Below are 576,716 nucleotides of genomic sequence, written 5' to 3' on the forward strand. Positions count from 1 at the left end.
AAACTGAAAATCTAATAGCCGAAAAGACTTTTATTTTTATATACATGCTTTAACCAATAGCGATTAACTTCAAATATTAAAACAAGACAATTTTCTTAACTTTACCCATTTAAACAGCTATCTAGCTCAAAACATATCATAAATGGATATCGTAAATAAATATTGTATAAATCTAGAGAGGCAACAGCAAAACAAAAATAAAAATTTTCAATACAAATGGCATGCCTTTAATGGTTATTATCATGCTAAACATGTGTGTGCACGAGAGCGTTGTTTATTTCGTTCCTAACCACAGTAGCGAGTAACCTGTCGCTGAAATCATTAAGTCATATATTGAAATATCGGCGATTACATTGTTTTCAAGTAACAACACAGTAAAATGACATCAAAATGATTTAATATACATCCAAGATGGTCCATAAGTCGGTTATTGTGCCCACTTCTAGTTTGTGGCCTCGGTTACAGGATTCTCTCCTATGAAAATTTGTTGCTAACTATAGTAATGTCTATAAAAACGTATTTTTCTGCAGCTTTTTAAATAGAGGTTGTTAAGCCACAACAAAAGATTATACATATTTGACTAAAGGTGTTTAAGATAACACAATTGTCTAATATTGTATACCTCTACAGTCGCACATAAAACATGTTTATCTATATCTATATCCTATTTCATTAGTACACCATTTTAACTAAAACGTTTATTGTTGTAAATAGCGCAAACATTTTGACTTCAAATGTACACTCTTGATTAGCAGCGTCATGTGCCTGTGGGAATTCATTTAAACATATTCGAACTGTCTTTCTTTCTGTAGTTAAGTTGTCTAAATTTGAAATTGTTGAAGTGGTATATACTCTGATGAAGGTGTACAGGGTAATATTTCTGACTTTGAAGAATATGCTATATTATCCATCGTTGTATTCCTCCGGAAGTAGGTCGACTTGCTTGCAAAAGAATAGTTTTGTAATGGGTATCATTTCCGAAGTTTTCCCCAGATAAATTTTGGAAGTAGGCGTAAAAGTTCGTCTCTGAAAGTTTTAATAGAGACGTTGTAAATATTAAGCCTTTCGGGAATGAATACGAGATTGTCGTTAACATGTATACCAGTTTCTTCCATTAAATTGCGTCTGCTAATATGTACATATGCTGTGTACTCATTAAAATACGCTCGCAATGCAATACTTTTATCTAGTTCGGTAATGAACCGCAATTCTTTTAATGCCATATCAACTGTTTTTTCCATATATTTTGGATTGACTGAAATTAACGGATATGTGGCTTGCACAACAAAATATTCAATGTTGACATTATCTGGAGAGAGATGATAGAAAGTATATATATTCCAACGTTCCATCGCCTTTCGTTTCAGCCATTTCGCTGTTTCGTCATTTTTGTCATTTTCCGGCATTTTGTCGAAGAAAGACCTTGAAATGTTTGCATTTTCAAGTACAGGTACTAGTCTCAAATAAATAACAAAGGGACCACCGATGAACTAATTACTGTAAAAGTTGCATTTGTTGTTTAAAAGAACTTTCAGAACTGGACATTTGACTGGTCGGCAACTTATCTGAAAATAGAAACACCATATAAAGCTGAGTTATATCTTAATATAGCCCGTCAGTCAGTCAGTCAGTCAGTCAGTTAGTGTTTAAATTTAATAACGGTCCATCCGTCCTTTCAGACACAATGAAGTATAAAAATGCCCCGTAGAGTATTGGCCGCGAACATGTCCCCTTTCATGTTCTTAAATGGGGTTTTTGTTGCCAAACAGGGATAAAGATTACCTCTCTGCAATTCCCAGAGAATACTATCCAGAATAGAATGAATTTTGTTACCAATTTATCACTATAAGTACAGCGGCCAATGAGACCTGGACGTACTTAAGTCCGAATTTTGAGTCTTTGTGGAAAGGCAAGCAATCGGCCCGGACCAGACCAGACACGCGTTCCTAGCGTTGATAGCAGAGCAGGAGTTGAGCAGGTAGTCACCAGCAGAGCCATGTGCAGATCAGGAACCAGTGTCTTTGAAAGTACGGTCACATCCACATATGTCATAGTAGTTATCGAATCCTCTTTGCCATGGTCTTCGGGCTGTTGTGTTTCAACTAAGCGGTGTTCGAGATGCTTGTATTAAATGACGACATTTTTCAAGCCAATACTAGAAGGTGTGAGGTGGGGAAATATACTTCATCACTTTTTATGTACAGACTCAACCAAACCGAGCCTGCCATTTGTATACGTGTACCATAATATTCTGTAGACTATGTGGACTAACTAGCCTTCACTGAATAATGTGTGGCACATTGTGACACTTACCGGTAGTGCTGATCTGGCTTTTAAGTTAAATGTTATATAACAGAGTAAATCAACGTTTATATTTAGTGATGGTATTGTCTATTTTTGATTATAAGACATAGTCTGTCATATGCAACGAAGGATGTCTGGGAACGGATTTGCCTTTCTGCTTCATCTAGATTTTGTTTGAATGTGCAAGACCTCTCACGCCCCCTGGCACCGGCTTAAGCGGAACTCTATTTCACATATGTTGAATGGACCCCCAAAAGGACCAGAAAATATAAAAGCACTGAAGGGGGAGGGCCTATTGCTAATGTAAGAACTTGGGCCCTACCCTTTTGATTTTCAATATATCGTAAAGGTTTTGTTTCTGTATATATATGTATATATAAGCAATAAAATATTATCAAACTAAAACACAGGTTTTAATTAATGTCTGCATGTCGAATGAAAGAGGGCTACTTTTCCTAATAAAACATTCTATAAAAAAGAAAAACCGATCTCTCTTTACTAAGTATATGATTTTTCGGACAAAATATCTGAAAATTCCTGATATCGTCTAATAATGACCTAAAAGATGCATTTTTCCCAATGAATTTTTACCTTACGAAAAGGCTGTTGTAAAAAAAGTCAGTACGTTCCGCCGCTAGTCTAATTTCTTGGTCACAAAACCGTTCGATGTCAGTACGGTTTTAAAAAATCGTACCAGTCCATCAATCTTAGAATCCTTATGGTCTCTGTACAATCGTAGCGTCTTGTCACAGTACCTACGTGTCCCGTACGATCTTTAGAGGATTCAATTGTAGGATATCTGTACGGACATCGCAGACATGCTAAAACTCGCAGGGAGCCCGACCATACCTTGTACGGTGCTCGCGAGGTCTTACGGCGCTCGCACGGTACTCGTACGGCGACAATAAATCAATTCGGCGACGTCTGAAAAATTTGTATTTACAATCGTAGGATATCCATATGGACATCGCACACAAGTCGTTCGGAACTGGCAAGGAGCCCGGTCATACATCGTGCGGTGTCCGTTGGCTCGTACGGCGCTCGTAAGGTGTCTATAAACTAGTTTTGTAACGTCTGAATTTTTTTCTTTTGTAGCCGTGCGGTGTTCTTGATATTGTACGGACATTGTACATTGACCATGCGAGTCCCCTACGACACTCGTGCGCACATCAGCAAGCCTTGCAGTTTCCCAAATCCGTGCGATGCCCGAACGAGCTCTTCCGGAGTCCGTGCGTTTCCCGTGCAGGACTCTTGCGAGCTGCTCTAAACTTCGAAAATCTCTACGAGCTAGTAAAGAACGCGGGAGGCCGGTGATGCCTTAGTCACAAAATTGGACGATGTCCGTACGGTTTTTTAGAAATTGAACGAATCCACAAATTTTAGAATTATTACGGTCTCTGTACAATCGTAGCATCTGATAACAATACCTACGGGTCCCGTACGATCTTTAGAGGATGCAATCGTAGAACATCTGTACGGACATTGCAGACTAGCGCAGGACTCAAAATGACTACTGACTCCTGAAATATAAACCATTGATTACTTATCCTGTTGAATCCTGATAGTCCTTTGCATGGTTACTGATATCAAACACGTATATATGAAAGTTTAGGCACAATTAAAACAAGGTTAACAAAAAATATATCGAGAGGACGGGACAACAACGCGGAAGTAAGCACGACACGGAACTGAATAACGCTGACCCAGAGATGATATAACGTAAGCCGTCACGTTGCTGAACAACGTAAAATCCGTCCTGTGCTATGCTTTTTTACCGCTCATCAATATAATGAATGAAGGCCGATAGTCATTTTCATTCAGAAGGTATTGTTTTTATACCTATAACCGTTAAATACACATGTTTGGTTGACTCAAAAAAGAAAATGAGAGGCGATATATATTAAAACACTTACCTTTTTCGGTCAAAATTCAAAGATACGAGCACGGCCTCCGTATGTTTAAGTATTAAAGAAAAGAAATGATATTTGCAATAAATCTAGATCAGCTGACTTACCGAAAAGGAATTGACAATTATCTCGTTAACAGGGCAGCTGTTTGACGTTCTCGTGTAACTGTTTGCGTTTTCATCATGTGACAGAAGTCCGTTTTCTTAAATAAGTGTCAGAGTCTTCTGACCGTGTATCTTATTGCTACCAAAGGTTTCTCTTGTTTTACACACATCTTGACGTTTTTTTTCGTACAGCCATTTGTTACACATATGGCAATAAATATTACCATATCCATAATTTATTGATCCATTTTGACGTATATACGTGGCATTGAACGTTTCACAAAAATCCCAAAATGGGGTTCTCTCCTCCATTTCACCAGTAACGTTACATTTACGTACAACATTCGGTTCACATTGTTCATTTTTCAAATTGACGCCATCTGGTGGGATATATTGCAAAAAGCACTCAGAATAAGGTTCTAGACCTTCCACAAAACGATCGGCATCCGTTAGCAAATCTTCTTGGTTGGGACATTTGAATGCTTTTCGGAAAGGAACTGTATTAATGGCGTTATTACATACAGCGACAGCAGCGTTTATATAAATAAAACCTGTTTTTTTCGAGTACACCGGGTGGAAGGTAGAACTGTCAGTTTCTTGTTGTGCTTTATCTTTAGATGACTCACGTGAATAAATGCATTTGTGGATCATTCTATAGTGTCTGTCTGTTCGTACTCCAATTAAATTTTTGGTTGCTATCACTGACTTACAAACCATTTGATACGTTTCCTCTATATTATATAAATCTAAATGTTTAAAGCAGCAGTTATATTGCAAACCACAAGTAGATTCACATGAACATGGCTGTCAGCATGGCTCTTCATTTTTTGGTGATTTCAAGTATCTGAGTAGCATTGTCTTTGCAGAAAGACGTATATGGACACAAACTTGCCAGACTTGCCGGTAATGTGTGTACATCATTTCCATTCTCTGAACAGAATGTTGGTACCAAATACAAGAATACAACAAATAGACTTCGTCTTCTCGTGTTGTTATTCCTGAAAGAAAAAGACAGTTCTCATAAGCAAAAAGCGATTTGAGAAGATATCACTGATGTAATTATAGCGCTATTATTCTAAAACATTTCACAGATGTAGTTGCATTGTATGACGCTATACCTTAGGAAAAATATCACAGATATAGATATAACACTTCAACTAAGGCAAATTACACAAATGTTGCTCTTACATGTCAGTTTAGAGAAATTTCAAATGCGTGTTATGACACTTCAACTTAGGAATTATATCACAGATATAGAAAAAGTAGTTTGGGAAATTAAATTTGCTGATTAAGTTAATAGTTTAACACTACAATTTCAGGTATAAATCACAAATGTAGATATAGCATCTCCAAATGTCACAGGTGTAGTTATGACAATTTTTGTGGAAATGACAAAGATGTGGGCATATACCTTATTTTATGGAAAATGTCACTAACGTTTTTGAATTCAGGGAAAATGTCACAGATAATTTAATTTAAGGAAATATTAAAGGTGTTGTTACTGCACTGCAAAAGGTCACACATGTAATTATGCCATTTCAATTAATAAGTGAGAATATAACAGATGCAATACTTCAGTTTTGAGGAAATCACACAGTAGTAAACATATACATCAATTCAGGTTTACATACTTCAATTTAGAGAAAATATCATAAATATTATGACATTTCAGTTTAAGGAAAAAGTCACTTCAAATAAGAGGGAATGTTACAGGTATAGTTGTGACACTACAGCTTAGGGAAAATATTACGGATGAGGTAATGAAACTTTTTTTCAGTGTAGGGACAATACTACAGACATATTTGTGGCATATACACTTCAACTGAGGGAAATATCAGAGGTGAAATAAGACACTATCAATGATATTTCAGATTTAATAACAATAGCAGTGGCTGGTAAAAATAGACATATTTTCACTATGTATGTGTACAATACAATGTACAAATCCACAAGATAAACCTGGCATACTTCTTTGGAAAACTAGATACCTTTGCGATCAGTAATGGTTAGTAGTTGAATAAAGTCGGTTGTAATGATCGATTTAGATTGCCTTACAAAATTGCACAGTTGTAGACTATACATGTTAGTTGCATGAGTCGGTGTTGCTTTTGCGTTATAAAGTGATGCCATCCCTGATGGCGGATCGTCCTACTGGTGAAAGACAACCCTTTAATAGCAGTTACCATAATGGAAAGAAATGTATGTCGCCATCGCGCACTGCCGAGTACCTCGTTTTCAGCATTAGATATATGATCATCCATGTCAATATTATGTTAATTGAGGAAAGTTTTGCAATCAAATAGTCACTTAAATTTGCTTAATAGATTACTTCTCTCGACAGATACCAGAGTAGAATTTGGTGTATTAAAATGACAGATTCTTATTCTGCATTTCTTGCATTCTATATTCTTACATGTTTCAAGGGATTCTTTGTAGCTGTAAAGCTTTATACTTCTAATAAATTAATTTGATCCTTTGGGACAAGTACGCCAGCAGTAAAGATGGCCGCGTGATTATCACACGCATTGTAATATTACCACGCGTGTGATAATTACGCACGGCCTGAGAACCACAAGGTTTAGGTATAGACGTGATTATGGGGGCAAGGGACAGTAAATTTGAAAACTCCACAACTCTGCGCTGATACCAGTGCAAAAAAAAAATCATAAAAAATCCAATTTCGACAAATTCAAGGCAATTGTTGAGCGAATGTCTCGCATAGACATAGCACTTCATTATGTGACATTTTCAGTCTGCCGATTATGTTGCTTCTGTGATAAAAACGAGTAAAACGTAGGTTTCAGGACACTAAATTTTTAGACAAAAATGGCCCAAAATGCACTCCTTGCGCGACCTGTACCGTATTATCTGCAAATGACTGACCTAAATTACGTGCATATTTTTAAAGCATGTGGCCAGACGAAAATAATGGTGGGAAGAAAAGTATCACATAACCGTTTACTTTTTCCGCAAATTTGAGCTGAAGCTGGATGGATGGAGGACTGTTTCCAATTCGTCTGACTTCCGTTACCTCAGGTAAAGTTTTAGACCCGGCCGTCTACATGGAGCTAGGAAAATCGATACATGCACATATTTATTTTACACAATAATCACTCTTACGCAGGAATCCTTAGTTCTATAAACATCATAAATAACCAGTTGAATATATATGCCTGTAAAGTACATATGTCTATTTTATTTAAGAAACGTACCCGGGCCAAATGCGAAACTGGCCCCTGCCACTTTAAGATTTTTCTTTTTATGACCAAAAGCGGATTTCACTGTTTCTGAACTTTAATACCTCTTTTGCGAATAAAACCACACAAAAATAATTTTAGTAGCATGAAAAGATGTCTGTATGTGAGCGTCTAAACTAGCCCACCCCTCTCGCGCAAAATGAGCCAAAATTTACAATTTGTCGCCAAAGACAAATAATGTAAAATACGTCTGTTTTTATCATTTTCTGGCGTAATTCAACGTATTCCATCAGTAAAAATGAAATAAAGTCATATTCGCATCATTTTGCGAAAATAGAATGCCCCCACCCCCTATTTGCCTATTTCATGGGGTCCCCACTCTCCAAGCATCCCCCTGATTGGTGGAAATCAGAGCTGTTTGGCTAAATATGCGCTACGTGGGTTAAGAATAATGAAAACGGTGTTTTTTACAGTGCTTAAACACTGTTAATGGTGGTAGAATTAAAAAAAATTCGTCTGTGCAGATACTGACTTTCAAACCTTGATGTGTCCTCACCGTAACAGTTTTGAGCTGCTGTGCCGTCATTTGGCGTTTTAAGTCCCCAGAAAGTTTAAAATATCAATCTAGAGGTTCTAAACTACTTAAAACTGCGCAAAATCAAGAGATTTTTCGAAATTTAATTTTGGCCAAATTCACTTATGGGGGTAAGGGACAGTAAATTTGAAAACTCCACAACTCTGCGCTGATACCAGTGCGAAAAAAATCATAAAAAATCCAATTTCGACAAATTCAACGCAATTTTGAGCGAATGTCTCACATAGACATAGCACTTCATTATGTGACATTTTCAGTCTGCCGATTATGTTGCTTCTGTGATAAAAACGAGTAAAACGTAGGTTTCAGGACACTAAATTTTTAGGCAAAAATGGTCCAAAATGCACTCCTTGCGCGACCTGTACCGTATTATCTGCAAATGACTGACCTAAAACACATGCATATTTTTAAAGCATGTGGCAAGACGAAAATAATGATGGGAAGAAAAGTATCACATAACCGTTTACTTTTTCCGCAAATTTGAGCTGAAGCTGGATGGATGGAGGACTGTTTCCAATTCGTCTGACTTCCGTTACCTCAGGTAAAGTTTTAGACCCGGCCGTCTACATGGAGCTAGGAAAATCGATACATGCACATATTTATTTTACACAATAATCACTCGTACGCAGGAATCCTTAGTTCTATAAACATCATAAATAACCAGTTGAATATATATGCCTGTAAAGTACATATGTCTATTTTATTTAAAAAACGTACCCGGACCAAATACGAAACTGGCACCTGCCACTTAAGCATACGGGCGGTCTTGGATTCAGACATATATACCAATATGATATATAAAAATTTCAGCAATGATTTCTGCATCAACGAGTATAAAATTATTGAGTATTCGGGTACGTAGCAACTTGGGGCGTGCATCAAAGCCTCATATTTTGAAAAAAGGAGTCTTTTCATGAAAACTCGTTCAATATTTCATTTTAGAATTCTGTATATTTCATTTAAATAGAATATCATTATGATGGACTGATATGAATAGGAATGGGTAGTGATGGGTAAACTTACACTAGAATTACACGATTTATGGTTTATTATAACACAACGGGCGGCGTGATTTTAGATATATATAATATACCTATATAATGCATCAAATGAATCAGAATGATTCCTGCATCTATTTTAAAAAATCACTATTCAGCTGCGTAGCATGGTGACATCACAGGCGTGCATACTAAAATATGATAATATTTTGGTGATTATATTTTGTATAAAAAATGTTTTCTTGCAATTATAACACGCTCTTTCCAGGCTATTCTTCTGTTTACCAATACCACGGGGTCTTCGTGTAGAATAAGACCGACCTTTCTACAAAAGCACAAATTACACATGCTGTATATATTGTTCGATGCGTTTGTGTCTGTGTGTATACCTCCAGATACAAATGATATGGAAAAGTAGCACTTGATTTTAGTTGATATGAAAGACTGTTACTGTATTGTTTAAGACATAAACACGCGCCATGGTGAATTATAATTCAGCAGATACAGTGCGTAAGTTCAAAATTACTAGTCATATTTTACTTAAATCTTCATTCATACTCTTCGAAACATCTATAATATGAATATTATTATCGCTATTACACAAACACACTAAAAGTGTACTGATCTAAGGACTACATACGAGCAAAACTTTGACAGATTATTACAGTTTATAACAGAAAGTATTAATAAGTACACTTATGGAAACCTGCTGCCTTTAGAATAATTTCTTTGCAGCGCATTTACCAGTTAAACCCATATAAACTTTTTGAAGCACGTGGTTTATTGTTTAAATTAAATAATGATTTAATTAAAATGATCACACTGAAACATTTATCTATTGTTTACAAAATATGCAATTCAGACGTTACTTATTCAGTTTCTTCTAAATATATATTGCATATTATTTAGTTGTTTTAATCTGTTACCATACATATGCTTAGGGCCATAAAGCGTATGTAGACGACCATATTGTTTTGATATGCATAGATTAATATACTTGTATAATCCATTTCCTTTTCTTTTTATTCGGTTAGGATTTTTATTCCATTTTATGGAAACGAAACTGCTTATTCTTTCTACTTTAAATGAAATCTTCAAAGACACTATATATTCAGAATGTTTTTGTTTATCAATTTACACACTGAAAAATGGTAACAAAAGTAAATTGCTCAAACATCTAACAAAATTAACATTTAATTGAAATAAAACTTGTAATATGGAAGTAAAAACATACAGCGAACACACTAAATTAAAATGCCAGTTACATTACATATGCATAATTTACTTTGAAGCTTAGTTGTCGGGAAACCAAGATGATATTTATTTAACATAATTTTAAACCACATGTAAGTGTTACCTTCGAAGCATAGTGTACAGTGTTGTTTTATATATATCTATTCCAGCTTTATATTGCATTTTTCCAACATCCTGGAGAATTCTAGTTGTACATGTTATCGAGACTGCTTTTTATAGTACACGTATATGATATGTAAGACCTGCAAAAGATTTCTATCGGGTAAAAGGCTTTTCATTACGTATATACATCACAGAGTCTTTACATTGAAATTAGTAAAGCGACCAGATCACGCGACATTAGTTCGACTACCATTATGATCATAAGTACAATACAGTTGCCCATTGAAGATGAAAGACCCGTAACTTTTGCATACTATAACCTTTTCTGCCTTTTCCAAATTTCAACAACTTTAATTTGGAATCAAACCTCGTGGAGGCTCAATGTCACCGTGACTGAATTGAATTTTTAGCCTGTTTTCTTTTCATATTCAATACGTGAAATGTTGAATATTTATTCTAACAATTTATCAAATACATGTAATGTTCTTATATTTGAATTTGTAAATGCAAGTGGTGATTTATTAATGAAAAGCAATATATTTCTGTGAAATTATGTTGAAATTAGGCTAACAGTTTTTTTTTACTGAAGACTCTCGAAGCTCATTTGCAGCCATACATGGCAAACATGTCCCCTATTGCCAATGAACTTTAGGGTTTTGTAGTGGGTACCCATGGATCATTTCTTATTTTTCATCGGACAAATAGTTTTTCACCAGAAGTCTCGAAGTTATAAAAATTGAAAACGCATTTGTTATTATTATTATTATTATTATTATTATCATCATCATTATATACTACATTTATATAGCACTTTTTTCATATAAATTATATATGTTCAAAAGTGTTTTACATAAAAGCTTTTATATAATGTTCAATAAAAAATTGTAATTTAACTATTATAGAATGAATTTAAAATTACATCACGGTAATAAGATATATAGCGTTTTAAATTAAAGGTAAGCAGTTCAAAACATGAAACAAAATACAATAGCGTAATAAATAACTGACATATCAAAGACACAGGTTAGAGCGGAATAGAACACAAGATATCTTATATTTTGAACAGACAGAATTAACCAGTATGATGCCCGTGAATTGCATCATAGCATGCAATCCGTCCCGGATGATTGGGTCAATCCCCACCTAAAAGGTTCGGAGAACATCCATCATACATCCAACAGAAAAAAACCGTTGTTTTTGTTTTGTTTTGTTTTTGTCACACTAGTGTTGTTTTTTTTTATTAGAGTTATTGATTGGCCGGCAAAGTAACTAAATTATTCTACCAGGTAATTAGTGGGATTAGTTCCCAAAGAATTGTATGAAATAATGTGTCTTTAGCGCTTTTTTGAAACTTTTTAATTTCTTAACTCTCTTATGTCAGATGGTAGGGCATTCCATAACCTCGCAGCAGCTGTCTGTAAACTCCTGTCACCAAATTGCACTGTCCGACATTTGGGCACCACTAGTTTTAATGCATTATTCTGCGATTTCCGATTTCCGGATGGCGTATATATTTCTGACATGTTCACTACATAGGCTGGTGATTGATCTTCGAGTGCCTAATATGTATGTGTTAGAATTTTTGTATTCTACCCTACACTGCACAGGAAGCTAATGGAGTTCACGCAGCACATGTGTTATATGGTCGTATCTAGATGTTCTGGTTAGTTTGGACATGTTGTAGTTTGATCATTGTCTGTTTTGGATTCCAATATAGAAGAGAGTTACAATAATCCAAACGTGATGTAACAAGACAATTAATTAGAGATTTGGTTGCGTTTGCGGTTATATATTGTCTGATGTGACTAATTTGCCGTAACTGTGCATATGAATTCCTACACACACACTATTCACATGTTGCTGCATTATCAGGTTCGAGTCCAGGAAAGCACCGAGGTTCCGGACACCACTTGATTGTTTGATTTCAAAGCCGTTCACTTTCACAGATATGTTTGAAACAGATTGTGCTTTGTGTTCCTATGAAAATATGATTAATTATGTTTCATCAGCATTGAGTTTCAACATGTTCGTATTCATCCAACTTAATAAATCCTTTAAACAACTTTAAACGCGATGGATGGTTTCTTCAGCAGACATTCTGTTTATTGGTTTGAAGGATTGATATAAATGCGAATCGTCCGCATAGAAATGTTTGTTCGGTCCATGCTTTCTGCAAATAGTTCCGATTGGTTTTGTGTATACTGTGTAGTTCTTTTGCCCCAGGACAGACCCTTGGGGGTACACTGTACTTCATGAGCACTGGTTATGATAGCTCACCGTCTATGCATACGGTCTGGTAGCGTTCACTAAGGTATGGCATCATCCATGAGAATGGCTTGCCTGTAATACCGAAGTGACGCTCCAGGTGACGAATCAACGTACCGAGGTCGATAGTGTCAAATGTTGCAGAGAGATCCAGCATCACAAGAATAGTCACATTGTTCTTATCATACGATTGAAGAATGTCATTTTGGACTTTTACGAGGGCGGTTCGGTCAAGTGGAATATCTTATAAGCAGATTGACTTAATTGAGTTCATTGTTCCTCAGATGATTTTCTATTCCTACATTTTACACTTTTTCTAAGATTTTAGACAGAAAGACAAATTTGACACATGTCTATAGTTTTTTTAGGATCTAGACTGTTTTAGAAGATGTCTTATTCGTGAATGTTTGAACGTTTTGGGCACAAACGCAGCGTCTAGAGGTGAATATATATTTTTGTTATCACTTCTGTTAGTTCGTCAAGACATTCGTTTAGTAACCATGTTTGGATAGGATCTAGTACACAAGATTTGTTTGCTTACTTTTTAATTATTGATTTCACTTCGTCTTCTAAGTTTTTACTAAACTCAATATAATTGACACCTGTGTATTCAGTTTCTATGTCATCTACATCAGATACAGATTGTGTTTGCGATGTTATATTTTTTTCTGATTACTCCGATTTTACCAATAAAGAAGTCACTAAAATCTTGTGCGAGATGCTGTGGAGATGAATGTGATGGTAAGATCACCTCATTTTTATCGATAAGATGATTTTTGGTAATCTTGGATAAACCCTTATGGTCACTCCCACATGAGTCAATTTTGCTTGTATAATCTTCAACGCGAGGTTGTTTTAGCATCTTATTCACTTCAGCACACTGTGTTCGGTATATTTGGTGATCGATTGTGAATTTACTTTCACACCTTTTCCGCTCTAATTTTCGTTTCTGATGTTTCACTGCGTGGAGTTGCTCGGTATACCAAGGACATGAAGGTCTTAACACAATAGTCTTGATAGTCCAAGGGGCGTGTTTGTCTACTATAGATATTAAGCCCGCCCGCTTAGCTCAGTATGTAAGAGCGTTGGTCTACGGATCTCGGGGTCGCGAGTTCGATCCTCGGGCGGGGCGTATGTTCTCCGTGACTATTTGATAAACGACATTGTGACTGAAATCATTAGTCCTCCACCTCTGATTCATGTGGGGAGGTTGGCAGTTACTTGCGGAGAACAGGTTTGTACTGGTACAGAATCCAGGAAAACTGGTTAGGTTAACTGCCCGCCGTTACATGACTGAAATACTGTTGAAAAACGGCGTTAAATCCAAAACAAACAAACAAAACTATAGAAATTAACTTATTTGAATATTTTTCTACAATTTCGTCAATATCAGATGGAGTGCATTGAGTGTTAAAGAAATCTTTTTTTCGTATATCTTCTCGGAATGTGTCAATGTCGATGGAACGTAATTTCCTGTACGACACAGTATTTCGTATTGGTGGTGGTTTGGTAGCTTTAACGTCGAATATCGAAGCAAAATGATCACGTGACACCTTTCCATTGGAATCAGAGATTCCAGGATCTATGACCTCCATATTCGTGACATCATTATCTCTGGTTATCACTACATCCAACGTATGTTCCGCAACATGTGTTGGTTCTAGAACATGTAGACACATGCCACATGCATCTAGACTGCTTTTAAACGTTATTGTGTCACTTTTTTCCGGTAAATTAAAATGGGAGTTAAGATCCCCTACAATAATGGGGGTCTTGTCAATTATAACATACTGTAAAATCATTTAATTTCGTGGGCATGAAATTTCGTGGTTTTAGTCAAAACGGCAATTTCATGGGGATATGAATTCGTGGATTTCAACTTAAAATGAATGGGAAATTTCCTTGTTCGTTGGGATTAAATTTCGTGGATTGACTCAACCTCGAAATCCACGAAAATTTGTCCCCCACGAATATTAATGATTTCACAGTATTTAGTTTAAAAATGGGGCCATTCTTGCTCTAGGAAAATGTTTGTGTTCAAACCGTATTCTTTAAAAGGGGGTGCCCTGCATAAGCCGTAGGCTCATGGAGTGTTACTACATTGCAATCTATTTACTCAAGCTGGGAAAATTCGTTGTCTTTGCTTGATGTGACAAATATTCACTTGTATGGCTTCCTTGTGAATGATCGCTACGGCCCCGCCGTGCCTACCACTACGAGTGACATGTTTCATTTTGTAACCGTCGGGCACGAGTTTGCCGATGCGCGCTTTATCAACAGAGCTACCGAGTCGTGTTTCAGTTATAGCAAAAATGTCGCATTCTTTTGTAAGAATGAAGTCACATGTGGAGAGTGTTTTATTTTTCACTGATCGTGTATTGAATGAACAAATTTTGATGTTTTCCTGTCCCTTAACTAATATACAATTTTCAGGTTTTATCCGTATCAAGTTGTTATCATTTTACCTCATTGTTAATGTCCCATGCTCATCTAATCTGATTTTTCCTAACTCGAGTCCCTCTATAATGCATTAATCGAAACATTTCAATGTTTTTATAATCATGGAATTAGGTCTCTTTTGTGCACTTGGTAATTGTCCAATATTGTGCAACTCTGATCTTTTATAAATAATCCTCGGTGACATTCGCTCACCGAAACATATTATTGCTGCAGGCTATGCTGAATTGCAACAGTGTTATTTTAATCAAATAATCTTCAAAATCACAATTATGATTCACATTAAATTTATAACACTCCAATCACGACAAAATAATGTCAATTTTCAGAATTCTGAACTAAGCATAAATGTCAGAAAACACTCAATATTTGAGAGCACTGAAAAAATGCAGTCTACACCTGGCGCATATCAATTTAATCAACATTTGTCAATTGAAAAACATATTTATTACGCGGCGGAATGATACGAATTAGGGGTTGCAAATTATGTGGCAGAGACTTATTTCAGCGTTTTCTATTATATGAGGTTTACAAAGGCTTACATTGCCACAACTACAGCTCTTTATATTTTAACTAATTTAATCATTTTTGTCTTAAATGCGGTAGAAACATGCGAATTCTAAGGAATGCGTAAAGAAAACCACTATACTACTTAGAAAAGATAAAAGATTAGAATTTGTTATTTCCAACCTTCTTATGTATTAAATAACAACTACTTGTGTCTAGATCTGCGTAAGCTTACATGTGATTTAGATGTAATCCGCATGATGCTATAACAACCATTTTTCTGGATGAAGAAGCTATATCAAATCTGATAGAGAACTACACAAAGAACATTCCTCTACTGTTTGATTGACAATTGGACTGGAGATTTTTGAACAAATGTTCTGTAAACAATTTGTTGATACCAAGGATGATTGACATCCGATCCTAAAGATATTTCTGTTGAGAAATATTGAATATCTTAAACAAAAACAAAATGAACAATTTGAACCCTTTCTGTCGCCGTTTTATATGAAAAGAAATTCCCCATTAAACGAATATAAAAGTAATATCATTTTGAAAACGAGATAAAATACTTGATAAAGGAACCGGGTATTACATATGTTGAAATCGAGAAAAGCATTCAAAATACTAAAAATTACTGATGTTGATACATGTCTTGACAACTGGGCTGGAGAATTTCGAACAAATATACTGTAAACAAATTGTAATCACCAAAGAAGGTGATTATCCAATCTTAAAAAATGCTTATGTGGAGAAATATTAGACCTTTCACAAAATATTGAACAATTTGAGCCCTTTCTGTCGACTTGATAAAGGAACCGGGTATAACACAAGTTCGAGAGAAGGATAGAAACAAAAGCATCGAAACTACTTAGATAAAACGTCAGAATAACTGATGTTGACAAATGTATTTTAAGAATAGGTACATTAAAGCATAATCACAAATGTAATTAGTGGTTTCGCATTTTGATTATTAACATGTTCATAAAGACGTGTATTTTACAAAAGATACGGAATTCCCGATGTATCGCGATTTTTTCGAAGCGTTACAGATACCGCTCCCATTCACGCCAGTGTTAGACACAGTGCAAATTATAAATACGATCCACCTATATCATTTCAATCAACTAGATCTATTGAAAATTTTAAAAGTCCCCACTTAGTCATTTTGAAAACCAAAATAATTTAGGCCGAGGCTATCCACACGGCGGTCCTGCCGATAATATTCCTTATCCACATGACCGCCGTGTCGATAGTTTTCTTTATTCGCACAACGGTCATGCCGATTATCATAGTTTATTTGATCTGTATCGAGAAATATGCACGAGTTCTGCAGCGGAAATATTGCGCGACTTTAGGAGTGCAATATCAATACGCAAAAGAACGAGTGCATATTTTTCGATGCAAATCTAATCATCTTTTTATTACATACGCATACTACACTTATGATTATTATATAAATGATATAATTTGTTCTTCAGTCTGAGTAAAACTGAAAATATCGTCGTTGAAGGACTTTTAAACGCGGCGGAAAACATGAAACTGACGTCACAGATGACGTCACGCACCCGATAAGAAATTTGAACGTTATGGAAAAATATTGACGTTTCGGGTTCTACTGTAACTTAAAAGATTTTGCAAATGAGTATGTAATAATTTTCGCATGACGATCGTGTCTGAAAAGTTATGTTGATTATTTTCGTTATTGATACGACTAAACATACTATATACATATGTAACATTTCAATTTTTTTCTGAATTTTTCCCTGATTATCAGATCTCTATAAAGTACAGATTGACATTTTAGCATGCACCTACCCGTAACTGTAACTCGTGTTAACACTTTAGTGTAGTGAATAAAACAAAAATAAATCCAAGCACTGTATCCCAGGACAAAGTTTAGGTATCACAGTACACTTATACATCAAAGGATAACTGGTTAAAAGTAGGGAGACGCACAACTAAGTGTGAGCAGAATAACTTCTTGTCAAGTGCGGTCACTCTCAGTACAGATAATAGTGGCTTCTTCTTAGAGTAACAAAAAATTCCAAACGAAATATAATGGGAACGAACTCACCCCAGATTCCAAACGTCAGCTGTCAGCCGGTGACCTCAAAAGCTGGTTAGCTGATGACACACGAGACTGTCTCATTTGAGGTAGGTCGTCACTCTGAGAAAAAGGTTGGAACTACAAAAGGAAGAGGATTGTTTACAAACTATTGCTTCAGTTTAATGAGTGTTGAAAAAGTTCAATAAACTGCTGTGGCTGCGGCTATTAGACCATCACACTTCTGACACCAACATGACAGGATGATCGAGCCGGGGACAGAACTTATTAGAACAATTTAACACTCAGTACAATATTCTCAAGTTCATTTTCATGAACGAATATTTACTATGAAAAGAAACTTAAATGATTAATAAATAGAAAGGGAAGAGAAATGTTCAATAAGTTCCATGTCTGTAAGAGTTTGCAGTTACATTTGCTTCAGTCCGAGATATCTAATAAAGTGTTACAGTGACGTTACAGATGTTTAAGTTTTCCATTACTGGCACGTAAAAGAATAACAGAACTTATAAACTGTTCCATGTTGACCCCATTCTGGCTCCCCATATCCAAAAGTAATGAGACTAACAATATAAAGTTTACAGTAAGAATAACGAAAAAAAGAATAACTGAATACTGAATTGCAATAACACACATACAATTAGGATTAGTATGAAATATTGAAACAATTAATATTAAGCATAAATCAACGATAACGAAATATAGAAAAGTAACGACATTTACAATAAGCGCTTGTGTTTTCTTCCGTTCAGTTTTGATACATTTTTTTAGACAAATACTATACGTTTTGAAACAAATAGCCTCTCTTACTCCTTTAAGCTTGATGGTCCCTGAACACATTAAGTATGTATTTTGTGTAATTATCAAAATATCTCACCGCACTTTCTTATATTCAAAATATTGTTTGATCATTTAAGTAAAATGTTACATGAAATAGTGTTACTGAAATAAAGTTGATTATGCCAGTGATGCAAATAAGCTTTTATTCCAATGCACCAATTTTGCCGTTTTCCTAATACCGGTAGTAGCATATTAAGGGAAATACATTAAAGACATATTAAAATTCATGATGGCTGCTTTTTCCGGGTACGTAAAATAACTTGTCATTTAGCTAAAACTTCAACAAATCTGTTTATACAAAATTGTGTAGTTATTTACGTATAAAGATGAGTATCTCTCTAAAACCTTGGTACAAAACTTGATATATTGGTCGCGGAGAAATCATAAATACTGAGCTTCGATGCCTAGGTGTGTGTATTTTTATTTTTTTATTAAACCAGTTGGTGACTTAATGGACACATCTGCAGGACATGTCTGACTGAATATAGTTTTAGACTCTTTTAATCTATGTATTTCTGAAAATGAAATTCAAAGATGCACAAAGTATTTAAAGCATTCTTTATATGTTGAAAGTGAAACAGTAGCTGTCCACCGTCTGAATAAGATATTCTAAGGACACCAGATTTGAAAAAAAAATATGATTGCGTGTGTATGGACGATATAATAATCTACAATAATTTCTTCTCAAGTAATTAGATATATTCCTCGCTTCAACGGATTATGTAGAACGCGTGCTTCCGAGGTTGAGAAAAGGTATTAGAAGGGAGGGGATAAGAGCGGAAAATTCAGTCACAAGGGACGGCCCAATGAATATACATGGTACATTGTGGTGGTGATTAAGTTCGTATAAATACTATTTACGTATATAATAATTTATAATGCGAACTTGTATCCTAGCGGATCTCACGTATAGGAAAGTCAACTGTTTTAAATTTAATTTTACCCCTTAATGCAAATTATCTCTATATATTCAGTCTAAAATTGAGATCCAGTTACATTTCAGAGAGAGAAAATATAGCTTCTCTTGTCCTAATCAGAAAAACAGACTAAAATGTCACTGCTGATTTGTGAGACATGAAAACAAAGATCTGAGTATATATGCAAATGTTGAACCAGTACAAATGTGTAATACAATTCGGGCGTGTATATAAAGCAGCATATAAAGCAGCATCGAAACTAAACTTACCGGGTTAGTGGACATACTGTCTGGTATAATAAGTCTTCTATATTGTGGTGGTGATTTAGTTCGTATAAATGTTCTCTACTTATTTATATGCATAATTTATTTTCAGTTGTAGCCTTCTTTCTCAACATATACAATGTTTTCCCTCTCGAAACCCATTCCTGAAAAAGTGCACAATAAATCGTCTTTTTTTAGATTCAGTGCAAAGTTTAAATTGAGCTTTTATTGCATCTGAAATTCAATAAATGAATTTGCACTGACTACTTTATAATCTTAATATAAATACATGCACCATTTCGCTATTATTAATACGTAGGATGTGCGTTTACTAAAGTTCTGTTTTGACCTTTGACCGTTCTGTGACTTTGAAATGACCTTAATTGGCCCCTAGATACGACAGTGCCAAAATCAAAATTTCATAATACATGGTTAAATGCAATTATAGACACGCTTCTTGTTTCATTGCTATGGCAACAAATGTAGTTGCTATGGCAACATATCTTAAAAATATCACAAAATATAGGATTCTGCAATAAGTTTAAAAGAACAAACGATTTTGTAATGAAATATGGTATAAAGATAAAATCAGTCCTGAAAAAAGCACATTATTTTGTTTTATCCTTTTGTCAATCCGGAAAAAAAATGCACATTATTTTGCTGTCTGTCTTGCTGTCTTCAAGAAACTAACAACATAGATAGAAAGCAATGTGCAGAATACACAGATCATTTTTATTTTGTCCATTTAACCCTATAAGTTCGTCCGTAGGTCTGACCATCCGTCAGCAAGAAAAGATAGATACTTTCCTAACTTTCAAAATGCAAGGAATTGTTTCATGAAACCTGAATAAAAGATGGTCCTTTTTTGGAGAATATGCAAGTTCTTCGAAAAAGAAACTCTTAAAAATGTGTTTGCTTTGGCCGGCAAAATGACACATGTCCCTTTCCGACACAGAACTTTTATTGCCTGGCAATAGTCTTGTTTATTAATGTTTTGTACAATCAAGTGATGTATTTTAAAGAGTTCCCAGTGAAATGAAAATAAGTCTGTCCGAATAAATTCCGTATTGTACAGGTCACTGCTAAATAATCTATTTACACTTTGCCTGTTTTCTCATTTAAAAAAAGAGCAATGCAAGATGGACGGACACGGTTTAATTAATAAAACATGGACATAATGGCTGCTTCAAGCGTTTACTGGTGTCAATATTGCAAGCGTTTTGGTCAATGGATTTTACCGTTTACGTAACATGGTGATACTAACCAAATATAGTCAAACGATACCACTAAAAATAATACACTTGACATGAACAGCAAGAAATTTATTACAGTGAAGATTCTGGTATCATTTTCGTTTTCTTCATATTCACTATGCGACTCCACAGAAATGGTTTACATTCATAAGTCTTGGGCCTCAAATTCTTTGATTCTGTTTGTCTCATAGGATTGTTTCACATCTTCCTACATAGATAATGATGTAAAATTAAGTTTCGGTCGAGAATAGCTATAACACTACTCCTTACCGAACGATATCCTTTGTCATAGAACATGAGACAGGCATTGTTGAACGATTCAACTTATTATTATTTTTTTATTATTATTATTATTATTATTATTATTATTATTATACCAGATTTTATGAGTATCAACTAAGTGTACATAAGCCTTTTGTGTATTGTAGATTTTGCATTGGTCAGTATGGTTGCAGCTATTGTGTTCTTTATAGTCACTTTTGATGGCTGTTAATTGGCATCAGTTTTACATCTGGAACATTCCTAACAATTCTGATGATTCTCTGTTGAAACCGGGGTCAACAACATTTTCGGAGCCCTGGCAATTGTTCATGGCATAGAAAACATGGGTCTTCGCAGAGGCTGCTTCGTCACTTAGTTGATTGTGCCAGTTTTTTTCCATGCAATTTCTTTGGGTATTGTCTGTTTGGTTTAATCAGTTTAGAAACACCCTTTGCTGCATGCCAAGTGTCATTTACATTGTCAACAATTTTTATTTTTCTGCCGTAGAAACTTGTTAACAGAGGAATTTCTGGTCATACCCAAGGACATCAACAACTAGGCCAAATCCATCTAAGAGCTTTTTGTACACTCACCATCTCATGTATTTGACTGACAGGATCATAACATTAACTGCCCTGATAACTCTGTGTACTAGCACCTATGGCTATGATGTCTGGTTTTCTAGCATTTGTTTTAGTAAAATGACGTGAATCAGTCAAATTTTAATGCCTTTATATTCTTCTCTATTGTCTTCTGCTGCATATATTGCAGAGGTCCCTTCCTCGTGTTTGGCGTCGTCCATTACTTCAGCTGCGAATGCATTTATCACATTATGGTATGAATGTTTCTAAATGAGAATTCAGCACAACATCAAAACAGTGAACGTTCAGAGAATCATACCGACTGTACCTCATTCCTGAAGTGTAGAATACATGAATAACATGCATGTTAGCTAAGCACCGTTCTCTCTTAATGATAGGCGAGGACATAGGAATTCAATCTTTCCAACATGTCTAAATCTGGTTATTTGGATGGCATCTAGCACTTACATATACTAGCAGTCAGTATGGTGTTTGAGTATACCTGCACACATGTTCCTTAATGCTGATTTGCTGAGAAGAAAGAGTTCTTCATCAAGTGCATTAGATCTGCCTTGAGTCTTCAACATACCATTAACCTGGACACCGTGTGATAAAAGAAAAAAATCACATAGTAGTATGCAACTATTCTCACTTCACTTATTGTCGCCTATCATCGACTTATATTAGTTTAGTTTATTAAAAACGTGAGTTTTTCCTGTTCAGACGACACAAAGAATTTAACAAATCCACTCTGTTTTTTCTTTCAGCTTACGCCTAGCATTACGTTTCTAAATTGGAGATCAAGAATCAGACATTTTTACTTGTAGGTCCATGTATTACAGCCTCTTTCAAACTGACTACATCTTCAGCTTCCATTCCCGTAATGTATATAATACACACAGTCTTAAATATCACAGAACTAGATATTGTATCAAGTTAGTAGACACTTTTTCCTTACAGTCACTTACTATAACGTATCAGTTTACTGCACAACTAATGCCACTAATCTTTGAGTTTTCATTTATGACCCAAACTTGTTCCTGTCGCTAATTGGTTATGTAAGCTATCCGATGAAGGAATAAAAAGTCTGCCAATAATTATGTGCCATTCATTTTTATGGACTTTGATTCTTTGATTACTGTACAAGATACCAACTACTGAATACAAACAGATTCTGACCTATCTCGTTTCTTGTACATTACAAAAAGAAACTACCAACAACCATTTAAACAGTGCTGATATTACACATATATGATATTCAGACCAGAATAGATTACTGAATAGCTATTTAATAACATATCATACTTTAAATGAAATTGTATTAGAATATCGTTTTGAAGTTATGTTTCTTTTTGCTTCATCACACATAATAGAGAATACAGACTGGAGTATAACTGATAATTTTTAAAACAACTTGTACATGTTTGTGGTGTTCAATATGGTATTTTATAAATACTGACTGTAACTATCATTTAAAATAGGTCACTATTACCCTTCTGGATCTGCTTTGATAAGACTAGTCAAGGTTAATTATTCTGCAATATACCACTCGCGTGCAATGACGTCATCCGATCCAGATGTGAAGCGCGGTCGTAAAAAGTAGTTACTACTTTTTTCTAACACTGTTGATACTAGTATGTCGTGTTAGAATCGAAATAATAAGTTCCCAAGTGTGATTTACCATGGAATAATCTGAGGTTTTTATTCTTAAGCGAAACAATATATCACGAAGGCCTATATTCTTACGCATAAGAACTCAAAACTCGGGTTATTCTACGATAAACCACGTTTGGGAACTTATTATTTCTTAAAGAAACTCAACATACCAAAATCATACACATGTTCATAATTCAGAGTTATTTACTGTTTGCAATATGCAAGAATCAGATTGTTTACTGCTGAAATTAGATAAGGTAAGATACGTTTTCAAGTACATTGCATACGTTAATTGCCTTAGATCTAGAGTACATGTTTTCCTCTTTTAACACATTTTATTAATAAACTTAATAACAATAAACACTTTATTATCTTGCAACTAATGGATTTAGGTTCCTGATCATAATATTTCATGACAAAATAAAAGTAGGAAAATATCGGGATCGAGAGGTCGAAGGTTCGAGCCCAATGGGATCGTTCGTCCGGGGAATGTTTATCATGGGACTCGTTCCGAAATGGCCAGTTCGTGAGCCGCGAGCTAGTTAAATAAATGGTTACCGACTTCTATCCGCCTGGCGCCTGGCATAGTGGTAGGAGATGGGAGGTAATTGGTACGCACAATAAAGGTGTCTCATAAGCCAAATTGGCTTGCCCTTTCAGTTGGGGTGACACTATAATAAACAAGACCTTTACCTTTTATAATGTTAAAATCATGATCAAATATTTAGATTCAGAAAGAAACAGAATATCAGGAAAACAAATGAGATTACCATACTGTTAGAACATTTATAATAGAAGAACAATGTATTTTTATTTTTCTACAAAAACATTCAAAGCTATCTCTGTTTAGTCCGTAATTACATGTACTACAGTACTGACTTTTTACTGTATACCTGTTATTTATACGTTCCCGCCAAATATATGGACATGTTGAAATGGCTGAAAAACGAGATGTTACAATAAATATTACAACAACAACAACAACAAGACTTTATTAGCAAACATCAACAAGGATTTGCCTTTGGCTAATGAACAGAAAAAGCACAGATAATAATAAAAGTAATGATATGATCATACATGTCATATTATGTATAGGTTATAAGTATGGTATATCTTTATGGTACGTATTTATGGTGGCAGTATGAACAGAACAAATAAATATCACTTAAACAGTTATCATTATTATTAATTAGACATTTACACTTCTGAAATTCTCACACTGTATGCTTCTTAAATGTTTTTACAAATATTCAAAATAGTGTTATTTTGATTTGAATTCATCAAACAGTTACATAGATTGAGATTTGGCCACAGGATACGTGGCAAAACTTTTGTGCGGGTATTAGAATATTTTTGATAAGTCATTAAGAAGTGATACTCAGACTACTACATTATAACTGCAATTTCGACACATTCTTTTTATTCTGTCAGTTCCTACATATCTTCCAGTATCGATAGCTAGTGAATGTGCTGGTAATCTGAAACAAGCGAATAGTTTCCCAATATAATCGTTTTCAATAAAATCAAGATATTTTTCATATCTAAATTATATTTTAAATTTTACGTAATAATCTAGTTTGGTCATACAAGAACATAATCAATCCACTCCTGCTTAAACTGATCTCCTAATCTGTATTTCGGTATATCAAAAGTGATGTTTTCATGAACGTTATGCCATATATAGCCGTATCCAAGACTGTCAATTTAACTTTTTTTGCCCAAAAAGTACATCTTTCATAATTCTTCGTATCGAAGTGGAAAAGTCTTATACACAAGCTATCCTATATCTTTACTTATTTTCATCCAATAATTCAATACTCTCTCTCTCTCTTTACATAAAATAGATATGGGGTCTCTTCCAAGTTCTCCTAAAACGGCCATATTTGTAGTAGATGGTTTAACCCCAAAAGTCTTTTTTACAAAACTTCATTTGAAGCCTATCTAAAACATAGTGTTATAAATGCCAGAAGCTTCTGCGCACTATAATAAAATTGCTCAACCATTCTGTCAAATAGTAGACGGTTAGTTTTAACGTCAAATTTTATTCTCTAGAAAATGGAAAATAAGCTATTTACCGCTTTTAATGCATGTTATGCTAAGGATTTCATCGCGTGTAGCATTGACCCATAGTATTTAAAATTAACTCCAGGGTAACAAAATGTTTCAACAATTTCTAATTTCTCGTTATCAATGTACCAGTTATGATCAATGGTTGTTTTTCTTTTTTTAAATACACACCTTTTTGTTTTATTAACATTTATCTTTAAACCCCATTTAATAGAATACACATATAAGCTATCTAACTGTGCCTGGAGGCTTTGCGCACTTGTGGTAAACACGACCATGTCGTCCGCAAATAATAACATACAGATATTTATATAATCTAAGTCTGTTTCTGTCAGTGAATTAAAATCGAGATTAACTGTAACATCGTTTACGAACAGTATAAAAAGTATGGGCGAGAGTGGTTCCCCTTGTTTTAATCCAAGTGAGACAGCGAAAATATCAGACAATTTTGCATGTACAATGTATCTTAATACAAGCTGAAACTCTTTTCATATATGACTTTTAACATATTCACCATTTTGCTACTAACACCAGTTTTAAATAACTTATACCACAATGCATCTCGAACTATTTATCGAAAGCCTTTTCGTAGTCGATAAAGGCACAATGAAGAGATTTACTCCGACAACATATATTACTGAAGAACAATTCAGGGCCGTGTTTTACTTTTTGATCACAGTGACTGGGATTTAAATGAATGTATTGTTTTATCTGAATGGTCATTAGAAAATGTTTAAACACCTAAAAGACAGGATGACAAAGATATTACGAGTCCGTAACCAGTTCCATTAACATGGAGCAGTATTGAGGGTGTGCACTTTATCAAGAGAAATCTCTTGCTTTGGGTAAATATTTAACTGATACATTTTTTCGATAACGAATTTGAGGGATATTTTGTTATTGGGCTATATGTCTTTATCTTAGATTTTGAAAAAAAATGAAGGACTATTTTTATATTTAAACAGAGTTTTACTGAGTTACACAAACGGACACATTTTGAAATTCAATCACAGTATTCACCTGAAAATGCGACAAAGAAAATGAAATGAAGTACTATCTTGATGTCAGAAATTTACTAGCTTACACAAGTGAGAAAAACATTGCAAACAGTTACAGAATTGACCCGATTTTGTTTTCCATAGAAAAAATCCTAGAAGGACTACACTGATATTTGAAGAAAGATCTACTGGATGACCCAAAGTTTGAACTTAGAATTATTTGCTGCATTTTGAAGTCTGTGCCTTTTTGCTAGGTCCAGATTAAGCTTAGCCTAATAGAAATATGGATTTATTTAAATTAATGCAATATGCTTCTAAATTTGTATTATAAGTGCAAGGTATGAATGCATATACTGTGAAATCCGATATTTCCGCGAGACTAGAATTTCGTTAATTATATTATAAAGATATCCGATGACCATCTTTCACGAAATCATTTGATCTTAAGATGATTATTCTAATTTGTTGTAGTACACATTTAGACTGTGTTCAGCTAGACATGTAAACAGGGTGTAATGAATTAAACGTTATACATAGTAGTGTTAATACACATTAAAATGTTAATTTTGTCTATACATTATCTATATGCAGTAACTGTTCATGTTTTCAAATATGAAATTTAGGTCTAGTATAACTTTGAGATCTGTAAAACGACTTGATGACTTACATGTGCCATTAATTGCACATATTTGACGTAAGAGAATTGGAAAACTAGATCCTTGCAACACTGAACTTGCAGCAACATAGCAACTATTCGAGTTCAACTGTAGCTGTTTTAACTGTAATCATATAAGAAAAAAGGAAAAGATAATTTGAAAGTTTGTGTAGTTTGTACGATTTCATCAAAAGAATGACCTATAATTGTTTCGGTGCGACTTTAAACCCAACAAAAAATAAATGTAAATGGTCGAGACTCAACAATATACCATTTTTTCATAATGAAAATGTACTGACTGCATAACGAACAGTGCAGACCATGATCACGTCGCAAAGCTAAAGGTTAAAACATAGACACTATTTGTGTACAAATGAAAAAATCAAATAAGAAAGGTAACTAAATCTGATCTAGATAAAATGGAATTGCCAACGCAATTATCTCCCATGAATTGCTTATATAACATTAAGTTTTGCAGGGGAGAAGCTACCTTGTATCTGGTAACAAATAAAAAAAATCAATGCTATACAGAAATACTGATTGAAGCGGCGATGCTTTTTCTTTGTACTATATTTGTAATGGTGTACAGATTATAAGAAAAAGATGTTTCCCAATTGTGAAGGAAGCATGAATCCTTGTATATGTCTATTTTGAAGTACCCTGAATCATAATCAAAAGGTCGTTCACAGAAATTGAGGCAACAAAAGGGGACTTTATATACACATATAGTGTGTTTTCAAATAATATTCTACATTCCTGTTCCGTACTATATTCATTATTGATACCGGTAGTTAGAAGTTAAATATGAATATATTAGGCCAATAGATTTAAACCGAAAAGAGGCGCTCCACAATAGATTTAAACTGAAAAGAGGGACTCCACAAGGGGTAATTTTATATGTTATTCTTGTATTGCAACAATCATTTCACATCCCTGTAATTATAGTGCATAAAACGTTATTAAATATAGTTCTATGAATACCTCAGCAGCTCAAATTGTTCATATGTAGGAAGGACAGGCAGGTCTTTTAAACTTTTTTTTCCATAGAACATCAGAAAATTAATTATATATGCCAATTACTTAAATTTTTAGTGTTACACATTTTGTACTTCCTACATATAGAAAACATAAGAAATTGTAATGGCAATTTTATTGTCCATTTTCATTAATTCCCCCTTTAAAAATCTGAAGTAGGGTATTAGGCTAGGTTGGATCAGTTTATCTTAAATAAATAATATCTAATTTTTTAATTTAGACCCACAATCCTTCGATATTTAACTAAAACCTGTAATAGCTATTTTACCATTTGGTACAAAAGTATTCACAATCTTACAACTATATATAAAGTAAATTTGCTTTGATACAGGCTAATCTGTCAATGCATTTAGCATTTATTGTTGTGGCTTCACTGCAGCTGTAAGCAGCTATAGGAGTCTATAATGCTATGGAACCACACGCCAGCTCTCTTAGTGCATCGTCATTCGCTATGATAAGCGAATAAATGGTTCATTTAGCTCTATAGTAGAACAATCTATCGTTCCAATGGTGAAGTCTATAATGTTATGGAACCATATGTCAGCTCTCTTGGTTCATCGTCATTCGCTAGGATTAGCGAAGGATTCATATAGTTCTATAATAGAACAATCTATCGTCCCAATGGCACATTTAACAAACATTTAATCGAGGCATAGCAAAAAGTTAGGATACCCTATGCCTGCGAATGAAGAGACAGTATCAGAAAGACGTAGAAATTGTATAAAAGAACATAAGGAAAAGAAGACGACAACTCACATAATCAGTATGTATGTTTCAAAACTGTGTTGAATTGTCGAATGCAGCTACAGCTAACAACTAGCAATTTGATTTACTGCAGAAATTTATAATGCCAAAACATAAGCATCTGCGGCAAGCAAACATATACGATGAACGGCTTTCTCGTTGGTGTATATGAAGTGTTGGACATATACATCATATACTTTAATGTGATACAGTCTCTGTGTTTGCAGCATGAAGACAGCCCCTGCTACATCTAACATCAGTTAGTGATTCTCCTGTTGTAACATACTTTACACTTTTCGAACAATATATTTTTATGTTATAAAACAAAAGTTTCAGGATGTAAGTCAAACAAGTTTTGTTAAAACATCAAAACCATCATATGTTCACCTTTCTAATATGTCCATAGAACTATGCATTAATGATATCATGATTTGGGGACTTGAATTTCTTAATTAGGGTAATAAGAGATGGGTCAAGAGTAATGATACTTGGGTTGAATTATGGTGTACACTTCTTTGAATCCGTTAAATTCCACTGAAAGAACGCAGCCATGTTAAGGGAATGTTTTATTAAACAAATACAGTAAAATCTGCTTCTGACAGCGGACACTTCTATTAAGCAGACAAACTTCATAAGCAGCCAGTGTCTCTTTCCCAAAATGGTCATTCATTGTATAAATTACCTGTATTAAGCAGCCAGTGTCTCTTTCCCAAAATGGTCATTCATTCTATAAATTACCTGTATTAAGCAGTCAGTGTCTCTTTCCCAAAATGGTCATTCATTCTGTAAATTACCTGTATTAAGCAGCCAGTGTCTCTTTCCCGAAATGGTCATTCATTCTATAAATTACCTTATTAAGCAGCCACCTGCTGTAAGCAGCCAATTTTTCCGACTCCCTTGGCTGGCTGCTTAAGACAGGTTTTACTGTACTATGTATATAGTAATGACATGGTGAAGGTCTTTGTGCTTAAGATTGGAATACTGGTTCTCAGATATCTTCTGAAATAGAACAGTTTTCATTTCTGTTTAATTTTAAGGGTATTTGGATAAGTCATTGATATGAAAACGTTGTGTTAGGTTAAAGGTCAAAGATAATGCTTATCAACACATGCTTTTTTCAAAGAGTGAAATTAGGTGTTTCGTATAAAACACTACATAAACGATATACAAAAATAACCCTTATAACAGTCTCACTTTCAAATTCTGCGATTCTGTTGGCCTAATAATTACAGGAATATCAGCTAACATGCTCTTGATTTTCTTCAAGTTAATCAAACACGGTAATATCGTCGTTAAAAGGGTGTTGGAAATAAAACTAGTACTAAACGGGAATAATGACTGAATAGTCAAGTCTGATGAGGCAAATTATTCATGTGCATGTACATATGAGCCGTGCCATGGGAAAACCAACATAGTGGGTTTGCGACCAGCATGGATCCAGACCAGCCTGCGCATCCGCGCAGTCTGGTCAGGCTCCATGCTGTTCGCTTTTAAAGCCTATTGGAATTGGAGAAACTGTTAGCGAACAGCATGGATCCTGACCAGACTGCGCGGATGCGCAGGCTGGTCTGGATCCATGCTGGTCGCACACCCACTATGTTGGTTTTCCCATGGCACGGCTCATATACTAGCAAGTGTCATGAACCTCAAAATATAGAACTTTTTTCCTTTTGGTATCTTGTATATGTTTTCAGTTTACAAATAACCATGTTTGGTTCTGTGATATAAAATTTTATTATTCAAAAAAATAAAGTAGCCATTTTGATTTAAACTTTTCCCTCTTTTATGTTCTCATGTTGTCGTTTTTCTGAATTGTGTTTGTTACATATGTTTAAAATAAAATGGAATAGATGTTTTGCCGAGGATTACAACACATTGATTTAGAATCAGGGTTGTTTTGATTTGAGAGACGGCGCTATTATGAAACTTTGAATTACAATACTGCTACACAAGAATTTCAAATCATACCATTTGCGTATTTTCCTTTGATGGCATTTTACATCTAAAATAATTATTCACGAGGAAGTTGTTTGTTCAGACTCTTTGATACATATCACGTGGAACTCGATCCTAAACTGTGCAGGAACATTACGATATGTACGTCAATACATTAACAGGTTTATAAGCCACACGTAAAATGAATAAATGAGCCGCAACATGAGAAAACCAACATAGCAGCATGGATCCAGACCAACCTGCGCATCCGCGCAGTCTGGTCAGGATCCATGTTGTTCGCTTTCAAAGCCTATTGCAATTAGAGAAACCGTTAGTGAATAGCATGGAACCTGGCCAGACTGTGCGAATGCGTAGGCTGTTCTGGATCCATGCTGGTCGCAAACGCACTATGTTGGTTTTCTCATGGTGCGACTCAAATAAATGTACTAATAACAAATACAACTGACTGAGTCACTTCATTCTTCCTTATTTCAGTGTTATTCAAATACAATAAACAAACATGCATTGAAATATAAGATTATCTGTTAGACAGTATCTCAGTGTTACCACGTTACACATGTAAATGTTTTCTGTATGTCAGTGTCATCCAGTTTCACATATAACGGTTTTCTGTATCTTAGTGTCATCCAGTAACACACATAATGGGTTTTTTTTGTATCTCGGTATCATCTAGTTACACATATAATGGTTTTCAGTATCTCAATGTAATTCAGTTACACATATAATTGTATTCAGTGTTTCAGCGTTATCTAGTTACACATATAATGGTTTTATGCATCTCAGTGTCATCCAGTTACACATCTAATGGTATTTAGTATCTCGGTGTCATCCAGTTACACATGCGATGGCATTCAGTATATCGGTGTCATTCAGTTACACATATAACTGTTTTCTGTATCTCAGTGCCATCCAGTTGCACATAGCTATAATGGTTTTCTATATCTTATCCCAGTGTCTTCCAGTTACACATGTAATGGTATTAAGTATCTCAGTGTTATCCAGTTACATTGTTAATGGTTTTTTATCTCAGTGTTATCCAGTTACACTTATAATGGTATTCAGTAAATTAGTGACACCCATTTACACATATAATTATTTTCTGTATTTGGTGTTATCCAGTCACATATATAATGGTTTTCTGTATTTTAGTGTCATCAAGTTACACAACTAATGTTTTTCTGTATTTTAGTGTCATCAAGTTACACAACTAATGGTTTTTTGTATGTCAGTGTGATCCAGTTACACATACAATGGTTTTCTGTATCTTAGTGTCATCCAGTTACACACATAATGGTTTTCTGTATCTTATTGTCATCCAGTTACACACATAATGGTTTTCTGTATCTTAGTGTCATCAAGTTACACACATAATGGTTTTCTGTATCTTAGTGTCATAAGTTACACACATGATGGTTTTCTGTATTTTAGTGTATCAAGTTACACAACTAATGGTTTTCTGTATGTCAGTGTCATCCAGTTACACATATAATGGTTTTCTGTATCTTAGTGTCATCCAGTTACACACATAATGGTTTTCAGTATCTTAGTGTCATCCAGTTACACACATACTGGTTTTCTGTATCTTAGTGTCATTCAGTTACACACATAATGGTTTTCTGTATCTCTGTGTCATTTAGTTACAAAAATAGTTGTACTCGGTATATCAGTGTTATCCCGTTACACATGTAATGGCTTTCTGTATCTCAGTGCCATCCAGTTACTACACATAAATGGTTTCCTGTATCTAAATGTCATCCAGTTACACATTTAATGGTTTTCTGTATCTCGGTGTTGTCCAGTTACATATATAATGGGTTTTTGTTGTATCTCAGTGTTACCAAGTTACACATTTAATGGGATTTTTTTGTGTATCAGAGTGTTCAGAACGGCTTTAATTTTACCAGTTGGGTTGGTTAGTAGCCCTCCACGGAATTATGTGGTGTTTGTGTGATTAATTCGGCGAGGTGTTAGTCGAAATATGTGGGGTCAGTATGATTGATGCGTTAGTCGAAATCTGTGGGGTCAGTATGATTGGTGGGGGCGAGGAATTAGTCGAAATATATGGGGTCAGTATGATTGGTGGGGGCGAGGCATTAGTCGAAATATGTGGGGTCAGTATGATTGATGAGGGCGAGGCGTTAGTCGAAATATGTGGGGTCAGTATGATTGGTGGGGGCGAGGCATTAGTCGAAATATGTGGGGTCAGTATGATTGATGAGGGCGAGGCGTTAGTCGAAATATGTGGGGTCAGTATGATTGGTGGGGTCGAGGCATTAGTCGAAATATGTGGAGTCAGTATGATTGATGGGGGCGAGGCGAGGCGTTAGTCGAAATATGTGGGGTCAGTATGATTGATAGGGACGAGGCGTTAGTCGAAATATGTGGGGTCAGTATGATTGATGGGGGCGAGGCGTTAGCTGAGTCACCCAATTTATCATACTGACCCCATATATTTCCGAGGAGGTCATATTTTTTGCCAAGTACGACATGAAAACCTACTGACCGTCCACAGAATTATAGGGGGTAACCACGTGGCCACCTATCCTAGAATATTATGGAAGGTAAAGGTTTATGTTTCACTCTCTATTTTGATGAACTATAAGATCTATTTGGGAGATAGAGATCAGGTAAAATGCTAGGTTGAAAGCAAAAGGTATTTTATTGTAAATTTTACTTATTTTTTATATTAACAATAGATTCAGGAAATATATCCGCTAATAGGCACTGTCTTAAATATCTACTGCATGCCCAATCAGTCTAGATTATTTGAATGCATCGTTTGACTAATGTCCGTGTATGAATTCAAAAGGTTTTGTCAGTAGACCAGACGTGTTTGTAGACAATTCTAATGGATTTTGCAGCGGAAACAGTAGATACAAGGATATCAGATTTCAGCTTTTGAAAATAAACAGTCGTCACGACAGATACGTGTGTAATATAAGAAGTGGACAATCACTGAATCAGTTTTTGTTGTTTGTGCAAATATACGCATTAAGTTGTTTTTCATTCGTCGTTGTAACAACCGCCTCTTTAACGTCACATACTTAAAAACAAACAAGGGTCAAAAAGGTCTTACAGCGTGTATTTGAGTTGTGCCATTTTTCGGATTGCCCGGTGGTCTAATGTTAACATGCTGACTGTAAATCCTGAGGTTAGGGGTTCGAATCCCGGTCCGGCCACTGGAAATTTCTGGGACTTCCAGTCTTTACTTATCAGCCAGTATTGGTTCTGCCTAATCAGATGCGTGTATCGTGGCTACATACTAGAGTATCTAATTGCAAGAGCAAGGCTTAGTTAGTAGCCAGACATGTCTGTCTTTAATGGATCTCGCTCTACCTTTCTCTTTTTAAAGGGCGTGGATGGGGTGGGAGCGCTTTCTCCAACTATGTCAATCTAGTCAGATATGTCTTTTTCTCCGCAAGTAGAGAATGGATTGCACCCCATGTATGTGCCCGTGTACAGCGCCTTTGAACGTGCTTATCTCGAAAAGGGGCACTATAAATCCGGTATGATAGAATAAATGAATTATCAGTTTGAATGTGTTGATTTATCTTACAAAGTACCCTGAATGTACCCATTTAATAAGGTGTGCATAAATCAAGCGTGTATGCATGTAGGCATTGTGTACGACATTCTGTAAACACACATAAAGTGAGACAGGTAAGACATCTTCTTTATCTAGCTCTAAGAAAATAAGCGCATGTCGTTACACATGAAGATTTACATTAGTTGGCAACTGGATTTCAAACTTAAGAAGCTTTCTTCAACAACATGCCTGATTTTCCAGCAACATGCCTGATTTTCTTAAAGGGTTTCACTTGCAAGGAGATGTTAATTATTCAAATGAAGCTTTGAAATCTAATGGTTTAACAAAGGTATATGAAATAATTTACAAACAGGCTCTCTGTTCTTATACCCACTTTGTAATATATATTACTTAGTAGTCTAACAGCTCGATATCTGTCTGGTGTGTATAATTGCAGTCTGTACATTCTCCACATGTACCAGTTATACTCTAACCCTTACCCAGCTAAATATCTACAATGAACTTGTCCATCTTTCAATTTGGACAGTACCATTAACTGTTAAAAGGGATGTTTGCCAAAAAGATACTGACTGAATGGCAAAGAGTGCAGATCATGATCAGACTGCACGTAGGCAGAACCAGTCTTGTCTAGCATGATAAGGGGTTAAACTGACTGACACCGCGGAGACAAATACTTGCTTACTGATCATAACTTTGGTTTATTTGAATAGCAGCCTTAATTGACCAAGAGATAAAAAGCTGCACTTATAAACTGTACATCTCTAGCATTCTATTACAATGACTGCTACAGCTCATTTATATGAAAGGACGCTGACATTTTAGCGTATATATTTCAGACTTAAGAAGCTTCCTTCAACAACGGCCTGATTTTCTTTCTAAGATGTGGGTTCAAGCCTCACTTTGGGCGTTGAAATCTTCATGTGAGGAAGCCATCCAGCTGGCTTATGGACGGTCGGTGGTTCTATCCAGGTGCCCGTTTGTGATGAAATAATGCACGGAGGGGCACCTGGGGTGTTCCTCTACCACAAAAACTTGAGAGTCGCCATCTGATCTATAATTGTGTCGGCGCGACGTTATACCCAACGCAATAAACATTTGCCTGTTTAAGAGTATTTCCAAATTTGGTAAGAATGATCCGCCCGTCTTGCGAACTAATGTCAAGGCATGTTTGCAGTGAAAAAGCAATACTTTTTCAGAGCATTTGATTCGCTGATTCAAGTTACACATCATGCATATGCAAAAGCAGGTCACATTTTAAATTGCAAACTGCTTTCAAGTTTAATTTATTCAACAAACGTCATACAAGAACCGCCTTCTTATAATGGTATCGCTTAGCAAATGTGTATCAAATGTCTCAGGTTGTATGACTAAGGTATTAGGATCAATACAGACTAAGTAAACAACTGATTGGATATGACCTCTATATTCTTCAATATATTCAAGACGATCGTCTGAAATCACAGACCGTTAACAAGCAAAACAATAGCAGACTTGGTTCAATTGAGTTTTTTCATTAAATGTAAAACAATCATTCTCATCCATCAGATGTCCGTCAAAATCCCGAGAGGAGGTTCATCCGGGGAACCACGGTAGACCTCTGGTATGCGAGAATGAAAACAATAAACATTATTTAAAAAGTTATGAGTTGCCAATGAGTATCAGCATTTTCCTTCACTTTATAAAGCTGCATGTGACTACAGTCGAACTTCGTTTACTCCAACACGACATGACCTGTAAAATTAGTTCGAGTTGTCTGTAGTTCCAGACACCGAACAATATACATTATAAAGGGATTGTGTAGGGACCTAACGAGGAGTTCGAGTGATTGGTGGTGTTTGAATTAAATTCGGGTAGACAAAGTTCGACTGTATATGTTTTTAAGAAAAACATAATGACTGCTTTTCCTTTTAGTTAATTTAATTGAGTTATTTAAACAGTGAAAACTATTTAATCGGTTTTATTGTTTTGTTTACCATTTCTGTTAAAAGAATCAGATATAGATACTGTATTACTCTAAGGTCTTTTAAATGGTTAAGATATGAGCCGCGCCATGAGAAAACCAACATAGTGGGTTTGCGACCAGCATGGATCCAGACCAACCTGCGCATCCGTGCAGTCTGGTCAGGATCCATGCTGTTCGCTTTCAAAGTCTATTGCCGTTAGAGAAACTGTTAGCGGGTGCGCAGGCTGGTCTGGATCCATGCTGGTCGCAAAGCCACTATGTTGGTTTCCCATGGCTGGCATGGCTAAAAGTGCATTTTCCTCAGTACAATTCTGTCCCATATTTTTAACTTTTAGTCTGCTGTCGGCAAGTTGTTTTGCCTTTGCAACCAGTGCAGACCAAAATCTGACATTAAATTCTTAAACGTTTTGTTGTACAAATTCAGTGTAAAATATTCCATGTAAAGGGATGTTTGTTGATAACTTCAAAGCTAATCAGTATTTTTAAATAAACGTAAGTGTTTCTACTGTTAAGATGTGTAATATAAATATATTTTTACAAGATATTGAAAGAAAATTGGGTAAACACCTTGTTGAGAGCTTATTGTATTAAAAACATTATACGCCTGAAAAAAATATACTCAAAAGTACATGTCTTGATGGTAAATAAACACAATCTTCCAACTGTATTTAAAATGATGATCTTTATGTTCAACTCAAATTTTATTTTTTATAAATGTTTACTTTCTACTAGAGGTTTGACTGATTTTATCATTTTAAAACTTTTTTTTATTATTTTTTTTTTTTATTATTATTATTTTTTTTTTTTTTTTTTTTTTTTGCTCTTGTGTACAAATTAATGTTTTTATGACAGAATAGACTTATTTTCAACAAATTTAACGACAGATAAATACAGATTTTTTTCTTCAGATTTTCCTTGAAATCGGAAATACGATTCTGCATACATCACCTAGAAGCGATGGAATCTAGTAAATGGCCTCCCATATATATTAAGGTAAGCTTAGATTTCACCAGTGGTTGAACAGGTCGTTTCACAAATTGTTTACCATGTATGCGGTACAATGACTGACACAGGAAGATGCAGTTACAGTCACAAAAACAAGAAGACAACCACTGTTTTTTCCAACCTGCAAACGTTCATCGAAGCTTGGAAGGTTTCAGGGGTTGAAGCAGCTTCTTCTTAGCACACCTAGCATGACAAGGTATACGTTTGAAAATCATGTTGCTTATTAATTCTGCATAATAACTGCAGGCATTCCGCAGGATAAAAACAAGTCAAAATTAAATAGAAGATATTTCAGACTCGACGCTACACGGGACGTTTTTTTTTTATTATTTTTTTATTTTCTTGTTGATATGTTGAATATGTTACACCACCCCATTTCTACTTGGCACAAAAGCTCGTCCTTTGTGATGTTATTTAGGAAATACAACGATGTTACAAGGATGTAATATGAATTGTTATTTACGTTACACGTATCTGAGAAAAAAGGTGATTATTTGTGATAAAAATGTTAACACCCCGAGGCCAATTTCTATAAAAGGAAAGACCTTGTCATAAAGAGATGACATTTTAAATATTTGACTTTTAATATTGTTGTTACTAATAGGCTAGTTTATTAATAATATGTTACACGGTGTTACATTAAGTTACTTGATGTTATGCTTGTAAAAACTAAAGTGTATGTACAATGTACGTTACTGAATTAGACCAATTTATGTCCTGTCTGGATATACTTTATGGACAGAATTTTATATCAGAACATGCAGTCTATATGCAATAACATTTGTTAGACAGAATGATAGGTTAGTATATTTAATAAAGATCAATATCAAATCACACTGATGACAATAACGTATAACAGTAATGCAATCCATATTCAATTAAGAAATAGTTTATAGCAAAAGTGTGCTTTAACAGTATTTATGCACGATGGGCGGTTACTTCAGGCGCAGCCCGAGTGAAATTATTTGTACGACGTATTACCGCCCGAGTGTATAAATAGTGTTAAAACACGATTTTGCTATAAACTATTTCGATTCTATATGCCCTTAATCTAAAACAGTAGATAAAATTCAGAAGCGCTCTTTCTTGGTCGCAACAAAAATATTGACGTCACCGCACGTTAACGTGACGTCATTGTAGCGTAAGTGTGTTTTAACAGAGAGAAAGCATATTAGAATAACATTTGTTAGAAGACTGATAGGTTAGTGTTTTTGATCAAGTTCGATATCAAAATTACACTGATGACAATAAGTTCTAACAGTAATGCAATCCATATTCAATAACATTTGTTAGACATAATGATAGGTTAGTATATTTAACTAAGATCGATATCAAAATCACACTGATGACAATAAGTTATAAGGTCGCTGACTTCAAAGCACTTGCCCCTCATCGATGTGGGTTCGATCCTCACTCGGGGCGTTGAATTATTCGTGTGAGGAAGCAATCCAGCTGGCTTACAGAAGGTCGGTGGTTCTACCAAGGAGCCCGTGATTAAATAATGCACAGAGGGGCACCTAGGGTCTTCCTCCACCATTAAAGCTGGAAAGTCGCCATATGGCCTTTCATGTGTCAGTGCGACGTTAAATAAAAAAAATAATAATAGTAATGCAATCCATATTCAATAACATTTGTTAGACAGAATGATAGGTTAGAAGACACTGATGACAATAACTAATAATGGTAATGCAATCTATATTCAACAGCATTTGTCAGACAGAATGACAGGTCAGTATATTTAATCAAGACACTGATAACAATAACTTTTAATAGTAATGCAATCCATATTCAATAACATTTGTTAGACAGAACGATAGGTTAGTATATAGACAGTGATGACAATAACTTATAATGGTAATGCAAGCTATATTCAATAGCATTTATTAGACAGAATGGTAGGTCAGTATATTTAATCAATACCAATACCAATATCAAATCACACTGATGATAATAAGTTATAATAGTAATGCAATCTATATTCAATTATACTTGTTAGACAGAACGATAGGTTAGTATTTTTAACTTAGATCGATATCAAAATCACACTGATGACAATAAGTTATAATAGTAATTCAATCTATATTCAATAATATTTGCTATTAGACAGAATGATAGGTCAGTATTTTAATCAATACCAAATCAAATTACACTGATGATAATAACTTAAAGTCTTATCTTATAATAGTAATGCAAGTTATATTAAACAATAGTTTTGAACAATTTGTGATGTAAGCAGTTGTTAATGTATTAGACAGTATTTTTTGTCAGATGACAATTTTGAACAGTATTTGAGCCGTGCCATGAGAAAACCAACATAGTGGGTTTGCGACCAGCATGGATCCAGACCAGCCTGCGCATCCGCGCAGTCTGATCAGGATCCATGCTGTTCGCTAACAGTTTCTCCAATTCCAATAGGCTTTAAAAGCGATCAGCATGGATCCTGACCAGATTGGGCGGATGCGCAGGCTGGTCTGGATCCATGCTGGTCGCAAACCCACTATGTTGGTTTTTGCATGGCACGGCTTATTTGATGTCAGTCCATGCAATGGTATCCAATGACACTTACTGGACGGCGTGTATTATCGTAATGATTGTTTTACTTAGGAAAAACGGCTCACCCTTTTTGAAAAAGGTTTTTTATAGTAAAATGGATAAAATTTTATTATTGCGAAATTTTGATATATTTATATTGATAGACCGATCCAACTGTCACCTGAATTTAAGAAATGTGCTTTCATTGATTTTTAAACTATTTGCAAAATAGCATTTGACGGGTTCAGTATATAATTGTAGACGAGCTCAGTTTCACCAGAGTTCCGACTATTTCATTAGTGCTGTTGAACTTCAAAAGCCGTTGCATGGTAGCGACCCGTGAAAGACATTACTTATTCAACAGCTTGAAGTCAGATGACATAAAAGCATTAAACATTGTTCTAGATGGAATGCGTCGTTCAGACAAGTAGAAGGAAAGCGTATTCTTTCGGAAATATATTAACTTATATTCACAATTAATTCTATGGACTATGAAAATTGTTATGGATTACAAAAGGAGGACTATATTGTTTGGGTGTCTCTTGACTTTCGTTAAAATCTGGAACGTCATATCTTGTACCGGTATAACCTTCACCAAGTACCACTATGATCCCAGTTTGGCCGGATACAGATGTATACCAAGTGAAACTGCCTTTGAAGTTGATGACGTGTTTGATCCCCTACAATGCGGAAAACTATGTCACCTCGGTAATATTTGTCGCAGCGTATTCTACAAGCCGGAGTCTAACAAGTGCATTGGATGTCGCGTTAATCCTGGAGTGCCGAACTGCGACATTGAAACAAGCAGCGGTTCAAACTATTTCCGAACAAAACCATTTTACAGTAAGTATCATCTTACGGTCGCTATTACATAATATTAATTCATTCTAAAAAGAAACTTGAAGTAAATCAAAGAATTTATTTATTTGTAAGTTTCGAAACATAATTTTAAATATAGTTAAGAAGTGTAATGATGTGTTATTATATTTGCACTTTTTGATTTTGATATGTCCGCTTTATTCAATTACAGGAGACAAAGTGCCAGCTTCAGTAACCGACTGCAAAGACATTTTTGAGAATGACTGCTCGTCGCCAAGTGGCCTTTATAACGTAACCTTGTGGAAATCAAAGAAAATATTAACAGTCTTCTGTGACATGGAGACAGCAGGTGGAGGCTGGACAGTAAGTGTTATATATATAATATATATGTCTACAAAACACAGGGTTAGACAATAAGTCAACTCAACTGTTTTGTTTTTATTTCGTAATCAATCCCTCTACGGTAACATGCGATATACTGGCCGAGAGATATGACTATCGAAATAAAAAATGTGCCCGTCCGGCACATGCACAGAGCGTCTGACTTCGGATTTTTTTTGGAAGAATACGCTTTCTCCTTGTGCCTAATAGCATCCACATAACTTGTCCGAACTAGAACGTGTTGCACATCAGTACAAATATGGGCAGTGCAGTTTTTATTCCAAACTGTAACTTTAAAATTATACGGAATCGATGCTATCATTAGACAGTTCTTTTCAAATCTTACTGGATGAGTTCAGTCGGATCGATTCCCGATAAATGCAGTGCCTTTTTTCATATTAGTAATTCAGTTGCTTTAATTGGTAACTGATTTAAAAATGAGTTTTATAATTCCAAGCTTGGATCATATCTATGTTTATTATGTTTTGACAAGATAAAAATTTAACCTACTGCCAACATGAAATAGGCTACACGTGTCGATTCAGTTACAAAAACCCGTATATTCTGTGACAGACTCTTTTCGAAAAAAATATCTTTTATACATTTATCCGTTTATTTCCATTTTGTACAGAATGGCAACTCGGTAATTTTAAATAATTTTGTATGTCAAAGTAAGACTTTTAAAAAAAGCATGAAGTATATTTTAACATTTGCATAAATCATCTTTGGTATTGACACATATATATACACATTTTATTTTTCATTTGATTTTGATTAATTTTCAGGTGTTTCAGAATCGGTTTGACGGCTCAGTCGACTTTTTTCGAAACTCGTCCGAATATGAAAACGGCTTCGGGGATAAAAGTGGTGAATTTTGGCTGGGTATGTGTTATAAATACGTTCATCCTAGTATTCTTTTCCATTGAACATTATGACGTTTATTTTGTATGAACAGCAAAAGGAAATACGTGAAAGTTACGTCAACGCTGCATAGGTATAACGGGTCGCTATTTAGACGACGTCCGCGTATAGTCAGGGAGAACGTTCCTCAGATGACGTCGTAGTTGTTCCGTCTTGTGAACAGAATGGTCGGGATGCTGATTTTAATGTTAAATGCAACAAATTGTGAAATTTATTTATAATATAATTTTGTTTTCAAATGGAAAGCAAATAGAGTGTAAAGTATAAGAAATTAAACTTTTTTCGGTATTCATGCGAAATGAACGATAGAATAGGATCGGCAAATTAAGTTAAATTGCCGATCCTATTCTGTCGTTCATTTCGCATGAATACCGAAAGAATATTTCATTTCTTAAATCAATTATCGAATTTATTTAGATTTAAATGCGATGTAGTTCTTGAAGATGACAAACGAAAAGCCGTGTGTAACAAGTGATGGCCTTTAGTTAGAGATAATACACCGAGTAAATTGTTAATACAATGGGCATACTTTTATCATCCCGGTCGCTGTGTACCTTGATGAACTGTTAATCACTATGGCAACATAAAAGCCTTGTTTGGCATGAATGGTTTTATTATAATGAAATATAGAAATATACTTATTATTTCTTAAAGAGTGAAAGTTAAAATCAAATCAGTGGAATGCAAAACACCTCGGTTTCATTATTGTGTCATTATGTAGGTCAGTAATATAGACACATCATGACAGGTTAAAATTGATAAATTTAAGCATTCTTTATCAATGTTTTGTCCATGATTTTAACAAAACGCAACGGTTTCAATTTTCAGGTCTTAAGTTTGTGCAGGAAATGGCATCTCATGGAAAAACAGAGCTAAGGCTGGATCTTACGGCGGGAGATGGCAGAACTGGTTATGAAACCTTCCCAAACTTTAAGCTGGACAATAGCCCAAACTACACCCTTCACCTTGATCCTGGAACGACAAATATAAGTAATAATGTTAATCATTACCTTCTAGATTTCTATAATGAACTAGTACATCTTTAAATTTGGACTGTACCATTAACTGTTAAAAGGGGTGCTTACCAAAAAGGTATTAACTGAATGGCGAATAGTGTAGATCTTGATCAGACTGCACTGACGTGCAGGCTGGTTATGATCTACACTGGTCGGAAAGGTAGAATCAATCCTCTCCAGCATGATAAGGGTTAAATCATATTGATTTTGTTTATATAGTCTGTGAAAAATAATGGACAAATATGATTATGGCAATGGCAAAGAAAATTTTCGACTTCATGTTCGTCAAGTTACTGAACCTTCTTTCATTTTTTAGCTGCGCCATGAGAAAACCAACATAGTGGCTTTGCGACCATCATGGATCCAGAGCAGCCTGCGCATCCGCGCAGTCTGGTCAGGATCCATGCTGTTCGCTTTCAAAGCCTATTACAATTAGAGAAACCGTTAGCGAACAGCATGGATACTGACCAGACTGCGCGGATGCACAGGCTGGTCTGGATCCATGCTGATTGCAAAGCCACTATGTTGGTTTACACATGGCGCGGCTCACTTCGTGTTTTTTTCCTCTGAAAATTTGATGACAGTTGTTCGTTAAATTGAAGAGGACATGTAAACGTTGTGGTTTTTTATTGTATTCTTTTGTTAAAGATATAACTGTTGTTCACCTGCTATGAAATCATCCTTCATTTTATCCACTTACGATGATAAAATTCAAGAAATAATCATGAAAAGATATTTTCAAGTTCATTCAAAAACTTTATGTGACACTGTTTCTTAGGTAGTTTCTATCTATTAGTTTTCATTGACCTTTCATACAATGGCTGCGAGAGCTCTAAATTATCTAAAATTACATGTGCGGGGCGTAAATCAGTAAAATAAAGAATAGATAGATATTGTCTTCATCGTCACAACTGACCATCTGAATATAATTACGATATCTCATTCCGAGGATGACAGTTGTCGTTACTTCAGGAAATTCGTTAAGGCTTTGTGTAACCTTTAGCCTGTTGGCGGCAAGAGATTCTACTTTTTTGGCCAGTGAAGACCAAGATCATCCTGTACATCCGTATGTGTAACGTTCATGAGAGCACTATTAATTGCTACCGTGTGTCTGTGGTCAGACATATTTTTTTAATAGATTATATTTACTATCACAACAGCAATCTTAGAGTGCCGTGTGGCGGCTGTAAAATGTCTCCCGTACTTATATTCAGTTTTGTTATATTTTCTGGTCCTGTTAGGATCATGAGAGTCCATTCAGTATCTTATGTGATAGAATTCCGCTTACGTCGGTGCTAGGGGGCTTGAGAGGTGTTGCACATTTCATTACCTCTCATTAACAGACTCAATCAAACCGAGTTTGCTATCATTTAGTTTGGTTGAATTTTATGCTTCCAAAGGATCTTTATTATAGATTATTTCTTATGATGAAATTTACCCGATCGGTTAGTATTTATTATTATTATTTTTTTTTTTTTTTTGAGAATATTCATATTGGAGTTGAAACTGATCGGCTAAACGTTTTGGTTTGTGTATAGCTCTAAATTCATTTGTAACTGTTTGACATAATTTCTTTTGGCTGATTAATACTCATAAGCTTCGTAATTCAGTCGAATGTTTCTCATTGCAGAGTTGGTGCAGCCGTTCTGCGCTTGCGCGGAATTATTATCAAATGGAACGCACGGCAAAAATACTCATTTTTTTGCATGTCCGCACGCATTTAGGGTATAATGTGCACAAGATATTGACTAAAGGTTAGGGTTAGAATCACCATGGTTACAAAATATATACATTTAAGGTATTTTTGTTCAAATTTAGTTAATCCGGTATATACCGGAGTCTGTAATATATCACGGGCGCACCAACTCTGTATTTAGTCACAGCCCCTTCAGTCTGCTCCCTAAATCTAATTCAAGCAGTGTTGACTGTAAACAGTTTTTTTAAGAATGATGCATTATTCATTATTTCTTAAGAAAATCCATAAAATGGTATTCGAAAGAAGTTTGCAAATGATAAGTTAACATCAGACCTTTCAAAAGTTGTCTTGTGATAGCCGCAATATTATACACCATACAATACCATCACTAAGGTTCTGAAATTTAATGTTATGACGCTGTCTATATATATGAGCCGCGCCATGAGAAAACCAACATTGTGTCTTTGCGACCAGCATGGATCCAGACGACCCTGCGCATCCGCGCAGTCTGGTCAGGACCCCCGCTGTTCGCTTTCTAAGCCTATTGCAATTAGAGAAACTGTTAGCGAACAGCACGAATCCAGACCAGTCTGCGCCGATGTGCAGGCTGGTCTGGATCCATGCTTGTCACAAACGCACTATGTTGGTTTTCTCATGGCGGGGCTCATATATCTTTTTTCACAGTGTCTAATATTCAAGTTATTAATATTTGTCTTTGATTTTATTGCAGAAAGAGGTGTAAACGTGAGTTTTTCAGGACATGACGGTTATCATTTTTCAACGTACGACGCTGACCGTGATGTAATGTCTGACTACCATTGCGCAGAGGTACATACTACCGGTTGGTGGTTTGACGACACGTGTCAGCGTGTCAATCTAAATGGAGTGTACTCAACACCTGGAGAAGCACGAATAGAAGGAGCTGCTGGCGCAATTATCCACGTGGCTTTTGACGGTCTCAAATCACTTAAAAGTGCTAGAATGATGTTCCGGAGAATGTGACGTCATTGACTTTTGATTGAGAAAACAACACTTATTTTTACAATTTCACTGGTCTGAAAGCTGTATCACTTGAATGATAAGATTTTCACTACAAAGTTTGTATGTTGTATCACATAATTGATTGTTTAACCCTTACCTTGCTGAATTTCTATAATGGATTTGTTAATTTTCCAATTTCGACAGTACCATTAACTGTTAAAAAGGGGTGCTTACCAAAAAGATACTGGCTGAATGGCGAACAGTGCAGATCATGATCTACACTGGTCGCAAAGGCAGAATCAATCGTGTCCAGCATGGTAAGGGTTAAATTATTTCTTAGGGGGTGATACTTGCTCTATCTACTTGGTGATTTATGAAAAGAAATACACTTTAGATTACATATTTTTGATATATGTGTTAAATGTATGTCATTGCATCTTAATACATGTATATGATTTTGCTATGTAAATATCGAAACAGTACTATAATAATAAACTCTGTTCACATAGGTTTGATAATTATGTATTCCTTGTTTATACTAAATGTGTTTCATATTTTCTCATGCACATGTAAATAGTTGTTATATATGTTATAATCACTGAAAAGTGGAAATAAAGAGTATATATATACTGCTGTAAGGGATAACGTTCCGACGTAACAATTACATGTCATATGGCGATTTCCCAGCTTTTGATGGTGGCGATAGACACCAGGTGTCCCCCTCCTAGCATTTTTCATCACGGACGGGCACCTGGGTAGGACCACCGACCTCCCGTAAGCCAGCTGAATGGCTTTTATACCTCAATGAGGCTAGAACTCACATTGGTGAGTGGCAAGTGATTTGAAGTCAGCAACCTTGTCCACTGGGCCACCTTCGCCCATTTGCATGTATTCAAGACAAATATGATTAATGCTACGAAATACGGACATGAACTCGGTTTTATTTAAGTATATATTGTATTTTTACGTTGTATTTTGCACTTTATTTTTGTCATTGATAATGAACGTTCACGGTAAGGTTACTTTAAATTGATATGGAGTGATTGTAATATGGTCAAAATAATTTTAAATAAATTGAAATGTTAGCAAATAATTTTAACATTTCTCGAAGAAAATTGCTTGCATCAGGCTTTCCGGAAATGTCAAGTACTGTTCCTCTCAACGCTATCTGTAGTTTGATGAAAAACAGTTTAATTAAGTTCAACTAAAGGCTCATATTTGTATATGAAATATAAAGAAAAACAGATTATATGATGCGCCAATAAATATATTTTCTATGAATAGAGGAGATATTTCTATATACAAGTAGATCAGAAAACAAATGATAAGTCACGAAAACGTAATAATTATTTGTTCAAACGGGCATAACTCCAAGGGCGTACAGGTCGGGATGCCTCTCAAATATTTCTGCGAGAAAATACACGATTTTTTTTCTAAATTATCTAAATTAGTTTCTACATTTTGTTTGGCATTTGTTTTGTACAATTTTTTTTTATATATAAGATATAAGTCTACTTCCAGCATGTTTCACTTTTTTGGGTGATACAATACAATGTCCCCAAAAAGTAACCGACTTGTAAGCCATTTGCCTAAATTTTATTTTCTCCTTCATTTTAGCCTGAACACCATTTCATTTTATTTTAAAGAAATCTAACAGAATGGTTATATGCGTACTTTTGTTTATTTGTATAAATGCAAAAAGATGTATGTTTGTATGTATATATGTGGACTTAGTGTACTATATGTGTGATTATGTTCGCATTTTGTTTGCAATTTGAACGTGTTAAATTATGGTTACATAAATACATAGGAATGTTTCATTTGTGTAAGAATATGCAATATGTTTCAACTGAAGATATGGATGCATGATCAGTGTCGCACCTGTGTTGGGTTTTCGAACTGAACAAATAGCTTATAATGTATTTTTACAACTGAATGCATATATTTTGTACTATATAATGTAAATGGCGTTATTTACAATTTTGGCATGTCCGAAACATTGCGGAATGATACTTATTTCACTTGGGTAATGATTACATTTTACTCGGGCTTTATCATAGACTCACTTGGTAAGACCCAGACTTAAAACTAAAATCAAAGTACTAAATCCATGCAATATTTCAGTGAAACTCCAAATTTTGTAGTTTGTAGCATCGTCTATGGCATGTGCAGTCAAAACTGTAATTTGATTTTTTTAAAATAGTGTAATATTTGTTTTTAAAGTCACTATATGTTCACTGTAAAAATACTGCTTTTACCCAAGTGGAAACTGGCAGGAACTTGAAAATGTAGGTCTCTGATTGGTCAGTTAGAACTCTGTTGTCATGATAAATTTCTGAATGCCAATATTCACAATAAGAAGACGAGACAAAGTCAATATGTAGTTTCAATATGTTAACGACTCATAGTTTTTCCAGCCATTTTCTTTGCTGCCTCACCCAATGTCACATATACAATGTGTTTAAAATGGTAGAATTTTTGTCAACTGGTTCTATTTTGCAGGAAGATACGGTACTACGAAGAGGTGTTAAAACATTTCAAGGATATTTTAGAATTTAAAAGTAAAACAAAACAGTCGTATAATTTCAGAATTTACTAAAAACAAAAACAGTGACATGTACTGAATTCTAATCTATTGGCTGTCAATAAATAAAATTTTATATACTATACTACAAGATGGAAATTCCACATTAATCCTGTTATGTAACTACTTGAAGTGCTGCTTTAACACATTGGAATCAGAGAATTGAACAACAGTGTTATATCACCTTTGTAGTACATAATTAAATGAGCCATGCCATGAGAAAATCAACATAGTGGCTTTGCGACCAGCATGGATCCATCCGCGCAGTCTGGTCAGGATTCATGCTGTTCGCTAACAGTTTCTCTAATTGCAATAGGCTTTGAAGGCGAACAGCATGGATCCTGACCAGACTGCTGGTCTGGATCCATGCTGGTCGCAAAGCCACTATGTTGGTTTTCCTATGACACGGCTCAAATGTTGTATGCTTACACGGAAAACATTATCTAAAACTTTTTTAAATGTTGTTTTTTACTGTATATGTTTTTCTAGGCTTTTGTGATAAAAACCGCGATCTATTCCCTAACACCCGTACAAAATCCATACGGAAGTGCTATAAAAATACAAATACAATAATGTGTTTTTGAAAGTAAAAAATGGGAGCTGATGTTACCGTATATATGATTTATTTTATGTTGCCACTAAATATGAGACATTTTGTGCATTTACTGCAGTTATGAACAAACAATATACTATGAATTTTGCCGAAAATTTAAAATTACTGAAGGATATTCAGATGTTTAGGTTAATGAAAAGTAAGTTAAAATATAAAGTCACTTAGTTTGATAAATATGCAAAAACTGTAAATGTATAATTGTGTTATGTATTTGCTGATGTGCGTTTATTACTTAGCTGGCACTCTTTGAATATCTAAGTTATTTTTTGGTGTTACAAATGTTATAAGTAATTTTAAACAATTCCAAACAGGATCTCATATAGCTGTGCGGACAAGGCGTTTATCTGTCAATATTGGGATTAAAGGGTCGAGTCTAATGTCTGGCACTGTCACATTCTTTTACAAATTCATGTTTTATTTGCATAACTCAAATTTAATATCTAATAGTGCGAGGGCGGTGCCACTTCATCACGTTTGTTAAAGCTGCATTTCTTAAAAAATATTCTAATGACAGGAGTTCAACATTATCATGCCATTTAAAAAAAAAAGATTCTACCAACATTCCAGATGTAATTTCTTTCTTTATCGCCAGCATATACATAACTTCAGAAAAAAAGTATGAAAATAAAATCCTAAGGTAATGAAACTCTAGTATAAAGAACAAGAAAGGTAGCAAAAAAAAAAAAAACAGTGGGACGAAACTTAAGTTGCGTAAGAGCCAGAGATTTGACCATTACGCCATCGCAGCTGTGGTTGTAGGTAGGCGTAAAGATTGTTTTTGTTTTCGGTATCCCAACCTAATCTAAGTGTTTGACCTTTTAATGGCCTTTAAAAATTTATTTTACAACTTTTTTTACAACAAAGTTGCAGAAGTGCACTCTGCTCTAAACATGACCAGTGATGTTAGAAATCAACTTATTGATGCTCTAAAGTTATAACCCCCTTATTTCTATTCATTTTTGACACAAAAATAATATCCGGAAAGTCTCACTTAATAAAAAAATTTAAAAGAAATCCGACCTACCTACCCTAATTTTTTTTTAGCTCGTTACCTGAAACAAAGACTTTTAAGGCCTTATTGTGATTATATTTTGTAAAATTTATGATTGTTAGATACGCGAGATAAATAAAATGCCCGAATAGATTAAAGGAGATAAATTAGTGCCAGGTACATACTAATGCACAATACTTATGTTAAATGTTTTATGTTGTCTGCAAATAAAAAATAAAGTCTTGAAAAGACTAAAACTCGTTTTGATCAATATTTCATTCCTTTCTTCTTAAGGCGCTACATCGGTCGGGTATCGATCTGCATTATCTCATCCAGAAGATGACAAGAGTTGTCTAATGACTTTTGAAACTGTTCCACATGAAAAAGCTTAACCAAATTTTCCCCAAGCTGTAAAAGGGAATAACTTTGTAAATTCTAATTGTGGTTATTGAAACTGGCTAAGAGAGGTAATGTCATCAACCCGAAGAATTATGAAGAGTTTGAAAGCATACACGTCAATACACCAGAGAATCCTCCTGACACATAAAACTTTCGCCAAAATACTGGTGGAAAAAGGATAAGATTTAGCCCACCTGTCACGCAGTGACAATGTGAGCTTGTGTGATCACCCTTCGTCCGTCGTCCGTCGTGCGTCGTCCGACGTGTCAGCAATTTCTAAAAAAGTCTTCTTCTTCAAAACCACTTGGCAGATTTACAACAAATTTCACAGGAATGTTCCTTGGATGGCCCCCTTTTAAAATTGTCCAAAGAATTTAAATCCATGCAGAACACTGGTTGCCATGGCAACCGAAAGGAAATATTTTAAAATCTTCTTGTGCAAAACCACAGGTCCTAGCGCTTTTGTATTTGGTATGTAGCATCACCTAGTAGGCTTCTACCAAGATTGTTCAAATTATCTCCCTAGGGTCATATAGGGCCCATCCTGGGGGGTAACATGGTTTACAAAGACTTATATAGGGAAAACTTTGAAAATCTTCTTGTCCAAAACCACAGGACCTAGGGCTTTTAATTTGGTAGGTAGCATCATTTAGAGGCCCTCTACCAAGATTGTTCAAATTATCCCCAAATATGGCCCCACCCTAGGGGTCACATAGTTTTTATATACTTAAATGGAAAATCTTCTTATCAAACCACAGGGCCTAGGGCTTTGACATTTTGTATGTAGCATCATATGGTGGTCCTCTACCAAGAGTATTCAAATCATTCCCCTAGGGTCAAAATGTGGCCCCCTAGGAGGTCACATCGTTTATATAGACGTGTATAGGAATACACTTTAAAATCTCCTTGTCTGAAGCCACAAGTTCTAGGCCTTTGATATTTGGTACGTAGAGTTGTCTTGTTCAAATTATTACCATGGGATAAAAAAAAGGCCATACCCCGGGGGTCCTTAGGTTTACATAGACTTCTTGTCTGAAACTGCAAGTCCTATGCCTTTGAAATTTGGTACGTAGCGTTGTCTTGTGGTCCTCTACCAAGATTGTTCAAATTATTACCCTGCGGTAAAAAAGAGGCTCTGCCCCGGGGCTCCTTAGTTTTACATAGACTTATAAAGTTAACAACTTTAAAAATCTTCTTGTCTGAAATTACAAGCCATAGGCCTTTGATATTAGGTACGTATATAACGTTGTCTCGTGGTCCACTACCAAGATTGTTCAAATTATTACCCTGGGGGTAAAAAGAGGCTCTGCCCCGGGGGTCCTTAGTTTTACATAGTCTTATAAAGTTAAAAACTTTAAAAAATCTTTTTGTCTGAAACTGCAAGGCCAGGGCTTTTGATATTTGGTATGTTGAATTGCCTAGTGGTCTACTACCATAATTGTTCAAATTGTTCCCCTAGAGTGAAAAGAGGCCCTGCCCTGGAGTCCCAGTTTTACATAGACTTATATAGACTCTGCAATGTAAGGTCATGAATGGATGCCAAAAGATGTGTGAAGTGTTTGAAAACATTTGGCCATGTAGTTTCTGAAAAACATGCTTATATGCAAAACATTTACCCAATGTTGAAAACGGGCAATTTTTTTTTACAAAATATGAGCCTTGGTTACGAATCCTATTATATGAGATTAGCTTATGGTGTAAAAAATTATGATGAATTTGAGAGCATTCAGTCAGGTATTTGGAAGGGGTGATGCATGTTTCATTACCTTTTGTTCAATCAAACCGAGTCTGCTATAATATTGCTTGACTGCGTTATGTGCTTTCAAAGGATCTATTAAAGATCATGCTTCACATTTGGTCGTAAAGTTGTATATTACGACCATGTAGAAGTTAATTATAACGCATCAGTGTTTTTAATCTCTGGTGTAACATGTAAATTTTTTGGACCTCCCGTTATTGAGGTTCATATATGGTATAAGGGAGAACATTGAATATACTTTCTCATTATTTCTGTATTAGTAGTTTTTGAGTTGTATCCCTTCCATCTTTGGTTATTTTAGTGTGGTTAGTCCAATTTCTTCTTAGTCATGCATGTTCATTGTAATCTGACATGTTTAGTAAGAACCGCATTTTGCACAACATTTTGCATAATATTTTGTACAATATTGATTTATGACTATCTCATTACTTCACTTGTTTTATCCACATGCATATTATATGCCATGGATTATGAATAAATCTGAAATCTGAAGATTTTATTAAAGAGCAACCAAATTTATATGTACTACTTCCGTTAGATTTATTTCTGTTATTTGAAAGGAGCATTATTTTGAAAAAATAAAAACTAGACTAATGCAACTTTTTCGGTTTGTCACATACTTAGAGTAGAGTCTGAAAGAATTTGGCATGGTATGTTCAGCTATATTCACCAAACTTAGTGTTGTTATATTTTCTGGTCCTTCGGGATTATTGATTTCAACTCATTTAGATTTGAAGACTGAATACTGCTTAAGCCGGTGCTAGGGGGCGTGGGCAGTGTTGCAATTTCCATTACTGCTCATGAACAAACTCAATCAAACCGAGTCTGCAATTTTCATTGTTTGCCTTGTTCTCGGTGCTTCCGAGGGATCTACTTTCCAGATTTTATTTGGTTTTTAATGAAGTTATAATGTACATAATTTAGGCAACATGTGAGGTTGGTATGCTTCCGTATTTAATCCTTCAATGATGCTAAAGACTTCTGTGGAGACTGAAAACATTCAGTCTATTCATTTCTGAGGAAGCTGTTTGACAAAACTTTCTAGGTAAAATCGACATAATGTTGGCAAAATAAAAGTTAGTGTTGTGTTACGTGTCGTGTGTTCATCTTATTTGTCCAAGTATTTTTTGAAGACTGAAGTTAAACCTCTTATAGTAATAAAAAGGGCACCTAATCAAGAATTTACATTTTCCCGAGTTCAGAAATGGTCATTTTGCTGACTTAATACGTTTGAGAGTCATGATACTCATCTTACCATGATAAACAAGCTTACAAAGTTAGAAGCTATAGCTCTTTTAGTTTTCAAGAGATATTGGTCGTAAGGTTCATGTAAAGCGTTTGAGACCACCCATTTGGGTAAATTTTCATTTTGGAAATTATACCCGACAGACCCATAATATTCATAACATGTGTATATGGTGTTGTTCAGAAGAAGTAGAAAATACTTTCTATAGAGGTCACCTTGTATGGTAATATGTATTTTGTCTTACAAATTATGTACTTCAACTGTTCACAATATATTTTGTACAATATATCAAACTTCTTTTTCAAACATATTTTTTCTCTAAGTTTGTTTTTGTTGTATTTCTTACATACTTATCTAGGTACTCCGGGAAATGAAAAATAGTTTACTTTTATATTTGTTGAAATACTGCAGTTGTTTGTCAATTTGACAGCTGTACTTTCACTTTCATTTTGCAACGTTTGCATATTTTTTAATGTACATGGTTTGTAACACTTTCAACTCCCGTAGTACCTGGACAAATATGTTAGGTACACAATGAAAATAAGAGTTATGACAAAATACTTTTGAAAAAGAAGTTTGATATCTTCTACACAATACAACATGAACAGTCATACACACGTGATATAAGACAAAATACGTTGTCCAAAAGGAAGTAACTTGTCCTAAAAGTTTTTTATACTTACTATGAACAATTTGGTGTATCCTTTATGAAAAACCAAGTCCTATGTGGCGTAAGAAACTAAAACAAAAATTCACCCTAGAGACTTTACATGAACCTTAACCGCGAAAATATTTTTAAAGATCAGTTTTCGATTTTTATTGGGTTAAGACTCACACCAATACAATTGATATCAAATGTCGATTCTTCGATTGTGCTGGTACAGGACGACACCACAGAAAACATTACATTTCAAGATTTTAAGGATATTTTCATGATTCAAGGCAACACATTTTTAACCAATGAGCTGATGTCTCATTGAATGCTACGAGTTTCCCTATACATTTTTCAACCAATCTGAAGCCTGCAAACAATAACAACATTTGACCTAAAGAGAATATAAAATTTCAATATACATGCATTTCAGCTATTATGATTTTAAAGTAAACACTTACCAAAGTAACAGATGTGTTATTTTTCAATCAGCTGTACTGAAATATGGGGTAAAACTGCATTTTTTTATTTAAATGATCACCATGGAATCAATGTTGAGGCAATATGTACGAAACTCTTCCTGTATTGAATGAATAAAGTCCCCTTCAAACAAGTACTACTTACATACACTTTCAAGCATAATTCTACAGCAAAGAGCTGCTTTCATACTCCACTCATCAGAAAAACAGTGTTTTTCTGCATTATCACCGCATTTTCTCATCCTAGGAGTGAATTAAGCATTTAATAGACAATAGATAAACATTAGCTGATATTAACATAGAGATTACACACTACTGACACTGTCATAAGAGTGTTTTGGACCTTATATGTCTTGCAAACAGACCTCTGCTGCAATTTCTTTTCATAAGTTTTTGGCCACTGTGCCATAGATATAAGCATTTTTCCCATTGAAAGAACAAAATTTATGTGTCCTTTCATGTACTGTTTTGATAAAATATTGTGAGCAGCAAGCTTACAGGTATTTTAATATTCTACTTTCAAAGTTATTCCTGCTTCCAATTGAGCTTCTGAGCATCTGAATCAGTAAAAAGATCTGAAATAAGTGATACATTATCTTTGGTCACACAAAAGAGAATTAAAAATGACAAAAATGGCACCCTGGAGACTTTCATTCCTTCAAGGAAAACAGGAAAAAAATCATAATATATCTGATATTGAAGGTGGTAAGGGTAAAACTTAAGTTAAACCTGCCTGTAACTATTATTTTAGTGTCATACCTCTACATTTATCTATCAATAAGCACTCTGGCACTGTCAGTCATGGTTTTCCTACAATCTTGTTCAAAGATCTTCATGGAACCATAGCCGGCCAAGTAAGTTCTGAGACCTAAATAAAAGATTAACAAGAAAATAACAAGAAACTCATCCAACACTCTACATCTCCTTAATATCCTGCTCACACATGAAAACACATATTTGAAATATTAATGATACAAAGTTTGAGCATCTCTGGTCTTGATAATGGCTAAAAGTATCCACCTACTTATTTAAATTCCTGCAATTATAGTACTGAACAACCTTGGAAGCTTTGATTCTGCTAAAAACACAAACAAAAGCATGTTAAATATAAAAATCTATTTTCTGTATTTGTTATTTCAGTTAAGTCACAATTGAAATGAAACCTTCTTTAAGTCAGACTCAGCTATTATTTTTTCTATAGATTTACATTGTAAGAAATGACTCTGTAGGACCCCCTCAAAACTTTTGTCAAATAGCCTTCCAGACACCAAAAAAACATAATTTTTATATGGGCATGCCCGACCCATTTTTCTCTTTTTCCATTCAAAGACAACCACTCTCAACTGTGCATGGAATTTAGTGGTAAATTCCCAACTAGTACTTACTTCACTAAATTACTAATTTCAGAGTTAAATATATAGCCAGGCAGCTGTAAAATACTTCAAAATGCACAGAAAATATTACATTCCAAGATTTCAAGGATATTTTTATGATTCAAGGCAACACATTTTTAACCAATCAGTTGGTGTCTCATTGAATGCTACAGGTTTCCCTACACATTTACAACTAATCCGAAGCCGGCAAACAATAACAATATTTGACCATAACCATTTTGAGGCTGACGTATTACCTCACCCATTACAAAAATTTATATAGATATTGGATATTAGCCGCCTGTCAGACATCTTTCGAATTCAGCAGCTGAATGAATAACAAACGTGTAATAACCAAGAAAATTAATTTATGTAAACCTGCATGTACTTTCTGTAAAACAATGTGTCGGCCGTCGAGAAATGTTGTGTTGATGATTCTGTCAAATTTAAGGTGCAGAAAATGTGTAAAAGTGTAATTTCATCATTATATGTTTACTTTTTACTTTACACATAAAACGTCATGTAGTCCAAAACATAAAGCTCACATTTCAAATTTATACTATTTCTTCTTTCTTTTCAGTTTCTACAAATCGTATGAATGGACATGTACCATACATTTTTGATAATATATAAACACAATGACAAATTTCCTCCCTAAATCAAAATTATTAAAAATATATTTCCAGCATTTCATTACCGGAAGTAATCCCTGTTTAACAATAAAATGTACACTTTCTTGAAAACAAAACACATTCGTCCTCTGTTTACAGCTACCCAAATGGTACGGCAATAAACAATTTATGCTACCATTTAGGTCAAAAGAACTAACTGAAATCCCATAGGCCAACAATGTTTTGTGTATAACAATAAACTAATAGGCCTTTCCTGACATTTCAAGTGTTACTGCCACCTACTAAGGATGAAAGAAGCATCCAAGAGCTATCATAAAACTGCAAGAAATATACCTATTGACCGTTATTTTAGAGCATTTTTTTCTCTCTCTTTGAATACCGTTACCCAGTCTGGCACTAATTTTGTTCATTGTTTTTGTGGAAAAAACTCTATAATTAAAACATGTATGTTCCGAACAGTAATCATAGATTAGAATTTATTAAGGTATGAAATAAAATATTTTAGAAACACATCTAACACATATTACAGCAAGGGGAGACCACTTTACATGGTAATATACACTTCAGATTTAATGCTCTGGGAGTTGTTGCTTCCATCTAGCCAATTATTCGGGGAGGACACAATTTTGTGAAGGCCACACGCAATGCTCGACAGACAGACAGACAAACAAACGGACGGACGACAGGACCCAGATAAGTTGAGAGAGTAAAACTACCGCGCAATATTCATTAATACCACACTAATAATATAAGTAATATAAATATTTCAGGTAATCAAAACCTATGTATGTGTAATACTGTAATACAAACTACGACCACTTCAGTTCTGATTTATATGTCTTAAGAAAATTTGTGAAAGTTATATCTATAAACTGACGGAAAGAAGTTCAGCTCTATAAGGAACGCATATTTATTTTTGTCCTCACATTAAACCTCTACGTTCGGTTTCGACCTTATCGTTAAGGTTCATGTAAAGTGTTTGAGACTGCCCCTCGGGTGAATTTTTGTTTCATGTTTTGAGACCTCATAGGCCTTTGGTTTTCATACATTGTATACCAAACTGTTCAAAAAGAGTAGAAGTGTCATTCAAGAAAGGTTGTTTTGTTCTGTAGAATAATATTTCTCTTACATCACATGTACTTTGCTTGTCCACATTCTGTTTTGTAAAACATATCAAACTTCTTTTTCAAAACTATTTTGACATTAGGTTTATACTTATTGTGTGCCTAACATATTTCTCCAGGTACTCTCAGTGTTAAAATTGCTACAATACATCTACATTTCAAAAAGTTGCAAAAATTGCAAAACGAAAGTGAAAGTAGAGCTGTCAAAATGACAAAATACTCCTATATTTCAGAAAATATTTAAGTTAACCATATTTCAATACTGGGAGTACCTAGATAAATATGTTAGAAACACAAACAAAACATATTTAAACAAAAAATTCTTTTGAAAAAGAAGTTTGATATTTTCTACAAAATAGAACTGTGACGATCGAAGTGCATGTAATTTTTGACAAAATACTTATTCTAAAAGAAGTTTACCTTTGTATAATGTATTCCCTACTTCCTCTGAACAATTCAGTGTATTTATCATAAATAGTAACGGTCACCTGAGGGGTGGTCTTCAAACACTTTACATGAACCTACACGGTGAAAATATGTAGTAATGCATCCGCACTACACGAGAATGTGCACTGGAAAACATACAGGATGTTGGTCTAAACAACGGATGCATACATTAACCGACTCACTGATCCAAAAACCGAAAATCACGAGAAACAATATTTCTGGACATATGACAGTAGTTCCATCCGGACAAATGCAGGTAAAAGCTTTATATTTCAACTTTAGCAAAAATGCATTAGACCTGTTACCATTTTGATAAAGTAATAAATTATGTTGGTAAAGAATCTATACATGTACACGGCAGCCTTGAGACAAGGTAAACTGATCTTACTCATCACATTATCTACGGTGTGCCATTTGTGCCACATGTGACCTTCCGCAAATAACATGTAGTCAAAATAATTCGACGGTCAGATTGTTTTATATTTGTGACGGGCAATCTAACCGTCAAAACTTCGAAGGACCAAAATAATGGAGGATAAATCACAGTACACAGACATGTAGTTATTGGTTTTATCTCTTGCGCATATAGACGTGTCTACAGCGCGGTAAACGTTAATATTAGTGTACAATACATACATGTATAGGTTTAAATCACCAGAAAATTTGTAATTTTGGAAGTTATTGTGCCCCCCATGAGTGGTGGGAGGCATATAGATTTGGTCTTTGTCCGTGCGTCCGTCAATCCGTCCGAAGTTCGTGACGCGCCTAGCTCAAAAAGTATTTAATATAAATTAATAAAACCTTGCATGAGTCTTTATCATGATATGAACTTGCGCACCTCCTATTTTTCGTCTGGCTCCGCCCCCTATTTTCTGAGTTATGGCCGCTGAAATAGTCAAAAATGCATATTTTCACCTTGTGACGCGCCTAGCTCAAAAAGTATTTGATATTAGTTAATGAAACCCTGCGTGAATCTTTATCATGATATGAACTTAAGCACCTCCTATTTTTCGTCTGGCTCCGCCCCCTATTTTCAGATTTATGGCCCCTGAAATAGTCAAAAATGCACATTTTCACCTTGTGACACGCCTAGCTCAAAAAGTGTTTGATATGGACTCATGAAACCTTGCATGAGACTTAATCATGATGTGAACTTGCGCACCTCCTATTTTTCATTTTGGTCTGCCCCCTATTTTCAGAGTTATGGCCCCTGAAATAGTCAATAATGCACATTTTCACCTTGTGATGCACCTAGTTCAAAAAGAATTTAATATAAATGATTGAAAGCTTGCATAAGTCTTTATCATGATATAAACTTCCACACCTCTATTTTTGGCTGGCTCCACCCCCTATTTTTTAAGTTATGGCCCCTGAAATAGTAAAAAAATGCACATTTCCACCTAATTATGTGCCTAGCTCAAAAAGTATTTGATGTAAATTTATGAAACCTTGCTTGGGTCTTTATCATGATATGTCCTTGCACACTCGGCATTCTTCCTTAGAATCTTGGCATTTTTTACAAAGTTATGGCCCTTGAAATAGCCAAAATAGTGGATATTTTGTTTGTGATGCTCATAGCTCAAAAAGTATATGGCCTAGAATAATGAATCCTTTTCATAAAATATTTGTTGAGGCTATAGCCCATTAAGACTGCAAACATTTGAATTATTTCCCCTTATTTGTGACAAATGTACCAGTGGGGGGCACACCCTGTGTCCTACAGACACATTCTAGTTTTATATTTTTTACATAAATCATTGAGGAATTTAATCTCCTTTTGACACGTGTAAGTTGTATTTGAATTTATCTCATAATAGACCTTTCTAACGTAAACGTAATTACGAAACGGAATACTGAATCCTTAAAATTTTAGGCTAATTTGTGGTCTATGGGAGACAATTTCATCCAAAAGTAATGCAAAAGTATCTCCCTTAGACCATTATTTGCAAATAACATTTACGGATTCAGTAATCCGTTTCCGATTTACGTTTACGTTAGAAAGGTCTATTTGCAACAAAATCAGCGTTGAAACCCAAATCGCCGCAAATAACTAAGTTTTTAGCTCACCTGAGCATAGCTTCTGTATGCGATAAAGCCTTTTCTTTCAACTGATCTTCATGAAATTTTGTCAGAATAATTATCTTGATGATATCTAGGCCGAGTTTGAAAATGGAGCATCTGAGATCAAAAACTAGGTCACTAGGTCAAATCAAGGAAAAACCTTGTGTATGCGATAGAGGCTGTATTTTTCAATTAGTCTTCATGAATTTTAGTCAGAATGATTATCTTGATGAAATCTAGCCCGAATTTAAAAATTGGACATCTGGGGTTAAAAACTAGGTCACTAGGTCAAATCAAGGAAAAACCTTGTGTATGCGATAGAGGCTGTATTTTTCAATAAGTCTTCATGAATTTTAGTCAGAATGATTACCTTGATGAAACCTAGGCCGATTTTGAAAATGGGGAATCTGGGGTCAAAAACTAGGTCATTAGATTAAATCAAAGAAAAAACTTGCGTATGCGATAGAGGCTGTATTTTTCAATTAATGTTTACGAATTTTGGTCAGAATGATTGCATAGATGAAATATAGGTCAAATTTGAATATGGGTTATCTGAGATCAAAAATTAGGTCACTATGTCGAATCAAAGAATAACTTTGTGTATGCTATAGATGCTGTATTTTTCAATTGATCTTCATTAAATTTGGTCAGAATGATTGCATTGATGAAATCTAGGTCAAGTTTGAATATTGATCATCTTGGGTCAAAAAGTAGGTCACTAGGTCAAATCAAAAGAAAACCTTGTGTATGTGATAGAGGCTGTATTTTTCAACTGATCTTCATGAAATTTGGTCTGAATGATTGCCTAGATGAAACCTAGGTTGAGTTTGATTATAGATCATCTGGGGTCAAAACGTAGGTCACTAGGTCAAATCAAAGAAAAACATCGTGTATATGATACATGCTGTATTTTTCAACTGATAGCCAGAATGATAGCCTTGATGAAATTTATGTCAAGTTCGAATATGGGTCATCTGGGTTCAAAAACTAGGTCACTAGGTAAAATCAAGGCAAAACCTTGTGTATGCAATCTTTTAAGAGCCAGACCCATTTTAAATCAAAGCCCTGAAAGGACTGATAGCCAGTGCTTGTTGAGTGATAAGGGTTAGGGTTAACTTCGTCTTTCCTAGAATATGGTGCTACTTTATGATAAAATCTAGGTCAAGTTCGAATATGGGTTGTCTATGGGTTTCATGGTAAGGGTTAGGGTTAACTTCGTCTTTCCTAGAATATGGTGCTACTTTATGATAAAATCTAGGTCAAGTTCGAATATGGGTTGTCTTGGGTCAAAACTAGGTCACTAGCTCAAATCAAAGAAAAACCTTATGTATGCGATAGAGGCTGTATTTTTCAATTGATCTCATGAAATTTGGTCAGAATGATAGCCTTGATGAAATCTAGGTCAAGTTTGAATATGGGTCATCTGGGGTCAAAAGCTAGGTCACTAGGTCAAATCAAAGAAAATATTTGTTTATACTCAAGGTTTTTGCTCCAATTTTAATGATAATTGGTCAGAATATTTTTTTCCATGAAATCACTAGTCAAACTGTTTACACTGTTATGGTGTGTTATGGTGTGTTTCTGAGGTGAGCGACCTAGGGCCATCTTGGCCCTTTTGTATCTAGGATCGCGTCAAATTAGTTGGACTAAATAATATGATGTGAAGTTGTTGCAGTAATAAGCAATTTTGATAGCAGTTTAAAATCATTCATCATTGTTCAGCTTTATTGATCTAGTGCGTCTGTAACTATTCTTTTATTTGGGAACAAGCACTTAAGGTTCATACATAGTACGGTCATATTTATTGGTCATCAACTGCTCATCGGCCAAATAACAGAATGCGTTGACAGCTTATTTTTGCTTTTGTTTTCTTAAAATAAGCTTTTGCCATTATTGTAGTAAATTTCTATAGTCATTCAAAGCAATTTATATTTTGATTTATTACTAATAACATTCGACGACTACGGAATTGTCTATTTTTTTGCATGGCAGTTATATATTTTTTTTATCTATTTCTTTTTCCTTTACTTTTTCTTATCTTTTAGTTTATTCCTTTTTATTCAAATCATTCTAGGTCCGTCGTCCGTCCGTCCGTTCTCGTTATTGCATCTCCTGGGAAGATTTTGACCAAACTTTGTCAGAATGCTGTATTAGTACCCTAGTTGTGTCTCCCTGAAAATCCGACTGGTTCAACAATTTTTGAGTGAGTTATGGCTCTTTGTTTATTTTTATAATTTACATATATTCATATAGGGAAAAACTTTGAAAATCTTCTTGTCCAAAACCCGCCCGCTTAGCTCAGTAGGTAGAGCGTCGGTCTACGAATCGCGGGGTCGCGAGTTCGATCCTCGGGCGGGGCGTATGTTCTCCGTGACTATTTGATAAACGACATTGTGTCTGCAATCATTAGTCCTCCACCTCTGATTCATGTGGAGAAGTTGGTAGTTACTTGCGGAGAACAGGTTTGTACTGGTACAGAATCCAGGAACACTGGTTAGGTTAACTGCCCGCCGTTACATGACTGAAATACTGTTGAAAAACGGCGTTAAACCCAAAACAAACAAACAAACAAACTTCTTGTCCAAAATCACAGGGCCTGGGGCTTTGATATTTGGTATGTAGCCTCATCTAGTGGTCCTCTACCAACAATGTTCAAATTATTTCCCTGGGGTCAAATATGGCCCCGCCCTGAGGGTCACATGGTTTACATAGACTTATATAGGGAAAAACTTTGAAAATCTTCTTGTCCAAACCACAAAGACTAGGGCTTTGATATTTGTAATGTAGCATCATCTGGTGGTTCTCTACCAAGTTTGTTCAAATTATCCCCCTAGGTTCAAATATGGCCCCGCCCCGGGGGTCACATGGTTCAGATAGACTTATATAGGGAAAATCTTTTAGAATCTTCATGTCCATAACCTAAACATTCAAATTTGGACTACATGTATAGTTTTGAGTAGCAAGATGAACCTTGGCATGAGTTGGCCTTGATCTTGACCTAGTGAAATTTTCACATTTCTGTAGCTACAGCCTTCAAATTTGGACCACATGCATAGGTTTGTGTACCGAAACAAACTTTGACATTGACACTGACCTAGTGACCTACTTTTACATTTTTGAAGGTACAGGCTTCAAATTTAGACCATATTTATAGTTTTGTTTTCCGAAGTGAAATTTTATTTTGATTTTGATCTACTGACCTACTTCACATTTCTCAAGCTACAGCCTTCAAATTTGAACCCCATGCATAGTTTTGTGTACCGAAATGCACTTTGATCTTAATATTGACCTAGTTACATACTTTCACATTTCTGAAGCTACAGAATTCAAATTTGGACCGCTTGCAATTTGTGTGTTCTGAATTGAAATTTGACATTGATTTATACCTAGTACCTACTAGTGATGGGACATCGGTTGGAAAACTCCAACCGATTATCGGTTGGAATCGGTTAGCAAACCGATGCGATGTATCGGAAAAATAATCGGTTGAATGTAAACAGAAACTTGTTTAGTAATGACTAATTAGTTGCAGACAGGGAAACAACAATAAATTGCAATCTGGTTTACATACATGTATCATAGACTCATAGCTGTCATTTGTGACAGTTGACTGGTATACCTGTACCTGTAACATATCTAGCATACAGCAAGGAAGTACAGTCTTTCTCTGGCTGACAAAAATAGTGATTGTAGAAAATCATTAAATGAATTTAGTTATTTTTCGGTATATTAATATTTTCATACAATGGTTACCATAGCCTGACACTACTGAGTAGCACCATGTTCCAACTACTTGTTGCTATGGCATATAACAATGTCATGAAGCTTGGTAAAAAATGATCAGATAAAAATCAGAGTTTAATCTATGTACACTGGTCAGCGATACTGGGTAAACGGAATTTTGGCAGAAAAAAATCATGACGACTCGATGACAACTGCAACTGCATAAAAACACCAAAGTTCTTTCCATTGAAATTACGTCATGGACACGGAAATTTGACGGCATTAGTGTCCAGTTTCAACAGATAAATTCCCTCGGGCATACCGTTGTAAAATACGAAAATTTATCAAAGTTTCGCTAATTTTTTTGGCCCCACTTTTATTGACGCTATGGACGCCGCCATGTTAACAGCTGATCCTAACTGTAAGATGTTAAATCCATTTTCATTGGATAACTGAAACGAAATACTAACGTTTGAGTGTCGGCATACTTCTGTTTTATCCGTTATGCATGCAGGTAGTCCATATTTCGGATATTTCTAAGGTAAACATAAATTCTCACGCACCGTATTTCCCTTCGGAAACCTTCGTTCATACCCGTGTAGATTCGTACCCGCTATCGACTCTGAGAAAACATAATCGATTATCGGAATCGGTTGGACTTTTCTAGCCGTCAATCGATTATATCCGCTAATCGGCCCATCACTAGTACCTACTTTCACATTTCTCAGGCTACGATCTCCAAATTCGAAGCACATGCATAGTTCTGTGTACCAAAATGAACCCTGACCTTGAAATTGATCTAGTGACCTACTTTCACATTTCTCAAGCTACAACTTTCAAATTTGGACCACATGCACAGTGTTGTGTACGGAAATGGAATTTGACCTTTATTTTGACCTTGAGCTAGTCTTGAAATTTGGAACATTCAAAAATGGCTCAATGGTGGGCGCCAAGATCAGTCATTATTATCTTTATTCTTGGTCATGTTGGTATTACCTTTTCTTTGTCATTAGCAGTATATACACTTGTCATGGTTTTCCGCGAATTCAAGCTGTACATCATGTACATATAATCATGTACAATGTCGATACCACTGAAGTGAATGTCGAGAAGGATACTTTATCAGTGAATTTATGTCACTTTGAAATAGATTAGCGCGGGGATTATCGCGGAGATTCATGTAATGTTGGACTGTGTAGTTAAGCATTCGAGTTGTACATTGATCTTGTGACTGTTGCTAAGTATGCTCTTGTATGAAACTAATTAATTTATTGTATGTGATATATACTTTCTTTTTTATCATTTAGGTTGAAAATCTGGCTTGTAATCCTTCATGACTGTGTGTCATTTTACTCAACAACAGGAACGGTGCCTCGAACTACACTGCAACACTGATACACGGTGATTAATTGATAGTAATAATGGCGATGTCAAAGATTAAAGATGATTTGGAGACAAAAGAGTCCGATGAAATTCGTGAAATGTTTTGTGAACACTGCGACAATGAAGGAAAATATGCTGCAGCAGATGGATTTTGTGCTAACTGTAATGAGTTCATGTGTAGCGTATGTTTGAAGTACCATAATAAGTATAAATCTGAACACATCACCCAAGATAAGGATCATATGCCACAGGATTATTGTTTTGAGAAATGTTCAAGTCATCCCGATAAATGTATAAAATTCTACTGTCTGGAATGTTACAAATTTGCATGTTTGAAATGTGTCTCAATCAACGGCAGTACTTCGCACGAACATCATTGTATATCACAAACATGGTCGCCAATTCACACAGTTGTTCAGAATACTGTGGATGGATCGTATACTCTTATACAAGAAGAAGTCGCTAATACCACATGTGATATAAATAAAATTGAAAACAGAATCATTTCCATGAGACAGAAACGGCACAAAAGCAATGAACAAGTCCGAGAATCAGTTAAATTACACAGAAAGGACATAGAAAGACGGATAATTGAACTTGAAAGGCAGTTCTTAAGGAAAGTCGATGAAAAAGAGTACGCTTCTAATGCCAACTTAGATTCTGTTTTGTCAGATGTTACAGCTATGAAAGTTCAAATCGAATCTCTTGCATCTTATCAAAACAAACTTCAGCAGTCAAACAATCGCTGTTCGAAATTTATTGCGATGAATGAATGTAAGTCCAGCGTTCTTTCTGTTCGGGATGGACTTGTTAACTTAGAAAATAAACTTGTTTACAAAGATTTTGCTTTTGATACAACAGAAAGTCCAAAATTTGACGAACGAAACTTTGGATCTTTTGTACCTGTAAAATCCAAACAAAAACTTACCGCTTTTCACAAGTATAATCTGGATGTCGCCGAATACTTAATCTGGATTCTGGCAGGAAGTATAAATGATCTAAGTGAGTACAACGGATTACTTGTAGCTGTTGTAAGGGCAAGCAAAACGATTGTTCTTCTTGATCCTACCAAGCAAAAGATATTGTCAAAATATACTGCAACGTCAGATCCATCACGGTCAGCTTCTTTAAATAGAAACCGAGTTGCAGTGACATTACCCGATATAGGCATAATTCAGATATTGTGCATTTCAGAGTTAGAACTGAAAAAGACATCAGATATAAAAGTTGAAAAAGGTTGCTGGGGCATTGTATATAATACACATCAAGATTGTTTATACGTGTCTTATTTAGAACCAGAGAGCAAGGTTGTAGTATTAAAAGAAACTGGAGAAATACTTAGAGTTTTGGACACAGACATCTTAGGAAATAAACTGTTTATTAGCCCAAGAAACATCGCTCTCAATTTTAATGAAAGGTCCTTATATGTGTCTGATACTGGCAGAGATATGGTTATTAAGACAAGCCTCAATGGCAAGGTAGAAAACGTTTACAAGGATAAAGATCTGAAATATCCGCGTGGAATAGCAGTAGACGAAAACGGATCAGTTTTTGTTTGTGGTGAAAATTCAAATAATATTCATCAGTTATCATCAGACCTGTCAAAAATTGGCATAGCTATTGAATCAAAAGATATTCAGTCGCCTCTCAGCGTTGCAGTTTTTAATTGTAGGGCATCGAAGTGTTTGTTTTTAGGGATGACTTCTAATACAAAGATCGGAGTATTCTCACTCAGTTAAAACGTAGTCAACGGAATTGGATTCCATCAACTACAAGACTCATATTATACATACAATTTATCGAATATCAATGATCAGTTAAAACAGTACTTTTTATTGACAGTTGTAATACAACCCGATTTATATCCCTATTAAACGAAGACGGCTGTGCCTGGTATAATTAGTATGCAACACATGCACCGATTGTACGTCATTGTCATTACGTCATAGCGTCCGACGTCATAGTAGCGCGTCGGAAAAGAAAACTGCGCAAAGCAGGCAATTATTTGGCGAATATCTTATGAGATTACAATCCTTGAAAATGTGTTAGAATTGAAATAATATAACAAACATTGACTTGTTCTAAAATAAAGTTATTGTTTGTCGTGCAGAGTTTAACCCAGGGTTCATTTAACCAAGCTTTATACAATTGGGTGCAGATGTATATTTTGTTACATCACTCTGGCTGTGCCCACTTGATATAATTCCTTCACATCTGCACTCCAGGCAGTATTTTTTTCTACAACAAAACACAGTTTGGTATATATTATTTCTTTAACAATATTTTTATTAAGTCTATACAACTTTTATACAATCCTGTTTTTTTTTAATATGATTATTGTTGTACATTCATCATACAAATGTAACATAAATAAACAACTATTAAAGTATTCACATCCTCCTTGCCCATTCTCACTTCGAGCTATTTTGATTTTTGTAAGTAGATCAATACATCCGACAAATGTGTTTATTCAAATACTTAAAAAAGTGTAATATTGTCTATGAAATCATAACATGGATCAAAGTGAACTTCCTTAAATGTTTTGTAAAAGTTTAAGTATTTTTCTTCCTTTGTTTTATCATGTTAATAGAAGTCAGGCAGGTTTGAGCATCATTTACGATAGTAACAGAAGGAAGTCTGAAAATGTGCAAATAATACATACCCTATTTACACCGGATTTGCCATTCGTGGCATAAAATGTCTTCAATTGTTTCCTTTACTGAACTTAGCAGAATTTGATGAGCTTAGTAGTATTTGATGTGGCAGACGTACTTATATATATAACTGAAAAAGTACCCACAACTCCTATTTACTGGCTAGATATACGTTTAATGATCGCACTGTCAAACAAATGATAAAGGGAAGGGATACTAGTTGTCATTTAATGTTTATCGACTTTGGTTATTATTGTAACAATTATTATCATTATATTGTAAACTATCGCAAAGTAGTACTGAAGCGCTGTGTGGCAGGTTTAGAATATCTCCCGGTACTTGGAATCGGTGTTGTTACATTTTCTGGTCTTTTTTTGGACGATAGAGTCGGAGTATGTATAACAGAATTGGGGCTTGAGAGGATGGATTTTGAATATTTTAACGTTTTAACAACAGACTCAACCAAACCGGATCTGCTCTTTAATTGCTTTGTTGCATTCTATTCTTCTTTCAATGGATTGTCTATACATTTTACAAGGAATTACAAAATGCCCATTATATATAAAGGTATACTTAACCAAAATTTTATATTTAAAGCTAGGAACAACTAATACGTTATAGTTTTAATCAAAGGCAAAATAATCAAACGTTTGGCCATTTCTAACCCGAAAAATATATATTGTCATGCAGCTTTTATTCCCTACTCGTGGAGCCGCCTGGGGGTTGTTTGTCGACTCACGGGTCTAGCACGCGTTCCAATGGTCGCCCTCGCAGTGCAGGTCGCTGAAAGATAATATGTTACGATCCGCGCATTCTGTCCTTCGAGGCTGCATGGGCACATGAACAACACGGCCTGTGCTGGCCAGTCGTAGGCTGGCCATGGTGGACACATGTCTGCCAAAGATCGGGCAATATGTAAAGGAAATAACTCAATATTAAAATTTCACTGATAAATGTATCATAAAGTTATTGACTTATGTTTCGGTCAATATGTGTTTTTGCGGACCTGTAAAAATGATATTGACCGAGGTCCGTAAAAACACATATTGACCGAAACATAAGTCTATAATTGTTATATTATATTGCCTTTCTCAAATGCACTCATTTCACTGGCCCATATTCATACATATAAGAAAACATGATTTCACAAGAGTCAGTATCACTTGTGCAGGTCAATATCACGTTTTGCGGACCCGCACGTGCACCCTTTTCGACTAATCAAATGAGCGCGTTTGAGAAGGGTATATAATATTATGATTTATTGTCAGTGAATATATTCATTTTTGCAATCAAAATATCATTATATAAACAGAATTCCATTTACTTAAGTACTGTACGTGTCTGAGCGAATATCCGGCTTGCAACATACCGATTGCGCGACCGCGCTATTGGATGTTCAACCTCATCATTACGATCCCAATAGTTTAATTCTGTTTTTCTGTGTGAAAATAATTCTGGAATAACTAAATAAAAATGAAATTCGGCATTTTGCTTGCCAACATTTCCTTGTGAAAAGTTTTGAAATCTTCCACGTATCAAGATAGTCACGGTTTAAAATATTTATAATGTCTGTACAGCTAATGTGGCCAAACGACTTTTTGTATAGTTTCACACTTACACATTAAATCATATTCGACAAAAACGGAACTTAACAAGTGTCGAGTTAGAAATGGTCCTAAGTGAAGTTTAGGAGTATGAACAGTATCATACATATTAGCTTTGAAATACAAATGTAGTGCACACTTAAAAGGGTATATAAGATTATGAATGGACATTTAATGCAAGTACTTTTCACCTTTGATCAAATCGTACGACGACACTTGTCTCATTATATCAAATTATTGTCATTTTTTAATCATTTTAAGAAATTATGTATTGGACAAGAAATAAACTTTTTTCTAGATATCTCACAAAAGGACCTTCACCTTGAATAATGGTACATATACTGTAACAATGAACAAATCCAAGAATCAGTTAAAACACACACAGAGGGCATATAAAGACGAAGAAAAGTCGATGAAAGAGTACGCTTTTAATGTCAGCTTACATTCTGTTTTGGCAGATGCTACAGCTATGATCATTTGCATCTTATCAAAAGTCCAGCAGTCAAACAATCGGTGATCGAAGTTTATTGCGATGGACGAATGTACGCTGAACGTTCTTTCTGTTTGGGACGGACTTGTCAATTTAGAAGATATACTTGTTTACAAAGACTACGCCTTTGATAAAACAGAAAGTCCAAAATTTGACCAAAAAATGTTGATCTTTTGTAACTAGAAAAACTAAACAGAAAATTACAGCTTTTTACGTATAATCCAGATATTAAATTGCAGGTACATTGCCTGATGGAGGAATAATTCAAATATTGTGCGTTTAAGACTTAGGAGTTCTATAAAAAAGTCATCAGATATAAAAGTTGAACAAGGTTGCTTGGATATAGCATATAGCAAAAGGAATGTCTATATGTTTCTTATCTACAACCAAAGAGCAAGATTACATTAATTAAAATGTAACTGTTGGAATTTTGAGGCAACCAGTCTATAATACTTTCCGTTACGGCTTTTTTGTGGACCTTCTTTGCAAATGTATACTCAGTTCTGTGGCTATGTTTGTGGTGCTCTGTGCTTCTGAGAAATCTACCCTTACCTATTATCCTTTGGAAAAAGACATCTTCGGAAAAAGTATGTTTTGTTTAGGTTGGCGTGGCCCTTATAGACAGGGCCCTCACCCTGTATTCATGAATCTTGTAACATCAAGCCGTAATAATGAAATGAATAAACTGGCACGCAGAAAAGTGCCATTCAAATATTCCAAATTTAAATGTAAACACAAAGTCACCGCATCCGAATGTGCAAATGAAATAAGTGTAATAGTTGAGCACTACCACACTAATGCATCAAGCACCACCACAATCCGATAATATTATAATACAAAATTAATTCAGAATTAACAGTTCTATCAATTCAGTATTCACTATAATATTCAAGAATTTTAAAGGTGGCAGTTTACAGACAGCGATCTGCATACATTTTAAGGTATTTATATTAATTTTTAAAGTAGCAGTCCTAAGGATCTGCCCTAAGACCACAGTTATTTTTACTATATGTTCTATATAGGCACTGGACACTATATCAATTTTGCATGCATTCCAACCCCTATAAAAATACCTGAACTCAATAGAACTATTCAAGAGAAAAAATTCCAGCCACAGTAAACATTGGGTTGACCGGCTCTTCTTTCCACCATTTTGAACCAAATCACATGCGTATGAAGAACACTCTCTAGATGGCCGCAAACAGGCAAAACAGGCCCTATCAAAAAGTCATGTTATGCATATTCTGACATTCTCATTCTGTCAAATTGTACATGTACCTACTATTTCATATCTCCTCTATTAAATCATGCCATTTATTGCAGGTCTTTCACTCAAAAATTCACCAATATTCACCATCAACCAGAGGAACTATTTTCCGCGTAACCACTTCCGTATTGTGGTCAACCAAGGGCAAATAACTGTGGTCTTGTGCCTATTTTAGTGAGTTTTATAAATTTTAATGTATTAATTTAATAGGAAACGAGTATAAAGTAAAATAAGGTGTCATGCATCATACAGACACTATCATTCGGTTCAGCCTGTGCTGGAAATAACCCAAGAATATATGACATTATACATTCCTTGTGAAAATGTAGTGGTGCCTTAAACATGTTTTCCTCAGCTGAAACACTCGGCACTCTAATGTCATACATTCAAAATGCAATTGATTACTCCAAGAAACAAGGTCCTGACATGTGTCCGACACTGGGACAGATATGGGTATAAAATTAAGCGTCAACAGTTTGAAAATCTGTAGACGGACAGTGATCAGTTTTTGTTTGTGGTAAAAAGTAAAATAATAATTATAATCTATCACCACTCATCAGACTATTAAAATTATACACCTATTAAATCAAAAGGTATACCTCTCTGAGTTGCCCTTTGTAAATATAGAACGTGGTATTGCTTGTTTGTAGGAATGAGTTCTAATACAAAAACAAAAAAGTATTCTGTCTGTTTTCATATGCAGCCATGGGAACCGAAATGAACTTTAAAAACTTCTACAATGTTTTACTTGAAATGTCATGTTATAGCTTAAACGACGAACAAATAAAGTAGTGCCTATCCAGGCAGCCAGAATGCTTTTCAATAAGCGAATATATTCAATAATCTATGTTTTAGTAACGATTATTGTGTTATTGCTGTACACGAGTATGACTTTATGTAATAGCTTTTCAAATAATCAATTTAATACTGATTACATATAAGAGGTCTACGCATTTAGTGTAACTATCAATAAAACGTCATAGGGTTATAAGAATAATGATGAAACAAATCACAATAGGCAGACTTGTATATAGTATAAAATACAGCAATGAACCGTGCAAAGCTTTGGCAGTTAACATGCATCATAAAGGAAGTTAAGGCGAAATTGACTTTTTTTGCATAAATTTCAGGGAATACGGACCCGGGCAGTAAATTCTTGATTTAATCTTTCTTCTTTTTTTCAATTATAATTCTCTAGTTTCGGCAGAAAATTATTACGTTGTTATGCTGTCATATTACTACCAGCAACATAGTACATGATAAATGATATTTTTTCAAAATGCCACATACCTATCTAGTTGTTATCTGGCAAGCTGCAATACTTTATTAACACACACAAGTTGATATTGTGCAAGGTTTTCTAATAGCCAGACTATTTTGAACACGGTATTGCGAGATACTCGTAAACTGTTTTAGTGTTACCTTAAATAATTGGTGCTAAGATGCACTTCTGCCATGTGTATTTGTTCTTTACATAATAATATATACATTAGTAAATCCTTCTGTATTATTTTGAATACTAATTTTAAGATATCTTTAAATCAGGAGAGAAAAAAACAAGTCTTGAAAAGAATAATAAAGTGCGTATATTATTGAACATATCAACCTTGCGATACCCGCACGGTAAACATTAACGACAGGGAGCATGCGCAGTGCTCATTTTTGATACAAGAATAGTATTATAACATTCGCAGAGCAGAAATCATAAAAACGTATAGTTATCAATGTTGTGAAATGAATATTATAGATTATTTGGACAAAACCAGGTAATATTTTTATCTTTAAGCTATTTCATCTTAAACGATTCTTCAATTGTTTTGGTGGATTCGAAAGTAGACTGTACTTTTTTTCTTTTATGAAATGATAAACATATTAATTCTTTTTAAGTTATCTTGTAATGATATATTCTAAATAAGAAAAAAATGCAGGAAAACTTTAAAACTCCTATTGCATAGGTTAATTTCTTTGATGAACACAAACATGTACATAGCAATCTTGAGAAAAAGACGCGCTGATTATGCATACCGTCAGACGACAAATCAACAATGCTTTGTTAATACGTAAATCAGATCTTTAAGGATAAGATCAAATAATACAATAAGTTTTTGTTAGCTCCTTTATTTGTTCATAAATTTAATATAATTATTATTATAAATATATCTGCTGGTTGAAATTATCTTTTGTCTTTAATAAATTTGTAAAGACGAAGTTGGATTGAATATCTCTTGACTAATCGCTTACATCAAAAGTTGGTGGACATTTTATTGGCCATATCTTACAGTTAATCTCAATAATACCCTCATATTTCGTGTCTGGAGCATAACTTAATAACTATTCAGAGTTTTGATTTTTGATTAGACAATGTGCAGAACACATTAATCAGGCCAAATGTCAATGTCATAAATGGGACCCAAAGGTAAATTCGTCCTTCATAGTTTGTGTCCGAAGCATAACTTAATAACCATTCAATTTATTGATTCTAATCTTACCATATAGGTAGGCATGAACTTGGTCTGTAGGTCAAATGTCTAGGTCACAAATGGAGCTCAAATGTCAATATTGACCCTCACCTTTCTTGTCCGGAGTATAACTTAAAAGCTATTCAAGGTATTGACTCTAAACGTATAAAAACAGGTAGCTGGTAACAAGACGATGTGCAAAACGCATTAACCAGGTAAAACGTCAATGTCATAAATAGAGCCTAAAGGTCAAAATTGTCCTTTATATTTTATGTCCGGAGCATAACTTAATAACCATTCAATTGATTTCAATTTTGTGATATAGGTAGGTGGCAATGAGACGATGTGCAGCATATGAACCAGATTTGTAGTCAAAGGTCAAGGTCACAGCATGGTCAGATCTGTCTGCCATATTTTGTGTCCAAAGCATAACCTGATGACCAATTATTGACTTCAAACCTGGCATACAGGTAAGTGACGATGAGACAATGTGCATTGCGCATGAACTTGGTCTGTATGTCAAAGATCAAGATCACAAATTAATTTATTAATTACAAAATAAGCATGCGTTAACGCTATTCTAGCATAAAACGCGTAAAAAAACTAATAAACGAATAAATTATCATTCGACGTCATTAAATTTCCATGAAACGTGCGTTGTTTTTTCACGTTGCGTACACTTGTCACGCCACAAAACACGCGCATATATATATATATATATATCGTAAAATTATAAAATGACTTCACACGCTCGCTTAGTTTTTCTTAAATTTTAATATAAAAGTCACAAACTAGTTTCGCCGTGAATGGCTCATCAGTGTGTCTAAATATATAACAATAAGAGAAAGAGAATTAATTCAATAGATTTGACGTTGACGTCAAGGAAACAAGGGACGTAAGAAAAACTAAGCGAGCGTGTGAAGTCATTTTATAATTTTACGATATTTTGTTCCCATTCCAGGTTCTTTTTTATTCGTTATATATATATATATATATATATATATATATATATATATATATATATATATATATATATATATATATATATATATATATATAAAGGTGTTTTAACAGCACATGAGCGCGATATTCATACTTTTAACACATATTTTCTTTTCGGTGACAAGACGCCAGTTTTAGTCTAGAATGTAGGGATCACGTATGTTTATTCGCAGAATCCCGAGAGATTCTCCTTTTTGTGGGGCTGTTACATGTTTATACTTTACCACAGAACGCGCATATATGAAAAGGTTATCAATACACGTTTTCTCTCCTGTAAAAGCACCTCCGAAAAGTGACAAATACCGCAGTTTTATGCTAGAATACAGTTTCAATTCATTGCAGTTTAAGGAAAACAATTTTCTACCGAATTACTTGATACGTGTTGACTTGCTGAGAAACGTCCTTGCATGAATCTGTTTTAAATGATCTTGTTCTACAACTTCTAGCCAAAGCTAAAACAGAAAACTTTTCAATGCCTTGATCTTATTCAGTTTACCAAGTGGTAACGGATAGATGACAAAGTTAGTGTCATCACTCCTCTTTTATTCGATTGACATTAAATTTGCATTTATATATTCAATTTGCAAAGATAAAATGGATTTCAAGCAAAGTAAATAGGACACTTTTCATTCATGTTTCTCTCTAAATATAAAAGCACTGAGGTTATTCCCGACGAGCCCTGATATGGGGACAATTTAACGTAAATATGTTTTTGTTACTTTATATGTGAGTGCATAAAGCTTATGACACTCATAAACATTATATGTTTGATTTACATATGAAAAAAGCAAACAAACAAATCTATTCATATATACTACTTTTAATCAATTTAGATTGAACGTCTTACTTGAAACCCTTCGTGACTGTGTGTCATTACACTGAACTCGATTGCACCACAACTGTTAAACCTGGTGGTTGAATGATATATTCTAAAAGTGGATGATAATGGCGATGTCAAAGATTAAAGAAGACTTAGAAACAAAAGAATCTGATGAAATTCCTGAAATGTTTTGTGAACACTGCGACAATGAAGGAAAATATGCTGTAGCACATGGATTTTGTGTTAACTGTAACGACTTCATGTGCATTGTATGTTTAAAGTACCATAATAAATATAAATCTGAACACATGACCCAAGATAAGGATCATATGCCACAGGATTATTGTTTCGAGAAATGTTCAAGTCATCCCGACAAATGTATAAAATTCTACTGTCTTGAATGTAACAAATTTGCATGCTCAAAATGTACCTCTGTCAACGGCATTACTTCACATGAACATGTTTGTATATTACAAATATGGTCGCCAATTCACACAGTTGTCCAAAATACTGTGGACAGAGCGTATACTCTTATAGAAAGAGATGTCGTTAATGTAACATCTGATATTGAGAGAATGGAAGACAGAATCATTTCCACGAGACAGATTTGGCACAAAAGCAATGAACAAGTCCGGGAATCTGTTAAATCACACAGAAAGGAAATAGAAAGGCGGATAATTGAACTTGAAAGGCAGTTCTTAAGGAAAGTAGATGAAAGAGAGTACGCTTTTATTGCCAACTTAGATTCTGTTTTGTCAGATGTTACAGCTATGAAAGTTCAAATGGATTCTCTTGCATCTTATCAAAACAAAGTTCAGCAGTCAAACAATCGCTGTTCGAAGTTTATTGCGATGAACAAATGTAAGTCGAGCGTTCTCTCTGTTCGGGATGAACTTATTAACTTGGAAAATAAACTTGTTTACAAAGACTATGTTTTTGATACCCGAGAAAGTCCAAAATTTGACGAACGAAACTTTGGATCTTTTGTACCAAGAAAATCTAAACAGAAACTTACAGCGTTTCTCGACTGTTTTCGCTTAGGAAAAATCCCATTGATGGATCTATGCGAATACAATGGATTTCTTGTGGCCGTTGAAAGTGATTACAAAAGGATTTTGCTTCTTGATCCTGCCAAGAAAAGAATATTATCGAAATTTACTACGTCATCGCCACCAGTACAATCGGCTGCTTTAAACAGAAATCGAATTGCAGTTACTTTACCCGCTGAAGGAAAAATTCGGATATTGTGCATTTCAGATTTGGAAGTACTGGAAAAGTCATCAGATATAAAAGTTGAACAAGATTGCTGGGGTATAGCATATAGCAAAAATCAAGACTGTCTATATGTGTCTTATACAGAACCAGACAGCAGGATTACAATAATAAAAGAAACTGGAGAAATAATAAGGGTCCTGGACAAAGACATTTCAGGTAATAACCTGTTTATTTTGCCGTTATACATCGCTTTCAATTTTGATGAAACGTCCTTCTATGTGTCCGATACTGGAAGAGATATCGTTATTAAGACAAGTCTCGAAGGCAAAGTAGAAACCGTTTACAAGGATAAAGATCTAAAATGCCCACGTGGAATAGCAGTAGACGAAAACGGAGCAGTTTTTGTTTGCGGTTTAGATTCAAATAATGTTCATCAATTGTCACCAGACCTGTCAAAAATTGGCATAGTTATTGAATCAAAAGCTATAACCTGGCCTCTCAGCGTTGCAATTTGTAACAGTAGAGCATCGAAGTGCTTGTTTGTAGGGTCGATTCATAGTCTAGACATAAAAGTATATTCACTTGACGTAGTCACGGAACTTTGACGTGTATTGCAACAACTACAAGACTGTAATTATGTTGTATTCTGTCGTTGTTACTTGTAAATAAATGTTGTTGTACATTCATATACAAATATGTATAAATAAATAGCTTTTAAAGTATTCAGATACTCCCATTCTACGTATACAACTACTCAATGAACGACTCGGTTGTTGTAAAATAACAGCACGAGAGTCATATGGCAGGGGGTGCCAAAAGGATTTGCCAGCATGGGTAATATTACCGGAAAATCCAGTTTGGTATTGAATAAACTCCTTTCCTATCCATTCTACGAGTCATTTAATTTGTTTGAAGTTGATTAGTACATCTGATGAATGTGTGACCAAATTTTTAAATTAAGTATAATATTATCAATGAAATCATTACATGTAACCAAATTTCAACTAATTTTCTGCCTTTTTGCCATGTTGATAGAAGCGATTGTTGAGCATCATTAACGCTAGTTACAGAAGAAATCTGAAAATTTTGTATTTGTTTGTACAAATAAAGCATATACAGAATTTGCCTTTTGAAGGTTACAGCTATTTCTCGTGTTTAGGATTATGTTCTTCTTCTTCTTGTCGTTCGCAGTTTAGGATTATTTGACAAAGTAGCCAGATCTCTCTTTAACTGACTGTTTCAATTCGGATCGCAATATCAAACAAGAGGGCCAAGATGGCCCTAGGTCGCTCACCTGAGTAGCATACCATAACAGTGTGAACAGGTTGGACACATTATGATCAAGTTTCAAAACATTCTGACCAAGTTTCATGAAGATTGAAATAAAAATGTGACCTCTAGAGTGTAAACAAGATTTTTCTTCAATTTGGCCTTGTGACCTAGTTTTTGAATTAATTTGATCCAATTTTTTACCCGTCCGAGATTTCATAGAGGCAAATATTCTGACCAAGTTTCATTAAGATTAAATCAAAATTGTGACCTCTTCAGTGTAAACAAGCATTTTCTTTGATTAAACCTAGTGACAAAGTTTTTGATCCCCAATGACCTAGATTAAAATTCATGCAAGACGTCCTGAGAAAAAAAAAACCCGCCGGGCGACCTATAGTTTCTAACCCCAGATAACCCGTATTCAAAATTGACCCAGATTTCAACAAGACAAATATTCTAATCAATTCTCACGAGTTTCAAATTTAAAATGTGGTCTCTAGAGTGTTAACAAGATTTTACTTTGATTTGACTGGGTGACCTAGTTGTTGACTCCACATGACCCAGATTCAAATTTGAGCTAGAAGTCATCAATACAAACATTCTGATCAATTCTTATTAGTTTCAAACTTAAACTGTAGACGCTAGACTGTTAGTAAGATTTTTATACGCCCGAAGGGACGTATTATGTTATGACGCTGGTGTCCGTCTGTCCGTCTGTCCGTCCGTCTGTCCGTCTGTCCGTTAGCAATTTCGTGTCCGCTCTGTAACTCTTGAACCCCTTGAAGGATTTCAAGGAAACTTGACACAAATGTTCACCACACCCAGACGACGTGCAGAGCGCATGTTCCGGATGACTCGCTTCAAGGTCAAGGTCACACTTAGGAGTCAAAGGTCATATCAGTTTGTTTCGTGTCCGCTCTGTAACTCTTGAACCCCTTGAAGGATTTCAAAGAAACGTGACACAAATGTTCACCACACCAAGACGACGTGCAGAGCGCATGTTCTGGATGACTTGCTTCAAGGTCTAGGTCACACTTAGGGGTCAAAAGTCATATCAATTTGTTTCGTGTCCGCTCTGTAACTCTTGAACTGCTGGATGGATTTCAAAGAAACTTGGCAGAAATGTTCACCACATTGCAACGATGTGCAGAGCGCATGTTCCGGATGACTCGCTTCAAGGTCAAGGTCACACTTAAGGGTCAAAGGTCATATATGACTTTGCTTTGTGTATATTGCTCTGCATTGCAGTGCTCTTGTTTTTATTTGGCAGATCTCTTTTTTTGTACTTACAATAATTTTTTTTTGAATTACTTCCCTTTTATGTTACTATAAATAGCTTATTTCGAAACTTTTTTATTATTGACCGTAGGGAAAAACCGAGACCACTTTTCTGTGGTATAACATGGATGGTACCTCCAATTTTAAGGTGTATTTTTACATACCTGTACCTGATAAGGATTTTTTTGTAGACTTTGAATTTTTTTTTTGTGGATTTGTTTTTTGAAGTTTTCCTTTTGTTGTTCCAGTCCTTTGGGGCTTCAACAGTGAAGTTCTTAAAATTTTGCTCCCATCCTATGATGTAAGCCTTCGGGCGTATATTGCCCCGCTTGGCGGCGCTCTTGTTATTTGATCTGGCCTACTGACCTAGTTTTTGACCCCACATAATCCAGTCTCAAACTTGACCTACGGATCATCAAGAAAACATTCTGACCAAGTTTCATAACGATTGGGCCACAATTGTTGCCTCCAGAGTGATAACAAGGCAAATGTTGACGCACGTCGGATGATGACGGACAGTCACAATTGCTCACCTTAAGCACTACGTGCTCAGGTAAGTTGAAAAAAATAATGAAGAGAAGTGATATTATGTTATCATTGATATTTACAAAGTACGTTGACGATGCGTATGAGAGTAAGGACTTACTGTTTACTACTATGTTTTTTATTTTAATGAAGTTGACAATATAGTTTTTAAAAATGCTAAAATAGCTAGAAAGTGCCTCGCTTACCTTGTTATAAGAAGGCATGTGATGAAAGGAGGTGAATATGTGTAAAATACACTTCTTTTTTAAACTGTTTTGATTGTTTTAGGAATAAACAATTTTTAGAGAGGAGTGTATTGATTTTTTAAAAATCAAATAGGAATATAGTCTGTTCTAAACAAGCAGAAAAGGTCAGATTGTTTTACACTCCTTCACAAATTGCTTATTTGATATAGAAAAAATATATTCTCTTTAAGTTTTTGTTAATACACTCCTCTATGAAAATGTTTTATTTGCTATTGAAAAAAATATCTTCCTCTTTACTTTTATTTTTTAAAAACACTCCTCTCTGAAAATTGTGGTATTAGTAGAAAAATATATTTCTCTCTGAGAATATTCAATCTGCTGTTGAAAAAAAATATCTTCACCTTTAAATATTTCTAAAAACTACACTCCTCCTTGATAATTTTTGTTGTTGTTGTTTTTTTTGTTGTTGTTTTGTTGTTGTTGTTTTTTTGTTGTTGTTTTTTTGCTGTTGTTGGTTTTTGTTTTTGTTTTGTTTTTTTTTTGTGGAGAGGGGGGGTGCTGTAGAAAAAAATATATTCCTCTTTTAAAAATTAAAAAATACACTTCTCTTTTAAAATTGTTTGGGTGTTTTAGAAATAGATTGTGCTTAACCATATTTTTTTCTCTCAATACTTTCAGAGAGTGTGAATAAAGTATGTTGAATTATGATGTTAAGTAAATCGTTTTTTCATAAGATGTATATGTATTTAAACAAAACTGCCGGACAATAAGTATTGAATTTTAAATAGTGTCTTTTCAAATTCTCAGTGTCAAAGATAGTTAGATATACTAAATCACAAATATAAGACTAAAGACTATAAGACAAAAATGACAATGTATTGTGTGTAAGAACAGAAGTGTGTTTGCTATTTAACAATTTACCATAATCCTCTAAGATTAACACTGATACATTGAATCTGAAGCATCCATATGGCTCTTATCAGCTGTTTGCACAGATAAGGTGATAAGGTCAATATACATATATTTGAGTGTAAAATCGTGTATTTTAATAATACACATATTTAAGGCGTCAACGGTGTATTTAATAGTTACGTTATAATACATATTTATGAGAGTAAATATGTGTATTTTGGGGCCATATCCATCCACTTTCATCAGGCAAGGATATATGCCATTAAAACGTTTTATGAACGTTTATAGTACTACCTCAGTATGAGAGAAGCGTCCACATAGTCCCAATGCAAATTTTGTCATCACTCATTATTACCACCAAAAAAGCAATCTGAATCATTCTGTCTATAAATGAACATAAACATATATCCAGTCCCTGGAATATTTCCGGTGTTAAGATATTTTAATGGCATTTGTTTCAAAGACGCAAGCTTATAAATGCCCGACTGGCTCGTTTCTGCAATTAGGGAGAAGCGATTGTTGCAATATTCTACTTGTGATAGATTGGTCAATTGCGTGTCAGTGAGGAGGCAGTAAAGAGTTTTCAGAGCTTCTCAGATTACAGTCGCCTATTTGACTTTCAAAGGTAGCAGGGTACACTTAGATTCGAAAATTTTGGGCACGGCCTGGCTTACATGTAGCGAGTCGCAATATTGCACTTCCTTAATGAGCAGAATCAGGGTGGCCATTTTATAAGTTGCGTGCATGTTTTGTGTTTTTAATTAATGGCAAGATCAGGACTCTCATACAAGAATACAGAAAATTATCAAAACGAAAGTTTTACATATTCCTTTAAAAATAGCATGCCAAAACCATCAATTTTGCACTTTTTGCAACAGCCTGCAATGATTCCGCTGCAGGAACAATGCCCAATTTTATTGCATTTCTCAATTTAATAGTCGTTACTGAACTGCAGGATATAAACGGAATGGGGGCCCATCCAGCTCGTATTTTCACAAAATAGCGAAAGAGTTCCTGAGTATTAATCAACAAGCACGGAACCTTTCCGTGATTTGAATTTCCCGAGCCAAGATGACTCACCGATTCATACAAAGCTAGCAGCAGTTAGTTTTACAACTTACATCAGAATTTTACATGTATCGGCTGTTTAAATTGTCTAAATAATTAACAATCATTATCTCTCACCTTAATTTACAGACATCCGAAATCACGAAGTTCTAATTATAATAAATACTGACGGGGGCCAAAATTCGAAGTGTACCCTGCTACCAAAACCACACACAAAAGTCTGTAAACACACATCTGAAATAAAAATATTGCAATATTATCATGACTGTATGTCTATCATTACAGACCATCTGCAATACATGTGTAATACCTAGTTTTTGGTTTACAAGACCTGAATTTTGTAACGGCCGCGAAATCCGATGACGAAAAAAGCTAAATTTGCCAATTTTCAAATCGCTGCAGAAAATTCCCTGCCAATAAAAGCACCAACTGCGGTTTCTTACTCCAGTAACACTGTAAAACCTGAAAATTGGCTCAAATATATGTGCCATCCGTAACGTTTTTTCTCTATTTCAATTTTCCTCAGGCCACTGCTAAAATGACAGCTCCACTTTTAGATAGCTCTACGAAGGCATGTATTCGCATCCGCAAGTCACTAAGTCATAATCTCAAGACCAAGGATACTCAACTAAATTTCTATGAATAACTGAAACTCAATTATTTCCACTGAAACTTCAGTTCTAGCAATTATTATTATTTTAAAGCACAAGTTTGCATTTCAATCCATAAATTGCCTCTTATTTGTACGTTTGACCCTGGCGAATTCGACATTTTACAGCTGATGCTTGTAGATTAGATCTGTCCGGGCGGATGGATGGGTGGATGGATGGAATAATGAGTTTCATGTTAGCCTTTTGTGCATTCAATATCTGGTTAAGTATTTTACCTAGGACCTTGATACATGATCCCTACTGATTTCAGAGTCACTGGATCAAAGGTCAATGTCACATTGGCCGGAGCATTTGAAAATAGTTTATTCAGGATATCTGGACAATTCATATGTATGTTGGTCTTCATGTTTACATGACCCCTATTGATTTCAGGATACTTGAGTCAAAGGTCAAGGTCACAGGGACCTGAATATTAAAAATGGTTTCCGCCAAATATCTGGACAAGTTTTTCTCCGAGAACTTTGAAACTTCATATGTTTGTTGGTCTTGATGTATACATGACCCCTATAGATTTTGGGGATACTTGGTCAAAGGTCAAGCTCACAAGGACCTGAACATTGAAACTGGTATTTGTTCAATATATGGACAATTATTTCACCAAGGACCTTGAAACTTCCAACGATTTTTTTATCTTATTGTGCCCATGACCCCTATAGATTTTGGGGACACGGGTCAAAGGCCAAGGTCATAGGGACTTGAACATCGAAAACGGTTTCCACTCAATACCTGGACAAGTATTTCACCTAGGACCTTGAAACTTCATAGATATGTTGGTCTTGATGTGTACCTGACCCCCATTGATTTCAGGGTCAAAGATCAAGGTCACAGTGATATAAATATTGAAAATGTTGTGGTTTTTTTTACTTTAATTTCTTTATTAACACCAATTTATATCTTTAATTTCATTTCCTACCTGTCTATTTATTTTAACCCCTTTTCCTTCAATATTACTTATTTATTTTGTGTGTGTTGGGCTGGGGGGGGGAGGGATTTATTGTATGTCATTATTAGAACTTTAACTCATTATCATCTAATTCGGAAAACCTGCCCAAAACGCCGTCAGGGACCTGCTATCGCAGCAGCTTAGTAGGGCACTACAGCTTTTGTAAACCAGCTTTTGATTGGTCATTTCGGCATTTTGTTTTAGGTTGGTGACTTGCTCTTTGGTAACAGATGCCAGTTTTGGACGTTTCGCAAGCTGGCCGGAGACCGCCTTCTTTCGATTCAGTAGAAATTAACTAAACAAAGAAATACGAAATAAAGGATACAGATATCATGCATGTGTGTGCTTTTCAAATGCATTAGAAATATATGTTATTTATAAGACTCTGTAGCTAATAGTGAAACCTAGGTTCGCCAAATTATGGACGAATTTTCCAAAATATTATCATATTTGTCCTGGTGGCAAAGAAAAAATATTGGAAAAGCAGGAGTCCAACAATGCACAGTGCCTTGCACACCGGTACTTATTCAGCATAACAAAACTATCTGTCAACCGATTACTTTTTCAGTACTCTTTGCTCAGTTTGGCCTCTCTTGGTTTAACATAGTTATCAACATTCTCAGTTTCGCATCTGACCAATTACAGGACAATAATTTCGTTAAGGTCAGCTCAATGCTTGCCAGACGTTTTTTGAAATGTCCATTGCACGGCACCAAAGCACAAAATCCGCATTGAAAATGTGGTGGACGGATAGCTCAGTGGTTTGTACACTAGCGTTCCAATCCTGAGGTCGGGGGTTCGATCCCCGGCAGCTACTCGAAATTTTCAGAAACGCTTTTCAGTGTTTCCCACCCAACTACAGGTGTACTGGTCAAGGAACCCAGGCAGTCCTTGCGTGTATCAGTGCTATACACTGGGCACGTTAAGGAACCAGTCTGTCTATTCGCAACGAGCTAGGCTAAGTTAGCCGGACAAGCCTTATCTGATTTCTGATCTCTCTGTTGTGGGGGCTTTGTCTCACTCTTTCCCTCTGGTCAGATGTGAAATTGATCATAAAAAGGGCGCTAATATATAAATCTGGTATATTAATAATAATAATAATAATAAAATCATTTTGAAGACGGTGCCTTCAGTTTATTTTAAGATCTTGATCCCGGCCAGTTCGCATTTAAGACTGGAAACAACAAACTGCTACCTCTATAACTGAAAGAAAAAAATGGGAGCCAGGAATTGGAGATGTTCGGCGTTTTAGGTTGTTTTCATAGTAATATCCTACCGTGAAGCGAGCCAACATATTCGTACTAATCTACTGTGTAGGATTCATAAATGAGTATGCATATCATTTTATAAGCATGTAAAGAAATACACTAAAACTCGGGTATGATAAACTTGTCGGGACATTGGAAATTTGTTAAGAGAATAGTTTGTAATATCTGGGTGTAGTAGTTACTTACCATGAAATCGTGAAATCGTGAAGTTTAATCGCGAAATCGTGAATTCGTGAAGTGGAAATCGTGAAATCAGGAAGCAGAAAGCGTGTAATAATGAAGCTGAAATGTCATCACGGGTCTTTTGTAGATAATGCTGTTTTCTTAATTATAATTTATCCATTTACATTTCTACAGAAATAACTTGCTTGCATATTTAAAAATGTTTTGCTTTTTGTCGACTTTTCGTCATAACTGTTTTAGTAGGTCTACTACAAGCGCTGTTAACAATTTTGTCAATGTTTGGTTTTTATTCGAATTTTCTGAAAGCATCTTAAAGGATATCTCTATAAACAGTCAAAATAACCACATCGATGATAAATAAATACATATATTATACCATAGGACAAATTATTTAATTACAAAGCGTTACTCTAATGAGAATAATAATTCTGATACTATAGGAATAAATGATCATTGTGTTTACTTCAAAGAAGGTAGTATTTCTCCGTTTTAACACCATTCAAACCATAGCCTAAATGATAGGAAATTTCTATTTCTATGTTTGATAACAGCGACATAAGACTTGATCCCAGCGGCCCCAAATGCAATCCCAACAGTCTCTATTTAATCGACTTACCAAGTTTTACGACTTTCATCCCTAACATCAGTTATCGAGTGGAAACCGTTTTACTACTTTAGTAACAATGACAAAGACCTTGACATTGACCCGAGTGACTACAAATACAATCCCAACATTTCTCTCCATAAATGCTATCTACCCACCAATTCTGTTGATACAGATATATAAAATCTAAAGATATTGAGTGGTTACCATTTTTCGTTTGTTAGTATCAACGACAATGCTCTTTGCTCCCAGAGTCCCTAAACGCATTCTTGGCTGTCATTACATTTTGTACCTCCTTAAACCAGGTTTCATTACTACAGTTGTATAATATTATTTCTAACTAAAGTAATCGATGTGCTGATTTTAATTCAACAACTTAGAACCCTTATTTCATACTGGAAACATGGTTGCCACTTTCATGACTTTTCCTACTACTACTACAGCTGCTGTAAGGTTGAAAAAATGCAAGATTTCTGAGACTTTGAAACAATGGTCTTATGAATACTTTCATAAGTTTGAGCGCTTTCCAAAATTACTCAATAATTTGTATAATTCAAGTAAGAATCAAAGTCTTCTTTGATACCTGACTATAAAATCTGTTCGTGCCTACGCATGACCCTGCTTTCATACAATGGCTGACAAAATGAAAGCATGACAAAAATATGGCTAATAATGTCTTGTAGAATTTTACGTTTTTTCCTTACTCATTATTCTAATTTTGACATATTTAGTACATACCTGAACAATTTCAGTATTATACTTGACAGACTTAGCTATCTGTGTGAAGTTAGCAGAATAGCAGAATAGAATAATGGTAGAAGAACAATAGCAGAATAGCAGAACAGCAGAATAACTCTAGCAGAATAGCAGAATGGCAGAATAACTCCAGTAGAATAGCAGAATGGTAGAATGGCAGAATAACTCCAGCAGAAAAGCAGAACAGCAGAATATCTCCAGCAGAATAGCAGAATGGCAGAATAACTCCAGCAGAATAGCAGAACAGCAGAATAACTTCAGCAGAATAGCAGAATGGCAGAATAACTCCAGCAGAATAACAGAATAGCAGAACAACAGAATAACTTCAGCAGAATAGCAGAATGGCAGAATGACTCAAGCAGAATAGCAGAACAGCAGAATAACTCCAGCAGAATAGCAGAATGGCAGAATAACTCCAGCAGAATAGCAGAACAGCAAAATAACTCCAGCAGAATAGCAGAATAGCAGAATGACAGAATAACTCCAGTAGAATAGCAGAATGGCAGAATGGCAGAATAACTCCAGCAGAAAAGCAGAACAGCAGAATATCTCCAGCAGAATAGCAGAATGGCAGAATGGCAGAATAACTCCAGCAGAAAAGCAGAACAGCAGAATATCTCCAGCAGAATAGCAGAATGGCAGAATTACTCCAGTAGAAAAGCAGAATAGCAGAACAGAAGAATAACTCCAGCAGAATAGCAGAATGGCAGAATAACTCCAGCAGAATAGCAGAATAGCAGAACAGCAGAATAGCTTCAGCAGAATAGAAGAATAACTCCAGCAGAATAACAGAATAGCAGAACAGCAGAATAACTCTAGCAGAATAGTAGAATGGCAGAATAACTCCAGCAGAATAGCAGAACAGCAGAATAGCAGAATGGAAGAATAACTCCAGCAGAATAGCAGAATAGCAGAACAGCAGAATAACTTCAGCAGAATAGCAGAATGGCAGAATAACTCCAGCAGAATAGCAGAACAGCAGAATAACTCCAGCAGAATGGCAGAATAACTCCAGCAGAATAGCAGAACAGCAGAATAATTCCAGCAGAATAGCAGAATGGCAGATTACCTTCAGCAGAATAGCAGAATGGCAGAATAACTCCAGCAGAATAGCAGAACAGCAGAATAACTCCAGAAAACTAGCAGACTAGCATAATGGCAGAATAACTCCAGCAGAATAGCAGAATGGCAGAATAACTCCAGCAGAATGGCAGAATAAAAACAGCAGAATAGCAGAATGGCAGAATAACTCCAGCAGAATAGCAGAATAGCAGAATAACTCCAGCAGAAAAGCAGAATGGCAGAATAACTCTAGCAGAATAGCAGAATGGCAGAATAGCAGAATAATTCCTGCAGAATAGTAGAATGGCAGAATAACTCCAGCAGAATAGCAGAATGGCAGATTTACTCCAGCAGAATAGCAGAATGGCAGAATAAAGCCAGCAGAAAAGCAGAATAGCAGAATGGCAGAATAACTCCAGCAGAAGAGCAGAATAGCAGAATAGCAGAATGGCAGAATAACTCCAGCAGAAAAGCAGAATGGCAGAATAACTCCAGCAGAATAGCAGAATGGCAGAATAGCAGAATAATTCCAGCAGAATAGTAGAATGGCAGAATAACTCCAGCAGAATAGCAGAATGGCAGAATTACTTCAGCAGTATAGCAGAGTAGCAGAATGGCAGAATAAAGCCAGCAGAAAAGCAGAATAGCAGAATGGCAGAATAACTCCAGCAGAAGAGCAGAATAGCAGAATGGCAGAATAACTCCAGCAGAATAGCAGAATAGCAGAATGGCAGAATAACTTCAGCAGAATAGCAGAATAACTCCAGCAGATTAGCGGAATAACTTTTGATCATTTTACCTCACATTTGAATGATAATTTAAGTTAGCCTAAGACCATGTGTGTGGTAAACAGTTTACCATAATTTGTTAGAAAACAAGTTTTGACATTGAAATGAACAACTTAAAGAACGGCTTTTATGCATTATATACCTCTCGCATATTACTTCGCACAATTAAAATTAGCCTAAGCTAGAATCTAACAGAATAACTCCAGCATCGTAACGGACAAACTTCGGGAGAATAGCAGACTCCAGGAGAAGAGCAGAATAGCAGAATAACGCCAGCAAAAAAGCAACAGAATATCAGATTAGCAGGACAATATAAAAAAATAAGAGAGTGTTTGTTTTGGACTCGCATCGGCAGGACAGTTAAAATCAACGCTAAAAGACTATTTTTGCAATATGAGTTTTTTAAAGCAATAACTCCAGCAGAATAGCAAAAGAGTTCACTACTAGAGTGTCCTTAAAAGTTATGACATTTAAATGGCGTTTTATGTTAATACTCTATGGTGAATACAACCTTCTCTTTCATATCTAAATCACCGCCACATAGGTATTTTCCATTTCTAATAATTTTCAAATTTTAGTGAATAAACATCTAATATTAGAAGTGAGACTCTGAAAATTTTGTATGACAAGTTATATGAGCGGAAAATAGCAATTATGTAAAGCAGATGTTGCTGCTTTGATAAGGCTATTTTTGATATTTTTGTCTCCTTTTTTGGGACTTACAGGTCATTTTCAAATGATTTTTTATAGGACTGTTCTATGTTTTACCCGAAAAGTATATCAAAATATAAATTTTCCTGTTTTACATGCCAGTTATTGAAATGCAATTTTGACAACAAAATCTTTTTCAAAAGATCTCACACATTTTTCTCTTTTGATCATCCATATATATACAAATCTTCTGTATTCGTGAATAATATTGATAGATCTATAGTTGATGTTGTTTTCAACAGACTCGATGATACAGACTTGGATAAGGCCGAGCTGAATAACATCGTTAATTCTCTTGTCAATGAAACGATACTAGTAGAGTCAGCTAAGAAAACATTTGGCTTAACAAATAAGAGATGCTATGTAAAAAATACAGACAACAAATGGTTTAATGCTGATTGCAGAAATGCACGTAATGATTTTCATACAAATAAAAAGAAGTATAGATCTGTTAAATCTGACAGAAATATAAATGAAATGTTGAAGTCAGCCAAACAATATAAACGTGTCTTGAGAAATTCTGTTGTAAAATACAAAAGATATTTAAGAAACACAATAAGAAATATGAGGACTTCTTCGCCAAAAGATTACTGGAATTATATAAATAGTCTACAAATTAAGAGTAATGATGCAAAGGTTGATTTGGAAGTATTTCGTAAGTATTTTAAAACTCTAAACACAAATTCATTTCATGACGAAGTCCAAGATACCTCTGAACTTCCAAATGTTCCAATAGACAATAATTTGAATGATCAAATTACGATAGAGGAAATCCGAAAAGTAATTTTTAAGTTAAAATCTGGAAAAGCGTCCGGAATGGACAAAGTTTTGAATGCGTACATTAAAGTTTCATGCGACATATTATTACCTGTGTATCATAAGCTTTTTAATAAAGTATTTGATGTTAGCATTATGCCAGAATCTTGGTTAGTTGGCTGTATTATACCGATTAATAAAAACAAGGGCAATATTCAAAGATCCTCAGAATTATAGACCGATGACTATTTTGAGTTGTATGGGTAAAGTATTTAAGGCTGTTTTAAATGAAAGATTGACAATGTATCTAAAATCAAATAATCTGTTAAATCAAACTCAAGCTGGATTTAGGAAGAAACATTCAACTGTTGGTTTTATATTTGATTTTGCATTCCTTGGCCGAATATTGTAAAACTAAGAAAAAGAAACTCTTCTGTGGTTTTATCGAACCATTCTGCTGGAGTCATTCTGCCATTCAGCAGGAGTTTTTCTGCTATTCTGCTGGAGTTTTTCTGCTATTCTGCTATTCTGCTGGAGTTATTCTGCTTTTCTGCTGGAGTATTCTGCTATTCAGCTGGGGTCATTCTGCTACTCTGTTATTCTGCAATTCTGCTGAAGTCATTCTTCTATTCTGTTATTCTGCTTTTCTGCTGGAGTTATTCTGCTATTCTGCTGGAGTTATTCTGCTATTCTGCTATTCTGCCATTCTGCTATTCTGCTCGAGTTATTCTGCTATTCCTCCATTCTGCTGGAGTCATTCTTCTATTCTGTTATTCTGCTTTTCTGCTGGAGTTATTCTGCTATTCTGCCATTCTGCAGGAGTTATTCTGCTATTCTGCCATTCTGCTATTCTGCTCGAGTTATTCTGCTATTCGTCCATTCTGCTGGAGTTATTCTGCTATTCCTCCATTCTGCTGGAGTTATTCTGCTATTCTGCTATTCAGCTGGAGTTATGCTGCTATTCTGCTAGAGTTATTCTGCTATTTTGTCATTCTGCTGGAGTTGCTATTCTGCTAGAGTTATTCTGCTAATCTGCAATTCTGCTGAAGTTTTACTGCCATTCTGCTGGAGTTATTCTGCTATTCTGCTGGAGTTATTCTGCTGTCCTGCTTTTCTGCTGGAGTTATTCCGCTGTTCTGCTAATCTGCTGGAGTTATTCTGCTATTCTGCTATTCTGTTATTCTGTTATTCTGCTGGAGTTATTCTGCTGTTCTGCCATTCTGCTGTTCTGCTAGAGTTATTCTGCTATTCTGTTATTCTGCTGGAGTTATTCTGTTATTCTGCCATTCTACTATTCTGCTGGAGTTATTCTGCCATTCTGCTATTCTGCTGGAGTTATTCTGTTATTCTGCTGGAGTTATTCTGCCATTCGGCTATTCTGCTGGAGTTATTCTGCTATTCTGTTGTTCTGCTGGAGTTATTCTGCTGTTCTGCCATTCTGCTGGAGTTATTCTGCTATTCTGTTATTCTGCTGGAGTTATTCTGCTGGAGTTATTCTGCTATTCTGCTGGAGTATTCTGCCATTCTGCTATTCTGCTAGAGTAATTCTATAATTCTTCTAGAATTATTCTGCTAATCTGCTGGAGTTATTCTGCTATTCTGCTCTTCTGTTATTCTGCTGGAGCTATTCTGCTGTTCTGCTAATCTGCTGGAGTTATTCTGCTATTCTGCTATTCTGTTATTCTGCTGGAGTTATTCTGCTGTTCTGCTAATCTGCTGGAGTTATTCTGCTATTCTGCTATTCTATTATTCTGCTGGAGTTATTCTGCTTTTCTGTTATTCTGCTGGAGTTATTCTGCTGTTCTGTCATTCTGCTATTCTGCTGGAGTTATTCTGCCATTCTGCTATTCTGCTGGGGTTATTCTGCCGTTCTGCTATTCTACTGAAGTTATTCTGCTGTTCTGCCATTCTGCTATTCTGCTGGAGTTATTCTGCCATTCTTTTATTCTGCTGAAGTTATTCTGCTGTTCTGCCATTCTGCTATTCTGCTGGAGTTATTCTGCTGTTCTGCTATTCTGCCGTTCTGCTGGAGTTATTCTGCTGTTCTGCTGGAGTTATTCTGCCATTCTGCTATTCTGCTGGAGTTATTCAGACAATTCTGTTATTCTGCTGAAGTTATTCTGCTGTTCTGCCATTCTGCTGGAGTCATTCTGCCATTCTGCTATTCTGCTGGAGTTATTCTGCTATTCTGTTATTCTGCTAGAGTTATTCTGCTGTTCTGCTATTCTGCTGGAGTTATTCTGCCATTCTGCTATCCTGCTGGAGTTGTTCTGCTGTTCTGCTATTCTGCCGTTCTGCTGGAATTATTCTGCTGTTCTGCTGGAGTTATTCTGCTATTCTGCTATTCTGCTAACTTCACACAGATGACTTAGCTTTGTGAAAATAGTTAGTATGCGACCCGTTGTCGATTTAAGTTCGTGAAAAGACTTACTTAAACATGTTTTAAACTTTTAGAAAGTTCACTTAAATGTAATTTTATGATATGAGGATTTGCTTGGTAATAATATGTCAGACGGCTGCGCCCCTTTACATATATAAATCAGCACGAAAATACAAAATTACTATTTTCTTCTCCAGCCCTCCGGAGCGTGCTCGTCGCGGAGAAGGCACAGGGCATCGACAGAAGTGGAGCCAAGACAACTGTCGGTGTCCTGACTAATTCCGGAGGGAGTGGCCCTGCAAAGGTTGGGACGATGAGATGGGCCATGCAGACTTCCAACATCTCTACCCGGGGGAGCCAACCTACTCAACTTCGGTTGTTTTATCTCACAAAAACGCTTCGGCCACCCGGCTCCATTCAACTCGGGTGGTAATGATGGAACTCCTGCATGGCGATAGATGACAAGACAACAACAGAACGCTGCGACAGATCTTCGCGGGACACTCTGCGTGGCACAGATGTGTAGACCAGACAGAAGACCTGCCAGTACTTAGACGGCATGCAGAGAAGACCCCGAGCCGCTCAAACTTCACGCTCAACGTGATGGGCGAGTGGGGAGGGGCAGCAACACCACGGGAGACACCTTGGACCAGCGGCCTCAACCGCCCTTTTAAGGGCGAAGCTTGCCACACCTTCTTGTATATTGTCTATTGGCTACCACAGGGGAGCTGTCATTTAGGTCTCATTGGCCGCGACAGTGACCCATTTTCGGCATCAAAATTACTTATCTTTGGCATATAGTCTACGGAAATTGCGTAGAGGTAAATTTTCACCATTTGGCTTCAAAAAGCATCTTTAACGGCATGCCTGGTGACATGCCGGGGGTCTATACTCTACATAGCTTAATTGCTATATTGTGCTCTAACGGGCGGATGGACCCTTATTAAACACAAAAACTGAAAATTACTATTTTTGATACTAATTAATTTAAGATGAAACCTGAAACAAATTCTACCAATTTAGACATCTTTTTCATGCAAAAGTCTGTTCTATCCACATAATACTAAGCATATTAGGGGAGCAACTGATAAATTTTTCACATCACTGAGACGCGATCGGGGATTGAATCTGTGGCCTTCCGCGACGGAGGCAGACGCTCTGTCACTAAACAAATTTACTTCACTAAGATTGTAACACAAAATAAAAATTAAAAGATTTACAATAAAACTATTACTCGATCAAGTTTCAAAAGACTTAAAGACAAAAGACATAAAAAGACTCGATAGTTTAGTTTATATATAATTTATTTTAGGGCAATTGGAAAGAAAGTTCTACAACTTATATTGATCATCTCAACACCTCAGTCCAAATGGAATCCATCGTCACGAAGGTATGCGAGAAGAGGCCAGTTTTCCTTTTAATGCTGAGTAACAAGCAAGGGAGCTACTGATACCATTTTCACGTATTTGGTATGACGCGGCTGGGGATCGAACCCACGACCTCCTGCACTTAAAGCGGACGTTCTACCACTAGGCTACCGAGGCGGTGTTTAGTTTACTATATGTTCCTCATTTTTTTTTTTTTGCCCTATGTCACGTAAGAATCTACGTAGAACACTTTCTCGATAGTGCAGTTAAACAACACAGGTAGTGCACTGTTTACTATTCTGTCAAACTCTCTTTCTTGAAATGTAATAACAAAGAGTTCCTGGACTGGATGTAAATAGGATTATTTCTTTTTCTTAAATAGTTTAGTTAAGTTGTAACCGTTTATGTGTTTTTGCATGCTGGACCATTTCAAAATTTTATTTTCCAGCACGATTATATAGGTTTATGTAGGTTTTGCTACTGCATACTACTTCTATAGCGTCTCAATGCGTTAATGAGGTGACCTAAATCAGAAACTGTTTTCTTTTCCCTGCAATCACTTCATCATTAGTAATCATTACTATTGTGTGTTTTAATCGACCTGGCGGGGCGGGGTTTCTCGACGGCCCACTGTATTACTATGCAGGATATAGTATATTTCTTATTCAATGGCCATCTACCTTACATTGTAACCGATTACGGAATTAAACAATTATATTGCTCTACCTATTTTGCTCGTTTTTTGAGATTACCATTATTTGCATACTGTAAGTCCCGCCAGGTCGAATGAAACGCACAATAATGTCATTTAGATATGGCTCGATGTAAACAATGATCGTGGTCAATGTCGATGACGAAAGCACTGCGATTATGAATTTTTGTTTTAATAATTTCATTGTTTTGATTTCTCTTATACTAATCCTTTCCAACATTCAGTTTATGGATTAATAATATGCCATCCTGTGTCATTTTGCGAACAGACAAGTTCTCATAAACAAAAGAAATACTTTCCTAAACCCATTTTCATTATAAGTAACAATGTTTCTCTTTTTTTTTTTGTAACTTGTATCTTATTTCAAGAGACCTCATTTTACAGTATGTATAATATATCATGAATAGTTCAGTAAAGAGTTAACAGCATGATATGTTGAATTACAAACAGACAATTGTACATAATACATGGTGACACAGTCAGTGAATAACAATAATAACAATCATATATTCTATTGCCAGCAAAAAATTGAAGGTAGATATAAAAGCTGTACTATCTAATGTTATGGACTTCCTAGCTTGTAGACAAAAAAAGATAATTTAAGGGAGATAAAAGCTGTTATTAATAATACAGACTTTCTGGCTGAGATGTTTCCCTTTGTAAGTAACATTTTTTTTTTAATTTTATTAATTAGTTCATCATTTTCTAATATATTGTTGTGTATACTATTATTATTTGATAGTAACTGCCAATAAAAGTAGAACATGCATGTATACTAAGTAATTCATTTTGCTCCGACATATATAAGTATGTTTCTAAATATTGTATTATATAAGTACTATGACGTAGCAGTCATGTGCGTTTCATGTTTTATGTGTTTGCACCTTTCCATACCTCTCACGAACAGCCCGAGTCTGCTATTATTGTACCGCTCGAACAAAGAAGTTGTAAGAGGGGTTTACTGGTTTCAGGTTATCTGCCTGTCCGTCTGTCCGTAGACACAATCTTGTGCGAACCAACTCTCATTATTAATAACATTGTAGTATTGATGCTGCAAATACCTAAGCACCGGTCTATCAGATTGAACAAAGGTTTCTATATACCAAAATATTTGTTAGGATCTCTAGATTACAGAACTGCATGATGCAGTTGCATTATGTGTGGTATTTAACTGATAGTCAAGATGGCGTTCAAAAATGACCGCCAAAAATGGTAGACTTTCTGTATATGAAGATTTATAGACATACAGTGGTGCTAAATAGATCTTATTGAAATACACCAAAATGTATCTAGTGTTGTCAAGAGGATGATAAAAGGGACCTTTTCATGGAACAGTACTAATATCCAAAATGGCGTTCAGTATGGCTGCCATAGTGAGTAAGAGTCTGTTTCAAGACTTCGTAGACAAACTGATAGTGTTATAATTCCTTTAGCAAACAAATATCAGCATGTGCACATTTCACTCTTTGTCAACACAAATGAGATTACATTGTATTTTTAACAGATAAAGCAAAATTGGAGATAACATGTTAAAGATGTTAGACTGGATTTATACATTCAACAGTTTACAGTCTGGTTCTATCTTTATTCAATATTCTGTCTCTGACACTACTATAAATTTGTGTTTATAACTGACATAAATGTATATGCATTTACATAGTGCATGTTTTGAATTTGTAACAATACATGGTTGGGCATTTTAGAAGCACGTGCATACATCACTACATATGCTTGCACAATTACACCCTTATTATTATGTCATTTAGGGGCAGCTGCAGATTGTGTCGTCTTTACAGACTGCAAGCATTTAGATTATTATTTACGTGATAGCCTCTTCTATTCAAGTCGCAGGATATAAATATTTTGTCATGTTTTGAAATAACTGGATTAACACATGTATTTGTCTCTCTGAAATGTTTTTCCACACAAAAAATCAATGTCACAATACAATTTTCTTTTATCATCAAAACAGCTACAGAAAGCAACCTCGCTTTACTTAGAAAATGTTAATGTCATTTTCTAAAAAAATATTCGTCAATAGACATGGCTGCCAGAGGGCGTGGTCACTTTTCCTTTTCTAGTATATTATATAATGGAAACTTTAAAAATCTTCTTTTATGAAACTGCTGGCTTGATTTTGAAGTAATTTCACACAAATGAGCCTTGTGTGACCTGCTACCAAGAATGTTCAAATTATTTTGATTCGTCAAAAAAAACATGGCTGCCAATGGGTTTGGTCACTTTTCCCTATATGTATTTTGTGGAAACTTTAAAAAATCTTCTTGTAGAAAACTGCTGGCCCGATTTTAAAATAATTTCACTTAAATGGTCCATGTGTGACCCTCTACCAAGACTATTCAGATTATTCTGATTCGTCAAAAACATGGTTGCCACGGGGTGGGACACATCTTCCTTATATGTGTATATTGCAAACTTTAAAAATGTTCTTATCAGAAACAGCAGGCCCAATTTTAAAATCATTGTCAGAAAGAAACCGCTGGCCTTTACAAAGATAGTACAAATATGCGGTTTCATAATGATTTCACAGACTTTTCTCTTGCATAATTATCTTCCCAAACTGTTAAAGCAAGCAGTGTATCTCAGGTGAGCGACTTGCGTTGAATGAAACTTGTTTTTCAAAGGCACTGAGTATGTTTCTTTTAACACATGTACCTATAATTTCTGCCGTTATTACCTGCGGCCTGAAGGCCGCAGGTATATTGGAATGCAACAACTAGTAAAGCACATGGAGACTGGGCGATTTCACGTGATATTTTACCGATTTGCGATTGGCTTATCGCATTTATGGAACGCCGTTATTGCAATAAAGCTGGCACTCTGTATGATATATATATAGAGAAAGTCTTGTGACCTGAATTCCTTATTTATTATTTCATATAACTTATTCAAACTTTCAGCGGTGATCAATATTGATACCTAGTTGTGCATAAGGGATTTTTAAGATTCCTCTTTGTTTAATTAGTTTGTTTTTTTTTTGTTGTTTTTTTTTTTTTTTTTTTTTTGCTCTATATGTCAGTTAAGTCCAAGTGAAGGCATGAATCACATTTGTAATAGTTCTAGTAAAGTATTTCAATAATCAAGGAATGTGGCCTGTTGAGCTAAAAGTTATGCCATACATGAAAGGGAAATATAGTTATTTTTGCTCAGAACAATAACTTTCAGAATTAAGAAATATATATTTCATAGGTCTACTTGTACAACATGTAGAATGGAGTTATTTTTCCTATGTAAAGCGTAATGGTATGATAAAAAAAACAAGTACGATATTCACTCATAAGTTACTTTTAGCCTGGTATAACTTCTGGCCGCAGGAAATCTTTCGACTTGTCGTTCATTTGTTTTGTTAACCACTTGTTCCTCTGTATCCCGTGGTAAAGGTGTTCTAGCTTGTATAAAGGACAAACCGTCTATTTCAATAAGAGTTTTATCTTATCAAAAATACATTGTAATTTAATTTCAGGATTATGACTGAAGAACATTTTACACTTTCCGAAGCTGAGAAAGCCGAGCTGCTGAATGCAGTAACGAGTGGAGGTGTCCCTGGGTTGATTAAACACATCCAGATGAAAAACTGTGAATGGAAAAAGATCCCACTAAATATTGCAATTACTGGCGCATCCGGAGTTGGAAAGTCGAGTTTCATTAATGCCATCCGTGGATTAACGGCAGACGATGAAGGCGGTGCTCATGTCGATGTTGTTGAAGCTACTAAAGATGTTAAGCCGTACACTCATCCCGAAAATGAGAATATGGTGTTCTGGGACCTTCCAGGAGTTGGAACCCCAAAGTTTCCCAGAGAAAAATACCTAAAAATAATGAATTTTGATAGCTTTGACTTCTTCCTCATTCTAGCTGCAGGTCGATTCAAAAATAACGATCTGTGATTGGCAAAAGAAATTACCGAACGTAAGAAAATTTTTCACTTTGTTCGGACACAATTAGACGTTGAAGTGTCAAATGACAAGAAAGGACATCCTAAGTCCCATAAGAAAGACAATGTCATAGAGAAAGTTCGAGCCGACTGTCGGAACATCCTAGACGAAAATGGCTTTTCTGAAATGTCGGTTTTTCTCATCGACAGCTATTGTCCTTTTGACTTTGATTTTAATTCATTGACAACAACCCTGATCGATGAAACCCTTGATCGTAAAAGGGAAGCCATGGTATTGTCCATGTTTCTGATTACAGATGGAGTTTTAGAAAGAAAAGTAGAAGCTCTTGAAAAGAGAATCATCAAGGTGTCTGTAGCTTCGGCAGTCGGCGGCGCGATACCAATACCTGGAATCAGCGGAGTTGTTGATCTATCATTTATGGTGGCTGATTTCTGCCATCTCGTTCTGGCGTGTTGGCGCGTTTGCAGGGCGCCAAGACGCCAACACGCCAGGACGACAATTATACGCGCCAAGACGACAAAATCCATATTTGTCGTTTTGGCGCGTTCATTTGTCGTCTTGGCGTGTTGGCGCGTTAGCGTTTGCAGGGCGCCAAGACGCCAACACGCCAGGACGACAATTATATGCGCCAAGATGACAAAATCCATATTTGTCGTTTTGGCGCGTTCATTTGTCGTCTTGGCGTGTTGGCGTCTTGGCGCCCCCGCCCCCGCCAACGCGCCAACACGCCAAGACGACAAATGAACGCGCCAAAACGACAAATATGGATTTTGTCGTCTTGGCGCGTTCATCTGTCGTCTTGGCGTGTTGGCGTCTTGGCGCCCCCGCCAACGCGCCAACACGCCAGGACGACAAATGAACGCGCCAAAACGACAAATATGGATTTTGTCGTCTTGGCGCATATTATTGTCGTCCTGGCGTTTTGGCGTCTTGGCGCCCTGCAAACGCCAACGCGCCAACACGCCAAGACGACAAATGAACGCGCCAAAACGACAAATATGGATTTTGTCGTCTTGGCGCGTATAATTGTCGTCCTGGCGTGTTGGCGTGTTGGCGCCCTGCAAACGCGCTAAGACGCCAAAACGCCAGGACGACAACTTCCCAATTTAGCGTGTTGGCGCCCCCGCCAGAACGACAAATGCCTTGTTTGTCGTCTTGGCGCGGATAATTGTCGTCCTGGCGTCCTGGCGTTCTGGCGCCCTGCAAACGCGCCAACACGCCAGAACGAGATGGCAGAAATCAGCCACCATAATCATTACTGATATCCGAATATCAGTTCTACAAGAAGCAGCTTGGTATTGACAAAGAGACGATAGAAGAAAACGCACGACCAAAAGATTTGATTAAAGAATTAGGTCTACAAAGTGGAGAAATAAAGACTGTATATGATCTGTTACCTGCGTCACACACTTTTTTAGACGTAGTTCAAAGCACTCTGCCACTTATCCTTCCCATTTTAGGTAGTTGTATTGTCGCTGGAATGTCCTATTCATTTGCAGCAGCAAGTCTAAGGGGTTTACTGCAGTTATGCGCGGATGACGCAAGAAAGATGCACAAAGAACTTGTTATGAATGCGTTGAACTAGGAATTTTGACATAATGCGTTACCCAATACATGTACTACAAAAGGTACTATAGTCGACTTTTGAAAAATTAAACATTGATTACATATTCTCATAGATTCTACTCCTCGGCGAACACATGGGTCATATTCCTTTGGCTAGAAAGATTCTGCACATACTCTAAGTCAATATTTTAACCAAAATGAGTAGTGTCCTGGAATGTTCAGAACGTGTGCAGATTGTTCTAAAGAAAACCTGATGTAGACAGAACAGTCACACTTTTTCTTCAAGGTCTATTGAAACTAACTTTGCACTGGAAACAAGCTGTTGTATGACTTTGCAATAGAAGTTATTTACTGTTATTTATTGTTCTTTAAAATATCTAGTACAATTAATATGTAGTCAAACCTGATTCAGGCTAACTACCTTTTAATGTTGATATATTTTTTGTCCATATCATTCTTTGATATGTAGTTTGTACAGCGCTTTTGAACGTTTATTTTATAGACGAATAGAGCGCTAAAAAAATCTGGTAAATAATAATAATAATAATGTGTTAAATATTTACGACAAGTGAAAGTATTTTATTCCGGCTATCCGGCGTATCCGCTATGAATAATCTCAACAGGGCTCAAAGTGCACTATTTTATTTAACAATGCCAGAACTTGTAGAACACTGTTCCGAGTATTCAAAGGAATATGGCCATGGTTTCAAGTAACAACCAGAGAATGCTGTACGTAGTACAGAAATTGCCGATCCACTACTCTAAGTTAAAAAATCATGACTTTCGTACACATTGGAGATAAATTAAAAGTATTACATTGTTCTTTATTCAGAGGTATCACATAATTAACATGTAAAAACTAATATGCTATGACATAATTCTATACAATGTGACGTCATTAATTACTTTCGTCAGTTTGTCAGACCGTGGTGTATAGCCTACTAAAATGTACAAAATTATCAGAGAATATGTTTATTGCAATACTTTTGTGTTTTGCATAATCTAAATAGTCGTTATTATGAAAACGTCGAAAACAGTACCAAAAGTGGTAAATGTAAGGCCGTGTGTATAAAAACATATACACACTCGTTTGGTATTATCCCCTCATTTTGATGTTTTGTATTTATATAATCAACATAGATCTAGAACTACCCGTTAGTGTGAAAACGTCGAAAACAGCACCAAAAGCGGTAACTGTAAGGCCGTGTGTATAAAAAAAACAATTAACACTCGTATGGTAGATTCTATTATCCTCTCGTTTCAATGAAAGAACAAAGATGGGAGCAAATCATTAGGTGCAAAACGAGAAGAAATTATTCAACTTAGTTCTAATAGCTGAATTTTTACAAACTTGCGTAGATCTACTTATGGAGCAATCATGTTTCTGTTGAAATGAATAAAACAGCCATGGAAGGACATGACATTTCATTGTCTACATTGTTTATTGCAGCATTTAAAAAATGTAAAGTTTTCAAATTGCTTGCCTTAAAAAATTATATGTAAAAAGTGTAAAATTTCAGTTGATATAGAAATCTCCTGTAAAACTGAATGTCTTTCTATCAACACTAAAGTGTGTAGTGTAATTAATTAGTTATCGTTTGAAAAATTTCGATAGGTAAGTGATGTATTAGCACATTAACCATTTCAAAACTGTTGGAAAGGCACTTAAAACGTCTGCCCTTTTGCAGCTAAACAGAGTATTTATGACGTTAAATATGATTTAACAGTTTGGTTGGGGAATGTCATTGTCGGTCATATCAGAATTTGTTTTAATCCTCATTTATAACATTTTAACAAAGCTGTCAATTGTTAGGTCTCTCAGTCTTTTCATCCTCGCTAACAACCGACTTGCATTCGTTTCAATGAATAAAGTTGCTTTACGCATGCGTATACCAAGGAGGAGTTAAATCAGTGTGCGGCCGTTTTACATCTTTCTTTTTTTCAACAAAAAAGTAAAGTTCTGCTGTGACAGCCATGATGCGTTGACCCTTGTCGTTACAGGTAGATTACAGGTAGGTTAAAAGAATCTTTCACTAATTTGAAGGTGCGGATGAAAATATCTGGCTCTAGGGTAACTGTGTAATCGCCCAAACAAAAAAAAAAGATTGGAATGAATCGGTGTAATAAATGGTGAACAAATCGGGTGATTTGTTCACGATTTGTTCACGATTCAAATGGTATGCAAATGAACTAATGAATCGGTAATAAATCGTAAACAAATCATTTAATAAATCGGTAACAAATCAGGACTTTAAATTGTTTTGCTAAATAATGAATCGGTAACAAATCGGGTATGCTGAAGTTGAAATGAAAGGAATTTGGAAATCAGTGGCACAAATAAATCGGTAATAAATCGTGCTAATGAATCGGTAATGAATCGTACTAATAACTCAGCATTATTTTTAAGGGACGAAAGCATGGGTACAAAAAGTTTGAGGACGAATTTTGTGTAAATTTTCTAGAAAGGGTAGCATTAACTATAAAAATTGCAAAATAAATGTTCTAGTAAGTAAAGAACAACATGAAATATATAGATTCTATTTACAGTATAGCAGTTGCAAAAATCAAGAATATGATACATATTAGAACATATGCATCAGATCTAATTTATAAAATTTCTTTAAAATTGTCATGAAAACATATGACAATCTTGTAATTATTTCCTAAAACTTAACAGCTTCAAATATAGTGTAGAGAGTTAATGTATGTACTTAAACATGTCCTTTTACAACTATATTAGACAATCAAACATTTGCACTTACTCCATAACAGTTAAAATTCCAGTATTTCAGAGGACATGTGGTGTCTCTGTGTATTTCAGTTATCCCGCCAAAATGCATTAAAGATGGCTGACAATATACTCATGTTTCCCGCCCAAAAAGTCACAACTTTACTTTTTAATGAATCGGTAATAAATGGTACTGCACAAAATATCTGTTTCTAATCAATGTTAAACAAATCGGTTATCTGCAATGAATGGGGGAGGGACTTTCTCTGCAAAACCCGATTTGCTTCCGATTCATTAAATGAATCGTAAACAAATGGTGTTAATAAATCGGCAAATCCCGATTTGTTCACCATTTATTCACGATTTTGATACCATTTGTTACTGGATTTGTTTTGTTTGGGCGGTAACGCGAGCCTCATTACCGCCTAAACAGTCACCCTTGTGCCAGATATTTGCACCTATAACTAGTGATTGGTTCTTTTTCTTGCATGCTGTGTTCTTTAATTAATAGAAGAAATGAAGTAAAACGAATGTTTCTTTTTGTTACAGAAGCCTACGAATTTACGCATCCATTCACAAATTGCAGCACGTGAGTCATCTTACACCCTGGGGTACACCCTGGGGTGTAAAACGAGTTTTTCTAACATCGGCAAAAACACGGGAAATCCTCTCTGGCACACAAGAAAGCTATAGCTTTCCTAATTCGACCAGCAGAAACGATAAAAGAAACGACCTTATTTAATCTTTATTGACCTTTAACCTGCTTAATTTCTAAAATGGACTGACTGTCACCCAGTTTGGGCAATTCAAAGGGGTGTTCACTGAAAATTTACTGACTGAATAGCGAACAGTACAGACCATGATCAGCCTGTGTCATAGGTGATTCGTAAATGTAGTGTAGCAGAATTACACCAGTAGCTTTTACTATAGTTTAGTAATATTAGCCCTTGCTTCCCCTTGACCATAAACGGACACGTACTGTTGACCCTCTTGTCGGACAGTTAAATCACATGACCTAAACTGACCATTCACAGTAAATAAAGATTCGCACTCGCCATTTTTGCAAACATCAGTATAACGCCATATTTTTGTGCCAACAGATAATGCAACTTTCTGTAGACTTATATACATATATCTGCAGTTGATTATATATTGGTTTGAGACAATACATGTCACAACAAATATGAGGTGTACCTCTTCTGTTGTCACGTCCACCCACCGACCAAAACACTAACTGGCAGCCGGCGACACCTGCAAGGAAGTGATCTCGGTCTGCACTGGTCGGAAAGGCAGAATCACTTTTAGCCAGTAGACTTAAAGTTAATTGTACTTTTTATTAATCAGTAAAATCGATATGGTGTTTGCATAACGGGGTGCACCTGACGCAAACCTCGAATCCCCTCTCCCTCGAGGAAAACTACTGGAAAAAATCGTCTAAAATTACGTACATCTTATACAGGTTTGTTTTTTGTCTTCATCGAATGCCACTCACCTAACAAAATCTTAGTCAAATGTGGCCACCACACGCTAACGCCTTAACAGAAGAATATATACAACAATGCAGGACTTAAATTACATTGGAGTTTGTTAACCGAAAATAAGAAAACAAAGGCACGCATGGCATATACAAACAAATAGAGCCAAAAGATCAAGTACTTTATACTATATTGTACCGAAGACACTATCTTTTAATTGTTAGTCATTCATGTTATCAAGATAATGAGGGTGGCATTTCAAAAAATACAATGGTCAAAGTTGACGTGATTTGACAAGAAAGAAAATGTGCGAAACTAGATACTTTAAAAGATATAAACTGTCTTGAAACAAAAGGAACACGAATGGAAATTGTGATTAACACATTTTTACGAATTTATTCTCAAGTTTTGAAAGTCAATGGAAACCGACATTACGTGTTAAATTATGTACTGATTTGTGTCCAATTATTTTTTTTATTTACAAAAGGATTTACTTCGGTAAAGTGCGTTTTTAATTCTTTCAAGAAGCCTAGAAATATTTACAATAACAATTTAACTACAGGAATTTAATACTCAATGAATTGAAAACATTCACAAAATGTTATTACCGCTTTTTTTATCAAAATATTTGTCATACATATCGCAATATAGGGTCAGAAGACACTATTATAAGGCCGAAGGACTTTTAATTGGGAAAATTATAGAACTTTAGTGCTAAACGTGTCATAACCTTTGGATTTACATAAAATATTGCGAGTTTTCTGCTATTACATGAAAATGTTTAATGTATATGGCGGCTGTGTACAACAGGTTGAGATCAAATATTTATCTATACAGTAAATGTATATTGTGAAAATTAAAATAAAGACAAAAATATAGATTGGCTCCTGTGCCAGTTTGTTGTCTTGTCGAATTGATATAAAATTTAAGAATATACGAGAGGATTGATCATGATTTATTATTCTTAATCTCTTTGAGCCTATGTAACACCAAATACAACTAATTTTTTAACTTGTCAATAATTTGACCAAATCTCTTTAAAGTTGCATTGTTTTTATCTAAGTAGTTAACCTTAAGCTATTGTATTTCACCTTAAATGAATGCGGAACGTCTATTTTTTCATATTGGTTTGTTATTTTTGTCAGATTAGGGTAATGTAAAGATTAAATTGTTAATTAAAACGGCGATAGTGGGAATAAGCGGTATAGATTATTTCAACGTCATTGTATACAATGACATTGTAAATCACAATAAGGGATTAGAGGACACGACTAAATAAGGCCCTCTTGAAACGCAAGTAGCTTTTTCAAGGACTTTTTGCTACGAAAACAGTGGAATTTAGTTCTAAATGTGTCATGTTTTTTTGTGTTTATTTTACTTAAACGTTCGAAAATTATAGCAGTGCACTCAAAGATCAAGTAAAAATCTATTAATTTCATGTACATGTTCAATGAATGCATGGATTTTGTGACATAGACTTATCTCTGGATAATTAAAGACATGTTTTGAATATTGCTGTTTTCGTTTTATGAGATGGACTTTCTGAGATTTTTCTTCGCTACATGGAATAAACACTACCGTAGATCAGGCAGTTTTATGTATGTGATTGCGGAATTGTATCCACATGTACCCCCGTGTGTATAGATGTTGTTAATGTTTTTCATTTTCTATCACCCGTTGTCAATAGAAGAATAATAGGGTGCTAGTGCACCGTGTTCTGAACCTTACTGATATCAGAAAAATTGGAATTTGTCTGATAAACATGAAGAATATGTATTAGATTAACCTTTAGCTTGCTAAATAACTAAAATGGACGGGTCTAGCATTCATTTTAGGCAATGCCATTTATCATTTGAAAGAGTGTTCACAGAAAATTTACTGAAAGAATAGCGAACAGTGCAGGCCATGATCAGCCTGCTCGGTCGGCTTGGTCTGCACTGGTCGCAACTTTCACTGAACTAGTTTTTAGGAAAGATATGGTTTTTGCAAGTCAAAATTACTAGATTTACCACCTATGTGAAATATTTAATGATATTAATATGAATGTATGAAATGGTATTATCTGAGTATGTTGAAACTTATGTTTCGGATAAATACGGAAACTTGTACATTACTGGCTTCGTGCATTTCTCTACGTTTTACTCTTCTTGATAAGATTTCTTTAGATCATTTTGTATACAACATGCTAGGGTTTCAATCGACTTTGTGTCAACATTTATCAAAAAAGGAAGAACTAGACTATTGTTCGGTTTATCAGCGAAAACATCTAAAATGATCATCTGATAAATCTGGTTTCTCTATGTCTTTTTTGTGTTGTTTAACCTTAATTTCATTCAGTTTTAAGACGTGTTTGGAATTCTCCGAGAAAACGGTAATAAAATTAAGAAAATTTCTGTCTACATAATATATCTTAATGAAACTGTTTTCTTACTTTACCATTATATTTTTGACAAAAGTGTACATTTTCTTTATACTTCAATTTAAACGGTCATTGTCAAAAACCCTTAGACGGTAAATTATTATACCACAGTAATCAGCTTATTAACATATTTCTACTGTAAGGCAAATAATTGTTTTTCAAACCTTTTTTAAATATTGACCTAATAATTCAAACTGGTCTGTTTACAAAAGGATTATGTCTGATCTTTAATTAAACATGAGAAAAATGGCGGTTTAAATTATAATGTTTTAAAGATAAAAGACAGGAGTTTCGTATAAAAGCAAATATAATAAAACAGTGAGACATTTTTTTTTCACACGAAGTTTTATTCAGGGTCTAGGTACAGCTTACTGAAAGTAAATCAAACCTGTAGTATAAAGCCATGTAGATAAAACCATAGTACAGCTTATAAAAGAACCCGTAACTGAGATTGCCCATTTCACACCGATTAAGCCTGCCTGCTGTATGAAATTTAGTCCTTTTCATAAAAATACACTGGACATAGAAAATGGAGTTATAAAATATAAAAGTCCCATGATTTAGACTGATACTGGTATACGTTTTATATTCGCTTACTAGTATTCTTAAACAGACGACATTATTCAGATTTTCTTGTACACTGATCTCGGTAGAGTCTGCATAGAGAAATGTGACACTGAAATAGATATAATACTTCTTGGAAAAAGTACACAGTGGAGTTAAAAATATGACTGGATTATCAATACTGTTTAATCTGAACACAGACGAGGCTTGTTATGTGTACGGACATATGGAGTCACACAGACGGACGAATGAACAGTCGATTCAGCAGAGATATTCTGGGCTCCTTTCTCCAGGTAAGAAAATCAGTGTCCTTAAATCTGGTAGAAAGTGTAAGACCCGTGTTATTTGAGAATTGATCGACATTATGAGTAAAGAGTGTGTTTCATTGGAATCGGTTGAATATGGATACAGTGCAGTATAGCAATCTAGCGTATGGCTACAGTACAGTTACAGTACAGTACAGTACAGTACAGTACAGTACAGAAACATAGTGTATAGATACACATGTAAGGATCAGTACAGCATAGCATTCTAGTGCATGCGCACAATACAGTATATAACAATCTAGCGTATGCATGCACATTATAGCAATCGTGTGTATGGATACAGTACAGTATAGCAATTTGACTAAAACAACATTAAAGCCTTTCAATACTAATATTTCTATGATGTCTGAAAGACACCAGTAACCTTTGAATACTGTATTCAATAACAGCATGTGAATTTCCATCAGTAACCGTTACTACGGAAGGATTATAAAACTAAGTAAAATAACTTATTTCCCTTTGAATGTGTTATGAACAATAGCACGTTCCTTTTGTTTTCTTTAAAACAAATTGAAAATGTGTTGATTTTTATAAAAAGGGTTCAAGCACACTAAATCGCTATACATCTTTACCCTATGTAAAATTGACAAAGATATAGTAAAGAATGCTATTTAGTTGTTAAGTTTATACTAATTTATTTTAGCTCGATTGTGATGAATTAAATTTACCCTAGAGGCAGTTACTTGCGGAGAACAGGTTTGTAATGGTATAGAATCCATGAACACTGGTTAGGTTAACTGCCCGCCGTTACATGACTGAAATACTGTTGAAATCAAAGCGCTCAAAGCGCTGATGGTGGCTGCTAATCAATGTGTAAAATATTCTTAAGAAAGCGACATCTGAAGAATTGTTAATATAAACCGGAAGAACTCTTTTTTTTCAAAATGGCCTTGGTTATAAAATTAATCCTTTTTCACTGCCAGTCTTTGTTTATATACACACTGATTCAGTCTTTAACGAATAATTTTGATCCTTTTTGATTATTTGTGACGAAAACTACAACATTAATTACATCGACGATGTTTTACTATAAATAAATAATATAAGCTTTTTCTCCAAATCATTCAGCTTTTAAGATTTCTTTCTAAAGCTTTTGGACAGTGCCTGTCATGAATTATATACACACTGATTTGGTCCTGATCAGATATCTGTGAGATTTTTGTGAATGAAAACAACCCAAACATATACCACAAATGCACCTCAGAATGTCAGTTCCGCAGCCAGTGTATTTTAGAGGTGCATCAATTATTACTCCATCCGTTATACTAAAAGAATCCGCTCTACATAACAGCAAGCTTCGCAAAAATGCTGGACATTAAGTCAGACAAACTTACAATTTAGGTCAGACCGAGAAAAAAATCGAAAAATATGTAACTGGCGAAACGAAACCGTTTTAATTTTATACATATATTTGTATCAAATCAGATATATTGAACCGCACCATAAGAAAACCAACATAGTGCGTTTGCGATCAGCATGGATCAAGACCAGCTTGTGTATCCACGTAGTCTGGTCAGGATCCATGCTGTTAGCTTTCAAAGCCTATTGCAACTTGAGAAACCGTTAGCGAACAGCATTGATCCTGACCAGACTGTGCGGATCCTCAGCTTGATCTTGGTCCATGCTGGTCACAAATGCACTATGTTTGTTTTCTCATGGTGCGACTCAAATGAATTTAGCTGAAGTGAACAGAAACTGTCTTAAAACTATTTAATTTTTAAGGTGGTCAAATCTGTTATCCGACGACTTGCTATAGACTGCCGTTTCAAAATATTATCGTTAATTGGCAGTATCAACGCCTTGGGAAATCCATATCACTGCTGATTATCGATTTTCTATAAATAGCCTAATTAACATTTGGTCATATTTTCGCGTGTTTGAAACGAAAACGAGACAATGTTGACATTCTTAGATTACTAGGGTTGCATTAATATATCTTACAAGTTGATAGCTATGACGAACATTTAAGTTTATTCTGACATATTTAAAAATTGTTACAACTTGCTGGAAAACCTATGGGAGGTACAAACTGGTATTGTCTATGGACCGGAAATGTTTGGAAACTTTTCCGTTGAAATTCCGTTTCTATTTTTAGCCGTGGATTATTGCTAGCAGAAGTCATCGTTCTTTATCAAATACAGCCTTATATTTCGGGAGTTATACATGTGACACTGCGGTTAGGAAACATGTTTGAATTTTCAGTCTAGGGATAAGGTCAGTAATTCGGTCGAAAATGTGCTTCCGTGGTGTAAGACTTCGAAAGAAGTCCATAATAAATAGATCCTAATTTTCCCATTTTTTGCGCAAATTCGTGTAGAACGAGTGCTTTAATCACCATTTTTCACTACTAGAATACATTCTGCATGAAATGAGACGGTTTTCTTGTTCATACACCCCACATGGCAAGTGTTGCAGATCGAAACCGGAAGTAGGTGTTTATTGCGCGGACGAGAGCAAATATGCGCCATTTTTAGGGTAGCAGACCACAACTGACTGGCATTTCACTAGGAACTACATAACCCCCTATTTTCTTTTCATTTTTTCGTTAATTTGTGATAGAACTTTTATGAAAAATAGGTGTAGGAAAAAGTGATGTTCTCTAAAGATACGTGAAGATGACCTGAAGTTGTCGTTTTTTATATGAAACAAAGAAGGATTTGAATTACTGACCTTTAACCTCTAGTTTCTACCTTTTCTACGTTATAAGCTACGTGAACTCTAGGGCAGTACTATGCAATAGCTAATCAATATCATCGCTCCAGTTCACATGACATGAGGTCATCGTTTATTCACGTGACCATAAATTTGCATATTTGTATTCATACATGTGGTTGTTTTAATTAAAACGTTGACTTCAGTTTGTATTGATTTTAGTCGCCGAATTTACATTAAAAATGATATTAAGGCTTATATTGTAGCATTGCATATTATGCACGTTGTGTAGATAATTGTTTCCCTGAAAAGCCTGGAACTATTTTTGGTTGTGTTGTTAGGATGGTCTTAAGAACTGACAAGATTCTGGTGGCAGCAGCCACCAAAAACGGCGTTAAACCCAAAACGAACAAACATTTCCCGTAAATGGCTTACAAACTGCAGTTTTAGTCCCTCCTGTGCCACATCTAGTTGAGCTGTGTGAATGGTTCACAACAAATGTCTTCTCACCTGTCCTATTTGCAGTTATATTCCCTGAAATGATTATTACCTACAAAACTGTACACAGGTATATTTAACATTCTTATTTTTGTGACCAAATCATCACTGGGACCAGAAATACATTTCGCTTGAAATAAAAATTCATCGAATTTTAGCGATTCTTTCTTGAACTATCTTGCTACGGCAACATTTCCATTTACTTGCCATGGCATGATTTTAAATATTTTGCCATGGCCAATATTGTACCACAGTCTTGCCATTACAAATTTGCCATAGCCTTACTGAAATATTTTGAGCTACAGATGTAAAATTAAACGACTTTAACAAAGTAAATCAAAACAATGATTAAGAAAGTGTTTTGCCATGTAAAATGCAATGTTTTCATAAAATTTACAAAGAAAGTAATTATAATAGCAACAAAATTTAGAAATTTTACAGCAGGTTAGAAAACTCATCAATTTAAGACAGTTTTCATTTTTGTAAAGAGCGTAAAAATATGGGTTGAATTTGCCTATGGCAGCTATACCCATAAAATTATGCAGCTATTCTTATTAAATTATGCATGGCGGGTTTTTTTTCTGTTTTCTTGCAAGTTCATGTATAGATATAAAAAACAAGGTCCAGATATGACCTCAAAAACATTTATACAATTTATTCAGAAATGTTGACTAGTTTTCTTCAACCTTCGACGTGAACATACAACATGAAGTTTCACGTGGTTCTGGGACACCTTGACACCTTGTGTATAAAAAGAACTGGAACCTCTGTCTTATCCTCTCGTGATCGTAAGATGCGACTGGTAGAGTCTGAACACTTGGTTTTGCTGTAACTCAGTGATTTCTACAGGCAAAGAAAATTATTCCATGCTTCATAATTTCACTTCTACAACGAAATGACAGATGAGACGTGAAACCAAAATGTTTAGTCCTATTTGGTGCCATGCAACCAATACTGTGTCGGTGCGCCGTAAAGCCAAAATCAACCTACGGCATGAAAGTAATGGTCTTGACCATGAAAAAGTAGTGTCTGATTCCGATCCGGATGATAACACGAAATGATTTGACCAACACATTGCAATAGACGTCAAACTATGACACTCTAGGTTAACAAAACAAAAATTACAAATCTCCCACTGTGAATCCTATATGTAATTGCCAATTATGATAATTCTTTCCAGTGAAACTCATTGTATTTTAAATCATATACAAACTTATCTGAAATGGTTTACGGTTACAAAGTTAATTAAATTTCTCTCCTCTCCATCTTATTTCAACATCTCCCCATGATGTCGCATATAGTGGATGTTAATTTTTGAACATACGATGACAAATAATAATTTTTCTATTTACAAATACATATTTTATATCTTTTAGCATACTTCACTTGTTTTTACGACTTTATACGTGTGTTCTTTAACCGTCAGGCTACGGTCGTGTTGGTGTATTTTCATTATAATAATTATCGAAGTAAAAAAGAACTTAAACCTTTTAAGTGGGAAGTTAGTCAACCGTGAAATTTTACGAAAATTTGAATGAAACTAATGCAAATGAGAATACGAATTATGAATGTGTCAATGAAAAAGAGCAAACTATGCGTCGGTGTAGAGAATAGTGATTTATGTGCTGAAATGTATTTGAAAAAGGATATAAATAATTTAATGAGCAGTTCGTATTAAGATCAATATAGATTGTAACTGCTGACTCAGTGAATTAGAAATAAAAGGATTATTTGAATGGAAAATTATATCACTTAAGGTAGTAAGGTAACTCTGAACTGATCTACCTGTTTCAAAGAGATTTTCAGAAACATTTAATTTCATTTATTCGTTGCATAGTGGTTTGATCAGAGTTCTACTTGTCATCACTGAGAATGACAACTCGTCTCCTATATCTTTCCGTTACAGTTTCTGTTTGTGCTCGGCGTGGCTCTGGCTCTATTCGCAGTGCTTTCATTGCTTCAGAATTTATTCATACATTTTGATTTTAAGTCGTATTCAACCTTTCAATGCATATCACGTCTTACTACTTTACTAAATAAATGACAAAGTTCAGAAGTTCTCATGTAACATCAAATTATTTTTCATACAACAAAGTATAACGAAAATTTTCTTTCGACATCAATTTTCATTCATATCCTTCTTCCGTTTAAAATGAAGAAATTTGATATCGAAAATTATCTTTTATCACGACAGGAAAGAATACTAACTTGAAACTTAAGGACATTTTTTCACTCTTGACCATGATCATATTGATCCGCGAGCTAATGCAAATGATTTTTCTCTGTCACATTCTAGTGGTATTCCCGTCTACCGTTTAGGGAAACATTTACTAACAAATCATACTTAACTTCATTTCTTTCAAATTGCATGAGTGAAAATTCAAAATCAATAAAAAATTGAAAATTCTTCCACAAATTTCAAATTACTACTTTTTTAATGCATTATAGTTATGTTTCATATCCTGCATATTTTCTATAATGTTGCTGTCAATTTATATTTATAATTATTTGTTTGGAATGTTCTTACATAATATGCAACTGCTGTATAAAATATAGGTCTGTCATTAAAATAACGAATTCACTAATCATCATATGAATGAGACAGGACAGATTATTACCTATCCAGTTGCTGCATAAATCATAGCGTTAGATAACGACGTTTTAACATTTTTACCAATTTTACGTATACGTGCCTAGGTTTTTGATTAAAATCATTGAAGTAACATCTCTTTGTGTGATTTTAGTCGGACCATTTTTAAGTGGCAACGTGCCTAACACTGACAGACTCGAGACCGACTGGCCGTTGGAAAAAAAAACACAAAACAGTCAATCTGACCAACCAGTGTGCATACCGGCCGTCAACCGATGGACAGACTGATCGGCAACCGACTGACCGACCAAGGGCAGACTGACCAACAGTTGACTAAAAAACCGATGGGCAGACTGATAGACACCGATTGATAGACCAATAGACAGACTGTTCAACAATCAACTGACTGGTCGCTTGACAAACTGACCAATAAACAACATGCAAACTTTAAAGGGTAAACTGAACAACAACCAACTGTCCGACTTTCCGGATAATTGACGATTTGGTGTCATATTTTGTTCGTAGTCATCATCCGTAACATCACCAGAAATGTTCCTCCTGAATACTGTAAGATATAGAAGGCTCCATTTTATGTAGCTGTCTCTGGGTAAAGCAAAACTCCAAAATATGGGACGTCCACGTAGAGTCTATCCTAAACCTCGAAGAGCATAGCTGGATTTGTAGTCTGTGGTTTCAATACTCGGTCAAAGGTCTGCTCGATAGTTGCGCTTCGACAACTTCTTTACATAAAACAGAGATCTCAAATAAATGACTCATACATCAAAAATGTGCACATAATTTCATATGAAATAATATTCTTTTGTACCTAAAATATCATTATTGTTTAATTCAAATACTTTGATTCTTCTTGAATTGTTGACAAAACATTAAATTTTACATTCATTACATAATACCTACATTCATTGCTAAACATATGACATGACAAGTTACTTGATGCAAAACTGAAAGAAAAAAAAAAAGATGCAGAATGATTATACAAACTATGATGATTATGATGAATTTATTGCGGAAAACGAATATTACATTACATTAAATTACATTACATTACATATGGTTTAATTAATATTCAGAATGTAAAAGACACTATATTGTTCCGTGGAAATCTGAATTAGATTTGAATTGAATAAGCTGCCTTCCAAATAACACAAAAAGATAACTAACTCCGAAGTATTAATGTACGATTAGGGGCGTGAAACCGGATGCATTTTAACCTTAAACCTGCTTCATTTGTTTATTATTCAGTCTAGGCAGTACCATTTGTAATTCGAAGGGGTGTTCACTGAAAACTAACTGACTGTATAGCGAACAGGTCAGTGCAGGCCATGATTAGCCTGCACGGACGTGCAAGCTAATCTTGGTCTGCACTGGTCGCAAAGACAGAATCACTTGCCGCGAGCAGGATAAATATTAATATCTCAACCTTGCTTAAAGAGTTTGTTCTTACTTGTTTTGTCAATGTTGTCCAAATGTTGTGAGTATTCAGGTGTTATAATACTTAAAGGATTAAAATCATTTAAAAGTTTATAGGTTTGGTAATAAACAAAATCATTGTCGATGCTGCATATTTGATATTTTTAGGACAAACCGTATTGCCAAACTTTTTATTTAAAGATTTTGCATATTACCTCCAGGCATGCATGTCTACATAATTAAGAACTGATCATAACCATGCAGTGCCTTTAAAATAAGAACAAAAACAAACCGTCCTAATATAGTATTCAACTGAATGGTCCCGACCAAAGATTATAAACTATTAAATTGTTTTGGCCAGCTCACAATTAACTTCGATGTATTTATAGACCTCAAGCTTTAATAAGTATTTTAATTGGTACGTATATACGATTTAGACTTCGGTGACAAATTGATTATAACATGCCTAAGGAGTAATGCTGAACGTATACATTAATGTATATCATATGCATTTAGTTATCACAACTAGATTCGTACTTAGTTCTCGTAAATTTAGTAAATCTACTTCTAGCGACGAAATTGTTTAAATTTGCGACATTTACAACAAAAAGGATAGTGTGTGTTTTCAAAAGCCAGATTACATAATATTAAGATGGATTTACTTGTCTTCTGTGGCGTACGAGACGAGCAACATCCCGGGAATCACAAACTAGAAAAGTAAAATAAACAGCTGAATAACAGTGTGCGATGAAATTGAAAAAAAAAAGTATAAATATGTGACAAGGAAAATAGCTCTACAGAGACTGACAGCAAAATGTGTCAAAGGTTAAGAATTCAGTGATTCTGAAAGCTTTTCTTGTGAAAATGTTATGAGAAATTATATGTCTGGTAGCGTTTTTATGTAGACTCGTTTTAGCTGTTAAGATGCCATTTGGAAATATTATAATTGTTCCCGGTCCGACCCGACGGAGGAGTTCTCTCACAGACTTGCCGACTTACCAGCGTAAGTTAAGTTACTATTTTCGTATAATAATTTGTGATATATGATAAAAAAAAAGTATTGTGCACTGCAACTCACAGGTCTTCGCTTCATTCTTACCTCAGATTTTCACCCAAGAACTGAACCAAAGATACAAATTTAAGTTTGGATACAGGTCTCAGCTGAGTTTGAGATTGAAATTTTAATAGCAAATTTTATTAGAACTTCAATACAAAATTCCAACTGAGACTGACTATCAATTTTGATTGAAAAATAAATGACAAATAAAGATTCATTATCAAACTCAGCTGGGAATTGTTTAGTGAACATGGGGCCAGATCTTTGCCTTTTAAGACCAGTCTCTGATCATAACATCAAGGACTTCGGAGTGATTCATTTGAACTCCACAAACAATGTAAATTGCAAATTGGTAGAGACACAAGGTTTTCTACAAGTCGAACTGAGCCAATATAACCTTCAAAGTAATCATCAAATTTTTATTATGTAACATATTCATTTAAACAATTGGCCTGGCATAAGTAAAAAAAGATGTAACACAGTGCTTAACAGAAGTCATAAAGGACATAGTGCTTGTTTCGTAGGTAATAAATTGAAAGAAATATTACCTAATTACTTTACATGTTCCTTGAGGTTACACGGTTTCTTGTTAGCTAGGAGCTAATTTACATTACCTACACAGGTCATTTCTCAGTCTTAATATAATGTTTTTACCAGGTCTTGGTAATGTTTTTTGTTCTTAATTGTTGCGGAAGAACAGGGGTATATTACATACATGTTAAAGTGTATGTAAAAGCATAATGGTTTAACTATCAAGATGCCAAACTTCAATTTATAGAATACGTTGTGGTGACCGAAATATAAGTCTTCGATCTTCATTATACTTTAGACCCACGTCGTATAAAATGTGCAGTCATGAACATTTTTTTTATTATTGCTAACCAGCGCGTACAGTACTTTCAACGAGTCAAATGAACTTGTTTCATTTAAGCACTCCAATGAAGAAGTCCATGTTTCAGCAAGTTATTTTGATACTATTTTGACATAAACGATATTTTGCTCGTGTGTAGGAGAAGCTTGATGCTTTCTCAGTAAAGGTCTGAGTTTGATCTCAGTCCTTTTTTGCCAAGTGTCAAGATCATTTCCTGTCCAAGGTAACACGAGACTAAATTGTTGCATCATACACTCAAACTATGTGTTCACTGTCTATACGTTGTTTGATATCAGTTGAATATTGCCTACTTACTTCTCTTACCAGACAGTAATTGTAATTTGTTCTTAGACAATTTATACCAACATGTTTTAAGCTAAGATTCGTGTCAAGGTGCTTATGTTTTAGTTAGTCATTACCTAGCAGCAATCCCATTCGAATAAAAACTATCGTTGATGATAACATCAAATTGTTGCCGAATAACATACACTTGCAATAAAGGTATAGAGACAATATCTGTGTATAACACTATGGGAATATGCCTGTGATGTTATATTATAGTTAATTAATACACCCCCTGTTCTCTCTCTCCGATGTATTTAATTGCCATGTTTTGAACTTCTTAAACGTAGACTTGGAACATATTCTGCTGGCATTTTTGTGAGTTATAATATTTCTGTCGCAGATTTCGTATATACCTTAAATTATTACACTGATAAATATAAAAGTGTGAGAGAAAAAAATAAATGCATCGCACAGTGCCGGTTAGTGAGGTGTACCTTTCGTAATTCTTTCTGATTGGTTTTCTTTGTGACATTCATTACATCAAATCTGGCTTGTCTGGGCTTCAAACTTGGAACATTTTAACCAAAGCTTTGCAAAGTAAGTTCATTTATTCAGTACATTGAATTTAAGTTTTATCAAAGCTTAACGCTTATGTTTTAACATCTGTTTAAACAAAGTAGGCCTACTCAGGTTAAATTGCAAAATGAAAATGAGTTCTGTGAATCCTTATATAGTCACTTTGGTATTTGCTATTATGCCATTTCAACACATGCAGTTACATTTAATTTTACACGTAAAAGAAATCATTGAATACGGTAATTTTATTGTCAGAAATGTTGTTTTAGTTTATATAGTCCAGCATACGTGTGTCTACTTATAACGTGTGTTTATAACCTTTTTGAAATTTGACTGGGAAAAAAAAACATAAAAATTAAAGTGTACACGTCTTTTGGAGACACGCATCCTGCGTTGTTTAGAGCACCCAAACAAACAAAAACATTCCCTAGTTTCTGAATCATGCATTTCATCCAACTTGTAGTGCGACGAATTTGTTATCTAGATGGATGTCCATTCAAAACTTGGTGATGAGACCAGTATGTTATATTCCTTTTAGAGCTGTTGATTATGTATCACCGACTTTAAATAAAAATTTTATGTGTAATCTATGTATTTCAAATTTTGTGTTTTATGGAGAAAAAAAAGTAGTGGCAAACAAATTTTAGGGGTATTACACCTTAAATTTTCCCGCGCATGTGGCTCTTCAAAAAGAAGGTACAAGAAGCATTGTCAATGTCAACAAACGCCGTAATACATGCATTTTAGCAGTAATTCCGTCGGACCCGGCGATCTAGCACTAAATAGTTAATTTACATTTGAAAATCAAACAAGAGTAATGGTAATAACCTCCTACGTTTATTATGCATTTTTTGAATATTTAGGTAGACATTAAAAAAAGGAATGTTTTCAAAATTATGGAACGATTCGTACCCTTGATAGTTCGCCATAAACTTGTTCATAATGTAATTCTTCAGTGTTCATGTCTCATATGTACATATTTTTCAATAACTGTTCAAGTTGATTATCACTAATGTATCAGAACAGTCCTTTGTGTATTTTTTTTTATTTCAGATAATGTTATCAATGTGTTTATTTTCTTGTTCACCGAGAGTAGTATGCTTCTTCAGAAGTGAGTTTAAATTTGACATGTTGATATTATTCAGGGATATTTTTTACAGATTATGGAGATGGTTCTGTTTCTGGTTATATGAAAAGAAGTGTCCTGAATTACAGATTTTGGGGAAAATGATGGGAAAAAAGCGATCGGGATGACTTACTTATGATCTGATATTTTATAGTTGGAAGTGGCTATTCTTACGGTCCCGTAGGAATAGCCTCGCAGGCTATTCTTACGGCTCTCCCGTAAGAATAGTGAAAAGCCCGCAGGTGTCTATTCCTACGGCTCTTCCGTATGAATTATGAAAAGTCTGCAGATGGTTTTGGATTTCCCCTATTATAACACATTTTTGTTACATTTTATTGCTTCCATTTGTTACATAAACAAACAATTTTAAAACAAAGAATTTATTGTACTGTAAGTGTAAAATATTTATTTCACTGAAATTTGTCTTCTAAATAAATCGGGAAACGATTGTTGGTTGTACAGATGTAGATGTAAATACATATGTTATTGATAAAGAAACACTTAAAATATTGACCAAGTGTTTTCAAGCAGGCCTAAACCAGTTAGAGAATTACTGATCTATGTTTCGTGTATATATATGCAAAATTTTCACAACAGTACAAATCTCTTACCACTCTAAACATGTTTATCACACATCAGCTTGACATAAAGAGATTCAAGATAATTTATTTAGGCAAAAACATACAATTTGTTCATTCCCTAACATGGAATATAACATTGAAATATCAGGGTTTTCTGGACGCAGGTTTTCTGCGTCTGTGACGCACTTTTACTGCTTTGAACTCGCATTTTAGTGCCTCTGCGTCCAACTGGACCCGCAAAATCGGTCACGAAACTCCTTTGCACTGAAGCCTCCTTTGCGCAGATACCCATGTAAAATGCGCAGTTTTTTACCACCGGGACCATCACGGAATTGTGGGTGCTCATTATACACAGGTATAGACGATTTTCCAACTTCAAAACAAGTTTTGTTATCGATGTTCACCATTTTGGTAAAGGGAACCTACTCTCCCCGCTAACTGTCACCGCTAAAATCTAAGATTGCCGTTACGTTCCGTAAAAGATCAGATGGTTTATTTTTTTATTAAACAACATTAATTTCATATAAATTTAAAGTATTTTGATGAAAAAATATTAATAAATCACAGAAATTATGATACTAATTAAGGATCGAGTATTATCTTTAACCGAGATAAAACTGTGAACAACATAATTGACACGAGGTGACACGTTAATTGCCGGTAATTACTGGCTATTTAATCATAACAAAAAGACTATCACACCTTTTGTAATCAGTCTGAATTGAGAAGCTCATGCCATTTTGAAAGATACCATTCCGAAATATTGAATCAACTGCTATCTAAATTAAAAAGATACAATTAAGTTCATTCGGTTTTAGGGTAAATTTTTATAGTAATAATGTCCATTTTCAAGATCAATACTTTGTGGACCCCCAAAAATTATTAGGGACCCTTAAATTAGCAGCCATGGGAGTCCATGGACTCCCAAATAAAAAACCCGAGGGAAAACCCTGAAATATGACAATCAGACCTGACATTTTATTTCTAACACAGTGACCAGATGTGATGTCTGCGGGCTTTTCACTATTCTTACGGGAGAGCCGTAAGAATAGCCTGCGAGGCTATTCCTACGGGACCGTAAGAATAGCCACTTCCTTTATAGTTATCATCCCTCTAAACCTTACCCATATCTGCACTTTACTGTAAGGATAATGAAGACATTGAATAATCAAAAAAGTCATAAAATACTGGTTAGACTTACTTGCTCCAGTAAATTAAACATTAATATTCATGTAAAAATTTCAAATGGGTTGAATAAAACTCATAATTTTGAATAAGAGACTTCAATCTTTGGAAATATGATGTGAACAGGCGCGAGGAGATATCTACTGGGACACCGGGGACTGCCGACGACACTAGATTGCAGAAGAAAAACACAAAATATACCAGGGTTTTTTCTAGCTAACTTGGGAACATAGCCTATACCTCTAAATTTGGGAATTTTGACGCGTAAATGTTCCAAATTGGGAAATATTTAATCCAATAGGATATAGTAAAGATGTGTTAAAGCACTTTCTTGTACACTTATTTCACATTGTACAACCTCTTACACATACTGCCATTACAAAATTGTCCATAATTTGGTCAATGTTTGTGCAATTTTGATGAAATTTTTTTCAGAATGTAGATTGGGAATTTTTGCACTCATTTTGGGAAAAATACATACTTTTTGGCATTGGGAATATAGCCGAATAACGGCTATAAAAACGGCCGAAAAATGTTTTGTAAGACTAGAAAAATATATATATTTTTTAAAATCCAAACATCAAGTCTTACCCAAAAGCGGACAGTTAGATCATCATCTGATTTAGCCTGAAAATTCATTTTTGGCCATTTAACCCTTAGCCTGCTAAATTTCTAAAATGGACTGGTCCATCATTCAATTTGGGCAGCACCACTTATTATTCAAAGGGGTGTTCACTGAAAATTTACTGACTGAATAGCGAACAGTGCAGACCATGATCAGACTGCACGGATGTGCAGGCTGATCTTGGTCTGTGCTGGTCGCAAAGGCAGAATCACTTGCCACCAGCAGGCTAAAGGTTAAAGAACCAGAGTGCGAAAAATGTAAGTTTTACACTGTGCATGATTGTCCACTTTGAAGCAGAGGAGGTATATTTGTTTTTGTTCATTGTTGGTCTGTCTGTAGGTTGGCCGTTTAGACCATTTAGTTTCCAGTCACTAATTAAAGAATGCTTGGTCAAACTTCATAGGATGATTCTGTGGTTAGTAGATGACCTAGTTGCTTTGAAATTCAGTATGGCAAACATCAAAGTGAGTGGCTTAGAGAATGAAAATGGTTTCCGCTCAGTTTAAGTAAAGCATGGTTTGGTCTACAGTTGTCAAACTTCATAGGATGATTGCAAGTGGTCAGTAGATGACCCCTACCATATTGGGGGTTATAAGTTCAAGGAGACTTCCACACTGGAAATGGTTTCCGTTCAGTATCTTTAGAACTCTTTGACTTTCTGCCTTTAAACTTCATAGGATGACCTTTATTGTTTTGGGTATCAGTAGTATCTAAAGAACACATTTGCATACAGTTCCCACACTTCATAGGATGGGGTCAGTAGATGAACCCAATGGTATCAGAAGGTCAAGGTCATAGTGATCTCGGGACTGAAAATTGAAACGGGCTATCACTTGTTTGGGCTAGGGTATTTTATAAACAGCTCTTTTTCATAGTGTCTTAGTCATTGAAAATATTTATGAATTCTTTTTGTATGGTCATGTATTTTCATGAAATATATGTTAACATTTTTTCATGAAATACCGGTACTTGTTCACACATTTTCATGAAATGTACTTCATTAAACACAGCTGAACAACTTGACAAATCTTCACAAAAAGATGTTGTCAGATCAGTTCTGTTTGCTGTTCTTACATTGAATATCAAAGCTGAGACAGAGATGCCGATAATTATTTCATTTTCCCTAAGTCTGTGAGTTGTAAGATAAAATATATTTTTCAATGAAATTAAAAAAAAAAGACCTGACCTGATTTTAGTGATGTTGAACAGAATAAATATTGTTTTGCTGAACATAATAACTTCTCTCTTGAAAGTGCAATAAACTATTTATGGATCCTCATGTACAAACACAGGTATGCTGCTGAGTGGCAGATGAATTATCGGCATTTTTTTCTGCTGTGTTTTCTTGTTTGTTCCCGTACAAATTATGCTTCCTGGAAATTTCTGTTTTGGCATGTTTTTGTCATAAAAGGTGCTAAATAAATGGTTCTTTCATTATTGTATATTAATGAGCTGAGGTGAAGGTTCTTGTTTACAAATTGACCATGTCATGTGAAAAGGTATCGATAAGTTTTCGTTTTTTGTTCTGGATTTTCTGTTATGTATGTACCTGTGCACTATTTCAAGAAAAGTTCTCTGTGCATCCATGGCAGAGTGGTTAAGGTTGCTGACTTCAGATCACTCGCCCCTAATGCATGTGGGTTCGAGCCTTACTTGGGGCATTGAATTCTTCATGTGAGGAAGCCATCCAGCTGGCTTACGAAAAGATGGTGGTTCTACCAAAGTGCCCACCCATGAAGGGGCACCTAGGGTCTTCCTCGACCACCAAAGCTGGAAAGTCGCCATACCCCATATGACCTATAATAATTGTGTCAGCGCAATGTAACCACCTCCCCCCACCCCCAAGAGAAGTCCTAAATTTTGTTTCCTAGCACAGTGTTTTATTTGTTATTGACCTGTGGTGAAGATTTATTTATTGTCTTAAAAAGTTCATTTTCATTTTGCACTTGGTGCAAATAGGTACATTTTCAGGTCTTTGTTACTTTTTTGCTCCATTGGGATGACAAATTTTGATTGCACTGTGAAGCCATGGCTTTTTTTTAAGCCTTTCTTTACCAATTACAATTTGAATGTTTAGAACCCTATTTGACGACAGGTCATTGCTTGGATCTGGCTGTTTCATTCTGATGTAGTAGTGGTTTGTATCAGTCACTTCCCAACTGAAAAAAAATGTTGTTTTTATTATGTTTTTCAGTGAAATATAATTATGCTGTTTGTTAAACAAGTAAGATAAAAAAAAATTAATTTGAATACCTAGTCTTGAATTTTCATTTGTGGCTTACAATGCCACTGATAAAAAAATTGCTAGTTTTTTCCCCCTCTGATCTGGAAATAGGATCAGAGCTTTTACAGTTGGGGAAAAATTTGTCTAAAATGTCACATTTAAAAAAAAATGATTATAAATGCATTGTGTTTTGTTTCACAGGAATCTTTTTTTTTTAAACCTTGAAAATTGAAGTTTAGAAAATACCAACATACATGTAGTTCCTATTTGCCTTTTGAATCGGTGCCGAAGTTTGGCCCCAAATTGACCTGAAAAAAAGCTCTGTTGCATATTGTATTCACTTGGTAAAGGATATTTTGATTTTATATTTTTAGCCCACCATCATCAGATGGTGGGCTATTCAAATCACTCTGCGTCCGTGGTCCGGCGTCCTTCCGTCCGTCCGTCCGTCCTTCCGTTAACAATTTCTCGTTATCGCATCTCCTCAGAAACTACCAGGGGGATTTTGACCAAACTTTGTCAGAATGATGTATTGGTACCCTAGTTGTGTCCCCCTGAAAATCAGACTGGTTCAACAAATTTTTAGTGAGTTATGGCCCTTTGTTTATTTCTATAATTTACATAGATTTATATAGGGAAAAACTTTGAAAATCTTCTTGCCCAAAACCACAGAGCCTAGGGCTTTGATATTTGGTATGAAGCATCATCTAGTAGTCCTCTACCAAGATGATTGAAATTATTTCCCTGGGGTCTCATATGGCCCCCGCCCCGGGGGTCACATGGTTTATAAAGACTTATATAGGGAAAAACTTTGAAAAACCTCTTGTCCAAAACCACAGGGCCTAGGGCTTTGATATTTTGTATGTGACATCATCTAGTGGTCTTCTACTAAGATTATTCAAATTATCCCCCTAGGGTCAAATATGGCCCGCCCCGGGAGTCACATGGTTTACATAGACTTATATAAGGAAAAACTTTGAAAATCTTCTTGTCCAAACCACAAAGCCTAGGGCTTTGATATTGTAATGTAGCATCGCCTGGTGGTTCTCTACCAAGTTTGTTAAAATTATCCCCCTAGGGTCAAATATGGCCCCGCCCTGGGGTCACATGGTTCATATAGACTTATATAGGGAAAAGCTTTTAAAAACTTCTTGTCAATAACCTACAACATTCAAATTTGGACCACATGTATGGTTTTGAGTGGCAAGATGAACCTTGACATGAGTTGACCTTGATTTTGACCTAGTGACCTACTTTCACATTTCTGTAGCTACAACCTTCAAATTTGGACCACATGCATAGTTTAGTGCACTGAAATAAACTTTGACCTTGACATTGACCTAGTGACCTACTTTCACATTTTTGAAGGTACAGGCTTCAAATTTGGACCAAATGCATAATTTCGTGTTCCGAAATGAAATTTGACCTTGATTTTGACCCAGTGACCTACTTTCACATTTCTCAAGCCACAGCCTTCAAATTTGGACCACATGCATGGTTTTATGTACTGAAACAAACTTTAACCTTTACATTGACCTAGTGACCTACTTTCACGTTTTTGAAGGTAAAGGCTTCAAATTTGGACCACATGCATAGTTCTGTATTCCAAAATAAAATTTGACCTTGATTTTGACCTAGTGACCTACTTTCACATTTCTCAAGCTACAGCCTTCAAATTTGGACCACTTGCGTAGTTTTGTGTACCGAAATGAACTTTGACCTTAAGATTGACCTAGTGACCTGCTTTCACATTTCTGTAGCTACAGGCTTCAAATTTAGACCACATGCATGGTTTTGTGTACCGAAACAAACTTTGACCTTTACATTGACCTAGTGACCTACTTTCACATTTCTCAAGCTACAGCCTTCAAATTTGGACCACTTGTGTAGTTTTGTGTACCGAAATGAACTTTGACCTTAAGATTGACCTAGTGACCTACTTTCACATTTCTGTAGCTACAGGCTTCAAATTTAGACCACATGAATAGGATTGTGTACTGAAACAAACTTTGACCTTGACATTGACCTAGTGACCTACTTTCACATTTTTGAAGGTACAGGCTTCAATTTTGGACTACATGCATAGATTTGTTTCTGAAGTGAAATTTGACCTTGATTTTGACTTAGTGACCTACTTTCACATTTCTCAAGCTACAGCCTTCAAATTTGGACCACTTGTATAGTTTTGTGTACCGAATTAAACTTTGACCTTAAGATTAATCTAGTGACCTACTTTCACATTTCTCAAGCTACAGCTTTCGAATTTGGACCACATGCACAGTGTTGTGTACGGAAATGAAATTTGACCTTGAGCTAGTCAGTAAGTCTTGAAATTTGGAACACTCAAAAATGGCACATTGGTGGGCGCCAAGATCACTCTGTGATCTCTTGTTAATTAAAAGAAACAAATATCCTGTATATACAGTGAATCCTCGCCATAAAAATACTCTTGGGAAATCAAAAATGTGGTCAGTGTACACTCTGGTTAAACAGAGGAGAAAATAGTGACCTTTGTTTGCAGGTTTTATATTAGTGATCTTTATTCAGAGTTGGTCTTTATTCAGAGGTGGTCGTTATACAGAGTTAGTCTTTATTCAGAGGTGGTCATTATATAGAGTTGGGCTTTATTCAGAGGTGGTCGTTATACAGAGTTGGTCTTTATTCAGAGGTGGTCATTATATAGAGTTGGGCTTTATTCAGAGGTGGTCGTTATACAGAGTTGGTCTTTATTCAGAGGTTTGACTGTAATTATAAGGAAGCTGATTTCATGGATATTGTTTTCATCTACAAAAGTTTCATATAGCTATAAGAAGCAAAGTTCAACAGACTTATAGAATTCAATAGCTGAAATCTGATTTCTAAAAATAACATGTTTTAAATTACGTATCACATTTCTTTAGATACTCAAACTAATGAAGTTGCGCTGACAATAGAATACAATTTGCTTTCCCCCCCGATACCCCTGTAGGTTAAGTTTTGTCTTTCAAGATTCATAAATTGAAAATAGAAACCAAGCTACCTGTATGAATTGTTATAATTGTGTTGAATTGCTATCAGTCTTGTACAGCAGGGAAAAAGAACTTTCTGTTTTCGGCTTTTCTTCAATTGCTTCAGGTAAAAATTCCTGAAAGCTTCTTGAGCACTTGGATCTGCAAGTCTCTGCGTAATTCAGATCAAATTCAGATTGTATTGGATACAGTTCAGATATTTTTCATTTCTAGAAAATTTTGATATATTGGAATAAGTGTCTCAGATATAATTTACCATCGGGGGTTTCAGTCGATTTTGTACTCTGCGAAAGCGAACTTCAGTTTTACGAGAATGTGATAAGATGCTCAGGTGAAGGTAAGATGCGTTTGTTTCAATGTCAGGTACGCTTTTTCGCATCGAGGTGGGTGTGGCACACTGTCTCCCTTTTCAGCCAGAATTTGAATGCTGGTAAAAGCGTAAGACATTCTGCAAAATAAGAGCTGTGCAGTCTACAAATAACATTTACAATAAAATCAGAAATATTTGCAAAGGATCAATTTTTTCTGATTTAGGATTTTTTTATTACTAAAAAAATCTTAAAAATCTCAGATTTTAGCTTCTTTTAAAGGAGAAATTTACTACCTAAATGAAGTTTAAAACCAGCTAAATGAGACAGTTTCTGAATTTCGGAAAATTGTTATCACACAAACTTATCAGATTTTACAGTATTACCTGGGCTGTTTTAGTGTTTTTTGTCAGATATTGAGAGCATTGTAACCCAACAAGCAGAAGCAGATTAGCTGCAAAATTAATATGCAACTTAACATTGTAATCCAAGTTAGGTTTGATTGAGTAATTTGTTTTTGTCACCCATTGTTAGGAGGTTGTAGGCACATTTACAGGAGCTAATACTTTTACAGCCAATTAAAGCCAGTGTTTGGGTCACCAAGGTAAGGGGGCAAAAACCTTTTGAGGACAAAATTTGTGCATAGAAAAAATTCATTTTTTATGAGGCTTGACAGTTTTGATAAATTACGTCTATACTGTATGAATTAATTCTCCAATGAAACAAGTGTGACCCCAAATTTTGCATTTAAATACTAAATAATTAAGATATCTTGTTTCCTGTTTTTATTACAAGTTAAACGGTGATGATTAATTTAACAAACTGGTTGACAGTTGTATACATCAAGATATTTGTTAGGGCAGCTTAACCAATGTAAAGTTATACTTTTAAACGATTTTGATTTTACTTTCCTGTAGATGGGATTTTAAACTATATTCCATATTTTAATATAAGCATCCCCTTCCCCCTACCTCACCCACCCATAGTGTGGTTCATGGAACATTGTTCATAACTGGTCAGGTAGGAAATAGTTGTTCATTTTGGAAATGCGTGTTTCTGTCATTAAATTTTATGTGGTCCTTTTGTCTGTCAGTTGTTACATACATCTCTCCTAAAACGGCAAAGGTAAGGTTTCTTGACATGGGTAGTCGACGAAAGTCCCTGCCTGGAATGGACTGAACAACTTATTTCCAGCCGAGCCCACTGCAGATGTCATATTTACCTCTCCAGTATCTAGTCTAGGCTGATACTGCTGGAAACAGTACCAATTTAAGTAAATCGCCCAACACTGAACACTAGTTGGGATATCAGCCCCAACCGGGAACTGAACCTGGATCGCTAGTGTTTTAGCCCAACCAGCTAACCACTCTGCCACTGGTTCCCCTGCTTCTGCTTGTTGTTTGTTTACTTTTGTATAATAGTTTGTGGGGCCAGTCAGCTTAGCTCAGTAAGGGTAGTGCAGATCTGCCGATCACAGGGTCATAGGTTTGATCCCCGGTTGAGGCATACGTTCTCTGTGATGGTTTGATAGAAGACATTGTCAGAAATCATCTCGTCCTCCATCTCTGTTTCATGCGGAGAAGATGGCAGTACTTTCCGAGAGAAAGACTAATTTACTAATATTATGCTGATTAAAGAAAACAAGGTTGTCTCTGCATTTTACCCATTTGGCCTGCTGGCGGCAGTTGATTCAGCCTATGCGACCAGTGCAGACCAAGATCAGCCTGCACATCTGTGCAGGCTGATCATGGTCTGCGCTGTTTCACTATTCAGTCGGTAAATTTTCAGTGAACATCCCTTTGAACAATAAATGGTTCTGCCCAAATTGAATGTAGCAGGGTAAAGGTTAAGAATATTGTTATTTACTTTTAGCAGCCAACATTATGTAAAGTGTGTACTTTTATCGTTTTATCTTCTTGCTTTGTTGAAAGTTAAATTGAGAAGAAAATTGCCTGTTTAATCACAGTCTGAAAAACGTATAAACATTCAGAGATTCAGGACTGAATCAACACATTAGAATTTAATACAGGATATTCTGTTGTTTCCATGACCTCCTCACTGGATGTAGGGATACTGGTCATTCTGTCTGTTCTAGGTCCTGACAGGTACCAAAAAGACTAAGGTCACTGGGATCAGCTATTGTATTGGTCCAAGTGTTATGTGCAGTGTTTCACTGTTGCTTAACTGCTGTGTCTATAATTTTCAAACCTGACTGGTTTTGATAAAAGGCCGAGGTCTAGAATCAAGTTGCAACACCTTTAAGAAAAATGACTGCCAGTGTTACAAATATAGTTTTAACATTTGCATAATTATTAAATTAACCTTTAACCTGCTAGCGGCAAGTGATTCTGCCTTTGCGACCTGAGTGCAGACCAAGATCAGCCTGCACGTCCATGCTGGCTGATCATGATTTACACTGTTTGCTATTCAGTCAGTAAATTTGAACACCCCTTCAAGTAATAAATGGTACTGCCCAAATTGAATGATGGACCAGTCCATTTTAGGAAGTCAGTAAATTTTCATTGAACACCCCTTTAAGTAATAAATGGTACTGCCAAAATTGAATGACAGACCTGTCCATTTTAGAAATTTGGCTGGCTAAAGGTTAATATATTAAATGGTTTATTATATGGGCTGAGTAAATTTAGTCTTTTATCATTTAATATTTAAGAAATAATTTATAGCAAAAGAGTGTTTTAACACTATTTATGCACAATGGGCGGTTATATGTTGGGTGTAACAATTTCACGAGGGCACAGCCCTCGTGAAATTATTTGTATGACGTGTTACCACCCGAGTGTATAAATATTTGTTAAAATACGGTTTTGTTATAAATTATTTCGATTCTAATATGTCCTTAATCTAAGACAGTAGATGAAATATAGAAGCGCTCTTTCTTGGTCGCAACAAAAACTTTGACGTCACCGCACGTTAAAGCCCTGCTCCCGTCCTACCTTTTAACCTTGAATTGTCACTGAAAAGCATGAAAATCCTGATATGTACAGTTACGCCTGTCAAAATAGAGTCTATTTAATATTAAATTCTATATAAAATACCTGTGGTTTTGCGTGCTTAGGTATGGCACGTGGCCGTTAACTGTTCCGTATTGTAAACCTGGGTTGCATACACACAAAAGAATTTGAATAGCCGCAGAGCAGGGCTTTAACGTGACGGCATTCTAGCGTAAGAGTGTTTTAACAGAGGCAAGCATATTAGAATAATTGTTATACAATCATAACTGTATAAATTGAAGCAGCCAGTCAATGAAGTGACACATTCTGGGTGATTAAGGGAGGTTGTTGCTGAAGAGGAGTTGAAATTTCGCTGACTGGCTTCTTTAGGCAAGTGGCTGTTTAATATAGACATGCATTAAGGTATGTTTAGTCGTACTTTTTAAATGGTATAAGAGATTCAACTGAAACTTTACATAGAAGTGTTAAGAAAGATGAAGAAGTATTTCTCACGCAGAAGTCAGGTCTGTACGACTCTGCATGCTCATAGGTATTTGGGGAACTCACAGTTTGCACAAACTTTATACATTTTTTTTCCTTTTTAAGTTTTTAGCTCACCTGTCACAAAGTGACAAGGTGAGCTTTTGTGATCGCGCGGCGTCCGTCGTCCGTGCGTCCGTCAGTCCGTCCGTCCGTCCGTAAACTTTTGCTTGTGACCACTCTAGAGGTCACATTTTTCATGGGACCTTTATGAAAGTTGGTCAGAATGTTCACCTTGATGATATCTAGGTCAAGTTCGAAACTGGGTCACATGCCGTTAAAAACTAGGTCAGTAGGTCTAAAAATAGAAAAACCTTGTGACCTCTCTAGAGGCCATATATTTCACAAGATCTTCATGAAAATTGGTCAGAATGTTCACCTTGATGATATCTAGGTCAAGTTCGAAACTGGGTCACGTGCCTTCAAAAACTAGGTCAGTAGGTCTAAAAATAGAAAAACCTTGTGACCTCTCTAGAGGCCGTATATTTCACAAGATCTTCATGAAAATTGGTCAGAACGTTCACCTTGATGATATCTAGGTCAAGTTCGAAACTGGGTCATGTGGCTTCAAAAACTAGGTCAGTAGGTCAAATAATAGAAAAACCTTGTGACCTCTCTAAAGGCCATATTTTTCATGGGATCTGTATGAAAGTTGGTCTGAATGTTCATTTTGATGATATCTAGGTCAAGTTTTAAAATGGGTCACGTGCCATCAAAAAGTAGGTCAGTAGGTCAAATAATAGAAAAACCTTGTGACCTCTCTAGAGGCCATATTTTTCATGGGATCTGTATGAAAGTTAGTCTGAATGTTTATCTTGATGATATATAGGTCAAGTTTGTAACTGGGTCAACTGCGATCAAAAACTAGGTCAGTAGGTCTAAAATTAGAAAAATCTTTTGACCTCTCTAGAGGCCATTTTTTTCAATGGATCTTCATGAAAATTGATCTGAATATTCACCTTGATGATATCTAGGTCAGTTTCGAAACTGGGTCACGTGCGGTCAAAAACTAGGCCAGTAGGTATAAAAATAGAAAAATCTTGTGACCTCTGTAGAGGCCATATTTTTCATGAGATCTTCATGAAAATTAGTGAGAATGTTCACCTTGATGATATCTAGATAAAATTTAAAACAGGGTCATGTACCTTCGAAAACTAGGTCAAATAATAGAAAAACCTTGTGACCTCTCTAGAGACCATATTTTTCAATGGATCTTCATGAAAATTGGTCAGAATTTTTATCTTGATAATATCTAGGTCAAGTTCAAAACTGGGTCACATGAGCTCAAAAACTAGGTCACTATGTCAAATAATAGAAAAAACGACGTCATGTGGGAAGAGGTGAGCGATTCAGGACCATCATGGTCCTCTTGTTTAAAGAAATTTCCAGTTTGACATAAATATTTAGCATGAAGAGAAGCTGTGTCACAGACAAAATCAGGTCCGTACCTCCAAGGTCAAGATCACCTGCAAGATCACTTTCTGTTTCCAGACACCTCCATATATTGTTTCTAATGTCTCAACCATAAATTTTTGAAGCATGAAAGGCAATTTAGTGAACGTCTTTATAAACATTGAGCAGAACAAGATGTTTTAGGTGTATGAGTTTGATATCTGAGGGCAAGGTCGTGGGCTAGGTCATCAGGGCTTATTGTGTTCTATAAAAAGGGACCCTAATAGCCAGCCTTATCCTCACAGAAAATTTCTTTCAAATCATGCAGTTTCCCCTAACATTGACGTTACATGTACATTAGGATTTTCATTTACTTTTGCTTAAATTTAGAGCTTTCTTTCCTCAAATAAAAATCCCTCAAAGTATAAATACCCTGGTTATTGTACAGTTTTCATGCATAGTGATATATTTTAATTGTTTCTTTCCAAGACAGCATTTCCTGTATATGTTAGATAATTATAACCTATCTAATCAAATAACCTTATTTGGAGTAGCCTGTATTTAATCATCATAAGCTACTTTACAGGTCTTGCCTTTTAAGGTATTTCATTGGGTGTGATTCCATTTATGTGGTGCTATATATGGAAATGACATGTGGAAAAAAGCTATAACCTGTGCTTCACTTCAAATACAAACTGAACACCACAAGAGACATTTCATACAGGTTTTCAGTGATAATATCATTCATACAGAGAAAAAACATGTGCTTTTTAAAGTGCACAAGGATTGAATGTCATAAACAAGACGATTATTGAGATATTAATTTTTTTTGTACATTCTTCCTTGTTATCAATGTACCGTAAGGCCATTCATACAAAAATACGGATAAAAAATACCAAACACTGTACTGAACATGGATTGAATATCAAAGAGGAGAGGTTTTATAGAAATTTAAATGTCGCCTATCAAAGGATACTATCAATGGATAGCTGTTATCATTCATAGAACAATACAAGCAAATTATAATATCATATAATACGAATAAAGACTTGATATTGTAAATATTTATATGGTAAGAACCACACAAGACATTTCACGATTATTTGCTGTTAAATATTTAATCAGCGGGATTATGATTGAAAAGTCTCGTCTGCCGACGATAGAAACCAAGGTATGATGAGTAAGAGAGCAAATATAGCAAGCTTGTCGTTAGACATGTAGTTGTTTGCTTGAAGTTCTTTTTAGGAGTTTTTTTGTGAGAGTTTTGAATGGTATTTGCAAATTTTTAATGGATTATTGTCAGTGGAAATTTATACACATAACTTTTTACCATTTTAAAAGGTAAATGATTAGTGTTTACTGTCTGTGACTTAATTATGCAGTTTTTAATACAACTCAAATTATTTAAAGCATCATTTTGATGGCTTGTTATTTCTGTAACTGATTTAATATGTATATTTTTTTTATTAATATAATTATAATGTATGGATGATTGCATATTGCTTTGATATGTTCTGGTCTGTTGATTTTTCATGGAGTTATTGCCCTTTCTTGGTTTTAATTATGAAAATTTGTTGTTGCCTTAAAATCTCTACAAAACCGCTGGTCAGATTTTGATGAAACTTTTCAGCAATGAAAATTTTTTTTAATGTAATGTAATGTGCACATATCATTAACATGGTATGAATGATGTCATTGAGTTATTGCCCTTTAATGATTTTTATTATGAATTTTTTATTGCTTTTTATCTTAAAAATTGCTAGTTATATTTTGATGAAACTTTTACCTGTGATCTGTAAGAAGATTATATGGATTCAGACCTATAATTGGAGTTAACTGTCTAATTGGATTTTATTTATGGAGGAAAAATTAAAATGCAGATTACTATTGTTTGGTATCTATTTGTGCAGCCCTAATGGAATACCACGCCATAGACACATGACATGTTGGTTGCATTTTACAGATATTGGGCTGACTTGTACATCCTACAGCTTTCTTCTGAAGGTAGTGGAGGCTGTATGACAACTGGCAATTTCCATGCAATTTCATATTCGCTTCTGTCATTTTTGGCATTCTTCGGGCATAAGTGTAGCTCAATATGAGCAGTGGTGCTTTAACAACCGGAGAATGCGGAATTCACATATGGAGAAAACGTAATGAAGCAAAAATTAATTACCAATTGTTATAACAGGTCCATTACCGCCTCGGTAGCCTAGTGGTAGAGTGGCTGCTTCGAGTGCATGAGGTTGTAAGTTCTATCCCAGGCCCCATCATTCCAAAGACGTAAAAAAATGGTACTAGTAGCTTCCTCGCTTGGCACTCAGCATTAATATCATGTCACGTGTCTACGGTGTGATATATCCCAGTGAGGAAGCACCAAAAAGTTGGGCATTTTTGCTCACTGCTACAAGTAGATGACATCGTTATATGACTGAAAAAATGTTTATTAAAAAAGAAGTTAAACCCAAACACACACACACTCGATCAAACCCAATCAGTGGCTTGGGAGGTGACGCTCGAGCACTGAGTCACTGATAGTGAAAACAAACTACGTTAGTATGACTTGTATAATTCTAATCTTTGTACAGCTTGCCGTTGGGTGCTGAACATCTTTTTGTCAGGATCTGATTTCGTTCTTTTTATGTTGTTGCTTAGATATGACTTTATCGTTTTCTCCATTAGGTGACTCAGATTTAAATTGTTTTTTTTTTACTTTGTCACTTTTAATGTTAAATCATTTCCCCATTCAATGACATATGCAATTTCTTATTTGAACCGAAATAAATTATCTGAGCCACGCCATGAGAAAACCAACATAGTGGCTGGTCTGGATCCATGCTGGTCGCAAAGCCACTATGTTGGTTTTCTCATGGCACGGCTCAATCATTCTAAACGTGCCCCTCCTGCCAATAACCTGTTTAATAATCTTGTTTCAAAATATTTATTGCATATTTCAACTGCGAACTTACGAAGTTTATCATATTTCAAGTGCAATTCATAAACTATTTTATAAAGATAAGCTTCTACAATGGAACATGTTTTCTGTCAGTTTTTCTATAAAGGAGATATTTAAGGTACTTCGGTATATAAAGAACACTTGAACTTTTCAGAAGCTGTTCTTTGGCCTGCAATTTCAGAAAAAATATTTTCAAATTTTTGACACTTAATAGGAAAAGTTGTGGTACTTAATTGTTTTCAATGTGTGAGATGACTTATGAAACAGAAAAATTAAACGTGATCATGGATTCACATGTGGAGGTACTTGGGGCAGCTCAAAGATCTCCAACTTAACCCAAGAAAAAGTTCCCTTGATTATAGGGACCAATGCAAAAATTGTTTTTGGATGTTTTAAAAAGCAGTACAAGCTATCTTTAACAAATGAAAAAAAAACAACAAGTCTTAAATTTAAACTATTAAACTAAGATAAAACAAAAAACGTTATCTCTGCAAATAAATTAATGTAGGTGGTAACTGCATGTAGCTGGTTATTTAGTGGACTTTACTTTGGTAGGATTTTAATAGTCAGCCTCTTATTTAAATTCAGTTAAGTTGTCATTAACAACAACAGCATACAAATGGTTACTGATTGCCTACCTGCCTGGTGCCTGGCATTAAAAAATAGGAATCGGGGAAGTATTAATGCTGTTCAATATTGTATGTAGGTGTCTCATTTATAAGCCAACTTGGCTGGCCCTTTCAGTAGGGGTGACACTATAATAAACAAACACTTTACTTTACTTTACTTATAAACAAAACAACACCACCAAATAAACAGACAAAATTAACAAACTAGTTTCTACTTTTTTAGCTTGACTATTCAGAGAATAGTAGAGCTATTTGACTCAACAATGCGTTGGCGTCCCGATTTGGTTAAGTTTTTGTATGTAAGCTGGTATCTCGGTAACCACTTGTGGGAATGGATTGAAACTTCACACACTTATTCACTGTGATAAACTGACCTACATTGCTCAGGTACCATAACTCTTTTTTAGCCCGCCATCATCAGATGGTGGGCTATTCAAATCACTCTGCATCCGTGGTCCGTCGTCCTTCCGTCCGTCCGTCCGTCCGTCATTCCGTCCGTCCTTCCGTTAACAATTTCTCGTTATCGCATCTCCTCAGAAACTACCAGGGGGATTTTGACTAAACTTTGTCAGAATGATGTATTGGTACCCTAGTTGTGTCCCCCTGAAAATCAGACTGGTTCAACAATTTTTGAATGAGTTATGGCCCTTTGTTTATTTCTATAATTTACATAGATTTATATAGGGAAAAACTTTGAAAATATTCTTGTCCAAAACCACAGAGCCTAGGGCTTTGATATTTGGTATGAAGCATCATCTAGTGGTCCTCTACCAAGATGATTCAAATTTTTTCCCTTGGGCCTAATATGGTCCCGCCCCGGGGGTCACATGGTTTATATAGACTTGTATAGGGAAAAACTTTGAAAAACCTCTTGTTCAAAACCACAGGGCCTAGGGCTTTGATATTTTGTTTGTGACATCATTTAGTGGTCTTCTGCTAAGATTGTTCAAATTATCCCCCTAGGGTCAAATATGACCCCCGCCCCAGGGGTCACATGGTTTACATAGACTTATATAAGGAAAAACTTTGAAAATTTTCTGGTCCAAACCACAAAGACTAGGGCTTTGGCATTTTTAATGTAGTGGTTCTCTACCAAGTTTGTTCAAATTATCCCCTTAGGGTCAAATATGGCCCCACCCTGGGGGTCACATGGTTCATATAGACTTGTATAGGGAAAAGCTTTTAAAATCTTCTTGTCAATAACCTACAACATTCAGATTTGGACCACATGTATGGTTTTGAGTGGCAAGATGAACCTTGACATGAGTTGACCTTGATTTTGACCTAGTGACCTACTTTCACATTTCTGTAGCTACAGCCTTCAAATTTGGACCACGTGCATAGTTTTGTGCACTGAAAAAAACTTTGACCTTGACATTGACCTAGTGACCTACTTTCACATTTTTGAAGGTACAGGCTTCAAATTTGGACCACATGCATAGTTTCATGTTCTGAAATGAAATTTGACCTTTACATTGACCTAGTGACCTACTTTCACATTTTTGAAGGTACAGGCTTCAAATTTGGACCACATGCATAGTTTTGTATACCGAAACAAACATTGACCTTTACATTGACCTAGTGACCTACTTTCACATTTTGGAAGGTACAGCCTTCAAATTTGGACCACATGCATAGTTCTGTGTTCCGAAATAAAATTTGACCTTGATTTTGACCTAGTGACCTACTTTCACATTTCTCAAGCTACAGCCTTCAAATTTGGACAACTTGCATAGTTTTGTGTACCGAAATGAACTTTGACCTTAAGATTGACCTAGTGACCTACTTTCACATTTCTGTAGCTACAGGCTTCAAATTTAGACCACATGCATAGGATTGTGTAAAGAAACAAACTTTGACCTTGACATTGACCTACTTTCACATTTTTGAAGGTACAGGCTTTAAATTTGGACCACATGCATAGATTTGTGTTCTGAAGTGTAATTTGACCTTGATTTTGACCTAGTGACCAACTTTCACATTTCTCAAGCTACAGCCTTCAAATGGACCACTTGCATAGTTTTGTGTACTGAAATAAACTTTGACCTTAAGATTGACCTAGTGACCTACTTCCAAATTTCTCAAACTAAAGCCTTCAAACTTGTTGCACATGCAAAGTTTTGTGTACAAAGAACTTTGTCCTTGAAATTGATCTAGTGACCTACTTTCACATTACTCCGGCTACAGCTTTCGAATTTGGACCATTGCACAGTGTTGTGTACGGAAATGAATTTTGACCTTGAGCTAGTCAGTAAGTCTTGAAATTTGGAACACTCAAAAATGGCACATTGGTGGGCGCCAAGATCACTCTTTGATCTCTTGTTGCTTATTTACAAAATTATGCGCCTTTTTCGACTTAGAAATTCAAGGTTAAGGTTTTGTATGTAAGCTGGTATCTCAGTAACCACTTGTGGGAATGGAATGAAACTTCACACACTTATTCACTGTGATAAACTGACCTACATTGCACAGGTTCTGTAACTATTTTGCTTTTTTTTTTAATAAAATTATGCCCCTTTTTCGACTTAGAAACTCTTGGTTAAGGTTTTGTATGTAAGCTGGTATCTCAGTACCCACTAATGGGAATGGATTGAAACTTCACACATTTGTTCACTGTCATGATCTGACATGCACTGTGTAGGTCCCATAACTCTACTTTGCTTTTTTTAAAAATTATGCCCCTTTTTTGACATAGCAGTTTTTGGTTAAGTTTTTGTATGTAAGCTTGTATTTCAGTATCCACCTATGGGAAAGGATTGAAACTTCACGCACTTGTTCACTTTATGAGCTGATAAGCACTGTGAAGGTTCCATAACCCGTTTTTCCATTTTTACAAAATTATGCCCCTTCTTCGACTTTTGTATTCATTCAAATGACAAGGCTGTTGAATAGTCGAGCGTTGCTGTCCTCCGACAGCTCTTGTTTGATGATTAGATCACTTTAGAAGTCCTGCCCAATGGTAGACAGCAGAGTAAAAACATACCTTCCTTCTTGCAGCAGTATATCAAATTCCACAAAATGCCACACCACCCGTCTTATTTCTTCTGATTATGATATTATGTCTAGATAGTATTGTCATAGGAAAGATCGACTGTTTACAAATGAGCAAATTTATTACCTCTGGTAAAATATGAGATAGATGCAAGGAGATATTTTGGTCTCTCCGACATCTCTCTTCCAGTGGCTGCATGTGATTGATAAAACCTCAAAATGGAAGACAGGCGTGAAATTCTTGCATTTCATGAAGGTTGCCAGGATTTGGTGCCAATTTCTGAGTACTTTTTCTTTTACGTAGGTTGTATTTATAAATGAGCTGCACCATGAGAAAACCAACATAGTGTGTTTGCATCCGCGCAGACTGGTCAGGATCCATGCTGTTGGCTTTCAAAGCCTATTGCAATTAGAGAAACAATTAGCGAACAGCATGGATCCTGACCAGACTGGGCGAATGCGCAGGCTGGTCTGGATCCATGCTGGTCGCAAACATACTGTGTTGGTTTTCTCATGGTGCGGCTCAAATCATATTAATCATTTTTCAAGATATATCGGTATATTTCTCCAGTGAAATTGTCTGTCTTGTATCAATGTATGTGTAATACATTGGCTGAGGAGTTCAGTATGTTTTTTAATTGTTATCAGGGAAACAAAATAGTTCTGTTAACATTTCCTAGAACGGTATTCCTTTCTGCATTTAGGCCATCCTTAAAATTTTATTTGTTGCTGCCCTTCTCCATTTTTTCTCCATTTTTTAAACCTTTGATTAAAATATATTAGCCTGATTTGCTTCAGACTTTCAGTTAAAGGTTAAAATGCCTTATTTTCTGTTTTTAGCCAAAATGACTTTATTTGATTGCCATTTGACTGATTTTGTTGTTGTTGTTGTTGTTTTTGCTGTACATGTATATGGACAGGCTCATATTGACTGCTTTGGGTACACTTGCCCAGCTTGTGGTGTATTGTTCACCTTTAATATCAATAAAGATTATTCTGTATATAAAAGAACTGCTTGAGAAATTATTCAGTATACATTACTGACTATCTGTTATAATAATTAATATTAAATTGAATCTTTCACTGCGTAGGATTGTTTGGATTCCAGGGTAACTGTTTAAGTGGTTATAAGGCCTGATTTTCAACCAGAACAGTTCTGGAGGTATACTTCTAATGATAGGAGAAATAAGTCTTCCTTTTAAGCAAGATATTCATGTAGTAATGTATGAATTACAGATTCATTCATAAATGTAGTTACTTGCTCATTATTATACATAAGACAGCATGACAAGTGTCACCCTACACCCCAGGATGAAAAAACTGTTTTGTCAGCACAAGTGAAAACACTTGAAACTCTAGGCCCTACATACGAGAACTAAATTTCTTTAAAATATCGCCCTGTACTATAAATAATACTTGAATAAAATGGTAATATTATGATATAGACGCTATTTCTGTAATGGATTGATTTTTCGGATACATTATAAATGATGTATAGAATTTCATTCCTAATGAATGACAACTCGCTTTGATATATATGACACCAAACTTCAAAAATTTTCCTGTAAACTGTCCCTAGGTACTTGAGTGTATTATCCGTGTGTGAATTTCTGTAAGTTCTTCCGTTAGTACAAGTTTTCTAAACCATAATGAACTCTGACTTGTTAAGTGCAGTTTTTTAGTGAGAAAAATTTGTTAAGCTCAAGTTTGAATATATATAAGTTTTTTTGTTTGATTTATTCCAATGTGTCAGAATGCATTTATAAGTTGTCTTAATATCAAGGAAAACTTTTGGTTTTTCGACTCTTGGAATATAAGTTTAAAATAGCTTTTAAAAAGGGAAGTAATTCTTGAGAAGCGAGTAATTATTTAAATCCTTAGCTCAGAGGTCAAGGTCACAGGGTTCTGATAAATATCAAAGTGTCTACAGAACAGATATTGAAAGAATTAGTTTACTCACTTCTGTATGCAGACATCACATTGTGCGGACATTTATGTCCATCTGATTGAGGTTTTACAGTAGTTTTACGGTACAATCTACCCCGATCGATCGATCGTGATTCAAATCTTCTTTCCATATTACCAAAATTGTAGAAAATTTTCATACAGTTGGAAATTTAACAGAATTGTTACTTGTAGTAGTTATTTATAATAATGAATTCAGATAATTTTTCATTTGTAGATTTTGGATGTCTTCTTAAAGTAATTTATGATCATATTAAGTAAGTGAGAGTGGCACACTTATTAAAGTCAGTGAAAAGACGGTATTAAAATTCCTTGGTAGTTGTTGGCGAAAGTGATTATCCATACAACGCTTTGAGTGGCTTGTTGTTTGGATTGAATTTTTAATTGGCTACTTTCTATTTACTGTCTCGATTTTATAACTCGTGTGTTTTATTTGAGTTAATACATACTGTGTGTTGATGGTATTTTAACCTGGGGGTAATGATTTATTGTGCTAAAGTTTATAAATTTATGGATAAAAAATATTTAAAGATGTACACAATTTACAGGTAAGACTGTCTTGTATCAGTTAATGTCCTCTTTATATTTTTTTCCATTTATTTCCGTGTTTTTTTAACGATCTTAAATGTTAGTAGAATGAGCGTGAAGTCTGCCATCAAAAACTAGTTTATAAAATAATACATTCAATTTTTTCCCGGTATCAAGTGAATATACATGTAACAGTATGATAATATTGATGACTGTGTTGTTGAAGTATATGTTTATATTGAAGTCAGTGGTGGTGATGATGATGATGATGATATTTTTGTTGTTGCTGCAGCTGATGATGATTATGGTGATGCATTATGATAATGATGATGTTGATCATTTACATTATGACAATGGCGGTGGTGCTGGTGGTGATGAAAATGATGATGATATAACTTCTGGAAAAGGTTTCTTTCGAAAGATTCAACTAATTAACTTTGTTGCTGAAGACACTAGCAGATGATTTCAGATTTTTATGGGCAGTTTCAGGGGCAATTCAATTGATCATAATCCCCAGAGTTATTGCCCATTTCTAACTTGTTTTCAACAACAACTCAGACTATGAACACTATTGTTTGAGGGGAAACATATTTCTTGAAGAAACATTTCTAGTACCTTCTTTATTTGATTACATTGATGATGAAGAAGATGCTGCAACTGTTACTGATGATAATGATGATGATGATAAATATTCTTACGTCTATTGAACTGATAAGCCCAATTGACCTAGGAATTACTTGTATAGGAACCAGACATGAAAGAATGTATCTTATTAATACAGAAGTTATCATCTGGGGATTGATTTTGCTATACATCATAACATGATGAACATGTGCTTGTAATCTATCTGTAATTATTATAATCGGGGAAAAATGATATAGTTCTGGGCAGTTGATTCCCTGAAGGTAACTGGCATTTTGTGTGTATTACACCTGTCAATATTAATGTGGCTTACCCCCAATAATCTTTGATTATCATAATTAGATGGTGTTTTTGTTTTGTTACTCATCACAGCTTCTGGTTTGGGATTATGGTATCTTATTCAGTGTTTTTGTTGAGAATTTTTATAGATTTCTTAAATCTGACTTTTTAGTGTGAGGATTTAAAGAAGAAACATTTTTATATTTTCACTTTTAATATTTGCATTATTTCAATGCTTTGTCAATGGAAATAAACAAAATCAGTGAGTACACCTTTGTTTTTGTGTGATGCTATGATTCACAAGCATTTCTGTTAGAAGAAGTGGTTTATGGGGGGATTCTTTACTTGTTGTACTTTATTCTCCCTAAATAACAGATAATTAAAAAAAAAAGATAATAAAAGTGAAAGAAAATTGACTTGGAGACTATTGGCCATGCCTGGGTATTCAAACCAGCAGCCTTCTTAATAATTTCATAGTCTTGTGCTTTTTTTCAAGGAGCCATTTGGATGGTCTCTTTGGCTTTGTATGAACAGAGTTGCTGGGCCCATTTCATTTTTGATGTAATTGACATTAATTTTGAAGTTCTTGATACCGTGAAACCATTTATATTCACAAGGAACTAGTTTACATGGATTTTGTAGTTGTTTGAAGTTAAATTCTAGTTTATTATTCTGTGTGAAATTTGAAGTTCTAGTCCCAACCAGAGTGTCATTTTAAGCTAAAATGACAAAATTTAATTATGCAAAGGAATTGAAATGATGTTACATTCCTTTTACTAAATTATAAATGCTTATCAATCCCTGCTGCCTTGTAACATGAATATCTAACAGTGTTGTTAATGTCCTTGAACTAAGTTCTATTGACTTTTACTGGTTTGATTATTCAAAAGTCAAATCACTTTACAAGTTTGTTGATTAATTATTAGTGAGAAATCCATGTGTTAGTAGCTTTGCATAGTGCAGCAAGACTTCTATGTTTCAAGTCAGTATAAAAATGGTGGCAACCATAGTATTCCATACCTAATGTACTAAGATGGTTTCTAAGAAACTTCATACCTTTCTTATCTGGCATTACTTAGGCCAAGCCAGACTAATAAGTCTGGTTTACATGCTAAACTATAGTTTAAAAGCTTTGTGCAAAAAAGTACATTATAGAGATATATAAATTATATTATGTTTGTTTCTGTGTCCATAGGATGTCATGTGTCTTGCTGTCCATAAAAATATGTCATAGGAATAGCGCTTTTTTCAGCTTTTTACAGATTTTACCTGAATGTTTGCATAATTTTAGGAGATTTCTGCTGATTCACCTGTTGCTTTTCACAAGAGTTTCATAGGAGTTACAATGATATTGGACCATGGATATAGATGGACAACACTCACTACATTAAATATTTGAGTAAAGATACAGTCTGCGAAGCCACTACAAGAGGACACAAACACTCTTACCAAATAAGCATTTATTACAGAAAGACTTACAGAATTTAGACAACAGCTTTGATTCAAGTCATTACATTTTATTAATTCCTCAGTTATTAAGAACTTTCTGTGGTTAGCACATTTAAAGAAAACAGCAATATAGGCCCGTTTTTAAACGTAATTTAAAAGTAAAACATTTGCCTTGGGACAAAAATCATGAGAATCTATTTATACTTTCAATACAGTTAGCTTATCCAAAATATTAAGATTAATACAATCTTCAGAATTGTATACACTATCAGAATAATGTTTAGTCTGTTAAAATGTTATATCTAGCGCTAAATAGACTGGTTTCCCTCCCTACAGTCCAACAGTTCTTTGATTGATACAGATGTACTTTGGATTGTTGTCTCAGTTGGTGCAGATGTTGATTCTTTGAATAAGATTATATCTTTGCACTGTGGTTTTTCCCCTGTTTTCTTTTCCTGGAAATATTTTTCTATGATATAGATTTCAGTAGTTGCAGATGTTGTGCCAAACAACATTGATAAAATTTCTGATTACAGTATTATATACTAACAACTTTCATGCATGAAAGAGAGATGAAAGCTGAATGACCTTGGTCAGTTTTAAGAGCAACTGAAGGTGAGAGCGGACTCAGTGGCCCAGTGGTAATGCTGTCATACTATGGAACCATGGGTCTTGAGTTCCAGCCACTGTTAAATTATTAACATTGGGAAAGGAGTCCTGTGTATGGGTGCTCTAAAAAATAAGGGAGGCTTCAGGAATTGGGGTGTCTTCTTATACTATTCACCAACTAAAACTACTAAAGTGCTGGAGGAGTCGCCCAGATGGGTTTCCTGTACATAGCAACTATATATAAGCTTTAAGTAACAACCAAGGATCAAAGTCTTGCATAGCATTTGTGACTATTTTAATCTTTTGGGAGAAAATATGTTAGGCACCTGGTAGCTCAGTTCGTAGAGCTTCTGAATAGTATCAAGAGGCCCTGGGTTTGAGTCTCAGTCAGGATTCACATTTTTCTGACATTGTGACATTTTACCCACAGTGTGAGTCAGTGATAATTTAATATTTTCTTGGTTTTCTTCTTTTTGCTAATTTATACTAAGCTTAGACAGAAAGATGGTAGAACATCAGGACTGTTTTGAGAGAACAACCAGGGTTTGAGTCTCTGTTTGCCTGCACATGTTTTCCCAACTTGTAAAACTTCTCAATACACAATGTTAGTTTAGTATCTAAATGCTAAATCTTAATGTTAGTTTAGTATCTAAATGCTACATCTTAGTGTTACTAGATCATGTTTACTTTTCCATAGAAGACAATATTACAAGACGCACTTCCTTAAGTTCTCCATGACTGTATATATTTATGAGAGGTATACAATATGTGAAAGTTTTGGCAATTGTGTATTGATGTAATCTGCAGAGAATCTGTGTATTCCTTCCAGAAACAACCTATCTTGTCTGTGCATCAGGGTATATTTTCAAGTGAATCTCTCTTGCTGCTGGAATGTAAAATGATGTAAGGTGGAGATAATTAACATGCTTTTTGATAATGTAATAAATAATAATGTACGTTTTTTTGCTGTGTAAAATATGACATAGTGTTTTGGATATGGAATTTATGGTGTTTATTAGTTATTAATATGTAGCAGATTTTTATATGTGTGTATACTGTATGGGTATAAAATTAGAGATCTTGTGCAAGGGTTTGAAAGTTTCTATCGAAAGACTTGATTAACTTGATAGAGACATAAAAGGAAAATTAGAAATTTGATTTTACTTTATTTTTTCTTTAGTATATTCATATTTATTCTAAAGATCACTGATCATGCTTTTGAGTTTTATAGTGGATATGGTATATATTGTGTTTCTGTTGACTGGGCGCAATGAAAATATTGTTTGCACAAATATTAGAACCGGGCTTTCCCTGTGATCCAGGCGATTGCAAATGTTTCCCCTATAGTGCTAGACTGTGTGCATAAAAAGCAGTAACATAATTAGAGAGGTGATTCAAAGAACTTTAATTTGAAAAAAAAAATTGTGTAATGGAATGGAGTATTAAATGTTGTGACAAAAATTTGTAGCACAACAGCAGTTTTGATTTACTTTGTTACAATGTTTTTCCAGAAGTAATAAACAACTTCTCCACATGAGGAAGAAATAGGGAACAAAATATCTTTTATAGGTTGTTGTCTTCATTTAAAGTGTCAGAGAAAATGTTCTCCTTGCTAGCATATTGAAGTAATGACTTTATTAAAGGTTCAGTAAGTGATTACTATTGGGAGAAGCAAGTTTGATCTTCGAAACTGGTATATGCTGTCTGTGACAATTTAGTGGAAAACAGTATGTCTGAAGTTATATGTCCTTCTCCTCTGAATTGTGTGGAGAAGTTGTCTGTTACTAATGATAGATAAAAAATTACTGGTAGAGAATCCAGGAACACCGGTTTGGTTATAACTAAGGAGTGTAATGGTAGATCTACTTAATTTCTTGTAGCAGTGTGAAAAAAGGGAAGCCGAAAAATAGCAACACAGAAAATAAATGGTTGAAATAATAATTATATCTATTAGATGTTTTATGATACTTTCTAATTGTGAAAAAAGCATTAAAAAACATTCCTTTGGTCTTTGAGGTGATTATATCGGATTCATTATGCCATTTACTCTCTGTTTGATTACAATTCCTTCTTATAGGAAATGCTCTTTACTTAAAGGTTAAAATGCTAAGTTTATAATGTAATGTGTTAATTACTTAGTACCCCACCCAACAACATTGATTGATTTTCCAAGAATAGTTTATTGTTTTGGCGTGAACTTGTTTTCCAGCCGTATCATTTTCAGAAGAGTGTAATAAAGCACGCAGCCAGAGCTGATCAGTCTTTCAGTGGAAGGGCTTCCACTTAACAGATTTTTGATGAATAAATTTTGGTTACTGGTTCCTTTCTGTGCAAAAGCACCAGTGCTTTTTTGGTCATTCCCCCCCCCCCCCCCCCCCCCCCCCACCCCACTACCACTCCTGGTCATTTCCACCTCCTACCATGCTATGGTACCACAATTCCACCCATACCGAGTAAGAAAAACCTCCATCCAGGAAGGGCTGCATGGAAGTCTGAAATATGATGGGTGATTTGTAGGGGTGTAACGATACATCGAACTATCGATGCATTGCGATACTAAGTGTCCCGATAGCATGCATCGATAGAAAAGTCATGATCCAATAACAATCGCCGATAGTTCCTTCAACAATCGATAGTTTCGACAGTTTTGAAATTTTAGTAAATACAGAAATGATTTATAATTTATAAACCAAGAAACACAGCCAGCTTTCATTTGCGCCTCGGAAAATGTTTACGTCTCCATTACAATAATTACCCTCACGGAATTAAACTACCATAAAGGACTGAGAAGTCTGGGAGATAATTAATAAATTTAGTTTCTTAGAAACTTTGATTAAATATGTTTAAATAACCTGTTAATTTTAGATGAGAAAATGTACTATGGACATGGAGAAAGAAGGCCACTTGTATTATACAGCAAACTGTTCGGTAGGGCCCTTCATTTAGTGCTGGTACACCTTAATCCGATCCGTTAATTTTCGTCTTTTTCGATGCTTTGGGTTATTACATGTTAACATGTTGACATTCGCAACAAAATGGCCGATTCGTTTGAGTATACCTTGCATAGGTTTACTGTTTTACTTATTGTTCCAAAGCCAAGGAAGGCAAGAAATATTTAATATTAGAATTATTTCTGTCCGTTTCAGTTATACAAACATCTCAATGTGTGTTAACAGCAATTATAAACAGTGCCGTCTCTTACACTGTGTAACAATGCCAGTTGGTAGCTTTACTGTATAAAATATGATGGCCGATTACTATTGCAATAGTATCGCAATAGTAACCTGCAATAGAATAGTATCGCAATAGTTTTTAAGCAATATCAATAGTATTGCAATAGTCAAAATTGGCCTCAATAGTCACCCCTAGTGATTTGCTAAAAAGCTGTACTACTTTGTAAAAAAGTATCTGCCATTATAATATTTTTCTTTTTGTAAATTGTTAAACAATAACCATAATATTGTTCGAAAATTAATTCTCTTAAAGCTGTGATAACAACCAAAATATCGGAAATTAATTCTCTTTAAAGCTGTAGAAATTATGGCATTTCATGCAAAAATTTTAATGTAAGTAGATGTTCATTGAAAATGGTTGAAATTTTCAATATTTTGAAATAATGGCATTTCATTAAGAATTTTTCAAATAGCTGCAAGACAACTTATATGGGAAAAAGTGCAAACAGATCTGTAGAAATTGAAGATCTTATCTGAAATTTCAAGTGGATGTCATATAATTCCTGTGCAAATTAGATGAAATATTTATACAAGATTATGATGAATATGTTGTATTATATAAGATAATGTAAGGTGGTCAATTGAAAGTAATCCTGTATGGGTAGAAATACTGTTAAGTAGATTGTGTATTTGATAGTTTTATTTAACTGGCCATAATATATACTTTCGTTTACAAGTCCTGAAAAATGGACAAAATGTGGTAGTTACCATTATGACCTAGTGTTACCTTCATGAACTAGTGTTACCTTCATGACCATGAAATATTACATTTATGACCTAGTGTTACCTTCATGAACTAGTGTAACCTTCATGACCATGAAATATTACATTTATGACCTAGTGTTACCATTAAGTCAGGTGTTACCTATATGACATCATGTTACCTTTATGACTATGAAAGGTTAAATTTTTTATGCCCTTGTGTTTCCATTAAGTCAGGTGTTACCTTCATTTCAAACCTTTGTGACTTGTTACCTTTGTGACCCAGTGTTACATTTAGTTCAGTGTTACCATATAGATATTTAATCTTTCTCTGACTATAAAAGTTTAATTTACATTTTTATTTACCGTCAGTATGGGAAGAATCTTTTCCCTCCCGATAATTTGAAACATTTTCTTTATTCTAACAACCTGTCTGATTTCAAACTTTTTGACATAAAACAGGATTTTAACTTTTAATGAGAATTTCATCACTTCAGACCTTTCATCTGACGATTTACATCATAAAAAAAAGCAAAGAAATAGTTTATTCTCCCAGAGGAGAAGTTTATATTTTTCTCGACATAATGTTCAATGGTGATTTATAGAGTTGAAGATGTTCAACATACCTTACCTGTGATGGAAACCAGACTGATTCTAGTCTATTCATCATGTTAAAACGGTGAAAAATTACACACTAGTGTACAGCAAAGATATGAAAATTTTGCAGTAAAGTGTGTTCATTGCCCACGTGGCAGTCTTAAAATTGAGCCCACACACCCTGATCTTCACTTGAACCTGGTTTCATTATTGTTCCTGGTCCATTGTAGTTATTTCATGTATATGTTTCTTTAATAGCTTGAAGAATTCTGTAATGAAGACAAAAATTATCAATAGCTTGTCATTTTATACCCATTATAAGTTCATGATTTTTCTGTCTTTCTACCAATCCTTTTGCAGAATTTATTTTTTTGTTTGTTTTGGGTTAAACGCCGTTTTTTTTCAACAGTATATCAGTTATGTAACAGCGGGCAGTAACCTAACCAGTGTTCCTAGATTTTGTACGAGTACAAACATGTCTCTCCAAGTAGCTACCAACTTCCGAACATGAATCAGAGGTGGAGGACAAATGATTTCAGACACAGTGTCTTTTATCAAATCATGGAGAACATAATATTATGCCCTTCCGGGGCATCAAACTCACGACCCTGTGATCCGTACATCTGTTCCCTCCCTATTGAGCTAATCAGGCCGGCAAGCCAATCTTTATACAACAGTTACACAGAGACACATACAGCAACAAGAACTACAGAATATTAATTTTGCTTTGATCAGATGTTGTGGCAGTTTCGATTGTAACAAAATTTTCACTATTTCAGGTCGACATAGAAACATTGGTGATCTTCGATACACAGGGAATACTGATCTAACAAGTTATACACCCACTTACAGTGACACTTCGCCTCGATACAGATCAAATCATGGATTCACAGGTAAACTTATTATTTTACAAGACAGACATGGTTCTAGTCATGGAGTGACTGAGCCATCAGATTATACACCAACATGTAGTGACAGTTTGCTTGGATACAGTAACTGTTGTAAGTCATGGATTCTCAGGTAATAAAGCAGCTGCTCTGTCAATTTGAGGCCCCATGTGGTTCTGGGACGATCTGTGTATGAAAAGAATTGGAACCACTGCCTTACCCTTGCATGATCGTAAGAGGCGACCAATAGGGTCTTAACACTTGGTTTTGCAGTAACTGTGATTCCAGCAGGTGTGCAAATTTTGATTCCATATCTCATGTTTTTATTTCGATGTAAATGAGATGTGGAACCAAAATTTGTAGTCCTGTTTGGCGCCATATAACCTATACTGTGTTGGTGCGCCGTAAAACGCAAATAAATAAATAAATAACTCTCAGTTTGAGACACATTGCCTTGATACAGGTCTAGTCATGAATTCTCAGGTAAAAGCACTATTACATGTTATACACCAATGTTAAGTAACACTTCTCCTCAATAAATTTCTAGTCATGGATTCTCAGGTGAAATACTAATCTGAAGTTACAAACAAACAAAACAAAAAATAACACAGAGTCATGATTCCCATCTACTAAGTAAAGCACCCACTTACAGTTACAGATTGTCTTTATTCAGATGTAGTCATGGTTTTTCAGGTAAAAACAATCGCCCTTTTATAGTGACACTTTGCCTTGGTACAGATCTTATTGTGGATTCACATATAAGACATTAATCCTAAAGTTTTATGCCCTTATTACACTTTGTCTTGATACAGATTTAGTCATGGATTCACAGGTAAGAACACTTACCTATCAAGTTAAACACTCACTTACAGTGACACTTTGCATTGGAATAGATCTAGTATTAAGATGTAAAGGCTTGTAGTAAGTTTTTCCTTGATATGCATCTGGAAAAACACTGATCCATTAATTTGTACGTCTGCTTGACTGTTGGCCTTGCTATAAATCTATTTGTGGATTCTCAGGTAAAAACATTATGCTGTCAAGGTATACATTCACTTACAGTGACATTTTGCCTGGGTAAGTTCTAGTCATGGATATTTGGGTAAATATTCTAACCTGTTATGTTATATACCCACTTACAGTGACACTTTGCCTAGATAAGTTCTAGTCATGGATTTTGGGGTAAAAATTCTAATCTGTGATGTTATATACCCACTTACTGTGACACTTTGCCTTGATACTGTTCTAGTCATGGATTTTGGGGTAAAAATTCTAATCTGATATGTTATATACCCACTTACAGTGACACTTTGCCTAGATAAGTTCTAGTCATGGATTTTGGGGTAAAAATTCTAATCTGATATGTTATATACCCACTTACTGTGACACTTTGCCTTGATACTGTTCTAGTCATGGATTTTGGGGTAAAAATTCTAATCTGATATGTTATATACCCACTAAGTCTTACAGTGTCACTTTGCCTAGATACAGTTCTAGTCATGGATATTGGGTAAATATTCTAATCTGCCACTTACAGTGACACTTTGCCTAGATACAGTTCTAGTCATGTATATTGGGTAAATATTCTAATATGCCACTTACAGTGTACAGCTCTGGTCATGGATATTGGGTAAATATTTTAATCTGCCACTTACAGTGTACAGCTGGGTAAATATTCTAATCTGCCACTTACAGTGTACAGCTCTAGTCATAGATATTTGGTAAATATTCTAATCTGCCACTTACAGTGTACAGCTGGGTAAATATTCTAATCTGCCACTTACAGTGTACAGCTCTATTCATGGATATTTGATAAATATTCTAATCTGCCACTTACAGTGTACAGCTGGGTAAATATTCTATTCTGCCACTTACAGTGTACAGCTAGAGGTAAATATTCTAATCTGCCACTTACAGTGTACAGCTCTAGTCATGGATATTGGTAAATATTCTAATCTGCATTACATTGTACAGCTTGGTAAATATTCTAATCTGCACTTACAGTGTACAGCTCTAGTCATGGATATTGATATTCTAATCTGCCACTTACAGTGTACAGCTCTAGTCATGGATATTGGGTAAATATTCTAATCTGCCACTTACAGTGTACAGCTCTAGTCATGGATATTGGGTAAATATTCTAATCTGCCACTTTAGTGTACAGCTCTAGTCATGGATATTGGGTAAATATTCTAATCTGCCACTTACAGTGTACAGCTGGGTAAATATTCTAATCTGCCACATACAGTGTACAGCTCTAGTCATGGATATTTGGTAAATATTCTAATCTGCCACTTTAGTGTACAGCTCTAGTCATGGATATTGGGTAAATATTGTAATCTGCCACTTACAGTGTACAGCTCTAGACATGGATATTTGGTAAATATTCTAATCTGCCACTTTAGTGTACAGCTCTAGTCATGGATATTGGGTAAATATTCTAATCTGTGATGTTATATACCCACTTGTAGAGACTTTTTGGATTGATACAGTTCTAGTCATGGATTCACAGGTAAGGTAACAAGTCTATAAGTTAGGTACCCCTTTATAGTGACACTTTGCCTTGATACAGATCTAGTCATGGATTCACAGATAATTTGTATCGAACAGTGTTTAAGTACAAATGAAACAGGGACAGTATAATATTGGTACATATGGATTCAGTCTAGGAATCTGTGTAAAGAATAGTGAGCAAAATTGAATCTAAGTATGGAGCACTTGTAAGTAGAAATAAAACTGTGTCACATGGAACTTTTTGTAAAGAACAGTGAGCAAATAAAAATGGAACAATTACACTATAAACCCGCCCGCTTAGCTCAGTAGGTAAGAGCGTTGGTCTACGGATCGCAGGGTCGTAAGATCGATCCTCGGGCAGGGCGTATGTTTTCCGTGACTATTTGATAAACGACATTGTGTCTGAAATCATTAGTCCTCCACCTCTGATTCATGTGGGGAAGTTGGCAGTTACTTGCGGAGAACAGGTTTGTACTTGTACAGAATCCAGGAAGACTGGTTAGGTTAACTGCCCGCCGTTACATGACTGAAATACTGTTGAAAAACGGCGTTAACCCCAAAACAAACAAACAAACAATTACACTATAGATACACACTGGTACTGATTAATTGATCATGTATTCTTTGTTAAGAAGTGTGTTCAAGTACAGATGAAGGAGAGACACTGTAAAGAGGTGTGGTACAGATTAATTCAGTCAGAGAAGTTTTATAAAGTATAATGATCAGGCACAAAGGAAACAGTTACACTTTACAGTTGTACAGATTAATTATGTTATGGAGTGTTTGAAAGAACAGTATACAAGTACAAATGAAACATGGACACATTATGTAGTACATAACAATGCAGTCATGACTGTAAAAACAGTGATTAAGTAGTCGTGGAATTATTTTGAAGAATAGTGATCAAGCACAAATAAAACATGGACACTACACAATGATACAGATTGATTCAGTCATGGGGTCTTTGCAATGAACAGTTTTCAAATACAAATAAAACAAGGGCATTATACAGTGGTACAGATTAATTCATAGAGTCTTTGTAAAAGACAAGGAGCCAAAACAATTTGAAAGAGGAACACATTCCAGTGGTACATGGAGTCTGCAAAAAGGGCAGTGGGACGAGGGCACATTATATTGGTGGACAGTGAGCAAGTAGAAATTTAAAGAGAAATATGACACAGTGGTTACAGATTATGGAGTCTTTGTAAGGAACAGTGAGTAAATAAAAATTGAAGAGGGACACTGTAAAATGGTAGTCTTGGAACCTTTTTCCAAATTTAGTGATAAAGTACAGAGGAATCTGGAACACTACACACTGGCACAGAGTAATTCAGTCATGAGTACTACAGTATGTGATGAGTTAAAACAGGAGGAAGTAATTGATGGTATAGATTAATTCAGTCCGAGTGAAAATGAAGAGTGCTAGACACTTGTACAATATCAGTGATAAACTACAAATGAAACATTGATAGTCCAGTACACTCTACAGAGTGGTACAGATTAATTCAAGTCAGATAAAACTGAGTCCTTGTGAAGAACAGTGATCAAGAACAGGTTGTTTAGTGCAGTCTAAAGTCTGAAAAATTATGAAACATGCCATTCTTATTTAGCAAAGAAACTGTCAGTTTTCTTCCAAATAATGTTACATTGGGGGTTGTTTGAGTTGAGTAATTCTCCTCTCTTTTCACTAGTATAATAATAGATGTAAAAGTGTTTTTTCTGGCATTAATGTCTAAAAGGAACAGCCTGGTTCTCATCTTAGAGGCATTTTCTCTCACATTGAGTGATCCGACTCATTAGAAGCTCAATGTTTATAGTTTTTTATTTCCTATATGCTAAGTAAGCTTCTCACTTACCTTGATTTACTCTGCAGAAGTATGGAACAGTTCATATTGATAAAAAAAGCTTTATAACTATTTTTTTCCCAGTAGAATTGGAAGTCATAGATAATGTAAAACAAAGAATGTCTTTGATTTATTCTGAATAAAAAAATCTGAGGAATTTGAGGCATGTTTGATTGTACGTAATGATAGAACTTATTGAAAAGTCATCAGAAAGTAGAGAACATGTTTTTCATGTTGGTACCTGTATATTCTAGTTGGCATAAAAAGAACATAGCATCAGTTTCCAGGAAACATGAGGAATATTGTTTAGAAAGCTGCATAACTAATTCTTCTGTATAGTTCTGCATGAAATGAGAAAAGAATAAATAATAGAACAAGTTCTTTTCCTGCTCAGTTTATTTCTAGAAGAACATCACAGGACGTTTACCGGCATTCATACAAGAAAATTCTCTGATGTAGTCATTTTTATTTTCTGCTTGCTAATAGGCAAAGAAAAACATTTATTACAATAAGACTCTGATGTGGCAAATTAGGATATAGCAAAGCTTGGATAATGATATAACAGTATTTTATTTCTCTATTTGTTTTTTTTGTCTTCTTTATATTATATAAAAACTACTGATACAGTGAACTCATAGCAAAAATTGGGCTGTAAGGAAAACATTTTTTATCGGTTTAACATCATTTACATGAAATCCTACCAATAAGTAACCCACAATACAGAAGTGGTGAATATATTATCATACACAATCATGTCTTTGGTCAGATGGTCAAGGTGAACATGTAGAGGGTAAGCATTTTCAACAAAGTTTTGCAGTTTAAGGTGCACTTTCTATAAAAATAGGTTTTTGTAGAAAGTGCACCTTAAACTGCAAAACTTTGTTGAAAATGCAGAATGTAAGTATTTTTAGTTAGTGGTGTGCAGCCTCAAACTCATTGGACTGCTAATTTCATATTCAAGCACCTGATCATGGACTACTTTTACTTCTGAAAAGATTCACTATCTCAGATTTTGACACTCAAAATCATCGTGTGATATACTTCATTGCCCCATACAAATATCCCTTCCCCCAACTGTTACAAAAAATGCAAAATTATAAAAACCTGGCTCCCTAAGTAAAAAGCCTCCCCCTCCCCAACATTTGCAAAATACGTTGCCCCAGAAACATTTGTTTGGGGTTTTCTGCTATAGACAAACATGTGGGATTGTGAAATCATGATTTATGCAGTATTGTGGTTTTAAATGCACATTTTCTAGCCCAGTAATGCTGTTATCAGTTATTTTTATTCCAAAGATATTTTGTAGGAAGACAAGAAGTGCAGGATATGTGAATATAAAACAGTAATAACAACATGTTGGAGTAAAATTAGATTTTATTTGTTATGTACAAGTAGATGCATAAAATAAGGAAACAATATGAAAAAAACATGGACAGATTCCTGTTTCAAGAACTGTATATTGTTGATTTTCTTTGCAAATTCTTATATTTGGAGTGTGTCTGATTTTAAGGTTAAAAGTATATTCTCAAATTCTTTTTTATGTGATTTATGAAAGTACTGATTGTTTAGGGCAATTTAGAGAAACAAACTTGTTGCAGGGCCTCTTTGCTTTGGGTAATTAAGTGTTGTTGACTTCGAGTTATTTGCCCCTTTCTTCTCTGGGTTCAAGCCCTGCTGGGGAATGTCAGTTCAGGAAGCCCTCTAGCTTACTTGTGAAAAGGTTGGTGGTTATATCTAGGGACCTGCCCTGAGGAGCATCTTGGGTTTTCCTATACCATTGAAAGCTGGAAAGTGGTCATATGAGCTTGAATTGTGCCTGTAAGTTGTTGCTATCATTTTTTTCTGCATTCTTCCTGGACATCTAGTAAAAGCCTTAATATAGCAAGAGGTAATAAAAAGGAGTGAATGTAGTCATAATAAAAGCTCTCTTTGTGCATGGTGATTAAACATTAATATTAGATAAGAATCACTTACGTCTGGATACTTTATCTCCAGTGATATTTAGAATGCACGTGAACACAGCAGGCTGTGAAAATAGCAGGAATAGTTTTTTCTCTTGCTAAGAATTTATGATAATAGTATATTCAGAATGTAAAAAATTCAGAAAAATTACAGGAATATTTTTGCTCTCTCGAAGAATTATTGATATACTAGTAGTGTATTAGAATGTAAAAAAATGGGAATAGATAACTTAATCGAATAGATTGAATATAGAAGAGTGTTAAAAGATTATACCTAGTGTTTGTTATGTTATCTTCTTGGAATAAATTTGACCCCTGGTGGACTTTAATCTCTCCTGTAGAACTCAGGTGAGTGAAAACACTATAGTCTTTGCAAAGTTTAAAAAGGTAAGATTGCATTGAGCAGGAGTAAAAAGGTAGTGATGTGGTAGTGCCATTTGTAAGATAGTGCTTTTATTAGTGTGAGTGAAGGTCCATTTACCATAATTAAACCTCTATCAGATGATCTTTCTATAAGATTGATTCCTTTAATTACTTTGAAATTTAGGTCAGTGACATTGACCCACTCAATTTACATAAGACTACACATACTGTACCTTCAGAAAAGTGAGTTTGTAGTACAATGTTTTCATTGTACAGGAATGAGGTGAGTGGTGGTACAGTGCTTTCATTTATGGGAATAATACAGAAGAATGATAGTACAGTGATTTTATAACACGGAAATACTGTATCTACATAAGGGTGAATGGTGGTACAGTGCTTTCTTATTTGGAAATACTATTGTACAAGTATAAATGGGAGTGATAGTACAGTGCTTTCATTATACAGGAATAATACTGTACTGCTATAAAAGTTAGTGATAGAACAGTGCTTTAATTATATAGGAATAATACTGTGTATCCATACGATTATGAGTGATAGTACAGTGCATTCATTTATACAGGAATAATATAAGTGGTAGTACAGTGCTTTCATCAAAAATCCATCATGTTGTTTGTTGGATTGTTACAGAGATTGCGGGATCAAACTTTTGACCCTGTGATCCATAGATATGCAGAGTCCCTGTTGAGCTAAGGGGGTGGACATTATGATTCAGGCCTACTTAACAATGGAGCTTAAGGCAATTTATATTAACTTTGAATTTTTTTTTTTTCAATAAGTAAAACTTTCTTATATATATTTTCAGACTTTCCAAGAGAATCGTATATCTCGTCACCAACTTTAAGCAACAGAGGTCTGTTCTCCGATGGTGATAGTATGTCCAAATATACAAGAGGTTATGACATAAGCAATAGAAACTCCTCTGACTTCACAACAAAAAGTTATGATTCACCAAGGTAAGATCACAGCTGTATCAAAATGAATTACTTCTGATGTATAACCTGTAACTGAGATACACACTTGTTAGATCAGAGTGACCTTCTTGGCTGAGTGGTTGAGGTCTCTGACTTTGATTTACTTTCCTCAGTTGTCTGTGGGTTCAAACCTTGCTTGGGTCAGCGTGGTAGGAGGCCATCCTGTTGTCTTACAGTAAATTGGTTGTTCAAAGGAGGTGTTGACCCATGCAGAAATAATGCCAAGAGAGCCATCTTGGGTGTTTCTCCACCCTCATGCATACACTAAGTCCCATTGGGCAATGTGTACCTAGAGCTGTTAAAGGGAAAGGCCACATTGTTTTTAACTTAATTTCATCAGCTGGCATTTCTTATATCATTTAAAGAAGTGAAAGAATTTTCAAAATCGGAGTAAAAATGAAAAAGTTATGAGCATTTAAATATTTAGTCAAATTGGCGGCCATTCTGTTTCCATGGCAACAAAAACAAAATGGCAGATTTATTATATTTTTAGATACACATTTAAACTGTATTTACTTATTTCTGTAAAATAATTTCTCTACTTTTTTCAGCTATAATAAAAGAAATTATCATGTTATACACCTTACACCTTACACTCAAGAAATATATGAAAATTGATCTATTTAAAAGGGTATTTGCTAAATAAAAATTCAGCAGTGTGTAAATGACATCATAAACACTAAAATGGCTGCCTCCATGATCAGCCATTTTCTTAAATTTCAAACTGCCATATCTTTTCCAATAGTGGCCCAATTTTAAAAATTCTTTGAGCGTTAAGAACAGGTTGAGGATGGCTTTCATATAAAATCAACTTACTTCAGGATTTCCTTACCCTTTAAAGGGCTCTCCAGGGCCAAATTGTTTAGGTTGCTGAGTTCGAATCACTTGCTCCCTCACCGCTGTGCTTGGGATGTAAAATTCTTTCATGTGTAAAAGCCATGCATCAAGCTTATGGAAGGTGAGTGGTTCCACCCAAGTGTTCACTCATGATGAAATAAAGCCCGGAGGGGCACATGGGGTCTTCCTGCACCATCAAAAGCTGGAAAGTCGCCAATATGTCAGTGTTACGTTAAACCCAAGAAACAAAAACAATGTTAGAGCTTTGTCCTGTTCTAAAATACTGTGAACTGCTTATTTATGGGGGACTAGTTTTTCTGCGCTTCATTGTTAAGTTAAATCCAAACAAATAAATAAAATTTATAATTGCTAGTGTTCTATCTTCAAAATTAGGCATTTAGAATTGTCTTCATGTAATAGTTTTTTTTCTTCTCCAAAACCATGCAGTTAAAGGAGCACAGGCTGTGCTGGCTCACAGGTTTTATTCTCAACCTTTTAGTTTGATTGTACTCAAAAAGTGAAAGTACAGTATAAACTGGATACATTTTGTAATTAACAGCTAAGATAGAACATATTTTACCTTAACGAACTGTACATTTTCAGATTCTATGATCGAGGCAAATTTAGTACAGACAGACCTGGTAGCGAGGTAACGTCACCTCCATTTGAATTTGGTGTCAATTACAAGAGTCCAAGAACCTATGACACAAGCACAAAAAGCCATGACATCACCTCAAGAACTTATGACAGGAACACAATACTTGATGATGTCACCACAAGGAGGTCACCTGCAAGGACCACTAGGTTTGTTCTTTTATACCAAATCGTAAAAGAACGTAAGAATACATTATGTGTTATGGAGAACTCTTGCTTGAGGAACTAGTTAAGTTTGAAACAGTACTGTCTTGGAAACCTGAAAAGCAGTAAATACAGTGAAATCTTTTTTTTTTCATCTTCCCTCATGAGTTGTATTTAACTGTGATAGTTTGCTTATGTATCCATTTGAAATAAATTACTCATGTTTTCCCAAACAGCAGTGTATGACATTTTTGCAAATGCTGTATAATACAACTCATTAATTCATTCACGTGAAATAGTGTTTTCAGTCTATGTTGACTATATTTTTGAAGCCAACACCCTTTGCTTGTAGCACGCTCTTTGCTGCTTATAGCATGGTCTTAATATAATAGAATGATATGATTTTTACTGCACATATTATTTCATATCTTTCACACCGACCTGCAGATTTATTTTTCATGTTCTAGGAAAATGGTTATTTCTTTAACACATTTAGGGGGCTTCCTTGTTCAGGCTACAGACCTTAATTCACTGGGTGGTTATATTAGGAAACTATCCACCTGACTTGTGTGGAATGTCAGGGGTGCCCACTTGTGTCTGAAGTAATACCCTGCGGGGCTCCAGTAGTCTTCCTCTACCTTCAAAGCTAAAGCTAGGCAGTCACCAGTGAACTTGAACTGTTCTGTGTAACCTAAAATCCAACAAAAAAAATCAAGACATTGATGAGCCTGAACATGAACTGTTAAAATGAAATTTTACTATAAATGTTTGATAAGTAATTCAATATCGTTTAACCCTTAGCCTGCTGCAGGCGAATTTAACAGCCTTTGCAAACAGCTTGGAACCAGATCAGACGCCGATTAAATCGGCGTCTGATCAGGTTCCAAGCTGTTTGCTACTCTGACAATATTTCTTCCAATTTTGGAGCAAATTGAATGAACTTTACAATTTTAGCAGACGACATTTCCAGCAGACGACAATTTATCTAGCATGCTAAAGGTTAATAATGAATGAGTTAGTAGATGGTTCAAAAGAAAAAAATACTTAAGGATATGGCCTTCAAAGACAGAAGTATAAAATTAATTTCTCATTTATGAATCCTCTTTGATCACTTAGTTATTACCACCTTCTTTAAGTAACAAGTCTTTTCTGACCTTTTAGATACACTGACTTGCTCATTATTGTTATTCAGCTAACCAGTGTGTCACTCTTGGGACAGAAATGGAGGATCTTAAATTAATTTGTTTCTTATCGAATTTTATCAAACAAATTGAAAAAAAAAACTAGAAACTGTGAGGCTGTGCCGAGCATTTTTATAAGCCCACATGAACTTTCTTACTGAGCTGCTTGAAGGATGTTTACCGCATTTGGTCAGAAGCTGGGTTACATGGTCAAGGTCCCCTTCAGTTGAGCAACTAAAACACATTTTGAGGCTATGTATTAAGCCTTTAGCATTGCTGGCGGCATGTGATTCTGTCTTTGTGACCATTGCAGGCAAAGATCATGGTCTGCACTGTCCGCTATTCAGTCAGTACATTTTCAGTGAACACTCCTTTGAATGATAAGTGGTTCTGCCCAAATTGAATGATGGACCAGTCCATTTTAGAAGTTTTGCAGGTTGAAGGTTAAAAATTTCAATGTTGTAAGATATAATGTAAGCTTTTTGTTATCCTGTTTTAGCCTTCTCTGTTGAAATATAGATGTGTTTTTTCTGTCTGTACCTATTACAGACAATGTTAATGTGACCTGCATCTTCTGTACTTGAAATAAATTCAGCGTAAGAACATAATATCTCTCATGTGATATAAAAAATATGACAAGCATTATTTAACTCCCACAATGTCTGACATGATAAATGCATGTTTTGCATGTTGTCAAGTCATTGTCTGTCGTCTTATTGGTTTTTCTGAGGGCAACAGTTAAAATTCTATTAACTAACGGATTAAAAAATGGCAGCTTTTCCAAAGCTTAAGAGAAATATTTGGGAGAAATTATCAAACTTTCATTAGTATGGCATTGCCAACTTGAAAACAATCTTTAGTCCGCACCAAAATTTTTACATACATTGATTAGCAAGCTTATACGAACATTGAATTCGGTGCCAGCTTTGTTGAGAAGAATTTTCCAGAAAATTCTAACGGCTAAATGAATATTTAGTCAGTAATTTTCAATGATAAATCATCAAGTAGGTGACTTGTACCTAAAGAAAAACACTTATGCAAGCCAAGGGTATGAATTTTCAAAGATGAAGGTTCAAAGCCACTTCCTCATTTATGACCTATCCTTCAACAATTAACAGGGTATAAAACCATTGCTTATTATTTTGGACCATTGTCAAACTTTTCTGTTACACATAAGTGGTTTTATTTATGCACCAAAGCATGTAAGGATCATTCAGTCTTTGATGATACATTCTGTAAATGAGCCACACCATGATAAAGCTAACATAGTGCATTTGTGATCAGCATGGATTCAGACCAGCCTGCGCATCCACGCAGTCTGGTCAGGATTCATACTGTTCGCTTTCAAACCCTATTGCAATTAGAGAAACCGTTAGCAAACAGTATGGATCCTGACCAGACTGCACGGTTGCGCAGGCTGGTCTGGATCCATGCTGGTCGCAAATGCACTATGTTGGTTTTCTCATGGTGCGGCTCAAATCAGTCTTTTTGTTTCATTGGAAACTGCATGTGGTTGAATCATTTAGTTTCGTCAAAATATTAAGGTTGTTTTGGGGGAAAACCAGTCCAAATGTTTCTTTAAACTTTCTTTATACACATTTGTAGTTTGAATTTGAAGTTCAAAATCTTAACCCATCCACTTAGCTCAATAGGGAGAGCGCTGATCTGTGGATCGTGGGGTTGTTTGTTTGATCCTCGGGCAGGTCGTATGTTCTCAGTGACGATTTGATAAAAGACATTTTGTCTGAAATCATTCATCCCCCACCTCTGATTTATGTGAGGAAGTTGGCAGTTACTTGTAGGTTTGTACTGTAACAGAATCCAGAAACACTGGTTAGCTTAACTGCCAACCGTTCCATAACTGAAATACTGTTGAAAACAAAACAAAATCAAGATCTTAAGTTAGTTAGTTCATTTGGGTAATGTTATGGCAAGCTACTCATGCATAGGTTTATCAGATTTCTTTGTAAGAGTTTCTTCCCTTGAGTATATCTCTTGGTCAGTAGATGGAACTTGGTAAATTACAATTACTTGCATAATATCTTATTACATCAACTGGATTACTTTTTTTGGTTATTTCCCATGATGGTAGATTTGTATTTAAACATTTTCATACATAATATTATACAGTCTCATTTGTTTGACATTCCTTGCCCAAAAAGTCCATGTGGTTACCTCAGTGGGTAGAGCATAAGAAGTATTAATGAACAGAGATGTCCAAGACAGACATCGGATAATTGTAATCAGTACTTGTAATCAGCAGTAATTGATTACATTTGTTAAGGTAATCACATGGTATCAGTTTGGATTACATATAATCCCAATGTAAATGATTACATTTAAAAGCTGTGTGTAATCATGGACTCCTAAGTATGATTCCAGGATGTGATGAATGACTGAAAACATTGTGTCAAGAGTTCATTCAACCTCTAGGAAGGTAGAGGACAGGTTTAAAAACTTGTAGACTGGATTATTTAAGTCACATGCTACAGTTACATAACTGAATTACTGTTGAAAAAATGGTTTTAACCCTTACCATGCTGGACACGACTGGTTTTGCCTTTGCGACCAGTGTAGATCACAGTCAGCCTGCACAACCATGCAGTCTGATCATGATCTGCACTGTTCGCTATTCAGCAAGTATGTTTTTGGTAAGCACCCCTTTTAACAGTTAATGGTATTGTCCAAATTGAAAAATGGACAAGTCCATTATAGAAATTTAGCAGGGTAAGGGCTAAAACCAAGTTATTATCCCAAAAGCATAAACAATATACATGACAGCTTGTGAGTCACTACAGACAATGTATTATATATGATTATGTTTGTGTTGTTTGTGTTAACATCTCCTACCTCTGTCTATCCATCTAGTCTGTGGCATTGTTCAAGGTGTTTTGATCTTGTTGTTTACTAGAGATGTTGGCATCAACCCATTCTAGTTACAAGGTACACATTGATTAAAATAACAGCATTGTGTCTGCTTCTGAAACATGATTGGAAAACTTGTACAATACTGTGGTGAATTTGTCAAGAGTTACTGCCCTTCGATTATTCAAATTACGTTATTCTGCAGGACCACCTAGGTGCTTTACTTACAGGTGTAACATTTTTGTCAAGCTGTGAATTTTGCTTTTGAGGTTTATTGGTGTAATTTTTCATAGGTTGATGAAATAAACGAGTTTTCAAGGAAACATGGGGAGTGCTGATTCATAGTTGTTCTGTTTTAAGATTTATTTTAGTTCACTTGAGCACAAACTGCTCATAGTGAGCTATTGTGATCACACTGTGTCTGTAATCCATCATGCATGCTTATGTCTGCTTGTCATCAACAATTTCTTTTTAAAAATGATATCTCCTCCAAAACCACTGAATGGATTTTGATGAAATATTACACAAATGATCTCAGATAGGTGGCCCTAAATGGTTCCGGTTCATTGCACATATAGGTCTCTATGTTTAGAAATAGGTTTTCAGCTATCATCTTCTCTGAAGTAATAATAGCTAGAGCCTTTATATTTGCCTTGTGACGGCAGGGTTTGACTCTCTGTAGTAATTGTTCAGATTATTGTCCTAGGGTCAAAAATGGCCACACCCTTGGGTGTGACATGTATATACTATATCCTTATATATAAGAAACTTTGAAAATCTTCATCTCTAAATCCATAGTTAAGCTAGAGCCTTGATATTTTGCATGTGATATCAGTGTTTGACTGTCTACCATGTTATTCAAATTATTGCCCTAGGATCAAAAATGGCCCCACCCATGTGTGTGACATGTACTTACTGTAGGCCTATATATAAGAAACTTTGAAAATCTTCATCTCTAAATCCATAATAGCTAGAGCCTTGATATTTGGCATGTGATATCAGAGTTTGACTGTATACTTTAATGATCCAAATTATTGCCCAAGGTTCAAAAATGGCCAGGCCTGTGTGTGTGACATCTATATAATATAGGCTAATAGAAAAAAATGAATATCTTCTCTAAATCCATCATAGCTAGAGCCTTGATATTAATATAAACATAACTCTGTACTTGTACCATTATGTTATACAAACACACTTGAAGCCTTTTACACAGGTGAGCGCTTTAGGGTCAGTGACTCTTATTTCTAGAAAGTACAGGGAAGACAGGTGAATTGTTATTGTTTTATTCCTCTTTGCTCAAATACTGTCAAGGTAAAGAACTTTGTTTTAAAATTCGGAAAACATATTGAGTGTCCCAGAATCTCTGTCCCAAGAAGGGTATTACTCATCTTTCTTATATATTGCAGGAATTTACATAATTTGGGACCTTGACTTTAGGTCTTACATATCATGGGTCTTACGTATCGTGAGACCTTGACTTTAGGTCCTACATATCGTTGGTCTTACGTATCGTGAGACCTTGACTTTAGGTCCTACATATCGTTGGTCTTACGTATCGTGAGACCTTGACTTTAGGTCCTACATATCGTTGGTCTTATGTATCGTGAGACTTTGACTTTAGGTCTTACATTTCGTGGGTCTTACATATTTTGGGACCTTGACTTTAGGTCTTACATATTGTGGGTCTTACATATAGTGGAACCTTGACTTTAGGTCTTACATATTGTGGGTCTTACATATAGTGGGACCTTCACATTAGGTCTTACATATTGTGGGTCTTACGTATAGTGGGACCTTGACTTTAGGTCTTACATATTGTGGGTCTTACGTATTGTGAGACCTTGACTTTAGGTCCTACATATCGTTGGTCTTACGTATCGTGAGACCTTGACTTTAGGTCTTACATTTCGTGGGTCTTACATATTTTGGGACCTTGACTTTAGGTCTTACATTTCGTGGGTCTTACATATTTTGGGACCTTGACTTTAGGTCTTACATATTGTGGGTCTTACGTATAGTGGGACCTTGACTTTAGGTCTTACATTTCATGGGTCTTTAATATATCGTGGGACCTTGACTTTAGGTCATATTTGTCTTGTTCTCTATTCCCTGTTAGGAATTCAAGGACATCTTTCAAAATAGCAGGGGAGTATATTAAAATTTTAAAATGTGCAAGAAAACATCGTTAGCGGCCAGTTGGCACAAATAGTACAATATATCATCAGATGAGTTTTCCAAAGCCACTAGACTTATTCTGGCTGCACTTGAAAATATGACCATCTTTAATGCTTAAACAGCATTTGATACTAAAAGAGTAAGAATCTTTCGTGATAAACCAATTTAGGAACATAGAGGTCTTTCAAATCTTTTTGTAGGTCTGACTGTCTGTTAGATCCTAGTCTGTGTTCAGACCTTATGTTTTGTTCATAGGAGAGAACTCTTGAGACTATTCAAATTTTGTATAGTTATGTCCCTTTACTTCTCAAAACATTAGAGATAATCAGAGCCAGGACTGATGAAGTCAGATTTTTTTACAGAATTTTTTTCTAAAAAAAAAAAGATTATCTAGTCGGTAGCCAGACTAGTTAGATCCCAAAGGGGCCTAAATGTTGATGTTTTCATGAATTTGTCTAAGGTATTTACATAACCTGTAATCTGTCTGTAACTGTCTTCCAGCATTTTAATGATAAAAGTAGCAGCTGATCTGATGAAGCTATTTTAATTACCCAAAACACCCACCCATCATTTGCAATGAAACAAGTTGATAAATATTACACACACAGCTATGCAGCAGTGTTTGGCAACCTGTGGTATATTTCAGACCTAGGTTCCTATAGAGGTGTATAGACCGTTGAGAGATGCATTTTGACAACTGATGGGCCATTATCTATTCCAGGATAATTATTTGTCAGGAATTCCTCCTTGTAATATATTGTATTAAGAGCTATTTTGGAACCACTGAGGGATGGTCAACTAGTCTGCTATTGGATTTACTGTTCCCACCATTCCTACACAGGTGAATCTATGTTCTTATCTTGCTGAGACAGGTTAAACTATGTCTTAACTTTGCTGAAACAGTAAACTGTCTTCAAAGTTTGATGAAGCAGGGTAATCTTCATCCAAACCTTCATGATATGTATTCAAGCCTTGCTGGGAGCTCATACCTTTCTGGAATGGGATGATCTTTGTCCACACCTTTATGAGACAGGGTAATCTGTGGCCACACCTTTCGGAGACAGGGTAATCTATGTTCACACTTTCCTGAGACATGGTAATCTTTGCTCACACCTTTCTGAGGCAGAGTAATCTGTGTTCACACCTTTCTTCACACCTTTCTAAGACAGGGTAATCTGTGTCCACACCTTTCTGAGACAGGGTAATCTATGTTCAAACCTTTCTGAGATAGGGTTATCTGTGTTCACACCTTTCTGAGATAGGGTAATCTATGTTCAAACTTTTCTGAGATAGGGTAATCTGTGTCCACACTTCTTAGAGACAGGGTAATCTATGTTTGCACCTGTCTAAGACACAGTAGTCTGTCCAAACGTAAGTCAAGGTAATCTATACTAGTATTAGATTATCCATTTTAAAACCTTAAAGAGACAGTCGGGTCATCTATGTCCAAACCATGTTGAAACGGGGTCATTTATGTCTAAACCTTGCTAGGACAGGATCATTTATGTCCAAACTTTGCTGGGACAGGATCATTCATGTCCACACATTGCTGAGACAGGGAAATCTATGTCCAATTTGTATTTAGATACAACATGGCTATCCACATCATAACTTTATTTAGGCAGTTTTTAAGCAGGCAAAAAAGGAACGTTTGCGGCACTTAAATTTGATGCAAATTTTGAACTACTAAGCCTATATTTTGAGCATACCAATGTCATATTTAGAAGAAAAATAGTTCCACTTTGGAAGACTTTTGGAACCTGAAAGAATGCCATAAAGACACCATGGTCTCCTGGCAGTGTTAAAGATAGAAAGTCGCCATATTAATTCTTATTGTGTGATTTTTAACATCTCGTTTCCCCTCCTTGATTGATCATATTGAACAGCCCTCATCCTTTGCAAGTCTAACCATAAGTTGGCATAGAACTGAGTATTTCTGAGAATTTCCCTGGGAGTTCAATGGAGTTTCTCTGGATTTTACCTCTGTAATGGGACAAATTGGATCATGGTACACTTAATTTATCTTTCTATTTTATTTATTAATTTAATTTTTTGTTTGGTTTAAGTGTGTTGCCTATAGATTTTATATATTTGTTTAGATGCCAGGATTTTTTAATGGATTGAAATTGTCTACAAAATTGTAGAAATCAAAGTTGAACATTATTCAGAATATTATTTTTGTATAGAGTACAAGATCATGTTGACTTCTTTTATGTATTTTGTATACTTTCAATGTCACCATTGCAGGAATGATTTCTAAGTAGGCACTTCCAAAACCTCATGGTATATCTTTAGGCAAGAGCTGCTTAGATTTTGCATGAATTTTACTTGATTTTCAGCATTTATATGTTACCGCATATTTATCAGGGGTAGATCAAGATTTTTTGGTTACATGGGACCAGTTTTCCAAACAGGTTGTTGCGAAATTTTAAGCATATACATTAGAATTAGTCTACCCTGGTCAGTGCTCCAGTGCAAATTTTAGGCCTCTCAGCGATCACAATGTCAATATTGAAAATTTTCAAATACATAAGATAGTAATAATATTATTGATGCTATAATTTGCATACTAAAATTCTTCCAAAACAGTCAATTCTATTTTATGATCTTACATAATGTATGCAGAGGGGACTTGTGCTAGGTATGGGCCCTTGACCCCCTACTAGAGCCGCCATTTAGAGATTTTTCAGAATTTAGCTGAAGAATGAGATCACAATCTTACTGGATGTTTGGAAAATAATGATCATTATCAGGAGAAAAAATGGAAGTTTAACATTTTGTTTTGAAAGATTCTAGATTTTTAAGTGTGTCTGTTTTTCATGGTTCAGAATGTTCTGAATAAATTATATCTGCAGTTCCAAATGAATGTATGAAAAAAAGAAAAAGAAATTTAAAAAACTGGGGTTAAAAAAACTTACTTTGGAGACCAGTCTCAGAACTCTAGTACTTGATTGGTTGATTCTGAAATCAATCTTGAAATTGTCCAATAGAAAGGCTGCAATCTTCGACTGGTCGTCATACTCAGTTTTATATCCTTGAACCCGGAGATTTGATATAAGCTTTGTATAGACTGTGAGTTCAGTCCCCTGTCAAGGCAAATTGTTATGTTGACAGGTTACCTTTTGAATATAGTTGCCTCTCTGCCTTGAGTCTGAAATAATCAGGGACATCATAAGGTCTTCGTCCACTTTGAAAAGCCGAGAAGTTGCCATATATGACAGTAATTGTGTCCATGTGAAGACCCAACAAACCCCCATTTTTTACATTAAACCAAAATATTTAAATATTCTTATCAATTCAAGCTGGAAATTCATTTTCTGCAAGTCTGTAAGCAGATGGACAACAGCAGCTGCAAAAACAACCGTTGAAGAATTGGGTTCAATATTTATTATTTATGTAATATAATATTGTAGACATGTTTCTAGAGATAGGAGATCCAAGCCTATGCAAAAGCAAGTCTGCAAATATCCGAAGATTTTGGCAAAAATGTTTAAATAAAGAAATATTTGCCTGAAGAGAACTGTTGTTTAGTGTCCAGAGAAAATGACATTGCGTTTTACTTTGTTTAGAATTTACACTTTTGTTTCCCATATTTAAGACTGAATTTTTATAAAACAAAAAATATGTTAGATTTATTGGTATCTAATTTGAACAGCTTTTTTTGTGATAAAAGGGTTACTAAGCTGCTTTCTTGTCCATCAAACAGCCATACTTCCAGCTTGCTGTAGTATTGTCATATAATTTTATATATGCACCCAACATATGTTCAAAGCAGGCACCAGTGTGTTCAAAGCCCACTGTGCAGGCACCAGTCTGTTCAGAGCTGACTGCAGGCACCAGTCTGTCCAACGCTGACAATGCAGACACTAGTTTTCATGAAATTTTCACATTTTTAATTATATATTTTCAGTATCAGTGACCGAGATGTTGTTAACAAGCAGGCCCACGCTGACGCCCCAATTGACAGGAGGAGGCAGGGGTCTGCTGACTCAACGAGTAGTCACTCCAGTGAGAGATCTGGTGGTACAGAAGACAGGTATGTTTCTAACGAGTAAGCATTATTTAGCCTTGCAATGTTATATAATCCACTTAGATCTGATACAGTTTGATCCATATCTGTCTTAGATTTAGTGTCCTGAAAGTTTAAGTCACAGAACAGCTGAAATGACAGACTGAAAATACAGTGCAAGAAAGTGCTGCATATATGTACTACATAATCCATACACTGCACTTTCCCATGACATTTCTCAAAATCCTATTATTTATGGTGTATATTGTGCTGGTATCGACACTTTTTTGCAGAAACTTTAATTTTAAAATTTCCTGCCCTATGATGTGTTTTACCCATTAAAGTAACTTTCTGTATTATATTGGTTGCTAATTAAAAAGTTTTTGTATCGTAGCTGATCTGCCCTCCATCCTTGTCCATACCATTCCTTTCAGATTTTCTGCAAGTAACTATCAATTTCAGACACACATCAGACATGTAGTCTGAATTAATAAATTAGACAGGGCCTGGCCTAGGGCAAATGGTTGCAGATTTTCCACTGGTTGAAACCTAGCTTTATGTATAGAATTTTTTTTATGTGTCTGGCTGACTTAGTAAAATCAGTTATACTACCAAAGTACCTGGGGTCTCCCTCAACCATGAAAAGCTAGAATGTTGCTGTATGACCTATAATTGTGTTGGTGTGGAGTTAAAACAACAACAACAACAACCAAAAAAAAAAGAAAAAAAAAGATAATAATTGAGGCATACTAACATCTGTCAAATCATCATTTTCTGGCTTCTGTCTTATCATCATGGTGAACATTTGCCTTTCTCAAGATTAAACAGTCTCAAAATGCAGCCTTCGCATTGGTCAATTTCAAAACTGAGAGCAGAATTTGACAAATAGGATGCTAGAGTTTAGACTAGTCTTATAACGTTAGACATGCTGTTCCATTAGCCCAACATTAAAGAATGTAGCAGAGTTAAATTTTCAAAGACAAAATAGTAATATATAATGGAATCTTGATTATTATTATTGCACCTTTGTTTAATGTTGCCTTTGTACTTTCATATAACATGGTCTTACAATCATACCAGATACAAAGATTGGTTTTACGCATGTTGGTTCATCAGCCTGTCTGTCCATTCTGTCTACTCTGTATCTTCTTAACTGACAGAAAGATTTTTGCAACATTTGTTTACCTCATCAAGATAACTTGCAGAACGCACAATGCAGGTCAGTAGGGCAGAGGTCAGCACACTTAATAGGTCACAGATCAAATTGCTTAACATCGTGTCCACTCCATATCTTCAAAACCACTACAGTGAATTTCATAAAATTAGCATCAATTGTCTAACATCAAGGTCACAATTGGAGGTTAGAATCTTTAAAAAATACATTTAAATTTTGTCACCTCAATGCAACAAAGTTGTAACTTATTATAAATTTAATATAAGTTACGACTTTGTTGCGTTGAGGTGACGTATTTAGTGTCCACTCCATTCTTTTTAACCACTGAAAGGATTTCATAAAACTAGCATCATTTGATAACCTCAAGACCACATGCAGAGTACACAACCCAGGTGACTAAGATCAAGGTCAAGTTCACTTCAAAAGGTCAAAGGTCATAATCACATCATTTTACTTTCCCTGTTTCAAAGCGGCATCTTGGGGTATTAGTTGTCTCAGTGATAGCTCTGCTTTTAATGAATTCAAATAAGATGAACCACATCAAAGAACATTGTACATTTTCAAGGTTTTAAAAAAAATAAAAAGATAAGGACCTGCAATACTTTTTGCAACCAAACAGGTGTCCATTGATAGATACCTGAATTTATTTTATTTTATCTCTTTGGTACCACCCTTTAAAATTCTAGCAAGCAAGGGAGCTACCAGAAGTATTTTCCATGTTAATGGTATGACAGAGTTAGGGATTGAACCCTCATTCTCCCACATTCAAACCAGACACTTTACCAGGATATGTTGAGGTGTTCTTGTTCAAGATTCAAAGTCTGGAGTTTTTAGAAGAGATTCTGTTTAAAGATTAGACATCCAGGCATCTGAAATTATCTTTGGTGATGAAAAGCATGATAAAAGGATACACAGGAAAGAATTTAAAAGATTTACAGGATGTTTAGAGTTTCATACACATATAACTCCTGTTTGTTTTGATCATAAACATTGATCAGTCTCTAGGCAAATTTGGATATATTTTCCCATCTAATGCTATGACTGCTAGTTATATTTGTAAAAATGAGATTGTTTTCAAATTGATATTTTTTCGCCTGGCCATTTCATTGATTTGATCAAGTACTGTAGTCCAATAGCTTAGCTTGATGGTGAGAGCACAGATGTATGGATTATAGAGGTCGTGAATCCGATCTTTGGGCGAGGCATAATTATGTTCTCCTTGATGATTTGATAAAAGACATTGTGTCTGTAATCATTAGTTCTCCACCTCTGGTTCATGAGGGAAAGTTGGCAGTTACTTGGGAAGAACAGGTTTGTACTGGTACAGAATCCAGGAACACTGGTTAGGTTAACTGAAACATATTTGAAATACTGTTGAAAAATGGCACTAAACCCAAAACAAACAAACAGCCAAGTGCTGTTGGTAAGTCAGCTCAATATTGGAATACAAGACCTCAGATCAGAAGGTCAGAGATATGAATCCTGGCTGAGGCATATGTTGATCATATTGACTTAAGACAATGAGTTTAATGTTAGTGTTTTTCATTTCTGATTCATGTAGGGAGAGAAGTTGTCAGTCACTTGTGGAGAACAGATTAACACTGGTTAGAAAGCCAGGAACACAAGTTAGATTAAATGACCACAGTTTGTAACTGAAATACTGTTGAATGTGCAAAAAATAGTAGTTTTCTTAACTTGCATTTATATGATAATTAAATGAAGCCCATGTATATACAGTCATCATATAGGTGACCACCTGTGTTAAGAGTTTTCTGGTAAACAACCACTGAAAATCCTGTTCAAGCATTTTTAATATGAATACATCTCATTAAACAACGTTTTCATTAGTTTTTTGACCACATGAAATCTGCCCTATCATGTAAAATTATCTGCAGAAGTATCTATTAAGCAATCATATACAAAATGTCCTGAGTGACTTTTTCTCACTATCTAATTAGCGAATAGGTTTGCATAATTATGTATATCAGAAACTTTTCTTACAGTCGAGCGAACAATCAATTTTCCCCAGTCAGTGGACTTGGAGAAGTGTTCGAGTGTTAGATGATTTTGTGTGCATTGTATATCAGCAGCTCAGTACATTACTTGTCATTCTATATAACAAAACCTACTAAGAGACCATTCTGTTAAGAGACCATGCTTTGGCAATCCCATTTTGTGGTCTCATATAAGCCTTACCCTGCTAAATTTCAATAATGAACTTGTCCATGATTCAATTTGGACAGTACCATTAACTGTTAAATGGGGTGCTTACCAAAAAGATACTGACTGAATGGCGAACAGTTGCAAATCTTGATCAGACTGCATGGATGAAAGGTAGAATCAATTTGTGTCCAGCATGATAAGGGTTAATACAATGTCTGCTGTATATGTAGATAACTTTAATGTTCATAGAAGTCTGATAAATTTTAATTTTAATACATGTAATTGTAACTTGCGCTGAGTAAATGGACACAGTAAATTATAGTTAATTCTAAAATTATGTTGTTTGAAGAAAACAAGCTACTGGGAAATCATCAGTAAATGTGGGGACTTCTTTTGGTGGATGTCATGTCTGTGAATTCCATTAAATAGTCTTATCACATAGATAAAAGATAATTTGTATTTTTTTTTCAAATATTGAAATTGACCGATTTTCCCACAAAAATAGCTCTTTTTTTCCATAATCCCCACAGAATTTTTTGTCTGTGATGTTAAACAATTTCATAGTATTCTGTTATGTATTTCAGGTCTTTATTCAATGCACTGAAACATCGCTACAAAGAAACAGCAGAGAAACATCATGACGATCCTGGTGGTAGAGCGCCATTTTCGTCGTGGCGACGCAGCGGAAATTTTGAAGATGTGGCATCATCAATTGCTCCAGAAGCACAGAAAGAGAAAACCAAATCTCTGGAGCGTAAAACATACCATAGAGACGCGGACAAGAGTTCTCCACGGGGAGGCTCTTATCACGAGGATGAATCAAGGTCAGGTTACAAGGACACTGATAGGTCAAGGTCAAATGTAAAGGACTCATCTGCTTTAAGTGAAAAGCAGGGGGAAATGAGCACAGATGATCTAATATTTAATTTTCGGCAAGCGCTGTGTCGCCATGCACTTTCGGAAAAAGAAAAGGCACAAGAACAGGGCAGAGGTGCTGATTCAAATGTGCCAAAGGTAGACATTGAAGATGACGCAACAGCTCAAAGACTTGAAAGACTTAGAGCTGCTAGAGCCAAGATTCATGAACAAAGGCAAACTGAAAAAGTTCATTCGCAAAGTTTCGCGACAGAATTTAAAGTAGATAAAGACAAGCATGAAAAACCTAGATCTGAATCAGCAAGTTCTGTTTCTGCTCAGAAATCCGACAAAGATAGGGTTCATGTTGGAGAACCAGTTTCTAAGTCTGATGAGCAGAAGCAAAAGCATGCCACAAAATTAGCTAGACAGAAACTAGTTTCAGATGATCTTAAAGCAAAGTATATGATAAAACGTGATGATGATAAAGAAAAGACTCCACCAAGAGATGAAGGCCTTTCTAGAAAAAGGTCTGATAGAAAAGACAGATTAGATGAACATAAAGAATTTTGGTCAAAAAAGACTGAGCATGAGAAAGATTCCAGTAAAATTAAAGCTAAGTCGGAGTCAGAATCTGTTCCAACTATGGAAGAAATGTTACTTGGTTCAACGCAACATGCAAAATCTTTAGTGTCAAAGAAATTTGAAAATGTGGATCATTCATCACCATTCGGTTCAGTATATTCAAAACTATCCACTGTTGTTACAACAACTACATCATCAGCCTCATCAACATCAGCAGTCACTTCAACATCACCATCATATCATACACAGCCAGAAAAAACAGAAAAATCGAAAAATGAAAAATTGAATGAAATGGTCTCTTCAAGACGAGTTGAAATTAAGGATACCAAAGAATCAAAAGAACAAAAAAGTGACAAAAGTGATAAAAAGTATAAGAAATATGCAAAAGCGAAATCATTAGAACTTGGGGCATTATCAAAGAAAGAAAAAACAGAATCTGTGAATTCAGCTGAAACTAAAGATGATTCTAAGATAGATAGTACTGAAGATGCATCCCAATTGAGTAGAGTAGAAAGAATAGCTAAATACAAAGAGGAGAGAAGAAAACAGTTAAAAACTCTTCAAGAAAGGTTTGCAGCAGGGGATAGTTCAGAATTACCTTCATTGTTTCTTTCAAGCAAACCTGATCAGGAAGACAGTTCTATATCAAGATCAAAAAGTTTAAAAATTGAGACTGATAATAAACTTGATACAACAAGTAGTGCAATTGCTAGATCTAGAAGTTTGAAACATGATACTGATTATTTAGACAGGTCAAGTCCAGCTTTTGGTGAAACACATAAGATGCCTGGACTAAGATTAGCAGAACTTGGAACACAAGCAAAACCTGTAGAAGTGAATAAGGATAAAGATGTGTATGAGTCAAGTGAACAGAAATATAACACAGACAAAATTATTGATAAATTACATGCATTAAAGAAATTAAAGGAAGAACATGCAAAAAAGTCAGGTTCCAGTCATGAAGAAATGCCTAATATGAGGTACTCAAAAGAATTCCAAGGTGATGGAGTTGATATAGGTAAACCTGTCTCATATGCCTCTAAAGCATTGCTGGCTGATAGAGCTATAGATAAAACTCCTAGAGAAAAGGCTGTATCACCTGCAAGAGATCGAATTCGGTCTAGGTCGAAGGAAAGAGAAATTGCTGCTAAAACTGACAAAATTATTAAACAGCCTTTTGCTAAAGAAACAGAACAAAAGAGCTTTTTTGAATTTGGGACAGTTTTTACAAAGAAAGAACCAAAAGCTGAAAAAGAAAAACAGGAAAAGACTTCAGCTCTAGAAGTAAGAAGTGTTGATGAAAAGGATTATGATTCTGGAAGAGACAGTGCTGATTTGTCTTCAAGAGTTCGAAGAAAGTTGCCATCTGTAGAGGATGTTTTAGGTACCAGTGTTGAGGATAAAGAAAATGTTGAAAGGTTAAATAAAGAAAAACATTTAATGAAGGAAAAAGAAACAGAAAACAGAAAACAACATATGAAAGAACTGACGGAAGAAGAATTGTCAACCATGACTGCTGAACAGATTAGTAAAAGAAAAATTGCTGAAAATATCGAAAAAGCTAAGCATAAATTTTCAGAAAGTGATAAATTTGATGCTCCAAAATTTGAACTTGGAACAGTTTATACCAGTAAAAAGACTGAGAAAAAGTCAGTGCCTGAGAAAACTGTAAAACAAGAAATTAAATCTGATGAAAGTATTGGTAAACAAGATTCTTTAGAACGAACTCGTAAGATAATGTTAGGAATTTCACCTGAACCTGAACAAGTTCAAAAACTGCAGAAGCCTCATAAAGTGGAGAAACAGGGAACTGATTTTGCTCAATCTAGAAAGGAAGCACACTCTGAGCGAAAACACTCTCATAAAAAAGAAAAGCAAATAAAAGAGGAAAAAGTGTCTCAGAAACTAGTCAAAGATGTAAAAGAGGAAAAGCTACAGGCAAAACAAGATGAAAAGTCTAGAAAACCACCTTCTTCACCAAGAAGTGAAAGAAGAAAACAAGCTGAAGAAAGGTTTGGTAAAGCTTCTGAAACATCAGGTTTTGAATTTGGAACAAGTTACACTAAGAAAGAACCAGTGATTTCAAAGCAGGTTGAAACCTCGAAAAGATCAGTAAAATCTGAGGTGGAATCAAAGAAAGAGGAAACAAAACACATGCAGGAACAAGAAGCAAGACCAATTTCAGTGGGAAGTTTTAAGACAAAGGAAAAATCCCCAGAACCTATTTCTGAAATGAGAATGGGCAAAATACCAAAAGCAGACTCTGAGTATGAAAAATCAAAAATACCAACTAGTCAGACAAGAAAAGAGAAACATAGAAAACAAGAAGAACATGTCACTGTGCCTAAACAAGAAGTATCACCAGTAAAAGCCAAGTCTGAATCACAGTTTAAATATGATATAAAAGCACAGACTGTATCAGTAGCCAGTGGACAGAATGTTGAAGTACCATCTTCACCAAGAGGCTTATCTCCTACAAGGGTTGTTGCAAAAACATTTGAAGGTGTTTCTTATAAACCAGCCAGTGTTTCAGAAACTGCCTTACTAACAACTGAAGTTAAACCTATGAAATTTGATATAAAGTCATCCAGTAAAACTGGAACTGAATTCACTAGACAGGAACCTCTGAAAATTTCACAACAAATAGAGGAAGTGAAAAAAGTGCCTGGTATAGAAAAAGAAATTGAAAAACCTGTTGAAAAGCCTCCTGAGAGACAAACTTCATTCACAAGTTTAGAAGTAAAGACACCTACAAGTGCTAAAACATCTGAGGCGCCCATTGCACAAACTGTTAACAAACCTAAGCCAGAATCTAGTACACCAAAAGAGAGGTCAGTATTTACCTTTGAAAATGTGAGTAAAGCAAAGCCTAAACCTGTACCAGAAATTGAAACTAAAGAAGAAATTAAGAAACAGGAACCGAAAATTGAACAGAAACAGAAAGAAATTAGTAAGAAACCAGAAAAAACAACAGTGAAATATGAGGAAAGTAAGGATGTTTCACAAGTAACTGAAACAAAAACTGTTAAAGATGACAAAGTTTGTGAAAGTTTATTTGAAATGCATAAAAGACAGGTTGAAGACAAACTAGAAAAGAAACGTGACAGCCTTCATATGGAAGACAAACCGGTTGAAAAACAGGAAAAGAAATCTGAAATATTTGAATTGCACATGAAACAAATTGCTGAAAAATTAGAACCAAGACGAGCAGCTGCACATGTTGAAGAAAAATTGATTACTAAACCTGACATTGAAATGATTGGTAAGCATGAAATAGATTCAAAAATGATTGAAATGCATAGAAAAGAACTTGAAGAAAAACTTGAGCCAAAAATTGAACCTATAGCAGTAGAAAAACATGAAAAAGTTCATAAAATCGAAAAACGTAAACATGAAAGACCCCAAGTTGAAAAACCAGTTCAAACAAAAGTTAGAACAGTTATGGATACAAGTTTAGATGATATTTTAAGTAAAAATGTGGAATACCTCAGTGACCTTGACCCACCTGAATTCAAAAGGGGTCGTTCAGGGGGTAGAAAGCAGAGACCTCAGAGCATTCATGAACACCAGAAAGGGAAAAGAGTCCTGAAAAAGAAGTCATTATCATCAAGAAGGAGTAAGTCAGAGGACAGGTCTCATTTTAAGGTAAGAATGCAAATATATATTTATGAGGACATTAGTCTGTATATAGAGAAGATAAATTTGGAAAGTATATAATCTGTCTTGGAGCTAAGCAAATAACAGTGTGTTTATGGCCAAGCGGATGAGGCTTCTAAGTGAATCACGCAGCTTTAAAACCCTGCTTTGGATGTAGAATTTTTTCGTGTGAGGAAGTTTTTCCTTTGGCGCCAAATTCCACTTGGGTGCCAGCACTTGCCTGAAATAATTTCGAGAGGTGGTGGGGGGCACATGGGAACCAAAATTTAGTAGATGTAGCTTATAACAAAAAAAAAAAAAAAAAAAATAAAAGAAAACAATGCAATTTGAATTATTTTATGTCTAATGAGTGCTGGTTACAAATCCAAGCACTATAAAAGAACAACAAAACACCAAAAAATATTGATCAGTTGGCCCTGGGTTAAGAAAATGCCTTAAGAGAGGTGATATTTTACTTTTCTGTTAAACCTGCCCGCTTAGCTCAGAAGGTAGAGTGTTGGTCTACGGATTGCGGGGTCGTGAGTTTGATCCTCGTGGTGTGGGGGGCAGGGGGCATATGTTCTCCATGACTATGATAAACGACTTTGTGTCTGAAATCATAAGTCCTCCACCTCTGATTCATGTGGGGAAGTTGGCAGTTACTTGAGGAGAACAGGTTTGTACTGGTACAGAATCCAGGAACACTGGTTACTATATAATAGGTTAACTGCCCGCCATTCCATGACTGAAATACTGTTGAAAAAACGGCGTTAAACAAAAACAAACAAACAAACAAACTTTTCTGTTAAAAGTTCTTGATTTATAGAACACAAGTTCTGTATGCAAGCCTACCAGTTCATTTTAAGTTTTTGTTTGTTTGTTGTTTTTGCTTTTTGTAAGCCTTAGCTTTTGCATTCCTTTACCTATTAATCAGTTGCATGTCAGGTTTGGAATGTATGAGGAAAATCAAAAGAAATTTCCTATCAGACTGTGAACAAGATTGATGATAAAAGATTGCAGTTCCTCTGTATGCCAATTTTAATGTAGATCTCATTGTCAGAAATTTTACATCAATTACCAATAGGTCACAGAATCCGATGAAGATGCTGAGGTCAAAAAGAAGTCAAAGGTTACAGAAGATTTGCCACAGTCTCCGGTTAAGGCGAACGCTGGTCTTCAGATGGCGTCAGTCAAGGTCACTGCTTCCAGGTAATTTTCTTCCAATTGAAAAATTTAAAGTGTGTTCCTTAAGAGGGGTTAGGCAGGTAAGTCAGTTACCCTCATGTACTTGGATAACAGGTCAGTTGCAGGGGACTATGACTTCCCATTGCTGTGTTTGCCATGCTCATATCAGCATGTGGGGAACATAAAATTTATATCAACAGTTAGTGACTACCATCAACAATTAATTATGTCTCCCCCAGGAGACATATTGTTTTTGCCCTGTCCGTCCGTCCGTCCGTACGTCACACTTCATTTCCAAGCAATAACTGGAGAACCATTTGACCTAGAACCTTCAAACTTCATAGGGTTGTAGGGCTGCTGGAGTAGACGACCACTATTGTTTTTGGGGTCACTCCGTCAAAGGTCAAGGTCACATGGGCCTGAACATTGAAAACCATTTCCGATCAATAACTAGAGAACCACTTGACCAAGAATGTTGAAACTTCATAGGATGATTGATCATGAAGAGTAGATGACCCCTATTGATTTTGGGGTTACTCCGTGAAAGGTCAAGGTCACAGGGGCCTCAACATTGAAAACCATTTCCAATCAATAACTAGAGAACCACCTGACCCAGAATGTTGAAACTTGATAGGATGATTGGTCATAAAGAGTAGAGGACCCCTATTGTTTTTGGGGTCACTCCGTCAAAGGTCAAGGTCACAGGGGCCTGAACATTGAAAACCATTTCTGATCAATAACTAGAGAACCACTTGACCCAGAATGTTGAAACTTCATAGGATGATTGGTCATAAAGAGTAGATGAGCCCTATTGATTTTGGGGTCACTCCGTCAAAGGTCAAGGTCACAGGGGCCTGAACATTGAAAACCATTTCCAATCAATAACTAGAGAACCACCTGACCCAGAATGTTGAAACTTGATAGGATGATTGGTCATAAAGAGTAGAGGACCCCTATTGTTTTTGGGGTCACTCCATTAAAGGTCAAGGTCACAGGGGCCTGAACATTGAAAACCATTTCCGGTCAGTAACTTGAGAACCACTTGACCCAGAATGTTGAAACTTAATAGGATGATTGGTCATAAAGAGTAGATGACCCCTGACGATTTTGGGGTCACTCTGTGAAAGGTCAAGGTCACAGGGGCCCGAACATTGAAAACCATTTCCAGTCAGTAACTTAAGAACCACTTGACCCAGAATGATTGGTCATGCAGAGTAGATGAACCCTAACGATTTTAGGGTCACTCTGTTAAAGGTCAAGACCACAGGGGCCTGAACATCGAAAACCATTTCCAGTCAATAACTTGAGAACCTCTCGACCCAGAATGTTGAAACTTCATAGGATGATTGTTCATGCAGAGTAAATGACCCTTATTGTTTTTGGGGTCACTCTGTTAAAGGTCAAGGTCACAGGGGCCTGAACATTGATAACCAGTTTCGATCAATAACTTGAGAACCACTTGACCCAGAATGTTGAAACTTCATAGGATGATTGAACATGCAGAGTAGATGACCCCTATTGATTTTGGGGTCAGTCTAATAAAGGTCAAGGTCACAGTGGCCTGTTCATGTAAAATCATTTTTTGGAAATAACTTGAGAACCACTTGACCTACAATGTTGAAACTTAATAGGATGATTGGACATGCAGAGTAGATGACCCCTATTTATTTTGAGGTCACTTGATCAATGTTCAAGGTCACAGGAGCCTGAACAGTGACTTGAGAACCACTAGGCCACTAGTGTTGAAATTTAGCGGGATGACTGGACATGCCAAGTAGATGATCCCTATTACAGCCAACCATCAGTGTCTCTTTGACTTTCGCTCCTGACCCCTATTGACTTCGTGCCTATAGGACTTTGCATTGGGGGAGACATGCGCTTTTTTACAAAAGCATTTTCTAGTTTACCATTTATAATCATAATGAACTTTACTTAAAAGGGAGAAAAAATGTATCTTTGATTAGAAGTTATTTTTACATTTAAACAAGTGTTTCCTTGTATTTTTATGCCCCCAGCATCTACTGATGTGGGAGGCATATAGTGATTGTCCTGTCTGTCCGTCCGTACGAGATTAACCAAATGGGACCGTTTCGTCTAGCATCAATACTCCTTACTAGAATGACTTGTTACTGATGCAGATGTAACCTGTGACCATTCCTCTTCTTCAGACATCCCCTGACCTCAGTTTGACCTTGACCTCATTTTGTACTTAGATTGCTTTATATGGGCCATCTCTTGGTTAACCAAATGGGACCGTTTCATCTAGCATCAATACCGCTTACAAGAATGAATTGATACTAATACAGATGTAAACTGTGACCATTCCTCATCACCAAACATCACCTGACCTCAGTTTGACCTTGACCTCGTTTTGGACTTAGGTGCAAAATCTATCGATAAGGCTGCCACTGGGGGCATCAAGCGTTTATTGAACACAGCTTCTTGCTTTCATTCAAATTATTTAATGTATCAAATTTGAATATAAAGTCAATTAATCATTAATTTTGTATTACAATAAATAGTATCAGACATAATCTACTATAATTATGAAGACATAGTCATAATACATCTGATAAATTTGTTATTACATAAAACAGGGTATTGATTATTATAAAGGAGTTTGTTACAGATAACCAAGGTACATCATTCACTAATTTATAATGTTTAAATACTAGGACTGGTCAGCCCGGTGTCAGTATAATGTGACTGGGTGGGGTATCATGTCGTGTCTACGGCGTGATATTCCAGTGAGGCAGTACTATAAAGTTGGGCATTGTGCTCACTGCTGCAAGTAGACACCGTCGTTCATATGACTGAAAAATTGTTGAGAAAGACGTTAAACCCGAACACAAACAAACAAAAAAAAACAACTAATCTTAAATATAACAAATCCTCATCAAATGAGTTTAACTGAGCTTTAAAAAATTCATCCTGTGTTACCCAATGTAACAAGTGAAAGAACCAAACGAACTGCTTTAGTTCATTTGTATCTCAATCTTTTCACTGAAATTTAACGAAGGAGTGAAATGTTGGGCGGACCAAAATATATATTATGTGTTTGTAGAGCTACATTCACAATATAATATCATGAATAGCAGTGGTCCACCTGCTTAGCTCAATAGGAAGAGCGCAGATCTACGGATCACAGGGTCGCGAGTTTGATCCCCGAGCGGGCTGTGTGTTCTCCGTAATGATTTGATAAAAGACATAGTGTCTGAAATCATTCGTCCTTCACCTCTGACTCATCTGGGGAAGTTGGCAGTTAGTTACTGGAGAACAGGTTTGTACTGGTACAGAATCCAGGACCACTGGTTAGGTTAACTGCCTGCCGATACATAACTGAAATACTGTTGAAAAAACGGCATCAAACCCAAAACATACAAAAAAAACTTTAAGGTACAGATGTTTCTAGTTGGTGTATATATTATTATGCCCCCCTTTGAAAAAGGAGGGGTATATTGTTTTGCAGATGTCGGTCGGTCGGTCTGTCGTTCGGTCGGTCGGTCGGTCGGTCGGAATGTAGACCAATCCGTTTCCGGATGATAACTCAAGAACGCTTGGGGCTAGGATCATGAAAGTTGATAGGGAGGTTGGTAATGACCAGCAGATGACCCCTATTGATTTTGAGGTCAGTATAGTAAAGGTCAAGGTCACAGTGACCCTGAACAGTAAAACAGTTTCCGGATGATAACTCAAGAACGCTTGGGCCTAGGATCATGAAAGTTGATAGGGAGGTTGGTAATGACAAGCAGATGACCCCTATTGATTTTAAGGTCAGTATATTAAAGGTCAAGGTCACAGTGACCCTGAACAGTAAAACGGTTTCCAGATGATAACTCAAGAACGCTTAGGCCTAGGGTCACGAAAGTTGATAGGGAGGTTGGTAATGACCAGCAGATGACCCCTATTGATTTTGAGGTCAGTATGTAAAAGGTCAAGGTCCCAGTGACCAGGAACAGTAAAATGGTTTCCAGGCAACAACTCAAGAACGCTTAGGCCTAGTGTCAGGAAAATTGATTGTTAGGTTGGCCATGACCAGCAGATGACCCCTATTGATTTTGAGGTCATTAGGTCAAAGGTCAAGGTTACATTGGCCAGGAACAGTTAAATGGTTTCTGATCTTCTTGTCCAAAACCATAGGGCCTAGGGCTTTGATATTTGGTATGTAGCAAAATCTAGTGGTCCTCTACCAAGATTGTTCAGATTATTTCCCTGGGGTCAAATATGGCCCCACCCCCAGGGTCACCTGGTTTATATAGACTTATATAGGAAAAAACTTTGAAAAACCTCTTGTCCCTTCAAATTTGGACCACATGCATAGTTTTTTGTTCCAAAATAAAATTTGACCTTGATTTTGACCTAGTGACCTACTTTCACATTTCTCAAGCTACAGCCTTCAAATTTGAACCACAAGCATAGTTTTGTGTACTGAAATGAACTTTGATCTTGAGATTGACCTAGTGACCTACTTTCACATTTCTGAAGGTACAGGCTTCAAATTTGGACCACTTGCATAGTTTTGTGTTCCGAAATGGAATTTGTGTTTACAGTGAGCATATAATTTCTGTTCCTTGTGCAATTACTGAATGCATCCAGGGGGGCATTTCGTGTTCGACGAGCTCTTGTTATGTTACAGTCTCAGATTAATTCCATACTTCGTACATCAGAGAGGAGAGGAGGTTTCCTGTAGGAATGAACCGTTTCTGATTCTGATTTAGATACACATCTTATATCTACATATCTCTCACATACCTATCTGTATAATTATATACATGCTTTTGACATGTATAATCAGATATTGTCTGATACAGGGTAAACATGCTCAATGTATCCAGGTGCAAAAAAAAAGCTCCTGGTGCTAAATATGCACTTGGAATACAGGTACAGTGGAGAGATAGTGCCTAATGTTTTCCGAGTTAAAAAAAAACATGACAAAGAGTGTAAAATTTTATTTTAAGTCCTTTAGATTACCAAGATATTAATTTACAGATTTGATTTTTTGAAAATTTCGTTTATGTTATTTTTTTTTTATAATTGTTATATACCTGTGTTACAAAGAGTGACAACTCTTGCTTAATTGGAACTCGTCATGTACCAGTAATGCATCTTTACATTGAGTTACATTAACTAAGGGAAAGAAAAAAAGAAAAGTGTTTGTGAATAATATTATCAGGGCTGGACAAAGCCACTTGTCTGCTCTTAAAGATGAGTGGGAGTCAGCTGGGTGCAAGTGGAATTTGTGGTAGTACTCATCCTGCAGGACGAGAGTGATTTTGACCTAGAATATGATAAATTCAATGAAAACAGAATTTGACAGAAGCTGCAGCATTGAAAAAGCAAGTTGATTTATTGTAAGCAGCTCTAAAATCCATCCTGTTCCGTTACAGTCCTCTATGATATTATAGTCTGTGTTCAAATACAACAGATAACTCCTGAGGCTATTCAAATTTTGCATAATTATGCCCCTTTTCTTCTCAAAACAGGGACAATCGAAGCCAACACTGATGAAGTCAGAATATGTAGGAGAAACCATTTTAAACAAAGAAAGATAATCTAGTCGATAGCCAGACTACCTACTATGATTCCAGTACTTAGATGCTCCTTAGTCCAAAAGCAAATTCTGGTACTATTTAAAAGTTTTCACCAGACTTTAAAATCACAGACTGTCAATGAAAACTGTTTTTCTTTAGTCAGTTGTTGGATGAGTGCAAATTTTAGCAGGATAAGTGAAAATTCTAATAAGGCCGTTCTGGTTCTGCAGGACTACTTGTATCCAAGCAATTTGTCAGCCATGATTACAATGATTATGTTTATTTAGTACAATATCTTCATTTTTCTAGGCAATTTGTGTTTCGTTTATGCATTTCATTGCTTTGAGCTCTGCATTCAAACATTTGGAATTGTTACGTTCCCAAGTTTTAAAGATGAAATTGCATGATAAAAGATATAGACCAAAAATTGTTTGCTGCTTTCAGACACATAAAACTTAAAGTGTTGCATTTTAATTATTTTAAAGAAAAGATACCTAATAAATCTTTTATCATTTGATTTTCAATAACTTTGTCCTGTGTGAAAAGGGGTAGCAAAGTTGTATATTATGTAAATTGCAAAATCATTCAGTCTGAAAATTGAAAATGCAAAATCATTATTTGCATGTAAGGGGGTTATTTATCAGTGAAAAAAGAGAAGTATTTGCTTGTAATAGGTTTAAGTGTAAATAGGCCAGAAAATTTACAGCTTTAAATGAAGTATGATAAAGTTAATGAAGTATCTAATAAATATAAAAAACAAAAATGCTGGTCATTAATCTTGCAAAATTGATATGAGCCGCGCTATGAGAAAACCAACATAATGCGTTTGCGACCAGCTTGGATCCAGACCAGCTTGCACATCCACGCAGTCTGGTCAGGATCCATGCTGTTCACTTTCAAAGCCTATTGCAATTAGAGAAACTGTTAGCGAACAGTCTGGTCTGGATCCATGCTGATAGCAAACGCACTATGTTGGTTTTCTCATGGCGCGGCTCAATTAAGTTTACCAGTTTGAAGAACCCCATTCGTTATATCTGAAAATTTCACAAAGTTAAGTAAATACCTCGATATTAGAAGCTTAAAAAAATGAAAAAATAATCCAAAGTCCAATAAAAAAAAAATTATGAAACTCCTTATAGCTTCAAATACTAGAACTTTTTTCATATGATCAGTGTGCCTTTTAAAAAATCATTCTTGGGATTTGCAGGCCATTGGTTTAACATTGGACTAGTGAATTTGGAAACTCTTTAAATTAATTTTTTTAACTGCATGTTTTTTTCATGTATCACAGGAATATCATAGTGAAAATTGTCTGGTATATTAATCATACAGTTGGTAAACTTTTTGGAATAATTTTTTTTCTGTTTTACATTGCATTTAATTAGAGTAAAATGTCTTTTTCTAGAGAACACCATATTGTGAAATATTTTCGCTAATAGCATGAGAGAAAATAATATAAGTGTTCATAGGTATCTTATTTCATTGTTATAATATTTACATTAAAAAAGGCATGGTTATTGTAATAATCTATGTACTCTCACAATTAAATTATGAATTTCCGATAAAAATTGAAATTTCATTAATTTTATATTGAGTTGGATAGTGCAAGCATTCTCATTTCAAAGTCTGCAAATTATATATAAAAATTGTTGTATAATGTTTTTTTTTATAGTTTTGTGTACAAACATTTCCTAATTTGAATTATAGTATTTTTATGCCCCCGAAGGGAGGCATATAGTTTTTGAACCGTCTGTCGGTCTGTCTGTCGGTCTGTCAGTCTGTCCGCAATTTTTGTGTCCGGTCCATATCTTTGTCATCGATGGATGGATTTTCAAATAACTTGGCATGAATGTGTACCACAGTAAGACGACGTGTCGCGCGCAAGACCCAGGTCCGTAGCTCAAAGGTCAAGGTCACACTTAGACATTAAAGGATAGTACATTGATGGGCGTGTCCGGTCCATATCTTTGTCATCGATGGATGGATTTTCAAATAACTTGGCATGAATGTGTACCACAGTAAGATGACGTGTCGCGCGCAAGACCCAGGTCCGTAGCTCAAAGGTCAAGGTCACACTTAGACATTAAAGGATAGTGCATTGATGGGCGTGTCCGGTCCATATCTTTGTCATCGATGGATGGATTTTCAAATAACTTGGCATGAATGTGTACCACAGTAAGACGACGTGTCGCGTGAAAGACCCAGGTCCGTCGCTCAAAGGTCAAGGTCACACTTAGACATTAAAGGATAGTGCATTGATGGGCGTGTCCGGTCCATATCTTTGTCATCCATGGATGGATTTTCAAATAACTTGGCGTGAATGTGTACCACAGTAAGACGACGTGTCGCACGCAAGACCCAGGTCCGTAGCTCAAAGGTCAAGGTCACACTTAGACGTTAAAGGTCATTTTTCATGATAGTGCATTGATAGGCGTGTCCGGTCCATATCTTTGTCATTCATGCATGGATTTTAAAATAACTACGCATGAATGTGTGACTCAGTAAGACGACGTGTCGCGCGCAAGACCCAGTTCCGTAGGTCAAAGGTCCTAAACTCTAACATCGGCCATAACTATATATTCATTCAAAGTGCCATCGGGGGCATGTGTCATCCTATGGAGACAGCTCTTGTTTATTCTTTATATAGTATTTAAGTCACTTAATAAACTTTCCAGAGATTTTCAAGAAATAAAAAAAATAAAATTAATGTGTCCAATCAATGATGAAAAGGATTTTTGCCAAAAAATATAATTGTATGCAATGCTTAAGCTAAGTGTACTTTAATTGCTTTGTGTAACAATTATAAACTAGCCGATGGAAAGATAAAATTATAAAATCACAGACAAAAATTCATTTAAGAGTCCTTGAATATAAAATATTTTATTATTTTTATATCAAACATTTTAAATGCACTTGAAATTTTTTATTGCAGTTAACAAATTCCAAATATGTAAAACTTTGACAATTGTTTGTTCATAGAACAAATAATAGCGGGGGATTTGTAGAAAATTGCGGGCACAAAGATAACCGTGCCCGAGGATTAGTAGCTATTTAGCGTACCCGATGATAGTATTACCAATTTAAACCCGTTCAATTTTTTCGACAATGGTGTAAATAGACGGTCTATTCTTAACATGACCCTGCATTAAATAGTTTATTATTTACATAAAGTATTTATATTTCGTATGGAAAAAAATATACATGTATATGGATTCTGTTATTTTTATGTGTCTTGTGAACTATACTTTGTGAAGATGTTAATTAGTTGGAATATATATATTGTATAATTAAATTGGTCGAAAAATGTTGGAATTAATGTCTAAAAAGTATATACACACTGAAATGTATACACACAAATTGATTTTGTAAAAAAGTACATTTTGCTATATATTGGCACACAAATGTGAATTTCTAAAAAAGTATATTGCGGTATATAATTATTGTCAAACAAATTAATTTCAAATTGATGCATAATGTTGTGGTGACAGAATTTAATATAAAATGCATAAGTGCAAAATGGACAAAAATTGAATTTCTTATAAGACTTAGTGTGCAAAATGAAAATAAACATCTAAAACATTGTGTAGTTGAATTTCAAAAAAAAGTGCATTGTGCAATAATGACAAAAAGACATGAATTTTCTAAAAGGTCTACTCAATAATTGAATTTCTTAAAAGTATTGTTAAATTTCAAAAAGGTCTATAGTACAGTTAATCCTTACCATGCTGGGCACGACTGATTCTGCCTTTGCGACCAGTGTAGATCATGATCAGCCTGCACATCTGTGCAGTCTGATCATGATCTGCACTGTTCGCCATTCAGCCAGTATCTTTTTAGTATGCACCCCTTTTAACAGTTAATGGTACTGTCCAAATGGAAAGATGAACAAGTTCATTATAGAAATTTAGCAGGGTAAGAATGTGAGGAAAAGATTGAACTGCATAAAGAAGAAAAGTTGCTTCTTACATTTGAGGTATATATGTAATAAAATGAAATAATAATAAACTAAAAATAAATAAAACAAATTCATGTGCTGTAAAACATACTCTGTCAAGTTGATAAAAAGTTGAAGTTAATAGCTATAAAAAGAGGTCTGCAAAGTTACTTACCTTCTCTTATCCCTAGCTTAAGTATTATCCATTATTTCTGACATAGAGTGGGTGACATAATTTTTGCATTGTTTAAAGAAAGAAAAAAAGAACGATTATCTGTCAAGGAAATAGATTCCTTTAAATACTCCAGCTTTTAATGATACAAATCAATAGCAGTTTGACATGACATTGCATTCTTCGCCAAGTTTTTGTCATACTTTGTGTATAATGATACATTTTTGTAGCTGTGTCTTTATCATTCTGTTTTATGTAATAGGTGTCACGGTTTGGAACATAAGAAGTTAGTGAGAGAAAAAAATGGATACAAATTTGTGCCTCAGTAGGATTATGTTTTGAAAATTTCAGTGAGAGAATTGAGGAAGTTATAGGAAATTTGAAAAAATAAGGGTGGCATCTATATTTGATATGAAAATTGGAGTTAATCTACAGTGCAACCTGTGTAGAGTGAACATGGCTTGGAGTATTAAGAGATGTTGGTTGTATAGAAGTTGTAAATATATTGAAAATCCATTTATATCAAAAATTTTAATTACTTGATTGGAGAGAAAATTTCTACCATTCTGTATTTGGAGAGTTCTTTTGTGAAAAAATTAATGAAAAGAGAACAATAGGAATAAGGCACGAAACAGTTCAAATTGCGAATAAAGTTTTTCTCAAAATAAAATGCATAGCATATAGCCAAATGATATAAGTTTTTGCATTTTTCTTTGAGTGTGTTTTTTTTTTTTCAATTTGCAATCACTTTGTTTAAATGTACTTTAGTATACTTCTTGAGTAGATGGAACTTCAGTATAACAATGATAGATAAGGTCTAAACAACCTGCCATAATATAATGCCAAAAGTTTTATATTTGGATTCATGCCCTACAATAAATCTGATTCATGAAAAAATAAAGCTCAGTCGGAAAAAAATAAGTTAAAACAAAGAAGTATAAAATACACAGAATGGCAACTGGCTGTAATCTCGCGTGAGCTCGTGTCAGATCGTGATTCGGCGTTATCTTACTAAAAACAAACATCGGTGAGCATGGAGTTACAATTTGTACCTTTAAAACTACATTTTAAATACATGTTAGCTTCTAAAACAAAATTAGTTTAATGTGAAATGGTCTTAACTTAAGACATGAAGTACACGTTTTTTTGCCATCGAAAGCAGCATGGTCTTACGGTGATAATTATTTTACCGATGAATAATTGCTTTCGCATACAAAATGGCGCGTGGAAGGATCGAAACGAGCACTTTTCACGGAGTTGTGAAAATGATCTCGTTTTTTTGTCACGGGAGGTTGGTGAGATTTGCTCTATATGCCTTTCAAGTTGCCAATCTATTTATTTTTATAGCTCTTTGGTTAAAAGGGAGATTAGTCTTGTTACTTTAAAGCTCTGTATGAGGCAGCAAAATATATGGGTGTGCATTATATATGAGAGTCTATGGTATATGAATAGTTGAGAATCTAATGTCTTCTATAAATAATAATAAAAAAAAAAATTAAAGGAATACAATGGGCAAGCGTTATTGTGGTGTGATGTACATTTATATTCATGATATGACGGAATGATATTTTTTCTTGCATAAATTATATTTGAATAAATGCACAATAAAATCTTTCATAGCAACACCTGACATAAATTTGCATTAAAATTAAAATTTTCATGAATGTTAAATTTCTTCAATTGTTACAAATTTTGCCCAGTTGTTGGAGATGTTAACCAATTTCTGGACATTAAATTTCCAAATCAATTTTGGTGATGTGTATCTGTCTAAAAAAAATCATTTAAGAGTCATGTAGATCTAAAGTAATTAGGAATAAATTGAATTGAATGCAGAATTAATAATTGCACTTTAACCGAGTATTCAGATATCCATATTCTTTGGATTTTTATCACTTATTTTTGCTGTTACTTATTTTTGCTGTTTCCCCAGTATGTTTTAATTATAACTCAGTTGCTGGCATAATAAGAAAGAAATTGGTGAACACTTATTTCTTCTCTGAAACTGTCAGATTTGTATACAGTATACAAGGATGTCTGGTCAAGTTAGGTTTCAATGGTTTCATTGCTTATATCATAAATAAAAAGGAATCATTTTCTCTTTTGTATACAAATCAATGATAAGTATTGTAAAATCAGTGATTATTCGCTGGCATGATATTTTGTAGTTCTTGCAAACTTCGCTATTTAGTAGGGAAATAAACAAAATTAAGGATTCCAAGTGATAATGATAAATTATGTTACCTGTGAATTGTTTTTCTTCTCTGGAATATTTTTATAGATTATCACTGCAGTAAGTTCCATGAAAATTAGTTTACGGCACATATGAATGACTTTACGGTAATTTTGCCTTGATGATGGATAAGAACAAAATGCATTGTTAGAAATACCTGCTATTTTGTATGCTATAACCTTCCATCTCGCCATTTGTTATCTCGTTACCTATATATTACCTATATCGTGTTGTTATTCATAAGTGGGGAATAGTAAATAATTTTTAGCGAAACTAGTTGTGTAATATATTGATGCTTTACTAAAAATGATGTAAAGATTTTGGCCAGGATTTTACATAAAATTTACATAAAATGCATGACTGTTTCAAAAGAAAATACATTAAATCGCCATTAACTTTTAAACAAGTTCGTTACTTTGTATGTGAACTATCATTTTAGTGTATAAAATGGCTACAGCACAAAATTTGATCTTGGGTTACGATTTCGTTTTTTAATGAACTTGGTAATATAAAGTGTCAATACGTAAAATAAGAGGTTTCAAGTTTCAACATACGAAAAAAAAAGAGCGCTGACTGTTGAAAATGGCTAATTGAAGGTTAAAATAATTTTTTTATAGCTCCCAACAAGAATGGGATTATGTAATTTGGCAGACGGTCTTGGCGAAGTTTTGGATTTTTGCGGTTTGAGATATTGCATTAATTAAAATAAAAGAAAATACTGCATTAAGAAATTAAAGGATGACAATTTTAAGAGGGACAAAAAAGGATGGTGTGTTATTATTGAAGACCAGGATTTAACGAAAATTAATATAGATAAAACCATGGAGAGATCAGCTGTGGATTTATTAAAACTTTTATGGAATTATACTCTTGGACTACTATTTACTTACATCTTGAGCTTATTTGGAGGAAACAGGTAAATATTGTTCACTTGAATATATAGCTTTTTAACATGAAAAATGTACAATTTAACATATTGAACATATTTTTCCAGCTTCAAAATTATATATTTATGGACGTTATGCTACTGACAATATGCTTACAAACATGGTGCATAAGGTTATAAAAATGAGTTTGGAGACCAGTCTGAAATCTATAGCATCTGATTGGTTGTTTCCGAGCTTAAACTTGAAATTGACCAATGGCAGGGCAGCATTGTTAGACTGGTTTCAAAACTCAGTTTTTATAGTTCTGGATGTTGGACTGGTGTCCTGCATGACATTATAAACAGCTCTGACTGTAATCAGGATTTACAAGTGGGCTTTTGGGAAGGTTTGGATGGGGATGGAGATCTGAGCTATGATACAGAAAAAAAACTGGTGGTTTAACGTAAATTTACTATTGCTCCAAAACAAGCATAAAATTCTTTTTCAAACAAATCCTTTTTGGGAAACTTAAAATCTCTTACATTGTGCATAGCTAACCAGCAATAATTGGCATATGTTCAATGTCAAGGTCACATACCATAATTTCTCTAATTTGTCATAAAAATGATATTTTGGAAGTTAATAGTACTATGGGACCTTAAAAAAAAATACAGACCCATTCTGATAATTACAGAGTTTACATTCATTTTGGAGAGAGTTCTCTGACCTTGTGTTAACTACCCTGACTGCTTTCTGAACTTCTATCCTTGGTAATGTTGACCTCAAGATCATGTGCCATTACACAGTTTTACTCTTGCATAGAATCCGACCTGTTTAGTTCAATAGAGATAGCGCGGAACTAAGGATCATGGGGTTTTGAATTTGATCCTCAAAGAAGTGTAATTGTCCCGTGATAAATTGATAACAGACATTGCTTCTGAAATCATTTGTCCCCCACCTCAGATTTATGTAAAGAAGTTGGCTGTTACTTGTGGAGAACAGGTTAGTACTGGTACAGAATACAGATTACTGTCAGCTGTTACATAACGGAAATACTTTTGAAAAATGGCTCTAACACATCTTTATATGGTGTAGTTGTTTGTAAACAGGACCAAGGAGAATAATGTACATGAACTTTTCGTTATAAACACGAAGATGTACTTGATTCACTATTCTGGTGATACCTGGGGTATTGCCTTCAAAACAAATCGCGATTTTGGCACGAAAGTTCTAGGAAGATCCAGAGAAAAGCTTTCCAATCTTTCATGCTGAAAACAGAAGGAGAGAAGCATAAACAATGTTGGTTCTGCAATGTGTTTTTTTGCCATGCATTTTGATAGCTTTATCATTAGATTACTGGAGGGGGAAGCTGGTAAGTGCGTAGTTATGTTATATTGCCGGAAAAATACGGAGAATTGCGTACGAAGAGGTAATCAGATTGGCAGAAAATTCACTGTTACCAAATAATTGATACATAAATAAATTGGCTTATGTTAAGAAACAAAAACATATGTTAAGACACTGAATGATGCGGAGCAGTGTCTTATATTGAGAGGCTTGTGATGCAATGCATAATCAGTCAGTTTTTTTCCGTTGCTTATTTTTCATTCGTACTTATTCTATTTTTAAGACAGTTAAATATGTGCACTAATCCAGACTATTGACCTTTGGAAAGAATATAAGGAAACTTCATATTGAGCAAAATTTCAGTATCTTTTGCAAATTTCCAGCAGGTTATAGAAACAGGCATGATCGTTTTGATTGTCTCCCTTTCATATAGGTAAGCCTGTACATTTTTTTGGTTGCCTCCCTTCCATCACGTATCTTTAGTAAAAAAATACAGAGTAGATCTCAAGTGCTTGCAAATATTAGCAAAATTATACCATGGAGAGTATTACCTTATCTTTAGATTACAGTTCACCCAAGTTGCTCTGCCAATGGCATTGCTCCATTTCATTCAAATCTGACCATTCTATTTCACAGTATGTATTAAAATTTAATGGCAGACTGTAAGATGGTTATAAGTTGAACTCAGCAGTTTTAAGATAATTTATTAATATTCTTGCTTCGCTAATGCTTGCTCAAAATTAATATCTTAAAACTACTGTATTTGACTTAAAACCGATACATACCATGAAATAATAAATTTTTGGGGGGTTTATTTTCGAAGATTTCATGTTGGAGACAGTCGGTGAAATTAAAGCCCAATGATCATGAAGTAATGTTCCAATTTATGTTATATTCAGAAGCTAAAATCCTCGAATTCATGTTCCCGTGAAATAGCTGTTTTAACCAACCAATGAAATTTCATGCAAATAAAATTAAATGATTGCACAGTCAAAGAGGCATGACTAAGCCGTTTATGTGCCATGTGCGTGCAGGAACCCAACCCAGTCTAAGGCTCAGTAGAGAGAGCACGGCTTCCAGTGGAGAGGTTGTGAGTTGGATCCCTACATGCAAGGCTGGCAAATGTTTATCAGTAAAGATTTGACAACTCTGCATTTGAAGAATTTCATCTTCCAAATGTATGTAAGGAAGTTGTCAGTGTTTTGTAGAGAATAAATGAATACTGGTTGTTGTCAGTTACTTAAGTGAAAAAAAAACAAAATAAAATACTGTCAAATCATTTAATTTCGTGGACATAAAATTTCATGGTTTCCACAAAATGATTACTTTGTTGGAACATTGGATTTATGGTTTTGAAATTTTAGATTTACAATTATTGGAAATTTCATTTCTTTGTAAGGATTAAATTTTGTGGATTGTCACAACCACAAAAATTTCAAAAACCGACAAAAGTTAGTACCCCTCAAATATTAATGATTTTGTAGTACATTGGTTTTATTTAAGTCCAATTTCTGAATCACTCTGTTACAATAAATAATAAAAGCCACATAAAAAGTTGCAAAAGGGTATAATAAATTGAATATAACTTTAGTTACTTATCCAATTATCGGTTAACTTTACCAACTGGCTGAAAAACGTCAAAAAAAATTCTGACTAACCATGTTTTTATTTAAGATTAATACTTTTAATGATAGGTTACACAGAGAAAGCACAAATGTAATTTTGGTGTAAAAACATTTTCTCTGCACAATAAGATGAAAACGGAAAGCTCTCAACTTTCCAAAAAGCTACAGATAGGTTACATTCTTCTGGTTTTGACTGGGAAAATAAGACAAAGTTTAAAGCCGTGAAGTTTATATGGGTGGCTTTTATCATAAGTAAGTAAGTTTAGCAGTACGCGTCATGCTGTTACTTTCAGTTTATTTGGATTACTGTGGTTTAAATCTTTTTTAGATTTAAAATTGGTTTCTTTATATTATATGCGGATTTAGCGAAAAAGTTAAAAATTTAGTTCAAGTTTGAAATTCTGTATCTGGATACAAACTCAACAGACGTTCTTATAACGCCATGTAAGTAAACTTTGATGTACACCAGACTTTTTAAAATTAATGTAATTGTCTATAAAGTATCATAAATCACAGTTATCATTTTTGAATAAGATATTACTGCTAAATTTCTACTTCAGTATATTATAATTCTGTTATATTAGTAAGTTTTATATGCATGTATGAATTACACCAAAGTCACTGACTTTGAATCTTTATCCTTTACCGCTGTCAGAAGGTTCAAAACTATGCTTCGGAACATGAGGAAGCCTTCTAACTGCATGGCTTACAGAAGGTCAGTGGTTCTACACAGGTGGCAGCCAGTGATGAAATAATGCCCAGAGGCACCAATGGGGTCTTTCCTCCGCAACCTAAAGCTCAACCTGTAATTTTTTTGCTGTGATGCTAACTAAGCCCAACAAAAAGAAAAACCTATAATATAGATACAATTAACTGGCAAATGGAATTACCGAAAGGTTTTGGAGTTGTGCCCCTTTACATTGCGAGAACTATCACTGCATATACAGGCTGCTTATTTATTATTTTGAAGCAATATTAGGTTGTCGTTTTTTTCATAAATCCAGTGATAATTTAAACTATTTTGCTCAGTCAGTTTTGAAGTCTGAATGACGATGCTTCACCCTTACCATGCGGGATACGACTTATTCTGCCTTTGCGACCAGTGTAGATCATGATCAGCCCGCACATGCATGCAGTCTGATCATGATCTGCACTGTTTGCTTTTCAGCCAGTATCTTTTTGGTAAGCACCCCTTTTAAACAGTTAATGTTACAGTCCAAATTGGGAGACAGACAAGTTCATTAAAGAAATTTAGCATGGTAAGGGTTAAAATGATTCAGCCCTCCAAATATAAGATTTTGAACTTTCATCGAAAGATGTCTCATTTTAAAAACAAAATTGAGCCGTGCCATGAGAAAACCAACATAGTGGGTATGCGACCAGCATGGATCCAGACCAGCCTGCGCATCCGCGCAGTCTGGTCAGGATCCATGCTGTTCGCTAACAGTTTCTCCAATTCCAATAGGCTTTAAAAGCGAACAGCATGGAGCCTGACCAGACTGCGCGGATGCGCAGGCTAGTCTGGATCCATGCTGGTCGCAAAGCCACTATGTTGGTTTTCTCATGACACGGCTCAAATGAGAAACTTGAGAGGACTCCTAAACTGCACAAAGATGTATCATGTCTTATGATGCATGAATAATTCATGAAAACAATCCTTTTGTATCCTAGTTCAAGTCATTTGAATTGTTTCTTTGTTTTCATTATCAATAAGACAATTTTAGTTATTAATAAGACAATACAAAGCCTTTAAATACATTCTAAAGCAATAGCAGGGGCACATAATTATGAACAGTCTAAAAACTCATTCTGTATTTAATATAAGTTATGACAGTTTTCCATTCAACACTGGAATTACAGTAATTACAGTGTCTGTTAATTTCCCCCAATCCCTAACCTACCCCGCTCTTCCTTAATCAGTTTTAAAAGATTCACAGGATTTCAATGAAATGATACACACATTTTAAGCAGGATGGAAAGGCATGTGAGACGCAAGATTGGTGTCTGTACCTCCAAGATCACAGCCAAGGGCACTTATGTAACCATTGTGTCAGTTGTGCCATTTCGGGAGCATGTTTGTTTCATAAAGTATTTCTGGTGTCATTTCCTTACAAGTTTTATTTGAAATGAAGTTGCTATCTGTCGAAGTTTGAGGTTTGGGTTTTGACTGTGGGTGTGGGTTTCGGGACTAGGGTGAAAAGTGATATAGGCTGCTCATTAAATGTTACTCATCTGATAATTATATCAAAACATCATCATTCATATTTCAGTACTCCAGGTCTTCTGTCACGATTTTGCAAAGTTTTGGTGAGAAAATCTTTTTCACTTTTACAGTTATCTGTTTGTTATCTTTCAGTAGTGGCAGCAAGGGATTGCAGCAGAAGTCCGCAGATGTTCCTAGTCAGAAACCGTCCACAGAGAAAACAGTTGATAAGCCAAGCCATCAAAGTGTCTCTAGACTGGGTACTCAAAACTTGCAAGATAATAAACCAGTCTTAAAACAGGAAGTTCAGTCTGTGATCCAGTCTAGAGAACAATTTGATAAAAAACAAAAGGAAGATGAACACAAGTCTATTATTGCTTCGGGAATTCAAAAATCTTCCGCCTCGGTTTCGGAAATGCTTTATGGGGAAAATATTCGGAAGGAAGCATCAGATAGCTTTACCGAAGTGAACCAGACCGAATTATCGGGTGGGATGGCTTCTGACATGTCAGATTTGATGGAGCGACGGAGGTTTGTTACGCGGGAAGCGGATACACACAGAATGGGAACAGACAGCGATCAGAGTGCCTCGTCGTCGGCAATGAGTGAAGGCAGTCGGAAACGAAGAAAAGATAAAAGTTCCATGCGAAAGTCGAAGCTGAATGAATCAAGTGAAGGTATGTCTTTTTATTGACTTTTAATACAAAAGTGTAAAGTAAAGCTGCATGGTTGTCTGGTTTTAGCTTCATAATGAGAAACTTACAAGTATTGGTCTTAAGGTAATGGACCAGTAATTATGTTCGGCAAATTCCATTGGTTTACGTCTTTCCATATGTGATTTCGGCATTCTTCGGTTGTTACGAAAAATAATTATCTGTTATGGCCAGAGGATGCCGAAATTGCATACGGAGGATATTTATTTGCACGGAAGTTGCTGACAATCATTACCAGTCCACTACCTTAAGTGAGATTTTTTAAAATAGAGAAAAGTGGAAACTTCACAGGTCGCTCAACACGACAAAAATGAAAGTGTTGCAGGCTAGGTATGATTGAGCCTATTAAACCCATGTGGGTCCGAACCATTGACCTGCAGCAGATACCCCACCATTTAAACATCAGGAGTCTTCTTAAAGTCACATTTCATTATTATACTGTAGGGACAGATAGGAAATTATCGTGACTTATAAACTGTAACCATTTTGCAGAAATTTTTCTTAAAGTGTTTGAGAAGTTGGATCAATCTTAATCAGATCCTTTCCTTTTATGTTAAATAAAGTTAAATTCAGACTAAAATATTGCACCACTGTTTTAACAGTTGCAAATAATTACAAACATGTTCTGCTCTTTTCAGTTACTCTATGCTTTTTGGTTATTATTTAGGAAATAACCCTTTGTAATCTGAAAGAAATGTAAACATATAAATCTACATAATAAGTAATGATAAATATTTCATGTTTGGGAACGACCACATTAAAACTTGAACTCTTGTCCATTTTTACTTGTTTTGACTTTCAAATGCACTTAAACAAAGTGGGTAGAATTGCTAATTAGAATATTAAGATGACCGATAGAACCGTTTAAATTTAGATGTACTTATTTTTACAGTTTTGATGGAAGAAAATTATATATTCACCCTTGAAATAATGGTATAGTATTTCAGTGCTCCAGGCACTAGGATGATGAAAGTAATCCGCTATAATACGGGGTATCATGTCCAAATTTAAAGGTCGATGTTGTAACTTAACCATAGTTTTGCTTGTATTTTAAAATCTTATTGTAATAAGTTGCTAGAAACGTACAAATGAGCCGTGCCATGGGAAAACCAACATAGTGGGTGTGCGACCAGCATGGATCCAGACCAGCCTGCGCATCTGCGCAGTCTGGTCAGGATCCATGCTGTTTGCTAACAGTTTCTCCAATTCCAATAGGCTTTAAAAGCGAACAGCATGGAGCCTGACCAGACTGCGCGGATGCGCAGGCTGGTCTGGATCCATGCTGGTCGCACACCCACTATGTTGGTTTTCCCATGGCACGGCTCAAATGATTCTTGCAGTTTTAAATTAGTGACAAGTCATAAGGGTAGTATATTAGCAGAATTAATCACATTGACGAGAAATCAGCGAAATCAGCACTAGGTAAATATGACACTGCTTTATCTCTATAGAGAAATAAACATTAATCATGAATATATCAGTTGATATGGGAATATGAAATATTGTTGCAAACATTTTTAGGTTTACAATATTATTTGAAATATTGAGACTGTACAATAAGGCAACAAATTGTCAATATGCTGCTGAAAACCGTCAAAATTCTGTGGAACTTGCATTTCAGATTCCGAATCATTCTAAATTTATTTCTTTAATCTCGTATAACACACGTAACACAAAAGATGTTGGTATCTTGCAGCTTAAGCTATGTGTATATATATATTTTTTTTTAATGTTAGAAAAACCAACGAGCAAACTTTCTATTCATCTTTCCTAAACTGGCAAACCTATTAATTCTGGCACTGAATTTTCTTCACCATCATAGATAGAGTACCTTTAACTTTAACATATTATATGAACGTCCTTTTGAGATAGATTTCAGACCAAGGATGCCCGCTGAAAAGACCAGATGAAAAGTTACTGTGTTTTTTTAGCATATCCGATACATCATTTTCATATTAAAATTCATAACCTTGCAATTATATATGCTAAGCGGATATCTGTAATGTGGAGAATACATGAATATTTGATAAGTTACAAATTTAGGTAAGTAGGTTTTCTATCTAAATTACAATCATTTGGTGAATCGGAAAAGGTGCGGGTTTATGACCTGTGTGGTCATGGGCTCGAAACCTCACTATGACTGCTTGGCATTCTGGTACTGTTTGAGTGCTGTTTTGAAGTTCAAGTTCCAGGGACTTCTTTAACTTTAAGAGAATGGTGCCAGGGCTCTCTTATGTTGAATTCAGGACATTTTTCAAGGGATTTTTTTCATTTATAGAATTTGTAATTCTGGGCAATGTGTAGCTGAAATAAAACAGAAGTAGGGGAAAAAAGTAAATTCTCTGAGGGGACTGGGCTAAATGTTAGCGCAAAAACACATGAAATGAGCCCTACTCACCCCCCCCCCACACACACACACACACACTCCTCCCATGGACACAAACTCCGTTAACATAATTATTCAAGCGAAAATAAACTGAAGTTAATCTGATAGCCTGCTACAATGGTTGAAAATACTATAGCAGAATTCTAAGGGAGATAACTTTGTTGTCCTTAAATTGTTTTGTTAAACATGATTATCAGCTAATTTCATTCAGAGGCTATTTATAACAAAAAAATTCTTACTTCTGTAGTGTTTTATGACATAATAATATTTATCGGTAAAAGTTAAGAAAACAGGCAGATGTGGACTAAGTTGAAGACCTCTGATTTATAGAATATACTCAAATTAATTTAGGTATATTTACATGAAATTCATTTTTTCATCTCTTGAGAAAAATAATTTTTCTCTAGGGTGAGTATTCTCTCATTTACTGTGGTCACTACTTTGAACTTCTACAATGAAAGTTAAGAAAATCTGAAATGGAAATGATGTTTTAAATTGAGCTTTTGAACAGGTATAGTGGAGACAAATCTCAGCACTCAACAAACCAAATGAAAGGAAAAAGTTATGCACTTATTCAGAAGGGAAAATTCTCTTTCATTCAATATAGTTTTCACGATTCTTTTATAAACTGGTATGATATTCTTCGAGACTTTGACGAACATTTTTTTGGCACAAAATTGAAAGGAAAGTTCCTATCGACAACTTTTGGTAGCAAGTTTCTGATGTGTGTCTATTGAAAAGTTTTCAGTCAGCTTTTGGAGGAGTAGTTTTCTTAGTTCATTTCAGTTTAAAAAAATCGTCATATGCAGAGCTGAACGAGAAACATCCAAGTCTTAAAGCGAATACACTAATTTTCGTAATGATGATTAATGATCGAAACCGCATTTAATGGTTCCACGAATTTTTACTTATGTTCAGATATTAATAAGTATTATAATATGCATACCATGATGCATGTCTGCCGCATGTATGATTTTATGACATAATGATGAGATACATTTTATGGGTCTGTGTTTCAAATTACGTACCTTTTAAATGAGGTGGGTGATGCAGATAGTTTTAATGTTTACATAATTTTAAAAGATGAAAGTTAGAAGAGTTTTTAAAGTTTACCATTTTATTGAGGTTTCAGAGTTTGATTCGTTTATTTTGTTGTTGTTGTTCGGTTTTATGTGACATTGATGCAGTTGAGGTGGTTAGGTGACTTTTCAATTTTTGTGGTAGAGGAAGACACCTGGCGGGCCATTGGGCATTGTTTAGGGAACAGGCAGGCACCAGGATTGAACCACCGACTGTTTTCAGAACCAGCTGGATAGCGGCTTCCTAACATGACAGTTCAAATAGAGCTGAAAGCCACAGAGCAAACATCAATCCAATCTGACTTAAGTACTTGATCTTCTAAACGAAGATCTGAGAACGACCCATTCACATACGCCTTCCGTATATTTTGGATTTCCAGTATTGCTATTTTTATTTTAACCAATCAGACGACTTGTTCCAATTTCAAAGAGTAAGAAAAATGTGCAGTCATTCCAGGGCTCGAACCCGGGACCCCTCGCTTACAAGCAAGTAGCCTACCGACTGAGCTAACCGGCTATCTGATACATTTTGGCATAAGAATTGTAAATATCAAAAGTCAAGGATACAGGTAGATTTGCAAAATATTGTAAGTTAAGCTCAGATTGGCTAGGGAAAGGGTCGTCAGAACGAGGCTATGAATAGGTCGTTCTCAGATCCTATGCGTAGCGTATTAGGAGATGCACTTTAGTCAGATTGACATCAATCAATCCTCTAATCCAGATTCTTTATATAGTGTCAATGTGTGTGGATATTAAATCTGTGGTCATTTTTCATTCAAGTTCTGTTACTTGCATCAGTTACCTACCATTCTTTCTAAGATGGTCATTCTAGCTCTCCTATCTGGGTTATTTGTGTCTGGGAGGTGGGGGTGGGGGGCAGATGTGCAGGTATATTCACCATGCTCTATAATTATAGAATTATATATTAGACATCTCAGTTTTTCACACATGAAGGGAATTTTGTCAGTTGTCTTTTTGAAGAACATAGGTCTTCATAATTTTCATTATCTCCCTTGGATTATTTGTTATAACCTGTCAAATATCTATCAAAATTTAGATCTTTTTTTTTTTTCATTTGAATAACATTTTTCTGGTAATGTTGTTTATCTGATAAATTAAGTTCAGTTCTTTATACAATTGAATGTTTTTACTGTCTATATTTGCAGTTAATAATCGTCTTGTACATTACGCTGTCTTTATTTATGTAAGATTGAACCTGATTTGTTAATAAAATTTTATCATTTGAATATATCAGGGACCGAACTTTTAAGCTTTGGGAAAAGTTGCTCGAGCAGATAATGTATAGGTTTGATGGGCAATGTTGTAGGTGAAAATAATTTGTCAAAAGTGTTTTTAAGAAGATGTATTGTGTATTATATAAATGTCAGTGTCGGAAAATAAATATTTCATCGAAGTGGATTTTAAAGTACATGTGTGTTCATTAAAAAAATGTTTTTATTAACTGGATGACAATAGGGAAATATGTCTAGATCAATATAGATCTGTATACATGAGGTTGAGGAATAGTTTGAAAAGCAGTTTCACAAATACCGCTGTTGAATTGAAGAAAGTGAAAATATAGTTGAATTATTAATATTGAAAATATTGACGACTTTGAAACAGTTGAAAATTTAATGATGGTGATGTTTGATACTATTCATTTTCTCACACCTGGACGGTTTAATTAATTAATTATCATTTCATGTAGGTACTGAGCATATATACATGCATAATGTAAAAGTTCTCCATTAAACAAAACATTTGCTAAAATGTTTGGTTTATTTTCCATCAGATCTGTATGCTGATTAAGCAGTTTTGATATAGAGGTACAAAACATCTGCAAAAAGAAGTAGATCTATAATTTTTGATGATGTGTAACAGTGTTTGGACTGTGTGTTTTTTATGATGTGAATATATTATATACAGTGGTTTAAGAATATTGAAATGATTTCCAGCAGCTATGGGTGCCCATCTTGAATAAGTTTCAGTGTTAAAGGGTTAATCATATCTGACACATTCCTTTATGCCAGTCAATGGGAGGCATTTTTATGAAGAAAATGTAAATTTTCATGGTATTTTTTTTAACTTGGTCATATATTTTTTTTGAGATTATGTTTGGGTCTAGTTATAAAAAGCTGTATATTCTAAAAAAAACTTAAATTTAATTTGCTAAAATTAATTGTTATTCGTTAAAAGGAAATTATGTGGGGTTTTTTCTTGAATATAAAAATGGTCTATTTTTAGTAACGTAAGATGTTTCATGTTAGAAAAAATGTTTTTTTTTATGAGTTTTCTATAGGAGATATAAATCTGTCTTACATAATATATAAATTTCTCTGAAATTGAAAAGAAACATTCATAATTTCAGTGTGAAGTCATAAACCTTGAAGAAATGGTGTTAAAAATGTACACAGGAAAACATGTTGATGTTTTTTTTCATTCCATGTATAAAAGTGCCATTCATTGATAAGAAAAATCTTATTCTTTGATAAAACTGATACAACATATTGCGAAAGCGGTGGGATAAGTTTGATAAGAAAATTTCACTTTTTTGCTTTTTTTTATTAAGTTCAAGTAAGTGTAATTGTGGGAGGATATTTATTTATCTTTACAGTTGGAGAGTTCATTAGTTTGACTTTATTTACTTTTCAATTGAAGAGCACTCACATAAGGGACATTATCAATGAAAGAGCATAAAACCTGATCTCTAAGTGAAATTTAAGTTTGAAAATTTGCCTATATTGGAAAAATATATAAACATAGCGGGTCATCGAAGGATTTAACTGTCATTGATAAATTTGGCGATCAATGAAATAGTGAAGAAACTACGAAGAAAAGATGTTTTTAAAACATGGCCTGTTTGAAAATTGACAAATCGACAGTAGTGTAAATAATCATTTTCTACTGGATAATAAAGAAGATTTGAAAGTGGAATAATAATATTAAGGATATAAGGGGGAAAAATGGATGTCTGGAGAAAACTTGGTGAGTTGCCTTCTTTGATAGTATTTCCTTAAAACAAAATTACTTTCTTACAACAAAAGTATTTTCTTTAAATTTTATTCTGATTTGTTAATTTTTCATTGTGAAGAATGTACATGATTTCTTTCTCTTTCTGTTACATACCAGTAATGCATGATAAAAACATTCCATATGAATGCATATTATGGTATGCATGATATATGAAAGAAATGTAATACTATGAATGACCCCACAAAGTTTTGGTTAAAATTCATGATTTACACAAACATCCACACCAGAAACCCACAGACAACCTGTTTTCATCGGTCAGTTTCAAGAATGAGCTCGGAATCAACCAGTTGGATGCAAGAATTTTTAGACAGGTCTCCAGTCTAAGTTTTATACCCTTGACCCCAAAGTTGATCCAAAATCAACTGCTATTAGAATATATTGATCATTAATACAGTTTGAGAACCATATATTACATAAGAAACATGGCAGTCTGTTAAGGGAAATAAAGATTAAACTATTGGTTTTAAACCATTAGGTATGGTATGCCAACCTCACACTTGACCTTAATTCATCTTGATTGACAAGTCATAATGTGCAGTTGGTGATTGCTATTTATAGACATTTAAAACTGTCAGGATTGGGTATAAATAACATTAACTAATGGCATTAATGTTGAATTTCAGTTTTGTTTGCTTCAGTTTGAAGTCACCTGTACTAATTCTCTCTGGACTGTGCCCCATGTTTATAATTCCAATATAGCTGTGGCCTAAATAAACAACAACAACAAATGATATTGAATTGTTGTACTAGCTTGATGGTTATTTAGTAAGGCCCAAAAACACTTACCAATTAATATACTATCATGGTACATTATCAAGAATTAGTCTCTAAATGATGTGAAATGGGACCATAGCCAGATATTCTGTTTGGCAACACCAACAAGGTCTTTCCATGCTCCAAAGGAAACCACTCTTGCTGTTATTCTGGTTCAGGCTATCGCCTTGTAGGCTGGTCCAGACGGTATGCGAGCACTACAGAATGTTACTGTATACTGTAGTTTAAATGCTTCTCACACCAACTTTTTTCCTTGGGGTTAATAATTTGATCCCCCTAGTGTCAATTTTTTGTGGTCCCGACTTTGAATCTTTTTTTATTGATATACCTGTCATAAATCATAATAAATTTTTTTTATTAAGATGAATCATCGACTGACAAAAAATACTTGATTCGTTAAATTGGAAAGACGACCTATAAGAGCTTTTGCTATTGTGAAGCCGTCTTTGCGATCCATTTACACTAATATAAATGAGCCGGGCCATGAGAAAACCAACATAGTGGGTTTGCGACCAGCAAGGATCCAGACCAGCCTGCGCATCCGCGCAGTCTGGTCAGGATCCATGCTGTTCGCTTTCAAAGCCAATTACAATTAGAGAAACCGTTGGCGAACAGCATGGATCCTGACCAGACTGCGCGGATGCGCAGGCTGGTCTGGATCCTTGCTGGTCGCATACCCACTATGTTGGTTTTCTCATAGCACGGCTCAAATGTAGATGTAAAACATTTTAGCGACCTGAATTTAAACCTTTTCTGTCTGTTTGATGAAAGACTTATTGTTGAATGAAAAGCTACGCTTAAATTCGTTAAAATTTATGTATTTGTATAGATTAGATGAAAGCGACATTTTCATTTTCATTAAAGATTATGTAAGTGGGAAAGGTTTTAGTTGTTAATTTTTCTGTCTTGAAAAAATGGAGAGTGGTGTTGACATTGTGTTTTAAGTTACTTTTATTATATTTATGTCATTATGCTAAGAAGTCTAATAAAACTGTCAAAAAAAATTGAGAAAAAATAAAGGATATGATAATGTTACAGTATAAAGGAATAGCCATGACTGTTTTGCAAAGGGTACATAAATTGTGGTTGTAGAAATGGAAAGAAAAATTGTTGAATTGTTAACCACACCTATGTAAATAAACATGCACACCCATAGGATATCATAGCTAATTTATGATTACAGTCAAACCTGACTTTAAAAATCACCCAATGGTCTTTGTTGACAGGTGGTCTAACAGTCGTGTAAATCTTTACTATTTATGTTTAACGGGACGTTTAATATGCCCGAAAGGACATATTATGTTATGACGCCAGTGTCCATCTGTCTGTCCGTCCGTTAGCAATTTCGTGTCTCCTCTGTAACTCTTGAACTGCTTGAAGGATTTCAAAGAAACTTAAGAAAAATGTTCACCACATTGAAACAACATGAAGAGTGCATGTTTTCGATGGCTCACTTCAAGGTCAAGGTCACATTTGGGGGGTCAAAGGTCCTACCTTTGGGCGTATATTGCTCTGCATTGCAGTGCTCTTGTTTACTTCATAACAGTGGCATTAATTTAAGGGGTGGTCTTTAACTCAGATTTGACTGTATTTGGCCAGCCAGTCTGTTTAACTATATATTGACAATCATGTCAAAACTTTCAATTATTTATCTCATAATGCCAAAAATGGACTTATGGCATTGCGGAATTTGGTTTATGCAGTTTTGCTATTTCTTTAATAGCCGAAATACTGGTGAAAACTTAAGATTACTGCATCAGAATCTAGGGCCATGATTCCATGAGATATGCTTTCCACGGAGATAACATGTTTGACATGCAGACAGTTCCAATTAGAAATATTCTGAACATTTTTTCTGTATTGATTAATTCCTTCAGTATTTTCATTTTCTGTAAAATTCCTGTTGATTTCCCTCTTAATTTTCTGGGAAACTGAAATTCCAAAATTCTGACTCATTTCAAGTTTAAGATTTGACATATTGGAGTCCTGAGTACTTTAATAGAAAATTTTCAAAATATCTTCCAGATATCTGTGTGTGTATATAATCTAAGTTATTTTATAGTTGACACAATGGTGACTTTTTAATCCCCCGCCACATGTGTTGTGGGGTTATATGAATGGTTTCCGTCCGTCCGTCTGTCCGTAACACTTTCGTGTCCGCTCCATATCTCCTAAACCCCTTGAAGGATTTTCATGAAACTTGGGTCAAATGATCACCTCATCAAGAACCCATGAGTCAGCCTTGTCTGCTCAAGGTCAAGGTCACAACTCAAGGTCAAAGGTTGGAGCCAACCATTTTGTGTCCACTCTATATCTCCTAAACCTCTTTTGAAGGAATTTTATAAAACTTAGTTCATATGATCACCTTGTCAAGACGATTTGCAGAACCCATGAGTCAGCCATGCCAGTTCAAGGTCAAGGTCACAACTTAGGGTGAAAGGTTTGAGCCTTCCATTTTGTGTCCGCTCTATATCTCCTAAACCCCTTGAAGGAATTTTATAAAACTTGGGTCAAATGATCACCTCATCAACACAATGTGCAGAACCCATGAGTCAGCCATGCCGGCTCAAGGTCTAGGTCACAACTTAGGGTGAAAGGTTTGAGCCTTCCATTTTGTGTCCGCTCTATTTCTCCTAAACACCTTGAAGGATTTTCATCAAACTTGGGTCAAATGATCACCTCATCAAGGCAATGTGCAGAACTTATGAGTCAGCCATGCTGGCTCAAGGTCAAGGTCACAACTCAAGGTCAAAGGTTTGAGCCTTCCATTTTGTGTTTGCTCTGTATCTCCTAATTCCCTTGAAGGATTCATATGAAACTTGGGTCAAATGATCACCTCATCAAGGTGATGTGCAGAACTCATGAGTCAGCCATGCCGGTTCAAGGTCAAGGTCACAACTCAAGGTCAAAGGTTTTAGCCTTCCATTTTGTGTCCGCTCTATATCTCCTAAACCCCTTGAAGGAATTTTATAAAACTTGGGTCAAATGATCACCTCATCAAAACGATGTGCAGAACTTATGAGTCAGCCTTGCCAGCTCAAGGTCAAGGTCACAACAAAGGGTCAAAGGTTTGATCCTTCCATTTTGTGTCCACTGTGTATCTCCTAAACCCCTTGAAGGATTTTCATCAAACTTGGGTCAAATGATCACCTCATCAAGAACTCATGAGTCAGCCATGTCAACTCAAGGTCAAGGTCACAACTCAAGGTCAAAGGTTTGAGCTCTGTATCTCCTAAACCCCTTGAAGGATTTTCATGAAACTTGGGTCAAATGATCACCTCATCAAGATGTTGTGCAGAATTCATGAGTCAGCCATGTCAGTTCAAGGTCAAGGTCACAGCTAAAGGTCAAAGGTCTACCCTTTCACTATCCATAGCAGTGGTGGGGGATTTAGCTGTCTTTCAGACTGCCTTGTTATACTTATATGGGTGACATTTTTGAAAAGTTATTGTCTTAGGATTGTATAGTCTGTATTCAATTTATAGAAGACCAACTCCTTAGGCTGTTCGAATTTTTATAGTTAGTGATTTTAGTTACAGCATTGTGGATCAAACTCATGCCCTCTCGGTCTTTAGTTTGCTAAAATTTAATGATGTAAAAGTTATTTATTAAACAAACAAAAACCCCTATTCTTATTCAGTATTATACTGGGGAAAATGAAGTTTTTCAATGCCACCTGTAAAACTACATAAATCCTAGCCCAATTGAATATTATCAGGTTTTTTAATTAATAAACTATATTGATATTTTGATATATAAAATATACAGTCTAACCTGTACTAACGGTCACCTCCGATCAGCGGTCACCTCCGTTTAGCGGTCATTTTATGACGCCCCTGACGGATTTTCCTCTATTTTATCACTTTATTCAGCGGCCACCTCCCGTCCGCAGCCAGCGGCCACCAAAATTGCCTCCCGACCACCGTATTTGACCCCTTTCAGCGGCCATGTTTCTTCCAAAACAAATTATTTTTAGGCGATGATCGCCGACGATACCCGATTGTTTGAGAAACACGTGATTGCTAAGTCTCGCGTGACCACACGGACGCCAAAATGACATGAGCTTATCAATTAAAACTGATAACCAAAGGTGTGATCCCCTTTTTGTTCCGATCAAATGGTCAGTAATTATCGGCAATTAGCGTGTCACCTCGTGTCAATTTTGTTGTTCACAGTTTGATCTCGGTTAAAGATAATACTCGATACCTAATAAGAAGCATAATATTTGTGATTCTTTATATTTCTTTCATCAAAAGACTATTAAATTTATATGAAAATTATTGTGTTTGAAAGAAATATAAACCACTCGATCTTTTACGGAACATAACGGCGATATTACATTTTAGCGTAGACAGTAAGCACGGAGAGTAGTTTCCCTTACCAAAATGGCGAAAATTGTAAACAAACTTGTTTTGAAGTTAAAAAATTGTCTGTAACAATTTTTGTTGTTAAAAAAATCACACTGGATTTTTAGATTGCTTAGAAGACAATTCGTATTACGAAGGCAAATGCGCGTCAAGGTATCTTGGTAAAAAAATGATGGAAACTGAAAAAGAAATGGGCCTAAAGGCTAAACTGGTCGGAAGTCTGAAAAATACATATACTGGCTGCACCTCCGATCAGCGGTCACCTGGCTTCAGCGGCCAAATTGTCTGCTCCCCCAGGCTGGCTGCTTAAGACAGGTTAGACTGTAGAAGATATAAAAATTAGAATCATTTTGCTTAGAAAATAAAGCACTGGTATGCAGCTTTTTGATGGAGGACATTTTATGGTTTAATTCATTCTTTCTTTTTTGAGTCCTCTCCCTTTACAAAAAATAAACAAGTGTCTCATCGTTATCTGTCATGATGTATATAAACATGTATGGAGATTTTGTCACCCTGACACTTTTAGGTCAAGCAGTGACATTCAAGCTTCAGTTATGGACAAAAATCCTTGGTCAGTCCTCTGGACATTATTTTAGCCATGTGATGTATGGGTACATGTAGCTGCTGGTCTTCTTTATTAAAGGCAGCTGAAAGAATTTGGACAAGAAGATACTTGCGAGCTGCAGGGTTGGGGCCATATTGCTGTGGCATTCCAGTTAGCTTTGCCAGTCGAGGATGAAATTTATTAAAGTCATTTAACATATTTTTAGATCTATTTGAAAGAAAAGTGCTGTACGGTTGAAATATTCTTAAAAGTGTTTCAGTATTTAAATATCGTAAATTAACCTTCTATAGAAGGAATTGGCACTTCACAATCCAGCTAGCTTAAGGAAGGCCGTTGGTTCTGCCCATGTAGCCCGTGATGAAATAATACCCAGAACGGCACCTTGGGCTTTCCTTCGACCATCAAAAGCTGAAAATGTTACTCTGTGGCATGAATTGTGTTTGTATATAGTTAAACTAAACAGAATCAATTTGGCATTTTAATAAAAATATAATTTCGCTTTACATTGTGAACCATTGATTTATCGCCTACAATCTCCGGATCAAAAGTTCAATATAGGTGAGAATTATGTCAAGTGTATTTATATATGATAATAATGAAATTGCCTTATTTGGTGCGATATACAACACCATAAAGAAGTAAAATTAGTTTGTATACACCTTAGTTCGCTTTGAAACGCGGTAATATCTAACAAGTCCAATTACAGTGTTAAAAATCTTAACTTTTAAACTTTGGTCAGCATTTTATGACATTTTTCAGCTTTCGCACATTCTGCTTTAAGGGAAAAAATGGACATATTGAGTTAGATCCCAATTACAAAATTAATGTAATACTATATTTTATTGGTTTTTACAAAAATATTAATTACCTCCTTTGATATGAAAGCATTTAAACATTTTGATTTTAATATAGTTTCATGTTTTTAATACATTTCCAATTATACTCAAAAATCTGAACCAGAAAGTTCAATGGTAAGGGTTAGATATCCCAGAATCACAGCAATTTAAGCAACCACAGTCAGAGCCATATACCACAAAGTAGGGCTGCTACAAAAACTGCAGAAAGGTTGCATCAAAAATCCAACAGGGGTAACAGTGTTGTAGGAAGGGATAAAAAAAAAAACATGCATTGATGAAATTTTTCAATATAGAAATTTTTTAGCCATAGACTACAGACCCAAAAAAAAGCAACAAGTTTCAAGACTGTGTTACCTTGGAAATTGATTGATTTCTTATCTGTCATGCTAAGCATGCTTCGTTAATATAGTGCACAATTTTCCCTAGTAACCAGGCATATTTCAGCAATTTCAGAGCATATTAGCATTGAACCTAATACAATTTATTTTTTACTGAAAATATTTTTTACATTGAAATTCTGGGAGTTTTCAAATCATATTCCACCTCAGTTACCATTAACATTCTGCAGTATATTACGTAGAAGTTTGGATAACCAACACTGTATGGATAGGATCCACAATCCCATTAAAGGGAGGTAATCATAAGAGCAAATTTGAAAAATTATGTCCAGGCAGTTTTGCTTAATGTGTCAGTTATAACTTGTAAATTATAAAGTGTAAATAATCAAATTTAATAAACGTGCAACGAAAAGTTAATAAAAAAAAAGTACAATAAAAGGATAATCCAATATGATAAAAGAGAAATAATCAAATACATTAGAAAGGTAAAAAATCAGACACAATAACATATAAAATAAAAGGAAAGTTTCAGAGGAAAAATCAGGTATAATAAAAGGAAAATTAGCAGATAAAACAAAGGGAAACAATCCAATCCAATTAAAGGGAAATAATCAAACATTATAAATAAGAAGTAATCAAATACAATAAAAGGGAAAAAATCCGGTAAATGATTTTGTATTCAAGGCTCTTTTCAGAACAGTAACTGTTGTTGATTTAAACAAAGAAAATATTGGGCCTTTAAAATGTAAGCAGAATATTAAATTATGGATCAGGCAGTTATGAGAACAAAGGTTAACAGATGATGAAAAATTACTATTTTAGGTTTAAATATTCATTTATTAGTGACATTTTCCATTTATAGCTATCAAAAATTGGGTTACTCTGTTGCAGGTTAATTTCTTTTCTTTATTTATTAATTTACATGCTTTTTATAAATACCGTACTATTCCTAAATAAACACCCAAGGATGCTTCATTTTGTACGGATTTATTTCAGTCGTTATGTTTTTTAAATTTACTTTTTAAGGTGACTGTAACTTATGAATCAAACTTCTATTGAACAAATTTTCACTACCATACATGTACATTATACAACATAAATTTTTTATGTAACTGTAAGCAGCGAGTGCTAAACCAGTGAAACTTGTGGATTTGGAGCAACTATCCCCCTCAACTATAAACAATGTGGGTTCGAGCCTTACTGACTTCTTCATGCGAGGAGTTCCATTCATCTGGCTTACGGTAGGTCAGTGATTCTACCCAGGTGCCTGCCTGTGATGAAATAATGCACAGAATGGCACCTGGGATCTTCCTCCACCATCAAAGCATTATGACCTATGATTGTGCCAGTGCGACGTTTAAAAAAAAAAAAAAAAAAAAAAAAAAAAAAAAAAAAAAAAAAAAAAAAATAATTTTCCCATAATGGTTAAAAGGTGGGGTACTTACAAATTAGCTGAAATCCTAACCAAGATCGACTGTTATAAATGGTTATAAAAAACAGACATTTTAAAATAACGAGGAAACATTATTTAATACTGCAAAGTAGTAATATCATTTTCTAACAAAATACTGCAATTATTAAACTTACAGAAAATTTAAAAAAGCAAAAAGATAGTATTTGATTTAGCTGTTTGAACATTTAAAAAGCAGTTGTAAATATAAATCTGAAGTCTTAAAACAGGTGGACTTATGTAACTTTAATTTTACAGATCAACTGGTGTTTACTGACATGTGTACACTTGTAAGAAATCACATCATCTCTAAAAACGAGGGGGAAAAAACTTTAAAGGGAGATAATCATATATTTTTATTGTGATGTCGCAGGTACATAAAACTGGCATAAAATTGTCACTAAAAAACAACCAAGGGGCATAAAACAAAGGGTGGTCAGTCAGTAATGAAATCCCACAATATTGTGACATTTTGCGAACTAATATGAAGGTCATTGTCATACTCTTGACCCTCAGGCGTTGATCTGTTGTTGACAATCAGTAAAAACTTACGAATTAACCAATTGACTTTTTCATTTACCGTTTTAGTGTGTGACCATACATATTTATTGTGATAATTTGTTTATTGGGAGAGTTTTTGTGTTTTGCGAATGAATCATGGAGGATAGAAATGTACTTAAATTAAGGCTGTGTGTGTTTGAAATAGAAATGTGCTTAAAAGGATATTTTTAAATGTGAAATTAAAAGAGAATGCTTAAGTGACATTAGTATATATAATGATTTTATATGTCATTAAATGTCTTTTTAATAACAGAATGATAAAGTATAAAAAACATGAAAAAAAAAGGAAAAGTTAAAAGTTTTCTAACACAAAAAAAAAAAAATTAATTAATGCGTTAATTAACCTTTGACCTCTTAAGCTGAGTCATTTATGCTAATTACTTACATTAATAGAATTCAAAAGAGAAAAGATTTATATGAAAGTAAAATCAAAAGAATGAATGCGTAAGACTATATAGATAATGATAATATTAAATGTTCTAATTAGGATTAAGGTGCAAGATATAAATTTTGTGAACTGGGCGAAAAAATGATTTGATAGGTGGAATGATTTTTTATTTCTTATCTTAAGCACAAATAATTTTTTTTGCAAATTTGAACATTCTGTATTGGAAATAGATATTGTGCAAATAAGAACTAGAAAAAGCATGAATTGTAAAAATAGAGAAAAAACCGGGGACTTTTAAAATAGATGTGAATTTGATAATTGCGGACTTCAGTTACAAAATACCGTGATAACCGTGTACGTTGATCAATAGATGACTTTGATTCGGAAATTCAAAACCAGTGCAGGATTGAAATTTAAATTGTTGAAAATTGCTATTTTCGTGATTTTTTTGTGACAATACACAAAATGTACTTGTAAAAATTGTATGCAGGAAATCAGTCAAGTGACTCAAAGTATAATTAACAAAATGTCCTAAAGGTTATTAAAGATTTGTGTTTAGGATAAGCTGGCTTGCACAAGGGCGAAAAATTGCAAGTAAAGTGGATAAAGTCAAGGTTTTAGAATAAAGGTGTTGTGATATGAAGATTTAATGGAGAAGTTTTAATGTAGTTTCGAAATTTGTATTAAGGAAACTAAGTTTAGTTGTCTATTTTATGGATACCTTAGTTAATTAAGGAGGAAGTTAATAATTATAATTTTGATTTGTTCAGTTTATTGTTTCGTGAAATATAAATTACCCTAACATGTAATATATAACTTTATTTTGTGGTGATATTTTGCTATGGTATTTTTTTTTTCGGTATTAATGATTTAATTAGCAGGTATTGAAGATTATAATACAGGTGGTTTGAGTTCATAAGCTGTAAATTGATGATTGAAATCTAAAGATTTAAAAGATAAATTTGACAAGAAAATGTCTTAAAGCTAAAATGTAAAATGCATTTTGTGTTTTCTGCACTGGGCATTAATATATACAGTATATATGACAGCGTTGATAGATTGACAGCAAAATTCAATAATGCTATATGTGTTGTATATCCACTAGTTTATTGCCTTTAACATTTAGACACCTGTTGCAGCATATAGCATTTTTATATCAATAAAATATAACTGGATATTGTTTTATGAGGTTGCATGACTAATTTTCTATCATTTTTGTGATCATTTTCTAAGGAAATAACATTATTTAGGGCAAAATCATTATTTTTTACAGCAAAGATATTTATTTTAAGAAATATTCACAGTTGTCAGTGCATACTGAAGAGAGGCCTTTTTTACAATAGGCAAGAGTTGCCTATGCATACTGAAGAAGTGCCTTTGAAGTGCATTTTATAATTAAAAAATTTTTGGAAGTTGACACCTTAGAATGTCTATTAAACTGTTTAGAAGAAGTGCCCTATCTGGATTTGTTATATTTAATTGTGCAAGATGCGACCATTTTATTGTTGATAAACTTTGGTAACCTTGTCTGAGAAGAGATTGATTAATTGTCTAGTTAAAGGATATTGCAAATCCTTGCACCAGCCTGATAAATGAATGTTTTTTGATAAAAATCATGGAATAAAAGGCGGGAATGTGTGATACACTGTATGTTTGTGTGATTTTGAGGATTAATTACTTGACATGAAGTTGGATATTTCTTATTTAAACATGCATGGGAAGATATATAGATCAACTTTTACATTGGTGTTAAGCCAACCAACCTACACAAAGGGTAAGATTCATTTTTTTTTTAATGTATTTACATACAATGTATTTTCTGTGGGGCTTTTTAGGGAAGAAATGCAACATATGTTTGTTTCAGAAGCAGTGTTACATTGATTTGATGGTAACATGTGTTTCACATTCCAAGGCTTATATAAATCTGACGGATTAAAAGGTAAAGAAATATAACTTAAATTAATATGGGAAAATTGAATCACAGCAAGCAGAGACGAACATTGATTTAAAAATGATAAAACCATGCATGCAAATACTAGAGGCGTTGCATGTTCAGCTGTTTCAATGGAAACTAATAGCAGATTGTATCTGTATAAACCACAAACTATTGTGCAGTTCCTGGTCAGTTGAATATAATATACCAGTTTTGTTCAATAGGTGATATAAAACCTTAAAAGGGCTTTCAAGCAAGGCCATAAATACAATTACTTTGTCTTTGTCAGTTTTTTCTCTCAGTAGTTTATTTTGTTACAATAATAGAGGACCAATGACATGACCTTGCCTCCCCTGCGAGGAATTCAAGAAACAGTTCTTGAACAGTTCTTGAATCTAGTTCTAGAATAGTTCATGAACATTAAATGGCAGTTCTAGAACTTCCAAGTTCTAGAAATTTTTCTAGAACTAAACCTAGAACAAATTCTTGAACTCCTAGTTCTAGAATGACAATTTAATTTCTTGAACTATCCAAGAACTAGTTCAAGTATTAATTCTGCAATGATCTTGAACAGTTCAAGAACTTCTAGATATGATTACAGAAGTTCGATATAATTGAGTCCCTTCCTTTGACTATTCAAGAATAAATTCAAGAACAAATTCAAGAACTAATTTAAGAACCCTGTCGAAAATTTCATGAACTGATCTTGGCAGGGGCTACAAACAACATTTTTTTGAAACTACATAACTGTTATTAAGCAGACTGACCATCCTATGAAATCTGTCACTTATAGGTCAAAGTGATGTTCAGTTAGTGGCCAGAGACTGTGGTCAGTTTTTAGTCTCAGTCACTGTGAAATGACATTTTACACCCTCAACAAATGATATGAGTAAAACAGTAAACTAGAGTGGGATTTGGGGCTTAATAAGAAGTAAACAATAGCTGCATAAAATACAAAACATTAAGTTAAACAATGTATAATTTACTTTAATCTCAAGATTTAAATTCAGATCCTTCAGGGTCGTGAAAACTTGTGACATTTTAAAAGGATTTTATATTTTTTAAAATGAACAATTAATGACAACACCATAATTACTTATCTGATATTCATTAAACTCGTGTTCCTTTTAAACCATTACTTACTGTAGTTGATAAATATTTCCTGCTTATTTGCTGCACAAACGTCTCAAAAATTGCTGAATCACATGTGCAAAAAATTTCCCAGCATGCAACAAAATAATGGAAACTGATCATGTGACATTATGAATTTAATGTTCAAGAACAGTTCAAGAACTTATTCATTATTGTAAAAGGTAATCATTAAAACCTAAGTTTTTTGTATAATGAATGAACAGTTCAGAAACTCACAATTGGGTTCAAGGACTGGTACTGAACTAGAAAAAGTTTTTGAATTTTAGTACTTTTAATGAACCTGTGTTCAAAAACAATTTTGGTTCTAGACCAGCAGTAACTGTTCAAGAACTCTGGTAAAGTTCTATAAGTTCTTGAACTTTTGCAGTTTTTGAACCAATGTTCAAGAACCATCATTGTTCTAGAACCACAGTCTAAGAACTGTTTTGCTGGTTCAAGAACAGTTCTATAAGTTCTTCAGAAGTTCTTGAATGTTCAAGAACTTGATACTAGTTCTAGAACATTTTTTACAGGGGCTTATACCAGACAAGTTATTGCAAAAAAGAACAACAAATTCTTGTTAAAGTTTATAAAGATTCCTTACACTCATGATAAAATGACTTCAACTTTTCTCCTCCATTTATTTAATTATAACAACATTGGACTGGTGACCTGACCTTGCCTTACTCCTGACTTGGGGTATAACTGTAATATATCACTCACAAGATACATGTCAGTGTTATGGACATTCATTACCCTGCTTACCTCACAGTAAATAAGCCTGTCAAAATCTGTCAAATTTTGTTTCTAGCTTAATCAGTTACCAAGTTTCACACTCCATCATGTGAGATAATTAAATCCAAATGTGTATTAGCAAAAAACAACAAGTAATTGAGATTTTTATGAATGAGTAAGAAGCCAGCCACCAGTTAACCATATGGGTGACTCAGTTAAAGATGATTTGTAGAAGATGCTCCTATTCCAGAAGCTTCCCTATTCAGTCTACTTAGCATGCAGCAGTTTTGTAAGGAGGTAATTGAAAGAGCTTCCATTTGAAAGCCAGGGAAGTAAATTGTTAAATATATATGTGAAAACAGTGTTCTTTGAATTTTAATAATGAAGGAAAAGATGTAGAAGAAGAAGAAGATGATGATGATGATGATGATGATGATGATGATTCTAAAGCTATCGAAATAGTAATTCTTTGTGATGTATCGGGTGCACTGATTGCCCTAACTTCCAATGTTGGCTCATTTTATATGCCAGATTTTATCCAGATATGTGGGTATATCTACTATATCTAGGTGCAAAGTTTGCGACATGGATAAAGTTGTAGATGCTTGACCTGTATGATCATGTGATAGGTCACATTTCATACATTGGTAATTAATTAATGGATCAAAAATTTCTGATGCTATCATGGTGATATATGACATTTTTAGATTACTGTGAGATAGGGGTATTATTATTTACAGAATAGGGGTTTGAGCCAGTATATAAAGGGTGTGTAAAAAGTATTGATTTTGTAACTTTACTGAAATACTCCTGAAAAAATGCATTAAAGAGAAAAATTATAAGTAGATATTATTTGTGCCACTTTTCATTCTGTTGAACTAGACAGTCTGTCATTTTCCCAAATTTACATATTTTTGAGTTCTGTCCTAGTAGTAAGGCTTGTGTATAATGAGTTCTGTAAGAGGTGGAATATTCATAAAAATTTTGAAGAGGTTTGGTAGATTCTTCCCAGGGCACAGCATCTGTTCTGTTTTACATTTTGATTGATGACACTGAATCCAAAATCCTTTCTTCTCCATGTCAGATTCTTGTGGAGAAGTTTTTAGTTATTTCTGGAGAACAGGTTATTACTGGTTCAGTGCACTGGACAGTTTAACTGATGGCCATTACATAACTGAAATTCTCCAAAAGTTATAGTCTCTGCTTCAATTGCTTCATGTGGAGAAGTTGTAAGTTGCTTGTAGTAAATAAGTAAACTCTGCTTGTATATCTATAAACCATATTTACACAATGTGAACATGATATGGTGACTAATCACTAGAACCAACTAATGCATAGAAGCCTTTTCCAGTAATAATCATGAAATGTGCCAAAAAAATAAATCAGTTTTTCTTTTGACAACAATATTTCTCATTAGCTCTTTAAAGAAATCATTAACATTCAAAGGGATGGTGATTACAACTGCACATTGTATAATATTGCATTTTGATGGCCTTGCTGTTGTTATATATAGTTTACTTTGATGGTGAGCCAAAATCATGACTGTTTTACCCCATTTTTTATTGATGCTAACTTTTTCTAGTCATCAATCCAGTCATCTACTTCTTTTGATTTCTTTCAGTTTTTGCAAGTTTTTCTTTTCACATAATGCTCACACCGGTGTATAAAGAGCATTTTGCAACCCATTATTTCCTTATTTTATTACATTTTTAATGAAATTTTGGGTTTTGCTTTTTTTTCTTTTTTTTTCTCGCATAGTAGCGTTTTATTCCAATCCAAAACCAACATTTTTCGTGAGGGATGAATTTTGCTGCCTTAATTAATAGACAAAATTATGTGTAAACAAAAGCGAACCACTGACAATTTTCCATCTGTATCCCTTTTTGAAATTTACGAATCGACCCTCATGGCGGTATACATGATTATGTATAATGCATGCAAATTCAACAGTATGAGCATTGTCTTTAATGAATCCAAAGCCTAGGGGTATAATTAAGGGTATAGACATTGATTTCTGCGTTGATGTGATGTACTATGAGGACAAAAAATTATATGTGCCCATGAGCTAGTACACTGTCCACTTATCAAGAAACCCTTTGAAGAATAAACCATCTTGGATGTACATGTATAATATGAAAAGTATCCCAGGCCAAGCATGAAACAATGGAGGATGTGAACTATTGGAAGCAAATTTCTGTCTGAATAACTGCTTTACGATCTAAAAACTACTCGGATTTGGTGTAGCCTCCCTTTGGTTTATATTGTTTTATGAATCTATCAGATTCAATCAAACTTAAATCATATTCAGTCAGCTGTAATAAATCAGAAAGAATGATAGATACAAAACACTGGAATCTAATGTAATGAATTCAATGGCACAACAAATAATTATTATTGAATATTTTGACGGATATGTAAATTACACTACACGACAACGATTGAATTAATTTTTATTAAGCTGAATGGCCCTGAACTTTCTTTTTAAATGCAAATTACGTGTTCCATTCTGTAAACCTTATAAGATCTTAAATGAGCTGCGCCATGAGAAAACCAACATAGTGGCTTATGGGACCAGCATGGATCCAGACCAGCCTGCACATCCGTGCAGTCTGGTCAGGATCCATTCAGTTCGCTTTCAAAGCCTATTGTGATTAGAGAAACTGTTAGCGAACAGCATGGATCCTGACCAGACTGTGCGGATGCGCAGGCTGGTCTGGATCCATGCTGGTTGCAAAGCCACTATGTTGGTTTTCTCATGGCACGGCTCAAATGTATTTCGGTCTTAAATTCTTTTTTATTTAGACAGTATTTAATAAGCGGCTTCTGGTGTTGGATTTAAAATCTGTCATCATTGAATTTTGTTTATAGATTTTGGTGCTATCTTTAGTTTCTTAACAATCAATTAAGAATAATTACCGTAATTTTCTGTTTATAATCTGTTTAGCAAATAATGTTTATTTCGTTCTAAAAATAATTTAACGGAATGACACTGCAGAAATTGAATTATAACATACTGAATGAGTTTTTCACGCAGCTATGCACTGAATCGCGAGACTGACTTGACACTCTATCAATGTGCAGTGTGCTGGATTATTGGAAATCATTTCGCAACCATTTCTTTGCATAAAATTGTTTTCAGTCACCAGTCTTTAGGTGAAGACAGTATCGGGAGTCATTTATTCGATGAGTCAGTTCTATTCTAGGCATTTGGATGATGTGATATGACTGGTCCTTTGTGTTTCCGTCAAGTTTCATAATTTGGAAATGTTTTTAGATTAATTGCTACCTTTAATTGTGCAAGCGTCATGAATTTAAATTGGAACAGATTTGTGTCATTTGTAACATCTCACCAGATTGTTTAAGAAATTGTGAACATAGAAATCTGGTACCTGTATAATAATAAATGTTGGATACTTTGGTACTAAATTAATCTGTAAGTTTGTCATGTAAGTATTGTAAATCCAAGATATTCATTGGAGTAAGAATTCAAAATGTTGCGTAAATACTGTGAAATCATTTGATTTTGTGTGGATGAAATTTCTTGATATGGATTAAAAAAACGGCGATTTTGTGGGGCTATGAATTTATAGATTTCAGTTTTTACACATTTCAACCATGAAGTGCATGAAAATTAATCCCCAATCAAGGTTTCTGATTTCAGTTTTTGTCCTTGTACTAGGGCGGATTGCCTCATATTTTGCTCTGTATACAGTCAAACCTGTGTTCAAAGACCAAAGTTCAGGAACCAAATTGTGATGTTGTTTTTTTTTTTCAGATGACCTTTATTCTGAGGTTCAGAAAATGAAAAGTAGCTAGTGTTACCTATTAGCCGATTTTTAGTCCTTATTCATTGGTGGTTGTAACCTAATGATTGACAGTGACTGTATGTCAACAGAATTTGTCAGGAGCATTTGCTGCCAAATCAAATATTTTGGACATCTTTTCATGTTGGGCAGAAATGATCTCTACCCATGATATTTTAGGTAATTTAGAAAAACAAAAATCAAAAGAAATGTTTCACTGGTCTTTACTGACAACTATTTATCAAATGGGTGTAAAGTAAAATCTTATTCATGCAATTATATGTCTGTGTGCACAGACCGATAATGTCAAAAAGTGACGCATTTACAAGAAAATGCATGATCACCTATAGGTACACATCTAAACATGTAAAACGCGTCAGGGCAAATTTGCTTAAATGTTATCTTTCCTTGCAGAAATGTGCACAGTTATATTTTGTTTCGTTTTTTTTTCAGTGACATTGAGCAGACCTATAGAATAGATTTTCTGGCTAGATTCAGATATTATGTTATCATCATGCCATAATATTGTACTGGTTTCCCTAGATACAGAATTATTGTCATTGAAATTTATTTCATTATGAAAGTCTGTAGCTCTAGTAGTGACTGTTTCAAGTTTGAATTGTCTACTGCAGTTTAACAGGAAAAAATATTACCCTTGTATAAGCTGACTTGTCAGGTCAAGCTCTTCTCTGCTAAAGCAGATGAATTCCTTCCAGCAAGTTCACTATTTCCTAGGGTCCTGTGGTAATGCTTTCTAACCATGAAACCAGAGGTCTAGAGTTGGAACCCTGTATGTTGGTGCTTTACACCAATGACACCCTAAAGAACCAATAAGAGTGTATTGTTGCTTTATCCTCCGACATTGTCTGGAGAAGTCGCTCGTAACGTTCATCAAGGGGAGATAATAAATAAGTTAAAAAAAAAAAAAACCCACAGACTTATATAACTGTTTACCTGACATTCGAATGGTGTTAATTAGGTCAGTTTACAATAGTCCATGTGATAATGATTACCAGTAATACCTTTAAAATTTATTTATCATTGTATTGCCTATGGAAATTGAGAAGCATTTCAGACTGTTACAATCCGTCTACCTACTGAAGATAATGGTTTTTATTGATTTCAGAAATTTCATGCATATATTCCTCAATGAATACAATAGTCTCTGAAAATAAACCTGAAAAATTGATTTACACATCTTGCGAAGTAGTAATTTAAGCCTATATTTAAAATATGGGGAAAATATGACCATCATCTTCTACTGGAAAACAAGATTACTCCCTGTAAAACATTTGAGGGCAGTGTAGGCGATGGGTGCTCTATTTTGGGCTGATTTAAAAAAACTTCACGTACACCCCTTCCAAATTGACAAGCATGGTGGTAGTCCACAGCCTGACCCTGTACACTGATGAGTTGTTACACAGAAAGGGGCCATCTGAGAATCTCTGAAACCCCCTCCCAAACGGCCCAGTTGGATCGGAAAAATATACAAATTTGAAACACCCTAAATTCAAGTTACAAATAAGAGTTAAAACAGACAGAATGAAGAATAGCTGGCTAGTAAATCTTCATGTTTTATGTACATGTATTACAATGCCGTTATATGTATAACCAAACCTGTGTTAAATAGTTAGAATCTGGCTGCTTAATACAGGTTACTGCTGCAGGCAAGTTGAAATTAGAACATAATGTCAGTTTTGGAGGTAAGGTGACTGGCTGCCTAAGGCAAGTAGCCACTGAATAAAGGTGGCTACAATGACTGGACCAACTGTTTTATGAAATATGACTCCAAAATATCATGTAATTTTAAGAGTATAATGTTCTATTTTATTTCAAAAATTCAAAATTCTGTTTTTAGATGCATCCTCATCTGGTCGACGGCGTGATAGCTCTGACGACAGTTCCAAGGCATCCAGGGTTGGTGTTCGTAGAGTTTCGTCATCAAGGCTATCCAGAGAATCCAGGGAAGACAAATACAAGGGAGATCAACAAGAGGTATATAAAAATAGCTTGCAGTAGTTACCTCCCTTAAAGTAAATGCTGTAAAATCAGATGTTTTCACAAGGCTTAAAACTTGCTGTTTTAAATTCACAAGGTAGAATATTTGTGATGTACAGCAAACTTATGAGATAAGATTTTTTTAGATCAATGCCAACACTTTGGCAAGTGTTTATTTTTGCCAATACTGCCAGGGAACTTAGTGAAAATTACGCCTTTCGACAATTTCTGATTTTTCAGTAATGGCTGTTTGAGTAACTGTTAACTTTGTTGATATACTGTTTTATTTTGCTAATTAATTTGCCAGATACTGTAAGATTGGAGATATGCTTGCATGTGTTTGTAAGAAGTAATTTTCTAACTTGGGTAAAATTTGCACTAAAATCTTAGCAGTTATTTCACATTATAATGTTATTTTGCCAGTAGATGATTTCTGCTTGGAAGAAGAAATATTTGAATCCTACAATATCAATTATGAAAAAAAAAATTAGATTTTAGAGTATCAAGCTTAAAAAATATTGTGCATTTTGCTAGATAAATATTTATTTGAGCCACGCCATGAGAAAACAAACATAGTGGCTTTGTGACCAGCGGATGCGCAGGCTGGTCTTGATCCATGCTGTTAGTTTTCAAAGTCTATTGCAATTAGAGAAACTGTTAGCGAACAGCATGGATCCTGACCAGACTGTGGGGATGCGCAGGCTGGTTTGGATCCATGCTGGTCGTCAAGCCACTATGTTGGTTTTCTCATGGCATGGCTCATTTAGTTGTTTCAGTTAAAGTATTTGAATTGTTGTGATATTGCTTGAATTTTGCATTCTAACATTCACCCAGTTATAATTTATCATTTTCACATGATACCATATTTATTCAGTTATAGGCCCCACTGTACTTTATGTTTTTAGGACTTCCAAATTTTTAATGTTCAAGGGATTTTAAATTCTGTTTGATAATTAAAAAGTGGCTCACATAATTTTCAATCAGCTCGAACTTTTATTTCAGTTTTACATACTGAATTATTGTGAACACTGTAGATTGAGTATAATTTTTGCATCACTTTTGCTTTACAATTTGATGCATAACTCAGCTTAAAAAATAAGGACTGTTAGAACTCTAGCACTGTTGTATTGGCAGATATTAGCATTGCGGTGTTGGCAAATTCTAGCAATGCTGTGTTTGCAAAATTGCACATTGCTGTCTTTGCAAATTCTCACATCCCTGTGAGTTCCCACAATGCAGTGTTTGTGACTGTTTGCAAAAGTAAAACCATTTTGAATGTTACACAGTTTGCAGTAAATATCCCATTATTGCTTACTATTAAAAAGAAAAAAAGTCTAGCAAATAGTAGAAGTCTACGATTAAGCAACAGAAGTAATACCAGGGGCTTATTCTGAATAAATGTGGTTTCATATAATTTATGTTTGTTTGAGCATTTACTTTCATTTTTGTGCATTTTCATTTTCTAACATCACAGGTGTTTGACGCCTTGAAGAAACACGACCTTGAAATTTCATTAACAAAACCTGGAACCAGTCATAATTCCACAACTGAGAACCAGTCCACTGACAAGCATGCCATTAACACTGATCATAAGCATGTGAATAACATTGAATCACCTCGATTTGTGAACAAGTCCGTTTTAGATAGTAATTCAGTGCTTCCATCGAGATTTGCTTTGCCGTCCAAAGTAAGTTTGATAAGAGACTGGGGAAAATTTTTCAGGAATGTTCTGTTTCTGAAATGTTTCAATATACGAGATTTTTTTTTCGTTATTTGTGGTTAGAAACTCGACAGTTACTACGCAGAAGTAACAATCGATTCTTTATGCAAAGTTAAAGCTGAATCAGTAAATATGAATAGATCTGTCAATGTCCCACGTCTTTAAATTGTCAAGAAAAGAGGGCGTATTTCTATCAAAGGTTTATATTATTCCATGATTAGTATTGACCCAGAATTAATATTGGCCCAAGATCGGTATTTGCCCCGAATTTATTCAATATTGGCCAACGTTCAGAAAACAAACAAACATTTTTTTACTTCATTTATTTCGCATTTGAAAATATTATGTAACGGATGGTATCACTGAAGTTGCAAGTATATGGAAATAAACTTTAATATTAAACAATTGTGAGCTCTTTAAGATGGATATAACTTTACATATTTCAGAGCAATAGGTAAGTAACAAACATATATATATAAAACCTGTATTGTATGACTTGTGTCAATGTTCACAATATAATACCCTAAACACAGTCATAGTAACATCTGTCTTGTTAATCTGAATCAGCTGCTGCATTGCTCTTACTTAAGGTAGCACACCCATTATGACAATCCTTGCAGTTAGGTTTTCTTGAGGGGGACTAAGAGTTACTTGCCCCTCACCACTGAGTGTGAATCCTTGCTTGGGGAGTAGAATTCCTTCAGATGAGGAAGCTGTCCAGCTGGCTTACGGAAGGTCATTGGTTCTACCCAGGTGCCTGTGCTTGTTTGAAATAATGCACAAAGGGGCACCTAGGGTCTTCCTCCAGCATAAAAAACTGAAAAGTTGTCATATGACCTATCATTGTATCTGTGTCACATTAATCCAACAAAAAACAATCTAAGTATTTTCTTGTGTGTCGGAATTCTTCAGCAGTAATTATAGCTCATTTAAGCAGGGCTTTTTGCAGTCTCCAGGGAATGCTTAAATCGCACATGGAATCAAATCAGAATTGTTTGTTGCAATTATGGGTGTACTACCTTAAGATAGGCAGGTGTATCAATGCGATTGTGACAGCCTGTTGATCCAGTGAGTCAAAATCGGCAGCAGTATGACTTCATTCTTGATATTTTATCAAAAGCAGACTATGAAATTTAATCATTTAGGTATAAAATTTATGTTTTATGTAAATGATGATATAAAATCAACTTATGAATAGGGAAAGGGACTTTAACAAAATGGATTATTAGATAAAAGCATCATGTGACATATTATATGGTTGAAAAATAGATTTTACACCCTCAATACATGTTTATATTCAAATAAATTATTAGTCAGCAAAATTTATAAATTAATGTGCAACAACTTTTGCTCAAAATGATCACTTTGAGTCTCTAAGTTTGTAACCAGATTATCTTCGCTTTTCAGGTTTCAGCTGCTATATCCAAACTGACTGAATCCAGTGAAAAAGCTGCACCAGAAGGTTCATCTAAGAAAACAGAGGAACAAACAAAACGTATAAGGAGGGGAAACAACTTTTCCCAACTTTTACAAAAGTTTTCTGGGTCAGAAGCCTCAAGTTCTGAAAGATCTGATTCTGAATCTCCTAGGAGAAATAAAATTTTCTTAAAAAGACAAGAGGCATGTGCCGTTAGTAGCGGAAGTAGTGATGAGACTAGGAGAACTCCAGAGCGAACCCAAAGTCTGAAATTACGAAGTAAAGAATCACCAGTCATGGAGAAAGAATCAGGTAGTTCAGTTCAAAGGTCATCTAGTTTTAGATCAGACTTTATGAAGCGACGATTTAGTCCAGAACCGGATAACCGTAGACGGCTGCCAAGTACTCCAGCTGAACAGTCAGATCAGCCCTCTCCTGAACTAGCTAAAGTGTTAAGCAAAAGAAATGAAATTGTTGCTAAGCAACAAGAAGATGGGGAAGTTGTTGAAAAGCGAAGAATACATGACGGTAGGGTTGAAAAAGCTGATAGACATTCTGCTGCTGTAGATGATGAGGTAATAGCAGACTCAGAGGTTCTTAAAATGTTAAAATCAAGAAGAAAAGAAACAGATTCTTCTATAGAAAATTCTTCTGTCTCTGAAAGTGAAAACAAGTCTCAAAAACCATCTTCTCATGTTGAAAGTGCCTTTAAATCTGACACAAAAACTCAGTTGTCTCAGACATCCAAAGCATCCACTGAAAGTGATAAAGAAAGAGGGAGGTTACAATCTCAGTCTTCTGTAGAAAGCAAACTTACAATTAATTTAGCAAAAACAGAAAAGGAGAAAGTTTCACACCCTGCCTCACACCTTGATAAATCAGAAAGTGCCAAATCAAAAACTTACGTCCCAAATTTAGATCTCGCTTCCATAGACACAAGTTTAGATGTTCTTAAAACTGTAACTGATGATTTAGATGACACAGAACATTCCAGTGATAAATTAAACACAGATCTTTCTCATTTGAAAGTTACTTCACCCACTCAAGTTGCCCAGTTTATAAAAACTGTTGAAAGTGATAGTCATAGTCAACCAGAAATCAAATCACAGACTACTCAGAGTAGAACTGAGGCACAAGAACAAAAATCATCCAGAAGTAGAGTGATTGAATCCAAAGTGCAGTCAAAAACAGAATCTATTCAAAGACCTTCTTCCCCTACTTCCCCACCACATGGAAGCATTAACATCACCAATAAAAGTCAGATTATGAGGAAGATCTCAACAAGAGACAGAACTCCTGAAAGACAAAGTCCAAAAAGATCAGGACCGATGAAAGTGATGGCGCCAATGAGTTCTTCTGGTAGGTTTCTGCTTCAGCCTTTTCATACACAGTGAAACAGTGAAACTACTCCCGCTTGAACACCAAAAGCTCGAACACCTGGGCTCATTCTTGCAATTCATGTAGTTCCTTGCAGTCTGTGTTTAAATTGCTCAAAACCATTGCAGTCTGTGTTTAAATTGTTCAAAACCATAGTTAACTTGAGCATTTTGTTGATCCCTTCGCAACCTTAACTGTACCATAGAGTATCAATATAAATATTTTGATATGAATTTAGAATTTATAGACGTTCATTTATCAGTTTGCTATTCATCCATTGAAAGATCGATGTTATTTGCATCGTTGTTAGTTTAATAAACAAATATCTATTCGTATAATTTTGATTCCAATTGGGAAAGGCAGTATTTTTGGAACTGATTTTGTCTCTTCAAGTAGCTGATTGTTTATGTATATGTGATATTGACCAATCAGAATTGCATTATAGGTTCGGGACTAACAAGAACAGAATCTGTTGGTCGCTCAGAATCTGAGAGACCAAAGGGAATCCTGAAGCGAACACCGTCATTGAAGCAAAGTGGTGTCATAGTCGATCCAGAACTCGCAGAGGTGTTGAAGTCTCGGCGAAACCGACATGAAGATGTAGATGAAGAGGAAGAAGATAACAAGTTGACTGCAGAAGAGGAGATTAGAAAAGCAAGGTATATATCATTTGTTTTGGAAATGTAAGCAGCTGAATGAGATTTCTCTTGTAGGAAGAGTAATATAGTAGAATAACAGGAAAGTATCAACAATTTTTACTTCGGCATGGATTATAAATGAATCCAGTTCTCATTTTATTGCACTTTAAATTTGGTGTGGTCTACAGGTAGAGCTGAAAGACTAGAGGTTTTCTAGGCAAGGTAGCGTTTCTCTACAAACTCATCAACCACTGATTCATGTAGGGAACTTATATCATTGTCAGTAAAGCAGTTCTGGGATAGTATCAAGGAACAAGACAAAATTCATTTGGGTGTTTCTTCTCCATGCCAAATTACCATTATGGAGTGTTGATAGATTTTGATAAAGAGGATGTTTCTATTATGTCTGGTGATATAAAAGTGATAAAGATTAATGGAATCTTGTAGCTGATACGTAGGTACAGTTGAAACACTGTCTGACTAGGAAACCTGGGCCTGTACAGTTTTGAGCCAGTGTTCCTCCAACTAGAAATTACTGACATTGGGATAAGAGTTCTGTGTATGTGTTTTACCTCTGTTATGTGAAAGAACAGGGATGCTTTTGGATTTGGAGTGTCATGTATCTTCCACTAATTATTAACTGTCTAGAGGAATTATTCATATGGGTTACTGGTGGGACTAAAATAAGCTTTGTTATACTGTCAGTATAATTTACAACCAGGGGCAGTAATAAGTAACTGTTATTACTGAAAATTGTGACAGGTTTTATCTGTCTTTGCCTGACTGCTTATTATGGAAGTGACATCTTTTTGCTTAGTGACATCATCTTCAACTTGCCTAGTGGCATCGTCTTGTTCAATTCACATTGCTTAGTATCATACTTTTTTGTAAGACACTGGAGCTCATAGTCACTATAAAAGCGACTGAAACACTGTAAAACCTCACAAACCTGCCACGTAATTAATAGGAAGTTGTTGCAATCATGCTACTTTCTCAGACTTCTGAGCCTTTCTTTGAACGTTTTGCACATGCAGGTGTCACCTGTGTCTGAGATCTTGAAAAGCAGATTATTCCTAAATGATTGAAAAAAAAATATATATAAATCATTAGAATTCAAGTATAAATGATAATGTTGAGTTGTTTTTTCCTAATTTAAATACAGAGCTGGCGGGATAATTTATTGCTCCCATTGTGTGAAAACTGTGGACACTTGTGGTCAAATTTTTATTTATTTGTATTAAGGGACAGTAATTTGTGTATTGGTAGTATACTTAGCACTTTCCTGTCAGGTCACAAGTTCCTGGTCTATGACAATAATCCTGAGGCTGGTTCAGGTAATGAGGGTCATCAGATTTAAGCTTAAAATGTTCAATGTTAGCAGTCCAAAGACATTTCCATTATCTTTATAATACAGTTTATTTTAGGCATATTTTTTGGTGTATCGTTGAAATGTAACTTTTCCGTAAGGGTCTTGGAAAAAGGAGAAAAGGATATCATAAATGTATTGCTTGTTTCCATTCGAAAACTGGCATTGAATGATAGGTACCGGTGCAAGGCCACATGACATTCATGTAGGAAAATGTATTCTGTAGAAGATGACATATGGAAATAATTTCTATGATACTAATTAATGTAGACAAAGTCATAGTCTATGCAGTTAAATAGGAATAATTATCAGGTCTATAGGTCTACCTAATTCATGAAAGGCTAGGGAAATTGTTTTATTAGTTTCTTAGCAAATATTTTCCTTAATCCTTTAAGTAACTTCTTCGGAGTAAAAAGCTATTATTTTGGTAAGGAAGGAAATGTCGAAATACAGTAAAAAATGATATCACTAAAGTTAAAATTGTTGATTTTCTTGCAACTTTGGTTTCCTTACTAAGAAGAAATTACTTCAATATTTTGGCCTGAGAAACAAACAGTATTATACTTGGCCTATGTCTTACATTGATCTATATAGTCTGGCTGATTCATATGTTGATAAGTAATGTACTGATGAAGATGTCTGGTGTCCTGTATCTGTAAATAGATATATGGAAATTATGGGTACCAGATTCATGTATGGTCAGTGAGTTACCATTGCCACTAGACTATTCTCAAGCCCTTTTTTGTTTGCAAGAGATAACTCCTGAAACCGTTAAAACTTGATTATAGTTATGATTGCCCTTTTGTTTCTCTCAAAACATAAGATAGTCCAAGTGGAGACTTTCATTTTGCCAAGGTAATTCATATGAAAAAAATTGAACATATAAAGCAAATGTTTAGATTTTTTAAAAAAATGTAGCCGGACTATTTCTGCTGTAAGTAAAAAAGTGCAAAATAAAAATTCAGTTAAGAGGAGGTAATCTGACACCTTTAAATACTAGAACCTTAAAGGGGTTGTTTAGAGCGAGATGTTGCCTGGGCTCCTGTACTGCATGCAGCAATGTTGTATGACTTTGTGTATGCAATTGGGCATGTTACGAGTACTTGCAGTTAATTTGTCATGCAAGAATCAAGTTTCTTTTACTATAAATTCTTTCATTACTGAACATGTTAATTGTCCAACAGTCTCAACATTGTCTTATTTATATAGTCCCGTCATACAACTTAGTAATACCAAGAAAAAAACCTACTAGTAATACATTGGAACTAAAAGATTAATAAATGCTTTTCAGTAGTATTTGTGTTTAAAATGAAAAAATAAAAAAGTGCTATACTAGCTCTGTCATAATGTATATAAATTTTTGATAAAAACACAAAATAGTAAAAGTGAACAGTATTCTGACTGAATATTGGTACTTCCTGATTTCATGATGTCATAAAACATGTTTATAGAAAATAAATCAACACAAAACAAACAGCCATGATTTTACGATTATTTTTCTAAGGAAATGGGATGTAGGCTGAAACACTATGGCATAGTGCCATTCAGTTTTGGCATTGCCTGACAGTATAGCAGATGTTTCTAAAAATAGATCAGTTACCTGTGTAATTGTGGGTCGTTCTGTGTGTTTGTACATGTTTACAGTATTGTGTGAACGAAAAACCTTGAGACTTAGAAACAAGATCGTTAGGTTGATTAAGTTTCTTGGAATATTGTTACAAAAGTTTGTATATTTTGTATTTTGTTACTAATGATGCATGTTTTTTGTTTTATGCATTTGAAAATAAGCATTTTTCTGTGGAATTTGAGAAGTAAATTATGCTTTGTATGTCTTGAACTGTAGATTTTCCAGATACTAGTTTCCATGTGTTTTTAGTGTGTGACACAACCCATTTTTTCCAGTATTATGGTAGGAAAATTGAGACATCTAGCATATCTGATGTTCAGATGGATTGAGTACAAGAGTAATAGTAATTTTTGATAACTTCTATGATAATTTTGTTAAATTTTGTTTGGCATAGTTCTACAAGTTTTCTGAATTTTGTACACAGTTCATAGTAAAGTTCTATCTGCAAGTAACTGACACCTTCCCTACATGAATTAGTAGAGGAGTAATTAATGACTTTGTAAAAGATGTTCTCTCTCAAAATCATTATTGTGAACATTTGACTTGCTCAGTGGTCAAACTTGTAACCTCAGAATTGTTAAGTCTTGTATTCTTCCTGTTGGTAACATGTGACACAGTGCACATTATTCTGTTAAAATGAATGCAAAAAAAAAACCAACACAAACAACTTCCTTTATGCTTGGACATTGTTAAATTAGTTTTAATGGTCTGATCAAGAATTGAAGCAGCACGGGTCCTCAAGTACCAACGATTATGATTACTGACCTCAAATAATTTTGAGGGGTGTGATGATCTAATGGTTAAGGTGATGACCACTCAACCAGAAGGACAGGTGTTTGAGTTCCACTAGGTTCATGACCACAGTCATCTGCTCTTACTGATACTGCTTTTCAAGGTAGCAGACTTAAATTGAGAGTGATTTTAAAGTAACCTTCAAGTCTTTATCATAATTTTCTATAAACTTTATTATTTTCCTCAGGACTGTCAACATGTTGAATTTTTTCATACAACTTAACATTACTCCTATGGAAAGTAAACATTTCTACCTTGGTCGCCCATAGTTGACAACAGGTTAACCAGTAGTAGGGTTGGATACCGGTTCCCGGTATCAGTACAATACCGAATAGTCACTTCGAAAAGTACCGGTATATACCGTTTCGTAAAAGAACCGGTTCCGAATTCGGTATTTTTATAAAAGTAAAAACAAAACTCGTACAATATCTGCGGCAAAATAAAGCAGAAATTTAAGCAAATAGCGTAATAACGCGATCAACATTGTTTACTGTGATACCGCTCACCCAGAGTAACCTCCCTTGACATAGAGAGCTAACCGTGCGAATAGTTTCGTATGCTAAATATTACCTGAAATACTTCTTTTCCAGTCGTTTTAAACAACGCAAACCAATACATAATTTCAAAATATACGACACTTTTTTTCTTTGTAGTTTTCTTTTAAAACCAATGAAAAAAATGATGTAAATAAAAAATTACGAGACTAAGCTGTAACCTACGTAAACAAATAATCGGTTTTCGCGAACCATTAGAAATATTGTTATTGTTGGAATGTTGGTTCTTTCAAGTGTTTTGAAGGTTATTGTTCAATTAAAAATGTGCTGCAAAGTGTTTCACTTTAAAAACATTAGTAGTCAACCTAGTCGAAGATTATCATGAGTGAGAATTAGTCTGACTTGTTAGTGGGGTATTAAATTTGTAAGCTAATAAGTGTTTAGTTACAGTTCTGGACAGTACTGAGCTTTAAAAGCATTACTACAGTGAGTGTATTCATAGATTTAAATTGCATAGTGAGCGAGGTATCTGCTCTAGATTTTATTTTGGAAAACTAGTCTGTTAGATACTTTTTAGATAGGTTTATTTTTTACTCTTTTATAATCTAATACATACAACATTCCATTAACAGACTTAAAATGTTTATTTATCACAGCAAATTTTCATGTATATCTACTTACATAGGTGTATATAATACTAAGCAAATCATTGCTTATGTAATGTACTACAAAGCATGGTATCTGTATCGTTTAAAATACCGTATCGTTTCGTTGGTATCGGTATCGGTATCGGACCGCTTCTTCCTTAACGATATCCAACCCTAACCAGTAGTTAAATGCCATATGGTTCATTGTTTAATTATATCCTCCCTGCATCAGATTCTGTAATGTAATTAAACATGTTAGCATCTGATGGCCCTTTCACGCTTTCGTAGAAATTCATTTGAAATATTTCTGAAATGTCTAAGTCTGCAGCTATCAAATATGGAAGTATCTTACATCAGTGGCATATACTGACATGCGTGAAAATATGCCCAGTGTCCTAACGATATACATTCTAACACGATCCGCAGCAATTGCTATATAAACATATAGCGAAATCGCCTATACATGAATGTACGATAAAATATGGATGGCTGTTAACATTTCACTCCCCTATGATTTTGACATAAGAGAATCAACTTCAGTTCCATTACATACGAATTATTTCAGGGCCATACGGTTGAAAACAGCATTTCAAAGACATAAATATGATAAAAAGTCATACTGACTTATGTTAGGACCGTAAAACATGTTTTGATCTCTACGAGCGAATTCAATTAGCTCAATTATGATTCAGCGGTGACGTCATAAATGTATGACATAAAGTATGACGTCATAATGATGTGACGTCATATAAAAGTTAATCTCGTAACTTGTAACACAGGGTCAACTCGCCTAATTTGATGATTTTGTTCATAATTAGTTTGCGAGTTGTTAAATTACTAATTTATAAATACTTCTCAAAATTCTGATAAAAAAGAAACAAATATCTATACGTTCCATTGGCTATGCAACACTTTCTAACCATAGGGGGTTAATTGTAACAGCATATGACCCGAATGACGTATTACGCTGAAAATGTAGTACTGTAAAATGCGAATTATTTGCGTTGTTAGAATCGAAATAATAAATATGTGCCAATAATTTTATCAATTAATAAAACATGGGCAGTTGTTTGGATGCGAATAATTAAATCACTCGTGCTACGCACTCGTGATTTAATTATTACGCATCCAAACTCCTGCCCATATTTTATTAACTGATAAAATATAGGAACAGATTTATTATTTCTTAAACAAAAACTGGTATCATTACAAAACCATGCCCACAATCTAAGCGGGCAGTTAGTGATACTATGGTCTCATCAAGTCTGACCATAGTTAAATTAGAGATAGGATATGGTCTGATAATAATTGGATATGGTAATCATGGTTTAACCATGGTATAGACAATGATAGACCAGATTTACTTTATGCAGGTGCAAAAGGAGATAAAAAAAGAAAAACAATGAAGAAATATGCATTTTGGAAGAGCAGCAAAACAAGTCATGTGACTGAAATGAACACTGTTGTAATAAGATAAAATCTCCTTAGGTAAAAGTGACGAAGATTGACCAATAGCTGACAAACCCAGGCATAACTAAGACAATGGACATTGATCTTGATGTGGCTGGACCTTGCGCATGGACTCCACAGTCAAGATACCTATAATTGATTCAAGTCTAGCTTTTGGTGAAGAGCTTAATGATTTACCAAGTACCATATTAATTTTGGGCCAAATTAGATCGTGGCTGGAAAAAAGTCCGCAATGTCAAAGAACAGCTTCATGATCTGTTATATAGGTGACTTAAAAGTGTAAAGGTAAAGCTGTTCTATGTTCACCATGTGAACAGTTAGGAGCAAAAAATAGAATTGAGAGTGCACAAAGAAATCCCAGTATTCAAGTATGAACAACGCCAAACATGTTTTAGGGCACAGGCATTGTTTCGAAATGCTATTGAATGTTATGGTACTCACAAAGCTACATTACCTATATTATTACGCTGTGATGCAGTTAAATGCAGAAAATGTTTTGTCAATCTGCCAGACCATGTCATAATACACTGACGGTTTAACAAGATCTGGTATGTTTTTATCTCAATTAAGGAGCTTGGGTTAAAACAGCACACTTCAACAGAGGATAACTTGAAGTAATAAACATATGAGTTGCACCATGAGAAAACCAGCGTGGATCCAGACCAGCCTGCACATCCATGCTGTTTCGCTTTCAAATCCTATTGAAATTAGAGAAACTGTTAGCGTACAGCATGGATCCTGACCAGACTGCATGGATGCACAGGCAGGTCTGGATCCATACTGGTTGCAAAGCCACTGTGTTGGTTTTTTCATGGTGCAGGTCATATAATATTCAACAGGTAAGGTGTTGGAAGAAAAAGAATTGAGATTGTTGTATTTTCTATAAATTTATAGAAAGGCAGGAATTTTCAGGGTTTTCCCTGATGCACAGATCCTGCGCCATAGTCGCACTTTCTTGAGAAATGACCCGTAAAAATAAATTCTGTGCGTCACAGTGGACGCAATTTCTTGAAAATCTAAATCAAGCCAATTTGTTTACAAAGAGTGCTTTTCAGAAAATGTACTTTCAGTTTAATAATTTTATGCAGACTGCGTCACCGATTTTCTATATTTACCTCGATTCACATTTCACAAATTTAATACCCAGTCGGATACTTTGACCGATTAACGCTTTGTAACGGTTTTTATGGCTGCTCGCTACTAGGACCAGTAGTACCAGTCTGCCGTTTACTAAAAATAAAAAATGGCTCAAAGGCAAAGCAAGCTATGTTTATGACGTAGTTGGCAGCATATACAGTAGGACCCAGCGATTCAAATCATAACACAGACAGCGATTCAGATTTGTCTGAAACAAAGGGTCCCAGCAAAAAGCACTCCTGTACTGCTAATTCAAAATGGCTGAAATCTTTAACATGGCTCAGATTCAGAGACGAAGAAAATTAATGTTCTGCAACCTATGTTGTAAAACAGACAAAAACCTATTAATAAAAAGTCAAACATCAGCGGTTTTTATCATTTTATTCATTGACAAATATGAGGAAAGACTTCAATCTGTATAATCACTAATATAAGTAAAACAAAGTTTTATTCAAAATACTAAAAGTATACCTGTATGACCCCCAAAATTTGGAAATAACCCCCAGATGTGAAACACTGAGGGTCACAATGACCCTCATTTTTAAAAGTCAAGGGAAAATACAGATTTTCATATTATTCTCCAGGACAAGAATGACAACTCTTATAAAATAATTCAGAATTAAATTTGATTCTCTCCCTTAGAGGAGTACTAGTTCATTTTCATGTTTTATTCCATTTACTTGTTCAGGTATTTGGTAATATTTACAGTATACCTAGAATAATTCAAAGGGATAGAGCAGAAGATAATATGTCCATTGTTATTAAGCTGCTGTAACTTTGATACTGCCATTTAGAATTGATGTTTTCAAATAATATTCGAGAAAATTTGCTCATTGAAAAAGGCAGCTTACTGCTTTTTGGTGGATTCAGTTAACCACTTTTTGCACTGATGTGATAATTATTATGTAATTACTTTTCCACATGATATTATAATGAAAGATAACTTTTAGCTACTTTCCGGCCATTGTAATATATAGTTGTATCCCCTTATTTCCCAAATTTAACAGTACTATATTATATTTGTCGTGTAAAGGAAAAGAACTTATTTTTAGGCCTTTCTACTTATTACCTCCCTTTTAATTCTTTACAGAGAAGAAGCTCAGCAGAAAGATGATGTTGCCTCCGAAAGGGAAGTGTCTGTTGCCGAGAGAATATTTCAGATGCACACAAAGATTGAAGAAGTAAAATCGTGTCCTATAACTCCGAAAGCAAGATCGGGATTCACTACTCCAAAGTCTGCTTTACAAAGGTATGCAATAGCAACTTAGATTGTACATGCATGTTTTCACAGCAGTACAGTGGCTGAGTAGGGCCGTTAACTTTGAATCACCTGTCCAGCACCGATGTTGTTTCAAGCCTGTCTCGGGCAGCTGTCCAGCTGGCTTACAGAAGGTTGTTGTTTCTACCTAGGTTCCTGCCTGTGATGAAATAATACATGGAGGGGCACCTTGGGTCTTCTTTCACCATCAAAGCTGATGAGTCGCCATATGACCTATAATAATTTGTGTCTGAGCGATGTTAAACCTAACCAAAAAAAGACCTTCTAATGAGTTAACTTACTGCTTTCCCTTCAGTGTGCTCTGTTACTAAATGTACTTAGCTTGGTTCAGGTTATTTTTCATTTATAGGCCCGCCCGCTTACCTCAGTAGGTAAGAGCGTTGGTCTACGGAACGCGGGGTCGTGAGTTCGATCCTCGGGTGGGGTCTATGTTCTCTGTGACTATTTGATAAATGACATTGTGTCTGAAATCATTAGTCCTCCACCTCTGATTCATGTGGGGAAGTTGGCAGTTACTTGCGGAGAACAGGTTTGTACTGGTACAGAATCCAGGAACACTGGTTAGGTTAACTGCCCGCCTTTACATGACTGAAATACTGTTGAAAAATGGTGTTAAACCCAAAACAAACAAACACAAATGTTCATTTATCAAATGAGACTAAGTTTTGCAATAACGGAGCACAGCAAAGTGAAAACAAAAGCTCAGTTTATTAGAAAGTAAGTGATACTAAACCAACACATAAGTCTTTGTTACAAACTTCGAGGTAATGTTTTAGAGTATACACCTTGTTAAAGATGTCACATAACATTTTTAAGCCCTTTCTTTATACACAAAGCAGTATGTGAAATCAATTTGATAGTCTGCATTACAAAGTTAAAACATCACAGCTACATTAACTTACAGTGCAGATTTTAGTTTATTGTTTTCTGTTAGCATAATTACAAGAAATCCATCTGAGCTTCATATTCTTGTCCTGTTGTAAGATTGAAATATTTCACTGTGAACTCTGTCTCCCCCACTATGAGATGTGTCTCACAATCCCAGTAATCAGGCCATCCCTCTAGTGGAGGTTTACACACAACATATCCTACCTCACTGCACTCCTCCTCCTCTATACAGTACTGAGGATTCTTTCTTGAAGATCTCCACAGTGATGTATATTTCTTTGTACGTTTCTTTTCTGGTTCTGTGGCTGTATTATGTCCTTTAAATCTGAATGTTTGTCCATACTCCACTATCTGACCTTTCTCTATCATCTTCTCAAATACCCAGTCACACCAAGCCTGTCCATCATTCATGTACTTCAGTCTCTCTGGATGCTTTCCCTCTATGAATGGCTGTCCAACAGCAAATCCATATGTGAACCTTGACCTGCGTTGTATGATGTTTTTAGGTTTCCAGCCCATCATCACTGCTCCATTTAACACAGCCAGTCTAGCATCTTCTACAAGGACAACTCTCATATTACTGAACTCAGACTGAATTCTCTCCCTTAGATATGGTGATTCACTGTAACCTCCAACTAGCAATATTGTTTTGATTTCACTATCTTGACAAGCTTCTAATATCTCCTTCAATTTGTCAATGATCTCATCAACTGATGGACTGAAAAACTGTTTAACAATTTCTCTGTTTATTTTAAGTCTGCCTTCTATACGTTGGTACTCGAGTTTGTCAGTGTGAGATGAATCTTTAATTATGTCTTTCAGTGTTTTTTTCATTTTGTCTTCAATGACACATAGAAGTGCATTTTCCATTCTTATAGTCATATGATCACTATCTGACTTAAACTGTTTCTTCTTTATTTGAAAATCATTTACAAGACTCACATAAGCAGAGGTATAGGTAGATGAGAACTCAGTCCACACATCCTCACCTACTAAATCTGCTATGAAATTAATAAAATGGTTATCAACATCACTACCACCGACACTTTCTCCAGTTGTACGATATATTTCACGAAGTTTGCTACCTTCTATTGTTTCATGAACACAGATATCTGATGTCCCACCTCCAAGGTCAGCAAGGACATACTTAAATCCAATAGGCATTTCTTCAAGCATTAATCGAGGTTTACTGTACAAGGCAGCAGCCTCGGGCTCGAGAACAAGTCGTACCTGCTTGTCTGGGATACCTGCTTGAGTTGTTGCTTCGCGCATAAATTGCCGGGCAGAATCAGAAGATATTGCAGGAATTGTTATCATCCATTGCATATCTGTTTCTTTCAGCCCAAGTTTTGATTGGAGGACAATTTTTAGTGCCAGTCCTTTCAAATGTGCAATTGCCATTGAAAAAACTGTCATTGCTTTGATGGGTTTTCCAGAAATGTCTGTTAATTTCATTTCTCTTTCAATTTTATGTCTTGAATATAATTCCATTTTAAACTTTTCCATGTAGAAGAATTTTATTCTGTCATTATGAGAAAGATCATGATAATTTCTCTGTGCGTCATATCCAAAAGAGTGGAACGTTTTATCAGGATTAAGTAGTAGAACAGTTGGTACTCTGTCTTGCTCAAGAATCCCACCGTGGTGTGCTGTTTTTATGTCATCCTCATAACCCATAAATGAATAGGCAAAGCCAGAATGAACTGTCCCAAAATCTATTGCTATCACCACCAGTGGCTTTTTAAAATCTTCCTGTACATTTGGTTTAACTGTCTTGCATTTTGTATCTCTCTTAGCTTGTATCCTGGTGAAATAGCGATGCTGTTTTATGTTTGGTTTCGTTGCTTCAGCCATTTTAGACTTCATTCATATTTACTGCTTTTTAGGGTCATCTGAAATATTAAATACAGTATTAAGTTATCGCTATGGACAAAAAACTCTTAAACAACTGGAGCTAGTTGCACACTATATTGTGCAGTAATAAACTGTTGCATTTTTAGCTCATCTGATTTTTTGAAAAAAAAAAATGATGAGTTATTGTCATGACTTGATCGGCATCAGAGTCGGTGTTGCCTGGTTAAGTTTTATGTTCAGGTCAGCTTTTCTCCTTAACTATCAAAGCTGTTGCTTTGAAACTTGCAACACTTGTTCACCATCAATAGCTGACCCTGTACAGCAAGAAACATAACTCCATCCTGCTTTTTGCAAGAATTATGACCCCTTTTGGATTTCTTGGTTAAGTTTTATGTTTAGCTCAATTTTTCTCCTAAACTATCAAAGCTATTGCTTTTAAACTTGCAGCACTTGTTCAACATCATAAGCTGACACTGTACATTAAGAAACATAACTCTGTCCTGCTTTTTGCAAGAATTATGGCCTCTTTTGGACTTACAAAATATCAGATTTATTGGTTAAGTTTTATGTTTAGATCAGCTTTTCTCCTAAACTATTCAAGCTAGTGCTTTGAAACTTACAACAGTTGTTCACCATCATAAGCTGACTCTGTACATCAAGGAACATAATTCCATCCTGCTTTTTGCAAGGATTATGGCCCTTTTTGGACTTAGAAAATCATGGGTAGGACAATTTTTCTATTATACAAAAAAAATTCAGATGAGCATCAGCACCCGCAAGGCGGTGCTCTTGTTTAACTTTTCTGATTGTTTGTATTTTTATTAAGGTGTTGTTTTATGTTGCTTCAGTCATAATAACTTTCATTTGGAAAAATGCATTTGCTTTCTCTGAAATAGTACATGCATTTTGAATAGTAATTATTTCAGTAAAATGAAGGTAATGCATGCTCTTTTAAGTGTACTCAAATGAACTGATACCTTGGTACCCAAAGAAATCAGTTCTCCTAACTTACAATCCCCAGCCACAAGTGGTGGGGGGTTATAGGAATGGTCTCAGTCCGTCCTTCCATCCTTTCGTCCTTCCGTAACATTTTGTGTTGGCTCTGTATCTCCTAAACCCCTTGAAGGATTTTGATGAAACTTTGGTCAAATGATCACCTTATCAAGACGATGTGCAGAACACATGAGTCAGCCATGTCGGTTCAAAGTCAAGGTCACAACTCAAGGTCAAAGGTTTGAGCCTTCCATTTAGTGTCTGCACAGTATCTCCTAAACCCCTTGAAGGATAATCATGAAACTTGAATCAAATGATCACCTCATCAAGACGATGTGCAAAACCCATAAGTCAGTCATGTCGGCTCAAGGTCAGTGTCACAGCTCAAGGTCAAAGGTTTGAGGCTACCATTTCATGTCCGCTCAGTATCTCTTAAACCTCTTGAAGGATAATTATGAAACTTGGATTAAATGATCACCCTTTAAGACGATGTGCTGAACTCATTTTGTGTTCATTCTGTATCTCCTAAACCCCTTGAAGAATTTACAATAAACTTGGATCAAATGATTACCTAATCAAGAACTCATGAGTCAGCCATATCAACTCAAGGTCAAGGTCACAACTCAAGGTCAAATGTTTGAGCTTTGTTTCTCCTAAACCTCTTAGGATTTTCATGAAACTTGGGTCAAATTATCACCTCATCTAGATGATGTGCAGAATTCATGGGTCAGCCATGCGAGTTCAAGGTCAAGGTCACAGCTCAAGGTCAAAGGTTTACCCTTTCACTATCCATACTTACTAGTGGCGGGGAATTTAGCTGTCTTTCAGACTGCCTTGTTATTATTGTGGACCTCTGTGGCTGACTTGGGTTGTAGAAAGTGATCCACCTAGCATACACAAGGTCGATGGTTCTACAAAGGAGCCCAATTGTGCCTGCAAAAATAGTGCTTTAAGGAGCATCTGGGGTCTTCCTAGGCTGTCAAATGCTAAAAAGTCGCCATTTAACCTATCATTGTATTGGTGTGACGTTAAACCCAACATAAAGAAAAAAGCCTACCTGCTATAAAAGTATACTAGGCCCAATTTCATACTTGAAAAATATGAAACAAATGCTACATATAGTTCATGTAAATAAAAGATTAATGCGTTTATTTGCATTAACAGTATAATTTATTAGGTTTAAAATAGTACAAGGTTAATTAATACATGTATAGCTAAATGTAATATAAATGTGTACCACCTCTAAAGAACTGGAAGTATTTTCAACAAAAGACTGTTTGTTACTTTGAGACTGAATGAATCTCAACATACACAACTAAATGCTTGTTTACCAAAGTTAAACATAATTTATGTGAAGAGGATTTTCTACATTAGAACTAGATATCTAAAGAAAAAATATTTTAGTGGAAGATTTGTATTCAGTAATCTTATGCTATCTTTGATTATTGCTGAACTGTCAATTTTACAAAACTGTTTGGTCAAAGCTAGTATTTATGATACTTTTGGAAATGTCAATTAATTTATAATTATGCAGACTTGAAGTTTTAGTTATGATATTAAAAGTATCAGTATTTTCTCCTTCTGTTTTTCTAGACCCCAAGATAATACTTCAAAATTTTCCCGTTTGGTTTGTATTAAATGCTTTAATAGGGTTCATCTGAAATGTTATACATGTATGTATTTTATGGTAATAATTGTTATCAAATAAAAATTTTGATGTTAATGCACATCTTATTGTGTATAAATAAATTGTTGTCTAGCTTATAATTCTGGAAAAAAATACACTGAAAAACAATCAAAGGCTAATTTAGATATCTGTCATTTTTCATGCTATTATTTTAGAAATATACAACTTACATTTTTACACACTTGCCTCCTCCTTCTTTTAGTTGATACCAGATAATATTCCCCCAAAAATCATAAAATAAGCTCTTGCCCATTTACTTAATTTCTTCAGAATGCTTAAAATCATAAAGATCTGTTTTTATGTTAACACTGCCATTAAACTTTATATTATTATTATGAAAAATTGGCAAGGAACTTGTGATGGTATGATTTTGATACTTTGTATAAATTAAATAGAAATTCTGTCTTGATATTGCAAACACATTGCTTTATCCAAAGACATCTGAGATGGGCTTCTTTAACTCCCTCAGGCCGATATCGTAACATACCTGCTGCGGCGGGATAAGAATTACCACCTGACGTCGAAGAACATTATCTAACCTTATCATAATCACACTCGCGTGCAGTCAGTTGAAAACATGCAGGGAACATTTATTAACTTTAGTGAAAATTAAGATATACTTACAAAGTACACGAAGTTTGAACAAATATTTTTTATATCAAATTTCGTCCGTAGCTTATATCCAAACAGAACAAAATTTTCACTAAACAATTTTAACACACTTATTGCGTTTAATAGATATTTGAACATTAAATTCTGATAAATAGAAATGCATCACTGAATATTTACATCAGCATTACATAAATTTACACCCGTTTTTGTTTGAATATCAGTGGTTTATTGCATGACTGCGGCATTTTCCTTTGAAGTTTTGTGTTTTCTAAATGCTGGTATCGCCACGGTTAGCCGTGCTCTAAATTCCGTTGCACACAGGTATCGCTCACAGTTTTCTCTGTCTGGGATGCACATAAATTACTAGTAGCAAGTGTTGCTGTGATAAGGTATTGATAAGCTATTTGAAATAATTTATTACTATAATTCTGTAATTTAGTTCTCTACATCTTGATTTAAAACTTGATTTTTTAAATAACATAAAAATATAACTGCAAAAATGATTATGATATTCTATTCAGTTTAAAAATTCAAATTACGTTTCTGACAAAGCTTTACAATTATGCTCTAGGTGTTAATTTCATTGATACATGAAACCTTCTGCTTATCAGGTTTGTTGATAAAATTAGCCATGTGGGAATTGTTTACATTCTCTATTTCTCCAGGGTTCGTGACCTCGTTAGCCCCCCCCCCCCCCACCCCCCACCCAGGCAAATTCAAATTTTTAGCAGTTAGTTTAAATTATTTTTTGAAACTCTATTTCACTGCTTTTTGTTTTAAAAATAATTACACCAATTGATAAAGAATGTTTCAATTTGTATTTATGCACTTTTTTATAACTTTTTTTTTCAGTAGGCCTAGTTTATTTAAAATTTTGAGAAAGGGATCTCTGATGTGAAGCATGCATAATTTTCCATCTTCTAGCTTTTATATGGCAGTTGGGGGTTTATCATGAAATGTTTCTAAGGCAGGCTCAAGAGGGGAAATATTTTTAAATATTTTAAATTTAAGATATTTAAAACGTGTTCAGTTTACTGTTTTCAATCATGCAATAAATCAGTTAGACAATACATACGCGTGTGTTACCGGCGAGTATCATCATGCTTGGGAGAATCGCAGGGAACGTAATTTGACAGCAAACTCCCAAATTACGTTCCCTGAGATTCCCCGGCACATGATGATACCAGCCGGTAACACACTTTTTAGCTCACCTGTCACAAAGTGACAAGGTGAGCTTTTGTGATCGCGCGGTGTCCGTCGTCCGTCCGTCCGTGCGTGCGTGCGTCCGTAAACTTTTGCTTGTGACCACTCTAGAGGTCACATTTTTCATGGGATCTTTATGAAAATTGGTCAGAATGTTCATCTTGATGATATCTAGGTCAAGTTCGAAACTGGGTCACGTGCGGTCAAAAACTAGGTCAGTAGGTCTAAAAATAGAAAAACCTTGTGACCACTCTAGAGGTCACATTTTCATGGGATCTTCATGAAAGTTAATCAGAATGTTCATCTTGATGATATCTAGGTCAAGTTCGAAACTGGGTCACGTGCGGTCAAAAACTAGGTCAGTAGGTCTAAAAATAGAAAAACCTTGTGACCACTCTAGAGGTCACATTTTTCATGGGATCTTCATGAAAATTAATCAGAATGTTCATCTTGATGATATCTAGGTCAAGTTTGAAACTGGGTCACATGCGGTCAAAAACTAGGTCAGTAGGTCTAAAAATAGAAAAACCTTGTGACCACTCTAGAGGTCACATTTTTCATGGGATCTTTATGAAAGTTGGTCAGAATGTTCATCTTGATGATATCTAGGTCAAGTTTGAAACTGGGTCACGTGCCTTCAAAAACTAGGTCAGTAGGTCTAAAAATAGAAAAACCTTGTGACCTCTCTAGAGGCCATATATTTCACAAGATCTTCATGAAAATTGGTCAGAACGTTCAACTTGATGATATCTAGGTCAAGTTCGAAACTCGGTCACGTGCCATCAAAAACTAGGTCAGTAGGTCAAATAATAGAAAAACCTTGTGACCTCTCTAAAGGCCATATTTTTCATGGGATCTGTATGAAAGTTGGTCTGAATGTTCATCTTGATGATATCTAGGTCAAGTTCGAAACTCGGTTACGTGCCATCAAAAACTAGGTCAGTAGGTCAAATAATAGAAAAACCTTGTGACCACTCTAGAGGTCACATTTTTTCATGGGATCTTCATGAAAGTTAATCAGAATGTTCATCTTGATGATATATAGGTCAAGTTCGAAACTGGGTCACATGCGGTCAAAAACTAGGTCAGTAGGTCTAAAAATAGAAAACCTTGTGACCACTCTAGAGGTCACATTTTTCATGGGATCTTTATGAAAGTTGGTCTGAATGTTCATCTTGATGATATCTAGGTCAGGTTTGAAACTGGGTCACGTGCCTTCAAAAACTAGGTCAGTAGGTCTAAAAATAGAAAAACCTTGTGACCTCTCTAGAGGCCATATATTTCACAAGATCTTCATGAAAATTGGTCAGAACGTTCACCTTGATGATATCTAGGTCAAGTTCGAAACTCGGTCACGTGCCATCAAAAACTAGGTCAGTAGGTCAAATAATAGAAAAACCTTGTGACCTCTCTAAAGGCCATATTTTTCATGGATCTGTATGAAAGTTGGTCTGAATGTTCATCTTGATGATATCTAGGTCAAGTTCGAAACTGGGTCGCGTGCTGTCAAAAACTAGGTCAGTAGGTCTAAAAATAGAAAAACCTTGTGACCTCTCTAGAGGCCATATATTTCATGACATCTTCATGAAAATTGGTCAGAACGTTCACCTTGATGATATCTAGGTCAAGTTCGAAAGTGGGTCACGTGCCGTCAAAACTAAGTCAGTAGGTCAAATAATAGAAAAACCTTGTGAGCTCTCTAGAGGCCATATTTTTCATGGGATCTGTATGAAAGTTAATCTGAATGTTCATCTTGATGATATCTAGGTCAAGTTCGAAAGTGGGTCACGTGCCATCAAAAACTAGGTCAGTAGGTCAAATAATAGAAAAACCTTGTGACCTCTCTAAAGGCCATATTTTTCATTGGATCTGTATGAAAATTGGTCTGAATGTTCATCTTGATGATATCTAGGTCATGTTCGAAACAGGGTCATGTGCGGTCAAAAACTAGGTCAGTAGGTCTAAAAATAGAAAAACTTTGTGACCTCTCTAGAGGCCATACTTGTGAATAGATCTCCATAAAAATTGGTCAGAATGTTCACCTTGATGATATCTAGGTCAAGTTTGAAACTGGGTCACGTGGCATAAAAAACTCGAAACTGGGTCATGTGCGGTCAAAAACTAGGCCAGTAGGTATAAAAATAGAAAAACCTTGTGACCTCTCTAGAGGCCATATTTTTCATGAGATCTTCATGAAAATTAGTGAGAATGTTCACCTTGATGATATCTAGGTAAAGTTAAAAACAGGGTCACGTACCTTCGAAAACTAGGTCAATAGGTCAAATAATAGAAAAACCTAGAGACCATATTTTTCAATGGATCTTCATGAAAATTGGTCAGAATTTTTATCTTGATAATATCTAGGTCAAGTTCAAAACTGGGTCATATGAGCTCAAAAACTAGGTCACTATATCAAATAATAGAAAAAACGACGTCATACTCAAAACTGGGTCATGTGGGAAGAGGTGAGCGATTCAGGACCATCATGGTCCTCTTGTATGTATTATCTAACTTATACTTATTTTGATGTATAATCTATTTCTAAACATGTACACAAATGTTGTGTGTAACGCGCTGAGACAGTTAAGTTGTAATATTTACATCCATCTTTGAATAATTATTAAATTTACAAACATGCGTTTATTTACATATTCTTTTTTTTTTTTGTATTTTATGAAACATGCTTCGTTGTGTTATTTTTATCTATTTGTATTGTATGTGATGTAAGTGTACCAATATTTCAGCCTTCTAAACTTAACATTTTCCGACCATTCATTTGTCTGATAATGGAATCGCATCGAATCATCATCCGACGGAACTGATATTTCAGAATCACCATGATAATGAATAAATAATTTCTTCATTTTAAGAAGGATCTCTGGCCGACGACATTATTTTACTCTTTTGAAATACAGTATGAACGAACACAGCGGAGATCGTGTTTTTATTTCATTTACATTACCGCATAGTTACAGACATTTATTTTAACAAGGGAACTAATTATTAGCAACTAGTAGTTATTACAGCAAAAAAAAAAACCAGTATGCAAAGTATTTTTGCTTTTGTTAAGATTATCAAAAATTAACAAGTACTTATCGCAATTAGCATGATCTTGGTGCCACGACTATACTCGTCAATCGCCGTCCTGGAGAGTCCTGATAACGCGCGTATAGTCGCATATCGACGCAACAGGGGTAGAAAATATAACGCCTATAGTCGCATTTCGGCCCCAGGGAGTTAAGTTATAAAGATATGGTTTATTCTATTGATAAATTTGCACTTCATTAAATATAATAGCAGTTATTATCTTGTTAAAATGTTCAATATATTGAGGTAGTTCCATGACATTTGGATTAAATTTTGTTCTTTAATATAGAATTTGATTTTACCCTGATTTTTCAAAACGTCAAATATGCTTAGAGAATTCAGCAAATAAAAGGAGGTCATGTGCTTGATTTTATGTTATACTGATTTTGTCAGTGTCCATTTCCACATGCCAAGTCCAGGCTTTATTCTACATTAGCCCTATAAATGATGTTGCATCATTAATGTCTGTTGATGAAATGGGGCTCTGTATTGATTTAGTCTTCAGTTGCCCATTTGTCTAAAAATGTCCATTTCTTCTGTCCCCAAACCCTTGACTTGAAAAGAAATATTTTGTTTTTGGATTATACCTATTAAAGTGAAAATGACACAGTACGTTCTAATCATATGGTGACTTTTAAGATTTAAATGATAGAAGAAGACTCTAGGTGAAAAGCCCTGTTAAGGGCTATAGAAGACTTACAGCCCCTGCTCTCCGTGACTATTTGATAAATGACATTGTGTCTGAAATCATTTGTCCTCCACCTCTGATAATTCATGTGTGGAAGTTGGCAGTTACTTGCGGAGAACAGGTTTGTACTGGTACAGAATCTAGGAACACTGGTTAGGTTAACTGCCTGCTATTACATGACTGAAATACTGTTGAAAAACGGCATTAAACCCAAAACATAAAACTGAGAGCTGGGCCAACGTTAAGGGTCAGTTTTAGAATTATTTTGTCAGTGTGCCACTACAGATAGGAGACATACTCCTGTGTCCTTTAACTACATGGTTGGGGTGGGATGTGTCAGTGTCCTATTTCTATTTTTCATAAAATGGATCAGGGATATGTCTGTTGTTGATATTACTCAGTTAGTCAGGAGAAGCTGTAAAAATATGTAAGAAATGAAAAGAAGTTACATTTTGTCTTTTGTCTGTTTCAGGTCTGGAAATATATCGCCTAAAGGTCAGTTCAGTTTTGACGAGAGCAGCAAACAGCTTGAACTATCTGGTTCCCAGCTCATAGAACGTCTAACAACTCTTGAAGGGCGCCAGACTAACATCTCAGAGAAACGTCAGAAGTTTCAGCATCGCCGGCGAGATGACGCCAGGACGCGCACGCAACCTGTAACACTACAAGAAATACAGCTAGCAGACAGGTATGACAGTTCTAATTATAGACTGTGTAGTGAGGAGTATATTTCTTCAGTCAAGATATGGAACGGTGTTAGAGGTGCAGTGTTACTAAGTGAAAGAGTGAATGCATATTGTTTATACTTATTTATACTAACAAAAGATATACATTAGATCTTCCGCCTTAGTAAACAGAAAGAAAACAATGTTAAAATGACTGCCCTAACGTTATCTCACAATTCCAATATAAAATATGACGTAAGGTTTAAGTATAACTAAGAAATTCAGTGTATTTAAATAAGAGTATGTTATACTTCAAAGTGTTTTACAACATACAAAAAAAATTGATGTTCAGGCCGAAATTCTGTATTTTGTATTTTGAAAATATTTTTGTGAAATGTATACCTACAGCTGTATGTAAGATAAGTCTGTTTTAGAAATAAGTGAAAACCCTTCTGGCTATCATTTATATAAGAAACAACATTACCTATCTTATCTAAAGACGGATAAATGTAGAAAAGTATCTTTACCATGTAATTGCTTTTTTCATGCTTCGAAAAACTATGTCAACATGTGTCGTATTTGACAAGTGGCCTGTGAATCCATGTAGATTATTAAGTGCATTATGTATTTACAAACATTTTCCCCTCAAAAAAAAAATAATTTTCACACGACTAGCCCTCGGTCAGTTTTTGTGTTATACGAGTGTCAAACTTCACAAATATGACAGTATTCAAGAGGACATTGAGTGTTAGGTTACGAGAATTAAGCTATATTTCCTGAATAAACGGGAAAGAATGTATTTGTTTAAACGCAATTTATCAATTGTTCAAGGAAGAGTACATAAATTACTTTCTATTTGTATGGTGTATTTTAAATATATTGTCATTTTGAGTTTTGCTTACTAATAAATTACTGATACGAAAACTTCGACCTGAAAATGGATTTGAAACAAGGATTAATTCGCACATCTCAGGGTGTGGTTTTCCTTCTGAAATACTTGTTTCTTGGCATATTCTGGATGGTGAAAATGTTAGTGAAGCTTATAGTATGGCTTTTAACAGTTCTGATGAAATTTGGTAGCATTATACTGTCATGGATATGGTTCATAATGTAAGTATATGAAGTATACATGAACATTTACTTTCTGTCTGTCTGTCCTTTAATAATGGCTTTACGTGCATCTTAAGTTTATTCCTATTCACCATTGGTTACCCATATGAATGACATCAAGAGAAGGATGTCCATCATTTGAAGTTTTTATAGAATAGTGACAGATGCTGTTGATGATCCCATTTGGAAGCTTCTCTGGGCCTTTAGCCTGCTGGTGGCAAGTGATTCTGCCTTTGTGACCATCTTGGCCTGCACTGTTTGCTATTCAGTTGGTTAATTTGAAGTGAATTCCCCTTAAATAGTAAATGGTACTGCCCAGATTGAATCATTGACCAGCCGATTTTAGAAACTTAGCAGGCTAAAGTTTAGCATACCAGATGTAATATGACTGTACTCTATTTCATCAGAAAGACTGTTATATATTCTGTGGGGCAGTTGTACTCGGGATATTTGTTATTGTAGTTTGGTGTCTTCAAAATAGACTGCTGAGTCTGATTGTTATTACTTTTTTTTCCCTAACTAGGTCATATGCTAGGCTATGCAGCCCTCAGAGATATTTTGGCTGTGAGTCAAGAAACTCTCCTACATTCCACTGCTGCGGGAGGGGTCCCCCTTCTAGGCCTCCAATATAAATGGGTACGTCCCGTACGTCCAAATATTTTGTGTGCCCAACTCTTCCCACATTATTAGACAGATTTACTTCAGACTTTCACATATGAACAAGCTTGATGTGCAGATGACAAAGAACTTTTGTTGTGACTATTTTTACCCTGGTTATGGCCCTTTGGTAGTTTTGTAGAAAAATATTGAAATTGTATAACCCCTCAAACACTATAAAAAGGATATGCTTGAAAAATTCACAGATGAAGAACAATGACGTAAAGATGGCTATGAATAATGGACTGTTTTCTGCAGCTATTTTTCTAGAATTATGGCCCTTTATTAATTTCACAAAATTGGTCATGATGAATAAATTTGGTATGTTCAACTCCTCATACACTTTTTGAAGGAAAGGATTCTGAAAGACGCTCTAAGTGCACAGTCTTATCTGAATACAATTTGCTTCAAAGTTTAAATGCAGCATCCTTCATGTGAAGATCGTCTGTGATAAAAACTGCTATTTAGAAAATGGCACAGTAACTGTTAGATACAGTATTGATTAATTTGACTTTTTCAGTTTAGAAACAGTGAAGAAGTTCCGGGCAGAGGTGATCCAGAAAGCATCGACAAACGTTTTTGAAGCTCTTCAAAAAGAAGAGAAACAAGTGCCTGCAAAGAAGACAGAATTCCCACAAGAATTACGATTAGAGCGTAGATCTCGAGGCCAGCGTCATAAAACTTTACCTGTCACTGCCGCAGAGTTAAATGCAATACCTGAAGACAAGCCTTCAGAGACAATGAATTCTTTGAAAAAGAAATTTGATTCTTACGGTGCTAGAGACTCTAAAGCAGATTCGGGTATTCTCAGTGGCTCGGAAGGTGAAATTATAACACATGAAATGGAGAGCTGGAGAAGTTTGAGCGTGGAAGAAAACATCGGTGAAGATGATCCAGTTAAACTTAGCGTTTCTGCTAAAGCTTCAATGTTTCATCAGATTCAGGAATCGTTAAAAGAGAGACAAGAGAAGAAATCGGCAAGCGGTGCTAAAAGATACATTGATCGTAAAAAGCGTGAAAGGTCAAGAACGTTGCCAATTACAGAAGATGAAGTGAAGTTGGCAGCGGAGATTGCCGACAAAGAGGAAGAGGAGAGTAAGAAAGGGGAGGAAACTCCTGTAACCGAACCAGCAGAAGGTGAAGGTGATTCAGATGAATTGTCAAGGTGGGTATAGAATGGGGAAGTTTTGTTTTATTGAGATATATAACTATCCCTCAGTACTAAGTTACTTGTTGCTCATTTGAACCAGTCTTTTCTTAGGGTCAAGAAAGGGACTGGTAAAAAATGTTAGGTTTGAGGCCAGTCTCAAAATTAGCTTTTCATTGGTTGATCAGATCAGCCTTAATTTGACCAATTAAAGGTTATTAGGATGGTTCCCCAAATCAGCGTATAATTTTTAAACAAGGATATGTCTTTAAGGGTGGTTTTACCCCAGTTGTACCAAACCTTGACTTCCAGGTTGAGCTTCCACACTTTAACCATAGCCATTGCTTCTTTATATTGTCACTGTTAAAATCTTTGTTAAAGTCAACTAAGAAATAACAATTTAGTTAATTGCTAATGTGAGAAATCCATTTTCAAGCGGGAAAATTTGGGGGTTAAAGTGATGAGTTTTGTATAGGAATTTGGGTTAAAGCAGGTAATATGTGGTTTCATAGTAAATCATATTCAGGAGCATGACACTGCGTATTTTTAATGTAAATATACTAGTCAATACAGTCCAACCTTTCATATTTAATTTAGGCAGGGTATGAGGTTATGAAACTGAATTCGGAGGCCAGTTTCAAATGCTACCCTCTGATTGGTTGATTCTGAGCTGAATTTTAAATTTGGACCAATGGGAAGATGTTTTTTAAAGGACGGTCTGCAAATCGAGCCTTGATTTTTGGGAACCATTTTGGAAAAGTTGATTCTAACACGGGTCCCAACCCCTGTTGATAATCTGGCTCAAAAGGCTGCTGAAATCTTTTTGTAATTTTTACACAATAAACCCATCCAAAAGTCTGTATTTGTTTTTTTATGAGAGCAAAATTTTTGGCAATGAAAAACATGCGATCCACCTTTGGTTTTGCAAAGACAATGAAAGAATGCTTTGTCAGGTAAATTAAAAATTGTCACAAAAGGAATATATGTATAATTTTTTAAAGCCATGTGTGTAAACTGTAAGTCCATATTCTCTGTATGTCAAACTAGACAGATTACTTTATTATTTTTTCTGAGTAAACCATTTTGTGTAGATTTCGCCGTAAAACCCCAATTCCCCCCAAAAACCACCTTAAACAAGGGTTTTGTAGGCAAAAACCCCTTAAAAATGTATTAACCCGCCCAATTTCCGGGGTTTTTCATTCAAGACTATTTAGTATTTGGCAGCAAAATAAAAACATAAGTATGACATAAAAAAGAAAAAAACAAAGCAAAAAACAACACACCATCATTTTTTTTGGTTCACTTTGTCAAATATGTGTTTGATTTCGTCTAAGTAAAAAATAAAATTTTGACACGATAGGTAATTGTTTTAAGAAGTCAATCAAGTAGCATTTATGACATTTTTAGTTAGCTATTTTTATCATCTAATTTCAGATAGTTAAACAGTGTTTAGTAAAATGGCATATATGTAATTATAAAAAAATGACTTTGACAGGACATGATTATTTATAAAAGAAAAAGAAATTATAGTATGTAAATTTCTCAAAGGAGTAGGAAGAGTTATTAGGTATGTGTAATGGCTACCATATTTATCCTTGCTATAAAAGAAAAAAGGGAAAAATTTAGTTGAAAAAACCATGTTTTTAAATATTTTCAAAAAAAAATTCATTTTTTGACCCAAATTTAATGAAAACTTTTTTTTATGAGATTTTACCATAAAAATTTAAAATTAAATCATCTTTGAAAAAAAACTGGCAAAACCTTGATCTTTCCCTTTTGATGATTTTAGTTCATCTGATTTTTGAAAAAAATGATGATTATTGTCATCCTTATCGGTTCATGTGGGCGTTGCCGGGTTAGTTTTTGTTGGTCGTTTCTCCTAAACATAAAGCTATTTTTTTGGGGAAAATTGGAACACTTGTTCCCAGCTAAGCGACCCGTACATCAAGAAACAAACTCCATCTCTTTTTGCAAAAATTTATTCCCCCTTTTGACTTAGAAAATCAGTTTTTTTGGGGTTAAATTTTATTTTTAGGTCAGCTTTGAAACTTGCAACACTTGTTCACCATCATAAGTGATCCTGTACAGCAAGAAACATAACCCACCCTTTTTCCAAGTTTTAAGGCCCCCTTTTGGGACTTGAAAATATCAGATTTCTTGGAAGTTTTATGTTTAGGTCAACTTTTCTCTTAAACTTTCAAAGCTATTGCTATAAAACTTGCAACATTGTTCACAACATAAGCCCCTGTACAGCAAGAAACAAACCCACCTTTTTTTGCAAGTTTTTTATGGCCCCTTTTGGACTTAGAAAATTCAATTTCTTGGGTTAAGTTTTTTGTTTAGCGGGTTCGAATTTAGCCAAATTTTTATTTCTTTTTTTTCGAAGTGGTGTTTTTTTTAATTTTTTAATGAAAAAAAACTTGCATTTTCCGCGACTTGTCACTTTTTAGCTTAAACACAAGGTCCACGGTGAGTCCAGCCAATGCATTTGCGCTAAAAAAATAGTAACTTTTTATAGTTATCAAAAAACCCATGGGATGCGGAAAACTCTAAAAAATTGGGTGCAGGACTTTCAGCAGTTAAAAAACTGCCCCGGGGGCTGATCGATGTAATTTCCCGTTTGATGAAAGATGAAAGAGTGCTCCGAATTCTTCTGCAAATGACAATGCGCGCAATGACCGCGAGTTTTAAAGAAAGAAGAAGATCGAGACGACCCTTAGAAAGCACATTTTCGGGGGCCCAAAATTTTCACCGCAAAAAATGTGGTTGTCTGAAATTACCCCGCGTTTGAAAATTTTCACTCGCATTTCGCAAGTATGCAAGCTTAAATTCGAACCCTGTTTAGGTCAACTTTTTCTCTTAAACTATCAAAGATATTGCTTTGAAACTTGCAACACTTGTTCACAATCATAAGCGACCCTTACATCAAAAAACTAACTTTATCCCCCTTTTTTTTTGAATTTTCCCCCCTTAGGACTTAGAAAATCAGTTTTCTTGGTTGGGGGTTATATTTTAAGCAGTTTCTCATAAACATCAAAGCATTGCTTTAAAAATTTCAACCTTGTTCACCCCTCATAAGCTGACCCGTAAGCGAAACATCCTTCCCGCTTTTTGCAAGACTTTTGGCCCCTTTTGGACATAGAAAAAATCATTTTTCTTGGGTTAAATTTTATGTTTAGGTCGCTTTTCTCCCAAACTATTCAAGTATTGCTTTAAAATTACAACGTTGTTCACCCTCTAAGGACAATGCTTCAAAAAACATAACTCCATCATGCTTTTGCAAGAATTTGGCATTTTGGAAAAACATTGGAAGGCAATTTTTCTATTATCAAAAAAAATCCAAAACAACACCCTGCAAGACGGTGTCTTTTATGCCCCGAAGGGGGGGGATATTTGTTTTCAACGTCCGCCGGGTTTTTAGTTCTTTTTTTGTCACAACGTTTTAAATTTTTGCATGAAGGACTTTACCGCAACCCCGCACCCCGGACCAAACTTTACTCGATAGTACTTATTTAGTACTGACCCCCTACTGATTTTGGGTCCCAGGTCAAAGGGCGGTGCGGGAGGGGCATTTTTTCACCATTAGTGACAGTTCTAATTTTACTATAAGCCGTTTTTTTTTTCTACCATTTTTTCAATGCTGTAAGCTGGCAGGCATGGTTAGCTCATCAGATAAAGTAGCACTGAATGCAAGTTGGGTATCGGTCCAACCCGGGTGAACCCTTTTTCCACCCCAAACTGTCCTACCTCAATAATTTTTGTTTCCCTTGCTTATATAAAAAATTATGGTAATGTGCAGTTTTGCACTAATATTTCCAACTTATCATATGAAAGAGTAGCTTTCTTTTTTTTTCCCCCCCTATAAACTGGCAGTGAATAAACAAACTTTGTTAGACTAGCAGGTGTGTTTTCGATAAGTAAAAATGGGTGCATTTTGTTTTGGTATTTAAAATTGCTGCTATGCCTGAACAAATTCAATTTGTTATATTTTTTCATTCCATTAATTTCTCTGCCACAAAATCTGTTATGTATATATTGGTAGCGTGGTTTTTTTAAAGGGGTGCCCGCTTTGACACAGTGCATGGTTATACAGGGGTTTTCTGGATGATTTTCTAAACCCATGGATACTTTTCAGTAGATACTTTATGTCAAAAAAAAGAATTTGAGTATAGATTCCCTATCAACATCAATGTTATTACATCTATTTCTGTTACCTCCAGTGTTGGAACATAGATTCTTATTACCTCCAATGTTAGAACATGGGTTTTCTGTTACCTCCAGTGTTAGAACAGGATTTTATGTTACCTCCCGTGTTAGAACATGGGGTTTTTTGTTACCTCCGGTTTAAAACTGGGTTTTCTGTACCCCAGGGTTTGAACATGGGTTTCGTTTCCTCCCAAATTTTAAAAATGGTTTTCTGTTAAACCTCAAAAGTTTAAACATGGATTTTCTTTACCCCCAATGTTAGCATGGGGTTTTTTTTTTCCCTCCAAGTTAGAAAATGGATTTTTTACTTCCAGTTTAGAACATGGGTTTTCTGACCTTTGTGTTAAGAAGTGGATTTCCTGTTACCTCAAGTATTAGCTCATAGGTTCCTTGTATCTTCCAAGGAATGCTCATGGACTTGCCCTGTTTGTTGAGCAGTTTTGATTGTCTCTTTGATGTGGGTGTTTCTCTCCTGTCTGGATTTTACTACGCCTTATACACAGGTTAAACTGTAGCCCATAGAAATTCAAGCGTTTTCCTAAATCTTTTACCTTTAAAAGTTGTGTCCACCTTGTATGCCTTGTCATGGATTTGTCCCCTGGCATTCCTAAACCTATGACCAATAATGAGCCAGGGGTAGATGCAAAGCAAGTGCGTAGATGATTTTATAATACTGCTGTCAATTGTAGAAAAATGTGACACATATTTGGGCCCGTTTTTTTTTGGGATATTTTGATGTTTAGACTTCATGGTTGACGTCATCATAAAAACAAAAAAAAAATAAATTGTTTACTTGGTTTAATAAACATTGAAATGTTCATCTTTTAAAAGCTGAACTGTCAAATTATGAACAGTGTGATTTAAAATTCATTGCATTTGCATAATTTGTAAGATTATAACAACCATATGTGCAACGATTTTGAAGATGAGTTTAAAAAGTGACTTTTTATTGATAAAGTTGTACATGACTACTATCAAAGTTAGTGACTTTTGAAACTGTTCACACTTTTTTGATAAAAGCGATAAAAAGAGGGTGCTCAAGGATATTTTCTTTTGACGGAGATAGGATTCAATTTACGAGTGCCGTTTAGATAGCTCAGCATTATTTGTTTGATTGACCATATAGAGATGTAGAGATACATGGTGAATTATACATGATTGACGATTGAAATAATATATCATATTTGCAATTATTTTACATCGTTAGATATCTACATACTCACTTACGGTCACTTGGAGTGGATAATGACATGTATCTGTATTATCATATAAGTAGGACGGAGAAAAGGAAAATTCGGTGTCATCGTTTTGATAGTGGTAAAGCATACTTAGTAATTTTAGATATGATTAGATGATGGTTATCATAGATAAAAAGATTAGGATAAATTTTATTTTGCACCATGGATTTATGTTAGTTTTACATTCCAGAGTTTAGAATAACTGGTAGGTGCACATGTTGTTGTTTTTTTTATCTTATATGATATTGGCTGAATATGTGGATGTGTTGTCAGCAGCAGTGGATATGGCATCTGCTGCTGTGGATGTGGTGTCTGCTGTAGTGTCTGCTGCAGTGGATACTTGGGTCTGTTGCAGTGGATATGGCGTCTGCTGCAGTGGATATGGCATCTGCTTCCGTGGATGTGGGGTCTGCTGCGGCGGATGTGGTGTCTGCTGCAGTGGATAATTGGATCTGCTGCAGTGGACATGGTTTCTGCTACAGTGGATATGGCATCTGCTGCAGTGAATGATGGGGGTCTGCTGCAGCAGTTGAGGTGTCTGCTGTGGTGGACGTGGCATCTGCTACAGTGGATATGGAATCTGCTGCTGCGGTTGAGGTGTCTGCTGCAGTGGAAGTGATGTCTTCCACAGTGGACATGGCTCAGCTGCAGTTAGCGTGACATCTGAAGCAGCAGATGTGATACCCGTTGCTTATGAAAGTAGCATCTTCTGCTTTATAAAAACAGTCCAGATTCATGTGTAAAGATATGATTTGACATTTTTAGATGCTGCAATTTCTTAGAACCATGACAATGTCTGTAAAAAAGCAATGTTTAATGTTCAGGGTAAATATCACTAAGAAATGCTAACCAAGTGATTTTCTTGTTTAGGGAAATAATTTATAACTGTGCATTTTTATTTACATTATGTATTAATATTCCTGCCCTGAAGAAAGCAAAAGATTTTATGTCAGATATTATATTTGCTCTTATTATGACAGAAAATGAAAAGGAAAGAGAAAAAATGCAGACTTTGCATGTATAGAGATCAAAAGGATCTTGTGTTTTCCAATAATGAGATTGTCTAGGCCGATAATTAGGTAAATTTTTGACAGATTTTGTATTACTTGATTGTCACTAGCTAACTCAATAGTCTATCAATAATTTATGTTTACAAATATGTCTGACCCGTAAATCCTGCGTGGGTGATTTGAGCATTCGTATCTTGAAATATTAGCTGGTTCAAAGTGTTCTGATTCGTTGATACAGATAAAGGATTATCATATGGTTTTGCTGTAAGACTTTCAAAAAATATTATCTTCCGGTTAAGTCATAAAAAAGTAAATTGACATATTTTTTACTGTGTTAAAATTTGATACAAACTTTCAAGATAATTGAATTTGGAGATAGTATTTTAACGTATAAAGTGTAATAGGATATGTAAGGTTTGTCAAAATTCAAATGCAATAGTTAAATACGGGTAAACACCCGTAATTCTATCCTAAAATTGACAATATAATATGCCTTATACTATAATGTAATATGGCTGTGTGATGATAAAGATTACCGTATTTAGCTGTGTACTGTATGCCCAGAGGCCCTTAGCGCACAGTGTATGAAAGATTGATTTATCAATATAATATAGAGGTTGATGAATGCATGTATATAAAATTCTAGGTTGATAAAGTTTTTTGCATTTTCATAACTATGAGTTTAAATTTTTCAACTGTTCAACGTTACCAAAAGGTAAACATGGTAAAATAGATTGAAATCTACCGGGTTCACTAGGCAGGTAGAGGGCAGCACTATAAATAGTTGTGAGTTTGATCCCCAGTAGCACTGAATGTTCCCCATTACGATAATATCATCAAAGACAATGTGTCTGAAGTCATTTTGTCCTCCACTTCTGAATCATGTGGAGAAGTTGTCTGCTACTTGCATAGAACAAGTCAGATTCAGGAGCACTGGCCAGATTAACTTACTGCTGTAAATTTACTCTATTTGTAGCATGTAACAGAGAAAAAGTATATTTGAATATGATATGTTTCTGTTTTTCAGACAAAGTTTGAAAGATAAAGTGAAGTTGTTCACGTCTATAGAAGAAGAAAAGAAAGCTGTAGCTGCAAAAAAAGGTCTTCCCCCACCGCCAAAGCGGAAGAACAGAAAACTTGCTTCCAGATTCGCAACCCAGGTTTGTTTCTAAGATATATTGCAAGGACTTGAATTTTAAAAAATACATTCACATTATACAAAGGTTGTACATAGTAGCTTTTTCAAGTTTTGGGTTATAAATGCTCTTGATATTTTGTTATACATATTGTCACCCCTGGGTAACTGGTTAAATGCTACTTTTTGCCAGTGCAGTGAACCATTTTTTTGTACAGTTTTTGAGATTATTTTTGTTTTCACTTCTGCAAAAAAAATATTAATTGCAATGGTTTATGTTTTATGAAAGTTAAGAAAGCTAAATATGCAAATGTTTTCAGCTCGTAACATCAGAAATTAGTAGTTTCCATAAATATGTGTGTAACAGCTTTGAAGAAAATTTACATCTTTTTATGGTTATTGATAAAGGGGGGGTCGCAGTTAGGTGTCTGCGCAAAATGTTTTATGATTTTCTCTATATTTTATGACAATATACCTACATGTATTAAGTTTCATTCACAAGTGTTACTGTTATCAGTTTTGACTTACTTTTATAGAAATTCACATTTAAAGTGGGTGGGGTAATTTGACCTGTAACCAGCCAGGAACACAATCTCCGCCGCGTTTTTAAAAATGGTTCAAACTTTTTACCTGGAACTTTCGTGATAAAATAGCTATGCAATGGACATTTACACAACATGTTGCGTTTTAAATTGTCTTGAATACTTTTTTCAACACAGAGCCACAAAGTGGCCTAATCAAATTTACTGATTTTCAATGGACGAACTTCACCAAAAATCTAAAACACTTTTTATTAGTTGAGATATTTAGGTGTTATTTTCAGCAGATATTGTAAGCTAAATAAACATTAAAATGACAATATATCAGTACACTCTGATTAATATTGGAAGAGTGGTACACTCTCAAACTAGGGAAAAGTGGGTGGGGTAAATAAACATGCGAAGCTAAACATTCGAAGCAACACAACTATAGGAATAATAATTTTGCAGTTCAAGAAATGGCCTCAGATTATCTACTTCTATCTTAATTATGCCCGTATGAGTGGTGGGGGCATATAGATTTGGTCTTGTCCGTGCATCCGTGTGTCTGAGCGTCCGTCCGTCGCCCGAAGATTTTGACGCACCTAGCTCAAAAAGTATTTGATATAAATTGATGAAAAATTGCATGAGTTTTTATCGTGATATGTACTTGCGTACCTTTTATTTTTTGTCTGGCTCCGCCCCTTCTTTCCAGAATTATGGCCCCTGACAGTCAAAAACACATATTTTCACCTTGTGACACGCCTAGCTCAGAAAGTATTTGATATAGATTGATGAAACCTTGCATGAATCTTAACCATGATATGAACTTGTGCACCTTTTACTTTTCTTTGGTCTCTGCACCCTTTTTTCCAGAGTTTTGGCCCCTGAAATAGTCAAAAATGCACATTTTCACGTTGTGATGTGGATAGCGCAAAAAGTATTTCATATAAATTGGTGAAACCTTGCATGAATCATTATTGTGATATGAACTTGAGCATCTCCTATTTTTCGCCTGACTCTGCCCCCTATTTCTAGAGTTATGGCCCCTGAAATAGTCAAAAATGCACATTTTCACCTTGTTGTGCGCCTAGCTCAGAAAGTATTATATATAAATTGATGAAACCATGCATGAGTCTTTATCATGATATGAACTTGTGAACCTCCTATTTGTCGTCTGGCTCCTATTTCCAGAGTTATGGCCCCTGAAATGGTTCAAAATGCACATTTTTACCTAATGACGTGCCTAGCTCAGAAAGTTTGATGTAAATTCATAAAGCACTGCATGAGTCTTGATTATGATGTGACCTTGCACACTTGGCATTCTTCTTGAGAACCTTAGCGCTTATTACAGAGTTATTGCCCTTAAAATAGCCAAAAAAGTGGATGTTTTGTTTGTGATGCTCATAGTTCAAGAGGTATATGGCCTAGAATGATGAATCCTTTGTATAAAATGTTTGTTGAGGCTATATCCCCTTAAAACTGCAAACATGAATCATTGAATTATTGCCCCTTATTTTTGACAAATGTACAAGTTAGGGCACACCATGTGTCCTACAGACACATTCTATATCAAATACTTTCTGAGCTAGGCGTGTCACAAGGTGAAAATATGTGTTTTAGACTATGTCAGGGGCCATAACTCTGGAAATAAGGGGCGGAGCCAGACAAAAAATAGAAGGTAAGCAAGTACATATCACGATAAAAACTCATGCAATTTTTCATCAATTTATATCAAATACTTTTTGAGCTAGATGCGTCAAGAACTTCGTGCAACGGACGGACGCTCTCATGCACGGACAAGACCAAATCTATATGCCCCTACCACTCATAGAGGCATAATTAAGATAGAAGTAGATAATCTGAGGCCATTTCTTGAACTGCAAAATTATTATTCCTATAGTTGTGTTGCTTCGAATGTTTAGCTTCGCATGTTTATTTACCCCACCCACTTTTCCCTAGTTTGAGAGTGTACCACTCTTCCAATATTAATCAGAGTGTACTGATATATTGTCATTTTAATGTTTATTTAGCTTACAATATCTGCTGAAAATAACACCTAAATATCTCAACTAATAAAAAGTGTTTTAGATTTTTGGTGAAGTTCGTCCATTGAAAATCAGTAAATTTGATTAGGCCACTTTGTGGCTCTGTGTTGAAAAAAGTATTCAAGACAATTTAAAACGCAACATGTTGTGTAAATGTCCATTGCATAGCTATTTTATCACGAAAGTTCCAGGTAAAAAGTTTAAACCATTTTTAAAAACGCGGCGGAGATTGTGTTCCTGGCTGGTTACAGGTCAAATTACCCCACCCACTTTAAATGTGAATTTCTATAAAAGTAAGTCAAAACTGATAACAGTAACACTTTTGAATGAATCTTAATACATGTAGGTATATTGTCATAAAATATAGAGAAAATCAAAAAACATTTTGCGCAGACACCTAACTGCGACCCCCCCTTTATGACAGCTGCCGCTGAAAAGTAATAAACTCATAAATACTGGAAAGCTTATCAAAATAGTTTACAGTGGTTTAAATGAACCATGAAGTATTATACATGTAACTCCCAAAAATGTTTCACTAGAAACTTCTGTCCATGTAAACAGGCCCATTGAAATAGTTGTTGCATAAAGTATTGCTGTTTGTAACCCGTGAATATGTAAAAAAAATGAAAAAAAAAGGAAATTCAGTGACTGTAAGCAAATTAAGGGAAGGTGTGGTGTAGTGGATAAGGTGTCGGCTACTCAATCCAGGGGTCGTGGGTTAGAGCCGCAACCATGACCTCATATGACACCAGTACTAGTTTTTCCAGGAAGTGGACTCGAGAGAGGTTCCAGTAAGCTTGAAGCTTTAATCACAATGAAGCTAAAACAGATTAGTATAAACTAAACCAAGCTAATCTATATGTGTCATGATAATTATGGTCTTGTGAAGTCCTTGTTTCTGTGATAATGCATATACAGTGTAACTTTTCAAGTTTTAATGTCACTTTTGTCAGTTTTGCTTAGATTGGTATCATGAAATTGTAACAGTCAAAATATTCTTGAGAGATCATGTCTATTAAGAGACCACTAGCATTAACAGACCACTATTTCCCTTTTCTTAGTTGATTTTCACGTTTGCTGCATTTTTGGGTAAGAAAATCCCAGTAATATAGAATTTGTTCAAACTTTATATATGAACACAGTGTCATGTTGGAAACAGAATTATGAAGAAAAATCAAGTTTTAAGGGCAGATAACTCCTAAACAAGCACTGTGACCTATGATTGTTTTTGCATTTTTTTCTGTTTCAAACATGAAACTGTGTTCATATACAACATTTGAACAAATTCTATTTTTGGGAAATTTTTGCCCCATATTTCTTACAGGAAGCTGCAGCATTAGTGTCTTGAATACTAGTTTGGCTGAATAGTCAAAAGTGACACATATTTGGAACTTTGTAGGGAGAAATTGGTTCTATGTGACATAATTTTTATATACACGTACCCTGTTATGAAGGTTTTACTGTTTTGATTTCAGCCTGTAACTTTTGAAGAGGTAGAAAAAGCTGCAAAGATCTCGCCACTAGCATGTAGTCTTGTGAAGCCGCCGGACCCAGAAATCCTCTCTGGACTGTCCGTGAAGGCCCAGAGGGAGCTAACAGCCCAGCATGCACAGCAAACCCTCTCACAGCCCAGTTCACGCTCAAGTTCCAGGGTACCCTCTCGTGCTGCCTCAATAGGGGATTTGAGCACAGAGGTTATAAATAAAGGTTTGTTATTGTTTAGTTTTTGAGTCACACGAGAACAGTAAAGCTAAGCTGGGGACTTTATAGCTTCTGTTGATTGAGGCTGACCCCTTGGGCCCCTCAAGGTGCTATGTTATGCAAGGTCAGGCACCTTGGTAGAACCTCTGAACTTTTCGCATGTCAGCTGGGTGGCTTCTTGGCATGAAAGAATTCTACTTCCCTTGTAGGGTGTCCAACCCGCAGGGGTGAAGGTCAGTGAATTAAAGTAGGCAGTCTTAACCATTCAATAATCATTTTACATGCACATTGACACTCCTTTAATTATGAGTCTTTAACATAAGTTTAATTTTCAACCAAAACTATACAGACAAAATCCTTAGAAATGAATATTCCTGGAATTTGTTCTTGGAAAACGTTCTTTATAGGCTTTAAATTCTGGGAAAGTCTGTATAAAGTACAAATTTATTGATAATTAACACAAGTACAGGATTGCGGAAATATTAGAAACACAGGTTACAGTGCACTAATTTCTACATTATACATTTAAGTTAGTTAATATACTGTCGGTTTTTCACAGTTTTCCATAGTTTTATGTCATTTTTAGCATTTTAAAAACTACATTAGACATTTAGTCAATGTAATATTGATATTTAAAAGTTAGGTCATTATTTTATGGGGACTTTCCGGCTTTTCACAGTGAAGGAAGACACCAGATGCAACTCTGGGTATTATTTAAAGCACTGATACTGGTTCCTTGGTTAAAAGACTGACCTTTAACGAGCCAGGTGGAAGGTTCCCTCACATGATGACCCTAACCAGGCTTCAAGCCAATAAAGTTGTTGGGCAAGTGATCTGAAGTTGTGACCTTAACCACTTGGCCATAAGGGCTCCTCATGTATTTAGACATTTAATAGCTTTTTATTGAGAACCATACTAATGTCATGTATAAACAAGATGTTGTCCTGACCTCTTGACAGAAGTTGTTACTGGATAATTTGATGTTTAATAACTGTATACCAGACCACCCAAGAATTAGTTTCATTACAAGTATTTTATGATAGTTTTATTTTTTTTTCCAATATTCATTAATATACATTGTATGGGTAAACTTAGTATAAAGTAGTTGTCAAGAATAAGTTTTGAATTCAAGAGTTGAAATTACAGTGCAAGTGTGTCAAGAAAACTAACAGTATCTGTATTTGGAAGTAAGATATAGTTGAAAGGTATAGTGCAAGGGTGTCAAGAAAGTCCTTGTACATTGTTGGTGATTATTTCATTTATTTGTTTATTATTTATTGCTAAAATGTTCCATGAAAATGTCTGGTACAAACTTAACACTGTCAAATGTTACGTATTTTGTTTATGATGGTAGTTTCAAATGAAAGCTGTTGTAAGTTTTCTTGTTTTTATGCCCCCGAAGGGAGGCATATTAGTTTTCAACTGTCCGTCCGTTCATTCGTTCGTTCATTAGTTAGTTAGTTCGTTAGTCACAACGTTAACTTTTTGCATGAAGGCACTTTACTCGCGAACCACTGCACCCAGGACCTTCAAACTTCACTTGCTGATAGTACTTATTGAGTATACCACCCCTACTGACTTTGGGGTCACCAGGACAAAGGTCAAGGTCACAGGGGTCAACGTTAACTTTTTGCATGAAGGCACTTTACTCGCGAACCATTGCACCCAGGACCTTCAAACTTCATATGCTGATAGTACTTATTGAGTACACCACCCCTAATGACTTTGGTGTCACCAGGTCAAAGGTCAAGGTCACAGGGGCCAACGTTAACTTTTTGCATGAAGGCACTTTACTCGCGAACCACTGCACCCAGGACCTTCAAACTTCACTTGGTGATAGTACTTATTGAGCACACCACCCCTACTGACTTTGGGGTCACCAGGTCAAAGGTCAAGGTCACAGGGGCCACATTAACTTTTTGCATGAAGGCACTTTACTCGCTAACCACTGCACTCAGGACCTTCAAACTTCACATGCTGATAGTACTTATTGAGTACACCACTCCTACTGACTTTGGGGTCACCAGGTCAAAGGTCAAGGTCACAGGGGCCAACATTAACTTTTTGCATGAAGGCACTTTACTCGCGAACCACTTCACCCAGGACCTTCAAACTTTACATGCTGATAGTACTTTATGAGTACAGCAACCCTACTGACTTTGGGGTCACCAGGTCAAAGGTCAAGGTCACAGGGGCCAACATTAACTTTTTGCATGAAGGCACTTTACATGCGAACCACTTCTACCAGGACCTTCAAATTTCACATGCTGATAGTACTTTATGAGTACACCACCCCTACTGACTTTGGGGTCACCAGGTCAAAGGTCAAGGTGCTGCAGGGGCATTTGTCACCATAAATGACAGCTCTTGTTCTAATTCAGATTCATTTACTTTAGAACTTTTCTTGTCTTCTTCCTCACAGATTCTTTGACAGCATCCAACACTGACTTTAACCAGAACCAGTCAGCAATAGACAATAGTTCAGAGACTGTTAGACCCTCTGATGTTAAAACTAAAGGATTTGAAGTGAAAAAACAAGAGGAATCTGTTCATTCATCACAATCAGTTGAAAAAATAACAACAAGCAAACTAGACTCACAGAAAAAGAACATTTTAAAGTCTCAGTTAGAAGAGAAACTATCTCTCCTACATAAAGCACCTATTGGATTAAGACCAAATTCCGATGTGGTTCCAACAATAAGTGATATAAATAAAGCTTTACATAAATCTTCGTCAGTAGATAGTGCACAGTCTAGTGAAGTTAAAGGAATACTCAAGAGAGAGGGCAGCTTTGAGACTAGAAAGATGGATGTAGATATTAAAAGTGCAATAAAAGGTTCAGACATTACTGCTGACACAGTAGCTGAAGTGGATAGTGAAGATAATGTGATTGAAGGGTTTGAATCTTCAGGGGATAATCTGGATAGTGATGAAGGACTTCTGGAAGCTGGAAGTGAGAAAGCTGATGATACACCAGTGAGAAAGGGCAGCAAAGCTAGAAGAAGGTTTAACAGAGACAGAAAATTAGAGCAAGAAAGGTAGGTCATGGAAGATTTAGAAAATGTATCTTGATGCAAGTTCTTTCATTGATAGTTAAGGGAGTTGACACATGGTTACCTTTTTCTTTTGTGGGTAAGTGAGGTAGCATATGGTAAGCTCTTTCTTTTGTGGGTCTGTGAGATAACGTTTTATAATTTTGCTCTTTCTTTTGTGTACAAGTGAAGCTCACTGGTGGGTAATTGAAGCTCGTTTGTTGGTAAATGAAGCTCTAGTGTGTAAGTGAGGCTCTATGGTGGGTAATTGCAGCTCTTTGGTGGGTAAATGAATCTTTTTGGTGGTTAAGTGAAGGGCTTTAGTGGTTAGGTAAAACTCTTTGGCAGGTAACTGAAGCTCTTTGATGCTTAAGTGAGACTGGTGCGTAGTGAGGCTCTTTGGTGTGTAAGTGAAGCCCGAGTCCCTCTTGTGCGTAAGTGAGGCTGTTTGATGGGTAAATGATGCTCTTTGGTGGGTATGTTAGGCTCTTTGATGGGTAAGTGAGGCTCTTTGGTGGGTAAGTGAGTTTGCACTAGAGGAAGGATAAATACAGTTCCTTAAGTTCAGTTGGCATAGCAAGAGACTAAGGAATGATTGTTGCAAGATTGAACAGAGAGGGCTCTCTGAAGATTTACCAACACTTACTTCTGTTATTCCATCACCATCTTTGTTATACTGTGAAATCATTTAAATTCGCTGGCATGAAATTTTGCGCAGATGTGAAAAAGGACTGTTTCGCGTGGGCTTTAATTCGCGCATTTTCAATTTATAAATGACAAAATCAATTAAAAAATAATAATAGTGCAGTCTTAAATTCGCGCATCAGTTCTAGTGCGAAATACGCGAAAATTCGTCCTACGCAAATAAAAATGACTTCACAGTATATGAAAGTTGATAAGAAGGTTGGTCATGACCAGCAGATGACACCTATTGATTTTGAGGTCAGTAGGTCAAAGGTCAAGGTCACAGTGACCCTGAACAGTTAAATAGTTTCCGGATGATAACTTGAGAATGCTTGGGCCTAGGATCACAAAACTTAATAGGGAGGTTGATCATGACCAGCAGATGACCCCTATTGATTTTGAGGTTTGACTTTGACATTGACTTACTTCTGTGACAAAGCCGTATTGTTGGGGTATAACTCCTCACTGAGACCTGTGACAGCTCTAGTTTCATTTGGAGTGGAGTATTTGATGTCTTTTATAATTACAATACAACTTCCACTAGGAAGACTGAAATGTGTTCCATAAAACGACAACTGCTTGCTTTGAATTTTCAGCCACCTGGCCTTTTACCGAGAACGTAATACATTTCACAATTATATTACATCCATTTTCATTTAAACTGTTACAATATGTGAACACTTCAAGTTTTAACTTAAGGCCTAAAAAAAAAAATTCTGTTTCCGGTAACATGCTCAAAAAAATTAGGGTAGGTAGGTCGGAAATTATTTTTTTTTTGGAAATTTTTTTTATTAAGGGAGACTTTTCGAAAATTATTTTTTTGTCAAAAAATGATTACAAATAAGGGGATTATGCCTTTAAAGTTTAGAGCATCAGTAAGTTGATTTCTAACATCACTGGCCATGTTTAAAGCATAAAAATTGCAGTTTTGCATCTTTTTGTTTAAAAATTGAAAAAAATATTCTCCAAGGCCATAAAAACATTTAGGGTCGGGCCAAAAATTTAGGGTAGGTCGGGATACAAGAAACAATTTTTTTTTTTTACGCCTAATGTTGTCATTTCCCATAAAAACTTTACAAGGTGGAATGATTTAACAGACCTTGTACTGTACTTAAACATGGAAGTTTCTCCCCATCTGATGTTTGTGAGCTGTAGAGGTTTAAGTTTCTTAAAAAAACTGACTCATAGTGTTTAGGAATAGTGTAAAGCTGATGTACTGAAAACTTCTGAAAAGTAACTGTAAGCATGAGGTGTATTGAAATTGAAATGAAATCATTAGTATTGTATTATGTTATAGTTTAATAAAGGCTTTCAAAATTTTTGTTGATAGTCAAATAAATAAAACACAAACAAAATTTGCACCGGATACTGTGGCATATATTTTATCAGTTAAATTGAAAACTTGTGTGTACTTTCTTTAGATCACCAGCCAATTTTGTTTGTAATAAATCTCTGTTATGACCTCAATAACCATTATAAGAGAATTTATAAAAATCATAGAGACTTTTATGTGGCGATACCTTCAATTTATTAGCTATTAAATGCAATCATGGTACTATAAATGCATAATAAAACAAAAGGTCAAAGGTTTCTACTGTAACCACAACTATTATATGGTATGGATTTTTGTTACGTGACCATTGCATTTTGGTGTATGGCACAGAGCAAAAGTGGGAAATCTTTCTGGTGCTCAGTAGTTAGCTGCAATGTAGAGTGTTCGTGAGATCTGTGGTTGGATTTATTTTGCAAATAAGTAAACAAAGTCATAGACCACAAGAAGGAGTAAAAAGTTGTTTTTCTGCTGTTTGGTGGGAAGTGTTGTGTTCTCACAGGTTTTAAAATGACTGCCATAGTGTTTGTGGTTAACGTTAAAGGGGGAAGGTGATTGTTTATTTTGAAGTTGTTTTTTGGGGGGGTAATTGGACAAGTTTATAACAAAAGAGTTTAATCACAAATGTTCTATGATGATTTGACAAGGGATTTTTCAGTAAGTGATCTGTTCTCAGCCATTATTTCATGTGAGGAAGTTGTGAAAATTGATATATTGAAGTTGGTAAAGTCAGTTATCACTGAGTTCAATTCTAGGATGTGGCGAATGCTGTCTTATGACTTGACCAAGGGAGAGCCATTTGTTCTCACCTTCTTTGCCTAGAGAGGAAGTTGTTATTTGCATGTAGAGAACCAGTAAATACACACTGCTGAAAACTGAAATATGTTTGAAAAATAATATTTAACCTTTAGCTACTCAGGTGGCTAGTGGTTCTGCTTTTGCGACCAGTGCAAACCAAGATCATAGTCTGCACTGTTCACGATTCAGTCAGTAAATTTTCAGCAAACACCTCTTTTAATAATAAAAGGTATTGCCCAAATTGAACGATGAACCAGTCCATTTTAGAAATTTAGGAGGCTAACAGTCAGATAAAAATGAAACAGTTACATTGAAGTCAATATAAACAGCAACACCGAACTAAACTAAACAGGGAAACACGTGAATAAGATACTGCAAAAAAAATGTTGAAGTGCTTGTAATAAGCTGTGGGTCAGCATATAATAAATTAACAAGTAGACACTATTATGAATATAATAGCTTTTGTTCAAGTAGCAGTAGGAATGTATAATTTCCTTCCTGCCTTTGCAGGTCATAAGTTGTAATGCACTTATATAGTTAAAGGGACTGTGTGGATTTATAACAACTAGTATATACTAATTGTTGATTTTGCCAGACTTTGCACTGGGTTACCTCGGTGTACATGGATCTATCTCTTCGATTTGGAGCCGCAAGCACAAAGGCATTGTTTCAAAATTTGACTGAATAATTATGAAGTATCTAATGTTGTTGCACCTGTAATTTACAGGTTTAATTTACGCATTCAAGTTACATGTGGAAGTTGCCAGTTGGAATTGATACTGGTAAGAAATCCAGGAACACTATAGATTTAAAGAAATATGTAATTGAAAAATAGCATTACACTCAGTGAAAGTCATTGTATATTGTCAAGCTGATGTAACTTCCAAAATGTATTTATAAAGTTTATGTCAACTAAACACTGTTAGATAAATATTATGGTTTAACCACATGTCCAGTCATTTAAAATAATTTCCGTTTTTTACGATATTACAGGCAGTATATTATTAAACCGTACTTCAATTAAATATGTAATGATAGACCTATTTCTGTACTGTTTTTGTTCCGAAATGATGTGGTTTGGGGTTTTTTGTTTTCATGTTTCGAGCTAATTTAGTTACAATAGAGTAAACATGAGGAGGTTTTTTATGAAAGCCAATACTGTTTAGTAGTTTGAAGATGATGAATTTTGATCTGCGTTTCTTGGTTTTGTGTTGCATTGTGGGATTTAATATCATTCGGAAAGATAATCTCATTCTGAATCGTCTTAACTCTTCAGTAAAGGAAAACACATGAGGACTAAATCATAAATTGTAGTGCACTAAGGAAACAGCAAGTGGTTCATCACTGTATTGGTGTGAAGAAAGTTTTTGGGGGTATTTTTGTATGGTTGCAATTTCATATTAGATTGTACACACATATGTTTTAGGAGTTCTCTGTTATTTCAACATGTGTCTGATGCATCACTCTGCAAGTTAATCACAAAATTTAGACTTAAATATTCGAAATGTGCTTGTAAGATTAAATAACATGTAGATTCATGTGCAGTGAGCATCTGGATTAAATATAGCAGCGATATTAGTGCACACTTATTATATATAGGAATTAAATACATGTACACATACATATATTCAAATCACAGCCTCCCTATTGTTACAAAAAAAGCCGACCTAATCATATTCTACTTGAATAGATTGCCGTGATAATAATAACTTCAAAAAAAGTTTCATTAAGAAAGGCAACCTTGTGTTCACAATAAGGAAGTGCTTGGTTTACAAAATGGACGGATAGCGGAAACTGTGGCAAGTGTTTTAGATGCTGTAACTTAGCGATACGATAGTGTTGATAAATGCAGCTGCGATAACATGTTTACTGTTTGATGTTGTGAAATAATGATTGAAGAAAAAAAGTTCATAGGAAAATATTGGTTTGTTTAAGACATAGAAAAGGATGTGAGTCAAAATATTTGCGTCCAGTTTATATCTTTGATGCTGAAATGAAAGGAACATTAGTGGACTGATAAGACTTTGGTCTAGTTTATGTTATATATGTCTTTAAGAGATAGATAGAAAAATGAGGTTTTCACCGATTGTGAGCTGTTTTCATAGAAAGGAACCTAGAGGAATACCAGTGGCTTGTGTTGTGTAAGTATCAATTACTGTAGTTAAGTTGGCAAGATAGTTTGTTTTACTATTGATGTTAATTTAAGAGTATTTTTCAACAGTAATTTTGGCCCGTCCGCTTAGTTCAGTAGGGAGAGCGTTGGTCTACAGATCGCGGGGTCACGAGTTCAATATCCGGGTGGGGTGATGTTCTCCGTGACGATTTGATGAAAGACATTGTGTCTGAAATCATTCGTCCTCCACCTCTGATAAGTTATGTGGGGAAGTTGGCAGTTACTTGCGGAGAACAGGTTTGTACTGGTACAGAATCCAGGAACACTGGTTAGGTTAACTGCCCGCCGTTACATGACTGAAATACTGTTGAAAAAACAGCATTAAACGCAAAACAAACAAACAGTAATTTTGGGATCAGATGTCTGGATTCTGTTCCAGAACTTGTTTATGTACTGCAAGAAATCTTCCCACACATGTCTGGGATAGCGATCTCAAGTCTTTCGTTTGAGAAAAAAATTAATGCTACAAAGCCATATTTGATAAAGGGAGGTAACCAGCAGTAATATATTTATGCAGAAACCCATAATCTGCATGTATTGAAATTCAAATTGAATTCAAAGAAAAATGGAACTAGGGTAGAGTTTAACTCCATAGACACATTTTAAACCACATGGATGCAGTTTTTTTTTATCTCCCTTAATTATTTTCATTTATTCTGTATATAAAAAAAAGGGATTGCTATCTCAAATTGTAAAATTTATCAACTTTATTAGGGATACATTGGTACCTGTTTTGTATTTTGTCTGCACATAATTATGACAAATTGATGCTATCGTGGCCTTTAAATTCTACAATAATTCATTAAAATCTAAATTGTATTTTTTTACTGTTTCTTTTATTCGTTTATTCTTTATGCACAATAAAAGATGCAAAACAAAATTAGAAAAAACTTTGTTGCAAAGCATTGTGCCCATTCATTCTCTTTTGTTATCAACAGTTGTGGGTTTTTTTAGGCATAAAAGAGGATTAAAGGGGGCTTTAGTTATTATAAGCAGAGGTAGAGAAAAAGCTATTTCAACAGTAGCTTAACTGCTATTCATACTGTGGCAGGTTTAATACATTATGCAAGTCATACAGGTGAGCGTTTTAACCTGAGTGTGTCCCTAATTACTCAAACTTGTTATCAGATGTTATTGTGCCCATTATTTGCTCACACATTGGCTGGATTTGAATATTGTGGTTTTCCACAACTTAATGATTTAAAACTACAAATGTGCAGTGTTGCATATTTGAATTTTGAATTTATTTCCTGTATTTGAACAAAGTTCAGTGATGGTTCACTTCAGTTTTGAAGGAGTTTAAGCTCTGTTAAGAGATATATTAATAAATGGACTATGTATAAGTTTGAAATTACTGTGTGGAATTTTTAAACTCGTTAAATCTTTGATTCTTTTGTGAGATGAAGAGAGTTTTTGCAAGTGTTTCTTACGATGAAAGTGAGAACAGGAGCCCCTTTACTGAGGGGTCGCCATTTGCTTACTGGCAAAAGAGGGAGAAAAGGTTGGTTGTCTTTTCTTTGTTTTAGTAGTTCAATGGTTTGTATTAGTTTTGTTTTTCTTCCTGGAGTTGCCTCAGTGATTCAAGATTTTTAGTTCAATGTGTCAGAATATTTACATGTTTCATGTTTGATTTAGCTCTTTATGTTATATTTTTTCTTTATGTTTATATTTTTATACAGGATATAAGAGACATTTCCGGTATAAACAAACAACATGTTCTCAGGTATTCTTACTGTAATGTTTGTATATTTGTTATACATTCATGTGTCTACTGCGCCCAAACTGGACCCAGACACGTCATCAGTTAACCACAGATCACGCCCAAATAGTTATGGGCCCACAATGACTGCTTCACTCTCTTGTTTTGTGAAACTGAGAAAACGTTTCCATGTTGCAGTCTTTTCCAGAAAAAGAGTATCACTTATTTTTCTTTGTATTTTGCTTATAGCCAAAGCAAATGACATAGAGAGCAACCCAGGCCCCACCAGAAATGATAAGGAAACCAACTCGGTTCCCAAGTTCCCATGTGGCAGTTGTGGTAACGAGGTACTCGATTCCCATTGTGCATTAGAATGTGACACCTGTCTAAATTGGTTTCACCTAGAGTGTGAAAATTTCCCTCTATCAACATACAGTGACCATGTTGCATGTGACCGTTCGTTCTCATGGCTGTGTTCTGGATGTGACTCGTTAAATTTCTCTACCACCCTCTCAGATATTTCATCCTTTTCAGATCCTAACAGATTTACGATACATACAGATCCAGATGTTAGTCCACACCCGGTAAATAATGGTCAGTTCCCCAAAAAAGAAAAATCTAAAAAGAACTTCAGGACCAAACTTAAAGTAATGTACTTAAACTGCCAGTCAATAGTAAATAAAAAGGCAGAATTTTATGCCCTAGTGGACAAACATAAGCCTGATATTGTTATTGGAACAGATCATGGCTGTCAAATCACCACAAAGATGGAGAAATTTTTCCAAACTCCCTGGGTTATACCCCATTCAGAACAGATAGAAATAGTAAAGGTGGTGGTGTATTTATTTAAGTAAAAAAAAACTCCAAGCTACAGAGATACCATCCCTCAAACCAATGTGAGATACTATGGGTCAAACTTGAATTTTCTTCATGTAAACCTCTCTTTATTTGTGGTTATTTATAACCAAAAGAGACGGATACAGATAGTATCGAAGAGTTTCGAAAATCCTTGAACTAGTTTCTAAAAGAAAGGTACTGTCTGGATTCTTGGTGATTTTTAATTATCCTAAATTCTCCTGGAATTCAGACTATACAGGCTCTATAAAACAGGGTTGTAGTAATTTACCCTTTACGATGATTTCTTAATCTTTTAGCTGATTTTAATCTTACCCAATGGTCACAGAAAATACTAGGAAAGAAACATCTTGACCTATTTCTTACCTCAAACCCCACCTTGTAGAAAAGATTACTGTTTTCCCAGGTATCTCTGACCATGACATTTTTGTAGCTGACTCCAACGTTAGACCCAAATTGACAAAACGACCCCCACGTACCTCGGTCTTATATAGGAAAGCAAACTGGCCTGAATTTCACAAATACATGGGTTTAGAGGGTGAAAGAATAAGCAGCCTATTTTATAGTAAAAACCTGTCAGTCGAATGAGTTATGGGGTGAAATAAAAACTGCCATCAATAAAGGCATTTCCAATTCATCCCCTCTAAAACATCAGGTCCAGTTATTCTGTCCCTTGGATTACGCAAGAAATTAAAAGGCTTTGCGTAAGCGTGACAGTCTGTATATTAAAATGAAGAAAATAAGAATCAAGGTCATAAAATTTCTACCCAGTTTCATAAGTTAAAGGTCAAATAAAAAAGAAATCAAAATAGCCATGAGAACTATATCCAACATGTACTAGGTTTGGATGACACAGACTGTGAAAGGGTCATAACTCTACATATTCCACTAAGAAGCTATAAGTCTACTTAAGGCGTCTAAACAGGATGCACAGGGTACCCCTTTAAATGATAACACAACAGGAGCAACTTTGACCAAAGTACAGATAATATACTAATAACAGTTCCAATCGGTATTTACTAAGTGCTACCTTTTCATCCCTCAAACTCAGAGAGTAAATACCCAAATATGCTGAATAACGATAACTGTAAATGCGTCAAAAAGCTCCTGTGTAATTTAAAACCCCACAAGGCTGCAGGTCCTGATAATATCAAACCACTTGTCTTAAATAAACTGCATCCTGAATTAGCGCCACTGATACACACTCCTTTTCCAAAAATCCTTGACACATGGAACTTTACCGAAGGACTGGACGACGGCGAACGTGAACTCCACTGTACAAGAAAGGACTGAAAAGTGACCCTGCCAACTACAGACCTATCTCACTAACATGCATTCTATGTAAATCACTGGAACACATCATAGCATCAAATCTCTCAATCCACTTTAACAAGAATGACATCTTGTATGATCTGCAACATGGATTCAGAGAAAAAGGTCATGTGAAACACAATTATACAACTAATGATGACCTAGCACAAATTTAAGTCGAGGTAAACAAACAGATCTCATTTACTTGATTTCAGTAAAGCATTTGACAAGGTCATCACCTAAGTTACTTTATAAACTAAAGAGTGCGGCGTTACAAACAGGTTATCACATGGATAAGGTCCTTCCTGATTGGCAGACGCAGTCAGTACTCGTGGACGGAATGAAATCTGATGAAGTACCTGTCACATCAGGTGTCCTCAAGGCTCGTCCTTGGCCCGCTCTTATTCCTATTATACATAAATGATCTACCTCAGTCCTTACAATCACAAGTCAGGTTATTTGCAGATGACACGGCAGTTTACTCACAATCTCTAAAGAACAAGACTGCGTCACACTACAGCAGGACCTCCAGAAACTAGAAACTGGGAGCACGTCTGGAGATGGGGTTCAATCCCAGCAAATGTCAGGTCATGAACATAACAAAAAACAGAAAGAAATTTACACATACACTACATTATTACACGGTCAAATCCTGGAAGTGGTCTCCAGTGCAAAGTACTAGGAGTAGATATAGCAAATGATCTCTCCTGGAACACACATGTAGATAGAATCACAAACAATGCAAACAAATCACTGGGTTTTCTACGCAAGAAACCTCCCGGTCAAAACCAAAATATTAAGAAACCTCCTACAAGACTCTAGTTAGCGCCACAACTAGAGTATGCCTCTATGGTATGGTCACCACACACACAAAGAAACATACATAAATAGAAATGGTGCAAAGAAGAGCTGCCAGGTGGGTAAAGGGTCAATATTCATATTATGATAGTGTAACAAACATGTTAATGATCTCAGTTGGCAGACACTCGAGGACAGACGGACAATTGCTAGACTTTTCATGTTTTACAAAATCGTTCATGGTTACGTAGCTATTCCAGTCCCTCCGTATCTAGTACAGCCATTGAGACGACACGTCATATGCACGAACACTCCTAAGGCAGATCCATACAACATTAATGTTTTTAAGTTCTCTTTCTTTCCATACACCGTTACCCTATGGAATCAGCTGCCACCCCTGATCGTTAATCAGCCTGATTCTGAACATTTCGGGACATGCGTTAACGCATCCCACTACTTTTAAAGTGACTAAAACCCTGTTTTACCCTGATTTACTCTTGTTAATACAGTTTATCTTGCACTATTTTCCCTTTTGACATCTTACTGTCATTCTTTTAACTTTATTCTGGCACAGACGCGCACCTGCTAGTTATACCCGAAAGGGGCGTCAAGCAGTATACATACATACATACATACATTATAAATGTTGCCTGGAGAGTATAACCATAAGGACATTCTGAATTGAACTTAAAAATAAAAGTTAAAAAATTACCAAAATTTTTCTATGTGCCCAGCCTTGTTTAGTATGTTGATTTTTGGTTACTTCAACAGTTTTATCATGAGATTACAGAATATTTAATGTTGCTGTCTGTGGAGCAGTAAGTGTTGTTGATAGGCTGGACCACTTTGCTGGTGAACTGGGATCACTTTTCTGGTGACCTGGGTTCGATTCTTGCTTGCGGGGCTAATACCCTGACAATAGTTGATAATTACTTGAAGGACTTCCATCACTTACACACACATAATAAGAAACATGTACCAATTGTATTTTCAGATACAAAACTCAGCCAGCGGAAGGCAGCAGTGAAACTCCAGATTCCATTAGGGCCAAGAAGAAATATGTGGGGCGTCATTTTACACAACCGGTCACACCAGATGAGAAACAGGAGGCAGAAATTGCCACAGATATGCCAGAAATACAGAAAACAGGGTCTATAAATGACAGGTAACGGAATGTTTATGCCGAGTGGTGGTGGAGGTAGCTGACTTTGAAACACTTGCCCCTCTGTGCTGTGGGTACAAAACTTTGCTTGTGGTGTACAATTCTTTCATGCAGAGAAGCTTTCCATTTGGCTTACTGAAGATTGGTGGTTAGACCCAGGCTAAATTCACCAAAATTAGTTCCTATAGCAATTATTAATTACTTCACAGCATGGTTACTTCTCCATTTCATGCTAACACTGCTCTGAGTGGTCCCCCTAATTACAGGGGAGACAATCTAATAAGTGTAATTGACATAAGTTGTCTTTCTGTTTTGGAAGATTTCCTGAAATTACTAAAGAACTGGTCTTGTCTTTTACCTTTATTTGAAATCCTCAAATTTAAGTCTTTTTGTTGGAACCACAAAATTTTATCTGCACACAATTTAGTGATTTCACATTCCATGATTAAGTGACTTGTATATCATAATATAAACGTTTATCTTGTATATTGTGCAGGTTAAATGCGTTGAAGAAAAGTGGGGATGAAGACTGGAGAAAGCGAGTGTCTCGCCCAATTGATCTGGACAGATTAGACCGGCGATCAGCAAGCCCAGACCCTATCACACCGACTGCCGGGGTCAAAATGAGGGAAAAGAAAAGTCTGGATGTCCCAAGGCCGTCTAGTATAGCTGATAGATTGTCGGCACTAGATTCTGCACAGGAAGGATGGAGAGACCGTGTGGGCGAGACTGATGTGAAGAAGTTTACTATCGAACATAAAATAACTTCTTCTGGTACGTTTAGGTCATGAAGGGCAGCAAGCCATCTGCCTTGTAATAGTATAACACTATAAGATAGGATTTTTTTTTAAAAAGTGAAAATATAAAATGTTGCATTAAACTAAGTCCTTAACAGAAGTACTCCTGAAAAGTTGCAACTGCAGTTTATATTATTAGGTTTGTTGTAAGGCTTGTCAATTTTTGCATAATTACAGCTGAGTATAATTCCATGCAATAATGAAGTGGGGGAATTCTGACTGAATAAATAAAAATTGTGATTGTTAGAGAATTGTGGTCTTTATTTTGACAGTGTATGAAATTTTTTATTTCATAAATAAATGTAGAAACAAAGAAAAAATTTTATTTGGATTTGAACAAATTGAACAAACTGAACTAAAACGTTAAAAGCAGAAATGATTCAATTCTTACCAAGCAAATATGGTTCAAAATAGTAAGTTTTGTGTATATTGGTGATTTCAGGCCAGACTGTCGGAGAGAGCCCACTGGTTGCTAGGTTACGAGGAAAAACACCAAGGAAAGAGCACAGTCGAGGTTAGTCAGCTAAATGTGGCTGGTGTTGAGTGTTGTTTTCCTGTAGGTGATCTAGGCTTTAAAAATGTGGTAGCGCAAGACATTGTTTTTTCGGTTTTTTTTTTTGTTTTTTTTTGTTTTTTTTGGTGGAAGGCAAGCAAGTTTATTGCTAAAAAAGATAATTAGCGTTGTATTTGGCACTTGCATTATGACTGTGTGATTGAAATAATTGAATTTGTAATTAAGATGAATATTGAATTTTCTCGAAGATTCCTTTTGATATATTTCAGTTTTCTATCAGTCAATTCTATCTTTGTTTCATGTCTAATTTTCTCTGATGGACTCTTGATTCTTTTGTTATGGAATTTTCCTCTTTAATAACCTTAATAGTAAAATGTTTGTTAACATATTATTAAAAAAATTTATAATTGCAAATATTAATTTCGTAATTACTATGTTCATATAATTGTTTGTATATTACCATAAACAGATTTGATTCATTATTGCTAATAATGCTTAAAAACGACGTTAAAATATTTGAAAATATTTATCGCTTATACCATTATTTTCACATTGTGCTTTTTCACTTTTATTTGTGTTGCCTTAAACAAGTAGCTTATGAAATGGTTCCAATCATACAAGTTAAATGTCTTTTAAGTGAAATAAATACAGTACACAAGAGCAGGGACAATATTAGTTGCTCAGAAATATTAGGGATGGAAAATGTTGAACTTTTTATAGAGATTGATTCTAGTTTAGGGTATGTTCAGACTTCAGAGCAGTTTGAATATATGATAACTATAGATTAATTTATTTGTGTCTAAAAAGTAGTCACTGATGTGATAAAGACTGGAAAAGGCAGTTGGGCAATATAAAAATTAAAGTGAAACAAGCTCACTCGAGCATCAACGGTCCGACCAACGTGACTGACACAAGCAATTTAGTTTGTCACAGGCCATTTTCTTTATATTTTCTATGTTTAGACCACTGTAAACCTTGAATAACTCGAGTATTTTGCTCATCATCACCTTGCGCATGAGCGGTCAGTGTTTTACAATACGATACCTTCCTGATTGCATTACATAAGCTACTTGTTATTCATCAGTCTTCACTTTGCAGCTTAATTATCAAGAGGTGCTTATAATTTGTCAGCCGTAGGTCAGATTTATCAGTCGTAGGCCATTTTCAGTGAAATTCGTCTCCAATGTATTCCAACCTGCATGATTGTCCTTTTTTTTATAATGTAAAATTCCCATTGTGCTTCTTTTGGCTCATTGCAATGGTGGAGGGTTAGTCTGTGTTTAGATGCAAGGAGCTTTGAACTTTGGCTTCTGAAACAATTGTTAATGTTTGATTTATTCAAAATTCTACCAGTCTAGCTCAGTATGATGAGTGTTTGACTTTCCTTATAACATGATTAATAAAGGGTCGTTAAAATCAATGAAAGTTTTTAGGGTTATTTCAGGAGGGAGGTTATTTACGTAAAGTAGCAGAAAATAGGTGTATGGCCAGTGGATATTACCTTATTTCACGGACAAATTAAAGCACCAACATAATCTGTTCTAACAAAATCACTTAACTGTGTTATATTCTTTTTTCACAATGTGTGGCTTTCAGACTCCGAATCTAGCGAAAATTCTGAACTTATATCACCCACGTCCCCGACAAAGCCCCTCCCAAAGGAGGTTGTGTGTCCAGACCTGCCTGCCGAAATGCTGGTTGAAGAGAGTAAGTTAAAAAAAAGAAACTATACCCCACCCACTCTCTTTATCTTTAAAATGTATATTTCATAACTATCTTTATATCAATATACAGGATATGTAAGTATATACAGGTTTAGTATAGCCATCTCTTTAACAATTTAAACCTCTTCTGTCCTATTTTATTACAATTTTAACTTTATTATAGAGTTGTTGGAAAGTTTGAGATAAGATATAATGTCTTTTGTGAATCAGTGGTTCTTACCTTGTTTTCTCTGCAAAAAAATGGGTAAATCAACATCGCTTTCAATCGTTAAATGATATAAAAGCAGAAAAGGTAATACACAATTTAACTAGTTTTGGAAAAAAATGGCGGGAAAGTTCCCGCCCTATACACTGTAAATTACAGTATTTTATGTTTGCTGTATTGAACATGTTTGGGAAATGGACATTTTTCTGCAGTGAAAATCATTATAGAATTTAGTTAAAACTGTTTAGTGATATAGATATATTGCAATTGTATCCAAATAATTTGTTGTAGATTTCAAGTTATAAAAACAAATTTGGAGACCAGTCTCAGTATGCAAGCTGGTGATTGGTCAGTTTCAAAATAGAGTAGAAAATGAACCAATCAGATGCAAGAGATTGAGACTGGTGCTCAAATTCAGTTTATATTCTTTAGGTATGTCAGGTCTATATGCTTTATCTGTGCTTTACACTATTTGGGCTTCAGGTGTAGGGTTTTGTGCTTAAAATGTATTCATAAGCTATTTTAATCAGCCGCTTCGCTTCAGTTTTTCAGGTTTGAGTAAAATTAGCATTCTGTAAAGTTGAAATAACTTGGTTTCTTTTCACACAAAAATTCATTAGGATATACTTTAGGCCTTGATTTCCTTAACATTTTTTAATTTGAGATTTTCCTAAAAAAAAATTCAGGTGGTAACTTTTTATCAGGACTTTAAACTTTTGAAATTTATCTGACTGCAGTACTTTTAGCAAATTGGAATTTAAAAGTAATTACTGTTCTCCTTCCCCAATCACTTAGCTCAGTTGAGAGAGTACAGATCTTTCTGGGTTGTGTGATACTCAGGCAAGGTGTATGTTCTCCTTGACAATTTGATAGAAATGATAGCTTCTGAAATTGTTCATCCTCCACCTCTGATTCATGGTTACTTGTAGAGAATGGGTTAGTACTCTTACAGTATACAGGAACACACTGGTCAGGTTATCTAACTGAAATCATGTTGAAAAACTTCCCCGAACCCTAAAACAGAATATTCTTTATTTGAGATAAATTCTTTATGGAAACTGAAAAAAAATTTCAACGTCCTGCAATCAGTAAATGCTACAAGAGCACAGCAAAGTGCATAATAATTATAAGAAGGTCCTTTGGAGACATAGATTACAACTAAGCGAACTATTAACAGGTTAGATTCGATTGAACATGAATAAGTTCACTTCACAATATTGAATAGATAAACTGCTTTCATTGCTAGTTGAGTTATCTTTGACGCAAAGTACTTGTTAAATACTATGTAATGCTCATACTAATATATTTGTTTATTTAGAATCATTTAGAATACATATTTATTTTTCTGTTAACCTTTTAAAGGTAAATCACCATTGGCAATGTTCAGCACTGTGGAGGAAGAAAAAAGTAGTTCTACCGTGGCAGTTCCAAACGTGGGGGCAGAAATAGAGGACTTCTTCCAATCAAGCGATAAAGTTTCTGTAAAATCCTCGGAACTTGACGTCACTGTGGACGACTTTAATGAGTTATTTATGAATGCCAATGACATGTAAGTATGCACGTTTTAATAGTCTTTGATATCTTTGTTATTTAAGGGGGACTACTTTTCTGAGATTTTGTGGTTACTTCAATCTAAGAAATTAAATCCTAAAACAGAAAAACATACATAATTTCCATTTCTTTTAACTATGAAATCTGCATTCCATAGATTTAATGTTGTCTGGCCTGGTTGATATTCATGCTTGTCATTTTAAACTGAATTCCAGGCCTGGTCCCCACAAACAGCATGTTGAGGCCGGCTAAAAAGCATTGTGATAATTATAAGATTTCACTTTGGGTAACAAGTCATAGGGTTGCTAGTTTGATATGCTGGCAGGTTCATGTTCTTGAAGACATGATAATTATACAATAAAATACAGCTATCAGCTTTTTGAGTGGTCGTTAGTGAAAACTGTTCAGCTATTTAACATGATTTTTGGTCCTTGGGAAACTATTTACTGAGGTGACATTATCGCATAAAGATGTGATAAACCATACATGCCATAATTTTTCAGAACATTTCCGTGATTCTGAGTTATATTTTCCGGGATTTTTACTTTTTGTCTGGGACATACACCGTGACATTGGTATTCTTCTGTTTCATGCAAAAATATCATAATATTACATGTAGTTTCCTGAGATAAACATTGTTCACTCGCTTCTATTAATTTGCTGCAAATGTCATCTAGCTTTCTAAGGGAGGTAAATACATGTGCGGGTAATACATCTATAATTCGGCACGTGAATTTATTGCATTCCCGAGGTGAACAGAATTAGGAGACTTACTATATACGAAGAATCAACCTGGTCATCGTGATTTAGATTCTAGCTAATTTGGTATCATTCTAAAGCTTAACATTTATCTAATAATGAAATTGAATCCTTAAAGAATAAAATAAATCTTGTAGATAAAATCGACAATATAAAATATTTGGAGTCGGGTCAATTTTCATGGGTCGGTCAACATTTTAATTTAGAAAATGTGTGACAATCGATCTAGATCTTAAATGATTACAACCTTTTAAAATAATTATCGTTTAATTGACCGTTTTCAATAATCTCTTCCATAAAGGCTACGTGTAGCTTTACCGCCAACGTGCTAAAAACAAAGAGATTTACGATATTGTTCCTAATTTAAGTATCATAATTGATTGCATAATCCTGTCAGTTCTTAATCAGGATCATCATAATAACTGACTGTAACTTAATCAGTGTCATCTTAAGATCGTCGCATGATCGAAGTGGGCATAATCAACACTTGTCCCGCTCGAGGGCATGAAGCTGATTAGGAATAAACAATGTGACACCGGGGACTGTTTATTATGTAAAATTTAACAACTTATAGACAAACAACAAGTTTTTTGGGGGATTATTTTTATTTGTTCCTGTATTTTTATTTTTCCGGGACATTTTGAGACTGTCCGGGACACTGGGACGAGTATGTAATTTCCAGGACAATCCCGGACAATACGGGACGTATCTCATGTATAGATAAACAAGCAATGTTAGAAAACCCAGGACTGCATGTATAATGACTGAAGTACTTTTGAAATATTATACACCAATGTTGAATTTTTCTCAATTGAATTATTGAATGCTACTGTGTACATGTATATTCATTTAATTTTATCTTTTGTTTTTGTTAAATGTTTTAGGCTTGAACCCACCAAGAGAGCAAAACCAAAGAGGCGTTACAACACCAAAAGTAGAAATCCACTAAAAACTATGTCAGCCTGTTTAGAGGTCAAATCTGAGTACACAGAGGTCATTCATGGTGTTGCAGAGCGTGAACTGAAGAGTGTCAAAGTTGCAGCATGTAAGAACTATTTTCATACAAAGCAACATTTTTTGCAAATGTTAATGCAATGAAATAGTTGAATAAAACACCTAACAAAGGAGCGTTCAAAAAGAAAAGAAAAAGAGCAAAGCATTATAGGAGTAACATGTATTTATGGAGAAATGACATTATTTCATGAATGTTGTCTAAAAGTTGTAAAGTTCATATCGAAGGTACATTTTAGTTTTGTTTCTTTCCAATTAAATTCTGACATCATATCTTCATTTTAGTAATTTTATTTTCAGTGAAAGCATGAAATGGAACAATTATGTCTATAAATACTACAAAATCTCATGGGGGCCTCCATGGTCGAGTGGTTAAGGCCACTGACTTCAAATCACTTGCCCCTCACCGATGTGGGTTCGAGCCTCACTCGAGGTGTTGAATTCTCCATGTGAGGAAGCTATCCAGTTGGACTATGGAAGGTCGGTGGTTCTACCAAGATGCCCGCTTATGATGAAATTATGCACGGAGGGGCACCTGGGGTCTTCCTCCACCATCAAAGCTGGAAAGGGGCCATATGATCTATAATGGTGTCGGTGCGATTTTAAACCCAACAAAACAAAACAAAATCTCACATAATCTTGCGCAATGTTTTTCCTTGGTTCATTTAAGCAGTTAAAAGATAGCAGGCCTTTTTTTTCATCAATTTGGGAATGCCACCGACACCGGTGGAATTGGGAAAATGCTCTCTGAAATTGTCTTAATTGGGACAATTTGCAAATTACCAAAAATCTACATAAATGTGTTTTTGTGTGAAATATTAATGAATTGCATTTTCGTAATTGTTCAACAGTATTATAATTTACCTAAATATACATACAAATTAGCAAAACTATCTTAAAACAGCAAAAACCCTAAAAGGTATAATCATTTGGGAATTTTAAATTCAACGTTGGGGAAAAAAACATACTTTTTTGAATTTGGATTACCTCCTTTTACCGGAGGTAGATTTATAGGGGATAAAAGCCTTGGATAGTATGTTTTACTATTGTAATTTTATGTGAGTTAGATAACCATCTTTTTATACTTTTTCTTCATGTCCTTTCAGTGCAGCAGAATTCAGGTTTCGCTGTGGAAGCGTTAGCTGGTCTGGCCAGCATGGAGAACTTTTCTAAGGTTGAACTACGCAAGACAGACTCAAACGGGGCTGGTTCCCCGGGATCTAACTCACGACTTGAACCGTATCTTCCTCTGATGCTCATACATATCAAAGGTGAGTTTTTTGAATCAGTATAAATATAGGAAAACTGTTGATCACCATAGATATCATCATTGAACCAAGTGAAGTTTCAGTGGATTTATTTTGCATGCATTTGAGTATGTATCTATGTTTATTTATAGCCACTACCAGTTACTCAGATGAGTGATAACTCCAGAAGAATGTGATTTAAGTTGGAGGGTAATGCAAGATACATAAGATTAAATTCGAGAAGCTTCCCCGATTCTTTAAGGTGCAGTCATACACAGGACTCTTTATCAGAAAGGACTGTAAGAGGAGGGGATAGAACATGCAACCTTTTCCTTATTCCAGGCTCCATGTTCAGGCCCCATGTTTACAAAACATTTTTCAGTCTCGGCTGAGTTTGAGATTGAAATTTTGATAGCACATTTTACTAAAACATCAAGATTAAGTTCCAACTGAGACTGACCATCGGTACTAAATAGTCACTTAAAAGTAGTCTTAACATCTCATTTTAGACATGCAATTTACATATAAGTTACAAATAAAATTCATTATCAACCTCGGCTGAGACTGAAAATGTTTTGTGAACATTAGGCCAGAGTCTCGCCACAGGATCCAGACTCCTTAGAGAAGATTAAATTTTAATTGTATGTTAAAGCATTTGACGAGTCAAACTAAGTCAGTGGATGTGTTGCTTGGATGAAGTCAAAGCAGCAAAACAACATTTGTACATTTGTAAATAGGATTTCATTTTTGAATAACAACAATTTTTCTAGATTTGAATTCTGGTTTTGGCATCTGTTTCAGTATTGTATAATGTACTGACATTGTATGACATCTGACTGTTTTCTGTTCTGTTTTCTGTCTAGGCCGGAGAAAAGTGCAATGTCGATTAGTTGAACCGAAGGCGGAGTCGGTAAACAGTGGTGATTGCTATGTACTGGTAACACCAGACAGAATTATACAGTGGATCGGAGATTACTGTAATGTGATAGAAAAAGCCAAAGTAAGCTGCAAAATGTAGATAAACTTAATTTTAAGAATCCTCCATGATGATTGTGGAAAAGCAAAAAATATTGTCACTAATTCGTTATCCGCTGGATCACTGGTATTATATGACACAAGTCATATATTACATATATATGTAACCACCAAGACAGCCTATAGATAGAATGACTGCTTTGATTGTGAGAGGTCATTGGTTTGATCCAGGGCTGCGTCTTAGCAAAAACATGAAAAACGGTACCAGTAGCTCCCTTGCTTGGCACTCGGCATTAAAAGGGAAACTGGCTTCTTTTCTCTCATACCCTTGTGGTGATGGATTTTATCAGGAATGTGGTGTCCTGAGTGATTAATATAAGTTATAGAACTTGCTTCACGATCAACCGAAAAAAAAATTAGTATAAAGTATATATTACATAATGTTGGAAATAAAGTTCTGTTGTGGCAATATGTACACAAATTAAGCCAGTATCTCTATTCTCCTTTTCTGAATTGTTGCCCTTGGCTGCTTTTGGTTTGAGTCTCGTGGGGACAAGAGTTCCCTAATATGAGGAAGCTATCTAGCAGGTTTGTGGATGCTATGTGGGCCTACCAGTGTACTGAAACAGTGCCCAGAGAGGCACCTACAGAGATTGCTTTCATGTCGTTATTTTACTTTTATTTTGTTATTTTAATTTCATGTTGTTTTTTCCTCAGGCTGCAGATGTCTGTGATTTTGTAAAGCAGAAACGTGACCTTGGTTGTAAGCATGCACGAGAGGTTACAACACTTGAAGAAAAGAAAGGCAGACTGGGCAATGCGCGGAATTTCTGGGATCTTCTCGGTGGATATAAGCCTTCTATGTGTAAGTATTCCTGGAAATGGGATAAATCATGAAATAATGCCTAGAAGGTGTGTGTGTGTTTGGGTTTAACGTCTTTTTCAACATTTTTTCAGTCATATAAACGACGGTGTCTACTTGTAGCAGTGAGCACAATGCCCAACTTTATAGTGCTGCCTCACTGGAATATCACGCTGTAGACATGTGACATGATACCCACCCAGTCACATTATACTGACACCGGGCTGACCAGTCCTAGCACTATCCTCTTAATGTTGAGCGCCAAGCGAGGAAGCTACTAGTACCATTTTTTACGTCTTTGGTATGACGCAGCCAGGGATCGAACTTACGACCTCCCGCACTCTAAACAAACACTCTATCAATGCCTAGAAGGGACATCCTCCACTGCTTTCGCTTCAAGGCTGGAAAGTCGCCGAATGAACTGAATTATGGTGTTATGACTGAAAACCTAACAACAATTGAATTCTAACATGGATGTTCCGCAAACTGCGGTTAGATGCCAGTTATTTACAGCAGTATATCATTCTCACTTCGGTGTCTTTCAAGTAACTAGATTAAATTTTTCAGCATTTGTCTTGAATTTATTAATCTATCTTGAGATTTGAAAGTTTGCATAATCGGCATATTTTTGATGTTTCAGCATCAGGACCTGCTGAAGAAGACGAGCTTTATGAGACCCATATTGTAGAAACTAACATGATTTACAAACTGGAGAACAATAAACTGGTACCTGTACAAGAATATTGGGGGAACCAGCCAAAATATGAAATGTTACACTCTAGTCAGGTATTTGAATTATTTATTTGTTCTTTCTTCAGATATGATAGTTTTCATAAAGAATTCAGTCCAGTTTAATAGTGTGCATTTTTCATCATGTAAATGTTTCGGTCAAGCGCTACAGTAAGCATTAACTATAACATAACAACCATTAACAAGTAGATTAGATCCTCTTGTAAAATCTTGTAACATTTGCAGTTCGAACATTGATAAGTAATAGTTATAGTATGTGTGAGAGTGTGTTACCAGGATATATCAGAGCTAGGGGTATATCGAGGGTATTTTTCTCTGCACATATCGTCGAGGCCGGTAGGCCGAGACAGATATGTGAAGAGAAAAATAACGAGATGTACCCCTAGCTCTGATATATCCTGGTAACACACGAGCACTACATATAATAACTGTTTTATCGCATAGTTTATCATTAAAATATATATATCATTTTCATTTAAATTTGTTTATTATTATTTTTACTATTTTGATTCCCTTTCTGCGCCTCGCTGACTGAAACACTAAAACTTCTGTATTAGAAAATGTGTTCCCCAGATAAAAGTACCCAACAAATTTCTGTATTGGTTTTAAATCTTTGCATTTCATTGGCCAGACATATTGTAAAACTTGTTGTTTTGTTTGTAAAAAAAATCAAAGAAAAAGAAACATTTGAGAAATCTCAGAATTTCATATATTTCATGTATTTCTGAATTTGGCAATAACTATCAATTTTTTGAAATATTCTAGTTTATTTATTCTTTTACTTTATAAATATAGGTGTTTGTGACAATTCTTTCTCTGTGAACTGTAAACTGGAGCTAAAATCATCTTTTCTTTGAAAGGAAAAAATTATACTCCCTTGATAGGACCTCAATAGAGAAAAAGTGTTCCGATATATATCGGAACAGTTTTACTGTGCTGATATATATCGGAACACTTTTTTTCTAATGAAACTCCATAGAGATTTCCGTGTTGATATATATCGCAACAGTTTTGTAAGATATCAGCACAGTTTTGTAGTAATAATGTGTGTTACTATGTATAACATGCTGCAAAGATCAAAGGAAAATTGCCGCACTATGTGATAAAATGTAATATCATATGATCATCTGATGATAATTTTTAAACTGTCCATGACTGCTAACAATTTATTAAAATAAAAAGAAAAAATTGCAAACATTTCAGAACAACCATTTCTCTCAGAAGTTTTGATACACAAAAATATTACCTTTTACCATATATCTAAGAACATCATTTTGCATTTTGTTATATAAATTCATGTCTGTGTTACAGGTGTATGTATTTGATTTTGGAAGTGAGCTGTATTTATGGCAAGGAAAAGCCGTACCACCAAACCAACGCAAGGTTTCCCTCAAACTCGCTCAGCAGTTATGGAACCAGGGTTATGATTATAGCAAGTGTGAAATTAATCCTGTCTCACCGTTAAGAAGTAAGCAGTTTATATTTTTTCTGATTTAAACATGTAAATTTTCTCCTACACAAATGTTGCATACCCGAAAGGGTGATATAAAAATGTTCATCTCAAAGAAATATTGATATCGCCAGAGGCTTCATCCCGTCAAAAATGCAGGTTGGAAATCTTGCTTAGGATGTACAATGTTTTATTTGACTGGCTTACCAAAGGTTTGTGGTTCTGCTAAGGTGCCAAACTGTGCCTGAAATAATACTCGGAGGGGCACTTTTGGTCTTTACGCACCATTAGAAACTAGATATTGCAGTTTGACCTAAAATTGTGTCGTTTTGACTCAGAACACCCCCAAAAAAAAAAACCCAAAAAAAACAAACTTGAAACCAAAAAAAAAACCCACCTGGACTAGGAATTACATAGACCTGTTTTGCAGCTTAGGCAGTTTTTATCAGTGGTGACCTTGACATATTTTGATGACCTTGATCTATATTTGCACAGCTGAGGAAGAAGGGGGCTTATCAGGCATCAGTGAGAAGAGACCAGACTGGGCATTATTTGGCAAGGTCAATGAGAATATGGAAACCATTCTGTTCCGAGAGAAGTTTGCTGATTGGCCAGATACCTCAAGGTTGATCAAGGTCAAAAGTCAGGAAGAGGTCAACTCTGCCAAGGTTTGTAAAATAGTACAAGAAGAAAGGCACACTGTTGCTAACCTTTGTCTTAAAACTACTTTACACAGGATGGGAATATTGAATTATATCAGTTGTTAGATAAAATTTTTAGTTTGCCACAATTTATGCTCATCATTTCAAAAATGGATGACAAAGTCGAATTTCCCTTACATTCAATATAACATTTACTTTGCCATCATATTTTACATTATGTGTTTCTGAAACTTGAGCTTTTTTACTGTTTAAAAAAATGCCATAGGTATTAATAGAAGTATGTCTTCCCCAGGAGACATATTGTTTTTGCCCTGTCCGGCCATCCTTCCGTCCGTCCATACGTCACACTTCATTTCCGAGCAATAACTGGAGAACCATTTGACCTAGAACCTTCAAACTTCATAGGGTTGTAGGGCTGCTGGAGTAGACGACCCCTATTGTTTTTGGGGTCATTCCATCAAAGGTCAAGGTCACAGGGGCCTGAACATTGAAAACCATTTCCGATCAATAACTAGAGAACCACTTGACCCAGAATGTTAAAACTTCATAGGATGATTGGTCATGAAGAGCAGATGACCCCTAATGATTTTGGGGTCACTCCGTCAAAGGTCAAGGTCACAGGGGCCTGAACATTGAAAACCATTTCCGATCAATAAGTAGAGAACCACTTGACCCAGAATGTTGAAACTTCATAGGATGATTGGTCATGAATAGTAGATGACCCCTATTGATTTTGGGGTCACTCCGTCAAAGGTCAAGGTCTAAGGGGCCTGAACATTGAAAACCATTTCCAATCAATAACTAGAGAACCAACTGACCCAGAATGTTGAAACTTGATAGGATGATTTGTCATAAAGAGTAGATGACCCTTATTGATTATTGGATCACTCCGTCAAAGGTCAAGGTTACAGGGGCCTGAACATTGAAAACCATTTCTGATCAATAACTAGAGAACCACTTGACCCAGAATGTTGAAACTTCATAGGATGATTGTACATGCAAAGTAGATGACCCCTATCGATTTTGGGGTCACTCCATTAAAGGTCAAGGTAACAGGGGCCTAAACATTGAAAACCATTTCCGGTCAGTAACTTGAGAACCACTTGACCCAGAATGTTGAAACTTAATAGGATGATTGATCATAAAGAGTAGATGACCCCTAACGATTTTGGGGTCACTCTGTGAAAGGTCAAGGTCACAGGGGCCCGGACATTGAAAACCATTTCCCGTCAGTAACTTGAGAACCACTTGACCAAGAATGATGAAACTTCGTAGGATGATTGGTCATACAGGATAGATGAACCCTAACGATTTTAGGGTCACTCTGTTAAAGGTCAAGACCACAGGGGCCTGAACATGGAAAACCATTTCCAATCAATAACTTGAGAACCTCTCGACCCAGAATGTTGAAACTTCATAGGATGATTGTTCATGCAGAGTAAATGACCCTTATTGTTTTTGGGGTCACTCCATTAAAGGTGAAGGTCACATGGGCCTGAAAATTGATAACCAGTTCAGATCAATAACTTGAGAACCACTTGACCCAGAATGTTGAAACTTCATAGGATGATTGAACATGCAGAGTAGATGACCCCTATTGATTTTGGGGTCAGTCTATTAAAGGTCAAGGTCACAGTGGCCTGTTCATGTAAAATCATTTTTTGGAAATAACTTGAGAACCACTTGACCTACAATGTTGAAACTTAATAGGATGATTGGACATGCAGAGTAGATGACCCCTATTGATTTTGAGGTCACTTGATCAAAGGTCAAGGTCACAGGAGCCTGAACAGTGACTTGAGAACCACTAGGCCACAAGTGTTGAAATTTAGCGGGATGACTGGACATGCCAAGTAGATGATCCCTATTGCAGCCAACCATCAGTGTCTCTTTGACTTTCGCTCCTGACCCCTATTGATTTCTTGCCTACAGGACTTTGCATTGGGGGAGACATGCGCTTTTTTACAAAAGCATTTTCTAGTTGTTTCTATTTATAGTTTGACCTTGCTGACCTTAAAGCATATGATGCGAAACTAATGGTACCTGTTGATACAAAGCCAGTTTCTTTGGTTCTGGAAGGATCTAATGTTGGTAGAGGTACAAAATGGTAAGTTTCTGCATTTGAAATTTTAATTCTTAAGATAAAACTGCAGGACTTCGAGTTGTTCTCCACATAATATGAAGTGGTGTCCTTTTAAATTCAACCTAGGACGGTCTTTGAAGAGATTTTCTACACATACATGAAAAATGATTGAAATTGCAATGCTCCCAGTGATGTTAAGAAGTCAGAATTATAGAACTCTATTGCTTGCATAGTAGATGTATCAAAATAACCTGTAAACTGTTACATTCTCAGGGAACAAGATATGGATGGTTTCATTCAAGAGCAAGACATACAGACGCGTAAAGTGCGTGTCTGGCATGTGTTAGAGTATGACCATTATGAAATTGAGGATCATAGTTACGGACAGTTCCACGAGGGTGATACGTACGTGGTACGATGGCAGTACATGATTGTAAATGCAGGTATGTGGAAAATAAATGTGAAATATGATGCTAGTTAATGTTTTTATGTGAGGAAGCAATCCAGCTAGCTGGTTAGTGGTTCTACCCCCAAGTGCCCTTTCATTCCTGAAATACTGCCCAGAGGGGCACCTGGGGTATTTTTAATATGACAACATGCTAGTACAAAATGTGTATGTGTGAAAGGCAACTTAATGGATTATGTAAAGGTAAGCCCTTACCCTGCTAAATTTCTAAAATGGACTGGTCTATCATTCAATTTGAGCAGTACCATTTACTTATCGAAGGGGTGTTTAATGAAATTTACTGACTGAATAGCGGACAGCCTGACCATGATCAGCTTGCACGAATTATACGACATTGTTTTTCGTTCTCTACAGTTCACATAAAAATGATCAACTTATTGACTTTTTGCGGCTAGTGCTTTTGCCTTTTCGGCCAGTGCAGACCAAGACCTGAGCAGGCTGATCTTGGTCTGCACTGGTCGCAACGGCAGAATCACTTGCCCGCAGCAGGCTAAGGGTTGGAGGGAATTTTGAGGCCGGGTATATCCTGTATCCGATCACCAACCATGTTTAATTTCATTTTACTGACTACCCTGTCCCTCCGTTTCTGCTAGATTTAGACATTACTTACAAAAGCACAAGTTCATATTAGATGATTACTAGCCCGAGTAGTAATTGAGGAAACTTGCAGAAAGCTAGATTTGTAGATTTGTTTCTGGCATCAAAAAATGATTGTGTCTCCTTGTTTTCTTTACATCAATGCACTATTCCACTTTTCGAGCTGAGGTGACAGCTTTGTAATTTTTAATGCCAATGCCCATTTACATACGAAAAATTAAAGGTTCATTGTATCAGTGAAGACTCCTTACATTTTAAATAATAATTGAAAAGTGAAGAATTAATCTTATCATTACATTTTGAAGGCATGAAGAGTTTAAAGGGGCAAGCTTCAAGATTTTCTCAGATGGGACGGGAAAGATGTGCGTATTTCTTCTGGCAAGGGAAAAGTTCAACGATAAATGAAAAAGGAGCCTCAGCACTCATGACTGTAGAACTAGATGAAGAAAGAGGTCCTCAGGTATGTTTGAGAACATTACTGATTTTACTACAGGGACATATTTCTTGATTTCCTAAGCAGTCTTTTAGTTTCTGGTATGTTTGTAATGCTGTCTGTGCCAGTTTTAACTTTGTATGTATGTCACTTTCTGTGAAAAAGATATGATTCTGGAATAATGTACATCTTTGTCTTCATACTTCATAAAACTGAACTTCAGGTATAGAGTCTTTTTTTTGTTTTTTAAATTTTGAATTGAGTAGTTTCTTATACAATTATAGACCTCTGTCGTCCAATTCAGTACGTTATTCTACTGCTATGCCCTAAGGTAGAATTGATAGACAGTGTAATATAGCAGCCGAATGTTGTGAAAAATTTAGTGGGGCACTCAATTGCAGTTTTCTTTTTAAATCATTACAGATTATTGTTTACCAAAGTGTGCAGTGCTCTCGATCAATTAAATGAGCATATTTTTTTCAGGGTACATAATATTAAGTTTCAATAAATAGAATCATGATATCCCATGTAAGTAGTTGAAGAAAGCTATTTGCTGTTTTACAGGTTCGAGTCTCAGAAGGCAAGGAACCAGCTTGCTTCTTGAATTTATTCAAGGGTCGGACAATAATTCACATCGGGAAACGGGAGGAGGAGGAAACGAACACACAGGGGCCATGGAGATTCTATTGTCTACGTAATGAATATGACAACGAAATGTGTTTAATTGAAGTGCCAAAAGACATTAGTAATTTACGCAGTGTGTCTTCGTGTTTGTTACTCAATGTTGTGACTGGAAAATTGACAGTATGGCACGGTTGTAAATCTCCAGAACACACAAGGAAATTAGCGAAAAAGGCAGCAGATAACCTCAAAGAAAGGTATTTTTCTATTGTTACTTTGTATAAGTAGTTTTGACTATTTCCCAGTTACCCAAGAAATAACTTTTTTTAAAATGTAATCAGTTAATTGAAAAAGGCCCAGTAACAGAAAGAAGCTGTGATAACTTGAAATAATTGAATTCTTAAAGGTCACATAGAATCTTTTCAGAAGTCATTGTGTCATTTCAGGAACAGGACACTATTCGTTATTGTCTATATCATGTTGTTGTTGTTGTTTTTTGATAACTTTAAATAATTGTATACTAAAGGTCACATAGAATGTTTTCAGAAGTCATTGTGTCGTTGTTTCAGGACACTGTTTGTTATTGTCTATATCATGTTGTTGTTGTTGTTTTTCAGATGTCCACTAGAAGTTGGTCTACACCAGGGTGTTAGTATAGACATCTGTGAGGTAGAGGAGGGAGAGGAGAAGACCGATTTCTGGAGAATGATGAATGTACATATACGTGATAGGTCAAAATACCACTGTCTTCTAAATAGTAAGTATACATGTTAAACGTTTCAAACATGGTGTGGATCATTCTTGTTATGTCTGTCTACTGGTCCGTTGACTAGTAGACAATTTGGTTTTCAGTCAGTAATTACAGAATGCTTTGGCCTGCAGTGTTCAAACTTCATACGAAGATTGCCTGTGGTCATTAGATGATCCTGTTAAAAGTCAGTAGGTCAAGGTCACAGTGACCTGGAGACTGAAAATAACTAGAGAACGCTTTGCCGTATAGCTGTCCCACTACATGGATGATTTCCTGTGGTTTGTAGTTGACCTTTATTTTGCTGGTTGACAGTAGGTCATAGGTCAAGGCCGTTTTGACAGTTTCCATTCTTATTTGTGTCTGTCTCCTTGGAGACAGTTTTAGTCAACAATTCCAGAGGTTATTCAGATGCATGTATAGCATAGTCCACTTGAAAAACACTCGACCGTCTTCGTAAAAATAAGCTAGTTACTAATATTACTGGTTTAATGTAACAGATTTTTATCATGCAAGAAATTTCTTAATGTATCTAAATAAAAGCCAAAAGAAAACAACACAGTATATTGTTTGTATAAGATCAAGATCTCAATATAAGTGTGCTTAAACAATTTAGACTGTTCTGGAATGAACTTTCTTACTCAAAGAAATGACTTCTTTTTCAGATCCCGAGTCTTTCAGCCATACTTTACGTTTGTTTCACATGACAAGTGTTTCTGGGGTATTTGAGGCACACGAAATCATGAATCCATCCCGCACGCCAGAATTGCCAACAAAATTTCCCGTCCTTCAAGCAGATCTCTACATGGCGCAGCAGCCGACACTGTTCTTGGTGGATAACGGTCACGAAGTTTATCTGTGGCAGGTGAGAGTTGTATGCTTTCTGTATAAAGTTTATATTCTATGGCAGGTCCAGCTGTAAACAGATTTGATTTTCAAGTAGGATCAATGAATAATAATAAGATGAACAAATTTTTTGTCTTTCCTTCATTTTATTGTATGAAAAAACGTATCTCACTTGTTGCTATGCCATAAAATTTTGTGAAAATGAAGTGAAAATTACAGTTTTCAAAAAGGAAACTTAATTACCGTATTTACCCTAAGTCTTGGGACACCCTAAATCTTGGGACACCCTTAAAATCTGGAAAAATAATTATTTTTCTTGTCCCTAATTTTTCGGACATGTATTTTCTCAGCATATTTTTCGTCCCTAAGTGTTGGGACTATGGTTGTTACTGATTCAAAATGTAAGTCTTATACCATTATTATACATCGTATGGTTTTGTATCGATCAAAATGTCAAATAATTATAAGAACCAAAGATTATTTTTTTAACATTTTCGTGTCATGTTTTTACTTATTCTTTTGACAGTAAAGTGTTTTTTTACCATACCAGTTAAGTGTTGTATATTTTTTTTTTACTGCAGCCAGGAAGTCCGTTTTCCGTTAGTTAGTTATTTTTATTTACCACTGACTGGAATTTACCCGCGAATCGTACAGCTATCAAAAAGCCATGCCGGTAATTTTCCATTCCACGAGCACGTGCGACCTATCGTAATGTCTAACTTACAACGCCGTTACTTTTGTTTATTGACACGTATACAAAAAACGCGCATCACACATTCATTTTTTGATTTTATCGCTTCAGATTTTCAACGTTGATTGAGAAGTAATATAATTTGAATTCTATAACGATTTTAAAAAGGTATCGACAGAAATGTAGGCAAAATTCTATAAAAACGGTCGAATTTCATAAAACTACTTGCAAAATTTCAAACAACCCGCGATCCTAAATACTTATTTCTTTCTAAAAGTAAATAAATGATGCAAACTATAGGCATAAAATTCAGACTTTGATCCAGAAAGTGCAAAAAAAACGAATAGAAAAATCTTAAATAATGAAAAAGCGGCAGCAATTTAAAAATATGAAGTAAAACGATTTTTTTGGCAAACAGATTTCTGTTACGTGACCTCGTGAACGTAAATAGAAAATCGGGACACGGTTTAAAAAACAAAAACAATGATGTTGTTGCATTTTTTTAATAAGTTTTGAATGAATCTTTGTGCATGTACATGTATTTTTTGACACGACACTTTATATTAAGATATTCTTCTCAAACCGTTTTGAAATTTCCTTGAGGGCAAATAGGTCACAGAGGTAAGATATCCGCTATTATAGTTTGACACGTTTACCTGTCAGTTTATACGGGATATTGCACATTCACTTTAACAAATTAAAAAGAATTTTTTTCATTGATTTTCACAACACTAGATCTACTTCTCAGCTCTTTAAAGAACTGAGGCGGTACGATCAAACAGTGATGTACAACTTGGCGCGAAAACGTGACGTAATGCCATGAAAATCTCGGGGGAAACTATACCGCTTTGATCTCCACTTCTAATGTCATGATACCGACACACTTTTAGCTCTTTGAGGGGGTGTTAATTGATGATGAAAACAAGGCCAATTACTTTGTTTATCAACAGAATAATTACAGATAATCGTTAAACGTTTATTTTTTCGCTTTCAACACGGGTGGGTGGGGGATGTTACCCGATGACCGAGAATTGTGTCCATATTTTTGGGACACTTTTCAAAATAATTATTTTTCGTGAAATAAGTCTTGGGACAGTGAAAAAAATAATTATTTTATGCTGTCCCAAGACTTAGGGTAAATACGGTATGCTTGTAGGTACACTATCATTGATGTTCTGGTAAGTTTTTGCAGTGATATTTGGCCTTCAGGCAGCTAGATCTTCTATGAAATTACATTTGTGGCAGGCAGAAGTTACAGTTTCATCAACCTTTATTGTTATTTTGCAGGGTTGGTGGCCAGAGGGCGATGAGGACCAGGAGAATATACTTACAGGTTCAGCCCAGACCAGGTTCACTGTAGATAGAAGATGCGCCATGGAAACTACTCTAGCTTATTGTAAAGGTATGTACACATTTCTCAGAACTTTTTACATAGCTCAATAGGGAGTGCAGATCTAAGCATTGCGAGGCTGTGAGGCGTATGTTCTTGGCAATTCGGTAAAGGACGTTGTGTCTGCAGTCATTCGTCCTCCACCTCTGATTTATGTTGGGAAGTTGGCAGTTACTTGCGAAGAACAGGTTCGTACTGGTAAAGAATCCAGGAACACTGGTTAGATTAACTGACCGCTGTTACATTACTGAAATACTGTCATTTAATACTGAAATACTGTAAAAAATGGCGTTAAAATCTAAAAAAAAAAAAACACAGCAGTACTTGTAAAGTTTTAAGGAAACAGGCCTCAAAAGCTGAGAACCTGGTTTTAAAATCTGAGTATGTGGGGATTACATACAATTACAAATTTGAACTCGACTAATTACAAGGTTGCATTCTGAGACTGGTATGCAAACTCAAGTTTTATACTTTTGGGACATTGAAGCTAGTGTAAAATAATGATTTCTGGGCATTATGCCGCATATCAAGTAATAGTTGAAGAAATGAATGCATTGTTCTCTTTCTCTTAGAGAAAGAGATGATAATGTGTTGAGATTTGATGGGAATTTATTTTAATGGGTCCATAATTTTTCATATTTACAGGTTTTAAATTATATGTGTATATAAGATTATTGAAGAATAGTCTATTGTGTACATGTACTTTTAATATCAGATGTCTTTACAAGCCTACATAAGTGTTTTACATGTTTTAATTGGAAATAAATAAAAGTAGATATGAGGGAGTCACAGTTTACTTGAATTGCTTGACTTTTTGCAGAAATCAACCCAGAGAATCCTCCGCCAGCATATATGGTCTATGCGGGACTTGAACCTCTGTCTTTCACCAATCTTTTCCCATTCTGGACAGTTGATGAAAATGTGAGGGAAATCAACATAAGGGTAAGTTATTTCAGTTATTAATTTGCTGTTATTATTTGAAATTATATATTCTTTCTTGGAATAATGATATTTTTCATTATTTAGTATTCAACTGTAAGTTTATGTATACTACAGTCATAATAATTGTTTAAAAAAATTCTGTCTGCTTTTGACAAAAAAGTAAAATGTGTAATGTTTGTTCGGATTTAGTTCTGTTGAAAGTATGAAAAATTGGTGAAATAACATAACTGGGATCAAGGGTATAAAAATGAGATTGGAGACCAATTGTAGAAAGCAGTCTTGCCATTGCGCAGTTTCAAAAATAGAATCATCCAATCAGATGCTAGATTTTAACTTTACTCCAGACTCGCATTTATAACCTTGGGCCCAGTTCTTTTCAGTTAAGTGACTTTTGTCTTGGCTCGTACTTTTAGTTAAAAAGTTACAACAAAGATTTTCAGAGTGGAATATTTTCATGTGTTTTTCTTCTATCAAGATAAAAATGTGTATGTTTAATGTTAAATAAGAATAAAGTGCTGGTGATCAATATAAATGTGTGTACATTACAGATTGTGGCAAAGATTCTGTTCTTTCTATCATCTTTCTGTCAAAATATTGAGAAAATATTTTTATGTTAAAGAATTGGGACTTCTTTCATATCTGTAATAATTCTTTCATTTGTACATGTATTAATATTACTTTTTTAGCTGGCAATAGACCAGGAATCATCTATAAAGATAGTTCACCAGGTTATAGTCTGTTTCAATATTTGCCATGGAATAAGTAAACTTACTGCACCCCTTGACATGCAATAAGCTTTAGTATTGTATGGTGTAATGTCTAATGCATGACAGAAATGGAAACTAAATCTTTTGGGGCTAAGTCATAAATATTTATTGGAATTTTCGCTGGAGCATTTAAACAGGGACATGCTTTTTTGGACTGATACTTTTTTAAAAAAATTGAAATATCCATCAGTGGTCTGTTTTGTCTGAAATATACAATTTTGTTTTGGATAAAATAGAAGATGCCTACCTGATTAATTTTGAAAAAAATTGTATCATTTTTAAATTAATTGAAATGCTACCATTAAATTGACATTACTTGAAGTGGATGAAGAACTTATTGTATTTTTTTCACCAGTTCAGAATGATTGATTGTAAATAATATAGAATGCCATGCAAATAAAGCGGTATAAGATTATCTAACCAAGTCTAACCAATAAACCGTTGTATCCAAGATGGAAATGTGTTTCAGGGAAAAAAATGCATTTTATATATTAGTTATTGTATTTTCAACAACAAAAAAGGTGTGCCTTGCGTGAAGCATTTATGTTGGTAATTTTTTCATGGAACTGGGAGTGTGGGGTATATTGAAAAATACTGTATGCTCAAAGTTCATCCCACTGTCCTAATTCAATTAATAGGCATACTGAACATGTCAAGTAGATAAAATTACTGCTTGGTACCCAGTCTTATAAGTGATCCATCTTATAAGGGGTCCATCTTATAACGGAGTATAGGAATGGTATTTGAGCCGCGCCGTGAGAAAACCAACATAGTGGGTATGCGACCAGCATGGATCCAGACCAGCGCAGTCTGGTCAGGCTCCATGCTGTTCGCTTTTAAAGCCTATTGAAATTGGAGAAACTATTAGCGAACAGCATGGATCCTGACCAGACTGCGCGGATGCGCAGGCTGGTCTGGATCCATGCTGGTCGCATACCCACTATGTTGGTTTTCCCATGGCACGGCTCATTTGATTTTATTGTATCGTTCATTGACAGTTATTTTAAATTGAATATTTTAGAATTCAATACTTGCTCAGCATTGGCGTATGATAGTAAAGGCACACCTTTGACATTTCCTTAACCATTTCTATCGGACTATAACAAAAGCATTTTCATGTAGTCATAAATATGTACTGGTAAAATATTTGACATTATATCTTCAAAAAATACACATTATGTTGTATTAGCATTTTTAATGTCAGTATTCATGGTTATGTCACTTTTTAATACATAATGTCATGTTAGCATCTTTAACATTATGTCATGTTAGCATCTTTAACATCATTTCGTAACAGCATCTTTAACATCATGTCATGTTAGCATAGTTTAATGTTGTATACATGATGTCAACATAACATTTTAACTTATTTCATGGAAGCAGCTTTTAATACTGAGCCAGGAGGCCCTTACGATAGTGAAATATCCACTCCGTTTTTTTTGCTATCTACCATTTTTTGTACCATCCAAATGACAAATGAATAACAGTTTTGCTCCAGTTTTGAATAAATAACATTTTTGCTCCAGTTTTGAATCACTTAAATTGTGTGGAAGAGGCCCTGATGCTGATTAAAATCCTCTGTACCATTTTCATTTGCATTTTCACTGTCTGCCATATTTTTCCAAATCTTACCATATTGGTTCTCTTATTGTCATGAACTTTCATACGCATGAAGCATGAAAATATGCTAATATTTAATGTCATATCTAATTTTATAGACAGAAAATTAAGGTGATGGGCATCTCTTTGTATAGTGTATGTTTATTTGAATTTTATTTACCCTTTAAAAAAAATCTGTATGAGTAAAAGATATTTCTTACACTTTGTCAGAAACAACACAATTTCTTCTTTCTTGTCTTTTCTTTTAACTTTATACTGATTTCACTTCTAATGTTCGTACCAGAAAGTTCAAACTTGTTTTGTCAGGAGAAAGTTGAATTCGTCCTTAATTGTTGTAAAATCATTAAATATCTTGGGCATGAAATTTCGTGGTTTTGGTCAAAACAGCAATTCTGTGGGGATATGAATTCATGGATTTCAACTTTTGAAGATAAAATGAATGGGAATTTTACTTGTTCGTTGGGATTAGATTTCTTGGATTTACTCAACCACGAAATCCACAAAAATTAGTCCCCCACGAATATTAATGATTACACAGTATATGTTGTATTCCTGTATTTATGTATTTGAACCTAGGTAGTTCAGGCCTTCGTTGAATATTGCCAGGGAATTATTTGTGCAGAATTAATGTCTGCACTACTTTGGCAGTTTGCAGACATAAAAAAAAATCACACTGATTTATAATAGAGATATGAAAACACAACACTTATGAAAATGGCAAGTTTGAATCAGAGTAAAGAAGTTTACTTCATTTTCTTAGCCACTCGAAACCATGACAAAATAACCTGTATTCCAGTATATAAAAGAGATGACAAGTATGAACTTCCTGTTTATCAGCACATGTACTGTATTTCTTCTTGAAAATCAATTCATTAACACTTTCTCAATGTTTTTATGTCTTCTGGGAATAAAAGAAATGTAATTATGTTATCTACAGGATGGTAAGACAGAAGGAGAGTTGGTACCAGTACAAGATCTTCTCAAGAAGTTGACCAAAACAAGATACACCTTCGCTGAGCTGCTGGAAACACCCCTTCCCGAGGGCGTCGATCCATTGAAATTGGAGTCTTATCTTTCTGATGAGGAATTTGAGGTAAGAGTAGTTATTTGTTTTATGATGAAGAATTTCAGATGCTTTTCAGCCAAATTGTCACTTCATTTTGCCTTGTAACAATTACACTACCCAGTAATGATACAAGTTTTCAGCTTGTATTCTAAGATTAAGTGGCTGCCCTTCACTTAAATGTAGGGGATTCAGTGGCTGAGCGGTTAAGGTTGCAGACTTGGAATCACTTGCCCCTCACCACTGATTTCAAAACCTTGTTTATAGAATTCTATGTATGGAAGCTATCCAGCTGGCTTTCAATGGTTCTATCCAGGTGCACACATGTGCCTAAAATAATACCCAAAAGGGCTCCTAGGGTCTTAGCTTGAAAGTCATCATGTAACAACATAAAATTATGTCAATGTTACATTAACACCCCCCCCCCCCACCACCACCACCATCTTGACTGAGCTGAAATATTTTTAGTGTGTAACATTTTTACCCAGTGTAATTAATCCACAAGTAGATATGAACTGACATGCCGAAAAAATTCTAACTTGCGGAATTTTAGAATGAACTTCAAAATTAAGGTGAGGGTGTATGTAGTTCACCAGAGTATAATGGTGCAATATCGCTAGTTTTTATAGACACATGGTAGAGTTTCTGCCTTAGGTTTGAGAGATTCTAGGTTTGAATATTGGTCAGGGCTGAGATTTGTTTTGTTACACAGGTGCGTGATTGAAATACTGTAAAATCATACAATTTTGTGGGAATGAAATTTTGTGACTGTGGATTTTAGCTTTTGAACATAAACTGAAGGAGAATTTAGTTGTTCTTGAGATTAAGTTTCTAGGATTGACTCAATCAAGAAGTAACAAAGTTCATCCCCATTGAATATTAATGGTTTAAAGGTTTACATGTATCTGTGAAAATGTGACAGCTCAACCTTTATTACTAAAACAAGATCAAAGGTCTTTACCATCCTTATTGTTGTATTTCAGGCGGTGCTGGAGATGACTAGAGAAGAGTTTTATGCCTTACCTGGCTGGAAACAGCAGAAGCTCAAGCAGCAAGTGGAACTTTTCTAAACACACTGTTTAATGAGGACTGTGACATACTGTTTAGTGAGGACCGTGAAAAGTAAACACCATGTTTAATGAGGGCTTTGAAATACTAAATATCATGTTTAATGAGGACTACCATGTTTAATGAGGACTGTGAAAATTATCTATTCACCATGTTTTGTGACAAGTATAGAAATTTGTTAGTACCTAAGCTGGTGTATGGACTAAACTAAAAAATGTTGGTTTTATGTCAGAATTATTTAGACACATGGTGAAAATGAAACCAAGAAATGTTATATCTGCATTAAGTTGCTACCATTTCTTGGCTTGTGGATAGAAAATTGCTAACAATTCAAGTGAATAAACAAGTATCTCAGTGCAATAAAATTGACTTTGAAACCTTTGCAATATAATGCATAGAGAAATCCCCAGCGTTACTTCCCCTGATAAGACAAGATATTGATAATTTAGTGCAAGAAAACTCTTAGGAAAGAAACATCTTAAAATGGCAGAAAAATGTAGCTTTGCACAGCAGCCCGTGTCAAAATGGCAGTAAAATTTAGACTTTCACAGCAGCTAAAATGTGTGTTATATTGTCACCTTGGCGCAAAAAGTGATTAACTGAATTGACATAAAGAAGCAGTTAACCATTTTTGCACAGAGATGATGATTTTGTAAACCCCGTCCCTAGCACAAACTGTAGGTGACAGTTCCAGTTTTTTTGTGTTTGTTATTTAGCCTATTCATTGAAGACTGAAAGCACTCACAGATTAAATATATTCTCATTTGGAAAAATGCCAAAATATGCTCATAAACATCACAATTATGCTGTTGTTGTTTTTTAAAATAACGAAAAGGCAATATTTTTATGACATGTATATTTTTGAAAAACTAGTCCTTTTTCATCCAATTAAGCTGGTTCCGCTACATGTATTGTGATGTGTGTTAATATGTGCATATTACACACTTGTGCTCAACATGCATATTTTGAATACATGTTTGATTTCCATTCAGTTTGTATGTTAACACATAATACATTCAATGTCTCATAAAAAATATACATGTGCTATATATATTTGTTTTACTAATATGAGAAATGGTAAGATTTACTTACATTACTGACAAAATATGTCTTAATTTTTATGCATTTATGCAGAATAAATTCCTGTACCTAAAAAATAAAGAAAAAATGATTTACAATAATCTGGAATAAGTTATTCTATTTCTGGCCTCATATATATTTTTACGCCACCTTATTTATTTATTTGACCTACATATTTTATCGCTGTCAACAATAAAGTGCTGCTTTGCATACAAACTATTCTGCTGAAACTTTTTACATCATTTTTTTTTTTCATTTTAAAATAAAATTAAAATAGACAATTTTTAGAAATCGGTAAAAACATATTTTGGTAACACTAACCTTAAGACGGTAAGTTTCAAACATAGAATATATTTTATATGAAATTTGCATATAGTAGTTTTAGTGTTGCATAGAAACCTAGACTTGCCTGTGATAACCTTTTTTGCTGCCTTGTACAAATTTGATATCAATAGAATGAAATATTTTACTTCTATTTTTTTTTTCAGTTTCCCTCTTTCCATTATATCATTTGAAAATTTTTAGACATATCATGGAAGCGATTTTGAATAAATATTGCGTTGTTGCATTTACATACTGCTAAACTATTTTCAAGAGATTTTTATGATCAAGTATTTATGTGTTTGTTCTTAATGAATTTGTTGTAAGATCATACTACGTTTAGAGAACATATGATTGAAGTTAATAAAAGACCTTTCAAGTTTGTTTTAGAACTTTGTTTAGAAATTAAAAGTGTCCTTTAAATACTATTATTTCATGTATTATGAAACACGTGTTTCTCAGAAAATGAAACGTTCACCCGTATCGTCAAAACTTCAACAGAGTTTGTTAAAAATTAGGAGAGGTAGAATATCCAGAATTAAGTAGAAATAACAAACAGTATTATACAAATGGAATTCAATTTGATAACAGAAGATTCTGTTTCTTATTCAGTTTTTACATGGCTGTGTTATGAAATTGTAAATATCATGAAATCATGTGATATTAATTGTGTATAGTGTTTCTGTTACCTGTAAAATTGTTAAAAATGATCGAAAGATTTTGTTTGTTTGCTTAATTTATTAGAATTTTGTGTGATTTGTTGTTGAAATATATTTTTAATAAGTTGTGTTTAATATATATGCATGTAGAATTTGTAACAGCTTTAACAACATATATTGTGTTCATAAACGTGTACTGTTTTCTGTAACATGCATAGAAACGTGTAGTTCTGTATAAATAAAAGCTGTACATGAATTGTACAAAGATTGTGTAAATAAATTGTATGAATACTGTAGAAAAGTTCCCGAGTTAAAGAATTTTGAGTTAGACCTGTACCATATTGTAAATATGTATTAGAATTTTGTACAGTTATAAAGAACCGCGTCAGTGCTTTGAATTAGCAAATGTTATATCATTATATATCTTCCATGAATAAATTAAATGCCATCATATGCTGTTGTGTTAGTCTTTTATTTATCCCCCACCACTCCTTCCGTCCTTCTGTAACATTTGGTGTCTGCTCTGTATCTCCTAAACCTCTTGAAGGATTTTAATAAAACTTTTGTCAAATGATCACCTCATCAAGACGATGTGCAGAACTCACGAGTCAGCCATGTTGGCTCAAGGTCAAAGTGGTGAGCCTTCCATTTCCCGTCCACTCTGTATCTCCTAAACCCCTTGATTCATTGATGTTGTCGTACATGGGCTATAAAATATACTTAACAATGTCAATGTTTCCACCCAATACCATCAACCCTTTCACTATCTATAACACCGGCAAGGGATATAGCTATCTTTCAGACTGCCTTGTTACTTCCTGATGTGATCAGGGTCAATTTCCTGTTGGCATCCATGGTTAAGTAATGTCATAGTATTGTATCACTTGCCCTTTAACGACTGTAATATAGAACCCTGCTCTCATTGTCATGTGACGGTCATCCAGCTGGAGTATGGAAGGTCAGTGGTTCCACATGAAATAAAATGGGATTTTCTCACCACCATTGAAAGCTGGAAAGTTTTCCATATTAAATGATCCAAGGTTGTGCAACTTACTTAGGTGTAGGTCTGCCATATTAGTTATTGTCTCCCACCACACAGTGGTGTGGGAGACATATTGATTTACTCCTGTCTGTGTCTGTCACAGATGTTGTCTGCACTCTTTTTAAGTCGGACATTTCTCATCTGATCTTCACCAAACTTGAACAAAATGTGTTTGCCAATAAGTCCTCGGCCAAGTTCGATAACTAGCCAAATCGGCAGAGGCACTTCGGAATTATGGCCCTTGTAACTGGTTGTTGACAAAGCACTGAAAGTCTGATAAGAAAGTTGAGGTCTTGGTGCATGGTTGACTTGTATACTACTATTCAGATGATTAGGCAGTTGTGGGAGACATGCGCTTTTCTCAAAAGCAACTCTAGTTTGAAATTTATGTACTCAACTAAAGCTCCATTTTATCATAGAAAGACAGTAACTTCTTACAGTAGGCAACTTGGTGCAAGGGTAATGCTGGACTCTGATCTGCAGATTGAAGGTTTGAACTGTGGTTACAGCTGAAATGGTCCATAGTCTGCAATCCCTTACCAAGGGGAGAAACTGGTCAGAAATTTTAGCATAGTAGACAAGTTGTTAAATTACAAAATGGATGTGAAAAAAAATAAAAACAATTTCCATAGAATGTATGTAATGACTGCAAAATTTTAAAATGCCGTTTTTCAGCAGTATGTTAGTGACAATTCCATCAGTGAACCTACCCAGGTAACCAAATATTACATGATAACACACAAATACCTAGCAACTTCTTCACATAAATGAGGTGGAAACTTTTTGACATCTTGTCAAATCGTCTAGAAGAATATAAATTATATTTGGACTCGTAACCATTAAAAAAACATAATAAACTAACCTGTTTGCTCCAATATGCGTTTTTGAATGGGTACTTGTCCAGAGATCTCGCCATATTGTACAGAACAATTTATTTTATTTATTTATTTGGGTTTTACGGCACACCATGTACAGAACAATATCAAATAACTTGATAACACATACAAACAAGAATTGGTCTAAGTCGCTCACCTAAAGAAAACCTTAACCATCTGACTTTGCTTCTAACTAGGTTTGGTGAAAACCCTTTAAGCTCTTCATTAAAAGTTTTATAAAATTGTTTATATGCACCAAAAAACACACAACCATCAGAAGAAATCATTAACAGGTACTTCTGTTTTAACTCGAGTGGCCCCTTAAAGGGCTCAAGTGCCCCCATTTGACACAAGATCTTGTAATAATGTTACAGACCAAGTTTGATGAAGATCCATCAAGTGGTTCATGAAAAGAAGTACTTTAACTCTTACCATGGTGGGCATAATTGGTTCTGCCTTTACGAACAGTGTAGATCATGATCAGCCTGCACATCCATGCAGTCTGATCGTGACCTGCACTGTTCGCCATTTAGTCAGTATCTTTTTGGTAAGCACCTCTTTTAACAGTTAATGGTACTGTCCAAATTGGAAGATGGACAAGTTCATTATAAAAATTTAGCAGGGTAAGGGTTAAAGGTATTTCTATCTTAAGCTCTAGTGGCCCTTAAAAGGGGTCAAGTGCCCCGAATACTGAACAAACATGGTAAAGGACTTTAAGAACAAACATGGTAAAGGACCTAATAATGATGCTCCAGACAAGGTTTGATGAAGACCCATTCAGGAATTAAGGAGAAGAACTTAGTTAAAATATTTCTAACTCCTGCAGCCCCTAAAAGTAGCCAAGTGTCTCCAATTGAACAAATTTGTTAACGGACCTTACAAAGATGCTACAGACCAAGTTAGTCCATCAAGCAGTTCAAGAGAAGAAGTCATTCAAAGGCATGATGAAGGTCCATCAAGCAGTTCAGGAGAAGAAATCGTATAAAGGTATTTCAAATCTTAGCGTTAGTGGCCCTTAAAAAGGGCCAAGTGCCCCAATTTGGAGGACCTTATAATGATGCTACAGGCCAAGTTTGATGAAGATCCATCCAGTGATTCATCAGAAAAAGTTCTTAAAGCTTTTTATACGCCCGTTTGAAAAATGGGACGTATTATGGGAACGCCCCTGGCGGGCGGGCGGCGTCCACAGACTTTGTCCAGAGCATATCTTCTACATGCATGAAGGGATTTTGATGAAACTTGGCACAGTTGTTCACCATCATGAGACGGAGTGTCATGCTCAAAAACCAGGTCCCTAGGTCTAAGGTCAAGGTCAACCTTAGAGGTCAAAGGTCAAATTCAAGAATGACTTTGTCCGGAGCATATCTTCTTCATGCATGGAGGGATTTTGATGAAAGTTGGCACGATTGTTCATCATCATGAGACAGAGTGTCATGCGCAAGAACCAGGTCCCTAGTTCTAAGGTCAAGGTCACACTTAGAGGTCAAAGGATACAAGAAAGAAAACTTTGTCCGGAGCATATCTTCTTCATGCATGGAGGGATTTTGATATAACTTTGCACAAATGTTCACCACCATGAGGCGGAGTGTCAGGCGCAAGAATCAGGTCCCTAGGTCTAAGGTCAAGGTCACACTTAGAGGTCAAAGGATACAAGAATGAAAACCTTGTCCGGAGCATTTCTTCTTCATGCATAGAGGGATTTTGATATAACTTTGCACAAATGTTCACCACCACGAGGCGGAGTGTCATGCGCAAGAACCAGGTCCCTAGGTCAAAGGTCAAGGTCACACTTAGAGGCCAAAGGTCAGATACAAGAATGACTTTGTCCGAAGCATTTCTTCTTCATGCATGGAGGGATTTTGATGTAACTTGGCACAATTATACACCATCATGAGACGAAGTGTCATGCGCAGTTCCCTTCTTTAGAATTACTTCCCTTTGTTGTTACTATAAATAGCTTATATTGTAACTTTTTCATTACTAGTCGTAGGGAAAACTCGAGACCACTTTTCTGTAGTACAACATGCATGCTACATCCAATTATGAGGTGTATTTTGACCAATCTCTACCTGGTAAAGATTTTTGTGTGGACTTACATTTTTTTTAAGATTATCTTCCCTTAGTTGTTACTATAAATAACTTATATTGTAACTTTTTTATAACTGACCGTAGGGAAAAAACAAGACCACTTTTCTGTGGTACAACATAGATGTTACTTTCAAATTTTAGGTGTATTTTAAGGTATCTCTACCTGGTAAGGAGCTTTTTTTGGACTTAGAAAAACAAAAGACTTACAATGATTACTAAACAACCACAAAATTAAAATTCCATTTGCAAATACAGGTGCTAGAGTAAAGAAATTTGCTGTGACGGGCATATATTGTGACATTCTGGCACTCTTGTTATATTGAGTTCTGGCAGCCCCTAAAAGGGGCCAGGGTGAACAGTTTGAACAAACTATTCCAGGATGCTACTGACCAAGTTTGGTGTAATTCTGACCAGTAGTTTCAAAGAATACGATTAAGTAAAAATTTTGACATAGGATGCAGGATGACGGACGACGGACCATCCGCCTATACTAATAGCTCACCTTGAACATAGTTCTGGTGAGCTAAAAACCATACTGACAACAAAACAAACTCACCAAAACAATCGAGTTTTATATTTTATTTTGCTTCATTGCATATACATTTTGTCATTATTAGATTACACATTAAAATAATCTACGATTTATGAAATTTATACAACATTAGCTAGCTGGCATACTATACAAAATAACTTTGATATAAATAACAAAAGGCCATAATTAGTTATGACATATTACGACTTATTAATTTCATCTACGAAAAAAGCTATTATCCAAGTATAATTATATACAAAGTCACATGATATAAAAACTTCAAATGTTTGAATCACATTTTTACGTGTCCCTGGATCACTGCACAAAGTAAGCCCCAATTTCAGATGGCTTACCGTAACTGCAGTTTTCGAAAGTGAAATATTTGAGAGTTTGCTATTTCAAAACACATACAAGTTCTCAATCCATATTTACCCTTCCTACATACCTTACTATAAAAAGTTATAAATCTGTACTGGACAAAATCCTGTACCTCTAGAAAATACCTAGAAGTGTGTACAATAACTGGTTATTGGCATGCCGCAAGATGTTCCGATAACCAGTGGCGTGCATAAAAACTTGTTATCGGCATGCCACAAGACGTACCGATAACCAGAGGTGTGCACAATAACTGGATATTGGCATGCTGCAAGACGTTCCGATAACCAGAAGTGTGCACAATAACTGGATATTGGCATGCTGCAAGACGTTCCGACAACCAGAAGTGTGCACAATAACTGGATATTGGCATGCTGCAAGACGTTCCAATAACCAGAAGTGTGCACAATAGCTGGATATTGGCATGCTGCAAGACATTCCGATAACCAGAAGTGTGCACAATAACTGGTTACTGGCATGCCACAAGATGTTCCGATAACCAGAAGTGTGCACAATAACTGGTGATTGGCATGCTGCAAGATGTTCAGATAACCAGAAGTGTGCACAATAACTGGTTATTTGCATGCCACAAGATGTTCTGATAACCAGAAGTGTGCACAATAACTGGTGATTGGCATGCTGCAAGATGTTCAGATAACCAGAAGTGGCACAATAACTGGTTATTTGCATGCCACATGATGTTCTGATAACCAGAAGTGTGCACAATAACTGGTGATTGGCATGCTGCAAGATGTTCAGATAACCAGAAGTGTGCACAATAACTGGTTACTGGCATGCCATGTGAAGTCCCAATAACCAGAAGTGTGCAAAATAACTGGTTATTGACATGCCACAAGATGTTCCGATAACCAGAAGTGTGCACAATAACTGGTTATTGGCATGCCATGTGACGTCCCAATAACCAGAGGCGTGCACAATAACTGGTTATTGGCATGCCGCAAGACGTTCCGATAACCGGAGGCATGCACAATAACTGGTAACAGATTCAAAAACAAGTCTCCTGCACATCTTTCTTAAAATACACCATACATTATCAGTGTGTAAAGTTCACTATACATTATCAGTGTGTAAAGTACACCATATACTATCTGTGTGTAAAATACACCATACATTATCTGTGTGTAAAGTACACCATATATTATGTCTGTAAAATACATCATACATTATCTGTGTGTAAAGTAGTCTATACATTATTTGTATGTAAAATACACCATACATTATCAGTGTGTAAAGCACACCATATATTATCTGTGTGTAAAATACACCATATTTTATCAGTGTGTAAAGTACACCATACATTATCAGTGTGTAAAGTACATGATATATTACCTGTGTGTAAAATACACCATACATTATCTGTTTGTAAAGTACACTGTACATTTTCAGTGTGTAAAATACACCATACATTATCAGTGTACAAAGTACACCATATATACTATCTATGTGTAAAATACACCATACATTATCAGTGTGTAAAGTACATGTCTTTGATATATTATCTGTGTGTAAAATACACCATAAATTATCTGTTTGTAAAGTACACCACGCGGCCTTAGCGCAAAAGGGTTGTAACTCCTTCTTTGTTTCATATAAGTTACAACCGTTTTGCGCTAAGCCCGCGTCCATACCTTTTCAGTGTGTAAAATACACCATACATTATCAGTGTGCAAGGTACACCATATATTATCAGTGTGTAAAGTACCCTATACAATATGTGAACAGGGTCCAAAGTTATACAAAATTAGTTTACTAGTAGAGACCAGTCTCAGAATGCTTCCCTGTCATTGGTCAATTTCAATTTTGAATTTGTAATCAACCAATCAAATGCTGGAAATCTGAGACTGGTCTCCAAACTCATTTTTATAGCCCTTTTCTCAGGTTCACAAAAGCTCTTTAAATCTTCATCCCATTTACACCTATAAAAGGCTTCATCAGCAAACTTTCCAGCTCAATACAAATCATATGAGCCCTGCCATGAGAAAACCAACATAGTGGCTTTGCGACCAGCATGGATCCAGACCAGCCTGCGCATTTGCGCAGTCTGGTCAGGATCCATGCTGTTCGCTTTGAAAACCTATTGGAATTGGAGAAATTGTTAGCGAACAGCATGGATCCTGACCAGACTTGCGCGGATGTGCAGGCTGGTCTGGATCCATGCTGGTCGCAAAGCCACTATGTTGGTTTTCTCATGGCGCGGCTCAATTATAAACATGACAAAAAGAGAAATCAACCAATGACCTAGACTAAAATTAGTCGAAAAAGTTAATAGGTCATACATTTGGCACCCTAAGCACCTTTGCAAAATGGTGCGGCACCCTAGGCACCTTTGCAAAATGGTGCGGCACCCTAGGCACCTTTGCAAAATGGTGCCTAACCGAAAAAATGTACATTCTTATTTTCTTTAAGTTAAAATCTATTTACATATTCTTTGGCACAGTATATAATGTTTATTGCACAAATCAAGTAGCAAAGTTATGAACAAAGAGCTGATATTAAAAAATATCTGACAAACAAAACTTTGTGTCAATAATCAAGCGGTGTACAAAAATAAATATTCCTGGTAAAACAAAAAAGCTTATTATATAATTAAAAGCAAAATACATGTACACTCAAATTAATTCAATAGAACACTCAGTAACTTAAAACACTCGTAAACATGAAAGCAAAACACAAGTACACTCAAATATCAGAACACTTAGTTATACATAACACTTAACAATATTGGTAATAACAAAATATACGACTGTTCACTCAAGAGTAACATAAGAAACTAAATTACATAAAACACTTACATACTTATACACTAAAATGATAAAACACTCAATAACTACATGTACACCAAAACAAAAAAAAACTTAACTGTATAGATCATAAGAATTATTCTTGGACTGAAAAACAACCCATTTTTTTTTGTGTGTTTTTTTTTTTAATTTAAGGTAGTTCTGCACATCCTGATCATATATTTTCGCACACTGTAGAATTTGAATAAACTTTGATTTTTTAAAACTTCAGGATTTTGATAAAATATGAAAGGATTCTGTGCTTGATTTTGACTGGACTTACAAAATTTTATCAGTCAAAATGATATAATTTATGTTCCTGCACAATGGACCCAGGCCTTATTCTTTCAGAAAAGTGACTTTCAGTATAGCTAACATGCAGAACAACCTTAATGAAGATTATTCCATATTAATGTACAACTATAACCGAGTTAAGTATGTGTCATACACCTCTATTAATAACACCTCAATAGAGCGAATTCCTCCCTAGAAAGACAATTATTTCACTTACCATTTGGCATAAGTCTCGCTAAATCAACCTGTCTAAAGCAAAACTTCTTAACAGTCAAACCTGTGCTAAAGGCCACCTTTGAATAAAGGTAACCTGTGAATAAAGACCAACTCTGAATAAAGGCAACTACTATAAAACCTGTTTATAAAGGCCACTATTTTCTCATCCCACTGAAACACAGGTGTGAATTTACCTGTGTTGTGTGACCACCTGTCAACAAAGACCACTTTTTCACTTTACTGCAGAACAACATCAAAGCAGCAAACATATTTCTGTCATCCCAGTGGGACTGCTCTACTAAGGTGTCACTGTAGAAGTATATTCACTCTTTTTAAGGTACTGCACCCATAATGATAATCAGCCATTTCCATTCCACTGCTATTCTCAAACGCTACTTGCATAATGTATTAACAGAAATTACTGATTATCATTATTGGTCCATCGCCTTAAAACCAATGTTTCAACATACTGTCAGGTAATAAATAATATATTAGGGTATTAAAATAAATTATAATACAATAACTACAATATTATATTTGATCACAACCTATAATGAGGAAATAATGATTAAAATAACTTATATAGTTTAATTATGATAAATAAAAAATACAATGGACTAGGTCATTTCTATGTGAAATTAAATATATTTACCGAAGTTCAAGGTTAAAAAATTTGAGTTAGGAGACCAGTCACAAAACTCAAGGCATATGATTGGCTGGTTCTGTGGTATCCAATGACAACATTGCATTCTGAGACTGGTTTCCAAGTTCTAAGTTTTAAAACTTTGACCCATATGATTGGCTGGTTCCTAGCACAATTTTGAAATTACAGCCAATGGCAACCGTCCTTTTATGAGTCTAAGCCTCCTATAACATTAAAAATTTGCATTTTTATTAATGCACATCTATTTGCAGAAGAGTCACAGTGAAATTTATAAACATACAAGATATCAAATAAAACTGATTTTGAAAAAAAAAAGACAAAAATATATTTTGGCACATGATTTTTACAATTTGGCACAAAATCTGTACTTTGGCAGTATTTTTATTTTGCTCAGAAATGTAATGCAGTATCTTTTCACTGTACTTTTCTAGAGTACTGTTCTCGAAAACAACCACCAACTGAAGATATTATTAGAGACCTCCATTACTACTAATTGTTTTCAACAGCTTTTGTTATTTATTGCATGTTTGTCAACTCATCTTTGCAAAGAAACAGTTTTTTGTCATATTCTAAATTTATTAATTAATTTTGCCAATCCCAGGATTCCATACATGCATGTCACAAAGGGAGTCTTCTAGGAGGAAAAAGCTGTAAGAGTTACCTCCCTTTTCTTTAATCTGACAGCAGACGTAAAAAAAATAAATGAGATAATTGTAAAGAATAAAGATTCTAAGGTGTCAAAATGCTACAAAATACACAAATACTGGCCTGTTAAAATAATTTGGAGTTACAAACATCTAAAAAAATCACACACAATCTATGTAGACACTTGTTACATAGACCTCCTTGGCAAAATATCAGCACTACCTGTAAAAAATGTTTTGAATCTATAAATACTCCTCTATTCTCTCTAACAGATGCTTAGATTATGAGTTTATAAAACATAATGTAAACAGGTAAATATAAGCCTGTAGACCTTTAGCTGAAAGAGAGTTACTAAATCAAACTGAAAATGTTCTAAAATGAAAATGCTTTGGACCAGACATTTTTCCAGCGAACACATTTTAAACGCCATTAATTTTTTACATTCGCACTGAAACAGCACTCGACATTTTGGAATTTCAAATCTGAAATATCATAATTTGGGCTGCCCATCACATTTTTTAGTTAACCATATTTACAATACACATGATTGTGCCACAACTGCAGCATTACATGTCACACGATGACTTTCAAAGTAAGACCCCTCATTTACCCCCTCCCCCAGCATTATTTCATCATGGGCAGGTACCTGGCTAAAAACACCTAATATTTCTGAAAGCCATCTGGATGGCTTGCTCACAAGGAAGAATTCTAGACCTACAGCAGTGAGGGACGTCAGTCACCTTAACCATTCAGCCAGAAAGGCCTCTAATGCAATGTATCATAATAATTTTGACCATAATCTATTCACTTTATAGTTCATATAAACTACACAGTCATACAATAACCTAGCCTGGCTCCCGGCTCCCTGGCTGCATGGTTATTTTTATATAGATACAGTAAACCTTTTATAAGAAAATTTTAAGCCTCAGCCGGGGGAGGGGGGTTGGGGGGGGGGCAATAAAAAATGTCAATGTAAAAACAACCTTCTGAAGTTACTTCCCTCTTAATGAAGAAAACTGATATATGTAAGTAGGAACAAACATAAACAAAAAATTTCAAATGAAATATTAACACTGGCCACTTTGTATCAATTGCAACAAGATTTTGTCTCAAATACATATATTTTATAGTGTTCAGCATTTCATACATCAGTAAAATCTAGGATTTCTACAAATTAAACCAGAATGCACTTCTTTCCGTATCACAATTTTCTTCAATACTGCTAGTACGCTGTATAATAATTAATACATATTCAATGCAATTAAATTTCATTTAGGAAGATGACAGCAGTTTAAAAATTGAACCTTGGAAATTACATTTTCGTAGCTTTTAAAATCAAACAAAAGAAAAAATGTCATCAGGCCTTTAAGATGAAAAAAAAAATCCCAGGGAATAAGATTCAGTCAATTTTTCCTCTGGAAAAATGTCAGCATCTTTACGTCAAGGCCAAACAAAAATATCTCCGTTATGACTGATTAATTATGCTTTCCCACAATGCACAATGTCTTTTACCACATGCCGAACTAATTTTAGCAACAGCCGGAAAATCAATTAATTGTTAGTATGCATTTTTTCTCAGCTGCAAAAGTTCACCTAGGCCATAATGAATTAATTACTAGATTCTTGTCACCTCCTGCCCTTTGTGTTAATGCCTTCAAAGAAAAAAAAAAATGTTAGCATAATTTTGAATAAATCAATGTCTTCTGCATACCATATTTTTCTTCTACTCTTCTTTTTTTTTGCCATTTTTCAGCTTTTTAATCAGTTTTTATAATCAGATATATATTTTAGAAAAATAAAATAAAAAAATTAAAAAGAAAATTCTCCCTGATAATCCCTCCCTCTTTCAGAGTAAATTTTGGATGAAAATCTAGCAATTAATTTACAATGGTCTCATTGTTAATTCTGAACATAATGAATTTGGACAGAAAGTATGAAAAATTTTGAAAATCATATGAAACATTCAAATTTTAAAGTCCATCCATTACACTAATCTCTATCAATGTATAAAAAAATAAAAACATGACAGTGAACAAGATTATTACAATACAGAATATTACAAGACAGAATACTGATACATGTAGGAACGTATAACTAACAAAACGTGTACACTCTGTAAGAAATGTGTAGCTAATTCCTAGTTTACTTAAAAATATTATGGCATTATGAAATAGATTTGAGTTACCATTAATTTTTAAGTTTCATTTCAAGAGCAAGTTTTAACCCAGATCCTGACAGCCTATGCCCTTTGTCGTCTGTAAAAAGATCTGACTCTGAATGATAAATCTTCTGCAATATTAAGTCCGTAAACATTGAATCTTCTGACACACATTTTCTCAAACCACTTGTTCGTATTTTTTCTCTCCGTTGTGGATTTTGTTCAAATGTTGCTACAAGCTCATGAAAACTCTTCGGTCTTTCATCCGGATCTTGCTGCTCACCGCCAAATGACCTTGATCGTCGGCGAATCACTCTTTCATCTGATCCCGTAGCACCTTGGTCACTTGTTCTTAAAAACACTCTATCTTGTTCAGTGTCTGAAGCAGTTTTAGTGAAGTCCCTTTCAGATGCAAAAGCGTGTTTTCTTTGTTCACCTTTTTTTACACTTTCAACTTTCTGACTTTCTACTTGTCCTGGATATTTCCACACAGGGTAAACTGGAGGTTTACTCTTAGGTGTTTCAAACCCGTCATCAGACGTCACTGAGGCACTAATGTCAGCTTGTTTCACTTTAGTATCATCTTTATGCAATGACCTAAATCTTAATTTATTCTCATGTCTTTGTTTTACCAATTTTGGAGTCGTACTTTTTGTCCCTTTCTTTGCATTTGTTTTATCAACTTTTGCTAATTTTTTCTCTTTTTCCTTTTCTTTTCTATTAAATTCTTCTAAAAGTGCAACAATGTCAGGACAACTTAATGAACGCCTCATTTTAGACTTTGTCAAAGGTACATCATCATCATCACTAGAGCTTAGATCAACATCATTTCCAACACCAACTGATGCTATATTTTTTGTTTCACGATTCGTTTTAAAATCTGGTGAACTATCGCTCGACATTTCTTGGAGGGAAGCTTTGCGATATTGTTCAAACTTTTCTTTCATTTCTGAAACAGTTGGTGGAGATTCTGTTTGTGTTTCAACAGTCTGTGTCTCAACATTTCTAGTTATTGCTGGCATAGATTTCCGGTGCTCAGCATTTCCACGTTTTCGAAACCTTCCTGCACCACGAACTTGTGGCTTTGCATCATTCAATTCCACTTGCAGTGACACTGAACTTTTATTGACACCCTTTACCTCACCACCAGATGTGTCTTTTGTAACAGGTTTTGCTACAGCCGGTTTAAAAAATTCAGTTGCCATGGAAACAAATTTGCTTGAACCGGACCCCGTCGATGTTTTTGATACATTAGATGTATTTTTATTGGGAAAAACTGTTTTTGACTGAATTTGTATATCAAGGTTCCTAGTTGGTGAAACTAGATTAGCATTTCGTTGATTCTCATTCGCCTTTTCAACAGACGGTTTTGATTTGTCCAAATTTAAATACATTACACTCTGGACTGCTTTAGTTCCAGCTGGCTTTGTAGTTCCTGTAGCAAATGATTCAAGTTCCTTAATGGCAGTATTGTAACTGTCCTGAACTGTACGTTGTGACTGCGTTTCTAACTTAAGCTGTTGTCTCGGTGGTTCCTGCCGTATTTCATCCAGTGGCCGCTGACTGGAATATTGCTGAATGGATGAAGTGGGTGAGAACAAGTTCGAATCTGAGGAAGAATATCTTGATGACCTCTGTGCTACAGTTCGACACTGTTTTGTTACTTCATCCAAAAGCACTTGAAAAGACTTAGTTATGTCTTCAAATTCATTTTGTGTTTGTCTTTCAATTTCATCAATCTGTGATCTACGGAGAATTTTACTTCCATCAGGTACACCCCTTCGCATTTCTACAGATTCTGATTTGTCAGGAATATTTGGTTTAGAACTATTTTGCGTACTACTTTTAATTCCTTGCATATTTTCATATCCAATACTTTCTTCCCTCCTAGAGGCCCGTTCCATCAATGATTTATCGTCTAAATCTAAACTTTCATACATTTTTTCAAGTTCATATAACGCATCTTCCAATTTGCTCCTCCTAGCTTTTTCCGATTCATAATTTGGTGTAAATTTCACATTGAAAAACTTCTGTTCAGTCATTGGTGCAAACTTTCTTAATGCTAACAATATACTGTCTAACCTATCTTCATCTGCTGATACTATTCGTGATTTTATTTGACTCAACTTGTGTTCAACTTCTTGTGCTAAAGATCTTAAGTCATCAACTGATTGGTCAAGCTCATGAGTGACTGGATTTGATTGGTTAACAGTTTCTGGTCTGTTAATCTGATTGGCTGGCTGGGTTTTAATCACATTTAACCCCTGATGATTGGCTGGTAAGTCTGAGAAAGCTTTATTTCTATTGGCCAAGAGTTCATCTGAAGAATCATGAGCCAATCCTGTGCTTTTTAACTTTTCAGATAACAATTTTGGATCCAGATGATAATTTCCATTGATAATGTAAGGAAATTGTGTAAACTCTGGATCAATATAAGACGCATTGGCAAGCTGTTGTAGAGCTTGAGGTGGAATTTCATTTTGTGGAGGTTTCCAGGACTCATTTGTGTTGTCGTACCCTGGTGTTGCGGTGGAGGATTTTACAGCATCAACATTTTCTGGCACAGTTTCTGTCTTTGCTCTCTTTATATCTTTTGGAAAGATAAAAGACTTTGATGACTTTGTCAGTGGAGACTGCAACGATGGATTAGCAGAGGAATTAGACTCTGAAGTGTCCAAGTTTTTCATTAGTTTTGGACTCAACGGTTTCTTCTGTAGTGTTGCGCGTATATCTTCCAGAACTTCATCTAGGGCACTTGTACTTGATTTTTTACTTGGTTTTGAATTAAGTTTCAGTGGCTGAATTGTTGGTGGAGTAAAGATATGTTTGTTTGAATGAGGTGGGGGATATGTTGAATCGGACATTGCACGGTGCTTCTCTTTGGGCACTTGCATGTGGGTGGTTGGCGTGTAGCTCCGAGTCATTAATTTGTTAGGTTGTGCAGAACTTGGTGTTAAGAAAGTATCAGAACTTGTTAATCTTTTCATCTGGCTGTCAAACTCTGTGTTTGGTTTTGATTTGGCTTTTAAATTATCCACTCCACCAGTTGCAAGTTTTAAAAGTTCATCAATTTCATCAAAATTCACTTCCTTTGAAATGTCGTCTGGTTTTTCGAAAGTTGCAAGCCCCTCAATTTCTTTCCACACAGGATCTTCCGAAAATGGGATTGTTTGCAGTGTACGTGCTTTTACCCTTTCCATACTAACAAGTCCTTTTCTGCTTTCCATGTTTGGAGACCACACATCTGGTGTTAATTTTGCGTCTGCTGCAGAAGGCTGCTTCATATCTGGAATTGTTGCCCGCTTTTGGGGAGGTGGGGCAGCAATTGAGACTGACTTGGTTTCTATGGGAACATTTCTGTAGATAGGCACTTTTCTTTCATTCTTTGGTGTGAGGGGAACACACGGTGAAACAGGTGGGGTATTTTCTTTCCTTTGGTCGGAAAGTTTACGTCGGATTGTTACAGGCGATCTTGAATTGGTTGGTGTAACCGGCTGAATATTCAATGTTAATTTTGAGGTTCCAGATGACGTCTGCTCTGTTATTGGTACAGACACTGGAACCTGTATTTGTGGCTCCCGGAATACTGGTGATGCACGTTTTGTATCTGTTTCACTCATATCTGAATCAAAACGCTTTCTTATGTCACGAAAATTATCGGAAACTAGTTCTTTCAGTTCATTTATTTCATCTTCATATCGGGACATCCTCCATGATTTTCTAATCCCACTGTCAGAGTCAACAGCCATGGGGGGCCATGACTGCTGCATATTTGACCCAATTTCAGATTCACTTAATGTTACGTTACTCAAACTTTGCGTATGTGTTGATACTTCAGCAGGTTTTCTGTGTCTGCTTTGAGCATTTATAGTATCATCTGACTCAGTTGACGGTTTGACCCTCATGGCAGATTTTGCCACTGTCCGTCTTGATTTAGGCTCATTAACAACGCGAAAGATTCTATGTAAATTTGTTTCTGAGGAAACAACTTTCGGTTCAAAGTATGTGGCACTTGACGGCTCTTGCATATTAGAATCTGATACAGAAGAGGTGGAACGTGTTAAATTAACCGATAATTTTCCGACACCACTATTACTTGTAGGACTCATTAACTGCCATAGTTCTCTGCGAACCTCAACCGGAGTATCAGGTACTGAATCTTTCTGATTACTATCACTGAAAGACTCATATTCTTTTATCGTATTCAAAACAGTATGTCTTTCTTCAAGCTCACCGGGAGTCAATTTTTTCTCCCACTTTTTAATCCTCTCGGAAACTTCAATGTTATATTCAACATCAGAAAACATTCCAGAATCAATAACCGGGACCGTTCCATTTTCAGATGCTTGCATTTGCTCTTCAATATTGTCGGCTGGTTGAATGTACGTAATATTTCCAGTTAGTTTATTTAGAACTGGATATGGTGCATAGCTTTTAGTTGGTTGGAAGGGTGTCTGTGTGGGAGCGTAGTTTGTGTTTAATGCATTCAGATGACTGTCTGATTTTGACAGATCTTCATTAATGTCATAAGTTTTTCTTTGCATGTGTGGACTGTATGTCGCAGAACCTGAATATGGCTTGTTCCTATGTTCAACCGTAGATGATGACGTTTGTCTAGAATTTGCAAACTGACTAGAATAGGGACTACTTGATTGCTGAAACACTGTGGATTTTTGAACAACTTTTGGTTCAACTTTTGTTACTGTTGACATTAGTTTATTTGACACAAAAGTTCTCGGATCTTGCAACCTTGACCTAAATTCATCTTGCCCTGGTTTTGTTCTATAAGGTTCTCGTATAACTTGTCTCTGTGCAACTTTTTCCTGCGAATAGTTTGAATAATTACCCGACTGACGTTTTAATTTGCCGCTTTCAATTTCACTTTCCAGATACTGTATATTTGATTCAATCAAATCATCTAACGAGTCACTAGAACTATTTGGTGATCTTGGGTTAAGTTCAATTTTTTGGTCAGCCTTTTTCAACTGTGTAGGCTGGTTCGCTTTTACTTCATTAAAGCTACGTAACTTTGGCGATTCACTTGACAATTTTACTCCACGTTGTCGCGTTTGCTTTTCTTGTTTAGGTTGCACAGACTGTATATTTTGATTCTGACTGGCAACATTTTTAGTCACATGATCAATATTAGTACTATGGTAACCTCTATTTGCCATATTTGCCGGAGCTCTGTTCTCGGGAAGAAATTCTGGAAGAACGTTTGGCAACTTATTGTGTTTCACTCCTTGTTGCCTAGTATATTCATTACAGAATTTACCATTTACATTATAATTTTCATCATATTTACTCTGTCTGTTTTCGTCATATTGAGAAACTCTATTCCGTCCACTTTTATCAAACTGAGATATTCCGTTCTGAAAATCCTGAAATGCTTTAGCTGAAGTTTCATCCCGAACAGGCACAATATTTATATTTCCTTCGTATCTTTGATTATCGTCCAAGTTAGAACTCATCATTGCCCGTTGACGCAATCGCGATATTCGTAACTGCGGTGAACACTCTTCGTCACTGGTGACTGCCATATCTATCCGCTTTTTACGATTTTCTTCCATTCTTTGAAATTTCGCTTTTTGACTCGGACCTTGTAAACTATCGGGTTTCCTTGGATGAATAAAAAAGTCCCTGTTTTGTGAAATCTGGTATGAATTTGGTCCACTTTGCTCATTACCATTTCTATTTTCAACATTATGAACAGACCTTCTTTTGTCTGTTTTTGAAGTTCTGTCACTTTTACGAGATTTTCTGACCATAAGGGGATTTTTCGTCCACCTCTGATCAGCAATGTCAGAATCTGGTGAATCACTCCCAGAAAGCATTTCTACATTATTGTCATCTGATAAATGTCCCGAATACATCGAATGTCTTCCATTTGATGTCGATTTATTTTGACTCACTTTATTTGATGTCTCGTGCATTGAATTTCTAAGTTTTCTCCGGCCATGAGGCCCTTCACTACGCGACCTCTTTTTCAACAATGCACTTTCTTCTTGAGTTCCACTCTTCCTATTTGAACGTTGAAACCTTCTTTCAGCCATCTGTATTATGTGTGGTTTTGGATAAATTGGTGGAGGAATTTCAGTTTCAGTTGTTTCTAGTATTACACTTGATCTAATTTGATTGGCTGATTCATGATGAGGCTTTGGGTCATGTGACTGATTCTGCTGAATCTGATTGGTTGTCACATGAGGTATAGGTGGTGGTGGTACATCAGGAGCCTCTGACCTCGAAGGGGTCAAAGGAGCTCCACCTGGTGAGCCAGACTGACCATTCTGAGCTCCGCAATAAGTGTTTGAGTTGGTCTTGCTGGAGTTATGTCCCTTGTGGCTTAAGCTTCGCAGCTTCTCATCAGCGCTCTGGAAATACAACAGAAAAAAATTAACTGCTAGCTTTTTCACTTCATCATGACAATATCTAAGAATGATACACCTTATTTTTTCATACTTTACTTTCAGAATCTACCAATGGTATAACTTTACATGGGTCCCCCTTACCTGTTATTATACCAATCCTCTAAATTATACATATCTAACCAAAAATTACACTATTTAGTGAAGTGTTTATTTCTTTCAACACTATGTCTGATTTTTGCCGATTTCAAGAAATTCATCCTTGCACCCCTGTGTATTTTTGAAATAATATTTTTGTAATTCTAAACTTAATGCACCTGTCTGAAAATGTACCTTTAAATAATCACAGTAATAAATTTCAGCAGATTTAAATATAAGATTACTTATATTACCTATAAAACATTTCCATAGAAATAATAAATATCGAAATCTTCTCCAGCACTTTCCAACATCTTATAACAAAACAACTAAACAAAATTTTCGAAGCACCATAATATTATTTTATCTGCAAGAAACACTTCCCATAATGCACCAGAGGGTATGTCTAATACACTATACAGTTACTCAGAAAACACTTTGGATCACTGAGTTTTGCAGATGATCTATAAGATAAAATCGGGGAAGAGGTAGACAATGTGTACCTGGAGAAATTCCAACACTCGTGGGAGATGCATAGGATACTGTGAAATCGTTTAATTTCGCTGGCATAAAATTCGGTGGTGTTGGCCAAAGTGCTATTTCCTTAGAGCTTAAATTCAATTATTTTCAAACAAGGGGCTTTAAATCCACTGATTTCAAAGTATTAAGATAAAACGAAAATGATATTTTTCTTTGTTTGTTTTGACTCTTTTGACAGAATTTTGTGATTTCTAACCACCAACAAAATCCACATAAAAATTTTTCTCCCTCGAGTATCAATAATTTTGCAGTACTTAGTGGCCTTCCGCTTTGGTATCCTTATATGAGCCGTGCCATGAGAAAACCAACATAGTGGATTTGCGACCAGCATGGATCCAGACAAGCCTGCGCATCCGCGCAGTCTGGTCAGGATCCATGCTGTTCGCTAACGGTTTCTCTAATTGTAATAGGCTTTGAAAGCGAACAGCATGGATTCTGACCAGACTGCGCAGATGCGCAGGCTGGTCTGGATCCATGCTGGTCGAAAAGCCACTATGTTGGTTTTCTCATGGCATCCTTATATATAATGTACATCTGTGGAAGGTATTTGCTACCCAGGTACTCTAATTAATTGCATTTCTCACAGCAGGCCCTCCATTTCAGATTTATTGCTAAAGACATTATCATGTCCACTACAAACAATTTCAAGCAACTTTTTCAAAGCATTTTGCATTTTTTTTTTTTAATAACTTTAAAGTACTTAGTATTAAGATTTTCTAAGATTTTTTTTTTTCAAAAATAAGTATTACTATATTATATCTTTAGATTTCTTTATTATTATATTAATTTGTTTTTTTTTTTGTTTATTTTGCGTTTAGCAGAGTATTACAGCTATCCTATAGCCTGCTGTAAGTTAACCAAATCAGTGTGTACCATAGAAGCCATCAAAATTCACCCTGAACAGCGACCAGGGACTGGAGTTACCTCTCATATACAGGGTCTCTCCTCCAGTCATATGAGATTGCTGTAATGAAGAAGACAGTTGGACAATACCTGCTTAAGCTTAAAGAAACAAATACATTATAGAACAAAATTAAACTGGCAACTGCTCCGCATCAAATACACATCGCCCACAGATTAAACTTCCAACCACACCAACCCACAGGATCTGTGTTCCCCCTATTCTGCTCAGTAGGGGCTTAATTTATCTGAGCTTGATGGTGATGAAGGTTGCCACTACTGAGTCAACCCAGAGCTGGTATCATTTGAGAAAGTGGAGTTATCATCCCAACAAGACTCCAACCCAGGATGCTCTTGCTGAGCACCCAACAGTGTACCTACTAGACCACTGCTCCCCTCATATCAACAGACTTCCATAGAAAACTAGTACTTTTGGCAATGTGACCTAACCAACAACTGCTCATAACAAAGTTGTAAATATTTCAATAATCTACCTATTAAAACATAATATAACATACAAAATAGAAAAAATACCCTGAAGCTTGATCTTTCTTGTTTAAATATTTAGTTCACAGATAGTCTTGATATAGAGGATTTCATAGCAATATATGTACTATGTTTCCATAGAAACAATTTCAAAATTCAGCAAGAATTATTTTATAACTTGCAGTATGGAGTTTTCCAAGATTGTTTGGAAAAATGACTGTAAAAATTAAATGTTTACAATCTCATCATTAATATAGGATATCACTTTAGTTGAAAATTGACTTCTTACAAGTTAAAACAGTGTGTTAATGGGGATCAAATGTGTGACCCCATTATCAGCAGTCTGCCATTACAAACAGGGGAAACAGGAATGGTTCTAACTACTGTTAACACCAGCATTCCCTTCAATTAAATTTCACGATTTTAACCCTTAGCCTGCTAAATTTCTAAAATGGACTGGTCCATCATTCATTCTGGGCAATACCATTTATTATTCGAGGGGGTGTTCACTGAAAATTTCTGACTGAATAGCGAATAGTGCAGACCATGATCAGACTGCACGAATGTGCTGGCTGATCTTGGTCTGCACTGGTCGCAAAGGTAGAATCACTTGCCGCCAGCAGGCTAATATGGGTTAAAAGCCAGTTGTATTTTTTTGCTTGTTTCACATGTAACTAATTTCATTATTATACATAATGTTCATTTAATCGCTAGTATTACTTATATTTACCTCAATGTCTAAAGTCATGCAATGTGGGAATATTTCATAAAAGTGCAAATAAAACAAGGAAATATTTACCCTATCAACAGAACAAAGAAAAGAATAAAATATATAACTTACAACAGTGTCTCTTTCACAATCTTCTGCTGATGAAATAGCCACAACAAAATACATTTTTAAGTCCTCTATTACTACATGTCATAAACCATAATTCTCCCATGTAACTTGTGTTTCTCATAATTATGAGAAAAAAAAGGAAGCAACTTCTGTCCATCACAAATCTATTTTATCTAACATTCAAGGCTGGCAATTTTTCTAACATTCTCCTTTCATACTGACGCAAAGTCAAGTCGTATACTTTGTCACCTACATTTACTTATGACATTTAAATTGACATTTGAGCTACACCAGCAGTTTATCAATACATGTCTTTTTTAAATTTTTTCAATTATCTATTTTGTTGCTGCATAATAGTATCAGAATGATCTGTCAATAATTTGATATTTTGATTAAACATTATCCCATTAAAACAAACATGACCTGAATAAATGATTTTTTATGAATCAATAAACACTGACAAACACTAAACAAAAATAAAGAAATAAAGCATTTGTATAATGGCAGTCAATAAAATATTGTATGAATGTTTTTGTGGCATTTAAAACAATTGCAGAATTAATAAATTATTTTTGGAAGGTGAACCTTTACCCTACTATATTTCTTACCAGATATTTTTGCATCAACCCAAGTTTTTGTGAATTACACTAGATTTAATATTCTTGTATAACGTTTTTAATTTGTCCCATCAAAATAACCATAATCTGAATTGTCATGAAACGCTAATTGTAGCAAAATAATCAAAATTGCTTACTAAGCAAAAATTAGCCCCTAGTAATAATATTCCAGTATGCAAATGTGATTAATAAAAATGCATTATTTACCTGCGATTTTCCTTACATGTAAATTCCTTAAACAAAAGATACAGAAATGACAATTTTGAAATAGCCAAAGAAAATGTAGAATAAGCTGTAGAAAGTTCAGAAGCCCTGTTCAGCATTAAAACTCAGGATATTGCTTCAGTCTGAAGAGATTGTTTGATGTTTATTAATATTGGTCAAGTCAGACAGAAGTAGCTGATAACTCTTCCAGCGCCTTAAAGATTTGTTTCTTTGTTTAAAGGTAATCAAATCAGATCATTAAGTTTGATTTCTTCTCTTCAATTCTATTTGTTTAACCTGATTTTTCCTTTTCTTTGTAAGTTAACTGTTCTGCATGGAACAATTGGCTCAGTGGACAAACAATAGATGGGAAATACAGAATGCATAATTTTAGAAAAGATGGACAATACAGATAGCAGATAGAAAAGATGGGCAGGACAGACAGCAGAGAGAAACAAGAGGACCATGATGGTCCTGAATCGCTCACCTATCTCCACATGAGCCAGTGTTCAACTGAGTATGACATCATTATTTCTATTATTTGACATAGTGACCTAGTTTTTGAGCACATGTGACCTAGATATCATCAAGATAAAAAATTCTGACCAATTTTCATGAAGATCCATTGAAAAACATGGCCTCTAGAGAGGTCACAAGTTTTTTCTATTATTTGACCTAATGACCTAGTTTTTGAAGGCACATGACCCACTTTTAAACTTGACCTAGATATCATCAAGGTGAACATTCTCACCAATTTTCATGAAGATCTCGTGAAAAATATGGCCTCTAGAGAGGTCACAAGGTTTTTCTATTTTTCGACCTACTGACCTAGTTTTTGACCGCACATGACCCAGTTATGAACCTGACCTAGATATCATCAAGCTGAACATTCTCACTAATTTTCATGAAGATCCATTGAGAAATATGGCCTCTAGAGAGGTCACAAGGTTTTTTCTATTTTTAGACCTACTGACCTAGTTTTTGACCCCACGTGACCCAGTTTTGAATCTGACTTAGATATCAAGATGAACAGTCTGACCAATATTCATGAAGATCTCATGAAAAATATGGCCTCTAGAGAGGTCACAAGGTTTTTCTATTTTTAGATCTACTGACCTAGTTTTTAACCCCACGTGACCCAGTTTCGAACTTGACCTAGATATCTTCAAGGTAAACATTCTGACCAATCTTCATGAAGATCCATTGAAAAATATCGCCTCTAGAGAGGTCACAAGGTTTTCCTATTTTTAGACCTACTGACCTAGTTTTTGACCGCACATGACCCAGTTTCGAACTTGACCTAGATATCATCAAGGTGAACATTCTGACCAATTTTCATGAAGATCCATTTAGAAATATGGCCACTAAAGAGGTCACAAGGTTTTTCTATTTTTAGATCTACTGACCTAGTTTTTGACCCCACATGACCCAGTTTCGAATTTGACCTAGATATCATCAAGGTGAACATTCTGACCAATATTCATGAAGATCTCATGAAAAATATGGCCTCTAGAGAGGTCACAAGGTTTTTCTATTTTTAGATCTACTGACCTAGTTTTTAACCCCACATGACCCAGTTTCGAACTTGACCTAGATATCATCAAGATGAACATTCTGACCAATTTTCATGAAGGTGCATTGAGAAATATGGCCTCTAGAGAGGTCACAAGGTTTTTCTATTTTTAGACCTAATGACCTAGTTTTTGATGCTACGTAACCCAGTTTCGAACTTGACCTAGATATCATCAAGATAAACATTCTGACCAATATTCATGAAGATCTCATGAAAAATATGGCCTCTAGAGAGGTCACAAGGTTTTTCTATTTTTAGACCTACTGACCTAGTTTTTAACCCCACGTGACCCAGTTTTGAACCTGACCTAGATATCATCAAGGTGAACATTCTGACCAATTTTCATGAAGATCTTGTGAAATATATGGCCTCTAGAGAGGTCACAAGGTTTTTCTATTTTTAGACCTACTGACCTAGTTTTTGATGGCACGTGACCCAGTTTCAAACTTGACCTAGATATCATCAAGATGAACATTCTGACCAACTTTCATAAAGATCCCATGAAAAATGTGACCTCTAGAGTGGTCACAAGCAAAAGTTTACGGACGGACGGACGACGGACACCGCGCGATCACAAAAGCTCACCTTGTCACTTTGTGACAGGTGAGCTAAAAAGGGCAAGACAGAAAGCAGACAGAAAAGAGGGCAAGACAGAAAGCACAAGAAAAGAGGGCAAGATAGAATGCAGACAGAAAAGAGGGCAAGACAGAAAGCAGAGAGAAAAGAGGGCAAGGCAGAAAGCAGAGAGAAAAGAGGGCAAGGCAGAAAGCAGAGAGAAAAGAGGGCAAGGCAGAAAAGCAGAGAGAAAAGATGGAAAGACAGAATGCAGACAGAAAAGAGGGCAAGACAGAAAGCAGAGAGAAAAGAAGGCAAGACAGAAAACACCTGAAAAGAGGGCAAAATAAAATGCAGACAGAAAACACGGCAAGACAGAAAGCAGAGAGTAAAAGAAGGCAAGACAGAAAGCAGACAGAAAACACGAAAAGGCAGAAAGCAGAGAGAAAAGAGGGCAAGACAGAAAGCAGAGAGAAAAGAAGGCAAGGCAGAAAGCAGATATTAAAACTGATGTTTGTTTCAGACCTAACACAAAATGGACCACTAAATTCAGTAATTGAAATCTTGACCTCTGCACAGTTCTGTGTCTTCCACACATATTGGCTCTATGCACAAAATATTTTAAAAACTGCTCAAGGTAAGTAAAACTTAAAGGCAAAGCTCTATTCATGAAACCTTAAACTTTCATGTATGACCTTGACCTTTGCAATGAAGGCTGAAGCTTAAGCTAGCTCATTTTCCTTTCATATGAAGAACATTAAGCCCCTCAAAAGTTGGCAAACATAGAATATGGACAAGTAAACCATTAAAAGTTGACCTCCAATTGTGACCTTGACCTCTGAACTGAAATTCCAAAGCACACTACTCACCAAAGCTAGGAGAGACAACATTCTGAAATCTCAAAATTGCTCAACATATATGTATGTCATGGAGCACTCTAAAATATGGATAGAAAGGTGCAAGATCATTTCCAAAATCAAACAGTTTGTAGAATACAGTTACCTGCTTGCATGATCAAATCTGCAAAAAACATAAAATCCAAAAGGAATGTTGTCTTCAAATTAATCATTAGTCCAAGACTTTCATTAAGTTTAATATTGTCTTTATCTATATTTTTGAAATAAAAGTATACAAACTATTTTTTAACACCAAAGTTCATACAGACCAAAGAAACTGAAAACATCTTTTTTCCCCCAAGATTTCCCATAGATTTCTTTGACTTTTATCTGATACTGAAACAGTTAATGGTTTATCATCATTAGGTCAGTGTACCCTAGCCAAAATAGACCATAGTTTTGTCTGTTTTCATCAGAGTGGAATAATCTCTAAAATCTTACAGGATAATCTCTAATCTCTTCATTCTGTTTCTGACTCATCCTCCACTTTCCATCTCAAAAAGCAATTTCTCATAAATTTTCATGCAGTTATATGGGGATGGCTCCAGTGGCATCTATACAGTTTAAATATTTTTAAAACAGAGAGCAATGAATATTTAATGTAAAAATCATGTATCATCAGAAGCAGATCATTTTTTATATAATAAGACAGTGTTCTATCTATTGTTAAAAGCTTCTGGGTCCAAAGTTAGAACTATTAGACCAGTCTAAAACCTCCAACATCTGCTTGGATATTACTGACCATAATTTTGAAACTGACCAATAGCAAGCTTGTATTCAGAGACTGGTTCCTAAACCTTCAATCAAGTTTCAGAATGCAGCATAGCTATTGGTCAATTTCAAAAATCAACCAACTAGGTGTAGGAGTTTTGGAATTGTTACAAACCTTGTCTCAAGACTCAGTTTTGTACTTTAGGCAGTGATAATTTTCTTCAAGTTAAAAGGAGAAATCAATTTGTTGAGAAAGAAATTGTCACAAACAACATTACTGCATGATGATGCACTAAGCTTTTTTCTGGCAGATATGTGAACCAGTCAATTTATGTAGGTTAAGACTTAAGACGAACCATTTGATCAAACTTAAGAGGAACCATTTGAACAAACTTAAGACAGGTCCATCCCGGAATGTTGCCGACCAAGATTTTCAAACAAGACAGTGAATCAAATATGATTAATAATTAAAATGCATCGCTTTATGGGTCAGGACATGATATATTGCATGTAGGTACACATTATACAAGTCAAATATGCCCACGGGCAGAATGTCGAGCCAGCCAGCTGTTAAGAGTGACCTTGACATTGGACCTAGGGACCTGGTTCTTGCGCATGACACTCCGTCTCATAATGGTGAAAATTCATGCCAAGTAACATCAAAATCCCACCATGCTTGAAGAAGAAATGCTCCAGACAAACTTCAATCTGACCTTTGACCTCCAACTGTGACCTTGACCTTTGAGATAGGAACATGGGGTTTGCGCAAGACACACCTTCTCATTGAGGTAAACATTCTTGCCAAATATAAACAAGATTGGTCCATGCATGTCAAAGTTATGGTACGGACAAAATCGGAAGGACGCATGCACGGACGGATGCAGGTACGCACATACACCGAAAGTGGCAACTGTATCGAGCTCACTGTAAGCGGGCTCGACAAAATTTGCATCTAAAGGAACCCTTATGGTATATTATACTGGTATTTGTTTTTCCTGAAACATTCTAGATCATAATCTATTTTCAAGTTCTTTCACCTGGTAACAAAGCATAACAACTTACATCAGGAAATTATATATACTGAGGTCAAAATCTGGGGGAAAAAAACCACTTTTTTTTTGCAAAATGCAGGCAACAGTTATCACTCAAAAAAAAAAGAAGAGCTGGAGGGAAAGATAGAAAAACAGCCAGTTCATTTTAAGAATGATTATCCTCAAATCACAAACATGCCAATAATTATCTCCAGAAAATGCCAGGAAAAATATATCACTTGCTTGAATTCATCAAAGATCATAGAAAAATATATAGAGAGACAGGTATATTAGATATAACATAGCAAACATGTAGAACAAACTAGCCAGGCAAACATGTATGATAATGATCTGTAAATAAACTCACCTGTACTATGTAACATGTGGAAGCCTACTGTTTTGTGCAAATATCATACCTTAGACCTAAGCTAACAGACTGATAAATAAATACTTGTCATAAAAATTTGAGGTTTTTGTAATTTTTCTTTTATCTTTTTTAATAACGACAATTGTCAGTCCATTTTAGAGACTCGATCTCTCAGTAAATTTATTCAATATCATAATGTTGGACCAAGGATATAAACAGGTTACATTCACACAATGACTATTATGAAAAATATAATAGTCTAGTAGCTAGTCTAAGCGTACCTGAATAATCAGATGATCTGTTTAATTCTGACCAATTTTGAACCATTATTTAACTATGAGTGGTCATTGTACTTCTGATCAATATCATATTTTTTGAGAGAAACAAGTGCAACAGTGCCTTGATATAAAAAAATCTAACAGAGCTGCTAAAACAAAACCTCTTGAGATGGTGTCATGCTGCCAAACCAATCTTTCAAAGCATTAAAATACCATCTTGGATAACAATGCCTTGTTGCCAAATAAATCTTACAAAACATTAAACAGGTCCCAGAAAAGTCACAAATTAGCAATATAGCTAAATCTAGCTATATATAGCTGGAAGTACATGTAGTTATAATAAAACCAATACCAATAAGGCAAAATATGTCAAAACAAGATGCAAAATGGTCATAATATGGTCCTAAAGGTTTGTAAGATGAAAGACAATAACACAAAACCAAGATCTTTGTAGTCACTTTTTCAATAACTGCAGCAGTATTTTGCGATAAATCATCATTGAATTTTTCACTTGTGATAATCTTCGTGTATATGACAAATTTGTAATAAATGACTAATCGCAGAAATTCGCAACATGTATTGAAACTGAAACTGCATAGATCTCCATTCTTTGTGATTGTCTTTTGTCTCATAAACCACTTGAATGGGATAATAACTATTTTATATTTGATATTCACACATTTTGAACAATTGTTATTGGTTTTATAGCTATTTCTAGCTATATATAGCTAGATTTAGCTATATAGCTTATTTGTGACTTTTCTGGGACCTGTTAAACAAAAAACATTGGACAGTGCTTTGTTGTCAAAACATTCTTGCAAACTATAATGGACAGTGCCTTGTTGTCAAAACATTCTTGCAAACTATAATGGACATTGCCTTGTTGTCAAAAAATTCTTGCAAACTATAATGGACAGTGCCTATTGTCAAAAAAGTCTTGCAAACTATATTGGACAGTGGTGCCTTGTTGTCAAAACATTCTTGCAAACTACACTGGACAGTGCCTTGTTGTCAAAACATTCTTGCAAACTATATTGGACAGTGCCTTGTTGTCAAAAAATTCTTGCAAACTATATTGGACAGTGCCTTGTTGTCAAAAAATTCTTGCAAACTATATTGGACAGAGCCTTGTTGTCAAAACAAGCTTACAGATCATTTCAAACAAAACATCTATGACAGTGCCTACCAAAAACAATCTCATAGAGTACTTAAACAAAAAGCATCTTAGACAGTGAAATACTACCAAAACAATTTTACAAAACAATATCTTGGACAGTACAGTGTTGCCAAAATACACTTTCAATACAGTGTATTTTGCCAAAACTATCTTACAGATAGTGCCTTGGGCAATTAAAAGAAAACATTTTGGACAGTGGATTCTTGCAGAGAATTGAAACCAAAACATCTTGGGCAGTGCCTTAATGTAGCAAAACATACACAGAGCATTTGAAACCAATTAACATCTTTGGCAGTTCCTTACTGCCAACACAATCTATTAGAGCATTTAAAACACTTTGTGCCTTGTAGCCAAAACAATCATTATGAGCATTTAAAATAAAACATCTAAGATGTCAAAACAATCTAACAGAACATTCAAAACAAAATATCTTGGACAATGCCTTGTTGCTGAAACAGATTAATAGTATGTTTAAAAATTGTTTCTGACACTGATCTGTTGCCAAAACAATCTTAAAGAACATCTTATTGCCTCAGCACCTTAGTGCTAAACAGTCTAACAGAGCACTAAAAACACAAAATCTTGGACAGTGCCTTGTTGCCAAAACAGATTAATAGCATGTTTAAATGTTTCTGACACTGATTTCTTGCAAAACCAATCTTACAGAACATCTTATTGCCTTAGTACCTTACTGCTAAACAGTCTAATGGAGCAGTTAAAACAAAACATCTTGGATATTGCCTTGTTGCCAAAACAATCTAACAGAACATTTAAAACAAAACAATTTGGACAGTGCCTCATTGCCAAAACAATTAAAACAATGTTTCATGGACAATACCTTGTTGCAAAAATAGCATAACTTGTATAGTTCATTTAAAACAAAACAACTTGGACTGTGTCTTGTTGACAAAAATGTTTCACAGAACAACAAGGAACATATTGAATAGGACATAATAATTGCTGCCAAAGAATCCAAAAGAACATTTAGGACAATATCTTGAACAGTGAATTGTTGCCAAACAATGTTATACAAACATTTAAAACAGAAAATCTTGGTCATGATTGTAGTGCCTTGCTGCCAAAACAATCCAACAGCACATTTAAAACCAAATATCTTGGACAGTAAATTGTTGCTAAACAAACTTACAAAACATTTAATACAAAACAATTTTGACAATGTCTTGATAGCACATTATCTAGACAGGCCATGATGTCAAATTATCTCACAATACATTAACAACAAAATAATCTTTGACAATGCCTTTATGTCAAATTATCTCCCAATACATTTACAGCAAAATAATCTTTGACAGTGCTTTTATGTCAAATTATCTCCCAATACATTAACAGCAAAATAATCTTTGACAGTGCCTTTATGTCAAATTATCTCCCAATACATTTACAGCAAAAATAGTTTTTGGCAGTGCCTTGATGTCAAATTACAGCAAAATAATCTTGATACTGCCTTATTGTCAAATAATCTCACAGTATAATATCTGAAAATGCCTTGCTGACAAATAATGAATCTGTTGGAAAAGTAAAAAAAAAACCATTGCATGAGACTACGTACTACATCAGCTAACTTAATTTTAAATCAATTATATTTCTTTATATATTAATACCCCATCTCTATTACTATACAAGCATTCAGAGCAAAACCCGAAACTATATCATTTACAATTTTAGCTTTTTCTATGTTTTACCACATCTTCACCCTAAACTAAAATCTGTTTCTCCTTTTCATATGTAAAACATTACAATTTTCCCAATAGGAAATGTTTGATGACTCAGAAGTCTCATCAAAATAGAAGCAATTATGAGAACAGAAGGCCAGGCCTGTCTACCAGAGTAATATTCTCACAGACAGATTTTTCCACATCCTAGATTAGCTAAATTTCCCCAACATTCCAAATTAACTTCGAATGTAAGATTATCTATTCCATAATTAACTCAAATTAACTTAAGGGTGGTATTATAATTAGCAGAAGCTTGGATTAGGAGTTTACTTCATGTCTAAGATGTAGTCCATTAGTCAAAATCTTATATAACAAATGGAATTTGTATGCATTTACTATACAACACTATTATTATATTTGTACCACTGATTTTCAACCTGAAATATTGAAATACTGAACAGAAATTTTAACTTTCATATACTTACAACTTGTTTTCAGTAAGAAATTCAACTTTTCCCAACATTAACTTTCAACAAAAGAATATTATGATTTTTCCTTCTATCTTGCCTCAACATAAAGTCTGAACAAATAAAATTACCCCTTTCACCTTTTCAACTTGTCTCAACATAAAGTTTGAACAAATAAAATTACCCCTTTCACCTTTTCAACTTGTCTCAACATAAAGTTTGAAAAAATAAAATTACCCCTTTCACCTTTTCAACTTGTCTCAACATAAAAGTTTGAACAAATGAAATTACCCCTTTCACCTTTTCAACTTGTCTCAACATAAAGTTTGAACAAATAAAATTACCCCTTTCACCTTTTCAACTTGTCTCAACATAAAGTTTGAACAAATGAAATTACCCCTTCCATCTTTTATCTTGTCTCAACATATATCAAGTTTGAACAAATGAAATTACCCCTTTCACCTTTTCAACTTGTCTCAACATAAAGTTTGAACATATGAAATTACCCCTTTCACCTTTTATTTTGTCTCAACATAAAGTTTGAACAAATATGAAATTACCCCTTTCACCTTTTCAACTTGTCTCAACATAAAGTTTGAACAAAATTTAATAAAAAAAACAAAAACAAGAGATCACAGAGTGATCTTGGCGCCCACCAATGTGCCATTTTGGAGTGTTCCAAATTTCAAGACTTACTGACTAGCTCAAGGTCAAATTTCATTTCCGTACACAACACTGTGCATGTGGTCCAAATTCGAAAGCTGTAGCTTGAGAAATATGAAAGTAGGTCACTAGATCAATCTTAAGGTCAAAGTTTAATTTGGTACACAAAACTATGCAAGTGGTCCAAATTTAAAGGCTTAGCTTGAGAAATGTGTAAGTAGGTCACTAGGTCAAAATCAAGGGTCAAATTTCATTTCAGAACACAAATCTATGCATGTGGTCCAAATCTGAAGCCTGTACCTTCAAAAATGTGAAAGTAGGTCACTAGGTCAATGTCAAGGTCAAAGTTTGTTTCGGTACACAATCCTATGCATGTGGTCTAAATTTGAAGCCTGTAGCTACAGAAATGTGAAAGTAGGTCACTAGGTCAATCTTAAGGTCAAAGTTCATTTCGGTACACAAAACTATGCATGTGGTCCGAATTTGAAGGCTGTAGCTTGAGAAATGTGAAAGTAGGTCACTAGGTCAAAATCAAGGTCAAATTTTATTTCAGAATACAGAACTATGCATGTGGTCCAAATTTGAAGCTTGTACCTTCAAAAATGTGAAAGTAGGTCACTAGGTCAATGTAAAGGTCAAAGTTTGTTTCGGTACATAAAACCATGTATGTGGTCCAAATTTGAAGGCTGTAGCTTGAGAAATGAGAAAGTAGGTCACTGGGTCAAAATCAAGGTCAAATTTCATTTCGGAACACAAAACTATGCATGTGGTCCAAATTTGAAGACTGTACCTTCAAAAATGTGAAAGTAGGTCACTAGGTCAAAATCAATGTCAAATTTCATTTTGAAACACGGAACTATGCATATGGTCCAAATTTGATACCTGTACCTTCAAAAATGTGAAAGTAGGTCACTAGGTCAAAATCAAGGTCAAAGTTTTTTCAAGTGCACAAAACTATGCATGTGGTCCAAATTTGAAGGCTGTAGCTACAGAAATGTGAAAGTAGGTCACTAGGTCAAAATCAAGGTCAACTCATGTCAAGGTTCATCTTGCCACTCAAAAATATACATGTCCAAATTTGAATGTTGTAGTTATTGACAAGAAGATTTTAAAAGCTTTTCCCTATATAAGTCTATATGAACCATGTGACCCCCGGGGCGGGGCCATATTTGACCCTAGGGGGATAATTCGAACAAACTTGGTAGAGAACCACTAGATGATGCTACATTACAAGTATCAAAGCCCTAGGCTTTGTGGTTTGACAAGAAGATTTTCAAAGTTTTTCCCTATATAAGTCTATGTAAACCATATGACCCCCAGGGTGGGGCCATATTTGACCCTAGGGGTATAATTTGAATAATCTTAGTTGAAGACCACTAGATGATGTCACATACAAAATATCAAAGCCCTAGGCCCTGTAGTTTTGGACAAGAGGTTTTTCAAAGTTTTTCCCTATACAAGTCTATATAAACCATGTGACCTCCAGGGCGGGGGCCATATTTGACCCCAGAGAAATAATTTGAATCATCTTGGTAGAGGACCACTAGATAATGCTTCATACCAAATATCAAAGCCCTAGGCTCTGTGGTTTTGGACAAGGAGGTTTTCAAAGTTTTTCCCTATATAAATCTATGTAAATTATAGAAATAAACAAAGGGCCATAACTCACTCATAAATTGTTGAACCAGTCTGATTTTCAGGGGGACACAACTAGGGTACCAATACATCATTCTGACAAAGTTTGGTTAAAATCCCCCCAGTAGTTTCTGAGGAGATGCGATAACGAGAAATTGTTAACGGACGGACGGACGGACGGACGGACGGACGGACGGACGGACGGACGGAATGACGGACGGACGGACCACGGACGCAGAGTGATTTTAATAGCCCACCATCTGATGATGGTGGGCTAAAAAAAAATTAATGAAATTACCCCTTTCACCTTTTATCTTGTCTCAACATAAATAAAGTTTGAACATATGAAATTACCCCTTTCACATTTCAACTCCACAACATAAAGTTTGAACAAACGAAATGACTACATGTATTTTACCCTTTTCAACTTGTCACAACATAAACTTTCAACAAATTACCCTTTCACCTTTTCAACTTGTCTCTGAACATAAAGTTTCAACTGATGAAATTACTATTTCACCCTTTTCAACTTGTCAAAACATAAACTTTCATCTTTTCAACTTGTCTCTTAACATTAAGTTTCAACTAATGAAATTACTATTTCACCCTTTTCAACTTGTCAAAACATAAACTTTCATCTTTTCAACTTGTCTCTTAACATTAAGTTTCAACTAATGAAATTACTATTTCACCCTTTTCAACTAATGTCTCAACATAAACTTTCAACAAATGAATTACCATTTGTCTCAACATGAATTTTCATAAATGAAATTACCCCTTCCGCCTTTTCAACATGTTTCAACATAAACTTCTATAAATGAAATTACCCTTCTACCTTTTCAACTTGTCTCAACATAAATTTTCAACAAATAAAGACTACCAAAAGAATTCCCTCCTATCTGTCTCAATTTAAAAATCTTTTCAACAAAAGATTTAACCACATATAAAAAGTTACCAAGTTTGATTTACAAAGCAACCAAACACAGAGGTTAAAGGCTTATCAGTTATACTGATTTACATGGGTCATGTCTTATCTGCACCCTACTGTCTTTTCTTGTCTGTCTAGAAAATAACCTGCCACCAGCAAACAAAGGAAGAGTAAGAAAATTATCAAAATTATCTCTTATCTCAAGTACTCACTGAACAGCAGCAACAATGCCAAAATGGTGCTGTCATCCTAGCCCCCACAAACACTTACAGATACTTTAAATGACATTTCTGTTTCTTTAACATATATTATTTTCATAGATTGTCTTCCATTATAATTACTGAAATAAACTTAAAAGATGTGTGTAAATTTTGCACAAAATCATGCAGATTGCGTAAGTATTTGCCACCTTTATGTAAACAAACTTGAAAATCCCCAACCCACCCACCCACTCAAAAAAAAAATCATAAATAAATTTAGCTTTACTGACATTTAGGCTTGGCTTATCATAATGTTTTATTTCATGATCTGATATTCCATAGTTGTCATCATCCCTGGACAGCAACCAGTCAAAATCTGTAGGCCTGTCCTAAACTTCATAATTGATTAGTATTATTAGTTGACTAAAATAAATTAAATCTAGAAAAAGATCTTTTTGAACCATAATAGGTAACATCATAATTTTTACTAAAGTAGACAGAATGATGTGCACCCAAATTTAGCGGACATCTAACAGTAAAATAAAATAGACTCAATGATCCCAGGACCAGAAATAATAACACCTCAAAGTACTGATGGAAACTTTTACAAAAGTCAACCCCCAACCCCCATAGCATGTATGAATGTGTACTGTTGTGAATAAAATCTATAAGATGCAACCAAGCAAAATAATAGCTGACTCAGTTTGATTCAGATTGAGTCTGTTCATGAGAGGTAATGGAAAGCGCAAGACACCCCCTCACGCCCCCCTAGCACTGGCTTTAAGTGGTACTCTATTACAACGATACTGAATGGGGACGACCGAGGAAACTACCACAGATCATGGCGGTGGGATGCATTCCGAAAGACCAGACGTTTTATATAGCAAGAAAAGGAAGGAGGCCTGAACTGTAGAAAGATAAACATGCAGACTACAACATAACCACACAGATTACAATATAACCACACAGATTACAATATAACTACGTAGACTACAACATAACCACACAGATTACAATATAACTACGCAGACTACAACATAACCACACAGATTACAATATAACTACGCAGACTACAACATAACCACACAGATTACAATATAACTACGCAGACTACAACATAACCACACAGATTACAATATAACTACGCAGACTACAACATAACCACACAGATTACAATATAACTACGCAGACTACAACATAACCACACAGATTACAATATAACTACGCAGACTACAACATAAGAAGGCACTACATAACTACGATGACACACACAACAGAAGACACATAATTACGATGAAATAATTGATGTATTATAATTGGAGTGAAGAAAAGACGATGTGACGAAGGAGGAGGGAATAATTGCAGCAACAGTTGCCCATATGGTATCAACCGGTGGCGACTATAAACAAACTCAACAACACACGATACTGAATGGATTCCATGATCCCAAAGGACCAGGAAATATAAGTGTTGATATATTATAAGTGGCAGATATATATATCCCAAACCAAAATACAAGCATGCGGCAAGCTTGTGAGAAGTTTGCCATAAGCTTGCGCAAGCTTACAGCAATCTTAAAAAGATTGCAGCTATGTAATATGAAGCTTGCGGATGCTCGCATAGAAATTAATTTTCGCGGAGAAGTCTTTCTTCGCAAGCTTGCAGCGAGCATCCTGCGATCTTAATACTATTTAAGGTTGCGACTAAGCTTGCGATAGAAATTAAGTTTGCAGATAAGTCTTGCTTTGCAAGCTTGCAGCGGGCATCCTGCGATCTTAAGACTATTTAAGATTGCAAGATTGCGACTAGCTTGCGATCCTGTAACCTTTTTAAAACTCTTTTAGTTCACTGATACATATAAAAGGGAGGTAATATGTTAAACCATTAAAATTAAACTTTTTATGTAAAAAAAAGTTGTTTTAAAAAAATATTGTCCCTGACTGTTAAATCTTCATCTACTTAGCACTAAAAATATTGTTTTATGAAAGTGCGAAAGTTTTACAAACTGTGCAGTTTGTCAAATTGAAGGAAGTATATATTAAATTTTTAGACTTTTACATTATTAAAACTGTCTCAAAAACCTAAGTAAGGTTTAGGAAGATAGTATAGTTTACAAGCTTGCAGGCAACCTTGATATGACTACAAGGTTGCAGGAGGCAAATGATTTTGTCTACACCCTGTGTTTAAGCTTGCAAGATTGCACAAGCTTTCAATCTTGTTATGATTGTGTAAGTTTGCAAGATTGCGCAAGCTTGCAATCTTATTATGATTGTGCAATCTTGCAAGCTTGTAAGATTGCTAGGGTTCCAATCGCAAGCATGCGCAACCTTACAAGCTTGCAAGATCTTAAATAGGTTGCAGGAAGCACGCAAATTAGTTTGCGCAAGCTTAAATTATGGTTGCGATTGTTCCAATCACAATCTTGCTGCATGCTTGTTAAGATTGCAACTGCAATCTTGCTGCGACCTTAATGCAAGCTTAATTAAGCTCGCCATTTTGGTTTGGGAGTGTTATATAATAAGTACTGTAAAATCATTTAATTTCGTGGGCATGAAATTTCATGGTTTTGGTTAAAACAGCAATTTCGTGGGGATATGAATTCGTGGATTTCAACTTTTCAACATAAGATGAATGGGAATTTTACTTGTTCATTGGGATTTAAGTTTGTGGATTGACTAAACCACGAAATCCACGAAAATTAATCCCCCACGGAAATGAATGATTTCACAGTATGCAACCAAGCAACAATAAAATGCAGTCCTGTCTACCACAAACAATAAAACGCAGTCCTGTATACCACAAACAATAAAATGCAGTCCTGTATACCACAAACAATAAAACGCAGTCCTGTATAGCACAAACAATAAAACGCAGTATACAAACAAACAACAAAACGCAGTCCTGTATACCACAAACAATAAAACGTACCACAAACAATAAAATGCAGTCCTGTATACCACAAATAATAACATGCAGTCCTGTATACCACAAACAATAAAATGCAGTCCTGTATACCACAAACAATAAAATGTACCACAAACAAAAAAATGCAGTCCTGTATACCACAAACAATAAAATGCAGTCCTGTATACCACAAACAATAAAATGTACCACAAACAATAAAATGTAGTCCTGTATACCACAGTCACTGGCCTTTAGCAGCTTCCAAAACTGGTGTTTTTTTAGAAAAACTTTGTTATTAACAGAATTTATATTAATATGATTCATCTCACCTTTGAAAAAAAAAATTAAAAAGAATCAATCTGACCTTGACCTTTAAATGTGAACATTTATTAAACTGACATTTTGATGATTGTGCATTACTTTTTATGATGACTGTGCCAATTTTTGGCATGTAAGGTCAACATTTTTTGCCGGTCAACAGTTTGGCTACTGTTCAGTGAAGTTGGAAGCTGTATCGTGGGAACAGAAATTTATGGATTTCAAAATTAAAACAGACAATAACAATAGCAATGATATTAATTTTGTTCAATGAGACTGATACAACCATTTTTATGCCCTTCATGGTTGAGTAAAACCTAAAAATCAAATCCAAAGAAACAAAATAAAAATGCCCATTTATTAATTGATCTTCGAAAGTTGCAATCCACAAATGAGCCGCACCATGAGAAAACAAACATAGCGCATTTGCAACAAGCATGGATCCAGACCAGCCTGCACATCCGTGGCTGGTCCGGATCCATGTTGGTCACAAATCCACTATGTTGGTTTTCCCATGGCACGGCTCAATTATGTTGTTCACAAGTGAAAGATACCTTGATACAAACAAAATTAATTAGCTTTTTATTCCATTCTTTGACTAAATTTACCATAATTTCACTGTTTTAATATTTTTCACTGTGAAAATACCAAATATATTTCACTCCAAAATTTTGATAATTCACTGAAAAGCATGTTATAAATCAATACTCACCTGTATAAATCTTTTCACAAATATTTTAAATTTCTTGATCACAATGCTCATACAGTCACAAAAAGTAGAAATAAAAACAATAAGTTCTGTTTATACCACAAACAAATAACAAATCTAAATGTCATAAAAACACTGCAAAAATGTCAGAGGAAATATCCTAAACACATCCACTTATCTTATTACCAAATGTCATTAACATATGCAGTGAATGAGGATAATTCAATGAGCTCTTCTGCTCCTAGGCGGCCATTTTGGATTCCAGAAGGCTGACTGTATGCCGGAAAATTGGCACACTCTCAATAGATTAGGTCTGGGTGCATCTCTTACTTCAATGGAAAAGATGTTAGGTCAATGGAAAATAAATCTCTGGTTCCAAATCACCGCAGTGCTGTGTCCTAAATATAAAATTTTGTGTTCCAAACAATGTGTTGGCTTGGTTTAAAGTCTTTCCAACACAATTTAAAGGTCCACAACGCTTTAAATTTTTATCTTATAAACAGATAAAACAGCTTTGTAAATAACTGCATGGTCAGAAAAGCACTACCTTTAATATTGCTTTTTGTTTGTTTGTTTGTTTTGGGTTTAACGCCGTTTTTCAACAGTATTTCAGTCATGTAACGGCGGGCAGTTAACCTAACCAGTGTTCCTGGATTCTGTATCAGTACAAACCTGTTCTCCGCAAGTAACTGCCAACTTCCCCACATGAATTATCAGAGGTGGAGGACTAATGATTTCAGACACAATGTCGTTTATCAAATAGTCACGGAGAACATACGCCCCGCTCAAGGATCGAACTCGCGACCCTGCGATCCATAGACCAATGCTCTTACCTACTGAGCTAAGCGGGCGGGTTTAATATTGCACATGAACTGCTATAGTAAGAGCCATAAAGGGAGGTAATAAAAAACTGATAGAATCAATAAAACATTCTAGTATATTCAGCAATATTCAAACCTTTGACAAATGATAATGATAGCATTTATTGGAAAGAGAATTTAACAAGAAAGTAATCTATTTTATGTTCATAAAGGAAAATGTGGCAGCAACATTTTATACAAAGGTATTATGAGCCTTTAAGGATATTACGTTGACTTTCCAAGAACCCAGGTACACCTCCAATCCCTATTGGCATTGGTAGGCACCTGGGTTGAGCCATGGACATTCTTTAAGCCAGCTTGCGGTTTCAAACCCCTAGTCACAAACACCTTTAAAGCCTTAAACACTCAGCCATAGAGGTACCCCTTAATGTAAAATCTGGAATATGTAAATTTGAAGTGAATGACTGGAATAAAATGTTAATCAAATGCAAACAAGAAGCTGCGTTCAATAAACGCTTGATGCCCCCGGTGGCATCCTTGTCGATACAAAGCAACCTAAGTCCAAAACTAGGTCAAGGTCAAACTGAGGTCAGGTGATGTTTGAAGATGAGGAATGGTCACAGGTTTCATCTGTATTAGTATCAATTCATTCTTGTAAGAGGTATTGATGCTAGACGAAACGGTCCCATTTGGTTAACCAAGAGATGGCCCATATAAAGCAACCTAAGTCCAAAATGAAGTCATGGTCAAGGTCAAACTGAGGTCAGGTGATATCTGAAGATGTTCACAGGTTACATCTGCATTAGTATCAAGTCATTCTAGTAAGGGGTATTGATGATAGACGAAACGTGTCCAATTTGGTTAACCTCGTACGGACAGACGGACAGGACGATCACTATATGCCTCTCGCATCAGTAGATGCCGGGGGCATAAAAACTCAAGTTTAAGTGCCCTTGGCATTGCTGTGCTTTAATTCTTAGTAAAAGTAATTTTGTTACATTTTTAAAACAATTCTTTCCTAGAGAGGATGTACAGGTAAATACCTAGTTTCATTTAAATACTTTAAATATTTCTATCAAAATTGAAAGTCATAATCTATTCAAATATGAAGTTTTGCCTTAAGCATTCAGTGCGACTAGCTGATAAAAACCAAGTAAATGACCTTGACCTTGATCAAAGAGGGCTTCTAGATAAAATTTGTGATTTGTAAAAGTTCATAATTTTAGTAACTGTGACCTTGACAGTCACATCATAATGTGAAGTTTAAACTCAAAACATTCAATGCAACTGAAGTTACTGATTAAAACAGACCAATGACCTTGACCTTTATCACAGTTTATATAAAAGCTCTTGATTGGAGAATTCTATATTTAGTAACTGCTACATCGACCTTCATCATTGCCCATTTAATTTAACGTAAAGTTTCAACTTGAAACAACTGGTACAAATGAAGTTTTCAATCAGCACATATCAATGACCGCGACCTCGAACACATGGTTCTAAGGAAATGAAAAGCCTATCTTTCGATAACATTTGGTTATCTTGATCACTTATAGCCCCTAAACATTACTACTTGTTCCAAGTTCGCTGAAATTTCTGTACTGGAACAAAAGCTTGCATGAATTGGTAAGTAATCATAGATATATCCCTATTTCAAATAAATGCACAATATTTTTTTGGTTACTTCTACAAATTTACATCATGTTTGTCAGAGTTTATTTGAGATCTTTTAGTGCAATATTGGCTGATAGTCCAGGGCAAGGAACACTAATTTGTAATTTTTGTGAAGATCTTGATATTGAAGTTTGGTCCTGCACTAGCCAACTTTACATTATCTGAAATATAGATTTTAGCTCTAGCTATTTTCTAAGCGGCCAGAAAACTTGAATAAGAAATCAAAAGTGTTTTTAAAGGGCCAAAAAATTTGAATAAGATTCTAAGGGACTAAAATACCGATGAACCTGCTTGAACGGCCACCTGTACTAAGTAACCATTTGCTGAAAGCAGCCAGTCAGCTAACTTTCCAGATTGACTTTTTGTTCTAATTTCATCTTGTCTTAAGCAGCCAGATTGTGTTGCTCGGTCAGCATTAAATCTCCCGCACTGAGTGTATGCACACATTGAATGTACACTATTAAACCTATCTTAAACCTATCCCTAACCTTTAGTCAGTATATAGTACATTCAATATGTGCTTACATCCAATAGGGGCAATTTGATGTTGGCATGTGTTGCTCCCTTGACTGGCTGCTTAATACAGGTTTGACTGTATTTGGATTATAGATCTGGTTCATCAGTTTAATGATTATAAATAAACAGTAACATAAATATCTTGAATATTAATTTACACAGACTTGTTAGGAATTCTACTGGACTAAAAACCCTTTCCACTGATTATCCCCCTCCCTTATCTCTTTTGTTTTCACAGAATTCATATAAATATACATAAAGTCTTACACAACTTGGAGATTCACAGACAAAATGTTGTTTAACACTTTATCTCTAGCTTTCAGAACAGCTGTTGATTCCAGATATAACTTTTAATGATTTGTTGTTTTTTTCTTGGAAATAAACAACTAAAGGGGAGTAACTCTTAGACACATAATGATTATGCTTCCATGAGTTAGAGTTCCTGTACAGGTGAATTAATTGTATGTCCCTGTAAGAATAAGGATCCCCCTGGTTGAGTGGTTAAGGTCACTGACTTTGGATCAGTTGCCCCGCAACACTGGGTTGAGATCAAGCTGACTAAAGTACTTGATCTTCTAAAAGAAGATCTGAGAATGACCTATTCACATTTCATCTTTCTGTATATTTGGATTTCCGATATTGCTATTTCTATTTTCGCAAATCTATTTTTATTTGAACCAGTCAGATGACTTGTTTCAACAAACATTTGGATGAACTATCAAAATAGCGTAGAATGTCACATGGTGAGAAAAATGTGTAATCAGTCCAGGGTTCGAACCCGGGACCCCTCGCTTACAGGGTGAGTGCTCTATTGACTGAACTAACCGGCTGCCTGACACATATTCTCCCCTTACGTGACCAAGTCCGTACCGTGACATATACCTCTCAAAATACGAGGGTGCAGTCATGATGTGTTCGTCATAAGAATTATTATTACATACTTGTTTCTATTCCCCGTTAAGTTACACTGGTACCGGAAACGTCAATATTTTTCCATACACTGATGCCTGAATTTCATATCGGGTGTGTGACGTAATTTAGTGTGTGTTGTTGCACTATTTTTTCTATTCAGTTCAGTATGGACAATCCTATTCAGGCTATTGAACATATTTATGATATTTACATAATATTTATACATGTAGATGCGTATGTAATAAAAAGGTTATTATCTTTGCATCGGGAAATATGCACTCGTTCTTCAGCAGAAGAATATTGCACTCCTAAAGTCGCGCAATATTTCCACTGAAGAACTTGTGCATATTTCCCGATACAAAGCTAATAACCTATAATTATTACAAACATGAAAAACCCAGGCTAAATTTAGATATTTTTAACTTCTACTTTCACTTTCAAAATGTTGAAAGCAAGGTTCAGATTGGCTAGCGGAAGGGTCGTCAGAACGAGTCTATCAATAGCACGTCTTCAGATCCAAAGCGTAGCATTAATTGGCGATGTACTTTAGTCAGACTGGGTTGAGATGTGCTATACAGTTGGCCTATAGGTTGGTTGTTCTGGTTGTGCCTGCTCAGAAAAGCTGGAAAGTCACCGTATGACTTTAATTTGTGTACGAGCGACATTAAATCGGCCTCCCATACACCAAACATCTTTATGAATAGAATGCTTTCTCTCTTTGATAAACACCCACACCATGCATGAACACACCCAATACGCACACACGTACGCACAGACATGCAATCCCCAATGTTTGCAGAAAATTTTATAACTAGTTCATGTCATAAGTGAATACCACAACTATGCTAGTAGTGAAATGTATTCAATATATGAAATAAATATTCAAAAAAAAAAAAGGTGCAATGTCCTATATTGTGTTGCAGGGTGGAGGCGATATATATCATATATTTTCACTTTGTATAGTTTTTGAATTCATGTTATTCCTGTCATGCAACTTTTTATGATTCAAACAAAATTACTGGTATCCGTTTCAGTTTTCCTAAAACAAAATAAATGTACAATATACCGTATTTTCCCATATTAAAGCCCCCGGGGGCGTTACATTTTCCAAAGAGGGGGCGTTTATTTGAGGTAAAAAAATAAAAAATGAAAATTTTTACAAAACTTAAAAACATCGTTCAAACTAGCTGTAAAGTGTTTCTGTGTTGTTTAATCCCCCAAAAACGTAATTATTTGGCATCCAATTTAATGCAGTGTGTCTTTTATGCATTTAAATACGGTATCGATACCTCCTGTATTTTGACACGCTCGCGACACTACACATTACGTCATGACCCAAACAGCTGTGTACTCCGATAACATTTTCGTTAGTACATGCGAGTAGCTAATAGCGCAATACACAATGTCAATGTCTTGACACGCTGCTTGTATTTACCGTTTAATTTTCTGTTTGATGATTGGATACGTACCGTACTTAGTACAAATGTTTTGGACTTACCGTACATAGACTGTTTAAAAGTGTGTTTAATTTTTAATACGTTGGACTTTAGTACTGTAAATTACTTATTACATGGACTTATAAAAATGAGGTAGGTGATTTTTTTCCCGTTCTTGTTGACTTTTTTTCCCCCAAAAATGGGTGTGGGGGGGGGGGGGGGCGTTAATTAGAGGGGGGCCTTAATTCGGGAAAATACGGTACTTATCTAAGATTTTGATATAATTCACTCTCAATTTTTATTCAATCATCTATTTGAGTTTCATGAAGAATACTTAAGCAATATGGCAGAAAACTCCAACACAGTGTTACTTCCCCTTTTCTGTACAGTCTAAGACACTGCCACCATGTATAAATTGGACTGAGTTTCTGCCGAGTTATATTTTTCATTATTTTAATTTTGTTGTACAAAGTTTTTATATCAGTAGTTAAATATTATATATTTTGCTTGTAAAACGAGCAAAAAACTTAAAAAATATTGCAGTAATACTAAAATTACTTCTTTTTCTGGTGTTGTGACGCGTACTTGCTCAAAATGTTAACAATGAAATTACTTGACGGTATTTTGAATACAGTAAAAGAATGTGACGAAGTGCATACTGCAAAATATAGATATATTAAATACTTTCACTTTGTTCTTAAAGGTTGTGACATAAAGGAAAGTAAAAACACAACATTCATTAATGTTAATTATTTCAGTAATAGAAAATTTTGCCCCTTTCAGGGGCAGTAACTCTAGAAAACAAAAGAATCTACCCGGTAGCCAGTTTTCAAAAGGAACCAAGGTCTTGTTGTGACTTAAGTTGTGTGTAAGTGTGGTTAAAATCGAATGTAAAATGTCACTTCTATCGTGTTCACAAGGTAACTATTAACAAGTTTTGGCTATTTCAGGGTTCAACCAGGGGCCGTAACTCCGGAACCTATGATTGGATCTGACAGATTCATCATGGAATCCAAGATCTATTGTTGTTAAAGATATTTTGCAAGTTTTATCAAATCAAACCATAAATGAAGTCTCCATATGATTGCAAAAGCCAAAATAGCAAAGTTTGGCCCTTTAAGGGGCCACAACTCTGGAACCCATAATGGGATCTGGCCAGTTTTCTAAAGGAACCGAGATATTATGCCAATACCAGTTGTGTGCAAGTTTGATTAAAATCTATTGCAAATATGGTCTCTACGTGTTCACAAGAAATTGTGGATGGACAGATGGACTATGGATGGATGGACGGACAAAGGATGAACTCAAGGGTTATCACAAAAGCTCACCTTGTCACTATGTGACAGGTGAGCTATAAAGTAATTTGAAGCACTGTTATGCCACAATATAAAACATCATTCTGAAATTTCGTTATGCTACCGGGAGCACAGATTATAGCTGTCCTATTTTCTCTGAATAGGGAGCTAAAAACCAAATTTCAAAAGACTTTATCATCAATATATCTAATTATAAATTATGACATTAAAGGGATTTGTAATGTTTCATGGTTTTTGTGGTTGAATCAATCCACAAAACTTAATCCATAGAAATAAATAAAATTCCCATTCATTATATGTTCAAAAGCTGAAATCCGCAAATTGATATCCCCACAAAATATACATTTTGACCAAAACCACGAAATACAGTTTGGTCGCCAATAGCGGATCTTCCCCAATAGCGGATCACTTTTGATAATAGTTTCTGTATTTTTTAAAAAAGTTTATCAAAGGTAATGAAACTTTGTGGTCATGAATATTAATGTTTTACAATTATGAATACAAAATATTTATTGACTTTTGTTGCTTCTTCACAATCAAGGTCAATGAACCGCTTGACCAAGTATTTGCTCAGCACAGAAACCAACCCTGACTTTGACAGTGAAATTTTGCAGACGACTCTCCCGTTTCTTTTCAACGAAATAAGGTGACCTGAAACCTACATCAACTAAGAGGTAAATCATTATAGACCAGGGGCCACTATCTCAAAGGTACCTTAAGTCCTATGATGTTCGTAAAGGGTTTGTAAGGTATTCGTAGCAGATATTTTCTCTATCTCGAAAGCCTCGTAATTTACGACACGTCTGCCTGTCTGAAGATGAATATGTTTCTTTCTTATTGTACAATGCTGAAACTGTTGTAATAATATTTATTGAAGTTGTCATTCCATTTGTTTGTGTCAACGAACATGAATATATTTCATATAGATGAATAAATTTAGTGCTTTCAGTCCGTTTTTATAAATAAAACGCACAGTTTTTTTTATTTCACAGAGAAGGAAATACATTAACGTTTGTCTGTTTGTTCATCAAGGCTATCGTTTTAATGGTTTGTCAGATTTGCATGGCATTTTAATTGTTAGGACTGTGCTTTAGCTCAAATGGCCGTATTTTGATATGATAAGAATTTAAAATGTACAACTAAATGTTGACTTTTACCACTGTGACAGTTACTGCGGTATATATCTACTGGCGGATGCTATTCGTCAAAATGGTGTTGGAAAAAACGCAAATGTTACAGTCATTTTTTTAAAATCACATTGAAAACTTATGATACATGTTACTTACATATTTTGTATCCATTGAGGTACGTATATCACAAATATGGTTGAAATATCCTATCACGGAATTACTATATCATAGACATTTACCCGTGGACTGTAATAACTGGTGAGACTGAATTATGTTTCGGACTGCCAGCAGTAGAATTCATAACATCGGAAGGAACTGCATTGTACAAGACTATATATTGATTTTCATACTGAACGCTACATGCGCATCCCCGGCTATGGTAGCTTAATAGATAGAATACACAAGACCTCAAAGTAGGTTTGAATACCGAGCGAGGCATTTATGGTTTCCGTGATGATTTGCTAAAGACAATACATCTAAGTTCATTCATTTTCCACCTCTGCATTATGTGGGGGAGTATCTGTAAGGAATCCAGGAATACTTATGCATATTATCTTGAGCGCACAACATCTTATTTCGAGCGCACGACATCTTTATCTCGAGAGCACGACATCTTATCTCAGTGCACGACATCTTATCTCGTGCGCACGACATCTTATCTCGAGCACTTGATATTTTATTTCGTGAATTGTACATCTTATCTCGTGCAAACGTCATATTATTGCGTGCGAACGACATCTTATTTCGTGCGCACAACATCTTATCTCATGTGCTTGACATCTTATCTCGTTCACAAGACATCTTATTTAAACTTTAAAAAAAAAGAAATGCATGTCCTAAACATACCACCGTTAAAATTCACTTAATGTGGATATATTTTCCCATGTTGTTAAGCAATAAACAGCTAGTGGACTATTAGGTACACACGCAGTTGTTCGAAAATGACGTCATTAAATGGATTATCCATGAATTACGATATCGTAACTAATTTACAATACCTTAAGTTACGAGCGCTTTACGAGGGCGTTAAGAGGTGTTTGGAGATAGCAGAATAACGTTACCTTAGTCTTACCTTAGGTTTATCGTAAACCATACCTTAACTTACAATACGAATAAATTTTCGAGATAGTGGCAACAGTATTACCAAGTAATGACTTATAATTTTCTCTTACAAAGATGTTGTAGCTATCAAAGCAAGTTGTAGTGAAGTTGCCATTAGCGGTTAACTGGTGCAGAAGACTCGCTCGCTCCTGGTAAGAAAGGTGGTGGTGGTGTGTTGCCATGTAACTACATTTTCTAAAAAGTAGATATATTGATTATTAATTTGCCAAACTCAGTCAGTTGCTTAATATCATCAAAGCAGGAGGTGAACTGGAAAAAATGTAAAAGATTACAGTATTGGTTAGACTAAAAATGGTTTCTTAAAGGTTATTACCATTTTCATGCTATTAAAAACAGCGAAACATGAAATTTTTTAAGAATGATTCTTCATATATCTAGATTGTTTATTAACCCTTAGCCTGCTAAATTTCTAAAATGGACTGGTCCATCATTCAATTTGGGCAATACCATTTATTATTACTAGGGGTGTTCACTGAAAATTTACTGACTGAATAGCGAACAGTGCAGACCAAGATCAGACTGCACGGATGTGCAGGCTGATCTTGGTCTGCACTGGTCGCAAAGGCAGAATAACTTGCCGCTAGCAGGCTAAAGGTTAAAGAATGAAAAACAGTTGATTTCTGTTATTTTTATGGTTTTAAGATGATCCCCACTCTACAGTGGCACGTGATCCGATATTGGTGAATATGATTCGCTATTGGAGAAAACACCGATCACTTACAAATCAACACTTCTACCCTGTAATGAATCTTTTAAAAACTTTTTTATTCTGTTTTATTAAGGGGATAATAATGTACATTTGAAGATCAGTTGATAAACAGGTTTTGTGAGATGAAATGAATTATCGCTAAAAAACTCGTAAGTGATCCGTTATTGGCGACCAAACTGTATAATGCCTACGAAATAAAATTTTACATTATTTCTTATAATGTAAAAATCAAAAGAAAGGATAGTTATTCTAATTATACTTACAATGTCAATAATATTTTCCTCTACAAAAGCAGAAGAAGTTCTATTGTACGGTTTACTTTCTGTATCCATGGCAACCAACACATCTTCGTTTCTATGGCAACCACATACGCTGACCTTCATTGACTTAAATATCCTTCTAACTCTGAATGAGAATGTTTTACTCATTTCTGATAAACAGAATCGAAATTCTCCTCCAATTTAAATTTTTAACATTTTCTTTTTATAGAAAATCTAGTTTCCAGATTTCGTCCTTTTTGTTGCTGTTGCTGATGCTTATAACAATAAAATTTTGTCTCTGTAGCAACACCTTTGGTCAGCAAAAACCTGACACAATTTCATTACTTTTTCTTTTCAAGCGGAATAATTTCCTTAGTAACTACAACAATAACCTCGTAACAAGGACCTATTTCAATCTACTTCAACAACCTGTCGCTCTGAAGAGGTCTTATTGTCAAAACTAGTCACAAGAGTTGTCACCCTTGCCACTTCCACTTTCTACATTTTTGTAAAAAACGTAAACAAACATTGCTACACTATCATTATTTTGTCACAAATATTACTGCAACTATAAGCTTCTCTCATTTTTTTTTCACCAACAATTACCCATTCAAGTACTACATGATTGTATTCGTAAATTTCCACATTGCTACAATCACTAGTCACTGTCACACAGGACAATAGTTTTTTACTAGATCCTGTTTGTTCCCCTTGATTTTGTTTTTGTATAATCATTTACCCCTAACAACTGTTCCACCAAATTCCACATTTCAAATAATAAATCATTACAATCATTAGCAGCAAGTAGCTTTCAACACCAGTTCTAATTACACTGTTCTCATTACCACACCTCTTTTTTTGTGAACACAACTACTGTACCTAAATTTCCACACTGCAGATATATTTTGTCTACAAATTTTATCATTAAATCTCCAGTAAGTTTCAGCCATATGTTAACTCTTGAGATTAAACTGCCATGCACAGGCTCTTTATCATGTCAGACCATCTCTTTACTTATCTTCAGTGTGAGCTACTGAATAGCCTACAAAAAAATCCTCATTTATTCTGATTGAAAAACCTACAAAAAATCTCATAAAAATGATTAATTTCTGCTTCCTCAGTAGTTTACAAAATCATGGCCTCATAAATGAACCATGTCAGTTTTACTATTAGATATCACTTTTGCAAAAAATTTTTAAATGAGTATTATTTAAACACAAAAGTTATTTCAAGTGATTCTGCCTTTGCGACCAAGATCAGCCTGCACATCCTTCGAATAACAAATGGTATTGCTCAAACTGAATGACGGACCGGTACATTATAGAAATTTAGCATACTTAGTACTTTTAAGATAGTAATATCATACTTTAAACAAAATTTTTCATCCTTTCTCAGTTCTTATTATCTCCCTTTATCAAACACAATGATCTCACAACCATCAACAATATAAAATTCCTCCTGAAACAGTCATGTTTATATAAAAACTGTACACAGCTCTTTCATGGCCTTGCAACTGTTTGTGTGCAGTGCAAATATGAGATTTTTCATATAGCATTAAAAATCTTAACATTCTTGAAGCTAAAATATTTCAAATTCCACACGAAAAGATGCAGTGTTTCATTTATGAATGCTCTATTCATTGCATCAAAATTCTCTACAGAGGAGACATGATTCATGATACAATGTCTTTCATTTAAATTCATGATAAAACAAGAGCACTGCTGAGTGGTGCATACTATACCAGAAGAAATTTGCCAGTCAAATTAAAGAATCATAGGTTAGATATTCACTACCGATAATTAATATTGAGCAGGTGTGTGTGTTTGGGTTTAATGTCTTTTTCAACATTTTTTCAGTCATGTAAACAATGGTGTCTACTTGAAGCAGTGAGCACAATGCCTAACTTTATAGTGCTGCCTCACTGGAATATCACACCGTAGACACGTACGTGACATGATACTCCACCCGGTCACATTATACTGACACCTGGCTGACCAGTCCTAGCACTATCCTAATTTAAGTGCCAAGGGAGGAAGCTACTAGTACCATTTTTTTACGTCTTTGGTATGATGCAAGAAGGGATCGAACCCACGACTTCCCTCACTCGAAGCGGAGTGTTCTACCACTAGGCTACCAAGGCAGTGTAGTTACTGAGTTACTAAATTAATGCAGAGAGATAAAAGAAGACTAGCACCACCACATAACACATCCATCTGATCCCTTTACAAGGTTACGCAACAGTGATCTTTGATTAAGAAACCTCCAGATCAGGAGCATTATGAGCATTATTGCGAATTTGAAAGAATGGATAGTGAATGCATAATTTTTCATGATATTTACCCAATTTCTACACATTTATGACTCATAATTAAAATTTTAAGTTTTTACAGACTGAAAAAAAAAACCCATGCAAGACTGTTAATTCTTTTGCATGCTGAGACAATTACTATATAATAAACTTCATAATTATGACATTGTGGCCCTTTATATATGAGCCGTGCCATGGGAAAACCAACATAGTGGCTTTGCGACCAGCATCTGATTGCAGTAGGCTTTAAAAGCGAACAGCATGGATCCTGACCAGACTGCGCGGAGGCGCAGGCTGGTCTGGATCCATGCTGGTCGCAAACCCACTATGTTGGTTTTCTCATGGCACGGCTCATATATCTTTAAATAATGTTGAACTTCAAATTTATTCATTCTAATCTGATCTTGAATGATGTCCTATATCCAACAAGAACAATAAAATCAATCAATGAAGGTATCAAATATCAGAAACTGGGTATATAGCTTTTGTTCTTTTTATAACACTATCATTTTATACAGTGGTGTATATAGATTTTGTTATAATGATATTATTTTATACAGTGGTGTATATAGCTGATCGTCAAAGATGTTCAAGCCCCTGTAGATTGAAGAGGGTCTCAGATGGCATGCTTCAAAAGAAAAAAGAACAATTTGGACTTTTAGGATGTATTTCCTGAGTTCTAGTGACCTATGTACTGTAAAAGCAGAAATGTTGACATGGGTTTAATTTTTCTACAATATTTGCAAGGTAGCTAACATCCCAAACATTGATTCTCACATAAAGATAAAGCATTAGTATAATGCAAATCAAGGAAATCCTGTCATTATAAAAACCTTCCTCAACATATCAAATAGAAACAGTTCTCTTTACAAAAATCTGATATTCTGTGTTTTCCCTGACAGTATAATTTTAAAACAAATAGAACCATAATTATACATGTAGGACAGCATAATTTTAAAATGAATAGAACCCATATAGGAACATAATTATGATTATTAGTTTTATTATATTAACACTGGGCAAATAATCAGGTAAAATGTTTTATTCAGAACCTATTATAATGTTTGTATTGTGTTCAATTAACCCATACCCTGCTAAACTTCTATAATAAACTCATCCATCTTTCAATTTGGACTGTTATGAGTACCATTAACTATAACAAGAGCTGTCTGTACGACAGCCAAGCTCGACTATTCAAAATATTGTCCTAGAAGCAGGAAAATATTACCCAAAATGTTAAATATCAAAAGAGTTTTAACTTCAAAAGGGGACATAATTTGACCAAAATACATTTCAGAGTTATGGGACTTGCTGCTATCAACTAGTTTTATATCCCCAAAGATACATATGAAGTTTCAATTCAATATCTGCATTAGTTTTGGAGATAGTAACTTGCATGTAAGTTACATGCAAGTTACTAAGTCCAAAAGGGGGCATAACTTACCAAAATACATGTCAGAGTTATGGGACTTGACCCAATGAGATTGCTAATTGACCTAGAAAAAGAAAAAAAATAAGTTTCAAAGCTATATGCCTTTAAATGATAGCAGTATGTACTTGCATGCAAAAACTTAACCAAGGTGTGACACAGATGCCAGGGAGAGTAGAATAGTTAGACAATTCTTCGAATAGTTGAGCTAAAAATGGGTGCTTACAAGAGATGTCAGTGGACAGCGCACTCGACTATACTCAGTGCTTGATAGTATAATATAAGCAATGAGTAAAACTTTAACATTACAATAATCATATTCTAAGTTGAAAAGGGACCATAATTCAGTCAAAATGCTTGATAGAGTTGCCTCCTCCTTTTTACAGACTGGGGTCATGATGGTAAACAAGTATGCAAAATATGAACGCAATATCTCAATGGACTTTGAAAATATTTGGGGTGGTAAGCAACTTTAACATTTGTGTGACGCTCACGCTAACGCTAGCGCCGACGCCGGGGCAAATAGGATAGCTCTCCTATTCTTCGAATAGTCGAGCTAAAAATTAAAAACAGTTTTAAACATAATTATTATATGAGTCTGGAAATCGAACTCAACGACTATAAAGTATGAAACAGAGTGTGTTACCATTTTGCCAACGAGGAGTTAGTGTAAGCATTTTAAACAACTTAAATTTATGTTATTTTTTTGTTGAGGCATATTACTGTGTTGTACCAAGACCTTGATTTAGCAGTTTCAAAATTATTTGCAAGCCAGGCATTATGGCTTAAAGGCAGCTACAGCATTGGAATTTATTCTTAATTTAGTTACAACCAAACTAATATCATACAAAAATACCTATCTGCCAACTTTTATACAGAGGATAAACTGGTAGTACAATACTTGTGATACGAATGAAACCATGACAGTTACGTATAAAATACATTAAAATGTGATAAGTATGAAAAACAGCAATGAATTTCTTAAATTGTAAAACAATGTAGAACATGGAATTTTGATAAGTGAAACTGAAAATGAAAATAGGACCCTTATCCTAGCACTTGTTGTGATTGATGGGGGCTGTTATTGGAATAAGGCTGAAATATATAATCTCTCTTAACATATACCGAAATATATAATCTCTCTTAACATATAATAATGAAAATAATTGTGATTATAAAAGGATTTAAGATATTCGCAGTCATTTAAAGGCACTGAATATAAAGCTTCTGGTAGAACAACAACATTTCTGAGCATGAAAAATAAGGTGTTCTAATTCATGGCAGATTTGTATTCAGGGTGGTCATAACTATGTTTTGATAAATTGCTTTTAATATTCATCACAAAATGGGGAATAACCCAAGCAGAAGGAAACAAGCTTCAAGTCCAAAAAGTGGAAGATCGGATCAAAATGTACCAAAACCAGACACAGTTGTTGACGGGCCTTTAGTTGTGATAGCAATAGACTTTGGAACAGTACATTCAGGATTTGCATATTCATTTAAAGGATATGAGGATGATGTTAAATAAATCAGCAACACACGGGGGTATGCTTGAAGAAGACCGGGTACCAACCATTGTTTTACTGAATCCCGATGAAACATTTCACTCTTTTGGATATATTTAGGCACAGAGAAATTATTGTGATTTAGAGGAAAATGAGAGAAAAAACTATTTCTATATGGAAAACTTCAAAATGGCATTATACGAGAAAGAGGTCATTTCTCGTGATATAGAAATACCAGACATTACTGGCAAACCAGTCAAAGCAAAGAAAGTATTTTCTATGGCAATTGAAAATTTGAAAAATATTTCACAGAAAATAGTGTTTCAATCTAAATTAGGTTTGAGAGAGTCTGATGTTCAATGGATGATAACTATTCCAGCTATTTCCAGTGATTCTGCGAGACAGTTTATGCGCGAGGCAGCCAGGGATGCAGGCATCCCGAAGAAACAGCTACGTCTTGTCCTGGAACCAGAAGCTGCGGCCCTGTATTGCCAACAACAAACACTGGTAGATGACAACAGACTTCCTGTTGGATTTAAATATATTTTGGCTGATCTCGGAGGTGGGACATCAGATTTATGTGTACATGAAGTTTTAGAGGAAGGTAAACTCAGGGAAGTGTATAGAGCAATAGGGGAAATAGCAGGAGGGACTGACGTTGATGCTGAATTTGTGTCTTTCATGAAAGAATTAGTAGGTGAGCAGGTGTGGGACGAGTTCCAATCAAACTATACTTCTGCTTATATAGATTTAATGAATAACTGTCAAAAACAGAAAAAAATATTTTCATCTTCTAATAAAACAACTCAACTGAAAATTGAAAATGCCCTTGTGTATGTTTTAGATGAAAATAAGGAACATTCTTTACCAGTGAAAATTAAAGAGTCAAAGTATGCTGATAAAATGGAATATTTTTCTATTGAGGCACAGCTTAACATACACTCTGATCTAATGAAGCTATTCTTTAAACCTTCCATTGATAACATTGTTAACTTAGTGAATGAAATACTTAAAAAATGTCCTGGTGACATTAATACCCTGCTGCTTGTTGGAGGTTACAGCGAATCTCCATATCTAAGGGAGAGAATTCAGTCAGAGTTCACTAATATGAGAGTTGTCCTTGTAGAAGATGCTAGACTGGCTGTGTTAAATGGAGCTGTGATAATGGGCTGGAAACCTAAAAACATCATACAACGTAGGTCAAGGTTCACATATGGATTTCCTGTTAATAAGCTATTCTTAGAGGGAAAGGATCCAGAGAGTCGGAAGATCATGTATGATGGAAAGGTTTGGTGTAGCTTAGTATTTCAGAAGTTGATAGAGAAAGGTCAGATAGTGGAGTATGGACAAACATTCAGATTTAAAGGATTTAATACAGCCAGGAAACCAGAAGTGAAACATAAGAAGAAATATACCTTACTGTGTAGATCTACAAGAGTGAATCCTCAGTACTGTATAGTGGAGGAGGGTTGTAGTGAGGTAGGAAGGATCATGATAAAACCTCCACTAGAGGGATGGCCTGATTACTGGGAATGTGAGACACATCTCATAGTGGAAGAGACAGAGTTCACAGTGAAATATTTCAATCTTACAACACGACAGGAATATGAAGCTCAGATGGATTTTCTATAAATTATAATCTCCAGCATAATATATAATTACTAAAAGTAAATATGAAACTAACAGTTCACGAACTTTACGTAAAATGGAAAGCAGTTGTCCATTTCTAACAAATTCAAGTTCACTGATGAAAAGAATAATAACACAGAGGAGATCTACAGAGTTCAAATAAGTTTCACATTTTTATTTAACATATCCTGATTATTATTGCAAACTGTTACTGGTCGTCTTTGGATGTATAAAAAAAATTTGCTGAACCACTGGAGTAAGCTTCAACATACATTGAGCTCAAACATTGACAACAATACAGTACATCTGTTATAATCACTGCTTTATATGGCTTTCTATGAAAGAATAATCCTTACAAATATTCCTTGATATAATTTTATAATTTTTGTTCTCGATTATATCAAATATCATTAAAATTCATAAATCATATGATCTTATTTTACATTTTAACATTTTGTACCAAGGACAATAATTTCTTTATTTCCTGTTGTTTTTGTTTCCCTTACCGAAAAGCAAAGCAGTTTTGCCCCACCCTTTATATTTCTGAAGAATATTTCCAAGCAACTGGAACCATTTAAGCTCTCGTGGATAATAAATGAAACCATCAAGGGGTACAATTATTTTGTATATGATGTACTCATCATATGAAAAATGACAAAATTCATTTTCAGTTCTGACTGAAGTGTACATGATTTCCACTCGGAAAAACACCTGTTATTTTTACTCAATCTTTAATCCCTGTTCTATTATTTTTGAAAATCTCAACACATTCCTCCTATTGTCCCCTGCGAAATGCAGTTCTTGAAATCATGAATACTTCAAACCATTAAAGAACTGTTCTAGAAATAACCTTCAACGGTTCTTGATTTGTGTTCATGACTTTTTAGACATGAACTGTGCTTAAAAAGTGTTCATGAACTACTAAAGAATCATACAGAGTTCTTCTACATTAGTTCTTGAAGTCATCTTTCACTTTTCATGAACATGGTATTTAAGAATGTTTCAAGAATTTGTGCCATTTTATCTTCATGAAGAAATACTTTTTGTATGATTAAGAAACGTTCTGTTGTCTTACCATTTATCAAAAGTTTATACATTTAAGAAATGCATTGGAACTGTTGCTTCTTTATATTTTGGAGAAGATTTTAAAACAGTTAAGAGGAAATAATTAGACAGTTGCCTATATATATTTGTAGGGCAAAAAATTTCCTATGGTAAGAATTTCTTTAATCTTTGTGTACTGACTGGGAAACAAGTTTAAAACAGAAATATGTGTCAAAGATCATAGGTACCCATGCTTGATCTTGAATTATCTGCCCTTGAAAGTAAATTTTTTGATATTCCTTCTGTAAGAAAATTTTTGCCCCATGTCAACATAGAGACTGTTGCAAATGTCCTGAACTATGAACATAACAAAATGATACCGCAAAGTCCTAGTCTTTCCCATGGACTGAATTTCTTTAAACTTTGTATACTGACAGCAAATGAAGTCTGAAAAGAAATAAAATTACAAAACACACAGTTCTCTTGCCTTGATCTTGAATTATCTGCCCTTGAAAATTGGACTTTTTATTATTTTCTGATTTTCAAGGGCTGATAATTCAAATTCAAGCTTGGGTACCTATGATTTTAAATACATATTTCCATTTATTTCCATTTTAAACTTGATTCTCAGTCAGTACACAAAGATTAAAGAAATTCTGTTGGTAGGAAAACTTTTGCCTATATACATAATTATAGGCAATTGTCCTATTTCCCCTGCAAAATGAAATGTTACTGTAACAGTTCATGAACAGTTCATGAATGGTGCGTGCATATTTTATGATTGGAGTTCATGAATACATTTTTGTTTTGGTTGGCTTATTTCTTGAGGTGGTTCCAGATCACAACATGAGGTAATAGAAGAAATAGTAATCTATTATTTACCTTCATGTACACATAAAATAGTGGTAGATGTTTTTGTTATTTATGTCGGGAATGTACAAAGATTTTAAGTATTTCATAGGTTTTAAAACAGCTGCAAAGAAATCTAAATGTCACTGCTCCCAAACTGTACAATTCAAGCTTTATTATTAATACAAATAAGTTTGAATATCACTGCATCTAAAATGTATCACACACACACACACACACACGCATGCGCACACACGCACACACACAGAGTAACTTGAATGTTACTACATCCAAACTGTACCATATAAACACCTTTATCATTGCACACTAACATGAATGTCTCTGCATCCAAACTGTACCATATCAACAACGCTATCATTGCACACTAACTTGAATGTCTCTGCATACAAACTGTACAATATAAATGCATACAAACTGTACAATATAAATACCACTATCATTGCACACTAACCTGAATGCCCCTGCATCCAAACTGTACCAAAAAACATCTTTATCATTGCACACTAAATTGAATGTCTCTGCATCCAAACTGTACCATATAAACACCTTTATCATTGCACACTATCTTGAATGTCTCTGCATCCAAACTGTACCATATAAACACCTTTATCACTGCACACTAACTTGAATGTCTCTGCATCCAAACTGTACCATACAGACACCGCTATCATTGCACACTAACTTGAATGTCTCTGCATCCAAACTGTACCATTTAAACACCGCTATCACTGTACACTAACTTGAATGTCTCTGCATCCAAACTGTACCATACAGACACCGCTATCATTGCATACTAACTTGAATGTTTTCTGCATCCAAAACTTGACCATAATGAGACACACCATTATCATTGCACACTAACTTGAATGTCTCTGCATTCAAACTGTACCATATGAACACCTTTATCATTGCACACTAACTTGAATGTCTCTGCATCCAAACTGTACCATATGAACACCTTTATCATTGCACACTAACTTGAATGTCTCTGCATCCAAACTGTACCATATGAACACCTTTATCATTGCACACTAACTTGAATGTCTCTGCATCCAAACTGTACCATACAAACACCTTTATCACTGCACACTTACTTGAATGTCTCTGCATCCAAACTGTACCATATAAATACCATAATCATCGCACACTAACCTGAATGTCTCTGCACCCAAACTGTACCATATAAACACCGCTATCATTGCACACTAACTAAAATGTCTCTGCATTCAAACTGTACCATATAAACCCATCACTATCACTGCACACTAACTTGAATGTCTCTGCATCCAAACTGTACCATATAAACACCGCTATCGGTGCACTCACTTGAATGTCTCTGCATTCAAATGGTACCATATAAACCCATAACTATCACTGCACACTAAATTGAATGTTGCTTTAGCTAAACTGTAGGCCTTCTGTACAAACACTCCCGTCAGTGCACACTACTTTAAATGTCTCTGCTTTCTTCTTCTTCTTGTCATTCACGACTACACTGTCAGACCAGTAGCGTCCATGAACCTTGTGGTTTGTCGCAGATCCTCAATACCTCCATACAATTTCTGGTGGATTGAGGTATCTATCGGCCAAGTCGCAGCTCGCTCCTGGTCATGCCTTTTACATCTCTGAAGTATATGCTCCGCAGTCTGATCTTCTTCACCACATGGACAAGTTGGCGATGATGCCAGTCTGTATTTCTCGTACATGTGAGCATTAAGCTTGTTGTGCTCTGAGCGGAGCCTGACCATCATCACTTGTTCAGACCGATCAAGGAGATGAAAAGCATCTTCCTCCATCCTTGGTCTCGTTAGTGCCTTGATGATGGTGACTTTCTCCTTGTAACTCACCGGTTCTGTTGGTTGTAATGTCTCTGCATTAACACTGTACCATATCAGCACCACCACCTTCAGTGCACACTAACCTGAATATCACTTCATTCAAAGTATACTATACAAGCATACAAAAACATGAATGCCATTTCATCTGAAATGTACCACACAAACATGAAAGGACATAAACACAAATGTCACTGCAACACAGTTACAATAGATGTTTTGTGGGTGGGGTACAGCAAGTATTTTGGGAGTGCAACAAGTGTATTACAAATAAACCAAAAAGAATGATGCCAAACAATTATTCCTGCAAAATTCAAAATACACAGATAAAATTACAGAAATATTTAAACAAAATCAATCAAATTAAGAATAATTCCTTCAGTGCAGACGTCATATTTCAGGTATCATTTCAAGAAATGCATGCAAGTTATTAAATCTATGCCAGAATTTTAACTGGAATATTAAGCCTTCAAGTAAATTTTATTTCTACCTTTTTATAAAAACTGCATTAAGATGAGCCACCTGTAATCAGTTCTCATTTTAATGTCTGGAACCAAGGAGAGAAGAAATAATTTACCCATAAAATGCTGCTTACATAACTGCTGGATTTGTTGTGGATTTTTTTTTTTTTTATATATTTTTGTTATAGATTAGATTTATTCTCAGGCAACAACAATATAACTATAGCTGGCTTGAGTTGTTGCTGCAACTTCCTTGCAAATTTCAAAACATTTAAAAATGATTTTTAACACTGTCAAAATGTGGCCCCCTACACCCAGTTACACAAGACCCTTGAGGAAAGTGATGGTCTAGTGGTTAAGGTGTCAGTCCCTCAACCTGGGGATTGTGGGTTCAAAATCCACTGGGTCAAGACCACACTTCTTCATACCACACAAGTTCTAGTTTTTCGAGACTGGTTAAAATGATATAATGCTTTCATCACAATCAAGCTACAATAATGAAGTATAAGGTTTCGATGGAGGCCTTGAGAAAGAAAAATCAAACAACACCAAATCATAGAAAGAAAGAGTTGTTAGACATGAAAATTGAACAGCATGTAAAACATGTATATTACTTTACGAAACAAGTGTCAGTATACTGATATAAACATTGAATTCCGGAAAAGGGCTGCCTAAAGGGGCTCCACTTCCGGACAGTTAAACGCCTTTAAAAACTCACCATTTTCAAAGAACTGTTACACATGTTTGTTTTGATGCATTTGCAATAGCGTGCGAGTGGTGAAATTTCACGTAACAAGGTGGAACATAGTTTTCAGCAATTGTTTATCTTTTTTTCTTTACAAATGGCATTCATTTTCAAAGGGAGACAACTTTTTCTCAAAGATTACTTAAAATAATCGGAAAAAGTTGTTTCCCTTTGAAAATGAATGCCATTTGTACTTAAAATAATCGGGAACAGTTGTCTCCCTTTGAAAATGAATGCCATTTGTAAAGAAATAAAGATAAACAATTGCTGAAAACTGTGTTCCACCTTGTTATGCGAAATTTCACCACTCGCACGCTATTGCAAATGCATCAAAACGAACATGTGTAACTGTTCTTTGAAAATGGTGAGTTTTTAAAGGCGTTTAACTGTCCGGAAGTGGAGCCCCTTTAGGCAGCCCTTTTCCGGAATTCAATGTTTATATCAGTATACTGACACTTGTTTCTTAAAGTAATATACATGTTTTACATGCTGTTCAATTTTCATGTCAAACACTCTTCTTTCTATGATTTGGTGTTGTTTGATTTTTGTTTCTCAAGGCCTCCATCGAAACCATAAACTCAACTAAACAACCCCTGTGACAGAAATCCTAGACTGCTCCGGGATTTGTTTATTGTGTGTTTGGCAGGGCGGGGTTTGCGATGGTCCACTGCATTATTGTGCAGGATATGTAGTACATGTAACTAAAGTAGCGTTGAATTTTAGGCATTGGTTACCGATGATTACGGAATTAAAACAATCATATTGCTCTACCTATTTTGCTTGTTTTTTGAGGTAACCAGTATTTGCACAAGTCAGAGATTTTAACTCCACCCTACCAGGTCGAATAAAACGCACAATACCTTCTGTTATATTACAGGGATCAGTCCTCAAGTATATTGTATTTGCAATTTACTGACGAATGCCCAACATGAATCAGAAATTCAGAGGAGGAGGAAGAATGACTTCAGACACATTTTCTTCCATCTGATCACCAAACAAATCATTCACCTCACATGGGGATGGCACAGATGGCCTTTTTTGAATTATAGTCTTGTGCTTCACAAACAGGGCTACCCAGGAAAAGCCACCTGGCAAAAAAGCCCAACTTACCACCCACGCCACCCTCTGGCTCTGATTTGCGAACAGTAATCTAAGGTAAAATGTACCTGTTTACAGGATTTTCAAACTTCCATTTACAATATTTGTAGCTTCTGTAATTTAATAAGGGAAGTAACTTCAGCAGACATTTTTACACAATCTTATTATGTCCCTTTAGTCCAAACACAATTATGATATTAGTACTACAATCAAACTTCAAATGCTTGAACTCGGAAAATTCGTACACCACCTTGCGCTTGAACTCGTCGTCAGGTAAAGGTGTTCATATGGTACAGTTTAGATGCAATATCTTTGTTTAATGATTTTTGTTTGATGGCTCCAACTACCGATTACTTGAACAAATTTTGCTGGTCCCGTCGAGTTTGAGCGAAAAAAGTTCGACTGTATATTGAAAAAGTTATTCACTAATTAGCTGTGTGTGTAAGCTTATATAGTTACTGCGAATAACCCATACGGCTAATTTCTCAAGTAGACTGCCACTAATATTTGGAAGATATTGAAGACACTCAAACTCCAGAAGCCTCCCTGGTTCTTTCAGTCTATAAGGTGTAAAACTCCCATATATGGAACTCGCAACTCCTGCTTTTTCTAACAGTGTTATAGAACCATTATAACAAAATTAGCCACCCTCGAAAATTAAAGATTTTACAATAATTCAACAGGAATTTATAATTACAATGGAGGTGAAGATAATATATTCTTACTGCAATGCTAGCAAATCAATGTTCTAAAACAAGACAACTCCCATTCACTTTCCTCTGCTAATTACACATTCTGTGAAACAAAAGCTTATTCTTAGAATACAACCATAACAACCTGTTCCAGAAAATTTCATTCATTGTAATTAGTACCAGACTGTTTTCAACAAATACAATAGCAATGTTAACTTTTTGTTGTTATATTTAAGACGCCACACCAACAGATATAGGTCATATGGGTTCTTCCCAGCTTTTGATGGTAGAGGAAGACCCTTGGTGCCCTTCCCGGCAGGGGGAGGACTGAGATTAAATGCCATCCCACCACAGGCCCTATGGTGACTTTCCAGCTTTTGAAATTGAAGGAATTAAGACCCAAGGTGCAAGGTGCCCTTCCAAGCATTATTTAATTGCAGGAGGGCATGTGGGTAGAACCAGGGGCCAGCTAGACGGCTTCCTTGCATGAAAGAATTGTACATCCAAGGTGAGGTTTCCAAGTCAGCTGTGAGGGTCAAATGGTTTGAAGCCAGTGACCTTAACCACTCAGCCATGGAGGCCTAAATTCTGACTTTTTATTTTGTGGTCTATCTACTAGGCTACACAATTTAAGTTAAACTAGCCTGGCTCCCTGGCTGCATGGTTATTTTTATATAAATAATGCAAACATTTTATAATAAAATTTTAAGCCTCTAAAATAGCATATTTTATCTGATGGCTGAACCATACAATGTTTGGAGCCAGGGGCAATAAAAATATCAATGCAGAAACAACCTGCTGGAGTAACCTCCCTCTTAATGAGTAAAACTTATAATATATGTAAAGAAGAACAAACATAGAGACGGGAGCCAGTCTAAAGTTAAACATGCATCTAACTATTTTTATGTTCGATGTATTTTGAACCAAATTTCATTTTCTTGCCTCTTATTTCAATAACTATGGTGGAGATTGTGTGTCAGGGCTAGGCATGATCTATCAAAAACAAATCAGACATTTGTTAGAATTCCAGAAGATTACACTGTAGGAAACATGAAAATTAACTTTAATTTGGTGCCAAAATCTTATCATCTGTACCTAAACATAGGATCTATGTAACAAGCATTTAACAGGTAATGTTTTATATAACACATACATTTGAGATGCCAGATTGTTTGTAAAAATTATATATCAGTCAGTTTTTACATTATATATAGCTACTGAAAAGTTTATAAATTCTAATTAAGTATCTGAAAAATGTGTTTGTATACTTTTCAGGGATAAAACTCTGCTTTAGTGGACAAGTTAACTGCCGCTCAAACTTTGCTTCAAGTGGAGAAGTTGTTTCTAACTTAGGGAGAACAAGTGTAAATGAAATTAAGGGAGACAACCCAGATACATTTTTATACTCAAACTTGCAGCACTTACTTCCCCTTGCACGCAGTAAAGTGGTAGTATTGGCGAGGTTGATTTTTTGAAAAATATTGAGTAGCTGGCTTTTACAGGCATTAAGTTTAATATTCAATTTGTTTTTATGACTATAAGATTTGTAAGGATTCCCCACAAATAAGATTTTTTTTCAGGAAAGTTGATAAATGCATAATTCAAATTTCTGGGTTCCTTATCTTAGCAATGGCCAGGGGCTAAAATATTTACCTAAGGTATGGACATGGATAGATTCAGCTTAATTACGTGAAAGAAGCACAAAATTAATGTAATATTATTGGCTGTAACACTTCACAACTGAACATAAAAAGTGTTCGAAAGTGTCCTGAGTAATTTTCTAACAAAAAAAAAGGAGTTTTAAGATAAAAATAGACTAAATATGCATCAATAATCTATACTGATACGAATAAATGTATGAACGAGAAGGGTAGGTAAAATTTGACCGCCTTTTACACAGCTAAAATTTGTGAAAGAGAAAAACCAGCTATGAGACACTTTCCTCACAACCATTTCTTACATCTTGCCAAATTATAAAATTATGGATACATTTTAGGCCTGTCATTCAAATTTTGCCAGTAATATGGGACAACGTTTAGTCGTTTGACAATTCCGGCCATTTTTGTATCAAAATTTAGTTTCCTAAAACCTACATCTGCTGTAATAAGCAGACTAAAGATGGTATGCAATAAAGTGTTGGGTATGTGCAATACATTGCTGACATCTTTTCCTGACAAATCTTATAATTTGATGTTGATGATTTTTCTTGCACTAGTATCGTTAAACGCATTTTTGCAGAATTATAAATTTCACTTTCCCTGGTCCCCATAATCCCTGCCATCATACACACAAGTGAGCATGAAAATCACATGATCACTGTGCACCCACATTTTCACAAATGTCACAATACAAGGGAGTTAACATCAAACACAATACAAGGGAGTAAACAATGATTTCTTATCATCAAACATTTTTATAACAGTTACCTCCCCTAATCAGAAACAGTAGCAGGGCAGGTGTTTTGAATCATGGAGAGTATTGAGATAGCTGCTGATAGATAATGACAATAGAATTATAAACAATGTTTTCTTATCTAATGCCTGCTGATTCAGAAGCACAAACATAGAAGACCATGGCCTCCAAAGCTTTGACTCCAAACGTTTTTCTAGTTATAGAATAGCTCTCCTGCTTTCATAGTCTGACTATAATTTGTTGTCATCTTAGCAATTTTATGACAAATAAAGACTGACTTGTAAAAATAGATACAGACTGCAATAGTCATGTATTTTAACGAGTCGACACTTTTCAAATTCATATTATAGTCAATAATCAAAATGGTCGACCATGGTCAAGGACCTTGGTCAACCATAGTTGACTGTTCAGTGTTGTCCACAACCATGGTCCACCATGTTTTTTTTTTACAATGGTCTAGCCGATACCATGTTTTATGACTGTGGTGTCAATTACCATAACCATGGTAAACGTAAACCATTGTCCCATGACCACGAACTACCACAGTAAACCATGAATTACCATGGTAATAAACTGTCAATTTCGACTGGGTGTGTCAGTGTTGTGGTACCGATATACACCAGACCCTCTTTCAAGTTAAAACCCCTCCACACAGAAGAGTTCTTTTTGTACGGAACAATTTCCATTGAAAGCAAACACCAAATCTTAACTCTTTTCTTTGGACACAAGACTTTATTTGATCATAAGCAAAAAAAAAATATTACTATATTAATTAATATATTAATATATCGCTCACCTGTCTCCACATGACACAATTTTCATGAAGATCCATTGAAAAATATGCCTTCTAGAGAGGTCACAAGGTTTTTTTATTATTTGACCTAATGACTAGTTTTTGAAGGCACACGACCCAGTTTTGAACTTGACCTAGATATTATCAAGGTGAACATTCTCACCAATTTTCATGAAGAGTATGGCCTCTAGCGAGGTCACAAGGTTTTTCTATTTTTATACCTACTGACCTAGTTTTGACCACACGTTTCAAACTTTATCTAGATATCATCAAGATGAACATTCAGACAAATTTTCATGAAGATCCATTGAAAAATATGGCCTCTAGAGTGGTCAAAAGGTTTTTCTATTTTTAGACCTACTGACCTAGTTTTTGACCGCAGATGACCCAGTTTCGAACCTGACCTAGATATTATCAAGATGAATATTCAGACCAACTTTCATACAGATCCCATGAAAAATATGGCCTCTAGAGAGGTCACAAGGTTTTTTTATTATTTGACCTACTGACCTAGTTTTTGACGGCATGTGACCCAGTTTTGAACTTGACCTAGACATCATCAAGGTGAACATTCTGACTAATTTTCATGAAGTTCCACTGAAAAGTATGGCCTCTAGAAAGGTCACAACATTTTTCTATTTTTAGACCTACTGACCTAGTTTTTGACCGCAGTTGATCCAGTTTCAAACTTGACCTAGATATCATCTTGATGAACATACAGACCAACTTTCATACAGATCCGTTGAAAAAAATGGCCTCTAGAGAAGTCAAAAGGTTTTTCTATTATTTGACCTACTGACCTAGTTTTTGAAGGCATGTGACCCAGTTTCAAACTTGACCTAGATATCATCAAAGTGAACATTCAGACCAATATTCATGAAGATCCATTCAAAAGTACGGCCTCTAGATAGGACACAAGGTTTTTCTATTTTTAGACCTACTGACCTAGTTTTGTCCGCAGTTGACCTAGTTTCAAACTTGACCTAGATATCATCAAACCAACTTTCATACAGATCCCATGAAAAATATGGCCTCTAGAGAGGTCACAAGGTTTTTCTATTATTTTACCTACTGACCTAGTTTTTGACGGCACGTGACCCAGTTCTGAACCTGAGCTAGATAGCATCAAGGTAAACATTCTGACTAATTTTCATGAAGATCCATTGAAAAGTATGGCCTCTAGAGAGGTCACAAGGTTTTTCTATTTTTAGACCTACTGACCTAGTTTTTCACTGCACATGACCCAGTTTCGAACTTGACCTAGATATCATCAAGATGAACATTCTGACCAACTTTTATAAAGATCCCATGAAAAACGTGACCTCTGGAGTGGTCACAAGCAAAAGTTTACGGATGCACGGACGCACAGACGACGGACGCCACGCGATCACAAAAGCTCTTCTTGTCACTTTGTGACAGGTGAGCTAAAAAACATGAAAGGAACATAAATCCTGGGCTATTTTCCTATTGAATTTATTTAATTTCTACTAATTAATTAAAATTTGTATAATGTAGACATGACAATTGTTTTGTAATTATTATGAAATTTTGCTTATTTTCTCCCTCACTTCGTTTGTCTGAAAATAAAACAATTATGTGCTAAACTTGAAAAACAACAAAGACAAAATCGAGTTAGATGGCGGTTTGCTACTTTATATTCATCCATTATATTATAACAGCATAAACACAGTACTAATTACAAAATTAAGAAAAAATGCTTTAGAAAGCATAGTAGTAATTAATGGCTTTTCCGCAATATAATATTCTGCCAATGTAAAGTTCGGCATATTCATCACACATCAGTTAAACGTCCATCTCACCATGCACTTGAGTACATTTTACATATCTTATTACACACTGTATTATGTTTATCAAGTTATACGTTATCAACAAACACAGACATTCATTTCTCGTTATATATATCATTTACACCTTAACGTAACATTTTTAAATTTTTTTTTGTACCAATGATCTCACTTTTACCTTTATTGAAAATTAACTGAATGAGAGACTAAAAAATGTTTCTCTGTCAAAAGCAAACTTCAAATGACTAAATGCTGCGAAATTCTGCAGGAGGAAAATAAAATTTAAACGAAGCAATTTAAGAAATCAAATACCGAAAATAATTTTAATTATTGCCTAACCACTCATCAAAATTCTAAAACCTTCAATACACAAATACACATTCACTATTTCATGCAAATCTCTCAAAACTCTGATCTGCCCCAGCAACATAAACTAAAATCAGTAAAAAAAAACACCTAAAAATGAAAAAATTGTTTTATCTACATCAGTGATTAATGTCTTATCTTCATAGTGATTTTATAATGAAGCTTAGAGAGAAAACACCCTCAAATTTAGGTCAGCCCCTGCAAACATTAACCTTTAGCCAGCTAGTGGCAAGCGGTTTTGCCTATGTGACCAGTGCAGACCCACGGAATGGTCTGCACTGTTCGCTATTCAGTCAGTAAAGTTTCAGTGAACACCCCTTTGAATAATAAATAGTACTGCCCAAACTGAATGATGGACTAGTCCATTTTAGAAATTTAGCAGGGTAAAGATTAGTTCACATGTTGTTTTCTCCAGTTTTTAATGACATAAAGTCTTAGACAACACCCTCAAGCCTAGTAGTAGGTTTGCCCCTGCAAACATTAGCTAGAAACAACCAAAATACAATACGAAATGTATTTGTTTTTTCTCCAGCAGTGATATTCATCTTCATGGTGATCTTGTGAGCACACAGGGCAGATAAAGTCTGACTTCTGGCTTTAGATCTTCACATACAACACATGGAAACATCAAACATTTGAAATAAGTAAAACAGATAAAAACTAAATAGGAAGTTACTGATTTCTACCGCTGATTGGTAGCTGTTGGTGATGACTAAAATGGTTAGCTGAAGAAACCGATTAGGTGGAAAAAATATACTCTAAAATCATGACTAATTTTTGTGGATTCCCGGATTGTGGCTATCCGCAAAAATTAAACCCAATCTAAATGGATTAGAACATCATTTATCTGATCTTCAAGATGTGGAATTTTTCCAAGTTGTAGTAATTTGACCAAAACCTTTAAATTCTCATTGCGCATGCTATGATGTAGTGATTCAAGAGCCGCTTGGTTCAGTAATTCAAGGGCCATAATTCTAAGTGCCTGGGCCAATTTGGCTAGTTATTGAACTTAGCCGAGGACTTATGGTCAAACACATTTTATTCAAGTTTGGTGAAGATCGGATGAGAAATGTTCGACTTAGAGTGCAGACAAGATTTGTGACAGACGGACACACAGACAGGAGTAAATCAACATGTCTCCAACCTCAGTGGTGTGGGAGACATAAATATTGTAAGTTTGTTTGTTTGTTTTGGGTTTAACGCCGTTTTTCAACAGTATTTCAGTCATGTAACGGTGGGCAGTTAACCTAACCAGTGTTCCTGGATTCTGTACCAGTACAAACCTGTTCTCCGCAAGTAGGGCTGTGGATCGTCAGACAAGTGGCGATCCGATCCGATCCGCGAGTCGGGGCTGACGATTCACAGATTCGAACCACAGATCAAAAGCAACAACTTGTAAGGATACAAAAATGCAAGCCTGTTATTTTTGTACTGTTTTCTGTATGGAATCTAAGCTTTGCAGTTCTCATAGAGCTCAGTTTAATAGTTTTGACCTATGTTTAATGTTTTGCTCATTAATTAAAGTCAGGTTTCGCGGGTGGACTTCTGTAATGTCCGTACATTCTTGCAGATGAACGGTATGACGTCAGTCATTAATAATCACAATATTTTAAGTAACAGTTCCGCATTTTTTTGATAAGAAAATTTTATTTCTTGGACAGAAATTTTGTATCTAACTTTTTATTGAATTTAGTTACTTAAATGAAAAATGTCTATTCGGTGGCAGGGGAGTACAGATTTGCGAATTCCACATTGACGTGTGGGTACCAGTGTTGAAACATCCATAGAAATCTCGTTTTTGCTTATTTTTCTTTGAAACTACTATGGACTATTGCAGATACTATAGACTACATAAAGATGACTCTCCGGTCCTATGCACCTGTCGCTTTCCATGCCAGATGTAGTGAAAATTGGCCAAATCACCCAAATTTTATAGACCAAAATTAGCCTAACCGGGCCTCACTTTGAACTCTGCCATTCATCCATTTTGTGTTTTTAAATCCAATTTCGTGGCATATATGTATAGTGCGAACATAGATGCATATCCAGGTGGTGTGGAATGTGTCTCCCAACCACCACTTTATTTCCCTAATTTTCACTTGAAAAAAAGTGGATGGATAACAGCCGAGCATCTGGTCGACTTTTTGTTCTGATGTTTATGTTTTAGCCTGATCCGGAAGTACGGAGCTAGGAATTTTAAAACACCCGCCATGTAGAATCATTAACCGTTCCTCATTCCCCAGATATATTAAAGACTTAATAATGATAAATTACCAGTAAGATAGATATGCCTTTATATCTACCCTGTCCTGTTTATACAGAAAATCGACCGGGGCCAAACCTTCACTGTTTTGACAGATAATTTTAGTTCGAAAATAAGACCGATGCTAACTCTACCTAAGACATCTGTTTACATCCGGTTTAGAATCTGACAACGCGCAATCGTCTTAGATGTGCAAGAAAATTCGTTGAAGACGTTTAATTTGGCTTTAATTTAGTTTTCTTGATAGAATTTTACAAATTGCATGTATCAATGAAAAAGATCGCGATCCAACGATCCTGACAATGACGAATATCCGTACTCGAACTTTTGGTCAAACTCGTGGATATCCGAGTACTCGGATACTCGTTACAGCCCTATCCGCAAGTAACTGCCAACTTCCCCACATGAATCAGAGGTGGAGGACTAATGATTTCAGACACATTGTTGTTTATCAAATAGTCACGTAGAACACAGCCCCCGCTCGAGGATCGAACTCACGACCCCGCGATCCTTAGACCAATGCTCTACCTACCGAGCTAAGCGAGCAGGCTCAAATATTTTAGACTAATAATATTGTAAGACTAATATTGAAACAAATTCATCTGAAATAGTTTTGCATTGAATTCTTAAGTTTATCAGAAGACGTCCTTAGGTTACAATCTGATAACAGAAAGATTCCATGTTCTAATCTTTCCCTTCTCAGTCTATTATGAATTATTACCTGCATTTAACTACCTGAAGTGGGTAATAAAAGAGATAACCCCTGAGCCTCTATGAGTAATTCATACATTCCCAGTATCAGTCAGATGCCAAAGTTTTATTTCTTTAAACAAGTGATTCAAAAAATGGAAGCTTACAGTCAATGAACTAAGAATTTTTTTTTTTCACACAGCTTCAATTTGAATGAACTATCAAATAGAGTATCTAACAGGATTGCTGAATTTATTAAACAACCTGAATAAAATAATAAAACAGGTGATTCCTTTTTGATAAATTCAATGTGGAAAGACACAAATGTAACATTCTTTTTAACACATGTTAGATTTTAAGTTTTAAACAAGAGCTCGCAGAACACGAAATGCCCCCTTGATGCATTCAGTAATTACACATGGAACAGAAATTGTTTGGTCACATTACACAAAAGTTCTACTATTCTGGGTCAAGGTGACCTTGACCTTTGACCTACTGACCTCAAAATCAAAAGGGGTAATCTGCTGGTCATGATCAACCTCCCTATTAAGTTTCCTGATCCTAAGCCCAAGCGTTCTCAAGTTATCATCCTGAAACGGTTTAACTGTTCTGGGTCACTTTGACCTTGACCTTTGACCTACTTATCTCAAAATCAATAGGGGTCTTCTGCTGGTCCTCCCTATCAAGTTTTGTGATCCTAGGCCCAAGTGTTCCCAAGTTTTCGTTCAGAAACAGATTAACTGTTCCGGGTCACTTTGACCTTGACCTTTGACCTACTGATCTCAAAATCAATAGGGGTTATCTGCTGGTCATGACCAACCTCCCTATCAACTTTCATGATCCTAGACCCAAGCATTCTAGAGTTATCATCCGGAAATTGTTTAACTGTTCCGGGTCACTGTGGCCTTGACCTTTTACCTACTAATCTCAAAATCAATAGGGGTCATCTGCTGGTCATGACCAATCTTCCTATTAACTTTTGATCCTAGGCCCAAGTGTTCTTGAGTTATCATCCGGAAACCATTTAACTGTTCTGGGTCACTGTGACCTTTACCTTTGACCTACTGGCCTCAAAATCTAAAGGGGTCATCTGCTGGTCATGATCAACCTCCCTATCAACTATCATGATTCTAGGCTCAAGCCTTCTTGAGTTATATGGAAACCAGTTGGTCTATATACCGACAGACCGACCTACCAACTGATTGACCGACCGACTGACCAACCGACCTCTGCAAAACAATATACCCCTCCTTCTTCGAAGTGGGGCATAAATATGGAAATTCCTTCACTCTTCAAATTCAAATGGGTAATCTTTCATCGAATACAAACATGCAAAACATATAAGTTCATGAAAGCTAAACTTGTAACTTGCATTTTGCGAGTATGCAGAGTTGAATTCAAACCATGTGAACCTACAAAGTGTTCACCATCTAAAGGGACAGAACTCCAGATTTTGGCTAAAAAAGATCTTTCTTTAAAACTGATGTTTGTTTATATTATGAACATTAGAACACGAGTTTAAATGTTTCTAAACTATTTAAGGGAATGCTAAATCAAGAAAACAACAGGAATTGAACCTGGGTTGTCCCAGCCATAAAACTCCGAACTACGAACTTGACCAGTACACCATGGAGGAATTCTTACTTCAACAAATGTTCCTTTAAAGCTTAATAATGCCCTGAACATTTTGATCGGAAAAATTAGTAAAAGCAACTAATTCTCATGTGTGCCCATAACAAAATCTGTCAGTAAATTTCCAAGTGTTCTAAGAAAACCAGCAATAATTTCCTGATATCTTAAAATTTTCTTTCTTTTCTTCGATGTGGTGTGATCTGGTGGTCAGTCCCTTTAACCTGTTCCCTACCAAAAACTTCCCAGCACAATTATTATATCAGAAGTTGGGAGAACTAATCACTTCAGACATTAACTTCTTTAAAATCATCGTACAGTACACTTCCCCATCCAGTAATAGAACTACATATCCCTCAACTTGCAGTTTGCCATGCTCTGTACCTGAGCTAAGTGTCATGTAGGGTGAGAAAAATGTGCAGCCAGACCGGGACTCACACTCAGAGCCTCGGAATACCCGTAACAACCCATTATGCCTGGTTTACGCCTCAAAACCAGGCGTATTACGCCTCATTACTTCGTATGGGTTAAACAGTTCCGATGCTCTACTGATTGAGCTACCCGGCCGTCTACACATTTTCTAATCCTTTTTAATATTCAAGTTCTATACTGTGACATAAATTAAAGCAGGAGGGTACCTAAACGTTGGGCAGAGGTTGAACGTAATGGAGTAGACATGAAAGAATGCAAATTAGAAGAGATTGACAGATTTCTTGTTCTTGAGTAAATATCACCCTGACCTACCCTACACATTTTGAGATATATACTGTCATAATAAGAAAATTCCACCTATTATTTACTGCCTAAACTGTGTAAACTGCTTACGTCTTTGATAAAACATCATGAATTCTACATAAATCATACAATTATAGACCAAAACATACTTAAGCTTTTTGTTTTATCAAAGGTCTGCCAATAAATGAATAATTAGCAATTAAGATTTCTTCCTAGTATAATATACCATCATGCCTTGCTAATTGCAAAAATCTAACAGAGAATTTCTATGCAGTCATTATTTACATCAAGAATGTATAACTTTCTGGCTTCTTCATTTATAATCAGATAATATTTTATTTATATTGACACAATGTGTGTATTATTGCAGAATTCTAATTTCAACACAGCCTGGTAATGTTTTCGTATTAAATAAAGAAGGTTGAAAGTGTGATGTTACTGTGCAGTAAAAGCACTTTTGTCTGTGTGTGTTTGGGTTAAACGTCTTTTTCAACAATTTTTCAGTCGTATAAATGACGTTGTCTACTTACAGCAGTGAGCGACAATAGTGCTGCTTCACTGGAATATCACTCCATAGACACATGACATGATACCCCATCAAGTCACATTATATGACACTGGGTTGACCAGTCCTATCACTATCCTCTTAATGCTGAGCGCCTAGCGAAAAACCTGCTAGTACCATTTTTAACGTCTTGGGCATGACGCAGCCAGGGATCGAACCCACAACCTCCCGCACTCGAAGCTGGCACTCTGCTACTAGGCTACCAGTTAAGCACTGTTTGTATGTAATAGTAAAATAAAATATGTCACAGGATCAAAAATCACAAACCATGTTTTTTTCCCAAGAAAGATACTTCTCAATGTATGCATTCCGATAAAAGAAACTCTAAACAATGGATTTATTGAATGATTAAGTTACTGCATTGCTTTGGAAATATACCACTACAGAATTTATACTGTAATGAACCAATATTTGTAGTTCAGTTTCTTGAGTTCGGTACCAGCTGAATTAAGACGCTGACATATATTCGATTGGCTCTAAACAACTTGCCTACATGAATCATAGGTGAAGATTTCGGGAAAGCTGTCCTTTGTCAAATCATCACAAGAAATGTTGCCATTATCCAGATATAATCCTCCTCATTGGCTGCATATGTACTGTACCTACTGAGCTACCTGGACAAGCTTTAATTGAAAGACACACTTTTGAACAGAATGGGCTATCATGAATGAACAGGTCAATAGCACAATGGAGAAGTCCAAAGTAATCCACATACAGTGGGGACTTCCATGTTTAATTGTCAAACACATCTTCTCGGCTTTCAATCAGACTCATACAAGTGGAATAACTGCTGAAGGGTACCAATACGTATAATTTAATTTATAATGAATATTCATTGCAAACTAAGCATTTAATTGTATATAATCATGGTAGTGGATGAAACAACAAGACAACATATTGGCAGACACAGTTTTATATTACATGTTTTATGACATAGTTTATGATGAATTATGCCGAATTAATTTTGTCAGGGTGAAATGTACATGTAAACTCCCATTTGAAAATTGCCAAAGAGGACCCACTTTAAGCGAAAACTGCAGAAAAGATCCCAGTGAGTAATTCAAGGAAAGAACAAAGTCAACCCGCATGTAGATAGGCAGCAGTCTACCGTTCATACCAGTAGTAAAAGAAAATTACACTTCTACTTATAACATTTTTGAACTGATAAAACTTGTGATGAAGAAAATTCATTAAGGTTAAAAACCACACTTGATTTGTACATTGTACACAATGAAAGATTCCACATGTACATCACTGTACATATGAAATATTCCACATGTACACTGTACACATGAAGGATTCCACATGTACACTGTACACATGAAAGACTCCATAATGTACATTGTACACATGAAAGATTCCTCATGCCCCTTTTTATTTTCATACTTTCCTTTCTGAAACTGAGAAGGGGAATTACTCTTACAACTACAAATGGGGAGAAATTACAAAAGGGGAATAACTTTACAATAATAATACATAAGTTTATTAACTAAATATATATGTAATTCATGAATTTTATCCTGAAGGAAATATAAATGATACTGACAAAATAGACACATATAAAGATGCAAACTGACAGAAATCTATTGAGCCAATAATGTTTCCTAATTTCATACTAATAAAATTAGTTCTCTCAACACTATTTTCTGTTGGCAAGTCATAATGTATTAATACTGGAGAAATGAAGAAACATTCCTGATAAATTATCACTCAAGTCAATCTGTTACTCATAAATTCAGGCCAGTGACCCATCTGTTGTTTGTCAGGTATTCCTACAGATACACAAGATAAGATGTTACCCCACCAAGATTACAACTCTAAAATATCATCTTGAAAATCTGACAGAAAAGATATATAAATTTCTCTGTTCTAATGCATTAAATATTGTAACTTTTCCTTTTCTTGAAGTGACTTACATACAGATCAAAATCCAGTTATCTTATTTAAAGTAAAAAGTAACTTTGTTAAGATTGATTGAATCTCTCAATACCACAGGGACTCTTATTGTGAGAAATAATTTCATGACTGAGGATCAAATCCATGTGGGCCATCACTGTTAATGTTACTTTGATGGCAGATTCTTTTCATGTGTCAATTTTTTCTATCCCTTAACTAAGAACCAACTGTAATCATCAGTGGACTTCTTCCACCCGCTAATTCCGAAAGTATCAATACCACTGTAAAATACATAATAAAATGTCATGTTCTTCTATAAAAAGTTGATATACAACACATTCAATTTGCATAAACCTTTTTTTTTGTTACACAGCAGAAAGATGGAAAAACAACACATTTAAAATGGATGTTCCCCCCCATCCCCCTCAAAGCCCAGCACCGAATTGAAAAATATGACGGAAGTCAACAACAACATTGGTGAATTAAAGCAAGTAAAACTAGGTGAAAGAAGTGGATAAAAATGCGTAGTACTCAGTAATGTTAACAGGCTGATGAAACCGAATGATAGCAATGATACCCTTACAGATAACCTATGTAAATAACTCATTAGAATTAATTTACTGATAAGCAATCTGGCTGTGCTTTGAAGTGTATATATGTATGTCTGAAACCAATATTATGCGTTTCTGTAAGTATGGCTAAAGCATAGAAGAACAGAATTTTTTAATTCTCAAATCCCACTTTCCTGGTGTGACTCCCCCGCCTCCCCTCACCCCCAGCTTAGGCAATTTTACACATCCCACCACTACCACCCAAGCATCCAGTCCAGCATACATATAAACGCCACCTAGACAAATCATATAACTTCAAATGAATCTTAGGGAATGATAAGTCTGAGAACTACTCTAAAAATGCAAAACAGTGCCTCTTTTTCAAGATAACTTACATAAAATATTCAGGAAATTTTGGTATCTTAATCATAAATCAATGACATATTTAAAGGAAAAAAGCATCCTAGTAGGAAGTATATATAACTTTATTATTTCATCATATTCTTGTAAAACAAAATAGTATGACATAAATCATGTTAATAGATAATTAATATAAATTAAAATCTTGCTGAAATTATATCTGAATTTTGCAATTTTTCTGATAATTTTCAATATTTTCCAGTACGAATTGATAAAATGATTTCTTTACATCTGTTGAAGACTGGCCTTAAAATATTCTTAAAAGTTATCAGGTATTTTATCACATTTTTATTAGACAGGAAATGTTAGAAAGATACATTTTTCTGATACAAGATACATCACAAAATATGATTTTTTTTTACTTTAATAGCCTATTTGCATTCCTTTGGAAGAGCACAGATGATAAGCTTTAGATTTTTTTAACACAAACTAAATCTAACTTATAAAAATGTTTTATTTAGTTTTATTTATAAAACAGGTTAATATATTAAAATCCCTCAAATCCAAAACCCCTGAAAACAATCCTTAACCCATAAAAAACAGAAAACCCTGCAGAGCAGAACCCTACAAACCAAAAACACCCGACCAACCTAGAACTACTGAAAACCAGGAACCCTTCCAAAGCAGAACCCTAGAAAACTGAAACTCCTCCAGTCCAGAGCTCTGAATCGAGAAATCATATAAAGAATGCAGAACCCTTGAAAATCAGAAACACCTCCAACCTAGAACCCTAGAAAACTAGAAACCCTTCCAACCCAGAACCCTAGAAAACCCTGCAACCTAGAACCCCAGAAAACCAGAAACCCCTAAACAAACCCTCCAACCTAGAACCCAGAAAGCCCTCAAACCTAGAACCCAGAAAACCAGAAACCCCTCAAACCTAGAACCCAGAAAACCCTCCTAGAGCCTCAGAAAACAAGAAACCCATCCGACCTAGAATACCAGAACCCCCAACCTAGAACCCCTGAAAACCAGTAACCTCTTCCCAACCTAGAACCCCAGAAAACCAGATCCCCAACCAAAGAAAACCAGAAACCCCTCCAACCTAGAACCCCAGAAAACCAGAAACCCCTCCAACCCTAGAACCCAGAAAACTAGAAACCCATCCAACCTAGAACCCCAGAAAACCAGACCGTCAACAGCTAGATCCCCTGAAATCCAGTACCCCACCCCAAGCCAGCACCCCAAGAACCCCAGAAACACCCCCACCTAGAATCCCAGAAAACCAGAGCCCCCACCCCCACCCCATCCCACCTAAAACCCCTGACCTCCAACCTAAAACCCCTGAATACCAAAAACCTCTCCAAAGCAGAATTTATCCAAGAAAACCAAAACCAGAAACTTTTCCAAACTGAACAAACTTTGTGATTCCAAAGTTTTCCTTTCTTACAATGTATATGTAAACCAGAATCCATCATTTCAAGAAACTAAACAACTTTTTTGACTATTATAAATCTTTCAGTTCTACAGTGATTCCACTGTATTTGTTACGTTTAGTGGCATAATCAAGATTTTAAACTTATCAATTTTCCACGTAATTGTATAAAACTAATTTGCTATGTAGAATACATGTATAGAAAAAAAAGATCCACCGGCAAAACAACTCTTTACCATAAAACTTAAACTCTGGTACAGAGTGGTTCTGTTTAACGAGATATCACTGTAATTATAATATTTTCGTACGTATCAAAATTATTTCTTTATGAATACATGTACACGTTATCATTAATCAGACTGGCCAAAAATCTTTGTTGGTTGTTTTCTTTCAAAATAGATATTACCATATTGTAATCAAGAACAAAAGTGATAATTATGATAACAAAATAATCGAGTTATATGTATTATTTGTAGTTTTCTCACAGTTCTAGTTTAAATTATGTATGGAAAAAATAGTGCTTTCCAATCACAGAATGACACCTAGATTCAAGACATTTTCATGCAAAACAGAGTAATACAAATTACACGAGTAATTGAAGTATCAAAAAATTACCTTAAACAAACTCAGAGCTAATTTCTTCATCGTAAAGTTTTGGACGAATTAGGATCCACTGAAATTTTACACCAGAAACGTTCCCATATTATTCCAAATCATCTCCATGTCGCGAAAACTGATACCTCAATATTACAGGTATCTGTGGAACACATGTCAAGAATGAGATCGCCACATGCGGCGCACGAGTCCAGTCACACCTGGGCGATTTCATTTCTTTGCAGAGGGGTGTAGGCCTGCTGATTTTATCGGAGGACGCTGGTGATCAAATCCTAATATTTCGATCTTTTGTGTACCATTCTATGTGTACAATATTTGAATTCATGTTTATAACAGGAGAACTTTCTTGAAAAAAAAAGAGGTTAAATTGAATCTTCCTGCAACATTAAGATAAGCAGTGCAAATGGTGTACGGAATGGCGAAATTCTTGGCTGTCCCAAGAAAAGAAAGCGGCAAAACATTTTTTCTAGAATTCATTTGCTTCGTGCTTCCAGGAAAATTGGTATTAATTTGTTCGGACTTCATTTGACTATCCCATTTGATCGTAACGTTGTAACGCAAGTTCTGTCATTTGGGCATTCCTAAATGATTTGATGTAGTGTGTCGGATTAAAAATTATTTCAATAGTTTGATATAAAAAAAACCCCGGCAAATTCAGATCTAATTTACGTGCTATCGTTAAACATCACATTTTCCTATGCCTTCGTTTCATGAAAGTTCTGCCATGAATTGATGAAAAAAAAAATTAGAAAGATAATTAGAGGTTGAGTGGTTCCTTGTAAAATGCCAAGTGGTGGTCTGCTACCCTAGAAAAGATGCATATTTGTTCTTGTCTGCACAATAAATCTTCACTTTTGTTTCCGATCTGCTTAGCCAAAAGAAGTATAAATTATAGCTCTTTGGCTTAACTTGCAATCATTGGAGTCTCATTTCATGCAGAATGCATAAGTGTGATCGAAGCACCTGTTCCGAATGAAGATTCGAAGAAAAGAATGCAAAACAAGGATATAATTATTATGGACATTTTATGCACATTTTGACTAAATGCTTACTTTATTCCTATAAGCAAAATGACCATAATTTTTTGTTTACGTAGCAACATAAAACAAAATGGATTTTAAAATAAAGGGTATTTGCTAGAATTATGAATAGTTGAACGATTTCTTTCATCATACACAATCATCTTTTAAGCGTTCTTACTCAAAGACCTACAGTACTGCAATTCTGACATGCAGGGGTGGTCGCTGTGTTGGTAGTGAAGCTGTAACTTTATGTGTTCTAATATTGGTTCGTTATTCCTAACATTCCAATGTTGTACTGAATACACGTATCTAGAGAAGAATATTTAGAAGCGTTCTATTAAAAGTGCGTGAAGTTGCCGAGAAGATCGACATTCGACATTGAACATTAATTAAGAGAACGACATTGGACATTTAAAGCGTGAAGTTGGCGAGAAGTTAAACATTCGACATTATACATTCGATTTCAGCACACGTTTGACATTTGAACCCAGAACGACATTGGACACTCGAAACCAGAACGACATTGGGCATTCAAACCAAGAACCACATTGGACATTTAAACCCAGAACGACTTGGACATTCGAAACCAGAACGACATTTGACATTCGACCCCAGGACGACATTGGACATTTGAACCTAGAACGACATTGGACATTTGAACCCGCAACGACATTGGACATTCAAACAAAGAACGACTGTGACTCAATGCAGACTTGGAGCGCCGGTATAAATTACAGACTCTGGTACATACCGGATTAACTAAATTTGAACGAAAATATCTTAAATGTATATATTTTGTAACCATGGTGATACTAACCCTTACCTTTAGTCAGTATTTTATGCATATTGTACACTAAATGCATGCGGACATGCAAAACTATGCATATTTTTGCCGTGCGCTACAATTGGCATGCGCAGAAGACCGCTCCAAATCTGCAATGAGTTACATCGAACAAAGAACGGCATTGGAAATTCAAATCCAAAACGACATTGGGCATTTGATACCAGAACAAAATTGGACATTCGATTTCAGAACGAAATTGAACATTCGAACCTAGAACGACATTGGGCATTCGAACCGAAAACGATATTGGACATCCGATACCAGAACGACATTGGACATTTGATTTCAGAACGACATTGGACATTTGGACCTAGAATGACATTGGACATTCGAACCCAAAACGACATTAGACATTCGAATCCAAGCGACATTGGACATTCGATTTCAGATCGACATTGGACATTCGAACCCAGAACGACATTGGACACTCGAACCCAGAACGACATTGGACATTCGAAACTAAACCTACATTAGACATTCGAACCCAGAACGACATTGGGCATTCGAACCGAAAACGATATTGGACATCCGATACCAGAACGACATTGGACATTTGATTTCAAAACGACATTGGACATTTGGACCTAGAATGACATTGGACATTCGAACCCAAAACGACATTAGACATTCGATTTCAGAACGACATTGGATATTCGATTTCAGAACGACATTGGACATTCAAAACCAGAACGACATTGGTCATTCGAACTAAGAACGACATTGGACATTCGAACCAAGAACAGCCTTGGACATTCGAACTCAGAAAAGCATTGGACATTCGAAATCAGAACAACATTGGACATTCAAACCCAGAACGACATTGGATATTCGAATCCAGAACGACATTGGACATTCAAAACCAGGACGACATTGGACATTTGAACCTAGAACGACATTGGACATTCGATACCAAAACGACATTGGACATTCGATTTCAGATCGACACTGGACATTCGAACCCAAAACGACATTGGACATTCGAACCCAGAACGACATTGGACATTCGATTTCAGAACGATATTGGACATTCGGATCTAAAACGATATTGGACATTCGAACCCAGAATGACATTGGACATTCAAAACTAAACCTACATAAGACATCTGAACCAAGAACGACATTGGACATTTGAATCAAAAACGACATTGGATATTCGATACCAAAAGGACACTGGACATTCGAATCCAAGCGACATTGGACATTCGATTTCAGATCGACATTGGACATTCGAACCCAGACCGACATTGGACACTCGAACCCAGAACGACATTGGACATTCGAAACTGAACCTACATTAGACATTGGAACCCAGAACGACATTGAACATTCGAATCAAAAACGACATTGGACATTCGATACCAGAACGACATTGGACATTTGATTTCAGAACGACATAGGACGTTCGAACCCAGAACGACACTGGACATTCGAACCCAGAACGACATTGGACATTCGAAACTAAACCTACATTAGACTTTCGAACACAGAACGACATTGGACATTCGAATCAAAAACGACATTAGACATTGATACCAGAACGACATTGGACATTTGATTCCAGAACGACATAGGACGTTCGAACCCAGTACGACATTGGACATTCGAATCCAAAACGACATTGGACATTCGATTTCAGAATGACATTGGACATTCGAACCTAGAACGACATTGGATATTCGAACCAAGAACGACATTGGACATTCGAACCTCGAACGATATTAAACATTAGATTTTAGAACGACATTGGACATTCAAACCCAGTATTGAATGTCCAATGTCGTTTTGGGTTCGAATGTCCAGTGTTGTTCTAGTTTTGAATGTCCAATGTCGTTCGGAAACTGAACGTCCAATGTCGTTCTGGGTTTGAATGACCAATGTTGTTCTGAAATCGAATGTCCAATGTTGTTCTGTGTTCGAATGTCCAATGTCGTTCTGGTTCCGAATGTCCAATATCGTTCTTGGTTCAAATGTCCAATGTCGTTCTTGGTTTGAATGTCCAATGTCGTTCTGGTTTCGAATGTCCAATTTCGTCCAATGTCGTTATGAAATCGAATGTCCAATGTCGTTCTGAAATCAAATGTTCAATGTCGAATGTCGAACTTCTCCTCAACTTCACACACTTTCTATTTAAAATGATATCAAAAGATTTAAAAACGTCACGATCATTTAATTAACTGCGTGGTCATGTCAAAGTCTTCGAAATTGACAAAGCTTTCATTTGACAATGTCACCGTGATCTTTAAGAAATCGGACAAGTAACGTTTGATATAGGATTGGGTCCAATTTCTTAAAGGTATGATCAGAAATTTTAAATGTAATTCAGTGAGTTCTGCAATGTACAACAGGCAACATATCTGTTTGTGGACAAAGATTGTGATGACGAATTTTGCAGTGGGTGTCGTATCAGGTTCATTGTCATTAAGGATTATCCTAACATTGATTTAGACCACAACCATAAAGGCAAAAGTCGCTACTTAAATTTCATGTGCATCTTCGTAGAGAAATATGGCGATATTTGGTGGTGCCGTTCCGGGCTGTGTTGTTGGCTACATCTCAGATCTTGGGACCCAGATTTTCCGTTTGCAGTTGATGGTCCAAGTTATTAAAACGCTACCATTTTTGATATATTGTTACCGATACCTTCCTCTATACTTTTACAGAACGTTATCAGGTCAGGTGTATTCTTCTAAAACAAACGTTTTTCAGAGGTATCTATGAACTTTATTACAAAGAATAACATTCAGAACCTCCAAAACAATTTAAAAAATTGATCTGATGTAAAAAAAAAAAAAAAAGATAAAAGAGTCATGTATAAATCACTGAGCGACTGGCCTGTAGTTTCCACTTGGACACTGAAATATAGAAAAAAGTTGTATTAGTTTATGTTGCATGAATAAATACCTAAATAAAGAAAACGCAATAAATTCACACGCATGCGTATTTAGGCGACGGCCGACGACTCGTCAAGGTATATGATTTTACAGAGAAGACATTTTTACTCCAGAATATTCCATGCAATGGTTTATAGAATTTAAGATATTTTACATATTTATTAACCCTATTCATTCATAAAGATTGTACTTTACAAAAGTCCTTCAATATGATGAAAAAGTAAACAGGACCAGAGTGGGAAGGCCGAAATGTCTTAATCCGAAATGTCAAAGGGCCGAAGTGGAACAGGGGCCGTAAAATGAACGTATACCATACTCATACTTCAGTATTATCCGAAAAAGTGAGAGTTCAAATCCATGACGCCTTGTTTTGTAGTCCGACGACCACAGATCCACTTGATTATTGAACCTTCACGTGGACGTACATCACGTGCACGTTTCTTCATACATATTGTGTATAAAGTAGACACTTACATAATAAACAGCTTATTGCAGGTCATCATCAACAACATTTCCGCAAACAACTTCAAAGGCATCTGTAAAAACAATGTTACATGTGATATAGCCTTACTCAATATTGGCTTATCGGGATGATCTAATATTTTATAGTTGTCATATCTCTCCTGTGACGGAGACAGCGACAGTAAAAAGTTATCACGCTGTCGCGAAACGTCCTATTATTTGGACTACACGTGAAAGAACTATAGTTTGACTAAAATCCTGAAATACTGAAATAATCAAAATCATTATGAGATCTATTGGAAGCTCTAACGTAAACAAACAAAATAATAGCAAAACTTTATTTGGATAAGTGACCATAAAAGACCAGAAATATAGTACAACACTGAGTAAATACGGAGAATTTTTACAACTGCAGCACATCACATCAGGCTGCTGTTTTGATATTAAATTAAATCTGTATGACGATCTTTGGAAGTGCTAGTACAGTCAAACTTCGTAGTGTCATTCTTAGCCATAGGCCCGTAGACAATTGAGAAAACTTAAAAATATATAATATGCAAGCACGTGATTCGTAGACTCACCTCTAGGCTCGTTGACAGTCTTAGACCTGGCATTACAAATGGCCGAGTGGTTGATGTCGGCTTCTATTAGTATATTCGTCAAACTCTCAGTCACTGCTGTGTCAGCCATTTCTAATAAACAAAATCAAATTCTTCACAAACAAATAGGATAGGCTTATGAAGTCTAAATTTCCGATTATATCCCTTTAAGAGGTCTAACTTCAAACATTTGATCGAACGTTTTCTTTTTAAATCCCCGAAAACATGATAGATAATATTCAATTATGCAGTTTGACAGTTCTCGATCACCTACGAACAGAAGGTCCACTTAGTCTAAACATTTACGATTAAAAATAACATATTTATGTGAGTACATTTATGTACATACGGCTTATAATGCTTGAAGACAATGACACATTGTCGTCTGCGACATTTTCCATGACGACGACTGTGTTGCTAAGCGACGTCTGCTTCAGCGCGTCTGCAGCACTGTGTATAATGCTGGACACGTACTCGCCAACTGTAGGGACGTAGAAAGTTATATTAAATTTATATTGATGGTATGTTAGATAAAAAAAACACTAATTGATACACGTCTGTTTATTCTATAATAAGAAAACATTACTACTGTAAAATGCAGTTCGAATCATGTTTGTAGACATGTAGACATGTAATATGTAAAAAAAGCGAAATGCTAATGTTTACTACTACAGGAAGTATATTGTAAAGTTTTCAAAACAATAAGTCCCCGACTGAAAGAGGCATGCCAACAGATAAATGTACGGATTTTTTTAGATACAACGGAAAGCAAGTTAGAAATGGTACTGATTAAAAGCTACAACAAAAGTAACTAACGATTGATATCAACAATTATCAAACTGACTGCAACAATTATCAAACTGACTGAAAGCGATGTCTGATATATTCAGAAAAGAATATGTCATTGATTTTATTTGCCATCGTTTATGTTTATTTCAGTTGAAAGAATCACCTAGTTTGTCAAAGTCTTTGTCAGCGTCTGCAGTTAGTGCATGTTCTTCAATGACATCTGGGTTGTCTGTGAAATAGAGCAGTTTGTGAAAAAAATGAAGAGAAAAGTTTTTTTTCATTTATATGATGAGAGCAACGGAAGAAATAGACAGTTTTGAATTTGCATATTCAGGAAAACAGAAAAACAAGTTTTGAATTTGCATTTTAGAAACAATTAGAAAAAACAAGTTTTAACCTTACATGTTGGGAGAAAAAACAAGACAGTAACACTTACACTCATGTATTTACATTTACAACAGATATTCCTTTCTTTCTGAACTTTTTGTTTCGCTGACAGAAAAAAAGGTATTGTTTTATTTCTAATGATTTAGTAACAGATGAACTGTCGACCTGTAGAACAATATACATGTAAGAGTAAGTTTACATGTATAGAAAAATACAAAAAAGAACAGTCAATGGGGAAATAATCACTAGCTCTTAGCATGCAATGTTCAGCCATCAGATGAAAATGTATAGATTAACTGGGAAAAGACATGACTTAGTACCTGACGTTAGTCTGTGTTCAGACCCTGTGTTTTGTTCACAGGAGATAACTCCTGAGGCTGAGGCTATTCAAATTTTGCATAATCATGTCCCTTTTCTTCTCAAAACACTGGGTAATCAGAGCCAAGACTGATGAAGTCAGAATATATAGCAGAATTAGTTTTTTCTAAAAAAAAAGGTTATCTGGTCGATAGCCAGACTACCAAACATTCAATTAGGACCTACATACATAAAGTCAAGTAAAGTTGCTATCATAAAGGAAAAGTAAGATTTTCACGATTACAACCTGCCTTAGACGGCCACTTGTTAGAGCGGGAAAACGCATCCACTTCCCGCAGGTCGGTTGCTGTCTTATAAATGCTTAATTGTGTTAAAAATTTGGATGCATGGATTTTAACATTAAAAATTTGTACATGCTGTTTATATCAAATGACTGCTTTACAAGGGTGGCCACCGACTGAGTTTGACTAATTCCACTGCATTATTGAATTAACAAACCTTTTTGAACTGTCATAGCAGCCTGGTTTAGTGGCACTATTTTGTTTGACTTGTAAGGCGTTTTACTGATGACTATGTCACTGGTTCCTGTTTCATTCAAAACGGTGGCTGGATCTACAGTTTGGCCTCTTCTGGCGTAAAACCTTGCCGGAAGCGGTTTCTGAACCTTGCCCACTGCAAAAATAAGAAAGATCGTTGCAATAGAAACAGAAAACAAAGCTATTGAAACACATATTTATTACAACAATAAGACAATATATTAGCTTATATTCATAAACGCAATATTTTTGTTATCATTTACGGAGGTAGAACTAATATCCACCCCCCCCCCCCCCCCGACCCCCCAACCCAGTGCGTAAACTTAACCACCTTAACCACCTTAACCACACAAGTTGATAGAAAAATATATATTTATATATTCTCATCAATGTATAATACTGCATTTCAATGAGCATTTTCCAATACTTTAATATTTATTTAAGTACAGCATCTAAAACAACATCGTAGTACAGATTTTATATAAACCGGTTTGGTGACAGCACATATTTCGTTTTATGTTCAATGGATTGACATTTCTCTTGTCTATTTGAAATGACAAACAGACGGAGATTTTTTTTCATTAAATGAAAAAAAAAAAAAAAAAAAAAAAAGTATAATAACACTTTATCACGTAAAATAATATACTTGCGTATCGTCACTATATAACAGTACTATATAAGAAATTATCATTAATTTATAGACGAGCAATTGAAATATAATGGTAGATCTATCTATTTCTATTTTATTTCTGTTTTTCCATTCGTTTTTTTTTTAATCATTTAAAATAATTTTAACATACCCGCTCATTGCATGATCTTTTAAGGCTGATAAGCCACGCGAAACAGCCAGAACTTTCTTTTGCCATTATTTTTCCATAATGAAATAATAAAATAGCAGTTGAAGATGTCTGTTTCTTGATGTGATGTGGCGTTGCTATAGAGCGACGTCAACCATTTCGATGACGTCATGACGTCGCTCGTATTAGATATAACGGTAAAAACAGAACATATACGAGTGTAAAATAGCAACTGGATACATTACTATGATGTCAACTTTAGTTTAAGACTGGAATCTGTACACGTATAATAGATATATAGGTTTTAAAAATACATTTATACTTTAAGATTTCCTTTGCAGTCAAGACTGTTTTATGGATGAAAAGCGCGCCTTCAAGAGTCGTGAATAAGGTAATCATATGCTTAGGAATGAGGCTGTGTTTTGCCCATTCTGATTCGTCAGTAATAGGGAATCGATCTTACCGGTTTTCGACGCGAAGCGACGAAATTCAGGATCGATCCCTTTACGGTAACATGGAAAATACCAAATGAGATATCTAATATCCAGTTAAAATTGTGTACTTCCGGCACGTGCAAAGAGCGTCTGACTTCGTTCTTTTTTTTTTTTTCTTTTTTCTTTTTTTTTTTTTTAAAGAAAACGCTTTTTCCTTGTGCCTTATAAGCGTCCGCATATCTTTTCCGAATCGCAACGTCTTGCACATCAGTACAAACATGGGCATTCGGGTCGATTCCCGATTGAGGCAGTGCCTTATTTCATATCATAAACAAACATAAATGATGCTTTTCGAAACTGAACCTTGTAAGAGCGTTTAATGTAATTTATCACACATTTGACAATATTTGCTACATTTAATGTGTATTGAAAACAAGTTTCATCAAACGGTTTTCTGATGTAAACAGGTACGGAATTCCGTTAGGGCCATCGCCTTTGAATGTGTTGATCTGAAACGCGATACTCAATAGTACGATGACAAAAAACGCGAAATCACGAATCTACATACGATAACGTAAACGCGACAACACGATGACGATAACGCGATACTGTGATAACAAAAACGCGATTATACGTAAGTACGATGATGATAATGGGTTTTCAGCATATCGCGTTTTTTTCTATCGTTGTATCGATTTCGCAATTTCATTATCGTACTGTCGCGTTATCATTATCGTACTGACGCGTTATCATCATCGTACTGTCGGGTTATCATCACTCTCATGTGGCAACTTTGTAGTTAAATGCCCACTTGTCTGCCAGTTATCTATGGTTGTGACTAAAATCAGATCTGGTGCGCCTGTGATATATTACAGACTCCGGTATATACCAGATTCAAGCGATTTGAATTTTTTAATTTTTAATGTATATATTTTGTAACCATGTAATCCTAACCCTAACCTTTAGTCAGTATATTATACATAATATACATTAAAAGCGCGAGGACATGTAAAATTTGAGTATTTTTGCCGTGCGCTCCGATGATAATGATTTTGTTATTTGCGCAGAACGACTGCACCAGATCTGTAATGTGAAACATCGTTTCTCTATATACTTGAACACCATAGATCTGAGAAACTAGAAACGTGTTCCTCGGAACATTTGGAACACTTGTGTTGCCTTCATTCAAACAGCTGTCATAAAAGGGTCATATCCAAGGTTCACACCTTTGACATAAGTGACCTTGACCTTCAGCCAGCATGGTTTGCTTGTGGGTTCTACATATAGCCTTCAGGACGGGAGCATATCACCCAAGTTTCATAGTAATCACTTCAAGAGTTTATGAGAAAAAGAGTATACATGAAATCAAAAGTTTCAAACCTTTTGACCTTCACTTATGACCTTGACTCTGAGCGCCCGTAGTCGGCGCACAAGTTCTGCACTTTGTCTTGGGGTTCTACATATAGCCTTCAGGACGGGAGCATATCACCCAAGTTTCATAGTAATCCCTTCAAGGGTTTATGAGAAAAAGAGTATACATGAAATCAAAAGTTTCAAACCTTTTGACCTTCACTTATGACCTTGACCCTGAGCGCCCGTAGTCGGCGCACAAGTTCTGCACTTTGTCTTGGGAAGGGGAACATTTCGTTATTTTGTTGGAACTAATTTCGCTCTTGAAAAAACATGATTGGATATTCTTGTTTCGGTTTATGGAAGCCAATGCACGCCATAATTATACAACGGAAATCTATGGCTGACAAATCGTGCTCTCTAAACCTGGAGAAGTTAGTCCGTCCGCTACGCTAAGCTGGTCCACTGCAGAACTGTGTGTTGATAAGTGTGTTCTTATTGTGTATATTTTGTTTTCATTTTTTAAGTATATGTACTATGTAAGCAACCTAGAGCTATGGTTACTGTACACTGCATTTAATCCCCATATCATCTGTTTCTCTGAAGTTCTGGTAAAATGACTATTAATATCAAGAGAAAATAAAAGCAAGCAAGGTAGTTAAAGTTCTTTTAAAGACCCACCACAGAATATTCTTTTGTGTTTTCATGATGTTAATGACTTTTATGATGACCCACATTAGGCCAAGACAATTTGGTTTTTTTTTATAAACATTTTATTGAATTAATGTTGCAATATGAACAGTAACTTATATAATTAGTTAAGATTTTTTCCACACTTGTTTCTACAGTGTAAGATAAATAACTATGTTTTTAAAACTATATTGAAAACAGACTGATTATGAAGTTGCAAAAACATTAATTCAGGAAGCGCCGAAAGTGTCCACCTGTCGCCTTGACGTATAGCTATATTTGCTCGACTATTCAAAGAATAGTCTAGCTATTCTACTCACCCAGGCGTCGGCGTCACACCTTGGTTAAAGTTTTGCATTCAAGTACTTATGGCTATCATTTAAAGACATATAGCTTAAAACTTACTTGTTCCATTCCTAGGGCATTTACCAACCTCACTGGGTCAAGGTGGCTATAAATGTGCATATCCTACTCAATGCCAAATAAATTCTGTTCTGTTCTGTTTTCTAGATCAATTATCAACCTCACTGGGTCAAATCCCTTAACTCTGACATGTATTTTAGGAAAATTATGCCCCCTTTTGGACTTTATATTAAAGTTCGGTAAAGAAATCCTGGTTAAAGTTTTACACGCAAGCTACTATCTCCAGAACTAATGCAGATATTGAATTGAAACTTCACATGTGTCTTCGGGGTTATAAAACTAGTTGGTAGCATCAAGTCCCATAACTCCGACCTGCATTTGGCCAAATTATGCCCCTTTTAGGCTTATAAAATCCTGGTTAAAGTTTTGCGTGCAAGTACATACAGCTATTAAAAGGCATTCGATTTGAAACTTTTATCTTTTATTTTTCTAGATCAATTACCAACCTCACTGGGTCAAGACCCGTAACTCTGACATGCAAATTTTGCCTCCTTTTGGAAATTCTGGTTAAAGTTTTGCGTGCAAGTTACTTTCTGAAGAACAAATGCAGATATTAAACTGAAACTTCACATGTGCCTTCAGGGTTATAAAACTAGTTGATTGCATCAATGCCCATAATTCTGACCTGCATTTTGGTTAAATTAGGTCCCCTTTTGAACTTAGAACTTCTGGTTCAAGTTTTGCATGCAAGATACTATCCCCAAAACTAATGCAGATACTGGATTGAAACTCTATAGATATTTTAACATTTAGTGTAATATTTTCCCGATTCTGTGACAATACTTCGATTAAATGAGCACTGGCTGTCTTAAGGACAGTTCTTGTTTTATCATCGGAATGCTTTTCATGAAGTTTATGTATGTGGGACGAAAACAGAAGTCACTTAGTTGTGGTGGGTCTTTAAACTGCACTCTCTCCCCTACTGCCGTACGTCTTTGTTAGCAGTTAATTATTTTCTGCGCTCGAGTTATGCCCCGGACAAGTAAACTGCATTAAGCGAAATACGTAACAAAAGCCATTTCGAGTGCCCGAAGGCTTGTTAGTATGTTCTTCTTGTATTCTTGTTGAAATTCATGCAAGAGTTATGGAACTCTATGCATTTACCGGATAGACAAGAAGTTCTTACGTAATGTATACAATGGTTAAAGAGCTTGTACTCTGGAAAAACGATGAACAACTCTTAAGGGGTATACGTTTAGAAATAGTGCAGGTACTGACACATGTTGTTCAACAAATGTACGTTGTCGGAGAAAGTACGGAAAGTTTCAGTTAAGTGTTCTAAGGAATGCAGATACATGTAAAGAAAATATTGGTCTTTATAAAAAAAAGTTAAAAAGTGGCATAAATCTGGAAATATTGCATTTAGAGTAACACAACCTGTCATACTAATGAACATTGTCAAAGAGCAGTACAGCAAGTTTGGATTGGATATTGATCTTCGAAAAGAACTAAACCAACATCAAGTAAAGGCCGAGATGAATGCAATAGCTGTTCTTCGTTCTTATAAAAGTCTAGCTAGAAATGTTATCAAGTTGCTGTACCTTCTCTTATATCATCTTTGTGATGTTTTGAAAATCTTATTTTTCTGGGAGTTCTCTGGACATACCTGTTCCCATTTATCAAATAAAGGGAGATAATGATTGTCACCGCTTAGTTTCAAATGCTCCATACAAATGCACATACGCATGTAAGGAAACCAAATATTATATCGGTATGGAAATGGGGAGATCGATACCAGTACAATGAAATATGGCTATAAAAACAAATGCATTATAGTCACAAACATTTATTAATACAAAACAAATAATTAACAATATCAAAAACTAAACAAGAACTAAACATTCAGATGGTTTTGTTGGTGTTCGATTTTTTTAAGTTGCACGAGTCAGTTGTTGGTTGTTCAGACAGATAAATTTCGTGCTAAAACTGCTTACGATTGTTATTAACCTAAACCAACTGCACGTATTCATCCAAAAATCTAATGTACTAATTCACACCAAACATTACTTTTACGAATAATGTAAATCACTAGGACGTTCAATTTCAATATTTAAATGTTCCACTTTTCAATCAGTTCCTGTGCTATCTCGTCGGCGGTGGTTTGCGGTGATTGCATCTTGTACCTGTAGCTACTTGGGTACCTAACCACGCCATTGGGAGTTTTTGCAGTGACGTAAACTCCTCCCACACTGAAGTCGGTAAAGCTGAAGTCAGACTGGTCGAATTCGATCTGTAAATGAAAAACAAAAACAGTTTCAGTATTTGCAATACTAAGACTCAGTATTATTTAGGTTTTGAAAAATAAAAAAACGCTATAAAAATTATCCTTCTCCGCAATGCAGGATAAGAGTTGGTTGAAAATACTTTTTAAGTAAGAGCATAGCCTTGCACCGTAGCACTTGTATTCGAAAATATTTAGCAAACATTATATTAGTCTTTGTGCTAGAAGTTCAAAGTAAAATTCTAAAACGATTTGTACCGTATTTGTGCTCCGCATCTTTTATTTTTATTTCACTTGATCGATTTCGTTTTCTATTTAAACACTAACACTGCATATGCGACTTAAAGTATCAGAAAGAAATGGCAGCGGAATGAAAACAAGAGCTGTCGGAGGACAGCAGCGTTCGAATATTCTGCCTAGTCTCTAAAGTAAATTAACTGAATGAATACTAAAGTCGAAAAACTGGTTAATATTTTTCGAAATGCATAAAGAGTTACAGAACTTATACCATGCATTTCCGATCGTCACAGTGGACAAGTGTTTGTAGTTTCAATCCATTAGTGGGTACTGATATACTAGTTTATATACGAAAAAAAAAAACTAAACAAGGAGCATAATTTTGTAAAGAAAATAAAAAAAGGAGCTGCGTTCAATAAACGCTTGATGCCCCCACTGGCATCCTTGCCGATACATTTTGCACCTAAGTCCAAAACGAGGTCAAGGTCAAGGTCAAACTGAGGTCAGGTGATGTTTGAAGATGAGGAATGGTCACAGTTTACATCTGTATTAGTATCAATTCATTCTTATAAGTGGTATTGATGCTAGACGAAACGGTCCCATTTGGTTAACCAAGAGATGGCCAATATAAAGCAACCCAAGTCCAAAATGAGGTCAAAGTCCAGATCAAACTGAGGTCAGGTTATGTCTGAAGATGAGGAATGGTCACAGGTTACATCTGCATTAGTATCAAGTCATTCTAGTAAGGGGTATTGATGCTAGACGAAACGGTCCCATTTGGTTAACCGCGTACGGGCGGACGGACGGACGAACGAACGGACGGATGAACAGGACATCACTATATGCCTACCGCATCAGTAGAAGAGTTATAAAACTGCAAGTCAGTTCATTACAGTAAAAAAGTGAAGTTTCAATCAATTGCCAGATGTTGGTACTGAGATACATACTTACACGTCGACACAGGCTCCCGACAAATAAGCGAGTGTAATAGCTCTACATATTCTTCGAATAGTCGAGCTAAAAGTGTACCGAAAGGAAACACTTTAACATCCAAAAATTACGTACTTAGTATTTCTGAAACTTACCTTGGATACGATAGGTGTTGTTCCTTGTAGGGGGTTTCCATTGGCATTGAAGAGCGCCTGCATGTTGGTCATCACCTCCGACATTGCTGCTTGGTCAAGTAAGATCTGATCACCACACACTGAAAATCATAAATGGTGTTATTCAAAAGCTGGAATTTGTTTAGCTAAAATATGTAATAAAATGTTTTACATGACGTTGCGTATTTAAACCAGAGCTCTCACAGGAGACGGCGCGCTCGACTATTTCGATGCTGGATAGTGAAACTGGGCACATCTGAGGAAACTAGAGCTGTCACTGAAGTGTTTAATGACTGTGGATGAAGATATTGCACAATAGCCTGAGTCTATGTCAAAAATATGAACTTAAAGTAATAAGACAGGTAAAGATAAAATGTATCAAAACACTATATAAGTATATCCTAAGCAAAATGGGGCATAATTCATTAAATATTGGTGCCAGAGTTATGCACCTTGTGTCATATGGTGTGGGTGATTATGCTGAACAACTATTTTAAGTTTGAATAAAATACATTCAGTAATAACAGACAGAGTGAAAGTGCATCAAAACTTTAACCTAAAATTCTAAGTTAAAAGGGGGAATAATTAATGAAACACTGTTGCCAGAGTTATGCACCTTGCGTCATATGGTGTAGGTGATGATGTTGAACAACTATTTTAAGTTTGAATCAAATCCATTCAGTAATAACAGAGACAGAGTGAAAGTGCATCAAAACTTTAACCTAAAATTCTAAGTAAAAAGGGGAAATAATTCATGAAAAATTGGTCCCAGAGTTATGCACCTTGTGTCATGTGATAAGGGTAATGATGTGGAACAATTATTGTTTAAGTTTGAATCAGATCCATTCAGTAATAACAGAGATCGAGTGAAAGTGCATAAAACTTTAACCTGACATTCTAAGTAAAAAGGGGAATATTACATGAAAAAATGGTACCAGAGTTATGCATCTTGTGTCATATGATGTGGGTGATGATGCTGAACAACTATTTTAAGTTTGAATCAAATCCATTCAGTAATTACAGAGGTAGAGTGAAAGTGCACTAAAACTTTAACCTAAAATTCTAAGTAAAAAGAGGGAATAATTCATGAAGAAATGGTGCCAGAGTTATGCACCTTGTGTCATATGATGTGGGTGATGTTGAACAACTATTTTAAGTTTGAATCAAATCCATTCAGTAATTACAGAGGTAGAGTGAAAGTGCACTAAAACTTTAACCTAAAATTCTAAGTAAAAAGAGGGAATAATTCATGAAGAACTGGTGCCAGAGTTATGCACCTTGTGTCATATGATGTGGGTGATGTTGAACAACTATTTTAAGTTTGAATCAAATCCATTCAATAATAACAGAGTGAAAGTGCATCAAAACTTTAACCTGAAAATCTAAGTGAAAAGGGAGGATAATTCATGAAGAAATGGTGCCAGAGTTACACACCTTGTGTCATATGATGTGGGTGATGATGTTGAACAACTATTTTAAGTTTGAATCAAATCCATTCAATGATAACAGAGATAGAGTGAAAGTGCATAAAAACTTTAACCTGAAAATTTAAGTGAAAGGGGGAATAATTAATGAAATATTGGTGCCAGAGTTATGGCCCTTATGTCAGATATGTGGATGATGATGAGGAATAAGTATTTCAAGTCTGAATCAAATCCATCAAGTAATTACAGAGATAAGTTGAAAAAAAGAGAAAGGGTAAAAAAACTTTAACCAAGTTGGGGACGCGGAAAGACGCCGACGCCAACGCCGGGGCGAGTAGGATAGCTCTCCTTATACTTCGTATAGTCGAGCTAAAAATGTTTTACTTTATCTACAAATAGAACTTCTCGCGTTATGCGATTTTTAATTAAAATGCTTACTTTTTATTTAAATATGTTACCATAACTACGTTGCTCAAATTCATTGGTTCGTTAACTAAATGCTATGCTAATAAAATTGTAGGTTTTTATTTCATATGCTTACGTCACTTCGGTGACACATCTCGAGAAAGAAATTTCCTGCTAATGTATATCTTCACACGAAATCTAATAAAAGGAAAAAAAATCAAAAGTGATTTTTTATCAGTAAAGTGCTTTCAGTTTCACCAGGATGTTACTGATGGAATATCAAAAAAACTACACCAGAAGTAATCAGACCCCAGTTCATATTTATGTGGGGAAGTTGCAAAAAACAGTATGTATATTCTAGCATAAAACTGCTGTTATTGTCATTTTTCGGGGGTGTTTTAACAGGATAGAAAACGTATGTTAACTGATTCTCGCGCTCACGTGCTGTTATAACACCTTTTATATATGCGCGTTCCGTGGCAAAGCGTAAACGTATTACAGCCCAAAAACGGATAATTCAAAAGGAAATGACAAATGTAAAAAAAACAACGTAGACTTTACCGCACACATGAAAATTTAATGACGTTGAGGGGCAATATATTCATTTACTTGTTTTAGAGACCGTACCATAGCTCTTCGCATTCTTCAATTTTTCAAAAAAAGTGGTTTATACAAGAGCACCGGTTACGATTGAAAATGTAAACAACCGACCCTATAAATTATTTGAATGAATGAATGAATGATCGTCGATCTTAGTCATAATACTGATTGACAGTGAATGCTAATGACTCCATGTGTTGCAGAAAAGTATTTAGTTTGTAACTAATTTCCTATCAATTGATATCCTTTCGAAACTTGTGCTTATATTTGGACAAAGCTCACTGTCTTTGCCGTTCGCCAGCTGCTAAAAAGGCAAATATATAAGATTCAGTGCAAGTTATATTTCACTGGTACTACCAGTTAGTAACTTCATACCCTAAAGAACACGCCAGAGAAATCTGGGCAGTTTTGATCGATTAAAACGTTTGCAGCATTAGATTATATTTTTTCTTTACACGAAAATTGCCGTTAGGTAACCAAGCGAATACGCCGATAATCAGGAGTCGGCCGATTATGTGTTATTGTCACAAAACTGTTTCAGTTCACGTAATGTAATCGGTGCACTTCAACTGCCTAGCTATAGCTACTGCTGTTATAGAGAAGTGGTAGAGTGTCTGCCTTAGGTGTGAGAGGTCCTGGGTTCGAGTCCAAGCTTAACAATTTTCATTCTGCTACAGCATCTTTTGCTGTTAAAGGACTGTTCCAGTTGTTCTATATTTTTAGCACACAGTATCATGGATCATTATTAAGAAATCAAGATCACTGTTGAATGTTAAATCAAATGCACCCAAGTAGAAAATATCTGCTATGTTATGTCCCTTTGATGTTTCTGCTCTCCAGGTCCAAGAAGAGTTACATTTCCTTGATCCCAAAATTTTCTTTTACATGAAAATATTAAATGCTCATAACTCTACGCTTCTGGTTAAAATATTGTTAATATATGTATTTTTGAGAAATATATGTTCATTTGTCTTCATTTCAAAGCTTTTTCACTTCATACTTTTGATTTGAAAAACTAAGGTACTATCTCTACTTGTTTTTTACGTGTTTTATGCTAGAATAGCGTTAGCGCATGTTCTTTTCGTGTTAAACATCTTCAGAATCCCTCGGGATACGTTGGTACCCTACGGACCCGAGCACCAACCAATCCCTCGGGATTCAGCAGACGTTATAACACGAAGAAACGTGCGTTATCCCTACAACCATTAACTCGGGAATCAAACTCACCTCCGCCTATTAATGCCGTTTGATCTCCGAGGAAAGGCGTGCACTCGTTACATTGCTCCATACATTGTCTGGTTTCTGGGTCAAGTTCTTCAACTCGCTTAGCCATATAACGATGTCTGATCATCTGAAGTTTACGTGACGTCATTGCAAGTGGTCCAACGTCACGGCGACGTCGTCCAAATACACCTGAAGAAATTACATGATACAAGATCAAAAACTACGAAAATACTAAACTTGCATGAACATTTTAATCCAAGAAATTGAGGTGTTCTTGTAATTAGTTAGGATACAAGACAAATTATAGATGTGTATTGTGCTAGTGTATAATAAATAGTCTGTAGCAACTAGAAATTCAATACATTTTTCTTTTAAGTCATTGTCCATGCTATTGCTGTTAAATCGGAACAGACTGTTAAAAAAAAACAACATGAAAGTAAAGGCAGGTACAGTGGGGGAAATGTACATGTTCAATTATATTACAATAACTGGCTGATAAATTTCAAACTCAAAAACATAATGTACACCGATATTGAAAATGTTTATAACGAAAGTTTGAACGAAAAATAATTCCATCATCATTTTATTTACAATTCGCCCAAGTTGCTATGTCAATGGAATTGCTCAATTTCCTTCAAATCTGGTCATTCTATTTCACATACAATTGTCAGATCAACTGTATTTGTTAAAAATTAAAACCTTTAAAATAGACTCTGCCTGGGCTGACTGTAAGACAATAAGTTGTCCAGCAGTTTTAAGATTTAATATTTCGCTTTGCTAACTCTTAGGAGTATATCACCAAAACACAGAAATATTTTATAAACGAACAACATCGTTACCAATATTTTACCTGACCACTACATGTTCTGCCGTACTGTCCCGTACTGAAAATATTCTAAAAAAGTTGTCCCCCTTTGAAAATGAATGCCATTTGTAAAGAAATAAAAATAAACAATTGCTGAAAACTGTCTTCCACTTAGTTATGTGAAATTTCAACACTCGCACACTATTGCAAATGCATCAAAACAAACATGTGTAACAGTTCTTTGAAAATGGTGAGTTTTTAAAGGCGCTTGACTGCCCGGAAGTGGGGCCCCTTTAGGCAGTCCTTTTTCCGGAATTCAATGTTTATATTAGTATACTGACACTTGTCTTGTAGTTTTTGTTATGATAGCGTATATATTTCTCTATAAAACAAGTGTCAGTATACTGATAAAAGCATTGAATTCCAAAAAAGGACTGTCTAAAGAGGCCCCACTTCCAGACAGTCAAACGCCTTTAAAAACTCACCGTTTTCAAGGAACTGTCACACATGTTTGTTTTGATGCACTTGCAATATCGTGCGAGTGTTGAAATTTCACATAACTAGGTGGAACACAGTTTTAAGCAATTGTTTATTTTTATTTCTTTACAAATGGCATTCATTTTCAAAGGGGGACAACTTTTTCAGAATATTTTCAGTACGGGACAGTAAGGCAGAACATGTTATGGTCAGGTAAAATATTGGTAACGATGTTGTTCGTTTATGAAATATTTCTGTGGTTTGGTGATATACCTCTTATCATGCTGGACACGATTGATTTTACCTTTGCGACTAGTGTAGAACATGATCAGCCTGTACATCTGAGTAGTCTGATCAAGATCTTCACCGTTTGCCATTCAGCCAATATGGTTCTGGTAAGCACCCGTTTTAACAGTTAATATACTGTCCTGATTGAAAGATGGACAGGTTCAGTATAGAAATTTAGCAGGATAAGGGTTTAAACTGCTGTATTGCTGTATTCAACTTATAGCCTTTGTGGACTTACATTTAATTCAAGGAAAATAATAAGCGAATGCCAAGGAAAGTTAGATTTCGTCTCAAATCGCAACGTGTTTGGCTTAATAGGTAAATCTAACAATCGTATGTTTTTATTTCTTTGTACAACTGGAATGGACCAGTTGAAATTTCATAAATCAAATGTATCGAAATTTAGATGTGGGTGAAATTATCAGCGAGTTTCGTTGCTTTTGAAGAGATTTTTGACAATATACGTACTGGCTCTATCAATATAGTGCATAACCGTTGTCAGAATTCAGTTTCGTATTTTGCCAAATATAAACCGGTGTCATATTGTAATACAAATAACCCAAATTCAATACTTACTGGACAATCCGCTGGTAAATGAATTTCCAAAATTGCTTAATCCGCTGCCCAAAGTGTTGCCGAAACTGCTCAGTCCACTGCCAATAGAATTGCCCCAGTTGCCGAAAGTATTTTTAACAGAGTTGAACCCGCTTGAGAATGTATTGCCAATGCCTGAAACATTCAAAATTTACAATACAGAAGTAGACATGGATGCATTTGCGGAGGAGCGATCTAAACACAATGTTGTGGGAGCGGGTGGGGGCAGTGGGGGAGCGTCCAGCTAAACCGGTCCTACTTTCCCTGAATTGTTTGACAATCAAGAAAAAAATAACCAGAATTCTAATAAGTGTACTTTTAAATGCTGTTTCAAAATGGTTTGTATCTCCCTACATCTACAATCATTTCTGACCAAATATTTTGGGTCAAGGTTTGGGTGGCCAAAGGATATGTTGCCTCCCCCCTCCATATTGAAACACAAAAACGTACAGTTCTTTATATTTTGAATCACCATTAAATTGACTCTGGTTTAATTAAAAGAATTTCCTATGCTTTACAGAGTCTTGTATAAAAGACATTTAGTTATTTTACATACCGCCGAAAAAGTTCTTCATGTCATCAAAACCCTTCCAGTTGACGAAGCTATTTCCGGCACCTCCGAACCAGTCACCAATATCCCCGAAGAAGCCACCAAGGTCCTGCCAGCCTTGCCAGTCGACGAAACTATTGCCAGCTCCCTTAAACCAGCCAGCCATCTCACCAAAGCCTCCCTGTTGTAATGAAACGTTGTCACTTATTTACACTACAAAGCAAAAGCCGATCTACAAAAAGTCAAATATTTGCAGATATGATAGCATATTTCGGTGAAAGCAATTTGTAGGTCTCTTAAGTAAAGCAGATCTTTTTAAAAACTGCAAACTGCAGGGTGTAACCAAATCTGGTTTGTTTTCGTTGCTTTGGGTTTTAATGCAGTTTTTCAACAGTATTTCAGTTATGTAACGGCGTGCAGTTAACCTATTGACCAGTGTTCCTAGATTCTGAATCAGTACAAACCTGTTCTCCGCGCAAGCAACTGCCAACTTCCCCACATGAATATGAGAATCAGAGGTGGAGGACGAATGCTTTAGATACAATCGTCACGGAGAACATAGCCTCGCCCAGGGCTCGGACTCACGACCCCAAGATCCGACCTATTGAGCTAAGCGGACGGGCTATAAGTAAATCTGATGAAAATCCATTATATATTCTGTGTAAAATGGACCAGAAGTAATAAAATCTTACCATGATCCAGTCTCCGAAGTCCCTGCAAATTAAAGAATTTAATGGTAATTTAACAGAATCGTATGCATGTCATTTACCATTTTGACGGCGGTCAAATGAATTGTGACAACCAATTTATTACTGCAAGTCTTTTCATAGCAGTAGCACATGCTGCCATGTGTCCATCGAAGAGGACTCGTTCAAAACTGTTCTTTTTCATATCTTTAACATATCAGGAGTAAGAATTTTCTTTCAAGTCTGAGTCTAGCCAGCACCATTAAGTATTTAACTACGGTAACAGATCGGCCTATAGCACAAACTACAGACCGGCGATATATAGAATTACATAATAACATACCCTTGACAACGACTGCTAGCGCAGGTTTTACAGGTTTCCTGAGCTGCGCTGATCAGACCCCTACACCGTTCCATGCTCTGGTTTTGTTGCGCAATGGCGGGCTGAAGGAGCTGGTACTCGGCATCTAAATGTGCCATGATTTTTCCATAGATTGCGGACTGGAACCCTGCAGTTATATAAAGTAACTAATGTAAATTTGATAATAGTCTTCAGGGCATATTTTAAGTGTGAAACTTAAAATTAAGAATTGCAAAAATACGATTTGATGTAACTTTGCGCATTTAAATTTTTCAATAAAATTTTTCTGACCGATTTGTTGCTGCGGAATGCATACTCATACGAAGTTACAATTTATGCTAAATTAGTAACATTTGTAGTGTAATTTCGTTTAGTTTCAGACACAAGACGTTGATGAACACGGGCCCTGTTGAATTGCATAATACAAAAAAGAGAGGTCTAGCTAGCATCTGTAAGTAGCTATATAAAAAGCTAATACCTCGCATTCTAACAATCTAGAATTGCAGTAAACTTTTATTCTGCCGAATGTCTAAAATAGATTGGTCTATTAAAACCATTTATAAAGGCTATTCAATGAAATTTTAGAGACTGAATAGCGAACAGTGAAGACCATGACCAGGATGTGCAGGCTGATCTTGGTCTGCCCTGATCGCAATGAGAAAATCACTTGCCGCCAGCAAGTTGTGGTAAGATAAGTCACATGGTCAGGTCTCGCTGAGAAAGATCTATTTCACATACCAATGGATGTTTCTGAATACAATAAATCTAGTGCGAGATCAGACTTAAATGAAAACTTACTGTAGCAACTACCACAGGAAAGACAACTCTTGCAAACACCCGATTCTGAATTTCCAAAAAATGTGACAAAAAAAAAAAAATTAAACTTTTGAAAACACTTTTTAAATCTAGCGTATTGTATTGCATATATAGTTTTCTAAATACTGTATGATTTTTAACACGGGAATATATGGACAAATGGGATTAATACACTGTTTTCTAAATGAAAGTACCATGTGTTTGAATGGGGCTAAAATTTCATTTTCATATTTTTACTGAATGGCTGCATAAACACTCTAAAAACAATAGGAAAATCTTCCTTTGTAATACATTAATAAGTCATATATATTAATAACCAATTGAATCAATTATATATATGACAAAGATATGCAATTAGCCGAGGTTACTTTTGCTAAAAAGTCTGAAAAATATGTTGTTTGTCAAAATCTGGAACATGACTTTTAACACCAAATAAAACTTCATCAGTACATTTTATGTTCAAAAACAATTGATTTGTCGTTCATACACACATAAGAGTCCAAAAATATAATTTTCATCTTGAAATCAAAACCAACAAAAAAGTGGTGGTTGTTGCTATTTACTGGACGTATGCACAACTTTGATATGAAAAGACTGTAAAGAAAATACACCAAGATACTGATAAGGAAAACTACCCTCTGATTTAGGCAAGCACAACGGGCCAATTCGTTCCACTTTTGCGGCGTGCGCCGTTTCGCCGCGTGCAACCAGCTAGGCGTTCGTTTGGCTTCCCGACACTGCCCGGGTCTATCCGGCGTACGCCGATGTGCGCCGACGGTCTTGCGAGATGGGCAAAGCCGCAAATCGTACATTTTCGTGATATAAAATTGGGTGAACATTTGGAAATTTGGGTAAGTACAAGTAAATGTAGAAACATACTGCAAGAACTTTTTGCTAACTTTTTTGGAACAGGCCAGAAGAGAAAATCATAAATTGGAATATTTTTTTTTAATTTGCAGCTCACGTGGCCGGCGTTCGCCGAAACGTTTATTTATTAATAAACCGGCGAGATTTTTTTTTCTTGCCGCTCAAGTGACTGGCGAGCCCCGGGTTGAGTGAAACGAGTTAGCCCAAAATGTATAGAACCTTGTGCCAGGTCAAGTCTTAATCTCGGTCAGGGTCGCCATAAACGTAACTCGAGAACGTCTTGGTTCCCATTCACGACGGATGTTTGCAAGAGAACTGAGAAACCATACAAAGGTGTTTTATTCCATTCTGAAAATTTTAAATCAGAATTCCCTTAGGTTTTAAACGTTTGACATACAAGTGTTAGTACTTACCCTCCAAAGTTTCGACATCTAATTCGTTTGCATTTGCAAATGACGTCATGAGTAGGACGGCACACACAACGTACGGTAACATCTGTAAAATAATCATTGCCTATAAATGTTGTACCAAGGTATTTTTCAAATTTCAGGCGTCACATACTACAGGGATAAGGACCGTTTTGGACCGCCTTAGTTTGCATTAATTTGTGGGACTACCGAGATGGAAATATGCTAAGCAAGAGGAAAGTCTACAACCGGATTGATGCAAATGCTAGATTGATATCTCGTGGCAGGCAATGCATAGGACTTTTTATCAAAGTTCAGTATAATGTCAAAACAGATATACAGAAGACATTAATAGTTCAATGAAATACCAAGCCGTATATTTTGTAAACTGAAACCGTGTTTACTAGTTAGATTGCAATACACTGGTTAGGATTTACTAAAAGTACGTTTATATGTGATTTTATCTTACATTTTCCAAAAAAAAAAACAAACTCAACAGTTTCAAAAATAGCCGATTATTTAAGCATAAAAATGTTTTTAAATGATACAGAATGTAAAACAATCGTACAATATATAATTAAGTTCTTACCTTGAGATCCGCGTATCTGCCAGTGGTTTCGGGACTGAATAGCTCAAATGCCACGTGTTGCTCCTTATATAGGCACAATATCCAATTTCCCGCCACACACACGAGTATGTCGTGCCATGCGTGCAAGTTTGGTTGGGTTGTGTAAACGTTAAGGTGCTCTTCATGTTTAAATGATAACAAATTCCGTCTTTCACATTGTTTTAGTTGTGTACGGTTAAAGTAGGAGATCTCTGATTCGATAAAATGTCAGTGGAATAAAAAACGTCCCGACTTAAAATGCTAACTTTTCGTATTGCTCTTTAATTCTTTATCTAACACGTTACAATTATTATGTACTAACGGACATCTTTGCAAAATCGCTTTAAACAGAATTTCGAAAACTTGCATATTTATTGTTTCAATTTTTGAACGTTGATGAATAAGGACCCTATTACCACAATTCAAAAACGTTTTCGAAAATATGTCTCAGGCTCTTGAAACGTGGTTTAATTTGTCCTTTGGAAATGTGTTTATCAATACTTTTTTATTAAATGTAATTATGTAACATCCCTTTTTAAAACGAAGAGAATTTCAATCTGGTGAATGCTGCGACGTTCGACAGTTAACTTCCGTTGGTTTTACATCTTTATTATCAATCGCATGTCTACTAAATGTGTGGAAGTACCTTAAATCGCTGTTTGTATATCTTTTACACGAATGAGGGACTTCCAGTGGAAAACAAAATGCCAATTAAAAACTGCACGACTATATAAGACACCGGGACCTCTCGCATGTTTACTTTATGAAAGATGAAACAAATCTCATCCTGACAACTTTTTAGAATTGTTAGAACATAATTTAGACCTCTAAACACCTGGAAGACTTTAACCTGCATATTTCTTTACATATCCCTTCCATAACCTCGATTCTTATCCTTTATGTATATACAATGTAGTTTATGTACACATATTTGTCTCGATGACTACGTGAGAAGTGTGCACATCAATAACTTAAGGCAACATTATACATGTACTAACAACAGCCAATCATTTTACTAGCTATTTTTCATTTCTCATGTCTAGTACATGTATTTTTTAGCTCATCTGATTTTTTGAAGAAAAATAAAAAGAGTTATTGTCATCACTTGATCGGCGTCGGTGTCGGCGCTGGCGTTGTCCGGTTAAGTTTTGTGTTTAGGTCAGCTTTTCTACTAAACTATCAAAGCTATTGCTTTAAAACTTTCAGCACTTGTTCACCATTGATTTATTTATTTATTTATTTTGTTGGGTTTAACGTCGCACCGACATCAATTTTAGGTCATATGGCGACTTCACAGCTTAAATGGTGTAGGAAGAACCAGGTGCCCTCTTGCACTAATTTTCACCCGAACGGCACCTGGTTAAAAACACACGACTCCGTAAGCCAGACTGGATGGCTTCCTCACGTGAAGAATTCTACGCCCCAAATGAGGCTTCGAACCCACATCGATGAGGGGCAAATGGTTTGAAGTCAACGACTCTAACCACTCGGCCACGGAGGCCCCTGTTCACCATTGATATCTGACTCTGAACAGCAAGTAACATAACTCTATCATGCTCCTGCAAGAATTGTGGCCCCTTATGAACTTAGAAAATCAGATTTTGTGTTTAGGTCAGCTTATCTCTTAAACCGTCAAAGCTATTGCTGCTGAAAGAAAGTGTGGATATCAGGGAAGAAATGTCATATCTCTATTTAAGGAATAAAAAATACCATGAATAGTCAAGGCCGAAATCACTATACACTTGCTTTTAAAAATGAAACTATGAGTTTGCCCGAATTTTATGATAAGAAAATTTACGTTTTTTTTTTTCTTTTTTTTTTTCTCGGTATTGTCATTCTTTGAGATCTTGCAATCAACGAAAACTCTTGTTACAGAAAACACTGAACTTGTGTCTGGATCAGGTTTTAAGGATCTTACAAATAAAACGAAAGAACATCTGTGTTTATATTATGTTTTGCAATAGTTTTAAGGCTCTTGTAAAGTCTTCTGACACCTCCCCTCGGGTGAATTTTTGTTATAGTTTTTTCGCCACGTTGGTCTTTGTTAATCATAAAGAATATACCAGACTGTCCAAAACAAATAGAAAAAACTTTCAAGACAAGGCGTTCTCTATTTAACAACATATTTGTCCAGCATCAAATGTAATATGACTGGTCACGTTCCATTTCGTAGAATATATTAAGTGTTTGTTTTTTTGGAAATAATTTGTTCTTACTTTTATCATTATTGTGTGTCTGACATATTTCTGCAGGTACGAACCATGTACATAAAATATTGCAAAAATTGCAAAATGATAGTGAAAGTAGAGCTGTCAAAATGACTAAAAAAATGCAATGTTTAAAAAGTATGAAAGTTAATTATTTTGCGTAAGTACCACGATAAGTATGTTAGACACACAACAAAAACAAATTCAGAGAAATAATATAAATTGAAAAAAAGAAGTTTGATAATTTCAACAAAATAGAACGTGTAGAGTCGAAGTACATGTGCTGTAAGACAAAATACATTTTACTGAACAAGATGACTTTCATAGAAAGTATTTTCTACTTTTTCTGAACAATTCCATATTGATATGTTACATATATTATGGGCCTGTCGGATATAATTTCCAAAATGAAAAAATAGCTGAGGGATTGTCTTAAACACTTTACATGATCCTAAACTATTTTTTTGTAGATATTTGATATAATTTTTTTCACCAGTGGTGTAAACTTTGACAAAGATATTAGATACACACTTATTAAGAACATAATGAAAAAATATTTGCATAAGTGGGAAAAAAACAAACTTTGTGTCTTCTAAGAACTAAACCGCGGTTAGGAAAAATGTGTGTCTTTTTAACCTCTGAACTTGTTCTCAAGTTAATGAACAACGTCATTGCCGTCAAATAATAGCGCGATGTGCGTTCTCGAAATACTACCTTGCCTATTTGTCGAATATTGTTATCAATGTAGCTTTTCGGTCACTTTAGGGCGCAATTTCTGATCTTTTATACCACTATCAAACTAGTGTCCGCGAAACAGTTTGATTTCATTCAACGCGATGCAACTTCTTCAAGAGTATATGGAGATATTCCATATTATACACCGAATCTGGTGCGCATCTTCCGACGTGTCCATTTTCATGTTTTTTATCATTAGAATGCATCAATCAAAAACTGTTCATAAACTAATGTAGCCAGTTATTTCAGAAATTTCGCAGCGTGACTTAGAAATATTGTTAAAAAAAAGTGTTTTAACGTTATCAAAACGTTATGAATAAAGAGGTTTAAAAAATTATATAATTATATCTTTGCCCTGCTCGTGTATCGGACCTCCGTAAGAGCTTCATAACATTTTTGCAGAATTATTTTTTGATAAAAACCACTTAGAATCAATATTTTTTAAAAAATAGACAAAATATACATAGGTAGGGATAATGCATGTTTTTTCGTGTTATAACGTCTGCAGAATCCCGAGGGATTGGTTGGTGCCCGGGTCCGTAGAAAATAACATGCGCTAAGGCTATTCTAGCATAAAACGCAAAAAAAAAAACCGAATAAATGAATACATTATCCCTCATTCTAGCATAAAAGCTGCTGTTATTGTCACTTTTTGGGGGTGTTTTAACAGGAGAAAACGTGTGTTAACAGTGAGATTCTCGCGCTCACGTGCTGTTATAACACCTTTTTATATATCTGCGTTCCGTGGCAAAGCGTAAACGTATTACGGCCCCAAACATGTTTTCTCTCCTGTTAAAACACCCCCAAAACGTGACAAGAACAGCAGTTTTATGCTAGAATGTGTGATATACATGTAACTGCAATTGGCCGTCAATAAAATAATTTTTTTCCAAGAGTCTAGGATTTGTTGGAAATAACCCGCGTAGTATTTACATACGGCTAGTTACATGCAAAGCATTTTCTAATTTAACAATAACTTAATTCTCACGATGTAATAAGATGTTTACTTTTACGTACACGGCAATTTTCTTAATTTGCACCTGAAGATGCACGAGTTTTCCTAGCAGTCAGTATGGTTTTAATGAGAATACCTGACATTTCAAAAATATAGGTGGACATAATTGGATATTCAGCAGGCCTCTCTATAGTTATCGTTTTGCAAACTAATGGGAAATGACATATAAATGCCGCATGATAACTCAAACGATAACATGTTTGATAATTATGATTTTTTTTTCATTAAAACGTTTCAATACAGAAAATACCTTTGTATAACATTACGGTATGCACTTAACTTCTATCATTGTTTTACAAATCATACGAACCATAACAATTAAACAATATTATAAACATGCCGTCGTTTAAATTATCGTGCGGGGTACTAGTAATTGCGGCAAATGGCGATGTCTTCACAAACGCATTTACACACTCATCTTCACAGTGTGTTGTTGAGAAAAAATAATGACATGAACATTTTTTGTAAAAAAAAGATGTTTTCTTAGTTGAAACAAAGAAAGTTTACAGGTTTAGTTAAAACTGGTTATAACTGGTAAGAATCAATAAAACTGGAATTATTAATTTTTTGCGGCCACCTCGCTAACATTTTTGTAATATTTTACACCAAATATCAGGTTTTCATTCAATTTTAGAAATAAATTTTTGATTATGTCACATAACTTATATATGATTTGAAGAGTAGAAGTGTAGACAATGAGTAAATTTATCCATGAAAGATACTGCCTTACATATAAAGTACACAAAAAGTATACGCGAATCCTGCCAAAACTAATAGTGCATGAAAATTACAATTTTCGCACACCCTCTTGAAATTAATTAAATACAATATTTGTTTGTCATACATTTTAAATTTTGACAGCTGTAGCAGGTATCTTAAAATTAACAGTGCATACGTTTAGTGTTTAAAAACAGGTGGTGTTCAAACACGTGTACGATGACGATAAATATTTCCTGGCGTGAAATGTCTTAACATATTAGATACGACCTAGAATGCACGCATCGCACGGACTTCTCACGTGTTTGGCGGGAAATCGGAGAGTGCTGCTATATAAGGAACGACACGAGGTCTTTACTCTATCCTGTCCCGATTCAGCTGGCAGACGTATACAGAAACTAATGGTAAGAATTTTATCATAATACTTGTCTTGCTAAATTCATAATGTTTTTTATTTAATCAGTTTTGCACATTTCTGATAAAATCATTTTGCCGTTTATTCTATAAATTTTGTATATAAGTATAAAGACAAGATCACTTCGTTGGTATGTCCATTTTCAAAAATATAATTATCCTTTTTTCACTATTCTACGTTTTTGAGATAAAATTTTCTGCATGTAGCGCACAAGTCAGAGATTTTTGTTGGTACAAGGCAAAGTGTCTTTAGCATTAATTGTGAAAATATTCTTTTCAAATCTGACCAAGGGCAATGCATAAAGTGCACATGTGAAAATCTCTATCTGTACAGTGGTAGATTTTTTCTCTCTATAAAATTGTCGAATTAATCGCAGCAAGCTGGATTCTACGTAGTATTGAACACTTTTTCAATTAAATATTAGATTCACAAGACTTTGAATCTAACATGATATTCACTCTTCTGCGATTCTGTGATGTCAAAACCTTTACTGAAACTGCCAATGCCTTGACAGCAAGTTCGAGACAAAGACCTCTTTAATTCCTTCATAAGGATCAGTCTTTCGCCATCTTTGCCATCTTTGAAATATCAAGTACCTATCAGGTCTATGATTTGGTTGTTTTTACAGAATCTGCAAATATATGGACAATCCATATTAATTTTAAACATTTTCCTTGCACCAACTTACAGACTGTGTTTATGTACATAAATTGTTGGAATAACAATTGAACTCAAAACTGAGCTTCAAAAATATAATTTACCGATTTCATTCGCAAATGAAGGGTGATTCGTGAGTATCAGCCGCTACGCATGACTTTGACTTTTTTTAAAAAATGTGAAAAAAAGCTTGTCTGAGTGATCCAGACTGTCTGAATTTTTTTTTTTATCTATAATGGATATACTAAGTGAAACAATTCTTTTGAAACTGCGGTTCTGTAAAAATACCAATGTAATCTTAGACCTTCTTAACGCTACTAAATAGGTGCGCTGTTTCTATGTGCGCTATTTCTTAAAAGATAATTATGAACAATAATTTTGCAGATGTTGTCGTATATTGTGTGTGCCGTGTTTGTGATGACATCGGTTAGAGCAACTGAATTAGATGTCGACACTTTAGAAGGCAAGTACCCACTAAATATGTTGAAACATTTTTTTTTTGCCGCCACTCGTGTGGTCTGTATTTGTCACTCATTATTTTCAAGAAGTTGTAAAAGGTATATTGAATGAAAAAACTTAAGTTTTTAAACTATCGCAAGTTAAACGTTTAAGTTCTACATGTATATGGATATTCAAGTGTACATATCGTACCTCGCTTTGCGTGCAGCACTGAATTCATTACGAAAAATGTCCGACATTACATTATAGCGGAGTGATTACTTCCCTTTTATGCACTTTTTAGAAATTGTTCTTGTCGGAACGATCACTAATTTATCAATAGATGAAACTCTAAACCAGAAAAAAGGAGGAGTTAGCTTGTTTGTCGGTCTGTCGTTCCGTTGTTTTTATAGTTTCCGGGCAATAACTTGTGAAGGACTTGACAGATTTAAATGAATTTTGGAACACGGGTGTAACATCATAACGTACCGGTTAAGTTCGACTTAGCCTTCAAATTACCATTTTTGATGTAGTTATGGCCCTTAACTTAAAAATGTGCCATACTTCTGTATGAAGTAAATCTAATAGATGATAACTTAAATGGTTTTGTAACTGTTTTAGATGACGTTTGTTCTCCTTATTTTAAACATACCATTAACAAGGATACTCTAGCTCAGTGATCGGCCGCTGAAAACCGAAAATATTTGGTTTGACGATGAGTGCAAACAGAAAAGAAATCATTTTTTGGAATGTTTGAATATGTACCGCAGTGACGATTGTGAAATTAACAGTCAATAACTTTTTTTTTGCTTTTACAAAGTTTTGCGTTTCTCGACTTACATTTCGATTACTAGGTCATACGTGTTTACACGTTTTCAAACCAAATTTCTCTACTTGCAAACTGACCTTTATACTTTTTGATTATGTTTTGTTTTAGCTTGAGCTCACGTTTTCATATACAAGACACATTAAAATATGGAACCCTGAGTTAAGGTTACAAAACGCAATCTTTAATGTTTATAAACATGTTTACGAAAACAAACTGCAGTATCTATTTGGTGTAATACGTTATACATACTATTGAAGCATTGAGAGGGGAAAAGTTCTATGAGGTTGTCAATTTTCATTATTTGAGATATTTCAGTGAAAAAGGGTTTTCAATAGTTCAGACATCTGATCGTTAACACCGAGATACCAAACGCAATTTCATCACTGCCTTTCCATTGATGAATATTTGTTTACGAATTGAAAACTTCTTAAGGGTTCCTTAAAAGTACTTTTCCGCAGTCATAAATAAAATCGTAAATTACAACAGGGTGGCTTTGGTGAGATGGCTGGTTGGTTTAAGGGAGCTGGCAATAGTTTCGTCGACTGGCAAGGCTGGCAGTCTGTCGATATGTAGACAGGCTTGAACCTTTTGCATGTGCTTAAACAATTTAAGTTTCAAAATAAGCATAGTGGTTTTATGGTTAGTATCGGGGCACGCATGTGGCATCTCGGCTGTCCAAAGTGTGCAATACTTGGATTTAATTTTGTACATTTTCAAACACTAGCAATTTCATCATTCAATTATTCACCTAGTAATAGTAAATAAGTGTTGGCAAAAAGAATAACATTGTGAGCAAAGGAATAGGTCTTCATATTAAGACGGCGTTAAGATTGCCCGGTACCCCTCTCGATCCACGCATTGCATTATACCGTAGCAGATATATTGACTGTCAGCATTTGCTTGCATCGAATCGTCAGTTTTTGTCAACAACGTCGAGTCTTACTGACTTTGAATTTGAGGTTACCATGTGGCCTAAATGCTGGGTTTATTTAAGGTCAAACGAAGAAAACCCACCTTAATATGCTTTTTTGTTTCAGGTGTCGGCAACACCTTTTCAAGCGGGTTTAACAGCGTCACTAATACATTGGGAAATTGGGGCAGTTCTATCGGCATTGGATTGAACAGTTTCGGGAACTCTATTTCCAGTGGGTTATCCAGTAAGTATTGTTTTAAATACTTTTCCGACTCGTACACTTTACAAGTTTGATTGTGTAAACTTCCATCTATTTATTGGTCGTCTCGAAATTAACAGTACCATCAGATGTAAAAACTTATTATTCTTACATGATTTATTGGCTTATCAGTTTCGTAACTGTCCTTAAATCTAAGTCATAAAATATATCACGTTTATGTTTGTTTTGTTGGGTTTAACGTCGCACCGACACATTCATAGGTCATATGGTGACTTTCCAGCTTTCATGGTGGAGAAGGACCCCAGGTGCCCTTCCATGCATTATTTCATCACTAGCGGGATCCTGGGTAGAACCGCCGACCTTCTGTAAGCCAGCTGGATGGCTTCCTCACATGAAGAATTCAACGCCCCGAGTTAGGCTCGAACCCACATCGTTGAGGGGCAAGTGATTTGAAGTCGGCGACCTTAACCACTCGGCTACGGAGGCCCCCATCACGTTTATGTCTTTGTACTAAAACGTCTTCACGCTTAAACTGTTACTTTGGCTGTCTCTTTCAAAATCTAGGTATATTTTGACGACGTCGCCGTGACGTTGAACCACTTGCTATGACGTCACGCAAACTTCAGGTTATCAGACATTGTTATATGGCTAAGCGAGTGGAGGAACTTGATCCAGAAACCAGACGGTGTATGGAGCAATGTAACGAATGCACACCTTTCCTCGGAGATCAAACGGCAATGATTGGTGGAGGTGAGCATTTGTTACTTCCCTTCTGTCAAACTAACCTGGAAAACGTGTCCACTTACGGAGTTTTTATTCTCCTACTGTTACTTTGGGTGTAACCAGGCAGGTCGAAGATAATTCATGTGCAAAAAGGGAAATTAGTTCTTCTGGTCTCTTTGAAACGGAACATTTCAAAATACAGTGTCATACTCTCCAACGCCTTGTTTTAATATTATCTACGACTTTTCTAACTCTTCACGTGTTTTTTTGTTTTTATCTCTCGGACTGCCAAATTGTGACAGAATTGAATGAAATTTGAACAAAATGTTTAATAATGATTTTATCTTAATAAAACATAATGATAAATGTCTGAAGTAGACTCATTTAACCGCAAGTGTAACATTAAGGTAACCCTTAAAGACCCACCTCGACCTAAGTGGCCTACTTTTTTCACTCACAAAAACTTCATGAAAATCATTCTTATAATACAGGTAATATACAACTATATACTATCAAGTTTTCAGATGGACAATTTAGGCCCTTACCGAATAAATATGTTTCACAAGTTCATGTGCAAACTGTTTTAGTCAATCTCTTTTCAGTACAGTTTTAAAAATATAGATGAATAAATACTTACACTTTTAGAAACAAAATGTGATCGAAATTTCCTTAAATACACTGATTTCTGTACATATGACTACATTAATTCAATAAAGTGTTAAGACATTAAACACATTGCCTTGGCCTAATATATATTACTGTCATTTTGTGACTAAATACTTGTATATCCCATTTTTGTGCAAATCGTGTATATTTACCATCATTAAAATGCAAAAGAATGCAGTTTTTTTGTGGTGCCTCTTTAAATCAACTAATTAACAAGCACCCCGATAAATCTAATTATCTTTAAAATAACGAGCATTAGGACATGACCTTAAACGTCTATTCAAAGTGGGGCAGACTTAGTAAGTAAAATCTGATTGAAAATCTCCTGCAATAACACCAGTTATAATTTTCAGTGTGTGGTGATCAGATCTTACTTGACCAAGCAGCAATGTCGGAGGTGATGACCAAAATGCAGGCGCTCTTCAATGCCAACGGAAACCCCGTACAAGGGACAACGCCTATCGTATCTAAGGTTAGTATGAGTAACAATTTCATTATTGCATTTAAACAAATATATTTTCGACTAGCATCACTGTACATTAATTTATTCTATATACCAAATTTATCGCTTCTCAAAAGCGTCATGTGCGTAACTACCAACAACCTATTGACCTACTTTCCCTCCCTCATTCCATCCACATAAATTTTATGAAAATGATTCTGATTATAAAGGTATAAACAGCTATACTACAGTACGACAGGTAGAAAATCTAGGCCATTCACAAATGCATCTGCTAACTTATCTAGTCAACATTTATACAGTTTTAAAAGCATATTAAGATGTGTGTAGAAACGGTGTGGTCTCAACTGGATTTAATACATTAATTACTGTCATACTGTTACTTGAATTACATAATGTTCCGACATTAACCTTTATAATGCTTGACACGATATATTCTGCCTCTTCGACCAGTGCAGATAATGATCAGGCTGTACGTTCGTGCAGTCTGGTCACGATCTGCACTGTTCACTGTTCAATCAGTATCTGTTTTGGTAAGCACCCCTTTTAACAGGTAATGGGACTGTCCAGATTGAAAGATGGACAAGTTCATTATAGAAATTTAGCAGGGTTAGGATTAAGCACATTGCCTTGGCCTAATGGATGCTGCTGGCAATTTGCATCTGAATACTTTTTCTCGATTTTTATATGCAAATCGTGCATAATTACAAAAGAATCCAATAATACCATGGTGGGTCTTTAAAGAAATCCTGTACAATTTCAACAGTGGGAATAAGTTCATGATTTTTTTTACCTTGATTCCCATCCTTTCAAAAGTATAAAGCTACAGCCCTTTTTGCTTCAAATTCTATCATCGAATCATCTTTAAAAAGACGACTACCAAACGTACATCAGAAGTGAAGATGTACTAAGTCGATTCGTCAGTTACTGAGAAATATATGGAATGCAACTAAGTCACAGTTGTCTTTAAATAAACTGTGCTTTCAGAAAATACTTTCAAGTAGACTGATAGGAAATCGACCTGTATAAAACGGGTACGCATTAAAATCATATAGAAACCATTCTTCATTGTCTGATTTTACACTAAGTATCGAATCGCACTGTCTTTGGACAACTAATGTACCACTTTTATGCAGAACGCCTAAACGCTGCATTACAAATATTCAAAACTATCTTGTCATTTTACAGATTGAATTCGACCAGTCTGACTTCAGTTTTACCGACTTCAGTGTGGGGGGAGTTTACGTCACTGCAAAAACTCCCAATGGCGTGGTTAGGTACCCGAGTAACTACAGGTACAAGATGCAATCACCACAAACCACCGCAGAAAATTTAGCGCAGGAACTGATCGAAAAATGGAATGTTTAAATATTCAAAAGTGAACGATTTTCTCGTGAAGCACGCACCTAAAAGTACACTTATTGGTGATAAATTCGGATGCTGGAGTATAGGATGAACACCAGTATAAATGTGTTGAATCGATCAAGTACAATTTCAGTAAAAAATAAAAAAATTGACGATATTCATACAGTTGTTTAGTATTTCTCCGCGCAATGTTGTCTAGTTTTTGATATTGTTAATTGTTATTTATAGTATTAATAAATGTTTATGAAATATAAAATTTTTGTTTTCGTTTAGAAATTCTTGACAAGACTCCATTATTTTCAAAAATAGCAAAATTGAATGAAGCTACGGAATCGTTCAACCCAGTTTGTACTCCTCATAAAATAAGCATGTGTTTACAAACAGACAATTTTACCAGTGTACATTGTATTAATGTCTAATGGGAAATCGGGAATCGGGAAACAGGAAATGTTGTATTTTAAGATCTGCATTACAGTATCGATACTAGACATTAAAAAGCATTTTCCCTCTTATTGTCCCGGTGTCCCAGTGTCGAACACTTTCGAGCCAGTGTTTGAACTGTTCGTACGCCAGTCCGCCATTTCGTCCGTCATACTCTAGTTGTCTCAACTGTTACTTTTTATCAGATTGATATGAAACCGTGTTCACATGACGTTAAAAAGGATATGTGCATATATTCTGGGCTTTCATGTCCCAAATATTCTTGAGTGATGGACCTTTCCCAGACGGGATGGACGGATCCGAACGGAAGGGAAGAAGCATTTTGAAGAACTTTTGATGGCAAAATACAAAACATATCGTAGCCCTGACCCACCTATAAACCGGGCCATTCTATTTTTCAAGTACAACAACACGGTTGACCCATTTAAACGAGTTGTATATATTGTTAGGACTTGCCTGCATTCCAGGGTAATGCGGTACTCGGTGTCGAAGACCCATGGGGTACAGTGTTTGAATTACCCCTCTGTCCGTCAATACTGTGCTCAACTCCTACAATATCCATTCGGTTGAAATAAAACTTGGTATACATGCTGTTGGTAAGATCATCGGAACTTTCATGTTTGATTTTTTTCTGGAGTTATGGCCCTTAGACGTCAGAATAGTACAGCTGCATCAGAACATTGTGTACTCGCCTGCCTCTAGTTGAAATGAAATTTGGTATACACCAACATGAAGTGGGCATGCTCATACAATCAGAACTTCATTGAGCTATGACCCTTGTTGTGGACAATTTTTTGCCGGGCCTGTGTCCTACAATGTTAAAGTAGAAAAGTTTCTTATTTTACGTGGGTAGTCTGTTTCTTATTTTACGTGGGTAGTCCGCGGGTGAGATGGAAAAAATTTACTTCCAGCCGAGAAGGCGTCATATACACATAGCCAGCATTCAGTCTATAGGCCGATACTGCTGGAAACTACCAATTTGATTAAATCACCCACTTGATGTAGTAGTCCAACCTGCTTACCATGGCGCAGTTGACTACCTATATGTTGGCACCATTGACTCCCTACATGTTTGAACCATTCTCATTGCTCATGTTTTTGATAAAGGTATATTGAAATGAAACTACGTGAATCTTCAAAATCTCTTTAACCGATCTAAGCAAACTGATAGTGGCAATATGTACCGGTCATAAGTCTAACTTAAATTTAATAAATGCATGCCTAGGAGTAGAATCGCATTCCTGTTACATTTTTACCTGGTCGTCACTACACCACAAATTGTTTTCCCATTGTGCGTATGAGATGACCCCCTGTTTTCATCGTTGGCTTGGTTGTAGAAATTCGTTTGATAAAGTTTCTTGTGATTCACATAAAATTATTCTTTGTAAAAAAATGTAGATAAAAAAAAAAATAAATAAAATAAATAAATTTTGAAAAATAATCACTACTTTTGTTTGATTACATGACTGACCAATCAAAACAGGCAAACCTTATCTTTTTCGCAGGTGTACACTTACCTCATTCCCAGTAAGTTCCTTGCACACTTTTGAATTGATGGTCTCCGACCTATAAGGAGCTATTGCTTTACGTTAGTATTGACGTCAGATATCGGTATGACGCGCTATTCTTTTTTAGTCACCACAGTTCAGTATGAGTACCTTCCATAGCTGTACCTATCTTGCCTTAGGCGGACATAAACTAAATCAAAACATTAGGGGCCATCTGTTGACCAAAATTGATAATTCTGTGAAGTTGTTAGCCCCATATTTTGAGAGAAAAAAAGTCAAACGGCATCAAATTATAGAAAGTAATGGTTCTGTCTCATGAAAATTGAACAGCGAATTACAGTAGAATCATTTAATTTCGTGGGAATAAAATTTCATGCTTTATAGAAAAACTGCTATGTTTTAGCGACATGAATTAGTAGATTTCCGATTTCGAAGATACAGTACTTAAGAATTTTGTTTGTTGTTTCGGATTTAATGTCGTGAATTGACGAAATAACCAAGAAATCGACGAAAAAGTGTCCAGCGAATACTGTTTAAAAGTATTATAGTTTATATAACTATTGTTCTTTCACTAAACATACAATTCAAAATATTTGTCAGTCATGCATGCACACGAACATTTTTTTAAAGAACTAAACGAAACTATACTGCAGTTTTATACGCAACTGTTTACATATAAAAATAAGATACCATATGTCTTTAAGTTTTGAATAAATCTTAAAAAAATCTTTAAATACATCAAATTTAAGTGAAAAGCTTGATGATATTGACAATTTCTTGATTAATTGAAACTGGTATTAAATCCTAAACGCTATAAAATTCCCGATCTCACAATTCTGTTGAGACAAAGCACGTAGATAAATGGAAGTAGATGAATATACTAGTCTATATAGCCGTTTCTACAAATTCACAGAAAACACAGCGTTTAAAAAGATAGATTACTTTCATTAAAATATATTAAACGATACAAAATAATTCTTCTGTAGATCTCTGGCATTTTAGCTGCACAAAATATGGAACAGTAGAATGTAAATCTGTAAATTTGATATGGATAATTGTGCCATTTGTTTTATTAGTAATAGGTTTGTGTGGAAATATTTTAAATTCCATTGTTCTTTCAAGACCCCTGACCCTTAAGTAATCGACAACAATTATATTTACTATTTTGGCTGGTAGATTAAAACGATACTATGTACAGATCGACTAACAGACACAGAATTGCGGATAGCAGACGATCAACGACAAGACCTATATTAACAATAAGTGTATTTTATATGACAGAAAGTTACACACTATATGTCAGTCATTAAAATCACTGCACAGACGTTTAGAATTAATCTTAAAACAAAACAAAATCCTTATGGTTTAGTAGTATATCACAAAACCACAGAAATTTTTAGAAAACGAAAAACATCTTTAAAACTTCCTATCTGTCCAATACATTTTTACCATTCTGTCCCGTAGAATCGGATACTTAAAATATTCTAAAAGAGTTACCCCTCTTTAAAAAGCAATGCCATTTGTAAAGACATAACATTAAAAAAATTGTCAAAAACGATGTTTAACCTAGTTATGTAAAGTTTAAACACTGGAACATTGTTGCAAATGCATCAAAATGAAGACATGTAACAGCTTTTTAAAAATGGTGACCTTTTTAAAGGAGTTGAACTGTCCAGAAGTGTGGCCCCTTCATGCAGTCCCTTACCATAATTCAATGCATATATAATAGTAAATTAACAATGATTTTGTAGAATAATATAAATGCTTTATATGCTGTATAATATTCATGTAAAACAATTCTTTCTTTCTATGATTTGGTGATGTTCGAACTTTTTTTCCTCCGAAACATGGACCGAACTCTTAACATGCATTATATAAAATAAAAAAAAATCATTAACATGTATTATATAAAATAAAAACATTTCTTAACATGCATTATATAAAATAAAAGCTAATAGCTAGAAATATCGACCATTTCTTGATTAACTGAAAACGAACATCAAATCTGATATTAAATCTTAAACGTTAATAAATTCCTGGTCTCACAACTCTCTTGAGCCAATTCACGTTGATAAATGGACGTAGATAATAAATATATAGCGGTGCCTTAAGCTAGGCTAGTACTTAGTCCATAATTTCACGTAAAACACAACAGTGCTTTTAATAAATAGGATATATGAAATGATGCAAAATATTTCCTCTGTAGACCTCTGGTATTTTAATTGCACAAATTATGGAACAGTGAAGGTTGGATATGGAGAATTGTGCCTTTTGTTTTATTTGTAATAGGTTTGTGTGGAAATATTCTAAATTGTATTGTTCTTTCCAGACTCCGGATCATTAAAATATCGACAACAATATATTTACTATTTTGGCAGGTTTCTGTTCACGGTAGTTTAAAACAATACTTTGTACACTATAACCGGAAAAGAAATTGCTGATTTTTCAGAAACGTACTGCAAGATTTATAGGTGGCTTCGTTTCACCTCTGGAGATTTTTCAGTTTGGTCATTGGTACATGTATTAATGACTCTTCATCCAGCTGGCTTACGGGATTCGGTGGATCTACCCAGATGCCTGCTTGTGATGAAATAATGCACGGAGGGACACCTGGGGTCATCCTCCACCATTAAAGCTGGAAAGGCGCCATATGACTTATAATTTTGTCGGTGAAACGTGAAACCGAACAAAAATAAATAAATTAATTAATGACTCTTGAAAGAACTTTTGTACTGACCACAAGATTGAAACGTTCTCCAGAAATGTCATTAATTGTTTCCTTGGTCTCCTTGTTAATCACAACAGTGGGAAATATCCACTTGATTACTGGATCATCATACAAGATCAGTCAGACAGCTTCCAGGCAAAAACAAAGACGCCTAACCTGTACTTACACATGCATGGGATACGAGAGGTTATATCGGGGTATATTGGTGTCCTTGCTTTTTGGTGTGTTATACAGTTCTACATGCTATTATATTCATAGGCAACACGTCTAGGGCATGGTACAGACCATCAACAAGATCTATTAACAGACAGAGAATTGCGGACAGGAGACGATCATCGACAAGGCTTTAAATAACAATAAGTGTATTGTTTGTAAAAAGTTACACACTTAATGTCAATTATTAAAGTCATGACACAGAAGTTTCTGTTCACGATAGTTTAAAACAATACTATGTACAGTATTACCGAAAAAAACCTGCTGATTTTTCAGAAACGTACTGCAAGATCTACAGATGGTATCGTTTTACCTCTGGAGAATTTTCAGTTTGGTTATTTTTATTATTGACTGTTCATCCAGCAGGCTTATGGAAGGTCGGTGGTTCTACCAAGGTGCTCGCTTGTGATGAAATTATGCACGGAGGGGCACCTGGGGTCTTCCTCTACCACCAAAGCTGGAAAATCGCCATATGACATAAAATTGTGTCGGTGCGACGTTAAACCCAACAAGAAAAATATAAATATATTAATGACTCTTGAAAGAACTTTTGTAACCAAGGCTCCATTGACCACAAGATATAAACTTTCTCCAAAACTAGGCTGCCTCCGTGGCCGAGTGGTTAAAGTCGCTGGCTTCAAATCACTTGCCCCTCACCGATATTGGTTCGAACCTCACTCAGGGCGTTTGATTCTTTTATGTGAGGAAGCCATCCAGCTGGCATACGGAAAGTCGGTGGTTCTACCCAGGTGTTCGCTCGTGATGAAATAATTCATGGAGGGGCACCTGGGGTCTTCCCCTACCGTCAAAGCTGGAAAATCGCTATATGAATATATGTGTGTCGGTGCTACGTTACACCCAACAAAAATAAATATATTAATGACTCTTGAAAGAACTTGTGTAACCAAGGCTCCATTGATCACAAGATCTAAACTTTCTTAAAAAATGTCTTTAATTGTTTCCCTGATCATCCTTTTAATCATAACACTGGGAAATATCCACTTGATTACTAGATCATCATACAAGACCGTTCAGTCAGCTTCCACGACTAACCTATACTTACAAAAGTGAGGGATACGAGAGGTTGTATCGGGGTATATGGGCTGTCCTTGTTTTTTTTGTGTGTGTTATACAGTTCTACTTGCTTTTATCATATTCATAGGAAATGCAAATACAGCAAATGTGCTATTGTTAAAGCAAAAATCTTTTTCTCATATGCAGCAGTCATGACGATGTTCGAGCGCAAGAGATAGCAACTATTAACCCTGACGGAGGAGTCGGCGGCACTAATAATGCATCACATCTAGGGCATGGTTCAGACCATCAAACCAGATCGACTAACAGACACAGAATTGCGGATAGGAGACGATCATCGACAAGGCTTTTTTTTTACCAATGTGTGTATTTTTTTCTGATATGATAAAAAGTTACACAATATATGACATGGCAGAGACGTTTAGAATGTGCTGTAGAACAAAAACAAAATCCTTGCATTATATAAAATACAAGTCAATAGCTAGAAAATATTGACCATTTCTTGATTAATTGAAAAACATCAAATCTGATATTAAATCTCAAATGTTAATAAATTGCTGGTCTCATAACTCTCTTGAGACAATGTACTTTGATAAATGGAAGTAGATAATAAATATATATATAGGTGCCTTAAGCTAGACTAGTACTCAGTCCACAATTTCACGGAAAACACAACAGTTCAGAATTTGAATTGCTTGCAATAAATAGGAAATATGAAACGATGCAAAATATTTCCTCTGTAGACCTCTGGTATTTTAACTGCACAAATTATGGAACAGTGGAGTGTAAATCTGTATATTGGATATGGAGAATTGTGCCTTTTATTTTATTTGTAACAGGTTTGTGTGGAAATATTCTAAACTTTATAGTTCTTTCAAGACCCCGGATCCGGAAGTACTCGACAACAATATATTTACTTTTTTTGGCTGGATCGGATATAGTGTTTCTGTTCACTGTAGTTTTAAACGATACAGTGTACACTATAACCGGAAAAGAAATCGCTGATTTTTCCGAAACGTACTGCAAGTTTTATAGGTGGCTTCGTTTTACCTCTGGAGCTTTTTCAGTTTGGTTATTGGTTTTAATGACTCTTGAAAGAACTTTTGTAACGAAGGCTCCATTGACCGCAAGATCTAAACTTTCTCCAAAAAATTCTCTAATTGTTTCCTTGGTCACCTTGTTAATCATAATAATTGGAAATATCCACTTGATTACTGGATCATCATACAAGGCCATTCAAACAGCTTCAAAACAAGGACAAGGTCGTCAGGATTGCACGTTCACAAGTGAGGAGTATGAGCAGTTTTATCGTGGTTCATGGGCTATACTTGTTTTGGTGTTTTATACAGTTTTTCCTGCTATTATCATATTCATAGGAAATGCAAATATAGCAATAGTGCTATTGTTAAAGCGGAAATCTTTTTCACGTGTGCAACCTTCAGTTGCAAATACACAGGCATCTGGAACAGTTATAACTCGGAATCGTGATGATGGTCGAACGCAACAAATAGCAACTATTAACCTCGAAAGAGGTGTCGGCGGCACTAATAATGCATCACGTCTAGGACATGGTACAGACGATCAAACACGATCTACTAACAGACACAGAATTGTGGATAGAAGGCGGTCATCAACAAGGCTTTTGTTGACAATTAGTGTATTTTTCCTGATAACTACACTTCCATATTGTATTTATGCCATTATTCTGGGACAGCTGGAACGGCTTGATGACGATGAAATTGCTAAATGGCGGCTATTGACACTTATAATCTATATTTTGTTGTGGAGTAACTTTTCTTTTAACTTCTTTTTGTACTTTGCAACCGGCACCATATTCAAACAAGAATGGAAAAGATTAGTCGGAAAACTCAAAGTTTTGTTTAATCAATTGTTCTAAAAATGTCCTTTGACTTTACTTTCATTGTCCTCACATGAATATTTTTTATTAAAGGATGCATTATTTTAAGACTAATGTCAGCTGATTTATTCAATATATATAATTTTCCTTTCAAATTTAAACATGTACTGTTATTAGTGCTGGTATATGTCTAGAAAATCGAATCATGAATTCATTTAAAAAGTCATACCTATGTTTGAAACACATGATTTTAAAAACATTTATGTAGATTATTGAAATTTGAAATTTTTTAAAACGATACCTCGTTTTCTCTTGTTTCAGTCTAATACTCTTAGCCTTTGATATTGTTGGTACAAAAATGAAATAATGAATAAAATATTCAATATTTGAATGTCCTTACTTGACCTGATTTATTTCCATAAATATTTGTCAAAATGCTGCAGTATGAATTTACCTGCGGATATGTCTAAATTGTTTTTGTTTAAATGTTTAGTTCTGCTCAACCCGGGGCTAGAGGGCGTAGACGGTCGCATGCATTTCCACTACCGTCCATGAACAGGCTCAATCTAACAGAGTCTGCAACATTTTCATTTTTGTCGCGTTTAGCGCCCTGTGGAGTTTTCACTTTTATTTAATTTATACAGAATACAAATGACAACTGTTATCAATGTGAAATCGCTTTCACATTCAGATATTATTTATTTGGAAATATTTTCCCTAAATTAGATAATTATATGTAATGGTTCTGTTTAGTAAAAGAATTCCGCACGTGCTTTATGAGAGGGTTGGTCACTGGCACCAGATCAGAAAGAAAATGCCTCCGTACGTGTTATACCCTACCCCTAGGTATTCTATAAGAACCATGGTCATGCTAACCCGTTTCAATCGCGCATTTCATACCTAAAACACGCAGTGCGGTAAATGTGTACTATGGGTAACAAACAAGCGGTAATTTCATTGTGTACCAGTCACATTTTTTCAATACATCTTATCCTAGAAAAACAACGCGTAGTTTATAGTAATTTCAACATTACACAAAAAAACTTGCTTGAACTTCCCTGGTGAATTTCCGTTCTAGATTACAACCCTGTAAACATGAAATCATCGGGCCAACGACGGAAAACCGTCAAAGGAAAATCGTTGTTGGGCCACTGTTGGCCCAACAATGATTAGTAAGTATTGTAAATACAGCGGTTGGGCCAACGTTGAACCAACTTTAAATTTCAGTCAAAGATATCTCTGCATTGGCCCAATAGTGATTTTCAGGGAAAGACTTACACCGAGAAAACATCGTTGGCCCAACGTTGGCCCATTAGAAGTTATAATATAATAATTATATATTTTACAGGTGACTGTTTTATCACAAGCACCTACAGGTAAACACATTGTGTAGGTGTAACATGCAGTATTTAATTAATAATCAAATACTTTTCTGCACCAATTTATAATCTGATAGTTCGGGCTAACTAAACTTAATACTTATCTGCAGCCGTAATGATATTTTGAACTATTAAAATTTTCTACCTGAAAAATCAAATTTGTGAAAAAAAATATTGAAAACAAAAACTGCTATAACAAATATCTGATTTTGTACAATCATAAAATGTTTACAATAAATCTGTTGAATATTCCAGAACATGAACTCTCGTTAACCCGAATTATGTAAAAAATCCCAGAAAATGTGGTTAATTTTACTCTCTATGCGAGATTTCTAGCTGCATAGACATGTGAAGTAAAGGAAACTATTATACATGTTAACAAAAACCCGGTCTACTAGCTATAAACTGTGAGTAGAAGTTTTTCAATATTTTTTGATAAAGTTGTTTAATCTTAAGGAGAATTTCTTTTATAGCCTGTATGCATGTAGTATCTATGTGACTTGAACATATGTTGAATACTTTTATCTAAAACTGGCGGATGGTACTAGTGTTGAGTATTTAATTCTGTAAATAAAATAAGTCATATTCTCGTTAATTTTAACATATTTTTCTCGGTTAAATATAGACAAAAATAAATTTCATATAAATGTCCAGAGGTTTATGTGCATCTGTATAGATATTGTTATCAATATGACGTAGATGGTTTAATCAACATTATGATTTTCATTTTTTTTTACAGGATGCTGTTCAAGAAAGTAATAATTGAGCGCCTAGCACTGTGGGGCACAGGAAAAAAAAGAAAAGATAGAAAGCTGCAACTTCAGTGAGAAAAGAAAACAACCAGACAGAACTTGGATATATAATGAGTTAAAATACAGACAGTAATTCATTTTAAAAGGATTTGATCAGTGACTGAAAAAAGAAAAATAGATTTATAAATGGCTGGAATAAATATTTGACATGTTGTAGTGATGAAATATTCGGTTATATTTCTTCAGGAAACTTGCAAACAAACTTTAAATAAATGTTAGATTTCTTCTTGTTAAATGTTAAACAAAATCACAATTATTTGAAAATAAAATGTGTACTAAATAATTTTAGTTTTAGTCTATTTTTTCAAATTCGTTATCGTTGGGATAGCGTTGGCATCCTTCTTTCGGCCAACAAAAAGATAGAGTTGGCCCAACGTAGGACCAACCATAATAGACAAAAAAATGTTGTTGGCCCAATGGAGGGCCAACGATAAGTGTAGGATACCAGTAGTTGGCCCAATGGAGGGCCAACGATAAGTGTAGGATACCAGTCGTTGGGCCAACGGTGTACCAACCGTTGGGCCAACGTTGCGCCAATTAGCAAAATGGCGTTGGGCCAACGTTGGAAATCTTCGTTGGGCCAACGAAGAGTCTGCAGTTGGGCCAACGTTGGGCCAACGCATGTCTGCTATCTGGGAAAACCATTCTGATTGGCTGTTGTGAAAATGTATGTCAATCGTCATTTTACTACACGTGTTCGCTAAAATGTGAAAATGCAGCATAAATGTGCAAAATGAACAAAATAAACAGAACAGATGCAGACCAATGTACGATTTCAAATAAAAGATCATATACAAGATGAATTTCATTCATCAGATCGAGTTTTAATGTAAAATTGTGATTTTTGGGGGCAATGACCCCAGATTTAACAAACCGTCTTTCAACTTTCTTGTTGAGCTTATGACCAACCTGACAACACAGAAAACAAGTTCCAAAGTATTTACCAAACATAACTTTCATATTGCATTTTGCAATTATATTTTTGATCCAGACATGATTAAATAGATCTACACATTTTATATTAACAACAGTATGTGACGAAAACTAAACTGCATTATAAATATAAATTATATTAGCTCTTCTTATGCGTAAGAATAACAAAGACGCTTGATTTGATCACGTGATCGATTCTAAAACCGACACTTGTTTTGATCATGTGACCTATTCTGAAATCCAATAACTAGTTTCAATACGCTCAAAAAAGGTCTTCATGATTATGCGTGAAAATAGCAACTACTATGGCATTGCAACGCCACTGATAAGCCGATAGATTATTGATTTTTTTTCATCGCCGTGCCTCGACACTGTTGTGGATGTGTATTGAGAAACTTTATCAGTTTGCGGTGGTCAGTACCGTTTATCAGTAGGCGAATCTATAAATATGCGGCAACATCCTATAGATCCCGATTCGCAATCTGTTAAAATATCTTTTCTGTGCAGGTGTTTTTTTTCTAAAATATCATTTCAGAAAATACAGTGCTGAAATGAAATACTTTTCGCATGTCTAAGAAAACATTTTCAAGAGATATGTTATTGATAAAAAATACTACTATATAAAAGGTAATAATAAAAAATAAAATAAAAAAAACTGTGTTTTACTTGAAATAGAATAGGTAGAAAAATCAATACTTATTCGTCAGTTTGAATTTATGACTTATTTGGTTCGGGGGAAGATGGAGGGGGAATTAATTTGACAGTTTGATTTTTTGTAATTATTATCTAATCTAACAATCGTCAGTAGATTTTTTCTCTCATTGTTCGAATTCGTAAAATCAACTATGAACAGTTTACTTCTGTTTTACACCAACTATTAAGAACATTTTAAAGCTTAAAATCGTATTTATGTACTTGATCGGACCGTCCTTATTCGTGATTTTATATTATGTATAATTATAGATTTTCATCTCGAAATCAACTGTAAATCGTTAATCAAAATGTCTTGTCCACAAAAGTTGCATAAAAATGAATTGAATTTCAAATAGTTATTAAAATTTAATACACAATTGCACGGTGCATATCCGTATCGGCGGACCCTTTGCGAAATATGCTTTATCGGCGGTTTCTTGCGTCGGCACCGGCGATTCTTTGCTATGCTATAAACAGGTTGGCAGTTATAAGAAGTCAGATAAACACAACAAATTAATTAAGCTATAATGTTTCCAAAAAGTCATTAGCCCTAGAGCCTCTCTATGCGTAATGCAGAGAGCCTGTCTGTGGAAAAAAGAAGAGAAAAAAAACTGGTATGCAGAGAGACTGCCGGTGCCACGACAAAATCGAAAGTAAGTGGTTTTAAAAAAATCCATTTACATTTCGGCCTATTTATCTTTATTATTTGGAAGAATATTGATAAATGAATACAATAGTGTGCTTGATATGTATGATATCAAAGCAAAAACTGGTTAAAGACTGTGGAAAAAGTCGGGCTAGTGTTCCATGTCAGTACACCATCAACAAATTTCATCGAGTTGCGAGCAAAATCGCTGATAATTAAAGAGTAAAGTCACTATAAAACATAGAAACGACACTCTTATGTTCCGTGCTCTACTTATTTTTGAGCAGCATTCCTATGATCATGGATGGCAGCTCGATTTTTCGCCTCCCATACCTACCTGGGCACTGTTTATAGCAAAAAATAGCCGGTGCCGACGCAAAGAAACCGCCGAAATTGCAGATTTCGCAGAGTGCGTCGATATGGATATGTACTGTGTATTGGAGAGATCATCCTGAATATACGCTGATCAAACTGGTATTTATCTGCAGGAAAATTATCGTTTAACGTAAAAAGTGCGCTAAATACTGTTATAACTGCGCGTACACATACGTTTTCATCATTTTTCAGACCGAGTAATTTTTGCTATGGGAGGTAATCCACCATTCCGCGATGATAATTTGCCACAGGTGCCCGTTATATTTTGGCCTCATTTTGTTGGTAATCATCCCTGCAGATGTACATTTATGTTACCAGTTTAATGTATTTCATCTATCTGAGGGTGCAAATATTTTCTGATGGTGATATTCGAAGGCAGAACCACCAGAAATATTGTTCTTTTTCCACGGGCGTTTCGTATCCTAATTTACTGGAACCTAACTGTATACGCCAGTTCGGTAGGTTCATTGATATGACGAATCACCGTTTTCATAGTGTTTAATGTATTTGTTATATTATGATAATGATAGTTTGAAATACAAGTGTATATTAAATAACCTAAAATTGAAACAGACAATGTTATTTTGATCAACAAGCATAACAAACAATATGGATAATAATATCATCATATATCATGTGTATTTTTAAGAAAACAGTTACTGAATTTTAGCAATAGCTGGAATGGAAAAAAAATCTATAAAAATATTTTTATAGGTGTTTGTGTGTTAACTAATGACGACTCCTTATTAAAATGATGCTTATTTGTAACAAAAAACATTCCTTGACTTTTTTAATTGATAAGTATTGTACATATTAGAAAACATAGCCTAGATTTTTTTTCAATGTCAGTTCAAGGAAATCCTGTTCTTTTAAACTTTCACATATTGGAATATTTTTACTTTCTTTAAAAACTTTCATAAAGTGTTACAAAGTTTACCTGTTTCTGTTAGACTGTCAAGAACACATGATGTCAGGACATAGAGTGCAAACAGAAGTATTGAAGAGATTGAAATACATTGTCTAGCTTTATCTTTTCATTTTATCAAACCTGTCAATGAAAGGTTTTTGTTTGTCGATGAACAACTGCTATTGGATAAGACTAGATTTTTTATCTTTACCTTTTGAACAAAATATAGAAGTGTATTGAACACAAAGTTAATAATTTTTATTGTTGTGCACTGTTAAAGTTGTAATCACTCCATTTCTTGCCACACACAAGTGTATTACATAATTACGAAAGACCCATGGTGACATTTCAACTTCATTATTTCACGATTTCTGCTTCATGATTTCACGATTTCCACTTCATGAATTCACGAATTCACGATTTCTGCTTCCTGATTTCACGATTTCCACTTCATGAATTCACGATTTCACGATTTCCACTTCATGAATTCGCGATTTCACGAATTCACGAAAAAACTTCACGATTTCTTGATTTCACGATTTCCACTTCATGATTTCACAAATTCACGATTTCTGCTTCCTGAATTCACGATTTCCTCTTCATGATTTCACGATTTCCACTTCATGAATTCACGAATTCACGAAAAAAACTTCACGATTTCTTGATTTCACGATTTCCACTTCATGAATTCACGATTTCTGCTTCCTGAATTCACCATTTCCACTTCATGGATTCACGAATTCACGATTTCCACTTCATGAATTCACGATTTCCACTTCACGCATTCTCGATTTCACAATTTCCACTTCATGAATTCACGATTTCACGATTTCCACTTCACGAATTCCACTTCACGAATTCACAATTTCCACTTCACGATTTCACAATTTCCACTTCACGAATTCACGATTTCCACTTCACGATTTCACAATTTCCACTTCACGAATTCACGATTTCCACTTCACTATTTCACAATTTCCACTTCACGAATTCACGATTTCACCATTGTGAAATCGTGAATTCGTGAAGTTGAAATCGTGAATTCGTGAAGTGAAATCGTGAATTCGTGAAGTGGAAATCGTGAAATCGTGAATTCATGAAGTGGAAATTGTGAAATCGAGAATTCGAAAAGTGGAAATCGTGAAATCTTAAATTCATGAAGTGGAAATTGTGAAATCGTGAATTCGTGAAGTGGAAATCGTGAAATCGTGAATTCATGAAGTGGAAATAGTGAAATCGTGAATTCATGAAGTGGAAATCGTGAATTCAGGAAGCAGAAATCGTGAAATTGTGAATTCATGAAGTGGAAATCGTGAAATCAAGAAATCGTGAAATTGTGAAATCAAGAAATCGTGAAGTTTTTTCGTGAAATCGTGAATTCATGAAATCGTGAATTCGTGAAATGTTGAATTCATGAAGTGGGAATCGTGAAATCGTGAATTCATGAAGTGGAAATCGTAAAAATCAGGAAGCAGAAATCGTGAATTCGTGAATTCATGAAGTGGACATCGTGAAATCATGAAGCAGAAATCGTGAAATAATGAAGTTGAAATGTCACCATGGGTCTTTCGTACATAATGCCTGTATGTACTTCCCTGACATGAATGGGTTACATCAATTCTTGAAACTGCAAAGCATTGCCCCCATCAGTCCTCTCAGTACTTTGATTTAAAATTCTGTTTTTGTTTGTTTACGTTTCGCCAAAAATGTGCACACTGCCGTAACCTCTAGACCGGATGTTCATTAGGGAAGGTCAAGCAAGTTTTTCTGTAACGTTGACGAAAGCATAAAATATGTTGATACTCTCAGCAATATGGAATATTGAGACAATGTGACTGGTGCACGATGGAAGATAAATTATCGCTTGTTCAATATACTAGGTACCCATTCACCGAACTGCGCGTTTAAGTTGAGAAATGTACGATTGAAACGGGTTAGTGCACTTTCCCGTTCATGACCATGGTTCTTATAGAATACCTAGGGGTAGGGTATAACACGTACGGAGGCATGTTCTTTCTGATCTGGTGCCAGTGGGGATGGTGAACATTTCATTATCTGTCATAATCAGACTATGTCTGCTACTATTTTGTCGAAAGGCGTTTTATGTATTCAAAGGACCTTTGATAGATTTTATTGTTTTAAAGCTTATAATCTATTATCTATGATTTATGTGTAACCTATTATCACTTTCCAGTTCCAGAATGTTTTAATGTGAAATTCAAAAATGCCTCTTTGTCATTTATATCAAAAGTAAACGTTTACAATTTTCTCCATTTTGACTTATACAATATCACATAGCGTAGTACATTTGTAATTGTAAGTATATGTAACTGTTTATTTATTTATATTTTGTATGTATTACGATGAGAATAAAGATTTGATATACAAATGCATCTAATATATAATATAACTCTATGCTTACTAGAAGTATTTCAGACTCGTTCAGATCTTGTAAAGACTTTGTTATAGCAGTTGTTCGCACTGTATACCCTTACCCTGCTAAATTTCTATAATGTGGATAGTACCATTAACTGTTAAAAGGGGTGCTTACCAAAAACAGACATGACTGAATGGCAAACAGTGCAGGCCATGATCTGTTGTGTAGGCTGATCTTTGTCTGCACTGGTCGCAAAGGCAGAATAGCTTGCCGCCAGCATGCTATGGGTTATACAGTAATGAATAGTTTCGCTCTCACCACTGGATATGATATATTTTACAGGACTCATATATACATATGAGCCGTGCCATGAGAAAACCAACATAGTGGGTTTGCGACCAGCATGGATCCAGACCAGCCTGCGCATCCGCGCAGTCTGGTCAGGATCCATGCTGTTCGCTTTCAAAGCCTATTGCAATTAGAGAAACTGTTAGCGAACAGCATGGATCCTGACCAGACTGCGCGGATGCGCAGGCTGGTCTGGATCCATGCTGGTCGCAAACCCACTATGTTGGTTTTTTCATGGCGCGGCTCATATAAGTTTTATATATCAAATACCATTTACCAATTCTGACCATAAACTAGTATGAAAAAACCGTAATGCTAGAAAGTTTTTTTTTTACTGTCAACACATTATTGTTGCGAATGTATAAAAATATAACATTCTTATTGCGATTGACCGTTTTATCATGACAATCTTGGTAAAAAATAAAACAACTATAATAATTGCATGGACAGATATATATCTAAAGAAGGGATGAATACGAGTGGGTTTCAATATGTGTTTTTGGTATGATTTTTACAATTTATTATCTTGAAAAAAAGGTTATTTTTTAAATTGATGTCAATATTATTATATTTATCAGCCCCCAGAGTGTAGACAGGATTTATCATTTATAAATTATTGTATAATTGCGTCATTTTAAGCATTATATATGTTCAGTTTTCTCTTGATATGTACAAACTCCTAAGTGAATTCACTAATTTTACTGGTAAATGTAATTTAATAAAATACATTGGTATATAAATTTGCTTTCATTAACTACTTTGAAATATGTGTGCATTTAACCGAGACTTTACAATTCTATGTGCTATTCAATGTATTGCGTTCCCTTATAACTGGCCCCAGGTCTCATTAAAATAATTATAGTCTTTACATCCATTTAGCATCCAGATACTTTCAAACTTTTGTCTCATTTATTTTTTTTATTATGCCCGGTTACACAGTATCTCTTAATAGGAGAATCCATTTAAGGTAGCTAATCAGACTTAAGGATGTACAAGCGAATTTTTTCTAACGTTAAGAATTTTTTCATACCCTGTGGGCTTGAAGAACATTAGTTTCTAAGACAAACAAGAGCAGAAAAAACATAGGTCACCGAACTCGTTTTAATTTTATAGGGTATTTTCTTCACCCACTGATTACGCATTTCTGAAATTTTGTAAAAATGAAAAACAGTTGGTACTTTATAAAACATATAATATCTTACTTAATCTTATAGAGATTTCAGGTCTTACAGGTTAATATGAATATATGGTGATGTCAGTATTATATAAGCATAAATGTCCTTAACAAATCTCTTTAATTTTTACATGTTTACATAATTACCCCACCCACTTAATTTTCAATGGAAAAAAACGTATTTAGATCTACAAAATAAATTCTGACGTTAAGATTTCAAAATATTTTGCAGCATTAATGATGCACAAAAATGCTTTAAAATGGAAAGAAAAAAAGTTGGGGTCACCGTGCATTATTTATTATGAAAAAACTGTTAAAAAGTGGTGAATTTTGATACTTTTTGTTCTTTTTGTTTTATTTATATTTTCTAGATAATATAAAGTGCTATCTTGAAAACTTTTATTTTATTTATAGCTTAACATTATATGTATCAGTCAGAAAAATATCAAAACCAAATCTGATCTACTTTAATAGATATTTGAAATTACCTATCCCTACCCCATTGTAAATCTTACGTCAATTTTAGGCAAATGCCAGCCAAAAATAAGGGTGAAAATTTTTTTTTCGCAAAGAGCATAATATATTTGGTTAAATGGTACATTATTAACCATATTTTAATTATTTAGCATTAATTTTTGGCAAAATTTTTGTTAGAAAGCAATATTCAAAGAAACGTTTTTCAAAATGGCGGATAACCTGAACCCCCCCCCCCCCAGATGATTTACACTTATATATGGCTATGCGTGGTCAATACGTGTTAAATTTTCACTGGAGGTATTTTTAAAAATTGACTTGCTATAATTCTGGATGCCCAACAAGATTTTTTTAGCATGGAGTATTAATCTGTTACACGTAATTAGCCCAGGGAATGATATGGATATAAGAAATATTTCATTATAGCTTTTAAAGCTTTACATTAACAATTACATAATTAATTATTTAGTTGAACGTGTCTCCTGACAATAACATCGATGAGATGAGGAGACAAAATGATCTCATTTTATCGGCATCTCAATTTTTACTTGTTATGCAATTAAGTCATTCTCTGTTTACTGTGAAAATGGCCGAAGTATGCCGAAATAGCTTACGATAATAATTGAGCCGCGCTATGAGAAAACCAACATAGTGCGTTTGCGACCAGCATGGATCTTGACCAGCCTGCGCATCCGTGAAGTCTGGTAAGGATCCATGCTGTACGCTTGTGGTTTCTCTCATTGCAATAGGCTTTGAAAACGAACAACATGGGTCCAGACCAGACTGTGCGGCTGTCATTACGGGTCAGTATCTAATTGAATATTCCGGCTCTTCATGTACAACGGTTAAATCCCAGGAGTGTTCATAACAAATAAAATATAGTGTGATCAAATTCAATATCTGCCTGGTTTTAATCGTTTTAATTCATACATCTACGTTTATATAGACAAATAATCTAAAAATATGAGTGATTGAATTAGATTTTACGATGCATCGACAAAAAGGTCATATGTTGCCGTGAAGTTATCTTGAAAACGTAAATATAAAATAACCAAAACATTAATGTATTAACATTTAATTATGCAGTTTTTAAGGTTGTTGTCATAGGAGACCTGAATGAAAATATTTTATGTTTATTGGTAGGGAACGATTTTCCGGACAGGACCAGTTTCCGGACACATGTAATATTCGCTTTATTTCGTTGTTATTCATGTAACTGTTTCATCTAGATCATTTAGATGTTTGTTCTTCATGTCTACAACAAACCACTTTATTATAAGGCTGCATAATGTGTGGGTTTTTGATTATAACTCACCTGCGTTTACAATACAGCTTTCTGTCTTAACGGGGCATGAAGGTAGCATTACGCATGCGCAGTAGTTCACACTTGCCGAGGTATCAAGTTGGTAAGAAATAATCAAACTACATAATGACTGTCTGCTGATAACATGTTCTACTTTTAATTTCACGCTAAAAGTTACGTAAGATGCAGGACTGCCGATTTTTGCACTAATTTAATTCTATTTCTATTGGAATTATCAAGAATTCCTATAAGACGAAATTCGAGTTTTTTATAGTCAACCTCGATTTGCTTTCGTAGCTGCTATTGAACGTCGGATTATGTTTCATGTGCAATTTTGAAGTGATGAATGATAAAGAAATGTGTAGAAATAGTTTAATTACTTATTTTGATATCAAATTAACAACAAAACACCGTTAAAATATTTGTCCGGATACTGGTTTACCTGACGGGAAAAATAACTTATTTTAGTGACCCTATTTGAGGCCCATGGAACCCATATTTTACGTCACAACGCGATGCTGATTACAACATCGGATGTGGAAGGAGCTGAAGTTTGTGCAGTGTGGGCTTCATTTATGTCAAATATTTTATTTAGAGAATAATGGAGCCGAAATATGAAAATGTGTCCGGAAAATGGTTCCCAGCCAGTAGATTATATGATTATAGATGACTGTCTGTTTAAGAATATTGGTAGAGTTGTGGATCGAAATTCGCACAGTAAATTAAAATAGACTTGATAGTAAACGTTGCTTTACATGTTACACGGTCAGGTTGATCTTGCATCATAGCTCGGTGTTTTTCTTAACAAATTTGGTGCAGGTAAATCGTATACACTGAGCGCAGGGTGCGGTAACTAAAAGTGTGAAGGTATTAAATAGTCGCAGGCTAGTTACCGCACTGTTGGATAGGAAAGTATGCCAGCGTGTCTCTAACAGCAGACAGCGACGTCCATTTTATTGATTTTGAATTGAAAATAATTAATAATTGAGACAAAAATCAATTATTTTAAATGTAATTAATTAATTAAAATTCAACGTATGCAAAATAATTGTCAATTAAATTCAATTACTCTTCAATTACATGTAGCAAACTGTCACAAACATTAGGCAATTAAATATTTGCAAAAATACAAGTTATTGTGCAGTAGCTGGTATCACCTGGGGTATAAATTTCACACTTGCTGGTCATCTAAAGGGGTATTAATGTAATCTGGATATGTACCAGAAACTGTTGCTAGACCGTTGATGAATATTAAGCCTTGACATACAATAAGTAGCAGTATAGCCTGAAGGAAGAGAATTTGATGTCATCAGTTATACAGAGTGGGTAAGTAAGAAGTGTTCACAAGCTCTGTGTTCAATGTAGGGTATAAAACAGACAGAGCAGAGTAGGGCACTAACAGACAATAACTTTGAAGCATTAATGTTTTTGAAATGCAATAAGGACTTATAAACAAGCTACTGCATCATAAATCTGTGAATGGTGTTCACTGACAGACAGTAAACTTTGAGGTGTTTAGGTTTTTGAAATTCAATAAGCACTTATAAATACGCATCATTAACATGTCTTTGATAGTAACATCATGGTTCTATTTGTGAATATATTGCCAAATAATTAAATATAATTAATTATTTTCCTTAACATAATTGTAATTAATTAATTACTTCTGTAAAAAGCAAGTAATTATAATTGTAATTTAATTGAAGCAGTTCTATTTCAATTGTAATTAATTAATTACTTTTGAAAATAATTGAACCCAGGTCTGCACTGAACTGCTGTATATGGCAATGTGGAACGCCTACTGAACTACCATATATGGATGGCTGAGATACAAAACAAATCGCTTACCCTCGAGTTTCAATGCTCTTTCTATTACTTATTTTATCCGAAAGATAAGAATGAGTCAAACGGCTATCCGACATCAAGAAAGAACAACTTCCTCCCTGCCAACAGATCTGTTTCCTTGGTGCCATTCAAATAAAGTAGGTTTTATATCATGAAGTTTATTGAACGAAGCATTGTTCCATGACGATTGCTATTTAGATTAAATATATGTATTCATACTTGGTTTAAAATCAGTACATTGTAATTTTAAATTAGATTGTGGTAATGAAAGGGATTTATTTGCTGTAGCATCAGCATCCTTGTTTCCATTAACACCAACACGGCTTGAAATCTAACAAAATATGGTAGACATTTTGGAAGATAATGCACGACATGAAAGGGACTTCTTTGCTGTAGTATTAGCGTCATCGTTTCCATTAATACAACCATGAAAATGCTCCTTTTACATATTTTATTGAAAGCTAACAAATTATGATAAACATTTTATAAAATAGGGCACGAACCTTGAAAAAAAATATTTGAATGAAATGATTTTTCATATTTCGATTATGAATCGGCTGTAAAAACAGAAACTAAGGCAGAAACAATGATAATCTAATTTGTCATCACTAGATTTTGTTTTGAATTTTAATGCTAAGTTAATAGCTTTTGCTTACATTACTAATATTACTGAATTCAGCTGTACTGCTAAGTTAATAGCTTTTGCTTACATTACTAATATTACTGAATTCAGCTGTACTGCTAAGTTAATAGCTTTTGCTTACATTACTAATATTACTGAATTCAGCTGTACTGCTAAGTTAATAGCTTTTGCTTACATTACTAATATTACTGAATTCAGCTGTACTGTACACAGAAGTTATAATTTATACTTGAACTCGGCATTCGTCTATTGAAATATAGGATATTACTGTTTTGTACGTGTCCAATAGAATTTAGTGTGTATTCAATTCTGTTAAGTAGTCTCCAAAACAATGCCAATGGTCCAAACATAATAATAATAATACCTTTTTATTCTTTAGGGACTGGAAGACTTGCGTTTTATAACAGAATGTAAAAGCGTGATTAAATACATACCTTTGAATATGTTTAAGTTATGTGAACAATGATAAGAAACGTTACATTGTATTTATACATAAAATCAATGCATATAAATAGTACAGTAAAATCATTCAGCGTCGTTGGCATATAATTTCAAGGTTTTCTCGAACATGGCGATTTCTTGGGGAATTGACATTGTGGATTTCAGATTTGGAATTGATTTGTTCGTTGGGGTTCAGTTTCGTTGAGTGGCACAATATTTGCTCAGATAGTCGACGCAAATTATTCCCCAGCGAAATTTATTGTTTTATGGATTTAATATTTATATATTTATTTCAGTCTCATCCATTTACATTCAGGAAGGACGCAAATTATAATATATTTCAGTAAATCATGCACATGACCATTCTTCAAGAAAAACAGAAACTTAAAGCAATATGAAAAATACATTTATTTATACTAATTATAGACATGATAAAATATAAAACAATGTATTTCAATAAATCCTAACAAAGAGGTTTTGAAAGAACCTAAAAACAAAGTCCTTAACATGCATCAGATAAAATTCAAAATAGTATCTGGAAAATATCGGTATTTTCTTGATTAATTGAAAACGACTATCAAATCTGATACGCTAATAAATTGCTGGTTTCACAATGCACGTTGATAAATGAAAGTAGAAAATAAATATATATAGCGGTGCCTTAAGCTAGGATAGTAAGCAGTCCACAATTTCACGGAAAATACAACCGTTCAGAAGTTGAATTGCTTTCAATAAATAGGATATATGAAATCGTCCATGTTTACGTTGGTATGATTGGGACATGCATTTAATTTTTTCTTATCTCGAGCGCACGACATCTTATTTCGAGCGATTGACATCTTATTTCGTGCACACGACATCTTATCTCGAGCGCACGACATACATCTTATCTCGAGTGCTCGACATCTTATATCGTGCGCATGACATCTTATCTAGTGCGCACTACACCTTATCTCGAGCACAAGACATCTTATCTCGTGCACACGACATCTTATATTAAGGCCCTTTGTGTGTATTTAGGTCATCAGTAGAAACATACGAACAAATAGGTAATTAGGGTCTCGCCTATTCAGATGTTATTCAAATCTTTATTATGTCAAGGACTTGAATTTATTCCTTTGCGTCATCACAGAATTTTCGCTGCCTTTCATTAGTCAGTTTGTGTATTTAAATTATTACCTTGAATCGGTTATAAGTATAAACAAAACAAAATCAAAAACGGTGGCAGTCGTATGTTTTCACTGATGATCTGAATGCACACAAAGGGCCTTCACGTATATATAGATACGATGTCGTGCGTTCGCGATAAGATGTCATGCGCACGAGATAAGATGTCGAAAGCTCGAGATAAGATGTCGATCGATCGAGATAAGATAAGATGTCGTACGCACGAGATATGATGTCGAGTGCTCGAGATAAGATGTCGTGCGCACGAGAAAAGATGTCGAGCGCTCGAGACAAGATGTAGTGCGCACGAGATCATAATCATAAGAAAGTGTATTGTCTACTGAAAAAAAATAACAACAAAATACATGTACATTTAATTACATGAGAAAAATATATTACAGAATATTTATATCATTACTATAGTTTTCAATTATACTACAACAGAAATCCAGTTATTACTGTGTTTAGGCGTATCATTTCGCCGTCAAAAGACATTACTGTAATGATTCGTGCATAAATTATTATTATGGTCATCTTACTTTCTAATTCTTGTTTAACAGACAAAACCTTTTCAAATAGTGCCAAAAATATGGGATCAACAGGCATCGAAATGGTATCTATAAGCGGATCGGATTCCTTGGGCAATAAACCAGTTTAAAACATTTTGTTTCATATAAAAAAAATGATGCAATGTATGATTCTGATCCAATCATGCCTTCAGTTTTCTTAGGAGTAAGTAGATATCTACCGTCGCATCAATAATGTACATATCTTTGAAAGATGATTAATTAAGAAATAATATATCTCATCCAGTGTTTTGTCATTGAATAAAATCATTGTTTGGAGTTCAGATGCGAAGGAGTTATATATCACTTGGGCGCAATCCGAGTGATCTATTAATGCGCATCTGAACGACAAACACTGATTTTATTCAAGGGCATATAACTACATGAGATATATTATTTCGATTCTAACACAAGTACATCATTGACGTCGTCCGTCAAAGATTAAAGATTTTCCTGTCTTTGTTGGTTTCTTTTTTAATTCGCCGCTATGCCGTTTGACTCTGTGACGTAATAGTTGTGACGTCAGAGCAGTGAATTGTTATAAAATAGTACGCAACTTTCAGCCTTCTTTGTTTAATAGGAAAATGAATCAAGTTGTGTTAGTTAGAATATGAAATTTTGTTAGGTTTATACAGAATCTAGATATGTCATTTATACAAGTATATCGTTTCAAGTGTTCTCAGTCTCATTCTCTTATAGCAGAGGTCTACAATGAAATTCTGACACCTTTCGCGAATAATTTTAGATTTGCATACATGTATTAACAAGTTGACTTTTTTCAGAAAACGCATTTACCAATCAAATCAACCCATGAAAAAACAAGGTTCTTTTCAATATCGACGCCGAAATATATATCTGTCCTTAGCAATAAGATTTTACATTTAATATTGGTAAAGTAAACCTTTATTGAACTCCGTCATTTCGCGACACTGTTGTTCCTTGTTGGCAAGTACTATTCTCAATAAACATGTAAGTGGAGATTTTGATTTGATTGGCTGAAAACACTTTCAAAGCACACGCTCACACAGAAGCCTCAGGAGCCCCAGGAGCCCCAGGAGCCTCTAATTAATGATCTGTATTACGGTATTTCCATATCGCACGTAACGTTTGCATGAATACAAAGCAAACATAAAATCCAAATAAAGCCCAGTCTACAATTGTTATTACTTGCAGAACTGATTTCACAGAAAAATGCTCTCTCTGCAGATGCGATACATCAAACACCAATGCTGTGCCTGAAAAGTATTTTCCGATAATAAACTTTTAACAGTAAGCAGTCAACTCCAATAATATGTGGCATGTATGTAGTTGACTACAACTAGTTAACTACAACTATAGTCTGTCCCACCTAATTTTTGACCTCCGATAATTTATTCATACTATATATAAAATTGTCAAAAATGACATCGTTAATACCAGACGTTTAATATCTCTAGGCACCTTTTTCATTTTTTTGAAAAAATGTAAAATGAAGTTAAAAATCAAGATTTTATGTTTTTCTCCATAGACTTGCATTGTAAAATGACGCGACGTCCATTTCAAGATGGCGGCGTCCATACAAACGTCATTTGGGGGTTTGCTCACAGTTAGCGACGTCATTTTTTGTTAAATAAAGCATGGAAAATTAAAACAAACTCTGTCCAAAACTTGTAGTATTTTCTTGTACGGAAGACCCTGAATTAACATTTTACTTCAAATTAAAGTTATTTCCGTTTCAGACATGTCTCAAGTCAAGTGCGTATCATTTTTTCAGCCGTAGATACCGTAATAGAGGTGGGGACAGCGGAGATGCGCGCAACCCATTTAACTCATTTTCATTATTGGTTTCGTATCAAAGGTTCGGATGATAACCGTCTGTTAAAAGGTTGTTTTTAATTAGCATGAATACATGTTTGTGTACTGACTGAAGCTCACTAATTTTTCACGGGTGGTAAACGCGCAATGCAAATCCCGCTGGGAATACGCTTAAAATGGGTTGCGCAACGTCCGGTGCTGGTGTTGCGCGTACAAAAAGACGAAATTGAGGTATGTGAAGTTATGACTTTGCATAGTATGAGACAAGAATAAATTTTCTCGAAAAAAGCAAAATGCATTTCGACACAAATATGATTATACATTATATGTGTAAAATATCTGGTTTGTAATTTATGATTCGGCTCTATTATCACAAAAACTCAGGCGACACGAAGTGTGAAAAAAGTATGAAATCAACAAAAAATGGAGGTTTATGACCTCATATGCCTAATCTGAGGGCATCTGATGCTTTTTATGATAACTCAATTGTTATAAAGTAAAGAATATCAGTAATTTTTACTTCAATCCCTGCTTACGGGGACATAATTGACAAAGAATCATAGAGAATGGGGTTGCGCATCGGGAATGGAGTTGCTCATGTACATCATAATGTATATAATGTATACGCGCAACTCCATTCCCAGGGCGCAACCCCATTCCCGATTATGTTTTGCCAATCTTTCCCCAAAAAGCAACATTTCATTCAAGTGTATGTAAAATTCATGACTGTTTTACACATGTCTGATCATTAGAAGCGTCACATTTCCATAAAGAAGGCACAAGAGATAGAAACTTTGCTTTTTTCATGATTTCATGTTTTTTGACACTTCGAGCCAGCAGAGTTTTCGTGATAACAGAGCTGACTCCTAATTAATAAGTTGGTATTTCACACATATGATCTTTATTCATTTTTGTGTCGAACAGCATTTTGCTTTTTTTCTAAACACTCGTAAATGTGTCATTATTTACAAAAACGAAAACCCACCTACCTCGATTTTGTATATATTAATGCGCAATACCAGCATCGGAAGTCGCGCAACCCATTTTTAGCGTATTCCCAGTGGGAATTGGATTGCGCGTTTACCACCCGTGTTTTTGTGACTGTTCGATCAAGGTAAAACATTATTCCTCAATGCAATTAATGATTTAAAATATACATATTTCAATTTGAGACAACCGCCTATATAAGGGACTACGTTAAACAAATTAATAATTGCCTTTATTCTTTATAATAACATAATGCCAGTTTTTCAATTCCATCCTTGCGTCTTTATTTCCCATGCTCGGCCGTTCAGTGAAATCCAAAGTGGCATGTTAAACATTTTTGTGCTATTGATAGGCATGGTAGACCTATAGACAAAATAAAAATATGAGCCGCGCCATGAGAAATCCAACATAGTGCATTTGCGATCAGCATCCGCGCAATCTGGTCAACTGCCTACTGCAATTAGAAACCGTTAGCGAACTGCATGGATCCTGACCAGATTGCGCGGATGCTGGTCGCAAATACACCATGTTGGTTTTCTCATGGCGCGGCTCATATGACCTTTTGAAGGGGTATTTTGTTCTTCAGCTAGATAAAAGAAACATGTTCAAGCGCGTCAGTTACTTTCATTTTCGATGATATAAAACACGTGTTTTTGTGTTTTATTTTCACCAAGAAGTACGTATACGAAACAGTTACTTCTGTTACAAACGGGGCAGTACATAGCTATATTGAAAATTCAACCAAAAACGCGTTGAACGCAAAACAACAACAACAAATAAAAAACACCCAAAAAAAAAACAACAGTTATTTCTTAAAAAATGATATGTATCAATTCAAACTTTATATTGAAATCTAGATATCCAGTCGATAAATTCGTACTTGCATGAACTTTACCGTACTGTGTATAACTAGCTTATTAAATACATCTACCCATCAAGTACATTACAAAAATATACTTGGGCAAAAATGACTGTATCAGTTACCATCACTTGTAACTAATGCAACATATAGTCTACACAGAATATCACTGCGGTCATGTACATAAGCCGTGATATAGTCACATCGTCGCTTTATTTCCACAATGCACCAAGTGCCATTTTTGCAATTTTGGGAAATGCAAATCGCAAGTTCAGGTATCAAAAACTTTGCAACAGTTATGCTAAATGAATTTTATGTCAGTAAGTTATCAATATATAAATTTGTGAAGTTGTGTACTATACCATTATTCGACAATTTACATGCTGATAATTCCTAATACGCCTATAATCCAGCAATTCAATGGCCTAATTCATTTAGTTGACTTTTTCATAGGAATCTACATTATCTAAGATGGTTTTTAATCTGAATACATTATGACCCTGTTCGCACACATACGCCCTTAACATATTTATTTCTGTTTTCTTTTGGGGTATGAAATGGTGTCCTCTGGTGCATTTATCTTTGAAATACAGGCATAAAATGGTTGCTTCCGGTGCAGTTTTTGGTCTAATATAGATCTAATAATGGAGGGGTTACTCCTTAACCTCTCTTGATGTGTGTTGGGGGGGGGGGGGGGGGGGCACGGCCCTGGATCCTGGCCTGCGCACCTTCCGTAACCAGTAACGTCAAGGTTGTTTGTTTTTGTCGGTGATAGAAAAATCCTTTTTTACACGTTTTCTTTTAAAGTAGCTATATCGATATGTTAAAGGAAACAAATTAACTATTTTTCTAAGATTTAGGTCTGGGCTTAAACTTAAAGCAAACTGAATCATTCCCGCCTTTGATTTAAATTTTATCCACGTAGTCAGACTGGCACAGTCTACAGCTAATTTGCTTTATCCTCTTTAAATTTAGGACTCAGTTAGCTTCAACATATACTTAATTAATTAGTGTCGGGGTAGCTATGAGTATGAGAGCCGACATTGCCGCCTATGCAATTGATCGCTCGAGATATTTAGTGACGTCATATATTGTATGACATAATTGGAATTTAGCGTTTGAAAAGTTATTGTGTCATGGCGAGCTGCTTAAATGTAGAAGACTATATTCTAATGAGGCTGAAGCAGTTGACGTCTTTGTATCGTACAGGTTCTTCCTGGATTATGCATTTGGAAAATACTGTGATTAAAGATATTGTTTCACATGCATAGTTCAGTTATTTGCCTGAAATTCTTCGAAAGACTGCCGCAGATTGATTGGATCAATTTTCGGATGATGGATTTCCAGTGTAAAACTTCTGACTTTGAAAATTGTGCATTTAACTGGATCGTTTGGAACTTTAGAAGGATTTAAGGATAAATGGAATAATGATTAAAGGAATTTATAACTGAATACTTAATGGCCGGATTCTTTCGTGCAAAGTAAGTTCTTTTTCTATTTTTCATTTTTACATTTTTCAAAATTTCGTTTGTTTATTAAATTGTAAATTCTATTTCAAACCCTTTCTGTTTCTTACGGGAGGAAAAATAGCTAAGTGTAAAAAATAAGTGTGAAACGTCCCCACGGAATAACACGTGAAATTTCCCGAAAATCTCCAAAATAGAGAATGTTTGGCAATGGCGACCAGAAATAAACAACAGCGAATTCCCATAGAGAAACTGAAATTTAGTCGCACGGGAAACCCAGACGATTGTTTCAAAAATCCTTGAAATTCTCGAGGGTGACTTTTTTTTTATTCACAAAAACATGTTTTATGTTCTTTGATCCCGTTTCATTTCTTCATATCAGCCCAAAGTTGAGGTCCAAAATTAGGTGGGACAGACTATAGTTCCCTCGGCGATATATGACCTTTTTGTGTCGATTCGCCGTAAAATCCAACTCATTCATTACAACTAGTTCTGCTATGTCATAATAGGAGCATTAGTAATTGGGGTTTGTGTAAGCGGTTGTAAAGCTTCTCATCGTTAGTTAAATTCTAAAAATACCATAACTTAACTTTAACTCAATGACATTTTATGGTCTATGTCATTTAAATGTTTTCATAGATAGTTTAAGATACGCATTCTTAAGTTTTGCAAAAGAGAGGTACATTCTATCCTTTCAATTGTAGAATGTACGCCCTATTTAGTCATTATTTTTCCCTTTAGACCATTGATTTTACAATCAGGCATATATACATTATACTAACGTAAAGGGTTGAACGTTCCTCCCTTTTGTCAAACTTGCAGCGATACATATTTCTACATGACGTATACTACACTAACGAAAAGGCTGGAACGTTCCTTCGTTTTGCAAAACTTGAGAATCCATGTCTTCACATTTTTTTAAATGGAGGAATATTCCTCTACACACGTTTTTACAAAACTGAATTGACATGAATTCTCAAGCTGTGCAAAAGTATGAATATTGAGGTGAAAACTCCTTGATAAATGGCCCTGAAATAAGAACTTGATGAGAAAATATTGAATTATATTCAATAAATTATATTAAACGCTGTTACTTTTTTAAGGTTTTTATTCGAAGGGACTGCGCTTCTAAGACAAATCTACTGGATCTTTGTCACCGTTTTTATTGTGAAATCACTGAAAAATTCAAAACCTTCGACAGGTGGCCTTTCCTATTAATCGTTATTTGAGTGCTCACGGCGAATTACCGTAGACACTGTCACTTTTATCAAATGCTTGGTAAGTAATGGTAAACAAACAGATATAAAATATATTCCAAAACTCACCTATGATCATCCAGATGAAGTTAAAAATTGACAATAACAGCGTGAATGTACTCAGATGCTTTTCTTCCTTCTTGTGGATGTATCGATGCAATAACCAAGACCAAAATAACACTCCGGTTACTCCCTTAACAAGTACAAATGCAGTGATGTATCGACCATTATCCTTGAATGGTAACTGGTCAAATAAACCACAGATTATTAATATTCCTGAAATAAGAAAATAATTATGTTAAGAATTAGGTCCATGTTTCGGAGAAAAAAGTTCAAACATCATCAAATCATAGAAAGAAAGAATTGTTTCACATGAAAATTTAACAGCCTAGAAAACAGTTTTATTACTCTACAAACCATTATCAATTTACTCATATATATACTGAATTCCGGAAAGTTCCTGCATGAAGGGATCACACTTCTGGACAGTTCAGCGCCTTTAAAAACTGGCCATTTTAAACAGCTGTTCCTGTCCTCGTTTTGATGCGTTTGCAACAGCGCACCAGTGTTTAAACTTAACATAACTAGGTGAAACATTGTTTTTGACAATGTTTTACATTTATTTCTTTAGAAATGGCATTCTTTGTTACAGGGGAACAACTCCTTTAGAATATTTTACCATCTGACTCTATGGACAATAAAACAGACGGAATATGACACGCTTTTAAATGATGATGATATTTAAAAAAAACTAAAAATGATTTAATCACTTGATACTTGCATGTTTCATTGACAGAAATTAAAAAAGAATACGGTTGAGTGATCCATATTCAAAATACAGATTAGAGTCAAAATATTAGTAGGAAGACAAATTTCTCAAGTTTTTCGCTTAACTCAATGTCACATAAGGTATGCAAAGAATGAAACACGAGACCATTGTCATATCGTTTGGTTTATAAAGATATTAAAATTAAAAGATCAAATATTTAGTGAAATTCAAAAAACAAAGCTGTATCAAATATTCATTCATTTATTTTAAAGACGAATATGAAACAGGATTTAAAATGAATACCTTAAACGTTTGAAGTTTTATGCAGGTTCAACATTTTCTGACTTTTCAGACTGATTAACGGACAACCAGCATGACCAGAAGAAAACAATAATATCCAGTATAGGTTGCATGTAGACTTTCCAAAGTTTTCAGAGTGGAGGAAGACTCCAGGCCCCAATTTCACACAAAAAACGTAAGTATTTACTTTGTTCAGTCTGTTATCACACCCTATTACCTGATGTCCACCACGCCGAGGGATGCGGCTGCCACAGAGGTAGGAAATCAATAACCATGAGTAGTGGTGTTAGTTTTTTGAGCTGTATTTTATTTCGACTTTCCATGAAGATGTTTTTGTGCAAGCATACGTGTAAATGCCTAAACATATTATATGATTAATCCTGGTCGCCAACTTTGCGAAATAAAGAAGTATTCAGCTGTTTAAATTGGACGTTTTTTAAAATTGATGCGAAAATCATATTCAACGGCCCAATTCGGAGTGTTTACAAAATAATTTAGTCGGGTTTACCTCACACGTCAAACGATCAATCATCTGGGGATAATCCTGGCAAGTTTCAAGTCTGTCCGTACGTCTACACCGACGTTCTGTCCCTCTAAAGGGACCCAGGTATAGTCACATATGATAAACTTTACCACAGAGGGCATTTTTAAATGATGCCCATCCCACCGAGGAGTCAAAATATGGGATGTCGTTTACGACAGAGGGAAATTGTGTGTAAAAACGTCTATTTTGGCTGTTTGTTTTGCTTTTGAGACCTGGGACTCATGGAATTTTTACAGTATGCATAGTTTATACTTGTGTTTAATAATGGGCGATTTTCAAGGGCGAACACCGCTGTAACACGGTGGTAATCAGTCTAGATTGAACTTCTATCTATCTCCGACGTTGTTTTGCTACTATAAGTCTTTGTTTTGTAAACTCAATTTTGTTTCAATTTTTTATCATGAAATATACAGAAATAATGATATCTTTAGTCCTGATGGCATCGATGTATACTACAAATGATAAATCGTTTTGCAATCAGTCTAGATTGTATTTACATATATCTCCTACATTGCATACAATCCGGTACTGTACATGTATAGAGTTGTTTTGCCACTGAAAGTCTTCATTTTGTAAAATCATTTTTGTTTCTTTTTTATCATAACATACAGACATTTGCTGCCAGCAATGAAATCCTAAGTCCTGGTACTTGCGTTCTTGCTGGATTCATTGTTGAATATAGATTAATATATTAAATATCAAATTGTTTTGCATTATCAAGCTTTCATACTAAGAGAATACTGATAGCACAGACACTTGGGGGTCAGAACCTATCTCCACTCCCAATCCACCATGCCAACCTTCAAGCAATATAATTTCGCTTTTTAAATCAAACTGAGCACATGTTTCGATCATACAACAACTTCTGTTACCATTTCAGTATGTTTGAAAACATCTCCCATGTGCTATCAATGCTAAAAAAACTAGTTTTTTTGAGCATTGATAGAGTTTGGGAATTTTTCAAAACATGTTGAAATGGTAACAGAAGTCGTTAGATGATCAAGACATGTGTTCAGTTTGTTTTAAAAAACAAAAATGTATTGACTGAAGATTGTCAGGGTCGGCATGGGAGGGGGAGGGGTGCTGACCCCGCAAGTGTCGGTGACTGATAGTAACACAGTTCTACATAAAAGATCAGTTAGGCTAGAAAATTTAGATATATTTGTTGTCAGTGGCATAAGTCAAGTGATCGGTTCTAAATAAAGCTGTTATTCAATAATCGTTTACAGAAATGTTCTAAACAATATATTTTGTATTCAATTTCAGAACCAAAGATGAAGGCATATATGTGTTATTACTGTAAAAATGACTTTGAAGTTAACACTGGAGTGATTAACCATTTAGTTAATTGTCATGTCAAGAGAGATCTATCAAAATGCATTGGAAATAACTAAACCACCTGCTATTACCGAGTTACTATCTGAAAAGAAGATTTCATTCTGATCGATCTCTCTTGACAACTTTAAAGATGTATTCAAGTTTGATATTTTGCCCTGTAACTTCGATAAATGCCCACACGCTGGTCACTAGAAATGAGTATTTTGCCTTCATTTGGAATCTCGTCAGTATATGCTTTCTGTCCTATATGCAGCATTCCAAATGTTTTTATCGTTTTCCAGTTCCATGTAACTAAATGGTCAATCACTCTAGCGTAAGCTGCAAATCAGTGTCTTAGCATTTTTTTAAAACAATTCTCATACATTTCAAATATATATGCTTAAATATACTACTCGACAAACTGTGTTAAACTATATGATCTGATGTCACATTGTGTATTTAAATGAAAGCTGTATATAATGAATGCAAATCGATTTAATATCTAATATAAACCGTAACTTCAACACTGAATCCTGCAAGAACGCAAGTACCAGGACTTAAGATATCATTATTTCGGTATATTTCATCAAAAAAGAAATTGAAACAAAAATGATTTTACAAAATGAACATTTACAGCAGCAGAACCAATTTATACATGTAGCAGATAGTATTCAATTTCGGAGATAGAAATACAATCTAGACTGATTAACACTGTGTTACAGCGGTGTTGGCCCATTATTTAATAAACATAAGGATAAACTATGCATACTGCAAATAATTCCATGACCTCCCAAGTCATAAAAGCGAAACAAACAGCCAAAATAGACGTTTTTACACCGAATTTCCCTCTGATGTAAACGGTATCCTATATTTTGACTCCTCGGTGGGATGGGCATCATTTAAAAATGCCCTCTGCGGTAAAGTTTATCATGCGTGACTATACCCGTGTCCCTTTAGAGGGTCAGAACATCGATGTAGACGTATGGACAGACTTGAAACTTGCCAGGATTATCCCCATATGATTGATCGTTTGACGTGTGAGGTAAACCCGATCAAGTTATTTTGTAAACACTCCGAACTGGGCCATTGAATATGATTTTCGCATCAATTCTAATAAAGGTCCAATTTAAACAGCTGAATACTTCTTTATTTCGCAAAGTTGGCGACCAGGATTAATTATATAATATGTTAAGGCATTTACACGTATGCTTGCACCAGAATATTTTCATGGAAAATCGAAATGAAAAAAAAAACAGCTCAAAAAACTAACACCACTACTCATGGTTATTGATTTCCTACCTCTGTGGCAACAGCATCCCTCAGCGTGGTGGACATCAGGTTATAGGGTTAAGCTAACCAAATAATATAAGAACATATCTAATGTTGATAATATGTTTATTTTTTCAGATTTACAATAACTTGCGGACCTTTGATCATTCTGATATTCGCGTGGTATAGTTAACCTTTAGCCTACTAAATTTCTAAAATGGACTGGTCCATCATTCAATTTGGGCAATACCATTTATTATTCGAAGAGATGTTCACTGAAAATTTACTCAGTGCAGACCATGGTCAGACTACACGGATGTGCAGGCTGATCTTTGTCTGCAATGGTCGCAATGACAGAATCACTTGCTGCCAGCCGGCTAAGGGTTAAGCTTTATTTGTCTTTTATTGGCAAATCCTTGGGAAAAGGAAAAAATCGAAAGTCATGGGATTTGTACCGTATTGAAAAATGGCTTCAACAGTTATGCTTTATATGAATAAAATTGTATGTTATAGAAAACCATTCCTTGGACTTCTGGCAGACTCTAAAGTGTTTGTTTACAAACATTTATTTGGGTTTAAAACAGCAGTAAATGCTTTGCTATAAAAAGAGCTCGCGCTATCATTATCGCCTTCAGAAACAAGTTACAATTAAAAAATCTTATTTGCTTTAAAATGATTTTAGTATAGGTATACGCGGTAATTTGATTGACTATGAGGATTCTTACCAAAAGTGATCCTGCCGACAGCAGCCAGCATACAGATCCCACCTGTAAAGAATCAAAACTGTCAAATATTATTATGCTGATATCAACTTGTCGAGCACTCGAGTTAAAATAGATTGAGCTCGAGTTAATTTTATCTCTAAACAAGATCTCGAAATATGTTTCGACCACAGATCGATCACTAAATTCACAGCTTTCAGGTTCATGACGAACATGCATGTTTTCTTTGACATATCAACATGACATTGAAAAATTTGGTAAAATGACTCAATATGGACGGCTACGATTAACAAATTGATTTTGAAATCAAGTTTCAAGTTTATTCAAGCAAATGTTAAGTCCCACTTATTTGGGCAGCACTAACAACACATAATATATAAAAATACATACATTTAACAAACAGTGACATATTGGAAAATGGCCATTGTTATTGTCTTCCATAATGAGTAATAAATGAAAATTTTAAACTACATGTATTTATAACAGTTACTGGAGAACAATAGCAATGAGAATTACTGTTCAGTACGATTAAAGGGAACATGTTGCTGGAAAACAGTAGCAATGAAAATTACTGTTATAAGTATGATTAAAGGGAACATGTTGCTGGAGAACAGTAGCAATGAAAAAATACTGTTATAAGTATGATTAAAGGGAACATGTTGCTGGAGAACAGTAGCAATGAAAAAATACTGTTATAAGTATGATTAAAGGGAACATGTTGCTGGAGAACAGTAGCAATGAAAATTACTGTTATAAGTATGATTAAAGGAAACATGTTGCTGGAGAACAGTAGCAATGAAAAAATACTGTTATAAGTATGATTAAAGGGAACATGTTGCTGGAGAACAGTAGCAATGAAAATTACTGTTATAAGTATGATTAAAGGAAACATGTTGCTGGAGAACAGTAGCAATGAAAATTACTGTTATAAGTATGATTAAAGGGAACATGTTGCTGGAAAACAGTAGCAATGAAAATTACTGTTATAAGTATGATTAAAGGGAACATGTTGCTGGAAAACAGTAGCAATGAAAATTACTGTTATAAGTATGATTAAAGGGAACATGTTGCTGGACAACAGTAGCAATGAAAAAATACTGTTATAAGTATGATTAAAGGGAACATGTTGCTGGAAAACAGTAGCAAACAATAGCAATGAGAATTACTGTTCAGTACGATTAAAGGGAACATGTTGCTGGAAAACAGTAGCAATGAAAATTACTGTTATAAGTATGATTAAAGGGAACATGTTGCTGGAGAACAGTAGCAATGAAGATTACTGTTATAAGTATGATTAAAGGGAACATGTTGCTGGAGAACAGTAGCAATGAAGATTACTGTTATAAGTATGATTAAAGGGAACATGTTGCTGGAGAACAGTAGCAATGAAGATTACTGTTATAAGTATGATTAAAGGAAACATGTTGCTGGAGAACAGTAGCAATGAAAAAATACTGTTATAAGTATGATTAAAGGGAACATGTTGCTGGAGAACAGTAGCAATGAAAAAATACTGTTATAAGTATGATTAAAGGGAACATGTTGCTGGAGAACAGTAGCAATGAAAAAATACTGTTATAAGTATGATTAAAGGGAACATGTTGCTGGAAAACAGTAGCAATGAAAATTACTGTTATAAGTATGATTAAAGGGAACATGTTGCTGGAAAACAGTGGCAATGAAAATTACTGTTATAAGTATGATTAAAGGGAACATGTTGCTGGAAAACAGTAGCAATGAAAATTACTGTTATAAGTATGATTAAAGGGAACATCTTGCTGGAAAACAGTAGCAATGAAAATTACTGTTATAAGTATGATTAAAGGAAACATGTTGCTGGAGAACAGTAGCAATGAAGATTACTGTTATAAGTATGATTAAAGGGAACATGTTGCTGGAGAACAGTAGCAATGAAAATTACTGTTATAAGTATGATTAAAGGGAACATGTTGCTGGAAAACAGTAGCAAACAGTAGCAATGAAAATTACTGTTATAAGTATGATTAAAGGGAACATGTTGCTGGAAAACAGTAGCAAACAGTAGCAATGAAAATTACTGTTATAAGTATGATTAAAGGAAACATGTTGCTGGAAAACAGTAGCAAACAGTAGCAATGAAAATTACTGTTATAAGTATGATTAAAGGAAACATGTTGCTGGAGAACAGTAGCAATGAAAATTACTGTTATAAGTATGATTAAAGGGAACATGTTGCTGGAAAACAGTAGCAAACAGTAGCAATGAAAATTACTGTTATAAGTATGATTAAAGGGAACATGTTGCTGGAAAACAGTAGCAATGAAAATTACTGTTATAAGTATGATTAAAGGAAACATCTTGCTGGAAAACAGTAGCAAACAATAGCAATGAGAATTACTGTTCAGTACGATTAAAGGAAACATGTTGCTGGAAAACAGTAGCAATGAAAATTACTGTTATAAGTATGATTAAAGGGAACATGTTGCTGGAAAACAATCGGAACAAGAAGATTTTAAACAAAAAAAAGTTAACGAAGAAAGGAAGCAGGAAAGAAATCATAGAGCAAAAAAAAAAAAAATATATGTCGGACATCACGTGGAAAAGTCCTTTCGTTTCCAGTTTGTTGAAGGTGCAAGGAAGAAGGTTACCTTTTTTGTGTGTAATAACTTTATTTCTTATTTTAAATATTGATTAATTATATTATAGGCATTGTTATTTGCCTCATTTATTTCATATGAGGGAGGAAGTAGGCCTTTTATTCCAACCAAAATTACGGAAACTGCTTTGTACATGCATGTAAAGTTAATTTATGCTGTTTTTAAACCCATTTTATTGCATTACTTTTATATGTCTTATACTACTACTTCTGTATATTAAGCATGTGTTTAGGATTGTTGTGCATTTTATTTTAAAGATTATTGTATGTTGTATATCGTGTATTTAATATGTCGTTATTTCTATGTATTAAGGTGGAATGCGCCCCAATTTTTTTTAGGCGAATATCGTCCTGAAATTTATGCTGTACAAAATTCAATATATATGCGATTGAGCTCCGGTTTTACTTTGTCGCCATATTGTTCGCTTTTTTTTGCTATTATGTCACACACACATGGCCCCTGACGTCAGTTTTCGTGCAACGGCGGGTTTCGAGTCTTTTCGGAATTTTTTCTTTCCTGCGCTCTGAGTGTCATATCAATGAAAAATACAAAATAATTGTCACTTTGCATTCAGAAAAAATGCTACTCAATGGTATAAAATTCAGCGAATTAAGATTTACGCTTAGGACGTCAGAGACGATATTGTGACGTAAAAACGGAAAAACTCACATCAAGTTTTGTTACAAATTTTGCCTTAAAATCCAGTTTATAAAAAATCGACTCGATAAAAAAATGTAAAATTTTGGTATGTTGTTTCGCAGTGTGTATACGTCTAGTAGACACATAAATACGTAGGGGTCACCGACTTTAATTTTCAATATTTGACGATATTTTACCCCTACCCCATTAAGAAATGACACGTTTAATCGGCATTTTAAACAAAATAATCTAAAGAATATGCGAAGCTACATGTAATTAACGGTAAATTCGGAATGAATTGATGAAATGAATCGGCATGTAAGTATTGAGAGACATATGGTGAGATTTGCTAAGAATGTGTGTTAAAGAAAAAGTGACTACATTTGTATTATTTAAAAAGAAAACATGTAATAACATTCAGGTGATTACGGACCTGTTCAGGAAAGAAGAATTGTAGATATGAAATATCTTAATGAGGTATTTGATAAAGGGTGTAAATTATGTAAACGACATTTCGCATCTAAGGATATTATCGAAAAAGACTTTTGATCATTGGTTAATCAACATGTATTATGAATGTTGATTCCTAGATATGATTTATATTTATTTAAATTGAAGTGTTCAGAGTATGAGCAGAGTGTGAACACGAAACTACACTTCATATCCTTGGCATCCGGAAAAAAGATATGGATTTTATTTTTCCGTACTTAAGCTACTACTGCTGACGTCAGAGACGATATTGTGACGTAAAAACGGAAAAACTAATATTAAGTTTTGTTACAAATTTTGCCTTAAAATCCAGTTTATAAACAAGAGTGCCAGAATGTCACAATATACGCCCGTCACAGCAGATTTCTTTACACTAGCACCTGTATTTGCAAATGGAATTTTAATTTTCTAGTTGTTTACAATGTTGTTATTTTTAGAAATTATTGTAATTCTTTTACTTTTCTAAGTCCATAAAAAATCCTTACCAGGTGGAGATACCTTAAAATACACCCAAAATTTGAAAGTAACATCAATGTTGTACCACAGAAAAGTGGTTTTGGTTTTTCCCTATGGTCAGTTATAAAAAAAGTTACAATGTAAGTTATTTATAGTAACAACTAAGGGAAGTTAATCTTTAAAGAGACAAAAAAACAAAAAAAAAAAAAACAAACAAGAGTGCCAGAATGTCATAATATACGCCCGTCACAGCAAATTTCTTTACACTAGCACCTGTATGTGCAAATGGAATTTTAATTTTCTAGTTGTTTACAATGTTGTTATTTTTAGAAATTATTGTAATTCTTTTATTTTTCTAAGTCCACACAAAAAATCCTTAGCAGGTAGAGATACCTTAAAATACACCCAAAATTTGAAAGTAACATCAATGTTGTACCACAGGAAAGTGGTCTTGGTTTTCCCCTACGGTCAATTATAAAAAAGTTACAATGTAAGTTATTTATAGTAACAAGTAACGGAAGTTAATCTTTAAAGAAAAAAAATACAAGTCCACACAAAAATCCTTACCAGGTAGAGATAGCTCAAAATACACCTCAGAATTCGATGTAACATGCATGTTGTACTACAGAAAAGTGGTCTCGATTTTTCCCTACGACTTCTAATGAAAAAGTTACAATATAAGCTATTTATAGTAACAGCAAAGGGAAGTAATTCAAAAGAAGGACCAGTGCATGACACTCCGTCTCATGATGGTATACAATTGTGTCAAGTTACATCAACATCTTTCCAAGCAAGAAGTAGAAATGCTCCGGACAAAGTCATTTTTGTATCTGACCTTTGGCCTCTAAGTGTGACCTTGACCTTAGACCTAGGGACCTGGTTTATGTGCATGACACTCCGTCTTATGGTGGTGTACAATTGTGCCAAGTTACATCAAAATCCCTCCATGCATGAAGTAGAAATGCTCCGGACAAAGTCATTATTGTATCTGACTTTTGGCCTCTAAGTGTGACCTTGACCTTAGACCTAGGGACCTGGTTCTTGCGCATGACACTCCGTCTCATGATGGTGAACATTTGTGCCAAGTTGTATCAAAATCTCTCAATGCACGAAGAAGAAATGCTCTGGACAAAGTTTTCATTCTTGTATCATTGACCTCTAAGTGTGACCTTGACCTTACCCCTAGGGACCTGGTTCTTGCGCATGACACTCTGTCTCATGATGGTGAACAATTGTGCCAAGCTACATCAAAGTCCTTTAATGCATAAAGAAGATATGCCCCGGACAAAGTTTTCAATCTTGTATCCTTTGACCTTTAATTGTGACCTTGACCTTAAACCTAGGGACCTGGTTCTTGCGCATGACACTCCCTCTCATTATGGGGAACAACTGTGCCAAGCTACATCAAAATCCTTCCATGCATGAAGAAGATATGCTCCGGACAAAGTCATTCTTGAATTTTTCATTCTTGTATCCTTTGGCCTCTAAGTTTGACCTTGACCTTAGAACGAGGGACCTGGTTTATGCGCATGACACTTCGTCTCATGATGATGAACAATTGTGCCAACTTTCATCAAAATCCCTCTATGCATGAAGACGATATGCACCGTATAAAGTCATTCTTGAATTTTAGATTTGACCTCTAAGTGTGACCTTGACCTTAGATCTAGGGACCTAGTTCTTGCGCATGACACTCCGTCTCATGATGGTGAACAACTGTGCCAAGTTTCATCAAAATCCCTCCATGCATGTAGAAGATATGCTCCGGACAAGGTCTGTGGACGCCGCCCGCCCGCCCGCCCATCCGCCCGCCAGGGGCGTTCCTATAATACGTCCCGTTTTTCAAACGGGCGTATAAAAATTGACTCGATAAAACAATGTAAAATTTTGGTATGTTGTTTCGCAGTGTGTATATGATTGTATATAGTGGTAAAGCTGAGTTTTTTACGAAATGTTTTCTAATATTCATTATTAAGAGCTTGTAACTGCACTTGATCAGAAGGTTCCCGCCAAGAAATAAATTATTTGCGTCGGACCAGCAGTTATGCTTGATTGTAATAAAAAGACACTGTCTAAAGAATAAATTATCTGCGTCTGACTAGCTGCAATACTTTATAGCCATCTGTTCAAAGATACTTTTTTAAGAATAAAATCCGTTCGTTGGACTAGCCTTACTATGATCTTACTGTCTTTGTCTGTTTGTCTCTCTCGTGAGGAAGGTCGGGACTTTGATCGTTTATACGTTTTTTTTTTATCGAGCCGATTTTTAATACATTGAATTGTAAGGCATCTTTTTAGCAAAACTTGATGTGATTTTTTCCATTCTGACGTTACAAAACCGTCACTGACGTCCTAAGCGTCAATTTCAATTCACTGAATTTTATACCACTGAGTAGCATTTTCTGAATGCAAAGTGAAAATTATTTTGTATTTTTCATTTATATGACATTCAGAGCGCAGGAAAGGAAAAATGCCGAAAAGACTCGGAACTCGCCGTTGCAAGAAAACTGACCTCAGTGGCCATGTTTCTGACACAATAGCAAAAAAAAACTCGAACAATATAGCGAAAAAGTAAAACCGTAACTCAATCGCATATCTCCTGAATTTTGTACAGTATAAATTTCAGGACAATATTCGGCAAAAACTTTTGGGGCGCATTCCACCTTAAGTATGAACTCACTCTGCAACTCCTAAATAGTACAAGGCTCCGTCATCTTAATAGGCTATGCCCACTCCTCTTTCGGTAATCAACACCCAACATATTACACAGTACGCACGTCTAGAAAAAACATCTATAAGCAGTGTCTTATGTTTTTAGTTTTATATTTTGATTATTTATTTTATAAAAGTTAAGTATTTATGTGTTTAATTTCTGATATGTTTAAATATTGTCAAACTTTTTACAAATGTCACCTAATAATAAGGCAAAAACTTGCGTTTGAACCAAGTATTCTTGCTCTATTATCTTAATGCAGGTTTCTTACAGGCCTGACCTTTAGCAGTATCAGAACAATGCTTTTTCTTGAGAGGTGGCTGATTGCACAACATTGACTGTTTGTCCTTCCAAAATACCAGTTGATCAGTATATGATTGTATATAGTGGTAAAGTTGTTTATATAAGTGAACTGTTTAGTCAATATTTACTGCTGCGTATTCATAAGTTGTTCTCCTAAGGAGGAGGTGAAGAAAACAACAGTAACAACACTACTGTCTAAGTAAATACACAAACGTAATCGTCAACATATAAGACTTAGGTTATAATTTCCTTGTTCATTTTAAACTGTAAGTCCCATGCCCCTAGGTGGGATAAAATTATGTTTGTTGTGTTTCATTCAATGTACATATGGTAACAAGAGCGCCGCCATGCGGGGCAATATACACCCGAAGGCTTACATCATAGGATTGGAGCAACATTTTAAGAACTTGACTGTTGTAGCCCCAAAGGACTGGAACAACAAAAGGAAAACTTCAAAAAACAAATCTAAGTCCACAAAAAAAAAAAAAAAAATCAAAGTCTACAAAAAAATCCTTATCAGGTATAGGTATGTAAAAATACACCTTAAAATTGGAGGTACCATCCATGTTGTACCACAGAAAAGTGGTCTCGGTTTTTCCCTACGGCCAATAATAAAAAAGTTTCAAAATAAGCTATTTATAGTAACATAAAAGGGAAGTAATTAAAAAAAATATTGTAAGTACAAAAAAGAGATCTGCCAAATTAAAACAAGACCACTGCAATGCAGAGCAATATACACAAAGCAAAGTCATATATGACCTTTGACCCTTAAGTGTGACCTTGACCTTGAAGCGAGTCATCCAGAACATGCGCTCTGCACATTGTTAAAATGTGGTGAACATTTCTGCCAAGTTTCTTTGAAATCCTTCCAGCAGTTCAAGAGTTACAGAGCGGACACGAAACAAACTGATATGACTTTTGACCCCTAAGTGTGACCTTGACCTTGAAGCAAGTCATCCGGAACATGCGCTCTGCACGTCGTCTTGGTGTGGTGAACATTTGTGTCAAGTGTCTTTCAAATCCTTCAAGGGGTTCAAGAGTTACAGAGCGGACACGAAACAAACTGATATGACCTTTGACTCCTAAGTGTGACCTTGACCTTGAAGTGAGACATCCAAAACATGCGGTCTGCACATCGTCTCGGTGTGGTGAACATTTGTTTAAAGTTTCCTTGAAATCCTTCAAGGGATTCAAGAGTTACAGAGCGGACACGAAATTGCTAACGGACAGACGGACAGACGGACGGACGTTCTAACGAAACGGTCTTTATGTGACTCCCCCATTGTTCTCTCTATTGTTCTAACAGTCACATAAAAAGAAAAACAGTCACATAAACAGAACGGAATGAATGACATCAAAGAGAAAGTACCGTTATGCAGTCACTTAACCATCATTTCGCGGGCACGGACAGATGGACAGACGGACACCAGCGTCATAACATAATACGTCCCTTCGGGCGTATAATAAGTGGGTAAAGTGGGTAAAATAGTGGTTTTAGCTATGCTTTAGGTATTGTTATCGATATAAAGTGTAATTGCTATATTTCAGATATTATGTTGGATGATGTAACTCATTATCGTTGTTGTGTCAAGGTTAGGAGGCATATGACGAATACCAACACTCGTAAGTAACTTTTTTGATCCCATGGAAGCTTATCAGAACCAGTTACCAATCTCCTTCCAAAATGGCATCGTCATTTATGGTATCAGGAGGATGTTTACAAGGTCATGTGTCGATCCAGGATACTATATTTTACAAGAGCTGGGCAATATCTCGAAATGTTCAAGATAGGAGGAAGTAAAATTTAAAGAAATAATTTTGATTTTGGGTGTTTTTTTTCGGCGGTGTCAGTGATAAGAAGTGATTAAAAGTATTTTTTCTTGGTGTGGTGGGGGTGAGGTGACATGATTATTGTGTATCTGTACTAGGGCAGGGACAGAGGGTGTAATGTGGACTGTTGCTCTACTATAAATTGCCTTATTGCAATCTACTTATATAGTCAATACCTTGAAAAGTTTTGAATTTGTGCTCAGGACACAAACTACAAAGGTCAGCTTTGACATTTGGCCTCATTTTGGGACAGCGAGAATTGACCTACCAACCAAATTAATGCGCTCAAATTCAATGACGCAAGAATATAAAAACTATAAAAACGGCTGTTTTTGGTGTTTGAGGCGGGGGTTGGAAGGTGGGGGCGTGGGGGGGGGGGGGGGGGTGAGGGAGTGAATTAATGTAGTTGTTGTACTCCTCAAATCACCTCATCATCCCACGCTAATATTCCAAGCTTTAACTCAATACATTGAATAGTTTTGAAGTTGTGTTCAAGACACAAAACAAGCAAGACAAATTTGAACTCCATTTGTCACATTGACCTTTGAACCTTTGACCTACCAAATAAGTCTTATTGCCGCCTACATACACTCAACAAAATTCCTAATCGGTCAGTTTATATTTGTATTACTATATTGTCAATAATGCACCTGCCTATTTGTCAAGCTTCAAGGCAACACATTGAACGAGTAATGAGTTATGCTCAGGACACGAAATATGATTCATGTAGACAGACAAAGAGATGTACAGACGCATCGTCATAACATAAAATGCCCGTTTTTTTTCCAAAATGGGCGTAAAATAGAGAATAACAAAACTTTTACAGTTCATCTGGGATGAATACCACGGACTGATCATTACCACAAAATTAACACAATGGAAAACAACGTTTGAACAGAAGAAAACAAAATGGGTTGTGGGGTGGGATGCATGATTGGTGTGTGTGTGTGGGGGGGGGGGGGGGGGGGGTGTGGAAGGGGGAGGGGGTGTGACCAAGGAAAGGTGGTGACCAGGTGTAGGTACACACCTTCACATGTTTTTAATAAATGTTCATGAAAAAGAATGAAAAAAGTTTAATGAAATTCTACCAATTGGTTCGTTTGTTATGTACAAATCTGTAGATTTTTAAACAATTAAAGGGCAATAACTCTAAAAAAATGACCAATTAAAAAAAATGACCAAAATAACTACCTGCCTATTTGTCAAGCTTAAAGGCAACACATTGAACGAGCAATGAGTTATGCTCAGGACACGAAATATGATTCATGTAGACAGACAAAGAGCATGCGTCATAACATAAAATGTCCCTTTTTTCCAAAATGGGCGTAAAATAGAGAATAACAAAACTTTCATAGTTTATCTGGGATGAATACCACGGACTGATCATTGCCATAACTTGTTTACCGCTGAATGTAACAACTATGATCCAATAAAATTAACACAATGGAAAACAATGTTTGAACAGAACCGTTAATATTGCAATCGGGTCTTTACTTTCTGTATAATATTATGAGCTCAAGCTATAAAATCAATCTCTTTCACCTAAACACTATGTCGACCTTTATTGTCTGTTAGATATACAAGAAAATAATTGAGGTATTTTTTTTTTTACAAGACACAGATATTTTGTTTTTCAAAGAGCAAACGACTTGTCAAGTTTAAAACGGTTAAAAGCTTAAGGAGGAAAGGTATGCTACGAGGAATTCAACTCTGTTGTAGTTGTCTGGAACAACAAGCAAATTCGATGAACTGGCATCCCCCGCCGAGAGGGTTTGCGGTGAGGAATGGCAAAAAATATATCCGGCAAAAAGTTAAGGATGTTACTAAGATGCAAATAATTTCATTAGTCAAAATCAATTTAACAGAAAATGAATATTTTCTATTTTATTTTTTTTTGTCGGCGGGGGGGGGGGGGGGGGCACCGGCCATGACCGGGTAAGGATACAAAACTTCACATGTTGATTATAACTATTGATAGAAAGTTATAAATGAAAAAATGGGTTGCGGGGTGGGATGCATGACGGGGGGGGGGGGGGGGTTGAAGGGGGAAGGGGTGTGACCAAGACAAGGTGGTGACCAGGTGTGGGTACACAACTTCACATGTTTATAATAAATGTTCATGAAAAAGAATCAAAGAAGTTTAATACAAGAGGGTCATGATGACCCTGGATCGCTCACCCGAGCAATATGAGCTACATGTTTTAAATGTCAAACTGATGATTTTTAGAATTTTTATTGAAGATTTTCCGATGTACAATCAAGTAACCCCTGGGGCGGGGCCAATTGTACCCCAGGGGTCATGATTTGAACAAAGTTTGTAAAAGTCTATTAGGCATTGTTACATTTTAAATATCTAAGATTTAGGCCCTCTGATTTATTTTTAGCAAATTTATGAAGATTTCCCTATGTACAATCAAGTAACCCCTGGGGCTGGGTCAATTTGATCCTAGGGGTCAAGGTTTGAACAAATTTTGTAGATGTCCATTAGGCAATGCTACATGTCAAATATCTAAGCTCTAAGCCTTCTGGTTTATTTTTAGAACATTTTGAAGATTTTTCTATGTACAATCAGGTAACCCCATGGGGCGGGGTCAATTTGATCCCGGGGATCATTATTTGAACAAATTTTGTAGAAGTCAGCTAGGCAATGCTATATATCAAATATCTAAGATCTAGGCCTTCTGGTTTATTTTAAGAATTTTTTTGAAGATTTTCCTATATAAAATCAAGTGACCCCTGGGGCGAGGGTCAATTTTGACCCTGGGGGTCATGATTTGAACAAATTTTGTAGAGGTCTACTAGGCAATGCTACATGTCAAATATCTAAGATCTAGGCCTTCTGGTTTGTTTTTAGAAAATTTTGAAGATTTTTCTATATCCAATCAAGTAACCCTATGGGACGAGGGTCAATTTGACCCCGGGGGTCATGATTTGAATTTTTTTTGTAGAAGTCTACTAGGCAATGCTACATGTCAAATATCTAAGATCTAGGCCTTCTGGTTTATTTTTAGAAAATTTTGAAGATTTTTCTATATCCAAACAAGTAACCCCATGGGACGGAGTCAATTTGACCCCGGGGGTCATGATTTGGGCAAATTTTGTAGAAGTCTTCTAGGCAATGCTACATGTCAAATATCTAAGATCTAGGCCTTCTGGATTATTTTTAGATTTGTTTTGAAGATTTTCCTATATAAAATAAAATGACCCCTTGGGCGGGGTCATATGATTTGAACAATTTTAGTAGAGGTCCACTAGGCAATGCTACATGTCATATAACTAAGCTCTAGGGCTTCTGGTTTCTGAGAAGATATTTTAGGTTTTCCTATGTAAAATCAATTGACCCCGGGGTCATGATTTGAACAAACTTGGTAGAGGTCCACTAGGCAATGCTTCACATCAAATACATGTATCTAAGCTCTAGGACTTCTGGTTTTCGAGGAGAAGATTTTTAAAAATTTTCCTTTCGGTTACCATGGCAACCAGAGTTCTGCATGGAATTCAATTCTTTGAAGAATTTGTGTAGAGCTTCACCCAAGAAACATTTCTGTAAAGTTTGGATGAAACTGGCCTAGCGGTTTATGACGAGATGTCGTTTAAATTAAAAGTTTACGGACGGACAAAGAACGACGGACGGACGGTGAACGATCAGAATAGCTCACCCAGAGCTTTTGGTTCTGGTGAGCTAAAATTCTACCAGTTTGTTCGTTTATTATGTACAAATCTGTGGATTTTTAAACAATTTAAGGGCAATAACTCATAACAAAAAAATGACCAATTAAAAAAATGACGGGCATCATCGAAGTATCTTGGTTCATATTTATTTCAAGTTTCATGAAATTTTACCAGCTTGTTACTGAGAAATGGCTGCAGACGTGGATTTTTTATTAAATCAAGGGCAATAACCCTAAGAGAAATTGACCACTCGAAACAAACTTGACGGGCATCATCGCAGTATGTTGGTTCATGTTTATTTCAAGTTTTATGAAATTCTACCTGCTAGTTACTGAGAAATGGCTGCGGACGGACATTTTTGGGCATTTTTCATTAAATCAAGGGCAATAACTCTAAGGAAAATTGACCAAATTGAATAAAAAATATAACGAACTTGACGGGCATCATCGCAGTATGTTGGTTCATGTTTATTTCAAGTTTTATGAAATTCTACCTGCTTTTTACTGAGAAATGGCTGCGGACGGACGCACGGACGCACAGACAACGCCATTTCAGTACCCCCTCCCGATGTCAACGCCGGGGTATAATAAACATATAGCGGGTAATTTTAAAATAAACCTAGTGTAACCTGTCTGAACCAGGATATAGTTATTCCGCTACCTCAAACTCTATAATATTGATGTACCTTGTTATAAAATGCTAGAAAGATCTTTCAAACGTTCTAAAATTAGAATATGAAGTTTTTGCCTTCCATGTTCCCTTGACGTGGGTTACAGCCCTTGTAAGTAATGAATTGCCAATCAACAACTGAATATTTGTTGCACATTTGATAATACGATAATTTGTATTCATTCCAAACATGAATTGCCAATCAACAACTGAATATTTGTTGCACATTTGATAATACGATAATTTGTATTCATTCCAAACATGAATTGCCAATCAACAACTGAATATTTGTTGCACATTTGATAATACGATAATTTGTATTCATTCCAAACATGAATTGCCAATCAACAACTGAGAATATTTGTTGCACATTTGATAATACGATAATTTGTATTCATTCCAAACTTGAACAGTAAACATTTTGAGTTTTATATAGATACAGATAGCCGTTCATCAACACATTACATTTTTGTTCCTTTTATTTAAAAAATAATAAGATCCCAAACGTGGTTTATCGTAAAATAACCCGAGTTTTGAGTTCTTATGCGTAAGAATATATCACGAAGGCCGCAGGCCTGAGTGATATACTGTTTTCCATAAGAACGAGAAACTCTGGTTATTCTATGATAAATCACACTTGGGAACTTATTATTTCGGTTCTAACACGACATACTAGTATCAACAGTGTTAAAAAAATGGTAACTACTTTTTACGACCGCGCTACGCACCTGGATCGGATGACGTCATTGCACGCGAGTATAGCTGGGGGTTTCGTTTTGAGGAGGCTGCGTTTTTGGTGCGTGGCATTCCCTGTTTGATATTTTTCTTTGTTTTTTATATTGCAGAATAACCCGCTATTTTTGACGTCCTGTATTCCAAAAATGATCTTACCTATGAATAGCATTTCGGTACTTCGAAGTGGTTTCACAATTTCTTCTTGCAAAATGCCTGAAATGTATTCAAATCATGTGCTCGTTTATTTGCTTAGTGTACACTGCTTGCTTGTTGGCGGTCGAAAATATTTGATCAGTCAAAGCTTGAACTTGTCTAACAGTTTTGTTTTGTTTATTTATAGAAGATAAACTATTCAATAAATGCTTTGTTACCTCTTGTAAGAAATACATTTTCAAAAGATAGGGTCATTGCAACATTTTCTGAACGTTCTTCATGTCATAAAACCGATAACTTTGTTTGCTTTCTAAACCTACCACAAATGAAAGACCTTTTCTATGCAAAATTAAAATATCGCTCGCATCTTTTTGTGGATTTAAAATTAGGCTTACATATATATGAAAAAACATTGAATGAATTGAAGCCATAGGGCACCTGCTTTCAAACTCTAACTCTTTCTAACCGTACATTAACTGTACGGCCATATCATACTTATTGACTATTTCAAGATTAAACAGAATTTCAATTCATTTTAGTTTTTTCAACTTCACTGACTCCAGTGGCGTTGGAAAATGAACGGGCGTAAAATCGGTATAATACAAGTAGATGGCTAAGATCACTTGACCACGGTAAAACTTTCAGGCGGGTAAGTAGGGAAAAAGATTTGGTGTACCGTAAATTTAGAATGGTGACACTGGTCATATAGTTGTTTTGAATTGTGTGATATTCACTTTAACTGCGACAAATAGTTTCGGTCGCCTACAAGCGATGGTCAATAAAGTCCCCATATCGTTTAAAGAAATATCATTTGACAGATAAGACCAAGTATTCGGCAATCTTATTATTCTTTTTATGTATTTGATTACCATTACCAAGTGATATAAGCCTGACTATTCGAAGAATAGTTCGAGCTATTCTACTCACCATGGCGTTGGCGTCACACCTTGGTTAAAATTATAAACGTATAGCTATCATTTAAAGTCATATAGCTTTTGAACTTTTTTCTTGGTCAATGACCAACCTCACTGGGTCAAGTACCATAACTCTGACATGTATTTAGTCAAATTATGTCCCCTTTCGGACTTAGAAAATCAAATCCTAGTTCCAGTTTTGCATGCAAGTTATTATCTCAAAAACTAATGCAAATATCAAATCGAAACTGCATTCGTTTCTTCAGGTTTACAAAACTAGGTTATATCATTGAGTCCCTGTACTCTGACATGTATTCTGCAAAATGATGTCCCTTTTTGAACATATAAACTTCTGGTTAAAGTTTTGCATGCAAGTTACTATCTCCAAAACTAATGCAGATACTGGATTGAAACTCTATAGATGTTTTAACATTAAGGGTAATATTCCTGCTTCTTAAGAAAAAACACAAACAATTTGTATAGTCGAGCATTGGCTGACTTACAGACAACTCTTGTTAAACGATGATGTGACCTGTTAAACCAAACAAGTGTCAGTGCTTTTTAGATACACTTTTTGCTCTATTATTTTGAGGAGTTAACCCAGTTTAGTGTGATAAAACGGACAACTTCAAAACGTCGCGCAACATTATTGAACATCAAATTGTATGAATTGACTTCGTGGTAGATGATATATATATATTTGTCTAAAACTTTTGACAGGAGCTCAGTTTTTGTAACACTTGAATGATAAGTGTAAAGACTTACCACATGGACAGTAACAATATTCTCGTAGGAATTTCAGGAATACAAAACACAAGTAAAATGTAAATAAAGTCCAATCGGCAACTGTTACTGTCTGCAGTGTTGAGATAATTGTATAATTGTCCCTGTGCTGGTGATGTGTGTCAAATAACCAAACAGTACCTGAAAACATGATTTATTACAACAACAACATTACTTTTATTCACCCAAGTATTCAAAGTACAATATTGGGATAAAGAAACAATGTAAACATATAATACAGTCGTTCCGGTACAAGGTAATTTTTTTAACTAGAGTAATGATTATATTCTTTTGTCGACATAAAACAACAATAATATTTTTACTTTAAAATAAAAAATTAATATGTCCAAGGAAAACAGAAAAGTTCTGAACTGAAGAAAAAAAAACAAAAACAAAAACAATATAGCTTTGTAGATTTGAGGGTTGGAGGCGGGGATGTGGGGAGGGGGGAGGGGAGGGAAACATTTATGAATAAGAGTACTGGAAAAATAAAACACCGTGGGAAAACCCAAGTAATGAGAGTACAACAATTATTAAATAAACATGCATAAAGTCATATCCATATCCTGTATTTAATGTGATCATTCGTAGCAATGTAAGTTTTTAAAGCGACTAACCCACACATTGAGAATTGTAATTTTTTTTTTAAAGTATCACCGAAAGTCAAAATGACGCCACTATGTCATATATATACATGAAACTAAATGGTTGATAAGTTTCTAGTTAAAACTTTCCAGATTTACGGGAACATTCGAGTTTTCGCAGTTTTTCTCATGCATTTTTATAAACCGTTACAACGCTTTATTTTGTAAACATTGACTTTATTTTGTAAACATTGATATAAATATAGAACGAGACGCGACAGTATTTTATGACACTTACATCACGTTGGCAGCAAACCATGCAGTGTGCACGCTTTTATTTTGCTTCTAATAATAGAGTGGATAAGTATCTATAGGTATCGCACGGTATTGTGTCGTTTTTTTTTTATTAAAATACAAACAAAAACAATAAGTAGCACTCTCGTTTAAAGTGAAGATATACGCTGAAAATCAATAGATGGTTTCACGGCGTTGTTGATTAAATTTGAAAAATAGAAAAAGGTCACATGCAGTACTCGAACAATAAACACCGAGATTGGCAAGTAAACGATTTGTCCGCGCAGCTACTTGCACATGCGATATAAGTTAAATTATACAAAACAATTATCATGCAACTACTATGCAAACTGCAAAGTGCCTGATATCACTTGCCTGATATTTTATTTCGATATTAGGTCATTGAACTGATATCAAAATTAAGCACCTCCCTTATTGATGGACTATTTTTACATCAGCTTCCTTGCACATCGAATTTTACTACAGATCCCGTTTTGATGTTGCATGACTTTAAAAAAATCTGTAATCTCAACTCATTTCATTAAATGAGTTTGTCTCCACATTTATCACACAGACACTATCACTTAATGACATCACTGTGGAGCGTTCAACATGACATCACAATGTTTACATGCCATTAGATCATTTCTTGGAAAGGTTTACAATACACTTGACAATTTACTTATTCTTGATTAATGCCTAACTTAAGGCTTCGTTTTTGTTAATCAGTAGCAAAAATGTTTGTGTTATTATTATTTCTTGGATCAGTGTAAATTTAATGATTACATTTTGAAGTATCTCTTAGTCTGGAACTCGAAGTGAAGGGCGTTGGACATGTATAGTTGTCTGAGTCAAATGTTTAATAATATGGAAATAAAGCATGTTTTGATTTATTCAAGAGAATGATTTTTACGCAGATAAGAGATTTTTTTTCATTGATATTATATATTTTATAAGAATATCAGAAAGTCAATACACATTGTCGAAGTTGAAATCAGTATGGCTGCCGTATTGTTTCGTTCAAGTGTTTCAGGGGCGGATGAATGTTCAAAACCGTAAAATATGAATTTATCAATTTCTGCTTCAGAAGTCAACCTTTACGAAATAAGAGATATGGACACATGTTGTTCTAGGTAGGTTGTATGAGTTTCATGATAAATAGAATAACATACAACTGCTTTTAATATCAATGTTATCAGGCTCGGCAGATTTGGGCTGAAAGGATTCGGTTCCCTTACCCCTTCCAGGTCAATACTAAGCATGCGCGGATCCAAAGGGGACCCCCACCCTGGCAAGTCCAAAAAGAAAAAAGAAAATAAGAGAAGAAGGGAAGAAAATGGTTTTTCGAAAAGGCAACAATAGCCCCGCATTCAAAGTCTATGTGGCTGCTGTTAAATACGACCTTGACGTAATTCATATAAATTATGTTAATCATCTCAAAGAAACAAAGAATTTTACTATCTTATTTTTCTCAAATTTAACCGGTGAGTTCATAAAACCGTGAAAATATGGGGTATATTGTTTATAAAATTGCAATGGAAAATATGTTCCTAAATGCTCCTAAAATGCCTCAGAATGCAGAAAATGAAGCGCTGAATTTCAAAATTTTCTGGGGGTGGGGAGTGGGGGTGGGGCATGCCCCCGGACTCTCTAGCTGTTCGGCTTCGGCTACTTTTCTATTTCAGCTTGTTCAACAAAAACTTATTGGCAACCGGCTAGCATCCGCACAAGTCACACCAAATTATTAAGTGTATAAAGACACGTTTGTCACAGTGAGAGTCGGACCCCCTCTGAGAAAATTGGCTGGATCCGCGCATGCTAAGGACAATAGTGTGCTGACTTCTTTTTATATTATTTCTTTTATTTACTTACATTCCCAAAACGTCATTACACTATGTGATACCCATACTTGTACGCTCTATTGATTATCATGTTATCACTATCACCTGATGTTTGCAAGGTGCTTGCTGAAGGCCGGGGATTCCGTTTTATTATAAAATCGGAAAACCCTTATCAGAAATGGTAGGCGAATGTTTTTATTTTTGATTTATTAGGAAAACAACGCCTTTTGACAGAATGCGATGAAAAATACATTGTTAGAACATTAAATATGCCACTTAAAGGTCAATATAGGTAAACGTTCGATTTTATAAATTCTCACACCACGATGTGTGGGTTAGTCGCTTTAAAGCCATAAACTATATTTATGCGTTCCTGAAAGTTTTCTTTTGGACTAAGAACTTTAGAGTTAGAAGCTTCTTTAACTAAGAACTTGTGAACTGAAACTTAGTTTACTTACTTTTTCCGAGAAAAGGATTTTTCTCTATTTTTTTCTTTAAGAATAAGGCAATAAAATTGACATTGACATACATTGACATTTACATACATCATTCTCGAGATCTCTGAGGGTGGTAATAAGCGGAGCACCTAAAGCGACAGCCAACGTTTTATTATATTAGACATTACGAAATAAAATATTATGCTTATGACAGAACATTTCATTTAAAACGAAATACAGTTCGTAAGCACGAAATACGATTTCGCCATAACGAAATGTAATTTCGTAAAATTGAATAGAAGCGACCTCCGACATAAATGAAATACGCTTACCTATAAAATAGATGATCAGATGTCGAAACCAGAAAAGTAATTATACATATGGCTGGTTAGACGTGGACGATCATCCACCTGATATATCAGACAGACCTTGGCCTACTATACAACGTCTGGTGGGACTAGCTACATTCTAATTACATCAGCCCAACTAACGTAATATTCAATACTATATTTATTCACTTTAAATAGAATTCTTTCAGTCTTCATACGTAATTATAACGTTAAAGCAATTCAATGTTTCATCATCAACGAAATGTTTTGCATGTGGAAATATATTTGTTTTCATGACAGCACTGGTAAAACCGTGTGGTCTTATTTGGGAAATAGGCATCTACATGAATAGGTATCATTTGCCTGAAATGAACTTCCGTTTCTTGATACAACTATATACTATCAATAGTTTGTGACTATTGTCTACCAGCAAAACTCAAAATGAAACCTTTGATATCTGAAATAGTAAACCTTGTGATAAAGATGCTACAAAAGTTTTCACAATTATATTTAACAGGTTTTCACTTTTTTTCTTATTTCTGAATACATGTATCAGATTTACAATTTTCGTGGGCAGGAAAGAGTAGGTTTTTATTTGAGCCGTGCCATGAGAAAACCAACATAGTGGCTTTGCGACCAGCATGGATCCAGACCAGCCTGCGCATCCGCGCAGTCTGGTCAGGATCCATGCTGTTCGCTTTAAAAGTCTACTGCAATTAGAGAAACCGTTAGCGAACAGCATGGATCCTGACCAGACTGCGCGGATGCGCAGGCTGGTCTGGATCCATGCTGGTCGCAAAGCCACTATGTTGGTTTTCCCATGGCACGGCTCATTTAAAACTTCACAGCATGTAGGTAGGTACGGTCACAGATTCACAGCTAACGGAGCCAATGATAAGGCTTTGTCTCATTGCCCAATATTACTGGTTTGATTGACGGGTCAGACCTCTGCAATAGAACTGAACATTGTTTCTTTCTTTTGTATCTATTGCTTATCGGGATTAAAATCGTTATTTCTTAAAATCTATAAAATATGCACCTAAGATCATCCACACGAGATTGAAAAGGGACAGCAATATCGTAAATGTGCTCAAATGTTCACCGCTTCGTTTTCGGTACAATATCCACGACCAAAATAGCATTCCTGATATTCCTTTTACTAACACAAATGCTGTTATTCGTCTACCATGCTCCGTGTAAGAGAACCCTTTGGCAGTATAACTACCTGAAGCAGTAAATACATTATCAATTTATTATCATTTTTACCATTTCTAAATGGACTGGTCCATCATTCAATTTGGACAATACCATTTGTTCTTCAAAGGGGTGTTTTCTAAAAAATTTCTGACTGAATAGCAAACGGTGTAGACCTTATCTTGGTCTGCACTGGTCGCACAGGCAGAATCACTTGCCGCCAGCAGGCTGAAGGTTAACAAAACACACATAAGGTCTTCATTTATAATTAAACCAGTTCTGAGGGCATTATTGCAGTTGAAAATGACCTTTTCAATTTCTTGCATGGTGATTAGCCTACTTAAAGAATCAGTTGTATGTATCTATGGGACACAATCATTTTTTTCTAGGTGTATGTTCTCATGAGATTCAGAATTAACATCCTTAGAAGTATCATTATTATAAAAATCGGATATACTGTAGTAGGTGTGGCCTGATTCTTTTAACTACCTAAGCCCCCATCACACCAAACTAGTTCTCAAAACGTCCCAACCCGTCCTAAAATATTGTAAAACGGGATGCGATCTGGCTAGAACGTTTGTACTTTGGCCGGCCTGAAAATATCCTGTTAAATAACGCCAGTAATCTTTCTGCCTTAAGGTTTGCAAAGTCATGGATCGGACCGTAATTTCCGCTCAGTATGAAATTTGTATCCGAGGATCGGACCGTAATTTCCGCTCAGTATGAAATTTGTATCTATTTAGCCAGGTGTTAATTGTTTGTTTGTAAAAGCGACTGACACTTTTTAACGCTAATCTATTTGGATCAGTTTTGTGTAATTGATTTTTTTTATGGGCGATATTGCATATTAAATATCTTGCTTTTTAACAATGACGTGGTATGATTGCTCATGGAATTCCTAATTTTGACAGACTAGCATGTCAGACGTTTATCATTTTTCCCTAGCCGGTATTTTAACAAGCCTTCGAAGAATGTGAATTGATTTTGACAATGGAAGTTATTAACATATATAGAGGAAATACTGAAAGTACATAAATGTCTAATTTTATGAATTTAAATGCTTAAATCAGTTTATACGTAAGTCATCAAAACCATTGCATTTAATACATTCTTATAGTAAGTATCATCCAACTTCTTGATAACTACATTTTATCACATGTTTGACGTCGCGGAAGTGTAATAAAGCCATGAAATAAAAATGATAATACACTAGTGTAATAAAGCTTTGACGTCGACGTCATTTATAGTATTGGAGACGTAGGTCAAATTGACTTGTTTATAAAGTAAAAGAAAGTAGAATTTTTGATGTTTCGACAGAAAACGTTAACATGCGATAAAAAGAATATTGCATTTGTGACTTTCCATATTGAATTTATTAAACTCTTTTAATAAAATTGATAAAATACTCGGCAGAGCCTCGCATTTTATAATTTTATTCAACTCGTTTAATAAATTCAATATGAAAAGACACTCATGTAATATCCTTTATACATTGTATAAAGTATTACAATAATTTTATCATTTGATTAAATCAATCCGATTTGAAATTATATTCAAAGATAATATTCATTATGAAACTAAGACACTGATCACAAATGCGTGACACATATTCTACAAGTGTAGGGAGTGTGATCTTAATTACAATTAATTATAATAATGACAATACTAAGAATACAACAACAACAAAACTAATGGCGAAACATTACTGTAAATGTTATATTGTCAGTAAAGAATCTTTGCCCATAGATAAATGAGAATACGGAATAAAGAAAGTGTGAAAATCAAAATACTATACATTTTCTTTCATGCGGATGGGGGAATGATACGGTTGAAAGGGTCATATTTGTGAAAAACGAAACAGTATAAGATAAACTTGTTTGTTCTTTCTTTGAAAACAAAATGTCTTTTTAAACGAAATTCTTTTTCTGTAAATTATTGTCTGAACACCATTAACTAACGTGTACATTAAAACATTGGTACATAAATAAAGACACGTGTTTGACTAGCACACTAAGCTAGTTGCGCACAATTAAACAACATTTCCAACGAATTTATTCTTACATGGAATACATTTTATTCCTACAACTAGCAGAAAAGTTGAGTATACGTACCAAAAATAATCCTGCCAACAGCAACCAAGAGAAAAAGGATACCTGGTATTAAAACATATAATTATATTATAAAATGTATTTACATTCATACAACAAGTGATGAGTTTCATATGGAATTCAACACTTCAATACAAAACAATTTACTACTGTGCTATTTTTTAATATATAGAAATAGAATATGAGATCTGAGGTATATATTGTAAGCGGCACAGTTTAAGCCAACTAAAACTCGAAATAATATGTTATGGATTTTTTTCGTAACTTCAAGGAAATAAATATTTTAAACTCCATTATTATACAGTTCACAGTGTTTCTTGATCAAAACTCATTTTGCCAAATATAATTTATTCGATAACATATGACAATCATCGTTTTATCGATATCTTAGCGCTATTAAATTGTTACGTTATGCGAAGTTATATTTAGAATGTTGTTTTACTATAGCGACAGATTTGTCTTCATGTATTCGCGCTTTCACGGCAAAAGCCAAAACCAAAAAAAAAAAAAAAAAAAAAAAGAAGAAAACCACGACAAATCATTCACTTTCATACCCGTCGTCGCGAAAGTTAGCAAATCGAATAGTTTCGGTGTAGGCCAATAAATTTCCCATATTTCGCCTTAAATATTTTTTTGTTCTCGTGTATTCAGTCATAAAATGACAGAAACAAGACGCCAAAATTATGCACTTGCTTTATGATAATGTTGAAATTTAGTGGATAAGTACATAATTTTTCGTGAAAGATTATTCAATCGATTAAAAAATGTTCCGTCTTACTCTATTTGTTTTGTTTTTTCTTTGGGTTAAGGAATTCACCATAATAGGTAGGCTTACAAAGGTATTCTAATGTCCCTATTTTCAAATACTATATTAGGAAGATTTAGTTCATTTGTTTTACTGACAAGGAATGTTAAAATGGCAGTATGTAACATACAGATGTAACAGACTGACACTGTTAAAATTTAAAGCTTAAGGACTGTTACACCCAGTGTTTAAAAGCAAATTAGCCAGGTGGTTTTAGTGTCAAAAGTGCTCTAGAAATCATTTTATGAGGGCCGGCATGTTAATGCCCGAAGACAACATATTTGTTGAAGCTTGAACCTTACTGGTTACTTTGATAGCTGTCTCCAAAAAATATAACAATGTTTTATGTAAATTAGAGGGGTCTAAAGGTCATGCTATGAAATTCTGAATTTGCATTTTTTTTTGTGTAGCTATTATTTCAATGATTATGTACTGGCAGTTTTTCTGGAAAAATGTACCTTAAATGTATTATGAAACTATTTTTAGTCATTTATAATTGATGCAAAGCTTAGACAGATCATGAAAAATAGAAACAATGTCTGAAATTAGGGTCAAAGTTCATGCACTTAATCTATTTACGTTGAGACAATGTCATCTATAGATTAATATGTTATCCAAAAGTGGTGAATGGAATTTATTCAAACTTCATACAAAGATTAAGGACATGAAGTAAAGTGATTTGTACAAGTACAATAAATTTATCTAGCTTACTTTGTGAATTACCTCCCTTTATTAAGTCTACATATAACATTTCTTTCCGAAAGAATAACTCTAAATTTAACGAATCATTTTTTTTTAAATTTCACACAACGATAAAGACCATTAAAAGAAACTGAAGTGTGTAAAATCATGAGTCTATCTCGTTAATTTTTTAATTATCGCCCTTTATAGAATTTAATTGTCTGAACCATATCGTTAAACACTAAATGGCATTACTTTCTTTTCAGTGGACTATATAGTGTTTTCGCTACTGGCATCAGTTCATCGTTACAAAGTTTTTGTCAAAAGGTCTGTGGTACCCTACTAGCTTAAGAGATTGTTCCATTATATAGAAAACATATCAGCAGATGATCACAGTTAATACTATAGACATAAAGATTAATATTTACCTTATTATGTACTTGTTAAATCAGACCTCAGCTCCTTCACACTTACGTTATCATCAATATATATTATGTACAGCACAACATATGATCTTTGATAGTTGTATATTCCCTTTGTCTGCATATTTTGTATATAATTTAACATAGATATCTTTAGCATTGTTATAGAATATGGGATTCCTTTTTAACTCATCTGATTTTTTGAAAATTATTGTCATCACTTGATCGTCAGCGGAGTCTAGTTAAGTTTTATGTTCAGGTCAGCTTTTCTCCTAAACTATCAAAGCTATTACTTTAAAACTTGCAACACTTGTTCACCATCAAAAGCTGACTTTGTATAACAAGTAACATAACTCCATCCTGCTTTTTGCAAGAATTATGGCCCCTTTTGGTCATAGAAAATATCAGATTTCTTGTTCAAGTTTTGTGCTTAGGTCAGTTTTTCTCCTAAACTATCAAAGCTATTACTTTAAAACTTGCAACACTTGTTAGCCATCAAAAGCTGACTCTGTAAAGCGAGAAACATAGCTCAATCCTGCTTTTTGCAAAACTTTTGGCCCCTTTTGGACTTAGAAAATATCAAATTTCTTGGTTAAGTTTTGTGTTTAGGTCAGCTTTTCTCCTAAGCTATCAAACCTATTGCTTTAAACTTGCAACATTTATTAACCATCAAAAGCTGACTCTGTAAAGCATGAAACATAACTCCATCCTGCTTTTTGCAAGAATTATGACCCCTTTTGGACTTGAAAATATCAAATTTCTTGCTTAAATTTTGCGTTTAGGTCAGCTTTTCTCATTAACGGTCAAAGATGTTGCTTTAAAACTTTGAGCATTATCCGCCATTTAAAGCTGACTCTGCACAGCAAGTACAGTAACTCTATATTGTTTTTTATTTTTGGAAGAATTACGGCCCTTTTGGACTTAAATTTCATAGGTATGACAATATTTCTATTATACAGAGACAAACAAATTCTGATGACCATCAGCATCCTCGAGGTGGTGCTCTTGTTTTATTTCAGCATTATTAACGTATGTACCGATACTTATATTTACTTTTGAAAAAATGTTCTGCATAACACATTTAATGAATTAAATGCTCCACCACCCCTACCCCCACCCCCACAATTTACCACAAATTGAGCAATGACTGTCTTCCGTAACATTTATTTCACCAATATCTACGTTACATTATAACTGTTAAGATTGACAAACGTTACACAATGAGCATTAAGTTTCAATGTTTAGTTAACAAGCATCCCTAAATGACATTTGAATAATTCTTTATGTAAATTATTTTAAAGTGCATTCTTTCGCCAGGTGCAGCTTAGTGGTACATACGTTATTTAATATTATTTAATTACAGTTTTATTTCTTATTTCTTACCAATATAAAAATAAAATGCAGATATTAACATTTGAAAGCATTCAGCAATTATAGATTTCCAGACAATTTTAAATTATTATTTATTTATACAGTCTGGTTATTTAACATGCCCGGTGTAAAGCACTGATACATGCGAAGCCGTCTTTCCTGGAAAGAACCAATACAGTCTTCTAGTTAGGTGGGAGACACTCAAGTGCATCTCAGAAATTTCCAGTTAATTATCTCTTCATTAATTATATAATACATATAGTAATCATTTATATACATATGCCCCCATAGCTACTTTTAAAAGAAAATGCTGCATTAGCAGAGAGAACTTTCCAGATACAGACGTGTCCGGCGAACTTAGCCTAGCTCTTTTCGAATAGACAGTCTGGTTATTTAACGTGCCCGGTGTATAGCACCGATACATGCGAAGCCGTCTTTACTTTTAAAAGAAATTCCGTCTTAGCATGCGGTTTGTGAAAAATGCTCCTGGACGGATGACATTGGTAACAATAAATTATTTGATTTTACCAATCATCCTTAGTGACATTTGGCGTAAACGTGCAAAGGGAACTGCATAAAAAGTCAAAAATAGGTGACATTAAGGGAAACTGCTGTTGTCAGTATACGAGTTATATGACCCAGGGAAGTGCCTACGCCTTTAGTATTTTGAACAATGAAATGGGTCCAATCTCTAGGGTGACTATGTCTTAGACTAGCTGACAAACGATAAAGAAAGTCCTTTGTTAAAACGTAGAGCTGGTGAGACCAAATATTTCTTTCAAAAAATTTTCCTCTGGCTACCTTGCCTAAATGATTCGTGTACCAATGATTCGTAGATGGTTTCAATTTCAATTATGAGCTAGATAATTTCAGGGATCAGACAAATCACTAATATGTTTCAAACTAACAATCTTCAATTGATAATAATTAGCTCAAACTCCTATAGGCTGGAGACTCTATACTTGATTGGCCTTTTTGTTCATGTTCCCGCCAGACAATGTCTATGAAACAACAACATACGAGTCCTATCGCATAGATGCTCGGCCTCTGTCCTCTTAATTGAAGTTGCAACTCTCTATGATTGCCCTGACTCATAGAATGCTCAGCGCCTATATGCTATCATATGTAGCATTCAACTACCATATAGGTATATCCCCGATGCCTTGGATGTACTTCGCCAATAACGCTGAACTGTCTATAAGCTGGAACTCGACTATTATCTCAGTAGATTACCAAACTCTGGGTCTCTGTCTCAGCTCTCCACAAACGTTGTCCGGAGCGTATCTTCTACATGCATAGAGGGATTTTAATGAAACTTGGCACAGTTGTTCACCATTATGAGGCGAAGTGTCATGCGCAAAAACCAGGTCCCTAGGTCTAAGGTCAAGGTCATACTTAGAGGTCAAAGGTCAAATTCAAGAATGACCTTGTCCGGAGCATATCTTCTACATGCATGGAGGGATTTTGATGAAAGTTGGCACAATTGTTTATCATCATGCGACGGAGTATCGCGCACAAGAACCATGTCCCTAGATCTAAGGTTAAGGTCACACTTAGAGGTCAAAGGATACAAGGATGAAAACTTTGTCAGGAGCATTTCTTCTTCATGCATAGAGGGATTTTGATATAACTTAACACAAATGTTAACCACCATGAGGCGGAGTGTCATGCGCAAAAACCAGATCCCTAGGTCTAAGGTCAAGGTCACACTTAGAAGTCAAAGGATACAAGAATGAAAACATTGTCCGGAGCATTTCTTCTTCATGCATAAAGGGATTTTAATATTACTTGGCACAAATGTTCACCACCACGAGACGAAGTGTCATCCGCAAGAACCAGATCCCTAGGTCTAAGGTCAAGGTCACACGTAGAGGCCAAAGGTCAGACACAAGAATGACTTTGTCCTAAGCATTTCTTCTTCATGCATGGAGGGATTTTGATGCAACTTGGCACAATTATACACCATCATGAGAGGAAGTGTCATGCGCAGTTCCTTTCTTTAGAATTACTTCCCTTTGTTGTTACTATAAATAGCTTATATTGTAACTTCTTCATTACTAGTCGTAGGGAAAAATCGAGACCACTTTTTTGTAGCACAACATGCATCCTACTTTGTGTGGATTTACAAGTTTTGTTTGGATTTATTTATTTTTTTAAGATTAACTTCCCTTAGTTGTTACTATAAATAACTTATATTGTAACTTTTTTTATAATTGACCACAGGGAAAAACCAAGACCACTTTTCTGTGGTACAACATAGATGTAAATTTCATATTTTAGGTGTATTTTTAGGTCTCTCTACCTGGTAAGGAGTTTTTTGTGGACTTAGAAAAACAAAAGACTTACAATGATTACTAAACAACCACAAAATTAAAATTCATTTGCAATACAGCAGCTAGAGTAAAGAAATTTGCTGTGACGAGCGTATATTGTGACATTCTTGCACTCTTGTTGCTATCGTCTATAGCATTCATCTACCGTTAAGGTAAAACTCCTATGCGCTGGTCCTATAACTGGAAACCTTGTTGAACTCTTCTTTAGTATATGAACTTTGAACGTCTTCTTTTTTAATAATTTATCCGCCCTGATAGTGTAGTTGCAATAACTCCCTTATCAAGGTACTGGGATAAATTATTAGTTGAATCCTCGAAATATCTTCTTGCCGGATACAGAATGATCACTCTGTCATCCATCTACATATTTATACCTTAGCAGACGTGAGCTTTGATTGGTGTTATTTATAAAACGTGTTCTGATTGGTTCAAATTTATACATAGAGTACATGCTCTAGCAAATATCTGATTCCCTTTAACTATTGTATATGACATAATATGTGATGCTGGGATCCAGCTATTAACATAATTTAACCAACGGCGACGCCGACTCCGACGCTGGGGCGGGTGCAATAGCTCTACTTTTTCTTCGAAAAGTCGAGCTAATAAAGCAACGAAAACAAACATTTAAAACTTTACAACATGCCCTACCAGAAGGTGAACTCAATAGTATTTCATGATAATAAAAATATATTTATGCAAATATTACATAAAGATTTACTGGGACGTTTTTAATCCGTAAAATAAGATTTTCTAAATTTGTATATAACTAATATATGCTGAACAAATAGCTAAGTGGCCCCTATATCTGTTTGCCAATATCTTCAAAAAATTAACATAAAATACTTATTGAAATGCAGTGTACGCTCAGAACAATATGTTATTGATAAAATGGCGAACTTTCAACAAAACCAAAACACGTCTTCAGATATAATATTTATTCATTTTACGATTTCAACCAATTTTTGACAGGTCACAAAAAGAAAACAAAAATGTTTACAATGTGCATGTACATACTAAAAACGAAAACGTATTTTGGGAATATAATAAAATAACTTCGTTAACTTGCTTTTTCTAAAACCAGCATTCATCATTTGTGTCATATTTAACCATTCGCTTGAAAAAAAAAATTAGTATGAACAGTTCTTATTCTTACAAATGGTATTCACTTGTTTACTAAAACACAGCTTTTATGTGTTTTTTATGACTTTTTGCATATGGGGTGTGTTTGTAAATTGAATAAAATTATATGTTGGCGTCACTTAATATTTTTGAAATTTTATTATGTTATTAAGAACCCTTTGTTCTAAAAGTATGCTTAATTTCAAAATTGTATATACAGAATTGTCAAAGATATTGGAAAATTAGCAAATGCGGTTAGCTATTTTGTTCGGTATATATACACTATGACCTTTAACCTTTATATATGAGCATACAATGCGTTTTTCGAGTGCGAGTCATACTCTATTAATTGGATACAAGTGTATGGATTATTTAAACCTATAATTGTAAATAAAATCCTGTAAAATGTGAAATTATTCATGAATCATTGCATCAGTGCCGAAAATTATGTGAAAATATCACTTTTAACGCAAGACCTTTTGACCTCTATAATTTGCATATAATAGTCATATATTTTTTGGAGACAGTACCCAGATGAACCAGGGATGTTTAAACTTTAATAAAGTTTTTGTCTCCAAGCATTAACATTCCGGCCCTCATAAAACTTTTTCATGGGCTAAAACCACCAGTCTGAGACTAAATCAACTTACCTATAGGTAAAATATATCGATGTCGCAGTGCTTTCACTGTTTCAGTCAGCATTTTTCCTGCAACAATATCGTTTTATCAGTTTTGTACAAGAAATATACTTAAAAAATAACAGGGTCGGATTGAGCTTGTAAGACTCGTTTCATATATAATGCACATTTCAGTATTTTTGTTTCTTCAAAACAATTAAACAATTATTTTTCTTATTGATGTAACATATGCAAAATACCGATAACTCGTTGACTACGTTTAAACATGTTTATACTTGCATAATAAACCCTGTCCGAGGGTATACCATTTAGACATGGTCATGTATGGACCAAACGAATACATTCTTTCATTCCCACGTTTTCAATCCAATTTCAAAATCGTATACAGGTATCACATCTGTATAACGATCTTTCACTCGTGTGTCAATTACTCGTTAGTTTCACCTACCTTTAAAAGGAAGTATTTTACTTTTCTTCAACGTTTTATCCAACACTTATCGAAATCTTAAATATTGTTAGGCAATTTAATATCTATATTGTAGAGCAAAAGCAAATGTCTTAAAAACACCAAGTATAATTTCACTACAATATTTAATGGTAAGCTTACTTTATTCATCACTCGGTGTGTTTATGTATGACAAACTACTTCAGAAATATTTTTATTTGTTTCATTTTACCACCACATACACTCGACAATCTACCCCATGACTATATAATAAGACCGGTGTCTTCTGATCATCCCTTGTTCTCAAGATTTACAGAAATTTAAAGGTTATCTCAGTTTTGATCTTTCAGAAACAGGAACCATTTTAGAAAAAATAAATAAATTGAAGTAGAAAATCTGTCCTAAAAGCTGAAACATAATGTTTATTTCTTCGACATTCATTACACCCATCTACGTATTTGACATTCGAAGGATGAAACGAGCAATCAAATGGTCTATGCATTTAGTCTTTGCCTTGCAACTGTCACAGGGTGAGAAAAATGTGCAGTCAGTCCGGGGCTCGAACCCGGGACGCTCGCTTACAGGGCGATTGCTCTACCAACTGAGCAACCGGCTGCCTGACACATTTCTACCCTTACATGACCAAGTCCGTACCGTGACATACACCCCCACAAATTGGAAATTCGCCCTCAAATTTCCCGGAGGTACATAATATTGCAAGCGTCGAAAGACGACCAAGCAAGCAAGCCACGCCCCACGTTGGGCGCCAAAATGCCCACAGGGTGGAAAATGTGCAGTCAGTCGGGGCTCGAACCCGGGACCCCTCGCTTACAGGGCGAGTGCTCTACCAACTGAGCTAACCGGCTGCCTGACACATATTCTACCCTTACATGACCAAGTCCGTACCGTGACATACACCCCCACAAATTGGAAATTCGTCCTCGAATTCCGGAGGTACATAATATTGCAAGCGTCGTAAGACTGACCAAGCAAGCAAGCCACGGCCCCACGTTGGGCGCCAAATGTCACAGTGTGAGAAAAATGTGCAGTCAGTCCGGGGCTCGAACCCGGGACCCCTCGCTTATAGGGCGAGAGTAGTATAAGAAAGGATGGTGCGAGGACATATCTGACCCCACTTGACCTATGACCCTTGCTCAGGACTGGTCAATGCCGGACAATTAAAAAAAGAAAAAAAAGATTTTAACAAATTATTGTTAAAACCTATAGTAATAAAGAAAAATCTATTTTTAGTAATGTTTACAATGTAAACGTCTATTTTTAGTAACGTTTATTTTTAGAAACGTTTACAATGTAAACGCTTATTATTAGTAACGTTTACATGTAAACGCTTATTTTTATATTTGAAATACCTTTGCACAATGTTTTTTGTTTATTTTTAGTAACGTTTACAATGTAAACGCTTATTATTAGTAACGTTTACAATGTAAACGCTTATTCTTTACGTGTTGTATTGAGATTTTGAAATATAAAATAATTGTTTGTTCGTTTGCTCTTTGATTGTTAACTTTTAGTATTTTATACAATAAATCATAAAACGCTATTTTATCTTGTAACATTTTTATGAAAAATAAAAATAGTATCCACAGAGTGTACTTGTTTTGTCTTGATATTGTATGGTTAAATTAAAATACATATAATATAGATGAGTTTACAAAATAAAATATATTTTTTGGAAAGAAAGAAGATTTACTGAAAATATAAATCCTCATTATGTTACAAAAAAAACGGGAAAAAAATGATAAGGGTTTACTTGTTTCATCTTGTGGAAAAATGAAATCAAAGTTTGTTAAAAGTACAGGGGGAAATTTTAGATATTCACAAAGCAGTTCCCTTTTATTACCTAGAAAGGTTTAACACTCCCGGGATAAAATTTATTGTGGGCCAGGAAATCCCCTAGATAATGGACCCCCTGTTAACGAACTAGATGCAGTAGTATGAATTCATGACTTTTGCTACGACTCAGGACTAAGTAAAAGTGAATGTGATAAAAAAATGTTTTCCCAATTTTAAAGAACACTAAATCAAAACATTTGGAAAAAAGATTGCAAAACATTTAGTTGTAAACCAGCTATCAAACGAAATACACACTTGGTCTCGGCCCAAAATCAAAAACGGAAAAGGGATTTAGACCCAAATTTTTACTACCCCCGGATCACATGGAGCGATGAATTAGCAGAAGAATTGCACAAACCATTAAAGAAAATTTAGGAAACGAAGAGTGATAGTTAATGATATTGATGAATTGGTTCAGCTGATTTAGTTGACATGCAAGCTTTTCAAAATATATAAAGGAGTAAAGTACTTGTTAACCGTTATTGATATATTTATTTAAATATGCTTGGGTTTTTCCTTTAAAAAGAATAAAATGGAGAATCTGTTACAGAAGCATTTAATAAAATAGTTTCAGAAGGTAGAATTCAGGAACGAAAGCCCCCGAAGACTGCAAGGTTTCCAAAACAATTTAGGGGTAGATGAAGGAAAGAATTTTATAATAAAAAGTTTGAATCATTTTTGAATAAAAAAAAGATTAATATGTACCTTTCATTTAATGAAGGAAAGGCTGTAGTAATAGAAAGATTTAATAGAAGTTTAAAAGAATAATGTAAAAATATTTTACAGCAAATAATACTTATATTATTTAAATAATTTGCGGGATATGGTTGATAAATATAACAAACAAAACATTCTAGTATAAAAATGACACCAACCGAAGCTAGTAAAAACTTAAATAAAGGTACTGTTTACTTTAACTTATATGGTAATTTAAAGATCCAAAGAGTAAAGCAAAATTTAAAATTGGTGATCGAGTTCGTTTAAAAAGCAAACAAAAAAAAAACATTTTGAAAAAGGATATACACCAAACTGGACAGAGGAAATATTTATAATTTTTTAAATTAATAATACAAATCCCAGAACATACACTATTAAAGATTTAAAATGATGAAATAATTAAAGGGTTCATTTTATGAACAAAAACTTTTACCTACTACGCCAAGAAGGTTTTAGAATAAAAAAAGTTATTAGACGAGACTATAAAAAAACAAGCTTTAGTAAAAATGGAAAGGTTCCCAATGAAAAATTTAATAGTTGTGTACCATTTAGTGAATTGAAAGAAATTTAATTTAAAATATTATTATAAATGGTCCATAAAAATTTAATTTCTAATAATGGAATGAAACATTAGATCAGTTAATCATTTCATTTAAACTAAACTAGCTGCTGCTTACAGAAAAAGTTATAAATTTTGTGGGGGAGTAAGTACCGGATTATATATTACAGCAGGTATCTTTGGTTGTTTCAGCTGCATTAGCACTTGTTCTCAGCTATTCCTATATTTATAGCAGTTGCGGGCGCTGATCCATCAGTAATTCCCATATTTACTAACAGACAAAAACTTGACGACAAAAATTTATTTTAAAAGCACATCATCACAAATAAAACAATTATAAACCAAAAGCACGGATTGGAAAAGTAAATAAAGAAAAGAGAAACAAGTTTTTTCAGGATTTTTTTTACAATACTATTAGAAATGCAGACAGAAAAAAATATTCAATGCCTTTTAAAACGTATATGAAGGAATTTAAACTTAACGGATAAAAAATAAAAAAAAAGAAGAGCTGTATTAAATTTTACGTGGGGTTTTTAGAGATTTTTTTTCTAAAAAGTATATTATATATAGATGGTTAATAGAAAGGAAAGATAGAATGATTATGGTCAAAATTATCTAGCACTTTAGGAGAAATAATGAATCCAGATAAAATTCATATAAGAAAGTTCTTAAAAGAAGAAATGTTATTAAATCAAAACTTAATCAAATAGTTAGCGATGAATATAAAATCATGTCACTGATAAATTACAAAATGTTATAGATCCTTATCTTTTAAAAAATAATTTATTTGAATGGAACTGTGGTTGTCTATAACTGAAGAAGAAAAGCTGAAAGATTATGTGATTTTTTCCCAGCCCAAAATTTAATATTCGAAACAATCCTAAAAAAGTTATTGTAACCGACTGTGATACAAATGAAGAAAAAACATATAAAAGCAATTATGCAGCGTCTAAAGACCTTGGTATTAATTCTGGGTTAATAACAATGTGCGGCAAAGGAGAAAACCGAGTAAAAATGGGGAAATATCAAAAACTAATGGAAAAAGATATAAGTTTTAAATTTTTAATTCTTCTTAAAGATAATTTAAAACTTTATTTATTTTATTATTTTTTAATCCTTATTTGCTTAACGAATTTTATTTTCTAATATAATATATAGATGGAAATCGAGAGATCTACGAACAATATTATAAGAAATTTAAAATTAAAATTACATATAGACAAGATCCAAAAAATCAATTATATTTAACTAAAATGACTCTTATGAAAATACTTAAATCTGAACTTAAAACTTTAAAAGGTATAAAAATAAACGTTGTTTTAAAAATAACTTTTGCAAAATGGATAAACTGATACAATTTTATAAAACAGCTTATTTCAATCAAGGCTTAGAAATTATAACACAAACGAAATAAAAAAATTTTACGTCAAGCTTTTGATGAATAATAAATTAGAATTTTGGTAATTGGATTTCAGAAGGAAGTGGCTGGAGAATAGGGGTCAGTTGATGCTCATTATATAAATAGATATAAGTATAGTCCATTGGCTGCTTGAAGTTATTTAGAATTCCCAAAAACCATTAAAAAATTTCAATGAAAGGATTAATAAATATAAAGAATGATGATAACGAATGTTTTAGTGGTGCCATTTAGTTTACAAATTTCCTGTAAAAAAAACATTCTGAAGAGTTTCAAATTATAAAAACATATAAACGATCTTGATTATACTGGAATTAAATTTCCTGTTACATTAAATCAATACCTAAAATAAAAGGGTTTTAAATGAAATATCTTTTAAATATATTTGGTTATGAAGAAAATAGTATTATCCATTGTACATATCAAAATATCAATACGAAGAACCGTGACATGTTATATTTACTAATGATAAAATAACGATGATGACAGTAACCCCTCAAGAACTGTAGCCAATTATGTTTGGATAAAAGACTTTAATAAATTAATGTTTAACAAAAACAAAACATGCAAATAAAAAACACTTCTGTAAAAGCTGTCTGCAACATTTTTCTCAAGAAAGAATATTAAATGAACATATCAAATTTGTTTAGCTATTAATGGTATCCAAGGTGTTAAAATGCAAAAAAGGGAAGTAAAGTACAATTTAAAAATTATCATAAAGGTTTAGCAGTACCTTTTGTAATTTTTTGCTGATTTTGAATCAATAACTAAAAAAGTTTTAATGCTTTACCATCAACTGAATCTTCATTTACTGAACCATATCAAAATCATATAGATTTGGTTAGGGTTTTATAAAGTTGTTTGTTGTTATGACGATAAATATACTAAACCAACCCAGATTTATAGAGGTCCTAATGCAGTTTATAAGTTTTTTTGAAAAATGCTTGAGGAAAGGAATATTGTAAAGAAATATTTAGTGTTAAATTTAACAAAGAAAATAAGAATGTCTAAAAAAGATAAAAATTTAATTTAAAAAACAAAAAGTTTTGTCATATCTGTGAAAAGAATATATAGAAGATTCAATCAAAATAAGAGATCACTGTCTATAACAGGAAAATTCAGAGGAAGTGCTCACTCAAATGTAATATTAATTTTAAACTAAAAACACAAAATTCCTGTATTTTTCATAATTTTAAGAGGTTATGACGGTCCCTTTTATTATGCAACAAATAGGAAAATTCAAAAAGAAATTAATGTTATTCCACAATATGGAAGATATATGGGATTTATGATTTCCGACTTGGTTTTTATTTATATTTCAATTTATGTCTCAATCATTGGATAACCTAGTAAAAAATATTCCAGAATTTAATACTTTTCTCAAGATTGATAAAAATATAGCGGAGCTGGAACCTTCAGTTACCTAGAATTATTAAAAACCAAAAAGGTTTTTTATCCATATGATTACATGGATTCTTTAAAAAATTCAAAGAAACAGAATTACCTTTTAAAGAAGATTTTATTCAATTTTAAAAGAAACCCCACAATGACAACGAATATGACCTGCTAAAATGTTTGAATAAAATTTAAAAATTTAAAAAAAATGGGAGAATATCATGATCTATATTTAAAAACTGACGTATTACTTTTAGCGGGTGTATTCGAAAATTTTAGAAAACTATGTTAGAGTACTACAAATTAGATCCTTGTCAATTTTTTTAGTAGCTCTGGTTTAGCTTGGGATGCAATGTTTAAAAATGACTGGAATTAAGTTAGATTTAATAACTGATATTGATATGTATCTTTTTATTTTAAAAGGGGCTGAGAGGAGGAATAAATTATATTTCAAACAGATATTAGTAAAGCAAACAAAATATAGAAAGATTATGATCCTAAACTTGACAGCAATACATTATGTACCTCGACGCCAAAAACCTTTACGGTTGGGCTATGTGTCAACCTTTGCCCTCTGGAAACTTAAATTTATATCCGAAAAACAATTCAGAAATTAATTGCAAAAGGGTAAAACTAACTTAAGTTGAATTGATTGAATATCCAAAAGAATTACATAAACCCACAGCGATTATCCTTTAGCTCCTGATAAAAATTATTATACCAGATCAATGGCTTTCTGATTATAGTAAAAATATTAAAACAAATTTGAAATAGGAAAAAGTAAATGTAAAAAAATTAGTTTCCAACTTTAATGAAAAAACAAAATTATGTAGTTCATTATAAAAATCTTGAACAAAAATACAAAAATTGGTTAAAAGTAACAAAAATACACAAAAATATTAACTTTTATGAAAGTCCTTGGTTAAAAAGTATATTGATTTTAATACTCAAAAAGATCTAAAGCAAAAAATTTAAAAAATTCATTTGAAAAAAACTTTTTTAGTTAATGAACAACTCTGTATTCGGTAGACGATGGGGAATTTACGCAAGTGGGTAATATTAAATTAACAAAATGATGAAAAAAATTTTATTAAAATACTAGCCAAACCTTCATTTGTTAGTTCAACGATGTTTAACAAAAATTTGTTTGGTATTCATAGATAAAGAAAGTTTGTTATTAAACAGACCTTGTTATGTTGAATGTGCATTCTAGATTTATCAAAATTTAATGTATGATTTTTTTATTATAATTATATTAAGGAAAGTTTCGAGGGTAATTGTAAATTACTATTCACTGACACTGATTCATTATGTTATGAAAAAAAAACCAAAGATGCATATGAGGATTTTTAAAGGACAAAGATTTATTTGATAATAGTGATTACGATAACAACTCAAATTTTATTTCGACAATAATAAAAAGTAATTGGAAATTTAAAGATGAAGCTGCCGGGGATTCCCATGTTGAATTTTTTGGATTAAAAAGTAAAATGTATTCATATTTTTTAGAAAACGAAGTTGATATTAAAAATGTAAAGGAAATTTAAAAAAATTGTTGTTAAGAAAAAAATAGTTCATAAAAATTTCAAAGATACTTGTTAGTTCAACCCAAACTAATCACACCTTTAAGTTATTCGCTCTGATAAACACAATCTTTCCAGTTTATGTTATAAATAAACATCTTTATCATGTTATGATGTTTTAAAAGATATATTCTTGATATGGTATTGGTCATTAGCTTTTTCTTAAATTAATTAACTCTTAATTATAGAACCATAAATTGTTAACTGAATATTCATAACGTTTAAAGAATTAATTAATAACATCATTATTTTAAATTCATTTGCATAATTAATAGAAATAGATTCATTTTTTCTGTTATTTTTTACATGATAACTTTGAAGAATTACATTTTCTTTATTTTTTAGTTGTAATTTAGCTTCTCCTTTATCTAATTTAATTGCATCAACAAGAATAATTAAGATGCAATTAAAATAATTCTTACCCTTATTACCATTTTGAAGTAAACCAGGACTAGCATTTACAGTTTTCCATTGAAAAAAATCCACCATCGGTATTTTTGGGGATACATGTTAAAAACAATGGAGGTTTCCTTATTAATTGTCTTTCTATTTTATTTACTTTTCATTTATATTATATATATTCCCATTTTATTAATTATTCCAGTTTAAATAAAAACACAGTAATTAATTTAAAAATTTAATTAAGCTTTTAATTCAAAAGTTTGTTTCTATCATGGAATGCTTTCATTCGATACAGGTTCATCCATACAGCACCCGATGCATGTTCATCCGATTTTGTAATCTGATGTAAACTACTCGTCAAAAGCGTAAAATTTACTTCTGTAATGTTGAATCGTTTTAAGGATTAATGTCAAACATTGTTCCTTGTGTTAGATGAATTTTAATTTTTTCTTATACATATATTTTTCTGTCCGATCCAATGTCAAAGTCCTCACTGCTATATTTTTCAATATTGATAAATGAACTAAAAATTAGATCACGATCATCATTCCACCTCTAAATATAAAATGTGATATTGGGCTTTTAGTCGGTTTATCCGGTTTAGCTATAAACCTGGGCCCCGCTAATAAAAATTTAATATCTATTATATACATTCCAGTTTTTTAATGACAACACACCCTTCAAAGCACATTTGGTACAGCTACACTATATGTTGGTTTGTGTTTAAAACTCTTTTTGATCTAAGATAATTCCAGGTCTAAATTCAAATTCAATTTTTAAAAAGTTCAGACCGGCCATATCTTCATATGTTGAATATATCCAGCACCACGACGGCAAAATACCTTTTTTATTTTTACGAATCTATAAATAGTGTATTTATCATAAAAGTGTTAAATTCAAAAGAAACACTTCACGTCCCGCTTCCTCTAGCTTTCTTCTATTTTTTTTTTCTTTCTTTTTAAGTTTAAGAATTATTTCAGCTAAATCATCAATTCGTTTTGTTGTAGCAATTTATAATCAAGCAAATTTTCAATAACAACATTTGTTCTAGCTAATTGTTTTTCTTGTTTTAAGAAAGCATCTTTTACTTCTATAATTTTTTCCCAATTATTAGAAATTTTTTCATCATTAGTAGCAATTTCTTCGACATTAGCGGTTATTGCTTTAGTATTAGCAGTAATTACTTGGGTATTAGCAGTGATTGAATTCTCCTTGTTTATCTGATATTTTAACACAGAGTCTCAATCATTTATTATTTTTTTAATTTTTATCATTAACTGTGTTAATTGCTTCAGTATTGCAGTAATTAACTCTCCTTGTTTAACTGATTTTTCAACTACAAAGTCCAGTTCATTTTATGTTTTTCAACTTTAGCATTAAGCTGCGTCATATCTTCTTGTAATTTTTTTGTAATATTATTTAATTCTGCATACTTTAAATTATGACGTGTATCAACAGTATAATCCAAACTCGAATTTGTTTTTAAAGTCATCTATTTTAGAATTGAGCTCTTTTTTAAAGTCATCTAATACTGTGTCATGATCATCACCTCTTTTGGAAGCTGCCTTTTCCAATTCAGATTTATATTCGCAAGTTTTTTGAAATTAATTCTAATAATCTTTATGCTTTTTTCAGTTTCAGTATTTTTGTTTATTTATTTTTGTTCTAATTTTTAAATGATAAAATATTTTGTAACTTTTTTTCGCTTCAATAATCTTGTCTTTTAGTTTTTCATGTTTAATCATACTATCTTTTAATTCTTGAAATTGAGTGTATAACTTTTCAAAAATTTGGGTTTTAAAAACTTTTTTTATATTGTCATCTGTCAAATCAATTTCTCTTCAAGTTCTTTAAAAGAATCAAAACCCTACTTTCATTTCTTTTCAAGTTTACCTTGTAATTCAACTATTAATAATGAATTCTTTTTAAAATCTTTTGTTAATTCTTCAATATTCTTTACTTCGCTTCTAGTGTTTGTTTTATACTTTTAACATCTTCAAGATTATAGTCATCTATTACACTTTGAATTTTTTTATACACCAAAACCGTCTTGGACTGCATCAGCGGATTTATCTGGATTTTCCCAGGTTGATTATTTCATTACCTCCCATATCCAAAGCTTGTTCATTGTGTTATCAAGTTCCTTATTTCTGTGAAGATATGATTCCATGTCCTTTCTAAGCTTTTTGTATTGTTTTTTTTAGACATAATCACTTAAATCAATATCAAAAATTTAACTTTACTTATACTGTCAGGTTCGCTTATTTGTTCTATATTATTAAAAACTCCCATTATATATTACCGTAAAGTTTTTCTAAAAACTTCCCCTTTGGTTTGTCTATATATAAAAAATCAAATTTTTGATTTGTGCTTAGCAAATGAATCACGATCTATATTTTGTTCATTACAAATCATATTATTTTCTCGACTACCTGGACTTCAAATAAAAAAATAATGTAACAGTTAATTCGAATATCTTTTGGTGTTTTTTTAGTAAAACGACTTAAATAAATAACACAAAAGTTTTTGTGACGTCCTTTAATAAAGTATTTTGTTATTTCATTTTGAACTTTTTTATCTTCACATACAAAATCATCAAATATTACTACTTTTTGTTTTTCTGATTCAGATCATTAACATCAAAATTTTTCATTAAATTTGAACATTCAAGTATTTCATTTGGATCTACTTTAAGTTTTTTTGCAATTGGCTTAAGTGGTTAATTAAATCTTGATATTTAGTTGTTCTAGGTTTTAGCATACAAGTATAATTTATCATAATATATAAGAGGTTTTCGAAGTATATGCATTATTTTATTTGTTTTTTTCCCGATCCTGAAGATCCACATATTAACATTCTAAAAACATGAATCTGGCAAAAAAAGGATAATGTTGTTTAAAATTATTGGATTTATCACTTTTTTTATCATAATTTGGAATTTCCATTTAAAATATAATAATACATTTATCTTACATTATATACATTATTTACAATATCTTACATTATCTTACATTATTATATAAATGCAATCAAAACTTAATGAATAAAAATAAGAAAAAACTTTGTCGGCAAAAGATGAGAGCTCTTTGAGAAGAAATAATGAGAGAGAAATTAAGAAAAATACAAATCGAATATGTACACTGAAATTTATAGCCCAAATTTCTGAACAAATAGAAAGTCAAAAAGAACAATTATCAAGTCAGTTAAAAACATTACCTGGAATTAAGGAGCAATTAGCGTTACTAGGTGATGAAATGAAAGACATACAAACATACCAGGGTTTACCACAGCTATTTCAAGAACCACCACCATTATTACCATCAAAACCGGCTCCCTATACATCAATAAATTGGGGAGATGAATTTCGGGAATTAGAAGATTATGGAAGAAAAAAGATGGGAATAACTGAAACAACTGATGATACAACTGAAGAATTTCCTGAAATTGTTGGGACAAGACCGAAAGCAAAGGAAATACCTACAGTAGATTTAGATGCTTTTCTGGATAATAATGTTTTAAAAGAATATGAATATTCCAAACCGTCTGAAATATTTGACCTTTTAAATGCAAATGTACTTCATCCTAATAAAATAAATAAAGACGATCTTAAAGATACAATAAATAATGTTACTGAAGATATTAAAAAATTAAATGGTTCAGTAACTGGCAAATCAAATTCAAAAGATCCAAATAAGCAAAAAGAAGTAAAAGAATTAAAACATGATCAAGGTGAACTCATAAAGTACAAAGACCGGTTAAATAATATTCTTGGTATGGCTTCTACATATGGACAAGGAATAAAACATCATAATCCATATAAAGTTTCACCAGACGGACAATATGGTAATTTAATTATTAACTTAAATAAACTTTATGGTCAAAACAAATTAATTGCTAAGGATAGAATAACTGGAAAAGAAGTAATTAACACTAAAGTAGATAATGATTTAATTGATTTGATTAATAAAAGATATAACAATAATAAAAAACATTCAATTCATTCAAGAAAAATATTTAAAGAATTAACAGAAAAATCAGGATTACCTATCAATAAAAGATCTATGAAATTTAAAAAAGTAATTAGGGGACAAGGTTATGACGTTTGTCCATGTAATCCAAAAGAATTGGTTAATGACTTGGAGTTAATTTGTGGTTCAATTAATGCTGGAAATAATAATGAAGAACTAAAAAATGAAGGTATTAGAATAATTGATGAACTATTTAAAATGAATAAATTGTCACCAAAACAACATGAAATGTTATATAAAAATTATTTTTCTTGAATATATAAATGGAACAAAAATAGTATTAAGTTCTGAAACAGTTAAAAATGATAACAAAAATACTCCGAGTGATTTTACAATCAGATTTAGTCGTTCTTTAATTTTAGATAAAAATAAAACTTATGTTGTTGGTTTGGATAGTATTAACACTATGACCTACTCTTGGCATAATATTAGTGATGAATATGACAATAAAAGAATTCGTTATCATAATGGTAAAGAATGGAAAGATATTATATTTACAAATGGTTCTTACAGTTACACAGATATTAATAATTATATTAGGGAAACATTAATAAGTAATGATGATTTTGAATTTAATAAATCAGACATTGCTCCAATAAGTTTGGAATTTGATTTAAGTAGTTTTAAGATTTTGATTTCAATTACAGATAATTTTATGTTGGATTTAAGAATGTCAAATTTTCATACATTGCTTGGATTTGAGAAAAAAAAATTAGACAATACTGAATGGGGAACTACAACACCAAATATAACTAACTCTGTGGATACAATTTACATTCATTGTGATCTTATTGATAATTCACTTGTTGATGGTAATTTCAGTGATATTATCTATGCTTTAAGTACTGCAGATTTAACAAGAGCTTATCCATTTACAAAAGAACCACAAAGAGTTGGATATTCTGAAATTAATAAATATATTATAAATTCAATTAGAATATATATTACAGATGTATTTGGTAGAATAATTAATTTTAATGAGGTTGAAACAAGTTTTACACTAATTTTAAAAGAAATATGAAATTATAAATTTTAGTTTTATATAATGTACAAAAAAGTCTATGACAAAAATAAAGGAATATTTATTTATGTTGATGCTCACACGGGAAAAGAAATCATACATGGAACAGGTATCTTTGACACTTTAACGAAATTGTTTTCAAGCGGAGTTGCATCTTCAATTAGCACAGCTGGAAAAAAAGCTTTGGAAACAGCAGGAAAAGCAGCACTTGAAAGTGGAACAAAAAAGGTTGGAACAGAAGTTGGAAATTTAGCTGCTGATAAAATTGTTGAAAATTTTAAAAAGAAACCTGCTCCGGCAGTTGGTAATTTAATTGCTAAGGAATTACAAGAAAAGAATAACAGTAAAAATAATAATAAAAATAATAATGATAAAGAGGAGGATATTCATATGAGAATAAATAGAATATTGTCAGGATCTGGAACACGTAAACGTATTAACAGATTAATTTATAAAAAATAAAATAGAAAATAAAATAAAAAATAAAATAATATATAATATATACATGTTTAGAACAAAACAAAATTGTGAAAGATATGAATTAACTCCTATTCAGTTAGATACAGCTTTAATATCTGTCTTGGGAAATAATGTTAAGCAACAAAAAAACGGATATCACTTTACAATTAATGATAGAAGCTCATATTTTGATTGGTTTAATGCTTATTTTGAAGTAAGTTTTAAAGTAAATAAGCTTGCTAACGGTAATAATTATGCTGAAGGAGATCAAATTGCTTTAATTAATAATGCAACTTCATTAATCGATCAGCTAGTGGTTAAACAAAATGGAAAAATTGTTTATGATTGTAATAATTTATATAAGGTAGTAAATGTAAAGAGTTTGGTTGAACTATCTGAAGATTATGCAGAATCAACTGGAACAAATGAGTTTATTTATTTAGATACTACTGCTACTGCTGAGAGCAGGAAGGATCAAGCTAAATATAATTCGGGGTTTGCTAATAGAAAGGTATTAATCCAAGGTGGTAATGAGGTAAATGCTAAAATTCCATTAAAAAATTATTCATTTTTTCAGGGTTTAGAAACTAATATTTTACCTCCAAGTCAAATTCAAATAACACTGCAGCTAACTGATGATGATGAATTAAGTTTTAGAGCTGGCGGAGACCCAGGTAGGGTAATTGTAACAAAATTAATTCTATGGTTCCACGTTTGGTTTTTAATGAATTTGGACTTAATCTAATTCATGAAAGATTTACAAAAGGAAGATGGTCATACCTTCGGGAAATGATGACGCAATCAACTGATACACAACAGATTAATACAACTTTTAGAATAACGGCTGGTGTAACAAAACCACAACATGTATTTGTTTATTTACAACGACCTGATAAAAGTAATGCACAAATACAGAATCCACATTTATTAGATACATTTAAAGTTGATGCAGCAGATAATAGTGATTGTACTTTGAGCTCTTGTCGTCTTGAAGTTGGTAATGGTGTTTTTTATCCAGAAACAGAATACACAAGTATATCAAGAATATATGATGATGTAATTAATTATTATTATAAACAAAATAATAAGACTACTGGGAGTCTTTTAAATAGATCAAACTTTAATAGTTTATTTGGATTTGTTCATTTTAACTTGGAATATAAAAAGGAAGTAACTACAGATGATCCTAAGCAGATTACATTAACAATTAAGTTAAATACACTTCCCGCTGCAAGATATCGTATTTACGCAATTGTATTATATGAGGAAACAGTTGAAATAAATACTATTGGAAATGAACTTGTTATTGTTTAAATAAAATAAATATAAATTATATATAATGGTATCAAATTATATTGAATATAAAGTTAATCTTACAGATGGACAAAAGAAAAATTTAGCACAAGCTTATAATAATAAAATTCCACATACTTTTAGATTAAAACATGAACAATTACATGGAAACTTCCCTTTACTATTAACAAAAACACAAATTAATCAAATTAAAAAAGCTGTTGCAAATAATAACGGATTAGAAATTACAATTTCAAAAAAACAAATGTCCAGTCAAGGTCAAAATGGTGGATTTTTAGGAGCTTTGGCTGGTTTGTTAGGAAAAACAATTCTTCCAATGGCAGCAAAAATAGCTCCAAAAATATTAGCCCCTCTAGGCATTGGAGCCCTTTCTGGACTGGCCAGTACTGGTGTTAGTAAAATACTTGGAAATGGTATGATTTCAGTAGCTAATGATAAGAGAAATATGATATCACCATATCTTACACCTAATCAAAGAAAGCAATTAGTAGGATCTGGAGTGATTAAATTAACACAAAAACAAAAACAAGACGGTGGGTTTTTAGGTATGTTGGCTGCTAGTCTAGGGATACCTTTGATTACATCTTTGTTAAGTGGTAAGGGACATGGTCAGGGTATACAGATTGATTCTTAACGAAGACCGTACAGACGAATTCCTATAGTAAAAAAAAATAAAATTTATAAACAAACCAATATCTAACTTTGAAATTGAACAATGGGTAAACCAATTAAAAAATTAAAAACTTTAGGGGTGTATTTAGTAGAAATAATTTACTAAAATTAAAAGTAAAGGACGAGTGTGGAATTATAAATTTGGACGACTCTGTTGGTCCTGGAACACATTGGGTTTGTTACTTAAATAATATGTATTTCGATCCATTTGGACTTCCTCCGCCGAAAGAAGTAATTCAGTATATACCAAATGTAAAATACAACAATGTTCAATATCAAGACAAAACAAGTACACTCTGTGGATACTATTGTTTATTTTTCATAAAAATGTTACAAGATAAAATAGCGTTGTATGATTTATTGTATAAAATACTAAAAGTTAACAATCAAAGAGCAAACGAACAAACAATTATTTTATATTTCACATCTCAATACAACACGTAAAGAAATAAGCGTTTACATTGTAAACGTTACTAATAATAAGCGTTTACATTGTAAACGTTACTAAAAATAAACACAAACATTGTGCACGGTATTTCAAATATAAAAATAAGCGTTTACATTGTAAACGTTACTAATAATAAGCGTTTACATTGTAAACGTTACTAAGAATAAACGTTACTAAAAATAGACGTTTACATTGTAAACGTTACTAAAAATAGATTTACTTTATTTTACTATAGGTTTTAACAATAATTTGTTAAAATCTTTTTTTTCTTTTTTTAATTGTCCGGCATTGACCAGTCCTGACCAAGGGTCATAGGTCAAGTGGGATCAGATATGTCCTCGCACCATCCTTTCTTATACTACTGGCGAGTGCTCTATCGACTGAGCTAACCGGCTGCCTGACAAATATTCTACCCTTACGTGACCAAGTCCGTACCGTGACATACACCCCCACAAATTGGAAATTCGTCCTCGAATTCCGGAGGTACATAATATTGCAAGCGTCGTAAGACTGACCAAGCAAGCAAGCCACGGCCCCACGTTGGGCGCCAAATGTCACAGTGTGAGAAAAATGTGCAGTCAGTCCGGGGCTCGAACCCGGGACACCTCGCTTACAGGGCGAGTGCTCTACCGACTGAGCTAACCGGCTGCCTGACACATATTCTACCCTTACGTGACCAAGTCCGTACCGTGACACAACATCTTACAATCATACATGCAGGTTTGGTATGACGTATACAACAGTGATATTTTCAGGGATTCCAAATGCCTGGAATGATTATAACCTATATCAGACTGGTTCATTATTTTTGAAAATTTGTAAATGAATCTGTTACAATATTTTCTACATCTATATTATATACCCTCTATTTAAAAACCAGTCATTGACAAACATAAAAACTTATAAAATGGTAATAAGCTAGGTAGGTTGAGGAATCCAACGGAATAGATCGTAATTCAAGAACTTAAAAGCTTTGTAATTTCAAAACTTTAACCACTTACCTGTTTTCTTTTTATCCTACAACTTAAAGTCTATGCTGAAATATTTTTTTTATATCGGATGACGGGATGTACGATGTCAATAGTAATATAATACAGCTAGTGATAAATTTAACATTAAACGTGCAATACTGTCAGTGTAGAAATATTCGCGGGCTTCAAATTTTCGCGATATTCGCGGCGATCGGTAGTCCGCGAATTCATGATTACCTCAATTTTTTCTACACAAATTTCTACTGAAAAGTCATATTTTCGCGCAAATGTGGACCATCTCAATTTAGTCTGTAAAGTATGCATGAACCTGTCATTATACATTTGTACCTTCATGTACCTTTATGTATATAATAAATATAAACAACCTGTAAGTTATTTTAATTTACTAAATTATTGAAAAAGAAATTGTTGTTTCCTGTCCTGTTGAAACAAATATTTGCAAACAAATCACTTGCAAACACGCACAATAAAGAGTGTCAAAAGTGTCAAACACGGTATTCAAAACAAGCAAAATATACATACACATGTTACAGTACATGTATGAAAAACGATACAGTACATGTAATCACAACTATTCCCAGATATTATAATGTCGCTATCCCTTTTTTTTTTTTTTTTTTTGCCTTTTTGCGGACTAAGCAGGTGGTCCGGCGTTTTATCGGAGCTATCAACAAGCAACCACTTTCAGAACATTTAACAATGATTGAAAATGATTTAAAAACTTTGGGAAAAGTATACTAAGAGTAAATTTAGGCAACCGACAACAAATCACAAACAGATTAATTACGTAGTTTTGCTCATATTCAATATTACAAGTTAATACTTATTATGTACGGTTATGTACCCATGACTGATCCGTGACATTTTCCCGGTTCGTCTTTGTTTTATACGAGTTAAATCTCTTGTAGTAGCCTCACTTGAGTGGATATTTTGCCGTGCGCGAATTCATGATTTTAGTCTTATGTGTCCGCGAATTTAAAAATTGCGTGAATATTTCTACGATGCCGAAATTGGACCGTTCCGCGAAAATTTGTCTCCGCGATTTCATATACACTTACAGTATGTATATCATTTTTCTTTCATAAACACTGAAATTACGTTTAACCTATGTCTAAGTTACAATATTTGTCGTGCCGAATAATATTTCAAGAAGAAGAAAAAGCAGGAAGAAATAATTTCATATTATTGTTTTTTATCGTTCTATTCTCTGAATGACTGCACCTTAATATCTTAATTAAATGGTACAAAATTAAAATACCTGATTGGTTTGAACGAACTTTTCAATAATGAGTACACAGTAAGTTGTTCGTCTATACCAGCCAGACCGTGTCTATTTAAGAATTAATGGGGTTCAGGTTCGCTTTATTATACATCTGATAGAATTTCTTGTGCTAGATTTGTGTTGTACTTTAGGAATGTTATTGGTTAATGGCAGATTACATTCTGATAAAGGGGGCGCGTTCACATTCCATTCAAATCGAGATGCTAGTACAGTAGATTATTTAATAACTCATCTAGAAAACTTTGAGTACATCTCAGACTTTATCATTCTAGAACCGACGGAATTTTCTAATCACTCGGCACTGCATTTCGTTTTAAAAATGTCGCGTAATCAGGCGGACGAAAACTCCACCCGCGAATCGGTACCCCCCCATAAATAAAATCGTATGGTCTGATATTGATGCGCAGCATTTTTGCGCAAGTGTAAATGGCAGTCGTGACGTTTTAGATCAGTTGACCAATGAAATGTCAGAGAGTGATGTTTCCATTGACGACGTAGTCACGGTGTTTTCCAATTTCATGAATGGAAAAGCGCGCGACTCTTCCATAAAAGGAAATCGTAGTAAAAGCTATCAATCAAAGCGCGTGAGTCAGAAATGGTTTGACAAACAGTGTTTCGAAGCGAGAATTGAGTTTAGAGGTGTAAGAAACATATTTGTTCGTAATAAAACGGAGGTAAACCGCATTAATTTTGTTGATGCCGGAACAAGATATAATAAAATTAAAGAAAAGTCAAAGAAGGCTTATAAAAAAAAAGAGAGGGACAAAGAATTAATAATTTGGCTAAGTCTGAGCCCCGTAAGTTTTGGAAAAATGTGAAAAGGTCTATTAATAAAAAAAAAACAATAAACCTGATACATTGACATTGGAAGATTTACAGGCACATTTTAGTAATTTATTTGGAGAAAATGCTAATCAAAATGATTTTGACGCGCTTGAAAATCCCATAAATAATGACTTATTTCTTGAAGAGTTTAATATTGATATTACATAATTATGATGAGTTACACAGTGCAGTATTTACTCAGAATAATAACAAATCGCCAGGAATTGATGGTTTACCTGTTGAATTGTTTAAGTCATCATTTGATTATATATCGCCCTTTCTGTTGAAATTATACAACAGAATGTATAATAATTGCGAGTAGATCTACCCAGTTTCATGGGGAAAAAGTATTATAACGCCTATTTTTAAAAAGGGTGACCCAAATTTAGCGGGTAATTACCGCGGTATATCTTTAATACCCATTCTGGGGAAAATTTACTCACAAATACTTCTAAACAGACTCACCAAATGGTCAATTAAGTATGACAAGTTAAGTAAAAACCAGTTTGGATTCCAAAAGGGGAAATCAATTATGGATTGTATTTTTATTTTGCATTCTGTTATAAACAAGGTGTTGGATTCAGGTGGCAAGTTATATTGCTGTTTCATTGATTATGAACGTTGTTTCGATAAAGTGGACTGAAGTCTGCTGATGTATAAATTGCTTGCAGAAAATGTTCACTGCAAAATGGTTAAAGCCTTAAAGGCAATGTATTCAACTGTAAAATCATGTGTGCGATATAATCATTCGCAGTCAGACTTCTTTGAGTCACATGTCGGTTTGAAACAAGGCGACCCGTCATCTCCGTTACTTTTTATGTTTTTTTGTGAATGATCTAATGAATAATATAAATTCGGATTTGAATGATATATTTACTATAGAGGAAATGAAGTTATTCCTTTTACTCTATGCTGACGATCAGGCAGTATTTGCTAGTTCTCCAGACAGTCTGCAAAAGTTGTTGAATGATATTGAAAATTATTGCAATGCCTAGGGCCTTAGAATTAATACAGCAAAAACTAAAATCATGATATTTGAGAAAGGGAGATTAACACATCATGACTTTTATTTATATGATTCTAGCTTGGAGGTAGTAAACAGTTTCAAGTATCTGGGTATTAACCTGTATAGAAATGGTAACTGGTATAAGAGTCAGAAAGACATAGCTAAACATGCATCATATGCATTAAATGGTTTATTCCAAATATTCAAATCAATTGAATTACCAAATTCACAAAAATGTAAGCTTTTTGATGCATTAGTGTCTTCTATTCTACATTTTGGAGGTGAACTGATTGGTTCATACCCATGCACAGACTTGGAACTTGTTCACACTAAATTTCTAAGAAGAATCTTATTAGTGAAGCGTTCAACAAATACCGCGGCCTTGTATGGTGAAGTAGGTAGTGTACCGCTTGTTATTATCCGTAAGGTTAGAATGATCAAGTACTGGCTCAAAATTCTGAAGTCACCACATGATAGTTTAATATATAAAACCTATGAAATGTTAAGGTTAAATGCAAATGCATCAAGATCTTATAATGGTAGAAACTGGGCCTTTCAGATAAAACAACTATTGCAGGAACATGGGTTGAGTAATGTTTGGGACAGCAATGTACATGTGGGTATACATTTTCTCATGATAAGACAGAGAATATTTGATATGTATTATCAACAATGGTATGCTAGTATAAATAACTCCAGTAAACTGAAAACATACAGTGTATTTAAACATGACTTTACTTTTGAAAGTTACTTGGATAATATAGCTATACCTAAATTTAGAATAGCACTTTCAAAGTTTCTTCACATGAATTATCAATAGAAACTGGAAGTATGAATAAATTTGATATATTTGATATTTTGATGTCTTCAGAACAAAAGTTGGTTCAGTTACATTTAGCAAAATACATATATTTGCTAACTCTCACCAACATATGTGGCTATATATATATATATATATATATATATATATATATATATATATATATATATATATATATATATATATATATATTATATTGTGGCTATAAATACTATAACATGTTAATGCTTATAAAATCTTTGTATTGTCTTGTATTGTATTGTTTCTGATAACGCCGAATGACAAACAACCAGAAAAAAATGAGCATGGTGATGTCTTGTATTAATTTGATTTATTTATAAGCTGTTATTAGTAAATTAAGCTGGTATTAGTAAAGTAAAATTACGTTTGATGGATGAAAGATCAGCTACAATTATTGTCGAGGGTGAGTAGGTTTTGGATATCCTCGGGCAAATTGTGGAACTGAAAGATTAGAGATTTAAAATATGTATACATGTCCAGCTAAATTGTAAAAGGGAAAATAGTGCAGTGGTAACGGATGCAAAGGTGACCATTTTATAACGCATTGTTTCAAGTCCCACACCCGCCAAATTTTTAGATAAACAATTTTGTGAAGTATGTTTAGTACATATTTTGATATTTTGCAGAATTTCCATTGATTCATCTCTAAAGTTTTGTTCAAGTTTTATTATTTAACTAAGGACGCTTACAAACGTCTTTTCTTCTCCTAAATCCTGCAAAAACCGACGGAGGGGGTGTTTTTGTCCTTCGACTTGCTAATCCATGCCTTTGAAAGCTAGGCTCTTGGTTCTCTGACTTCAGACAAGTTGTTTAGAACATTGATGTACTTTTACTTGGTATAGATCCTATATATATATATATATATATATATATATATATATATATATATATATATATATATATATATATATATTTTATACTATCTGGTGTTTTGTCTCTAATGTTAGAGCCTTTCTCACCGGGGAGTTATTTTATGTACACTGTCTTGTTGAACAAAGATCAAATGCGAGGTTGGGGTGCCCTAAATGCGTTTAAACCCTTTTATTTATAAAGCTTACTGACCGTTACAAGGCGGTGCCAAATTTTACAACATGTTTTTGTCCGTTTCGTGTTGTTTTTTTTTGTAAATATGTGGATTGTCTTGTTTGTTGGTGGTATTACTTCTCGCCCCTTGCCTCCTACTTTTACGCTCCCCCTCTCCTTCTTTTACTTTTACTGAAGTTAGGTACCCGCGCGTGCGCGTGTGTGTTTGGCTGGGTGGATGTGCGTGTGGGTTTGTGTGGGTGTGTTGGTCTTGTGCGAATGTGTAGTTTATGGTCCAGAGAGAGTGCGTTTTTGAGGCGTAGATTTCCCTGTTGGTACTCATCCTTGCTTTTTTCGACTTGCCCATTTACCACCATGCATTTGTCTACCCCATGCTCTGGACATTTTTGCTGTGCTCAGTGCATGCATGAAATTTTATATATCCTGCACAAGAAACCAAAGCTTAATCATGATACAAAGTTTTACTAGTGGAATGAACAACATAAAGATAGATTCTACTACTAGTACAGATGCGAATACATGGACACGTTACCTCTGATCCTTTTCACTTAAAATCATAACTTTTCTAATCAATAAGTGGTCCGAGTCTGTTTTTTCCAATACGAAATAGATTTAGCTGAAATTTATCATATGTTTGAGGTCGCGGGAGTAAAATAAAGTCGTTAGATAAATTGATCATACATTAGTTTAATAAAGCTTTGACGTCGACGCCGTTTAAAGTATCGATGACGTTGGTCAAATTGACTTGTTCGTAATAGTTAAAGCAATTTATTATTCTATTCAGCTCGTTTCATAAATCCAATATGAAAAGACACTCATGTAATATTCTCTAAAATATTAATGTATGTAAATTCGATACTCATTGTTAAATGACACTTAAGTTTTTTTCATGAAACTTTTATGTATGCATCAACTTGCATCATGTTTTTAGAATACTTAACCACAGGTTAGTAGCAAATCTTGCTGTTTTACATAACGCCGTTTTTCAACAGTATTTCAATCATGTAACGGCGGGCAGTAAACTCAACCAGTGTTCCTGGATTCTGAACCAGTATAAACCTGTTCTCCGCAAGTAACTGCCAACTTCCCCACAGGATTTATCAGAGGCTGAGGACGAATGATTTCAGACACAATTTCATTTATCAAATCGTCACGGAGAACATACGCCCCGCCGGGGTCTGTAAAAAGATCCATTGAAATCAAAGACTGCAACCAAGAAGAATAATAGACTCGGGTTTTTGAGTCTGTTCATAAGAAGTAATGAAATATGCAATACCTCTCACGCCCCATAGTACCGGCTTAAGCGAAACTCTATAATACGTATAATGTTGAATGGACTCCATGATCCAAGAAACCAGAAAATATAACAAATATATGTTTATATTTATTCGTATTTTTAGTTCTGTAAAACAAGTCAAGCCTTTGGAACGTGAAATCAATTGTTAAAATGAAAAGTAACCTTGTTCAGGTTTAAAAGTAAATAATCAATTGGGCTAAAGTTGTTATCTGAATACATAATCAAGCCTCACAAAGCAAGCAAACAAACAAACCATTTTCTAAGTCGCTCCACCTTGCGAGTTTTGTTTAAGAATTATTTTTATTTAATATTCATTTACATGTACATATATGCCAATAATAATAGTTATATAATCACAAAATGTTTAATACAGGCGGTTACAGAAAGCCTATGTTTTGACAAGTTCAGCAGTTAGAGAAAAAAAGGAGTTACGCAATATAAATATCTTTAAGGGCCAAGAAACGTGTCCATAACTACCAATACAAAATAGGCTCAAATATAAAATCATTTATGGTAAGGAAGAAGCTATGACAATTTTGTAAATCTGTGCTAACAGATATATTATAGGGTACAAATGTATTAAACACCCATTTATGTCCATTTATGCTATGTATGTATTTAAGCATGGAGATTTGAAATATCATATTTCTGCGTATCATAACTCATTGAAACTGTTATGCATGTCTATAAATGCTTTACATGTTAAAAAAGTCACAATCTGAAAGGCCATATTTCAAAAGATTCAATAATCTCATAGCTATTATGTAATTGTGACCGATTAATTGAAAACAAAGTAGGAGCCATTTTAAATATGTGGAAACAATTGCCAGAAGTAGGATGTTACCTTTTAATGTTTTGATAGAAAAAATATTATTAAATTCAAATATACTGATTTCGTACTATGTAAAAAAGACAAAGAGTTTATAAAATTATTCATTAAATATCGAGAACTGCTTTAAATTTCATGAATATCTTTTGAATACAAAGAAACTTTAATATTCAAACTAAGAAGCAAGGTTACTATTAGAATTACCTCAACTTTTTAAATAACTTTACAAATTTAGGTTATGAGTTAATCCCTTAGAAATTAAGGAAATACTTATTAATTAATTGAACACATTCATAGTATCACTGATTTTAATCAAGTCGGAACAGCTGGGTTGTTGGCTCTTTCACATTCCATACCATTTTATAAGCTAAAGAAAAACGTTGAATATACGGTACGATTAATACCGGTACTTTTCATAACATGAAAATATATATATAATTATATTTAAAACTGCTTTAACAAGCGTGCTAGGCATGAATTTGAAAAGGCTTGCAAGTACAGTTACCCATCAAGTTGGCTAACGGAAGGTTGGCGTTTCTACTCGGGTGCCAAACTGCACTGCAATTATGCTCGAATGGTCGCCTAGGGTCTTCTAGAAATTCGCCATATGGCCTTTGATTATCTGTGACACAAAACCAATCTAAAAGATGAAAAACTGATTTTAAGTGGAATTGTCAAATGCATTGATGCTAGAGAAAATTATAAGAAAAGAAGAAGGAAAAAAGTCTGTGAAGTTGATGATTTTATTGATATGAGCGTTAGCTTTCTAATATGTGCTTAGAATGTATAAGTCGCGGCGGGGCTTCTGTTTCCATGGTAACACATTTTCTCTCATTTTAAACAACTATCATTTAATGTTTAATCACGGGATTTCGACGGCTTCAGTGAAAATCTGTTAATGAATAATAATAGGTTATTTGCTTTGTATCGGGAAATATGCACGAGTTCTTCAGCGGAAATATTGCGCGACTTTAGAAGCGCAATGTTCTTCCGCTGAAGAACGAGTGCATATTTCCCGATGCAAAGATAATAACCTTTTTATTATATACGCATCTACACGTATAAATATAATTTAAATATCATAAATTTGTTCAATAGTCTGAATAGGATTGGCAATACTGAACTAGATAGAAAAAATAGTGCAACAACACATACTGAATTACGTCACGCACGCGATATGAAATTCAGGCGTCAGTGTATGGAAAAATATTGACATTTCGGTATCAGTGTCACTTAACGGGGAATAAAAACGAGTATGTAATAACATGGAATATTGGTGTAAATATAATTAGCAGAATATCAAATACTTTACAAGCATTGGTATCCTGTTGTTTTAACGTTTAAAGTTACCATGGTAACATAGATTTTTGAAATATCTTATATCTGACTTTCTTTTTATCGTAATTTCTTAGAAAACATTAAATAAAATTATTAGTCTCGTTTAATATAGGTTCAAAATATTTTATTTCTTAAGTAAGTAATGTGCTCGTATAATTTGCATTTACTTAAACAATTTTCAAAACTCAAAGTACTTACAGCAGCAGTTTCCTTTGACGTATTTATAGAATAATCATGATGATTGTGCTTGCAATTATTATTCTCATGGGTAATGTTGAAATACAGATAAAATGCGGAAGCTGTGTTTCTTAAAATAGACAAGTGTCAACACCTTTGAATTTTACATTTAGATATACATGTCGGTTATAAATGTTACGGAACTTGTTTCCACGATAACACCATTTAATTTAAGAAAAATCTATTTTTACTGAAATTTGAATAATTGGGGAGCAAAGTTTTAGTATATAAGTACCAAATTATCAGTGTAAACGGAAAACCGATATGACAAATCAAACTGCCCATTTTGTATTCGAAATTGGCCGTTAGATATTTTTTCCGCAAAACATTTCAATACAGATACATAAAAGCTGCAAAATATTGATCATCATTCAGTGCGAAATAGCTGTTTAAGAACAGATCAAGTAAAACACATTGCTCAGAATTACATAGTTTCACGATCAGAGCTATTAAATTTTACGTGGTAACTGGCAAGTAATGTCATGACGTCATTTTAAGGCAACTTTGTTTTGTAGCGTTTCTGTGATAATTTATTCATTATTAATCATTAAACATCAGATCAGAGACCGCTTAATGATTTAGTTTTCAGAAAAAAAAACAAAAAAAAAAAAAAAAAAAAAAACAATTATGCAAACGCATTTGGTTTGTCGTAAATGTTGTCGTAAATCGTCACATTAACTTAGCTTTAAAAGTTAATAGCATTCAGTAAAGGTAACATTTAGTAAAATACAAGAAAAACAACATAATTTAGTAACATACAAGGAAAACAATTTCAGTAATTCAATCGAAGGTAGAGAAATATTTTAGCACCTTAATTTATAATGAGCCTATATATAGAGATGGTACTCTTAAAAATCAAATTCACCTTTACAGATTTTTTCATGGTGAAATGATAGCTAAGTGCACCATGTAAAATAGAAATATTTGATATTTAAAAAATGACTTTCTAAAAATATATGAAGCAAACTGTTTAACTCTTGAATGTATTGACCGTTTTTCAATGATTTTAGGATTTCCCTAGTCTGTACCAAAAGTCTCCGCATCCGTGAGACTGTGTTTTTGGAGCGTGGCTTTCCCTGTTGAATATTTATCCTTGCTTTTCCACTTTCCCCACACCCCACCCATTCCTCTACCCCTTACCCATTTTCGTATACATGTACTTCGAAGCAACCCGTCTACTATAATTTTCCGTTACAGTTTCTCTTTGTTGCAGACCTACTTCGCGATGCATGTCTCTATGACTGTGTTTGTGGGTGCTATGTGCTTCAGAAATATCTACCCCTACCCTTTTTAGCCAGTGCTTCAGCAACTGGCTTTAGCTCTAAATTAATTACCAAGTTTCAACCTCGCGTCGTTTGAATTTTTCCTTCTATTTCTATGTGACCACATCAAACAAATATTCTGGACGTGTAAAAAGATATTCCTATATATTTTTTTTAAATCTTGGTTTTGTGTGAATGGGTGAGCAACTGAGGACTACTGTTTTAAACAATAAAAACAGACAGCAACGGATTCTAGAATAATTATGAACTTTATATTCACATTCAAAATAGGGTTAGGGGTTAGGGGTTAGGGTTAGGGCTGAAGGGCACGCTTAGTTTTACATTTTGTTGTATGAAGAAAACCTTTAAAAATCTTCTTGTCTTGAACCACAATGCACATAGCTTAGATATTTGTCATGTAGCATTGTCTAGTGGACCGGTCTATGCACAATGAAATGTTGATTCTTCAGGTGTATCGGTTGAAATATCATTAAAAAAGCACTGGCTATCAGTCCTTTCAGGGTTTTGATCTTCAGTTTAGAACGGGACAACCACACATTTCATTTAGAAACTGACAAATGGCAACAATTTTACGTCCCAAATTTATAGAAATACTCCGGAATGTGTCAAAGTGTGTCTGGATAATGAAATTATATGATGCAGGGGGAATTTCTTTGGTACTTTACTAGTTAAAGATGGCTGCCAAAGTGAGTAGGTTTTTTGTTTCTGTGATATATAAGACAAGCAAACAGTCAGTTAACTGATATTCACTCTTTATTAGCACAAATGACATGTATTTTAAGACAGATAAAACAAATGGGAGATAATGTGTTGAGGTGTTAGAATGGAGTTAAGTGCGAACTTATTTACAGTCACAGGTTTGGCTTTAATTATTTTCAATCCTCTGTCTTGGACTGTTTTGATTCTGTATTTATTACTGATAGTTTGCGCACATTATTATCAACGCCTGATTTGACCATGCTATATTACTCGGCTCGACATGCGCCACTACATATGACTGCCCAATTGTACACCTGCATATCACCCAAGGCTAAGTTCACGACGAACTCTGGGGTTGAGTAGAGACCGACTCTATAAACGATAACCCATTTGAACGGTGTAAGTTAGTACATCATTCGTACCTTCCTTGTTGGAAAGCTGAACTCATCAAACTCCGCTACGAGGCAGGTTTTTTTTGGTTCTTGACTTTTCATCACAGCGCTCAACGTGCAGGGAAAAAACGTTTTACATATTTCCAGGGCCAAATTTCTGATTGGTCAGTTACTTTACAGGTGGGAGAAAGTATCATTTACACAACAGCCTACACTTCCCTAGAGCTCCGACGTGAACTTAGCCAAATAATTTTGTGGCAGCTAAAGATTGTGTCATCATTACAGAATAAAACGTGTAAGCTTTCTCCGCATCTAAATAAATTCAGTGGAGTACAGTATAAGTTTAGTCTACTTTCAACGCTTTGAAAGAGCCTAAAATGAACTTCATTTTGTCTTTCAATAAAGTCAAAAGTCAAGACCAGCCAAGAGTCTAAAACTAGTGAAACAAATCTGAGTAAAAGAGAATGACATGCTCTGTACTATAAGCTTACTTAAACCATATCAACAATTTACCTGAAAGAAGTTATTAACGTAAACAGACCCCTACGCCATTTTACTATCATTTTTTTCAGGTTGTGTAAACAGTTTAAATTGTAAATTAATGTTGATATCTGAAGTTACCCGCTTACCTTGTTTTCAACAATAAACAAACACATTATAGTTGTTTAGGGTAGTTGACCTGTAACGAAAATCTTCTAATAAAGTAATCTACATATGTTTTTTCAGTATTTATTCGTTTTTCATGGAAAGCAATGATCATGAGAGTTTCATTCAGAAAAAGCTGAATTGATTAAAATACATTGCAGAGACATTACCTATCAGCTACTTTAAAATATTGTACTTACAACCACTACCACAATACTTAGTATGTTAATTTTATTTGATGACAATGATTTTTTGTGTTACATTATTTGATGAAAAGTACACTTGAAAAGGTAAGAAAAAAGCTTCAAAATGCCTAAAACGTAAGAAACACTTTCAAAAGGATCCATTGAAACGACGAATATACCAATCTAGCTACGTTATTACACAGACGTGATACCAATTTAACTTTTCTTTTGTAATTTGAGAACAATAAACAACTTTGGCTAAAAGATCATAACGTAATGTTTCTTAATGTCATAAAAATTTCTTTAATAATTATGGATTTTATCCATCATTTTACCTTAATTTCAAGTACTATTAAACTTTCAATCAGGGCCTCACCACAACTTATTAAATAACTATAGAAAAGTGTGCATGTTGTATATTGAATACAAAGAGATTTAAACAAATGTAGGTCATATTTTGTCTGTCTGATCCGTTGTTGGTAAAAGGACCTATTTGATTTCTCTTTCACTTTTGACCAATGTTTTATGTTGTATTCATTTTATTTGTCAATTGAGAACTGCTGCCTTTAGATTTTCTTGGGTCGGTACCAACTCTAATATGTACTTAACCAAATAAACATGCAAATAGCCCGGTCGTACCCCTTAGTTATGGGTTATTTTTCATGCTCCCGTTCTGATATTAGTAAAAATATTAAAATTAGTGTATCTGTATCTGAGGGCAACATCATCCTTTAACACTCACATGGATTTTTAAAATGCGTATTAGTAATAAAATAATTGTGTATTTTATGAAACTAGTAAAGTATTTTGGGATAAAGAAGATTCGCAATTTCAAAACATGGTAACAATCAACCATTTTATAAGATACATATATAATGTTTATGCAAACATATATTTAGTCATGTAAAAACCTGAATATCTCTTAAATTGTCTGAAAAAATCTTAATTTAAACAACTACATTTGGGTATCTTCTACAACAGTTTTCATGTATTTTCCGAAGAGCTTTCAGAGAAACGAAGCACACAAAAAATCCAAATAAAGCCCAGTCTATAACTGTTATCAGTTGAAGCACTGACAACACTGTGTAATGCTCCCTCTGTAGATGCGACACATCGAACACCCATACCGTACCTGAAAAAAATTGATATGTATTTAGATAAGCTACAATTTAGATAAGACACAAACATTTTATACATTTCAAATTAAGTTTAATAATTTTATTTCGAAACTATATAAAAATGTAACATGCCTTGCTGTTGTGTCTGAATTCCAAACGTGCAATTTCTGATCTCAGTTTTGATGTTAAATGTGAACCTCACTTTTAGTTTGCCGAATTTTCGTTCTGTGAAAAGCAGCTCTTGCTTGTATCAGTAAATGCCTTAAAAGAGGTCACTAACAAAAGTGTGAGATCGGCGACCTGCTTTTCTGTGTATTATTTGTTTCTTGGTTAGCTGTAAAGAAAACCCCTTCCGTTTTTCGCAAAATAGTATGTTATTGTTAAGAAAGAAGAACAAAAAATTGAAAAGTGTTTGTAAAACATTTTAAATACAGATAAAATAACCTATCATCAAAATAGTAATTAAAATATATTTTTAAAATCACCTAAAATCATCCAAACAAGGTTGAAAATTGATAATAACAATGCAAACGTGCTCTGAAACTCATTATGCTGCCCGTTCGTCCTTCGATACATGTACAATATCCGAGACCAGAACAACACTCCTGTTATTCCTTTTACAATGATGAATGCTGTAATCATTCGGCTTTGTTTCTCGAATTCTGCTTTGTCTATAACAGTGGCGATAAGTATTCCTGTAAAAGGCTTACAATATTATTATAAAAGGATAATTAAGAATCCTTCTCATAAGTGTTAGACAACGGTGACAACATCTTGCACCTTTTCAATATTAAATTCTAGATCTGATACGAAGCGGGCGCTCTACCACCAGGCTACCAAGGCGGTACGAGTGTGTGTATTAGGGGGAGTGGGGATGGGATATTTTAGATTTGCAATGATTTTTGCTTGGAAAAACTGTCACAGACTGCTAGTATGTATAAACTGCGTAGTATGTATATAGCTGCCAACTTGCCCACATGTATGCATCAGAGGTAATTGTAAGGAGAACATACGCATCGCCCGTGGATCGAACACATGACCCGCGATCCGTAGGTCTGCGCTCCCCTTATTGAGCTTAGCGGGCGGGCATTTTCTAAAGCTCATTTGTGATTTTGTGCATGAAATCGAATGCATTGGGGGACAGTCGAAATATCTCAGGGTCAAAAAATTGATTTGTGCCATTAAAGCGTTTGGAAGAAACTCTGAAATATGTTAAAAGACATGTTCAGTTTTTAAGAAACAAACACATGATTTATTTATACTCTTTATTTCAGTCTGTTGAAGATATCAGAAAGAAGAAGAATACAATTAATAATTCTTCAATTTTACACAAATAACAGATAGAATCTACGTCATGTATTATCCGTGGCAAACATGACTGTATTATACAAGAAAAGTGGCTCATGACATTTTCTAGCAATATGCAGGTGATATATGTGGGCTAGCTTAGCAAAATTATAAAAAATTAGAGAGATAAATAGAATTCGTCCTCTTGCAGCTTTCAATTACATATTTTAATGTGTACGCATGTTAAACATGCCAAACATACATTGTATACAGGCATCTCGCGAAAGCTTAATATTACCAATTCGATTTCTATAATTTATCGTTACCTAAATCAAAGTTTGGGGTTTGTAATAAAAATTCTTCTTTATTTCCAATTGTTTTCCTAGAGTTATACTATATAAAAGAAAGAAAGTACTTACCGAAGATAATCCTGCCGACACCGAGCAAAAGAAGAAGAACACCTATTTAATATATATAATTATATATATATAAATTCGTCACCTATATATACTGTCATGTCTTCGGGGTTGGTTTAGATTAGAGTGAAACTTATTAACTGGCAACACTTTGATGCAAAATGTATCAGTGTGATATACGTTGGAATTATCATTCTTCGAAAACATTTTTTCGTTAAACCTTTAATTTCTCAAAGTTTCCGCTGTTTCAGTGTTTTAATGAATTTGTGCATAAAAAAGTAGATATTACACAATATTTAGTAACAATAAGTTTTGAAATAATTCTTAAATGAAACATTAAATGCATTACTACTACATATTTGATCTAATGCGCTACGTTTGCGATGACCTGCTGCGTTTGCTCCTCTTTGACGCAAAATAAAAGTAAAACATTGAAGGTTTACAATGTGACTGTGATAACAGACATTTTTGTCGAGTTCTTACCTATTGGCACAATATATTTATGTCGCAGTGTGCTTACAGATTCATCTCGCACTGTACCTGCAAAGTATATGCAGTATATGTGGGCTTTCAGTTTTTTTATAATACCACTGCTATAAGTTCATATAAATAAGAAATACTATCAATAAACTATTACATCGCTTTCTATATTTAACCAAATCTAAGGCACTGATGTGTACATAACACATACGCAAAAATTATGTTTAGTATTCTTTAGAATATTCTATTACTGAGATATGGTGTCTGCCGTTTCCTTGCATTATCAACAAAAATACGATTAAAAACATATAATTTTGAAAACATTACCCAAAATCGAGAAACACGCTCCATACGAAGGTTCACTAACTGAAGGTTGAGCGTTAATGGGAGTCCTTAAAATAAAATGTATATTCAATATAATTACATCTGAGCATTATTCTAAAACTAACTTATATACAGTAAGATGCAAAATGTGTATATAATTTCATTTTATAAGATGGTAACATTCATTGTATTATTTGACCAAGCCAAATTAATTGTAACATTATCATTAAATAAGAAATCAATAGATATTTAACTGTTCCGATTGTGTATCGTGCGCCACTTCGCACATAGTGGTGCAAAGTTCCTTTGACGACAGTATCAGTTTCCTGAGGCAGGAAATACTGTGTAAATGCAGAAAATGTCTTTATACTAAGAATCAGCCCTAGCTAAAGCGTTTTTCTAAACTGATGACATTCAAGACCCTTTTCTGACCGTCATCCTTTTGTAGTTATCAGTTGATTTTTATTTGAATATACATTTAAAAGGACAACATGTGTAAGCTTATAAGATTTTATAATATAGTAAAACAGAAGGAGACATTGAGAACATCAAAGGCCTGAATGGCCTGAGTCGGCTAATGATTGATGTACTGACAGTATAGTCTACCAGTTTCAGTTTGTTTTTAGTTTTTTTCTTAAAACTTCATAACACAGCTCGATATTTACCCAAAATATTATATCCGGATACGATTACACTTTTCTCCAGTTTGAACAATATATTTTACAAATTGTGATGATACGAAGACATTTAGCAGCAATTGGCAGTATCTGACATTGAAGTTTACGGTTAAATTACCTCTTATTTAAATCTTTTCATAAAAAAGTTGTTTCGTTTCGCCAAACATAGACGATCTACTTTCGATTTCAAAAACTACAAGAAAATACAATTTAATGTTTCGCCGATTTGTTTATTTCTCGAAAAATAAGAATTAAAATCATTTTTAATATCAATAGTAACTAAACAAACCAGTAAGAGCTTCTTCTTCCGATAATTTATCCGTTTACTGACTGCAAAATTCAACCCACGCAAAGTTTATAGAAATCATACGATGCGTGTTTACGTTCAATGTGGGAGAATTAAGGCTGATCGGCTATGTTACCTAACGCATCCAGACGATTCAGATTTTGTTTTTAAAAAAGCATTGTGTGCGTTTCTGTACTTTTATATACGTTTTTATACGCTTAGAAATTATTAGACATGCGTATTTGCATTATTTCTATACGTAATTTACGCTAATACGCATCTTATCTGGAGCCCTGCTGGAAATATTTTTTGTCTTTCGCTGGATGTTACCCAAGCTTTGTAAGCCTGCGCAATTCTTAAAATGCACATTTATGCTTAATGAGTTACATTCGAGAATTGCACAATTACAAGTCATAAATATGACAGATTACATCGTATATTGGTCATAGCAAAGGGAATTGACACAACTTAATTTCATTCATGCAGTGAACTGTTTGGAATTTGAGAAATCTAATGGAACTACATCCCTTCACATGTTATTCGGTCCATTTAGAGAATCGTTGGATAGCAAGGACTCGTCAAAAGGCTTTCAGCCTTTAGCCGACTCAAAAAGCGCCACCATCGTAAAGCATCTGAACATGAAAGTTCGTTTATGATTTAATCAAGTTGTTAACACGCCATAATTGTTTACCCCTCAGTTGACAAGCTATTGACATGTTGTACTGTAAAAGTACTTGCTACAGATTCAGTATTTCAATTTTACTCAATATAATACATCTTATATTTTCAAATAAATTTTTTTATAACACAGTCAGGGTTTTGATTTGATTAAACTTTATAATCGTTCTTGGTATATCATGTAATGATAACGAAATTTCTACGCTAAATAATTACAAAGTATAAACATAACTATTTAAATTTTTTCTTTTTAAAAATAGTATTAAAAGATTACAGTACCTATTGTCACGACTGTTTCTGGTTCCTTGATTTACCACTCTGTTACTGGTATTATGTGTATCTGAATGAACTGCATTGTTGTTGGGAATATTTTGATTTGTATGGCTCCCTCTATTTGTACCAAGACTGACGTTGCTGTCTAAATCCTCTCTGGTTGGGATATTGTGGTTGTCGAGTCTGAATATGGTAATAAAATGTTTTCAAATATGGTCTTAGTATTTGACTGTTGTTTCTTTACACATAAGCGTAAGAATTGACATATAGGATAGCAGTCAAACATCTGTGAATCATTTCCAGGTACTTAATAGTTTGTGAATTGCAGAAAAAAAATATATAGGATTACCCCAATCACCCCTAAGCGTTGCTCAAAATTGATGTCATTTTGGTGACATATACGTTTGAAGTCGCTGTTGTTTTTATTTGTTTAAACTTTGAATAGTTCCTCTCAAAACATATGTAGGCAACCAGAGAAACAAACAATTTAATATTGTAGCAAATGCAATTCCAAAAGTGTCATTATGCCATCTTAAAGCATTAAGTCTTTTCAAAACATGTAAAGGCTTATATGCATATGAAACTTATAATAGAAATATAGACATTTAAATTAATGCAACTACGATTTCAGAAAGCGTTATACTCAATCTTAGGATATCTGAAGTCGTCATTTGACCTATAATTGTGCCAGTGCGACATTTATTACAACAAAAGCGAAACAAAAGCATTTGTGACCTTTTAGGAAAACTGTAGAATATAAATAACTTATTGACATAAATGATGTCTCAAAACTATGACACGGTTTAGAGTTAACACTGTGTCATCAATCAAATAATAAAGTGAAGGTACGCACATAAAACTATTTCCATTTAATAAAAGAATTAAACGAGCGTTGTATCTAAAATGACGTGTCATCACAGTACCTATTGTCACGACTGTTAGTAGTTCCTTGATTTACCACTGAGTTACTGGTATTATGTGTATCTGAATGATCTGCATTGTTGTTTGGTATATTTTGATTCGTATGGCTCCCTCTGTTTGTATAAAGATTGACGTTGCTGTCTAAACGTCTGGTAAAATCCTCGCCGGTTGGGATATCGTAGTTGTCGATTCTGAATCTGGGAAATAAAATGTTTCGAAATGTGGTGTAAGTACTTAAATATTGTTACTTTTCACATAAACGTACAAAATGGCATATAGGAAAGCAGTCAAAAGTCTGGGAGACATTTTCAAGTACTGAATAGTTTGTGAGTTGCAGAAAAAATATAAAGGATTACCCCTATCACCCTTAAGCGTTGCTCAAAATTGATGTGGACAAGACATTTCATTTTGGCGACATATACGTTTGAAGTCGTTGCTGTTTGTATTTGTTTAAACCTTTAATAGTTCCTTTCAAAACATGTGTAGGCAACTAGAGAAACAAACAATTTACAAGTTAAAGCATAGCAAAAGTTCCTTCTATGACACATCTATATAAATATATATAATGAACATCTTGTAAAATATTGGTTGCAATGTCTGTTTGAAAAGGCTTAGAGTAAACAATGAGCAGTCAATAAAATAATAAAGAGAAGCATAATGGTGAATGACATGCACATAAAACTATTTCCATTTAATAAAAGAATTAAACAAGCGTCGTATCTAAAATGACCTGTTATTATAGTACCCATTGCCACGACTGTTAGTAGTTTCTTGATTAACCACTGTGTTACTGTTTCTGTGTGTATCTCCATGCATTGTGTCGTTGTTGTGCCTGTTTTGGTGAGTTTGGCTACCTCTGCTTGTACAAAGATAGACGTTGCATTCTAAACGTCTGGTGAATGTATTGTTGTTAGAGAGTTTGAAATTGTAATAAAAGTTATACATGCAAGAATGATGAGTAAGAATTTTTTTGAAGCAAAAAGAAACCCTACTCTATAATTCTTTGTTCTAAACGAAATGTGATCTTGCTGCCGTTGCAAAGTATAACGACCATATAGAGTTCATGTAATACACAAATCACTGTACCGTTTTGAACCAAACACTCAGACGACTTTATTTTTCCCCAGCAGTGAAACCTTTCCTATTATGTTATGTTTCAACAAATTTTAAGAAGAACAGGAGCTCGTAGAACACGAAATGCCCACTTTGATGCATTCAGTAATTGTACAAGGAGCAGAAATTATTTGGTCACTGTACACGAAAGTACTACTATTCTGGGTCAATGTGACCTTGGCATTTGGTATACTGACCTCAAAATCAACAGGGGCATTTTCTGGTCATGATCAGCCTCTCTATTATGTTTCTTGATCCTAAATCCAAGCATTCTCAAGTTATCGTCCTGAACCGGTTAAACTGTTCTGGGTCATTTTGACCTTGACTTTGACCTACTGACCTCAGAATCTATAGGGGTCATCTGCTGGTCATCACTATAAAGTTTCATGATCCTACGCCCAAGCATTCTTAAGGTATTGCCCGGAAACGATTGAACTGTTCTGGGTAATTTTGACCTTGACTTTGACCTACTGACCTCAGAATCAATAGTGGTCATCTGCTGGTCCTCACTACAAAGTTTCATGATCCTACGCCCAAGCATTCTCAAGTTATTGTCCGGAAACGATTTAATTGTTCCGGGTCACTCTGACCTTGCCCTTTGACCTACTGACCTCAAAATCAGTATGATTTATCTGCTAGTCTTTACCAATCTTCCTATAAACTTTCATGATCCTAGACCCAAGCATTCTTGAGTTATCATCCAGACATCGTTTAACTGTTCCGGGTTGTTGTGTCCTTGACCTTTGACCTACTGACCTCAAAAGAATAGGAGTCATCTGCTGGTCATGACCAACCTCCCTATCAAGTTTAATGATCCTAGGCACAAGCGTTCTCGAGTTATCATCCGGGAACTGTTTAACTGTTCTGGGCCACTGTGAACTTGACATTTGACCTAATGGTCTCAAAATCAATAGGGTCATCTGCTGGTCATGATCAATCTCCCTATAAACTTTCATGATCCTAGAGTTATCATCCGGAAACCGACATCTGCAGACTGACCGACAGGCAAAGCAATATACTCTCCTTCTTAATATGTTTTTATGTTTCATTTTTCATTTAACCATATAATATATTTTGGTATTTCATGTAATATTAACGACTATTACGTCACTGAATAACAACAAAATATGTACATAACAATTTCTAAATTCTTAAAGAAATTAAACAAGACTAGTATTTAAAGATACTTGCAATCACAGTACCTATTGTCTCGACTGTTTATATTTCCTTCATTTACCACTGAGTTACTGGTATCATGGGTGTCTGAATGACCTGCATTGGTGTTTTGTATAGTTTGATTCGTACGGCTCCCTCTGTATGCAATATGGTTGACGTTGCTGTCTAAACGTCTGGTAGATATCTCGCTGGTCGGGGTATTGTTATTATCGAGCCTGAAATTGGTAATAGAAAGTATTTGAATGTGGTGTAAGTACATGTATTTCCCTATTGTTACTTCACACATGAGAGTGACATTGAAGTTTGGAACCAAAAACTTGTGAGTGCCAATTTTGTTGCTCCTAATGAACTTTGATTATCAAAAGAAGCAAGTGTAACTATTTTATTTCTTTTCTATCTTAACTTGTGGTACATTAATCTATAAATAAGGAAAATTATAGAAACATTTGTCCGATAGAAATAATTGTAAAAACATCTTTATGATATAATGTTATTTCGAACCAGACATAAATTTTATAGAAACAAACAATATACCTAATTTAAGTTTCATGTAGATCCGGAAAAATCTATAGAATATCAAGTATTAGCATGGCTTTCCTCATAACTGACATATTCCAACCCAATTTTAGACCACACATTATCAAAACAGAAAAAGTGGAAACTCCACAAGTCGCTCAACACAACAAAAATGAAAATGTTGAAGGCTCAGTTAGATTGAGCCTGTTCATGGACGGTAGTGGAAATGCATGCTACCGTCCACGCCCTCTAGCTCCGGGTTGAGCAGAACTCAACATTTACACATGCTAAAAGTACAAAAAAACAATTTAGAGACATCCGCAGATGTGTTCATACGGCGGTACACATGGAACCTTCAATGCTACACTAGTGGGTTATTCAATGAAAAGCGGCGTATGGTCCCCCGTTAAAGGCGCTCGCAATAGTTTTTTTTTGGATGGGTCGATATTTACCCCAACACCATGTCAATTTGGTTGTGTTTCTAATCGATGAAGCTCATTGCATAGTTGGAGCGGTCTTCTGCGCATGTCCGGAAGTGATTATCTAATGTAGCGTACGGCAAAAATGCGGAAATTATTGCATGTTCGCATGCATTTAGTGTATAATATGTATGATATACTGACTAGAGATTAGGGTTAGTATCACCATGGTTACAAAATATATACAGTTAAAGTACTTTTAGTTCAGATTGATTCAATCCGGCATATACTGGAGTCTGTAATTTATACCGGCGCTCCAACTCTTCATTGAGTCACAGCTGTTTCTAATCCCGTACCGTACCCATACCGTACATCCGTATTCGTAAACTATAGGTTTTGTTTGGAGAAAGGCTGAAACTTACATCGTTCTATGATATCAAAACACTTCAGAAACACATTTATTAAGAAATCTGCCGTTTGATAACTTGATATATCTCTAGGTCATTTGCTAAAACACTGAAAGAGAACCTGCGTTGTATAAATGCCCGCCACACCCTACCTCGTTGTAATTTGATTTAAGCGAAATCTATATGGTGACCTATCAATTTTCTTTTTGTTTCAGATTAGGTAGACATAATCAAAGGTATCTGCAGAGTTTGATTAAATTCTATTATGTGAAACTCGATAAAGTAGCAGAAGTGCCAACTTAAAATTGACAAAAATATGCAAAAATAGCCCTTGGGCCTGCTGAACAAGTATTCCTTTCTTTACAAAATCATTTTCTTTTGATTTCTCTGAGCATGTTTCAAATAGATATATTGTTTCCGTTATAAAAATGCTTAGATATCAAATTTATGCTGGTTATTGTACTTTACTGAAATATGTTTTAGGAGTATAGAAAGTTTTGAACAATGTTAAAAATAGCACTATATCTAGTGGCAAATTAGATTGAAACAAATCTTGTGACCTTATATTTTTTATTTCATTTTTCAATACATCAATCATAACATGATCTTTTAATACAGAACATTTCATCAAAATATATTATTGAGAGAGACAGAGAGTAAAAAAAGAAACTTTAGCGAGCGAGCTTAAAATAATTGGTTTGCCCTAAACGAGAAAACAATAGGCGAGAATTAAACAAACTGGAATTTAAAAGGGGACCTGAGGTTATGGAGCCTGCATATCACAGGAACTGCCAAAAGACAAATTTTAAAAGCAGGCACAAAAATCTCAAAATAGATCTAGATGCTATAAAAATAAAAAAATACCATTCTGGTTTCATTCAAATGTCTTTTTGTAGTTACAACTATGCTTTTCAGAGATTTGATCTAGTGACTTTGTTTCTGCCCAGATCAATTTTAGATTAAAAGAAAAATACAGTTAATGTGTGACCAGGTAGATAATGAGCCTTCCTTTCATTTAGCAAGGTTTTCTATGATTTGGCCTTTTTACCTATATTCTGAAACTGACCATCAGCTTCCAAACTTCACATAGACATTATAAAGATAAACAATTTGAAATATCCGAGATGAGGTATACCTGGAGAAAATGAATAAACACGAAAGAAAGACAGGTCTGATGATTTAATTATGTATTTTACCTACCGTTCGGGTATTTGAATTAGTTCGTCCTGATGCGGCAGATATGTCATTTTATTGACATACTCTTCAGCAGTCCTCCATATGTTCATCAGTTCGTCGTCTCTTGGTGCGTTTCTCGTAATTTCTTGTCTGGCAGTGATTATAAATTCTGGAAGAGGTGCTATGATTTCTTCTAGTTGGCCATCGTTCACATCTGGATTACCTAACCGTCCACTCAGCTGATCTATCAGTAATTTTATTTCTTTCTTTGCTTTCATTGTATGACGATATTTACAGTTTTCACACAGACGATCACCACAATGTGGACACAAAAAGCTTGAATTCGCACGACAGTTGCTGCAAAAAGAACTATGCATGGTGGATGGAAGTGCAGATACAATTGACGCATCTTCGAATCCGTTTGCTCCCTCAACATGTTTGTAATGGATGTGTCGACACACCGGACAACGAAATGCTGGTAGACTTGTACTGAAACGAATTTTTCAATATACAGTATATCAATAACAATTTGTAAATGAAAAAAACCTCTAATAGTGAAGCTTTACATTTATATTTGCTTTGATATTTTGTAAATACTAACAGTCTCAAGTATCAAATTGCATACTGTAGTTCATATGTATGGGTCTCATTATGTTGACATATAAAAACTTTTGTCGTATATCTAGAAAATACATCAAAATGATTTCAACTTTTGAAAACATGGCTGTTAGAATAGTGTTTTGTTTTCCTTTTTGGATCAATTAACATCTTTAGCAAAGCAAATTCTTCTTTTTTAATAAACAGTATAATTCGTCATTCCGACGTCGACGGAAATTATATGTATGTTACAATTGTTACAGTTGTATGCATTTTTAAAATGCCATTGAATCACCGTATGGGACCTCCGTGGCCGAGTGGTTAAGGTCGCTGACTTCAAATCACTTGCCCCTCATCGATGTGGGTTCGAGCCTCACCCGGGGCGTTGAATTTTTCATGTGAGGAAACCATCCAGCTGGCTTACGGAAGGTCGGTGGTTCTACCCAGGTGCCCGCTCGTGATGAAATAATGCACGGAGGGGCACCTGGGGTCTTCCTTCACCATTTAAGCTGGAAAGTCGCCATATGACCAATCATGTGTCGGTGCGACGTTAAATCCAACCCCCTCCCCCCAAAAAAAAGAATCACCTTACAGCAAAAATCAGATTTCTTAAATGCAAAGTGAAAGAATCACTTAAGGTGCATCTTCTTAATTACGTTAAAATTTAACTGTAAACTAAAACATACTCTGAATCAATGAGCCCCTGCAGACATGTTTTACAGAAAACGTGTTCACAGTTTAGCAACTTCGGAGCTGTTGGTATTTCTTGGCAAATCGGGCAAAAAGAGCCTTGCCGGAAAATTCGTCGCCTTTTTGTACTTTTGTATCTTTCGCTTCTGTTGAAGTGAGACAAATTTTTAGAAGGAAAGTCTCTAAGTGGCATATCAGCGTGAGAATATCTCGAACGTGCCTGGAACAATGTTGCAATACTCATTTTCTGCAAAAAAGAAATTAATGAAACAGGAGCATGAACATTCGCACGAATGTATACATCTAAATTTATATATACTAGACAGAACTTTACCTGAAAATTACCAAAAGATGTAAAAGGTCATGCGAGACACGATAGTGTCATGATTGAATCAGGTAATTATGGATATACGATGTATTTAATAAATATGTATAAGAATAAGCAGTCTCGGATTAAACCTGACTCGGAAAAACGGTTAACTTTGTTCTAATTTGTACACCAGACCTATTAGAGTAAACAGTCATTAACACATAATACTTATCACCAGAAACCGACAATAGATATGCTATTAAATGTATTAAAGCACTTTTTGAGTCATTTAACTAAATTAGATTTTAACTAGAATGTGCCCCCCACTGGTACATTTGTCACAAATATGGGGCAATAATTCAAATGTTTGCAGTCTCAGTTTGAGGGTATAGCCTCAACAAACATTTTATGAAAAGGATTCATTATTCTAGGCCATATACTTTTTGAGCTATGAGCATTACAAACAAAAAATCAACTATTTTGACTATTTCAAGGGCCATAACTCTGTAATAAAAGCTAAGATTCTCAAGAAGAATGCTACGTGTGCAAGGTCACATCACGATAAAGACTCCAGCAACGTTTCCTGAATTTACATCAAATACTTTTTGAGATAGGCACATAATTAGGTAAAAAAGTGCATAATTATTTGAACAAGAGCTGTCTCCATAGATGACACATGCCTCCGATGGCACTTTGAATGAATATTTATGGCCGATGTTAGAGTTTAGGACCTTTGACCTACGGACCTGGGTCTTGCGCGCAACACGTCGTCTTACTGTGCCACACATTCATGCGTAGTTATTTTAAAATCCATGCATGAACGACAAAGATATGGACCGGACACGCCCATCAATGCACTTTTATGAAATATGACCTTTAACGTCTTAGTGTGACCTTGACCTTTGAGCTAAGGACCTGGGTCCTGCGCGCGACACGTCGTCTTGCTGTGGTACACATTCATGCCCAATAATTTTGAAATCCATGCATGAATGACAAAGATATGGACCGGACATGCCCATCAATGCACTATCATGAAATATGACCCTTAACGTCTAAATGTGACCTTGACCTTTGAGCTACGGACCTGGGTCTTGCGCGCGACACGTCGTCTTACTGTGGTACACATTCATGCCAAGTTATTTGAAAATCCATCCATGGATGACAAAGATATGGACCGGACACGCCCATCAACGCACTATCATGAAAAATAGCCTTTAACGTCTAAGTGTGACCTTGACCTTTGAGCTAAGGACCTGAATCTTGCGCGCGACACATCGTCTTACTGTGGTACACATTCATGCCAAATTATTTAAAATAATCCATCCATGGTTGACAAAGATATGGACCGGACACGAAAATTGCGGACAGACCGACAGACGGTTCAAAAACTATATGCCTCCCTTCGGGGGCATAAAAAGTGCATTTTTTGCTATTTCAGGGGCCATAACTTTAAAAATAGGGGGTGGAGCCAGCCAAAAAATTAGAAATGTGCAAGTTTATATCATGATTAGGACTTATGCAAGTTATCAACCATTTATACTAAATAGTTTTTGAGCTAGGTGCGTCACAGGGTGAAAATGTACACTTTTGACTATTTCAGGGGCCATAACTCTAAATATAGGGGGCGGATCCAAATGAAAAATAGGAGGTGCGCAAGTTCATATCATGATTAAGACTCATGCAAGGTTTTATGAATTTATATCAAATACTTTTTGCGCTAGGCATGTCACAAGGTGAAAATGTGCATTTTTGACTATTTCAGGGGCAATAACTCTGAAAATAGGATGCGGAGTCAAATGAAAAATAGGAGGTGCGCAAGTTCATATCATGATTAAGACTCATGCAAGGTTTCATGAATCTATATCAAATACTTTTTGAGCTAGGTGTGTCACAAGGTAAAAATGTGCATTTTTGACTATTTCAGGGGTCATAACTCTAAAAATAGGGGATGGAGCCGGACGGAAAATAGAAGGTACACAAGCTCATATCATGATTAAGACTCATGCAAGGTTTCATGAATCTATATCAAATACTTTTTGAGCTAGGCAGGTCACAAGGTAAAAAATGTGCATTTTTGACTATTTCAGGGGCCATAACTCTGAAAAAAGGGGGCGGAGCGAGACGAAAAATAGAAGGTGCGCAAGTTCATATCATGATAAAGACTCATGCAAGGTTTCATCAATTTATATCAAATAATTTTTGAGCTAGGCGCGTCACGAACTTCGGACGGACGCACGGACAAGACCAAATCTATATGCCCCCACCACTCCTGGGGGTTCATAAAAAGCCATTATTAACCTTTAACTGCCTGGTGCAAGTGATTCTACCTTTGCGACCTGTGCAGTCTGATCATGGCCTGCTCTTTTCGCTATTCAGTCAGTAAAGTTTTGGTTAAACATCCCTTTGAATGGTATTGTCCAAATAAATGAAGGGTCAGTCCATTTTAGAAATATGGTAAAGGTTAAAATGTTTTGTCCGGTTTAAGTAGAGACAGTACATCTGTCATTGCACTTCCTTTAGCTCGTGTCATGAACTTTGACATAAATTAGTTCTCCATGGTTACTTTTAGACTGTAAGAGTTCTTCAAATTTTAAAGGGGAAAAGATAAAACATTGGTGCGCAGTCAACACCCAATGCCTTTTTATGAAATATTTCTTAACTGTTTGAAACTAAAATCAAGTTAAAATTATTTATATAATTCAGTGTAAAAGAAATGCAGATGATCCAGAGTGGCCGTGCTCAAAAAATAAAACACAAACTTGATCATAAAAATATACCTCGTGTCAGTTTTGTTGTTCACAATTTGTTTTCGGTTGGAGATAATACTCGATCTTTAATTAGTATCATAATATCTATGATTTTTTATATTTCTTTCATCAAAATGATATTAAATTTATATGAAACTAAAATTGTTTAAGAAAAAAAAATCACTCGATTTTTTGCGGTATGTAACGGCAATCTTTAAACTTTAGCATAGACAGTAAGCGCTGAGAGTAGTTTCCCTTTTTTCCTTTACCGAAATGGCGAAAATCGCAAATGAATTTATTGTTTGAAATTGGGAAATAGTCAATACTTGTGAATACTATGCACTCACGACTCAGGATTGGTCCCGAGGGTCATAAATCTGCGCATTTTACACAAGTATTAAGGTATGTTCAGTAATATGAAAAATGTATAATGAAAAGTGCGCGCGAATAAACGCGCGCGCCAAGTTTGTCTAATATCATTTTTTCCCTGAGAAAAGGGCTATTAATTCATAATGGCCAGGGCTAGCACTACTTGCCTTTAACAATTTCTCGAAGTACAGAATACAAGTTAATCAAACATTAAAGACGGCTCCTGTTAACTCGAGACTAACAGAAAACAAACAAAAAGGCTGACCATATAATATAGAAAAAAGTCCCTTGGCTGCCTATTGAATAAAAGCTTGACTGTATTATTATCATTTTTTTTAAAAATAATACTAGTACTTGTTTCATGTTGTACTATGTAACAGCTTACAAATATACAAGGAAGAAAATAGATATAACACACGCAATAGATCCTAGCTGTACTTTTTTTCTTTATGATTTGCGTATAAATTACATCCTACATTCTCTCTAAAGTTGTAATGAAAACCTTGTTTTGAAATAACGACATGAATTTTTAACCTTGACAGCGGTTTCATTTACTGAAGTAGACATAAATACGAACATTTTTTTTTGGTAAAACTGAATTATACACCAACCAGATAGAGTACATCTTAATATTTTCAATGTTATGAAATTCAAAAAGTACGTAAGTGTGTTAGCAACATAGAAAAAAAACAAGTATTTATTAATTACGAAACATTCATAAAGTAGATAATATTGATCTATTTTCATGCTACAGATTTAATCATACGTTGCCATGTATTTCATTTTTAAGATTTATCTACAGACGTTTGTGCCCATTTAATCTATGTTTAAAGTTTTGTTTTATTTCTGATCCAAAACTGATCGTCGAGTCCGGCCAATGTTTCTTGATAATTGCTGCTACGAAAGGTGGTAATCTAACGTGTTTTGCCAAGAACCGAAATAAACGAATTTGAAAATGGATCACAAAAAGTAATGTGTAAAATAATATTCAATCAGTTTGGATGGTGTACATATTTGTTTACATATAACTGAAGGCTAGAATAAAAGTATATGAACATATAAGGATATTCAGTTGTGAAAACAATTTTACAGCTAGCTTCCACAAGCCCTTCCAGGTATATAAGCACTCTCGACTGTCTTACTCTTCTTTCCAGTGTTACAGACAGACAGACAGACATATATTTTATTGAAGACTTGTACATTGTACATTGTCTATAACACATAAGTTACATAAATAATATCAACGTGAAACTACACATAGATTTCGTAAATAGTATCAACGTGCAATTATAAACAGTTTGGATAAGACATTATACAAATATAAATGGAAAATGAATAAGTAATTGTATAAACCTTTATAAACATTGTATATGGATATTCGATGGAGATGAATAAATTTAAATTTCAACATTTAGAACATTAGAACGTGCACACAATGCTTCTTTCACAAATAAAGCCAAATTAATAAGTTCAATTCTAACCTGTCAAAAATCTGTCGCCATTTTGCTTGTTTTCGTCATAAATTGCATGGACAATACTATTTATATACTTGGTATTGTTAAAGAATACCGTTTAATTCTGTAAACAGAACATTCTGTTCGGGTGATTCTACAGAGCGTTTATCCTGAAATATGTTTGAAAGTGGGTCTTCTCTAACATTCCATACACTTTACCGCTTTTCTGGTATAATCTGATTGATTGTGAACATTTTACATATTAGACAGAAAAACTATACACAAAAGGTCAAGGCTGCTACAAAGAGTTTGTACTGTAATAAATTGCAAACGATTATTTCTTTCTTTTCTTAAAGGGACATGCTTCAAAAGTCATTTTAAAATTTAGAAAGTATTTTCAACAAACAATCAAACTGGGTATTAATTGGAAATTTAAAGAGAAAATATAGTAATTCAACCTTATGTATTTACATAACATTGTATAAAGCAGTCATACAATGTATAAAATTACACACATAAAGTTATTAAAGTCACGCGACAAAAAAATCTTATTTTGTATACAAATAATTCGGTTATTTATCATTATATATATATATATAGATATATATATATATATATATATATATATATATATATATATATATATATATATATCATACTTCTAAGACAGTATCGATATATATATATATGAGCCGCACCATGAGAAAACCAGCATAGTGGCTTTGCGACCAGGATGGATACAGGCCAGCCTGCGCATACGTGCAGTTTGGTCAGGATCCATGCTGTTCGCTTTCAAAGCCTATTGCAATTAGAGAAACCGTTAGCGAACAACATGGATCCTGACCAGACTGCGCGGATGCTGGTCGCAAAGCCACTATGTTGGTTTTCTCATGATGCGGCTCATATATCAATTTCACTTAATCATAGTGCTTTAACTCAGAATGTACCATAAAGCCTAAATAAAAACATACGTGTGTTATTTGCCAGACAAACTTGTAATACTCTAACCACCCAGAAGAGTTTGTTTATCGCTGAGGAGCAAAAGAAACAACGCCTTAAATAAACCCGGGAACATTTGAACACATACAAAGGTTGTGATAGTCGGGTTATTTCTAACTTGCTCACCGGTGACGAAACCTTGACGCAAATTTTTGAGCCACAGAGAAGGGCTGATAGTAAGCAATGGCATCGAAAACATCAAAAACGCCCCTGTTTTGCCACGAGAACAATAATTCGAAAAAAGATGTTGGACGCAATTTTCTTCAATTCTAATGGGCGAGTCGTTCAGGTGCCATGTCCATCTGGTTATACAGTCACTGGACGATTCTTCAAGAATTATGTACTGAAGAAAGTGAAAAAGTTTTACAATAAGAAACGTCCAAGCAAAGGATGGTCAGGAGTCCATCTTATATACGACAACGCCTCCTCTCACAGGTGCAAGATTGTTAAGTCTTTTTGGCTTCTGAAAAGGTGGAAGTGTTAACCATCCGCGTTATTCACCTCAACCGAGTCCTTGAGACTTTTTTTATTTCCAAATCCAGAAGTTCTTTTGACAGGGCCATTTATCAGACAGCAAAAGAAGACTAAAGTTTGATAAAATGTAGCCCTTAGGAAATCCAAACCCAATGACAGAACTTCTTGCAGGACCCTCGTAGCATAATAGTAAAATCTTCTTTAAGATGTTTTCAGTATGCGAATTTTTATATGATCCTTTTCGAATAAAATCCATGAAGTGTTAGGGAATTTAAGTCATTTTTTTTCGCCATTTGAATAATTGAACTTTGGAAAACATGCTATTGATTGATCTAACAAAACTCAAACAGATAGATATAAGTGCGGTAATGCATTAAACTAGACTATTCAAAATACGAAAATTATATTTTAAACTTACCTTGTCTTCTTATCCTTACACTTATCAAATATTACAACTTTAATGTCACCCTTGTGTAGTTTATATTGTACACTTTGTACGATAACATTTGTAATATGATGCACGTGTGTTTTTATGTTGATTTCCGCTTCGTCTTCTTTCGTTTTGTTTCGGTTTGTTGCATTAGTAAATACCTATAGATATTTAAGTATATAAACAAGAGCTGTCCGTACGACAGAGCGCTCCACTATTCGGTGATTTGACAAAGTAAATGATTTTATGTCTCAATAAGGGACCCCTTCTTTAAAAGGAAGATACACCAAGTTAATAGAGAGTTTGAGATTTCAACCTTCGCCTTCCCCTTCAACGTCTCTTGCGAAGTGAACGTATGAAGTTGAAGTTCGATTAAAATTCCTTGAGATTTCAAAATATAGAATGAACCTCACTTCTTTTAATCCGCCCATTCAATTTATCCGTAATTATGATCGTTTTTTCGTGCATTTTGATATCAATTGTCCGAAAGGGCAGGACTTTTACAAGTGGTTTTTAAAAAAAGAAAATTAAATAAAAACATTAAAACATTTCAATTAATATAATCATCGCATGGATATTAGTGCGATTACGATAAAAAAGAGAGAAAAAAAAACAACAACAAAAAAAAAAAAAAAAAAAAAAAAAAAAAAAAAAAAAAAAAAAAAAAAAAAAAAAAAAAAAACAACGAAACAATGTGAACAATGTAAAAACTCGTTGGGGTTGCTCCGAACATTTAGGTTTTATGTAAGATGATGTCAGTATACAATGCGATTGTAAATCATACATGAGAGGAAATAAAAATGACAAGAGCTGTCCGTAAGACAACTCGCTCGTTTTTTTCCAGTGCTTGTATGGAAATTGTATCTCCTGGTGTAAACTTTGATAGTAAATAACCCTTTTGTGTTTCAAGTCAAAAGCTTTAATAGAAACAGAGATATTTTACTTTATAAAAAAATTAACAAAATATTCTAAGTTAAAAAGGAGCATAATTCTGTCGAAATTCAAATCAGAGTTATGGGAATTGTTTCTCCTGGTGTAGACTTTGATATTAAATAACCACGTTAAGTTTCAAGTCGGTAGGTTTGATAGCAACAGAGATATTTGACTTTATCAAAAACTTTAACCAACGCCGACGCCGACGCCAACACCGGGGCGAGTGCAGTAGCTCTACTTTTTCTTCGAAAATAATAAAAGAAAATAAAATAAGCTAATAATTATAAGTAAATAAAATAAGCTAATAATCATATCAACGTATTCTAATGTTGATGGTGCTCTTGAAAGATAATACAGTTAATATCTTTTTAAACAAAAACATGGGACACCAACTATTACAAATGCATTTCTCGATATACTTTCAAGTTCAGTTAAATATATGCGATAAAGCAAACACAAAAGGCATGACCATAAAATATAAAGGACAGTTTCATCCGTCATGCTGTTGACTAGTATTTCATAGTTTTTCTTAAAGGTTTTTTTTTTCACTTTGAATTGCTACTTTGTACATCGAATTCCATAAAAGACGCGTTTTACTTGTAGACCCTCATAAACAATGTACCTGATGAAAATCTAACCTTTTAAGCGAGTATGTTGATAACATATACACAATTTATGAATACATTTAACAAGCGATTTGAAACAAATGTAAGATACTCTCGTGATATCATACGTTTTTGCATCATGACACTCTATCTGTATGATGCAAAACTCTCAGACAGCACAATATAATGGTTCCAAGTCACCAATTGTTTAGCGAAACAGTCAATAAATGTTAGGTGGAGACGAAAATTGTCGCACAAAATAACATATGGGCATATACACGTATTTGTTTGAATATACTATTTCATAATTAAAGCATGTGCAGATCCAGGAAGTGTCCGACAGAAACGGATTGATTTTATTTGGAAGTGAAAATAAAATGTTCCACCAAATGATAATCGCGCGTTATTATTCCTTTTTCAAGTAAAAGGACTGTCATGCCATGTGCCTCCATCCAGATTTCAGTCTTTGATGCCGAGCATGTAGACAGAGTAGATGTAAAAAGACTGAAGTTTTGACTTTCGTGATATCACATCTTCGGACGTTCAAAACTTCACTTCGTACGACAAAAAGGCCCATCTTGTATAATCGATACCGCCTGGGGACACAAATATGCAGTAGAAGTTCAAGTTTGAACAAAATCTCAATGTTTCTCAAAATCAGTTGATAACTTCATACTTCCAGGTTCAGTTCAATGTATTCAGTTAAAATCATGAGCCATACAAAACTTTATTATACTTATACTTATCGATAATGTTTCGCATCAAATTTAGTCTAATTATACATATGGATAATCGAATAACTTAATAAGCAGAAATCCTGAAACTAAGCTATTTATTTCACATAGTAATAAAGAGAAGTCTTAAGCTTACTTGGTATTACAAGTAAAACTTTAGTAGCAACGTCTGATAAAAATAAAATACAGGCATATCCGTGACGTTTTACCCCAAATATATATGAGAGACGTTGAAGGGGAAGGCTAAGGTTGAAATCTCAAACTCTCTATTATCTTATTTTGTACTAAAGTTATATCCAGAAAGCAAAGACTGCCAAAAAACTTAAAGTATGAAAGGGGTATAATTCTATCAAAAATACAATAAGAGGACCTTGTGCATAATGGACCTAGCAACTGCATATACTTTGTTTGTATGCTGGACAATGTTTATCTGAAATTACAGTAAGATATAAGCAATAGTAACAAATATATGACAGAAAAAAAACAAAGAAAATTTTAACCTTAAAAATAACCTTAGTATAACTACTTGGTGACCTTGTCCCTTGGTATAATGGGCCCAGCCACCACACATACTTTATAAGGCAATATATATGAAAACGGGTTATTATAACAGTATATTGAGCTAGGAATTAAGTTTGATAAGTTTATTTTCAATTTTCCTTTAGGCCAACTGGCCCATGAGGTTTTTACAAGCATGAAAATGGCGAGACAATTATTTAAACGGAGAAGGTTGTTAAAATTCAATTTTCTGCACAAATAGTACATTCTAATATTATAACATTAGAATTACAAAACAAAATTACACATAAGTAACCATATAGACAGTATGTACATATACAAGTTTAGACAAACGACAAATTATTAATCATGTTACTGGCGCAATTTATGTTTAAAGCGTGTACAGCTTATTATACTCAAAACAACAAGAAGACTGCAAGACAGTTTGAATAATTGATACAAATATATTGCAAAGCAAAACATTATCCTATACTTGTCCATGCTATGTTGATCTTGACGAAACGAAATACAAGGTCAACAGCTGGATCTCAGAAATGAAAGATTGTTATGTTGAGAATACGTTTGAAACTTACAAATTCAAACTGCGCTTGCATTTACATGTATTTTACCATGTAACATGAGAAAACATATACCTATACAATTCCATATAACATTCATGTAATGTTTTACTGCTCAAGTAAAGTACTGCTTAAGTACGAAATAAGTACATATTGTTTTTTCTAAGCTGAAAAGCATAATACAAGAAATTTGCAAGATTACGTGTTAATTTTTCTCTATCAGTATTTAACAATTCTATCAATTTTGGCATATTTGGTCGTCTCCAATAATAAGATGGAATGAAACGTTTTCTTAAATCAGCATATACATTGCATTCTAATATGAAATGGAATTCATCTTCTAACAAACCACAAGCATAACATTTTCTTTCATTTATAGGTGTACTGTTTGGCTTAGACCATCTACCAGTTTCTACATGCAGTCTATGAGAAGATACTCGTAAACGTGCTAGTTCGCAATAAATTTTTTTAATATTGATCAAATTGAGGTATGGCTGAACTTTAAAACATGAAATTTGTCTATAGAAAAGCGCTCTACTAGAGTTTTCTAGCCTACTTGACCAGTTTTGTACAAAATGATCTTTCAACCTGGTTTTTACAATCGATAAAAACATATCAACATTTCCTACATTTTGCATAAGCCAGGCGTCATAAAAACCTAAAGAACACAGTAAAGATTTAACTAAAGAGCACCAGTTTGTTTTATTTGGTCTGATTTCCAAATCATGTTTCAGTAAAGTATAAACATTATTAACATATTTATTACTACCTGTATGCATAATTTTTATCCAGTATTTCAAAATATTGTAATGACGTTGTGTTTGATAAGCAACTCTACCAAGTTCACCATATATAAAATCGTTTTGAGTGCTTTTTTTAACTCCTAAAATACGTTTGCAGAATTGCAAATGAACTCTTTCTATAGCATTACCCGGTACAAAGCCCCATACTTCACTACTATAATTCAAAATCGGGCTAATAAGTCTATCAAATAATTCTAGTCTATGTAACACAGATATGTTTACAAATCTATAAAGATATTTGTTCATTTGAAATATAGATTTCATTGCTTGGCCTGCAATTGTATTCTGTGCTTCAGAAAACGATCCTCCTGTTGAAAATACTACACCTAAATATGTAAATTCGGTAACAATGTCTATAACAGAGTCTTTATACATAAACTGAGTATCTGCAGGTAATCTAACACCTTTCCTTAAAATCATTATTTTTGTTTTTGTAGGGTTGACACTAAGCTTCCACCTGTCACAGTAGTCTGAAAGAATATTAAGACTCTTTTGTAAATCTTCTTTGGTACTAGCAAAAACAACTATGTCATCAGCCTATAAAATCAGAAACATATTGAACATATCAATATCTATTCCAGGCATATTGCTGCTGATAAAACTGTCTTCTAAGTCATTGAGAAACATGGAAAAAAGAAAGGGAGATAAGCACTCTCCCTGTCTTACACCGAGTGTACATGTATATTCATCACTAAGTTCGTTACAATATTTTACTCTTGTTTTTACCGATGTATACATTGAACGTATAATATTTAAAATTTGACCACGTATTTCAAGTTTAATCATTTTATATAATAAATTGTCTCTAACAATGTAATCAAAAGCCTTTGTGAAATCTATAAAAGCACAATAGAGTTGTCTCTCATTATTAATCATACGGCTAATTAAACCATGTAGCACAAAAATGTTATCAACTGTACCCATACTCGACCTAAAGCCTGCTTGTGCTTCTACGTATACACTGTATTTTTCTGCCCAATTAGATAATCTATTATTTATTATGCGGGTAAATAATTTTCCTAAAACGCTAAGCAAAGTTATACCTCTGAAATTGTTAACATCAATTAAGCTACCTTTCTTATGTAAAGGAATTACAAAACCCTCGGACCAACTTTGTGGGAAATAACCTTTCGCTAAAATTTTGTTAAATAGTAAAAGTAAAGAAGGGATAAGTACCTGTTTGCCGTGTATAATAAATTCATTTAATAACGCATCTGGCCCGCCACTTTTACCTGATTTGAGCTGGTTAATTGCTTTTGTTATTTCTAATTCGCTGATTTGGATATTCAGTTCATCAAACATAATACTAAATTCTTCTTTTTCATATCTCTCTATAAAATACATAACATCTTCATCTGGTGAATGAAAGGGATCTTCTGGATTGTTCACTGACTTAAAATATTGAGCAAAAATATCTAACTGTACATTTGACTGTTTTATGCCTGCATTTCCTTTCAACATATTCCAGTATAGTTTTGCACTTTTGAATCTAGCTTCGGTAAGTTTCAAAGATTCAGCTTTGTCATAATCAAACCTACATTTTCTTAAACATGTTTTATACAGAGATCTAGCATGATCTAAACTGACTCTATTTTCATCATTTTTGTTTAATCTATATTCATTCAAAATTCTGTTAAAAAATTTTTTCTTTTCATAGCATTCTTCGTTAAACCAAGCCTGTCAGACATAAGTACACTTTCTTTGTTACCACTAATATTTCTCTTAAATAGAGGGGAAGCAACTTCATCTATTACATGTATATTTGAAAAACTATCAATACAAGTGTCAATATCTTGACTATCAGCAGCTGAGATTATTTTAACATTTAAACTATCCAGTTTTTGTTTACAATTTTCAGACTGCAGTGTATCTATATAATCCGATTTTAAATCGCCTGACCATTTATACTTATAATTAACACGATCGTGGCTATTATTTGCATCGGACTGAATCGGTCTATCAAATTCAAAAGAAAATGTGATCAAACAGTGATCCGATAAAATATTTGGTTCTGATACAATAAACTGACCAACATATCTCAAAAGGTCTTGCGAACCAATAACATAGTCAACTAAACTACAGTCTCTATGACCAATAAAAGTATATCGCCCTAAGCCGTTATCACTACCAACACGTCCATTGAAAATTCGCAGACCAGTCTGCTTGCAAAGATCAAGTAACAAAATACCATTATTGTTTGTGTGGCCTTTATCTTGAGAATAACGTGTTATAACAGTATCGACCACATATTCATCTGGCAATATATCCAAGTGCCTAAAATTGTCGTCTGTAACATAATCTGGGCTGTCGGACGTACGAGCGTTCATGTCTCCGCAGAGTAATAGATGAAAATTATTTTCGTATTTCGAATAAAGGCTAGTTATATAATCTATCAACCTGTTGAAAATATTTGAATCAATCATAGAGTGTCTGCTACTATCATCTGGAAGAACATAACATAAACACACAAATAAATCATGTTTTATAGAAAGTTGAGAACCCTTAATTTTCACGCATAAAATATCATCGTTACTTTGAAAAACTAGTGTTTCATCCGATACATATTTATTTCTAATGTACACGATAATGCCACCGGACGGTCGTTTACTATTTTTCTTAATTTCATTTCTATTTAAAACAAAATGTTCAAAACCATTAACATGTAACTCTGAGTGTTCATCTGTCCAAGATTCTGTGAATAACACTAAGTCATGTTCATCCAAAACCCTTTTTATCTCTGGTGAAACTAATTTATTTGTTCTTTTAGAGACTAGACCTTGCACATTCAATAGCGCAAATCGCAGCGAGACCTTCTCCTGTATGTACTAATGTCCTTGTTTTTCACCTGTATTGTCACCTGTATTATCATGGCTATTTATAGCAACATGGGAAAACCGATCCTGAGTCTGTGTTTTACTGGCGCTTCTTCTCCTGTACGGACTGGCTGAATGTAAGCGCCTTTCCGACCTAGCAGAAACACGTGGATTTCGTGCGCGGCCTCTTTCATGTAAATCTGGATTTCCCATTTCATTATTACCTATAGTACTGTTTGTCGTATTTACACTTGACTGAGTGTTGGGATTTTTGTGTATAATTCAGTAATCAGGTAAAATTTCAAAATAATTTCTGAAGACTTTATTCTTCACGGTCTGCTTTACAATTGGCTGTAATTATCTTTGAAATGTATTGAATATATACTGAGTTTGACTGCAGATAAAATTGCAAAATTTTGTCATAGAAAAATATCGAATAAAGGCATAATATAGGTAGTAAAATGCACATCCTTCTACTTGCATATGTTCACATAGATATTTAAAACATAATTATGACAAATTTATTGACTTTATTGTTACCACTTAGTCATCTTTTATTTTTATGAAAATTTCCATGTAAAATTTGGAGTCAAATGGCTGCCACTGTAGGCGATGCCTTAAGCATAAGAACATTGATACAGAAGTACAGAAGCACCTTTTAGACAGATCAGATAGTAAAACATCATGTTTAAACAACATTTTTTGGTTTTTGCGTCTACACGTGTATTGTCACGTAAATTACAATAACAAGGTTACTTAGATATTAAAAACTAATTATAATGGCCTGCGAATAACTGTCTAATTGTAGTTTTAACATATCAAAACTAGTTCAGAAATTGCTTTGATTTAACGATATTCATACTTTTCTATTCCATATCATTTATAGAAGTTTTAATTAATTTCAAATAAGTAGGTAACGCACATTAATAGGCCGTAAATTACAAGCGCCCCAACAGCCAGTGGCAGACAACTTGGTTTTGTGATATGTAGAATTCTACTGCCTTATACTCTATGTATTTAAACGTGTCATATTAGTTCAAGAATGAGCAAAACACCTTTCTAACTGCATATTATGAAACAATATTTGTGTTCTTTAATTATGTTTAAGCACTGGTCTATGTGTGTCTGTAATTGCAATCACTAAATGCTAAAGAGATAACAGTTCAACAACAGTTCTATAAAGTATATAAAATACATAAACTGAGCTGTTTGTCTATCAATTTCCAAGCAACTATAGTCAAAAATAAGAGAGAACCATTAGTTTGAAATAGAAAGTCTTCTTATGTATAACAGAAGTTTGATGAGAGTCTATTTTGGGATGGGGTTACTGCACGGCTAATAACTCACAAAAAGCTACCACCACTGCAGTGCTATCACATAGTTTCTGAATTGTCAGATGTTTACCTATCCAAAAATAGCATTGAGCTTTAATCCCCTCGGATGGTACCGCTGGCCAAAATTACAGGGTCTGGCCCATGGACTATTTGTAGCTTTTCTACACAAGCTTTACAGAAATTTTTAGTTATGAAGAAAAGTCAAGACTGATTTTAAATCAGTCGCTCTTTTTAATTTTTAGAAAAGTCGGGATTTTGAAAACAAAATGGTCGTTAATGAGTTTGTAATCGACTTTTATATTGTAAGATGTGAATTTGTATCACGTGAAATGCAATAATACTAACGCTTCACGTATAACAAAGAAATCACGATATATGATCAGATGAATAATTAATATGAAATAAGGCACTGCCTCAGTCAGGAATCGATCCGACCTCAACTCATCCCATAAGATTTGAAAAGAACTGTCTAATGACACCACGGAAGGACATATATTTTTAATTCGATAGTAAATAACTCATTCGGTATATCGCATGTTACCGTAGAAGAAACGATTCAGTATCATTTAAAGGTAGATTTTTTATTAAAAATAACATTGCCTATATTTGTACTGATGTGCAAGACGTTGCGGTAGTCTGACAAGTTATGCGGACACTTATTAAGTTATTAGCACATTGAAAATGCGTAATACTATTCTTCCATAAAATCCGAAGTCAGACGCTCTGTGCATGTGATGGAAGAATACATTTTTTTTTAAATCGATATTATTTATCTCATTCGGTATATCGCAGGTTAAGTGTTAGTGTTAATTTAAAGAATACGTATGTGCAGCAATACCTTATGGTTCAAATGTTTGCAAATTTCTGGGTTGTTGGTTCGAAGCCTACGTCTTTATTTTTTTCAAATTTTATTTGCAAACAGACAGGAGAATCGCGAAAACTTATCACGATGTTGAAGGAATAATACACGTTTTTCGTGTATTAACGTCTGCAGAAGCCCACGGGATTGTTTGTTACAGAGACCGAAGGTCAAGGTCACAAACATCTCAAGGGTTTCTGCAGACGTTAATTCACAAAAACGTGTATTGTCGCTATTCTTGCATAAAAAAAATTACACAACGACTTAATGCATTGTTTTCATATGTGATGACTTTACGATTCCGGTACATTTTTAGTTATTATTATTATTATTACTATTATACCAGATTTATTTATTTTAGTTACCATTCGGTTGTTCTTGGAAACGGTAAACATGTTTTGAATATCCATAACCAGGGTACACATATCAACAACAGTATGAAAAGCGTGATTTGAAGGTTTTTGAGCATCTTAATCTTATTTCTAGTTATTACAAACGTTATATAACCCATAATTTTGCATATAACTTAAAAATTTGATTAACAGAACACAATTTTAAGAATAATAAATTTACATTCGAATTATTTTGAGTACGAACACATTTAAAGTACGGATGAGTACGAGGGTAGTGACTAGCTTTCAAGGTTTATTATATGAATTCTGCGAAAAATCAGGTAAAAACATACCGACTGATACTAAAAAAACCATGAATATAATACCTAAAAACGAGCAATAGCGCAAGTTACACGCGATACTTATTTATTCACAGTTATTAACAATACAGACGCTTTGTAAAGGGACTGAACTCAAGAAGCTAGTGCGTACATGTACACTGATGGGGGCAGTACGTTTGGGGTTGGAAACTGATACAGCTAAACATACTATGGATTTTCTTGTATCTATAATGCTACAAGAAGAGGTTGTTATGGAAGAAACAAGACGCAGTTGCCAAATGTCAGTGTGCGCAAAAATACATACATATGTCCCTGGCAAAGCATTTCAAAAATAAAAATCATGTATTAACAGCACGTGAATTGACTTGTTTGCAAAAACGACTTTTCTCCCGTTTATACATGAGCGGATCCAGTAAAAAAAGTAGTTTTTATGCAAGAATGATGTTTATATATTTAAAAATAAAAAAAAAAAAAAACCCAAAAAAACAAAACACACACATAAAAAATCGGCATCGATCACAATCGTCTCAAAAATTGTTACCTATGTGCTTGATTTCTGTTACAAATGCGATCTCATTTGTAACACCTGCTACATATGCGATCTGTTACGAATGTGGTCCTAAAGAGCACATTCAGCCTCTTTCTGACTTGGCCAATACACTTTTGATCTATGTATCAACTTCTGCAGATTCCTTAGGGATATAAGAAAACATCGCCGTTCAACAATAGGAGAAATCGTCGTGACGTCACGCATTAACACCTGTTTATCTGGTGGTGGGCAAAACAAATGATTTTAAAAATGTTTGTATATTGGATTGGAATTTTTAATTCTTAATTATTTTTCCGCTTCTTTATAGATTTTCAAAAAAAAGGTTTTTAAATACTTACAATTTTTATATTTTCGTATTCAAATATCCTTTTTTAAATGAATATCCGTTTTAAATGACATATACTTTTAATAGATACGTAGTGATGTTCAAAGCTTTTAGAAAAGCACTGTAAGTTAAGTGTTCATAATTAATCCATTTCATTTTGAAATAATAATTAAAAGAAATTTCTGAAGATGTTCATATACCGGCAGAGAAATAAGCCATTTGTTTGCTTAAATCCATAATCTTGTTATTTTAATAAAATCACATTCAATATTATCCAACTTTTGCCAACAGTTTAGAGGTTTTGGCTTTGCTGTTAATTAATGATTGATAATTTTAAATCATATCAAGTATTTTATTCTCATAATCAACAATTAGGTTAAGTTCGTTGTCTTGCCCGTTGAAAACGCCTGACTGGGCGATATCGATTTTTTTATCTGGTTGAAATTTTCTAATAGAAACAAAGAAGGAAAAAAAATTGAACAAATATTGTTTTCATGACATTGAACGCACAATATGTATTATCCTGTTGAAGTGTTCGTCATTTATTTCTCTTTACACAGATAAAAAATTAGTTATCTAAAATGAAGAATAAATCAGTCTCTTTTTACGGCATATAGTTACTGAATAAAATAAGAACCAATGGCACATGTCTCATTCTTTCCTCTGATTGGAATGTGAATCGTGATAAAATCTTTCAGTATAGAGAATATTATGGAGTCCGAGTCCGCAAGGTGGACGTAAGTCATTAAACTCTCCATTTCCTTACATCGGTGTTTTATATTTTGCAGAAATATGCAGTAAAAAGATGTATATTGCTGCATGATAAAACACGCTTTGGTGAAAAAACTACATAAACTGGAACGTTTTGTAGACAACACATGGAACGTTGGTAAACAAGACCATGTTATATCAAATATCAGTATCTAATTCGCAACAAAAACACAACACGTTAAGGTTTCAAGTATTTTATGAATCTACGTATACTAATTAAATAATCAGTTATAATTAACAATATAACAAAAACTTAACAATATAACGTGTATAAAATAAAAGTAGTACCTATTTTTTCGTATTGAAGAAATGAAATTAAAAAACTGAAGGCAGATGTCCACATATTTCTCAAAAAATAGATGCATGATATATTGATAAAATTCAACCAGAGGTATTTAATATTTCTATTTCGGTCATCAAGGAAATGAAACTCTTCTTGAACATGTATAGCAAAAACATCAAAAGGGACATAACATATTAAATATATTCTATTTGTGTGTATTTCATTCAGCAGTGATCTTGATTGCTAAGTATGATACATGACACTGTCCGCTAAAAAGCTTAGAATATAGAACATCTGGAACAGTCTGGTAACCTGCACACCCAAGGCAGACACACTACCACTTCCATATAACAGCGGTGTACTCCGTATTATCGGTGTGTTGGGGCTGTTACTGGATCTGTAAAATGGCAAATTCATAGTATCAATATTTGCAAATGGAACACGTATGTATGTTTTAAATCTAACGACATAAGAGCATTTAAAAAATTGAAATGGGTTGATTTTTTTAATGAAAAATCAAAAATGCCTCAGAGGGGATTCGAACCCAGGTCGCACAGGTAGAAGTCTAATGCTCTAACCACTATGCCGAAGAGTCGGCTTACTAACGCAGTTGTCAGAAATTGGTTTTTAAACTTACAATCTAAGCGTAACGACATCCACTCTTCAAAGGAATCATCGTTTAAGATGCCTTGTTAGCCATTTTGGCATAGAAAGTGGCATTTCCGCATTTTCGGCATGTTACAGTGTTCCGTTAGGGCCATCGGGGTTTCGTGCTGTCGTCCTAACGGCGAAATCGCAAAAACATGATGCACGATGCGATAAAGTGAAAATACGATGGCAAAATCGTGTATTCGCGTTTTCGCCCTGGATCTCTCATCGTGTTTTCGCCTTCGCGTTGATTAGGGCGAAAACAGGATATTAATAGCGCGAAAACGCGATATTTTCACATCACGTTTTCGGGATCTTGTATCGTGTTTTCGCATTTTCGCCCTCTCAACCATAAAAGCCAAACCGCGAAAACACGATGTTTTGATATATATGTACGAACTTTACAGGTACTAGTATCCTAAATGTATGACCTGATATGCAGAGTGACTGCCATTTATTGTAGGTAGTTAGAAGTATGGCTCTATCGTTTTTAACCTATAATGTAAGTCGCATTGTATGCTTGGGTATGATAATCTGAATCACGTATCATTGATAAATCTTAGTTAAAAGGTACATACATTCTTTTGGTACATATCTTTTGGCACATGTACCACTAAACCCTTGCTTTGCGAATAATTCGGGGTACAGGATCGTGTGATTATGTATATTTTTGGATACCATACATGGGTATAGATATTGCCCGTAAGTATTGACCTGGCACTCGTTAATCTTCGCCAATATTTTCGTTAATTAAGAAATAAGTTTCCAAACGTGGTTTATCGTAGAATAACCTGGGTTTTGAGTTCTTATGCGTAAGAATATATTACGAAGGCCGGCCTGAGTAATATATTGTTTAGCATAAGAACGAAAAACTCTGGTTATACTATGAAAAACTCTGGTTATACTACGATAAATCACGCCTGGGAACTTATTATTTCGATTCTAACACGACATACTAGTATCAACAGTGTAAGAAACAAGGAGCTGCTTTCAATAAACGCTTGATGCCCCCGGTGGCATCCTTGTCGATACAAAGCAACACAAGTCCAAAACGAGGTCAAGTTTAAGGTCAAGGTCAAACTGAGGTCAGGTGATGTCTGAAGATGAGGAATGGTCACAGGTTACATCTGCATCAGTATCAAGTCATTCTAGTAAGCGGTATTGATGCTAGACGAAACGGTCCCATTTGGTTAACCACGTACGGACGGACGGACGAACAAACGGACGGACAGGACAATCACTATATGCCTCCCGCATCAGTAGATGCCGGGGGCATAAAAATGGTAATTACATTTTACGACCGTGTTACGCACCTGGACTGGATGACGTCATTGCACGCGAGTGCTTTATTGCAAAATAATCCGAGATAGATTTTGCTCTACATGTATGTAGGTTATTAGTTGGTCGTGTTAGAATTTACGCTACATCTGTATCTTGAAAACATCTATATTACTGAATTAGCCTATACAGTTAACCAAAGACATGGTGACGTAGGCTACTTTCAATAAATGAACCATAAAATTCGGGATAGGTGTTGATCAAATAAGTAGTAAGTTTGCATATAAAATTTGGAAAAAAAAGAATATGTTCAGACGTAAGACTCGAAAACATAACCTTGAGATTGGCAGCTAAACGCTTTGTCTGCATAGCTACCCGCACATACGACATTTTATCAATTGTTAATTATATATGGATGCAATAGGTATATCACTGTTCATGTTCGGACACCGAAAATTAATTCACAGAAAAAAAAATCACGAGTGTCGGGAAAATACTTACGGACAATATACTGATACCGAAATACACTAAGAAAAATACTTGTGTTTCATAGGTCACAGGGGCATAATCCTATTATTTTTTTGTTACAAACTGCTGTGTTGACCAAATTCACCAATAATAAAAGGACGTAAGTAAAAGGTTTTTCAGAATCATAGTAATAGAAGGGCGTATCTACACTTAAATATTTTACTAGAAGGGTCCACTTACGCCCTTCTGTTATTTCTATAGAATTAGAAGGGCGTATCTGTCATACAGTTTTTTTTTTCGTTTTGCCGAAAACTATGACTTCTAATTCTGAGGGGTCGATTATCACGAACGGTATTTCGGGTCAAAATGGTCCAACCGCATGTGTCACTTAGTGCTACATAGGTTTATATTAGAACAGATTGTCTTCTTCTTGTTTAAATGCAGTAAGCTGCATTTACTGAGGTGAGCGCATGACCAGTTGGTCCTCTTATTTATTAATTTCATGGCGTTTAATCTTTCAAAAAAGCCGAAGTCTGGAGCTGTTTTATGCTGTTTCTGTAGGTGTTAAACGTCCTACTTTGTCCAAACACCTCAAATAATGTACAGACAATGACTATACTGTTCATTTTAGAAGAGTTTGAACGAAGTAGAAAGTTTTAGCCAAAAAGAGATACATCGTCAGAAACAGCATTAAATAGCTCCAGAATGGGACATGTCTGAAAGAAATAAACACAAGCCAAGCAACAAAAATACGACTTTTATCTCTGTATTTCGACATCTGTATCTGTGCATTTTAATCACATGATCCCATATCATGGATTTAAGTACAGTCAAATACAGATGAAGAATATTTGATGTTCGATATTCCTAGACAGAAGACAAACAGGATCCAGTTTGCAGATTTAACGAAATAACATGTCCTAATTTCGTAACTGAAATTTATCATTCCTCTTCTAAATCCATACATGAGCGTCAGTGTTTGAACGTATGTATATGCTGGTGTATATGTTTCAAATACCTCATCATTTAAAGGTATTTATATATCAAATAAATCGCGGAGGTTAAGCAAAATATCTCAAGATCTCTTGAGCAGAACACGACAAAACCGGCTGAAAAACACTCCCTGATACGCGAGTCTAATTCGTCTTCCATGTTAACGCAAGTGCAACTTGAAGGCGAAAGTGTGATGTTAAAATATCGTGTTTTCGCGTTTTCGCCCTCCATCTCCCGTCGTATTTTTTTTTGCTTTCGTGGTCAGTAGAGCGAAAACGCGTAAACACGATACAAGATAACGAAAACATGATACAAAAATATCGCGTTTTCGCGCCATCAATATCGAGATCTAAGGCGAAAACACAAAAACACAATATCTAAAGCACGAAAACGCAATACATTATTGGCATATTGTTTTCCCTTTATCACATCGTGTTTCGTGTTTTGCGCCAATGCTTCGTGTTTTCACGATTTCGCCCTTAGGACGACAGCGCCAAACACGATGGCCGTAACGGAACACCGTAGCATGTGGATATTGTTCATATCCAGGACGAGCCCCCCATTTTACGATTAAGAGCAAAACAGGGTTTTGTTTTCACAAGAAGCACAGTAAAATCATAGCGTATAGGAATCTTATTTACATGTTTAATTGACTGAACAGAGCTGAGAGCTTTGAAAGGCTCAAGATTTTAAATTTTTTATCTTGTTGGAATTAACGTTGAACCAACACAACTATAGGTCATATGGCGATTTTCCAGCTTTTGTGGTGGAGGAAGACCCCAGGTGCCCCTCCGTGCATTATTTCATCAAGAGCGGGCATCTGTGTAGAACCACCGAACTTCTGTAAGCCAGCTGAATGGCTTCCTTCCATGAATTCAATGCCCGAGTGAGGCTTGAACGCAAATAGAAGAGGAAGGTTCAAGATTTTAGGTAAATTTTAATTGCATGCGTTTTCATATACATGCATTAAGCGCGTACTATTCAAAACCTAATGCATACTATGATCAATACACATGAACTTGCTAATTTCATTTTTTATATACAGTAGCTTTTCATATTTTCAAATATAAGTTTGTACCTTCAGTATCGCCAGGGCGGTCTTGTTGTTTTAGCTTTAGCTTTTGAGCCTGGCAGAGCTGGCCTGCCAGGTCGTGGCTTACGTTGTGGTGGTGCTGCTGTAGTCTGTGAAGTTGAAGGCTGCGGTGCTGTTTCAGTTTGGTTTGCCGCAGAAGAAGATACTGCCGTAAGGGTTGCAATCCTGAAACCAAGAAAGATAAAAATTCATTCGTTTGCTGAAACACAATGATGGATAATTCCAAGATACTAGTAAATAACAGACTTTGCACATATCTAAATCGGGGTAAACTTCCTCGTTTCGTGTAAAACACTACAATCGGGGTAAAACAAGAACAACAGAAAATTTCCATGGGAAAACCTGTATGAGTGACAAAAATCAAAACTCATAAATATCTTTTTTACCTTTCAAATCTGAAAATTGGAAGTACTTATCTTCAATATTTTAAGAGTTATAATGATTTTAGGTAAGTCATCAAAGGCATTTTGAGACGTGACGTTATGAACGTCATGAAGAGTATGACGTCGATGTAAATGGCATGTCTTTTTCTAGTCATTTTGCGTATCACTAACTAAACATAATACTTTTGAATATTTAGGAACATTCTTAAATGTTTTTACTTAAAAATAACACCTAAATATTGACCTTTATCTACATACCTCTATTTTCATGATGCATTGGTACTTTGGAATTTCCGTTTCCATGACAACATATATGTCATTTATTTGTCAAATATGGTAGAATTCGATTTCCATTAGATAACTGTATTACAATAAACTTGTTTCTGGTTTCTGCATGGACGTAGGAAAAGCAGTTATTTTCCAGCATTTTAAATACTTATTATGCAATATCTATATTATGTCACTAATAGGTTTTCTCACGGAACGGCCCTGTTTGTTGTAAAGTTGTATTATAAATATTTTACTACAGCTACATATCATCATTTCAAACATGCCTATCTATAATTTTATCTATCAGTTTTGCATGTTTTAATAATTGCTGAAAATCTGAAATTTTTACAACAAAAATCTTCATATTGCTAACTTTGTATGTCCTTTGAAATTGTCCTGGGAGTATAGGTCAGCAATATCTTAATATAACCAGGAGCTCCGTTTTCAAAATGCAAAATCATGCCCCTGGGTATATGACCAAAGATGCTGTTTTTTGAGGTTCTAAGTTTAAAGATGAAGATCATATGAAGGTCAAGATCATCTATAAATAGGTCAGTTTGTAGGTCTTGCCACGAAGTTCGTTGAGTGTGAACATAAACTGTATTTGGTCATTTATGTGGCGTGTAGGACAAAAAAGATGTTTGTCAAGATTTTAAGTTTGAAGGTGAAGGTCATTTAAGGTCAAAAGCTTGCCACAAGAATTGTTGAGTTTATGTATGAACTGAAAACGGTAAAATCTGGTAAAACAAAATCTTGGGGTTCTTTACGATGACGGTCATATGAAGATCAACATTATCTACAAAGGCCTTTCCGCAAGGTTTAACGGAAGAACAGTTCAATCGCTATGCCGGAGGCGCAAAGAGTTAAGAATTTTGCACTTTTCTATTGTTCTTGTTTTAAACGCTCGGTAGATATGCCGAGCCTAAACAATGTTTTTCAAACTGACGCAGAAGAATTTAGTTAAAATAATCGCGATATCTTTATAACCTTATATATATATTGCTTTCATGTACGTGTCTGTTAAGAGAAAAGAAAACACATATTTATTTAGATTTGAAAAGTGACAAATATATCATTATAGACTTCCTTGACGGACTATTTCTGTTTCGTTTGTGACGTATTGTCACCCATTACACATGGACTATTTGGTATGCTTCAATGACAAATATAACGTTTGCCGATCTAGTTCTCTCAACTTTTGATGTTTCTAATAATCTACAAAAATACACCATTGCTTATTATCAGTTTTATTTTTCACTGGTACGGAACTACACTCAAATACGGCTATACTAGTTAAATTTACTATAAGCTGTTTTGTAAATGAAACTTTTTCCCACCTGTAAAGTAATTTACCAATCAGAAATTGGGCCCATGAAATATGTCAAACTTTTTTCTCCCTTCACATTGAGCGCTATGATGAAAAGCAAGGTACCAGTAAACATTGCATCGTAGCGGAGTTGGAGGAGTTCAGCTCTTCAACAGGGAAGGAACGATTCGTGTATTAACTAACACGGTTCAAGTGGGTTATCGATCATGGCGTCGATCTCTACTCAACCCCAATTTTCGTCGTGAACTTAGCCAAAGAATGTGCGATTTTGTGTTTATCATCAAACATACGTACATAAATATAATGAGTTGTATGCAATAATGGAACAGAAATATAAACAACTAAACGCATATGATTGTGTCCGATTATCGATCGAACATAGACACAAACATGTCTCGGGAGATATGCACGAGCTCCATAATTTAGCGGGAATATTGCACCGACTATAGGCAGAATCGCTTTTTTGGGATAAAATAAAGCCATAGGCGTCATGACGTTACTTAAGAAATTATATTTCCCCCTCAGTGATTTGTTGATGAATAAGTCATTATTTGGAGTTCAGATGCGAAGGAATTATATCACGAGGGCGCAGCCTGAGTGATAGAATAATACGCTTCTGAACGACAAACGATGCTTTTATTTAAGAGCAAATCACTAATTTGAGATATATTGTTTCGATTCTAACAGGATACCAAGGCCTTTAAAGTAAATCCTTGACGGCATTAATTAAATATTTGCCTGCTTTCAATCGGTTTCTTTTCCAGCGCACCGCTATGCCGTTTGAATCTAGATATATGACGTAACAATTGTGACGTCAGAACACTGAACTGTTGAATGGTAATTCACTGTTTTCAGCCTTTTTTGTTTTAAGTATAGGTTATAGATCATTTATTGAACTTCTAATGCAATTAAGTTTGCCGAAACGGAGCGTAGCGCAGTGAAGGCAAAACTTAATGCAATTAGAAGTTCAATAGGTGTATCTATAACCGGCTTATAGTTTAACGCCCCGTTTCATTTAACTGACAGGTCAAAACCGCAAAAAATTCTCTGAAGTAAACTAACCACGCCTTCTGTTAATTCATTGGCTAGTCTTATCTTCACTCATGGTGGAGAAGTACATGTTTACTACAACTTTATACAAGGTCATTTTAGTGCCAACCTTTAGCAAAACAGCTGTTGATCCAGTGCTGGATTTTAATTTAGTTTATATCATAAATACATCAGTCTTATCGAGTAGTTTGTGGAACACAATTTTATATTCTTATTCCTTGGAAATATAATATGCAGGTTTAACTCGTAATGATCTAACAGTACAATTCAAGCAACTACATGTATAAATAAAACAAGACAAAGTAGAATTTAAGTGCACCCTGGTTTATTTTTAGACCAGTAGAGGTAGTGAAAGGTGCAGAAAGGTCAAATTTGAACTATGAAAGTACAGCTTGCATTAAAATATTTGAGCCGCGCCAGACGTCTGGTCAGGATCCATGCTGTTCGCTTTCAAAGCCTATTGTAATTAGAGAAACTGTTAGCGAACAGCATAGATCCTGACCAGACTGTGCGGAAGCGCAGGCTGGTCTGGGTCCATGCTGGTCGCAAACCCACTAGGTTGGTTTTCACATGGCACAGCTCATTTATCTATTTGGTCCGTTTATTACATAGACACATTATTTGTATGCAGTCCCAGCTTTGGTAATTGCTCCGCCTCCTAGAATGTGGGAAATCCATAATAGGCAGAACAATGAATACTCATTAATTTTGAACTACTTCATGATTAAGTGGATCAGATTCTTCAGTTATGAAACAATATGAAAATAAGTTGGTTACTTTCTTGAAAATCCCTCGCTTGTCATTGGATAAAAATGATGTTTGAACTATAAAGGACAAAATTGTCAGTAACCGCGAAATATTAATTGCTTTTATCAAATATATTGAGGTTAACTTTTTTTTCATATCATACACCCAAGAATGCAATATATATATAATATCAAACTTAAATGATACTGTAATATTCAAGTAACTCCGCATGCAATGATGTTATGGAACACGACTGTAACAGCTACTACAAACCTTTCCTTTGCCCTTTTGGCGCTTTCATACAACTTACGTAAAGAGTCTAACTTCAACCGGTCTACGCCTCCTGAAATGAATATATCTCTTATTAGTAGTGTCTGTAAGATATTATATATTATTGCATACCTAAAATCATTTTCCACTGAGTTTCAATGGACTGCGATCGTGCAATATTTTTTTCGTATTAACGTGGAATGCTTTCATATCGGACGTGGAATGTTTTCTTAACGTTGTAATGGAAAGAATCGCATGACGTCCATGGCGTGCAAGCGCACGTTGCGACAACAAGATAGCGTCATTTTCGCAGAAATATTAATGTGCGTCAGTTTCATTTCTTTATTACATTTTCGGTTAAAAATCCTTTTCGTAGTTTTTCCTGTCTTTTGTGACAGAACGGAAAGGACAAAGTTCACCTTATATGGCCTATGCAATTTTGAAAATTTTCAAATTGGCTGTAATTTGCAAGAACTATATATGGTTTGCTACCAAAATGTCTATCTACTATAAGGAATTTTAGTTTTTATAAATAAATTTATTATTTTGTTCACAACATGTCAATAAATATCGCTGAAATAGCAGAATGTTGGGAAAACTGGCAATTTTTACCATATTTAGGTCATATGGGAAACCGTTTAGTAGTGAGCACACTCAAGGACCACAAAAATATTTTGACCATTGGTCCACCTTATTTCACAGAATTTATGGTTACTTTTTTTGTGGTCGACAGCTGTGCTCATAGCGAAAATTTCAGATATGTTTGAAAATTAGATAAAAAAACTGAAGGTTTCCAATACCCATAATGTTAAAATTATTTTCAGTTATGTCTGATATTTTCTTCTATATATAATGAATTTATTGTAACATATTTTGTGCAGTTTGATAAAACAATACATGTACTACTTTATGAAAGAAAACATGTTCTTTACTAAATTTACAGACTTTCTGTTTTTAGGCCATTTTGATGCAAAAGTGAACCTTCTCCTTTAGACATAAATTAATTATTTGATAGTGGGCATATAATAAAATGGTTATTAACTTTGTATGTGAATATATGCACTCGTTCTTTCGCGGATAATATTACCGCTGCAGAACTCGTGAATATATCCACATACAAAGTTAATAACCTATTATTATTGCTTTAAGTGTGACAGAAGACATATTTACTTAAGAGTAGTACTGTTAACACAGGCGGACCGAAACTGAATCTCGACATTTGTGCTAATGTACCACAAAAGGTTAATTAAACAATATTTTCATCCTGACTTCGCCATTCTTGAAAATAGTAATTGCAGCCGGTGTTTACTCGGTAAATGCAGTTGTCTTAAACTGAAACAAGCACATATCCTCTAGTTATTTTTGGCACACAAATATAGGGAATAGAAATAAACACAGTACTTCATTTGATGCAATGATAATCTAGAAAAAGCTTGAACACGTGTGACGAAACGCGTAACTGTACCTGCCATATGCCTATTACCAGGATAAGGCCCTTTTTACTAAGAAATGTTGTTTTTAGGAAATCCAATATTCTTTTTTATATATAAATAAGGTATTCAAATAAAACAATTACCGTTCTTGCTCAAAGTCATTAGTGAAATATTCATATTCTGCAAAATGTAACACGTTCTTACAGTAGCTCTGTCTGGGAGGCTGTAGTCGGCTCGAGTGTTGTTTTTTTTTGCAAGATCTGATCTCACGAGGCGCGCAAGCGCCGAGTGTGATCCGTCCTTGCAAAATCCACTTAATACTAAATCTTAAACTTAGCTGCTGTTATAATGACCCTTTAATTATATACCTCTACCCTCTTAGTTTTTGTTTTGTTTATTTAATCTTCAATGTTTATCGATATTAAAATGGAACTTTTGATAGCACTGTGTCAGGTCATACATAGGCTATGTACTGAAAGTAGTCTAGTAGTATACAAGTCGAAAGGTTTCCTGCAGCCAGAAGTTATACGGACCATAAATTGTTATTAATGTATGTGTGACCACTCCGTCTAAAAAAGAAACTTATGGGTGACAAACGTGCTTGTTTTTTTTTTTATCATACAATTACACTTAAATGTAGGAAATAATACTCCATTCTACATGATTTACAGGTAGATATATGAAATATGTATTTCTTAATTCTGAAAGTTATTGTTTTGAGCAAAAATAACTATATTCCCTTTCATGTATAACAAAACTTTAAGCTCAGCTCACATTCCTTGACTATTGAAATACTTTACTAGAGCTATCATAAATGTGATTCATGCCTTCACCTGGAATTCGTTGATATATAGAGCAAGACAACACAGAACCATAATCCAGGAAAATAAAGAGCAATTTTAAAAAGTCCTTTATGCACAGCTAAATATCAATATTGATTATTTCTGAAAGTTTGAATAAATTATATAAAATAATGAATGAGTAATTCAGGTCACAAATATTTATTTATATATCATATACAGTGCCAGCTTTATTGCAAAAATGGCGTTCCATAAATTCGACAAGCCAATCGCATATCGGTAAAAAGTCACGTGAAATCATCCAGTCCCCATGTGCTACACTACTTGTTGCATTCCAATATACCTGCAGGTAACAATACGGAAGGTTTACAGAATTTATACATGAGCCGTGCCATGAGAAAACCAACGTAGTAGCTTTGCGAACAGCATGGATCCAGACCAGCCTGCGCATCCACGCAGTCTGGTCAGGATCCATACTGTTCTATTTCAAAGTCTGTTGCAATTAGAGAAACTTAGCGAACAACATGGATCCTAACCAGACTGCGCGGATGCGCAGGCTGGTCTGGATCTATGCTGGTCGCAAAGCCACTATCTTGCTTTTCTCATGGCACGGCTCATATATATAATAAATCCACATATTGACGGAACCTTTTAGGCAGCAAATTTTATATTGTTAAACGGCTGGAAAATTAAATTTAAAAGAAAACAAAACCGACAATTTTCGTCAGTTTGATGTTGAATTATGAATCACGGTCTGGAAACCAAGAATGCGACGTCATCAAAAACCAGCGCAAATCAGCGATTCAGGTAAGAAAGGTCTTGTAACCATTTTATTACTTCAAATTCCGAATCGAGATTAAGAGCACCGTACCCGGCCTGGAGTATACTATTCTGCAGTGGTGTTCCATCTTTTAGGTATAGCTTGTTTTTTTTCCCCGAAAACGCGAACAGTTGGCAAAGTGGGCATGAGCAGTACCACACTTTTGTCTAAGAAAGTGAGTTTTGATCGTATTTTCGTGAAATGAGGACAGATTTGACGCTTGTAAAATACCAGTGACAAGCATAACACTCAACCATTGTTGTATTTTGTTGTTTTCAAGGATATCCGAAGATATTTTAATACAAAACAAACAAAATTTTTAAAATGAGAACATTCACACTGACGACTATGTTGGAGAACATCCACACCCTTAATTACCATTATTGCAGGTATGCTTCCTAAAAGACGTCTCTTAGGCAGTCACTATGTTGTTCAACAACAAATATCGTCTATACATACAACCAACAGTTAAAAACTTTTACCGCGAGGCTGTAGACCAGTTAAAATAGATCTGCATAATCATATAGGAACGGCTGAGCGCATGTTAGGCTAACATTAATTAATGTGTATGGTGTAACATATGGACATACGGCGTTCAGATTGACTGCTTTCTTCATGTTCTTAGGAAAGACATTATTTTAGGATAACAAGATAAATTTGATTAATAATGTAATTGCTTTGAGAGTTGATTAACAATGATTAATTTAATGGTAAAAACTCATGTTTGAAACACTTCGCAGACTTACTGGGTGGGTGGTTAACAGATACAAAAGGGACACCTGTCCTTCTCCACCATTCTGGGCAGTTTTCTTCCCTTTCATAAAAATTCCTTCTTTTACCTATATCATGACAAAATAGTACATATTATCATATTTGACTGAAAATAGTGATATTTTTCAAATATAATTGTGTGTAGAGAATTTAAAAGAAACAATAAATATACAAATTATTTGGATTTTACACTTTTTGGCAATAAACCTCTCAAATATATGTCCTTATTCATAATTGTGTTACTTATATGTCATAAAGCAAGACACTAGAAAATGCTGCAAACATTATAATATATATATCGTAAAATTATAAAATGACTTCACACGCTCGCTTAGATTTTCTTAAATTTTAATAGAAAAGTCACGAACTAGTTTCCGCGTGTATGGCTCTCAATGTTACTCATGTGATATTGTTTATTTTTTCTTTATAATATACTTGATCCGGTACAGACTTTTGCATATCTATATATATATTAATTCTAGATATATAATGTGTTTTATCCATTATGTGTGAATGTAAAAAATGCATGACTGATACGATTCTGCCATTGGTTAAATAGCTTTGTAACTTCCGGTAATCTTCATTCCAGATCGAAGAATTTATAAAGGGGGTCGGACGTATATAATGTTTCTCGGGTTTTTAAGCGCGAATTCAATGTCATACATACATGTTTCAACCTTTGATTTGCTTATGCTTTGAAACCAGTTGATACATTAAATTTGCTTAAATAGGCCCGACAGACATCCAAATATGCTTAAAGTTAAAAAACCGGCGATGCCAGGTTTTAGAAACGTGCAGATATTTCCGAAATTGAGATATAGTAATATAGTACGTAATACAGTCAATCTAATACGAGCAGAATGCCTCTTTTGGTCAAAACTTGCACAAAAACATGACAGAAATCCAAAAAACAGTCACTTCAAATCAATTTGTCCCTTCAATAGTTTTTGTACTGTCAACTGTACGACCAAAAGCGAATGTGTCATCTCACCTTACACACGTGGCTATCGAACTTGTTTTTTTTTTAAAATAAACTTCCCGTTTCTTTGTTTACATCGCCATTTCTGCCTTGCTTAAAAACCCGAGAGACATTATATATACGTCCGACTCCCTGTTACAGAAAGATAAAATTGACCATAGCTTTCCTGTATAAAGTATGATGTTATTATATTATGATAATAAGCTGTTATGTATATTTTACCTACCTCTGGGCCCCAACAACCGAGTGATGAATTTTCGTAAAAATTCAGATTTGGTTTTGTGAACTTCTTCAGTAAATTGTGTGCGATTGAGATTGGTTTCTGCAAGAAACAAAAAATAGATATTCATACAATATTTATTATTTGGTACATTAGTGACATATGCGGGGTCAGTATATACACACTGGCCATAGTTTCCGCAGAAGCGGTGGTTTTAACGCCGTGGCGGCGGAGAATTCCTCGCAGAAGCGGTGGAGAAATATGGCCGGCTGACCGTACATTACGGTAAGTTTAAATGAGTTTTTCCATGATATTTATTCACGTTTAAATGGAAATAACCAGTGAGACAGGAGGCCAAATGTGTACTCTTCCAGCCACAAACACTTGCTCAGTGCATTCTTTGTCGTTAATGTACAGTTTGACGAGGACTGCCGTTTTTGTAGAATTTCCAGTAAAAAGGGTAAAATATTGTACAAAGCGACCCCTGAGCACGTTTGCATTAGATCGTGGGTATGTAAGTATAAAAGCAAAATCTATTTCTGAGTAAACGGTGAATCTTTATTACAGGCATTTAAGATAATCAACCTAAATGTGATTCCAACGCAGTGGCGGCGGGTACAGTCGCAACGCATTGCGGTTGATCTTTTTTCCTTCATGTTCGTGATGGACGTCTAACTTAACTAAACAGCACTTTTCCGGGAATTTGAATGGGGTATATCAATGAAATCTCTTTGACATTAGACAGCAATAAAATGTATGTTTATAAATAATATTTTATTGATTTGCACTTCTGTTCTGATGAATACATACACGAAAAGTAAGCTTAATGTTTTGAACCATAATCATCTGCAAAATAATATTTCCATGTTCTTTCGTACCAAATGCACTTCAATTATGAATGTTCATATAAACGCATGAAATGTTTCGTAAACTTTATTTTCCCTTAATATGAACAAAGTATCAACTGACAATATAGACTGTTTGATTGATTGCTGACCACATGCGACTTTTACATCATATAACATACCAACTTGACTAATATACAATAAAATTACTTATACTTTGCATACCATAACAAAATGCCATTGAGAAGCTGCGTTATACAAGTTAAGGGTTTTTACAAGTAGGCTGATTCATCTCCACTTCTACATTGTCATTTTCTTTTCTGAGGTTAACCACAGGATTTCAAAATTCCAAGAGAAATGTTTTGATTGTTTGTTTCAACATTGAAAAATAAATAAACGGAGAAACACAAACAACTAACAAACGACAAACAGAAAACAGTGATATAATATATAATAGACAATAACTTGATTCACCTAAAAAAACCTGTCACATCGCAAATCAAACCTAAGAGACATTTTACTCCTTGTCCTAGTGACAAGAAGACGACAAAGAAACAACTGATCCACAGGCCGTCAAAATATAAAGAAAAATTGATAATTCGAGAGAATAAGAAATGGCTGACGATGTTTTATTTTATGAAAAAAGAAGTTCTATGAAAATCTTCCGAGGCGAGAATTCTTATTTTTCACTATGTTTCTAAACCTTATAAAAATACAAATTACCCTTAAATAACATCGTTCTACTTTTCATCTCGTGTAAGGTAGAGCGCTGTTATGTAATGGATATTTGTATTTTTTTATTTTGTCTTTTTACACAGTTGTCTGTACTCTGTTTCTCCGTTTATTTTTCAGTGTTGAAACAAAAAAATCTTTACCTATTTTCTTAACATTTTGAAATCTTGTGAAAAGAAAAGAAAATGATATTGTAAAAGTAGAGATACTTGTAAACAGAATAACGCATATAACACACCTGCTCAATGGCATTTTGTTACGGTATTCTACGCCTAAGTAATTGTATTGTGCATTAGTCAAGTTGGTGTGTTATATGATGTCAAAGTCGCATGTGGTCAGCATTTAATTAAACACTCGATATTGTCAGTTGATATTTGTACAAATTCAGGAAAAATGACTTTAAAGAAATCTTTCATATTATAATATCAACAATCATAATTGAAACGTATTTGGTATGATAGAACAGGAAGTTATTTCTTGGCAGGAGATTATGGTTCAAAACATTAAGCATACTTTTTGCGTATATATTCAAAAGAATGGAAGTGAAAATCAATAGAATATTATTTCTAAACATTCAATTTCTATTGCTGTCTAATGTCAAAGAGATTTCACGTATCTATCTTAATCAAAATCTCGGGGTAAATGTTTTTAGTTAAGTTAAAAGTCCATAACGGACATTAAAGAAACAAGATGCGTTGCAACTGTACCCACCGCCACTGCGTTGAAATCACTTTTTGGTTAATTATCTTAAATGCCTGCAATAAAGATTCACCGATTACTCAGAAATAGTTTTTGCTTGACATTGTCATACTTATGATTTGATACAAACGTGCTCAGGTCTCGCTTTGTACAATATTTTACTCTTTTAAATGGAAATTCTACAAAACGGCAGTCCCTCGTCAAACTGTACAGAAGTGTTTACATTAACGACAAAGAATTGCACTGAACAAATGTTTGTGGCTGGAAGAGTACACATGTGGCCTCCTGTCTCACTGTTTTTTTTCAAACATGAATTAATATGGGAAAACTCATTAGAAAACATACCGTAATGTAGTCAGCCGGTCATATTTCTCTACCGCTTCTGCGACGAATCCTCAACCGCCGCGGCGTTGGAACCACCACTTCTGCGAAAGATATGGCCAGTATGATATAGATAGTGGACGAGGCATCAGCCCGTATTTTCTTGGGGTGTCACTACAATAATTGATTTGTTTTATCGACCGCTTCATTTCAAGAATTATACTAAAAAAACTAGATTTTTTTACTCTACCCGAGTTTGTGAGTAATTTTAAGAAGTTGAGATTATGGAAAATTTGGATCATATTCGTAAAGGCCGTAAGCTCTGTCAATACATAAAGGCCAGATAAGGCAGAAAAATCTGCGTTCCCGACCTCAAGCTCCTGCAGTGCTAACATACTATCGAAATAATGTTTATACCTCAGACTGGTTTTATGATATTTTAAAGCGGCATAACTTAAGTCATATGTCGATATTTCTGGCCGAAATGGTGAATAAGGATAACATGACTGTGGTCATTTATTTTAGGCATGGCGTGCACCTTGGTAGAACCATGACCGACCGATCTTTTAAATGCTGCTAGGATCCCTATAGTCGTACTTATTTAATCAATTTCCAAGAGCATTTTAATTGTTTCAGTAACATCGTTAAATATGGACAACACAATATTGTTTACTATGGTCCTTGAGAGCATAACGGAAATGACGTCAATTTGTTCTTACAACGTAACTGTTGCTAATTGCAACTACATGTACTGAAATGAACCTCTTTGCCATCACCACAAAAATAGGAGGTGCGCAAGTTCAAATCATGATAAAGACTCGTGCAATGTTTCATCAATTTATATCAAATACTTTTCGAGCTAGGCGCGTCACGAACTTCGGACGGTCGGACGGACGGACGGACAAGACCAAATCTATATGCTCCCACCACTCATGGCGTGGGGGGGGGGGGACCCAAAATGTAGTAACTTTACGGGGAATAGAAACGACTATGTAATCAATATACCTGTATAGAACAATCTCCAGTTTGATGCTTAACGGTTTAATAATGGCAGAAGAATTCAATAAATTACAGTTGTTGAGTTAAAATGAAGCCTCAGGCGTCATAACGTTACTTAAGAAATAATATATCTCGTTTATTGATTTGTCGCTGAATCAAGTATTGTTTTGAGTTCAGATGCGAAATAATTATATTACAAAGCCGCAGCCCGTGTGATATAATAATAAGCAATTGAACGACAAACGATGATTTTATTCCAAACAAACAACTATATCATTTCGTTTTTATCACGTTACGAAGGTCTTTAGAGTACATCCTCGACGGCATTCATTAAATATTTCCCCTTTTTTAATCAGGTTCTTTTCCATCGCGCCGCTGTGCCGATTGACGCTATGACGTAATAATTGTGAAGTCAGAACAGTGATTTGTTGAATAATAATTCACTGTTTTCAGCCTTCTTTGTTTAATAGGACAACGAATCGGATCGTGTAAAAATTGCCAGTAACCGCGAAATATTGATAGTTTTTATCAAATATATTGAGGTTAACATTTTGTTTTTGATATCACACACCAAAGAATGCAATATTCATATAATATCAAACTTAAATGATAATGAAATATTCAAGCAGCTCCGCGTCCAAATACGTTAAGGAACAGGACTGTTATAGTTACTACATACCTTTCCTTTCTCTCTTAGCGCTTTCATACAACTTCCTCAATGAGTTCAGCTTCAATCTGTCTACGCCTCCTGAAATGAATATATATCTTATTAGTAGTGTCTGTAAGATATTATATAGTATTGCTTTTTGCGTAACAGACGACATATTAACTTACGCACGGCCTGTAAACACTGGCTCGTCCTCTTTGAGGAGATGAGTTGATAAAAGAGCCAATGATACTTCCGAGGAGGCGCTAATGACCAGAACTTTATGCAGAATATAAACAAAGAAGATGGGTGAGTAGATTGTTTCCTTTCTCAGATAAATGTAAGGCCCTATTTCAAAAAATAGCCAATGTAGTTCCATTCAGAAATGATTATACTTTTTATATATGCAGGCCATTTTGCAAGGTAAATGCATTCCTTGACGTGAGAACTTTTGAAAGTTGGAAAATGGGGCAAGTTCGAACCAAAAGTGGAGATTTACACATATATTTTGTCCCAATTTACACATATAAGAGTAAACATACATTGTACCAATTTTTCCCATAATGGTATGTTAAATCTGTATTATTTATGTGTTTTAACGGCGGATTTTACCCCTCTATGCTCAATTTTGGCTAAGAGGAGGAGCCAAAGCCTTGGAGGAGGCGCAAAAGTCCAGAGTCGGAGCCACTGACCAGTTCATTTCCTGGGTGATGAACACTCGTATAAAGCGTTTTCGTTCTCGCAATGTAATATCTATTTCGTTTTAATGTTTATAATTTGATGCTTGAAAATGTATTATACTGCCCAAATGCACATAATCTACCTAAATTAACAAGAGCTGTCCGTAAGACAGCCCACTCGACTTTTCTCAGTACTTGACTCTGAATTAGAGCTTTGCCAGTAAAACTTTATAAAACTTAAAACTCTAAGTTAAAAAGGGGATAACTCTGTCAAAATTCAATCAGAGTTATAGAGATTGTTTCTCCTGGTGTAGACTTTGATAGTAAATAACTGTTTTACGTTTCAAGTCAATAGCTTTGATAGTAACAGAAATATTTGACTTTATAAAAAAAAAATAACCAATGGCGACGCCAACTCCGACTCCGACGCCGACACCGGTGCGAGTGCAATAGCTCTACTTTTTCTTCGAAAAATCGAGCTAAATATATGTGTATGTATCAGCGACACGGCTACAAAGTTTAATGTTTAATGGTCAATTTTATTTTAAATGTTTGAAAGGAATCGCAAAGAAAGGATGCTCAGTTCTGTATGATATTATTACTTTTGTTCGTTCCAGATGGGTCTGTTTAAAGGCAAACGTAGGAAAGGGTTATCATTGACAACGAAAAAGAACGACGTAACATACAAAATTTATGTAAAAGAAAAGAAAATAAAACACAGCAAAATACATCAGATTTAGACGAACAGTTTAGAAATGTAAACACGAGCACCCAAAATAAAAAAGAAGCGCAAGAGAACGGCTGTCAGCAGCAATTAAGTGATCACATTCAGATCTCATTTGCACAAAAAATGTGTTATCACCAATTGTTCGCTTGTACAATACACACTAGGACAGGAAATGGTAATACATCTTGCGGAAATAATAGCGATTTATTCTGCAAAGGCATTAATCAGCTCAGTATGTGTGTAAATTAAGCAAAACAGTTGTGCTATTTGACATTTGGTTTTATACTTGCTACTAAGTAAAATGTTTGATTAAACTTTGAAGCGCTATTTCTGGGTGCATACTTGGCGCTAAATACAACGTCCACGTGACGTAAACACAATATCGTTTTGACGATTTAAGCATTGCTAGTCATGTTAGAATGTACACTTTATTTATAAAACTCCCTCGATATTTTTGCTAATATGTTGTGTTTTTTTATCTTTTCAGTTTATTTATGTCTTTTCTAATTCATTTAGATACAAATAATTTAAGAGTTATTTGAAAGCATAAATAAAATCGAGTAAGGCAGTGATACTATATAATGTAAATATAAGGAATGATTTTTTCGGTATTCCGCAGAATAGAATCGGCAAATCAATGAATCGCGCTAGTTGGAAATTAAGTATCAACATACATGTTTCCTTACAAACGTTATTTAAGTAAAATTAGAAAACTGTATTTATAATGCTGTAACTGTAAGCTCAGTAACGGTCAATACCCATTCTTACTATGTAGCATTAATTAAAAACAAATCTGGCAGCAAATATTGCCTCAACAGATATCACCCTATTTACAAACTCCCAGTACTAAATAATAACTGCAGAACGACTGACAAACGGACAAGGATAAGACAAAAGCTATATGATACATGCGGTTCGACCGTGGTTATCGTTAGAACATCTGGGAGAAGTATTTTGAGTGTTAGCATTTTCATATATATATGTAATCGAATTAAGCAATTTACAAGTAAACAATTATATTTATTTAGCATTTGTAAATACCTAGTGAAGCACATATTGCAATTGCATTTCAAGACTACCACAAAGTTAACACTAACTATTAAAAAATCCTAAATGCGTTGGACATGAAAACCGTTGTGCATTAAGTAATGTCCCTTTCACAGAAAATATCATAATTATACAACTTATAACGCCATGATAGCCCATCATTAGACAAGTGCAAAAGAAAAGAGAAGTGCAAATATCTCAGAATACAGTCTAAGGAAATGAACAGGATGTTGTTACAATATCATCCATCAGATGTTTGTCACAATCCAAGGGAATCATGATAAAGCTCTGGTATGTGAGAATTGATGATACATTAAAAAAAATCTCAATTTCAAAGTGCTTTGGCTCCCTCTCCGGTTCTTAGCGCCTCCTCTGTGGCGGTGGCTCCTCCACATGGTGATAAATGCACATATACGGGATAAACACGCTAGTAAACCACATAAGTCATGCAGTAGTAAAATATGCTTTCAGCAAGATTGACGCAGTTACTGTAAAATCTTAAATTTGTGTAAATTAGGGTGAAATGTATGGGAAAATGTCTACTTTTGGTTTGGACTTGCTCTATTTTCAAACTTTCAAAAGTTCTCACGTCAAGGAATGCATTTACCTTGCAAAATGGCCTGCATATATAAAAAGTATAATCATTTCTGAGTGGAACTATACCTGAGGAGATACCATAAGTTATACAAAATTTATAAAAAACGGCACGGTAAAAGTTGTTTAAAAATTGCAAAATAGTGCAAAACACGGTTACCTTTCAGAATATACCTAGCAATGGCCTTTTTGTAAACATTACTATTAGTGCTCTAATACCTTAAATAAATAGGATATATGAAACGTAGCAAAATATTTCCTCTGTAGACCTCTGGTATTTTAATTGCACAAATTATGGAACAGTGAAGGTTGGATATGGAGAATTGTGCCTTTTGTTTTATTTGTAATAGGTTTGTGTGGAAATATTCTAAATTGTATTGTTCTTTCAAGACTCCGGATCATTAAAATATTGGACAACAATATATTTACTATTTTGGCAGGTTTCTGTTCACGGTAGTTTAAAACAATACTTTGTACACTATAACCGGAAAAGAAATTGCTAATTTTTCAGAAACTTACTGCAAGATTTATAGGTGGCTTCGTTTCACCTCTGGAGATTTTTCAGTTTGGTTATTGGTATTAATGACTCTTCATCCAGCTGGCTTACGGGATTCGGTTGCTTTACCCAGATGCCCGCTTGTGATGAAATAATGCACGGAGGGGCACCTGGGGTCTTCCTCCACCATTAAAGCTGGAAAGTCGCCATTTGACTAATAATTTTGTCGGTGAAACGTGAAACCGAACAAAAATAAATAAATAAATAGATTAATTAATGACTCTTGTAACCAGGGCTCTATATATTGACCGCAAGATCTAAACTTTCTCCAAAAATGTCATTCATTGTTTCCTTGGTCTCATTGTTAATCATAACAGTGGGAAATATCCACTTGATTACCGGATCATCATACAAGACCAGTCAGACAGCTTCCAAGCAAAAACAAAAACGTCTAACCTGTACTTAAACATGCGGTGGATACGAGAAGTTATATGGGTGTCCTTGTTTTTTGGTGTGTTCTACAGTTCTACATGCTATTATCATATTCATAGGCAACACGTCTAGGGCATGGTACAGACCATCAACAAGATCTACTAACAGACAGAGAATTGCGGACAGAAGACGATCACCAACAAGGCTTTAAATAACAGTAAGTGTATTTTTTGATAAAAAGTTACACACTTAATGTCAATTATTAAAGTCATGACACAGAAGTTTCTGTTCACGATAGTTTAAAACGATACTATGTACAGTATAACAACAAAAAAAAACACTGCTGGTTTTTCAGAAACGTACTGCAAGATTTACAGATGGTATTGTTTTACCTCTAAAGTTTTTTTCAGTTTGGTTATTTCTATTATTGACTATTCATCCAGCTGGCTTATGGAAGGTCGGTGGTTCTATCAAGGTACTCGCTTGTGATGAAATAATGCACGGAGGGGCACCTGGGGTCTTCCTCTACTACCGAAGCTGGACAATCGTCATATGACATAAAATTGTGCCGGTGCGACGTTAAACCTAACAAGAAAAATATAAATATATTAATGCCTCTTGAAAGAACTTTTGTAACCAAGGCTCCATTAACCACAAGATATAAACTTCCTCTAAAAGTAGGGGCCAAAAGGTCGCTGGCTTTAAATCGCTTGCCCCTCACCGATATGGGTTCAAACCTCACTCGGGGCGTTGGATTCTTCATGTGAGGAAGCCATCCAGCTGGCTTACGGAAAGTCGGTGGTTCTACCCAGGTGTTCACTCGTGATGAAATAATTCACGGAGGGGCACCTGGGGTCTTCCTCTACCATCAAAGCTGGAAAATCGCTATATGAATATAATTGTGTCGTTGCGACGTTACACCCTACAAAAATAAATATATTAATGACTCTTGAAAGAACTTGTGTAACCAAGGCTTCATTAATCCATTGGTCACAAGATCTAAACTTTCTCAAAAAAGGTCTTTAATTGTTTCCCTGCACATCCTTTTAATCATAACAGTGGGAAATATCCACTTGATTCCTGGATCATCATACAAGACCGTTCAGACAGCTTCCACGCCTAGCCTGTACTTACAAAAGTGAGGGATACGAGAGGTTGTATCGGGGTATATGGGCTGTCCTTGTTTTTTTTCTTGTTTTTTTTTTGGTTTGTTATACAGTTCTATTTGCTGCTATCATATTCATAGGAAATGCAAATATAGCAAAAGTGCTATTGTTAAAGCAAAAATCTTTTTCTCATATGCAGCAGTCATGACGATGTTCGAACGCAAGAGATAGCAACTATTAACCCTGACGGAGGAGTCGGCGGCACTAATAATGCATCACATCTAGGGCATGGTTCAGACCATCAAACCAGATCGACTAACAGACACAAAGTTGCGGATAGGAGACGATTGCGGATAGGAGACGATCATCGACAAGGCTTTTTTTACCATGAGTGTATTTTTTTCTGATCTGATAAAAAGTTACACAATATATGACATGGCAGAGACGTTTAGAATGTGCTGTAGAACAAAAACAAAATCCTTAAATGCATTATATAAAATACAAGTCAATAGCTAGACAGTAGTCGTCTTGATTAAATATACTAACCAATCATGTCTGTCTAACAAATTATTGAATAAAGATTGCAATTACCATTATAAGTTTTGTCATCAGTGTGATTTTTTGTTTAAATATACTGACCTATCATTCAATCTAACAAATGTTATTGAATATAGATTGCATTTAATTTACTATTATAACTTGTTGTCATCAGTGTGATTTTGATATCGATCTTGATTAAATATACTAACCAATCAGTCTGTCTAACAAATATTATTGAATATAGATTGCATTTAATTTACTATTATAACTTGTTGGCATCAGTGTGATTTTGATATCGATCTTGATTAAATATACTAACCAATCAGTCTGTCTAACAAATGTTATTGAATATGGATTGCATTACTATTATAACTTGTTGTCATCAGTGTGATTTTGATATCGATCTTGATTAAATATACTAACCTATCAGTCTGTCTAACAAATGTCATTGAATATGGATTGCATTACTATTATAACTTGTTGTCATCAGTGTGATTTTGATATCGATCTTGATTAAATATACTAACCAATCAGTCTGTCTAACAAATGTTATTGAATATGGATTGCATTACTTTATAACTTGTTGTCATCAGTGTGATTTTGATATCGATCTTGATTAAATATACTAACCAATCAGTCTGTCTAACAAATATTATTGAATATAGATTGCATTTAATTTACTATTATAACTTGTTGTCATCAGTGTGATTTTGATATCGATCTTGATTAAATATACTAACCAATCAGTCTGTCTAACAAATGTTATTGAATATGGATTGCATTACTATTATAACTTGTTGTCATCAGTGTAATTTTGATATCGATCTTGATTAAATATACTAACCAATCAGTCTGTCTAACAAATGTTATTGAATATGGATTGCATTACTATTATAACTTGTTGTCATCAGTGTAATTTTGATATCGATCTTGATTAAATATACTAACCAATCAGTCTGTCTAACAAATGTTATTGAATATGGATTGCATTACTATTATAACTTGTTGTCATCAGTGTGATTTTGATATCGATCTTGATTAAATATACTGACCTATCATTCAATCTAACAAATGTTATTGAATATAGATTGCATTTAATTTACTATTATAACTTGTTGTCATCAGTGTGATTTTGATATCGATCTTGATTAAATATACTAACCAATCAGTCTGTCTAACAAATGTTATTGAATATGGATCGCATTACTGTTATAACTTGTTGTCATCAGTGTGATTTTGATATCGATCTTGATTAAATATACTAACCTATCAGTCTGTCTAACAAATGTTATTGAATATGGATTGCATTACTATTATAACTTGTTGTCATCAGTGTGATTTTGATATCGATCTTGATTAAATATGCAAACCAATCAGTCTGTCTAACAAATATTATTGAATATGGATTGCATTACTATTATAACTTACCATCATCAGTGTGATTTGATACTGGTATTGATTAAATATACTGAACTATCATTCTGTCTAACAAATGCTATTGAATAAAGATTGCATTACCATTATAACTTATTGTCATCAGTGTGATTTTGATATCGTCTTGTTTAAATATACTGACCTATCATTCTGTCTAACAAATATTATTGAATATGGATTGCATTACTATTATAACATTAGTGTCTTAATTAAATATACTGACCTATCATTCTGTCTAACAAATGCTATTGAATACAGATTGCATTACTGTTATTATTATTTTTTTATTTAACGTCGCACCGATACATGATAGGCCATATGGCGACTTTCCAGCTTTAATGGTGGAGGAAGACCCCAGGTGCCCCTACATGCATTATTTAATCACGAGTGGGCACCTGGGTAGAACCACCGACCTTCTGTAAGCCAGCTGGATGGCTTCCTCACATGAAGAATTCAGCGCCCCGAGTGAGGCTCGAACCCACATCGATGAGGGGCAAGTGAGTTGAAGTCAGGGTACTTATAACTTATTGTCATCAGTGTAATTTTGATATCGATCTTAGTTAAATATACTAACCTATCATTCTGTCTAACAAATGTTATTGAATATAGATTGCATTACTATTATAACTTATTGTCATCAGTGTGATTTTGATATCGATCTTAGTTAAATATACTAACCTATCATTCTGTCTAGCAAATGTTATTAAATATGGATTGCATTACTGTTAGAACTTATTGTCATCAGTGTGATTTTGATATCGAACTTGATTAAAAATATTAACCTATCAGTCTGTCTAACAAATGTTATTCTAATATGCTTTCTCTCTGTTAAAACACACTTACGCTACAATGACGTCACGTTAACGAGCGGTGACGTCAACGTTTTTGTTGCGATCAAGAAAGAGCGCTACAGTTTATCTACTGTTGTAGTTTAAGGGCATATAGAATCGAGATAGTTTATAGCAAAATCGTGTTTTAACACTATTTATACACTCGGGCGGTAATACGTCGTACAAATAATTTCACTCGGGCTGCGCCTGACGTAACCGCCCATCGTGCATAAATACTGTTAGACTAGCTCCTAGACTATGATATATCTTTTTACATTTTTATGATTGAATGTAGTGAACTGAGCCAGTCTATATCCTATGTCCAATATCATATGATAATTTCAACATCAGTCCTGTGTGAAAATCTCTAAAATAGACTGGCTTTTGTCTCTGTGAAACTGAATTCGTCAAAAAAGGAAAAAATATAGAAATACAGTTATTATCAGTCTAGTGGCTAATTTCAACATCAGTCCTGTGTGAAAATCTCTAAAATAGACTGGCTTTTGTCTCTGTGAAATTGAATTCGTCAAAAAAGGAAAAAAAATAGAAATACAGTTATTATCAGTCTAGTGGCTAGTCTTAAATAATGTTAAAGCACTTTTTTGCTATAAATATTTTTTCTTAATTGAATATGGATTGCATTACTGTTATAAGTAATGGTCATCAGTGTGATTTGATATTGATCTTTATTAAATATACTAACCTTTCATTCTGTCTAACAAATGTTATTGGATATCGACTGCATGTTCTGATATAAAATTCTGCCCATAAAGTATTTCGAGATAGGACATAAACTGGTCTAATTCAGTAACGTACATTGTACATACACTTTATTTGTTACAAGCATAACATCAAGTAACTTAATGTAACATCGCGTAACATATTATTAATAAGCTAACCTATTAGTAACAAGAATATTAAAAAGTAAAATATTTAAAATGTCATCTCTTTATGATAGGGTCTTATCTTTTATAGAAATGGGGTGTTAATATTTTAACACAAATAAACACATTTTCTCAGACACGTGTAACATAAATAACAATTAATGTAACATCCTTGTTATATCGTTGTATCTCCTAAATAACATCACAAAGGACGTGTTTTTGTGCCAAGTTTAAGAAATAGGGTGGTGTAACATATTTAACATTTTTACAAACATTTTTACAAATTAAAACAAAACAAAACAAGCAAGCAAGCAAGCAAGAAAGCACGCACGCACGTACGCATGCACGCACACACACGCACGTACACACACACACAAAAACGTCTTGAGTAGTGTTGAGTCTGAAACATCTTCTGTTTAATTTTGAGTTGTTTTTATCCCCGGAATGCCTGCAGTTATTGTGCAGTATTAAAGAGCCACATGATTTCCAAATGTATACCTTGTCATGTGAGGACGAGAAGTATTAGTGCTAAGAATAAGCTGCTACAACCCTTGAAACCTTCCAAGCTTCGATGGCTAATAAATATTTGCAGGTTGGAAAAACAATGGTTGTCTCCTTGCTTTTGTGCCTGCAACTGCATCTTCCGGTGTCAGTCGTTGTACCGCAAGCATAGTAAACAGTTTGTGAGACGACCTGTTAAGCCACCTGGCAAATTTAAGCTTACTTTGATTTAATTGTTGATGAGTTATTATATCTTAGTTAGCTTAAAGCAACATTTCATTATTAAACATTACTCTGCTAAATTTCTAAAATAGACTGTTCCATCATTCAGTTTGTGCAGTACCGCATCTTATTCAAAGGGGGGTATTCACTGAAAATTTACTGACTGAATAGCGACGTGTGAAGACCATGATCAGCCTGGCTGACCTTGGTCTGCACTGGTCGCAAAGGCAGAACATTTGCCTCCAGCAGGCTAAAGGTTAACAGTTGAATGGAGGCAATAGCAACAATTAAGTTTTTAAAAGCACACTGATTAGCTTTGAATATATCAACAAACATCCCTTTACATGGGATATTTTACCTTTAAAACTTTAGTGAATTTGTACAATAAAACGTTTTAAAATTTAATGTCTAACTTCGGTCCGCACTGGTCGCAGAGGCAAAACCACTTGCCGGCATCAGGCTAAAAGTTAAGCATCTAAAGGCCAGAATTGTACTGAGGAAAATGCATTTTTAGCCATGAATTGATCTCGACCATATTCAGTAAATGAGCCGTGCCATGAGAAAACCAACATAGTGGGTATGCGACCAGCATGGATCCAGACCAGCCTGCGCATCCGCGCAGTCTGGTCAGGCTCCATGCTGTTCGCTTTTAAAGCCTATTGGAATTGGAGAAACTGTTAGCGAACAGCATGGATCCTGACCAGACTGCGCGGATGCGCAGGCTGGTCTGGATCCATGCTGGTCGCATACCTACTATGTTGGTTTTCCCATGGCACGGCTCATATGTTAACAGTAATATAGTATCTATATTTGATTCTTTTAACAGAAATGGTTAACGAAACAATAAACCCGATTAAATAGTTATCACTATTTATGTAACTCAACTAAATGAACTAAAAAGCATTCATTCTGTATTTCTTAAAAAATTATACAGTCGAACTTTGTTCACTCTTACTTGTATAATTCAGACACCAACAATCGCTAGAATTCCTCGTTAGGTCCCTACAAAATCCCTATATAATGTATATTGTTCGATGTCTGGAACTACAGACAACTCGGACTAATTTTACAGGTCATGTCGTGTTGGAGTAAACGAAGTTCGACTGTAGTCACGTGCAACTTTATGAAGTGAAGGAAAATGCTGATACTCATTGGCAACTCATAACTTTTCAAATAATTTTTATTGGTTTACATTTAATGAAAAGACTCGATCAAACCAAGTCTGCTATTATTTTGCTTGTTTTCGGTCTGTGATTCCAGACGATCGTCTTGAATATATTGAAGAATACACAGGTCACATCCAGTCGGTTGTTTACTTCGTCTGTATTGATCCTAATACCTTAGTCAAACAACCTGAGATATTTGATATATTGAATTTGCTAAGCGATACCATCATAAGAAGGCGGTTCTAGTATGACGTTTACTGAATAAATTAAACTTGAAAGCAGTCTGCAATATAAAATATGACCTGCTTTTGCATATGCATGATGTGTACTTTGAATAAGCGAATGAAATGCTCTGCAAAAGTATTGCCTTTTCACTGCAACCATGCCTTGACATAAGTTTAAAAGACGGGCGGGTCATACTTACCAAATCTGGTAGTACTCTAAAACAGGCAATTTATTTATTTTGTTAGGTTTTACGTTGCACCGATAACATTATTGATCACATGACGACTTTCCAGATTTTATGGTGGAGGAAGACCCCAGGTGCCCCTCCGTTCATTATTCTATCACAAGCGGGCAGCTGGATAGAACCACCGACCTTCCATAAGTCAGCTGGATGGCTTCCTCACATGAAGAATTTCACGCCAAAAGTGAGGCTCGAACCCACATCTAAGAAAGAAAACAAGGCCGTTGTTGAAAGAAACTTCTTAAGTTTGAAATATATACGCTAAAATGTCAGCGTCCTTTCATAAAACTGAGCTGTAGCAGTCATTGTAATAGAATGCTAGAGCTTTTCAGTTTATAAAAAAACTGCACCTTATCTCTTGGTCAATTTAGGCTGCTATTCAAATAAACCAAAGTTATGATCAGTAAGCAAGTATTGGTGTCCGCGATTGTAGAAATTAAGTGTCAGTCAGTTTAACCCTTATCATGCTAGACACGACTGGTTCTGCCTACGTGCAGTCTGATCATGATCTGCACTGTTTGCCATTCGGTCAGTATCTTTTTGGCAAACATCCCTTTTAACAGTTAATGGTACTGACCAAATTGAAAGATGGACAAGTTCATTGTAGATATTTAGCTGGGTAAGGGTTAGAGTATAACTGGTACATGTGGAGAATGTACAGACTGCAATTATACACACCAGACAGATATCAAGCTGTTAGACTACTTAGTAATATATATTACAAAGTGGGTATAAGAACAGAGAGCCTGTTTGTAAATTATGCAATTGTTGTAATTTCATATACCTTTGTTAAACCATTAGATTTCAAAGCTTCATTTGAATAATTAACATCTCCTTGCAAGTGAAACCCTTTAAGAAAATCAGGCATGTTGTTGGAAAATCAGGCATGTTGTTGAAGGAAGCTTCTTAAGTTTGAAATCCAGTTGCTAACTCATGTAAATCTTCATGTGTAACGACATGCGCTTATTTTCTTAGAGCTAGATAAAGAAGATGTCTTACCTGTCTCACTTTATGTGTGTTTACAGAATGTCGTACATAATGCCTACATGTATACACGCTTGATTTATGCACACCTTATTAAATGGGTACATTCAGGGTACTTTGTAAGATAAAACAACACATTCAAACTGATAATTTATTTATTCTATCATACCGGATTTATAGTGCCCCTTTTCGAGATAAACACGTTCAAAGGCGCTTTACACGGGCACATACATGGGGTGCAATCCATTCTCTACTTGCGGAGAAAAAGACATATTTGACTAGATTGACATAGTTGGAGAAAGCGCTCCCACCCCATCCACGCCCTTTAAAAAGAGAAAGGTAGAGCAAGATCCATTAAAGACAGACATGTCTGGCTACTAACTAAGCCTTGCTCTTGCAATTAGATACTCTAGTATGTAGCCACGATACACGCATCTGATTAGGCAGAACCAATACTGGCTGATAAGTAAAGACTGGAAGTCCCAGAAATTTCCAGTGGCCGGACCGGGATTCGAACCCCTGACCTTAGGATTTACAGTCAGCATGTTAACATTAGACCACCGGGCAATCCGAAAAATGGCACAACTCAAATACACGCTGTAAGACCTTTTTGACCCTTGTTTGTTTCTAAGTATGTGACGTTAAAGAGGCGGTTGTTACAACGACGAATGAAAAACAACTTAATGCGTATATTTGCACAAACAACAAAAACTGATTCAGTGATTGTCCCCTTCTTATATTACACACGTATCTGTCGTGACGACTGTTTATTTTCAAAAGCTGAAATCTGATATCCTTGTATCTACTGTTTCCGCTGCAAAATCCATTAGAATTGTCTACAAACACGTCTGGTCTACTGACAAAACCTTTTGAATTCATACACGGACATTAGTCAAACGATGCATTCAAATAATCTAGACTGATTGGGCATGCAGTAGATATTTAAGACAGTGCCTATTAGCGGATATATTTCCTGAATCTATTGTTAATATAAAAAATAAGTAAAATTTACAATAAAATATCTTTTGCTTTCAACCTAGCATTTTACCTGATCTCTATCTCCCAAATAGATCTTATAGTTCATCAAAATAGAGAGTGAAACATAAACCTTTACCTTCCATAATATTCTAGGATAGGTGGCCACGTGGTTACCCCCTATAATTCTGTGGACGGTCAGTAGGTTTTCATGTCGTACTTGGCAAAAAATATGACCTCCTCGGAAATATATGGGGTCAGTATGATAAATTGGGTGACTCAGCTAACGCCTCGCCCCCATCAATCATACTGACCCCACATATTTCGACTAACGCCTCGCCCCCATCAATCATACTGACCCCAAATATTTCGACTAACGCCTCGCCTCGCCCCCATCAATCATACTGACCCCACATATTTCGACTAACGCCTCGCCCTCATCAATCATACTGACCCCACATATTTCGACTAATGCCTCGACCCCACCAATCATACTGACCCCACATATTTCGACTAACGCCTCGCCCTCATCAATCATACTGACCCCACATATTTCGACTAATGCCTCGCCCCCACCAATCATACTGACCCCACATATTTCGACTAACGCCTCGCCCTCATCAATTATACTGACCCCACATATTTCGACTAATGCCTCGCCCCCACCAATCATACTGACCCCATATATTTCGACTAATTCCTCGCCCCCACCAATCATACTGACCCCACATATTTCGACTAACGCATCAATCATACTGACCCCACATATTTCGACTAACACCTCGCCGAATTAATCACACAAACACCACATAATTCCGTGGAGGGCTACTAACAAACCCAATTGGTAAAATTAAAGCCGTTCTGAACACTCTGATACACAAAAAAATCCCATTAAATGTGTAACTTGGTAACACTGAGATACAACAAAAACCCATTATATATGTAACTGGACAACACCGAGATACAGAAAACCATTAAATGTGTAACTGGATGACATTTAGATACCGGAAACCATTTATGTGTAGTAACTGGATGGCACTGAGATACAGAAAGCCATTACATGTGTAACGGGATAACACTGATATACCGAGTACAACTATTTTTGTAACTAAATGACACAGAGATACAGAAAACCATTATGTGTGTAACTGAATGACACTAAGATACAGAAAACCAGTATGTGTGTAACTGGATGACACTAAGATACAGAAAACCATTATGTGTGTAACTGGATGACACTAAGATACAGAAAACCATTATATGTGTAACTGGATGACACTGACATACAGAAAACCATTAGTTGTGTAACTTGATACACTAAAATACAGAAAACCATTATGTGTGTAACTTATGACACTAAGATACAGAAAACCATTATGTGTGTAACTTGATGACACTAAGATACAGAAAACCATTATGTGTGTAACTGGATGACAATAAGATACAGAAAACCATTATGTGTGTAACTGGATGACACTAAGATACAGAAAACCATTATATGTGTAACTGGATCACACTGACATACAGAAAACCATTAGTTGTGTAACTTGATGACACTAAAATACAGAAAACCATTAGTTGTGTAACTTGATGACACTAAAATACAGAAAACCATTATATATGTAACTGGATAACACCAAATACAGAAAATAATTATATGTGTAAATGGGTGTCACTAATTTACTGAATACCATTATAAGTGTAACTGGATAACACTGAGATAAAAAACCATTAACAATGAACTGGATAACACTGAGATACTTAATACCATTATATGTGTAACTGGAAGACACTGGGATAAGATACAGAAAACCATTATAGTTATGTGCAACTGGATGGCACTGAGATACAGAAAACAGTTATATGTGTAACTGAATGACACTGATATACTGAATGCCATCGCATGTGTAACTGGATGACACCGAGATACTAAATACCATTAGATGTGTAACTGGATGATACTGAGATGCATAAAACCATTATATGTGTAACTAGATAACGCTGAAACACTGAATACAATTATATGTGTAACTGAATTACATTGAGATACTGAAAACCATTATATGTGTAACTAGATGATACTGAGATACAAAAAAAACCATTATGTGTGTTACTGGATGACAGTAAGATACAGAAAACCGTTATATGTGAAACTGGATGACACTGACATACAGAAAACATTTACATGTGTAACGTGGTAACACTGAGATACTGTCT

The 576,716-nt window shown here is 34.8% G+C and overlaps 11 protein-coding genes across 35 annotated transcripts in view; 6 read left to right on the forward strand and 5 right to left on the reverse strand.

The window, feature by feature from the left end:
- Positions 1 to 40,378: 40,378 nt before the first annotated feature.
- On the forward strand, positions 40,379 to 50,284 carry LOC123538703 (microfibril-associated glycoprotein 4-like). The gene is made up of 5 exons (XM_045322995.2): positions 40,379 to 40,874; positions 41,062 to 41,213; positions 42,017 to 42,113; positions 42,981 to 43,142; positions 45,595 to 50,284. The coding sequence occupies exons 1-5, from the start codon at positions 40,523 to 40,525 to the stop codon at positions 45,864 to 45,866; spliced, it is 1,035 nt and encodes a 344-aa protein (XP_045178930.2). The 5' UTR covers positions 40,379 to 40,522; the 3' UTR covers positions 45,867 to 50,284.
- Positions 50,285 to 58,238: 7,954 nt separating this feature from the next.
- LOC123538731 (uncharacterized) lies at positions 58,239 to 67,700 on the forward strand. 2 transcript variants are annotated; one of them, XM_045323025.2, is made up of 2 exons: positions 58,239 to 58,400; positions 65,236 to 67,700. In XM_045323025.2, the coding sequence occupies exon 2, from the start codon at positions 65,350 to 65,352 to the stop codon at positions 67,048 to 67,050; it is 1,701 nt and encodes a 566-aa protein (XP_045178960.2). In that variant the 5' UTR covers positions 58,239 to 58,400; positions 65,236 to 65,349; the 3' UTR covers positions 67,051 to 67,700. The 2 variants fall into 2 exon arrangements, with proteins under 2 accessions (XP_045178960.2, XP_045178961.2); XM_045323026.2 differs by lacking the exon at positions 58,239 to 58,400 and adding an exon at positions 62,278 to 62,408.
- A 5,307-nt stretch (positions 67,701 to 73,007) lies between these two features.
- Positions 73,008 to 77,863, forward strand: LOC123539239 (uncharacterized). The gene is made up of 3 exons (XM_053530272.1): positions 73,008 to 73,092; positions 74,111 to 74,255; positions 75,621 to 77,863. The coding sequence occupies exon 3, from the start codon at positions 75,727 to 75,729 to the stop codon at positions 77,425 to 77,427; it is 1,701 nt and encodes a 566-aa protein (XP_053386247.1). The 5' UTR covers positions 73,008 to 73,092; positions 74,111 to 74,255; positions 75,621 to 75,726; the 3' UTR covers positions 77,428 to 77,863.
- Positions 77,864 to 88,852: 10,989 nt separating this feature from the next.
- LOC128550554 (interferon-inducible GTPase 1-like) lies at positions 88,853 to 98,507 on the forward strand. Its single transcript, XM_053529800.1, has 4 exons — positions 88,853 to 88,899; positions 89,309 to 89,551; positions 93,515 to 93,592; positions 97,763 to 98,507. Exons 1-4 carry the CDS (start codon positions 88,853 to 88,855, stop codon positions 98,184 to 98,186), a joined length of 792 nt encoding a protein of 263 aa, XP_053385775.1. The 3' UTR covers positions 98,187 to 98,507.
- An 8,546-nt stretch (positions 98,508 to 107,053) lies between these two features.
- Positions 107,054 to 304,404, forward strand: LOC123538762 (uncharacterized). Of its 12 annotated transcripts, none has more exons than XM_053530356.1 (40): positions 107,058 to 107,240; positions 148,533 to 148,646; positions 156,146 to 156,296; positions 157,755 to 157,955; positions 168,081 to 168,206; positions 172,101 to 176,601; positions 177,677 to 177,801; positions 195,839 to 196,362; positions 221,657 to 221,793; positions 223,271 to 223,483; positions 224,924 to 226,292; positions 226,756 to 226,969; positions 235,572 to 235,730; positions 247,245 to 247,460; positions 249,725 to 250,369; positions 257,833 to 257,965; positions 261,982 to 262,213; positions 264,630 to 265,245; positions 275,882 to 276,052; positions 276,546 to 276,823; positions 277,289 to 277,360; positions 278,957 to 279,067; positions 280,652 to 280,838; positions 282,484 to 282,644; positions 283,717 to 283,881; positions 284,721 to 284,857; positions 285,550 to 285,697; positions 286,335 to 286,480; positions 287,756 to 287,912; positions 288,390 to 288,562; positions 290,554 to 290,663; positions 290,913 to 291,082; positions 292,008 to 292,162; positions 292,700 to 293,013; positions 293,374 to 293,513; positions 294,170 to 294,369; positions 296,329 to 296,443; positions 297,252 to 297,373; positions 300,698 to 300,853; positions 301,807 to 304,404. In XM_053530356.1, exons 1-40 carry the CDS (start codon positions 107,111 to 107,113, stop codon positions 301,891 to 301,893), a joined length of 13,281 nt encoding a protein of 4,426 aa, XP_053386331.1. In that variant the 5' UTR covers positions 107,058 to 107,110; the 3' UTR covers positions 301,894 to 304,404. The 12 variants fall into 12 exon arrangements, with proteins under 12 accessions (XP_053386336.1, XP_053386331.1, XP_053386332.1 ...); XM_053530357.1 differs by having other exon boundaries at positions 195,842 to 196,362; XM_053530359.1 differs by lacking the exon at positions 107,058 to 107,240 and adding an exon at positions 115,062 to 115,447.
- A 4,116-nt stretch (positions 304,405 to 308,520) lies between these two features.
- On the reverse strand, positions 308,521 to 381,602 carry LOC123538149 (uncharacterized). 4 transcript variants are annotated; one of them, XR_008368404.1, is made up of 3 exons: positions 351,717 to 352,296; positions 311,209 to 322,012; positions 308,521 to 311,178 (listed from the first exon to the last, which is right to left on the reverse strand). XR_008368404.1 is itself a non-coding variant. In XM_053530374.1 (2 exons), the coding sequence occupies exons 1-2, from the start codon at positions 381,472 to 381,474 to the stop codon at positions 315,671 to 315,673; spliced, it is 6,372 nt and encodes a 2,123-aa protein (XP_053386349.1). In that variant the 5' UTR covers positions 381,475 to 381,602; the 3' UTR covers positions 308,521 to 315,670. The 4 variants fall into 4 exon arrangements, 3 of the variants coding, with proteins under 3 accessions (XP_053386349.1, XP_053386347.1, XP_053386348.1); XM_053530374.1 differs by lacking the exon at positions 351,717 to 352,296 and adding an exon at positions 381,445 to 381,602 and having other exon boundaries at positions 308,521 to 322,012; XM_053530372.1 differs by having other exon boundaries at positions 308,521 to 322,012.
- Positions 381,603 to 386,098: 4,496 nt separating this feature from the next.
- On the reverse strand, positions 386,099 to 390,229 carry LOC123538791 (uncharacterized). The gene is made up of 7 exons (XM_053530639.1): positions 390,093 to 390,229; positions 389,255 to 389,428; positions 388,215 to 388,280; positions 387,612 to 387,743; positions 387,245 to 387,355; positions 386,676 to 386,737; positions 386,099 to 386,162 (listed from the first exon to the last, which is right to left on the reverse strand). The coding sequence occupies exons 2-6, from the start codon at positions 389,268 to 389,270 to the stop codon at positions 386,688 to 386,690; spliced, it is 375 nt and encodes a 124-aa protein (XP_053386614.1). The 5' UTR covers positions 389,271 to 389,428; positions 390,093 to 390,229; the 3' UTR covers positions 386,099 to 386,162; positions 386,676 to 386,687.
- Positions 390,230 to 394,759: 4,530 nt separating this feature from the next.
- Positions 394,760 to 406,866, reverse strand: LOC123538792 (uncharacterized). Its single transcript, XM_045323172.2, has 9 exons — positions 406,641 to 406,866; positions 406,058 to 406,139; positions 403,944 to 404,109; positions 403,607 to 403,628; positions 402,921 to 403,095; positions 402,347 to 402,499; positions 400,204 to 400,389; positions 396,530 to 396,648; positions 394,760 to 395,216 (listed from the first exon to the last, which is right to left on the reverse strand). Exons 2-9 carry the CDS (start codon positions 406,137 to 406,139, stop codon positions 395,037 to 395,039), a joined length of 1,083 nt encoding a protein of 360 aa, XP_045179107.2. The 5' UTR covers positions 406,641 to 406,866; the 3' UTR covers positions 394,760 to 395,036.
- A 4,719-nt stretch (positions 406,867 to 411,585) lies between these two features.
- LOC123538793 (uncharacterized) overlaps positions 411,586 to 576,716 on the forward strand; it is a 229,838-nt gene continuing 64,707 nt past the window's right edge. The window contains exons 1-5 of one of the 2 annotated variants that reach the window (XM_053530406.1): positions 411,586 to 411,736; positions 412,789 to 412,867; positions 414,709 to 414,828; positions 416,547 to 416,665; positions 417,842 to 418,255. In XM_053530406.1, the coding sequence (XP_053386381.1) occupies positions 411,608 to 411,736; positions 412,789 to 412,867; positions 414,709 to 414,828; positions 416,547 to 416,665; positions 417,842 to 418,021 (627 nt within the window). In that variant the 5' untranslated portion in view covers positions 411,586 to 411,607 and the 3' untranslated portion in view covers positions 418,022 to 418,255. Of the gene's footprint in view, positions 411,737 to 412,788; positions 412,868 to 414,708; positions 414,829 to 416,546; positions 416,666 to 417,841; positions 418,256 to 576,716 lie in introns of those variants that run through there. The other variant, XM_053530405.1, reaches the window with a different exon arrangement.
- On the reverse strand, positions 440,542 to 500,935 carry LOC123539091 (uncharacterized). 3 transcript variants are annotated; one of them, XM_045323569.2, is made up of 9 exons: positions 500,634 to 500,710; positions 483,331 to 483,387; positions 475,950 to 475,991; positions 473,684 to 473,869; positions 469,142 to 469,300; positions 467,466 to 467,522; positions 453,171 to 453,212; positions 448,316 to 448,522; positions 440,542 to 443,119 (listed from the first exon to the last, which is right to left on the reverse strand). In XM_045323569.2, exons 2-9 carry the CDS (start codon positions 483,380 to 483,382, stop codon positions 442,950 to 442,952), a joined length of 915 nt encoding a protein of 304 aa, XP_045179504.2. In that variant the 5' UTR covers positions 483,383 to 483,387; positions 500,634 to 500,710; the 3' UTR covers positions 440,542 to 442,949. The 3 variants fall into 3 exon arrangements, with proteins under 3 accessions (XP_045179504.2, XP_053386379.1, XP_045179505.2); XM_053530404.1 differs by lacking the exon at positions 473,684 to 473,869 and having other exon boundaries at positions 500,634 to 500,935; XM_045323570.2 differs by lacking the exon at positions 500,634 to 500,710 and having other exon boundaries at positions 473,684 to 473,865.
- Positions 511,338 to 532,009, reverse strand: LOC128550737 (uncharacterized). Of its 7 annotated transcripts, none has more exons than XM_053530402.1 (12): positions 531,853 to 532,009; positions 525,078 to 525,328; positions 523,819 to 524,283; positions 521,303 to 521,491; positions 519,733 to 519,843; positions 518,990 to 519,184; positions 518,073 to 518,249; positions 516,156 to 516,220; positions 515,832 to 515,888; positions 515,352 to 515,393; positions 514,131 to 514,340; positions 511,338 to 513,659 (listed from the first exon to the last, which is right to left on the reverse strand). In XM_053530402.1, the coding sequence occupies exons 2-12, from the start codon at positions 525,323 to 525,325 to the stop codon at positions 513,475 to 513,477; spliced, it is 1,944 nt and encodes a 647-aa protein (XP_053386377.1). In that variant the 5' UTR covers positions 525,326 to 525,328; positions 531,853 to 532,009; the 3' UTR covers positions 511,338 to 513,474. The 7 variants fall into 7 exon arrangements, with proteins under 7 accessions (XP_053386377.1, XP_053386376.1, XP_053386375.1 ...); XM_053530401.1 differs by having other exon boundaries at positions 519,718 to 519,843; XM_053530400.1 differs by having other exon boundaries at positions 519,718 to 519,846.

Source organism: Mercenaria mercenaria, chromosome 18, assembly GCF_021730395.1.
Source record: "Mercenaria mercenaria strain notata chromosome 18, MADL_Memer_1, whole genome shotgun sequence".
NCBI lineage: Eukaryota > Metazoa > Mollusca > Bivalvia > Venerida > Veneridae > Mercenaria > Mercenaria mercenaria.

Coding starts and splice junctions, on each gene's coding strand:
- LOC123538703 (XM_045322995.2), top strand. CDS start 40,523: ATGAAAATTGTTATGGATTACAAAAGGAGGACTATATTGTTTGGGTGT. Junction 40,875..41,061: donor CCGAACAAAACCATTTTACA/GTAAGTATCATC, acceptor ATTCAATTACAG/GAGACAAAGTGCCAGCTTCA. Junction 41,214..42,016: donor CAGCAGGTGGAGGCTGGACA/GTAAGTGTTATA, acceptor ATTAATTTTCAG/GTGTTTCAGAATCGGTTTGA.
- LOC123538731 (XM_045323025.2), top strand. CDS start 65,350: ATGGCGATGTCAAAGATTAAAGATGATTTGGAGACAAAAGAGTCCGAT.
- LOC123539239 (XM_053530272.1), top strand. CDS start 75,727: ATGATAATGGCGATGTCAAAGATTAAAGAAGACTTAGAAACAAAAGAA.
- LOC128550554 (XM_053529800.1), top strand. CDS start 88,853: ATGGTGAATACAACCTTCTCTTTCATATCTAAATCACCGCCACATAG. Junction 88,900..89,308: donor TCTAAATCACCGCCACATAG/GTATTTTCCATT, acceptor TGTTTTCAACAG/ACTCGATGATACAGACTTGG. Junction 93,593..97,762: donor TGGAATCCATCGTCACGAAG/GTATGCGAGAAG, acceptor ATTTAATTTCAG/GATTATGACTGAAGAACATT.
- LOC123538762 (XM_053530356.1), top strand. CDS start 107,111: ATGACTGGATTATCAATACTGTTTAATCTGAACACAGACGAGGCTTGT. Junction 148,647..156,145: donor ATCAAATCATGGATTCACAG/GTAAACTTATTA, acceptor ATATATTTTCAG/ACTTTCCAAGAGAATCGTAT. Junction 284,858..285,549: donor ATGTGATAGAAAAAGCCAAA/GTAAGCTGCAAA, acceptor TTTTTTCCTCAG/GCTGCAGATGTCTGTGATTT.
- LOC123538149 (XM_053530372.1), bottom strand. CDS start 351,881: ATGAGTAAAACATTCTCATTCAGAGTTAGAAGGATATTTAAGTCAATG. Junction 322,013..351,716: donor AGGAAAATATTATTGACATT/GTAAGTATAATT, acceptor TTGTATTTCCAG/AGCGCTGATGAGAAGCTGCG.
- LOC123538791 (XM_053530639.1), bottom strand. Junction 387,744..388,214: donor CAAAGACTTTGACAAACTAG/GTGATTCTTTCA, acceptor ACGTCCCTACAG/TTGGCGAGTACGTGTCCAGC. Junction 387,356..387,611: donor GTCTTCAAGCATTATAAGCC/GTATGTACATAA, acceptor TTTGTTTATTAG/AAATGGCTGACACAGCAGTG.
- LOC123538792 (XM_045323172.2), bottom strand. CDS start 406,139: ATGTTACCGTACGTTGTGTGTGCCGTCCTACTCATGACGTCATTTGCA. Junction 403,629..403,943: donor GCTAGCAGTCGTTGTCAAGG/GTATGTTATTAT, acceptor TTTAATTTGCAG/GGACTTCGGAGACTGGATCA. Junction 395,217..396,529: donor CAACACCTATCGTATCCAAG/GTAAGTTTCAGA, acceptor TTTCATTTACAG/ATCGAATTCGACCAGTCTGA.
- LOC123539091 (XM_045323569.2), bottom strand. CDS start 483,382: ATGCTGACTGAAACAGTGAAAGCACTGCGACATCGATATATTTTACCT. Junction 475,992..483,330: donor TCGATATATTTTACCTATAG/GTAAGTTGATTT, acceptor TTTTAATACCAG/GTATCCTTTTTCTCTTGGTT. Junction 467,523..469,141: donor ATATTGTTACTGTCCATGTG/GTAAGTCTTTAC, acceptor AATACATTTCAG/GCATTTTGCAAGAAGAAATT.
- LOC128550737 (XM_053530396.1), bottom strand. CDS start 525,325: ATGAGTATTGCAACATTGTTCCAGGCACGTTCGAGATATTCTCACGCT. Junction 519,880..521,302: donor ATAAACAGTCGAGACAATAG/GTACTGTGATTG, acceptor TACATTCACCAG/ACGTTTAGAATGCAACGTCT. Junction 518,250..518,989: donor ACTAACAGTCGTGACAATAG/GTACTGTGATGA, acceptor TACCATATTCAG/ACTCGACAACCACAATATCC.